This window comes from Acipenser ruthenus, chromosome 16 (genome assembly GCF_902713425.1).
Source record: "Acipenser ruthenus chromosome 16, fAciRut3.2 maternal haplotype, whole genome shotgun sequence".
Lineage (NCBI taxonomy): Eukaryota > Metazoa > Chordata > Actinopteri > Acipenseriformes > Acipenseridae > Acipenser > Acipenser ruthenus.
Window position 1 is genome coordinate 1,560,380 of NC_081204.1, and position 511,510 is coordinate 2,071,889.

At 42.4% G+C, this 511,510-nt stretch overlaps 15 protein-coding genes across 35 annotated transcripts; 6 read left to right on the forward strand and 9 right to left on the reverse strand.

Moving 5' to 3' along the window:
* The first annotated feature begins 13,355 nt into the window (after positions 1-13,355).
* LOC117412268 (semaphorin-3B) lies at positions 13,356-52,884 on the forward strand. 5 transcript variants are annotated; one of them, XM_058988318.1, is made up of 18 exons: positions 13,356-13,685; positions 29,933-30,139; positions 32,994-33,151; positions 34,984-35,046; positions 42,074-42,193; positions 42,319-42,412; positions 43,060-43,179; positions 43,575-43,717; positions 44,395-44,509; positions 44,966-45,035; positions 45,250-45,394; positions 45,808-46,027; positions 46,962-47,053; positions 47,869-47,910; positions 48,352-48,509; positions 48,790-48,845; positions 49,110-49,249; positions 49,436-52,884. In XM_058988318.1, exons 2-18 carry the CDS (start codon positions 30,007-30,009, stop codon positions 49,916-49,918), a joined length of 2,352 nt encoding a protein of 783 aa, XP_058844301.1. In that variant the 5' UTR covers positions 13,356-13,685; positions 29,933-30,006; the 3' UTR covers positions 49,919-52,884. The 5 variants fall into 5 exon arrangements, with proteins under 5 accessions (XP_058844301.1, XP_034759749.2, XP_058844304.1 ...); XM_034903858.2 differs by having other exon boundaries at positions 13,356-13,681; XM_058988321.1 differs by having other exon boundaries at positions 13,356-13,681; positions 29,945-30,139.
* Positions 52,885-59,479: 6,595 nt separating this feature from the next.
* Positions 59,480-144,966, forward strand: LOC117970206 (aminomethyltransferase, mitochondrial-like). Of its 4 annotated transcripts, none has more exons than XM_058988325.1 (9): positions 59,480-59,710; positions 140,490-140,657; positions 141,075-141,155; positions 141,504-141,635; positions 142,050-142,128; positions 142,257-142,402; positions 142,889-143,069; positions 143,492-143,647; positions 143,749-144,966. In XM_058988325.1, exons 1-9 carry the CDS (start codon positions 59,705-59,707, stop codon positions 143,925-143,927), a joined length of 1,128 nt encoding a protein of 375 aa, XP_058844308.1. In that variant the 5' UTR covers positions 59,480-59,704; the 3' UTR covers positions 143,928-144,966. The 4 variants fall into 4 exon arrangements, with proteins under 4 accessions (XP_058844308.1, XP_058844309.1, XP_058844306.1 ...); XM_058988326.1 differs by lacking the exon at positions 59,480-59,710 and adding an exon at positions 105,203-105,285; XM_058988323.1 differs by lacking the exon at positions 59,480-59,710 and adding an exon at positions 138,778-139,025.
* On the reverse strand, positions 64,033-105,491 carry LOC117412267 (semaphorin-3G). Its single transcript, XM_058988322.1, has 16 exons — positions 105,184-105,491; positions 90,709-90,869; positions 84,982-85,044; positions 79,353-79,472; positions 76,598-76,688; positions 74,807-74,923; positions 74,127-74,269; positions 72,656-72,770; positions 72,296-72,365; positions 71,990-72,134; positions 70,389-70,620; positions 67,600-67,691; positions 67,395-67,436; positions 67,070-67,295; positions 66,644-66,777; positions 64,033-66,392 (listed from the first exon to the last, which is right to left on the reverse strand). The coding sequence occupies exons 1-16, from the start codon at positions 105,314-105,316 to the stop codon at positions 65,925-65,927; spliced, it is 2,352 nt and encodes a 783-aa protein (XP_058844305.1). The 5' UTR covers positions 105,317-105,491; the 3' UTR covers positions 64,033-65,924.
* Positions 144,967-146,406: 1,440 nt separating the features above from the next.
* LOC117412599 (interferon-related developmental regulator 2) lies at positions 146,407-157,456 on the forward strand. 2 transcript variants are annotated; one of them, XM_058988327.1, is made up of 13 exons: positions 146,407-146,960; positions 148,345-148,407; positions 150,506-150,622; positions 150,998-151,082; positions 151,829-151,953; positions 152,754-152,911; positions 153,112-153,165; positions 153,459-153,637; positions 154,129-154,237; positions 155,055-155,189; positions 155,909-156,037; positions 156,290-156,385; positions 156,729-157,456. In XM_058988327.1, exons 1-13 carry the CDS (start codon positions 146,918-146,920, stop codon positions 156,807-156,809), a joined length of 1,374 nt encoding a protein of 457 aa, XP_058844310.1. In that variant the 5' UTR covers positions 146,407-146,917; the 3' UTR covers positions 156,810-157,456. The 2 variants fall into 2 exon arrangements, with proteins under 2 accessions (XP_058844310.1, XP_058844311.1); XM_058988328.1 differs by lacking the exon at positions 148,345-148,407 and having other exon boundaries at positions 146,408-146,960.
* A 94-nt stretch (positions 157,457-157,550) lies between these two features.
* On the forward strand, positions 157,551-161,222 carry LOC117412600 (uncharacterized). The gene is made up of 4 exons (XM_034021096.3): positions 157,551-158,166; positions 158,708-158,857; positions 159,169-159,354; positions 159,869-161,222. The coding sequence occupies exons 2-4, from the start codon at positions 158,713-158,715 to the stop codon at positions 159,991-159,993; spliced, it is 456 nt and encodes a 151-aa protein (XP_033876987.2). The 5' UTR covers positions 157,551-158,166; positions 158,708-158,712; the 3' UTR covers positions 159,994-161,222.
* LOC117411884 (hyaluronidase-2) lies at positions 161,210-163,321 on the reverse strand. Its single transcript, XM_058989597.1, has 3 exons — positions 162,458-163,321; positions 161,889-161,978; positions 161,210-161,676 (listed from the first exon to the last, which is right to left on the reverse strand). The coding sequence occupies exons 1-3, from the start codon at positions 163,319-163,321 to the stop codon at positions 161,356-161,358; spliced, it is 1,275 nt and encodes a 424-aa protein (XP_058845580.1). The 3' UTR covers positions 161,210-161,355.
* A 1,006-nt stretch (positions 163,322-164,327) lies between these two features.
* LOC117411885 (N-alpha-acetyltransferase 80) lies at positions 164,328-165,619 on the reverse strand (the record flags this gene model as incomplete). The annotated part of the gene is made up of 1 exon (XM_058989598.1): positions 164,328-165,619. A coding segment is annotated over one exon (924 nt), but the record flags the coding sequence as incomplete, so codon positions are not given.
* A 24,253-nt stretch (positions 165,620-189,872) lies between these two features.
* Positions 189,873-193,420, reverse strand: LOC131697690 (hyaluronidase-2-like). Of its 3 annotated transcripts, none has more exons than XM_058988331.1 (4): positions 193,282-193,420; positions 191,333-192,301; positions 190,825-190,914; positions 189,873-190,666 (listed from the first exon to the last, which is right to left on the reverse strand). In XM_058988331.1, exons 2-4 carry the CDS (start codon positions 192,257-192,259, stop codon positions 190,277-190,279), a joined length of 1,407 nt encoding a protein of 468 aa, XP_058844314.1. In that variant the 5' UTR covers positions 192,260-192,301; positions 193,282-193,420; the 3' UTR covers positions 189,873-190,276. The 3 variants fall into 3 exon arrangements, with proteins under 3 accessions (XP_058844314.1, XP_058844313.1, XP_058844312.1); XM_058988330.1 differs by having other exon boundaries at positions 193,066-193,420; XM_058988329.1 differs by having other exon boundaries at positions 193,041-193,420.
* A 1,363-nt stretch (positions 193,421-194,783) lies between these two features.
* Positions 194,784-198,332, reverse strand: LOC131697691 (hyaluronidase-2-like). Of its 3 annotated transcripts, none has more exons than XM_058988335.1 (4): positions 198,195-198,332; positions 196,246-197,214; positions 195,736-195,825; positions 194,784-195,577 (listed from the first exon to the last, which is right to left on the reverse strand). In XM_058988335.1, the coding sequence occupies exons 2-4, from the start codon at positions 197,170-197,172 to the stop codon at positions 195,188-195,190; spliced, it is 1,407 nt and encodes a 468-aa protein (XP_058844318.1). In that variant the 5' UTR covers positions 197,173-197,214; positions 198,195-198,332; the 3' UTR covers positions 194,784-195,187. The 3 variants fall into 3 exon arrangements, with proteins under 3 accessions (XP_058844318.1, XP_058844317.1, XP_058844316.1); XM_058988334.1 differs by having other exon boundaries at positions 197,978-198,332; XM_058988333.1 differs by having other exon boundaries at positions 197,953-198,332.
* Positions 198,333-199,669: 1,337 nt separating this feature from the next.
* Positions 199,670-204,361, reverse strand: LOC117964063 (hyaluronidase-2-like). 4 transcript variants are annotated; one of them, XM_058988338.1, is made up of 4 exons: positions 204,298-204,361; positions 201,197-202,168; positions 200,622-200,711; positions 199,670-200,463 (listed from the first exon to the last, which is right to left on the reverse strand). In XM_058988338.1, exons 2-4 carry the CDS (start codon positions 202,124-202,126, stop codon positions 200,074-200,076), a joined length of 1,410 nt encoding a protein of 469 aa, XP_058844321.1. In that variant the 5' UTR covers positions 202,127-202,168; positions 204,298-204,361; the 3' UTR covers positions 199,670-200,073. The 4 variants fall into 4 exon arrangements, with proteins under 4 accessions (XP_058844321.1, XP_058844320.1, XP_058844319.1 ...); XM_058988337.1 differs by lacking the exon at positions 204,298-204,361 and adding an exon at positions 204,081-204,291; XM_058988336.1 differs by lacking the exon at positions 204,298-204,361 and adding an exon at positions 204,056-204,291.
* Positions 204,362-210,286: 5,925 nt separating this feature from the next.
* LOC117412009 (uncharacterized protein C3orf18 homolog) lies at positions 210,287-217,402 on the forward strand. The gene is made up of 5 exons (XM_058988340.1): positions 210,287-210,730; positions 213,468-213,889; positions 214,554-214,579; positions 214,686-214,812; positions 215,750-217,402. The coding sequence occupies exons 2-5, from the start codon at positions 213,590-213,592 to the stop codon at positions 215,828-215,830; spliced, it is 534 nt and encodes a 177-aa protein (XP_058844323.1). The 5' UTR covers positions 210,287-210,730; positions 213,468-213,589; the 3' UTR covers positions 215,831-217,402.
* A 782-nt stretch (positions 217,403-218,184) lies between these two features.
* Positions 218,185-252,533, reverse strand: LOC117412544 (high mobility group protein HMGI-C-like). 4 transcript variants are annotated; one of them, XM_058988343.1, is made up of 7 exons: positions 252,333-252,533; positions 245,761-245,901; positions 240,698-240,965; positions 240,120-240,203; positions 239,526-239,576; positions 234,671-234,703; positions 218,185-225,286 (listed from the first exon to the last, which is right to left on the reverse strand). In XM_058988343.1, exons 3-7 carry the CDS (start codon positions 240,800-240,802, stop codon positions 225,221-225,223), a joined length of 339 nt encoding a protein of 112 aa, XP_058844326.1. In that variant the 5' UTR covers positions 240,803-240,965; positions 245,761-245,901; positions 252,333-252,533; the 3' UTR covers positions 218,185-225,220. The 4 variants fall into 4 exon arrangements, with proteins under 4 accessions (XP_058844326.1, XP_058844328.1, XP_058844325.1 ...); XM_058988345.1 differs by lacking the exons at positions 245,761-245,901; positions 252,333-252,533 and adding an exon at positions 245,040-245,242 and having other exon boundaries at positions 240,698-240,839; XM_058988342.1 differs by lacking the exons at positions 245,761-245,901; positions 252,333-252,533 and adding an exon at positions 245,040-245,241.
* A 2,624-nt stretch (positions 252,534-255,157) lies between these two features.
* LOC117412586 (hepatocyte growth factor-like protein) lies at positions 255,158-270,019 on the reverse strand. Of its 2 annotated transcripts, XM_058988348.1 has the most exons (19): positions 269,610-270,019; positions 268,532-268,676; positions 267,918-268,033; positions 266,537-266,651; positions 265,869-266,005; positions 265,287-265,407; positions 264,721-264,839; positions 263,864-263,953; positions 261,761-261,929; positions 260,861-260,991; positions 260,366-260,468; positions 260,074-260,210; positions 259,534-259,566; positions 258,814-258,928; positions 258,060-258,137; positions 257,601-257,747; positions 257,022-257,128; positions 256,433-256,572; positions 255,158-255,875 (listed from the first exon to the last, which is right to left on the reverse strand). In XM_058988348.1, the coding sequence occupies exons 1-19, from the start codon at positions 269,662-269,664 to the stop codon at positions 255,720-255,722; spliced, it is 2,214 nt and encodes a 737-aa protein (XP_058844331.1). In that variant the 5' UTR covers positions 269,665-270,019; the 3' UTR covers positions 255,158-255,719. The 2 variants fall into 2 exon arrangements, with proteins under 2 accessions (XP_058844331.1, XP_058844332.1); XM_058988349.1 differs by lacking the exon at positions 263,864-263,953.
* A 1,324-nt stretch (positions 270,020-271,343) lies between these two features.
* LOC131697866 (putative protein-lysine deacylase ABHD14B) lies at positions 271,344-272,827 on the forward strand. Its single transcript, XM_058989599.1, has 4 exons — positions 271,344-271,397; positions 271,488-271,663; positions 272,103-272,118; positions 272,476-272,827. Exons 1-4 carry the CDS (start codon positions 271,344-271,346, stop codon positions 272,623-272,625), a joined length of 396 nt encoding a protein of 131 aa, XP_058845582.1. The 3' UTR covers positions 272,626-272,827.
* Positions 272,828-275,142: 2,315 nt separating this feature from the next.
* On the reverse strand, positions 275,143-465,784 carry LOC117963518 (voltage-dependent calcium channel subunit alpha-2/delta-2). 2 transcript variants are annotated; one of them, XM_058988346.1, is made up of 39 exons: positions 465,344-465,784; positions 454,905-454,986; positions 414,466-414,582; positions 378,003-378,062; positions 353,512-353,556; positions 343,858-344,005; positions 335,654-335,785; positions 335,049-335,106; positions 325,806-325,856; positions 325,332-325,431; positions 316,703-316,861; positions 312,424-312,534; positions 310,619-310,697; positions 302,848-302,897; positions 297,662-297,751; positions 297,041-297,106; positions 294,826-294,900; positions 294,159-294,233; positions 292,823-292,894; positions 292,301-292,372; positions 291,380-291,441; positions 291,062-291,138; positions 289,882-289,902; positions 287,332-287,392; positions 286,006-286,103; positions 284,793-284,883; positions 283,490-283,552; positions 282,654-282,757; positions 282,407-282,505; positions 281,786-281,877; positions 281,476-281,523; positions 280,850-280,921; positions 280,558-280,710; positions 279,903-279,955; positions 279,748-279,803; positions 279,408-279,531; positions 278,719-278,828; positions 278,181-278,263; positions 275,143-277,794 (listed from the first exon to the last, which is right to left on the reverse strand). In XM_058988346.1, the coding sequence occupies exons 1-39, from the start codon at positions 465,457-465,459 to the stop codon at positions 277,666-277,668; spliced, it is 3,354 nt and encodes a 1,117-aa protein (XP_058844329.1). In that variant the 5' UTR covers positions 465,460-465,784; the 3' UTR covers positions 275,143-277,665. The 2 variants fall into 2 exon arrangements, with proteins under 2 accessions (XP_058844329.1, XP_058844330.1); XM_058988347.1 differs by lacking the exon at positions 289,882-289,902.
* Positions 465,785-511,510: the final 45,726 nt, after the last annotated feature.

The window sequence follows — 511,510 nt, forward strand, 5'->3', positions numbered from 1 at the left end:
CCAGCTGGTAGTGGAATACGTGTGTAATTACCTGTAAATGTCCCGTGCCGTGGTTGTAACCATGTCTGTACATCGAGTAACAAGATGTAGTTCACAAGCTCATTGCCATGTTAATACATAGTAGTTACCATGTACGAAGAGGGATCATTGGTAATTAGCCAGTTATCACAAGGTAATTACAAGTCTATTCATGTCCTGAAATCTAATCCAGGGCCCACAGACATATATAAATATATAAAGTATATTATCTCAAATTCTTTTTCGACAAATTGTCTGATTGCAGCATTAGCAAATTAATATCTTGGACAAAATGCTTTTGGATTGCTTGTTTCCTTGAACGTGTACAAATAGCATCCTTCATGTGCCTCCCAGGACACTTTCCAAAAAAATAAACAGCAAGCCAAAAGAGCTCCAAACTGCTTGCTCGTGAAGGGCCAAATCAAAGAGATATGTTTTGAGCTTAGATTTAAAAACTACTGACAGACTCGGCGCTCTGGATACTAATGTGGAATCAAGTTCCAAAGAGAAGGAGCTGTAGTTTCTCTCAGTTCAGTATTACGGAAGATTCAATGAGTGACGCTACTGACAATATGTCATGGCAAAATTGCTTCAACCCCCCCCCATAATTTCAGTCCTTGGCACAGGAACTGTTTTTTCTGTCATGTTGTTTTGGACCTGGTTTGCAGCACATTGATTCTTGCAATGGTTTCCTAACACTGAGCAGAGCCCCCTGTCAGCCCCCAGCAGGGTAACCTGATGAGGACAGTATGCCTCGCATGCAATTGCTCCAGGGGGGGGGGCACTGCGAAGCTGCTTCTTCAATTCAGATTGTGTCCTCGGGCCTAAGCTGTTCGAGCCTGCTCCCCCCGACTCTTAGGAATAGTTAAGATCTCTGAACACCTCTTACCAGAGGACAGAGCTGAACAAAATCTGGAAAACCTTTTTAATGGATAAACCTTTAACAGAAGAAAAGAAAAGAAAAGCTTGAAGTGAATGTGCCAGCTGTTCTCAGAACTGTATTTCAAAACCAAGCACTGAAAGGATCAGCGTTTACTTGAAACTGTCAAACCACAGGGATACCACTACTCAGGTGTGTGTGTGATTGCTTATCGTTTAATATTCTAAAGTAAAGTAGGTAAAGTGCACCTGTTAATGCAGCTCCGTCATGGTTGATTTGCATTTCAATTTTATTTTCAACCTATGATTCATGTTCTAAGAAGTATGCATCACTGCTTGCGTAAAACAGTATGACTAGTCCACCTTAAACAGTGTGGTGTGCAGGGGTGAGTCATACAGTCAGGACAGCGTAGGTTCACGTCCTGGTTGTGCAAAGTTGCAGATCTTCAATTGTGTCTCATTGGCTCTGGTGCTCCCATAGGATGGCCGGGAAAAAACTGTCAGGGGCGAAGTCACCACCCAGTCCCTCAGCTCTAACCACTGGGCTACACTACCTCCCAGTCCCTCAGCTCTACCCACTACACCACACCGCCTACAAGTTTTGTGTCTCTAACCACTAAGACCACACTTCCTCTCTTTCCCTGACTTCTAACCTTAGAGTCCTCCACTCTAAACAGTAGACCAGTTTGCCCATGTCTGACTCATTGAGCTCTTGGCTTTCTTTCAGGTTTGAATATCACCAGGACAAGGGTTCATCATGCCCAGGCAGTTCCTATTAATGTATGCATGGTACATAAGCACACAGGGGGAGGACCGCCAGTTTACCAGACGTGGTTTGACTGATCATTCCTTTCAGTGCTTTTAATCTGCGATAAGGAGTTTTATATCTAAGGTTTCAAAAAATTGCCATCCCTCAGCCTCTCACTCTCAGGTGTGGTTGAGCGTTGGGGGTCAGGTGAGCTGTAGAAAATGATTCCACAGGGAACGGTAATCCCCCTTGTTTGGACAACACTTTATAATGGGGCAAAGTACTATGACTGTTATGATTTCAGATACTGTAAGTGCATTGTTTATATTGCTTAACTGTGGATAACACACCTCTTTTTGTGTGTAATTGATTCTGGTCATTAGTGTTTGAAGCTATACATTATAAACTCACAGATCCAGGAGGATACAATGAAGCAAGATATTTTGACATCAAACAGGGATTCTTGAGAGAGAAGAAGCCGAAGGAAATGGGATCCTTCTATACAGATGGTGACTTTATCGAAAATCTGCAGCCTGTAGAATATTTAAATCCTGACGTGAGCTTCTGCTTAGAAAATTCTGGCAATGATTGTATCTTTTATCTTTTGTAAATGCGTCATCCGTTTAAAAACCAGAGGATGGCCTTTTTAAAAAAAAAAAAAAAAAAAGCGATTCACAATATTACAATAGGTGAAAATACCCTGTTGTTTTGCTGTTCACAACAGATGACAGCCTTAATTGTCACCGTATGTGTCACGAGAGGAACATGCTCTGCATGGGAAAGCAGGACATGTGGCAGAGATCACAAGCTGCATCTTGGTGTCTGTCACTGTCATTAAGAGACCGAGGATGTCTGGACATTGGAGTGTCTGAGGGTTAGGATCACACCTGGCTGCAGTTTTTGGTCATGCTTTATCTGTACTAATACCCATAACTTCAAAAAGCTCGATCAGAATTGTATCAAACAAACCATTAAGAAACTTAGTGAGGCAGACACATTTTTTCACTTATTTTCCTTTAGTTTTACCCTATCTGTATTAATACCCTTCAACATATTTTCAAAAATTTTAGAAAACTAGAACCAAATAGCTAAGTGCAGTTCTCGCTCGTCATGCAATGGCTTATACAGCTGACCCGGTTTCTATTTGTCCCATTTCATGCAATTCCACTAGAAGCTGAATTCTTGATATAAGGCGGAACAGAAATATAACGGTCCCTTAACTATGGCATCCGACGGCAACGTTATAAAAGGAGGAGCTCAGTAAATATACAGTAACTCAGGGCATCTGGAGCACTCAAGTACTTTACTTCTGGTTTAAAGTTAATGGGCAATAAGATTCAATGAGTTGTGTAAATGCTTGATAATATGTTCAAGTAGTGTCCCAATACTTGTCCTAGGGCAATGTAGTCTCTAGGGTTCATATTGGAGTCCTGTGGAAACCATGCCCTAGAACATTGCCAATGTTCTCCTGGACATCTGGAAGGACCGGGTGTGACACACACACACACAGAGCTCTCATGCCAAGACATGTGACTCAGAAGTGATTCCATGAATGAAATTGTGCATTAGATGCTGCTGCCAGTTTATTTTTAGTGCGTTACAACATTTGGCCTAACTTGGGAGAATTCCCAATACCGTCTTTCTGTTGTATTCCAGATCGAATCCAAATATTTCATGTATACTCTTTGTACAATAGTACCACGTTTTACAATGCTTTGTACAATAGTACCACGTTTTACAATGCTTTGTACAATAGTACCACGCTCTACACATCTTTGTACAATAGTACCACACTCTACAATGCTTTTTACATTAGTACCATGCTCTACAATGCTTTGTGAAATAGCACCACACTCTACAATGCTTTGTACAATAGTACCACGCTCTACACATCTTTGTACAATAGTACCACACTCTACAATGCTTTGTACAATAGCACCATGCTCTACAATGCTTTGTACAATAGCACCATGCTCTACAATGCTTTGTACAATAGCACCATGCTCTACAATGCTTTGTACAATAGTACCACGTTCTACAATGCTTTGTACAATAGCACCATGCTCTACAATGCTTTGTACAATAGCACCATGCTCTACAATACTTTGTACAATAGCACCATGCTCTACAATGTTTTGTACAATAGTACCACACTCTACAATGCTTTGTACAATAGCACCATGCTCTACAATGCTTTGTACAATAGCACCATGCTCTACAATGCTTTGTACAATAGCACCATGCTCTACAATGCTTTGTACAATAGTACCACGTTCTACAATGCTGCCAAACAGCAGGTTTGCATGGCTGGAATATTGCTTCCTGAATACAAACAACAAACCCAATTTGCATGTAAATGCAATGAAAGGAAAAGCTGCTCGGGGGAGACCATGAGGCTGTTTGTTTTGGGGATACTGTCGGGAAGGAAAGAGTGAAACAGAAAGAGCCCAGTTGAAGTGCTCCGGTCTGTCTCCCCAGAGGTGTGCTCCAAAGGGTTGTGTTAATGGCTGCACCATGTGTTGACTGGCATCTGTTTTAACAATGAGTGACTTGGGCCCGCCTACCCAATGAACAAAATAACCCCACTATACCAGAACATATTTCCCACTTAAGGAATCACCAGACCTACAACAATTTTCTCTTATCCTTTGTCCTATTCCCTCATTATCTAAATTAAGCAAAGTTCATATCTAACACAAAATCAGCATACAGTATATTCCCCTTGATGGGACACTTTACCAGTCGGAGGTGGAATCCACATCACCCAGTGATATACTGCACAGTAAGTATACAAATCAAAACCCATTGTAACATTGAAAACCCAGACAAAGACTTTCAGTCTAAACGTTTTCCATTGAATTTATAATGCCGACAACAGTATTTCCTCTCTTTTTTAATGAGGGGTGTATTTGTGGATTAGTGGCAGATTGCTGGTGAGCAGTCAGCAGGTTGCTGTGTGGGTAGGGTGCTGCTTGCCGGCAGATTTGAGGATCAAGAGAGTAGGACGCTGCAGAAAAGCAGACAGATTGCTGGCAGGGTGGGCAGGATGCTACGCAGGAGCTAGCAGATTACTGATTAAAGGTCTTTAAAAATCCATACTCCTGCCTCTTATTAGCATTATACACAGCATTATTCATGCACCTACTGTATGTTTCTTGTGTTGAAGATCTACTGGGTTTTTCTTCTTTTTTTGTATAGATTAATATTGTAGATAAAAAACCCTAAAGGCTGCGGTAGAATTGACACAAGGCAAACAGAGAGCGGGGGTACTTTTTGAACAGCTTTAGGGTTTTCCATTTTGTTCCTAGTGGTTTCGACGTTGCTGCTTCTCTGTTTTAATTTCTCAGCATCAAAGTCAATTCAGAGTCTATTGTTGGCTTGACATCAGGAATTGCCATGATATCGTGGAGAGTTTGTTCCTGGAGTCTGGAAGGAATTAGTTACGATCAAAAAGCAAAGAGGGAAGAGGACTTGGGTGCCGGTAACTGAGAGAAGGCAGTGCTTCTGAGCACAATGTGTGTGGAAAGCCAACATCCATTAACAGGAAATATACTGCACTATAGCAAGTATGCCAGTACTGTAGTATACATCCCTGCCACAGCTGAAATCCAAAACGGTCAGTGACATGCAAAAGTAGACCAGCACAACCTACATTGAGAGTATATTATAAAAATATAAGCGTGTGTGTCGACAGGCACCTCCATCTATCCTCAGATCCTGACCCTGATGTGGGGCACTGCCTTTAAGTAGGGCATCGATCCTAATTTTACTAAGTGACGGATTTGTATATAAACATCCAGAAGAGATGGATTCGTCATGTCAGACCAGTACCCAGCTTGTCACAAGCATCTGTAAATAAAGGAGGTTGAAATGAGTTAGAAATAAGTGTTTATTACTACAGTATATCTGTTTAATGACACTAGCTGCACGTTTTCTTAAATTTCCTTAGCTATTAGTAACACTGTGTTACTGCAGAATTATTATAAATGACCAGCCAATATAATAATGTATAACACATGAATAGATGCATTATTAATTCTCTCATAAAAGTTTTTCATAGTAAAAGCATAGCAGAGTGTATTAAATCATAGTGAAAGCATGGTAAATTATAGCAAGGTAAGGTAAAGCATTATATTAAAACACATGGCAAACCATAGGAAACTATAGTAAATGCATGGAATACTGTGGTAAACTTTTATAAGGAGTATGATAATGAATCCTTAAACTTATATAGACGTGCGATGCATTAAAAATGGAGTTGAATTGCTTTTGTTTTTTATTATTTGCACAGCATTGTAATATGGGAGTGTGCTGTACTTGCTAGGGGCATCGCTGTTTTATCTATGCAGCAAATCATTTATAGAGGTCACAACGCCTTGTTTTGTCTGCTTCTCACAATACAGACTGCGTACTGCACCCAGAACTGCAAATGTTCTGTCCTAAACTGAAGGAGGCGACAACGCTGGCTCACATTCTTTCTTTCAGGTTCTTAAGAGCCCGACCCACATGGCATTCTTCAGACTGAGTCACAGAATCCACATTCTGTACTGATGTCTGAAGGAACAGTCATATTGAATACAAGTTCATAATGAAACTCCAAACAGGGAGGGGTGGGAACACACTTTCCATGCACAGACTCCAGAGGTGAAAAATGACAAATCCAGGAATATCCACAGTTAAAACAAAACGTTCAAGTTAACTCAAACCAGAGAACGATCAATGAATTAGAAATGTAGACACTTGCAGTAACGAATGAATGTTTTAATATTGACTGCATTTTCCTGTCTGAAACAGTTACGGTAAAGGGTCATCTTCACAGATGTTTAGGGACCTTGTCCTCTACATCAATGAACGCAAAGTTATTTCCCATGTTCTAAATTCAAGTTTGCCAATTTGTAAGTCAATGTACAGCTTTCTATAATGAACCCCATGTGATATGTAAGCTCTGTGCTGAATCACATCCCAATAACATGATCCGATCCAGGAACATTACAGGCTGGAATGACCTGCAGAAAGAAATATTATTATTTATTCTGATACTAGGCTCGGGGCGCCTGTCACTTTCTCCAGCATGAAGGCTAACTAAATATGGTTAGGTCTACTCTGGAGCCAGATTTATTCAGTACTATGAAATAAAACGAATTTGAACTAGTCAAAGAGCTCCACAAACTGCCTCTGTCTGTGTCTTTCCTTCTTTGTTTAAAGGTTAATCTTCAGTGCACAGTGATAAAAGTGTAGTAAAGCATGTTACATAACCTACTGAAGCATCATTTATAACCCTTTCAGTCCTGGACTGTTTGTGTCGAGCTGAAGAGTGCAAAGTTATGAAATTAAAAAAGGAACTTATTGTGTATACATGAGAACAGGACAAAACATTATTCTTTTTTTTTATAAATGGGACTTTAAAGTCCTGTCAGAACTGTAAACGGTGTTGAGACTGAAAGGGTTAAGAAAGCTTCACAGTTAACTTTTAAAGCAGCGCAGAATAGTAAAAAACTAGAGTCAAACAAAGTGTCCTTTTTCAACATCGGACTGGCAGCTCCCCTGCATGTCAAAAGCATTTCGTTATTTGTTTGAAACCAGCACCAAGGCAACCCTGTCGTGTCACTCTGATCGAATCCCTTGCTGCTGAAGCTAGTGTTTCTCATATCTTCAATGCACGTCTGATTCAGATCTGTCCCATGCTACTGTGCTGCACAGTCCCTGAAACTCAAAACAACAGCAGCTCAGTTTGATCGACCCAGCTCTAGCAGGAACGGAGTCCTGGTTACCTAGTTTATCAGTTTAATTTATTGATGCCTTTGCTTGCTGAATCTAGGGTTGCTTGCACAGCAGAGCCCCGACTCTGCAGGGTATTGCAATATGCTTATTGAGGTCTCCTCTCCACTGATGGCAGAGCAAACCCCAGAGGGGGTGTGATCTCTACGGGGGTCTGGCGCCGGCTCAGCCTCTGACCGGACACTGCAAAGAGCCTCCACCTCGTGCTGTCACAGCTCTGCTTGGTGCGGTAACACTAGAGCCCCAGCCATGCGTGTAAATCAGCACCCCCCCCCCCCCCTCTGACCTGACACCCGGCCCAGTTCGGGGGGAAAGCTAACACCGCACTGTAACTATTTCAGACTGTGATCAGGTCATGGGACACTGGGAGAGGGCTGACAATCACTGAGTTTGAATTGTTATTGGGCGTAACAGTGGTCCAAATTTGGTTCTAGTTTAATTTAGGCGTCGCATATTAGGGGTCATGAGGGCGCTGGCAGACAGTGCTAGGCAGCTGAGAGTCTTCTATTGGTTGTTATTAAGGTGCAGGGTGACAGGAGTGAGAATGGAGTGTGTAGACTAGTGCACATTATTATTAAGGTGCTGGTAATGACAGCGCTGCAGAGCTGAGAATGGAGTGTTTAGACAAGTGCTCATTATGCCAGTGCTAGTGTTCCGGAGAATAGTGACAGCATTGGAGAGCCTGGAACAGTATGTTTTAGTGTTTATTAAGATCCAGACAATGAAGGAGATTTTCAAAGGATTAAATACACCCATTTTTTTTTCTTACCAGATTTCTAACATTAACAGGTGTAACATTCTAGCACAAATCAAAAGCTTTAAACATCTGTCAAAGTGCTGTTGAAAACACCTGGGGCGTTGTGTGAGGAACCCGCTCTCACTTTTGGCATGGACATCAATTCTGTAAGAGCAAGCTATCTAAAAGAAATACATTATTATGACTGCTTTAATCTCTGCGGCTTCTTCTGTTACACACCGCAAGGACAGACTTACCCAAGAAGAGCACACATTGTAAACTTATCTTTTCTTTTTGAACGGTTTTCTAAAGTGTTTTCTTCTGCTTTAAAACCATGATTATATCCTCTGCATGTCTGAGAGAGGCTGGTTTGCAGTAGGAGCAGGTTATACAGTAGAATACTGGATGGTGATATAATACCAGCTGCACACAAAAAAAAAAAAAAAAGCAAGAAGTTATCATTCTTGTAGCAAAATCAAGATGTATTTTCTTGTGTAAACTGGCTGAAATTAGCATTTTTTCTTGTGCTTTTGGCAGTAAGTAACTTGTATAAAAAAATAAGACCAAACTTTTAAGAAAGTAAACTCTTATGTGGCTCAGTACTGCTAGTTCAGTTGTTGTACAGAAATTCAGCACATCTGGCACCATAGTAAACATCTGCAGTGTTTGATCAAACGTCAGGCAAGGGTTGTATCACAGCATTTTTCTGGCATCTAACACTTCACAGCCAAAACATGTGAAAGTATCTTTGTTAAACGTCTATCAAGCATACATGAAACCCGGTAACACTTTACATTAAGTGTCTCTAATTACTGTGTATTCACATTGTATTTACTTAGTAAATACATCTGTGCTTACACATAATTACAATGTTATTATGCATAGTTACAATGTACTTCATGTGCAACTCTTTTTGCACAATGTAATCCTAAACCTTTTCTGATACCATTGTGTACTTACATGTATCGTGCCAAAGCTATGAGGTGTTGAGGTTAATTGCCTGCTGTGTTAGTGTCTGGATGCATCCTTTAGAGTCACACCCTCAGCAGGGCTGACCCTTTGATTACCAAGAAGCACCACTTAACGCTTACGATGCAACCTCTAGGGCTGCACAGGGACTGAATATAGAACAAGAGTTCTGTTCCATAACTCATTGCAGGCATCTGCACTGTACCTCAGTTTCAGGGATAAGAAGGTTATATCACGCTTTTACTGTAATTATTAGAAAATATGGCATGGCTTTATTACTGCTTATAGCCTTTAGAGCTAGCCATCCTTTGAAGACACACCACTCTATTTTTCTCTGAGGCACAGAACAGACTGTCATACATAAGAGATCTCCACTTGTCTCTTGAAATCGGAGAAAGAATGAGAGTGGGAGAAAGAAAAAAGACACAAAGGGAAAGTGACATATTGAGAGTGAGAAAAAGAGGTGGAGAGGAACAGAGAATGTGAGAGAGAGAGAGAAGAAAACGCATATGTGTGTGGGAGAGAGAAAAAGAGATGGCAAAGGATGAAAGAAGACAGAAAGATGGACAGTGAGAGAAAATGAAAGAATAAGAGAGAGAAGGAGCTAAAAAGACGATCGAGAGTTAGCGGCAGAGAGAAAAAGAGGGGCAGCAGACTTCCATTCTCTTGAGTGTTATTGACTGATCTTGTTTTGCTGTGAATCGGCCCATTGGACTGAGCAAGCCTGGGAACAGAATGTACTCTTCTCCCCAACACAAGGGCTCCATGGTGGCCGAGAGGACTTTGCTCTTTCTATAGATCTGTGATTTGCTGACCGTCAGCAGAAAGGCCAAATGTCAAGTGTGACCCATTCTGAGACTCTCGAGTAATGCAATAGAAACCATTCTGCTGCCAATAGCCAAACCATTAAAAGCGATGAGTCCCATGGAAAATCCCGGGGCGGAGCAGTATGTGCAGTTTATGTTCTGCAGCTGTAAACTTGTAAAAGCGGTACTTCAAAGAGTTCTACAGCATACCACTTTGAGAAAGACATGGCGATACAGTGACAATGCTTTAAAGTGTACTAAACAAGGACCAGGTGCAGTATTCAGCATTGATATCATAGAGATATCACCTAGCCTTACAAATGAATTTCACGCTGGCCGACAGAACACTGTGTTTGCGGGGCTGCATTCCTGCTGCAAGGCCGGTGATGTCAGCAAATCCCAAAGCGCCACTTTTGTTTTTTCTCCACACAGCCAGCAGTACACAGAGTCAAGCCTCACTCTTCCCAGGGTTCCCAGCTCCTTTCAGTGGCCCCTACAAGGAAGTAGCCTTGCACTCCAGCACAGGTACATTTTTTATTATTTTTTTTTTAAGTCCCTCAAATCCGAAGCAGGTGCTGGGAGGCGAATCTGAAATGAAGCCCAGGCAGGTGGAGAACGTGGCCAACTTCAAAAGGCAAGTCCAATAGAAAATATGCACCGGAGCTGTGAGCGGCTCTCAGGTTACAAAAGGCAGTAATCTGTAAAGATGAAAACATGCGTCTGATTGATCCGAATGCAAGGCTATGGTACTACAGCGGGAATGCTGTAAAAGGAATTGAGCCACACTGGAGTGTATGGGACTGATCTCAGGTGGCTCTGTAATGGCAATGGTAAATCACCCAGCCACATTGACAATGCCAATAAAACGGTGCCTAGCATTGTTTTTGAAACAAGAGTACTGTTATATGTTAATGGACTAGAAACAAAGAATCTAAAAGCTGCACCGTGATTCTTTGTAACCTAACTCCACCGTGTCTTCATTGACTTGTCATGGCAATTAAAGGTCTGAAAACTGAAAAGAATTTCAAATCCATTACCTTGCTTTTTATTAACACTGCAGCATTATCACTTCTCTTTTTTTCTTGTGTTGAAGAGCTCTCTGTTCTTTATACTAGAGGTGCAGTATGCAGATATTTTAGATACTACTATATCTAACAGTAGCTGTTGCTGTCTGGTGCCTAATCACTTCCTGCTGTATGTCAGTTTCACTCCAGTGGTCTTGTGCTCCAGGGATCATTGCTGCAAGCAGTGATTATGTACCAGGAAGCAACTGCGAACATTTCTGGATCTGATGCTGCGTATGAATCAAATCTAAAAACGCCAAGAACTGAAATTTTTTTTAATCACAATAATATTTTACTGGAATATTTGAAACTAATAAGTTTTAAGTAAAAGCAAAAAACTGATTTTAAAGCCTCTGTTCTCACCCGACAGTACGCTTGTGTGTTTGTGTTTCTTCTTCCTCTCCTCTCAAAGGGTATTTCTGGGCTCGCTCTGCCCGAGCAGGGCACCACTGCCTCCCCCTGCAGGTCAGAGGGCAGCTCCCTTGAGCTTTGGACTACCCTGTGTTGACATGAGCACAGCCTCTAACACAACAACAAGCAGCAACACCTTCCTGTTCCTTCGCAGAGCCACGATGTATTTATGGCCATCATTAGAAACAGATCCTTGCGTTGATCCTCTGTTCACTGTCTCTCTGTGCTTTCATCCGGCCCTCTTTATCTCTGACCTTGTTTCTAAAAATGCATGTATAAACCACACAAGGATACAAGCATACCCAACAAGGACAAAGTGCCTGTCTGCTGCTTCCCTGTGAAAGATTTGTTGCAACAATTACTTCCCTGTGGTTTGCAGAAGTTAAAGTTCCTCTGTTATCAATCGGAATTAAAGGTTAAAGAAAATCTACAGTTGTTACAGTGCTGGGCTGCAGTGGTGAAGGCAGTGGGTTTGAGTAGCTCAGTTGTTACAGTGCTGGGCTGCATGGTGGAAGGCTGTGGGTTTGAGTAGCTCAGTGGTTACAGTGCTGGGCTACATGCTGGAAGGCAGTGGGTTTGAGTAGCTCAGTGGTTAGAGTACTGGGCTGCATGGTGGAAGGCAGTGGGTTTGAGTAGCTCAGTGGTTAGAGTACTGGGCTGCATGGTGGAAGGCAGTGGGTTTGAGTAGCTCAGTGGTTAAAGTGCTGGGCTGCATGGTGGAAGGCAGTGGGTTTGAGTAGCTCAGTGGTTAGAGTACTGGGCTGCATGGTGGAAGGCAGTGGGTTTGAGTAGCTCAGTGGTTAGAGTACTGGGCTGCAGGGTGGAAGGCAGTGGGTTTGAGTAGCTCAGTGGGTACAGTGCTGGGCTGCAGGGTGGAAGGTACAGTAGTGGGTTGCTGATCAGGACCGTGGCTAGGGGAACGGTAGCTTATTGTTCCACAGGAACAAGCCTTTCTCACCCTGCTGCCTTGTGAGCCTGCAATAGCTTGAGAAAACCCTTTGAAAGAGCTAGGCTGGTACAAGCTAGTGTACACAGTGTATTAACAGTGCCGCTGGCTACTGGAGACTTGTAAAAACTGTACTAGACAAATATTAACTTGACAAAGGGAGTCGTTTCAAATTTCTGGACCCTGCAGGGTTTAGCCCGGGGAGCTGGGCAGTGGTTTTGATCTCTTTGAGCTGAAGAAAGGTTTCATTCAACAGTGCTTTCATTGAGTGACAGGTGCCACAAAGCTGTACAGTTTATCCTGCACCTAAACAGGGGGGGGGGGGTCTCTCTGGTCCCCTACTCTTGTTAATGAAATAAATTGTTTGTTTAACAAGGCTGTGAACAACAACAACAACAAAAAACTATTCCCATTGAGGTGTTTAAATCCCAGGCTGCTTATCTTTTAATACTAGCGACTGACCCCCTCCTCCGTTAAAACACATTGTGGGCAAAAAACTCAAGGAGAGTGCGCAAATAAAATGCAGAGCATACAAATTATTTCAGCATCAGTCTACTGTTGCAAAGAGCTGCCATCTTTCTTCACTGTCCGTGACTCATCAAAAGTGTCTCACCCCTGTTTGATTCCCATGTTGTAAAAGCTATTTGATTCCAATGTTGTGAAAGCTGTTTGTCACCCAGATAGTCTCTTGAACTTTGTGCCAGACAGCCTCAGCTATTTCAAACCAGCCTGGACCCAGCCTTGATCTCTTGGTTTGGGACTAACTGAACTTTAGCAGCAGCCCTGAATACTAACACTGGTTGTTAATGCCCAGCTGGTGCCCATTCTAATTTGTGCAGTGCCTTGAATTTAAAATGAGTTCTGCTTACAGCAGCTAATTGAAGGCTTAGCAGGAGAATGAAAGCGATGAAAGGGTTAAAACAGCAAGCGAGACTCCCCACCCTCATAGTGAAAGTGTTGGAGGGAGGGACTGAGAGAGGACGGAGGGAGGGAGGGGAGGCAGTGCATGAGAGTGAGTGAGTAAGTGAGTGAGTAGCTTTGGTCTAAGCTGCCCATTAAGAACTACACCCTGAGGCTCATTCTATCTGATTCGGATTCCCAGTGCTGTGTTCTGTTCTAACCAGCTTGAAAATTCCACAAGTGTGGAAAAGCCCGGAGGCTCGGAATTTTAACCTCGGAAGCTATATAGAGTTCTTCTTTTCATACCTTTTTTTTCTATCTTTTGTTTTACTGTATTAGTCAAATATTTGCGATCTTGGGAGTACCATGTCACCTGACAGTAGGACAAGTGTGCTGAACTCTGAGTGATACTGCTGTACCAGCGAGGTAGGTAAGGCTTTGCCTGTTTTGGTTTTTTATTTACAGTACTGTAGATGTTAGTAGAGAAAAACTGCATGTGATGGTGTGCTGAAATGTGTTAAATGCAGATGCAATATGATGTGCAGAATTATTGATCACCTTTTCCTGTGCTGAGCACCTTAATAACTTGTATTTAAATAGTTTCTGTTATGTCTCTGAATGTAATAGAGTACATAACTCTCCCTTAATGTGCACCCCTCTATACCTCACTGTAACAGAAACACCCATCTCTCGCTCAATCTGTACCCAGCTATACCTCACCAACAGTCCCAAACTCCCCCTATATTAAGATTCCATAACACCAAATTGAAATCCAGTTTAAAAATGAGTCTGGTGCATTCACAGCAAACCAGATTCAATGTACAGCAGGTGAGTACCAAGACCCAGCATTCAACAATACAGAGAAAAAGGCTTTCTTCATTTTTATTCTCCAATATTTCAGTCCGGCATCTTTCATTTTCAAATCTTGACTTCACTTTCTTATCTGCCTTGAGAAACCGCTGAAAAAAACAACCTTTCTCCATCTGAATAAAAGCAAGAGTCTGTCAAAAATGGTTTTATGGTCTGTTTGAAGTCGTAATTGAAGAGATAACAATTGAATTGTACAGAACCGCCAAAAATCTATGAATAAACCATTGTGCAGCCCTTTCACACATTCGACCTTCATGTTTTAGAGCACTTTAAAAAAAAAAAAGAAGGTATTTAAAGCTATTGTACATTAAAGATGAAATCAAAAGCTACGGGGAAACAAATACAAAATAAATTTGATTGGCTTCAATAAAGTTCAATAACCATGTGTGTACTATTTGTAGTTTGACCTTTAAAAACGACTTTACTGTAACTTGTACTGCATGTGTAAAGAAGTGCTGTAACCCAAATACAGCACAAAGATCTTAAATCCAGTACGTAAAGCACCGTTTCAGAAATGTTATCAGCATGAACTCATTTGCTTTTTAGTTAAAAAAAAAAAAGTACCTGATTCAGAAAAAAAGAGAAGCTATACACATTTGACACCTGGACGTTGCCCTTTGTTAGGAGGCAGTGGAATGCACACATTCTTGCATATGAGAACGTCAGTGAAAGTCCTCTAATGCGGAGAATCTTACTTGCAAGAATCAGGTCATTGTGGTAGATAACGTGGCAGTGTTATTTTGTATTTTGCACTGTGAGTGTTTTGACAGTAGTGTTGGAGCGTACAGTAAGCACCAGCATCCAGTTCTGCTAGAACACAATCTGCAATGCTTATGCATTGAAATTAGTATGAGCTTATTCAGATTCAGATATTCTGGCCAAGTCAGACAGCACCCTGTAGGGGGGTACTGTGTTGCTTATGCAAAATTGGCACACTTCTGCACTATTTGCATGGCATATGATGACAGAAGACTGTAACTTCTCTTTAAGCTTCTGCAGAAAAAATTAGATCTGACAGGGAAATAGTTTTATTTGGGGCTATAAATTCACACCTTTGGAACTAATCTCAGTGTTGTATAAAGTGGTGGTATACCTTTATACAAAACAACAGAGACAAACTTAATAAATACCAAGCAATACATCCGGGCTGGTTTCGAAACTAACATTGGGTTAAAGTTCTGAAAAATACAAAGATTTCACCTCTTCATGACACCATTCTTTGTGCTTGCTTATCTATGATAGATTTAAACTCGACCACTTTTAGCCTCTGCCTGTGAGTGATTTATCATGTTGGTCTAGGCCCTTTAATTGCAGTTCTTCTCGAAAGCTGTCATTTTACACATCACCTGCACACAGGAAAGGGGGTGGGTGGGTGGGGGCGACCCAAGTTGACGTTTCTTTATCGTGAGCATCGTGATCTGGGGAGGAAATTAAATTAAAGACCCCACAAACAGTCAGGGAGGATTGCTTTGTCCCAGAGGGTTGGTTCAGAGTTTAAATTAGAAGGAGTTTCGTTTTTTCAGAACACAGATCACTTTGGGATAACCAGGCAGTATCAGGTTCCAGCAGTTTGTTAGCAGTCATTAACATTATCTACTGTCATGTAGTTCGCAAAGATCAATTTAGTTTAAAGGCTGCTCATTTCCGGCTTCGCAGCAGGTTTACACTTCAGGCACTTCCAATGTGTGTCCTGGAGGCTGTTCAAGGCTGTTGTACGTAGCCCCTTTTCACAAGATGGCAGGGCTCAGCCAAGAAACTTTTGCGCAGTTCCACTCTTGAAAGCTTCTGTCAGACTCGATTACTCCCTACCAGGACTCACCTCCTTGCAGTTCACATACCGACGTTCAGCTGGCAGGACTATACCCGGGACGCAGCTTGCATCTTCTTCCACTGACAGGCCATTTACCAGCTACATGCATAATCGTCATGCGCGCTGTTCCTCAGATATGGAATTCCCTGCTGTATAAAGTTAGCTCTTACAGGGAATTTGCCTCACTTAAGCCACAGCTTACTTCTTCTCTGCAGGACGTGCTTTGGCTGATCCTTGGGATAAGATTTTGAAGCCTGCTAATTCTAAAGCGCCTTGGAATGTTATTGTGTTTAGGAAAAGAGGTTGTCCAGGGGTCAGCATTTAACTTAGGTGGATCTGCTGCTAAAATCTACTCCCTCTCTCCGCCTCGTTATAGATGCTCTACTGGTACGGATGGGTTTCCTTCTGTTGCCTCAGTACAGTGTTGTTATCTGCTGTGGCTGGTCACAGGGCTTTCTTTCTTACCAGATATCTTGCCTTCATGCAACCCAAAGGTTGGATCCCGATTGCTCCACAGATACTAGTCTTATCGGAAACCAACAAGCTACATTAGCATTAATGTGCCTATATATTGCATGCCTGTGATTTTGTCCCCAGTATGTTCCTGCCCTCTCTTCAGGTCCTCTAAACTGGTCTCCACTTTAGCCTAAGGGTAGCCATCAATGCTTTACTTGGTTACATCTGGACTTGAACCTTTTTTGTTTCCCAGGGTTTACCACTGACGTCTAGCTCTTGAAAAAATGCAAAGGTGCCATACCATAGGCAAATACTGTGTATTGTATCCATGATAATATTATACAGTGACGATAATGAATCCTGGCTTCCCAGATCAGCCGAGGCATTTTGAATACTGCATTTCGAACATGCAGATTGGCTCGGTGCTGGGGTTGAAAGCCACATGCAGGGATGTCTCTGGAATTTGCAGAGAAGCCAGAATGGAAAGGAAGCAATGGGAGGAATTGTTTTAGAGGTTATTTCTCCAAAATGCAGGGAAGGTCAGAGGGAAAAACTAAATAATCTGCAAGAGAGCCATTCGGTGAGAAGGCAGAGCTGTTGTTTTTCAAGGAAACATCAAGGAATTTGTTCAAGAGGCGTGCAGGGGAGGGACATTAATCAAAGTGCCTAACTGGCTAAGAAAAGGCGTTGAGGGCAAGGGATTTTGTACGGGAGCAACTTGGAAAGGGCAACTGAGGCATTCTTGTACAATTGGACAATTAATGCGTAATGGGACATGGATGATATATTGGTGGGACAGGACCACAGCAGGTTAGGGTGAAGCAGTGTTTACTGTGCCTCAAGTTAAACCTCAGCTTGTCCAAACAGTGAGACGGGGTCCAGGCCATGCAGGTTAAGAAGCTTTCAGAGACTTGTCTAAGGTCTACAGGATTCCGCAATCACTGACACTCTACTGCAATAGTGTAATCTCAGCTCTGTGGATCAACTGGGACAAAACAAATCACCTGCTTATCTATAATGGCAAACACAGGAGCAAACCTTTCTCATCACTTTAACACTTTGCAACCATGGTCACACATATCATGATCCAAATAGCTTGCTAGTTATAAAGAGATAACTTTAAAATGATGGCCACAGATCTTTTATGATTTCCAGTGGAATATATCATCAAAAAAAAAAAAAATATATCTCAAAAGTACCTAACTAAGAAAACATTCTTGGGGGCTTATTATTTTTTTTCACAATCCCGTAACTCCCTGCTGTCTACAATTCCTCCAGCATAAAACAGTCATATTACTTGACCCTGCTCGGCCCATGCAGAGTGTATAATCATACCCCTTGGTGCCCCTGCCCCTCCTGGAGAGCCTAGTTGGAAGGGTCGAGAGAATGGCTTGGTCTCCATGTCTCATCCAATCTTGCTGAAGCACCAATTGGTTTTGTGAGCGTGATGAAGTCCAGATGGGTTGTATCTGAATCAGTTCCCTAATTCCTGGTATTCGTGCCTAACCGTGCAACCTCAGATAAGCAGGCTGTGTAACCCTCCATGCATGCTTTTGCACTGGGGACATTTTTCTGCTGCAGTACAAACTAACCTGAGAACCAAATTTCTGTGAAGTGATTGGGCAAAGAAAATCAATCTCTAGCTGTGTGTACAACTGGATTAGAATTAAACTGGACTGGCTTAAAATGCCATTGCTGAGAAACCACTGTATACTGTATACTGTATCTCAACCCCTCACTTGAGAAACCTGAATTTCTATTTGTCACAGCTTAACAAAAACAAATTTCTGCTCATTTAGCACTGAAGCCCTGAATTTTTCTCTTGCTGTGCTAAACTCACCCTTTTGACAGACAGACAGTGACTGACAGAAATATATCATTCTTTCTTTTTTTACAAAACGAAAAGGAAAATGCATGGCGTACATCTGGTAAAACTCAACACCTAACTTGCCCTCGCCCCCCCCTCCCCTGACATTCTCTAAAAAGACTCCCATTCATCACAGCAGGAGCTGTCAGTCCTGTAAGAGTGCGGCTCCAGGACCCGGAATGACCCTCCTGTCAGAGACCTTTAAAAGTATCCATTTTCTTCTCCTGCACGAGATAAATATCCACGGGACACACAAAAGAGGGGCTGGTTGTTGGTGGTTGGGTTGGACCTGTCAGTTACAGGGCTTGGGGTCTCTGTGATGGTGAGGCTCTAACAGGTAGGAGCAGGATATCGCTTGCACACCTGCACAGGAACTGACCTGCTTAATGATCTCTCTCCAGAAGATGACTTTGAGTTAGTCTCTTTTAGAGGGTGTTGCTGGTGTGCCACTTGGTAAGACTGCTAGTTCAGTTTTCCACCCTGGTGCACGAGTATACAATAGTTTTCCATTTAAATGCATTTTTTATATAATGTGCTGCAGTCATACAAGCATGGCAATGTAGGAAACAAATAGTCAGACTCGGTAAAAATAAAAATCACCAGGAAGTTTAATGAACAGCATAATGTTAAAGTTGTTCTTAGAGGCTTTTGTAGTCCAGACAGGATAAAAGGGAGCAAAACCTGAGTAAATCACTCCCTAATTGGGCCATGCTTTCTTTCTGTGACATGGAATTGTCATTAGAGGTCGTAACTAATGTCTTTTTGAATTAGCTAATGCAATTAGCTTATTCAAGAAGAAATTTAACAGGCTGTCTAAAGTACTTCCCCCAAATAAACCTTTAATACAACCTTTACTATATTATTATTATTATTATTATTATTATTATTATTATTATTATTATTATTATTATTATTATTATTATTATTTAGCAGATGCTTTTATCCAAAGCGACTTACAAAAAATTAAACAAAATATAAAAGTATATAAATTACAGGCAATAAAAATGTAAAGCAAACACAAATCTAAAAAAAAAATTATAAATAAAGACAATACAAAAAGATGTATAAGTAGGAATTTATACAGAAAGGTAGAATAAGCGGGTTTTGAGAGAAGGAGCGAATACGGGAGGAAGGAGAGTGAAGAGAATGCATAACAAGTGGGCCAGTAGAGGATGAGCTGAGAGGGCGAGAGGGAATATAAGGAGATATGAGGGATTGGAGATAGGAAGGGGCAGTATGATGAAGAGAGCGATAGGCAAGAGCAAGGGTCTTAAACAGGATTTGAGCAGAGAGAGGTATCCAGTGGAGAGTGTGAAGCAGAGGGGTAGAGTGAGAGTAGCGGGGTTGGGAATACCAGATGAGCAGCAGGATTTTGAATAAGCTGAAGAGGGCGAATTGCCGAAGCAGGGAGACCAACGAGGAGACAGTTACAATAATCCAATCTAGAAAGAACAAGAGCTTGGACCAGGAGCTGAGTGGAATAAGTAGATAGAACAGGGCGGATTCTATAGATGTTGCTAAGAAAGAAACAGCAAGTATGTGTTAATGAAGAGATGTGTTGAGACTAGAAGAGGTAAGTGTCCAAAGTAACACCTAGGAGAAGAAGAAAGATTGATACAATACAATACAATACAATACACTTTGCTCTTTATCATATAACTGTTATACCAGCTAAATACACACATCATCTTCACATCATGTGCAGGAGAAGAAAGAGCTAATAACCAAGGCTTTCAAACCCAGTGCCACAGAGTATAAATCCACTCTCTGTGCAGCAGGCATTAGTATCCCCTCTGAGCCTCTGTGGCTCTATGTGGGGGGACGGGTGGGGTTCTAATACCAGTCGCACAGGAAGTCAATTTATAGTGGTGGCAGGATAAATGGATCAAAATGCTTAAAAAGTATTGAAAATGATAGCACAATGCTAAGAGACAGCTTGAGAGAGGTTTTCATTGTTCCTGCCACTCTTTATTGTTAAACAGACTGTACTGTGCATAATAAGATGTGGTGCAGCTGCTTATTGAATACCTGGAGTGTTTTTATTAGCTAGCACAGAGATCAGGAGGCTTGGCCTAGAGTGCAAAAAAAAAAAAAAAAAAAAAGGAAAAACATCAGAAGAATGTTGTGAGGTAGACAGAGACAGCTGAAAAACTCTGCAATAGAGCAGGGAGCCGTACAATAAACTCAATTCCAGATGCTGTCCTTGGGATGTGCAATAAATTCCACAAACTGCTACATATTATTATTACTGTTTTGTTTGTCTTCAAGCGAGGTCTCTGGGAACTTCCATTAATGGCACCCCACCTCACCCCTTGGTCACATGGTCGCTGTTATCACCACAGCTTCGTTTGGGCTTCTGTTTTCCTTGCTGGAGCACCACACTCACTCACTGTCAGTAATGGTAGCTTAAAATGCCGTCTGTTAAAACTGACAGCCCTAGAAAAGCATCTGCTGACAACCAAGCAGTTACTAAAATATCTAATGAAATGCATTCTCTCACCCATATTGTCAGCAGTGACGGCTGAATAGCCCCCACTCTGGCTTCATTGGTTTCATAGGAATAACAGGAATGGGGTGATAAAAACTGTTAAATATAATGCACAAATAAATATAATGTGAGACACAGTACAGTACAAGGTTCTTTGTATTATTTGAATTATTGTTGTGTCGTCTGATGGTGTTTTTGATCATTTAATTCTTAAATAAGCATTTCTCTGTATTAGTTGTTAAAGCAAATGAGCTAAATAGGTAATTCCATATGAAATAAAGAGTTACCAAAAACATAAAAAAGAAGCTGTGTTCAGTAGAAACCCCATTGAAATAACCTTCGGTCCTGTGCTGGATACACTTGAATGATTTATTTTGTATGCAGCTGGCAGTGGTCTTCTGGGGATGATAACAGTCCGGTTTTGTGTTGCAGTCCTAAGGATTCGTTTTAAATTAGCAATGCTTTCCACTGCGTTAGTCTAGTCTATAGTCTAGTGCACTTTACAGACAATACACACACGCTCTCAGATTCAAAAATCTCGCTTAATTATTAGGCGTACATGAACAGCAAGGCTGCAATGCATATTTAAAAAAATATATATATATATATATATATATAATTTATTTTGTAGTGTTTGGTTGTGACAAAAACCTGGACTGGTATCCCACTTAGGACCGGCATTGTTTTGCTAACGAAGCTCCACATAGTATATTGTGGAAGTGGGGCTGGATAGTTCTACCATAAAATATTATTTTTAGTTGGAATACTGAGAAAATAAAGTTTGCAACAGCAGAAACTATTGCAATTTTGAGCTGCTTTCTTAACTGCGTTCTCCTGGCAATTGTTATTAGCACCAATTCCAAAGCTAATAATAAAACAACTGCTTAAGCCTACTTCCAAGCCCCTAATGAAATGACTAAATTGTTTATTTCAGGTTTGGTAAGTCAATTGTGAGTGTTTTTTTCCCTTTCTGAAAATGAGTCGGCGCTTCGAGAATCTAGCCCATTTTGTCGACTTTGTTACTTATAGTTTCATCTCCCCATCGTTCCCATGCTCCCTGGGATTCCCTGATGTAGAACGCATCTTGACGTCAAGTGAATGCCTTCCTCTCTATATAAATCGCTCACACACTTGTATTATTGTCTTTGCAGACCATTGTCGACCTCTGCAGCTCTGTAATCCTGTCTTGCTTTCATCACAAACTCTGTAATCCTTGTTTGCTTTCATCATGAGCTTTGTGATCATGCATTACGGCAAAGGGCTGAAACGCAGCTGTATAACTTCCCTGTTTTTCTTTCCCATCCATGTATTTCTCTCGCCACCCTCTGCACATTTAGTGACCTTAAATTACAGTCAATCAAAATAGAATAGACCCGCCTTTCCCTGTTTATTTTCGCGTTTATAGAATTTCTTGCGAACGCAAGGGACATGTTTGATTAATTTGCTCTATAATTAGTGATAAAGCAGCACTGTAATTTTTTACAGTGAAGATATTTTATGAAGATTCTGTATCAACCCACCCCAAAGGTATCCGTTATTGGCTACCCCAAGGGTACCGCATTCGTATTTTGCAACCCTGTATCCCTAAAGATACATACCTTCGAAGGAGGTCTCTCCTGAGACGGTGGCGAACTTGGTCTTTTTTTGCAATCCTCTTTGCAGTTGATCGCTCAGGTTTTGAAGTGAACCTGAAATGCGTTTCTCTGCTGTGAATGGCTGCGAGCTTTTGTTCATTGTGATGTCACGTCCGCTGAGCGCACACATCCGAAAAGATCCGAGTGTGAGAGTTTTGAGTCGGTACTGTTCCCGTGAGCAGTGCTAGTGTGCGGCTGTGATGGAAACAGACATGCACAGTTTAACCCTTTGTTGAATCTTACATGTTCTTTGTGTGCATAATTGCAATAGGAGGTGTAAAGTAAACAGTCAAAAGTGATGAATAGGACATACAAGTTTGTGAAAGGAAACAGCATTATTGATGTATTTCTCTGTATGAAGGAGCGTGCACAACCAGGATTTAAGCAGAATGTAACACTTTTTCTTTATTGATTCCAATAGTCAAAAGTCACACTTTTACAGCTTGATCATTATACACTAATGAGGCCGTTAGTTATTAACAGAAGTTAAGCAACGGTATCAGTTACCATCTGTATACAGTGAGCAGCAAATGACGAATGAAGAATTTGTCTGTGAATCTCCTGAGAAATTTGTCGGTTTGAAACAAAGCATTACTGTCGTAAAATGTCTTCTCTGGAAACAATTCTGAAAATAACCCTGCCACCTGTTCAATTGCTGGTTAAATAAACTGTCAAACACTGAGGTGCATTAGCTAATCCAATTACTTTCAATAAAAGAAAATTACTGAACATTGCTTGACATTTGGAATGGAATATTGATTATATAAATGCATAAGATGTTATGTCTGTGAGAGGATTTCAGTTTCATTAGTATGCATTTAAAACAGTGGCATCTTTACTATATTATTTGAAGAGCAGTCTGCTCCTATGTACAATATGTTTAAACACGCTTTAGTAAGACTGATGTAATGCAGGGTCGTATTGTCAGCTGTCAGTCTCATGTGTTGTGGTTTACATACCTTTCTGTCCTGATTCCTTCCATTAATACAATCATTAATTAACAGATCCCACATTGTTAAGTGCAATTGCTTGTGTAATTAAAGTTAAGAGGCACTCTTAACTGATGGTAATCCTGTGGCCTGCGAGTGTTTCTGCTTGGGTTTCTTCATTACAGTACACTGGCATTACAATGGGATTTCAATGAGGCTTTTCAGACTTTTCAGCAATGGTTACACTCAGCATTGTTTCAGGTGGAAGAAGATGAAGATAAGCTATGGGCTTATTTAAAGCTTGCTGTCAGCCTCCCTTACAAAAATATACTGCAGCATTTCTGGACACAGTGGGCCCTATTCACAAAACTGTACCTTTTATTTAAAGTTTGTTTGTTCAAACTGAAGTATGATATTCATAAAACTGTTCTAGAATGTTGTGGGCTTCTAGAATAGAATTCCTGTATGGTATCTCTTTAATGCACACGGTATACATTCTGCCTAATGCAAGCACCTGGAAGTATTGTCTGTGCAAATGCTGCCCATCTGAGACCAGCAAACTCATTCCACTGGTATCCAAACCCAGGAATGGCAGTCCACACTTCAGATCAATCTCTGCTTTCGCAGCCCTTTAGTAAAGAAAAAAGAAAGGAGCGTCATGTCTTTGCACGTTTCTTTGGCTTCGACCCTTACCTGTGTGCCTGTTTTGTAATTGGGGCTCGACCCCCCGGAGGCACTACCTGACCAGATCAAAGGGGATTCAGTGTAAAGTAATCCCAGCGGCACAGCCTTTGTGAACGATCAGTAAAGCGTTACGAAGAAGCAGCAGTTCAGGAAATGTCAGAGTTCTCGACGGCGGTGGTTTCTGGCTATTCTTATACTTCGATTCAGGTTTCAAAATAAAACTTAACAAAACAAAGGATTCCAGCTTGTGAAAAGGTCTTTAGAGAGTCCTGACTGGGTTTGATTTCCCAACTCCAACTGATCATTAATGGCAGATTTGCATTAAGGGCTACCTTGAAATGGGAGTGATCTTGATGCCTTTGATACTTCAGTGGTAATTCTAGTATCATAGCAGCACTTTGGCATGAAGATTTTTTTTTTTTGGCTGTTTATCATTCTGCTGACAGCTACCCTGTGTCAACATGGCTGTGAAAGCTAAAGGGAAGGGCATTGTGTGGCCTGTGTGCATGCAGCAGGGGTCCAGGGCAGAGTCATCGTGTCACTGCAAATTTACTGAACAACAGCAACCATGAAGAAGGCATGCATGCCTCAGTCTGGACATCCGGGACAGACCTCACATCACCTGGGACACACAGAGTCCCTCCTGGTCAGTGAGGGTCACACGGACTGGACAGGTCGATGAGGGTAGTTTCACATTATAGGATTCTAATGATACTTGACTTGTAAAGTTGTCTGTACTAGTAAGGAGTTTCTTTGATCAGATTCTAATGCAGGATTAGTCGAGGGCCACCTCCAAAGAGTTAATCCCCCCCGATGAGCAAAGCTGTGAAACCCAGTTTAGCTTATAATGTCACGGGAGGTCACTGAACTTTGCCTTTCAACAAGATTGTAGCAGGCGTGTCGTATCCCCTTTCGGCTAATGGATCCCTTGGGTTATGGAAGGGTTGCAGTCATTCCTGTGTTGACCAATCCTCAGGGGAGTGGACTGCCGGTGCTGTCGTGGCCCCACCCCTCCCACCAGCACTGGGGGCAATGAGGGACCCTGACTCCCCCAAACGTAACATCTCTTTACCCTGGTGCCTCGGAGAGATGGGAGCAGCAAAGCCCCCTGTCAGCCTGCCTGAGTGTCTGTCTATCCACAGGACAGGTACAGCATGGGGATCAATTAGAGCCTGTGAGAGGTGCAGCACAGGAGACTGAAGCCCTCGTTCAGTCTGTCGCTCTCTCCACAGGCAGCTGCTCTGTTCCGCATTGTGTTTCAATGAAGCTCTCAACTACAGGGGGTGCTTTGAGAGCGATTATCTGTTCTAATTCTCCTGAACCGGGCTGGAGATACCATCTCCACTCTCTCCCCCATAAAGAGTGAGTGATTTATTCTATGCACAATCCTTTACGGCACTAAATAACCCAGTCAGCCCCCCCACTCAGAGAGGCTTTTAGGCTTGCACTTTACTCAGCTCCCATCTGCAGATTGTCCCATCCCAGTGCAAAGGTTGCTGCACTTCTCAGTTCACTGCTGAAGCAGAGGCTGGATAGCATTTAGTACTCCAGGTCTAATGCATAATGCTTGTGGATGTCAAGTGGAGAAGCTAACCTTGAAGGGTTTTTTTTTGTTTTTTTTTTACTGTCTCTTGTGTGACGCCCTCCCCTCTCCCTCTCCCCCTCCCTCAATCTGAAACCAGTAGCCCATCCCCTACACAGGTTTAGAAAGCAGGGAGGGATTAAATATCTTGGCAAGGGGCGCTGCACTGCACTCAGTCAGTTAGCAGAGAACCTTCTGTTCCCCCCCCCCACCCCCCTTGTTGAATTGAAGCTATTCTTCAAGATTCTTTTCACTTGCTTCGTCAGACCTGTTCCCCTGTTGAGCAGACTTAGCTCCTTCAGACTGCCTTCTGTACCCGACTAGGGACTATCGGAGTTCACTGTTCAACTCAAGGGGCTTGTCAAGCCCGACTCTTGGACCTTTTAAAAGGAAGAATACTGAGAAAGGGACTTCAGTATGTTATTTTAAATGGGATTGTTCTTTAGTTTTTGTGGGATTGGGAGAGAAGGTAAGAGGGTATTTGACTGGTTTGGATGGAGCACAGCGCTGATTTTCTGGAGTTGACGACTGAGTGGAGTGCAGGTAAGTACTCCTTCACTGGCATTTTTTGAATAGCTTGTAAAATCGAGTATTTTTAGTAAAAAACAGATCTTTCTTTTGCCACACAGGCAGTTAAGGTTGTTGAAGTCTGCTGTGACGGAGCTACAATACCGTCGTTGCAACAGCGTTTTCTTTAAACATGGGCATTTGGTCAGTTGTTTTAATTTTCAGTAGTTTATCTTTGGTTATTCAAGTTTATTTAATAAAATAAACAGAAGATTTGTATATCTGGCTAATCTTGTTTTGACATTGAAAAAGCTGGATCAAAATATTCACAGTATGTACTAAAATTAGCTTTATCAAACCAAAATGTTTCTCCATGTAACCACAAACACAGCAGCAAACAGAATATCCTTTATCCTGAACTTGAAGAGAGAATCAATCAATAAAGAAATATCTCTAGTATTATTCAGATATTTTTGAATTTGTGGAAATAGCAGATGCAGATGTTCTGGAAGTTGGACTGTTGCTTTTTTTAACTTAGTAAATGAAATGTCTTTCAGTGGTTGTAGCTGCTTATCTTTCTTCTCAATTACTGCGCACTCTTGACAGCAGTATGCTGTATTGGTAAAGCTTCGTACAGCGCGTGCTTCTGCTGGTTGTATTATATAGAAGAGGAGGGAATGGACGAGGCTCTATGGCCTCAGAATCTCCTGATACTGACAGAGATTCTCATATTCAGGAGGCATGTACAGAATGCACAGGACTGTGGGATTCTCTTGAATTATGAAAAACTGTCTCGTTTTATTCACGGAATGGGTTACTTTTTTTGTAAATCTGCTCTTGAGCTGCCGATATACTGTATATATCTTTGTTTTTATTCTGCAGATAAAAGTGTAGTGGCTTGAGTTTATATTGAGATGAGAAACAAGTGACTGCCTATCACTGTCCAGGCTACATACAACTGACCCATTAAAAATATAGTTACCCAAGAGCATTCATTTACATTTATACAAACAATGAGGTTTTTTGGTGAAGTCAGAAACAGTGTAAAAGTGTCTCTAGGGGTTCAGATTTTATAGTTTGAACACACACACGCACGCACACACTCACACACGCATACTCACACACATATATATATTATACACATTATTACTTATTTATTGTAATTAGGATATTACTCACCAAGACTAATACGTCTTACCACAATTACAAAATAAAACGATGACATAGAACAGACTTGTTTAAAAGTGATGCAGAGAATAAATATGAGCATTACCCTGAACACACCAGTGATACAGCTACAAAAAGCAAACAATGAACCGCTTTACATTCACATCTGTTAAGGTTGGATAGGTTAAAGCAACTCTATAGATGTTCTAGGCTAGGAAAAACAACTTAAGACCACCAACAATCATGATGATTTGATTTTCTTGCAGAGGAAGTACTGGACAAATAAAACAGAAAAAAAACCCCAAGGTGTTTGTGAATAAACGATTGCCAAAACCTGAACACAGCTGCTAGCTTTTACTGGGAAGAATCACAAAGTCCCAGATGAGTTCAGTGCTAGCACAGGGAGGAACTCCTTGGAATCAATCCTTTATATCCTGGTTCAGAGTGTTTACAAAACGGGAACATTCTAACACGATTCAAAAATCAGCTGGACTGCAATCTTGATTTAAATAATCAAGACTTTAACAGTCCCTAACTACAAAACATTCCTTAAAATAGTCCTTGAAAGTTCTGTGCATTTGGTTTAATATATGTTATGTACTATATGAAGTAAGACTGGATTTCCTGATAGATTGATATGGGATTAACAATGTAAGTAAGCAGCAACCAGATTACACACATACTGTATTAGACCTTTTAAGGTGTATACTGTGGAATCATGTGGTAAATATGCATGGACAGGAATTGTGTGAGCACAATTAAGAACTTGAAGACGCTGTGAGATGGTACAGCACATCCTGTGGTGCTGGACGGGACTGTTCCTCTCCCTGACACACTGAGCTGATTGTAGAGCAAGCTTCACACAACGACCCAATGAGAAAAGCAAGAAACACACACACACACGCGCGCACACACACACACACACACACACACACACACACACCAAGGAAGATCAGCAAGCCAAAGTAAACCAGGGTAGGGACGGCTTGCCAAGCCCTCGCATGCTTTTTTCATTACTTTCCCAGCACAAATCCTCACCTTATCCTTGTAAATTCCATGCATTTTCACCCTTTACAAATAATACTAATACTAATACTAATAATAATACTAATAATAATAACACACACACACATGGTATGTCCACCACTAGGTTGATATATGTCTTATCTTATCTATGTAGTGTGATAAATGTGGTGCAAAGTATTGACTGGTACGGCACAGACAGGTAGAGTGGTGGTTTTAGTGCCTGAGAGACTGATGCCGTCTGTCTGTCCACAGGCAGGTACAGAACAGGGTTGTGTGCCTTGCCTGAACCGGACAATACTGCAGAATGAAGCCTCCTGTCTACCTGTCTGTCCAGGTAGAGCACAGAGAAATATTTAGCGCCAATGAAAGGCATCACTCACATTTGGAGATACTACATAAATTTTTTTTTTTAAATCTGATAAAAATACCACCCACTGTTTGAGCTCATGATCCAGATATAAACTCTGCGGCATAGTGTACAATCTCAGATAGCACATTCCAGATAAAACGGTAATTAAAAAAAAAACCCTGGGCACAGGACCATCTACAGTATAACACATGATTGGAAGGGCCGCTATCTGAATCAAGTCCAGCTAAAATAGTTAACTGATTCCTAGGATTTTATCTTGGCTTTTGTTCTGAAAAGGATTAGTTACAGGTTTTGGTTAATTTATTAATTTATTATTATTATTATTTTATACATATTTCTAGTTGCTTGAAATGCTTTGATGCAGAATACATTTTGACCTTTATTTAGAAATGAAAATAGTCAAGTGTGGGTGTCTTTTATTCCATCTGTGTGTTTAAATTGTTTAATTGAGCTAATTAAACCATCCATGTCCTGAAGTACTTAATCACGTAAGTATACCTCTTTAAAGTAGAGTGGAATGGCTCAAGCCTTCCATAGATTAATCCAGATTGCTTTGTTATGACCATCTATTCTGATTGGCTGGGAAGATTTTTATTTATAGACCCCAGATCCACCAATCATGTCCACCTGTTTCAGGCTACTGTACTATCAAATACCTTTCAACTGAACCAACAGCTGTGATGAGCTGCCAGCCAACTTCACAGGCTTCACCGCTTATGCCTGTTTCCATGGAGACTGAATATAAACAGAGGAATATCACAATAGCAACTGGGTTAAAGTCCTGTCCTGAAAGGACCTGAAAGAAAAGCCCCCTTTCTGTTGCCCGTGCTTTATGTGAGTTAAATATTTCTCTTCACTTCTTCTCTTGCTATTAATTCCTCGTCCGCAGCTTCTGTGCGTGGCATTGTGCTCACAAACCTGGCTAATGAAGCACTGATACTGGCTCTGCTGGAGTGCTGAATGTTCAAAACGAAAGTCAAATAAATAAATCAATAAAAACACAGCAAAGACTTAACAGCTTTGTGTACAGGTGAAGGAGAAAAATCCTGATCTGAGCTCCTGTTTCAGTAGTGTTGCATTCCCAGCATTGTGTTTAAGCAGTACAGTATCACAGGAAAGAATTCGGGACACGTGTCGCTGCTTGTACAGTGTCAGTCATTGCTCTCAAGGTGACTGTGATCTCTGCGTGATATTTAGAAAGGCTCATGTCAGTCAATGAGGAGAAGTTGGAAGCGGTGCTTGTCAGTGGGCTGCTGGGCTGTGAGCTGACGGCTGTCTTATGTTTAGTTATCCTTGTAGGTCTGTGACCCTCTTGTGGACTGCTTCCCCCGGAGCACGACCTTGGCTGAACAAAGTGCGTGATGATGGTGATGATGATGGTGACGATGGGGCTGCGGGGCTCGTTGCTCTTCCTCGGCCTGCTAACTGCCCAGGTGACCAGCAGCCTCGCTAGGACCGGCAATGACTACCCACGCATGAAGCTATCATACCAAGGTGAGCTAACCGTCCACTCTATGAAATATTACTGGTGCTCTTAGCATTGGGATATCCGAAAGCCAGAGTGACCCCTGTCCATCATTTCCATGGGAAACCTTCAGTGTAAGCCCCGGTCATCTCAGGTTACAAAGGTCATGATAGTAAGTTGTTAGGGTTAGGGAGCAGGTTAGTTTCATGTCTCAGCATAGCAAAACCCCCAAACCTGTCTGTCACCGCCCCTTTAAATGAATTTCTCACTTTCAGTAAAGTGGGACTCTCAAAATACTTGCACTGATTCAGTTGCTTTTTTTCTTTCTGAGAAATCGGGGCTGATGAACGGGCAAAGTTCCTCACGAAGATAAGTTTCAGGTCACATAGAGATGCACCTATTTCAAAAATAGTAAATATGAATGATTTAGTTTTGTGGTTCACCATGTGATTTGCAAACATCAGATATGGGAATGGAGAAACCGCAGATCTTGGGTCTGAGAAACATTGATCGAGCGCCGCGGGGTTGTCAGAGCTCCTAACCTGCAGCACTGACACCCAGCGTCTACTAAACAAACCAGAAAGGACCTTGTTTTCATTCTTATCAGATTAGCACAGGAAATGAGAGGCACTGGAGCGGGAGGTTATCTGGAATGCACACGGTACAGATTGTAACAAGTGTCACACTCCAGAGAAAAAGCTATTCCCTGGAAAACAAAACTCCAGCGTTACGAGTACGGGCTGCTGCCTCCTTTGTGGAAGGAGGTGTTTGTTTGTATTTAAATTGGATGCGATACAGTATCTTTTCGATGTTGATCTAGGTATGATAAAAGATACAGGTACTGTACTGCAAGAATGGAAATCAGACTCCCGTTGCAAAGCAATACAAGACCTTCCTGGTTTAACTGCAAGCCGAACTAGATTAGGCTTCATTAGGCAAACTGCAAAGGCTCTAATGGGGACCCTCAGTTCAAGGGGAGGTGTCTAGAAAACTAAAGTTCATACAATATGTTGGAAATATAAGAACTATATCATAATAAACGTGGGCTATTTTGTATGATATGTAAGAAAATGATCATTAATAGTGGACTACCAAAATGGGAGAACATGTATACAGAACTATAATAATTTATTCTTCATCAAGCAGCTATGCAATGCTTTCGTTCATGCCTCTCTCTGTGAGCGCCGCGCATCTTGTTTGAAGACCAACACGGCACAGTTCCAGCTCCAGTAGGGATGTCACAGCAGCTGTGCGTTACTGTCATCTTGAAGGCCTGGATGGTGATGAATCCATCATGCAGCACAATGCAGGATTATACTGGAAGTGCACAGATGAGCAGAATGAATACTGGGCGTATCCATTTCATATGTGACAGGAGGTCTGGACACAGGTGTCCTGGGCTGTGCGGGGGGAGCTGGGGACAGGCGCTGCCTTGGTAGACAGGTGGCTCTCTCACACACACACACACACACACACACACACAGTGGTGCCTCTCTTCAGCAGTGTAACTTTAAACCTGCCTATCCCAGCACACTCTTGCTTTGACATTGGGGGGCTACAGATACAACATCTGTCTCTGCAGAGTGGACCTGCTTGCACTCCGCTGTTTCCACGGTGACTGGGGAAGGCAGCTGCTGAGCTGATTGAAGGTAGTCAATTGGGAGGTAGGGCGGATGGGGGGGTGTAGGAGCTATTGAACCCAGATAGCAGGGGTACTTGACCATGGAATGTTTTTGGAGATATAGAGGAACTGCAAGACCTCACTCTAAGGCTCTTCTCTAAGTATTGCATTTTAGATGTCAGTGGAGCTCCACTGTACCATGCATGTCACATGTAAAATAGTTGACCCCTACAATAGCCTTATAGAGAGATGGTATTGTATGTGATCAGCGACTGCAGGTTATCCCATTTGTATCTTGCTGCAGAAGGAATCTAGGGTAGCTGAGCTCGCAACTCCAACAGATTGAAAGCGGTCCTGGCACGTAACATGAATTGCTTTCATGTTTGTTTCAGTGCATTCAGAATTTAGTTTACTGTTAAAGTGAAAGTGTAACCACTGTATGTGTGCTGTGTGTGCCACTGACAGGCATTATTGATCCACACAGTTGAGAAGTTTATATTAGTGCATTGTGTTGTACAGTGTTCTGATATCAGTGCAGTCGTGTAGAAGCGTTGGTATGATCAGGATGAATATAACAGAGTGCCTCGTATGTGTTAGCTTCCCCTGGTCATCCCAGCTGAGCGATTGAGGAGCTACTGCAGTGTAGGTCTGGAATGTCCTGGGCACTGGGGTGTGACCTTGGATGAGTCACTTCCCTGTGCAGCGAGACCGCAGACACAGAGCCTGCATTGTGAGCCCTGCGAGCCGGGGAGTGTCCTGCAGATTCAGCCCTGGAAACTGATAACTAGACAAACAGTTCTGCAGACTCAGGAAGGATGTGAGCTGAGCCTGTCCCCCCTGTGAGACTGCTCATGCAAAAAACAGGAAAGTGTCCAACGATCAAGTATGTGTTGGAATATCGACCTGAATATGTGACTGATTTTAACTGCTGCCACAAGTGTCTGTTGTGCAAGCACGTTGGCTGAATCTGGTGCCATGCACTGCACTGTAACAGGCTTTGCATTACCAAGTCTGAGTCCCCTCATTTCCTGCACTAACCATTGGGTGTTTGTTTTTCTAATCTAGCAAATTAACCCATTTAGCCCTTCGTGGAGAGCATTCCCCAAACCACCAGGGGGGACGGGAATCTGACATCGCCATTGCCTTTCCTGTCCCTGCAGTGTGGAGAAATGGAGAGGACTTCAGTCTGCAGTGCTGCCAATCTGGCATTACAAGCTCCTAACCTGCAGGGGGAATCAAATCTTTAAAACGTGTTGTTTCAGAGCTGCTGGCGTTCCAGGGGGTGAAGCGCTACGAAATGGACCGGTCCTGCTGCTTTGACACCATGCTGCTGGATGAGGAGAGAGGGAGGCTCTTCGTAGGGGCCAAGAACTACCTGCTGTCTCTGAGCCTGGACAACATCAGCAAGCAGCAGCACATGGTGAGGAGAGAGACTCACTACATCGCCACACTCTTTCAATCGCTATTGCTTTTCAGACTATACTGGTTATACTGGTTTAGGAACATGAACATGACCTGCAAATCCCGCAGAGAATCCAATCAGAACAGTAAATGCATGTTCCAGTTCCCAGTTATGGCTGATTCCCAGAGTCGCAGCAATGCACGGCAGCTATGAAGTTTCATTCTCCAGTACCTGAGCAGTTAATGTGTGCTCTTAACCAGTCTATTACTGTATGTCTCCTGGTTACAGTAAATCCAAAACGCATTTGATTGACTTAAATAGCCTCTATCTCTCTGCACGGTTCACAGTCTCCTCCCTCAACCACAGGCTCTGATTAACAAGCCGCAGAGCCCAGCAAACGCTGCTTAAGCCTGGACCTTCACACAGAACAGGCCATTCCCCAGCAGGTTTACAGCGTGAATGTGTGTATCTGCCTTTTTGGTGCGGACAATCTTGCACTGTTTTGTCATCAGTAAGTAAAAAAAAAAAAAAAAAAAAACTAGAAATAAACAACTTAAGAATATCACCTGTAAGAGCAATTTAATTCAATTTCAATTCTGAGTTATAACTTCAGTTGAGTGTTTTTCTACTTTCAGAAATAAATACAGCAGTGTGTGTATGACAGTTCAAAGTAAAATCGGACGGTAGTTTTTAGCTTAAAAGAGACCAGAAAAAAGAGAGAACCAAATGATCTTCTGCTCCATTTACAGGTATAGCACCTCTCGCATCAGTGCACCATCGCTGAGCAGCCACAGACAGGCAGTCATGTTTTTGCCCCTTATCTGAGCCGCTTCAACTTTCTGTACTGTTTTCTTAAGGAAGCTGTTTACAGACCTTGCGGGTGGCAGTGTCAGCATTCCCAGAGCCGGCGTTCTGTTCAGGAGCAGTGGGAAGTGCATTCCTCTCGCAGTGTCCTCTAAATGAAACACTGTGCTGCCCAGACCTCGTCTGATTCACAGTGAGGAACAACAGAATGCCATGCAGAGGGCTTAATGAATGATCTGCTGGAAACACAGTCCGTCTGACAACTCCCTTGACCAGGCTTTTGTAAATCATAAGCAATATGCAAGTTAATCCGTCATAGACAAGAGCTCATTTTAAAATCAGATCATAAAAAAATTCAAATACATATTTGTTTTGGTTTTAAAGCTACAGAAATGTTTGAAAAATGCCATTATAATTCCTGTGCATTGCAACACAATGTATAAGGAAAAATGATAATATACTCACATGTGCTCATGAGTGGTTTGTTACTTGTTTGTCATATGAACCGCCTTTATTTTCTTTCTACTTTGCTCTAAAGCCTAAGCTTAGTAAACCAGCTGCACTGTTGTTCTGCAACAGCCTTGCATGGAAGCATGTTATGGGCAGAGCTGCATTGTGTGATGAGCTGCTGTTTCAGGTACAGCATGGGAGCTTTTAAAAATATTGGTCCCAAGGGATCAGTCCTTTTTCCAGTGGGGAGGTCCAAGATCTCCATTTCCCAGCCAGCATGTATGATATGCATTGTAGCTGCTGCGCTGATGTGACCAGTGTGTCAGAGTGTTAAAGTAATTAGCCACTTCCCTCGACATCCTCTCAGATCCCTTCCGTTGCCCCTTCTGCCCAGGCTTCTTGTTTAATGAAAGACTACCCCCCCGATGAGGAGGCTGCTTGTTTGAACAGAGCCCTCGGACCCTAGGCACTAATTTCTTAAACAAAAGGGCGCGACCTCAGCATACCTCTGTGTGTGTGTGTGTGTGTGTGTGTGTGTCTGTGTATGTGTGTGCCCTTCCAGCTTGACCTCTGACCTCTCATCTGCCTCTTTTCAGATTTACTGGCCAGCGCCCGTGGACTGGAGGGAGGAATGCAACTGGGCAGGCAAAGACATCAACGTAAGTACCCCTTTCTGAGCAAGAACACGAGGCTATCACTGCATAACCGCATTTAAAAATTCCAGTTATCGCCGTCGTCTCGCAAAAGCAGGTTTTAGGTGCTCTGTCCTCAGAGGGCAGCCGACACCTGGAACAGCACAGCCCAGGTCATGTGGACGGTCATTGCTTTGTCACATGGCTCGAGCATGCTGCTGTGTGGAACTCGGTCACTGTTATTTCTCTGTGCTCTGTTGTGGTGAACTCCCACTGTGTGTGTTGTGATGCAAAAAAAAAGGTGTTCAATTTATGTATGAAGTGCAGCAAAGGGTTAAAACTCACTTATAGTGGCATCGTTCAATTGTTATTTATAGTCATTCTGCTTTTAATATGAGCAGTTCAATTTTAGCAGTCCACATGAGATCTACTATCATGTTAAAATACACATCACTTTAGAAATTCATGTGGAATAACAATGGGTCCAGTTTTCTGTGGGCAAGTTGCTCATGTAATACATTTACTGAGGAGGGGGCAATTTGCCTGCGATTAGTTTACAGGGGGAAATGTAGGCCCATCTATCTTGTTTGCTAGAGTATATGTAAAATGCATATACCACTATGCCAGATATTCTGCATAAGTTATTCATACAAAAATGGGCTCTTTTACATGACTCGCATATTAAGATATGTACATAATGCTTGTATGAATATATGCTACGTACTGTATATTAAATATATATGTAGAACCATCTCATATATATGGAAGATCCCAATACACCAGCTGTCTTCCACAATGCAAGGAGCAGTTGATTAATGCATGTGAAATACAGAATCCACTGCAGAGGGTTACTCATGTTTTTCAGGCTGTCAACCACTCTGCACTAAATTCTAAGGCATGGGGCTAAGGGGTGCACCAGCCCCATAAGTGATATAAATTAGACAAGAACGACACCAGCTCCAGATGTGCTGTGCTTGATGGGTCTATGTGATGGGAATTCTGCCTACAAGTGACAGCACAAAATGAAATACCTTCTGGAACTACCATGGCGTAGATTTGAAGAAATGAACGTGTCTATTGCCACGTGTATCGAATCCTACTGTACATAGACCCACCTGTGCGATATTGCTCGTGTTTTAATGGGAGCTCTATAATGTCGTAAGTCTTCAGTATGTTGGTTAGTGCAACAGGCAGTGCTGTGTGATACACTGAGATTTCGGATTCTGTCCTGTCCCGTCGAGGGGGGTTAGAGGAGGTTAAAAGTGGGCCTAAATTGGATTTAATATCTATGTGGCAATAGAGAGCTTTATATCTTCATGTGGTACTGTAGCTCCATTAAAGCTGAAACAGCCTCCATAGTAAATATTTCATTTTTGGACGTCACTTGTAGGAAAAACTCTATAAACCCTATAAACCCTTGACCTTTTCTGTAAGGAATAACAGTTTGGATCAAGAAAGGAGGAGCCGTTATCTGCTATTTATATCATGTTAAATGTGTCTTTATTCGTGGAAGAATAAGCCTCTACTTTTGCACCTGTGGAGACCCCTGAGGAGAATTTCCCTTTCTTTTGTAAACAGAGCTCAGATTTCTTCAGCCGAATCTCGGGGAATGTCAGATTTCACAAGTGCAATCTAAAGGCATTCCTTACAGCATACCAATAAAAACAGGGTTCTACGATTGCTGTCACATGGACTTTGAACCCAGGCGGCCCTGTATAAATGCCTCTGTTATCGTACTTGTCTATCGGCAGCGATGCTGGCGACTGTTTTAAAATCCTGTGTACTGTATTTAACAGAAGAGGATTGTTTTTTTGTTTTTTTTTAGTAACCCAGTAATCCCCACCTAAGAGAGGCTTCATGTCTCAGTGGAGTTTGCATCCTGTAGAAATATGTACCTGTATATAAACTAAAAGAAGGAATGGATACTTCTAAAAGAAGTGTTGTTCCTAGTCTGTCCAGCCACCAGCAGCTTCCAAATCAAATGAATATTTATTTGTTCTAGTAATTGTAATGAGGGGGGAGCGTGGTTGTGGCTTGTTGTAAATGCTTTTAAAATTAGCATATGAATTCAATGAAATCCAATGAGGTTAAATATTAATATCTAATTACATTGTGACTCATCCTTCCATATGTTCCGTATGTGTAATGTCCTTCTGCAAATCAAAATACAGTACCAAAGACTTCATAATACTGGGAAGCACTGTCAGCAGTGACTCACTTAAATCATCTTAGCCACGGTCATATCTCCAGAATTAGTCTTCTGGAATCCAATCAATACACTTATAATGTACATATTACATAAGCCAACCAGGTTCATGAATAAATGTGTCTGAAACTTACGAACAGCCCTGCATTTCAATGGCTGAGTGACCGTGAGAGTGCTCTGTTTGTCCCTAAGCTAGGTGTTTGATAACCCATAATATTTAGTGTTCTTGGGTTTCCCCTGGACTGCAGGATAAACAAACCGATCGCATGTCAAAGGTTAACAGGGTTTGCCAAGGGTGCAACAGATTACTGCTCTGAACGGATGGACAGACAGACAGTGAGGGACAAACAGAGGGAGGGAGCGAGTGATAGACCACCCTTACAGTGGATGATAAATGACCCTGGCTGTTTAAAATCATTTATCTCCCCCAGATAGTGTAAGAATCTTCATGGCTTGTGTCTGTGTGTTTGTGTGTGTGCGTGCGTGTGTGTGTCTCTGTGTGTGTGTCTCTGTGTGTGTGTGTGTGTGTGTGTGCATGTATGTTTTGCTGGAGTTGAATCTATCTGCTGGACAAGGAGAAACTTTATCAACTTACTGTATCTTTTTTCTTGTGCTTGCAAACTTGTTCTTTGTTTAAAATACACATGCTGTAACAAATACTAGTAACATGTGGCCATAGAGGATCATTAATTATATTATATTTGCATTGGCATTAGGCCGGACGCACATTAAGCCTAGTGGAAGAATTAAATGAAATGTAACTCCGCAGTGCATCAAAATGAAAAACAAAGTTTCAGCCAGAGCACACAGAGTGTGGAACAGAGGCGGAACTGAATCAAATGCCAAGGCGTAGAAGGAAGCTTTCAGCTGCACTTGCACAGTACATGAAACTCTTGCACTTTTTTTTTTTTTTTTTTTTTTAAATAATGAATGTAAACAACTGGAAAGGCATAGCTTGCTTAAGGACATACTTGTGGATTCATAACAAAATGTTTGCTTGTTCTCTTGCTCACCACTCGTGCACCTTGTTGCGGTGAGTAAGTTTGGTTTGGCAGCCTCCAAACGCAGTTGCAATGTCAGGACTGGCACCCGCACTGAACCGACACCTAAAATGTATAGGTGACGATATATTACAAAACCATTCCAGCAGCGTGGGCCCGGATCACTTCCTTCCAGGTGTGGTTTATAAACACAATGAATTGCCCGCAACTGTCTTGCTTCTCACCTGAGATTTACTGCCAGGCCTCAGGTCGACATAAGCAGTGAGGCCCAGGCTTCTCAGCTTGATCCCCAGCCCTGTACAGGAGCAGGCGGTTGGGTTAGGGCAGAGAAACAATGAACCTATTGAAAGAAAGTCTCAAGTTGCCCCTTTCCCTTCTTGAAACAGGCCCTTGTGGTTAATGCAGAGGAGAGCTGGTGCCAGTTTATAATGCTTGTAAGAACCAGACCTCATGGCCAACAGGCTCCCTTTAGGAAACAGTTCAGCCTGTTCACAATTACTCTTGATTCAGGGGGTGTAATACGAGCAAGTGTCGTGACTAGAAACTTACTGCATGTTCCATATGAAGTCAATGGGAAATAATGTGTTAATTCATACAAAATTACATTTGAATGTACTTATTATTATTCATTGTTCCGGAAGTCATTGCCTTGTTTATTTGTCCCCTCAAATCAGTCTATGTCAGTGTTTAGACAGCCAAAAAAGTATCTTCACTTGTACTGTATCTTGACAAGCGATCAAAACACACTGCCCTGTTACCTCCGGTTGTCGAGTCAAACCTTGCCTGGAATCTACAGAAGTCTCAAATGTCAGTTGTATTGATTTATTTAACCAGGATATAAACCCTTGAGATGTACATCTCGTTTACAAGGGGGTCCTGGCTGCGGGCTAACGTACCCCATGTCCTAGCCATCACAGCAGGTGCCAGCCCCCTGAAGGAGATCATGTTAAAGAACGAAGCGCTCCTTCTCCAATCCCTCCCAGGATCCTCTCACCACCCTTAGTTACTGTGCTGTGTGTTTGTACAGCAGGGAGGGGAACCTCTGGCCTTTAAAAGGTCATTCGGTAGGTTGTGTTGCAGCTTGGGACTGTAAACCGGAGCCCCTGTTTAAACAGCAGACACTCCCATGTTTATAGAGACTTAACAAGCATGTCCTGAAACCCCACAGTGCTGTAATCTAGGAGTGGGGCCGCGTTTCATTGGAGTAAAGCCATGCTGCTCTTATTGTATCATCAGTGTGGTGCTGTTTTTAGATCAATGACGCACACCACACCCTGACCCAAGTCACCACTGATGGGACACGCTCGCCACACCTTGAAGGCTTTTTTAAAAAAGTGTTCAAAACATTAGCTTCCCAGTATTCCACTCTCCGTCTGTGTGCAGTCCCTGTTTGCATCTTCTATTCTCTTGATGATTTAGGTGCACAGAACCTTTTCTTGTTCTTTTGTATTGTAATAGCCTTTTTATTCATCTGATCTCCACTGTGTAATTAAAGATCTGTTACCGTGGTGTACCACAGTAAAGCTTTACAAAGAACTGTTTCATGTGCCTCTACTGTATCCTGTGTGTGGCCCCAGGCTGGGTTTTGACAGGTGCAATCAATTTACAAGAAGTGTAGTGTGTAAACCTAGGCACAGTGAACTTGGGTGCGAAGGTCCTTGACGATGGAAGAATCCAATAGAAACGAGCAGGAACATGCCTGTGAGACTGCAGGGGAAACCCCCCTCTGGTCAATCATGCGCCGAGAGGAGAGGGGAGTCAATGTTAGGTGGCTTTTAACTCAACACTCAAAACAAATGTGAATGCTTTCATCTGAGCACCGTTTAGTGTTACATTAAAAGCTTTTAAGCTGTCTTCAAATCCGGTGTCGTGACTCTCTGATCTTGGAACGGTTTTACCCCAGCTTTCTAAGGCTTGACAGTCTGTGAGAACATTTCCATATTAGTGTAAATCTCCCTGGAAAGCATCAGTAAAATCGACACACCTTAAGTACACAGCAGGATTAACCTTGTAGCCCCTGTGGTCTAGTTAAAGACGCTCTCTCTAGCTCCCCTCCTTCATGTACTGTCCAATCACTGGGGTTATAAACACCTGCAAGCGCTGTGCAGGATACTGCAGTTTGGGAAAATGTATTTGGAATAGGGGGTTCAGCGTGGCAGCAGGAACTGTATGTCTTTTCAATCATATTCAAAGCACAGTCTGCCGGACTTCACTGACGTATATCTGAGAATTCTGAATTATGAAATGCTGCATTGTTTACATGACTGCACATTCTTCTTGTCCTCTGAATATTATCCCAGAATATTCCACATATGCTTTTTGTCATGCTGCTATTCAGAACGCTGCCAGAGCGTGTTCCGATGTTCCAGTTTGACATTAGGGAATTAAATGTTCTAAATTAAAATGCCATAACAATATTTGCCTGAAGCTAATGTTTTTTTTTTAAATCTGCTGCAACCTTTTTTTCTTTCCGAATGGAAAATCAAATGGTTAGCATTTCAGTACTGAGAAAGTTGGCCCGCAGACTGGACAAAAGAATAGATTGCTGATGTATAAACAAAGCAAACATATTATATACAGTAGGCTCTGATAGTCTGAAATGATTTGCAATCTGAAGCCTGGTACCATAATGAAATGCATGCTAATGGCAGCGTTGAAACCAATCCCCAATACCATAATTGGCGAATAAACAGTATGAATCTGTGTTTTATTGAAATTGTTTTATTTACTGTTTTTTGATTAAATATAAGTCTAAAAATATGAAAGTAAAGACTAGACCATGCACACTAAAGACTAGGCCAGGCATTTTTTAGAATGGTATAGATTATGATCAGTACTCCGAACAAATCACTAATCTGGACAAGATCCAATCTCGAATGGGTTAGATTAGCAAAAGAGTCCAAATTAACAATAGAAAGGAAACTAGATCTCATTTTAAACAATTAAAACACTTTAAAAACTTGCCCTGATGCAGGGCTAGCACTCAGTGCTGATTCCTAGAGAAATCTGTAACATTAACAGTGTAGATTTTCCTGGTGAACCCAAAGTTCCCCCAATCAATGAATGAACAAATAAACTTAACACTCCCCCTTACACACGCACACACAGACACACACACACACAGACACACACATACACACACACGTAGGTATAAAAATAACCCTCTGAATCCTCCCTTCTCCAATGCCTTTTGTATTAAACCCTAGCCACATCAGACAGATGTGAGCTGGTGTCCCAGGTAATTCCATACAGTGTAACAAATGAGCTGGTCCTAATGCAGAGAGAAGGGTGATATCACTGATTCTGGGATAATTACACCCCGGAGAGTAGGAAAAGATGTCGGGGGGGGGGGGGGTGGTATTAGATTCAGTAGAACTCCTGGCTCCCTGCAGCCTCTCACCCCTTGAGGGGGGGGTCTCGTAGACTGGATCTGACAGCGTAATTACAGACCGTCTGCTCCCCTGGCTTCCCTGTCTGTCTGGCTGTCGTGGAAAGTGAAAGCTATTTGGGTAGCGGGGGTCCTGAGTCACCCTCGTGAGGTGGTTTTCCTGAATGATCTCTCTTCAGGTGTGCAGAGGACTGCTTGTAGACATTGGATGTTCCTCCATAAATGTTATAGGACCATGGTTCAAAGGTCCACTAGTGACGGTTTGATCCCACCTATTATATATATATATATAGTATTGGGTGCTGTCAGATAAAAGCTGATTTTCAACCACACAGAACGGCCAGTAAGACAAAGAAAAGCTTGTATCGGAGAGCTACCTACATTACATTCTATATACAATATATTTTCTCTATACAAACATGCTTGGGCATTACAGTTTGCTTCTCTTGTGCATTGCAGACAGACTGTGTGAATTATGTCAAAGTCCTGCACCACTACAATCGGACGCACCTGTACGCCTGCGGGACAGGGGCTTTCCACCCCACCTGTGCCTTCGTGGAGGTGGGACAGAAGATGGAGGTACGCTTGGACACCTAACACTCATTGTTCCTTGTGCTAAGGCAGCATTGATGTCCACTTTCTACCCCTTGTATGTGCCTTTTTGCTCCGGCATTGACATTCACGTCCTTCTGTCCCCTGTGCAGGACAGAGTGTTTCGGATTGATCCCAACAAGGTAGAGGACGGCAAGGGGAAGAGTCCCTACGATCCCAAACACCAGGCTGCCTCAGTGCTCATTGGTCAGTATAAGGACCGTACAGTATATACACACACACCAGTAAAGCAGTGCCAGCCGCAGCTTTAATCCAATGCAACGCTATTGACAAACTGCTGGATCCAGCTAGCTGTGCTTCAGATGATAGGGCCTGATTGCTGCTAGACCATGTGAGCATGTCATTTCAGATTGTTCTGAAGGCTTGAAAAAGAGATGCATGCTTTTCATCTGGTGGAAGGAAATTTGCCTGGCTTAGAAGGAAAAAAGATACAGACTCAAGGGCGCGCATCCAATAAGTGCTACAGAGCTAGATGAATGAGCTGTGACTTGTGCTTTTCAGTACAGCTCCTAACCAGTTGAACTTTTAAACCACTTGCTATTGAGAAGCTGCAAGGGGAGCCTCCCTCAGATTGCTGGGTGGAGGGGGGTCAGGTTCTTCAGCAGGGTCAAGTAGGATGAGAATGGGCAATGAAAATGGATGAGATACAGGATATAGGAAAGTATCTGCTGCTCCCAACTGGTGTCACTGTGAGAGAGAGAGAGCATCATGTGAGCTCCCTCTAGTGAACAGAATGGGCACTGCGCAGGGTCTAGGCAGGTGTTACCAATACCAGAGCTGTATGTTCAGTTTGTTCCTTTAACTCTGTTTCCTTGCTTCTCGCTTGTCTGCAGGGGATGAACTGTACTCCGGAGTGGCCACTGATCTGATGGGACGGGATTTCACCATCTTCCGGAGTCTGGGACAGCGAAACTCCATCCGCACAGAGCAGCACGACTCCCGCTGGCTCAACGGTGAGCCCCCCCCACTCCCCCCAATAAAACTCTGAAAGAGCAATGACGCATGAACACAATCTTATATAGTTTGTGAGTGATGAGTTCGATTGTACTCGTAGTAGTGAAGTAATCTAGTAATACCAGAATAACCTTTACAACTTTTCAGACTCTTCAATCGTAATTCAATCACTCCCCTTTTGCACTGTGAATCTTTGCTTGGTCACATGCCTGGTTAATTGATGCAGATCTTTATTAATAGCAGTGGTGTTGAAGGCACAGAATGGCCCAGTTCTCGTTATAATGTGAATGCATTGGTAGAAGTAGCAGTTTTATAGAATTCATTTAGCTTGTGACAAAGCACTCATTGGAAAGCTGTCTTGACGTTCTTATTTGGTTTGGTTTGTTTGCCGCAGAGCCGAAGTTTAACAGCGCGTTCTGGGTCCCGGAGAGCGAGAACCCCGACGATGATAAGATTTTCTTCTTCTTCCGTGAGACGGCAGTCGAGGGGCAGGGCCTGGGCAAATCAACCTACTCCCGGATTGGACAGCTGTGCAGGGTGAGCAGCCAATCGCATTGCAGCATCAGCTTGTTGATGTGCAGTAGAGTTGAATGTTTGAGTGCAATTGAATGTTTCCTAATCACAGGGGGTTTATCAACAGTACTTTGTTGAAATGTATATGCTGTTCCTCTGCAATGCAATGTATGTCTGCTGTTCCGCTGCAATGCAATGTATGGCTATGATGTTCCTCTGCAATGCAATGTATGGCTATGATGTTCCTCTGCAATGCAATGTATGGCTATGATGTTCCTCTGCAATGCAATGTATGGCTATGATGTTCCTCTGCAATGCAATGTATGGCTATGATGTTCCTCTGCAATGCAATGTATGGCTATGATGTTCCTCTGCAATGCAATGTGTGTCTATGATGTTCCTCTGCAATGCAATGTATGGCTATGATGTTCCTCTGCAATGCAATGCAAGTCTAGGATGTTCCTCTGCAATGCAATGTATGTCTATGATGTTCCTCTGCAATGCAATGTATGGCTATGATGTTCCTCTGCAATGCAATGCAAGTCTAGGATGTTCCTCTGCAATGCAATGTATGTCTATGATGTTCCTCTGCAATGCAATGTATGTCTATGATGTCCCTCTGCAATGCAATGTGTGCAGCTCTAGTCATAATGACTTGGAACGTTTGGATATTGATGTGCTGTTTCCTGCCCTTGTCTCAGAACGATGTGGGTGGGCAGCGCAGTCTGGTCAACAAGTGGACTAGTTTCCTGAAGACTCGGCTCATCTGCTCGGTCCCAGGCAGTGATGGCAGCGACACGTACTTCGATGAGCTCAGTAAGACAGCCGCTCCTTCATTTCAACACAGAGAGATACTGCTGCATCTTTGTGATGACACGTTGACTCTGCTCCTTCGCTAGTTAGAATTCAGGGTTTCTTGCACACTCTCCAGTTTGTTTGTTTGTTTGTTTGTCTTATCTTGTAATGTTAACGCACAACTTTTGGAAAATAAGGGTTAATTTAATGCTTTCAAAATATGCTTCATAGATATTTCTCTCTACTAAAATTGGTTCTGTTTTGGGACTTTTTGTTTGTAAGGAATTACTTTACCTGTCATATTCCTGTTTCATATTTTATACATCAAATACAACAACATCCCGTACCAGTATCTGTACAACTCCTCTTATGTAATACTATAAATAATTAATTAAACAAATCCTCTAAAGGAAGCAGCATAGTTTTCTTTTACTAGTCTTGTAATTGCCTGACCTCTTGACCTCTCACCCTCTCCAGGGGACGTATTCCTGCTGCAGACCAGAGACAGGAAGAACCCGCTGGTCTACACCATCTTCTCTACTTCCAGGTCAGTGCGCCCCTCTGTGTGAAATCCTTCCTCCCTTACTGATCCCAGAGCAAGGTTAAAAAAAAAAAAACATGACAAACTACCAGAGCGCCTGTTAAAATCAGAGTAGAAGCATACTGTACACTGCAAAATGACTGCGGAAATGTACCATGCTAATCTTTTTAATGAGAGAGTTGCTTGTGCTGACGCTTCTCTGTGTCACCCCCTCTTACAGCAGCGTGTTCAAGGGCTCGGCCGTCTGTATCTACACAATGAACGACATCCGCAGGGCTTTCCTGGGGCCCTTCGCACACAAGGAGGGGCCCAACTACCAGTGGGTGCCCTTCCAGGGCAAGGTGCCCTACCCTCGTCCCGGCATGGTGGGTACCCAAGCTGAGACACATTGTGGGGTTTATTTTTTAGCACTGGGACAAATATTCAAACAAACACTGCTTGAAATGTATTCGGTGGCAAACATGACCAAACTCGTATTTTGTTCATAAATGACCGTGTTATCATGGCATCAAATGTCATCTGAAATTCCACAGTACAGAAGAGTGTTTCTCTCCTTTCTTTAATATGCCATTTGATTGGGTACCAGGGTTTATTATTTTTTTTACGATACTATTGTATAAAATTTTACTTTTGTTTTTCAGCCAATTCAGTGCTAAAGAATATCCGAATGTTTGTGCAAATTTTGAAATATTTGAACATAAACCTTGTGTCCCAGTCGCAGCACTATTATTTTTTGCTCTGAAACATTTCGAGGGTGTGTGTGGAATTTCTGTTTCAGTGCCCCAGCAAGACGTTCGGGAGCTTCGAGTCGACGAAGCAGTTCCCCGACGACGTGATCCAGTTTGCGAGACACCACCCCCTCATGTACAACCCCGTGTACCCACTGAACCGGCGGCCCGTCTTCGTGCGCACCAACGCGGAGCACAGCTTCACCCAGATTGCAGTGGACAGGGTGGCCGCCGCGGACGGGCAGTATGACGTCATGTTCATCGGCACAGGTGGGATTCTGGATGTACTGTAGGAAGAGTTTTAAAGCTCCTTTTACCGGACACACACTTCTTCTCTTCAAGATCTTACTGGCTCTTTGCTCGTGTTTTGTACTGCAGTTTGAATTATGCAGATATCTTTATAAGGCTATCCTTGGCAAAGCCCCCCAAACGATCTCAATAAATTACTAATTACCTCTTGTAGTACTCAGACTGGTTTTCAGTTCCTAAAGTTTGTACGGAATGTGGAAAAAAGGTGTGCAGGTTTCTTGTTTCGTGGGTCTTGGAATAAACTTTAGCAAGAACTGAAACTACTTACTTTGATACCTTTTAAAGGAGATTTTGCACTGAACAGTCAATATATGCTGGATTAGGATTATCCACCAGGACATCTGCAGAAGAAAGTGAACAGAAAACAGTATATACTCTGCATAGCGTGTCTTTAACAAAATCACACTGTGATCCCATTACAGGTCCCAAGCAACAGAAAAGTCACTTTGGGGTCTATTTTAGTAATCTAAACAGTGGCAATTCTAAATACCGCCAGTCTTTAACATTATATTAGTCCTGCTGGTGTATCTGCCCCAGGGGTAACTTCTTAGTGTCACTATGTACAAAATACAGGAAAAAAAATAAAACCAGTTTTATACATTTTAGGGTGACTGTAGAAAGAGCTTCTGCTGTTAACCCTTTCAGGGAAGCCCCGTCTTACCGTAGCGCCGTATGTTAACATATGCCATTGGAAATCACATTGGAACCTCAATGGACTAGGTCCCAGTCTGAGCTAGTGTGTATATGTATATAAATAGATTTGTCCTGTTCTCAAGTATACTCAATATATTCTCCATCTCAACAATAATAAGTGAGGACTGAAAAGGTGAAGCCCGTTTTCTTCGCCCCCTTGGTTTGGTTTGAGCGTGCTGTGCTGTGCTGTGCTTTCTTCCAGACGTGGGCTCTGTGCTGAAGGTGATCTCCGTTCCCAAGGAGAGCTGGAAGAACATGGAGGAGCTGCTTCTGGAAGAGCTGCAGGTGTTCAAGGTAAAGCCAGTGATTCACGGGGGCTGCTCTGTACATGTGTAAGAGTGGAGGAATACACTGTACAGAAAGCACTTTCCTCCCAGACCCTGTCTACTACTACTGCAGACCACCCACAACTGGAGAACACCCCATAGTGGCATGTGTACTATAAATAACTTTGTAAATTCAGTGATAAACCCTTTGACTTAACCCTCCTGTCATGTTTCAGGTCTGTTTGGGTTCCACTGACCTTAAAGGTTACTTCTTTTTTATCTCCCCCCCCCCCCCCCCCCCAACATATTTTATGACACTTCATAAGTTGGGGTCACAAACTAATAAACAGAAGATAAGAACCAGGCGATGTTTCTTTTTTGTTTAGAACTTCTATACAAACGTAATGCCTCGGGTCAATATGACCTGAGGTATATATCTATTTAGCTTTGCATGCATGAAGAAAAATAAATGCTTTCACTTGGTCTTTCATTATTATCATATTTGTATATGATGTCTGGAAATGGTTGCACCTGTCTGGAGAGACGTAGAGGTTAACAGGCGTACCTGAACATAATCCTAGCAGAAGAGTTAAAGACTTTCTCGTTTAGGACACTGAGAAAGTCTGTTAGGTTACACGCTTGTCATTTCATTAAATGCGTTTCCTTTAGTATTTCTAAATATACAACTGTAGCCTTGAAGCATGCTACCAACTACAGAACTTGCAGCTTCCAGAAGTTTCAGTTAGTGCCGTTATTACCTGTTACACTGCGGGTAGAAAAAAATGTACATTTACTTAGAAACGAGACACTTTACCATTCAAACTGGTTGTGTTCTTTTTGCAGGACGCGTCTCCCATCATCAACATGCAGATCTCCTCAAAACGGGTAAGTCCACAAGGCTACCGCAGAAAGACCTCTCCTGAAATCACACGAGCCAGTAACTGGGAACAGATAAAGGAAGCAGTGCTTACATCACATTACCTTTTATACCACTGGGGCCCGCTGTTGCTCTATGTGCAGGTTAGCTGAAGAGCCATTTGTGACAAAGTGTTTCTCACTCGTGCTTTTCACTCAATGTTAACAGCCTGCATTATGAAATAGCAGGGCTGTAATTCTGCTGATTGTACAGGGCCTTAGAATGCAGGTGTAATGCCCATCAGAGATAACTGTGGTATCACTTGCATTGAATCTGCAACTGTGTGTTATGGCGATTTCCAGATATCTGCTATAAAAAGATATCTACATACAGAATCAGTTGCAATGGTAGATAACTGAAGGCTGTTCTGGAGTTCTGTTCTGATGTGAATGTCTTCTCTCTGTTTACAGCAACAGCTGTACGTGGGCTCGGAGACGGGGCTGGCCCAGGTGCCCCTCCATCGCTGCAGTAGCTACGGGAAGGCGTGTGCGGAGTGCTGCCTGGCACGAGATCCCTACTGTGCCTGGGACGGGAACTCCTGCACCCGCTACCTCCCCAACACAAAGCGGTAAGGGTGCGTGGCGAACCCCGGGTTAATACACAAGCCATTCAACTGGGGAGAGGCCTGGGTTCAGGCAGGGTTGTATGTCACACAGTAAACGAGTATGGCTGTCTAAGCATAGTGCTCTCAGTGGGGTTGATCACATAGTGCCCCCTGCAATGAGCCTCACTGCAGTTCACCTTTCCCCTTCGCGAGCAGTAAATCCATGAAGAGTAATCTTTCTGGAAAAAGAAACTGCACCGCACTGTTGATTCTAAAACGTTTGCTTTGTCATGCACTCCCGCAGGCGATTCAGGCGTCAGGATGTGAGAAACGGAGACCCCAACACACTGTGCTCAGGAGGTAAGCCCAGGTGAAGCAAGCAAAGCAACGCAAGCTTTGAAATTGTACAGCAGGTGATGTTTCCATACCCAGTAACCCCAATCAGCCCACTAGCACGAGACTGAGACTGAGTGAGGGAGTGCAACCTGTGTGGCAGCCTGTGTGTATTAGTACCTCTTTAGATTTCATGAAGTGTTCAGTGTGCTGCTCCCTGACACTGGGATTGCTGTGAGTCGCTCTGAGGTTGTATTTTGTTCTCATGGTGATATGACGCATTCCTTCCAGACCACCACCAGCACAGAGTCACTGAGAAGAAGCTGTATGGGGTGGAGGGCAGCAGCACCTTCCTGGAGTGCATCCCCAAATCCCTGCAGGCCCAGGTGACCTGGACCTTCCAGAGCCGGCCGGACAGCCGTCGGGACGAGGTGGGTTCGGGGGGGCAGGGTGAGCACACTGATGACTGTACTCACCCCTTTGGTTAAGAACTTTACAGTTGCAAGTCGATTCTCCACCAAAGCCATCCCCTGCTCCCAATTAGTTTGTATAACAGAGGTTTTACTGCACTTTAAACCAACTCTGTACCTGATCTGGGGTGTGCTGTCTTGTTCCAGGTTCACCCGGATGAGCGGATCATCAAGACGGACAGGGGTCTGCTGCTGAGGAGCGTGCAGAGGAAGGACGCAGGGGAGTACCAGTGCCACTCCATGGAGCACGGCTTCACCCAGACCCTGCTGCGCATCTCCCTGGAGATGGTCACCTCGGGCCACGCGGACGGGTACTCCCCCAAAGACCAGCTGGACTCCCGCGGTGCCTCCCTCTCCTCCAGCCAGAAGGACTGGTACCGCGACTTCATGCAGCTGGTGGACCACCCCAACCTCAAGACGGTCGACCAGATCTGCGAGCAGGTGTGGAAGCGCAAGAACCGGCAGCCGAAGCTGATCAAGCCTCCCAAGAAGCCAGCCCCTCCACCCCTGGGGGTCCACGTCAACCCCAGCAAGTGGAAACACCTGCAGGAGATCCGAAAGGCACGGAACCGCAGGACCCACGAGACCCAGCGCCCAGAACGGGCCCCCAGGAGCGCTACCATCTGGTGATTGTCTGGTGATGGGAGGGAGAGAGAAAGAGAGAGAAATAGAACGAGAGACTGAGGAGGCAAGTAATAGAAGAGGGAGGTCCCTGGAGTGAAAAGGGTGTAGCTCTCAAAGCTATCCTTTTCGTTGCTTTTCATTTCAATTTTACCCCCTCCCCCACCACCCGCACCCCCATAGAGGTGGGCAATGGACTGCCCTTAAACCCACCACTGATCATTTAAGCCCATTTATATCGAAAGGTTGCCACAACCAAAGCTCGGTATTTCCACGTAGCCTCTGGTTCTGGCAACAAAAAAAATTAAAAAAAACCTCATGACGCAGTCTCCAACGCGATCCTGTGTTAACTTCATTGTTCTTCCATTGGTCCTGCCAGTAAGAGAACTGGGATTACCCAACTACTGAGGTGATGCCATGGCCCATGATGGAGCACATGACACTATCACAGAGAACATGAAATCACCCATCTTGGGCACAATGGTACTACAGTGTCTGTCCTGCACTTGAGACGCATCGTTTTTGTCTGGGAACCACGTAGGATTATTCATGTCACAAAACACGGGACTGCACACTCTTTAGACACCTCTCATTAGAGTTCCAGAAACCACAAAACTGAAAGGTCATGGAAGAAGCCAACAACTGGAATGGGAAGGGGGAGAATGGACTTTCCTTTAGAAACTAGAAGATTGAAAATGTAATCTTTTCTTTTAGGTACTGTACTGTGTGTCCCTAAAACGGCAGCGAGTCGTTGAATCCTTTTTTTATTTGTTGTTTTTTAACTATTGCGCTCTTCGGCTTCCAGTTCTGGCTCAACCACTCCAGGCAAGCTTGACCACTATGAGTCATTCCAGTTCACAAAACCTCTTCAGCAAGAAACTTGGAGGACTGGCTTTAAGTACAGTACTGACAAATGTATTTGTTGTTGCTTCACTCTATTGCTCCGCTTTGGGGAGATGGAGGCTAGACTTCGTCCCTCACCTCGCCTTAACATACGGCTGCTGTGATGTTTGTTATTGTCCAGTATGTGACGCCAAGGAGTAGATTAGTGTGCACTTGTCTTTGTGCTCCATGTGCGGCAGTTATTTTGGTTGGTTTGGTAAAGATTTTGTATTTATGTCTATACAGAGTGTGCAAAAAGATCAATTAAAACTCCAAAAAATAAACTTTGGATCAAAAATATTACAAACAGTAAGATGTATTCCTTTAAGTGGTATTTATGTAGCTTGTAATAAAGTACCACAAAAGTACCTTCTATGGCCAGAGAATTGTGAGGGTCTGGAACCAACTCCCCAGTAATGTTGTTGAAGCTGACATCCTGGGATCCTTCAAGAAGCTGCTTGATGAGATTCTAGGATCAATAAGCTACTAACGACCAAACGAGCAAGATGGGCCGAATGGCCTCCTCTCGTTTGTAAACGTTCTTATGTTCTTATGTTCTTATGTTCTTATGTTCTTATGTTCTTATGTTCTCATGTAAGTCAAGGATATACACTGGCCATGCATTACCACGTGACAGACCAACGCTTGTTTCTAATACTTGCTGCTTACGTCCAAGTTCTTGCTAACGAGGTTTCAATGCATCTGGACAGCTGCTGACAAGGTGCAAAGCAATTTAACCGAAAAGGAGTTCATGTTTTTTATTTCATGTTTTTATTGAATTACTTTGTATTTTTGTATTTAATTTTTTGTAAAGGAGAGCTGAGCTGTTGTTTCTGTATTCTGTTGATAAATGAAACCTGAACTCTTTTTCTGCTGTTGCTATCACCGACGAATGTAAAGACAAGAAGACATGACGCCTTAAAATATTTAAGTTAAGCATTAAAGTTTTATTTTAAAAAAGTAATAATAATAAAAGAATAACAAACAACAAGTGGGCTAGACAATGTGCTTTTAAAGAGGAGTATCGATTCGTCTGGGAGGTAAGAACGGGTCTTTGAACAGCGATATCTTCTGCTATTTAAAAATGAGTAATACTGAATTTCTCAAAGCTTTTTTGTAGTGTTGCTGCAATTTGATTGCTGCATTTTTTAATAACCACTTGTATTTAAGTATATACTGTAGACGCAGTGTCTTCCAAAGAGCATCCTGAATAACAAATGGAGACGCCTGCATTCAATTGTGCTGCTCTGTCAGGTTTAGTAGTGTCTTAGACTTACATTGCCTGTAGAGTAAAATGATACAATTTCTCTGACGTCATGCTTTGATGTTCGACATGATCGCATGTTACCTCATTCTTAATCACATTCTCAACCTGTGGTGATCGCACATTATTTAGGGCATTTGTTAAGGAATCCACAGTAGTCAATTTGTCATTTTTCTAACTGGCAGTCGAGTGAAATCAGTTTGAACGCACGCTGATCGCACACTCCGAACCAGATTATTCAGCAGATATCGTTGTTAGTCCCTTACACGTCGAAGGAGTGCCACACCCCTGCCCTCTTTGTGGGCAATATTCCTTCTTCACTGAGGTAGTTGTGTATCACTGACATGCATTGCAAGCTCTGCCCAGACATCAATAAACAACAGATATCAATCTACTGTTATTAAAAGAAAACGCAGTTCGGCAAATGTCTTTAGATGTTACAACACCATTTCAAAACGTTTGTCTAAATGCATTACTAAATTGGGTTTTTAAGATTTTCTTGTTCTACTATATATATATATATATATATATATATATATATATATATATATATATATATATATAGTATCTCCTATGATTGAGTGCTATAAACAGAAGGTACTTTTTTATTTAAGTAATAACCCCCCTCAGTTTGTTTGCTCTTCAGTGCTTGTAAAGCGTTGCTGGTGTATGTTTATGAATATATTGCTTGGAATGGGTGAGCAAGCATGTCTCAGATTAAAAGGTCAGAATTCACTGTGGCGCACAATACAGAATGAGTTCCTGTGGAGAAATCTTTCAGATCAAACGTATTAAATTAACACAATAAAGTTACTTACTTTGCACTGCTCTTAGTTTGGAAATCGACTGTATTTTTGTTTTATTATGTTTTACTTAAATGAAGAAAATACAAGCGTATCTGGTGTATTTAAGTGCCAGCTAACACTTTATGGGTGTAGAGATTTTTATGTAAGCACTAAAAGCAAAGTAATGGCACACCAGTGTAATAAATTACCCAGGTGTTTGTATGGTTTAGTGCTGGCCTCCCCCGCTGGTCAAACTAAATGAAGCTATAATAACCTCTTCATTAGCTGTTACCCTTTAGAAGGAAGGTGGGATTTTCATGACATCATAAAAGGGCAGGTTTTCGGAATGAGTTCCCTACCTGGTGCCATATACAGTAGACAAAGCTTGAATCGTGAGTGATTTAAAAAAATATTCTTTCAATCTCAAAGATTTGTGAAGAAGGACCCTGGGCCCATCAACAAACAAACCTTCCGTGAGTGATCTATAAATACAAATGAAATGTATTACAGGGCTTAGGATCATATGGTACTTTTTAGTGAATGACGTGACAGAGGCTGATGGTAAAGCCTTCTAATCCTGTTCGAAAGGTTGAAGGTTAACGTTGATGGACTCGGGACTTGTTTTAGGATCACGTGTATATTCTGCAGCTACAGCATGCTTGTAGATACAATGCTTCAGAAAAGGAGTAGCCATGTGGCTAGACCTACGTGGGGTTCACCACTGGAACCACAGGGGGTGGGACTGCCTTGTCGTTCCCTTGTGAGAACACAAGGGGGCAGCACAGGACAGATGTCAGCCACACAGTATTATCACATGCCCTTAATCTACAGTATTCATCTTTTATTTCTATATCAGTCTGTTTTCAAGTCTACAGTATCTGTGTCTTTGGAGTCATAAACTCATTTGAAGCTAAAACAGAGGAGTTAGGTCATTCCTTCCCTTTAAGACAGAAAGTACACCAATGACCCTTCGCTGAGCATTCTTTCCCTAAAACAGAGAGTACACCAATGGCCCTTGGCTGAGTGTAATCTGAAGTCATGTTTAGCTGTTCCCTGTAGTAATTAGTGGTAAGATAACCAACACATGAAGCATGTACTGCATGCTTAAATATGCCTCACCAGCAATACAGGATTGATTAACTTATTAATATACAAACTGTACAGCACCTTTTACATCTGCACCACAGACTCTCTCCTCTTACCAAAGTGCTCGCTCGATCCATTAAACAGCCTGATCTCCACTGCTAACCAGAACAAGCACTAAAATAGCCATTTAAAAACGTGTATGATACGACCCAATTTACACAAAGAGGTGGCTGCGCCCATTAAAACACACAGCTGGCCATTATATTTTCAGCACCACTATTTGCTAATCCGAGGGTCAGGCGTTTCCATTATTTCAGCCCAATAGTTTTAAAATAATTATGCCCTACACCCCTCGTTTCACTTTATTGCATCCCTCAACTTAGTCGGCAGAGAAATTAAATGGGGGAACAATTCATCAAACTGGCAACCAATTAGCCCCCCTGCTGGCCCTACAAACAGAGCCCAGTGTGTTAGGTAAGGGGACGCTGGCGCGTTTGGGTCTCACATTCAACTGGCTTAATTAGAGGCTCATTTCCTGGAGAAGTGGCTGCTAAAAGGGAGCCATCCATACCCTAACGATCTGAAACCCTTTGTGTGTGTGTCTGTGTGTGTGAGTGTGAGTGTGCATGTGTGTCTGTGAGTGTGCGTCTGTGTCTGTGTGTGTGTGTGTGTCTGTGTGTGTGTCTGTGTGTGTGTTTGTGCACGCTGCACACTGCATCAGATCAACAAGTCCCTATTGTATAGTGTTCAGGTGAACTTAATTACCAAGAGAAGTGGCTTTTTAATGGGTTTGATAGCTGGGTTTATTATAACAGAATTAGAAAGTCTCACACTTCCTAGGAAGCTGAGAGATATTTGTGTGTGTGTGTTTTCCAGGACCATGTTTCAAGTCAGACTGCAGTCTCTGCTTTTCTTCCATTCATTTAGTAAAATAACTCTACATAAAAGTGTACCATTTTCATATGGCTGGAGTTTTGGTTTGGTTGTTCAAGACTGTCAGCTGGGATTGGCAGACCTCCTGTGCCGTCACATGAAAATGGAGCTTCTCCAATCTTAAAGGCCATTCACAGGATATTATCCCATTAAACTGTATAGTTCTTCACTAGGGCCTTTACTGTAGTTAGACGGGCCTCCCCTCCCAGATACAGGCAGTTACACCGCTGAGCTGTGAAAAGGGTAGCACAGATAGCAGACTACAGAGGACAGAAGTTTCCAATTTAGAGACTTAAACATTCAGAGAGGAGAGCCCAACTTCACGTCTTATCGTTCTGTTCATCTGGAAGTGTGCATGTGGGTGCATGTGTGTGGTTTCTACTGTTTTCAAAAAGGATTACTTTCCACAATGGATATAGCATTTAAAAAAAGCCTCCTGCTATTCATTAAAACCCAGTACGCCCAGTGTACCACTACCCTTATAAAAGTGTGTGCACAGTATTTTTCAGTTTTACCATTCTTTTCCCATGGTTATACTATGCATTTATTGTAATTTACCCTGGTTTACCATGTTTATTAATATACTTTACCACACCTTGCTATTCATTACAATGCTTGTCTCTGCTTTACCATGCTTTCACTATGTTGAACTTGACATGTTGAATGTCACTTTGCTACGCTTTTACTATGGGAAACATGTATAAGGGTAAAACAACTTATGTTTACATTTAAAATAAATATTCAGGCGGGAGGCTTACCAAGCGCCTCTTGCTTTAGATGTCTATTTAAAAAGAGCTCAGCTTGGGGAAAGGGACTTTTTAGAAATGAGTGCCTGTGTGTGCGTGCTCTAAGAACTGCACTGATTAAAACGTCTTCAAATGGTTAAATTCCGTCCCCTGCCTTGTTTAATGATTCCCAGCTTTTCCGATCCTGTCTCGCTGACAGGCTGCCCCGGAGCTACGGGCCCTGCGATGAAAGTGGAGAGAGGATCTGAGAGCCGGAGTAGGTAATGGACCTTCTTGAACAGAGAGGCACTTCCTCTGCAGACCCGGCACAATGCGATTGCTCTAATTGCAGCCACAATTAGCAGCTTTCTGTTTTACCAGTCAAGGAAAACCTGCAACAACACGGCTTTGAATTCCTTAAAATTGTGGGAATCTCCGAGCTTTTAATTGCGCTTAGATGTTTGTTTAAATGTATTTATGTATTTTCCTGTGCTCCTGCAGATATTATATATATATATATATATATATATATATATATATATTATTATTATTATTATTTATTTCTTAGCAGACGCCCTTATCCAGGGCGACTTACAATTGTTACAAGATGTCACATTATACATTATTTCACATTATACAGATATCACATTATTTTACATACAATTACCCAGTTATACAGCTGGGTTTTTACTGGAGCAATCTAGGTAAAGTACCTTGCTCAAGGGTACAACAGCAGTGTCCCCCACTGGGGATTGAACCCACAACCCTCCGGTCAAGAGTCCAGAGCCCTAACCACTACTCCACACTACTTGTTATATATATACACACAGTTGTAGTCATATACAGTATGTGTATATATATATATATATATATATATATATATATATATATATATATATATATATATATATATATATATATATATATATATATACACACACACACACTGCTGGGGCACCTGTCTCCTCTATCCAGCATAGCCTGAACCTCTAGGGGATCTCCTCTCCTCTCCTCTCCTCTCCTCTTTCTGGAAGGTTGCAGGACTCTAGCACTGCACTCACGTTGGGTTCCAGTCCATTTTTTTCGTGCACTTGGACTCCAAACAGCATTGAGTCAGACTTGGACTGAGCAGTTTGTTTAAACAACTTAAATATGACTAATAATAATAAAAAACCTTAGCAGGAGTTTGTTTATTATTTTTCAATGAAATGTCCTTTTACTGCTTTTTATTTTAAAACGAATTATCCCTTTAAAAGCATTATTTGTCAAGATGTGTTATACAGAAAAGAATTCCAATTTAAAAAAAAAAAAAGGTTGAAAGTGATACATCAATAAAGTTCTGTTCAATTTCCAAGAACTGTATAACATAGTGTGATTTATATATTTATTGAAAGGCTTGACTTCACTTCACCTTCATGGACTGGGACTTCAGTGCATATTCTCTCATGAGCGGCAAAACACCCTGCCTGCTCTGATTCCAACGGGAACCTGGAGTCCTTTACCAGCACAGAAAAAGAAAGAAAATCATTTGCCGGCTCAATCATCATCATTCTTTAACTTTGAGAAAGAAAGAAAGGCCTGCCTGATTACATTACTGTTTCTCATCATTAGGCCCTCGCCTGCAAACTCAAATCGAACTTCTAAAGTGCTGTTGATAGAAATCTGTCCTCGAAACCAAAGCCTAATGATTAATTGCACTAATCAAGCAGCTCATTTGGGCAGATGAACCCCGGGGTCAGAGCGGCATGTTGATTTAAAGGAGACAGGATCCCCAGTAGTGAGGGGTGGCAGGAAATCCCTTGTGTTAGTGCAAACTGCTGAAAACAAATATTGAACTCTGCACACAAAGCACAGTGGAAGGGAAAGGTAACATTAGAAATCCAAAACGCTCCTCTAAAAACAAGCCCTGTGTAGGAGAGGCATGTAAAGAGTGCAGCTCTCGACTCGGAGCGGGGAGACCGCAGCGCACGGAATTAACTCCAGCTCTAATCTTCTCAATCTTGTTTCAGTCTTTGTTACCCAGTGACCTCTCATCCAGGGGGGCAAACCGAGGTCTCACAACTTAGAATCCGGATCCCTGCTTTGGTGGGCAGCTTTCATTTTCAGACTGCCTACAACCAATGAATTTCTTTGTAATTCCAAGAACTGAGGGGAGCAACTTGTTCTCAAGCTCATTCACTTCAGAACATCACATCCAGTTCAATGTTTTTAATACATTATTTTTATGTGGTCTTTTACTACATGAACGGTTTTGAGTTCTTTTTAGTTTGCTCTATTTTTGTATAGCCTGAAGGAGGCTATATAAATTCAAATAGCATGGCATGTTATGGCATGGTGTGCGTGCCACTTGTTAAGAAACACCGTTACCACACTGGCACTGCAGCGGCACTGCACACCACACAAGTACTTTTCCAGGGCTCAAGTACACAGGAAGATCTCATCATGGCAGGACAATGGCCGGCACCTTGGAGGAAAGGGCACTGCTCTGAGAACTAGCAGCCGTGGCTTCCTGGCTGCACAGTGACTCAAAACAACAGCAAGACGCAAGAAGGTGCACAGAGCAGGTGCAGCCTGGTGACAGACACTTCCTCTGAGAACGATAAGGGCCTGCCAGACTCCGCCCTGAAAGAGCGGACCAATAGCGGGCTTTCATTTGGGTTCCGTTACACTGCAGTGAAATTAATGAGGGTCTTCTTACTGTATAGTCTTCCACCCTTTAGCCTGCTGAAAGCAATGCAATTGACCAGTTTGTATTTTTGCGTATGCCAACAGAATTACCTGTAGCACCCCGCCCCCATCACTATCCAAATCCAAATGATCCAATTTAGCATTTTAAAAAAATAATAATATTAGCCCTAATCTGCAAAGATCAGTTTGTGTTGATTACTGTTATTTCTTCATCCTCATACCATGTATTTACCAGGCTGTTCCATGGTTTTTACAAAGCATTACCTTGCCTGATATTTTCCTTGGTTACCTGTGCTTCTCTTTGACTTTGCTGTCATTGATTTTACTGCAGGAACTACGTTATGTTTCAAAGTAATAACAGGAAACAGAGAACATGGAAGGTTGTTGAACATTTCCATGATAATTACCAGTACTCATGACTCTGGCATGTTACTGTCTGGTTAATATAAAACATTTAACAAGCGTTTTCTGAAACAAGGAAAGCTACATTAGAGGAACTAAGGTCCAGAGTTTTTAGAAACTTTCTCTACAAAGACGGTTTCGGTCTTCAGTCCTATAATATTTTAATCATACTGAATGAGAATGAACGCATTTGTAAGTTTATAAATTATGTAACTCTGATATATAAAATGACAAAACTGGTGCAAACTTGCCACTGGATTAAAGTCTTAATTAATTTGTGCTTATAAAAGTTTCCCATAGTAAAAGCATGGCACAGAACATGCAATGGTAAAGCTGATTTAAAAAAACATGGCAATCAGGTTAAAGTATTCTGAATGCATTGTAAAACACAGAGCTCTGCTCTTCACAAGCCTGGTCACAGCTGACCCCAGTTTCCCAGTCTGCCTGCCTCTGCATCACATGACCATTTGGGCAGGTCAAAAGCCAAAATTAAAACATTTAAAAAAATGAAACAACTAGTCAATGTACATATAAAATATGGATGTATAGAAATAAAACTTTTTTATTATATTAATGCAAACAAACTAAGAATTGTGCATTTTAAACCAAAAATGTAATAAAACAAACATTCAAACTAAAACAAAATATGTAAGGTGACCACATGGCTCCGTGTTCAGCAGGACAGTTCAGGCTTTGCAACCCAATGCATTCTGGTCTGTTTTACCTGTCTCAGGTACCATTCTTTAAGAGAAGTAGGACTGCACTTCCCAGAATGCATTGGGTAGCGAGTTGAAAAGCCTGAACTGTCCCGCTGAACACAAAGCCACGTGGTCACCTTAAAAATATGCCATCCATCCAGAATCTTCTTTCAATCCTTTAGCAGTGTATTCTAACGACAAGAAACAACAAGAAAATTGACCGATTAACATATATTTACAAAGATATGTTATATCAAACATCTCCCCTTTGTTCAATACAAAAAATGAGGATCATGTGATCTTCCCAAACTCAGACAGAAACACAGGAACAAATGAAAGTAAGTAGGTTGTTTTCTTTTCTTTTTCAATGCACATGTCTTACTTTCTAGCAATATAACACAAAGTAACTATATTGCTGTTTTGTATGTATTTGATTGGGATGCGTAGATTTAAATTGCTTAAGAATGGGAAATGAATGATGTGTACAAGTACTTCTAAAAAATACAGTAATGAACATGACATATACAGTACAGTTTGCACAGTTACCTAAGTATATTTTGTACACACAGACATGTGTGTGACAAAAATGGCCCCAGTTTTTAACCTTCATTTTTTATTCCGGTCAGAAACCGTACAAATGTTAAATCGTCCTGGTTTAGCTTGCTTGTATTCACATTGTTGAGAAGCATGAAACTGTAGCAGCTTGCTCAGCAAGCTGACAGCACAGTGGTTTATTATACCATGGCAATTTTATTATTATTTTTGTTTATCTTGGAAGTGCCGCCAGCCAGGTTCACCTTTTAAGTTCCTATTGTGTTTTGATTAACACAGCTATTTATACAACTGATTTAAAATATAGATAAACATCCAATGTTTATTTTTTTAAATTATGACGGTGTTATTTTATATGTATTTGAACTGCTTCAGAGTTGCTACAGCTTCAATGAATTGAAAAATTAAGAAAGTCCCTGTTTTTCACTCTGAACTCTGGTAACCCTAACCCTGCCACATTGAGTAATTGAGGCATTGTTACATCTGCACTCTTAAAACAGCATTAATGCAAGAACACAAAGTATTTCATTTAAAGCATCAAGGCTTAAATAATGAATTTAATGAAGCCGTGTTCTTGTGGGATAGCTTCTCATCTTTTTCCAGTTCGGTGTTTTAATATTAATGTGAACAAAAATCCACTCAATGCTGTTTCAGTGTAATGCGGCACGCTGGGAAAAACTGGAAAGCCGCAAGATCAATTCTGTTGTGAGCAGGTGAAAAACACAGCGCTCTGTGAGAGTTACACTTTCCACCTGCACTCCGGGATGTGCCCATGAATTAAATATATTAGTTTGGCATCTGATGCTAGAGTGCACAGATCCGTTCAGCATTTGATCACATCACTCCATGATCTACCTTTTTTACAACAAGCCTCAGAAATTGTATACAGTACAGCAGTATTGATAGTCCTTCTCAGCTCCTTCAGGTGCCTGTTCTGAGTACTGTATTTGTAATGTACGCGTGCCAAAACATATCGGAAAGCATTTTGGGATATACACAAAAAAGTAGTTGGGTATTATAGCGTCCACACTTCTGACAAACCGCACAACCTGATGCGATCTGATTTAGAACTGGACTTGAGACTATCCCCTGAGGTGGTCTCGAGTCCAGTTCTCGTGTACGGTATTAAACGCTGCGTAGTGTAGACGCTAACCGTATTTAGCACTTTTAAGCCAGTTTAAAGGCAACTAATACAGATTAAAGGCATAGTGTGGACAGGGCCTAAGACGAGCAGCCAGATGTCAACCCCTAGCTGAGATCAAGGAATGTCGGTGTGTTGAAAGTGTGACTCAAGTTCAAAGCCGGTTCAGTTTTATAGGAAAATCAGAAGCATGCTGCTTCTAATTCCAGGCATTAAACCAATCCTCTTAACCAGCCACTTGGAGAAGAAAGCCGGAGGAATGGCCTCCCAGCACAACGGCAGCGGAGGAATACGCTTGGCCTACCTAACACATGCATAATCAGTGCTAGCAGGGTGCAGATGGGAAACATCTGAAGGATGAGCTGAGAGCCAGAAAAGCAGGGACGAGTTTCTCCAAGGCGGATTGCTCTCAGTGCTGGTGGGGAGGTTAATAGTTTTATAGTTGTCAGCACCATCCTGGTTTCGTCAGCCTACGTCTTTCACCACTGACTCTGGCCCGGTCTCGGAGGTGTTGGGAATTTTTGAGATTTTTGGGGATGGAGCAGAAACACCCTTTTCCTGCCTCCCTGAAAATGGACAATTCCCAAAACCCTCATCAATCAGGCCCTCTGTTTTATTGGGGGCAAACGTCCTTAATGTTCTTTTATCGAAGATATCTAGTAGGTTGTTTAAGCCGTCTACAAGTGTAACGGGCAGCGTTGTGTGATGCACTCCCATTACGAATCTTGAGTGCACATTGTGCCGGAGTGCAAAGTCTACAGTTCTCCCTTAGGGACAAGCAACTAATAGCACGTTAGGTCAATCGCTTGCAATCCAAGTGCTATTAACCTTGATCAGTTTAATATTCTATGTATTTATTCAGCTTGTATAAAGGGTTACTGACATCTGACAACAAGCCATACGTCTAGGGAGAAAGATCCCAGCTTGTTACATTTTAATGAATACATGAACAAAATAAAATAAAACATGTGTTCAACAGGGGAATAAGAGAATAAACAACCAATTACAGTTATTAGTTGATACTAGGATTGACCTGTGGAGTAAAAACACGTTTTGTTCAGCTGGTTTTGTCAGAACGCTGCAAGAGGCTCTGAGAGGAAAGAGAGTTCCAAATGAATGCTGTCGTCATGCCAGAGGTATTTTGAAACAGTACAGTATCTCAAACTAAAAAAAAGGGCAGATTTGCTACAGTCTCACTAAATTAACCCCAGTTAATCTAGAGAGACGAGGACCGTTTTTATTGTGTTGTATTGCTTTATGGGCTGGAATGGCTTGGTTCTAGAGCTTGAGTAACGGGCAGCGTTGAGTGGTACACTGCCATTGCAGATTGGGTCCCCTGTCGGTTAATGAGATGAGGTTAAAAGCTCTAACACCACAAATCATTTCATGATTTATAGTGCTTTTTACTATCTCGCCTTCGAGCAGTCATGATTTAAATGCGGTCGTATTTTTACCAGTTACACGATGGTATTTGCAAATAAAACATGATAATAGGCTGGAGAGCAGTTTGCTTGCTAATACTTTTTTGAGGCTCGAGAGCAACATTTCATCGGCCTTGACAAGGTCTCTGTATAGAATGAAGGGCAGGGGGCAGAACAGGTGTGGCGCGGGGGAGAGGGAGTCAAGCTGCGCTGGGAGAAAGAAGTGAAAATGTAATCCAGCTGTTTGGCTCATGCGCGTTCATCAACATCTGTGTGGAATGCGTTCCTGCACACTGAGAGTGGGGTACTCTGTGTCTCTGTGTTGGGGTCAAAAAGAGCAGCTTGCTTATTAGGTTTAGTAAGTAAAACAAATGACATTGACATGCATTCCAACTGAAAGGTGCAAATCAGTATGCACTCGGAAATGCTTGTGCTCATAGGTATATTAATAGCTGGTGGGGTCGGTGTTTTAGGGGAACGCCTCGTTATTACAGTCTGCAAATGTGCGTGTTTCATTCCCCCACCATTACAAAGCTTTACATAGATTTTCAAATCAATCCAACAAGTCATTAAGGAATCACAATCTCTCCTAGAAACAAACATCCAAACAAAGAATACACAGAAACACAATACATGCTCTGCAATTAAAGTCATGTGTTTTTTTGCAATTCATTTTTTTTTTTTTTTTTTTTTTTTTTTACAGCAGCTGACCCAAGCCGGTTCCAGAGAGTAGATTCTCGATCGGTTGGAAAGAAGGCAGCACATTCACACCCAAATACAACACACTTTTGTCCGAAAACATTTCTGGTTATTATTGAAACATGAATCCCAAATACGTACGCAAGCCCTGTACCGATTGAGCCAGGCTGTGGTTTTAAACAGAGCTGTGTAAGCCCTTGGCTGGGATACGGAACACTGGAACACCATGACTGTGTTTCCACCTCCTGTGCAAGGTGTCTCCCTTCCCCTCGCTCTCCGAGCTGCAGTTGAACGAGAGTCTTGTTCCTGGAAGAATCCACGCATTGGAGCCAGAACCCAGCTCCCGTATCGCATGTAACAGCTTCCCTGGTTCCCACACGCAGGTACCCTTTGATGTGAATTGGCCTGATGTCAAATGCCCCTGGGTGTTCGATTGCCACAGTAGATTTTGGGAATGGAAAATAGCTGTAGAAAAACAGCACAGTTTTTTGCCACCAGTTCCAGTACAATTCTACAACGAATAAAAAACAACTGTTGACTAACTTACGAAGCCCCTGAATTAAATACACAAGTTGTTTATTTCTGGTTTGATATCCCCTTCTGAAAAAAAATCATGCTAATGATGATCTGGAGTAATGCAAGCTAGGAGAATCAAATCTATCTGTGAATGTAATGTTAGTGGGCACAATTACAGAATCCATCGTTTGACACCCCTGGAGTACTGCAGAGAGTTAGCTGGCTGTGCCGCAATATCCAGTAAAGTCGTTTTTCCGATCAGCAGAGGCTGCAGCAGTCGCTTGTAATGAAGCCCCACTATGAGCAAAATGCACATCATAACAAACACAAGTTTTATTGCCTTGGCAAGAGCTTTTATAAGGGAAAAAACAAAAGAAAAGTATATTGAAAAAATTCAATAAAAAACACAAACCCATGCTGTGCTCAAAAAATTACAAAAAAAACAACAAAACAACAATTCACTCCGATACATGCATGAGGGAGGTCATTAAATAGGATATAAATACATTATTAAATTACACACACTTCTTCCAGGGGTGGTCCCCTCAGTTCCGTATAGACCGGCAATGGTCAATCTCTGGTGTGCTCCACGCTAGCTGTCATTTTGCAAGGCCTGTACGATGTCAGGAACAGTTTATTTGAACAATCCTTTAGGTAATCAGTGTCATTCTGTGGCTTTGCACAATTATTTAGTGAAGTCATTTCAATCTGTAGATTTTTTTTTTTTTTTTTTAATATATATAAACCAGGATTCTGGAGTCTTTCCAGGCAAAAACAAAGGTTCCTGCAGTTCTACCGTTAGACTCAGCATTCTGTTATGATGATCCTTTGGGAAAGGAGAATGATGTAAAAACTTGAAGGATTTCCTAATGGTCTTCAATGGCAATGCATTGCCGCTGCTGTGCAAGGGGCTACCATATGGACAGCTGCATTGGTTGAACGAAGGTAGTGTTTTCATATATACAGTATATAGATATACCAATACCAGACACAACAGTTAATGACTGATACTATAGTTTAATCAGTTGCTCAATGTCTTTGTTTTTGCCATGATGACTTCCAAATTCAAAACCATTAAAACTAAATGGACTGCTAACAGAATGAGGGACTGCTGTACAGCAAATTATCTACAGTAAGTTATCGTTATCTACAGTAAGTCAACAAGGGCAACAAGAATGAACTGCAAGTGGTACGCAAAGTACAGTTTATCACATAAATAAGTAAACTAAAAATGTCAGTCGGCTAAAACACGTACGTAACTTTATTTTCTCCAGTAAAATGATCAGTATGTATCACATTAATTGGCTTGGTCAACTTCATACAGTGTCAGAAAAAAAATGGGGTGTCAGGGAAAATGATCCAGCTTTTGCCTGTAAAAATATCCCAGCAGACAGCAGAACTCTCAGCTTTTGTTTGCTGGAGAATGAGAATGAGAAAGGGCATGTTTTGTCAGGGTGAAATCTTTGTGTTCTGTCAGTAAAATGATTAGGTTTTACCAGAAAAAACATATAAGGTGATGCTTTAACAATGAAACAGACCTTGATTGGGGAATCGGGTCTGCCAATAAATACGGCCCACTTTTGCCAGTAAAAGTACTGGTTTGCTGATCGAGTTGTCAGTTTTTGCTGGTAACATGATGGCAGCTTCTCAGTTGAATGACCAACTTTCGTCACGTAAGTTTGGCAGTAAATCTCCCATGCTTTTTCTCGACTCCACACCTTCACAGCAGATTTATTTGAAAAAAAAAAAAAACCCTTTCTGTAAAATAAATAATCAAGAGAGTTTCACAGGCTGCAAGCATAATCCCTGGGAATGTAGCTGGGGATATCTGGCCAGCGAGTGATAATGAGCGTGTATTTGTGAGTACCGTGTGAACAAACTACAGTATGTGGTGGAAAGAGATATCAAACTGTCAACACACCGAAACAGCTGTGCGGTCCGAAGGAGACCCGTTTACACTATTTTACAAGAAAGAAAGAAGGGTTTAAAAAGTTTATGCAAGAGCCTTTTCATGATCCAAGTTGCCTTGGAGTGGCCACTAGTTAGCCTTGACTGAGAGATACAGTCTGGTGTTTCAAACAGAGTTCAGATAGGCCAAGAGCTGAGAGTAGCAGGCTGCTTACTCCTAGAAATGTCTTTCACCAAGCTGAAGAACTTCTCTCCTGCCAAGTCCTTGCCCTCTCAGCCCCAGAGCCAGGACAGCGTTCATGAGGTGAAATTACCCTACGTGTCTCTAACCGATCGCGGGATCCTGTGCCTCTCGCCCGAGCCCTTGTTCCGTGCCTTGCGCCCGCTCTCCTGTGCCAGCTTGTACTTGTTCAACATGGCCTTGTGTTTGCGCCTCTGCTTATCACTGCACCAGACCCGCTCGCAGTATTCCTCCACGCGAGGCAGGTTGGATGGACCAATCAGCTGCATGATGTCCTTGAACCAGGAGCGGCTGTGGGGCGTGGCCCGCTGGGTGTGGCAAGGCAGGGGCCGGTACCCCGCCCACTCTTCTCCGGCCCCGCCCTCCTTGTTGAAGAGCTCCACCAGTGTCTCCCCGCGCAGGACCTCCAGGGAGATGCGCAGCAGTGTCTGGGCAAAGCCATGCTCCTGCGACTGGCACACGTACACCCCCTCGTCGTGCCGGAACACCTTGCGGAACAGCAGGCCCTGCTCCGTCCGGATCATCCGCTCATCCGTCTTCACCTGGGGGAAGCACAGTTGACAAAAATGTCTCATTAATTGCCTGAAAACTAGTCTGTCACCCTGAGTAATCTGCATCATCACTAGTGAATATAATATTGCTGTTATACCGCTACAGTGCAGAAGAAGGGCAAACAAAACTCACTTCTAACCTTATTGACTTACCTGCACTGTATAATTGCAATCATTAAAGATATGTTAGATAAATAGGCAGGCGCTAGATCCTGGGATTGATCAGTTCTCAAAGCACTAACCTCATCTCTGCGGTCATCTCTCTCCACAAACCAGGTGACAGTGGCCTGGGGAGATTTGGGGACGCACTCCAGGAAGGTGCTGTTGTTCTCCGTCCCGTACACCACCTTCTCCTCTGCGCTGTCCAGGTCTTCCACTGTGGGACGGAGAAGCAGGGAATCAGACATGAAAAAAGATAAAACTACAGCGTCCTCCCCCTTACCCATCGAACAGAGAGGCAAGAACTGCTTGTCACACAACCCGCTAGTAATAAACATGTATAAACAGTAGTGTGTAGAATTATGAATCCACCTACATCAGGTATATAATGGCCGTGCTAAAAGGACTCAAAAGGGGCTGGCTGGTGGACATCTTTGCCAGGTGGGTTCATACTTCTGGACCTACTGTATTTCTGTTCCACGCTGCAGTAGAAAGTGATGGTGGCTCACCACTGAGGTTCTGGTCCAGGCACTGGTGGACTGGGTTTCCATTGCGGATATCCTGCCTGCGGAAGCGTCTCTTGTTGTGGGGCTGGTAGCGGGTGCAGGAGACCCCGTCCCAGGCACAGTAGGGATCCCGTGCCAGACAGCACTCCGCACACGCCTTCCCGTACGTCTCACAGCGATGCAGCCTCAGCTGTGCCACTCCCACCTGCGAGCCCACATACAGCATTTGCTGGAGAGGAAACAGAACGGGGTTAATAATACACAGCACCAGTCACTGCAGTGACCAAAGTCCTGGTTAGAGATGCAGTACAGTGTCTAAAAGATTTACCCGTTTGACAGAGATCTTCATGGAGGTAATGGGTGTTGGCACCTGAAAATTGGAAACGGAGAATGAAATGCTTGATTTGTCACCAGCGTGCTATATAACACAACTCTGTGGCACTTTCATTAAGTTTTTCTAACTACAATGTGATTCCAGTCTATGTTCCTATGCGTATACCATGATAAACCTTTATAAGGTCCGAGGTTCGTACCTTGAAGACCTGCAGCTCTTCCAGGGTTACCTCTTCAGTGTGGAGAGAGTTTCCGCTGCGCAACACGATCCCCTTGAGCACAGAGCCAGTGTCTGGAGAAGGGGAGAGAGCCAGGAGTCATTCAGGGCTTAACAATATAGTGCCAGCAACCATCAGACCCTGATACCACGAGACTTTATATATATCAGACCCTGATACCACGAGACGTTGTACATATATCAGACCTTGATACCACGAGACGTTATATATATCAGACCCTGATACCACGAGACGTTGTATATATATCAGACCCTGATACCACAAGACGTTATATATATCAGACCCTGATACCACGAGACGTTGTATATATATCAGACCCTGATACCACGAGACGTTGTATATATCAGACCCTGATACCACGAGACGTTATATATATCAGACCCTGATACCACGAGACGTTATATATATCAGACCCTGATACCACGAGACGTTCTATATATCAGACCCTGATACCACGAGACGTTATATATATTAGACCCTGATACCACGAGACGTTATATATATCAGACCCTGATACCACGAGACGTTCTATATATCAGACCCTGATACCACGAGACGTTCTATATATCAGACCCTGATACCACGAGACGTTCTATATATCAGACCCTGATACCACGAGACGTTATATATATTAGACCCTGATACCACGAGACGTTATATATATCAGACCCTGATACCACGAGACGTTCTATATATCAGACCCTGATACCACGAGACGTTCTATATATCAGACCCTGATACCACGAGACGTTCTATATATCAGACCCTGATACCACGAGACGTTCTATATATCAGACCCTGATACCACGAGACGTTATATATATCAGACCCTGATACCACGAGACGTTCTATATATCAGACCCTGATACCACGAGACGTTCTATATATCAGACCCTGATACCACGAGACGTTCTATATATCAGACCCTGATACCACGAGACGTTCTATATATCAGACCCTGATACCACGAGACGTTCTATATATCAGACCCTGATACCACGAGACGTTATATATATCAGACCCTGATACCACGAGACGTTGTATATATATCAGACCCTGATACCACGAGACGTTCTATATATCAGACCCTGATACCACGAGACGTTCTATATATCAGACCCTGATACCACGAGACGTTCTATATATCAGACCCTGATACCACGAGACGTTATATGTATCAGACCCTGATACCACGAGACGTTGTATATATATCAGACCCTGATACCACGAGACGTTCTATATATCAGACCCTGATACCACGAGACGTTCTATATATCAGACCCTGATACCACGAGACGTTCTATATATCAGACCCTGATACCACGAGACGTTGTACATATATCAGACCCTGATACCACGAGACGTTATATATATCAGACCCTGATACCACGAGACGTTATATATATCAGACCCTGATACCACGAGACGTTATATATATCAGACCCTGATACCACGAGACGTTATATATATCAGACCCTGATACCACGAGACGTTCTATACATCAGACCCTGATACCACGAGACGTTATATATATCAGACCCTGATACCACGAGACGTTCTATATATCAGACCCTGATACCACGAGACGTTCTATACATCAGACCCTGATACCACGAGACGTTATATACATCAGACCCTGATACCACGAGACGTTATATACATCAGACCCTGATACCACGAGACGTTGTATATATATCAGACCCTGATACCACGAGACGTTGTATATATATCAGACCCTGATACCACGAGACGTTGTATATATCAGACCCTGATACCACGAGACGTTGTATATATATCAGACCCTGATACCACGAGACGTTGTATATATATCAGACCCTGATACCACGAGACGTTCTATATATCAGACCCTGATACCACGAGACGTTCTATATATCAGACCCTGATACCACGAGACGTTATATATATCAGACCCTGATACCACGAGACGTTGTATATATATCAGACCCTGATACCACGAGACGTTGTATATATCAGACCCTGATACCACGAGACGTTGTATATATATCAGACCCTGATACCACAAGACGTTGTATATATCAGACCCTGATACCACGAGACATTGTATATATATCAGACCCTGATACCACGAGACGTTATATATATCAGACCCTGATACCACGAGACGTTATATATATCAGACCCTGATACCACGAGACGTTCTATATATCAGACCCTGATACCACAAGACGTTATATATATCAGACCCTGATACCACGAGACGTTGTATATATATCAGACCCTGATACCACGAGACATTGTATATATATCAGACCCTGATACCACGAGACGTTATATATATCAGACCCTGATACCACGAGACGTTATATATATCAGACCCTGATACCACGAGACGTTATATATATCAGACCCTGATACCACGAGACGTTATATATATCAGACCCTGATACCACGAGACGTTATATATATCAGACCCTGATACCACGAGACGTTATATATATCAGACCCTGATACCACTAGACGTTATATATATCAGACCCTGATACCACGAGACGTTCTATATATCAGACCCTGATACCACGAGACGTTCTATATATCAGACCCTGATACCACGAGACGTTATATATATCAGACCCTGATACCACGAGACGTTATATATATCAGACCCTGATACCACAAGACGTTATATATATCAGACCCTGATACCACGAGACGTTGTATATCCCTATATCCTCCGACGGGGCGGGTAAAGAAGGAGCTGTCTGTCTCACCCGTGCCGATGAACATGACGTCGTACTGCCCGTCCTCGGCCTCCACGCGGTCCACCATGATGTGCCGCAGCCGGTACTCCACGTTGGTCTTGACCAGCACAGGCTGCCGCAGGGTCGGGTACACTGGCTGGGACATGAGCGGGTGACTGCGGGCAAACTGGAGCACTCCGTCCGGGTAGTCCTTGGTGCTGCCAAACTGCCTGCCCGGCTGGTTCGTGATCTTGCTTGGGCACTGGAGGAGAGAGAGAGAAAATAAAGGCTTAATGGAAAAGCTTCTGTCTTGTCTTCAAGAGCCACATTGCTCCCACTGTCTAATCTGGGGGCCTACGTGAGCTGCCTGCAATTCCACGCCATAGTAATGGTACCGAACAGCATCATCTGTATTGTGCCATACTCGTGAATGTAGGTCGCTAACTCTAGTTAGGAATGAGTATCACTTCATGTTAAATGCTGTCTCCTGACTGTGGTAACCCATCATTTTGCAGTTTCCTCATGCTTTTACCCAAGCTCATGCTACAGGTGGAATGTACCTTTACTAAGGTTAATCATGTTTTGCCACCAGGATTTACCATACTAGCCTATGGTTTACAATGCTTGTGTTCAGCCATGCATTCACTTTGCCTTTTCTGTCGTAGGTGTTAACCATTGTAGATGGCATTCAACTTTTATAAAGGTCAAAAAGATCTTAAATAAAGAAGTAACAATTGGTACAATAAAAACAGCAATAAGCAACACTGCATTCACCCAAAAATGCAGCAGACACCGTCTTAAATGACATCTACATCAGACATCATTGTCTGATATTAATGACAAACTTAAGACAGTTTGAAACAAGTAAGGTTAAATAGATCGATACATGCTCCGAAACCCTAGAGGTTCCCATCCTGTAATCTCTCACAAGATGTTGTTTTATGACACACTTTCCCTTTGTTTGCTACGTTTTGTGGTACATGAAGGGATTCAACTGAAGGAACTAACAGGCAGACGACAACAAGGCTGTGTGTGTGTGACTCCCATCTCTCTGAGAGTTGCCAGCCTCGAGTGTGAGTGTGTGTCATTCTTCAGAAACAGAAAAGCGCCGCTTCGGCAGGATTCCTGAAAGCCGCACTGCATGAAACAATGTTGGTGATTTTGTTTCAAAGAAGTTCAGAAGTTCACGTTTCAGCGCTGGCTCAATGAGGTACTAATTGATTCGCATTCTGATTTTCCAGATTACTGAATTGCTGTTGCCCTGAAGAGCAGGGTTATAATGTACTGGCCTGGCAGCTATTGAAAACATTGCTTTAAAGGAACATAGAAATGGCGCAGCAGAATTTTATTTTACCATGCTTTACTATGCTTGCCTGTGCTTTGCCATGCATTCACTACAGTTTTACTATGCTTTACTGCACTTTAACTAAAGGTGATCGTAGTAAACTTTTAAAAGATGTCTCAGTTAAAAAAACAAAAAACTTGGCTCAAATGCAGGCAGTTTTTTCCCCAAGCAAACAATGAAGCCACCATGTATAGAGACAACACTGCAGACCACACCAAACAGTTCTACTGATCTGGGACTGCCACGTGGTTAGGTTCACTCCAGATCATGGAGATAAGAGGCTTACCACGCCGGGTCGCGGGTAGGGCACTCTGCCCTCGAAGGCACCCCACTGGTAGTCCGGACCCTCCTGGTGGGCGAAGGGGCCGTTGAACGCCTCACGGATGTCCGCCATGCGATAGACACACACTGCAAAACCCTGGAACACATTGCTGAGGACAGGAAGACAGATCCATGAGTTCTTATTGAAGCATACGGTTGGGGACTTCATCTTTAGTGTATTAACTGGTGAAATAACAGATTCTGGTTTAACTCAGTGGGAAGGTGGAAGAGACCTGAGAGAGGGTGCAGGGAAAGGGAGTCGGAGGCTCACCTGATGGTGCTGAATATTGCGTAGACCTCTGGGTTTTTCTCATCCTTCGTTCTCAGCAGAAAGACATCCTCTGAGAACCGAACACAAAGGTTTAAATTGCGTGTATCTTGGGGTGGAGTTATAGGAAAGGGCAGCCTTCCAATCAGGACAGCTCCCAACCCCTGGAACCCGCCCACCAGCTCACACACATATCGATGCAAACACACCACTAGATATACATGCTTGTAACACTGTGAAGATTTACAGAATAATATGCATAGGGCTGTCAAAAGCAAGTTCAAAGACTCATGGTCAGAAAGAAATACAATTGTTTTAATAGTAAAAAATACGTAGCAAGAAAGGAACAATAATGGATCTTACCCAGCTCGTCAAAGTGTGTGTCTATCCCGTGAGGTCCGGGGACGGAGCACACCAGCCTGGCCTTGATGAAGGTGCTCCACTTGTTAACCAGCACTCTCTGACCGCCCGCGTCGTTCTGTAACACAGCAATGGAGAGCTGCTTTATAGAGCTGGACTCATGGGGGCTGGGCAATTCATTGGTCTCCTTCTGCTCTCGGATAACCCAGAAATACCAACATTCAGTGAAAAAGCCCACTAACAAAAACAGCATGTTGATACAAACTAGCTGATAAAAATTAAAAGTCCCAACATGGACAAAGAGAGGCATGAAAAAAACCTTAATTTTAGGGATGTAGTAACATAACAGAATGCTGGTATTATGTTGTGGTTTTTTTTTTTTTTCAATGCTGGAATTAGCTAAGCACATGCGATACGTGGTATGCTGTTATACCAGCATGCCGTGCAACCTTCTGTACCATTGAGGGCATGCAAGCAGCAACCTGTTTCAGGGCCAGAGAGACAGCAGGGAACAGTAAAGAGCACTTGGAGGAGTTTTTCCACTCCAAGCAATGAAACCCATGGAGCGTGTCTTGGTGCCCTGTGATCAGCCGCTGTGTGAAGTGACACTGGTTAGTTATTGCCTCTCGACAGCAAATCCGTACGTTGGTGTTGGATTTAACACTTCTAAAAAGGCACTGGAGGGTCAAGTCTGTCTAGGAAAGGCCTGGTGGAATTATAGTACTGCTCTTAAAAAAAGTAGCTGTCTGTATCTGTATTCATGCACACAAGAGCTTGACCAAACCAGATGGTGACACGTGTTTTAATCAGAACAGCTGATTGTGGCAAAATGCTTAACGGCACCTTATCAGGTTTCAAGAAATTATAGCCGCTAGCAAAACACCAGCTTCAATGTACTGCATGTATGTGGCGATCAAAGCCAGAACTGAAACGGTGCTGACATGTGTTGAGGGTGACTGTGAGGAATCATCAGTGATGAGAGCTATTCAGGCATTCATTGAATCTCAACCAAACACAGAGCAGCTGTGAAGCAAGATCTGTTTGGTTTGGCCAAAGTACTTCTCACTGTATTATTTACTGCTGCTGCTAATGCATTAAAGCTGACCCAAGGAGCATTATAATATGCATTAAAACATGTTTTGTGAAACATGTCATTGGATATTTGTGGGCTTCCATATTTTTCACCGAAAGCCGGAGATTGAATTACTGACTGAATGAAGCACACTGTAAGCCAGCTGTTACTATTGCCATTGTGTTTTTTAAGTCTACAATGATGGAATGAGATTGGCTCAACAACAAGACTGAGGAAGAAAACCGTTCCAACTACACGTTCAATAACATGTTCATGCGTGACTCCATTGGTAATAATTTGTGTGTGGTCAAAACTTTTACAACAATCCAACTGCTGCTGTTGGATTTACTGTATTGATGAAGTTAGCAATTGCAATTCCGATAAACCATGCCATAGACTCACCGCGCACACACGCCCTACACGGCTGTAGATGGCGCCACTTTTGCCATCGGCCTCCATGGCCTTCTCAGTGAAGAAGAAATAGACCTTGTCATTGTCGCGATCGTCATTGTCCGGGATCAAGTGAGCCGCCACAAACTTTGGATCTGTAGATGGGAAGAAATCCTCGCGTGAATTCCAGTCCGACAAGATTGCTTGAACTATGAAGAAACTTTCAAGCACCAAAAAAGTTCCCAGTTTAAAAAAAAAAAAAAACTAAAACTAAACAAACAATGTTTTCCTGGAAACTAATATCCAAGTTTTACTGCCTGGAAAATTGATGAAACACTGGTAATGAACCCATAGCGAACAGCTCGGTAAAGAAAGCAAGGGGAAGTCTTCAAGTGTAGACTAATCTGTTTTAAATCAGAGTTAAATTCAACTCCCACATGGTGGGCTGCTTTCTATTCAATTATTACCAGCTTCCAAGGCATTCTGTTTGTTTTGTAATTCTCAGACAGAGTTGAGGGTTAAATCAGCAAGATCTGCACCAGGAGCTTCCTGATGGAAAATTGCCTTGTTGCTAAATTCGTTGTTATTTAGTTTTAGTTTTTCTTAAAACTTCGTCTGACTTGCATCCAGCAGCCCTAATAATACAATCTCCGGAAGTGCCGGGGGGGTTTGGCAGGGTCGGAGGGTCTAACCGTGTAGCAGCCGCTGGTCAGTCTCTGTTCTCATGGTGGAGCGGGAGCCCATACTGCGGAAAATCACTGAATCCCGACCCAGGAAGTCTGCCGTCAGCCCTGTGTAGAGCTCACCACCTGCATGGGGGGCAGAGAGGCAGCGGCAATGCATTGGTAACATTTTATAATATCCGCTTTCTAAACCCACCGAGGGTGCTGAGCCGAGGGAGTATTAAAAAAAAAAAAAAGAGAGAGCACAGCTGTATTCAAACGAGATCCCAGTGAGGGGTGAACTGAATAATTGTACATCAATTCATTTTTATCATATTGTGTCAAGCATCATATAATGACGTTGTGCTCAGTTTCATATATGTATATATATGCCTTGTTGTATAGTCTAGCATATCGGCTCCTGACACAGCAGAGAGGAGGTTATCAATGATAATTGTGTAGTGGCGAGCCTAATACCAGTACTGTTAGTATGGCTGATCTGTTCAGTGCTAATTGTTTAAATGGTGGCATGGTGCTTTTGAATATCATTGTGAAGTTTTCTTTTTTTTTCAGGATTAAGCTGTCTCAATAGCACATAAAATAGATTATAAACTACCTTGTGTCATTTATTAACTCACAGCTGGACCCATAGGAAGATAATGGAGACATTTGAGAGCTTCCCAGGGATCGGCCAGGCAGAATACTTTAATGGGATGATTTGTCACTGACTCCTTTATTGAAATAGGATCACTTTTATTATACGACTTGTGAGACGTTACCGGTTAGGGGCTGGCATTAATCGGAATACAAGATAGGAAGAACAACAAGTGTTGAATGTCAGTTATTAGTTCCCTTTTATTAGAAATATATACTTTTAACTTTATACAGTACTTACAACTGTTTTACAAGCATTACTCATGGCTTGTATTTCATCTGATTTATGCCGTGTTGTAAGGTGTGGCAGGTTTGGCTCGGATGCCTGAACTTTGAAGCCAGTCAAATCAATGTTCGTTGGCTCCGAAAAGAACATGCTAGTACATTTTGCAGCCAGGGCTGAGACCTTGTTGGCAGCAGTGTCTGATGCTTTTGCCTAGGGCTCTGTGTGTTCAGCAGTGTCTGATGCTTTTGCTTAGGGCTCTGTGTGTTCAGCAGTGTATTATGCGTTTGCTTAGGGCTCTGTGTGTTCAGCAGTGTCTGATGCGTTTGCTTAGGGCTCTGTGTGTTCAGCAGTGTCTGATGCGTTTGCTTAGGGCTCTGTGTGTTCAGCAGTGTCTGATGCGTTTGCTTAGGGATCTGTGTGTTCAGGAGTGCAGTGAGTTTGCAGATGTCGAGTGGGTTGGTAATGAGAAGTTAGCTGGAGTTGTGTACTGTAACTGCAGTTTCTTTTGCCACGTATGCAGATTGCACAATGGCATTCTCATGATGCTGGGTAGATGAGGCATGACATGCGTTGATGGCATGATTTGATCATTTGATGAAGCAGGGAATTAAAAAACAAAACAAAAAAGAGTCATTAAGCTTTGCCCAATCCAACAATAACAGCATCAGGGATGAAGTACTGGAATATTCCCACAGCATAGCAGCTTGTGCTATTTAAGATTTTATAGCACTGAGCTGAAATAGGCAAAACATAGAGAGGGAAAGCTCAGCTGGGCCTAAATAATGTCACCTGGAATGGCTCATAATGCTGGGCAATACAGAAGTACTAAAAACAAAGGCATAGAATACAGAATGTTTAAATGTAGCACAAAGGTTCTTGTCGGAATCTGATTTGATAAAACTACAATTCCTGTTGTATTATATTTCAAGAAAGGCACGCACCGATGAAGGTGCTTGCGAAGGGCTTGCTGGGGTCATGGGGGCACCTGCCCCGCCCGTTCTCCACGCTAGCAGGGTCCATCCTGAACACATGCTGTGAAACAAAACAAGACACAGAGCGGAGAGGAGAAGGAGGAGTTAGCTTTAACATGCAGTGTCATTTAAAAGAGGCGAGCCCGTCATTGCAGGCTGCCAAACCCCCCACGTGGAGTTGATGTAAACGTGCTGGAGGGTTTCCAGCCCCCTCCCAGGCACCTGCTCCCCGCTACTTTCACAACTCAGCCAAGCAGTTGATACAATGTAGTTGACTGCTGGCAGCAGATGAGATGACGCCACCATTCCAAGGGATCAGCCCTGCTAAAAGACTGGGATCGCACAAAGACTGGCACTCTTTAACTTCTGTCCCATAAATCTGGCAAGGTCCAGAAATCCAACATCTTCGCACTTCCTCACATACTGCAGTGACCCTGGTACTGTAGATCAGTGGTTCCCAAACCGGTCCTAGGGACCCCCTGTGTCTGCTGGTTTTCATTCCAGCGACCTAGGAAGTGAAACGGCAACAGCAAGGCATCAAACTGAGACCTTCCTTTAACCAAGTCTAGTACCAGATACTGGGTTTTTTAATGAAAATCTTTTGTATAAATAGTTTTTCTTTAAAAACTGCACCTTTCAGACCTGTACAACAAATGGAATGGAGCACAGCAGGTACAGTAAGATCAATGGAATCATGCTGACAGTGATAAGCACTTCAACCCAGCTGACTGCCCGTGCGCACAGCACTGGAGTGTTGGTAGACGGAGGAGGATGGGAATATCTTTTTGGTTGGTTGCCTGGTGTAGCTGAGAGAGAGAGTGGCCGCTACACTGTTCTTCAAGCATTCCAGCCTGATGCAGTATCGTCTATACTGTGGAAGAGTGGGTCAGTCTGTAAGACAAGGGGCTGTGGGGGAGCCTGAGCTTGTACCTGCTCCAGCACTGCTTTGCAAAGGTTCATTAAATCTCAAGGCGGGAAACTGGAAAATTAAAAAAAAAAAAAAAAAAAAAAAAAAAACTGGCAGTAAATTCAAAATCTCTCACTTTATAAAAACACCAGATGTGGCAGAACTGTTGTGCAGAGCCCTCCGAATAAAAGACTGCTAAAATAACAGAGGAAATATTAGTTTTATAAATGCCACTCGTATTCCTGCTCTCCAGCCCGACATGGAGCAGTGACTTCCTCTCTGTTCTTGCACCAACACTGGGAACATTTTTCTTGTTCAAACATTTTCTTTCTGAGTCCAAAGGAAAGCCTCCCTGGAATAAGTCATTATCAATTTAACAGAGGAAATAAACACAGCCTGCTATTGATTAGAGGGGAGGTGCTGGAGCTTGCCTTTTGAATTCTTGGCCCTTTGGAACCTGCCAACTCAAACAGAACAGCTTTCACTGGACCCTTTTTAAGACTCAGTGCTGCCTGAGGACTGGATAGAGTCTTCCCACGGCACCCAACGAGCTTCCAGACTCCCGGTATGTGTCTCTGCAGACGAGTGATACTTCTGTCATTTAATCTCAACTCCCTGGACACGCGGAGAGGATGCTTGTTTGAAAATACAGGATTGTATTCATAATGATTTCGAGGGCTATTTCATAATATATTCTTTGAAAAAAAAAAAAAACACTTATTAAATGTTTCATCACCTGTACAAAACAAAGGCTGGTAAAATAGTCCATAGTACATAAACAATGTTTATCTGAATTATTTTTTCTGTGGCTTGAAAGACAAAGGAAGAAGAAAGGTAAAGAGTGCAGTAAGAGATAAGAGTTTAAATTAAGACAGACACAGTGTCCCTTTTATGAATTGGCCGTTCCAACATGCGGCATGCTTCGCCTGTGCCTGGTCCTAGCAGGTCTCTGGCAAGCACAAGTCTCCAACACATGGCTCTCAACACAAGACTCTATTGAGTCCATGGGCACCCAGTAAAGTAGAGGTACTTCAGCAGCACAGGACCCTTCAAGAGGCGCTGGACAGAGCCTGGTTAAAACGCAGGCACCCGTTTGGTGGAGCGAACAGAGAGCGGCTTGTCTGATTTACTCACTGGGTCTGTTGAATACGATGGGATCACTTTGTGATGCTATTTGGAGGGGTGCTAGGCTCGTCCTTCAACAGAACAAGAGCATCTTTCAGAGGTCAGGAATGTGACCTCCATGCCTATGCCCAACACTTGTCTGACAGTGTTGACGTGTTTGCTGGTCCAGTTCTGTGCTCAATAGAGCATTTCTCTCCATCTTGGAACGAGCAGCATTTTTTTTCTTTTTTTTTTTCATTGGGGCAAATTTAAAAAGGTCTAACAAAGCAGCTGCTGTTTAGAATCCCCTGTGAATGATTTGCTGTAGTCAGTGGGTTATCATTAGAATTGCACTGTTGCTATGCTTCTGATAAAGAATGCTGATCAACACCTACAGCTTACGCCCGGATGCTGCTTGTTTGACTTACCTGTGCATTTGTAAGAAATGTCCTTATCCGCAATGGCTAACATATGCAGTTCTCTGAGCTAGCAGTCTCTGAGCAGTGCGGTCGTGAACTCCAAGCCCAGAAGGTTACGATCAACGGGGGCTTTCGTTTCCTAACTTTGCCTGTGTTGGCACTTACCAAAAACAATAGACTAACAATGTATACAGTGTAAAATAGCTTTGTAACACACACCCCAGAAACGCCTTTTAACATCAGAAAGTAGGTTAAGCCGAGGAATAAGTGTGTTGAATTAGTGGTGGCCTCTCACCTCTCCCCTGTGCCCCACGTAGATGAAGGCACACATGGGCTGGAAGGCTCCGGTGGAGCAGGAGAGCAGGTGAGTCCGGTTGTAAGGGTGCAGCATCCGGACATAGTTAGCACATTCGCTCTGCCAGGGGAGAAACAGAAACACTGTTAAAAAAGACTAGGAAAAAACATCCTAAAGCTCTGTCCAGTATATAAACTGCAATATACAGAAAGTGTAACATAACACTACTACATACTGCTCTCTCGATATTTTCACCATTCTGTAATTCACTCATTTGTTTAACTCACTGGTAGGCCATGTTGACAGTACATTGTAAAAGTCTTGTGTTTTCTTGTTTTAAGAGCCCTTCACTAACTCACTGTTTTCAATATTTCACTATTTATGTGTAAGTCAGTAAGCAAAATAAAGAGGGAGCATTGTATTATTATTATTATTATTATTATTATTATTATTATTATTACTTTCATATGCGTTCATATACTGTATTAGATACTTTATTACATTCATTCATTTTGCATACTGTATTAATTTTGACCACATGCTGCCTGCCTTCTACATGAAACCTCTCTGTCTATCTTTAAACAAACAAACAACAACAAAAAACCTCAAGAAACAACTCTGTGCTGGTGACCACAGAGCCCCCGGGGGAGCGATTCAGGAACTTGCTAAGAAAGAGTATTACAGGATCTGAGGGGAAGGGCCACTTCCTCTGCTGGCATTGCTACAATAGGAAACAGGAGGCCTGGCTGACCAAGCGGAAGATTGCCAGGAGTTTTATCTTCAATTAGGCCAAGATGTCAAACTTGTCTGCTCAGCTGTCTCCGCGGTTATAGTTACTCAAAGGGCTGCTATTATTTCCTGGGATTGTCACAGAGGAGACAGCAGGGAGATTTAACCTGACATGAATCTTCAAGCCACTGACAAGTGCAGCTTCGGCAGGTGGCTGCAGGTGAGTGTACAGATTCAAAATCAGATTATTGTTTTCTTAAATCAGAGACACTCCCTGAGCGGCTACTTCAAATGTAGCACAGAGGGAAGAACAAGAGGGTGTGCATGGAAGCCGAGTAAAAGTAAGTTTAGAACAGAAGATCTTCTGTGCTGTAAGGTAAACCTTATCAAACTCAGACTTGCTCAGTTCCCATAGAGGAGACAGACCTCACTTGCAGTAGCTCTGTAGCAGTTATCAGCTTGGTCCTATAACTCCCCTGGCTGGACAGAGGAGACAGGTGCTCCCCGCGGCAGTGTAAACCCTTACAGAATCTCGCAGCTGGATTATCCCATAGCTCCTTCACAACTCAGCGAGTCCAAGGTAAACAGACAGATGTAATCATTTAATGGGGAATTGAAGTCATTGATGCCAAAGAAAGCAGCATGTTGTGCAGGGCTGGCTAAAGGTTCAGGGGTCTACAGCGTATATCTGTCAGCTGGATATCAGGCAACACGTTTCTACTGCACAGCCAAGGCCAAATAGGAGGGGATGACAGACTCAGCCCTGACACAGCAGACAGTCCGAGACAGGCTGACCGATAGAGAGATCGCAGATATCAAACCACATGTGGAATGTTTTCATTTGTTTTTAAAATATTTTTATAGTCGTAATTAGCGTACCACAGGGGTAAATCGTTTCAAGAGCACTTCGTGATTTCTGTGAACATAACTTCCATAACTCCATGTTTCTGGTAGCATTCTGCATAGTGTAGGCAGGACAAAGGAGTGTGCAAACAGCAATGCTTTATGGCTGAAAATAATATTGGCATTCACAGAGCCAGCACTGGATTTTGAATAACTGTGGTGTCTTTTGATTGCAAGTACCACCAGGTAATACCGTTATGGAAAACCAAGATGATTTGGGATTTACCTATAGAATCCCAGCTAAAAGGTATGACATTCTACCTATAGAATCCCAGCTAAAAGGTATGACATTCCACCTATAGAATTTAGGCTGAAAAGTATGACATTCTACCTATAGAATCCCAGCTAAAAGGTATGACATTCTACATATAGAATATTGACATGGACATTGTACCACTTAAAACAACGTTAAAGCTAAGTTGCAAGTTTAAAGTATCATTATACAAAGTAATATATATATATATATATATACACACAGTATATATTTGCAAAGGGTATATCCAATATCAGTTGGCATAAATATTTGGACTTTCCCAAAGTCTTTAGTTTATACTTAAAACACTGGCCCCAAGCTACCCTTTCTTTCCTTTATTCCTGCGACTGAATTTCTGTGTAAATAAACATTCATTATCCAATGCAAGCCTTAACTAAGGGTCAGCTCCCTGTGCTTTAACTGAATACAATGACATGTCTTCGGATTCACAGTTTGAATGTGGCTCACCCATTGTGTTCCAATAACCAAGGCCCTTGGAGGTTCTTACTAACAGGGTGCTCATTGTATCTGCATTCCACCAGGGGGGTCCCAAACCTCCCCAGGAGACACTGAACGTGGGGTGGGGGTGGGGGTTGGGTTGGGTTGGGTTGGGTTGGGTTGGGTTGGGGGGGGGGGGGGGGGGGGGTGCACGGTGTTTTTTGAAAAGCAATAACACAGGGCTGAAGGATTAATTAAATGTTGAGGGCAAGATGATGACCTCTGGGGATAAAGATTGTAAAGCAAACAGACTGAGGGGGCAGCTGACCAGTGACCAGGATTAGCAGTTTTTATTAGTCAGTTGTTACCCTCCATTAGGCCCTTAATAACGCACAGGTGGGGGGGGGGATCTGTGTTTGCCCAAGCCCGGGTTGCACCCAAGCTGTCTTGTTTAGTTTCTAAATATTTTCGTGGTAAAAGGACGCAATTCCTCTTATTGCTTTACCCCAGCATGCAGTATTCATTGTTAAGTTATGGACAGCTGGGGCTGTTGCCATGAATTGAAATGTCTGTCTTATTACACAGGTAGCCTTTGTTCTCGTCATCTTTGTTTCCATCATCAGCACGCCGTTAATCCTTCTGAAAAGCCTTCATCTTAATAACGCTCTTCCAAGTGATGGCTATTGACCCAATAAGTTCATTCAGGCTGCTTGGCTTGATCGTCTTGCGCGTTTCTGTTGCAAGAAGCGTCCAGCATGAAGGCATTCACAGGGGAATGGAAATCAGGTGGACACTCATTCACCATTACAATTGTGTTTCTGAAAGCCAGTTCTGGATACCTTTGCCCCCTGGCTGTGTGTTCTATAGTTCACAATCAAATTGCCATCTGGATAAGAGTTCACTGCTAATCAACATGTTCTCGTTCCAGGATTTGGAATCCTTTCATTCTGCGTTTTTGTTTCTCTTTCCCAGAATCAGTATTGTGCGTTGGGTCTTAGTGTGACCCTGGGATGAATCTGATTAGAACAGTTCCAGCAAAAAAAAAAAACATCTCCTCCTTGTTATTTCCACTTAACTTTATTTCACCCTTAATGACCCTAACAGAGAGGGAGAGAGGGAGATGAGAGAGAGAGAGAGATGTCCTCCATAAACATTAGACCATCGCTGTATAGTACTGGATAGGAAAGTGATGTACAGACTTAAATATAAAACTATTATTCATTTCAACAGTAGACCTACCTACATTATATATAAAAGCATATTTTAAGTGTATTTTAAGTTTTATTAGATTTTATGATTGAGTGTTTATGGGTGTATGCTGTACATACTAGGGCAACTCGGCAGTTTTCTGCTTGTTTTTCAAAGTAATCGAGCATATTTTCATTTGCTCCTTTTATATGCCAAGAATATTGCGTTATCTTGTGTGTGTAGCAGTAACTCAAATCTCCGGGTTAGTTTAAAAATGGCTGGATCTGAGTTGTTTTTAAGCCAATAACTCAAGTGCCAGTACCCTTTTACTATAATTCCAGGCTCTTGATTTCCTGTGATTCTGTTTTCTATGTATAATTGAACAAATTGTCCCTGGCTTGTCTTCAGGTGCCCTAAGGAATTTGCTGCCCATTGTTTCACTTCTTTCAGCCTTTGTTTCAGAACTTAATGTGCATTATAGAACAGTGTGAGAAATCAACCAATCACTGTTGAGGATTTGACAGAATCCCATTATCTTGTATTCATGTTATCATTCCATGCATAGAACACATCACAGAATTCTTAAGTTTTTTAAAAATACTGTTTTATGTTTAACAGCAGCTCCTGAGTATAATCTTTGTTTTTGTGAATTTATAATAAATTTATAGGCCATGTGTTGGGTCTTTCTGATTGTAAGCAAATTCATTTTGCACAGTTTGAGCAGCCAGCTTTGTTAACCAAACTGCACTAGATGATCTCTTATAGAGACTCCCTGCACACCATGTATTACCTGATTCTGGTGCTAGTGGACGTCATTACACAGTCCAAACTGTAACACAGTCATCTTGCTGTCCAGTGTAATAGTCATTACACCATTTACACTTGTATGTAATCGCTTGACTGTCTGTCCACTCTTTGATACAGCCATTAGACTGTCTCACTCAAATACTGCCATTATACCATTCATACTGTAATAGGGGTATAGTATTTCAAAGCTTAATACATTTACAAATAACCATTAGAGGGACACTGAATTCAAGAGACCCGAGTTTTCAGATTAAATATCTAAAATATTAGCATTTATTTCAGTCTGGAATGTATTTTTATGATTCAGAACAAAAAAAAAAAAAAGTGAACCAACAGTTTAGGACCTGACCGCTTGACAGAATTCATTATAGCACGGGCTCATAGTTATGAATTTCAGAATTCCTCTAGAATGTTAAAACGGAAGACATATCGCATTCAAGAATGCCTTTGTTACATCTCTCCCCCACCTGCCACATCAAAAGAACTCAATACCTCCGTTGCCTCCCTCCTGTCATTTGAATTCAGCGCTGGGACTTTTAAAAACTCCAGAAGTAGGCTCTCGGATATTTCACATTTCTCCTTTAAAAAACAGTATGTATTATAAATGATAACAGATGGCTTCTATTGTCCATTATTAAAAACGTTTTTAAAAATCACAGGGCTTCATATGACTGCATTAAAAGCACAACGGTTCAGTTTTATGTTTCAAAGACAGACTCCGAGCCATCTCTTTTCTTCATGTTATTCGTCTTCATTTATTTTCTAATCTCAGCGGTTGGGTTCATTCGATATCTTCCCAATTATGAACCTAGATTCCGAAATGTTTCATCTGAAAAGCCTCCTCCCTTTGACTTACATATTACACAATGAAATCTAGCTAACAAGCCTGGTTTTGCTAAATGAACTCCAAGGCCCTCGGGTCTTTTTATCGACTGTGCTCCTGAAACTTCAGTACCATTGTTAATTGATGGTTGTACAGTACCTAGGAATGTACTGTAATGTATAGGTCTGAATCTGTAATGCTGTTAGTGAAGTCTCCTAGGGTGGGTTCTAACTACAAAATAACTTATCAAAGGAGCTTTAAAGAATGCAGTGACAGTACAAAAGTTTGATGCAGAATGGTGATACTATCATATTTTTTTAATAATACAAATGATATCCCAGTGGTATGAACCAAAACACACTGGTATTCCATTGTAGTATAACAATACTGTACAGTACTGTACTGAAACTCACCAGATCTTTCCCCATGATATCTAATAGTTTTGTCAAATATGTTCCTGTTAAATAGAAAGCCCACCCTTCACTCACCAGGGGGTCTTTGCCCTTGAGAACACAGTCCTCCTTGTCACCTGGCAGTGGGGGCCAGTAAATCTGCGAGATGAGACAAGGAGAGAGAAAGACAGAGTTAGTGCCAGACACACACACACACACACACACACACACACACACAACCGCCTTGGTGCATCTGTCAAACTAATATACCAGGTCATTCAGCATGTTCCCATTTGATATCATGCATTGACAATGTGCAACCATAGTTAACCATGTTTTAACTAGGCTTTATCATAATCGTCTGTGTTTTCGAAACAGTAACAGCATTTTGAGTTATCTGAAAAAAATGCAGTTTTTTTAAACTTTGTCGTAGTAGCTTTTAACAACTGTCCCTTGCTGGCTTTACTGATAGAATGCTTTGTCTAACGTTCTCATGAAACTTGATGTACTTCATACTGTAATGACTTAATGGGATGTATCCTGAAATGTGAATACAGAAACCATTACTGTATCACTGAGAGACCAACTTATCTGTCAAATGCACTGGTGATGGACTGTAAGAGTTCTGTAGCAGGGTAGTCATACCTTAGATCTAAAATGAGGGTAATAAGACCGAGGGTGAGGTCAAATGCAAGAAACACCTCTTTTTTAGGTAATGCTCCCTTTTATCCCGAATCAGTTAACATGAAATGAATGTCCCTTTGACTCCAGTTCTGACAGCAGCGATGTTTAATAGTGAACGGATTTAATGAAGAATGTCTGCTCCAGCTTTTGAGGTTTTCATTGCAGCAGCTGTTTTTACCGCAGAACGCCGGTGCAGGTCACAATTCTAATTCTTAATAGAAACCTCACGGAATGTCTCGGCCATTCTGAAGCGCTGTGCGAATAAAATTGGTGACTGATGTAAAACTGCTGGCTTCCGTTCAAGCACCCGTGTGAAAAATAAAACACATTTCAAAATATGTCCTTCTGTATTGCCAATAATATGTGAACAGTTATCTTCGGATTTTCATAATTGGGTGGTTATGGATATGGATGAATTGATACCAACCACGTTAAATGATCCACTCAATTCAAGATGCAAAGGAATATTTCCAAAACATTTCCCATGCTTGAGGCACACTGAAGAGGTTCTGGACTTCTTTAGTTTGTTTAAGATGTTCTGCTTTTAAAGATACATATTTACCATACATGTTTAAAGATAGAGAGGAATATAAATGACTTGTAAACAGCATTACCTGCTAGATAGCTGACCTTATCTATTGCCACGTGTTTTATTTATTTAGTAGTATTAAAGCTTAAGTACCTTTAAAGCTACAGAACATCACGCAACTTTCAGGCCCGGATCCTAGTGGCTGATTGATCTCAAAACGTTGTCAAGTTGGGTTGACTAGGCAGCCCATTCCATACCAATCTCTGTGTGAGTGTAACTTGTTAGTTGGCTGTGCATTTTGTCAATAGGGAAACGGCTATAGAAACAGAGCCCCTGTCCTGTCCCCTGTCTGGTTGGGGGTGTCTGTAAACTAAATCAACGGTCTGCACTGCTGTAATCTACAGTGCATTCCAACCTGTTTCCCCCGGCAGGAAATCACAAGAGAATGAACATACCCCGCGGACAGGAACAACGTTCTAATTGCAGTAATTGACTGTAATAACTGGATTTGTGCTGGATTTTGTTTCAGTCTCTTCAGTAGCAGATCTCCTGTTCTCCTTGTCCCACCTGTCTGCTTTCCGTCTGTGTCTCTTGCATTGCTATTTACTGTTTAATTAAGATTAATTCGGAGCAATCCTGTTTCATGTTGCCAACCCGCAGCTCCACCCCGATTTATCTCAGTAGCTCTAACGCATTCCCAGGTGTGTGCATGTGTGTGTGTGCTGCAAACAATGGACTGACACAATGCGTCTATTTATAATTGTATCATTCACACCACCAAGGGGTCTCCTGACCTTATCCATATATTTCTTCCACAAGCCCAAGCTTGTTAAGATTAACCAGAAACAGCAATGGAGCAGATGTTGACCTGTTTTTAATAGAGTGAATTCACACCTCATCAGGGACATGTTAATGGAGCTGGAAGTCCAAATAAACATGTTTCCAAATTCACTCAATTTATTATATTAACTCATGAGCTTAAAAGCCTAAAAGGGTTTTCACAGGAGTTGGATCATTAGTTCACCTTTGAGGTTGTATGAAGTGAATCCCTACTGAGAAAGAAGGCTTTTATTCACAGTGATGCAGTCCTCTGTCATTTAAAAAAGAATATATTTTTTTTTTAACAGCAACGTATCTTGAAAAATGCAGTCACTGATGCTGCTCACAGTTAAATTTAACCAAATCTCTACACATATATGAATTCCAGATGGTATGTTTGCACAGTGATTTTGCCCATGCTTTTACCATGCTTAGCCATGGTCTTTACCACTTACTGTATTTGCACTGTGTTTGTGCTTCACCACGCTTTCACTGTGCTTTTTGCTACACATTCACATGCTTTTGCCATGGCATGCCGCTGTCAACTTTGATCAGGGTAGTGTGTCCAAGTGTGAATCCCCCTGTCTTTTCCCTACATTGTTAATGGAAGTACCAGGCCCTATACTGTTCTCCAGTGTTAATACTAAGAGCCTTCTTCCTTCCTTACTGGGCTTCCTGCTCTAGACAGACAGCACTTCTCACCTCACAAAATAGTACGAGCAACAATGCATGTTCTGGGGTCTCCAGTGGCTCACCTAATAAAAGTGGAGAGTGAGTCATGCAAGCATGCTTGCAATGTCCTACATTGGCTTGGGGCCCACACTGGTCTTTGCATTCACACAGATCCTTAAAACAGTTTTGCATAGTAAAAGGTATGGTAAAGTGTATTACAAAACAAGGCAAACCGTGGTGAACTATGGTTAAAAAAAAAAAAAAGTATAACCATGGAACAAACATGGGTAAACTGCACAATTGCTACGCAGATATATTGTCATAAACTTATATAAGGTGAGTAAAGTCAGGTGCTACAGTAGTTCACCTCATTGACCCCAACTGTAACTACAGTATCACGCTATAGCAATACAGTGTATAGAAGGCATTTATAGGAAACTTTATATATAACTACTTTATATAAAATTGAATTAAAGCCCCTTTCACACTGCTACTTCTACCCGGGTCACAATCCCGCCTTGTGTGAAAGCTCAGGGTGTGGCTTAACACGCTTTGACCCGGCTTGAGCGAGACAAAATGCTTGACGGCTGTTCGTGAGCCGACGAAATAACAAACAGCCACTCCTGCGTGAAGGTTTCGCTTCTGCAAGGAACGTTTTTGTTTTTTCTGTTTAGCCGTATTTTTGTTAGTTATTAATTATTTGTTTATTTAGCAGATGTCGTTATCCAAGGCAACTTACAGAAACTAGGGTGTGTGAACTATGCATCAGCTACAGAGTCACTTACAACTACATCTCACCCGAAAGACGGAGCACAAGGAGGTTAAGTGACTTGCTCAGGGTCACACAATGAGTTAGTAGTGGCTGAGGTGGGATTTGAACCGGGGACCTCCTGGTTACAAGCCCTTTTCTTTAACCACTGGACCACACAGCCTCCTATGTTGCAGCAGGGATGAAGAAACATTTGCTCTAATCAAAATTTGGGCTGATGGTTCAATCTAGAATTGCGTGCGCGTATTGTTTACTTGCGTCTGTCACCCGGGTCGACCCTCTTTATCAAAAGCAGTGTGAAATCGTGTACCCGGCCCGCATGACACTGGATCCGACCCGGGTAGAGCATGCCAGTGTGAAAGGGGCTTAAGATTTACACTAGCAATGTGTCATTAAAGCGACATTGTGATAAACTGCTATTTCTTGTTAATAATAATGATCGTTGAAACACATTTCTAGATGTTTTATAATCGGATCCCTGAGTTTAAGTATGAACAGGAACTTTGATAAGGAGGCATTGTGGTCTCAGGAATACCTCATGCAGGTCAGCGATGACACTTCAGGTGCAAATTAGTGGATGATTAATGGGTGCGCATAATCTGGCGTGACGGTTTGTGGATATTGTGACAGCGGCTAGTTTAGAAAACCCCTGATGCTTTAAAGTAAATCTACCTCATGGTCCCTTAGGATTTCTAAGACCTGCTTCTCGAAACCTTGAACCGAAGCAGCTGTTTATTCCATCCTGCCACCCAAGAAGGTGTTTAAACAAGTCAAACTGAGGCTTGACGTACGCCAATTAGCATCAAGTCAGAGAGCGGCGTTGGATGGAAAGCTATGCAGCCAACGCACAGCGAAGGAGGAAAGAACTAGAATTACGTCAGGGATTTAAACCCTTAACCTCCGATAAGATTTTTATTTTTTTTACGTGGTTGTCTTTGCAGAGTCAAAGAAACAACAGTGCATCTGCACAGTCACAGATGTGTGTATTGCACAGATGATTGAATTGTATTGCATTTGATTATAAACGAGTCCAGCACACTTTGGATAGCAGATGATACAGGCAGACGCATGGACTGTTTCAGACTCGATACAATTCCAGAAAGGTAAACGGCTTAAACCATTTTTAAATTGTTTTTTTTTTGTTTTTACTTCCCAATTTCAGTAGGTTTGGAAGGAAGGCACTAGCTCACAGCTGGGAATGTCGAAACCCATAGAGAGAAGGTGACATCATTACCCAGACTGAGCCTGGGGAGTTTTTTCAGGGAGTGAGTAAGGCTGGAGGGTTGTTTTGTTTGAGACATACAGGAAGTATGTCTAAGTGGCTGAAGATCTGGCTATTTCTCAAAGCAAGTACAATAGCAAATACAATAATATTTGTCTCTGACTTCTTCGTTTTTTTGTTTTGTTTTTTCTCCCGGAGTGCCTGTACATCGAGGTCTGGGATCTGTCTGTTTCTCCCTCAAACTTCTTTCTTTTTTGCAGACACAGAAGCTAGGATTGAACTCGATGCATGAAAGCATAGGACTTTTGTAGGGTATAGCTTCAAATACTGTTTTGTGTTTTTTTTCATTTGTTTATGTAACAGGGGGAGGTTGGGTGTGAACCGCTGACCCAGCGCACTGCAAGCAAGCGTCTAAACCGCTCTGCAGAAGAGTCGGGCTCGTCTGCATTCGTGGTTATAGAGCTTGAACCTCGTCTCATCTCACAGACAGGACAGGACAGAATCTGTAACGGCCGTGCATCACACAACACAGCCCGTTGGAAATGTATTGCTCATGGATTGTGTGGGTCAAAGACACTCAGAAATACAGTCAGGCATGTTGTCACCAGGTGCTATGAGAACATCCCCTCACAGCTCTGCAAGCTCAGCTCAGTCCTGGCCTGAACACCCCATGCCATTCAGTCCTGGGTCCCTCTCAAGCTGAGACGAATTGTGTGGTGGTTTTGAATCCCTTGCTCTGATTTACTGACTGACTCTACACTCTCGCACGCAAGAGTGCACTTACACTTACAAGTCTGACCTGAGCCATCTTAGAGTCAATTGGGTCATATCAGTTGGGCCACCCACTTATACTTGTGTTGGACTCTAAGCCGCCTTATGTCCTGTATGTAAGAACACGGCCCCTAAACTAAACTGTGTAACCACAGATATCATATCTCCATGGCAAGCTCACTACACACGAAACGAAAAAGTGAAAAAATGTGCATTGCTGTTCCCTAAGTTTCCAAATGATTGAAACATGCTGTGTTTCTTTAATGGTTAACAAAGATCAATTTGGCCATATAGCATACATGATGCAATTATTTTCCTTCTGATTAGCTACAGCCTAGAACGAGAGAAGGTGGGTACCTCTTTCGAGTCAATGTTGTTGGGGTCCAGGCGTAGAGAGTACAGAACATCCTTCCCTCCGATAAACAGCCGGTCGTGATACTCATCCAGAAACATGGAGCTTAAATTGAGAAAGCCTCCGTGTCCAATGAATATGGACGACCTGTTTGTGGCCAGGAGATCTGAAAGAACAAAAAGAAAACGTTTCAGCTACATATCTTGGCAGTGCATGCTAAGAGCTCTTGAATGTTCTAGAGGCACCAGTTCCATACTAAATACATTCCGCCCACAAAGAGCATTCTGCATTGTAATGTCACTGTGAATTTCTCTGTGGGTTTGTGAGGTCTTCGGACTCCCCAAACCCCCCTCTATTAGCGACGTGGTATTTTAATAAATTGGTACTGGGGAATAAATGCATTGTTCTACTGCATGCTTCATACCATGCTACAGTGCTGAGAAATAACAAAAACGTCTTAGCAATACGTGTGGCTGGATTGTATCTGTTTGATTTGATTGAAGTGTGATGTCGTCATTTTTCATTGTTTTCCAGAGGGCCAACTCATGCAGCTGTTCATCTTATAGAGACTGAAGTTGTAAAAGGATCCTCCTGTAGTTATTGAGGTTTGTGGCTGGAAAGCTACTGGGTGCAGGATGGTTGAGTCAAAAGAACAAAAGCAATGCTTTTCCTTTGTGAGGGAATAGAGTCCAGAGAAAGTGAGGACCTTGAGCCGTTGTTTATTGTTTTTTGTCGTGATCCCCCCCAAAAATAGTATTTGGCCGAAAGTTAATGTTTTTTAAAATGTGTATGTTTTTCAAAAAATAACAATTTGCCCTTTTTCCTGGAAAATATATAAAGGATTATAATTATTCAAAATACAGCAGATTGTTTACATAGAGTAGTGATATTTTTATATCTAGTTTTTATATCTGTGTATATTTTTATATCTAGTTGTTCCTCCCAAATATAATTGTTTAATTTTTCTCTGAAAGGAGAGGAACACCCTTTATTGGTCCCTAAGAAAACTTAAAATTCTGAGTTCTGAAAACCAACTTCAGAGTTGCTGTTTTTTTATTTATTTATTTTTATTCACTAAACATTTGAATGGGTGTTTTGGGTGTTCAGTTATTACTATCAGAATGTTCTTTGACTTACGGTTTCATAACCTGTGTTCAGGACGCCAAAGAGAGTGGAAGTCAGAAATGTTTTTCCTTTTCACACAAACATTGATTGGAAGCCTGTCAAATGCATCCTATGTAATCTCTAGCCCATCTGCGCTGAATCTTCCCCTCCTGTCCATTAATACTTCAAGAACAATAGCACTCTATATTCTAACAGAACGCAGTGCTGCTGCACAGCTCCGATAGATAAAGCCCAGCGCAGTGTCATTCCATTCTGCATTACAGCTGTATACACAAGTTTTGCATCACCCTATAGAATTAACTAATATTCCTTCATGAAGTCGAATGAAATCTGATGAATAATGTTCACATATAAAATTACATAGCGCTTGAAAAAAAATTAAATATGTAACATTTTGAAATCTTACATGAAATACAGTACTACTATTATGGCTTCCGGTAGACTTTTGCAATATAATTTTGTAGTTTCTTTGACTTCATGGTAGTAAATAAAATATCTTAATTATGTTCAAATAGTATATATCTTTTTTTTAATTAAGTCTCAATCATAAAATTCTAGGTGATTCAAAACGTTTGGCCACAGCTGTTCATTGTAAGTTTGCAGTGTGGAAGGTAGTGGGGTTTGAGCAGCTCAGGGCTTAGAGAAAGGGCTGGTCTGCAGTATGGAAGGTGCATAATATATTTGATGTGTTTAAGTGGAGAATGTGTATTGCTGAAGAGGACTGAAAAACATGTGTACAGTGTACACATTCCAGTTCAACTGCGAGTCACCTCTGGCTATTAAAACCTTTTTGTTTACAAAGTGCTTATTGCAGCATTGTGTATGCAATGCATGCGAATACAGCCTGCCTGAGCACTCCATCCTCATCTGCCATCACCCAACCCCAGCATTCAAGGGTGCGTTGAGTGAAATTTAAATAAATAAAAAAAAACATTAGCTCAGTTAATTGCATGATTTTTCCATCAATCAACATTACCCCCTCCAGCTAGAAAGTGAATTGAACTTGGCCCTAATTCCATTTGAAATCACACCTCTCCCTCGCCCAGCCCCCTCAAGCCCTTTTCTTTACAATCTGTTCCAGAATGACCGAAATTCCGATAAAAAAAAAAAAACAGAATTCCATATAACATCTTGTGAGGTCTTTTTTAAAGGGGTCAGTAGTGCTGACAAGACCGTGGACATGGCTGACACAGAGGAAAAAATACCCTCAGGAGTTTAGTTCTGTTTATTGACAATAGTTCTTCTGAAAATAGTGGATCAGGGTAGAGCCCAGGTGCACTGGCTGTGTGCAGTGTGATGGTCCTGAGCACTGTGCTGTAGTGAAGCGGGCTCCTCGCAGGGTAGAGCCCAGGTGAACTGGCTGTGTGCAGTGTGATGGTCCTGAGCACTGTGCTGTAGTGAAGCGGGCTCCTCGCAGGGTAGAGCCCAGGTGCACTGGCTGTGTGCAGTGTGATGGTCCTGAGCACTGTGCTGTAGTGAAGCGGGCTCCTCGCAGGGTAGAGCCCAGGTGCAGTGTGATGGTCCTGAGCACTGTGCTGTAGTGAAGCGGGCTCCTCGCAGGGTAGAGCCCAGGTGCAGTGTGATGGTCCTGAGCACTGTGCTGTAGTGAAGTGGGCTCCTCGCAGGGTAGGCTGAGTCCCCTGTATGAGTACATCGTGGTCTGGAAGCTCCCCTTGTGTGGTTTGTTTCGTGGACGTTGTGATTACGGCGTGGTCTTGATGTTGTTTGAAGTGTGGCCAGGACATATTGCCGGGGCCGCCTGCAGACAGGAAATGTCAAGCAGCCAATCATCTGCTTGGGAAAGTTCGTTCAGGGAAACCAAGGATTTAAGGTGGAACTGACAAACCGTGTCAGGAATACGAAAAGTATTTTTAAAAGCAACGTTTCTCATTTTAAAATTGCCGGCTAACTCGCTAAAAGGGAGATGCTGCTGCTCAAAACCATGAGATAAAATGAAACAGGTGGACGTCACTTAATTTCATAAAGCAGAAAGATTCAGAAAAACAGACAGACGGATTACTGGTAAGGCACTAACGAATATATTACATTTCCACTCTGCCGTATAAATATGTGCCAGAACATTCACAGAGGCAGCTAGTGTTAGAGATTGAGACTAGTCTGACATTTAAATGTCAGTAGAACCCAATCCGGAAATACACTCAAATCTACAGAGGGGCTACTAGCTCTGGCTCTCCAGTGCAGTGCTGACAGACACACTGACACGCTGTCAATAAAGACTCAGCCTTTGATTTATAGAGGGCTACCGTGCTCCGCTGTTAGGCAGTGCTGACAGACACGGAGAAACCTTGTCAAGGCGGCAGTACCACTCAATGTCTCCTGCCCGCATCACCCAGGCAGCCCCCCTCCCTGTCTCTCCACACCTGTCACGACCTCTGCATGTTTCACTCTGACAGCCAGAGCTACCGTGGCTAACAGGGTATTACAAATAACTTGTTTTCTCCTGTTACCTACCGGAGCTTTGCTCCAGGAGGGTTAATAACCACCCAGAAACTGTGTCTCTGGGGGAGGCAGAGCGGCGTCATGTTCCACCCAGCCCTTCGCTTTTGTTTCTCGGGAACTGAATTTGAATCTTGATGTGTAGATCGCTGATGCCTCACCAGGTCCAGAGATGGACTAATGTAATGCTTATCTCTATACGTGTCACAGGACTACCTCTTATAGATTCAAGTGCTGATTCATGCTGCATTCTTTTCATGGAAGGTCTGCAACACCATAGACACCCCGCTGATATTTATGTTACCATTCCGGTAACATGTGCTTGCCTCATGCACAAGACTCTTAACAGATTTATAAGAGTCATTTATACTGCAGCATGTTCTGTTTGCCTGGCAGTCAGAAGGTTCATCTGTACGGTATGTCCTCATCATTTCCTTTGAATGACCACTGAGTGCAGAAACATGGAAAATCAATCCTGATGGACCTCCTTGGGCAAGGAATTCCACAATTGGGATGCGTAGACGACAGGGGGTGACTAGGTACTGTACATAACTGGAGACCAAATCACTGAGGTATGCAGATAGTCTCCAAAGCTGTCTCACCATTTTATAGGCTTAAACAATTATACAGAAATAATTGAAGATATAGACTTTGTTTAAGCATGGAAAAAGTTTGTTCCCATAATAAGTTCCATTGCATTCCTTCCCAATGTCAGCTACAGTATGCTCGCAAAGCTTGCCAAGTTTATTTAACAAGTTATTCTTATTTCAGGAGAGCTCAATGGAAGGTATGCAAGTAAGGGTGGGGTTGTCTTTCAATGGGGGGGGGGGGGGGGTCATATGTATTCCTTAACAAAAGGACACAGCATCTCAAAATGGACACATTCTTTGAACCCCCAGTGCAGTACAGAGAGAGACAGCCAGCCACAGAACTTCAAACTCCAGTGGCAACAGCACCGTCAGCTGTTGATTAAATGAGGTTTCTGTCAATACTTCACCTTCCTCTTAATACGCTACACCTCCGACACCAAGAAGAATAGAATTGCTAATGCAGAGAATGGAGGAGCGAAGCTGAGAGTGTTGTCCGGTCCATCTGGAATTGGTTAATGCCTAACCCTTATTACAGTTAACTGCAGTTGTCACACGTGTTCCTGATGCCCAGCTTCTTGGCCCTGACTTGTTCCAACTCCTGTCTTGCATTTCAGTGTGAATAGAGTTGCGCTGGGGGGCCGATCAGACAGGCCTGTGAAGCATGAGGCTGTTTGAGTGCGCCCTCTGCACGCTTGTCAGGGTTGAATTATATCTCTATATCCCCGTGTCAGGGGGAGAAATATAGCAGATGGCCCTTTTCTTGCCTGGATTCTCGCTGGTTAGCACAACTGCGCCAGCGCAAGGGTGTGGAACTAGTAAAGCAGAAAGGGAGTGGACCGCTGGAAACTTTTTCCATTAGTCTATTTTTATAATTAAATCACTGTGCCTCCAAAGTCTACTGACTAATCTGATTCCTGATCCCACTTGGATAAACTGCTTCCCAGTCTCTCAGCTATAACTGTAAGGCCTGACAGATTTCCCAGTTCCCAGCTAACTACCAAGCCAAGCCCCGCACAATTCTTCACAAATATCTCAGTTTGAAGCAATTGACCAGTATAATTCCCAGACTGCCTACTGCACTGCTTACCAGTCTCTCAACTAACCAGTCCCTCAGCTATACCACTAAGCCACTATACCTTCCAGTCCATCAGCTCGAACCACAAGGCCACACTGTCTCCAAGTCTCTCGACTCTAACTGCTCGGCAACACTGACTCACGGCGCCTTACCTCTAGGCACTAGACTAGCTTGACTCAGTCTGAAGCCCTAGGCCCTTCTGTCTTCAGTCCCCAGTTTTAAGTCATCCTGCTCAGTATATTTGTCTAGCTGATTACATGTAAAACAGTGCAGTTCGCCCTTCAGTCTGATCCCTGGCTGCTCTAATTGGCTTCCTTTGCTTCTCTAAGTCACTGTAAGCCAGTAATTTGTGTGGTTCTGTCTCCCACTCGCCCCATACCCTGAAATCAGAGCCCTGTGATAATATTGTTTCAGCAAGACTCTGATACCGGCAGCCACTGCAGAGGCAGTGAGAGCTGCCTGGTACTCCCGTCTGGGGAAATAAAGAGGTATTAGGACAGGCGACAGGGTGAACTACCGGCTCTCCACACCACTGGAGACCCGTGTGACAAAGAGATTCAGGGGTTCAGCGCATTCATTTTGAGTATACCACTGAGGAGTGCACTCAGACTGAGGTTTAAGCTTTTAAGCTGAGGGAACACAAAGCCACTTTTTCAGGAACTGAGACTTGAAACCTGGTTCCAGGAGACCGGGAGATCTAGTTTGAGGCAACTTTGCTGTATCAAACTCCAAGTTGCCACTGGGGTGCTGTGCAGTGGCCTGAAACCTAGTCTCGTGAAACCAAGTTCCAAGCTACAAAGTGGCTTTGTGTTCCCTCTGCTTTACCTCCTGGTTCTGCTAAAATGTGTCTCTCTTGCTTTCTTCTTCCAAGTATTGTACCCTGTCCACCATCTGTAACTACTGTAAGTCAAACAAAAGTCTCGCATTTCTCCAGAAACTCAAAGCAGTGGTAACTGTTGGGATCTGCTGGGTTTAGTAGATGCTGTGTATCCTAGTATGTGATGTTTTATAAATCTAATACTGTACATGCACTATCCCCGCCACCTTGTAATATACTTAACTACACTTTTAATATGTTATTCTATGGTATACTGCAGAAAACTTTTATAATGGCACAACCTCTTCCATTTACATATACTACAAAGCACTCTATAAAATATGACCCGATAAACTTACCACCATACAGTACTTGACTATAGAAATTGCCAGGGAAACGACATTACGTACTGTGTGCATTACCAGAGGAGGGTACTGACAGTAGAGGTTTAAACTCTGGGGATTTTAGCTCTTGAAATAAAAAGTTCTGCTTCACCAAGCCCTGTTGATATTCTCCCAACAATAACCAGACTTTTGTTTCGCAGTGCGTATCAAAGCCTCCGCCCTTCAAGGAAACAGCGCATTTGTTTTTGGTGTTTCAGCTTTGGGAACGGGACACGACTGATTTATTTATTTAATTAATTATCAAGAAACTTGGGATATCCAGGTTCTCCTTCAGAGCGAAACTAGTTAACGAGAGGTCCGTGGGAGCTGGAGGGAGTGCTGTCAGCGCTGTTTGTGTCTCTCCTGCCATGCTTGGCCTCCGGGATCACCTCCCATCGCTCAGCCAATTTCACTACCCACCCCGCAGTGGCCAGTCTCACTAAGTGTGGAAAGCCAGGCTGACTAATGAAGCCAATTAGCCCCTTCAGCTCTACTGCGCCCGACTGCTTCCCCTCCCGTGGTACGAGGTCAGGGCCTTGTTTATGAGCCGCGAATGCCAGCCAGAGTTCAGAGGACCTGCCACTCTCAAACTTTTATAGGTCAGTAAAACAGAGCAGGCCAGGAGCTTATTTATAGTGGAGCTGGATTCTGGAGCAAGCGCATAACTCTATGGGGGAAAAAAGGTGAAAAGGTTTGGCTTGATCTTATTTATTATGTTATTATTGATCATTCCACCTATAACTTAAAACAATTCAAATGGAGTTAAAAAAGGGGGACACCTTGGAGTACTCGACCAATGTTTCCACATGTCTCTTTAAAATGAAAATGAAACAGCTGTCAAAATGTTTGACTCTAAACAAAGAAGTTTCTTAAATGTAATTGTAAAATTACATTTAAATATGTTAGTGAATTTGATACAACTGGGTATGATTCACATTGGGTGCAAAACACAATATTAACCCGTAATTGCAAATGTAACCTTCTGGTGATATCGCTAACATGGAATCTACCCCAGTGTGTGTCAGGCAGTTCTAGATCACTCTGTATAGAAGATTCATGACTTTAAAGCCCTTTTTATTGTGGCTTCATTCATGAAACGCAAACTTAATATGATAAAAAAAGAAGTATGGTACTAAAGAAACTAGGAAGAAAAGAAGAAAAAAAAAAAGCATTTTGACGAGAAGCCTTTATCAGTGTTCAATAAAATGGTCAACAACAGTCTAAAGCACTTTGATGAATATCAAACTGTAAATGATGAGTTTTGAAGCTTTGGGAATAGAACCCGCTGTGAACAGCCTTCAGAAATGAGCTCTGGACACTGCAGTGCCAGCGCTCTTATCAGGGGATTGCTGTGACTACAAGGGGTAGCAGTCTGACAGTAAACAGGGGGTACACTCATTGTTTCTCTAGTCTTCTTTGTTTTTTTTTACCTCCCCTACTTCATGATCTCATTCCAAAGGGAGAAATAGCGCACAAGAAATTACAACATGCAATCGCAGTGCACGATTCCAGAGTACCATTAGCCATTCATTATCAAGGAGTTCTGATTCTTCCAGCCAAGATATGCAAAAGCACACAGCCCCGTTTTTTTTTTCTGGTTTTTAACATGTTAAAGCAAACAAGTTATATTTTTATATATAAATATATATTGGTAGCGCTGTAGATTACATGTATAGCATTGTAGTAACTTGGTAATTACATGTAACTACTGTGTAATTACATGGAAATAGCCTTGTGAAACGCATCTTGTTCCCTGATGTAGTTGCATGGTACTATATTAGTAACCCAATCCATTATACTGCTGCAGGTCATCTGGATAATTAGATCCAGCCTATCACTGTATCTATTCCCTTTGAAGAGAAGCACAGCCCTTAACGACACACTTATTCCACCCGTGCTTCCTATGTAAGAGCAGCAAGCCCCGTTATTAGCATTATTATGTATGCATACGTAATGTAAAACACTACCAAAATATCTTAAGCCCAATCCAGACCAATCATTTAAATAAAACATTACAGTCATATTCCCAACCAAAGCCGCTGAACACAGTCAGACACGATTCCAAAGCGATTCCACCAGCCTTTTATTAAGCCCTCTTTTATGTGGGATGTTGAAAGGAGACAAACACCAGTTCATTTTACAAAACTATAACCAAAGATCTGAGAAATGCAACTCCAGCTCTCCTGTTTCCACACACACTACTCTTCATTTACTCCAAGTTTGTTGGTTGCTCAGTTTTGGTTCACACTAAAGTGGAATTTAATAACACGGATGTGGGAGCTTTTATAAAGCTTTTTGTTTGTTTTCCTTTGCTTTTTTTTTCTTTGCTTGTTGATAATACTCCCCAACCAGGGAAGAAATGCAATTCCACGTTCAAGGAAGCAATTTCTAAAACATGCAATAGTGAAGGTCGACAGCACTGTTTCAGACCCGGGATATCACGACTAGACCACTCTGCCTATCAGAGTTCAGCTGTAACCAATAGAAGACCCTCAGCTCTAATCCATGAAACACACTGCCTCCCGGCTCTAACACACCCTTCCATAATTAAAAACCTTGTACTGGTCAAGTAAATATCCTCTTCCCCAGTAACACAGCTGGTTTTCTCATCTTTTATGACCCTCCTCCTCTTCACAGATTTTTAATTGCTCTCCAGAGCATCTGTTGCATGCATTTTTTCGGTGTTGTCTAAATTAACCTTGGTGAACACGGGGGCCATAACTAAAACACTGTGACAGGAAGGCAATCTGGGCTAATGGTAACCCACGGCTTTAAGAAAGCAGCTCTTATTTTAATAACTAGATCACGTCCTCCTCCCAGCCCTGTCTCCCTTGCCGTGCTTTGTCAGCAACTTGAAACTGTAACAAATCAATTCTTCTGCTGTAACCTCATTGAAAGGATTACACATAACGAGTTCCACATTGCTTCACATGGTAAGGGTGGTCTTAATTTTAACAATGAATACACGGTGGGCTGTAGTCTTCAGCCCTGTCTAACCCTCCCCTTACACAGGTAGTACATCCATCCCGGTAGGCAGGCAGGCAGGCAGAGGGTTTCATAGAAATAATGGAATAATGGACAGAAGCATCAAGACAGACAGACAGAGGGCTGCTTCCTGCATCACTTACAAGCACTACTGTACATCTACCCTCTTCCCTGTACACAAAAAGACAAGACAGGCAGACAGAGATCTGTTGCCTTACTTATTTAAAAAAACGAGAGAGCTACTCTATACATTCCATCAAATGTTCTGCATGAGGAAATGGGTGCTACCAGTCTACAAAAATGGTATGCTTCAAGAATGCAAAATGTTATTACTCACTTGTTAATATAGACAGACTGGAACACCCATACTATGAACTGACTCCATTACAATAGAGTATGTAACCAGTAACCCCACCCTGAGTCTCAAGCGTCTCTCACTGCATTCTGTCTCCTCTGTATTTGGACAGGGAGCTGGGCTCGGCACTGCCCAAACACAAAGCTGTTTTCTGAGATAACAAGTCCTGTCAGTGGTAGGCAGGCCTGCATTAGCTGGCAGCCTAAGAAGCTGTTAGTTTTTCATCTCAAAAACACACGGCAGCCCTGAAATAACAGGGAAAATACACAGGAGAAGCTGAGCAATGAGGGGCTGTACCAGCCTCGGAGTTCTGAACACTAGACACTCATTAGCAATGTGGCCTAGTCACTAATCCTCAGGGACTGGCGGACAGAGCTGGTGGACTGGGAGGCAGTGTGGCCTAGTGGTTTGAAATAAGTGACTCTCAGGCAGCGTGGTCCAGACTATGGACATGAGGACTGGGACAGACAGTGTGATTTTAAGTTTAATTGCAGTTGTTTTACATAACCTCACCTTATGTTTAAACAAACTGGATGTCAAAAGAACCGTATGTGCTGTATATCCCGCAGATTCATTATTTTTCCCTATTTATTTAAGATCTAAAGCTTGCCAGGATAAACTCCTGAGCTGTAACAACTTGTATCCCACGCGCTGTATGCAACTTGTCTCGGCATTACTTTTGTGCTGTAAAATGAACATGTTGTCCTTGAATGACTGACCTTTCTGACACAGCATGACAGCATGAAAGACATACTGTAATGTAAAATATACGTACCGGCAGCAAACTGTTTATACAGCACTGAACGCAGTGGAGACATTTACAAGGAAATGTCAATAGAGTATGAACTTTAAAAAGGTTTTTAGTTTCTTGTAGCATTGCTTTATTTGTCATGAACACAGGTATGGTTTAAAAGCAGACTGGAAGATAGTTTTGTAAGACATGCTCTTCAGTGCCTGTTGTGACTGCGTGTTTGTGATGTGGATTACCCTTTTGGCCACAACTGTAGATTCAAACCAGTGCAAGCATCCTGTGCAAGGCATTTCCTCTCGAAAAACAGGTGACTATATCAGGTAACTAAACACACTACACTGAGACTCAGCCAGTCCCATCTGTTAATCCGTCTGAAGGTCTGGAAGATTAGTAGCTTTGTGTTAGCGTGGTTTGGGGCCAGGCTTTAAACCTCATTGGATTACTTGCTATGCGTCTCTTTTAATTAAATTTACAGAGAACCAGCTGCAGCACCCCTGCTGGAAACCGGTGGAACTGCAATAGTCGCTGCATGTAATGTAAACCGGCGGATGTCCTGATCCTAAACCTCCTGTACTAGAACTTTGGAGGGCAGTATTGCCAGGTGTTTAGGAAGTAGAGTATGGGGATGGGACCTCCCACGAGTTTCAGTTAATGCATGTCATTTAAATGTATCTGTTAGGACACTGAATCCACAGAGGGGGTGGCATTGAAATCCATGAGGAACGACTCAGCCTGGAGTAGAGAGAGCGAGAGAGAGATGATGTTTATAATTTAGAAGCTGAGAAACATAAATAAGCTTGAAACTATTGCACCGTCTGCTGACCTCCCCTGGAGAAATCCCAAAGCCCTGATTAAGACAACAGAAAATGCAGGCATTAGTTTGGGTGTCAGTGAAATATCTTGCACACTTTGGATGAAGAATGAAGAACTGCGTGCAGGGCGAGAGCAGCATACGAGTGAATCTGGTGCCTGTAAAAGGTGAAAGACTAGCGGCATTGGAGACTGAAATCATCAGTCCGTTTGTTTTTACAAATAGCATTTTAAAGCACTGGGCTGATTTATAGTGCCTGTGAAAGATCAGGGCAGGACAGTATGTTATTATTTTCAAAGGACAGGGTGTGTTGTTACCAGTGCTTCTGGTTAAACTCATTGATCTATTTTGAAATTAAATTCAGTGCAAGTCCCTCTGACCCTGGGTAAAAAAACAGACTGACAAACCGCTACCTGTAAAACCACTCACTCCTCAAGTGGGACTAGCAAACGTCCCTGAGAAACCTTACCTGTAAAACCACTTGCTCCTCAAGAGGGACTAGCAAACGTTCCTCAGAAACCCTACCTGTAAAACCACTCACTCCTCAAGTGGGACTAGCAAACTTCCCTTCCTGATTTACACAGTGGAATTTGGAGTGTGCAGTAATCAGCAGGGGGTGAGGGGTTTCAGGAAACACTCCAAAGCCCAGTGAAGGACTGGCGGGACTGGGTTGTCTGCTGCACCAACGCGGCCTCAAACTTTTTACTGCATGCTTTTTTTAAATACCCATAATGTCTTCAGGAGCCATTTCCCACTTCCAATGAAAAACAAGGGGATCTCCCAGATGCACCATCCATTTCGATTTGACGCATCGTAAAAAATAAATAAAAATTAATAATGACAAGGTGTCGTCATTTTTAACGAGGGCAAATTAGATCAGAATTAGGGATGTTTTTAACTATATCCTGCTATGTGACTCGTTACACTACAGCGTACAAGAAAAAGTACTGCAGTACACTTTTAAATACATTGCAGTATCTATACAATTTCATTTTTTCAACGGAGTAACTTTTCTGTGCAGTACATTGCAGTAGGACTGCCCTTGTACAGTATTAAAGGTATAGGCAGTTCCACAGTAAAGTTTTTGTGTCCCAATTACAGCACTATTTCTATAGCAGAACATACTTGGAAGGAATACAAAAAATATCTAACTAATCTTATTTATTTTAAACAGCGAGGATCATTTTTACCTGCAGAAATGTTCGCTCCCTGAGATATTCGCCTTGGAGTAGTTCATTTCAAAGTGGAGTGCAATGTGTGAAATATCCAGCAGGTGGCGTTGGTGTTTATACGTGTAATTGGTGTCCAGTTAGTCATTAGGTTACGTAAGAATGCAGCCACTAGGTGTCTCATAGGTGCTGACTACGGGTCGGAGCCCCATAAATTAGAAAGGCAGAAAGTGCAGTAGGTGTGCAAGCGATGGAATAATGTGATTATAAACACCCACTGCACAACGCTACCCACATCACTGGACATTGAATTATAAAACAAGCATCCAAATGAATTCGGAAAATCGAATTGTTACAGTAAACCTGATCAAATAATATTCCCTGCACATTTATTTATTATAACACAGAAAAACATAGTAAATAATCAAGACATTTGGAACTAGACTCCTTAGCATTTAACCTCAGTATCAGGTCTCATGTGTCCTGTCATTATGTAACGTGTTACTGACATGGTAGTTATAGATCCCGTACAATCACTTTTTTGAAAAAAAAGCATAAAACAACTTAAGCATTATAAAGTACAGCTTAGAATGAAACATAACACGGTACAGTTACACGTGTGTGTCAAGATTACTGTAATCGGTTAGAATTGCCAAAGCGTAGCGCTGTCTGTGATGCATCGCTAAGCACGCAGCAAGACCCGGTCCTTCAGCAACTGCTGCATGCTATTGCCACGGGGTAACAGACACCTCCGTGTATCGTGTTACCCGCATGCATGCACGGCAGAGTCCCTGCTAGTTTGCGGGGTGCTGCGAGAGTGATGACTGCCACTGTCCGACCTGTCCACAGCTTCAATCACGGTTCTGCCCTTGCCGTCTGCATATACAATAGCACCCTGTGTCTCCGTCACTGTCGCAATGAAACCTGTGCTATTGATAACGTTCTGGCACAGCACCATTTGAATTCGTATAATAATAATAATAATAATAATAATAATAATAAATAATAATGTATTTCAACAGCCAGATCACAATAGTATGTTGTTCCTTTAACCCTGCTGTAACTTATTTGTAAATATAATAGCGATCTAGACGAGATGCAGACGCTATGAATAGTTTAGCAGCCTGAAAAAGCTCCTGATTTAAAGCAAGCTTGAACAAGAGTAAGCTGTTGTAAGCGGATGGTAGACAGAGGCGTTGCGGTTGTCCTGCGGCGCTGGTTTGTTTAATTGGTACTGTCTCTAGCAACGCTGTATTTTCATTCCTAAAGCGACGGAAGCAATGCGCACTGTATTGGCGAGCCAGGGCACTTTTAGCCGGTACGATTGCATTTTTTTTTTTTTTAATAAGGCAATAATTCTGTTTTATTAATCTTATTTATATTCTGTACCGCTGTATCATATATGTATTTGCTGCCTGTGCTGTTTGCAAATATGACCATCAATCCAATTAAAAAAAAAATAAAAAAAATGATATAAATATGTGTTTTATCTTCATCTGCTTTTACTTTGCATCGATATAGAATATTGATTGTTTTCACTATGCTGAATTAGACTGCGTTGCTATAGCATCGGGTTCTGGTCATGAATAGGCTACAGAAAGTTTATTGATAATGAACACACAATGCAACAGTAAAAAGGCGTGTTGAGAAATATAGACATATTGTACATTGCGTAACACTCTTCAAAATATATTTTCATTGATCGGTTTGGGAGAACAAATTATACATAAGGGACTAATCATCATCTATAGATATAATTGTTTAAAGCATGATATATAGAAATAATTGTTTAAACATTATTGTCTTGTATACAGGCTATTTTTCACATCGTTGTACAAAACAAATCCAACAGCTATGGAGAAGTGCAAACAATATTAAACATAATGAATATAAAACAAATAAATAATAATAATAATAATAATAATAATAATAATAATAATAATAATAATAATAATAATGTACCTTTGTAGGAGAGACGTAGCCGTGGCACGTTTACCTTGGACGAGTCTGTCTTTAAAACGTGAAGCATCACCAAAACTGCCACAGCGAGAGTTCGGGAGGCAGGTAAGTCCTTCATATTTCTTCCAAAGTACATGCTATTTAAAAATATATATATCCTTGCACTTCTCAGTCAATGTAAGCTTATGTGACAAAATAGTGATATCTTAATTCACAAAGTTCCCAGGATACACATACAGAGAACGTGCGTTTCCGACAGTGGCTCCGGTGACGGAGCGCATTGACTGACCGGGTGTCCACTCGTGAGTCAATCTGCTGTGAGGTCTGCGTGGCTGCTTAGTTTTAGCCAGACTGAGTGACTGACACACCCCGCTTCCCTCTCGCTCGGACTGAGGAAGCTGCCGGGCACGCCTCCAACCAAGCTTTGAAGCAAGGAATACTTTCTTGGGTACTTACAAAGGGATGCTGTGAAGTTCTCGTTTGAATCGTATTCCCCCCTCGAGAAAACCCAGTCCTTTCATTTATCTTCAATTTAAACCGTCTTATTTTCTGACCCTCTGACCCCCGTGAGCGCATTTCCAGAGTTCAGTTCCAGGCAAGAGCCTCAGTTAGAGTAGAGGTACGGAAAACGCACACATACGCGCTGTGGAACGCAATAATGAAACATTTGTTTTTAATTACTTATCCTAGCTGCCGAACATCTTGGTTTTATTTGATATTCAATTACAACAGCGACATAGTCAAATGAATGCTAAACAGATTTGCATGATAATAGACTATCCGTGCATTCACAGCAGCGCTGTTAGAATCGGAGCATTGAAGCTGGAACGGTGTAGGGTACCTACCACAATGCATTCCACCGTTGGATCAGCCATGGCAATGGATAATTAGATGTCTTGCATAACATTGTAAAATGCAGCTCCCATACATTGTTTCAAATACTGTGGGCACATTCGTTCTTTTATAATGCTGCCCACTTATTAGTGGGGCTTGCGAAGCAAGGGTCCCCACTTTAAATCTTCGACTATTATTATTATTATTATTATTATTATTATTATTATTATTATTATTATTATTATTATTATTATTATTATTATTCTTTGGCACGCTACTTCTCTTACACCGTTTAAGCTAGAAACGCCGTTCAAACTTTAAAACGTGTAGACCGGTCTGGAATAGTGTGCTTGTATACAACTTTTTGATATCTTTTATACTTTTTAAACTATTAAGCTTTTTGTCCTTTTTTTGTCCATCTTCATTCACTTTAATGGGACTTTTTTCAACATTTTAAAGCTCCCCGTTGTTTAAAAACTCCCAAACTTCCAACTTTCTATTTACTGTAAACGATGTAACTTTTGACACAAATCAGCTACTTTGACCACGTTCCCAACAAGTAAGACAAAAAGTTAGAGCATATGGAATCTTCCTCTACTTCTCTGCTATTCAAATCTGAAATCCAAACAGAAATAACTTTTACCAATCAAGAGGTACAGCTGTTTTAGTAACCGCACCAACTCAATTTTCTCTAACTTTCTATAAACAACTGAAATTTTGACCACTTTCCCAACAAGCTAGACAAAAAGTTAGAGGGTATGACATCTTCCTCTACTTCTCTGCTATTCAAATATGAAATCAAAACAGGAATGGCGTCTACCAATCAAGAGGTACAGCTGTTTTAGTAACAGCATCAACTTCTTTCAGTAGGCTACTTCCCACCGTTGAATTAACTGTCATAGAACTTTGAGAAATTTCAAATTCTAGCACATTCTAAGCATGAGACAATTAGTAAACAATGTGACTTTTGACACAAATCAGCTACTTTTGACCACTTTCCCAGTAAAGCGAGCCCCACAACTTTACTTGTAAAGTTACCATCTAGTTTATTTTATTTTCTTGTATAATGTGCAGTAGGCTTTTTGGTGTATGACTCTTCTAGTAAAATTATGAATCTTAAAACCTATGAACTTCTGATGTAAATTGTTATTTCCCATGTAATTTAACCTACTGTTACGTTGTGCAGCTAAACTATCAGAACAAGACTACCCTGCACCACAGGGTGTGATAAACGTCCAGGAAAAGTTTCATGTACAAGTGCATGATCATATCCGTTATTGCTGTCTCCAGTAAATGTCTCTTAGTGCAGCTGAGTGAAAAGTTTACAGAAAAAGGCTGTGTGGTCCAGTGGTTAAAGAAAAGGGCTTGTAACCAGGAGGTCCCCAGTTCAAATCCCACCTCAGCCACTGACTCGTTGTGTGACCCTGAGCAAGTCACTTAACCTCCTTGTGCTCCGTCTTTCGGGTGAGACGTATTTGTAAGTGACTCTGCAGCTGATGCATAGTTCACACACCCTAGTCTCTGTTGCCTTGGATAAAGGCGTCTGCTAAATAAATAAATAAATTGCTCTGAGTTTCATAGACCTTTGTGCTTGGACACCAACACACAAACAGTGACTGCATGACAAGAGGGAGGCGCACAGACATAAAGATTACAACACTGCCTGTTCTTGATAGCGCTCCCCTCCATTTACCTGCCTGTCATCGCTTTGCTTACCATTTTAAAATAAAAAAAAGAAATAAAATAACATCAACCGTCTGCAACACACGGTTGTTGGTATAAAACGTCAGCTCTGGTGCAACACGTGTCACCAAATAGCATCCGTCTAAAAACCAAACTGCACGCTGTAGTGGAGCAAACAGACTGGAGGGGCGGGCGGATGCAAGCAGGGTTCAAACAGACTGGAGGGGCGGGTACAAGCAGGGTTCAAACAGACTGGAGGGGCGGGTACAAGCAGGGTTCAAACAGACTGGAGGGGCGGGTGCAAGCAGGATTCAAACAGACTGGAGGGGCGGGTGCAAGCAGGATTCAAACAGACTGGAGGGGCGGGTGCAAGCAGGGTTCAAACAGACTGGAGGGGCGGGTACAAGCAGGGTTCAAACAGACTGGAGGGGCGGGTGCAAGCAGGATTCAAACAGACTGGAGGGGCGGGTGCAAGCAGGATTCAAACAGACTGGAGGGGCGGGTGCAAGCAGGGTTCAAACAGACTGGAGGGGCGGGTGCAAGCAGGGTTCAAACAGACTGGAGGGGCGGGTGCAAGCAGGATTCAAACAGACTGGAGGGGCGGACGGGTGCAAGCAGGGTTCAAACAGACTGGAGGGGCGGGTGCAAGCAGGATTCAATCCGACTGTGTGCAGCAATAACTGCTTGAGAGACTCGGGTCCTTTTCATTCAGACTCTTAGTGGCTGAGATTTACTGACGCCAGGGGATCACTCAGTACTGTACCTGCAGGTGGTTATCCCTCCCTCAGTGTGAGACACCTGCATCTCAGGACAATGAAAATATCGTTTTTACAGTCCAATACTTCTGATTAGATAAGACACTGGGAGTGTGCAGGAGTTCAGGGTTTTCTGCAGGAGCTGTTTTTGATAAAACTAGATCATAAAACTTCTGTGCTTCTTTTGTGTACCCCGCTAGCTCCAGGCATCAGTCTGACTAGCTCATGTTGCCTTACCCTTGTCCATTGCCCAATAGACACAAAGAATCAATAAACTCTCCTGTACTGTAGGTATAAGCTTACCATACATTAAATATGGGAGTGCCGTGTGATATATTGCAGCTATAACCAGGATGTGGAAATGGATTAAAAGGGGTCAGGATTGTTAAATAAGATAAACAGACGCTCTGCATTGATCTCATGTGAAATACGCTGACATGCGTTCGCCTATGGAGTAAAGCTGAGTGCAGTTAAGTAGTTCGGGCACAGCAAGGGGCATATGGGGGTCCACTGACTTGACCAAGGTCAGGCAGGGGAGGGGTGAGTGGTCAAGATGGGGTTTATTCTCTATAGAGTTTACATTTGTTTTACAGTAGTCGTGGGAGTGCCCGCAGATAACCAGTGTCCTTGTTTGCGTATAAGAGTTTGGATTAAAATATGCTGGGCAATATAACCAGCAAGAACTCTGTCTTGCACTGTTGTTGGAAATGTAGAAGCATCACTGGATGTAATCTAGTGAAATATTCATAGGAATTATACACCATCATACTTGTAATATGTAGTACATTTTTCAATAATACTGGACCTCAAATACCTCAAGTCTGATATTATAAGTCGGACACAAGAGTCACTAGCTACACTGGTTTATTTTTTTCTTTTTAGTTAAAAACTCACAGTTTTAACCCATTAAGTACCAAATTCATTTTTCTTTGTAAAAACCAGAGCACTAGCTGTGTAATTTATGTAATTTGATGCATTACATTTTGCGGTTAGCAAAATTAGAATAAGTTATCATAACAATATAGTTAAAGAGAACATTTTAATAATGGGTAGATGCCAGTTAAAATACTCAAAAAACAAAAACAAACTACAAAGTAGCCTGTCCTCAAATGAGGGCAATGGCACGTCATGGGTTAATAAGCTTGAGACGCTGGGTTCATCAGTTTTGTTTCTGGTCATTTAGAATCGCAGTAGATAAAGTAAATACTCTGTATTTGTTTTTGGTGCCTCAAAGGTCAATGGCATTTAAGCATTCAGAGGTCAATGGTAATGATGCTTTGGTACTGGATAACTCTGATTTGGTAGCACAAATTACTTCCAGATTTTCACCCATAGTAGCTTATTGTTTGGCACGCATCTACCAGCCAGACTGAAGACAGGTACCTCCAGGCTGTTTGATCCAGGCTGTCAGAACAGCTAATGATCCCGGCCTCTCTGCCCTTTCATTAGGTTCATTTTTAATTTAAATTACGACATAAGTGGGGCTGTGCCTCACAGACCACCACTACTGAATGATAGTAAGTTCCAAGTCAGTCATTTCAGTGAAAAAAAGGTAATTTGTAAGCAGGTTTCACAGTGGAAATTGCCTTTTGTCAGTAGAATTGTGAACTGACATGATTTATAAACAAACACAAAGTATCGCTTGTTACTGCTCACTGGTGGATGCAGAAAGCAGCGCTCTGCTCCGCTCTAATTAAGAGCAGACCGCTGTGTCTCAGTGCCCCCTGATTTCAGCTTGCCCAGTAGTCCTCACCTGGGGCTCTTTCAGCTCATTCCAGATGAGGACCTTCACCCAACCAGGTCCTTCAACCCTTTCAACCATATAATAGTTTCCATGCATGAAAAGGTTAAATACTTAACTGAATAAAAACCAAGGTTCAATAAAAACCATTCAATTTACAACAGTGCTCTGCAGGGCCCTATTCAATAATTAAGGGCATGGTTGGAACAAGCTCTTGGACTGGAATGGACTGAAGGAGACACAGAAAGTGGGGATCGCAGAGCCCAGCGCGAGAGCTGCAGAAACACGGTACTGTATTTGAAAAGTTTCCGGCTTAAACTAATGCTTGATGAGGATGTTAAAAGACTGAACTCCTGCTAGATGAATCTGGCTGATGTTTCTGTGCGCTGGGAGCTTTGGGGAGGAAGTGCACGTGATCCAGTTTCTATTACTGCTTCAGTTTGCTTACCAGTGTGTATCACAGCTGAACAGGGGGGCAGTGGGGAGCTTTTCTATACTAAGACAAATAATTGCCCTGAATTCCAAACAGGCAAGTTTTTGCAGGTGACTTGTGGAGGGTTCCGGAGCAGAGGTGTGTGTGTGTATGTCTGTGTGTGTCTGTGTGTCAGTGTGTGTGTCTGTGTGTGTGTGTGTGATGGGGATGGGGTAGGGGTCTCTGTGTATGTCAGTTTATGTGTGTGACGGGGAGGGATAGGAGTCTCTGTGTTTGTCAGTGTATGTGTGTGACAGGGAGGGGGTAGGGGTCTCTGTGTTTGTCAGTGTGTATGTGTGTGTGTGTGTGTGTGTGACAGGGAGGGGGTAGGGGTCTCTGTGTTTGTCAGTGTATGTGTGTGACAGGGAGGGGGTAGGGGTCTCTGTTTTTTGGATACTCAGTGGTCCAGTCCACGCTCCTCCCTTGTTGGACGGTGCTGTGAGAATTTGCTCAATTCAGAACCTCAGGGAGAAGAGGGCCTCCCCATTCTGGATAAGTTTATGTTTGAAAGAAGACCAAAAAAAGTGTGAGGAAGTGAAGAAACAAGATCTGTCTGTCTGTCTGGTTCACCACATTTGTATCTATCTATCTACATAAATGTTTTTGCACCCAAATTCAATTAACTATAAACTGCAAAAAAGGGTAAAAAGTGTTTTTTTTTCACGCTTAATATCAATGGTGTTGTAATGAGTTGGAATCTCAGCCCAACGAACTGAAGGGACGTGATCTGCAAACCTTACAGCTCAAAGATAAACGTCTTGACTTTCAAATTAAGAGCAGGCACTGTAGTCGAGAGGCGAGTACGGTCTTATGCTGATCTCACAATAAACACAATACGGCACAAAGATGAAGTCATGCGTTTCTGTGAATCCCTTCAGGGTTTCTGTACCACTTTTATGCCTTGAGAAGAGACCCAGACAAGTTTATGACTTGAGCATCTTCAAGCCATTCACGTCCTTCCATATCTCTCAAGGGACCCCAAGCCCCAATTCAGTTAACCTTTTAGCTGGAGGGGAATCCACAAGCTTGCATAACAGAGCTAATGTGGAGGAATAGAGCTAATTAGCAATTGCATCACATCAATGGAGTCTTAATCAAAATAAATGTTTTCCAAATTCCCTCCATTAATTGCAACCCTCCATCTAAAAAGCCAATTGATTCAGGCCCTTGATTTCCTTCTGCTATCCTGAAGCAGAAGGTTAAATGTCGGGAGGTACATCATTTGAATAAAATGATAGACTAGGTACCATATAAAACAGATGAACAGACCTACAGACAGACAGACAGATGGTTGAGACCATATGAGGAAATATCTTTCAACATTACTGCACAACAAGCGAATGCCATCAGCACCTGAATCTGTCTTTTAAAACTGCAGGGTTTCACAATGGATTTCATATTGAAATACCATTCCTTAATAGTATTCCATTCCCTGCTCTTGCCACTCTATTTCATGGAAGCCAAAGTAATGTATTATTTATTTGTGATAACATTGGCAGTTGATACAGGAAATACCTACAAATCATATATATTTCATTTTTTCCGAGGGTTCGTAAGGTAATACATTTCAGAAATACGTACTGTAAACTTTTCTTAAAACCCTATCTGCATTTTTTCTGAAGAAACAAACGTTTTTCCTCTTTGGTGAGAGCTGATTAATTCTGATTTCACAGCACACTTGTTCCGTTTATCAAAGGGCACTCAGTTTCAGCTGATTTCCGCTTGGCCCAGTGGTTAGTAAGAGGGCTTTGGGAGTATTCCTGGGTTTAATCCCCACCTCAGGCCTCTTCAGAGCACATCAGAGAGACACTTGAGGCTCCTGTTGTTTCAGTAATTGAAGTCTAATAGCCCTTCATTAATATCGTATTAACAAATTCAGGTTGCAATAATAAATCTTTATTTTTCCAGGATAAAACCCTTTGAGATTGCAATCTCCTTTTTACGAGAGCGACCTGGCCAGAAGGCTACCTTACAAAATACTAGAAAAACATGAACACGTCCACACAGCCGTTTAAACACCAATTAATTAGCAACGGCTAAATATCAAAGCTGGAGATCCAAATCTAGTCTCAAGGCTAGGGTGAGTTTTCTGAAAGGAACAGAACAATTTCCTCTGTGTAAAACTACCTAGAAAGAAAAGACCAGGCAGAAGCAGCTGAGATGTTGTTCTGTGTGGTCTCTTGCTAGTTTCATACAGGTAAATTCTTATATTTCCATTCTTACAGTTTTTTATTTTTATTCTCTAAAAATTGGTGTTGGCATATAAGATCAATTAAAACAGGAAGATAAGATATCTGTAATTGATGTATTCTATAAAAGGTAGAATAGTGAGTGTTCCAGAGTGTTGTGTTTCCGCTCAGATGTTCCATTAGGTTTCATTATGAATCGGTATAATACCCTATAAAATGTATTTGAAGGGATAAAACTCTATCCACATATTACTCTTATTAGATACTAACAGTCATGTGCATTGTAAAGCGTTTATTAAGTGACACCGATATAAGCCCCTGATTTACCAAGTGGAAAACTGTCATTAATGCCCTTGGTTTTTAACCCCAATGATCCTGGGTTCAAATGCCAAGTTCAAAGAGGTCTTTCAGCCCTTCTGTGTGCGGTGGCAGCTGGCCTGGAGGTGAATGAGTGCTCCTTGTGTATAGGACATCTCCGCTTCAATCCACACCTCGGGGGTTTAAATACTGTTTAATTGAAACCATCAGTGCGACTCATACTGAGTTATCAACATCTTGCAAGTAAGGGGATTTAACAGAATATATTGAATTACAGCTTCATGTATAACTCCATTGATTTTACTCATATGACAGTCAACTGCTTCTCAAAACTCATTTTTCTCCGGATTTCAAAAAGGGGAACTTATAATGTACTGCCACTGATGGATTCAATATATAATTTTCTTGTAAGTCAGGCATGGATGGTACATGGTGGGGGAATTAAAAAGCATATACCAGTACCTACAGCTTGTTTGTTGATTTCAGAATCTGTGCGGCTAAATCATCATTTGTTTTAATAACCATTCCTGGAGTTCAAGGCAAAGTGAAACTGCATTAGGTTCCCTTTCAAGAATTACACATTAGCGTAAAATGATTTGATAAGTCTGTCTTGCTGTCTTTGCAGTTGTTTGCAAACTCTCTCCAGCTCTCCGGCTACTGATTTACAAGCTGAACTGCTAAGTATTTTCACCCAGCCCTGCCGATCCGGTAGCACGAAGGGGCCTGTGTTGTGTTAAGGTTCTCATTCCTCTCACTGAAACTGTTACACCCTGAACGGGAGCCAAAACCACAAAACACTCGACTCTCAGCAGCCAGCGTGTGGAGCACAGAGAGAGGGAGCATCCCTGTAGATCATCAGTGTCTCTGAGAGAAGAATCGATGAACTCTTTCTAATCTCTTTGTGAACAGGGCGCCCTGTGGCTCCTACGATATGATGTAGCAAGCCAGGGAGTAACTAATTAAGCTGGAAATGTCTTAAACTGCTTTGTAATGAATGGAGGGGTGGATCCATGTCACCCATGTCCATCCCTCACCTCGAGCCAGGGTCAATCTGTATTAAAAAGACAATTAGCGTGATTATTTAAAAAACAAACAAGCAAACAGGCCGGTCAGGAGAAAGGGAGAGTGAAGCTGTGTGCTAACGATCTGTGTCATCCTGACCAATCAGGCCTGTTCACAATGAGACCAGGTCGTGATCTCCACACAATCCGTCACAGGAACTCCGTCGCTGGCACAGTGACCTCCTCCTCGTCTGGAGTCCACACCCCACTCCTGTTTGTTTGTTTTTCTCTCGTTCCTGATGCCCGTTAATCACTGTGTCACTGAAGGGGCTTAGGATGGAAGAGGGGGCAATCTGAGAAGTGCAGTCAGGAAGGGTGTTGATGTGTCACAGAGCTGATCTCAACGCTAATCTCACAGCACAGCCCTCCCCAATCAGCGAGACACTTTCACACCCTCTCTTCTTGCTGGCTTATGCCACAGACCTCAGTTGCCGTTCCAGAGTTGACACGCAGGGGCAAAACATTTATATATTAAATGTGCCCATAAATACTCAATCACACCGAAACAAACTAATCTTCTGAGTAGTTTATTATAGATACGGTGCACTTTCAATTAAAAAGATATAGAGCTGCTTTATAAGCCATGCTGTTTCCCTTAAAACATGCTGCTGCATTAGAAAAAACACTCTTGTGTTAGCATGCAGTAATCCCTTAATTGAATACAGACATATACTGTCGTTCTGGAACATTGCTTGAATGTCACCGTGGAAAAGAAAAATGTTTATATTAAGACATACATAGATAGAAAGATAGATATTCTTCTGCTAAGCTCTTATTTTTTCTTCTTCAATTTATAGGTAATACTTTACATTGAACTTAATGTACTGTGAAGCAGAAATGTTGTTTTATTTTATTTTTTTCCCAAAGAACGTCAACATCCAACTTCAGGCGGTATTTGATAATCAAAAAATGTTTAAGACTCCGCTGTAACCTTTCGATCGGTTACAGCGGACCGATTCCAACAATAACACCGAGAGCAGTGCTGTGCCCTCGCTGAACTCCATGACGCACACACACAGATTGCCGAAGCACGCCTGCCCAGCAGGCAATCAAACCCAGGTGCCACGTTATCCCTGCAGGGAGTGAACCCCGACAGGCTCCTTGGCACGGTTGCCTTGGGAACGATTGGAACCGAGTCAAGACCCAGCTGGTACCAGAACCTCCCACCTCCATCATGCTTCATCCCAGTGGGATCATCCTGTGTAAACATTTGAAAACTAATACAATCAAACCCTTGGCTGCCACTTCTAACCCGGAGTCTGTTTAGCTAGTTCCCCTCTCCCATCTGGTGCCTATTGGAGAGCCTGTGTGACGCGAGTTATTGTGGAGCCCAGTTGCTAATGATAAACACACAACTGCAAAAGCAGTGACCTGAACCTTTTCTATATAAAACAACTGTTTCTTATAGTTTTATCTACAGAATTCTGATTTAAGTTACGGATGAGCTACAGTACTAGAGACCAGACGGGCAGACACCACAGATATATACTGCAGATTGATAGAATCACCATGGTGCAGTAGTTGTACCGTATTGCTATGTTATACTTTACTATCAGATACGTTTTGCATCAATATGTGAATTAGGGGTATCACAAAATACAACTGCCCTTCATGACCTGCATAGATAACATTATAAATGCAGGGTGCTTCATTCTGAAGTGCTGATCAATCCTGCGTCTTTCTCATTGTGCACTGTCCCATTGTGAAGAGACCCAACCTAAACAACCCTGCTGAGCTTGGAAAGGGATCAGACGAAAGCCCTGCTCCAGAAGCATGTCCTGCTGCTTCATTAATCACCATTGAGCCTGTCACCTGCTCTAGAGAGGCTCCAGCCCGCAGCATAACCAGCGCAGTTATCCCATCTTAGGGATGTAAGGGATGTGCTGTATACTGACACAAAAAAAAGAGTTTACAGTTTAGAATGTTTGAGGGGCCATGTGTTGAAATGGGGCAGCTATTTTAGAATACAAACTCAGAGAAGGAGGAGACACTTCTTTAAACAGAGTGTGGTGAGGGTATGAGACGGGTTACCAAGCCAAGCTAGCAATGCTGAATCACAGGGGTCCTTTTAGTCCTGACAGCATACGTTTGGGGATCAATCCGCTATCCATCCTGTGACCCCCTCCCTGGCTACACCCTCACCCCGCGCCCTTGGCCCCACACTTATAGAAAGGCTTCAGCACCATTGATCACAGCGTATTAGAAAGTGAAGATAAGCCCTTTGGGAACAACAGAATGTGTTAGTAAGAGTAACACAAGCTGCGTTTCTGTTCATTCCAATGATTCCTCCCAAGGTCAAAGCGTAAATGGCCTACATAGGCGATGGAGCGCTCCGCTGATGAATTCCAAAGTGTATATCATCATTCTGCTTCCTGTGACCTTATACAGGGCTCACACGAGTAAACCTTGCCTTAGATGGTCACCCTTGGTTATGGGTGAAAGTGGTCTTCTACAACAGGTCAAAACCAGGGAGATTATACTGATTTGAAGATTGTTTAATTGCACAATATGAATGTGAAAGTTTCACAAAGGCTTGTCTCTTGATAGTTTGATTATTCGTTAAACTGTTCCAGACCAGTGTTGGATTAAACTGACAGCAAACTGAAGCTAAAGCTTTGTGAATAGGTCAGAGTATTTCTACAGCTTCACAATTGTGAGTGCATATTCCCTCTCTCCAGCCCTCTGCCCTGAGTTTAGCTTTTACTGTCTCCTCTCTCCAGATGGGCAGCTATGGGAACTTTGCTGACTCCGCTTGGGAATTGCCCATAATGCTAGCTATCTGATGTTTCTATGACACTCTGTAAATAAAGATCCCACACAAGCCTCTAGTTCTACCAGTCACTTCCTGCAATTAAAAGTTGTATTTAAACATCTCGCCATTAAGATAATTACTCTCCTAATTTAGTCAGAAACGGTTAACAAAAAACAATGCCACCGGCAATCTAGGGACCACAATGTTTTAAACTTTTTTTTCAAGTTTAATAGAATCTTTTGAGAGCGGTTGCACTAGTAGTGGCTTTTCTTGTGTAGTAGTTTAAGGTATATTTTAAGGTATATTTCTCTATAGGGTGTAGGCTGGCAGTATTGCAGTGGTGGAGTTTCTATAAACCAATTTGGTTTGCCATATTGCTGTTAGGTTTAAACCCTTACATGCTTTAATTAAGATAGGGCCTGCTGAGCAGGTAAGTGCCTTGTAGTTATAAGGTTTTCAATTGTTTCAAAGTGAGGTGTCCTGGAAACACAGGAGGCCACAGGACTTCCGGAATTTGTTCTTCAAGTTTCAGGTAGGTACGGTAATTTCACACTCGGCTGGTCAGCCGGGGTGAAAGGTCAGAGGTGAGGGGTCAGCCACGTTGCCTGCCTCTGGAGGATTGAGTTACCTGTGCCGTGGCTCTCTGACGGCCATGCTGATAACATCTTCTCAGTAACTCGTTTCTAAGAGACCAAGAAGGAGGTTTGGTTACCTGAGTGGCTGTGGATAATTACCTTAACACTAGTAATTCAATTTCCTTCCTAATGTTACATTGTTTTGTTACACTCCCAAGTCAATCAGAAACTGAAATCTCAGCAATTAACTCTTGACCTCCACCGAATCCCAATGAAATTTTGATAACAGGTGGTGCACAGGTGTTGCCGGTAGAGTAACCTCATTATGTTATATTAGGTAATGAGACTCATTAGGTTATGAGACTAGAGTGCACAATAATAGCCCCAGCCTGGATTTATAAACAGGGGTGTTGTTCAGTTAGCTCCAAACTGAGAGAGACAAGCAGGGAGTTGAGCAGTAGGTGTTGCTCCAGTTCAGCCGCAGATTGAGTGATCCAGGCTGGGTTTGGACACACCCCCGAATGCAAAGTGGGTCACAAGGACATGTAATTCAAAATCTGGAATGGCCCTATGCATGAAGGCTGGTCTGACCAGCAGGGTAGCTGGATGTCTCATTAAGGGAAGCTGACCCCACCCGTCTCATTGTGCATGGGGATCGCAGCCCCTCGAAATCAAAATGCTGACTCTGTGTGAAAAATAACGGACAAAGTGAACCATCCTTGGGAGTTAAGAGTAGGGGAAAGGGGTTGTAATCAGAAAATAACCTGAAAATGGGAACCCGATCTCACAGCTGGTTTAATGCACCTCAGCCCAGCCAGCCTGCCTCTCCTTTCCGTGTCGCTGATTAAACAAGTATCCCAGGCATCTTGGAAATGGAAAAAATAAAAAAGAGAGAAAGTCACGCTTTGTTTCTATCAGAGCAGATCGTGGTAGGATCTTACACGCCTCAATAGGGAATAGAGACACGCTCGGTTTAGCTTTACTCACTTCTAATGACCCTGCAAACAGAACCCTGTAACTAAAAGATATTCAAGGTTTGATGCCCCGGTCCCTTAGGTTTAAACTGGAGGAACAGCACTTCAGAGGTAGCGCTTGGGTTGAATTTGTCTGGATCAGAGCGAGGTATAGAACAGGCACCAGAGATTAAACCTCATAATAACAAACAGTTATTGGAAACTTGCATTGGGATGCTAGCTCAGCATTGTGTCATTGTGTCAGAAACTATCAAGTTATTCAGCTCCGGTTTGATTGGTCGGTTTTGACACAGTGAGCAAAGGAATATTCTCATTGGATGCCTCATCTCTGGGTAGAATTACATCCCCTGGGTTAAATGATTTGCCTGCGATATGAATCAATAGATGGTCATGATGGCTTTGACACACGTATGGATTATACGTCATTTTACAAAAGCTTTTTAAACAAACCATATTGAATCCATGTTCATATTGCATTATTTCATTCTTAGCTTGCATGCAAACCTAGTAACAACACACCAGGGCTGGTTTCAAACAAGTAAGCAATAGCACAGGGAGGTTCTATAAAAAAAAACAAGACAGGAGTCGTGTTAAAAAGCTGAACGTGAGGTTCTTAATGTTCATGGAAAACACAGTGGTTATTATTCCCAGACTGCACCCAATAGAGATATTCCCCCAAAAACACAAGGAATCTGGAAACTATTTTTCAGTTTCAGTTTCAGGGAGAGTAAAGTCCTGAGTGCACATGGCATGTTTTCATAACTACATTTGGAGCTCCTGTTAAAAAAGTTACTAAAGATTGGATAATGAGGGACACAAGGGTGTGTGTAAACCAGAATAAGAGACCTTGGGGGAGATCAAAAGTGGAAGACTTAAATCTGCAACACCTGCTTTAAGTCTTTACAGATCAGGAGAAAAATGCCAAGGAGAAATACATTCCAAGATAGTTTTTGCAAACACAATTGATTCTCTATGCTGTGCTCTCCACAGGGGTACAGTACTAACCTCTTAGCCTTCAGCTGGTTTTGTCATAGTGGTCTGCCCAGAACCTAGCAACATGATTAAAACCCCACCATTCTGCATGGTCTTGTACACATTAATGACGGTTTGCATTAGTTACACTTGGTTTTAAAGATATTAGGGTGCACTGTTGGAAACAGACAACTCCAATTGAGGTACGGGTATCAGTGCTGTGTGGATGCAATGGACCAGATTCACTAAACTGTTTTAAGGAGTGTTTATAAAGAGTCCTTTGAAATCTGAGTCTATTTTCAAACCCTTGAATCAAATGTTTGGCTTGTTTATTCCTGGTTTGGTAACTTTATTGGGTGTGTTTTTTTTTTTCATGTTTTACACTTTCCTGGCCAAAAACGACACCACGTTGTATGCATGCAGTTCATGCAATTGCTTAACAAAGCAAGCTGAAGCTTGGAGATTGGGAGTGCAATTTAAAAGGCTGTGTACAGTGGCACAGTGGAGGTTCCAGGTAGTGGTTTAAGACATCATGTAATTTAAAAGGCTGTGTACAGTGGCACAGTGGAGGTTCCAGGTAGTGGTTTAAGACATCATGTAATTTAAAAGGCTGTGTACAGTGGCACAGTGGAGGTTCCAGGTAGTGGTTTAAGACATCATGTAATTTAAAAGGCTGTGTACAGTGGCACAGTGGAGGTTCCAGGTAGTGGTTTAAGACATCATGTAATTTAAAAGGCTGTGTACAGTGGCACAGTGGAGGTTCCAGGTAGTGGTTTAAGACATCATGTAATTTAAAAGGCTGTGTACAGTGGCACAGTGGAGGTTCCAGGTAGTGGTTTAAGACATCATGTAATTTAAAAGGCTGTGTACAGTGGCACAGTGGAGGTTCCAGGTAGTGGTTTAAGACATCATGTAATTTAAAAGGCTGTGTACAGTGGCACAGTGGAGGTTCCAGGTAGTGGTTTAAGACATCATGTAATTTAAAAGGCTGTGTACAGTGGCACAGTGGAGGTTCCAGGTAGTGGTTTAAGACATCATGTAATTTAAAAGGCTGTGTACAGTGGCACAGTGGAGGTTCCAGGTAGTGGTTTAAGACATCATGTAATTTAAAAGGCTGTGTACAGTGGCACAGTGGAGGTTCCAGGTAGTGGTTTAAGACATCATGTAATTTAAAAGGCTGTGTACAGTGGCACAGTGGAGGTTCCAGGTAGTGGTTTAAGACATCATGTAATTTAAAAGGCTGTGTACAGTGGCACAGTGGAGGTTCCAGGTAGTGGTTTAAGACATCATGTAATTTAAAAGGCTGTGTACAGTGGCACAGTGGAGGTTCCAGGTAGTGGTTTAAGACATCATGTAATTTAAAAGGCTGTGTACAGTGGCACAGTGGAGGTTCCAGGTAGTGGTTTAAGACATCATGTAATTTAAAAGGCTGTGTACAGTGGCACAGTGGAGGTTCCAGGTAGTGGTTTAAGACATCATGTAATTTAAAAGGCTGTGTACAGTGGCACAGTGGAGGATCTCGGCAGTGCTATATATCATCAGAGATGATAAATCTACTGCTTTCCACCACAGAATAACACTGCAGAAAGGAATGAATAAATCAGATCGGTTGCCAAAGTGAGCAAAGAATAAACAGAGCAGGCATTGTAGCACAACCTCTTCCAGTTAATCAGGGTAGGTGTGTATACACTGCGGGTTCATTGCAAGCTCGACTCTTTATTTAAAGAAGTCTGATTTGACGAGTTTAAATACATTTTGATATCCATTGAACCATTCCAACATGAGTAAACGATTTGTAATTAAGACCCAATACTTCAAAGCACAACACTGACTCAAATACATAAACTACCTTCTGTCATTATGGTGTGCTGGACTAAATAGATTAAACCATCTTTTATATCTCTGTTGTTATTCAGATCATTATTTTGCATGATTGCTAATGATTCCAGCAAATGTATGTTTTTTTTTTTTTTTTTTTTAGACAACATTTGATATGCTGTGTGCATACGGGCATATCAATGCTAGATTTATGAATTTACCAATCCCAGAGCAACCAAGAGAAATCCTCAGTGAAGTCCGTGCTTCTAATGGGTATTGTATACAAACACCTCCCAAACACATTTCATTTTAACACTGAACTTGTAACAATACACCAGCCCACACAAGGAGGCAACAGTCAGGAGTGAGTTTATTATGAAAGGCAAAGAACACAGTGTTCTGCAACACTGAAAGATGGCGGTGTTGATACTGGAGGTGCCACTGTCAGTGACCAGCAACTCCCTCAGGACCTATCAGAAATGTTAACATCATCTTTAACAAAAATAAATAAATAGGACTCGGTTTCTTAAAGAGTATGAACCAGAGCAAACGTTGAGCTGGATTCTCAAAGCTGGTTACTTCAAATCGTCAGTAGTGCATTTGTTTTCTAAAAGACCAACAAAAAAAAAAAACAATTACAATTCTAAAACTGAATAAAAACGTGTGCGCTCCGAAATGAACTCCCGAGTTGTTTATTTCTGGTGTGGTTACTTTATTGTGTGTTTTACACAAGCAGAAAGGCCAGGCTGTATACTTAATACCACCCCGTCATAATTGGCTCATCTTACTTTATATGGGACACGGGATTACACAACCATAAAGCAAGCCGTCCTCTTTGGTTTGGGATATATTATTGGATGTAAGGGTTTCCTGTGGCATTTATCTTAGGATGAAAAAAATGTGATGTCAACAAACTTCAAATAGTCAAGGGTCAAGGCATGCCGTTTAGAGATGGGAGATGGTATTTAATCAGCAGACAACTATGGGATCCCCACTGGCTGGTATACAGAACCCCTTCGGGCTTTCATCTTCATGAAGGATCGCTAATGAAATGTTCCTGTGACTCAGGGGTCAAGGCTGAATAGCTGTAAAATAGGGGTTTCCAATTGGCTCTACCGTTGAAGTTCCAATTGATTGATTAACAAATGCATTATCATTTCAGCTGAAATAAATTACAGATCAAGCCATCTACATTATAAGGGATCAAACTTTATATCAGTGTTGATTCAAGACTTAAATCAAGAGAACAAATCAGCATTTTTCATATGAATTCAGTATGACATCACATGTTGTTCCATATGTAATCCCACCTGGATTACTGGCTCGTTTTACCTCGCATTGCATGCAAGCAGAACACACACATAAGCAGGACTGACAGGTAAAAGGCTGTCCAGCCCTCTGAGGAGCATCTGCAATAGTTATTGTAATTGAACAAAGGGTGATCTTTGCCAGTATGCTTTCTTTTAAGCAGTCATGAAAGTCATTTTATTGGAGTGGTTTGATCTGAGATCTTTAGTTTCTGTCTCCCCTCTCTGCAAAGTAGAAGATAACTAAAACAAGCTTTATTCTTTAACTATTCCTAAAGTTTTCTAAATAATAGATGTTCCTCTAGCAGGATTGCTGTTTCTGCTTTGATTGTTATTGTCCATCATTGCTAGCTGGATGACATTTCTTTATTTGGTTTGGGGGTGATAGTAGTCATGTTGTTTTTCATCAGTCTACCTTTAACATTGGATTTGTATTGATTTAAAAAACAAATGCTGAACACAGACTGGTTGTCAAGGTTACAATGCCTGCCTTTAGAAAGAATTAATGAAACGTGTCAGCTGTCTGTTGTGTTATAGTTCAGTTGTTGTGTATGGATTTGTTGCACAATAAAAAGATGCATTCCGCCCTGCATATTTCAACCACAGTTCATTCTCTTCCAGAAGGAATTAAAAATGGGAGGGATGTGTAAACCTGCCTGGGATCTACCTTCATCTTTCCTCTGTCTCTGGGATGCATCGTTCTAATACACAAGAGATCTTTCTCCCCCATACGAGGAAAGGCCTTTGTTTAAGGCTGTCACCAGAAAATACACACCATTAAAATGATGTCAAAGAGAGACATTCTTGTCAGTTTGATTTAGTGTGTGGATCATTAAAAATGTCTTGTTATTTTTCAGAAGAGACATGCCTATTTAGGGTCTGCAGATTAAAACAAATCATGATCTGCTTTTTAGGGGATCCGGATTCACCTGTCATACGAATTAAATTGGATCACACATTTATTGCTCAAAAGAGTATTTACATCTTGATGGATTTCTTTGTTTTATGCTGTAGACATTCCTGCTGATAATCTTGGAATGTCTTTCTTCTACATATCAGAAATGTTAAAGATGTTTCCCACAATGACCTTCAATGTCATACTGCAATAGGATCCCTGCGTGCCTCTGTACTATATTCATTCTTCTTTGTTGCCAGATCTTGTTGTCTTATCAGCTTGTTTACATTCCCTAAAGGTAGCTTCAGCTGCAGGTACCCACGTTTACCTACCTTCTTGAAGAACACTCTGTCACTCTGGGAACTAAAGAGGCTCGCTCCTGCTTCTGTCTGTACTTTTCGCACTGCAGACAGCACACAGGTCTGTGAATATTGTGTTGAGAAGACTGCCGTCCCTTTCCATAGAGGGCATTTAATACTGTACATGGTGCTGCTTACCTGGAGTGAATGATCTGTCTGGTAATGCCTACCACAGTAAGGTATAATAACATAGCTGCTTCCCACCCGTTTTCAATTGCAGGATTTCCTTTCAGAAAGTTTTATATAGCGCTCCTCCGTTTCAAAACAGGGGATTGTCGCTGTGCTCCACAGCGCCCCCTTCCTGGGGAGAGACACTGTAGCGCAGGTTCCAGTACTCCTTCAATAACAACAAAATAATACGTTCTGACTATATTGGAAATGCATTTGTGAAACAAGTTGCTCCGTACTAGCCTGCAGTACAGTGAGTGACCACTCTCCCTTCCACTGATAACCACTTACTGGACTGGGGGGCCGCCTAGTTAATGGGGTTCTGATCCTAGCCGAGTGAGCCCACTGCCCCCCACCCCTCCTTGGCCTTCACTAGATTTATAACCTAGTAAAGATGTGTCTCTGGCAGTGTCTGCATGTGTGCTACCAAGCTGCCCTCCTTGGAGCTGCTTGTCTTCAAGATTCCCTGCCTATTAGTAATGGACCTGCTCGCCCTGATAGACTACAGTGGGCCTTTGTCATCACGGAGCCCAACAGCAGCTGTAAACCACAACTTTCCCTGCTCTCCTATCAACCTTATCTTTCACTACCTGTAACTCATCCAAACTCCACACTTCTGTGCACTGTACAGTGGGAGGTCCCGGCTCCATGACTGGAGAGGCCCGAGGAGGCTGGATTGACTTGTCCAGTAAAACACAGTGGGCCTCATTTACAATACTGCTCCAGTGCTGGAAGTAAAGGAAATAATGGTGTTACACAACTGCAAATACACTTCAAAGCACACGATCATTAAAACTATGCCAAGTGGACAAATGTTAAAAAATAAACAAGACAGAATGTTTAAGAAAGACATTTCAAAACTGCAAATGAAACGGCACCACGCCCTTGCTTGAACTTTTCCTTGCAACCAAGCTGAGTCTTGATAGATTTGCAGTATTGATGCTGTAGTTTCATTTCCCTTTCAGCACTAAAAAGGTCTTCGCTTCAAAAGCATTGTGTGGATGTTTGTGGAGCTTGACGTTAAAGTTCTCAGCCCCGTAATTTATCTCAGCATGGCCACCTGCACTCTCAGAACACTGGCCCCTCGCAAAGACAGACAGATTAAAAGCAACAAAAAAAATAGCTTGAGGTAAGAGATGGAAGAGTTATTGAGAAGAATAAATCCAGGCCGCTCCCAGGCAGCTCCCAGCAGAGAGCTGAAGGGAGAGGCTACCCCAAGAATCAGAGTTCACCTAACACAAAACTGCCTAGGCCCCGCACAGCCTGGGGCTGGAGTTCTAAAGGGCCCCAGTGAATGGGGACGCTGACACAAAGTTGCCCTCTACCTCCACTGCCCCGCACAGCCTTTGTGATGCTCCAGCAGGGGTGAATCTCTTTCTTTTCTGCCAGCTCTCTCTTTCCCAGTTCCCCTCTGATGGATTGTTATTCTCTCTCTCCTCTGTTCTCAATTAACTCTCCCTCACTGGGGGCTAGGGCTCTGCTTCAACAGACCTACAGGGTCTCTTAATTCTGAGGCCTGCATGTCAGCACATCTGCACTGGGTAGCTCTCGTTCCTTGGCTTTCTCTCTTTATCCGCTGTTGCTCTCTCTCTCCGTATTTAAAAATGAATTCACCCCCCATATCTGTACAATACCATTCTGTGGTAATGCTTTATTTTGAGTGGCATAAGTAGGTATTTATATTTAATTATCCATTTATTGAAGTTATGTTACATGTTAATAAACAGTCAATAGGAATGCAGTAAGTACTATGTATTATTCCAAAACTTAATAACCAATATTTAACATAACATACATTCTATGTGTTGGAGCCAGTAGCTACCAATGTAATGTCTGTAGAAAACATACTTGACATGCACAATTGCAATGGCGGTCTAATGGAGGATTCACACAACACTGACAAAACTTTTTGCTGTAACTTGCAAAAAGCATTGCAGAAAAAGTCATATATCTACTGGTCTCAGAGCCGCTTCAGAGAGCCACAGTATGTCTGTTATCATTCTCAATCAACTGGCTAATAACCAGGCTAATTAGAACCACTCTCCAGTTACCTTGATCTCTGCCCCACTTTACAATCAAGCCTCTGTACCGCGCCTTCCTCAGAACTAATGGGGGAGAGGCCGGGGGGGGGGGGGGGGGGGGGGGCGCCTGGTTAATAGGGCTCTGATCCTGAGTGCTGAGTGAGCCCACGTGCCAGCATGCCCTCGTGGAGTGGGGGTCTTAGTTAGGGGTAATGGAACCTGTTTTGGGGGCCGGTGTACGGGGCGAGAGCAGGTTACCTGCCCGTTTTTCATTAAGAGAAAACATGCCAGTCACACATGCTCGCCGCCGGCATTGTCTGCTTTATTTTTCTTCCTGAAACCCTGAATAACAAGCAATACGTGCAGTTTACAGTAGCGCCCTGCCATCGCTCGGGCATTGCTTCAGAGCCGCTTGGCAGTTTGTTGACGGGTACACTTTGAAAAGTTGCTGCTGTTTGTCCTGAATGTTTTCCTGTGCGTGCGAGAACAAAAATAGCCCCAGCCTGGTAAACTGGCAGGCATTGAAAACCAAGTCTGTACCTGAAGCAGGAAGTTTGGTGTGACAGGTCAGGGAGAAGCATGATGACAGATTGATCTAGCCAGGTTTGTGACAATCCAATCAATGGGACTCTCTTATTATTATTTAATTCTTAGCAGACGCCCTTATCCAGGGCGACTTACAATTGTTACAAGATATCACATTATACATTATTTCACATTATACAGATATCACATTATTTTTACATACAATTACCCATTTATACAGTTGGGTTTTTTTACTGGAGCAATCTAGGTAAAGTACCTTGCTCAAGGGTACAACAGCAGTGTCCCCCACTGGGGATTGAACCCACAACCCTCTGGTCCAGAGTCCAGAGCCCTAACCACTACTCCACACTGCTACTCTCTAAACACTGGCAGTAGTGTCCTGGCTCCAGTCCAGAGATGGGAAACTCAACTCTTCACACCTCTCTCCAGATGATTATTTGACTAGCTCTGTGCAGCACTGGGGCGCCATGCCCACGCCACTCTTTAATAAGCCCTGGGAAGGAGCCTGTCCCAGGGAGCGCAGGATGAAGCCAGGGGTCTCGTTTCTGCTTGTCCCCTCAAGCACTCCCCTCACTCCACGCTCGGATTCGGAGCTCTCTTTGCTTCCCTAGGCAAGCCAGGCTTCCAAAGGGACGCCTCCACCTTCATTCATATCCTCGCTTAATTGAAACTATTAGAACACTGCAGGAGAGATATTTGATAACGGGGTGTTAGGTTTTGACTGTCAACAACAGACAGGACTGCTATTTGCAGTGTTGGATTCCCCTGCTCGCCTTACTTACTCACTCGCTCGTTCGCTCCCCTGCTTACTGAATATTCCTTTATGATGTTTTATTCTTTATTAAATATGTTTCTGATGTGTCAAGTCTTTCCATATGTATTCCGTGTGGTAGATAAACAGTGTTTATTTCAAGTTTCTTTAAAAAAAAAAACCCAACATGGTTTTGATTTTAAGATGTTTTTACGCAGAGTGATTTTTTTTAAAGAGAGAGGCAGTATTTATCCTACATGGAGGATTAGACACCGTTTTCTTTGTATAACCCTCGCATTCATCATGGTCAAGAAAGAACTGGCCACATTTACCAATAGCAGCACATTTATCAGCATTACATCCACACAGATATATCAAGTCCAAGATCCAGTTGTATAGAAAGCCGTTTGCACAGTTCATAATTTGAACTTCAACTGCGATTGGGAATGTGTTATATACAAAACTGAGCAATGCTGCCGTAAAAATCAGCTTGTTTTTGGCAAGTTTAGTGTATTTATTAACAACATTGAGAAACCTCAGAACTTTCATCAAAAGCAAGAAAAGGGGTTGATGCCATTTGTGAAAAAAATGTCACACCAAAAAAATTCTAAATGGTTTTAAACTTCCACTTGTCAAGAGATTACAGAAACAGCATTTACCTCAAAGGCTTACAAATTGACTGGCGATGAATTTATCTTCAGCGAGAAAGTGAAGACAGTTTTTATGGTCTGTGTGGCCCAGCTTGTCTGCAGGTGAGATATTGGCTGCCACTTGTAAAGATTAAAAAGCTCGCTGCTGATGAATGGAGGCTTTCATGCTTATCACCGTTTGAAAGCAATCTAGAAATACATGGCTATACCCACCACAGCAATCTCCAGAGTGCAGCACAATGACCCAGACTCTCACACACAGCAGCAGGGCTATCTCCAGTCCAGGTTTACCTTGTACAGTTTCACAGTTATAATAACCCTCTGAGGTTGCATATCCCCAGTGAAGGGATGTGTCTGTATTTCAGTTTTTTAAACGCTGCGGTTCCTGTCAGTGCCGGGGGGGTGGGGGGGTTGCAGATTTCTGGGTTCTTCTCAGACATCTTTGTCAAAATAGTTGTGCGGATCAGACGTTCGAAATGGGACTTGCCTCCCCGGGGTCCTCCCTGGTTAAATAAACAGAAGAAGTGAAGTGAAACTGCTTTGACCCTCCTGGAGACAGACGGGGTGATCCAGGACAGACCCCTCCAGCCTGCTGGCTGCACTGAGGCATCACCGCTCAGACGTCTTGTTCACGCGTGGGAAACTGACCCCACAAGTTTATTTCGATGGCCGTGCCAATCGGGGAAGGGTCAGGCTTTCCTGCAGCCTGAGTTTAGACCTCAGCCTAAAGTCTGCCAGCCCAGCAGCAGATATTGAATCGGATCCATAGGAAATGTTGTGCTCCAAAAAAACACGAGCATCGTCAAAGCACAGCACAGAACGCTGCTTACCATCACAATGGAAAAGCACACTGTACTGTACATGCAACACTAAAAGAGCTGCAGCATTTTCAATGTCGTTGTAGTGTTAATCTTTCATACCTTTATCTGTAGCAGTTGCAGTTTAGTTTGTCTGTATCTATAAAAATGCAGTGATTGTGTAATAAGTTATTTTAAATCCACATGGTAAGATGCAAAGGAACGGTTGTCATTATGACGTTCTCATTGGCTTTAAAGATTTATCATTTGAGAAAAAAAAAAAAAAAACACTTAATATGTAATGAAAACGAATTGAAAATACGCCCTGTACAGCAAATAACCATCAAGGTTCACTCCATCAAATCTCATGGACTGTATTGCCGGTGGTATTTCAACTTATTTAAAGGTGTTTTATCACTCGGTCAAAGGGGACGTATCAAATAAAAAAAAACAAAAAAACAGTCTAATACTGAAATTGTTAGCAATAAAAACAGACTATGCATAATCCTGTCACAATAAGAAAAACATACCATTTATTTGTTTTGTTTGCCTAACAACCCTGTTTCTTTCTGGCCTGTAATTGAGAACAGACGGTTTCATAAAAGTGCCTTGTTAGAACACGAATCAACTGAAAGATGTTTTGAAGGTTAAAGAAAAATTGAGCAGCTGAAAAGACTACATTAAATTAAATTGGCTTTGTTGAAATTTTGCGAGGCCCCCCTCCGGCACATTGTCATCAACTCTTGGTAGTGAAATGTTTGAGCAGCCCTGATTGATTCTAGTGTAAATATTATAGAAATACTGTAAGGGAAAAGAGATGGCCATGGGGGACAGCAGGACGAAACAGAAAGCCTTTAATACATTAAGCTGAACTCTGTGCCAGACGTGTTTGTCATTTCAATAGAACTTACTGAATGCAACCAATTGAAAACTTAACAAACCGTGTTATTGCTTGAGTCTTGTTTTCTTTTGACAATAAATCTAATTTAAAAAAGGAGCAATTTCAAATAAGCAAACAAACAGATTGTCTCACTGACGGTCCTTATTCCTACAGTCTTGAAATGCTCCCTTTGAAACTGCGCATGCTTTTTAACTGGCAACATGAACAGCAGAACCCCACCTCCTGTAAATGGGAATGGCCACCTCAGTTCAGCGGGCTATCATGGGAAAGCATTTCATTAAATAAAATAACCAGGAAGAACAAAGCGATGCTCCCCAGAAGGCAGGGCTGAGGAGACAATAAAACAGGGACCTCCAAGTTGAGGGACCTTGGGGGGGGGGGGATTGGGGGGGGGAGGGAATAATAAACACAAGCAATTCTAAAACAGGACTCTGCTGGACGCGCTCAGAGGTCAGAGGGCAAGGAACACGGACATTAAATCACTGCTGTCTAAACCGGCTCGCCTGGAGAGCAGTGCATGACTTCCCCTGCTGCACACCCGGGACAGCCTTCACATGACTGCCCCTGCTCCAGCATAGACCCTTTTGCAATAACACAGCCAAATACTGCAGCTGGAGGTCCCCAATCTGGAAATACATTTACGGGCAGGAACTGACAAAATGTATAAATTATAAATGATGTTTTGATGACCTTTTCTTTTTTATGGTTCCATTTTCTTTGTGGTTTTGGGGGCAGTTCAGCATAATAACCAACAAGGTATGGAAAGAAACTGCAACATGTCTCCATAGGTACTGAGACTCCCCGACAAGATGACAGACAGCCAGAGAAGGGCATTGCTGATAGAGCGGGCTGCAAATCAACCCTTCTAAACCCACCCCCTTCATTATACAGTGCCTTGCGAAAGTATTCGGCCCCCTTGAACTTTGCGACCTTTTGCCACATTTCAGGCTTCAAACATAAAGATATGAAACTGTAATTTTTTGTGAAGAATCAACAACAAGTGGGACACAATCATGAAGTGGAACGAAATTTATTGGATATTTCAAACTTTTTTAACAAATAAAAAACTGAAAAATTGGGCGTGCAAAATTATTCAGCCCCCTTAAGTTAATACTTTGTAGCGCTACCTTTTGCTGCGATTACAGCTGTAAGTCGCTTGGGGTATGTCTCTATCAGTTTTGCACATCGAGAGACTGAAATTTTTGCCCATTCCTCCTTGCAAAACAGCTCGAGCTCAGTGAGGTTGGATGGAGAGCATTTGTGAACAGCAGTTTTCAGTTCTTTCCACAGATTCTCGATTGGATTCAGGTCTGGACTTTGACTTGGCCATTCTAACACCTGGATATGTTTATTTGTGAACCATTCCATTGTAGATTTTGCTTTATGTTTTGGATCATTGTCTTGTTGGAAGACAAATCTCCGTCCCAGTCTCAGGTCTTTTGCAGACTCCATCAGGTTTTCTTCCAGAATGGTCCTGTATTTGGCTCCATCCATCTTCCCATCAATTTTAACCATCTTCCCTGTCCCTGCTGAAGAAAAGCAGGCCCAAACCATGATGCTGCCACCACCATGTTTGACAGTGGGGATGGTGTGTTCAGGGTGATGAGCTGTGTTGCTTTTACGCCAAACATAACGTTTTGCATTGTTGCCAAAAAGTTCGATTTTGGTTTCATCTGACCAGAGCACCTTCTTCCACATGTTTGGTGTGTCTCCCAGGTGGCTTGTGGCAAACTGTAAACGACACTTTTTATGGATATCTTTAAGAAATGGCTTTCTTCTTGCCACTCTTCCATAAAGGCCAGATTTGTGCAGTATACGACTGATTGTTGTCCTATGGACAGAGTCTCCCACCTCAGCTGTAGATCTCTGCAGTTCATCCAGAGTGATCATGGGCCTCTTGGCTGCATCTCTGATCAGTCTTCTCCTTGTATGAGCTGAAAGTTTAGAGGGACGGCCAGGTCTTGGTAGATTTGCAGTGGTCTGATACTCCTTCCATTTCAATATTATCGCTTGCACAGTGCTCCTTGGGATGTTTAAAGCTTGGGAAATCTTTTTGTATCCAAATCCGGCTTTAAACTTCTCCACAACAGTATCTCGGACCTGCCTGGTGTGTTCCTTGTTCTTCGTGATGCTCTCTGCGCTTTAAACGGACCTCTGAGACTATCACAGTGCAGGTGCATTTATACGGAGACTTGATTACACACAGGTGGATTCTACTTATCATCATTAGTCATTTAGGTCAACATTGGATCATTCAGAGATCCTCACTGAACTTCTGGAGAGAGTTTGCTGCACTGAAAGTAAAGGGGCTGAATAATTTTGCACGCCCAATTTTTCAGTTTTTTATTTGTTAAAAAAGTTTGAAATATCCAATAAATTTCGTTCCACTTCATGATTGTGTCCCACTTGTTGTTGATTCTTCACAAAAAATTACAGTTTCATATCTTTATGTTTGAAGCCTGAAATGTGGCAAAAGGTCGCAAAGTTCAAGGGGGCCGAATACTTTCGCAAGGCACTGTATGTTTATGTTGTAGGTAACTTTTCCAGGAAGACAAGCAACACCCAAAAGAAAAGGAATAACAAACATTGTAAAAGCTGACATCCTCAATTAATACAGCAAGCGCATCATGTTCCACGTGTCTGCGCACAGTGACACTGCAGCCCAACAGATTGTATTCAGCACATATTTTGAGACCACATACTCAGCAGCAAGCCCCAACTCAAATCAATGTTTAAACATCATTCACGAGAGAAGGTTTTCTTTTCTTTTCTTTTGTTTACCCAGGAACAGTTCAGCAAAGCAATAGAGCAACTTATATAGGATTAGCATCCGCACTCACTCCTGTAGGGCTGGTTTCACAGCTCTGAAAAGCAATAGAACTTATATAGGATTAGCATCCATACTCACTCCTGTAGGGCTGGTTTCACAGCTCTGAAAAGCAATAGAATTTATATAGGATTAGCACCCGCACTCACTCCTGTAGGGCTGGTTTCACAGCTCTGAAAAGCAATAGAACTTATATAGGATTAGCACCCGCACTCACTCCTGTAGGGCTGGTTTCACAGCTCTGAAAAGCAATAGAACTTATATAGGATTAGCATCAGCACTCACTCCTGTAGGGCTGGTTTCACAGCTCTGAAAAGCAATAGAACTTATATAGGATTAGCATCCGCACTCACTCCTGTAGGGCTGGTTTCACAGACCACTAAACTTGGAGTACCTAATGTTATCTTTGGTAAGACAGTTCAAGGCTAGTGCTAATCGGGCTCTGTGAAACCGGTTGATTAAGATATAAGGCTGTCAGGGAAGAGGGATCACATAACTACAATTAATATACAGAACAAAGAGCTCAGCATTTGAGCAGGTGTACAAGTTTAAAATAAGACCCTGAACTCACCCAGGTGTGTCCAAATCAGCTCATTGAAACGGCTTAAACTGTTCCGCAATGGGAGTCTTATTGCAAAGGAAAAGCCATGATATCTAAGTTGAAGAATGTGTCGTATGTGTTTTGTTATATAGATCTAGCTGTTGCAGTTCTCTGTGCAGTGATTGACGTAGGATACCCACTGTGGGAGCGATGCTGATCCTCTAGGGTATTAGTTTCCTGGACTGATGCACATCTAGCATGGGAACATGTGAAAAACATGTGCATCGCCCCATATAGATCATGAATCAGCTCTGAAATGTAACATTGAAGCTGTCTTTATAGATGGTTTGGCAGAATCGCAATATGTTTTATTTATCGTTTTAATTTTCCATTTTGAACAGGAGAGAATCCTATTGAGACAAACCACCTTGTTTGCAAGAGGGTCCTGGGTTCAACAAAACAGCAGCTGTTCATTTGCTCACTCAGTTCAGATCACACTTCTTAGAACAATAACTGGCACAGCACAACATCCCAGCTGCAGTGCTTCCAGTTTCCTTGGCATGGTGATCCCAATACAGAACTGTGCAATCAGCAGATCTACAGAAAGCACATAGAACAGGACAGGTACATCATTCTGAGGATGAGAATTAAGCTGACACTGATTTATTGTATGCATATATATATGAATATGAATATGAATGAAAACGGTCCAGTAACCACTTTATTGATCCTGTTCATGGTCTGTTTGTCAATTAACGTATGTCTTGGATCCAACTGCTAATACAATGCATGTTTGTTAAGGTTTTCCTAAAAATAAACTGCTCAAATTTGCTGAAATACAGTTTGCAAGAGAAATGCAAACTATTTGAAGGTTTGTGCCGCTGCAGATCTTTCTAAGCACATAATCAAAATGCTTTAATGTCTTGCTGGATCTAAATAAACCTCTACACTTCACAAATATGTTAAAACGTTTTTTTAAATGTATTGATTGAGTCATTCTTTAACCAGGAATAATCCCATTGAGAACGAGGCCTCATTTACAAGAATGTCCTGGCAAGATGACCAGAAACAGACAGCTGTAATTTCAAAGACAAATGCCTTTATTTTTAGGCACAAGAAACTCAGGGTGCAATCACAGCCCATTTTACCCAATCACAACCCATTCCAGTCCAGTCATGGTCCATTTCAACCAATCACAGCCAAGTCCAGTCACCGTCTGTTCCACCCAAACTAAGTCAAGCAGACAATCATTTGGGCTCGTACCTTCATCAGTACACCAGTGAAGGTACTAGCCACGATGTTTGTTTTACCGTATACTTTTTGAAGCTTATTTTATAGTCTGCATAAAAAACATTGATGGAGGTGCTAATAGTCACGAAGCAAGCTCAAGTTTGCTGGCGTGTCAGTGCTTTATTGGGGCACAACTTGCAGTGATGGGGAGAGGAGAGGGGGAAGAAGGGGGTCCAGTTCCCCACCGGGAGTCATAGATTCCAGGCAGTGAGTGAAAACATTTCCTGGCAATGTGCCTCGCTCTGCACAGTACTGCTCCCCCAGGCCCAGTTTGTGTGTATTAGAGAGGTCAATTCAGTTTGCTTTCAGTTGGAAGCTGAGCGATGGTTAACATTTGCTGGGTGGCAGTGTTGGGCAATGGCGAGAGCAAACGCTTTGTGTTTTAAAAATACGATGGAGGGCAGGCCCATTCCTGTCAGACTTAGTCTATTCCAAAAGCATTAAAACAACAAACTGCAGTGGTGAATGTACACAATAGGGACTCATATATGACTTATATTAATGCATATACACTAAATGTATATTGTTGTAAATGTTTTATATAAAAAACAATTATAGGAAACTGGGCATTTGTATATTATATAACTCAAAATAGATTGCATGTGTATTTTTACATAAATATTTCTTTAACGCGGTCACCAGTGTCTTAATGCTTATTGTTCACTGTGCTTAGAATTAGAAAAAATAAAAACCTGACACTGAAACCATGAATACTAAATCCATGCTTTAAATAGCTGCCTGCGAGCCAGCAATCAGCACTCCAGTGCCAGTCTGACCATCTGTGATCCATCACTTTAATCCAAGAGGGGTTTTACTATTTTGGATAGAAAACAATATTGTTCTCCCTGGAACCTATGCATGCTCACATTTCAATGGCCATAGCATTACCTTTCATTGATAGCGTGGGTATGGTTTTCACACTTTTCCAAATTGTTGTGGAAATTAAGTTTTTTCGTAAGACATCAAGGGGAAAAAACTACATATCAAGCACAGGAAGGCTGTACTGTAGTCAATGCAGGTACCTGAGTTTGCAAGCTATATAGAGATAGCCACTGATTTAGCAATAGAACAAGTGTTTTTGGTGCAGCCATTAGGTACTGTAATATGCATTAAGATATAAGCAACCCTGTAGCTTTAATACAAGGGAATAACACAAAGGGAATAACTTGTCTGCTGTTTTAAAAATGTTATTTATCCTTTGCTTTCTTTGTTTCGTTCTCGTGCGAGACATTCAACTTTACAGGCTCTTGTAAAGTGAGCGAATGGAGTAATCTGATTGGCTAGGGACGATCGGAGAATTCAAAACACTTGTTCAATATAATCGATGGCAATCTGATTTCTTTTTCCACCTTTCGACTGTACCGACAGATTCATCCACGTATCCCCTGCCTGTGGGCCACGTTCATTCACGTATCCCATGCAGGTATCTTGAAAGAACCAGGCGTTGTGGAAAACTAGCTTTAAGAGCCACGGCTGTCCGTTCCAATGCAGTTTTTCTTCCTCTCCAGTGTGGAAAGCTTGGACACTGTATTCCATCACGCAGGGCTGGGCAGGGCAGGAGTGTGTTAGTGTAATTTAAGTTGTCAGAGCTGTGGGAGTCTGAGCTACAAACGACCCTGTTAATTGTCACAGGAGTCAATGGGTTTTTTCAGAGCAAGGTATTTTACAAGGGAAGGCTACTGATGTACGCCTTCCCCTCCATTTCCAGTTCGAGACAGCCTGCCGGTTCCCTTCAACTCAGGCAAAGGGCAACAGGTGAGAGGTTCCCAGCCTGGCTACTGGTTGGATTTAACGTCAAGTTCAATATCCAAAGCCTTTTCAACCACTGTTGTGTGCAATAGTACAGTGACGTGCGATTGTGTACCATAATAAAAGGTCTAGAAAGACTTTAAGCCAATTCCACACATAAGCTTCACCAGTAGATCAGTTCAAGTCACTCCACCTTCTCCTGGATCCCACTAAGTCAAGTTATATACCACCTTTTGTGATAATTGATCCATTAACATATTGTATTAGTTCATCCAGTTAGGCAGTCTTGGAGGTATTAAAATAATGTTTTTATATTTAATGAATTTTCACACCAGGGAATGGTGTCCAGGGCTACACAGGCAAGTCTGTTACTGTACAGATATACAAATCACCCTTCCAACAAGGACCATACGAACCGTGAAGACCTCAGAGAAAATACAACAAAATCAGCAAAAAATCTTCAGGAATTCAGACGCCAAGGAGAAGCAGACAAATCACTCCAAGCTGCTGGAGCTGGTATGCATACAGTATTAAAGATGTGCAGGAATTTGCATCAAAAAAAAAAGCACAAGCGTTTGTTTGCTTCTCAGTGTTAAGCATCGTTAAGAGCGATTAAGCAGACGTCAGCCTCAGCGTCTGACACAACGAGATGACGCATGTGCATTACTGAGGCCAGGAAAACATTGTGACGACTAATGAGATCTGGAGAGAACCATTCACAGGGGCGAGCCCCGTATGGGACCCCATGAAGGCCCTCGGGGGTGGGACACAGCCTGCATAGTCGCATGGCAATTTAATCCCGCACGATTACACAGCATCCTACTGAAGTCTAGCAGAATTACAGAAGCAATTATATGACCAAAACAATGTTGGGCCACGAATCTAAAGCTGTGGACGTAATGCAGAAAACACTCTGGTTTCCCTTAATACTTTTCACTGGTACAAGCATAGCAAAGTGTAGTAAAGAATAGGCAAGCAACAGTACAGCTTGGAAAATATATGGGGAAACCCAAATTGGTATATGGTATATGGGAAGCTCCATTTAGAATGCGGTGTCCAGTTCTAGTCGCATCACTGCAGAATTGTTATTTTTTTTCTGTTGAAGTATGCTACACTGTGTAAAGTTGAAGAACACAGGCTATGTTATTAGCAAAGGGGCCAGCCAAGAATTGGAGCAGAGGCTGCTCTGGAGCGAACAGCAAGGGACGGGCCCTGATGGGACGCACAGCCTCGTCTTGTTCATTGCGGATGTTCTTATGTTTAAGTAATTAGAGGTACTGTAAGGTTTTTGGCAGTGCTAGGCTATTGTTTACTGTACAACATCGTCAAAGGGGGTTGGTAAACTTTCACTTGATGCTCAATATAGCACAATATATAAAATGACTGGAAGGATACGATTAAAATAAAGAAGACAAAGCCAATGCAGCAATATGATTGCAGCCTGTGAAACAGTTGCTGGGACCTGATGCGAACCCAGGCGACTGCTATCCCAGTTACCCTTAACTTATTTGCAGCTGCCCCCTGTAAGGTTTGTGCCAGAGAACCAGTGTTCAGGTGTTGGTGCTCCCTCTGCTGGACTGACTTCGCACTGCACGGCTGAATGCAAGTTGAGTGCAAGTGCAATCTTCCATTTGCATTTTGACCCCTTGAAAAGGTTCCTTCCTCATAAGGTCAGGTTAACAGGTGCTCTGCTAAACTCTCCCCCGCAAAATGAACCGCTGCACCTGAATGGAAACACAGCGATGCTCTGCTAACTGACTGGAGCCTGAGCGATGAGGCTGATTACCTGCCTGCTCAGGTTTCACTGTAATCCAACAGACCACGAGTCAGCTTTGCACTCCATTCAACAAGGTCCACACTAACCAACTGCTGTGAAGCAACATCATCCAGCATCAAAATCATTCTCATTGCAAAACAAATTATTAACACACTCAGGTAGACAAACACTTCGAAAAAGGTAACAGAAAACATTTGACTTCTTATAATAAGGGATGAGTTCAATGCTGTTCAATGTGTAGGAACATTAATGTCTGACATCAGCACCAAACTGATGTCATCGTGCACAATGGATTACAAACCTCTATTGCCCCCCAGTGTACCGCTGGGGCAATGTTTTGAGAAAAAGCTTAAGAGGTAGACCAAGCAACTGCAAACTATTAATACTGACGGAGAGAGAGAACGTCTTTGTGAGAAACACTGATTCGTGTTGATGCTCTTCCGATTGAGAACACTCCAAATGAATTGCATTGCCCTGAATGGAATCATGGCACAAAATACAATAACATCTGTTGAAAAGATAAATAAAAACCCAAACTGTAAAAATAAGAAGACATGTTTGGTTCACCAGGGTTTATTTAATACTGCCATCCTTTAACCACCCTCTATGGAAGAGATTTTAGTCGTAAAATAAAACAAAATGCAATGACTTTTTTTTTATTTGTTAAGTGAGATTTATACTCTATCTGTACTCTGACCTAACCTGTTTTGATAATGCTTATTACAAAAAAACTACAAAACCCAGGTTCCTTTGCTGCGTTATACGGCCCAACACACATGACGACCAGTCTGGGAGATGTAGTCCATTATCTGTTACGTGCCATGAAAAATAATGTTATACAAGCGTGTTTAAAACTACAGCTCCTAAAATGCACCGGTTAATTATCGTCTCTGCTTCTTAGAAGAAGGGGCGGGCTGTCGAGTCCGGAGTTCAGGAGTATACAGAAAAACATTGGCAGTGTCGTCAAGTTTGCACGAAGTCAAGATGTTGCTTCGGGTCGTAGCAGGTAGCCGGTTCGGAACGGGGATCCAGAAGGAAGTCCTGCGGGCCGCGGTACCGGGAGTTAGGCAAGAGCGTCATTCTTCCACTGCAGAGGTTAGGAAACAATCTCCAAGGACGGTGGTGATTAAAATATGAAAACCATACTTCATTCAATTATTGCGTTGATCATAAAACTAAGATAATTACTGCAAAAGTGGCGCGTTTAATAATAGTGATACACAGTTGTGCATAAGACAACGTGAAGTAAAATACTTTGAAGCGATTACACTGCAAGAGCTGCAGGTGTGTATACATATATATAGCATTTGTGTTTTTTCGGTTGATGTGCTGATATGATTTACACAGTTGACGGGACAGTGATTCGCTCCTGCGTGATGAAATCTGCTCTCCCCTCACAGTCACAGATGTTCAGAATGCCCCGACAGCAAACACTTTAGCCTACTCTTGTTGGAACTGCCTTGTTTTTTTTTTTTGTTTTTTTTTTGCAACACATGTTTTGATTAAATGCGAGTTTTTGTGACCCTACAGTGCTGTTGTTTAATATTACACCCCTCCCCCAAAACAAGTTATAAATGAAACCCGTAGTCTTTGTGTGTGACTGTGCCTTTACGAACACAGTGTATTTGTCTACTCGCTTAAGAACTGTCTGTACTTCATAATAGCGCTTTGCTGTGAGGCAGTTGAATTCGTCATCAGAGAGGGACGCTGTACAGTAACAAGAGTAGTGGGGGCTGAACAGCTGAGTGGTGCTCAGCAGTGTTGATGTGAAGTATTGTACATGAAAAGCTGAACTACACAAAGGTATAGGGGCCAATGGGAAGGGTGATGATGTCACACAGCCCATGCTGCTGCACCTTTTAGTCCCAGATTGCAGAAGCAAGCACCTCCGGACCCATGTGGCTTATTTATTGAGGTTCAATTCAAGTCCCTGGACCCATGTCTTGGTGGCTTATTTATTGAGGTTCAATTCTCCCTCCCGGTTCAAGATTTTTTCGCAAGGTGTGATTGACCCCTGGACCCAGCATTAACTGATAATAGCAGCTGGCAGTTTCCATTGGCAGTGTTGGCTTGCTGCGTGCTGCAGATTGTTCTTTGGCAGAGGGCTGTTTGGGATGAAGGGCACTGTCAGCTGTTCAGAGTTTTGAAACTAGGTGCTCAGGCACAGGGACTGGAAACTTGCTTTCCTAGGCATTCAGAATGGATTTTATGAGTCTTAAAGAAAACTGCCTTAAAACTGTCGCTGTTTCACCTCTGCGGACTAGAAAAACAAGCATACATAGTTTTATTTGTGTAAGACTTATTTTTGTCACCGAAATGGGCTGTATTATTATTATTATTATTATTTTTAACAGCACATCACGGTAAATAAATAGATACATTCAGAACTGATCATCAGAGAAATTGGGAAATCCGTGAGAGCTGAAAAAAAATGCAGCCTTAGTTATACACTGTGATGGACTTTTTGCAAAGCTGCTTGGTGCTGAACGGACCCCCCCTTGTGATTGTGGCTCCCCTCCTGTAGTGTAACAGGCTTGCCCTCCTCCTCTCTCTGTGTCAGTCTCTGTCTGTCTGTCCCTACCCCAGGGCTCTCTCAAGAAGACTGCTCTGTATGAGTTCCATCGCGCTCAGGGAGGGAAGATGGTGGAGTTTGCTGGCTGGAGCATGCCTGTGCAGTACAAGGACAGCCACATCGCCTCCCACCTGCACACACGGCAGCACTGCTCCATCTTCGACGTCTCTCACATGCTGCAGGTACAACTCAATTAGAACATCTACACGGTACAGATCTGGCTTTCGGGATTCCTCCTAGACAGAACCTGCATCTGGAACCAGGAATAAAACTATGGTAGCAAGATTTTTCCAGGACCCCTTGTAAACGAGGCCTTGGGTTAGTGGGTAAATCTCCTGGTTAAAAATAATAAATAAATAAACCTACCAAGAAACCAGAACCTACCAGGGATGTAAGTAAGACTGCCATTGCGTAGCAGTTTGATTCATTCCCGGTTTTACTAGGAGTTTAATAAGACACACCTGAGCTTGTTACCTGTACACTGTGGCTGATGGAGCGAGTGTTAAATGGGTGAAACTGCTATACAACGTGGTATCTGACATGGTCTGATATCGGGCTGCGATCACATCTCCATTGTGAATGTCCTTGCTCTGTTCCAGAGTAAAGTTCATGGGAAGGACCGGGTGAAGTTCATTGAGAGCCTGATCGTGGGAGACGTTGCGGAGCTGAAGGATAACCAGGTAGGTGCCCAGGCTTTGCGAATGTTGCCCGATTCTGCTGCCGTGGCACACAAGGAGTTTCTGTAGTGTGACTGCCAAGACTGATGCTTCACTGATAACACCGCTTATGCAGTTAAAGGCAGGGCAAAGGTCATTAACCCTTCATTGCTTGCAAATAGATAGTATTTGCGGTATCACTGCTTTGAGTATGGCACCGTAATCTGGTTCTGAAGGAGTGGGGTGAAATGGGCAACACACGCCCCTAGTTCTATACAGGCAAGTTTATAGAAGCAACTGTAAACTAGTAGTATCCTTGTATGTAAGTCGCATTGTAAACCTGAATCAGTGTGTGCTGTGCTGTCTCTCTAGGGCACACTATCACTCTTCACCAACGAGAAGGGCGGGATCATGGACGACCTGATCGTCACAAAGACCAGCCTGGGCTACCTGTACGTTGTGTCCAACGCGGGCTGCGCAGACAAAGACTCGGCCCACATGCAGGTAACCAGGGACCCTCGTGTCATCTCAGCAAGGCTGGAAATGCATTGCTACTCAATAACAACAGCTGCTTCCGGGTAGCTGTGCTGCAGGCTCTGCATGGCCTGATTACAGCTAGACTGTCGGAGCGGGGTCGAAATCGGGGTGCAATGTATAAGCTGTTGAGTTTGAAACATCGGAATTCAAGTATGTGATATTCTGATCTGAATAGCATTCAACGAGCAGTTTCAAGGGCATCAATGTTATTTTTTACAGAAGAGCGGATTTAGAAAAAAAACATTCTATAAATAACTCTGAACTTTGTGAACAGGGCGCTTTATTCCCTTTACTGAGGTCCATTCCCTCTTTATTTAAAGAATTTGATAGTATAGTGAGTGATTTTTAGGAGACATTGAAAATAAACATTTATTTTGATAGGCTAAACTAAAACAGTTCAAAGCTGCCGGGCATGATGCAGAACTGGAGTTTCTAGACTATTCCCTGATTGCTTTGCAAGGTAACTGATTTGTTTTTGTTTTTATAAAAAAATAAATAATAATAATAATAATAATAATAATAATAATTACTTTGAATTTGCTACATGTCCCTCACTACTTGAATTTGAACCTATCTGGGTCTCTGTAGGCCCGGAAATGGCAAGGGTCCTTCAGGCAGGTGTGTCGGACGACCTCCGCAAACTGACCTTCATGACGAGCACCATGGCAACAGTTTTTGGAATCGCGGACTGTAGAGTGACCCGCTGCGGATACACTGGAGAGGACGGGGTGGAGGTTGGTCTGGGGTGCAAAAGCCTCATCAGCAGAATAAATGAAAACTTCAAATCCCTGTCTTGCCACACACCGTTGATTCGTAATTCATGCCCACATTCTTCATACAAATTCTCATGAAAATCAGACCTGCATGAGTCACAGTTTTACTGCTTGAAAAATAAGCAAATGAGGGTGAAGAAACAGACCACCCATAACAAGGTTATTGATTGTTGTGTTTTAATATTGTGTAATATTCACGCTTGTGGAAGTACGTGACTTTGTGACAGAATGAAGCTGGACGATTATCTACTTTTAGTTTATAAACTCAAAACTGATTAAACTGTTCACCGCAATTACAAACTAACATGGGTGTGCTTGGCAATACTTTAGTATATCATGTTAGTTTTTCGTAGGGTGGCCCGGCACAGTCTTGTGTGTTTATCTGCACGTCCTATTGTCATGTCTCCTCATCCTGACCCAGCCCTCTCTCTCTCTCTCTGGCTGCAGATCTCGGTCCCCTCGCAGCATGCAGTCCAGCTGACCGAGACCCTCTTGAAGGACAGTGCGGTCAAGATGTCCGGTCTGGGGGCCAGAGACAGCTTGCGGCTGGAGGCGGGGCTCTGTCTCTACGGCAACGACATCGACGAGGGCACCACCCCCGTGGAGGCCAGCCTGGTCTGGACGATAGGTACAGTCACCTTTTTCACCCGAAATTCAGTGTATCTAACTGCTGCAGCTCAGTAAGGATGTGATCTATCCCCAGCCAGTTGCCCTCCCTAACGCACAGTTGAATTAGTCATCAGAGATGGGCGCTCTACAGTGACAAGAGTCCTGGAGGCTGAACATGGAGCTGAGTACTTTAGCAGAGGGCTGTTTGGAGCCCACAGACAGCAACAGTAAGTTCTGCAGCCAAAACCCTGTCTGCAAAATGGTGGATTGGTGGAAACAACATCATGTGTTGTAGCTCTTCCTTGATATTTCTGACGAAGTGTTGTTGAAGTGAGTAGGAGACTAATAGAAAGTATGCTGGGGGTTGTGCTGTTTGTGATCCCTGAGAACGTGGCATGGATGTTACAAGCTGCTCGAGGGGGTCTGTTTTCTCGTTGGCAGGTAAGCGTCGGAGGAAAGCGCTGGATTTCCCCGGGGCCTCCATTGTGGTTCAGCAGATCAAAGAAAAGACGAGGAGGAAGCGTGTGGGGCTGGTGTCCACAGGGCCCCCTGTCCGGCAGCACACCCCAATACTGAGCCCCGAGGGCAGGGTGATCGGTGAGTAAAGCCCCCCCTACTACCTTGTACGATACAAACTGGGGCTGAAAGGTTCCGCCACTGTCGTGGATTACATTGTCTGTGTTTTTCTCTCGGCTTAGGTGAGGTCACCAGTGGTTGCCCCTCCCCCTGCCTCAAACAGAATGTTGCCATGGGATACGTGGAGGCGGAGTTCAGCAAGTTGGGAACGCCCATCAAGGTGGAGGTCAGGAAGAAGGTCGTCGATGCGGTCGTCAGCAAAATGCCGTTCTTCCCAACCCGATACTACAGCGGGAAATAGGACTGGACAGCAGCAGTGCCCAGACGTGGAATTGTGTGCAGTCTACACTCAGCTCTAGAGTACAGCGTTTCTCTGAAGAATGTACACGGGGAGGGCAAATCCAATGGCATAACTTAGAAGATCTTTATTTGATCTCAATCATGGTGATGCAGGAATTCATAATTTCATAATTAACTGTTTACATTTGGAAACCAAATCACGGCATAAAAGCACAGCAGTCACCGAAGCTCTGAGAGCGTGCTGCAAGATTTAACATCTTAGCAGGAGACAAGCTCAGTCCATGCATTTACTTTACATTCAGATACTGTATATTCTAACTGAGATACAGTATTAGTCTAACCCAGGGCTGTCCTATAGATGTTTCACTGAGAACGTGACTCTTGATTTTGAGGTGAACATTTTAGTTAGCTTTGTAGTTGTAGTAACCTAATTTAGTCTGGGTAAAAATGTCAGGGCAGTTTGGCCGGCTAACCTAAGAGTTCCACAATTTGAGACGGACAGTGTAAACACACACACGCACACATACGCACACACCCACACACACGCACAGACACACACACGCATACACCCACACACACAGACAGACACACACACATACGCACACACCCACACACACATACGCACACACCCACACACACAGACAGACACACACACGCACACACCCACAGACAGATACACACACATACGCACACACCCACACACACAGACAGATGCACACACCCACACACACAGACAGACACACACACACATGCACACACACAGACAGACACACACACTCACAATAGTGTATCGCTGACTCAGGAGGATTCTGGGGAGCTTTTAAATTGTTCAAATGCACAATAAAATAAAATCAGGTGTTCTTAACAAGCCCAGGAAAGAAGCAAGATTCCAAAGTGCTACGGACCCAGCTGTCAACTATGCTGTTCAAACTGCCAAGGATATTAGAATTGGGAGCTTATAATACTAACTAAATGCACGAGGATTGTTTTGTGGAATTTCTAATCTAGTTGTGCTTTATAATACAGAAATCATTTTGTAAGATGTAGTCCTGTCTTTTCTGCTCCTGGGAGTGCATGCTTAATGTTGTAGTTTGTGCATGTCTGCCTGTGGAATACAGAGAACACGCATTTAAAGCATTCAGCTGGTCTAAACAATGTGATCCGCAGAGCGCCTTTATTTCTAAAGCCAGTAAATGTAATGAATACGTCAACACCTATCCCTGTCTCTGCTAACATTTTGCGGTGCGGTGACACAGCGCTGAGGGAGTATGGGATGAAAACCACGTCAAGCCTCACTGTGAATTACAGTGTATTGTACTGGGCTGAAGAAACTACACTCAAAAGAGTAATCTCAATACCTTTACCTTGGTTTGGTCATGTGCAGTACTGTGGCTGTCAAGCGTTTAAGTTCTCTTCGGTGTGCCAAACCACTTAGTAAAGCAGTTATACAGTTTAAAAAGTGCAGTGCCACTGGAATATCTGGTAGTATTTATAAGATTTCCTGACCCCCAGGTGACAGCCAGTCAGGAGCACAGTTTAAGCCATGCACTTGGAGTGGAGAGGACTGGGAGAGCTGGTTCAGTGCCAGTGCCGTGGTCTCACACTCACAGGTGACTCGTCACTGATTTTAAGGCTCATAAGTACCTGTTAAATGTTGTACTTTGTATTTAGATAATGGGTGTCATCATGCATGCACAAGTTATGCTACACCCTGTGGGTTTTAATTGCAGGGTGGTTTGACTGATCCAGTTTTACTGCTGTTGTGGTTGGTTATTTAAAGCTAATGATGACTGTCTCTTTACACTTTGTGGTTTAGACCCTCGGTTGTGCGTCTAATATTTTGTCTTTTAACAAAAATAATAATGATAATAATAAATAAAGAATTAGATTTTTTTGCATATATATATATATATATATATATATATATATATATATATAATCGGTATTCGGTGAAGCAGATCATTGTAGAATTCCACACCCTCCCTCATCTAAACACGTTTTTTAGCACTCTTTGGAATTTATTTGATTACATCTACTATACATATAAAAAGTATCAAAACAAACCCATTTAAAGCAGATCAGATGGTTGTTCAAGCTCAACTCCACCCAACCACAAAAGACTTGAGGGGAAATCGGGAGTTTGGCAGAGTTCTGCAAACATTGTGCACGTTTATTGTGAATGATATTCCTTAATCATTTGAAGAAACAAAGAAAAAACGACAGGTTATTTGGTGATTGGGTTTAAAAGCTGTCTACTAATATGATGTATAATGTACCGTACTGTATATTGTAATCGTTATGCACTACGTTGGTGTTGATCTGGTTTGCACTTACTGTTGTCACGCATACACTTAGTAATGAAACTACAGTTTCCAGCGGCCGGTGCCCTTGACTGCTGACATCTTCCCTGCGATGTCGGTAGTTGTAGTTTTGAGGCGCACGTTCCAACTGGTTTTCGCTTGAAAAGCACTACAGTTCCCACAAGTACCCGCGCCCCGTTGAGGCCGGTTTCGGGTGTTGTGTGGTGGTAGTAGTAACGGAGGAGAAGATGGTGGAGTTTACTCGAGCAACGTGCTCAGATATCCAACTCTTACAAACCGCTTGCCTTTCGCAGCCAAGGATTCGGTATATATTACCTGGTGACAACCATAGATAATCCTAACCGAAACAATACACAAACCAGCAACCCGATCACGGTGAAGTTCCGAGACGGACAAAACAGACGCGTGAAATATACAGACAGAACCGGTAGAGCAGATACAGACTCGTGGTGCGCTCTGGTAGCATTAAACCTGCTGGGAAGTAAGTATTCATTTATAAAAGGATCCGGAACGTATCGGTTAAAAGTCGAGGATTCGTTAAAGTGTTTGCGGTCGGCCTGAGAGGTTACAGAGCCGGAGCGCCGGTCACCGGTAGAGCCGACCCGGTGTGTGCTGTTCGTCAGCCGGGAGAGCCTGAACTCCCGAGGAGATCCGATCAGGATCCGGCAACATGCAGAGAGCCAAGAAAGGGAGACGTGGAGGAAGTAACCGGGGTAAGCTGCTGGAGGAGAGAGAAGTTATATATTTTCATTAAAATGCAGTACTTTATACATGTATTCTAGTCCAATATGCACACACAAGCGAAATCCTGTACACACTGTAACTGCGGGCAGGGACTGACATATGCGAACAATAAACAATATCTGAGTACTGTCAAGTTATATACATTGGCTGGTAATATTATGCGAACACGACTGTGTGTGTTGACGTTTTGAATTCAGCCAGTCAAAGGTGTTGTGTTTTTTTTTTTTTTTTTTTATGGATCTAGGAATTCAGCCTTGATTTAGTTTTTTAATAGTTAGTTTATAATTGCTTTTAAAAAAATCGGTGTATAAAAAAAAAAACACGTGCACACGTAACCTCGTTGTGAATAAAAATAACAAAATGCAAAAACGCAGATCATACAAAAAAATCTGTATGCTCGTGCTTGTTATATTGTGGTTGCGTGCGTGCATTGAGTTGATTAATAATGTCGTTTTTTTATGGCAATAGTTAGTAGTTTTAGTTAATACGAGACTATTTGTAATTCCACGTATTTATGTGGATATATTTTAACACTCCCGTTACTGTGAAAACAGATACCTGAAACAGCGAGCTGCTATATCAAACCAGATGTCACATGTGCTGTGAAACGAGTTTTGCAAGTTCCCACTCGACGACAGTCTCATAAGTCATTGTATTAACGAGAACTGTATACTGAGTATGTAAAAGTAGCCGGTTAAAAACCGGTGCTTTGTGGTCTTGAGGTCGGTGTTCCATCTAACCCGAGACACGTTTTGTTTTATGAAGGGAGGTGAACCACGTGCGTGCTTTGTTACATGTGCCTGTGAGCGACAATGGTCTAGAATGGCGTTGCTTTTGTTAGTTGCTATATATTTTACAGTATATTGTCAGAACGTTTGCAAGTTAACACAAACTGTTTTGAGGTGTGTGTGTGTGTGTGTGTATATATGTGTGTGTATATATATATATATATATATATATATATATATATATATATATATATATATATATATATATTATTATTTTTGCATTTATTATTTTTTTTAATTAAATGGTGACTTAAGTTGATATAATTTAATTACTTGACCCAGGAGAGAGAGTCCCATTTTGTATTATTATATTATGAAGAACACATACAAGTGGGTGTTATAGTAGGCATATCCTCCTACACACGCACACACTGGCAGATGGAGTATTTAATTTAGCAGTCACAAACAAGCCAGTGGATTTGTGGTAAGATGGGTCCAGATCTGTGTCCATGCCCTGGCTTTCAGTGGTGGGAGCGCAGTGAAGAGGTGCCTGCTGGCCACATCGCCTGCGTTGGTGAATATATCCTAATGATGTTTTCCTCCCTCGTCTCCCCTGCTACCCCAGGATCTCTGAGACAGGAGCTGCTCCAGTTCCATCTGTCTGCCAAGGCACCTCAGTCTGGTAAAGGTAGAGTGGACCTGTCCGTGCGTCCCGTCTCTGCACTGCTAAAGCTGCACCCCTTTGCCCATGCCATGCTGTCCATGATAGCAGTGCGAGTCGTTCCAGGGATCTCCATTATGCTATGGAATGCATCGGCTGGCCTGTAAAACCTGGAATGACTCAGACTGCCACGCATAGAGAGTCTCGATGCCATCACTGTCCTCTGTTAATACCACCACACTGTTACTCATCAACCCGTGCGCCGCACACCACCTAGCCATACACCTTACCACCCTGCTTGTGTCTTGGCTTCATCCATTAACCATTAGTGATGGAAATTAGACTCCCATTGCATAGCAGTTTGATCCACTCCTGGTTTTACTGCGAGTTTAATAAGACACACCACAGCTTGTTACCTATAAGCTGGAGCTAATCAAGCTCGTAGTAAAACCTGGGATGGGTGAAACAGCTATGCAATAGGAGTTTTTATTTCCATCCCTGATCCATGCAACTTCAAGCATTAAAGGAGTATTGAAGACGCCGGCATGTTCTCTTATTAACTTTTATTGGTTTGTCTTTTAAAACATTTTACATTTATCTGTGTCAGTATGCTACCTTTTTTTGTTTGTCTGTTTTAATGTATTTCACAGTAAAACATCGCCCAACTGAAGTGTTCAGTGTGGGTATTGCAGTACACGTTTACATTCTGAAGCGGGTCGCAGGGTCAGCATCTCAAGTTCCAGCGAGTTTCTGTGCGTTCATGTTTGCTTGTGAGGGTGCAGTCCAGAGCTGCTGGCTTTGCACCCACAGTTTGAACTTTCCCCCGGTGACGATGGACAGCGGCTGTGCTGCTCGCTGGAAGGCCTGCAGTCTGGCTTGTTTTCTGGCTCTGCAGTTGTCAGTATTGCTGGGGTTCAGATGTGTCCACGTCAGTGATTGGGTGGCGAGGGGAGGCATGTTTACAGAACAGCACGGTCCTGGGATTCTTAGAAGAATACTTCTAGCCAGCCGCGAGAACATGGGAAGTGGTAGGGATTGTTTTCTGAACTCTGGGACTCTGCTTCAACTGTCCTGGAAGGTGGGTGGAGTGTTTGATGATAAATATACTCAACGTGACCCTTTCATGCATGCTGTCTGTTTACAGCATCCATGTCTCTGCTGAAATAGACGGCAGACAGAATGTATATGAGATAGCAACCGCATGCTCACTCTCCCTACCTATCTTTACCCACAGCTGTAGTTTTCCATCAACACCACCCCCCCCCCCCCCCCCCAGTGTTGATCTCCCGCTGTGGCCACATTCCATTGGTGCACATGCTCGTGTGGCATTTTTTTGAAATTGCTACGTGAGGCTTTATAAACATTATGTGGATTCTCATACTGTGGCGGTCGTGTTTAGCAGTGTTTCTTATGTCATTGTTAGGATTTTGAAATGCAGCTCTGTACTTTCTGGAACCCAGTGATTTGACACACTGTATGTCTGTAGACTTCCCTGCAGTGAAATGTAATGCATGTGTAGTAAGAGCACCCGTTTCCTCTGGTGTTTCAGTACAGGCTGCAGGAGGGCCGGTGACCCTGTGTTTAGCAGAGTCAGGGAGTGGTACAGAATAGACTGCTGTATATGGAGCAGCGCCTGGGATGAACTCCACTGACATCCACCGGCAGCTGAGCCAGTGTGTGCATTGGTGTCATTTGCACAGTGTTTCGGTTCATTTATAAATTCTGCTGTCTGAACGAATGTTAACATGGCCACTTTGCCACCAAACACTTTGAAAGCAGCGTTTGTTTGAATATTTAAATGTTTGTCTGAGTTCAGATTTCAATAGGGAAATTTGTTTCTTGTCAAGGACTATTCTCAGCTAAAGCTTGCCTGCAGTTTGTGGCACCCAGGTTGATCCAGTTACCCTGTTAACCTAATGTGGAATACATTCACGGCAGCTGAATTCACTGTTTATTATTATTATTATTATTATTGCAGCCTTTGCTGTGGCCTGGTATATTGAGACAAGTGTACAAAGTATAATTAAACTGAAACTACATCTGTAACAGTCTCTCTCTCTCTCTCTCTCTCTCTCTCTCTCTCTCTCTCTCTCTCTCTCTCTCTCTCTCTCTCTCTCTCTCTCAGGAGGTCGGAATGGTGCAAAGGGCGAGTCTGCGGCGAGCGATGATGATGTCACCAGTGAAGTGCTGAGTCACTGCAGCAGCGCCAGTGATACGACCTCAGTCAATGAAGAGGGAACAGGTGAGGATACCTGCACTCGCCTCACTCACTTTGCTGGACCCAGGAATACATCACTCGTGAATACAGCAGCTTCTCCACTGTCCCGGTTCACGTGTGAAGTTAAAAGTCATTAGGGGTGTAGCGATACACTAATGTCGTGATGCCATACGTACCACACAATGCAACTTTATTATTAAACACGTTTACACTTCAATGTATGGGGTTTGTGATAAAATATGAAACTGGCTCACTGTACACGACTGCTGTGTAAACACGAAGACTAACTCCAATATATACTGCATATTTCTGACAGCAAAATACTAAACAGTGAACCCTTGGCTGTAACTTTTCTGTTAACACCCCTGGTGGTGCTCAGCCCTCTGGTTTGCGTTGCAGGCACTGAACCCGCGGACGAGCAGACAGCCGCGGAGGAGACGGAAGACAAGCTGAAGCAATGCATCGATAATTTAATGGATAAGAGGTAGGGGAGGCAGGCTGAATGGTCATCGCTGGCTTATCGAAAGCCCTGTTAAAACTGCTACAGTGGTTTTCACATCACTATAGAGGTAATTGTACAAACCAGCACTTCTTTTTGAAGACACAAAAGAGCTGGATTACAGACACAGCAACATTCTAACAAAGTACCTCCTAGCAGTGATGCTGCGGGGCTGCAGAAATTCTGAATGCGTCCTGGTGTGCTGAAATAGCTGTGTAAGCAGGACCCAGCAGTGATCTGGTGTTTAGGGCACTATGCTAGAGAAGATCTTGGGTTCAACATGACCCTAAATCAAATGTTGTTTTCAGATATTTTTTTGTTTGTCTTGAAGCGCACTTGGACAGCTGCCCTGTTTGGTGTGTGCTACAGGTTTAAAATAAATCTGCACTGCTTGTGTGAAATAGATATTTAGATTGTGGTTGAGATGAGTCCAGGCCATGTCTTATGCTGTTCCTTAAAGGGGAATCATTACCGCGTGCGTGCAGAGATCAGTTCATTCAAATGTAATTATGTAACCAGGAAAACTTAGTAAACCTTATCATCCATAAGTAACAAACACTAATGCAAGTTAAGAAATGCTTAAAGAAAGGGCTACCTTTAGAAAAGCAGTACTGCTAAACTTAGGAATGCTGAATCTTATTAAGAACGCAACCTGGTAAACCTTGAAATCTGCAAAAGTGTATCAGAAATGTGTCTGAGCCTCCGGGTATCTTCCCATCCCGGTGTTTCAGTGTGAAGTCCCGCCTGGCTGGTCTGGAGAGTCTGAAGCTGGCATTCTCCTCCAAGACGCTGTGTGACTTCCTGGTGGAGCGCAGGCTCACCCTGACCGACTGCCTGGAGAGGTGTCTGCGCAAAGGTGAGCGCGAGCCGTGAACTGTACACTCCACTATGCAGGGATTGGAATAAGACTCCTGTTGTGTAGTTGTTTGAGCCACTCCTGGTTTTACTATGAGTTGAGAAAGACGCACCTGATTCTACCTATACACTGTGGCAAATCAAGCTCGTATTAAAACCTGGAATGGGTAAAACTGCCATGCAATAGGAGTCTTCCTCCCTCCCATCCCTGCTATACACTGTATGCCCACATAGCATTACAATAGTCTATATATAATATGTATTCTGTCATTTTAGATAAATAACCTGCGAAAATTCCTAGCACATCAGCTGCCTGAGCCCAAGTCAGCGGACTTGCTGTTTGTTTGTATAGTAATGCACCTTAATTCAGATGTTCTGAATACAATCTAGCAATCCTGTATCTGTGATGTGTGTTTATGACTTGCCAGTTATAGTGTGTGTGTGCGTGCGTGCGTGCGTGCGTGCGTGCGTGCGTGCGTGCGTGTGTGTGTGTCTCATGAGTTGGCAGTTGTGTGTGCGCGTGTTGGTTTTGGAGAAGTATGCACGCTCTTCCTTGGGTAGCAGTCTGCTCTGTGTGTGTGTTCTGTGTATTATATTGAGGTAGTTTAATTGTATTTCAGGGAGCGAAAGCAGGTCTCTCTCATTGTTTCATTAAGATTGGAGAAGCTGGTAGCGTGCGTGTGTGTGTGTACAGTGTGCTTGACAGCGAGTCTGTGTGTGTGTGTGTGTGTGTGTGTGTGTGTGTGTGTGTGTGTGTGTGTGTGTGCGCTGCTGTTGAGCCCATCTCTCATGTTGTTTCAGGGGGTGTGGAGGAGCAGGCTGCTGCAGCCCAGGTCACCACTCTCCTGTGTATCCAGCTGGGCGGGGTATCGGAGGGAGAGGAGATCTTCAAAGCCCTGCGGCCGATTCTGAGCACCATCCTCAGCGACCCCGGCGCCAGCCCGACTGCCCGCCAAAGCGTGAGTACACCTCTGCCCTCTGAGTGCATTTTTTTTGCATTTAAAGATATTAATTCCCTTCAGTTTTTTATTCTGTTAAAATGCCTTCTGGATTGAGCAAAGACCAGTTTCCTTTTCCTCCTAGGGTGATAGCCTGTAGTCACTTCCCCTATATCCCCCTGTGATTCTAACCCTTTGTCTCTCTCTCTTTCTCTCTATAGTGTGCCAGTGCTCTGGGAATGTGCTGCTACGTTGCTGCTGCTGATGATGTGGAGGTAAGGTTATTCTATACTGCAGGCAGCCCAGCCTTCAAGTACACCTACTCTCCAGGTCATTCCTAAAGTCTGACAATGCTGATGCTAACTTATTTAAGATTGCACCTTTCTCTGTAAATCGTGAGACCCAAATGGAAGAAACCACACTTCAATTTGAAACGTGCATCTTAGTATTTTGTTCATTTGACAGTACTGTGGTTGTGGGTCAGAATGTGTATGGTTTGCATGAGTGTCTCTCTTCACCACTACCCTCTTTCCTCTCCTCTCCTCTCCTCTCCTCTCCCCTCCCTCAGGACCTGTGCAAGTCCCTGTCCCACTTAGAGAGCATCTTCACCGAATCCTACCCCAAGCGGGACGGCACCCTCCCCACCCACAAGCCCGGCATCCAGGCCCTGCACTGCACCGCCCTGCAGTCCTGGTCTCTGCTCATCACTATCTGCCCTGCCTCCAGGGTCGACAAGCTCCTGGAAGAGTAAGCATGCTGTCTTGTCCTTCTCCTGCTACACAGCCAGAATGTGGTACATTGCGGGCCTATGGATGGAAATAAGACTCTTATTGCATAGCAGTTTCACCCATTCCAGGTTTTACTACAAGCTTGATTAGCTCCAGTGTGGAAGGTAACAAGCTCAGGTGTGTCTTAGTAAACTCGTAGTAAAACCAAGAGTGGATCAAACTGCTGTGCAATGGGAGTTTTATTTCCATCCCTGTTATGACGGTGGCATAATCTGACATTATAATTTACTCCCCAGAATTTGGTGCATGCACCAAAAGTGGATGTAATGTGACTGTAGGATCATTACATCCACTTATTTCTTATGGCTTTTAAATACATTTGAACACAATCTGTTTCAAATTCCAAGTGGTTTTGTTGTTTAACCCTTAAGCCCGGTCTGTGCCATTTTCTCTGAGTGCTGTGCTGTATTTGAGTGATTTCAATGTCTCTCTACCCTTCCTTCTCTCCAGGCACCTGCCCAGATTGCAGACCTGTCTGTCCAGCAATGACGTCCACTTCCGCATAGCGGTGGGGGAGACCATCGCCTTGCTCTTCGAACTGGCCCGAGAATCCGACCGGGTGAGTTTTAAAGTACTGAGCCTTAAAGAAATACCCATTCATGCCACTGTGAGCAGAGGGCTTGCACAGTGTCTAACCTCTATACAATTCATTTGAAATCCATCTGGACTAGAGGGGTTAACAGTTTACAGCTGAACCCTTTGTTATCTTGGCGCTGTTTAGAGTTCTTCAAAGTATTATTATTATTATTATTATTATTATTATTATTATTATTATTATTATTATTTATTTATTAGCAGACGCCCTTATCCAGGGTGACTTACAATCGTAAGCAAATACATTTCAAGTATTACAGTACAAGTAATAATACAATTAAGAGCAAGATAAATGCAATGACTTTGGTTCAATACAATTCAATAATTCAGCAGATAAGTGTCAGTGATAGTTACATCAGGATATGATTAAATACAAAATACTAAAGATTAAACACGTGGCAGTACTCTGAAGTACAGGATTAAATGCAGTAAAATAGGGGGCAGATAAGAGCAAGTAAAGCACATTTAAGGAAGGGTGATAAGTGTCCCAGGGGGAAAAGAGAGGAGTTCTACAGGTGCTGTCTGAAGAGGTGAGTCTTAAGGAGGCGCCGGAATGTGGTCAGGGACTGGGAAGTACTGACAGGACATTAAAGTTCCATTTGTCAAAAATATACGTAAACATATTTTCTTGTCCTGTTCTCATGTATACTGAATAAAGGAGTTCCTTTTTGAGTAAAAACAACTAAAATAATTTAGGATGGAAAGGGTTAAAGCATGCTTTTAGGTTTTGTGTTTGTAAATCCTAACGCTTCTCCCGAACCTTGTCTGTTTTATCAATCCAGGAGTTTGTGTATGAAGACACGGATGACCTGTGTGAGCAACTGAAGGGACTGGCAACGGACGGCAACAAGCATCGCGCCAAGACTGACCGGCGGAAACAGCGCTCTGTCTTCAGAGAGGTGCTGCACTCCATCGAGGTGAGAGGCATTGGATCACAGCTACATTCAGTCTATATACAGAGAGGCATTGCAGCACAGCTACATTCAGTCAATATACAGAGAGGCATTGCAGCACAGCTACATTCAGTCAATATACAGAGAGGCATTGCAGCACAGCTACATTCAGTCTATATACAGAGAGGCATTGCAGCACAGCTACATTCAGTCTATATACAGAGAGGCATTGCAGCACAGCTACATTCAGTCTATATACAGAGAGGCATTGCAGCACAGCTACATTCATTCTGTGTATCCTCTGAGAGATTAAGATATTAGCCAGCACTGTTCATTGTGTTGTGAAGAAAGTAATGTGCAAAGCAGGCTTTTTCAAATAGATCGCATTGCAGTGATTGGAATGAGGTACCAGAAAGTGTAAGAAATGAGCACAACATACACAGATTCAGAAACACTTTATGGAATTATTTAAAAAACAGACTTTCGTGTTGGTAAAATGTGTAAGGGATGATGTTTGATTTGCTTTAAGGTTTAGTGTGAGTGTGTGTGTGTAAGGCTGCTGCTGCCCCCCTTGTAAATGAGATGGTGTGTCTCACAATAAAATCTCAAAAGAAGTGAAGTAGTAAATCATTTTTATGTTGTTCGGTAGAACCTTTGCGAGCATGTGTGTGACTTTCAAAACAGAAGTGTGTGTATTTAGAAGCTTTCTTGAAGTCTATAAGCGTGTCTCTCTTTGTCTGCAGAGTGACGATTTTACCGAAGAGAGGATCCGGTTCAGTGTGGAGAGCATCTATATAGATTGCTGGATCCGCAGGAGAATTTATGATGCTTTTAAAGAGGTTCTGGGGTCTGGAGTCCTACACCACCTACAGGTCAGAATTGTCATTGAAAGAGTGTGGTGGGGTGGGAGGAGTACCGTCATATGTTCCCTGTGCCCTTACAACAGTATCACTATTGCGCTAGCCAAAATAAAGAAAAGACACTTTCGATCAACAACATTGGGGTGTGATAAAACCATGAGAGCAAGGTCTTGAAAAATGACAGTCCTGTATGTGGCCCCAATGAGGTAGAGTTTTCATACTGATGGAGTGTAATGTGTGGTCGCTGTTGTGTCTTTGCTGCAGCTGAACCAGCTGCTGAGAGACATCTTTGAGCTGGGACCCCCTCTGATGCTGGACCGTGCTTCCATTCGAGCCAGCAAGATCTCCCGCTTTGAGAAGGTGAGTCTCCCCTGTTTAGGATCACAGGGTCTGGGGGGTGAGGGGACTCTGATGTCAGAGCCTGGTACCCTATTCGAAACCTCGGCAGTTTTGTCCTGATCAAGTCACCAGCGCTATTGTTTGAACAGTCCAGCTACTCCTATTGCATAGTGGTTATAGTATTTCACCAATTGCAATGTTCAAATAAAAATAATACGCATTTTTCGTAATGCCTGCAAGGATTGTCTACCTAAAGTGTCAAGGTTAGAACACATGTTCAGACATAATTACTGGACAGCAGGAGTCACAATGAATTGCATGTTTGTTTTGTTTTAATTTTTTTTTCTTTTCTCTTCCCCTGCAGCATCTGTACAACTCTGCAGCTTTTAAAGCCAGGACAAAAATAAGGAATAAAGTGAGGGATAAGCGAGCCGACGTGCTATAACAGAGAATTGATTTGCAGTGCTGATCGCAGACTAGCAAACACTACACGCCAGTGTCTCCTTCCCTATCACACTTGAAGAACGCTGCTGCTGCTGCTGCTGCTGCTGCCACGTGGAACAGTGCAAATGTCAATGTTCTTTTTTAAATTAAGTTGGTCAGTCATAATAAACAACCAGCAATATATATGTATTATTATTATTATTATAACGTTTATATTAACTTTACATGAAACAGTTGAATCTGACTGATGGGATATTTTAGTTTCTAATTTATTGAGCTTGGAAAAGAATAATCACTTTTTAAAATGTAAAAAAGCATAAAAAAAACTGAAGGTTTGCAGTAAGTTGTAAACGAACACGTTTTTTTTTGCAGGGACATGGGTAATAAAAATGAAGCCTTTTGTAGTTTTCTATGTATTTTGTGTGTATATACACAAACAAGAGGGGCATCAGGATTCACACATTCTTACTGCCTCAGAATATAAAACGGAGGTGAGTTTTACATGGGGGTTGGGCCTAACGACAAAAGGTGACAATTTGGAAATCTTTAATAGTTATTTTATGTATCGAATTTGTATTGAATTTATATGAAATTGAATGGACTATGAATCTAAAAATAGGGTTTGTTAATAAAAAAATATATAAAAATTGCCTGGGTGATTTATTATTTTATTTTTTTTAATGTAAAAAAAATATTTTTTACTTTTTCTAGGAACTAGAAGTTTTTTGCCCGCCATCTTTTTATTCTTTCTCATCTGGCTTCCCAGTCTCAGGTTAGCACGACTATCAGGACTATCTCATATTATGTAGCAAGACTAGTGCTCCTCCGAGTCTGTGAAACTTGCACTCAGTTTTTGGGGTTGTTGGGGTTCACCGATGCTGGATTATGGTTAGGGTTTTTTATTTAGGGACAGTGGAATGCAATGCAGCTCTATAGCAATAAGAATGAGGGGGGCAGGGTGTGTGTCTAGGCATTGCTTATAGTACAGGCCAGGCTATTTGTCCTTAGCCTCTGTCTTAACTCCATTCCCTGCTCCCTGCTGGATAATTGAATCGCCCGTTTGCAGGGCTATTAATATCCCTCCCCATTCCATTAACTATTTTAGGAAAGGGGCTGCTGCCAGAGAGGAGCAGAGCGAGGGGCTGCGAGTTTGTGTGTGGTTGCAAGATCTCTTGTGAAACCTTTCTCTCGGTTTTTCTTGTTAAAACTTTAGTAACTTTTGTGGAGTTGTTCCTGTACTTAATCCCTTTTTCCAAGCTCCACGTTTCAGTATCATTCCAATATCCTTTTCCTGCTATTTTGAAGACTCCAGCTGTCCTGCTTCTGTTGGAGGATTGGCCCCCACACAGCCGGAAAAGGTATGTGTTTGCACAGTCGTTGGGATCTTGCAGGGATTCTAGCCCTCTTAAGGGCTTTGTTTATCATGTGGGTATTCCAGTAACACAGCCAGCTATAGAGACTATTAGGGATTCAATAATGATTCAGTGTAGCTATCACAGATGTAACTAAACAGGAAGAATCATAAGGTGGACTAACAGCCACCACAAGTGTGTGAGGAAAGAAAATAGATCTGCCATGTGTGAGTGATCTCCTGAGGCCACACGCCAAGGGAAATATCAAGCTCATTTCAACAGGTACTGAGTTCCACTGATAAATAGCTTCAGAAGGTACACTGAAGAAAGCACTGGCTAAAACGCTGGTCCTCATGATCGCTTCACCTTCCAAGGATACCTATTATCTGTTTTCACTTTTATATTTATGGGTTTGCCACACCTCTGTGGCTTTCCATTCTTTACAGACGGTTGTGTTAACGATCAGTTCTAGGTTTGGTTTCACTGGGTTTCCCAGTAGAATGCCAGGAATGGAATCCGGGTTCTCAGCATCGTTGTCGTTCCACAGGTGCCATGATCAAGGTGCTGCCCCCCCCACCGGTGGAGTTCCTCCGGATCAGCGACCGGGACCTGACCGAAATCGAGCTGCATTCCGTGGAGTCGATCAGCGACCTGCAGCGGCTGAACAGCAACTCCGAGCTGCTCAAGACTCCCCCAGGTCTGGCTCTGCACCGTCCGTCCGTCCGTCTGTCTGTGTTGGTGTGTGTCTAAACCAGGCAAGCCCTCTTCCAGTGTTTATTTTGCTGTTGAGAGCTGGTGATTTCTTGTGCATGCTTGAGACTGCTCACTGCATATTTATTGATGGCGCAACCTATCATTGCCGTCAACTCCTCTGTAAGGTGAAACTAAAAGAAACTAGGTCTTATTACAACAATCCACAGCTGGCATTGAGCCACCAGACAAAGTAGAAAAGAATTGCAGTCTGTATTGGAATGACAGCTGGGTGACCCGCCTCGTTTTCACTTGCAGGGGGCGGCCCTCCTCGCCACCCGGACAATGGGAACCTCCCAGCCCCGGCCCAGGCTGAGCGTGCAGTGCGTTGTCCCCGGCGGGCGTGCTGTACCTGCTGCAGCCCTGTCTGCTGTCGGTACCTCTGGGTGTGCATTGCGGTCCTCCTGGCGCTAGCAGCTCTCGCAGGCATCTTCTACTTCCTGGGTAAGAGGGCACCGTCACTCTGCACAGCCAGGATGGCATTGATCTGATGTGGATCGGAGTGCTTGGTCTTTTTAAATGGCTTTAAGAGGATACATGACTATTCCTCAATGCTTAACGATAAAAATGACTTAATCATATATTAGCATTGGAATTATAATAAAAAGTATATCTTCAAAATCGCTCAAGCAATATATATATATATATACACACACACACAATCCAGTTTCAATGGTGCTAGCGTGTAATAATTCTGCATGTACCAGATCCAAATGTTTAGGGATTAATTGGTACAAAACACCGGCTCGAATGGCATTTTGGTGCCAGAATAAGCAATTCATTTTAGAATGCCTATGTCTGGTTTCTCTGAGCCTGGCTTGTGCTAATCTTAGATTACCTAAAGTAACATCAAGTAGTCCAAGATTAGTGCCAATCTACAGTCTGTCTGTGAAACCAGCCAGTAATAAACAAAGTAGAAAAACATGTTAGCATCAACCGCTGTGTCTGCTGTCTCCAGTCCAGCAGAACGAGTCCCTGTACTCCCTCTCCCTGGCCATCAAGCAGAGGAAGGAGTTTGTGAAGGAGCTGGCCCAGCTCGCCCAGACACTGAAGGAGCTGACGGTGAACCTGACCCCCACCTGAGGAGCCCTCCCTCCCTGACTCGCACAGCCTGGCTGGGAGAGCGACAGCAGACCCAACTGCCCGGGGACCCACCAGCAGCACACACTGACAAGACAGACTGTCCATCATTTCCATTCGCTTTTGTTAAATACGGCAGTGATTGGATGAGTCTGCAGTGCAGGCTGCTGTTTCCATAGCGGTGCAGTGGTAGATGTTGAGGACTCGTTTGTAGATGCCATTGACAGATGGTTGCTCTGGTTGGCTTTAGTTTTTTTTTAGTTTTGTTTTTTTGAGGCGTGACCAGGGTTGGCAGTAAGGATTGCAGAACGGTATAAGCTTGTTTAGAATTTGGGTACGCATTTCCCAGCATGTCTGTTATCAGATCTAAATGCACAGGATTCTCATTGTTGATGGTCTGTTTTCTCACCACCACAGAAGACACAGACATGCATTTGTGTTTGTTTAAAGGATATGTGTACTTCACTGACAACATTCTGTATTGGACATCAGATTTAAAGTAGAAAAACAAGACAGACCATAGTTAATATGCAAGACAAGAGTGTGTAAGAGATCGATTGGATGGGAAAAGACAGGCAGAGCAGAAACATCTACTGTTGAAATAATAAAAAAATAAAAAACCGCTTTCCACGTTAACTGTAGCTAGACTTTTTTTTTCAATAATAGTTTAAGCTTTTGTTTGTCTTTTAACCCTTAAGACCTTGGGGTTTATTTGCAAGGCTCAGAGTTATTATTTTGTGAAATGTCATTATGGTTGCATGTTATTATATATATAACGCAGTTGAACGATAACTAGACGTGAACATCAGATACAAGTTACCATCAAGTACATGAGAGCCCGAGTCCGAGGTCCATAAACAATGCACCAAGCCTGAGCAGTTATTGATGTAGCCTGCTGGGGCTCTTCATGTATTCTCCTGGGTCAATGACAAGGACTTGTGCACATGGTGTAGCTGGGTTTTATAATGGGTTAACAGTTCATTTGGAACAAGCTGATTGATTTTTTTTTATTCTTTTTTTTTTTTTTTTTTAGGTGTTTTTACAAGGAAATGCTGCACAGCTCCAATGGTACCAAAATACAGAACAATTTAAACAAACAAATGTAGAAGCTCTGATAAATAAAAATGGTGCAGCAATGATCAAATGTAATGCAAACATCCCATTGAAATGAATTAATATAATCTTGCGTGAGGCAGCACTATCGTCACTGAGAACTGGCATTGCAGCCTGGAAACAGAGTCATTCTGCGAGCGTCCAGGGCAAAGCAGCCCTGCCCGGGTGGCACTGTGAACCTGCACCATGCTGTGGAACTGCAATCCTGCTCAGAGAGGGTCTGCCCATTCCCTTCCAATGGCAGTGTTCATTCTACAGGATCTGGTTCTGGCAGCGCAGCCCGCTCCAGCCCCGGTAGCACACACACCTAAAGGAGTCCTGCAGCTGCCGGAGGTCTCTCTCGCTCAGCTCCCCCCTCGCGCTCGGAGCTCCCCTGCTTGGCGAGGGAGGGGGCATGATCTGGAAGCTGTAGGGGCTGAGGTGGAACCGGGCGTCCGAGTTCTGGTCCCCGCGGGCACAGCGGCCGTTTCCACTGCACAGCCTTGCGCTGCACTGCTGCGCTGCCGTGGTCACGTTCACCACATAGCGCCCCAGCACCCCGCTAACATACTGCTGCAGCTCCTCACAGGTATGCTACACACAGAGAGAGACAGGCTCAGCACAGGCTCACATTATGATATATACTAATAATACAGTAATACAGTGGTTGCATAGTCTTGTAGATTGTTCTGCTTAGAGGGAGCTTGGTTGTCTAATATTTACCAGCTAAGCATGCATTTTAGCTTTAAATATGTCAATTTAATTACTGAATTAAATGATTTGTAACTTATGGTGTGGTGACTGACCTGTGTGCGGGCAAAGCTGAGGTCTCCCCACAGAACCACCCCCGCTGCCCCCAGAGAAGCACTCTCCCCGATCGTGTGCTCCAGGTCCAGCTGGAACAGAACAACAGGATTCAGTAGAAGAAACTCCAGCCTCGAGCATGGTCTAAACCGGGTTTCATGTAAAGAACGGGACACAGCTATTGGTATACAAAGTATATTAAAGAAACAGGCAGGTCATTTATTTCACAAGCGGAGAGTCCAGGATAGAGGTGGCCAAAGTGCGCCCTTCCAGTGGTGTTTGTTCCAACCCTGTTCTAAATTGTTTGATTGAACCGACTAAACCACCATGCAGACCCCAGTGTAGTTCATTATCTCACTTTACTTGCTAAACCTGTAGTGGAATGGCCCTCCAGGACCATGTTTGGACACCCCTGGTCTAGGGGACCTGAATTCAATTAACTTTTAGCAAGAAAAAAGGGAATTGCGTGAATTCATATTTTCTTCTGCTGTTTCTCCCCCAAGCTAAAAGTTAATCTAATTAGGCTTTGTGTGAACTGTACAGTACCTCTTACCAGGGCGCTGGTTCCTACCTGGCTCAGGTACTTCAGTGAATGCGTGAAGGCCACTCTGGCGTAGGGCAGGACGGGGAGGGATCCGCTGGCAGAAGTGAACGACGTCGCCACCCTCATGGCTTCCAGCACTCGGTAGCGTACGTAGAGGGCCCCCTTCTCCGAAGAGGCCAGCGGTCGGTTCAGGTAGATGCTGGGGTACAGAGCTGTGGATCCCCGCCACAGCCAGGCCAGGCGGTCATTTCTCTCGGGGTCCTTGGGGTGGCAGCGCCCCGTGTAGTTCACAACCTTCTTCCAGTTGTAGTTGTAGCAGTCGGGAAACTTGTAGTAACCCCACATGCCCGAGGGCCTGAGCTGACTGCCCAGCTGCAGCGTCCTAGACATCAGCTCCCTGGCTCCCATCTCGAATTCCATCTTGGCCGTCTCTCGGACCTTCTTCTCGGGCAGCTCTGGGTGTCGCAGCCTCACCAGCGCCTCAGAAACCCGCCGGTACTTCCTCATGGAGCCCCAGTTCCTCGCCCACAGCGGCCGCCACTCCTCCCAGTCGATGACGGCCAGCCCGCTGAAGTCCTCCCGCAGCAGTTCCTCCATCTCCAGCTTGGCTGTGCTCAGGTGCTTCTCTATGGGAGCCTCCTGAGGAACGCCCCCATTCGTGAGCTCCCCTTCAGGGGTGATGTAAGGGTACTGGCCCATGCTGTCCCGGTAGAAGATGGTCATGTTCTGGCCCTGGAAACTCTCCTGCTGGTTCTCGACTATGTCAAACATGGCCAGGTCAAAGGTGACCCCAAACTTGGACTGGCACCTGGACGTGGGCATGTTCCACACCACCACGAAGGGCTTGTGGTGAACGATGGGAGGGGCAGCCATGGTCTCCAGAGGCCCCATGTTAGCCTGGACTGCAGCCACTAACAAGGCAGAGGCGGCTAGGAAAGCGGTTCCTGAGAACATACTGGTTTCTTACAGTGATGCCCTCCCTGCAAACAGAGAAAAACAATGTGTATGTTTTCTTAGTAACATTTTAAAAACAATGTCAACCAGAATGCAGTCCCACAAACGAACACAACAGCAAAAAGCTCCGATTTAAGTTGTTACTAAAAGTAAATGATAATTGTATAGAAGATTAATATCAAAATGTTGCGACTTAACAAAAATTTGATATATTGTTTTTCATGTCCTCACATAGCTTCCTCCCTAGATGTACAAGCTGCCATGGGGCACAGCAGTCAGAAGAAATTGAGGTGAGAGTCAGCGCCCCTGTGAACATCTGCATAAGGCTGACCATGCAGCTGATACATTTATGGAAGTGGCTTCGCTTAAAAAGAGCATGCAAGTTATTTAAAGTTAATTGTGGCCTGTTCAAAAACAGGTTGGAGAGTCATGAAACCTTTCTGGGCTGTTAGTCATCAACAATCTAGAACTTTTTTTTTTTTTTTAATGAACATCATTAAAAGAGATTTATTTAAAAAAATTAATAAATAACCTTGTACCTGGATAAGTTGGTATATATTTCCTTTCACACACACACACACAAAAAGTTTTGTAGGGTTTGAGTCTTTCAATATGTGATACGCTGTTGGAGACCCGAGCTGCTGTGTTTTTCACTTATTGACCACTTCCATTCATTTCAATCACTTAGCTCAGTTTAAGCTATGAAGCTGAAGCTGGTAATTTGTAATAGTGCAGGTGGGTCTCTGCTCAGTATATGTAGTGATTGCACAGAAAGAGAAACACAGCCACTGGTTAGTGGCAAGTGACCTGTTTATGTTTACTGTCGGCTACAAATGAAAGCTTTTAATCTGAAAACACAGGCAGTGATTTTATTATTCCCATTCCTAATGCTTGTGACTGAAGTCTCCAGTAAATCCAGCAGATATACAACACAACACAAAGGTTTAATATTACAGTATGAAGAGTTTATTTTTGGCAGTGAAAAACATTTCTCAATTTCCCATCTTTTATAAAATACAAAAAAAAATCAAACATCAATGTGTTAAAGGAGAACTGAGGAAGGTGCAGTGGGAGCGAGAACACCCTTGGCAGGATTCTTGCAAAGGCAGAGATCAGAGTCCAAGGCTGGTTTGTACAGTGTGTGTCTCAGGTCAGTAACAAAATCTAGAACACATTTGCTTGTTGGCTGTAAGAGAGACCGCATCTTGGTTGCAACGTTGGTTGATTGCGACTAAAATTCTAGTATAGCAGAGTTTGTAGGACACCAATGTTCTTCTGTCCAATGGTACACTAAACCAGAACAAGCTATCTTCACAGCTCCTTCTTCATCCAGTAGATGGGCTGGCCTTTGAGATCTCGGTACAGTGTTTCTAACAAGGTCTGTCCAGGGGGATCCTTGGAGCCAAGAGTCTTGAGCCCTGAGGGGGGAGGTGGCCGTGGAGGGGGAGGAGGTAAATGATTGGCTGGAGAGGGGGGAGGTGGGGCTAAAAGGGTAGGCATTAACTGGAACGGGGCTAACGGAGTAGCTTGAGGAGAAAGGGGAGGGTTTAAAAAGGGGGCAATGGGTGCTAAAGGGGGGGACTGTGGAGGAGGTGAAGAAGTTTGATTCAGTCCCGATTCATCTCCTTCTCCGCTAGTTGCCGGAGGTCGGGAGAACCTTTGGAGCACCTCCATGGGCATGAAGGTGGTCATTGACCCTGCGTTCTGGACGGGCTCTGAGAGGACGAAGCCCAGGTGTGCGTAGAAGTGCTGCTTGTCATGTGTAGTCAGGCAGAGCCTCCAGAACCCCCTGGATCTGGCGTAGCGTTCGGTGGCCTCCATCATCCTGCGCCCATAGCCCTTCCCTCTCGGCTCCCGGGAGACCACCACCGTCTCCACGAAGAGGCTGCGCGGCTGCCCCACCACCAGAGACAGCCTGGCGTGACCCAGCAGCTGATCCGCCCGCGACACCAGCACCAGACAGACCGGGAAGCCATCGCAGGATTTCTCCAGGGAGTGGATCCGCGCAGCTCGGCTCCGCTGCCACTCTGAGTTCACCAGGTCGGCACACGCACCCACCAGGTCAGGGTGCCGGTGCAGCGGGACGACGTGACACAGAAGGTCAGAGACTGTTTTATTATAATGCCTTTCTAAGCACTTTACTAAACTATCCAGTAAAACCAGATCTACTGATAACGCCAACTCATATAGATGATGAGCATGAGAAGCTGAAAGAAAGAGGCATGTTATCTTTTTATTTTGTTATGTCAAAGGTTTTTAATATTTAGAAAGTGCCATTTTTAGTAAAAGCCTGTGGAGTCTGTGTTGTTACAGTACTTTGCTCACCATTCTTCAAAATGTTTTATTAAAATAGCAATATTGGTGAAATCGGACAAAAACAAACAGCACTAGCAGTAGCAAACAAATGATTCTGTTAAAGATGAACTCACTGAATATATAATCTTGTCTCAGAGGTGTTTCTGGTAATTGTATTAATCACTCAATCTTTTAGTGAGTATTACAAAATAACTGCCTGGGGTTACAACTGAGCAAATGGAGTAATTCTTACATCTCTCTATCAGCAGCTAAGCTACAGACGCTGCCATTTGGCCAAGCAGTTGAGTGTCTTGATTAAGAGCTGAGAGAAGGGCATGACAATCCTGATTCCTACTCCTTGTTAGTGACAGACCCACACCAGTGAATCACACATCATGCACACTCCATGCAAGACTCCCTGCAGACTCCTTGCAAACTCCCTGGACACTCCATGCAGACTCCTTGAAAACTCCCTGTAGACTCCCTGCAGACTCCTTGGCAACTCCACGCAGACTCCCTGCAGACTCCTTGCAGACTCCTTGCAAAGCCACAGGAATTTTGCTTTTGCACAAAAGAATAACACATTCTGAAACCACTCATCTGTGTCCCCAATTTCATTTCACCCAACAACCAGTCATGCCTGGAACAGCCAGGCACACCTGCTGTGTCATGAAAACGGTCAGACTTCACAACACTGTGAAGAAGCTGTGAAAATATACTGCCAAACCTTGACTTCAAACACTTTGAAAATGTACTCATCGCACTATATTTAGACAAAGGTTGCTTGTGTGCGTGAGTCTGTGTGTGTGTGTGCGTGTGCGTATGCGTGAGTCTCTGTGTGAGTCTGTGTGTGTGTGTGCGTATGCGTGAGTCTCTGTGTGAGTCTGTGTGTGTGTGTGTGCGTATGCGTGAGTCTGTGTGTGTGTGTGTGTGTGTGTGTGCGTATGCGTGAGTCTCTGTGTGAGTCTGTGTGTGTGTGTGTGCGTATGCGTGAGTCTGTGTGTGTGTGTGTTGGTCTGCGTGTGCGTGTGAGTCTGCGTGTGTGTGTGCGTATGCGTGAGTCTCTGTGTGAGTCTGTGTGTGTGTGTGTGCGTGTTGGTCTGTGTGTGTGTGTGCGTATGCGTGAGTCTCTGTGTGTGTGTGTGTGTGCGTGTTGGTCTGCGTGTGAGTCTGTGTGTGTGTGCGTATGCGTGAGTCTCTGTGTGTGTGCGTGTTGGTCTGCGTGTGCGTGTGAGTCTGTGTGTGTGTGTGTTTTTAAATCAAGTGTAATTGCACTTTAAAGCACAGTATCAGTACCTCAACATTTACAGAATGCACACCACGCTCGCAGTGCAGTGGTGGACACACTGTGATGCATACTGTACTCTATGAACTATGGAGCCTGTGTCTTACTTGGCATTGTAATAGAAAAAAGCACAAATGAAACATATCCAGTTGTATTGCTGTTGCTCCAGTTACTGTTGCACGCTTGTTTTCTCAGGTATCGTCTCACTAACTGAAGTAAAGAATATAAATAAGCCCGTGACAAAGTACACGTGTATGTTAACCAGCAGAACAATTTAACATGAAGTGCCTCCAGAAAGAAGACACACTGCTTGCTATTTACAATGTACTCTGTTTAATCTCTGTGGAATTTCTAATATTGTAAAACGAGATTTTAGCGACATATAGATAATTATTGATTATTTTACTAACGTGCAGTTTTATTCACCGGCTCTTCATAACCTCAGTATTATTTCACTCTGTAACCCTACACTTGTATATTGCACTCTGACAAAGGCTCTTCTGTGTTGAAATGCTGGTGATATGATATGAATTAAAGATATATAATTTTAGAGCGCATGGAGTGCGCGGTTCTCTTTCTCTATACTGACTGGTGGACTTGCACCTCGTCTACTTGGTGTGCAGACCTTTGTTTTCTTTTTAAGTACAATAACATGGCGTGCCTGCGAGCATGTACAATACGAAGCATTAGAGCTTCGTTTTTTTCAATCCAAAGTATTAAAGTTCAATATTATTTTTATTTTTATTTATTTATTTAGCAGGTGCCTTTATCCAAGGCGACTTACAGACAGTATCCATTTATTACGTATTTTCCACTTGATTTTGTTTAAGCAAAGAAATCTCTCCCTTATCTAGTTCGCATCTGTCTGCACCAGAACAAAGAGAAAAGATCCAGTTATAAACTGAGAACCAAGCCCATAAGAACTGAATCAGAACTGCTTCTAATGGAAACCAATCCACAGAACCTTAGAAAGAAGGAGCACAAGTCTGTCTGTATTTTTAAGAGGCAAAGAACAACAGCAATTACAAAATACAAAACCAGTAGGACTCGGAGAGAGACAGAGGGAACACACTCACCTGCTCACTGTTCAGTCCAGAGCTGTTCAGAAGCACACAGAGAATGTTTGGCACAGAGAGACACAGGCTCTGAGCTAACAGTGTCAGGAAATGAGGAAAAAACCCTACAAGGTCTTGTGATCACAACCTCTAACAACACCCACAGACCACAAAATAGTTCAATCTGAAATAGCACTCAAGGAGAAGTGGTCCTGCTCTGTGAAATACATGAATTAGGGACTGGCTTGGGGAATGGAAGATGTGTTAAATATCTTTTTCATCATGGTCACCCGAAACATACCCCTCTGAACAGTCCATTCTCATCTCCCCAGCCCTGCCATTACACTGTGCCTGAATATGAACTATTCTAAACACTCCATTTTAAACCTTGTATTAAATAAAAGAAGTATGTTTCTCTTCTCTGTTAGGCCACTGAGAAACTGCAGTGCATTTATTCTGAGAAATCCCCTTGCCTCGCAGGTAAACGAGTAGGTCTTCAATGTAGGCGAAGTAACCTACAGGAGTTTGTAACAATATACACAATAGTTTTCACTCCACTCTGTGATAAAAAAAAAAAACAACTGACCCATAATATTGATATGTAACAGTAGTGCTTTTTCATTTTAGTTGTGCTTTCTGAAAAGAAGAAACGCCTGCATATATTACAAACCCAGTAAGAAGCAACTTGAGCAAATTGGGTTGAAAGCGAGACAGGGGAAAGACAGAACTTCACATCCACTGATGTTAGACATGCTGGAGATGAGGTACAGCACTGTACTTGTAGGCTCGCTTCAGGACTGCTGATATAACAGTGCTGCCCCCCGCCCCCTCCTCTCATGCTCTCTTCTCTGAAGTGTGGGCTGCCTGTAGCTGTCGGTCCTACACTTCCCTTTTCCCCTGTAGACCAGCCTGCACTCTCGATTTCCTAAGGCAGCCTGGGTGCCGTTTCTGAGGTTTTGTGGTAGATGTGCAATTCTTTTTTAACACTGCTATAAGTAACCTATCACATTTCCTCTACAACTTGCCTGGTGCGGTATCACAAAGCAAAATGTACATCATATATATGAACAAGCAGGCACAAGAATCATGCATCTGTCACAAAGCATGCAGTAATAAGAAATGTAGATTTCATTATCTTTAAGGGTTTTATCGTTATGACGTTGATTCTAATTTTGTTTTGGTGTTTTTTTTTTTTAAATAACGTTTTATAAAATGCTGTCAGCTTTAACTGCACCACCAGATCACAGTTTGTTCTGCTAACTTACTAAAAGCACAGCTTGCATTTGCCTGCATTAGCATGGACTGTGCAGGGGACTGCTCTGTGTATTTCTGTAATTCATTAATCTGAATTATTATCTATTGCACTTCCTTCACAGAGGAACAACACTTCAGAACCACACATTTCACACATTCTTGTTTTTCTGTTCATTCTGTAACTTCCCGTTTGTGGGTTAGCTTCAGAAATATCCAATTAACTGGTGTGGATGAAGGCATTTCGCTGAAACTCTAGTCTGCTTGACTTAACATGTATAATTAAGAGACAGAGTCGAGGTGATGAGCAAATCAAATACAGGTGGAGACACGAGGCAATTACATTTGTAACTGCAGTTCGCAATGGTAGTTGAACTTTGGCAGGCCTGTGTAACTGTAATTGTAATTATATCATGCAATTCAATTACACACCTTTCCAGCTTAATCAAACACGGTTCCATGTTTGATACTGAGCGGCCATTATTCTCATATTTTCAACCCCTTTCAGTGACTCCTTTTGTTTGAAAAAATAAAATGTATACAGCATGTTTTTTTGTATTTGTAACTGCTGGGTTATTTAGAATAAACACAGTCAAAATGTTAATGTGTGTAGTTGTTCATGTTGCTTTAGTAGTATAATTGTCACTAATTACTGCAGCATATTTGTAACCCAACTAAATATCACTGTAACTGTAATTTCAGCAAACGGTGCTGCTATCATTTTAATTGTAATAATAATAACTGACTCCACGTCTGTGCAAAGGCCAGCGTGCAAGTGAAAAACTACCGACTATACTGTGTGAGTAATTATCAAGCAGCACACCATCAGAAACTCATAACTATGTACCGCACACAAAACAGCCCTTACTGCAAGATTAAAATGAGTAAATCGTGAATTGCCATATAGTTAATGAAAATGGAACTACTGTCTTTCACGCATCTAACATTTTATTCTGTTTGCTTCCTTTAGCTCTTTAATACAGCTGTGTAGTATACGGGCATTTTGCTGTATGATTCTCAACGCCAAGTTGACACATTAAACAGTTAAGCACAGTTTTGTATTCTAAAATAAACAAATAAAAACGCGCTGCTTTTTCGCAACTCGAAGCACGTTCCGTCTAGAGCACACACAAAAGAAGCATGCATAGTTTTTTAAAGTACCGCCGATGTGTCCTCGTTTAACAAGAAGCTAGTATACATTAGTGATACTGTGCTTTAACAGTTTCGAGCCCAATATGAAGTTAAACACGTTTGAGCTTTGTTAATGTTACTTCAGTCTCAATGGCACCGTGCACTCGTCCCAACCCTCCTGTTGCATCTACGTGGATTTTTTAGTTTTCCTGATGAGATACCTACATGTTTCACTTGTGCACCGCCGCTCCAGGAACTAGAGCTACAAAGAGTGCACTTTGACAGGCTGAAGAAGTCTTCGTTGCAACAGGAGTCTTATTGCCATCCCTGCTTATACAGTAGTAAACGGTAAGGCATACACACACACACACACACACACACTATATATATATATATATATATATATATATATATATATATATATATATATATATATATATATATATATATATATATATAATTTACACTGATTATTATTAGTTTTCATACAATGGCTGTGCAGACACACAGGGATGGGGTGCCCGGTCTCTCATTAACAATGCCTGAGGCTCAGATGTACTCTTTCATTGGGTTCTCCTTCCACGCTGGCAGAGCTGACAGTTTTCGGGTTAGGTCCTTTCCGATAGGCCACCCCCAGGCCTTGAAGAAGGGGGAGCAGGTTCCTCTTCACCTGCTGGGAAAACTTCTCCGCCCACAGGTTCATAGAAACAGAAAATAGACCCAGAATCCACATTGCAGTAGAGACGCGGCGTGCCACCTGTCTCTGTTTCCCTGGACCGTCCCGGCTTTGAGGATGCAAGGTATAGCGGCATTATTATTATAGATAGGAATGCACTGTAACATTGTTATAGATAGGAATGCACTGTAACATTATTATAGATAGGAATGCACTGTAACATTATTATAGATAGGAATGTACTGTAACATTATTATAGATAGGAATGTACTGTAACATTATTATAGATAGGAATGCACTGTAACATTGTTATAGATAGGAATGCACTGTAACATTATTATAGATAGGAATGCACTGTAACATTATTATAGATAGGAATGCACTGTAACATTGTTATAGATAGGAATGCACTGTAACATTATTATAGATAGGAATGCACTGTAACATTATTATAGATAGGAATGTACTGTAACATTATTATAGATAGGAATGTACTGTAACATTGTTATAGATAGGAATGCACTGTAACATTGTTATAGATAGGAATGCACTGTAACATTATTATAGATAGGAATGCACTGTAACATTATTATAGATAGGAATGCACTGTAACATTGTTATAGATAGGAATGCACTGTAACATTATTATAGATAGGAATGTACTGTAACATTATTATAGATAGGAATGCACTGTAACATTATTATAGATAGGAATGCACTGTAACATTATTATAGATAGGAATGTACTGTAACATTATTATAGATAGGAATGCACTGTAACATTATTATAGATAGGAATGCACTGTAACATTATTATAGATAGGAATGCACTGTAACATTATTATAGATAGGAATGCACTGTAACATTATTATAGATAGGAATGCACTGTAACATTATTATAGATAGGAATGTACTGTAACATTATTATAGATAGGAATGCACTGTAACATTATTATAGATAGGAATGCACTGTAACATTATTATAGATAGGAATGCACTGTAACAACTTTAGTAAATGTTTAGATTTTAATGTTCAGATTGTAACTTTTGTAAATTGACTTAATTATCGATTCCATATTTTAAAATAGTCCTGATTAGAAGGATTCATCTGCTTGGAATATCTTTACAATTTTGTGGGGAAAAATAATTGATGTTTATATTTTATATAATTAATAACTATCCTGAAACTTTCAGAAACCTTTTAATCTTCAAATAAAACTCTACACCATATGTAAAGATTTAAACTCCAAGGGTATAAGCGACAGAGTTCGGATGTGAGCAAGCTCACTTTAACAGAGTGCAGAATGTAACAAACGAAAAGAAATGTCATTTTTTAAAAACGAATGTAGTCCAACTCACACTACAGCTGGTAACGCTGTGCAACCAAAATGATTAATACATCTGGCAACATATAGTGTTAACTTCTAAAATAAAATGTTGTGCAAGAAAGAACAGTTACCTGGAAATGGAATATAAAAATTCAATTTCATACAAGTATAGTATTGAGTGTTGTTAAAAATAATAGTTATAAATAAAACACCGTGCAAGAAACAGTAATCGAATCAAAGCGTTATGCCCTCTGCAATCCATTACGTGTTGCATTTTTAAAATACGCGTTCTGGAACAGTCACATGATGAGAATGCTACACTTTCATTGGCCATTGAGACTACGCATTGTGTCTATACGTTGGGATAGGTCACTGCTTGAATGCTGTTTACCCTGAGAGACTGGGGTCGAATTCAGGCTGTGGATCTTTTGTTTACACAGCGCAATGCGGTTTGAAACTGTCAAAGATACCATAGAAGTGACTCTTTTATTGGATATTTCCAATGGAGAGATCATCTACATAGTGTACATATCATTAAAGTACTGGAGGGCATTTGACAGCAACATTGAGCAGCTTGCTGGTTGGCTCAGTTGGTAGAGGATTGGACTATAATTCCAAGGGTTTTTGGTTCAAGTCCCGATGAAACATGTGTGTTTTCTTCCTCATTCTCAAAAATATTGTTTAATTTAGACCTATCATGAACTTGGGTTTGAAGCTGGTCTTTATGTATCCCCAGGTCTACATCACAACATTTAATAATGCATTTCACAAAAAAACTACACAAGGAAGCTGGATAGCTCACCTGGTAGAGTGTAGGGCTTTGCTTCCCTGGGTTCAAAACCAGCAGGTTGGCTGCATGTGTTTTCTCCTCTTTTTTTCTAAAACGTTGTCCTTATTGATAAACCAAGTGTCACAAAAGCAGACAAGGTGGTAAAGTTGTCTGATCTGGAGTCCTTAACTTCATTAAATGAGCCCCAATGTATTAATTGTACACAGAATGGATTAAAGCCGTGCTGTGCAGTTGAGTGTGATATCAAATACATTTTTTGAATCTCATATACCAGGTTAGAGTGCTCGACTGTCACAAGCAGCCAGGTGGTGCAGGGGGCTAGTTCACTAGCTCTGTCTGCCTCTCCCCTTGGAGGTCTGGGTTCAAACCAGCTCACAGGACGGTTGAACTGAGTTTAAAACCAGACCCACAACACAGTGGCACAGCATGACTGTTGTTCTCTGATTAAGAGATAAAGAAGTTAAATAAACCCCAGCGTTGTGTTTGAAGCCTTGTGTTGTGTGCTTGTTTTGTTTCTCCACAGCGTCTATTTTTTTGACTCTCTCAGATACAACAGAAGTGACTCTTTTATTGGATATTTTCTACGCAGTAATCACCTCCATGTTGTCCAAAGCATTAGTCAGAGTACTGGAGGTCATTTCACAGAAGTATTGAGCCTCTCTCTGGCTGACTCAGTTGGTAGAGCATTGGACTCTAAATTCCAAGATAGCTAGTTCAAGTCACACATGAAACACATGGGTTTTCTTCTTCATTCTCAAATATATTGATTGACTTAGACCTATCGTGAGCTTGGGTTTGAATTCAGTTTTAGTCACAAGTGACACAAGCTAGTCTTTATGCATCCCCAGGACGACATCACAACATTTAATAATGCATTCGATTAAACTCTAAGCATGGAGTCTGGATAGTTCACCTGATAACCCCATAACTCGAACATTTAATAATACAAAATAACAAGAGCTGCTGAACACCACACTGAGCTGCACAGCACCTCTTCAATTCATATACTGAGTGAGCCAGCCAGAGAGCAGCTGAACACCACACTGAGCTGCACAGCACGGCTTCAATTCATATACCGAGCCAGCCAGCCAGAGAGCTGCTGAACACCACACTGAGCTGCACAGCACGGAGCTCAGCTGATAGGGCCCTAGAGATGATTGCAGGGCAAAAGTAAAGGCAATGTTTACACCTCCTGCTTTTCCTCCACTCTGGTACCAACACCCCCATCTTCCACTCCCCCCGCAGTAATATTTTCATGAAAAACATTTACGTTTAAAAAAAAAGTTTAAAATAATGAGGTATTGCATGCCAAGGGAAATACATGTGTTATTGGTGTAATTTCTCTGGCTTGCAATACCTAATTATTCCACTGGAGGGTAGTGTTGTTTCGTTTTTTTTTTTTTTTTTTTTTTTTTTTAATTCTTAACATTTCGGCCACGATAAAAAATGCAATATTTGTAAAACACACGACCTGCTGGCCTTGAAGCTCAATTATTAGAGCAGCGGACTCATAACCTCAGGGCTGTGGGTTCGAGTCCCCCTTGATTGTTAATGTGATATACATTTCCTGATTGCAAGCAGGTGGTCCAGTGGATTTGTTTGCTTCTCTTGTGTGTGTTACACTTGGTCAATTTCTCAATTCTGTATTTTTTCATTTTTAAAGAACGAACCTTATAAACAATATCTCTCCTCAGGCAGATGGATAGTACAGAGGTGTAATTTACTAGTCATGTGACCATCGGTGGACAGAATTCAAACCTGGTCAGTGAAATTCAATGTGATGTTAAATGCCTTGTTTTTTTACATTTATTTTCACAGAATCTTTGATGTAATGTTAAAGGTGAACTCAGCAGGGGGTCTATGCTGCTGGTCTATTTCAGCATCCTTGCAACCCTTCAGCAGCACTCATGAATTCAAATACTGGGGTGCATTTGAGAGGAAATTTGAGCAGCTTCCTGGCTGGCTCAGTTGGTAGGGCATTGGCCTCTGATTCTCTTGTCAGCTGATTCAAGTCTCACTTGAGTTGTGTTTTTTTTCCCCCTTAGTTTGAGAAATATTGTTTCATTTACCTCATAGAGCTGCTGTATAATAGGGTTGGGTTTGATAATCCCTCCTCTCTTCAGTGGCATGTAACTCTGCGTGTGTGCACTCGCTGACAAGGGAAGTGAATCTCATATACTAGGTTAGAGTATTAGACTGTAACAAGGAGCCAGTTGGTGCAGTGGGCTAGTTTGCTAGCTCTACCTGTCTCTCCCCTTGGAGGTCTGGGTTCAAACCAGCACACAGTACAAGTGAGCTGAGTCTGAAACCAGACCCACAACACAATGGCACAGCATGACTGGTGTTCTCTGATTAAGAGATAAAAAAACAATTGATAAATAAACACCAGAGTTGTGTTTGAAGCCTTGTGTTGTGTGCTTGTTTAGTTTCTCCACAGCATCTATTGGTTTGAATCTGTCAGATACAGTAGAAGTGACTCTTTTATTGGATATTTTCAATGCAGTAATCACCTACATTAGTCCAGTTAAAGTCACAAATGAGGCCACTGGTACAGCTGGCAGGATTGCTCAGTTGGTTGAGCACAGGGCTCCTATGTCCAGTGTTGGAGGTTCAAGTCCTCTGTGCTGCTTTTAATTTACCGTCTCGGCTCATCAGGAGCTTGGGTTTGAATCCATTTCAAAAATTTTTATAAACCCTCAGCCTTCTCGGTGGCTTACTTATTAGAGCACGGGGCTCTGATTAGCAGGGTTGTTGGTTCAAACCCCGCTCAATGTAGTTATTTTTTTTTCTAGTCGGTTAATTGACCTTGTAGGCAATGTAAAGCAAACATCCAGGGGAGCTGCTAGGTGGTGCAGTGGGATAGATTACTGTGTTTAACTGCTCTTTACCCTGAGAGACAGGCATCAAATCCACACTGCAGTTTAAAATCTTCTTCTTCCACAACGCCTTGTAGTTTGAATCTGTCGAAGATACTATGGAAATGACACTTTTATTGGATGTTTCCAGATTTGAATTTTGTACACATCATTAATTAATGTACTGGAGGTCATTTGACAGCATGCTAACCTAGTTCTCTGGCTGGTGCAGTTGGTAGAGCCTGGGACTTTAACTTCCAGGGTTGCTGGTTCAAGTCACGCATGAGACACAAGTGTTAATCCCTCAGTTTCAAAAGGTCTTGTTTATTTTACCTTTTTATCAATAAGGTTTGGCTTTGAATCCAGCTGAAGTTGAGAATTTACAGCTTAGACCCAGGTCCACATCACACAATGTAATAATGTGTTTCAGGCAGCAGGAGAGCCAGTCGGCTGGATAGCTCTGTTGGTTGAGCTGGGGACTGTGACACCCAGGGTAGTGGGTTCAAATCCATGTCAGGAGCACATGTTTTCTTTCTTTATTTGCAAACACTTTACCCTGTTTGATAGACTTGGGTTTACATAACAGGACAAGGTGCGAGTGGTCTTATACAAATAATAATATAAAGAGGATGATATAAGGTCTTCTGTGCAAGGCTGGGTTGTAGCAAGGAGAGCGGTGGTGCAGTGGGCTCATTCCCTGGGATGCTGTACTATTCACCTTGGGGGACTGGGTTCAAATCCCGGTGAGTTCTTCCTTTATTTTCAAAGACTTGGTTAATTTCCTATATAAGGTAATAAAAAGCAGACTCCTCCGTGGAAGTGAGATGGACTGGGTTCAAATCCAGGCGAGTTCTTTGCTTGTTTCAAAGAATGTGTTAATTGAGCTTATATATAGTGTGAACCAAAGCTCTCCTGTGGGAGCTGGTGGCGCAGTGGCTATGCTGATGGCCTTCTCTCCCTGAAGACGGTGGTTCGAATCCCGGTCCTGGAGGCGAGTTCCTGAGGTAAGTAATGCTGTTGGTTGTGAGTCATGGTGGTGGTTGTAAATCTGGGTGTTGACTGTAAGTAATGATGCAGGTTGTAACTAACGATGTTGGTTGTGTCTCCACAGACGGAGGAGGGCCGTGTGCCCTGAAGAGGAGCCGGAAGAGGATGAAGAGGGGGCTTGGGCCCCCGGCCGCGGGGGGAGTGGAAGATGGGGGTGTTGGTACCATGGGGGAGGAAAAGAAGGAGGTGTAAACATGGGGGAGAAATGGTGGTGCAGGCAGGGATGGTGCCTTTGGTTTTGCCCTGCCATCTGATGGGAAGACGCAATATCTCTATCCAGCAATCATCTCTAAAGCTCAGAGAGGGCAAAACCAAAGGCAACATTCCCTGCCTGCTTTTTCCCCCCCCCCCCCCCTATTTACACCTCCTTCTTCTTTTCCTCCCCCATGGTACCAACACCCCCATCTTCCACTCCCCCCGCGGCCGGGGGCCCAAGCCCCCTCTTCATCCTCTTCCGGCTCCTCTTCAGGGCACACGGCCCTCCTCCGTCTGTGGAGACACAACCAACATCGTTAGTTACAACCTGCATCATTACTTACAGTCAACACCCAGATTTACAACCACCACCATGACTCACAACCAACAGCATTACTTACCTCAGGAACTCGCCTCCAGGACCGGGATTCGAACCACCGTCTTCAGGGAGAGAAGGCCATCAGCATAGCCACTGCGCCACCAGCTCCCACAGGAGAGCTTTGGTTCACACTATATATAAGCTCAATTAACACATTCTTTGAAACAAGCAAAGAACTCGCCTGGATTTGAACCCACTCCATCTCACTTCCATGGAAGAGCATGCTTTTTATTACCTTATATAGGAAATTAACCAAGTCTTTGAAAATAAAGGAAGAACTCACCGGGATTTGAACCCAGTCCCCCAAGGTGAACAGTACAGCATCCCAAGGAATGAGCCCACTGCACCACCGCTCGCCTTGCTACAACCCAGCCTTGCACAGAAGACCTTATATCATCCTCTTTATATTATTATTTGTATAAGACCACTCGCACCTTGTCCTGTTATGTAAACCCAAGTCTATCAAACAGGGTAAAGTGTTTGCAAATAAAGAAAGAAAACACATGCTCCTGACATGGATTTGAACCCACTACCCTGGGTATCACAGTCCCCAGCTCAACCAACAGAGCTATCCAGCCGACTGGCTCTCCTGCTGCCTGAAACACATTATTACATTGTGTGATGTGGAATTGGGTCTAAGCTGTGAATTCTCAACCAGCTGGATTCAAAGCCAAACCTTATTGATAAAAAGGTAAAATAAACAAGACCTTTTGAAACTGAGGGATTAACACTTGTGTCTCATGCGTGACTTGAACCAGCAACCCTGGAAGTTAAAGTGCCAGGCTCTACCAACTGCACCAGCCAGAGAACTAGGTTAGCATGCTGTCAAATGACCTCCAGTACATTAATTAATGATGTGTACAAAATTAAAATCTGGAAACATCCAATAAAAGTGTCATTTCCATAGTATCTTTGACAGATTCAAACTACAAGGCGTTGTGGAAGAAGAAGATTTTAAACTGCAGTGTGGATTTGATGCCTGTCTCTCAGGGTAAAGAGCAGTTAAACACAGTAATCTATCCCACTGCACCACCTAGCAGCTCCCCTGGATGTTTGCTTTACATTGCCTACAAGGTCAATTAACCGACTAGAAAAAAAAATAACTACATTGAGCGGGGTTTGAACCAACAACCCTGCTAATCAGAGCCCCGTGCTCTAATAAGTAAGCCACCGAGAACGCTGACGGTTTATATAAATTTTTGAAATGGATTCAAACCCAAGCTCCTGATGAGCCGAGACGGTGAATTAAAAGCAGCACAGAGGACTTGAACCTCCAACAATGGACATAGGAGCCCTGTGCTCAACCAACTGAGCAATCCTGCCAGCTGTACCAGTGGCCTCATTTGTGACTTTAACTGGACTAATGTAGGTGATTACTGCATTGAAAATATCCAATAAAAGAGTCACTTCTACTGCATCTGACAGATTCAAACCAATAGATGCTGTGGAGAAACAAAACAAGCACACAACACAAGGCTTCAAACACAACTCTGGTGTTTATTTATCAATTGTGTTTTTATCTCTTAATTAGAGAACACCAGTCATGCTGTAACACACACACAAGAGAAGCAAACAAATCCACTGGACCACCTGCCTGCAATCAGGAAATGCATTTCACATTAACAATCAAGGGGGCTCGAACCCACAGCCCTGAGGTTATGAGTCCGCTGCTGTAATAATTGAGCTTCAAGGTCCGCAGGTCGTGTGTTTTACAAATATTGCATTTTCTATCGTGGCCGAAATGTTAAGAATTAAAAAAAAAAAAAAACGAAACAACACTACCCTCCAGTGGAATAATGAGGTATTGCAAGCCAGAGAAATTACACCAATAACACATGCATTTCCCTTGGCATGCAATACCTCATTATTTTAAACTTTTTTTTTTAAACGTAAATGTTTTTCATGAAAATATTACTGCGGGGGGAGTGGAAGATGGGGGTGTTGGTACCAGAGAGGAGGAAAAGCAGGAGGTGTAAACATGGGGGAGAAAGCAGGCAGGGATGTTGCCTTACCTTTTGCCCTGCAATCATCTCTAGGGCCCTATCAGCTGAGCTCCGTGCTGTGCAGCTCAGTGTGGTGTTCAGCAGCTCTCTGGCTGGCTCGCTCGGTATATGAATTGAAGCCGTGCTGTGCAGCTCAGTGTGGTGTTCGGCAGCTCTCTGGCTGGCTCGCTCGGTATATGAATTGAAGCCGTGCTGTGCAGCTCAGCGTGGTGTTCAGCAGCTCTCTGGCTGGCTCAGTATGGTTTTGGACGTGCATTACCTCTTTCCACCGCTGGGTGGAGTTTTGAGCACATGTTCAGCAGCAGGAGGTCATGACATTTCAGAATCCATAACCTCCTACTGCTGCAATTATGCCTATGTCATTTTTCATTGATTTGACACTGATTCTATTATTTTGTATTATTAAATGTTCGAGTTATGGGGTTATCGGTGCACTGTTTATATCCTAGTGCGTTTCAATGTTGTATTTTGTTTGTTTTTTTACTTTTTTTTTCAAAAAACAAAAATGGATATTTTCATGAAAAACATTTACGTTTAAAAAAAAAAGTTTAAAATAATGAGGTATTGCATGCCAAGGGAAATGCATGTGTTATTGGTGTAATTTCTCTGGCTTGCAATACCTCATTATTCCACTGGAGGGTAGTGTTGTTTCGTTTTTGTTTTTTTTGTTTTTTTTAATTCTTATCATTTCGGCCACGATAGAAAATGCAATATTTGTAAATCACACGACCTGCGGACCTTGAAGCTCAATTATTAGAGCAGCGGACTCATAACCTCAGGGCTGTGGGTTCGAGTCCCCCTTGATTGTTAATGTGAAATGCATCTCCTGATTGCAGGCAGGTGGTCCAGTGGATTTGTTTGCTTCTCTTGTGTGTGTGTTACACTTGGTCAATTTCTCAATTCTGTATTTTTTCATTTTTAAAGAACGAACCTTATAAACAATGTTAAACAACATGTCTCCTCAGGCAGATGGATAGTACAGAGTCTGCTTCACTAGTTTTGTATCCATGTGACCATTGGTGGACAGAATTCAAACCTGGGCAGAGAAATTCAATGTGATGTTAAATGCCTTGTTTTTTTTACATTTATTTTCACAGAATCTTTGAGTCAATGTTAAAAGTAAACTCAGCAGGGGGTCTATGCTGCTGGTCTATTTCAGCATCCTTGCAACCCTTCAGCTGCACTCATGAAGTATTCAAATACTGGGGAGCATTTGAGAGGCACTTTGAGCAGCTTCCTGACTGACTCAGTTGGTAGAGCATTGGTTTCTGGTTCATTTGACAGCTGATTCAAGTCCTACTCAAGCAATGTTTTTTTTTCCCCCCTTGGTTTGAGAAATATTGTTTAATTTAGCTTATAGAGCTACAGTATAATAGGTTTGGGTTTGAAAATCCCTCCTCTCTTCTGTGGCATGAAACTCTGCAACTGTGCAATAAGATGCACGATTCTCAACTCCAGCAGTGTGCAATCTCTGACAAGGGAAGTGAATTTTCCCTTGTCAAGGAGCCAGGTGGTGCAGGGGGCTAGTTCACTAGCTCTGCCTGCCTTTGTCCTTGGAGGTCTGGGTTCAAACCAACTCACAGGACGGTTGAACTGAGTTTGAAACTAGACCCACAACACAATGGCACAGCATGATTGTTGTTCTCTGATTAAGAGATAAAAAAAGGTAAATAAACACCAGAGTTGTGGTTGAAGCCTTGTGTTGTGTGCTTGTTTTTTTTCTCCACAGCTACTATTTGTTTGAATCTGTCAGATACAATAGAAGTCTCTTTTATTGGATATTTTCAATGCAGTAACCTACGTGTGTTAAAAAATATTAGTCCAGTTCAAGTCACAAATGAGTCCATTGGTACAGCTGGCAGAATGGCTCAGTTGGCTGAGAACAGGGCTCTGATTCTCAGTGTTGGTGGTTCAAGTCTTCCGTGCTTTTTAATTTACCGTCTCGGCTCATCAGGAGCTTGGGTTTGAATCCAGTTCAAGGATATAAACAAACCCTCAGCCTTCTGGGTGGCTTACTTATTAGAGCACAGGGCTCTAATTAGCAGGGTTGTTGGTTCAAACCCCGCTCAATTTTTTTTTCTTTTCAAGTCGGTTAATTTACCTTGTAGGCAATGTAAAGGAAACACCTAACGGAGCTGCTAGGTGGCGCAGTGGGGTCGGTCATTATTTTTAAATGACCTTTACCTTGAGAGAGTGGGATCAAATCCAGACTGCAGTTTGAAATCTTCTTTTTTCACAGCGTCTTGTAGTTTGAATCTGTCAAAGACACGATAGAAGTGATGGTTTTATTGGATGTTTCCAGTGGTAATCTGAATTTTGTACAAATCATTAGTTAATGTACTGGAGGTCATTTGACAACAAGCTAGCGCAGCTTTCTGGCTGGCTTAGTTGGTAGAGCCCTGGACTCTAACTTCCAGCATTGCTGGTTCAAATCACGCATGAAGCACAAGTGTTAATCTCTCAGTTTCAAAGGCTCTTGTGTATTTTATCTTTTTAAACCAATAAGGTTTGGCTTTGAATCCAGTTGAAGTTGAGAATTCACCTTAGCCCCAGGTCCACACTACACAATGTAATAATGTCTTTCACGCAGTAGGAGAGTCAGTTGGCTGGATAGCTCTGGTGGTAGAGCAGGGGACTGTGATTCCCAGGGTAGTGGGTTCAAACCCATGTCAGGAGAATGTGTTTTCTTTTCATTTTCAAACACTTTGACCTGTTTGATAGACTTGTGATGATATAACGGGACAAGGTGTCAGTTCTAAGTATACAAATAATAATATAAAGAGGCTGATATAAGGTCTTCTGTGCAATGCTGGATTGTCACAAGGAGAGCTGTGGTGCAGTGGGCTCTTTCCCTGGGATGCTGTACTGTTCACCTTGGGGGACTGGGTTCAAATCCCGGTGAGTTCTTCCTTTATTTTCAAAGACTTGGTTAATTTCCTATATAAGGTAATAAAAAGCATGCTCTTCCATGGAAGTGAGATGGACTGGGTTCAAATCCAGGCAAGTTTTGCTTGTTTCAAAGAATTTGTTAATTGAGCTTATATATAGTGTGAACCAAAGGATGCCTGTGGGAGCTGGTGGCGCAGTGGCTATGCTGATGGCCTTCTCTCCCTGAAGACGGCGGTTCGAATCCCGGTCCTGGAGGCGAGTTCCTGCGGTAAGTAATGCTGTTGGTTGTGAGTCATGGTGGTGGTTGTAAATCTGGGTGTTGACTGTAAGTAATGATGCAGGTTGTAACTAACGATGTTGGTTGTGTCTCCACAGACGGAGGAGGGCTGTGTGCCCTGAAGAGGAGCCGGAAGAGGATGAAGAGGGGGCTGGGGCCCCCGGCCGTGGGGGGAGTGGAAGATGGGGGTGTTGGTACCATGGGGGAGGAAAAGAAGGAGGTGTAAACATGGGGGAGAAAGCAGGCAGGGATGGTGCCTTTGGTTTTGATGGGAAGCATAGAGAGAAGCAATATCTATATCTGGCAATCATCTCTAAAGCTCAGAGAGGGCAAAACCAAAGGCAACATTCCCTGCCTGCTTTCTCCCCACTATTTACACCTCCTTCTTTACCAACACCCCCATCTTCCACTCCCCCCACGGCCGGGGGCCCCAGCCCCCTCTTCATCCTCTTCTGGCTCCTCTTCAGGGCACACGGCCCTCCTCCCTCTGTGGAGACACAACCAACATCGTTAGTTACAACCTGCATCATTACTTACAGTCAACACCCAGATTTACAACCACCACCATGACTCACAACCAACAGCATTACTTACCTCAGGAACTCGCCTCCAGGACCGGGATTCGAACCGCCGTCTTCAGGGAGAAGAGGCTGTGGGATGACCCACTGCGCCACCAGCTCCCACATGAAAGCTTTGGTTCACACTATATATAAGCTCAATTAACAAATTCTTTGAAACAAGCAAAGAACTTGCCTGGATTTGAACCCACTCCATCTCACTTCCATGGAAGAGCATGCTTTTTATTACCTTATATAGGAAATTAACCAAGTCTTTGAAAATAAAGGAAGAACTCACCGGGATTTGAACCCAGTCCCCCAAGGTGAACAGTACAGCATCCCAGGGAAAGAGCCCACTGCACCACAGCTCTCCTTGTGACAAGCCAGCATTGCACAGAAGACCTTATATCAGCCTCTTTATATTATTATTTGTATACTTAGAACTGACACCTTGTCCCGTTATATCATCACAAGTCTATCAAACAGGGCAAAGTGTTTGAAAATGAAAAGAAAACACATTCTCCTGACATGGGTTTGAACCCACTACCCTGGGAATCACAGTCCCCTGCTCTACCACCAGAGCTATCCAGCCAACTGACTCTCCTGCTGCCTGAAACACATTATTACATTGTGTGATGTGGACCTGGGGCTAAGGTGAATTCTCAACTTCAACTGGATTCAAAGCCAAACCTTATTGGTTTAAAAAGATAAAATACACAAGAGCCTTTGAAACTGAGAGATTAACACTTGTGTTTCATGCGTGATTTGAACCAGCAATGCTGGAAGTTAGAGTCCAGGGCTCTACCAACTAAGCCAGCCAGAGAGCTGCGCTAGCTTGTTGTCAAATGACCTCCAGTACATTAACTAATGATTTGTACAAAATTCAGATTACCATTGGAAACATCCAATAAAACCATCACTTCTATCGTGTCTTTGACAGATTCAAACTACAAGACGCTGTGAAAAAAGAAGATTTCAAACTGCAGTCTGGATTTGATCCCACTCTCTCAAGGTAAAGGTCATTTAAAAATAATGACCGACCCCACTACGCCACCTAGCAGCTCCGTTAGGTGTTTCCTTTACATTGCCTACAAGGTAAATTAACCGACTTGAAAAGAAAAAAAAATTGAGCGGGGTTTGAACCAACAACCCTGCTAATTAGAGCCCCGTGCTCTAATAAGTAAGCCACCCAGAAGGCTGAGGGTTTATTTATATCCTTGAACTGGATTCAAACCCAAGCTCCTGATGAGCCGAGACGGTAAATTAAAAAGCACGGAAGACTTGAACCACCAACACTGAGAATCAGAGCCCTGTTCTCAGCCAACTGAGCCATTCTGCCAGCTGTACCAATGGACTCATTTGTGACTTGAACTGGACTAATATTTTTTAACACACGTAGGTTACTGCATTGAAAATATCCAATAAAAGAGACTTCTATTGTATCTGACAGATTCAAACAAATAGTAGCTGTGGAGAAAAAAAACAAGCACACAACACAAGGCTTCAACCACAACTCTGGTGTTTATTTACCTTTTTTTTATCTCTTAATCAGAGAACTACAATCATGCTGTGCCATTGTGTTGTGGGTCTAGTTTCAAACTCAGTTCAACCGTCCTGTGAGTTGGTTTGAACCCAGACCTCCAAGGACAAAGGCAGGCAGAGCTAGTGAACTAGCCCCCTGCACCACCTGGCTCCTTGACAAGGGAAAATTCACTTCCCTTGTCAGAGATTGCACACTGCTGGAGTTGAGAATCGTGCATCTTATTGCACAGTTGCAGAGTTTCATGCCACAGAAGAGAGGAGGGATTTTCAAACCCAAACCTATTATACTGTAGCTCTATAAGCTAAATTAAACAATATTTCTCAAACCAAGGGGGGGGGAAAAAACATTGCTTGAGTAGGACTTGAATCAGCTGTCAAATAAACCAGAAACCAATGCTCTACCAACTGAGTCAGTCAGGAAGCTGCTCAAAGTGCCTCTCAAATGCTCCCCAGTATTTGAATACTTCATGAGTGCAGCTGAAGGGTTGCAAGGATGCTGAAATAGACCAGCAGCATAGACCCCCTGCTGAGTTTACTTTTAACATTGACTCAAAGATTCTGTGAAAATAAATGTAAAAAAAACAAGGCATTTAACATCACATTGAATTTCTCTGCCCAGGTTTGAATTCTGTCCACCAATGGTCACATGGATACAAAACTAGTGAAGCAGACTCTGTACTATCCATCTGCCTGAGGAGAGATGCTGTTTAACATTGTTTATAAGGTTCGTTCTTTAAAAATGAAAAAATACAGAATTGAGAAATTGACCAAGTGTAACACACACAAGAGAAGCAAACAAATCCACTGGACCACCTGCCTGCAATCAGGAGATGCATTTCACATTAACAATCAAGGGGGACTCGAACCCACAGCCCTGAGGTTATGAGTCCGCTGCTCTAATAATTGAGCTTCAAGGTCCGCAGGTCGTGTGATTTACAAATATTGCATTTTTTATCGTGGCCGAAATGTTAAGAATTAAAAAAAACAAACAAACAAAAAAAAAACGAAACAACACTACCCTCCAGTGGAATAATGAGGTATTGCAAGCCAGAGAAATTACACCAATAACACATGCATTTCCCTTGGCATGCAATACCTCATTATTTTAAACTTTTTTTTTAAACGTAAATGTTTTTCATGAAAATATCACTTTTTGTTTTTTGAAAAAAAAAGTAAAAAAACAAACAAAATACAACATTGAAACGCACTAGGATATAAACAGTGCACCGATAACCCCATAACTCGAACATTTAATAATACAAAATAATAGAATCAGTGTCAAATCAAGGAAAAATGACATAAGCATAATTGCAGCAGTAGGAGGTTATGGATTCTGAAATGTCATGACCTCCTGCTGCTGAACATGTGCTCAAAACTCCACCCAGCGGTGGAAAGAGGTAATGCACGTCCAAAACCATACTGAGCCAGCCAGAGAGCTGCCGAACACCACACTGAGCTGCACAGCACGGCTTCAATTCATATACCGAGCGGGCCAGCCAGAGAGCTGCTGAACACCACACTGAGCTGCACAGCACGGCTTCAATTCATATACCGAGCGAGCCAGCCAGAGAGCTGCTGAACACCACGCTGAGCTGCACAGCATGGCTTCAATTCATAGACCGAGTGAGCTCTTTAAGCTTCTCCAAATAGTTTTATTTCCAAATTTGCTTTTCAACATGTGTTAAGCCGACAGATATCAGTTAAAACAGAATGGAACCTGTTAAAAACGTGTCAATTTTATGATGACATTTCCTGTCTTGTCTATGCAGGTTTTCAGAACCAGTCAATGATAATGAGAACGAGTCTCTTGACAATCTAGAAACTTCTCTACTCATTTTACAAAGGCTTATGCTTATATTAAAGATGATTAAATACTATTCCTTATCACTGATGCAGACATTATGTGCAGTCCCTCGTGTATGCGGCTCCTTATCACTGATGCAGACACATTATGTGCAGACCCTCGTCTGTGCGGCTCCTTATCACTGATGCAGACACATTATGTGCAGACCCTCGTCTGTGCGGCTCCTTATCACTGATGCAGACACATTATGTGCAGACCCTCGTCTGTGCGGCTCCTTATCACTGATGCAGACACATTATGTGCAGACCCTCGTCTGTGCGGCTCCTTATCACTGATGCAGACACATTATGTGCAGACCCTCGTCTGTGCGGCTCCTTATCACTGATGCAGACACATTATGTGCAGACCCTCGTCTGTGCGGCTCCTTATCACTGATGCAGACACATTATGTGCAGACCCTCGTCTGTGCGGCTCCTTATCACTGATGCAGACACATTATGTGCAGACCCTCGTCTGTGCGGCTCCTTATCACTGATGCAGACACATTATGTGCAGACCCTCGTCTGTGCGGCTCCTTATCACTGATGCAGACACATTATGTGCAGACCCTCGTCTGTGCGGCTCCTTATCACTGGTGCAGACACATTATGTGCAGACCCTCGTCTGTGCGGCTCCTTATCACTGATGCAGACACATTATGTGCAGACCCTCGTCTGTGCGGCTCCTTATCACTGATGCAGACACATTATGTGCAGACCCTCGTCTGTGCGGCTCCTTATCACTGATGCAGACACATTATGTGCAGACCCTCGTCTGTGCGGCTCCTTATCACTGATGCAGACACATTATGTGCAGACCCTCGTCTGTGCGGCTCCTTATCACTGATGCAGACACATTATGTGCAGATACTCGTCTGTGCGGCTCCTTATCACTGATGCAGACACATTATGTGCAGACCCTCGTGTGTGCGGCTCCTTATCACTGATGCAGACACATTATGTGCAGACCCTCGTCTGTGAGGCTCCTTATCACTGATGCAGACACATTATGTGCAGACCCTCGTCTGTGCGGCTCCTTTGGTTGTGCAGCAGGACCCTCGCTCAGATGACCAGAAACAACAGAATATCTACAGTGGGAAAATGAATGCTTTTATTTCTTTCTCTGGAACTGAACGGCATAGAGACACCATTCAAAGTGTTCATATCTGCTATTTACATTTTTAGTGGTACAAATAAAACCAGTCAGTCAGTTAGGGTTGGTTATACTGCTGCATTTTTTTCTGGCATTACTTTTAAACCGTGTTTTAAAAAAATAAATACAATTAAAACAGGTATAGAGATGTCCTCGTCGTTCTCATCTGAATACGAAACCACGTAAACTTCCATCTAGTCCTTTTAGAAGACATCTGCATTTCAACAACACTTTTCATTTGGATTACTCGTACCACACAAGCAAGCAGCAGAAGGGATACGGTACCTGTTAAGCTACATGTGTTTGTTACCTGCAAAAGGTAAAAACAAATCCACGTATCCTGCTCGGTCACTGGAGAAGTTTACACGGAAGAAGGGAACGGAGAACCGTGATCCAAACTAGGCTGTGGTTTTTAAGAAAAAATAAATAACTCTTCACTCTTGAGAATGTCCCTTTCCGAGAAAAAATCAAATGAAGTAATTCACAAGACTTGTTTTTCTTGTCATTGTTTTTATACTCTCGTTACCTGCCGTGAGGTGTCCAGTTACAGCTTTACCTGTATTACATTAAAATAAAGATACAAGAGGCGGGGCTGGAGATTTTAATCGATTGGTGCTTCAATTACGCGTCACCGACTTCTTCCTCAAAAACATAAATAACCTGTGACTCAAGGTAGTGTCCAACAGAGGCACCTTTTTAGAATGAGCGCAGCGTGGACTTTAACAGGTAGGACGGAGGGGGTCAAACTGTATTCGGATACAAATAAACACAAAAAGTGTCACATTAGGTTTAGTTCACTTTGGGTACACCCAATTATAAACCATAGATAATAATAATAATAATAATAATAATAATAATAATAATAATAATAATAATAATAATAACAACAAACACTTATTAAAGACCATGGGGGATAGACTAAACAACTCATGAGTCATTAGCACCATTTCTGAAAAAAGAATAAATAATATTGAACTCAATTTAGTTCAATGGCTCTAAGGTGTAACCCGTTGCATAGACGTGCAGATGAGTACGGGTGTGGCACTGTCCTATTGAACTCCCTGTTCCCTCACCACAGATAATTTTACCAGCTGTTGCTCAGTATTTTAAGATGTGTAATTTAAGTTTTAAAATCAATTTTCTACTCACACACATTAAAAATACCACAATGTGATGGCACAATGAATCACACTGGCAAGTGTTGAGGAAAGACAGAAAGCTATCTGGATAGAACACCGGACCCATAGTAAAGGACAAAACTATCTGATATATTTTTACTGAGTCGTTGTCATTGTCACCGACTGATGAAATGCAGGTTTGTCTACATAACTTGGACAGTTCCCTTTACATGGTAAGGCTATGATGACAGGTTGAAGCAGACAATGCCCACTTCCCGAAACAGCAATGTCCCTAAAATACAGCTTACCTCATCTCAGAAGCAGTTTGGTCCGAGCTCTGATCTAGCCTGTTTAGCAAGTTCAGCAGGTCACATGTGAGATAAAGATCTTCAGTTCAGGTGATTATTGAGGCCCTAAGGACGGGGGTGGGGGTCAGTCGCTGCAATATTCTGACAGTGCACACAGCGAACTTGTGATGGAGATGCCTGTGCTGAAAGGGATTACCAAGTGAAGAATTGATCTGCTAGCCCCCCCAGATCAGATTTGAACCCGATCAAAGAGGGGGAAAGCTAGACTCCTCAGCCAGTGTTTCCTGCGCCACCCAGCTTGTAAGATCAAAGACATGTGTGAAATATATCTGCTTTTGATGTTTTCTAAAAAAGAATGTCATACTCGTTAGAATTATATGATCATTCTGGGCTGCAAATTTACCACTAGATCATCTACTGGACATGTTATGCATTACATGTGGACAAAATATACTGTAAAGTTTAAGCATCTAAAACCTCCAAAAATGTTACACAAGAAAACCACACCAGCTTATACATCAATTATACTTTAATAATAAATATGTATCCAAAACACTGCCCTTTTATACATTACTCACTTTATAAAAGACTTCTCATCAGAAATTGTCAGGTTTCATTGAAAACAGTTTTAGAGTTGACATTACTGAAGGTAGAGTCTTACAGCATTTGATTAAAGCCCCTGCATCGCCCCCAAAAGACCTCTAAAGCAACAGCACTGTACAGCAGTCAAGAAATCCCAACAGCAGGTTCCAGGGTGCGTTTGCCATTGGGTCCTAAGAGGCTCAGAATGCTTATTTGTACAAGTGTATGGCTTTGTCTGGAATTGAAGAGCAGCCCTCCTTCATATGCTGAGCTTTGGAGAGGAAAGAGGGAGCTTTTCTTCCAAGCTTTCCCCTGGTGAGGATCTTAACGCAGTTAAACAGCCTGGTGCCTCTGGAGGATAACCAGCAGGAACGTCACAGCCAGCAGGTCGCTGACAGCGGATCTCAAACTGCAGGCAGCGTTAGGAACCGCGCAGGAGTCCCCGCTGTAGCCGCTGTAGCACTGGCAGATGAAGTCCCTCCGGAAGTCGTCCCTGTCAGCGGAGCTCAGCTCCCCCTTCACCTTCAGGCTGCCCTCCTCCTGTGTGATCTGGAAGCTGCGGGCGTTCAGGTGCAGGTAGGTGTTGGTGTTGGGGTTGAGCCGCACGCAGCGGCCCTTCAGGCTGCACCGTGAGCCGCTGCAGAGCTGCGCCGCCATCGACACGTTGAGCAGGTAGCTCCCCAGCGTCCCCTGCAAGGTGTCCCGCACCACCCCGCAGCTAGCCTGCAACCACAGAGAGCCATTGAAACATGAATCAATATAGTGCACTACTCAGTCTGACATGTACAACAAAGGGTTTATTTTGCAAAGTTTGCCTCAGTTGCTTCTGATCACTGTAACTCAGACTGTAACGTCAGTATAAAGAAAGCAGCCCAACTTACAGTGCTGTTGGCGTACGATAAATCACCCCAGAGGACAACGCCAGCGGCACCCAGAGCTGCACATTCTCCTATGGTATAGACCAGGTCCATCTGCAGAGACAACGAGAAACAGCTCAGTGGAAATGTCTCTTTTAACAGTGGAAGATCACAGTGCCTGGTTCAGTGGAAGATCACAGTGGGGTAATGCACTAGTATTTTACCTTTCAAGTCCTGGGTTCAAATAAGATGAGTCTGGTGGTCTTAACCAAGCCACCGCACAATTCACCACAGTTGGCACTCTATTGGTTGAGCATAAAGAAATGCTGCCATGTGTGCAATATATATATATATATATATATATAAACAGTGCTCCCTTTTTCATAAACACTAAGAGGAGCTCTGAAGGAATAATAAAGCAAATAAATAACAATACATGAATTAATAGATTTAACAGCTGATGTACGTTTGGGTGTTCTGTACATACTACTGAAGGCAAGCAAAGCCCCAGCTCTGCCCCTCCAAGTTTTACCTTGCTCATCATCTGCATCCCACCGCGGTAGAAGGGCTGTGCATAGACGAAGACCGCTCGTGCCAGCCCCTGCCCCACCGATGCCAGCCTCATCCCCTCCACTATCCGGTTGCGTACAAACCGGCGTGCCAGCTCAGAGGAGCGCAGCATGGGGTCCAGGTAGATGGAGGGGTAGAGGGCTGTGCTCTCCTCCCACAGCCAGTCCAGCTGGTCGTTCCGGCTGATCTCCACGTCGGGGCAGCGGCCAGTGTAGTCCTTCAGGCTGTTCTTGTAGTAGTTGTAGCAGTCCGGGAAGAGGTAGTAGCCCCAGAGCCGGTTGGGCCTCAGGCTCCTGGCCGTCCTCAGAGTCTGCAGCATGAACTGCTTGGCAGAGGCTTCAAACTCCTCCTGGGCGACACCCTCCACCTGTTCTGCAGTCCAGTGCACGTTCTTCTGGGCGATCATGGAGCGCGAGACGTTGCGGTAAATGTCCTTGGCGTCCCAGTTGCGGGCCCACTGGGGCCTCCACTCCTCCCAGTCGATCACAGCCAGGCCCTCTGATCTGTGCTCTGGGATGTATCTGTCCATCCCTTCTGGCATCTTAGCCAGGTGATCCCTGAGGATGGCGAGCTGGGGCAGCCCCCCGTTGACAGCAACCCCCTTGTCGGTGTAATAGGGGTAAAGTCCTAAACGGGTTTTGTAGAAGATGGTGAGCTTCTGCCCCACCAGGCCTTCATTGGGGGAGGCCACCAGATCAAACACTGCCAGGTTGAGGGTCACCCCGTATTGGGGCTCGCAGTTCTGCGTGGGTGCGTTCCAGGCCAGGAGGAAAGGCTTGTGGGTGAAGATTGGGTATATCGTTGGCTTGAGAGGTTGACAGCAGCAGCTCCCTGCCAGCATTGCCACCATGAAGCAGAGATGCCACACAGACAGGAAGCTGGACTGCATCTTTAGTGCAGGCGCAATGTGAGCTCACACCAAGCTGGTTACCTGAATAGATAAACAGGAAATAAATGAACTGTTACACTAGGAGGAGAACAACGCTCAGACAAGTGGACACAAATAATAGAGCAGGTAGTGAAAAACACACACAAAAACAAACTGACCAAATCCACATTGCAAACCTGATTACAGTTACCGACTTATGCAGAACAGCATCTCATTACAAAGGCTCATGCATAGTTTCAAACCAAATGAAGACATGCAAAATAAAAATAAACTGGAAAATGTGGTTCCCAAGATATAGCCTCATACTAAGATATGTAAAATACACAGAATCAGAGTGAATAGAATCGAGCTATCTGGGGGATTCTTGACAGATTACAAGTAGAACGCATTGCTTAAGAAACCCCAATAAGACACGTAGCTTAGCAGCAGGTTGGCGAATGAGAAATATTCGGCTGTGTATGTTTACTGGAAACTTCGTGTAAAATTGTCAGTTTGTCATATCTGCTATTTACATTTATACATATTTAGTGGTACAAATAAAACCAGTCAGTCAGTTAGGGTTGGTTATACTGCTGCATTTTTTTCTGGCATTACTTTTAAACCGTGTTTTAAAAAAATAAATACAATTAAAACAGGTATAGAGATGTCCTCGTCGTTCTCATCTGAATACGAGACCACGTAAACTTCCATCTAGTCCTTTTAGAAGACATCTGCATTTCAACAACACTTTTCATTTGGATTACTCGTTCCACACAATCAAGCAGCAGAAGGGATACGGTACCTGTTAAGCTATATGTGTTTGTTACCTGGAAAAGGTAAAAACAAATCCACGTATCTCTGCTCTGTCACTGGAGAAGTTTACACGGAAGAAGGGAACGCAGAACCGTGATCCAAACTAGGCTGTGGTTTTTAAGAAAAAATAAACAACTCTTCACTCTTGAGAATGTCCCTTCCGAGAAAAAATCAAATGAAGTAATTCACAAGACTTGTTTTTCTTGTCATTGTTTTTATACTCTCGTTACCTGCCGTGAGGTGTCCAGTTACAGCTTTACCTGTATTACATTAAAATAAAGATACAAGAGGCGGGGCTGGGGATTTTGATCAATTGGTGCTTCAATTACGCGTCACCGACTTCTTCCTCAAAAACATAAATAACCTGTGACTCAAGGTAGTGTCCAACAGAGGCACCTTTTTAGAACGAGCGCAGCGTGGACTTTAGCAGGTGGGACGGAGGGGGTCAAACTGTATTCGGATACAAATAAACACAAAAAGTGTCACATGAGGTTTAGTTCACTTTGGGTACACCCAATTATAAACCATAGATAATAATAATAATAATAATAATAATAATAATAATAATAATAATAATAAACATTTATTAAAGACAATCATGGGTTAGACAAAGCAACTGATGAGTCATTATCACCATTTCTTGAATTTAGTTCAATGGCTCTAAGGTGTAACCCATTGCATAGGCATGCAGATGACTACGGGTGGGGCACTTACTTTCCTATTGAACTCCCTGTTCCCTCGCTAACTATCTTGATATTCCTGGATTGATAACCACTCCCTGTGCGAGTGCCACACACTGTGAATCAGGACTCTTCCACACAGACGCTGCCCAAATGTTATGCCAAGACAGGTGCAGCGTTCAGTGTAGCCAAATAATTTTACCAGCTGTTGCTCAGTATTTTAAGATGTGTAATTTAAGTTTTAAAATCAATTTTCTACTCACACACATTAAAAATACCACAATGTGATGGCACAATGAATCACATTGGCAAGTGTTGAGGAAAGACAGAAAGCTATCTGGATAGAACACCGGGCCCATAGTAAAGGACAAAACTATCTGATATATTTTTACTGAGTCGTTGTCATTGTCACCGACTGATGAAATGCAGGTTTGTCTACATAACTTGGACAGTTCCCTTTACATGGTAAGGCTATGATGACAGGTTGAAGCAGACAATGCCCACTTCCCGAAACAGCAATGTCCCTAAAATACAGCTTACCTCATCTCAGAAGCAGTTTGGTCCGAGCTCTGATCTAGCCTGTTTAGCAAGTTCGGCAGGTCACATGTGAGATAAAGATCTTCAGTTCAGGTGATTATTGAGGCCCTAAGGACGGGGGTGGAGGTCAGTCGCTGCAATATTCTGACAGTGCACACAGCTAACTTGTGATGGAGATGCCTGTGCTGAAAGGGATTACCAAGTGAAGAATTGATCTGCTAGCCCCCCCCAGATCAGATTTGAACCCGATCAAAGAGGGGGAAAGCTAGTCTCCTCAGCCAGTGTTTGCTGCGCCACCCAGCTTGTAAGATCAAAGACATGTGTGAAATATATCTGCTTTTGATGTTTTCTAAAAAAGAATGTCATACTCGTTAGAATTATATGATCATTCTGGGCTGCAAAACTACCACTAGATCATCTACTGGACATGTTATGCATTACATGTGGACAAAATATACTGTAAAGTTTAAGCATCTAAAACCTCCAAAAATGTTACACAAGAAAACCACACCAGCTTATACATCAATTATACTTTAATAATAAATATGTATACAAAACACTGCCCTTTTATACATTACTCACTTTATAAAAGACTTCTCATCAGAAATGGTCAGGTTTCATTGAAAACAGTTTTAGAGTTGACATTACTGAAGGTAGAGTCTTACAGCATTTGATTAAAGCCCCCGCATCGCCCCCAACAGACCTCTAAAGCAACAGCACTGTACAGCAGTCAAGAAATCCCAACAGCAGGTTCCAGGGTGCGTTTGCCATTGGGTCCTAAGAGGCTCAGAATGCTTATTTGTACGAGTGTATGGCTGTGTCTGCAATTGAAGAGCAGCCCTCCTTCATATGCTGAGCTTTGGAGAGGAAAGAGGGAGCTTTTCTTCCAAGCTTTCCCCTGGTGAGGATCTTAACGCAGTTAAACAGCCTGGTGCCTCTGGAGGATAACCAGCAGGAACGTCACAGCCAGCAGGTCGCTGACAGCGGATCTCAAACTGCAGGCAGCGTTAGGAACCGCGCAGGAGTCCCCGCTGTAGCCGCTGTAGCACTGGCAGATGAAGTCCCTCCGGAAGTCGTCCCTGTCAGCGGAGCTCAGCTCCCCCTTCACCTTCAGGCTGCCCTCCTCCTGTGTGATCTGGAAGCTGCGGGCGTTCAGGTGCAGGTAGGTGTTGGTGTTGGAGTTGAGCCGCACGCAGCGCCCGTTCAGGCTGCACCGTGAGCCGCTGCAGAGCTGCGCCGCCATCGACACGTTGAGCAGGTAGCTCCCCAACATCCCCTGCAAGGTGTCCCGCACCACCCCGCAGCTAGCCTGCAACCACAGAGAGCCATTGAAACATGAATCAATATAGTGCACTACTCAGTCTGACATGTGAAACAAAGGGTTTATTTTGCAAAGTTTGCCTCAGTTGCTTCTGATCACTGTAACTCAGACTGTAACGTCAGTATAAAGAAAGCAGCCCAACTTACAGTGCTGTTGGCGTACGATAAATCACCCCAGAGGACAACGCCAGCGGCACCCAGAGCTGCACATTCTCCTATGGTATAGACCAGGTCCATCTGCAGAGACAACGAGAAACAGCTCAGTGGAAATGTCTCTTTTAACAGTGGAAGATCACAGTGCCTGGTTCAGTGGAAGATCACAGTGGGGTAATGCACTAGTATTTTACCTTTCAAGTCCTGGGTTCAAATAAGATGAGTCTGGTGGTCTTAACCAAGCCACCGCACAATTCACCACAGTTGGCACTCTATTGGTTGAGCATAAAGAAATGCTGCCATGTGTGCAATATATATATATATATATATATATATAAACAGTGCTCCCTTTTTCATAAACACTAAGAGGAGCTCTGAAGGAATAATAAAGCAAATAAATAACAATACATGAATTAATAGATTTAACAGCTGATGTACGTTTGGGTGTTCTGTACATACTACTGAAGGCAAGCAAAGCCCCAGCTCTGCCCCTCCAAGTTTTACCTTGCTCATCATCTGCATCCCACCGCGGTAGAAGGGCTGTGCATAGACGAAGACCGCTCGTGCCAGCCCCTGCCCCACCGATGCCAGCCTCATCCCCTCCACTATCCGGTTGCGTACAAACCGGCGTGCCAGCTCAGAGGAGCGCAGCATGGGGTCCAGGTAGATGGAGGGGTAGAGGGCTGTGCTCTCCTCCCACAGCCAGTCCAGCTGGTCGTTCCGGCTGATCTCCACGTCGGGGCAGCGGCCAGTGTAGTCCTTCAGGCTGTTCTTGTAGTAGTTGTAGCAGTCCGGGAAGAGGTAGTAGCCCCAGAGCCGGTTGGGCCTCAGGCTCCTGGCCGTCCTCAGAGTCTGCAGCATGAACTGCTTGGCAGAGGCTTCAAACTCCTCCTGGGCGACACCCTCCACCTGTTCTGCAGTCCAGTGCACGTTCTTCTGGGCGATCATGGAGCGCGAGACGTTGCGGTAAATGTCCTTGGCGTCCCAGTTGCGGGCCCACTGGGGCCTCCACTCCTCCCAGTCGATCACAGCCAGGCCCTCTGATCTGTGCTCTGGGATGTATCTGTCCATCCCTTCTGGCATCTTAGCCAGGTGATCCCTGAGGATGGCGAGCTGGGGCAGCCCCCCGTTGACAGCAACCCCCTTGTCGGTGTAATAGGGGTAAAGTCCTAAACGGGTTTTGTAGAAGATGGTGAGCTTCTGCCCCACCAGGCCTTCATTGGGGGAGGCCACCAGATCAAACACTGCCAGGTTGAGGGTCACCCCGTATTGGGGCTCGCAGTTCTGCGTGGGTGCGTTCCAGGCCAGGAGGAAAGGCTTGTGGGTGAAGATTGGGTATATCGTTGGCTTGAGAGGTTGACAGCAGCAGCTCCCTGCCAGCATTGCCACCATGAAGCAGAGATGCCACACAGACAGGAAGCTGGACTGCATCTTTAGTGCAGGCGCAATGTGAGCTCACACCAAGCTGGTTACCTGAATAGATAAACAGGAAATAAATGAACTGTTACACTAGGAGGAGAACAACGCTCAGACAAGTGGACACAAATAATAGAGCAGGTAGTGAAAAACACACACAAAAACAAACTGACCAAATCCACATTGCAAACCTGATTACAGTTACCGACTTATGCAGAACAGCATCTCATTACAAAGGCTCATGCATAGTTTCAAACCAAATGAAGACATGCAAAATAAAAATAAACTGGAAAATGTGGTTCCCAAGATATAGCCTCATACTAAGATATGTAAAATACACAGAATCAGAGTGAATAGAATCGAGCTATCTGGGGATTCTTGACAGATTACAAGTAGAACGCATTGCTTAAGAAACCCCAATAAGACACGTAGCTTAGCAGCAGGTTGGCGAATGAGAAATATTCGGCTGTGTATGTTTACTGGTAACTTTGTGTAAAATTGTCAGTTTATCATATCTGCTATTTACATTTATACATATTTAGTGGTACAAATAAAACCAGTCAGTCAGTTAGGGTTGGTTATACTGCTGCATTTTTTTCTGGCATTACTTTTAAACCGTGTTTTAAAAAAATAAATACAATTAAAACAGGTATAGAGATGTCCTCGTCGTTCTCATCTGAATACGAGACCACGTAAACTTCCATCTAGTCCTTTTAGAAGACATCTGCATTTCAACAACACTTTTCATTTGGATTACTCGTTCCACACAATCAAGCAGCAGAAGGGATACGGTACCTGTTAAGCTATATGTGTTTGTTACCTGCAAAAGGTAAAAACAAATCCACGTATCTCTGCTCTGTCACTGGAGAAGTTTACACGGAAGAAGGGAACGCAGAACCGTGATCCAAACTAGGCTGTGGTTTTTAAGAAAAAATAAATAACTCTTCGCTCTTGAGAATGTCCCTTTCCGAGAAAAAATCAAATGAAGTAATTCATAAGACTTGTTTTTCTTGTCATTGTTTTTATACTCTCGTTACCTGCCGTGAGGTGTCCAGTTACAGCTTTACCTGTATTACATTAAAATAAAGATACAAGAGGCGGGGCTGGGGATTTTGATCAATTGGTGCTTCAATTACGCGTCACCGACTTCTTCCTCAAAAACATAAATAACCTGTGACTCAAGGTAGTGTCCAACAGAGGCACCTTTTTAGAACGAGCGCAGCGTGGACTTTAGCAGGTGGGACGGAGGGGGTCAAAAAGTATTCGGATACAAATAAACACAAAAAGTGTCACATGAGGTTTAGTTCACTTTGGGTACACCCAATTATAAACCATAGATAATAATAATAATAATAATAAACATTTATTAAAGACAATCATGGGTTAGACAAAGCAACTGATGAGTCATTATCACCATTTCTTGAATTTAGTTCAATGGCTCTAAGGTGTAACCCATTGCATAGGCATGCAGATGACTACGGGTGGGGCACTTACTTTCCTATTGAACTCCCTGTTCCCTCGCTAACTATCTTGATATTCCTGGATTGATAACCACTCCCTGTGCGAGTGCCACACACTGTGAATCAGGACTCTTCCACACAGACGCTGCCCAAATGTTATGCCAAGACAGGTGCAGCGTTCAGTGTAGCCAAATAATTTTACCAGCTGTTGCTCAGTATTTTAAGATGTGTAATTTAAGTTTTAAAATCAATTTTCTACTCACACACATTAAAAATACCACAATGTGATGGCACAATGAATCACATTGGCAAGTGTTGAGGAAAGACAGAAAGCTATCTGGATAGAACACCGGACCCATAGTAAAGGACAAAACTATCTGATATATTTTTACTGAGTCGTTGTCATTGTCACCGACTGATGAAATGCAGGTTTGTCTACATAACTTGGACAGTTCCCTTTACATGGTAAGGCTATGATGACAGGTTGAAGCACACAATGCCCACTTCCCGAAACAGCAATGTCCCTAAAATACAGCTTACCTCATCTCAGAAGCAGTTTGGTCCGAGCTCTGATCTAGCCTGTTTAGCAAGTTCAGCAGGTCACATGTGAGATAAAGATCTTCAGCTCAGGTGATTATTGAGGCCCTAAGGACGGGGGTGGAGGTCAGTCGCTGCAATATTCTGACAGTGCACACAGCGAACTTGTGATGGAGATGCCTGTGCTGAAAGGGATTACCAAGTGAAGAATTGATCTGCTAGCCCCCCCCAGATCAGATTTGAACCCGATCAAAGAGGGGGAAAGCTAGTCTCCTCAGCCAGTGTTTCCTGCGCCACCCAGCTTGTAAGATCAAAGACATGTGTGAAATATATCTGCTTTTGATGTTTTCTAAAAAAGAATGTCATACTCGTTAGAATTATATGATCATTCTGGGCTGCAAAACTACCACTAGATCATCTACTGGACATGTTATGCATTACATGTGGACAAAATATACTGTAAAGTTTAAGCATCTAAAACCTCCAAAAATGTTACACAAGAAAACCACACCAGCTTATACATCAATTATACTTTAATAATAAATATGTATACAAAACACTGCCCTTTTATACATTACTCACTTTATAAAAGACTTCTCATCAGAAATGGTCAGGTTTCATTGAAAACAGTTTTAGAGTTGACATTACTGAAGGTAGAGTCTTACAGCATTTGATTAAAGCCCCCGCATCGCCCCCAACAGACCTCTAAAGCAACAGCACTGTACAGCAGTCAAGAAATCCCAACAGCAGGTTCCAGGGTGCGTTTGCCATTGGGTCCTAAGAGGCTCAGAATGCTTATTTGTACGAGTGTATGGCTGTGTCTGCAATTGAAGAGCAGCCCTCCTTCATATGCTGAGCTTTGGAGAGGAAAGAGGGAGCTTTTCTTCCAAGCTTTCCCCTGGTGAGGATCTTAACGCAGTTAAACAGCCTGGTGCCTCTGGAGGATAACCAGCAGGAACGTCACAGCCAGCAGGTCGCTGACAGCGGATCTCAAACTGCAGGCAGCGTTAGGAACCGCGCAGGAGTCCCCGCTGTAGCCGCTGTAGCACTGGCAGATGAAGTCCCTCCGGAAGTCGTCCCTGTCAGCGGAGCTCAGCTCCCCCTTCACCTTCAGGCTGCCCTCCTCCTGTGTGATCTGGAAGCTGCGGGCGTTCAGGTGCAGGTAGGTGTTGGTGTTGGAGTTGAGCCGCACGCAGCGCCCGTTCAGGCTGCACCGTGAGCCGCTGCAGAGCTGCGCCGCCATCGACACGTTGAGCAGGTAGCTCCCCAACATCCCCTGCAAGGTGTCCCGCACCACCCCGCAGCTAGCCTGCAACCACAGAGAGCCATTGAAACATGAATCAATATAGTGCACTACTCAGTCTGACATGTACAACAAAGGGTTTATTTTGCAAAGTTTGCCTCAGTTGCTTCTGATCACTGTAACTCAGACTGTAACATCAGTATAAAGAAAGCAGCCCAACTTACAGTGCTGTTGGCGTATGATAAATCACCCCAGAGGACAACGCCAGCGGCACCCAGAGCTGCACATTCTCCTATGGTATAGACCAGGTCCATCTGCAGAGACAATGAGAAACAGCTCAGTGGAAATGTCTCTTTTAACAGTGGAAGATCACAGTGCCTGCTTTTGTGGCACAGTGGGGTAATGCACTAGTATTTTACCTATCAAGTCCTGGGTTCAAATAAAATGAGTCTGTGTGTAATTTGTGATTATATATGGCAACGTTTATATATATATATATATATATATATATATATATATATATATATATATATATATATATATATGGCTCCCTTGAGAAAGATATGTACAACATATCGAAACGTTGGGCAGCTGGCTCTTTGAGCTAAAATATATATATGATAAAACAGTGCTCCCTGTTTAATAAACACTAAGTGAAGCTATGAAGGAATAATAAAGCAAATAAATAATAATAGAGGAATTCATGGATTTAACAGCTGATGTACGTATGGGTCTTCCGTATACACTTCTGAAGCCGTGCAAAGCCCCCATTCTCCCCCCACACCTCTCCAAGTTTTACCTTGCTCATCATCTCTATCCCACCACTGTAGAAAGGCCGCGCATAGACGAAGACCGGTCGTGCCAGCCCCTGCCCCACCGATGCCAGCCTCATCCCCTCCACTATCCGGTTGCGTGCAAACTGGCGTGCCTGCTCAGAGGAGCGCAGCATGGGGTCCAGGTAGATGGAGGGGTAGAGGGCTGTGCTCTCCTCCCACAGCCAGTCCAGCTGGTCGTTGCGGCTGATCTCCACGTCGGGGCAGCGGCCAGTGTAGTCCTTCAGGCTGTTCTTGTAGTCGTGGTTGTAGCAGTCCGGGAAGAGGTAGTAACCCCAGAGCCGGTTGGGCCTCAGGCTCCTGGCCGTCCTCAGAGTCTGCAGCATGAACTGCTTGGCAGAGGCTTCAAACTCCTTCTGGGCGACACCCTCCACTTGTTCCGCAGTCCAGTGCACGTTCTTCTGGGCGATCATGGAGCGCGAGACGTTGCGGTAAATGTCCTTGGCGTCCCAGTTGCGGGCCCACCGGGGCCTCCACTCCTCCCAGTCGATCACAGCCAGGCCCTCTGATCTGTGCTCTGGGATGTATCTGTCCATCCCTTCTGGCATCTTAGCCAGGTGATCCCTGAGGATGGCGAGCTGGGGCAGCCCCCCGTTGACAGCAACCCCCTCGTCGGTGTAATAGGGGTAAAGTCCTAAACGGGTTTTGTAGAAGATGGTGAGCTTCTGCCCCACCAGGCCTTCATTGGGGGAGGCCACCAGATCAAACACTGCCAGGTTGAGGGTCACTCCGTATTGGGGCTCGCAGTTCTGCGTGGGTGCGTTCCAGGCCAGGAGGAAAGGCTTGTGGGTGAAGATTGGGTATATCGTTGGCTTGAGAGGTTGACAGCAGCAGCTCCCTGCCAGCATTGCCACCATGAAGCAGAGATGCCACACAGACAGGAAGCTGGACTGCATCTTTAGTGCAGGCGCAATGTGAGCTCACACCAAGCTGGTTACCTGAATAGATAAACAGGAAATAAATGAACTGTTACACTAGGAGGAGAACAACGCTCAGACAAGTGGACATAAATAATAGAACAGGTAGTGAAAAACACACACAAAAACAAACTGACCAAATCCACATTGCAAACCTGATTACAGTTACCGACTTATGCAGAACAGCATCTCATTACAAAGGCTCATGCATAGTTTCAAACCAAATGAAGACATGCAAAATAAAAATAAACTGGAAAATGTGGTTCCCAAGATATAGCCTCATACTAAGATTCTTAATCACACTGTCTACCAGCACAGGGAGAGCTCCACATGTTAGGGTACCTCCACTATTTCCCCGGCACTATGTATATATTTTGAATATGGTACGTTTTGCACCGCGGTAAAGTTAGCTTTATGTTTGATATTCGACATTAGTTTGATATCCGCACGCACAGCGCATACAGACTCGGCATGTGGAAAAATGCCTTTTTACCTTATTTTCAGCCGCTATAGAGCTTTCAAAACAACTGTACATTAAAGAAGACTAATTGTGAATTACTTCACAACCATTGTTTTACCTGTGAACCCCAGGAATAATCTGTGGAAACCGATGGCATATCGCATAACCACAGAAACAAAACCAAACTTTAAAAAAAAAAAAAAAAAAAAACAATGCCTGTGTTTTACAATGCAGCTAATAATAATTATAATAATAATAACAACAATAATATACAAAATAATAATAGAGAAACTGAGAAAAATCAATGACTGTGTTTTCATCCTATGTAAATAACAATTGATATATGCCTATGTTTATTTTATTTAGTTGTTTACTATTTGTTACTTCTCTTAATTATATTTCAAATCATGCTGGCTTAGTTGCACAAGTTGCCTTTTTTTCTGTTGTGGTTGAGAATTTTAAGGGCTTTATTATTATTATTATTATTTTTATTATTATTATTATTATTATTATTATTATTATTATTATTATTATTAATAATAATAATAATAATAATAATAATAATAATAATAATAATAATAATAATAATAATAATACTCATGCATGCTTAGTACATGTGTCTTAGATTTGCCACTGCTTTTCGGAAAAGGATTCACAGATAAAACAATGGTTGTGAAATAATTCACAATTAGTCTTTTTTAAGATAGAGCTGCTTTGAAAGCTCTAAAGCATTTTTTCCGCATGCCGGGTCTGTATGCACAGTGCGAATATTAAACTAATGTGGAATATGGAACGTCAAGCTAACTTCACCGCGGTACATGCTGTGCATTCGCGCATAACGACCACTTGCGATGCGCATAACCCTCTGCGCGGCGCACAAACCTTTCCAATACCTGTGCCTATGCCGGTGTGGATTGCGCAATTTTGTGCTGTGGGAAAATATTTGAAAGAATTTTTTAAACGTCTCTGAGAGACAGCTCACTAGCCATTTGTGTGTGAAAGTGGCTTTAAGTAATTTAGCATCAGGCTGGCGAATGAGAAATATGTTTTTACTGGTATCTTTGCGTACAATGTACCATTTATCATAACTGCTATTTACATTTACACATTTACATTTACACATATTTAGTGGTAAAAAATAAAACCAGTCAGTCAGTTAGGATTAGTTATACTGCTTCATTTTTTTCTGGCATTACAGAATTATTTTAAACCGTGTATTAAGAAATACATGCAATTAAACTAGATCAGGTATAGAGATGTCCTCGTACTGATTGTATTAGTTAGGTTTTATAAAACTATTTTTTTTTCTATAAAACGAATTTTCTCTACCTTCTCATCTGAAAACGAAAACTTTCATCTAGTCCGTTTAGAAGACATCTGCATTTCAACAACACTTTTCATTTGGATTACTCGTTCCACACAAGCAAGAAGCAGAAGGGATACGGTACCTGTTAAGCTACATGTGTTTGTTACCTGCAAAAGGTAAAAACAAATCCACGTATCTCTGCTCGGTCACTGGAGAAGTTTACACGGAAGAAGGGAACGGAGAACCGTGATCCAAACTAGGCTGTGGTTTTTAAGAAAAAATAAATAACTCTTCACTCTTGAGAATGTCCCTTTCCGAGAAAAAATCAAATGAAGTAATTCACAAGACTTGTTTTTCTTGTCATTGTTTTTATACTCTCGTTACCTGCCGTGAGGTGTCCAGTTACAGCTGTACCGGTATTACATTAAAATAAAAGACAAAAGAGGCGGGGCTGGGGTGATTGCTGAATTCGTATTTCAATCACACGTCACCGTCTTCTTCCTCAAAACAATAATTAACCTGTGACGCAAGGTAGTGCCCAACAGACGCACCTTTTTAGAACGAGCGCAGCGTGGACTTTAGCAGGTGGGACGGAGGGGGTCAAACTGTATTGGGATTCTAAACAAACACACAAACAAACACAAACCTTTCTATTATATAACTGTCACATGAGTGTTGGTTCACTTTGGGTACACCCAGTTATTATTATTATTATTTATTTATTTCTTAGCAGACGCCCTTATCCAGGGCAACTTACAATCGTAAGCAAATACATTTCAAGTGTTACAATACAAGTAATATAGTTATAACTCATAGCTAATAATAATAATAATAATAATAATAATAATAATAATAATAATAATAATAATAAACACTTATTAAAGACAATCAGTGGTTAGACAAAGCAACTGAAGAGTCATTAGCACCATCTCTGAAAGAAGAAGAAATAATATTGAACTCAATTTAGTTCAATGGCTCTAAGGTGTAACCCATTGCATAGGCATGCAGATGACTACGGGTGGGGCACTTACTGTCCTACTCAACTGGCTGTTCCCTCACTAACTATCTTGATATTCCTGGATTGATAACCACTCCCTGTGCGAGTGCCACACACTGTGAATCAGGACTCTTCCACACAGACGCTGCCCAAATGTTATGCCAAGACAGGTGCAGCGTTCAGTGTAGCTAAGGATAACACTATGTAACACAATTTTTGTTCCTGGGTAGTAAGTGTTATTTCCTAATTGCTTATGCCTCAAATGTATAGAAAATGGCAAACTTTGCTTTTGTGACCAGGACAGTGATATTTTGAAATGTACCTATTTCCAATGAGAAAACGGGCGAATTTGTGTCTTTTCGTTCACATAAAGTCAGAAAAAAACAACATATGAATCCAAATTAACATGTATTTATACTAAAGTAATACAAAAATGACTACAAAAGATTTAGAAGTGAGTAGTTTTTCGAGATTTACGATTATACTGTAAATCACTTTCACGAATCAGCCCCCAAATGTAGTCTCCCTTCATGTTATACTGTCCTTGGTAGCGGCTTTCAAAGTCCAGTATATCCTGGTGGAAGCGCTCGCCTTGCTCCTCTGAGTACGCTCCCATGTTCTCCTTGAATTTATCAAGATGAGCATCAAGGATATGGACTTTAAGGGACATCCTACAGCCCATTGTGCCGTAGTTCTTCACCAGAGTCTCAACCAGCTCCACATAGTTTTCGGCCTTGTGATTGCCCAGGAAGCCCCGAACCACTGCGACAAAGCTGTTCCAAGCTGCTTTCTCCTTACTAGTGAGCTTCTTGGGGAATTCATTGCACTCCAGGATCTTCTTTATCTGTGGTCCGCCGAAGACACTGGCTTTGACCTTTGCCTCAGACAACTTAGGGAAGAAGTCTTGAAGGTACTTGAAGGCTGCCGACTCTTTATCTAGAGCTCTGACAAATTGTTTCATAAGGCCAAAATTGATGTGCAGTGGTGGAATCAGCACCTTCCGGGGGTCCACCAGTGGCCCCCACTTGACGTTGTTCCTCCCCACAGAGAACTCGGTCCGCTGTGGCCAGTCCCGCCTGTGGTAGTGCGCCTTGATGTCCCTGCTGTCCCAAAGGCAAAGATAGCAGGGAAACTTGGTAAAACCGCCTTGGAGACCCATCAGGAATGCCACCATTTTGAAGTCTCCTATGACCTTGATGCCATCTCAGAAAAATGCAGATATGTATCCACTTAGGCAGCTGGAACTAAACTGAACTGGTGGGCTTAAGGCCCCTGTATTTATACTACTATTTATATTACTGGAAAGTTCTAGAAAGTTCTACAACTTACTCCAAGTTTACTCAGCACTGAATCTATCTGGAATGTTCTGGAAAATAGGTAAATTTCAAAATATCACTGTCCTGGTCACAAAAGCAAAGTTTGTGGGGAATAATAGCCATTTTCTATACTTTTGAGGCATAAGCAATTAGGAAATAACACTTACTACCCAGGAACCAAAAAAAAAATAATAATAATTGTTACACGGTGTAATTTTACCAGCTGTTGCTCAGTATTTTAAGATGTGTAATTTAAGTTTTAAAATCAATTTTCTTTACTCACACACATTAAAAATACCACAATGTGATGGCACAATGAATCACATTGGCAAGTGTTGAGGAAAGACTGAAAGCTATCTGGATAGAACACCGGACCCATAGTAAAGGACAAAACTATCTGATATATTTTTACTGAGTCGTTGTCATTGTCACCGACTGATGAAATGCAGGTTTGTCTACATAAATTGGACAGTTCCCTTTACATGGTAAGGCTATGATGACAGGTTGAAGCACACAATGCCCACTTCCCGAAACAGCAATGTCCCTAAAATACAGCTTACCTCATCTCAGAAGCAGTTTGGTCCGAGCTCTGATCTAGCCTGTTTAGCAAGTTCAGCAGGTCACATGTGAGATTAAGATCTTCAGTTCAGGTGATTATTGAGGCCCTAAGGACGGGGGTGGAGGTCAGTCGCTGCAATATTCTGACAGTGCACACAGCTAACTTGTGATGGAGATGCCTGTGCTGAAAGGGATTACCAAGTGAAGAATTGATCTGCTAGCCCCCCCAGATCAGATTTGATCCAAGAGGGGGAAAGCCAGTCTCCTCAGCCAGTGTTCGCTGTCTTCCACACAGAACCAAGACATGCAAACATTTAATGTAGATTGCCACAGATTATTTTACCAGTATTTTAAGATGTGAAATTTAGGTTTTAAAATCAATTTTCTTTACTCACACACATTAAAAATACCACAATATGATGGCATGGTGAATCACATTGGCAAGCGTTGAGGAAAGACAGAAAGTGATCTGTATAGAAATACTGTCCCTTGCCTGTTTAGCAGGCTAGGGACAGTATTTATTCTTCGTTCCTGTCGTGAAACACAATTGCTATCTGTTGTCAACAATGGTGCCAAATGTATCACCCTTGGCTTTCACCAGATGGCAACACCAGGTAACTTAGCACCCTGCAGCTGAGTGAACGTGCACGAGGTGAGCGCTTCAGGTGGGAGTGGACAGGTGTCTGGCTTCAGGAGGGAGTGCACTGGTGTCTGGCTTCAGGTGGGAGTGGACAGGTGTCTGGCTTCAGGAGGGAGTGGACAGGTGTCTAGCTTCAGGAGGGAGTGGACAGGTGTCTGGCTTCAGGTGGGAGTGGACAGGTGTCTGGCTACAGGTGGGAGTGGACAGATGTCTGGCTTCAGGAGGGAGTGGACAGGTGTCTGGCTTCAGGAGGGAGTGGATAGGTGTCTGGCTTCAGGAGGGAGTGGACTGGTGTCTGGCTTCAGGTGGGAGTGGACAGGTGTCTGGCTTCAGGAGGGAGTGGACAGGTGTCTGGCTTCAGGAGGGAGTGGACTGGTGTCTGGCTTCAGGTGGGAGTGGACAGGTGTCTGGCTTCAGGAGGGAGTGGACAGGTGTCTGGCTTCAGGTGGGAGTGGACAGGTGTCTGGCTTCAGGAGGGAGTGGACAGGTGTCTGGCTTCAGGAGGGAGTGGACAGGTGTCTGGCTTCAGGAGGGAGTGGACAGGTGTCTGGCTTCAGGAGGGAGTGGACAGGTGTCTGGCTTCAGGAGGGAGTGGACAGGTGTCTGGCTTCAGGTGGGAGTGGACAGGTGTCTGGCTTCAGGAGGGAGTGGACAGGTGTCTGGCCCTTGTTCCCTGTCCGATAAGCTCACACCTGTTGCTTTGACAACAAACACACATTTCATGTATTTATTTACTTATTCATTTATTTATTTATATTTGCTTTATTTGCACCTAGGATTGTCTACAGCAGAAAAATGGTAATGAGATAGCGTGAAAACGTGATTTTTGATTTTTTTTTTCTTTTACAGACAGATTGGTTGCATATTGTTTTGGTTCTTTGAAATAGTTGGATATTTTTCTTTAACAGGCTTATTTGTTCTGCAGCAGTTTTATCATCTCTTGTGTAACAGACACAGGACTGTGGGTGTCACATTTGGTAATCACTGTTTGAGCAATAGTGCCTACATTATCATCTTTCCCAATACCGGGTGTGGAAAATTCCAAAGAGACATGCGAATCCTGAAGATGGCACTAAAAACTTTCCATTCAGTTGTACCTGTAAGAATTTGTATTGTTAGTATTATTTTACGAACCTGTTTAACAAGATTCCTACATCCAGTGAAATCAAGACAGGCGCAGACAAGCTGCAACATTAAACCCTGCATTCAAAGGAAGTGTAAAGAAACAGCAATGCAGTGTCACCAGTAAACAGCGAACAGATCTACACCATGTTATCTGAGGCAAGGTCTGTGAAACTGGCCATATATGAAACCAGAGTGCAGAGGCTAAGCAGTTTGTATTGAAACCTGTTTGTAAGGCTGGAGAGGTTAACCGCACCACAATGAAGGATTTCTTGGGAATAAGTAGAGATGTGCCAATACTGTTGTTTTCAGAGTAATTACCTTTAAGAAATGTGAAGCTGTTCGTGAAATGGAATAAAACGTGTTAATTACTCAACACAAAACAATGTGATCCCTCGGTTTGAAATGTTTGCACAATTACTGAGTATTAATTAATAACAACCTGACAGTATTTTTTAATATGCTTTTGATAAGACATTTTTTTTTAAATTAAATTTTCCTTAGAAACGTGTCATCTCTGCAATGCATTGTGGGACAGCAGTCCTTGGAAAGATGTAAATTCCTCTGAAATACAAGTACTGTATCAGCACACTGCTGCGAATCAGCAATATTAAGCTATGTCGAAGATTCCCAGCAGGTGTCACTGTTGATCTGTTTATCTTCAATTTCCTCGGTTATAAAATGACAGTGAATTGTTCGCATTAAAGCCACGCCGTTTAAAGACATGCGCACGCAGTCGCGGCGTCCAGAACTGTAAACCACCCAATAGGCGTACGTTTAGAAATACTAAAAAAAAAAACCTTTTGAATTCAGTGATACCCTTTTTGGTTTTGCATGTCTCAGTCCTTCCACTTGTATAAGTGTGAATGGGTCATGCTGTATATCTCTAGGTACTGGCGTGAGAGAAGGAATAGTCACATGAAAGTCGTCACTGAATTGTATTCGTATTTCTAAAGCAGTGATATGGGAATTTAATGCATTTTAAACATCATGGTAAACCAAGGGAAAGTTCTGTGCAGGTGCTTTGGCAGTATCAGTGTAACCCTAATGGATACTTCACTCACAGGACTTGACCAATTGATCTAACCTTTCCCCTGTTATTCAGTGCTTCTGCACACACACACTAGTATATGAATGCACTTTAAAGTGCAAGTGCACGCAGATCGAAGAGTGGCGACGGCAGGATCAGGCTCTGCAATAGTAAGCTAACTTGTGATGAAGGTGCCTGTTGTGAAAGGGATTACCAAGCGAAGAATTGGTTTGCCAGCCACCCCACCAATGAATCGGATTTGAACCCGATCCAAGAAGGGGAAAGCCAGTCTCCTCAGCCGGTGTTTGCTGCGCCACCCAGCTCGTCAGATCAAAGAAATATGTGACAGTTAAACCGAGGCAGACAGATGAAGCAGAATGGGGGCAGGAAGCCGAGCCAGATGTTTAGAAGCTGGGGAGGCGCTGAAGCAGACAGGAGGCCAAACTGCTTGACCCCCAGAAGTCTCACACAGCGGATGGGAGAGCTTTTGAACCCGGGACCTTCTTGCTCTGCATATGTTGCTATTACATTATCTGGGGCAAACATCTCTTGCGCAGTGAAAAGGACCCTAAGCTGATCAGAAACAGAACAGCCAGCTACAGTAACAGGTCTGTCTTTCCTCTCATGTCCCTCCCCCACTCCAGGACTTACAGGGTTAAGCTCCCAGCAGCAGCAGCAGCAGGCACCCGGATGCAAACAAAAGCCAGAGCTTAGGAGCATCTACTGCTGTAAGCCATTAAATTCCCTCTCTACATCCCGGGAGAGACTGACTGGCAGCTGCCGGGGCCAATAGGCCATTGGATCAGCCGGCCGGCATCCAATGGCAGCATGAGGGGTAGGAGCTTGTCTGCACCAGTAGCTCAGAGCTCCGGTTGCAGCATCCTCAGAGCCTGCTGCCACTGCTGCTGCTCTTCGGCCTCCTGTTTTTAAGAGGGGGAATGAGAAGGAAGAGGGCCTCTCTGCTGCAGTAGAACAAGAGGCTTTTTCTGGCTGGGATGGCCTAAACTCCCTGGCTCTTTGCCTTGCTGTTCCTCTGTTTGGCGCACCGAGGAGTGAGGAAGCAGGCAGGGAAGGGGGGTGGGATTGAGAGGAGTCAGCCATCTGTCCATCTCAGGATCCAGACTCACCCTCCTAGGACACCCCCGGGACTCCAGGTGGGTTTTCTTGTTTAATAACTGCAATGGTTACGTTTTGTTTGCACTGCAGAACATGCAAGAAAGGGCCTTGACTAGGTGTATGCGCAATACGAAGCTTTGATTGGCTGCGTCGCTCTATGCAGCTTTCTGACTGGGTAGCCTACAGTAGGCTTTGTCCTGATTGGTGGAAACAGCGTGCCGTTTTCTAACTAGGCATAAACGCCCTGTTGGTTTGGTATGGAGTCTGTATCAGGGGCAAATCCATGAGTGCCTTGTTTTGTTTTTCTCTGTCTGTGTTCTGAATCCAGACACATCTGATTGGTTGGGAGATATCTGCAGCCCTACCATTGGTTGGTAACACGCAGGTCTTTGGTTGGTGGCAGCTGTCCTTCTGATTTCAAAGGGATACGTGACGTACCCGATGAGTATCATATCTAATACCTTCAAGGAAGTTTGGGCTGGAAACTGACAGCAACCTGTAGACATCTTTGTAAACCTACACTAGCAAATATTTTGTTACAACACAGCCACATTAAGGAAAAAATGAGAGGGTGAAATACTCTGAGGCAGCACTGTACAATATGCATTCAAATAAATAAATAGTACTTCAATCTCTTCTTCAAGGGAGTCCTGACCTACTGGCTGCCTTGCAGTGCCATCGCCCAACCCGACAGCACCACCATTCATGTGCATTGCTGTGCTGTGTCTCTGTGCAGGGATGGCGTGCTGAACGGCACCACAGAGCTTGCACATTTCTCAGTACTGACGCCCTTCTTCACGGGTATTTGCGTGATGCGGCTGTGTTCTGTCTGACGCATGCTACCCACATCCTGTCTGTCTCTGACAGAAGTGATTGTACTGTAAACAGTGCGCATCACTAGGCAACAGTATATATGAGCTATCTATAGAAAACTGTAGAGATACACGCTTGCTCAAAGAAATATACATAATTTATTTCCAATATATAATTGCAATAATACCTGTTACATGGCTGGAAATAAGACTCCTATTGCATAGCAGTTTTGATCCATTCCTGGTTTTACTCTGAGTTTCATAAGACACACCTGAGCTTGTTACCGATACACACTGTGGCAAATCAAACTTGGAATGCATGAAACTGCTATTTCCATCCCTGCATTACATTGGGAATTACAGACTGGATCTTCCACAGAACGAAAGGAGAGGAGTAATAATACTGTTAGTGCTAAGAGGTAAGTCAGTGGATTTGAAAACCTTGGTTAGAATGCCATTAATGCAGGCGTGACCAAAATATCTCTGTTCCCACAGACTCCCTCTATATCACTGCATCTTACCTTTCCTGTTGACAGGGTACATATTGTGACACCATATTGTGATGTCATGTAGAACGTTAACCTGTCAACTGATACTTCTGTTGACACGAGCTCTCCTTGGCCCAGTGCACATAAAAACATTTTAGAATGAGAGGGGGCCTTTTGGCCAGTTCCTAGTAGTTGGTTGATCTTACAAGTTAGGCAAGGATTCATTTTAAATAACATGATTAGGTAACCCATGTCCTCTCTACTCCATGAAAAGAAGTGTCTCCCACTCTCTGTACAAAGTCTTGACTGTGTACTATTACAATACAGCTGGGCTGGTCTGTACACAAACTCAACACAAACGACCAGAAGCTGAAAAGTAGCATTTCACCCCTAAAGGTCCCCAGGTCTCCTGCATCACTCCTGCAGTTCAGCTCCTTGGGAAACTCAACACACCCCAGTCCCCAGTGGTTAGTGGCTTCTCTAAATAAATCCTGTGCTCTAGGAGAGCCCAGAGATCCAGCTGTGTGTGTGTGTGTGTGTGCAGGGCCAAGGCTGAGCAGCGGTTTGCCCGATGTGAGCCGTTAGGGGCTCCTGAGAAGAGCAGGGCCTGGTGGGAAGGAAGCTGGCGGTTTCCTCCTAACCACCTTACAGTTACCCTTCCCTCAACTGCAGGCAACCCCCCCTCCATCCCACACCCCCAAACACACACACACTTTACCAAGCAGAGGCAATTCGAATGGCTCTGTAACCACAGCCCCAAGGGACGCAGGTGTTCTCAAATGTGTGTCTCTTCTTTAAAACCATTTTTTCCCCTCAGTGTTCTTTTTTCATTTGCTGTCTTTCACAATTTCTGTTAAACAGGGGTGGAAATAAGGCTCCTATTGCGTAGCATTCTGAGCCATTCCAGATTTTACTACGAGCGAAATTTCGACGTACTTGGCATATGATTTATTATTAAACTTGTGTCTGATTAATATGCACATTGAACCTTCAACCTAGCATGAATTCATCACTTATTATTTTTTTCACATCTGCCTCATCTTGTGTACAGGCAGACACTCAATCACTCAGGCAAATGCTTTCTGTTAGCTGTCGATTACTGAAGAAACAAAGCTAGTGTCTGATTCATCCCTTGATAAACTCAACGATCAGCAAGGAATGGATTTATATCTTACCTCAATCCATTACGTCCCCCGCTGTCCTCCAGAAGTCGCCTCCTGCTCACCAGCCTCCACCTGCTTTTTGGTCTAAAGGGGAGGGCAGCTATCCTGCCGCCCTGCCCATGGCTTCCCTAGAGTCAGTCGCTCCACTTATCTGCAAGTTAATTTATGGGCAGGGGTACCTCGAAAGGTGAGGCCAAAGGCCAAAGAACAGTAGCGTTGTCTAGTCTCAGCTTTAATAATAATCTAAGGCATGAGTTTCCTGACTGAACCTCACTTTCATTGACACCTCTGTTCTCCCTCTTATTCTTTCAGATCAGATCGATTTCCTGGTGGACCTTGGGTGCCTGGTGATATAACAATGCTTCAAGCTATCTGCAGAAGTCAGCTTAACAAACAGGGTTAAAAACTGTTTCTTATGTAGATACGTAGCATGTATGTATATGTATTTAAATCCAAATCCAAATAAAGGGAAATTGCCCAAGAAAGACATGTCTTTGACAACGGGAGAAGCCAACTTCTCAAACCCCACCACGGCGGTTTATTTCCTCAGCTCCACGGTGGCGGGAGAGGGGCGGGACAACAGCAGCACAAGAACCCCCCCTGTTACCCTCGCAACCAATGAGACCAGTTTTAATTCCACCAAGCTGCCGGAGGTGGCTGGCAGCTCCTCTGGAATGGGCATGGTGCTTCTTCCCTTTGGCATCATAACCGTCATTGGCTTGGCAGTGGCAATGGTGAGCCATCATTCTGTACCCATCTATACCTCAATGTGACAGATCCCTTTAATTCTCCCTCAATCTGTACCCCTCTATACTGTAACAGAGCCCCCAATTCTCCCTCAATCTGTACCCCTCTATACTGTAACAGAGCCCCCAACTCTCCCTCAATCTGTACCCCTCTGTGCTGTAACAGAGCCCCCGACTCTCCCTCAATCTGTACCCCTCTATACTGTAACAGAGCCCCCAACTCTCCCTCAATCTGTACCCCTCTGTGCTGTAACAGAGCCCCCGACTCTCCCTCAATCTGTACCCCTCTATACTGTAACAGAGCCCCCAACTCTCCCTCAATCTGTACTCCTCTATACTGTAACAGAGCCCCCAACTCTCCCTCAATCTGTACCCCTCTGTGCTGTAACAGAGCCCCCAACTCTCCCTCAATCTGTACTCCTCTATACTGTAACAGAGCCCCCAACTCTCCCTCAATCTGTACCCCTCTATACTGTAACAGAGCCCCCAACTCACCCTAAATCTGTTCCTCGCTACACCTAACACTTTAAGAATATACACATTATTTTTGTATCCATGCGTGTGTATTTGGTTTCATCAATAATCCAAATTAGCTGTTTAATGTTTTAAGTACTATGACACTGATGGTCTTTCTTCTTAATACTTTTAATAGGTTTTGTACATCAGGAAGCGAAATAGGTGAGCCAGCCATTTAATGTATATAGGCAGAAAAACATGTTATATTACTAAGAAACATTTACTCAAAACAAGTTACCAAGTTGTGAAACTCCCTCCCTGTATGCAGGCTGGAGAAGCTGCGCCACCAGCTGATGCCCATGTACAACTTCGACCCTGCGGAGGAGCAGGGTGAGCTGGAGCAGGAGCTGCTGGAGCACGGGAGAGAGGGAGCCGTGCCAGCCCCGCACAGCAAGGTACAGCAGGGGAGTGGGAGGGACACACAGCACAGTGCAGGGGACAGGGAGAGCCGTGCCAGCCCCGCACAGCAAGGTACAGCAGGGGAGAGGGAGGGACACACAGCACAGTGCAGGGGACAGGGACACACACACACACAGCCAGGGGTGAGGAGAGAGAGGGGGCACACACGGCAAGGTACAGCAGGGGAGAGGGGTACATGTAACTGGTACTTTATTATAAAGTCAGTTCAAAGCTTCAGTGTAACTTGAATGTTCTTTGTTTCAGTAAAGTTCTATATTATAATGTGCAATGAACACACTAATATACACAAGGGCAGCAATCAATGTACAACATGTACACTAGCTTCTTAATGTAATCCTATCTGAATAGAGGTAACATACACACCCTGCAAGATACAGATGCTTCTCTTAATAAGAAACTTGAACACAGGGCAGTGATTTGTCACTAATTTGTTAATCTGATGGATTCAATATGGTTTGGGGCTGAATTAGTTCAATCATAATAAGTGTTTCATTAATATCAGTCAAATAGACCAAACAAAAGCACACAAATAAACCATGTTAAAGCTTTGTGAACAGGAACACTGCATGCATGTAAACAGATCTGTTCATTTCAAACACCAATACTGTCTTTATTGTTACCTTTTTTATGGGAAGCATTTCATTTGACACAAAAGCCTTTTGATTTGAGAAGACGTGGCAGCCACAGAAGGAGCGGGTCACCCCCTCCTTCCCAAACCCAGTGACTTCAATTAGGAACACACCTCTGCCCTCTCCCCCCTCCCCTTCTAACCTTAGAACCAAAATCTAACCCTGTGGGCACCCAACCCAGACTTATCCTGAACCATTCTGGCAAATGTTATTATTATTATTATTATTAGTAGTAGTAGTAGTAGTAGTAACCTACTTCTTACCCCTCTCTCTCCCTCTCCAGATCCTGATGCCCAGCCAGGCGACCCTGCAAAGACCCAGCCGACTCGTCTTCACCGATGTCGCCAACGCCATCAACGCGTGACTCATAGGCCTGACCGCTAGGGGACAGCGCCCGCTGGCCGCAGGCTGAGAGATCCTGGCTGGAGCAGGGTCTGGCATGCAGAACTCGCAGAGTTGAGAGGTTCTGACCTGGTGGGAGGAATTGTTTATAATGTAATGGGGGGGGGGGGGGGGGGGGGGGTTCTAGAATCAGCTGAAATCAAAGCTCAAGCACGTTCCGTGGAGTTGTTCCAATTCCGAAGTTCATTTTCTCTTTCAACTTGCTTTGATTGACTCCTTGGGAATATATAGCTTATCCTCTGTTGGTAGTTTCCGTCTGCTTCTCAGTTTAAACTCTAGCTGCACCCCTGTTTAAAACAGCTTGGATCTCTCAGCCCCCTCCCCCTTATGGAAGTTTCCCATAGTAAAAGCACAGCAAAGTGTAATAAAGCACAGTGAAAGCATGATGAAGCAATGAAGCATAGGTAAGCATTGTGAAGCACAGAGAGATCTGGTAAAGCGTATTAAAAATCCTTGGTACATCATGGTAAACTACGGACTATGGGAAAAGTAAAACTGCAAATTTACCGTGGTAAACTTTTATAAGGGCCATGATAACAGTAAAGCATCCTTCTGCACCTCACAGCCAGTGCTTGCCCTTACCTTGTATTGCAAAGTCAGGAGAGGTGAAGTGGTTTTCTTCTGCCATTCTTCTGAGACTAGACCTCTCCTGTACAACACCTGTGCCCCTCAAATCCATTAAGGTTGTGTGTTATATGTCTATTAGCTAGACTGAGGAGTGAATAAAATAATTTTGTGAATGTGTAAATGGACTAACTTAAACATGTTAAACAGCTAACTGGGTTGCAAGCTGGAATTTCAGCTCAGTTAGTTATGGACCTGATCCTCAGACCTGCAGTCAGGGGAAGAGCATTCTCCCTGTGACTGGTCCTGCCCATCCCAGCAGAACCATTCTCCCTGTGACTGCTCCTGCCCATCCCAGCAGAACCATTCGCTCTGTGACTGCTCCTGCCCATCCCAGCAGAACCATTCGCTCTGTGACTGCTCCTGCCCATCCCAGCAGAACCATTCGCTCTGTGACTGGGGAGAGCCACAGCTCTGTTTATTATGCAGTTATTGTGGTATATACACTAGCTTACTGGCACACAGGGAGGTTTTCAACCATTAGGGCTTCTAAGGGCTAAAAGCACTTTAATGAACTAGCTAAAAATGTCTAAGCAATGTTCAGGAGACAAGATAGAGATTATGTATACAAGGCAGTAAACAGCTAACTAAGAAGCTAGACCTTTTTCTTTATGGATGGAATTCTTGTCTTTTAAGATTTGAGATAAATCGTAAGTGGCACTAATGGTTTCGGTAGTTTCCTTTATAAAGAATAAATAAAAGCCAACTTCCAAAAGGTGACTCGGCTATTCTCTGATTCTCCTGGGTTTGAAAATCGGGTCCAAAAAGAAAACAGGAATGTAAACTTTCTGAAATGCTATGAACTTTACAGATATCGAAAAGGACATCTGATTAAAGTAATGTGACTGTATCTGTGTGTGTGCGTGTGTGTGTACATTTATAAAGAAAATAAAGGCATCCACAACCATGACATGCAACTGAGACTCCAGAACTGACACCAAAACAAAAACCAGCAAGTGACTGATGCATAACTTACAGCTTTATTGAAAAAAAAAAAAAAATACTAATCACTACCATTTCCATAGATAAGAGGTACAAATGACCGACAATTTAACAGGTCATAAATAAAAAAAAAACATACTCTACCATACAAAGAAATATAAATGATTATCAGAAACCTTAAAAGGCTGAAATTAGAAATAATAATAATAATAATAATAATTAATAAAAAAACACATGTCTTTTAAAATGGACCCGCTGCTAGCGAGGAACAGGCACACAAAATTATCTCCAAAATATATATCTCAATTCTCATGCTGTTCCTGCCGGCCCGCGGGCCTTCCATCACGCAAGTTCAATATAGCTGAGTGTCCTGTGATTGCTGAGGTATTGGAGAACCCTTCTGCGATGGTGACTTAAAGAGGTAGTCCACAGGATCTACAAGAGTCACAGGCGTGGCAGTCTGAGGGACGTGGAGGCTGAGATCTGGAGGCTGGGACACAACTGAGGAGGCCGGGAGAGGGGGTGAGATCTGGAGGCCTGGAATCACTGACACGCTGCCCTCAGCGTTGGTTCTAATAGGACAATGCTGACCCGGCTAGCGGAAATGCCAGCAAAGTCCTAATTTGCTAGCGATCGCCAACTAAAGCTTTTAGTTCCAGATTTACTGACATACTGGAAACATATCTTCATTTGATAAACAAATAATGGATTAATATAATTTGATTTTTCTTTCCCTGTCTTTTTTTTCTCCTTCCCCTCAGAATACAGACTGGTGTTAAAAGGGAACTTGCAATGGGTGTGGAGTTATCCTAACTAGTGCTTTCTTGCTGATGTTTCGATTTACTTTTCTATCATTTCCCGTTTTGGTCGTCACAAAACAGAGCTCCCAGAAACATGTCTAAATGTGTAAATACATCTGGTCCCCTTGGAACACTCTGCCCCTAGTCGAAATCAGAAATACTACATTTGCTCCAAGAGTCTGGTATTACAAGCATCAGAAATGTTGTACTTTGAATTTCGTTTCTATTCTGAGAGCTCAGTTGAGAGCGCAGGGATGGTATAAACGCCTGCGTTTTAGAAAGTCACCAGGACGTGATAAGTGATACGGAAAATGATACAAGAAGAACTTCATTAAGATTTCTCTGATATTTCATGCCCATACTAAGCTGGTCTTCAAACGTTCTTTAAACTGGCCCCCTTTACTGGTTTCATGCCGATTACCTAACTGCAGTAACAGCACAACAACCTCACTGTGCTCCGCAGTGACAGGACAAGGCTTCGGTTCCCCAGCTGTGTCCCGTACGAATCATTTCCATTCCTGATCTCGGGGAGGAATTAAAAAAACAAACAAAAACAGTTTAGTCTGTCTGGCTGTACTGATGTCCTCACTAATGGCTTAGCTGGGATCTGACAACTGCAACCCAGCAGGCCAGTCTGAAACTGGAGTTCTAAGAACCAGTACTATAGACACAAGAACAAACAAGCTGGTCTGTTGTAGCTGCCTTGCATACAAGACCGTTACAGTCAGTACAGCTGATCGTGTGGCTCGTCTTCATTGTGAAAATGTCACGTGTACGTTTGTTAATGATACAGCGACGACTGGGTAGGGGATCCGACTCTACACCCAGTCACTAACCTGACTGGCCAGGATAAGGGGACCACCTTCCACACCTATCCAATCCAATCCACCAGCCCTACACTGAAACACCAACCAACAACAAAGACCAGTGCCTAGTCGGGGTGTACAGACATACTGCCCTGTACGTTAACCCACAGAAGGATCTCCTTATTCCACATTCCGAAGCTGAAATCCTCTCCATCCAAATCAAACCTAGACACCTCAGTCTCACTTCAGCTTAAGGATCCTTTTATAAATAATCTTTAAATGCTGGTACTTTGAAGGCAATTACCAAGGAATACCAGTTACTGGGTTTTGAGAATAAAACGATAAGGTTGCCTGCATGTTCTTACTACACTGCATTGCTATAACCTGCTGTTAATAACTCTCTGTTATTGTTTCTATATAAAGAAATGCATGGACGCATTATTGATTGTTAGTAACAGTTTTTAAACTAAATCTCTTGCTCTCTATCCAGGCCAGGAGAGGAGCTGGCTATGTCTGATTTATTACTATCACGTGCCAGTGGTTAACTGCGAAACAGCTAAAACCATGGCCACTCGGATCCATGGTACAAAATGATGCTTTTTTTTACAGAAAATAATCGCTTTTTGTGCTTTTATAGAAACGTGAGAACAGCACAATCCTTATCTTCTTGAAGACTTGACTTTTCACCAATCCGCTATTTATACTTCTAAAAAACATCTCCATATCAACTTACATGCAACTATCCCCGCACAAAAAGACACTTTGCCACCCCAGGCCTACGTCACACATGTCTACAGCAGGCGACTGATACAGAAGAGCAGCTCCCGAATTCAACTAAACAGAGACTTACTTAAAGAATCCTTGTTGTGAGTGTCTTAAACTTACCCACCCCGCCCAGACATCACCACAGCCAGCCAGACATCCGTGTACACACTTGAGAGGCCCCCTCCCTCAGCGCCACGCCTGTTTGAATGCCACAAACAGTATCTAGGTATACCTGAAGAAGTAAAAAATGAAAAGGAAATAAGGTCCTCCTTGAACCGGACAGCACTCGGTGCATGTGGAACAGTAGTACAGACTCGGTTTCCAGTAAGTAGCTGAGTCCACTGGGTTAAAAATGCCACGTAATGAAAAACAAAAAAAATAACACCTGTTGATGAAGATCAGTACATTTCAAGCTTTGGTGAAGGAATCAAGTTTCTGGGTTTTTTTTGTTTTTGTTTTCAGTCGTTACGATTTACACAGCACCAGGCAAGCAGAGATAAAAAGAATCACAAGCTGTGCGGTTCTGAGGAGCCGGCTGGGACAGAGCTGGAGCTGCACGTGAAAACTCCTGCAGTCACCAGCAATAAGGGGGTGCTTTGAAAAGGCCCTTACCTCTGTAATACTGCCTGACAGCTAGACACAGACAGGGTGAATACAAGGAGGGTGTGATAGTACCATTTGGGACGTGCGTTTGCACTACAGCAAGATCACTGTGAAATCTAGAAAACCAATGCAATTACACCCGTCTGTCCACCCGGCGTCACTGCTGTGCCATGCATGCGTAAAGTCTGAATAAATGGTAATGATGATGCCATACTTTGGATTTACAGGCAAGCACTACATCCATCACTGCAGAGGGCTGCATTCTCCACTCCCACCAGTCCTTGCCTTTCACGCACTACACCCATTCCCTGTGCTCTACCTGTCTTGTGGATAGACAGAGACAGACAGAGGGATTCAGCCTCAGTCCTAAACCTATGCTGTCCCTATTGCTGCAGTGTGAACGGCTCTAGTCCCCTCAGCGTTGGAACTCTAACCCATTTGAAAAGTAATGGTCCTGCAGCAACAATCTCCACTCCACTTATTCAAACTCTACCTGCTATACCCTACACTTTCAGATTGACCTCTTACAGTACATATTCAGCCCAAACCTTCACTACTGATACTGACGGCCAGAGAAGAGCATTTCTTCATTGGGATACGTTACCCCCCTCACTACCCAGACCCTGGCAGTCCCAGCAGGCTCCATCAGTTCAGCACAGATTCACAGAAAGAAGAAGGGGTGCAAACAGGCTTTGGGATGAGATTGGTCAGCTCACCACTCTTGTGCTTCCTTAACCTGGCAGTTTTCTTGTGTAGAAGCTGCACTGGCTCTCCAATACTGGGCCAGTATTCAGATGGATACCTCTCACATACTGCGCTGTAGGTCCTTCTGATGGTTAGGAATTGTCTAAGCTAATCACTGACTAAATGATTTTAATAATTCTGTGACCATGTGTTTGTGTTTTTATTTATTTAGTCAGGTGTGACTCCCCCCTAAAGCTGTCTGCACCCCCCTAACAAGAGAGTAATATACAAACTACTGTTCAAAAGTAAAACATTAACAGCATTTTGTAGATATTAACCTGACATGTACAGTACAAAGACACATATAAAAAAGGGAATATTTCAGTAATGGGTTCCACTAAAGTTTGTTATTCTCCAGTACAGAACAAAAAAAAACAACAATTAAACATTAAAAGATTTTGAGTAAAAAACAATCCTTCTGAACCATGACCCATCCCAAAATGGCGGTCAATTTTCCAGGCACTAGAAGGGCACCTATCAGGGATGGGCGCTAGGAACAGAGGACCTAGAGGAATACACTTCTGGTTTGACTAACGGTTAAGAGACACAATTTCCTGTGTTCTGAGATCCGCCATTTTTGACCTGATTATTTATTTTCATTGCGAGCGAACTGCATGCTTCTCTCTTTCTCACTATTTATGTATTTAATTTTTTAAACAACATTTCCAGTATGAATATTTCTCCGGCACCGAATTTGAATCCTGTTTTTACATTCATAATGCATTCTTTTTGCAGCCGTTCAGTAAAATACGTTTTGAAAAAATAAAACACTTTCTTTTACAAAAAAAAAAGATAAATCCATTTGTATTGTAAATGCATTCGTTTAACATTCATTCAGTAAGAGATTAAAATGACATCTTCAATCTCTACCCTAAGAGGCAGTGTCGAAAACAGAGCTATCCTCGTAGCTAGTTACGGACATGTGAAGAGGCTAAACAGATTTTTGTTTCCAAATGTGTGTTTTTTTTGTTATACTGATTACATTTTAGAGGACTGTGTACAGAGCGGATATTTAAACATGAGTTTAGAAGAAAACGGTTAAAAACCGCACGAGGCCCAGCACCGCATTAGTTTTAAATGCAGTTTTGTCAAATGTGCTCAGAGGCCACACACTGGAACAGTTGTACAAAATTAAAAATACATAAAAAAAATATATTTGGAGCCGAGATGAAATAGGGAATCAAACTGAGCTCACTTCGACGAATAGAAAGCAGGTAAGAAATGACACATTAAAACATTTTAGACAGTCATTTATAATCCTTCTAACATTCTTCTGATTGTGAAGGTAATGTCCAAAGGTCTGGAAAAGGGAAGCTGACTGTTTTAAGTTAAACCCCATTCTCAGGATGCGACTAATAACTGGGACCCACCTCCACTCCCTGGTAACTTGGCAGCTGGGTTACTGTTTTCTAACAGCTAACTGGACTCCGATACTGGTAGGATGTGGCTACAAGGTCTCAAAGAGTTGAGACACACTGTAGATTTCACAATCTTGATGCCGCACCCTGCAGTTCAGTACCCACTGAAAGAAGGGCATGGTTTTACTTAGCATACTAGTTTGCAGTTTGCCATACAGCACTACACTATGCTTGTATTTAGGTGTACCACAGTAAGCTTTTATATAGCGGCAGTGCAATGCAGTAACAGTACAACACAGGCTGAGCACGGGCCTTTGTTTGGGATGAGGAGGGATCCTGAGATGGTACCTTCAGTGCAGTCAAACTGTCACCCTACAAGTCCCATGCAAATTATTTGAAACTTCAGGCAAATTTCCCATTTCAATCCCATGCTCGTGAACTCCACAGCGTAGAGGCCAGCCCGGCCCCTGCACAGGTTTGAACAGGGGGCTCCAGCCCACTTCCCAGTCACAAATGGGAAATTATATATATATATATATATATATATATATATATATATATATATATAGATATATATATATAGATATATATATATTGACTTCTGAGTTTTCTCTACAGTAAGATTGGCTCCGTTTTCAAGAACAGGAGTCGTCAAGTACACTTTTGCGTCACCTTGGTTACAGTTGGTTGTCACGGTTGCTGAGGTAGTTGTGAACTTTGTTGAGTGAGAAAGCTGCAGCACTTGTGAGTGCTTGGGTGATATGTTTTTTTTTTTGTGTTTGTTTTGTCTTTTCAAGATGCACACAAAAAGAAATACAAAATTACAATTCAACTTAACTGAGTGGATGTGGATATGTTCCTGAATTCTGAGTTAAAAAATACCTGAAATAACAGTAAGTGTCTTGACCACGAAAGAGATGCAATCCAGATCAAAATCTACTCTCATCACAATCCCAAAACAGTCTAGAATACTCCTGAACATTCTGTCAGCCTTCCTTACTGTACGTTCTACCCCAAAGGTTCATGTTTCTGACATGTTGGTTTTTGTTTGGCACACAGTAACTCAAAAAATGAACTGATGGCATACAGATTCGCTGTTGGGTAGCGATACAGATTGATCTGGGGAGTGATCCAGGGCAGTATTGTAGAGCGATGCAGTTCATTAGATATATTACAGGTCACGCAGTTCAAGCTGCAGAGAAATCAGCTCTTAAGAGATAGCTGGTAGATCAATGGTTCACAAAAAGGTTTCTAGTTATTTTCTTGGGTCTGCAACTGGATGAAGTGAGAAACCAAAATGATTTCTTTCAGAATCGTTTCCTTAATAATGGCAGAGTTTTAAAAAATTGTTTTAAAAAAGTTTAAGCCTTACATTTTTAGTCATGAGCCATTGCTGTTGTTTTGTTTTAGACAGGCTCGGGTAATCACACCTACAGTCAGATCTTTAAAGATCGGGTTTGATTGTCGTTCATAACCGTTTCTGTTAAGACGGCAGGAAACATTGGTTATAACCTGCTAGTTTTGGAATCCCCAATAAAAGAGCAAAGCCATTTCTGAAAGACACAGTAAGGAAAGCTGCAGAAAAGCTATCTTTACTCTAATCCCGTGTCCCTTATAGGTCTGCCTCATACAGACCGACGTTTATTCTGCCCTGTTTGCACGCTGGCGCATCGCTTATGTGCATACTGGTTGCGCGCTCGCTCGGAAGTACAGTGCATTCGCGAATGTCAACGCGGTAAACATTGCATGGATTTGCACAGTGGTGTGGCTTGAAGCATTGGGAATGAGAAACTGCAAGGCGCAGAGGGACCGGGACAGACGAGGACTGCGGCATTCGAATGCAAGATGGATCTCAGGTACGAGTGCTCTTAACTAGGGAGGTCACTCTGAGCGGAACAATGACTTTCTAGTTCGAGATGCTTTGTAAAGAACATGGAGACGATGCACTGCATGGAAATGTTTTGCTTGACAGCGGCGATCGTTGAGTGTTCTTAGCTGAAGGCAAGGGAGCTTAACAAAACAGAGGGTCACGTATGGGTGTGAACTGGATAGCTGAAATCTAGCCACAGTGCTGGGGAGCTAGTCAGCGCCAAACACTGGAAGAATGGCTGTTAGGGTTTGTGCTGTCTGTACTTCTGACTGTTGCTAGTTATTTTCTGCACATTTAGATCTCATTTTTTTTGTTTGTTTTAAAAACATTATTATAAAGATAGTTATATAAACACATGTAGATTAAGGGAGAGAGGTTTGCAGTCCGATAGGGGGAGTAAGAACCCTTCAATCTGTCAGTTTTGGCAAGCAAGATTAGCAAGCAGTTTCTCATTTCAATGAATCAGCCACCCTGGGCATTCACAAAACACAAAACAGTCGGTTTTATATCTATGTAAAAAAAAACCAATTGCTTTGAGTTCCTAAATCTTTTGTTAAAACAATATAAAAAATGACGTTAAAAAACTGTTATCAAGCGTTGCTGGTCACAGCCTGGTTTCAAGGCTAGAGACTGAGGTTGAACACAGCCATGGCAGTGGCACAGTTTTGGCATAAAGAGATATTTTTTTTAAAAAATATATATAAAATAAAATAAAAAATAAAATAAAAAACTTTTTTTTTTCTCGTTTTGCAATCTTCATGGCTCGCTAGGCAACAGGCCTTTTCGCTTCCTGCTGCTGCTGCTGCCTAGCCAATGAGGTAGAGGTTTACTGCAAGGTCACTAGTCTTCTCCTGAGGTCTTTGATTGCTGTCGTGAGGGTCCGGCTGCGGCTTCCTCTGGCGTTGCCTGAAAGAACAATACGGGAGGTAGTTTAGTACAGTGCTAATCAAACTCTTTTTATTTGACGCGAACCCCCCCCCCCAATGAAAAAAAAAAAATTCACAAATAAATACTAATAATATGTAAAGTCATATTGAATATAACAAATAATACAAGTGAGATTGCTGTACTATTAATCGGACAGTGTTTTAATGCAGTGGCTACTCTATATTAAAAACCTGCTATGGACCTGCTAAGGAGTTACCGGACCCCAGAATCAATGGTTTAGTATTTCCAGAACTAAATTATTTTCTGTATATCGATGACCATCTCATGAGAACCTTGTGAAATCTAGCCAGCCATGCACTATGCACGCACTATGATGGTAACTGCAGCACAACCGCAAAAAAAGCACTGTTCACCAAGAGGTCAGTCTTGGTCTTAGCCATTGAGAAAGACTTCTGGTTGAAATGCTGCTCTTGTATTTGCTATGAAGTGTCCTTTGAGTCCTGCAGTAAATCGTACAAGCTGCCTCTTCATGACTCGAGGGTGGAAGTTAGTTGCCCATCTTTTGTCTCAGCTGAAAGCCACGTCTATTTTTATAAAACGCTCCTTGTATCAGCAGAGTTGCTGTGCAAATCCGAGCGGACAGCGGGATCAGCACACATTCCAGGAGTTAACTCCGTGACAGCTGTTCACAAACAAGCCAGCAGGAAGAGACAAGGAGATGCTGCACAGGCATTCCCATCCGTTTCCTTTCTTCTAATACCCCCCAAAACACTGCGGCCATTTAGTCTTTTCATTGCTGATGTTCATTATTTAAACTGGACCAACAAATAAGCAAACATGCAGCTCACTACTAGGTATACAGCATGTGAGAAATACATGCTGTTTAATGAAATTAAAACATTAGGTAGCATTTTAAATTACATATATATAACTATGACACGGTGGTAACTGCGCAACTACAATGTTATGCTCTTCGAATAAGAAAGCTGTGTAATTACTTGTTAGTGACCTTGTTGCATGATACATGCAAATACTGGATAAGGGCATCTGCTAAGAAATAAATAATAATAATAATAATAATAATAATAATAATAATAATAATAATAATAATAATAATAATAATAATAAAGTACACAATTGTATCAGAAAAGGGTTAGGGTTAGGGTTAGCGTGCATTACGTGCATTGTAACGATGCATACTAACATTGTAATTGTGCAAGTACACATGTATAAATACACAGTAAATAAAGACACTTCATGTAAATCGAATCATTGTTACTACATAGTTATTACAATGTAATTACAGATACTTTAGCTCTGGAATCTAAACTGCAACCAAAAAAACTTGTGATATAACATGTTGTGGGCTTTCAGAATTTCATACTGAACATTTACAGAACATCTCAATATTATAATATAATATACTATGGACTAGTTCTGTGAATGGGGACAGATTTCACAACAGGAACCTCTCTTCTAACCTTACGGTTGATCAGCAAGCACCACAGCCCAAACGTCTGCCCCATCAGTCTTACTGGGTACAATTCAGCTTGTTTCTCCAAAAAATATCATGTTGCATCTCATTGCCAATGTACAGTAACAGGGCAGAGGCTGTGCGCAAACCGGCGACCCCACACCCCGTCTCAGACTCTATTCAAAAGAGCCGAGCTCGTCTGCATTCATGTTTATAGAGCTTTTAACCTCATCTCATCTCAGCGACAGGGGACAGAACCCGTAACGGCTGCGCAGCATCACACAACACTGCCCGTTACACCACCAAGCAAGCAGACATACTGTACCATGCCTTTCACTTGGAACAAATGGCACATGGGAATTCCCAGAGCTTTTATGGTATTTTCAATACATAATTAGCGAGCCATACTGAACCACAGCACAAACAAGTGCTCTCTCAACCATTCCCACCTCATCCACTATCAGCACAGGCCCTTGCAGAACTGGACAGATATGCAGAGCACATAAAACCAGACAGTGATACAGTCGGCTGGACGCCAACATGTACTGCTAATACACTCACAGAGAAGCACACCGACACGTTTTATCTGGACCACTTGAATGACCAGCACAGGGGACACAATGCAACAGAAGATCAAAAACAGGAACTGAGATCAGGATTATTCCAAGGGGGTAACATGAAATCGTTCCCTGTTGCGAGGAAAGCCATAACCAGCTCAGGACTTCATCCCCTTGGAGGGTAGAAGCTTACCGCGTTGCAGGAATAACTTCTATTTCTTTATGAATTCAAAACCATCCGGTATCATCTCTGGTGTTTGCCGGTGCACAGCCAGGGCTCAAACACGGGGGTAACTGTGACCCTGCCTAGATCTGCTGCAGGGACCTCAGAGCTGGAAATCTCAGCTCTGAAGGGCTTAGGCACACTGGCGGATGTTTATTCCAATACTCCAGCTGTGGAACAGGGCCCCTTTTCTTTTTCTCTTTATCGACCACCTCCCCCCCTTGCCCTCGGCTATCCCCTATTACCTCATGTGTAAACAATGCGTCTCTCCCTAAGCCCTTCTCAGAGGCCCTCTGATTTATTTCTGTCACTTGGAACCTTATTAATTCCAGTTGTTAGGGCCGCGGCTCCAGCAGACGCTGCTCCAGCATGGTTGCTGATGACTGTGAGGAGCCGAGGAGCAGCCACAGTGTGGCCAGCGCCTTGCAGAAGGGACCCCCTTCGTCATGTCCGAAGCATTGGAGAGTGGGGCACAGTCTCTCCTGTATGAAAGGTTGAGATCTACCTGACCAGCTGCTGTCTCTAGTCTCTCTCCAGCCTTACCTCACTGGGATCTGGCTATCTATCTGGTTTAACTTACAGCCCGGCTTCCTTTTATTCCAAGGAACCACACAGCTAAGCAGTCAGGGTTATACCACTGATTGTACACTAGAGGTCGCCCTTGGGCCTGGAATCCCCTCTGTCCTTCAGAGTGGAGTGCATGTGGAGGCCAGCAACTCCGTGGTGAGGGAGAGACACCGACTCATCCCAGGGCAAAAGAAGTCCTGTTCCTGCCATCCCTTACACTGCGGTTTACAATAGTAAAAGTAAGGTGGTAAATAAAAGCATGGTAAAGCACAGATAAGCATGGTAAAGCATTGTGAAACCCATACTTAATTCTGGTAAATCACAGTAACTGCATGGTATAAGCATGCAACAACTGCTAAACTGCTGCACAGATATACTGTTGGGCTTTTGTCCAACTTCAGCAGAAGGTTTAAAAGTAAACATTTCTGATGCTGACAGCGCTGTGTTTTTCACAATGTACCAACACTGATACTGTAGAAATGACACAGTTTTAAATAAATAGAGCCATATGTAATCAAAGGATCATAAGGATTAAAAAAAAGTATGCATCAATGTTTTCACATTGTCTTTTTAGTTCTTCTGCTGTACATGGTGAAATCATGGTAAAGCACATGGTACGGTGTAGTTAATGGTGGTTTAACTTTAAGAGGGGGTCAGCGAGGATAAACATGCCTTCAGTTACTACCCTCAATCACACCTGGTGTGTGGCTGGAAGAAAACACCAAGTGGGGTATCCTGCTTCCCTGACACAGATTCTCGGGAGAGCCCTGCCTCCCTGCCTGCCTCCCTGCCTGCCTGCCTGCCTCCCTGCCTGCCTCCCTGCCTGCCTGCCTGCCTCCCTGCCTGCCTGCCTGTAGTTCAGTAAATCACACAGCTGAAATTGCTGTGGTCCTGCTGAGCAGCTCCTGGCTCCAGACCAACCCCCCACCCTCTGTCCCTTCTACACACATTCTGACAAGAGGGCACAAATGTAGGGCAGGCATGTGTGCACAGCGCCAGGGCAGGATTCCCACACTGACTGCCAGCTCCACAGGGGAGAGCAGCCCTGCCAACCGCCTGGACTCAGCTGGGTCTCCTCGGACTTAACCCCTTCCACTCCACCACTGACCCACGAGGGACGTTTCAGCAGCTCCTACTGACTTACAACACAGGCAGAGCTGACGAACCATGGTCGATACTTCAAGCACAGCACACAAACCCGGACCGATGTCTCACTGCGATAGGAAAGTACAGAAACTCCTACAGGCCTGATTCAAATCTCTTTCAGACTTAGCTGGAAATGAAGTGATTCACATTAGTGTTTTGGTTTGGTAAAGAGATTATTTTATAGAGGGTCTTTTGAGAAGCTCTTCAGAAACAGTCAAGAATGGTTTTGTTTTCAGAAAGATGGACCGTTTAATTTTTGGGAGATTTTAAAGGAAGAAAGACAAACAGACAGAAAGACAAACATATATTAGCTATTTTAAGGTGCTCATTCAAAATGTGGAATCTTATGCGTGGGTCCTGCCTGTCTGTCGATGGTAAACATGACTGCTTTGAATTTAAACTAATGTCCTCCAAACTTTTATCATAGACTCCTTGCTTCTTATAGATCTCCCAGCTTGCACTGGGATATAATCTGATGAACTACATGTTTTTATACACTTTTAATGTGCAGTGGTCAGGGATGCTTTGCACTAGTTGCTAATGTGCTAGCTACTTGAAACTACATGGTCTAGGTCAGGGCTGGCCAACGACTGGCTCTTGTGCCATATATAGCTCATTGAGCTCCACAGAGATGTAGAGGAGGAGAATCCCATACAGGACTGGTAATGGGTTTAAATAGACTGGGTAGTCTTTGGTAGAAGCGAGTCAGTCAAACCTTCTGTGGCAATGCAACGGTTCCTCATAGGAGGTATGAGTACATCAGCAGCTGCAATGCCAATGCATACTCCTGGTACTGCAGTCCCCACATCCATACCACACAGTGTGCTACTGCATCAGAACCACTGCACTGCGGAACAGGCTGATGGGGCTGCAACTTGATGGCAAAACTGTGGTCCAGTAATGGCTGTGCAAGAGTTTCTTTGGGGAAGTAATTTCTTATTATTCTGCAAGGGTGATCACTAAACCCTCTACCGTTATTAGGCTGATAATGCAACATTAATATCTATTGGCAAGACTTGGGTCAAACGTCTTATCAGTACAACATTCCGTTTTCATTTAGTACAAAGTCAAGTAAATCAAGGGCTGGGCTACTGCCTCTCCACAGCGTTAGTCACAGCAGCCACACATGCAAAGGGGAACCCCACTGAAGGGGACTCTCGGCACAAAGCTACAGTTGAACCCAGCACATTTGGCAGAAAGAGTGCCCGTTAGCAGTTACGGGACGAGTCAACGGTGAGTACGGAGCCACAGCGGGGTTTCGGTCTGAATGGCGGAATGCTGGGCAGAAGGGGAAGCTTCTTGCCTGGAGGTTAACCACAGGAAATCAGGGAGACATGAGCATGCTAGCTAACCTGACCACAACACCGCCAAACCGTTACCCCCTCCCTCGGAGCGGAGAGCACAGCACCGCCAATCCGTTACCCCCCTCCCCTCGGAGCGGAGATCAGGCTCAGACACAGCTTTCAGAGGAACTCAGAGGTTTGGGACAGCAGATCATCAGGACAGATAGGAAGACCGAGGGCTTTCTAAAAAAAAAAAACTGCTGTCTGCTTTCTGCTGATTGCTGCATCTGGGCCGGCACTTTCTAATAGCCCTCAGTGGCACTCTTCCCAGAAATCACCAGATAACCGTCAGATCAAAGCTACCCCCCAGCCCTCCTCCCGCTCAACAGCTTTTCAAAAGACCGAGCAGACCACTGCAGAGCTATATCATTCTGTAGCTCTACGTAGTGAACTGTTACTGATAGCCACATGCACATGTAGGAATGTAGGAATCAAATAGGTGACTATATCAACTGTAATGCTAACAGGAAGTGTCTCTCGAAATGCACCCTGACTGCTACTAAGAGAGGGCAGTATTGGTATCGTTATGATGAGTGTAGTGTACCCAGACATCTCAAAGTGATACAAACGACGCACAGAAACACACAGTCTGGCCAAACCTAATATCAGCGGGATCAATGAAATGTTGAGGAAGTTATCATTTTAAAGTAATAACACACAAATCCTATGTGAATTCAACAAATTCCTGTTACTGTTGCTGCAATTATGATGCAAACTAATTTCAGGTACTTCTAACCAAGTCTGCCAAATTTCAGTGAACTGTCTCCCTGATCCCAATTCAACAGGGACTGTCAGCATCAGAAACAAGGCTGCTGGTCTCTGCCACACACACGCTGGAACACCCTTTTGTTATTTATTTATACTCTTGTTACCATAACGATGAGAAGCCTCCGTACAAGAACTGACGTCACCCTCGTTGGTTCTGTGGTTGAGGTGAGCAGCGTCGACAGGATGTGATGTCAGAGGCCCCCAATGCGCGGTGACGCAGGTGCTGTCGGTGAACCCTCATGGTGTTTCCAGGAAACCCCGGCACTTCTCAACCACACCAACCACAGAGGGGCAGAGCGTTAAAGGGACAGTGCAATGAAACACCTGCGATATCCCTGCAGACAATGGCAGGAAGCAGAGGAGGCTGACAACAGCTCCATAGCAGGTGTAGCTGGTGGAAGGATGGAAGTCACTGAAGCTCATTCCTGAGGTTCTGAAAAAAAGCAATGCTACATTCTCCCAAAATCAGATGTCATATTTCTGATGGTCCTCAAAGATAGGCTGGACAGGAAGGGACTGGTTACTGCTTTAGCTATACAAAGCCACGTAGTCTATTGTTGGCAGATCTAATGTGGTCCGAAGTCGTCTACGCACGTTGCTTCCTGGCGTCCTTACTGGAGTTAAGGGGTGAAACTGCTGTCTGCTGGGCAGTGATCCAGACAAGGGAGTCCTTTTCCCCACCAAACACCTCCTTCTGTGGACCCTTACTCCAATAACTCTCTGTTATTGCAGCTTTAAAGGACCCTCATAAAGCAGCTCCCGGCTTCCTGAGTTTTACTGCTTCCCATAATTAAGGGATCCGTGCAAGCAAGGCCAGGGCAGCTCGGAGAGAAGCTTTTCCTCAGGACCAGCCAGCTGTGCGCACTTCCTGACACTAAACTCCTTCCTCGGCGGGCAGGGCGGTTCGGAGGGGTACCCATGTGTTCACCAGCCCAGCACCACCCACCATCTTCCCACTGAGCTATTCAAACAGACTGCCTTCCACATTGCAGCCCTAAACACTGAGCTACTCAAACAGACTGTCTTCCACACTGCAGCCCTAAACACTGAGCTACTCAAACCCACTGCCTTCCACACTGCAGCCCTAAACACTGAGCTACTCAAACAGACAGACTGTCTTCCACACTGCAGCCCTAAACACTGAGCTACTCAAACCCACTGCCTTCCACACTGCAGCCCTAAACACTGAGCTACTCAAACCCACTGCCTTCCACACTGCAGCCCTAAACACTGAGCTACTCAAACCCACTGCCTTCCACACTGCAGCCCTAAACACTAAGCTACTCAAACCCACTGCCTTCCACACTGCAGCCCTAAACACTGAGCTACTCAAACCCACTGCCTTCCACACTACAGCCCTAAACACTGAGCTACTCAAACCAACTGCCTTCCACACTGCAGCCCTAAATGACATGCCTTTACCCTGGTATACCACAGTAAACTCTTCTAAGGCCAGGGTCTGTAATCTCTAGCATGCAGACAAAGCACGTCCCCCTCCTGACCAGGGATTCCCCAACCCATATTCAAGGAAATTCAGTTTCTAACGAAACCGAAAAAGACAAGGGGGAGGTGAACTGTCTTTTTTTGTTTTCCCTCCACCCTGACTCATTCTCTGTTGATTGCTTTCTGCCGAAAGGTGAGTGAAAGTGAGAAACTGAAGCAAGTGGCAGTTGGAGGGTTACTAGCTGATACAGATACTTGCTAGGTCAGAAGCAGGGCACAGTCAGAAGACACTCTATTGCTTTTCATCTGAAGTGGCAGTTTCATTTCTGCGGGGCTTTGGCACCAAACACACCAGGGAGGGGCATTTCAAAGAACTTTGCTGTTCACTGGAACCCAAACGCTTGTTTTCACAGGCGCGCTTCTGCAAGTAAACCGACTGCCGCGCGCCTGGCCCTGGATGGTTCAATGGATTCTATTGCGACACACTCCGGTAAAGCACTGTCAGTCATGAGCACGGCACAGGCCTTGTCTTTATGCACCTGCGTCAAACATGTGTTTATATTGCATTAACACTCCTTCAAACTATTTCATTATGTTTCTCAAACAGTCCACTCACGAGCACCAGCTCAACGACCATTCAGATGCGCTGTTATAACTTCGTGCTTTACCATGCTTGTCCCACTACGATCTACTACACTTTCTCATGCTTTTACCACAGTATACTACAGTAAACGTTTACAAAGGGTTGGACTGAGCTCGTAGATTCTTTTTGATGTTGTTGTATCTAGCCAGGTTGTCAAATACACTGAATCACCAGTAAAAAATAACATGAGTTCAAAAGAACTGAAAAACACGAACATGCACGAATGAGTCTGAAAAAAGATAATAAAATGTTATTCAAAGACTGAAAGCCTGCCTTGAAATGAATGGAGACCATACTAGACCATTCAGGAATTAGCTACAGATACCTAGACCTGCAGCTGACACCTTCACACTGCCCAGTTTCACTGCTCTGTCCCGCTGGGAATATTTTTTTCCACTGCCAAAGTGCATAATGGCCAAATCTTTGCCACCCAGAACTGAGCAAGACAGACCTGTCGTACCTTTATTTCACCACTAGAGGGTGCGTTTTTTCTGTAAACATGAGAACAAAACAACAGCAGAGCTAGAAATGGAAAAGCCCGCTGTTTGTTCAGCGTGGTTAGAAGGGGAAATTTGCTATTTTGAGCTCCCCACAGTTTATTTCTGAGTGATGCAAAGGGAAAGGGTTAGGTTCAGTAGGAGGAATACCGCTATATTTCCTAATAATTGACCCCGGCAATAAACTGTCTCCTCTTTTATCTTGAAATGTAAGATATGTAAAGCAGATGTCCACAAGACACACACAGGGCATATAGTGAACTATAATATAGTCATTTGCAATACTATCTGAACTTCGATTATTCACAAAACCCCCCTCTGAGTAACTGAAACTTACTGTTAAAACTACTTTTAGAAATGTGTATTCATCTGTGAAGCCACAGGGATGCATGATATTACTATTGCTGAATTCATTTTGCGTGTCTATTGCAGTGATACTTGGTAGCACATAAGTAACCACGTAACAGCATGGTAATAACTACCAGTGCTTTCTGCTCTTACACTGTGGGATAAGGTAAGGTGGGATAAGTGTGTAATTACATGGAAATGGCCTGAGTTAGCATGAAATTACATTGTATTCATTTACATTACCAGGTAGTAAAACCACTTATTCTAAATCAGAAACATAAAAAAATTCGGGACTCTTAACCTCAGCTCGTGCTGCCTGGCTTTCGGAGCCCGCCTGCTTGTTTGTGTCAGTACGGACAGGACAAAACGAATGGAGGTGGCAGGGTCACTTACCTGGGGTGCTTCTTCTTGAACAACTTTCTGGGGCTGCAAAGAAAGAAAGCAGGCAGGTGAGTGACCAGTGAGAACATCCGCCCGACCTCCCTCTCTAACAGTCCCCCTGCTGGGACCATCATCATGAGCTCCAGCATAAACACTAGTCTCAGCTCTGCAGCGCTGTCATTACCAGTATAAACACTAGTCTCAGCTCTGCAGTGCTGTCATTACCAGTATAAACACTAGTCTCAGCTCTCCAGCGCTGTCATTACCAGTATAAACACTAGTCTCAGCTCTGCAGCGCTGTCATTACCAGTATAAACACTAGTCTCAGCTCTGCAGCGCTGTCATTACCAGTATAAACACTAGTCTCAGCTCTGCAGTGCTGTCATTACCAGTATAAACACTAGTCTCAGCTCTGCAGCGCTGTCATTACCCTGCACCTTGATAATAATGAGCACTAGTCTAAACACTCCATTCTCAGCTCCCCAGCACTGTCACTATACACCAAGAAAGTGAGCAAAAATATCACTCTGTTCTCAGCTCTCCTGCTACAAAACAGCTGTACAGCTGTGGAGTAGCTAGAGAAGAGAGAGGGGCGGAGGGGGGGCGTTTGTGTCTGATTGGCATTTGTCCCTTAAAGAAAGGAATCAGGAAGAGGCTGTCCATTCATAAAACTGAAACAGACTTTGCAAACAACAAAACAGAGCACACTGGTCTCTACTGGGGTGGAGCTGGCACCGGGCCAGGAGAAAGGAGGGGGAGGGCGAGCGAGAGCCAGAGCCAGAGACACACACAGAGAAAAACAGGGAGGGGAACGGGGAAGAGGGGAATGTGAGAAAGGGTGAAAGAGGAGAAAAACAGCAAAAGGGGCTGAGAGAGCACAGCATGAACGAGGGAGGGAGAAGGAGAGAAAAAGGGGTATCTGGACAGCAAAGCTCAGTACTGGTTTTCAGCTAGTCAGAGCGCAGAGTTTTTGACTTGTGATGATGCCTGTTTCTGGAGATGGCTGGGCTGGTTAAAAAAAATACATTAAAAATGCCTGTCTGTCTGTAGTGACATTTACTGTTAAATAACCCAGTGTGATGCTGGTTCTACATACCGGTTTGTTACGTAACCAGAAAGAAACCAGTACACGTGTGATCTAATTTCCAACTTAATTACTTCAGATCATTACTATTCCCAAGCCAGATTCGGTGTATATGTTACTTTTTTTTTTTTTTTTCTGAAGATAATTTAAATCCTATTTTACTGGTGTTTCTGGGATTTCCAGCAGGGAGGAGAGAGTGTGAGAATGAGAGAAGGGACAGGGGGAAGGAGGGAGAGAAGGAGAGGGAGAATGGAAGGAGAGAGAGAGAGAAAGAGAGAGGGAGGGAGAGAGAGGGGGACAGAGAGGGAGGGTGACTGGAGTTGAATTCCATCTGGCAGACATTTGAGAGCAGCGAGGAACAGAAGCAGGGCTGCTGGCACGGGGCCAGAGGTACTCAGAACCTCCACCGGAGCGCCAAAGGAAGGAGACTGGCTGTAAATAAGAACCCTTTTAGTTCTCAAGGGTGCAAACGGCCAGGCGGTAGCCCAGGGTCCGAGGCAGGGTGGCCAGAGCGGGCGGCGAGGCCACGCTGTCTCGACAGTCCTGGGCGGGAACGTACTCTGGGTGGCCGCGTGGCTGTTACGCTGAGCGAGAACGAGAGGCAAATAAACATCTTTAAAAAATGTATAAATTAATACATAAATAAATGCAAAAAGAAGAGTTTTTAATGGCACTCATTTAAGTTCTGTCTGTCTGTCTGTCACACTCTGACCCATGTTGAGCATGACAGCAGCCTTCTATTGTCACCTGTAGACCTTTTGCTTGAATCTGGGTATAATCCAACAAACAGTTTTTTTTTTTTTAAATACACATTTTACTCATTTTAATGATATGTGCATGCATTATTTTTTGGTGTTTATGGCCCCTTCCTTGTGCTGTCTGTTTTATCACTGTGTACCGTGTGTGGAGGGTATTTGTTTACATGTGGTTGCTAGAGGATTGACCCAGATTTCTGGACGTTAGCGTGCTCATTCTTTTACAGCAGACAGAATAGAGAAGGGGGAATTTTAAGCTTAACCAACACAGTGCCTTTATGTGCTGATGCTGTGCACGGATTCTCCAGGCTGTCAGTCTGAAGAAATCCCCAGGGTTACCAGAACGTGGTGCAGAAACTCACCAAACAGAAACAGAAACAGAAAGTGTATTTTTAAAACAAACTGCAACTGCTGGTAAGTAAGTGGAAAGCAATCCTGTAGCTGAATGCATGGCCTTTTCCATTTCTATGAATTTATTCACAAGGTGTCAAATTTAGAAAAGAGCAACGAAATGGCAAACGCAGGCACACCCGCCACCCATTTCAAAAAAGCTTTGTGAAACTATGGGAAATTTCAACAGAGATAGAGGAGTTTGAAAAAAAATATGTAAGAGAAACCAAGCTGTTAAAAAACTAGTGACAGTCAATTTAGTTCTTAAATCGTCCTTCTCGCTTTGTCTTTTTTGTTTTGTTAATTTGACTTGTACAATCTGCACTGTTGTTTTACAATATAAACAAGGCCCTTTATTTGTGTGTGTTTTTTATATTATTATTTTAGATATAATCTTTTAAAACATCAGGATTTATTTTAATGATTATAAAACAAAAACTGAGAACAGACCTGCACAATTATTTTACTAGTGATTTGAAAGGATTAACAGTTTTACAACAAGCAGGGATCTACAGTTTCCTGTCCACCCATTGCCTTTCACCTCTCCTTGATTACAATAAGATTAGAATCAAGAAGATTGATTCGTTGTTTCTAATCTCTGGTTCCAGTCGCCTTTTGCAACACAAACCACTGGAGTTTCCAATCTCAATGGAGCAAACCGCACCTCTAACCCCACCCCACCAATCAAAGACACACCCTCCTGGCTTAAACTATCCAATGCCTGGCTGCTGCTGGGTTTCTGCCCGCCCCCAGCCAGTTTGAGCCCCGCCCCTCCCCTGCAGGCTGATTTGTGAATGCCGGCTGCTTGCCGTGGCTCTTTCTCTCTATTGTGTGTGGTATCTGTGGAATGTGGGCCCCAGCAGACCCGTTTCCTCCTCTAATCAAACACATTTCCTCCTCCCCGCTGTTCCACTCCTCTAGGGCCAACTGTGACCATTACCCAGACTCCCTCTCCCTCTCCCTCTCCCTCTCTCTCTGCTGCTACACGTTCCTGCCTGCGGAACAAGCAGGTTCCAGGGAGCTGACAAGGCAGGCACCCCTGGAGTTGAGCACAGGGAAGCAGGCTAGTTCCAAGTGATTATAGCCATAGAGGGCAAGGGAAAGTGCCCCTTCAGAAAGGGTTAAATGCCCTTCTTTATTTTAAAACATGCTGTCTTGGGGTATGCCAGGTTCATACAATCTTTGTTTGCAAGCCATGCTTTAAAATACTGTTGCACAACCTTTGGCTTTTTTCATGTCATTAACCAACCACCTGCTTCCTCTGGTGACTGACATGCCTTCAGCCAATAACTTTGACCTAGGAAGTGCAGATGTAACCGATTTCCTGAATACAGCATGGAAACTGAGGACTTTCTTTAACCCAGTGTAGTACCAAACGTCACATTTTAAAAATGTTAGTCACAATCACTTTAATGAGGTAGAGACTAGCATGGTAGTGTGGCTTAGTGGTTATGGCAGAGGACTGGGAGGCAGTGTGGTTTACTGTTTGGAGTTATGAGAGTGGGAGACAGCATCACTTAGCGGTTAGAGCAAAGCTGAGTGACTGGGAGACTGTGTGGCTATGTGCTAGGAGCCGAGGCTGTACAATAGTTTTTGAAGAGACAACAGCAAAGTGTGGATCATTATGTCTGGGTCCAACAGAGGTTTTCAAATGGGAAATGGTTAGCCGGTGAAGGCAGAGGGAAGCACTGTGTGTTTAATAGCTTCCTGATGGCACTTGCTCTCAAGCCACACCAGACCGCCCCCCCTCTCATGCACACAACACCCCCACTCCTAATTAAAAACACATTAGAAAAGGAAGGGAAACCATTTCCCCACTAATATTGGTCTTTGGGGCACCCAATGCATGTACTGGAGGGGCACAGGAGTCCCTTCAAGGGCTAACCCATGTTAGCTCTGGGATTTGTGTGTGTGGGTGTGGTGTGCGTGTGCACGTGTGTGCATGTGTATGGTGTGCATGTGTGTATGTGCGTGTGTGTGTGGTGTGCATGTGTGTGTGTGTGTGTGTGTGTGCGCGTGTGTGTGTGGTGTGCAAGATGAAGAGGAGGGCATGCTTTTTCCAGTTCAGCTGCACTATTACACTCTTCTCTTGTGAGCCCCCGTTATTATCCTGGTCCCATGTCATTTCACACACATCTATTTTCCATTTGTGGCATATGCACCGAAACTGCTATTTGTGACGAGCAGCTGTCTGTAATAACGCTTTAACTGCAGCTATACAATACAGTCCGGAGGGAACGGGGAGCAACAATCACTTCAATTTGCAGGCCCAAGTTAATTGGCTTGGGTGCATTGTTCCAGATGTTAGTCAGTTGCTCGGAAAAAAGGTAAAGAACTAACAAGACCAAGATTTTGCAGGCCAAAAGAAATAATAAGGTTCTGTGTCTGAGAGTGTTTCAGATCAGAGAGTTTTAACAAGCACTGGTCTTGCGACTACCGACATTTTAAAGAGTGTAGTCGGACGCATTGCCCTTTGATTTGGAAATCCAATTCTCACAATGACTGAACAAGGACATGTAGATGATGTCACTCTTTAGGAGCAATTAGGCAGTAGCAGTCCTACAGGCTCTGCTGCAGGAGAGCAGGATCCCAACAAGCTGCCTGGAGCCAGGGTTCGGGAGCGGAGGTTTCTACTCACCCACTTCCTCGGTCGGCCTCTTGGTCTCTTCTCTCCCGTAGGCTCTGCTTTCTGAACAAAAACAAATCCAGCATTGAACACAAACAATTTGCCGTGCTCTGCAATGGGTTTTTTTTGTGGTACACCCAAACATTTTTTGGCTTATCTAGACGATGTAGAGTGCTAATTATGCTATAAAAAATAAATACCCATAGGGGGTGCTGTTGGAGCCTTTCTCGCATGGTTAATTGAGTGAATGAGCGGAGACCTCAAACACACAGCTTTATAGCTGCTGGTTTACCATGTGATGTGCCCCCCTCATGGGCAATTGTATCACTGCTGTCCCAAGAACATACTTCAGAACTAGGTACGTCACAGCAGGAGTGCCAAGCCAAACGACTTTATGCCAGCCCTGTACTCCTCTGCTTGCTTTAACATTTAAATACCATGTTCTTACCTTGCTATACTGCAGGAAGCTTTTATTTGGTTCCCTTACAAATGCAAAGAAGGATCAGGTCAGAGACATCAGACACTAGCAAACTATTGCTTTTAATTAGGCATCACAATTAAATGTATATTTAGAGTAAAAGAAATGTAACCCCCCGCACTGCATACCTTAAGGGTGGCGCGGGGCCCCTTGTTTTTGCTGCCACGGGGCCTCCCGCGAGGTCTCTTCGGGGTGGGGGGGCCAGCTGGCTCCTGGAAATAAAAAAACAGGGTGAGACCTTTTATAACAGTTCAGGCAGTTCTAGCGGTCCAATGAGCTGAACTCCATTGAGCTTAATATATGAGTTTACCCAACAGAACCTCAAGTCTGCCCCAGATGGGCCACCCAACAGCAGCAGAGGTGAGGGAGCAGTTTGGTTTCCATTCTCAACTGAAAAGCAACAACGCTGCAGAACGGTGTGGCCAGACTGGAACCCAGGTGAAAGCACGGGCAGGAAAATGTCTTGTGCCTTTAAAGGGTCAAATGAACCTTTGAGAAATAATGCAACCTTTCAGAAAGAAGACTTGAGAGCTAACGCTCACTTAAACGTCAAACACCTTTAACTTGACACACTTAAGGGAGCATTCAGGTGTTGTTTCTGATTACGGTCGTTGGCTTCTGCTTGGAGCTCTCTGATACCTGCTCATGCCCTGCCCGTGGAACACCCTTGGAAAGAAGACGCTGCCCCCACCCAAACGAGACTGACCTGAGGTTGCTTCCTGGGCCTGCCCCTGCCTCTCCTCTCGGGCTCAGCAGGGGGCGGTGCGGTGCCCTGCCGAGCCGGTCCCTCTCTGGCGCCACTGTTGCTCATCGCTGCGTCCCACGGGGTCCAACGTCCTCAAGACCTTCTGCAGAGAGAGGGCGGGATGTGCCTTGGCATTGAGCTCTGTCTCTCAGGGACTGGATGTGACCGCCCAGCCTGCACCTTCAGCTACCTCCACTTGTGTGCGCAGCAGCGGAGAAACACACAGCACCTGAGCGACAAAGCAGCAGGGGAATCAGAGGTGTGACACTCACTCCCTGGGGCCAGTAACATCACTATTATACTGTATTAAGAAAACAGTCCTTGAAAGTGTTGTGAATGGGGCTCCAAATCAAGCAGAGAAAGGTTTCAGCTATGAAGACGTTGGTTTACTTGCCTTTCTTTCTTTCTTTCTGTCTTACTCCAGACTTCGTTGTTTGAGCGTTTAAAGTTATGCATGGACCCCTAAACTAAACTAAACTCAATTACAGGCCAACAATATCATGATGTTAACACAAAAAGCAGATGAACAAACAGTATCGCAGTGCCACATCCATAACTTCCAGAACACAAATCACTCAGTGTTGCTTGGCATGCTGGAATTACTGCATACTGTACTGCGTTGCAGGGAGCGAGCGAGATGTGGGTAAATAATTAAACACGCTGGCTGTCCCCGCCAGTTGGCAGCCTGCACACCAGGGGATACTAGCTGAATCCCCTGCCAGCTTGGCGTCACTGTCTCTCGGGAGCTCAGCCACAGGGACATGCCACTATCCCTGCTCCAGCTGCCAATTCCACTGCAGGAATGAAAATACTGACAATCCCAGCATGTTTACATGGATAAACTCCAGCATGGTGAAACATTTACTTCTGGTGCTACTCGCATTTAGTTTTGCAGTTTGTTTTTTTTTTGTTTGTTTTTTTTGTTGTTGGGTGGTCTCACTTATCTATGACTCAGCAAATTATTAACAGTGATGATTTAATAAGACAAAAAAAAATGAATTTTTGTTTTATAACTCAATTAAATAAATCAGAGATCCTCCGGGACATACTACAGAACTTGTTGCAAAACAATAGAAAAGATGTTATCGAATAGCAAGAGGAATCCAAATGCATGAGTGTAGACAGCCTTATTATTATTATTCTATTTCTTAGCAGACGCCCTGATCCAGGGCAACTTACAATTGTTACAAGATATCACATTTTTTTACACATTATTTTTTTACATACAACTACCCATTTATACAGTTGGGTTTTTACCGGAGCAATCTAGGTAAAGTACCTTGTTCAGGGTACAGCAGCAGTGTCCCCCACCTGGGATTGAACCCATGACCCTCCAGTCAAGAGTCCTAACCACTACTCCACACTGCTGCCTTATCATAAGGGTGGGAATTGTATTACTGTACCACTGTAACAGCGCCCCCAGTACATTACAAGGGATAAAGGAGGTACTGCAGCGGAGTGAGGGCTCAACACTCAATACTGACTGACAAGACCAATGGGTAAGACGAGCTATACTGTACTTTACATTACTGTGCCATCTTACCCACCCACACACCAGCAAGGCAGCCTGGTCCCCACAAGATACCAGTGTATAAGAACGAACAGGTGCCCACAAGCCACATGTGTAACATCAGACACCTACCTGTAACGCAGGTGACACAGAAATCAAGCACACTCAGAAAGAGACCCAGAATCACAGCATCTCAAAGCATGGGTTACCTAGTGCAGACACCCCACACTAAACTGACAGGCTGCTCTGTGCATTATTAAAAAAAACACAGAAACGCATAGAACCACTTTTTCAAAAGCATTATTATTGGCAACAGGCTGTTTTTTATTTTTGTATTTATTGATGTCACTATTAAGACAGTTGCTGTCCTGCAGTATATTCTCAGAGGATTGTATAGCGTTTGGGTATTTGAGTCTAGTACCTCCATGTACCCTGCAGTGATCATATTAGGAAATGATGGTCCGGATTTCTAATGGCTGTTTACTGAAGGCTAGGGATCGATTACTGTAGGAGCCATACATCAAAACACAATCCTACACATGAGAAACTATAGGGGACCTTCTAGGTTAAGCCACGAGTAACAGCAGAACAGTATGCATTTGTTTCACAGTACAGAGAAGCATGCAGGCACAAACGTAGGCTATGCTCCTCTACACTGTACACCCCAACGCTAAACCCTGCTTCCCTCTACACCTTTGACAATTCCACCCGTCCAAAACCTCCTGCATTACTGCTGAACAGGAGCGATGAGCAGCAAGGAATCTGAGCACCTCCACTTACCTAAATTAACTTTCAGCATTTAATCCATATCATTTCATAGAACATTTTTGACGAATGTCAAATTTCTTTCTGGGAAAATGTCTTTCATTGCCCCTCCCCACCCCACCCCACCTCAGTGCTTCTCGAATACTAAGTCTGCAAGGATTAACAGGGCTAGTAAAACATCGTATGGGTTGGTACACCCATGCACACGACTTACACATACTTAAATGAACGCTGTCGCTCTCTTACTACACAGAAACGAAGTCGTCTTACAATCCCCCAAGACTTTTCTGATATTAACATGTTTTTTTCCCCCCTTGATTTCCCCCAGGTCTTTCCTTTTTGGTTTTCCAGGACGCGTGGGGGGCCCCCGCTAAAAGAAAACACATTTTTTTTTTACCTCGCAGGACTCCCAATGCAAGACCGAACGCTCAACGACCCAGCCGCTTGCAGCCGAGCCGACAACTACCTCGCTCTCTCGCCTCTCGCACAGCGCACACACACACACTCCCAGCACGCCCGCTGCTTTTATTTTAACAGACGTGTCTCACTCACAATCCCTTTCTTAAAAAAAAAAAAAAAAAAAACCTCAGGGAACTGACTTAAATAGAAAACCTTTCTATGTGTGTCACTAGTGCTGCAAATGAATACAGCACTGTTTAATTGAATCGCGATTTGACAGAAGGAAAGCGTGCCTTTTGCAGGGCTATACGTTCTGAATGGGGCGAAGTCAACGTGGGGACATTTTCAACAGCAGCAGCGGCAGAACAAACTTAACTACCAAATTCTACAGCCCGAAACCAAGAAACATGTGGGGACTCGGAACGGGGAGCTTTTTGTTATAGAAGGTGGTGTCGGGGTTGTTCAAAGGTTGAAATGAATTAATGCTGTTCTGTAATCAGAAAAACAGTAGCACAACATCCTACTGTACGCTACAACACGCACACTACGCGCCTCTGTGTTGCATCTAAACAGACACCCACAATGTTTATGTTCACAGCGCGTTTCCTCATATGATAGTACAGACTGTACAGTCAGTAAAAACACCATACTACAGCCCGCTCCCGTTAACTGCAATGAGGGCAACACAACAGCTCTAGGAATGCTGCCAGTAATGTGGAACTCTGTGTACTTATTCCGTAAGGGCGGCAATTACAAACAGAATTGCTCATTGTAGCCAGCATGTTTTTGTTTGTTTGTTTTATTTTTAAGGAACGCGACTCATACAAATCCTACATACAGGCACACATTACATAATAGGACACTTTACACCGGTTGTAACTTTATGCGAAAGTGTGGGTGGGCTGACTTGTAGTTTTATTTAACTAGTTTTAGTCACGTAATAATAATAATAATAATAATAATAATAATAACAATAATAATACAATCATCCCCCCAATCTGGGATTCAATTACCAAAAGTAAAACACCAAGTAAAATCATCGCAGAAAATATTAAAGCAGGATTTAGCAATAATAATAATAATAATAATAATAATAATAATAATAATAATAATAATAATAATAATAATATAGCTGTTATAGTCTATGTAAAATGGATTTCCTACCTGAAGAAAATCGCGGGTCACAACTAGATACCTTCCAAGCCAGACAGTTTTGTGGAAAGAAAAAAAAACCCCAGTTGTTCACTATATATATATATATATATATCTATAGGTCGACTTTCTAAGCCACCGTTACTTTTCACTTGAGTAATTCATAAACTTGCACTATCTGACTAGGGGGAAAGTTAAACCACACACACACACTGACACTGGTGTTCATAACGGTCCTCCCGACACTAAAGAAATCCCGAAAGTCTGCAAATGCACAGCACACGGAGTCATGTCTGACATCAACAGGGTGTTATGAAAATAGAGAGAGAGAAATTAAAAAAAAAAAAAAAAAAACTGTTACATTTCCCCAATTAGATGGAAGTGGGCGGGTTACCAAAAATATAGTGCAATATAACCGATCCCCACAACAAATTCCCCCAAACAAACATGCACCAAAACGTACAAAAAACAACTTACCTTATAAAAATCCCCCGTTTTCAATTCCTTATTGTTTATTTTCTTCTGCAGAATAAAGGCTTTAAAACGAGTATCCTCAGATGCCAGCTTACCCCCAAAAAATAAAAAAGCAGGACCTTTTTTCTTCTTAAATATTTAAAGCGGTCACCAAAATGTACAACGGTTTAAAAGGAATGAAAGCTCCTCTCTCTCAGCCCCCCCCTCTCTCTCTCTCGCTCTCTCTCTCCCTCCCTCTCTCGCTCCCTCCCTCCCTCGCTCAGTCTCGGTGTGTGATCCTAGCTAGACTGCAGTCATCCGTGGCCCTGCACTGCGAAGACCCCGATTGATAGAGTAAGGACTCACACGCTCACTGCCAAATACATCACATAGTTTCGCTGTTAAAGCATGCAGTATACAGCCAGCGAGCTCTGGGGTAGGGGAAGGAGGTGGGGAGGCCGAAGTCAGCCCGCCACACCCCCCTCCTGCCTCCCTCCCCCGCTTGCCCAGGAGGGGGAGCCCCAAACGGGACTAGCGCATACAGTACAGGCTGGCTGAAACGTTCTTTTTTTCTCCGGGCGGGGGGGGGGGGGGGGGGGGGGGTTGGGGTGGTCTTGTGGATTAAGCCCCCTTTTCTAGCCACCCTGGTTTGCACATATATGGTATACTATATTTATTGGAAGATACAGCCTGTACGAAACTCTTTTAAACTGCAGTGGTTATCTTTCATTCCTCTTTCCCTTACCTTATGCATGCACAGCCACCACTGTCTGTAACCCCGAGTCCCTCCAGCGGTCCATTTCAGTTACAGTGTGCTCTGGGTAAGAAACCATGGCAGCTCCATACACATGGAATGGATCCTTCTTCCCCCTTCAAGCCTAAGGAGCTGAGACCCCCAGTGGTTTGGAAAAGTTGAAACGGAGTTTTAAAACCGGAGCTGATCCCTGGTCCCCCCTGCCCAGTTGCTTTCAGACTCTGACTAATTCAATCTGAGTAATATATATTTCAAATCATAACATTTTTATAAAATTCTTTACTTAGGAAGGCCATATGAGCTTCAAAATTAGTTGTTAGGAATAAATAAATAAAAGAAGAAGAAGAAGAAGGAGGAGGAGGAGGTGACAGTAATGTACATTTGTTGTTTTGTGGAAAGGTGAACAGTAAGCTATAGACGTTTTTATGCCCCCTGTACATTTCTTTAGATCTTATTCACAGTTTATTAATTACAAAACAGCAGTGGAAAGTAAACCTTATTGTCTCCACAAAACTCTCTCACAAATATAGGAATAAAAGCTATGTATTTTTATTACAATGTGCTACCAAATAAACCAGAATGGACCAAAATGATCTAACATTTGCTTCAAGTTCTGTTCCAATAGCAGTTCCAGAATAGAATCTGCACTGGAGACAAAACCACTTTAGTATGTCAGTCCCTTTGTGTCTTTGAACATTGGAAGATAAACATTATTGGAAGAGTCTTTGGCTTGAGAAAAAAAAAGTTTAGTAAAAGTTTGATCAGATTACAGGAACGTGTAATGCACTACTCCCAACACAGCACACACATACTGCAGATGAAAGCTCAAAGAGAGACACATTCAAATATCATCAGGGGCTCTTTTCAAGTGATCTAAACAGCGTGAAACTTTAAATACCACTGCATTCGAATCAATAAAAACAGCTACTCCCTGACGTGCTGAGTAACATAGAAATACACACGCATTAGTGGCAAGCTGTCATAAAGAAGTCAATTCTGAACGACTTTAGTAGTTTATGATCAGTGATTAGACCAATCAAATGCATGTGAAAAGACAACAGCCCCTTACCCTAAAATGTGAGAAACAGTTCAGCCCCAGTTGTGTCGTGTTTAGCATCTGTATCTTTACAGACTGGCTTTTTTGTAAGTTAGCCCCCATATATTTAAATACTATAGAAACAGATACAGCTGCATTAAAACATCTTTAAGTAAAACCTTACCTCTCATTTTGTTTTCCAGACTGTTTTAACTTTGAGTTTAATTTCCCTCTGCTAAAGGTAATATGAACCCTACCTGTTTCCCATAGGAAACAATACTAAGAAATGATAATAGCCTACCTTGTATTATTTGCTGATGTGTGATACTAGCCTACCAGGTATTATTTGCTGAGTGTAATAAGCCATGTGGTTGAATAGTTTGTACTTTGTATAGCTATACACATCACCACAGTTGGATCACTGCTGAGTACCAGTAATGTCATGTATTTAAATTGCAGTAATGAGTGGGTAGCAGTCACACACTCTGCATGTGTATACAGTAATTGTGTATCTCTGTGGATCTTGCTCTGTGTTTTTATGCAGACCTATTCCTGTAAGAACAACCGCTCCTGCTCTTTATAAATTCAAGCAGAGTGTGTCAGAAATTTCTCTTGTATTTCAGATGGACTTGTCTCCTGCAATGAGGTTCTGTATTACTCACTGCAAGCTCAATGGTTCGTCACTTCCCTCCTAAGAGTAGATACACAACACAAGCAATCAACTTCCCTTTCCTGCAGGAAGGACTCTTCCCTTCAAGTAACCATCTGTTCAAAAGCACAGGTCGAGCTTCTTCAGAGTATTACAGGTAAAATGAGGACAAACACGCATGCAGAAAACTGTTCTGAAATCCTTCAAACTTGTATCTATAACATACCTAAAACCTAAAAAAGGTCAGGTTGAGAAGAATAGTTTTTTTTTTCTTGAAGGTTGACGCAGTTTGGTGTTAAAATTAATTTAGATTTATTTTTTTAAATATGATTGTTTTTTTGGGCACTGGTAAATCTGACATTTGGAAATACAAATATACTTTTTTTTGTAATTAAGAAAACGCTCTCTTTGTTCACGTACAAGTAGAAAAGGAGAAGTCGAAAAAAGGTACTTGTTTTTGCAATACCCTTTGAAGATATTCCCTAAAAGCCTTTGTTGTACTTCTCATCCCAGACTCAGTAAAACCATGTTAAATATTAGACAGCAGCTCCTGTTACAACAGTTAACAACAAAAACGGTTCTGATAAGAGAAATCTTCAGCTCACTTTACTAGAAAACAAACAAAACAAAAACTAATAAACTATGCAGAGGTAAACAGTTCAGCGCATTTGTCAATATACAGCAAGTCAGTTAACAATGAATGCACAAAGAGCATGCCTGGGTATTTCTACAGAAATGGGACAAAGTAGAGTGCCACAAAATTGAGAAACTGATGTGATATTCTTTTAGTAAAACAATGAGAATAAATCAGAACAAACCTTATCTGCATATAACATAACTCAGCCAAGCTGAAATCTGAATGTATTTTTGTTCAATGATTAAAAGTATACCAAACTCTTTTATTTTTTTAAATAAGACCCCCCCTCAACAATTTGTCAATATAACTTCCACCCCTGCCAGTGCTACTGCTGTTCTATTTACTACAATAACTATTGTTACGGTAATGACAGCTTCTTACGACAATGACACTTGAAGATTTAAACAGTGATTTAAAATAAATATGTAAAGAAATAAGCCATTTATAATTGCACTACACAGATACCAAAATACTTGTTATTGGAAATCGTAAAACCTTAAAACACATTATGTCCTGAAGAGGAGTAAACACAGAGGATAATTAGCACTCTCACATGCTTAAGTAATCAGCCCACCTAAAAAAAAAAGAATGAAGAATACAAAGCATGCCTTTCACACACCTCAAGTAACAAATGAGGGCTCTAAACTCTTCTGTGACCCCTAAACATTTTAATAAAATAATCATAACAGCACAGCAGAAACTGCAGGTTGGTTTTCCATTTTTCTGTCACACTTTCGTGAGATGTCAATGGACTGCTTTTGAAATCAGTCTGTATTTTTTCTTGGTGCTGAGAATCTTTGCTTACATATGTCTTTCTTTCTGCTTACTAATTTGCTACGGAACAAGAGTTTTTCATATATTATTTGGCACGTGACATCTTTCAGTTGTTTTGTTGTTTTAGACTTTGGGAGATGCTGCACTTATAATCTCTATAATTGTTTTTTGTACCTATCTGCCTTCTTTTATTAATCTCAATTACTTCTTTTAAAGTCGTTGATAGTTTGGTATGCCTTTGCTTTATCCTTTCACATCCTTTTCCTGTGAATTGAAGAATCTTCTGCACGACTGTCACTTGGTGTGGTTCCTGAACAAAACTTTTCAATCGGTTCACTCTTTGTGCCCGCCTCCCTGTGCCTCCTTTTGATGAACCCTCCATCGTCTGCCCTGGCTTCGCTGTGACCTGCTTGAAATGTCATTTCTACTCGTCAGCTTGCCCTGCTCTTTTCTTGAATATCTTTTGCCGTTCCAGTCTGAGGTTTTCCTGATATAGAAGTTTTTTTTCTCAGAAACATCTCCCTCTGCTGCACTGCTTTGAGGCATTTCTCTTTGTGTGTTACTCTAAAAAGGTGTAAATACAGTAAAGAATTTGGATAGGCACTGCCTGGCCACTTCAGTGTGTGTCCTATTGGATTTGGTGGGGTTGAGAGCCTTTATTGGCCATTGTATCTTACATAACCCTTACACATCTGACATATAGAGCAAAATATTAATATTATATATGATTTATTATTAAATGGCAAATATTTCAATCACAAGGCCATCTTACAAGGGAATATGCACCCCAAAATATAATCCATTTTCTAGTGATGCAGATGGGAGTGGACTTAAAGGGCACGAATGCCCCTCCCCTAGTCATTCTGCATTCGAAGAAAATACTTTTGTGAAATTCATTTATATTAATAATAATTTAGTATAAAGCATTTCTAAAAAGAGTCTTTACCGTAACAGTTCCATCATTACCGAAACAAAATAAATTGTTACAGTAATGACTGTTACTGCAATGACAATTTGAAGGATTTTTATAAATTTCTACAAATCTGAGGCCTACACGTTGTGACTTTGGCTAACTTTGAACATATAAATCATGAAACAATTCTAACCTTTAATCATTTGTTTAGTAAAACATTTAATGACAGCATAATAGCATGTGCGGTAATGACGCATAATAAACCCAATCAATGATTTTCTTTTTAAATGTTTGAAACTGCTCTACTCACCATGTAGCCATGTTGGAAATGATACAATCGCTTTTCATGATCACATGATCAGAGGGGTGGCCCAGGGTATGCTTTCAATAGGGGGCGATATACTGTCTGTTACGGTAATGACATTGAAAACTGGGGTCAGGATTTCAATGGCTTTTTATTAAAAAATAGAAGCAATATTTAAAAATAATAGTTCAACATTAAACTCATGTTTTAAAATTATTTCATGAAATGCATTTGCTTTGATGAGAAAGTATAAGAGCTGGAAGTGGGGATACTGAACTTTTATGAAAAATAAATAAATAAATAAATCACCTTTAAATGTTAATATGGCATAACAATAATTATGCATATTGCTAAATGTTAATGAAATCTGCTAAAGAAATATATACTGTATATATAGATTGCCCTAGATTGTGGAACTCATTGCCCTTCTCTATTAGAGATGCTGTTTCGCTCAATATTTTTAAGTCAAATATTAAAGACTTACTTTTATAGTTTAGCCCCTTTAACCTGACTTACAAATATAATTGTTTTTTTTATCTATTTAATCTGCTTATTTTTTGTAATTTTGTGTTTTATCATTCTTATTCATTTCCTGTGTTCTTCAATTATTATTATTATTATTATTATTATTATTATTATTATTATTATTATGATGATGATGATGATGATGATGAAAATATTGAATATAATTAACCAGTTTAAAATATGCGTAGATTCTGCACTGTGCATTATAGTTGCATTATACCTTAGATTGAACTACATTGAATATTACCACTTAATAAACTGTGCCTCCAGTAAAGAGTTTGACCCAGTTTCCAAGCAGGGGGAATTTGAGGGAAAAAAAAGAAATAATACGAATCTGGAAGTACTTGAAAACTCAGCATTCTAGAACCCTGCATGTTCGGCTCTTTCTTGGAGACACATTCCGAGTCTCCCATCTTTCAGATCACTTTTGCACCTTATTACTGCCCCCTGCTGGTACAAAACCTCTCACCATGATCACAGCTGAGTATACTGATCACCCGGGCAGTTAACAGTAACATTGCACCCCGAGAGCCAGGCTGACGTACTTGTATGCATATCTCTATGTGGGACATGTTTTTGTGTTTAGGGGATAGTGCTTGTTAGTCTGGCTCAGCATGAGTGAGTGAAACACAGCTAGTTTAAAGGGAGGTGCAGGGGCTTGTACATTCAAACGTGTTAAAGGAGAGTGTTGCAGGGGTTTGACCAGCCAAGACTGGAAACAAGAGAGTTGCTGCAGTGTGGCAATCCCTATGAAGCACGGCCCAGGCCGGTATTGAGAGGGACATTGTTACAGTTAGAGATCGCAGCACAACCCCAGTGTGAGTCTCTAGTGTGTTTTTGATTTTAAACTCATGGAAGACCAGGCACATTAATTAAGTATTGGCCAGACCTCTGCAATGTTCCTTATACAAGCTTCCCCATAGTAAAAGCATAGCAAAGTGTAATAAAGCAGTGAAAGCAGGTAAAGCATAGAGAGCTAAAGCATAGTGAAAGCAGAGCAAAGTGTAATAAAGCACAGTGAAAGCATGGTAAAGCATAGGTAAGCACTGTCAAGCACAGAGAGGCATGGTAAAGCACATTAATAAACATGGCAAAAACAGGGTAAACTATGGTAAATGCATAGGAGAGCCATAGGGAAAGCATGGTAAAATACCGTGCAAAAATACCGAAGTAAACATTCCACGTTTGCAGGTTTCAATTAAAGGTTACGTCAATAAAAGAATAATTTAATGAAATATACCACTGTAAGAAAGCTGTTTTGCTGATTCACAGTGCTGTAAGAAGGCTGTTTTGCTGATTCACAGTGCTGTAAGAAGGCTGTTTTGCTGATTCACACAGTGCTGTAAGAAGGCTGTTTTGCTGATTCACACAGTGCTGTAAGAAGGCTGTTTTGCTGATTCACACAATGTTGTAAGAAGGGTGTTTTGCTGATTCACACAGTGCTGTAAGAAAGCTGTTTTGCTGATTCACACAGTGTTGTAAGAAGGCTGTTTTCCTGATTCACGCAGTGTTGTAAGAAGGCTATTTTGCTGATTCACACAGTGCTGTAAGAAGGCTGTTTTGCTGATTCACACAGTGCTGTAAGAAGGGTGTTTTGCTGATTCACAGTGTTGTAAGAAGGCTGTTTTGCTGATTCACAGTGCTGTAAGAAGGCTGTTTTGCTGATTCACAGTGCTGTAAGAAGGCTGTTTTGCTGATTCACACAGCGCTGGTATCCACACTCACCTCTACGTGGCTGCCTGCGCTGCACCTCAGAGGCCCGGGAGCTGCTGTCTTTTCTCCCTTGAGGCTCTTCCGTCGCTGTCACAAGCGCTCGGAGCACCAGCACAACCAGCCTGGCCTTTTGATCCCCCCTCCTCCTGCCGATGAGAGCACGGATCAATTACAAAGCAGCAAGGCTGCAAAAGAATTCAGGCTTTAGAGGGGAGAGCACTTTCCCACGATCAGGAGCCAGACGGAGCTGAGGGGCTTGGAGCTGAGACATGGGTGCTCCTCCGTCTCTCTCCTCTTCTCTTATCAGCTTTGCTCCGATCCTGCTACCTGTATGAAACTTCTAACTCCACTGTGCTCTGGGCTTTATTTGTGTTATTACTGGCCCCCCCTTTTATTCATTTATTTTGTTAATTCCATCACAATGCTGTAGATGCAATGATGCATCCTGGGATAAAACATATATACTTCATAAAACAGATACATAGCTAGGGAATTTAACATGGTGAAATTACGCATGCAGTGATGGAAGATAATATACTGTATATAAGATGCAATTTAATGATATAATTATATAATGAATTGCAAGAATTTGCAAAGAGCACCTAAATAGAGGGGGTCAGGCTTAGACAGATAATGTGTGTGTGTGTGTATAAACAAGTGTGTGTGCGTAATTGGTATGTGCGTGCATGTGCAGACATAATCTTGAGGTTTGTTTAAGCTGAATTCCATTGATTCATCAGAATTACATTGCTGAAATCCTCCTATAGAACAGACTCTTTTCCCATAGAATGTGCACATCATTCACGAAGGAATTTCTTTATAGAGTAAGGCCAGCGGAGAGGGGATTTAGGACTGGGCAAGGGGGAGGGGGGTATTTAACTCTTTGAGTGCTGTGGACAAGCAGCCCAGGAGACCCTGCTGTGTCAGTGAAGCTGGAGGATATGTTGATGAGATTAGCACAGCAGAGGGGAGGGGGGGTGCTTCAATCAGTAAATACGGTCCTGCTTCATGAAGTTATTCACACTTTCAGAAACAGCATGACACATTCCAAACTGCTGTTCCAGGAACGGCTCGAAACCTGCGCCACTATTCCATTAGCCCTTCATTCGAAAAAACAGATTTAATGCTGCTGTGCTGCAAAAGAAAAAAAACAAACAAACCGTGGCTGCTGTATTTGTAGACTGAATCCACTCATTAGAGTGGTATGTGATTTAATTACAAAAAAAAAAAAAATCATTATACGAGTTCATTCATTGTCCTAAACCATGCCATATGGTTAAATTGATGATGCAATGACGGCAACACACTGTCTTCATTAATTGCATGAATTGATATTTCCATCCAGCGAAAAGCTTGATTGAGTTCAGCTGTCAGTGCTGAGGCAATGAGACAGCCAGCCTGTCACCTGATGGCTGACAATTCAATTCAAACTGCATTATCGGTTTAAATCGGATGACTGTTTAATGCAGTACTACTGCAGTATCATTTGGAATTTAGGTCATTGATTTTTTAGGGATGTTTTAATGCAGGGCAGCAGTACTGCAGGGGTATTACAGGTACACTGCAGGGGTATTACAGGTACACTGCAGGGGTATTACAGGTACACTGCAGGGGTGTTACAGGTACACTGCAGGCGTATTACAGGTACACTGCAGGCGTATTACAGGTACACTGCAGGGGTATTACAGGTACACTGCAGGGGTGTTACAGGTACACTGCAGGCGTATTACAGGTACACTGCAGGCGTATTACAGGTACACTGCAGGGGTATTACAGGTACACTGCAGGCGTATTACAAGTACACTGCAAGCGTATTACAAGTACACTGCAGGATTAGCACTCTAGTTTGAGTTGCTTCAACAACACAAGCTTGTCAGAGTAATTGAAAAGGTTAAAAATGAGTAGGTTGACATATAAAATGTTCTTTCAGCACTTTTTTGAAGCTTGAAATGAACCAGAATTCCTGGCCTCGGGCAAAGGGAATTCCAGGGCGCTGAGGCTGAGAGAACAAAAGACAAGAATCCTGCCTGAATGAAACAGATTGGTGCCACACTCGTCTTTAAAACTAGCTTTCCAACTTTCGGCTGTAGTTTTCAAGCTAAATTGAACCAATTGAACAAACTGGAGTGGAATGGCCCTTCAGGACTGTGATTGGACACCCCTGGTCCAGTGGCTGTGTTAAAACTCTTGGCTTTATTGCGTACTACACTGCCACCTTGTGGTGGATTCTAACAATACACTCATTTTCCGGTGCAGATGCTCCTAACATTTTCCACTGATGTAACTACTTATTCTTTTTACTCACTACCCTTAGCCAGTTACATATTTATTTAAATTTAGTAGTCGCCAATTTATTTTATCCCGCTTTTCTCTCAATTTAACTGCTACCACCCCTGCGCTGACTCGGGAGCAGCGAAGACGAACACACGCTGTCCTCTGAAGCGTGTGCCGTCAGTCGACCGCTTCTTTTCACTCTGCAGGCCTGCCATACGGCCAACCCAGAGCTACAGCGTCGGAGGACAACACAGCTCTGGGTAGCTTACACGCAAGCCCACAGGTGCTTGGCCAGTCTACAAGGGTCGCTGGTGCGCGGTGAGCCGAGGACACCCTGGCCGACCTAAGCCCCTCCCCCCCCCAGGCAGATTGCACGCCGTCCCCTGGGAGCTCCCGTCCACGGTCGGCCTGGAATAGCCTGGACTCAAACCGGCGACCTCCAGGCTATAGGGCGCATCCTGCACTCCACGCGGAGCGCCTTTACTGGATGCGCCACTTGGGAGCCCCACCAGTTGCATAGTTTAAGAGAGAAACAGTTCATAATATACAAAAAAGAAAATAAATGAATTACAACACATTTATTCCGTATTATGTATTATAATGAAGTACATAATTTGATATGAATATTTACCGCTGAGCACAGAAATGTGATTAATAACAAGGTCACAGTTTGAACTTCAGCTGACATATGGTTGCTGCCGGTTGTTTTTCTTGCAGGTAAAAGTCTTTATGGTGAAGGAGTTTTAGCCAGAATATTCCTGTTTTTTTTCCACTTTTAGTTTAAAACCCTTGCTTGTTTGGGTCTCTTACAAATCTAAACCAATTATCAAGCACAAAACACCTGTTAAAAATTAAAAAACAAATCCCAGGGCTTCTGCAATGTCTACGGGATGAGGGCGACTCACAGTAGGTCTTGCATGTCAATGGCAAGCAGACATTCCCACTGTAACACGGGGTCGTTATTTTGTTTCGCAGACTAGCTTTGATTGCATTGCTCAGAGGTGATGTCACAATGCCCCCCACCCTCGATCAGAGAGGAGAGCCAGCATGTCTTGAAGGGGGAGGAGTTTAGATACGAGCAGGAGCAGGCAGCGTTCTCTAGGGAGGCAGGTCCTGGAGGGGAGGTTAGGCCAAAACCTTCTTGATCCAGTCCACGTAGACAGAGACGCGGATGAAGACGTTGGGCTGCTGGGGGTGTCCACAGCGCCTCATGGGGATCATCACACCCTCCAGAACCCAACAGTTATCAGTCTCACAAGCCAGAGGCCCACCATAGTCCTTCTGCAGGACAGAGTTAGAGAGAGGGGACGTTAGTAAGGAGAGATGAACAAATAATCCATTACTGATCGCCATGGCTTTTATTTCATGAGCCTCAATTAAACATTCTCCATGTGTATCGAATCCTATTGTGCAATTTAGCTCATTTTTCCCTGCTTTGCATTCATCTTTCTTATGTGAGTGCCATCTTCAAACAGCGTCAGTCTTCAGTATGGTGTTTAGGGTTGTGAGAGGTGATATTGCATCAAAAAAAGGAATGCCAGGTAGAGAAAATGACCTTAAAATAAGAAAAATTGCACTAGCGGGGCTGCATACAGTAGGGTTCGGTACACATGGAAACAATACGAATGTGGCAATAGACAAATAGCATTTCTGCCGATATGCTTCCTATGGTAGTTCCATTAAAGGTGAAACAACTTCCATGGTAAATATTTCATTTTTGGCCATAGACCTTTCTTATAGAGCCTTGTCCATTCGTTGTACTACTGCAATAGTGTGGGCTGCGTGCCTGGCCCCAGTGATTCCTCAGTGTGTGGTCAGTGGAGAGCAGAGTCACTTACCTCACAGGCTCCCACCCCACCAGAGAAGGGGTTGGTGCACATCTCGTTGTCCTTCACGTGCACCCGGGGGAACTTGTTACACTTCTCGTTGCTCAGAACCGGCATCTGAGCGATCTGCAGCACGCTGTTATTACCGGTTCCTGTTTCGAAACGTGAATTAGAATGAACCTGGAACTGAAAGACTGAATGAAAATGTCTAACGATGTCATTTTATCAACATGCTGTGCTGGTTTCAAATGTGCAGATGTGAAAGAAAGCAAACATGGATTTGAATGTGAAAACATGCTGGCTGGTACTGCAGTAGGTTAAAGACATTTCTCAGTTTGCTTATCTTATTTTCAGGAAGTTACTTGGCTTGTAAAAAGAGATTTCTTAAACCCAGTGAAGTATCAGATATCAGAGTCTATTCAATTGATCTAAACAACATTGAAGCTACATTCTGCCGCTTAGATATTTCATATTGAAGCAGTGTATCGTGCATTTCTGTGTGTAAAAATACCAGGGATGGTCCTATTTAGTGATTTAGAGGTCCACTGTGTTTAGTGAAATGCATCATGTTTTGGCTCTAGACATTGGTTTCTTCATGCACCTTGAGTTTCTCCCCAGCCGGCTATCTCACACTTGGTACCCTCAGGGACGATGTATCTCTCCGGAGGCAGACAGATCTGAGTCACTCTCTCGTTCAACTCGGCAGGCCTGTAAGGGGGAGGGGATTTGAAACAGACCGAGAGAGAAAGGCATGCCCTCCTCTTTAAAGTGTTACTGGTCACATTGGATGGTATTATGATTTTCCATTGCCCGTTCCCTAAATCTAGTGACACGGCCCTTTCAGGTTAGGAATTACCATTAGAACTCCTGTGAACCAAACATTACTTAGTTTACTTTCAGATTGTGTGAGTTTTAGAGCTCGGGACTGGGCACTGGAACGCTGTTTTCTATAGGGAGCTCAGACATCATCGTTCTGCCCCTGACACACAGACACACAATCAGTATTTTAGCAGCGTTCTGACACCTTCAGATTCAGGACTGCACCTCTGAACGGCACTGGTAACTGGGAAGCACATGAAAGGAGTGGAGCTTGTTCTGTTATGTGGACTAATCTTCCATGCAGTGTTTTTAAATTGCAAAGTGGTTCGTTAGAGGCTGTGCTGACTGCTATGGGACACACCTCTCCAGCTGCAGCATGACCAGGTAGGAGTCGGATGGCCCGCAGACGATCTTTCGGAGGGGGATGATCTGCTTGTCTGGGTTGTCCGCGGTGGGATCTCGAAACAGGGTCCCCATCATGGCAGAGTAACCGGAGAGGCTGGCGTCGCTATGAACAAATCACACGCAGGAGTCACACTGACAGCTCAACAACAAATCAACAAGCCTGCACTGCTGTAGGGCATCATGGGATTGCTCTGTGGAAGCAGCAAGTGCACAAAAGGAGCGGGTGGATTCAAATGTATGTTTTTAAGTGTCCATGGCTACCGCTAATCAAGAAATTCTAAGTGTAGTCTCTGCTCACAGGTTATAATACTGGCAGCAACAGAACTCCCTAAATTCAAAAGTCCTTCTCCAATGCATCTGTCAACTGTCCTGAATGCCTGTCTGCCCCATATTGAGAAGTTCACAAGGGTGTTACCATGAAGAGAAGCACTGTCTGGTGCTAATGACCCACTCCGCAGTGATCAGGGACCCTCCACAGAAATGGATTCCCTTCCTAAGGAAGAAAGCCAAGGGGAAATGGATTAAAAAAAAAACATCTGTATGCATTAGATATAGAGGGATAGATTCTCACAGGCTGTCGATTTTAGGGGCAGTGATAATGGGCTTCATTCACACAAGTTTCAAGTCTTTTTTTTTTTAAATATTGAACACAGTTTAATGTTCGTTAATCTACTGTTTACTGTTGCTGAATACCATAAGTAACTGCACATATATACAGACTGTGAAAAAGCATTCCTTAAATAAAGCTTTGTGAATATGACTTAAGGGAAAAGAACAAGAGAGCAAGGCTGGTTTGCATGAACAGTTACAGAGCTTGTGTCCTCATCTGACCAGCAGGCGTCAGAATTCCTAGCAGCACTGTACCACGGAGTGCTGCCTGTTACAATCACATTGCATTCCTTTGCCTTAACTGGCCAGCTAATGCTTTATGAATACAAGCCAGGGTCATTTAAACACTTTAATGCATGAAATATTGAAAATAGCTGAAAAACAAACAAACATTCGAAGTAGTTTTGAGCACATACAGTTATAAATATAGGGTCGTCATGCATTTGCATCTTCCATATGGCCCCATATAAAGACTAGAAGAGTTTTTTGATCCATCCCCATATGAGGTTGCCATGAAAGTGTTAAGAGCGTCTTTAACCCTCTCCTGTGCTGTCTGCTACCTGTCCCGCAGACTGACTGTCCAGGGAGAGTTCCCAGGTAACCCTCCCACGATCCGAGCCCTGGAGTTGACCAGCCGGTCCTCTCTCTTCCCACACTGGATGAACTCCACTTTCTCTAAACAGCGAGACACAACACCAGCGTCAGGGACAGCGTTCAGCAGAAAGCTAAGCCAGTCCTATCAGATCAGCTTACAAGACTACAAAAAGGTAGAATGACTTGTTTAAAATCAATCTATTAGCCTTTGCAAAGCAGGGAACAAAGCTAGCCAACACTAACTCAAGATAGCCAACACGACAAACAGATTTCAGAGGGATTAAGGGAGATCTAAGACTGTGCTATATGGCCTTTGTCTTTATTGACCACGTTTCTTACAACATGGCTCACTTTTAAGATAAAAAACAGAAATCATAATTAATTACGAACAAAATAATACATGATTTGTGAATTTCTGACCAGCAGTACTGTATTCACAGACCACTGGTTTATAGTGTTCTATTCACTCGATTGTGTGGGATTTTGGAAAGACGTAGGAAGTATGTGCTTCTATAAAAAGAGTCCTAGCTGAGCCCTGCCACTGATCTGTCAGTGACACCCTGCCTCATTTTGAACAGGAGTTCCTATATCAGGCTGACACGGGTCTTGGAGGAAAAGGGAAGTTAGAATCTGGACTTGGGCCCCAGACTAATAATAAGATTTAAGAGTAGAATCCAAACACTTACCTAAAGGTTTGGAGATGGAGCTTCTCTCTCCAGCTGTAACACAAGCACATTTCCAATATGTGTCATTGTTTAGAATAATTATTTGCAATGCACAGGGTGGAATCCAAGACATAGCAGTGAGAAACCACGGAAATCTGGTGGGCAGAGTTACCGTGTGCAACCTCAAAATCTCAATTCAATTTCTAATGCAAAACATTTAAGAAATGAAGTCGAGTAGACACACGTTTCAGCTAGTGTCTTCTTGCACGCTGAAAAGGGAGGAATACGCTGAAGCGTTTGTCTACCTGGCTTGATTCATAATGTCAGACCTTCCACTGTCGCCCCTGGAAGTTCTTATGAAATACTGAATTCATCATCTATTATCGTTAAGTAGAACTAAGATAAGTCTCAGTTATCCTTAACTTAAAGTTTTTCATGTATAATGATACATAGACATATTATTTAAGAACAGGAAATAAACACGGATGAGTTTTACTGAGACAGAGATTCCCACCTTAGTCCCACTGAACTCACTGTTTGATGGCACAGTACTGAACTCACCACACTGTTTGATGGCACAGTAGTCGAACTCTGTTTTGGGGTCTGTCGTGTAGCACCAAGGCCCGTGGTGGTCCCCGTCCGGGTTGCGGCAGTAATTCTCACTCAGGTTAGCGTCGGGGTGGGTCCTGGGGTTGTATCTTCAAGAACAAACAACGAGACGTCTTCCTTTAGCAAGTTGACAGACAAGAGCACACAAAGAGGCTGGAGCCACCGTGCTGTCATTCCCTCACCTTTCACAGCGATGCTTGGGGGGACAGTAATAACAGAACATGGCTTGGTTATCAAATCTTACTTTGTTTTGTGTGGCGTGTCAACGCTCCACTTCTGGCAGGGGATGCCTTTTCGGGTTTTGCGCACTATACCCCTGTAGCTTTCTCCATAGCCGTGGTAGCAGTCTGGGAATTGTAGAGAGGAGACAGTTAACAGAAAGCAAGCTTGTGCCAAGGTGCTCCCTCTGTGGAAGGGCTCAGCATCTGTGCATGAGGCTCCTAAAGACAGCCAACCAGATCTCTGCAGAGCCATTAATACGGGTGCTTTGCAATCTCACCGCTGAACTACTGCATGATTCATTACATGAGCTTCCTAATAAATTACAGCCAGCAAGTAAGGTGGTGGCAGTCAGCTAAAGCTACTGAGAGGTTTTGTTCAACTGGACTAAACTAGAAATAAAGTAACGATTGATGGGTTATCATGATCATTTTCAGATGGTAATTGACAACTGTAAGTGTCATCATGGTACAGCCCTACAAGCAGGAAGCCCTGTGGCAGGGCCTGTGCACAGCAGTACCTTGTGTCTCAATGTCCTCCATGCAGCGGTTGATCTGCAGACAGAAAGCAGTCCTCATATCCAGTACGGACGTGAAGCACCAAGGAGCTTCAGAACCGTCCGGGTTCCGACAGTAATTCTCCTCCAAGCCCCTAGAGGGAGCAATGCAAATTCACAGTGTGTGTTTGAGTCAAAGGTTCATGTTACCATGCTCTTTAAATGCACCTGTTAAGCGTATCGCTTTCTGTTATTAAATATGGAGTATTCTGGGTTTTTTTTTAATTCATATTTTTTGAAACCTTCAGACGCAAAAACAAAAATGATCATTGAACAATAATCCTAACGTGTCTTTGAAATTCAACACGATCCTCGCTCCTCGTTTCTGTTCTACAAGCAGGCTAACAGAATTGCTTTAGTAAGAACAGAAAACTTTTCATGGTAAATATTAGCCAGTGGACTACATTTACTGCAACGTGAAATACAGATGTTATTGTTCATGTGAAGTATAAACGCCTGTGTCTGTAAACATGATTCTTAATCGGTTCTTTACACTTTCAGTTTCCTTTTTTTAAACTGAAATAATCAACAAAATGAAGAACTAAGTTTCGCGCTGCGCTGTATCCTTGTTGTGAATAGAATAGACAGTCAGTCCCGTCCCTTATAAAAGTTTACCACGGTTGATTTGCACGATCATTTTGCAGTTTTCCCTTGCTTTTCTCATTATTAAACTACACATTTACCATAGTTTACCATATTTTTATTTTTCATATGCTTTACCACAACTCTGGGCTTTACAATGCTTGCCTATGCTTGACCATGCATTCACTGTGCTTTCTAACACTTTGCTATGTTTTTACTATGGGAATCTTTTATAAGGGATACCCCTCTGGGAACCTCCCCAGCCCATGCTACTTTACTCACTTGCACTCATACACATTGGGGTAGAAGGGGTGACTGTGGGGTTGCTGAGAGTCCCAGCGCTGGCAGGGGATCCCCGAGGTGGTCTCGTTCACTTTGCCCCTGTAGTCCTCCCCCCGACCCCTGAAACAGTCCTTCTGTAACACGGTGGGGCTTGGGCTCTTCAACGGCTCTGTCAGCAGAAGAGCAGGAGGAGCATAGGGTTAACAGAGGTGCCACAATGTACACACTTCTATCAACTGCAACACTATACGTCTTCAAATTAAAGCTGATATAGGGAGGAACAATTGAAAAATGTGATTTCATTTAAAACATTTTTGGTTTCATTAAAAAATATAAAATAACTTTATTTATGGTGATTGTAATGATTTCAAAATCATTGTGGTACTGAAAAGAAACCCGGTGCTAAATTTATATCTTACAGTGCGTGATTGTGTGGATTGAAGTCACAAATACCATGGGAGGACCCAGGCTAGGAGTGCAGTATGAGCTACACTTTTAAAAGATCCTAATTGTGCATCAGGCTTTACTTCCATTTCTAAGTTTCCATGGGCACACACTTTAACCCTCACGGCATTGTACACTGATGAGGCCTCAAGCAAAAAGTCAAGCCTTGCTTTAGCTACAGAGCTGCATTACGGGAATGCTAGTTAAACATTCACTGACTCCTGCCTCTCCCTCTCCCCGATTCCCGGGGGTTTGTTCTGGGCTCCTCCCTCTCCCTGATTCCCGGGGTTTTGTTCTGGACTCCTCCCTCTCCCTGATTCCCGGGGGTTTGTTCTGGGCTCCTCCCTCTCCCTGATTCCGGGGGTTTGTTCTGGACTCCTCCCTCTCCCCGATTCCCGGGGGTTTGTTCTGGACTCCTCCCTCTCCCTGATTCCCGGAGGTTTGTTCTGGACTCCTCCCTATCCCTGATTCCCGGGGTTTTGTTCTGGACTCCTCCCTCTCCCCGATTCCCGGGGGTTTGTTCTGGACTCCTCCCTCTCCCCGATTCCCAGGGTTTTGTTCTGGACTCCTCCCTCTCCCTCTCCCCGATTCCCGGGGTTTTGTTCTGGACTCCTCCCTCTCCCTCTCCCTGATTCCCGGGGTTTTGTTCTGGACTCCTCCCTCTCCCTCTCCCTGATTCCCAGGGGTTTGTTCTGGGCTCCTCCCTCTCCCTGATTCCCGGGGGTTTGTTCTGGACTCCTCCCTCTCCCTGATTCCCGGGGGTTTGTTCTGGACTCCTCCCTCTCCCTGATTCCCGGGGGTTTGTTCTGGACTCCTCCCTCTCCCCGATTCCCGGGGGTTTGTTCTGGACTCCTCCCTCTCCCTGATTCCCGGGGGTTTGTTCTGGACTCCTCCCTATCCCTGATTCACAGGGTTTTGTTCTGGACTCCTCCCTCTCCCCGATTCCCGGGGGTTTGTTCTGGACTCCTCCCTCTCCCTGATTCCCGGGGGTTTGTTCTGGACTCCTCCCTATCCCTGATTCACAGGGTTTTGTTCTGGACTCCTCCCTCTCCCTGATTCCCGGGGTTTTGTTCTGGACTCCTCCCTCTCCCTCTCCCTGATTCCCGGGGGTTTGTTCTGGACTCCTCCCTCTCCCTGATTCCTGGGGGTTTGTTCTGGACTCCTCCCTCTCCCTGATTCCCGGGGTTTTGTTCTGGACTCCTCCCTCTCCCTCTCCCTGATTCCCGGGGGTTTGTTCTGGACTCCTCCCTCTCCCTGATTCCCGGGGTTTTGTTCTGGACTCCTCCCTCTCCCTGATTCCCGGGGGTTTGTTCTGGACTCCTCCCTCTCCCTCTCCCTGATTCCCGGGGGTTTGTTCTGGACTCCTCCCTCTCCCTGATTCCCGGGGTTTTGTTCTGGACTCCTCCCTCTCCCTGATTCCCGGGGGTTTGTTCTGGACTCCTCCCTCTCCCTGATTCCCGGGGTTTTGTTCTGGACTCCTCCCTCTCCCTGATTCCCGGGGGTTTGTTCTGGACTCCTCCCTCTCCCTGATTCCCGGGGTTTTGTTCTGGACTCCTCCCTCTCCCTCTCCCTGATTCCCGGGGTTTTGTTCTGGACTCCTCCCTCTCCCCGGGGGTTTGTTCTGCTGCTATTGTGAAAGCATCTAACCTTTTCCCTCACCTTTTCCCTTGTTATTCTTTTTCTGATGTGCTTTTCTTTTGGTGTCCTTGGAAATTACTTCAAGAGCCAAATCTCCTCCCTCCTTAGCCTCTGTAAAGACACATGTAAATAGCTGTTAATTAATCTTGCTACTGTTCTTATTGATGCCTGCAGGAGGCGGGCGGGGGGGGGGGGGGGGGGGGGGGGTAGTCATCTCCTTTAGAATGAAAGTGTACTTAACAAAGGGCAGGATCTCCGCTAATGTCTTGTTTCCATCTGGCTAATCGCATGGGGGATTCCTGATCCCCTGGCTATTCGAATACGCATTTCCATCATAACTGCACTGGATCCTCACTGGAGAAGCACAGGCTGAAAATACAGAACAAACCTCACAGAGCAAACCCCTAGAAGCGCTATCGGACTGGCAATGGCACACTGTGGATTTAGAACACAGCGGTCCTGACCCACAGACATGCTGCTTCTGATGGGCTACCACTGTACCGCGAGGAATTGCTAGCTTCTAGTAACATAGAATGGCACAGAGGGTTGTACCATTCTATGAACGTAGCTGCCGTTGCCCCACTAATAAAGAACCATTGCATTGCCACTGAAGATCATTTGCACAGATTCACTCCCAGTCATTCGTAGCACAGAATCAGGGAAACAAACACAAATGAAGTATGTGTGCCTCATGGAAAAGTAGCATTACTATACAGGCAGATATATCCTTTCTAATGAACTCTATTATAGATGTCCATTAGAAAGCTGGGTGGATTATGTGGTTGAAAACGGCACATTGTCTGGTAGAGGGACTGGTTTACAGGGGGTCTCTTAGCGAGCCCTGTGAATCTGCCCCGTGTTCCTGCCCCGGTACTCACGGCACTTGGTGATCTTGCAGTCCTGCCGCTCCACCTTGGGGTCGGAGGTGTAGCACCACGGGACTGGCGAGGCGTCGGGGTTGCGGCAGTAGTTATCATCCAGACTCTTCTCCGGGTACCTGGGGAGGAGGGAACGCAGTGTCAAAGCCTCTTTTTATGGCATTACGAAAGTTGTATATTATTGAGTTGTTCTGGTTTGTTAATTTGTATAGTTACTTTCCTTTCTGAACAACAACCATGACAATAATTTGTCATAAATAACTTTTGCATATCTCTTAGAAGCACCAATGTGTTGCGCTGCTGTGTTTTGTAGTACAATACATCATTCCAAATTCTGAGGTACAACTAGAATATGCTAAGGTTTAGGGGCATGATTTCAAAGTGTTTACTCCAGTCTGTAGTTAATTAGTGAGTTCAGTTTTTTTGTGAAATGAATGTAGACTCATCCTTTTGAGCTGGAGTGAACGCTGTGAAAATACAGCCCTACTAAGTTAGGTGGAGACATGTTTCAGCTGCTGTCTTCCTTGCACATGTGGTGTGCGGGTGCGCTGAGCTGCAGCACGTACTTCTCTGGTTGGTACGGGTGCGGGTGTGGATGCTGCTGGTCCCAGCGCTGGCATTCCTGTCCCGTCACAGTGTGGTCCACCTGCCCACGATAATCCTCCCCGTTACAGGACACACACACCTCTGAAACAAAACACCAGCGCACCCCACAAGTCAATCGAACAACGAGCTCTGCACACACACACACACACACACACACACACACACACGCCGTCCATAACACCCTTCACATGCACAACACATTTCAATACAGATTGATTTATTTAACCAGGGCAGAGCCCTTGAGATCTCCTTATCAAAGAGGTACGGCAAAAGAGAAGCGGATCATTCAAAACAGGACAAAAACACTTAACATGAAGCAAAACCAATCATAAAAGCAGCAATCCAAAATAAAAAAAAACACACAGGAAAGCAAAAGCCATTCCGACTGACATGGTCCTGGTCACAGTGAGCATTTCCAGAAGCTGCAAGCATGGTCACATACATATTTGAAAAGGTATTTGGAAAGAATGAGAAGTGTTCTTGCACTCTCAGCTTGACACTGAGAACCCCCCATTGTCCACGCTGCAGTGAACGGGCCCTACCCTCCTCACAGGCTGGGATCTTGCAGGTCTCGTAACGCTTGTTCGGGTCAGTGGTGTAGCACCAGGGGCCCGTGGCGTCCCCATCGGGGTTCCGGCAGTAATTCTCCTCCAGCCCGTTCCAGATGCTCGGAGTGTGTCTGTGGGGAATTAAAAACACTCTTGCTTGGCTGTGGAATGTCTTTCCTGTCCCAGCTTTTGATAGCCGAGTATTGAATATGTCAATTTTCATGAAAACAAGACGGCTTTCTGTGATTCTATGAAGTCAACACTGCCTTGCTCTGACTAAGAAGAATCTTTAACACTATACTTACTGTTTAAGCTTATAAGACAAGATAACTTAAAATGCCATGTATTTGCACTGATGCAAAATGCCCTTTGTCCCACTACAGTTTCCTATAGTATACATGAATACTATATATATATATATATATATATATATATACACACACATTACATTACTGTTATTATATATTACTGTTTAAAGTCAATGGAATATAAGCATTTCTCTTTCTTCAGCCCTGATGTTAAACTAGTGACAGCAGTCTTTTTGGGGCCTCTTACTGGCAGTAGGATTTGTACTGGTAATAGGAAATCCCCAAGAAGGCTGTTGCCAGCAGATTTTGTGCTGGTAGTAACTACTTTGTAAAACAAGTGTAGTGTCGTCTTACCTGTGATCATGAGGGAACTTAGACCACCAGTGCTGGCACGTCCGCCCGCTCACTGTCATCGACACGGTCCCTCGGTAACTCTTTCCGTTTCCCATAATGCACTTGCGCACGAAATCTAGAGAGGGAACAGACAGTGTTTATCCAGCAGGTTACTGGCTGTGACTGAAGCCCTGGGATAACACATATAAATGCCAGTCATTATCTATCCTATAATTGCAGTATCAGGTGCAAACAAACGTGCACCGCCATCAACAGATTGTTTGGCCAGGCACACAAACGCAGGTAACAGTGGCACTACACCGATGAACCCGGGAGATACCTGGCACACAAACGCAGGTAACAGTGGCACTACACTGATGAACCCGTGAGATACCTGGCACACAAACGCAGGTAACAGTGGCACTACACCGATGAACCCGGGAGATACCTGGCACCCAAATGCAGGTAACAGTGGCACTACACCGATGAACCCGGGAGATACCTGGCACACAAACGCAGGTAACAGTGGCACTACACCGATGAACCCGGGAGATACCTGGCACACAAACGCAGGTAACAGTGGCACTACACCGATGAACCCGGGAGATACCTGGCACACAAACGCAGGTAACAGTGGCACTACACCGATGAACCCGGGAGATACCTGGCACACAAACGCAGGTAACAGTGGCACTACACCGATGAACCCGGGAGATACCTGGCACACAAACGCAGGTAACAGTGGCACTACACCGATGAACCCGGGAGATACCTGGCACACAAACGCAGGTAACAGTGGCACTACACCGATGAACCCGGGAGATACCTGGCACACAAACGCAGGTAACAGTGGCACTACACCGATGAACCCGGGAGATACCTGGCACACAAACGCAGGTAACAGTGGCACTACACCGATGAACCCGGGAGATACCTGGCACACAAACGCAGGTAACAGTGGCACTACACCGATGAACCCGGGAGATACCTGGCACACAAACGCAGGTAACAGTGGCACTACACCGATGAACCCGGGAGATACCTGGCACACAAACGCAGGTAACAGTGGCACTACACCGATGAACCCGGGAGATACCTGGCACACAAACGCAGGTAACAGTGGCACTACACCGATGAACCCGGGAGATACCTGGCACACAAACGCAGGTAACAGTGGCACTACACCGATGAACCCGGGAGATACCTGGCACACAAACGCAGGTAACAGTGGCACTACACCGATGAACCCGGGAGATACCTGGCACACAAACGCAGGTAACAGTGGCACTACACTGATGAACCCGGGAGATACCTGGCACACAAACGCAGGTAACAGTGGCACTACACCGATGAACCCGGGAGATACCTGGCACACAGGGACTCCCCGTGTAGAAAAGCCTACCTTTCTTTTCAAAGAGGTCGTAGTTCACGTTGTTCTTCACTACAGAGTTGGGAGTATCTCTGGTCCAGGGGAGAAGCTTGCAGCTCGCTGCACTGTGACTGTGGTAGTTAAAGGATCTGATCAAAAAACAAAATCAAAACAATTCTTTGAATTCATTGCGATGTTTAGACTGGTATCCAACCAAACACACCGGACCCTTACATGGCTTTGTACTCTACTCTGCTCTAACAGTATATATATTTCTTGACAGGATAACTGAAGTCATCAGTGCAGGTCCTTGATAAGTCCCATTTTCATTAAAGCAAGACAGCTATCTGTATACTAGAAGATAACACAGCTTTGCTCTGACTAGATACCCAAATATAAAACTTGAGTTCTATAATTACTGTTTAAGCCACTTAAAATACCACGTATTTGCACATGCAAAATGCCCTTTGTCCCACTACAGTTTCCTATAGTATACTGCAATTGTGTATCTATCTATCTATCTATACAAACATACATACATATAGACACACATGTAGTTGGGTATGCGTGTTTGTGTTGTTGGCCAGTGCTTTAGTGTATCGTTTCTAGGTGCAGTGCAGCTGCTGTCCACCTCCTTCGAAGGTTACCTGCAGTCGAGGGACAGGGAGCAGCGCTTGGCACACTCCTCCAGGCTCACCATGGATATCTCCTCTCCTCCCACAGCGTTGCGTGACAGCCGCTGCAGCTCCCGGCCCTCTGAGCGCTGGTAATCATTCACGGCGCTCCTGTCCGCTGCACACAAGCAAACACGCAGCATTCACACACACGCTCTCTGCAGCACCGCCTGTCTGCTTGCTGGACAAGATCCAGAATGCTCAAGTAATGTAAATATCAGTGTTTATTTGTTTTCAACGCCTGTAAAAATGACTGGCCTCACAGTGAAAAATGCAAAAACACACATCTGGCAATATTCTGCAGTTGCAGGGCAACACAATGAAAAATACCGAATCTCTTATGAAACAAATAGTCCACTTCAGACATTTCCTGATGCTGAAAAAAAAAAGATCAGAGACAGGCAGAGCGAGTGGAATTTACTCTGCCTCAAGGTTAATAAACAAAATACCTCATTGGTTTCAACATAACTGCCTGCAAGGTCACACAAAAAAAGGACTCAAACAAACGGGATCTTGCGCAAACATACAGTGTTCATCCTGCACAAATACCCAGCGCAGGTTCATACTGCAATACAACTAGCTGATCTGAGCATTGCTGTATGCAATGCAAAGACCACAGATGCACGTGTGCATGGTAGCAATTCATTTCACTGCAAGAGGATTCATATCCTAGATTCGCCCAGGTACAGTATGTGTGCTCCCCAGCAGGATGTGTTACAGGGATTACCCGCAATCTGGACAGCTTTGGTATTTAGGGTTGCCAACTCTGAGGGACAAAAAACCAGGACCTCCGAACAGAAGAGGGTTATTAAAACAAACAAACAAACAAACAAACAAACAAACAAAATAGGGAAAAGCACGGTACATGGTGTGGCAATTCATTTCCCAATACCGTTACTGAACAGGGAGGAAGGCATACTCTGTTAAAGTTGTTGTTAGTTTCATAGCCGTATTTCGCAAACACACATTATATATATATATATATATATATATATATATATATATATATATATATATATATATATATATATATATATATAAAATATCTTACCCGTTATAAGTCCGATGCAGAGAGCCACGGTGAAACAGAAGTAAGGAGCTTCCATGCTCTCGCGTTCTGTCTTCCCAAACGGAGTTTCTGAACTGCGTTGCGCTGCGAGGGTAACTGCTCTGAGCGCGGGCGGAGCGGTCTTTATAATGCGCTCTTGGTGCGCGTTCTGGATACTCCTCTTGTTTGAGTAACAGCATGTCCAAACATTGACTTCCTGAGTGACCCCTTCTTGGGTGCCTGTGTAATACAATACTCCATGGCGCTCTGCTTTAGCGGAAAGTAGACCTAGTTAACATTTCCGTTTGTTTTTGTTCGCCTAAACATTTGTTAATGTGTTTTACTGTAGAAACACGAACAGGGTGCTTGAAAATAGTTTCCCACTCTGTTTACCATAAACAATACTACTGTTTGTAGCACTAGCTCAATAATTAATCGATATAAATAATAATTAATTGTGTTACGTTTATTATTATATTATAAATCACAACCATTTTTTATTGACCAGAAAACAGTTTATCAAGTGCACGCAAGTTGTTTAGAGTTTTGTCGACGTTTCATAATAATCCTGCAAACAACACAAATATCTAATATTCCTGAAATCCCATCAGAATAAAACAAAACAATGAATATTTGAGATTCCTTTTGGAAAAAGAGTTATACTTAAACAGACCACCAGACGTCACTGTAACTTGATCTAAATCAGTGTGGTTTTTCTCTTCTGGGCTGCTCATTCGTTTTTTTTTCCTGTTTAGTAAGTTTGTGGCAACGACAACATCTGAAAGAAAACGAGAACACGGTTGGTGTGTGTGTGTGTGTGTGTGTGTGTTTTTGTTTGCTTGTTTTTACAAAGTTAATTATATAACAACTATTGCCATATAGTATTGGTCTTCTCTAGAATTAGTTTTAAAATTATTTTCTTGAATTGACAGGTGAATGAGGTTGAATACACAGTTGAACTTTGAACGCTTTTTATTGAACGCAACAATGCTAGGCTGCAGTGGAATAATAGCCAAAAATGACTTGTACGTTTCCCAGGAAAGGTTCGTTTTGATGCAGTTAAATTACTAGTACTACTGTATATACTGTGTGTGTGTGTGTGTGTGTGTGTGTGTATTTACATGAAGCTTGCCCTCGTAAAAGTTTAAGCATAGCACGGTGTCATAAGCATAAGTGTGTAAGCAATGTTAAAAGCATAGACAAGTACTCAACCCCGGTCCGGAGACCCACTGAGTCTGCTGGTTTTCATTCCAGCTGAGCTCTCAATTACTGAACTAGACCCTTAATTGAAATGATAATTTGCTTAATCAGACCTTTTTAATTGTTTTCAGCCCTTAAACAGTTGCAGAGTTCAAGTTACTTATAAAATGGTACAGCTAACTTGAAATCTGGAACTGTTTAAGAGCTGAAAACAATTAAAAAGGCCTAATTAAGTAAATTATCAGTTCAATTAAGGGCCTAGTTAAGTACTGAGAGGTTAAAATAAACATGGTAAATGCATAGTGTAACTGTTCAAACTACAACAGTAGCGTGCAATTTTACCATGGTAAACCGCGGTGGACACTAATGAATGCTACTCAGGATAGCATCACCACAAAAACAAGGAATAGTGCTAGAACTGCCTTTGGTAGCTGTAAACAAACTGAACCGTCAACAAGGCCAGCTCTCTGGCACGGTGCCCAGAAGACTAAAGTGGACGTATAGCAGAATGTTGTGAACGTGCAATACTAGCGTGAAATGGAGCGCTGCGCGTTTAAAGTGAATTCCACTGTCCCCTTTGTTCTTCCCATTGTGACGTTGCGGTGCTCTCTTTCACCTTTTCCATTAGTTGGCATGTCGACGGTGAAGTCCAGCGAGGGGAGGGTAGATGTGGGCGGGTAGTCTCTGTTTTACCGGCAGTTCCAGCCCGCTGAGGGGGCAGCAAGCCTAGCGGTGCTGCTGCTGCTGCACGGGATCCGGTTCTCATCAGAGACGTGGCTCAAGCTGAACACTCTGGAGCGTCTGGCTGAGGCCGGCTACCGCGCCGTCGCTATTGATCTGCCAGGCAAGATAACCTAGCCTGAACCTCTGTGTTAAACCTCGGAGTCACTTCAGAATCACGGGAGGGCAGGATTTCTGCAGCTGGGGTCCCTGAGCTTTCTTGGGCATCACAGGGATAGAAATAAGACTCCTAGAAAGACTCCTAGAAGACTTTTTTATATCAATGGTTCTCTTTTAAAATGTCTCCTATGATAAGCAGGGGTGGAAATAAGACGTCTATTGCATAATAGTTTCACCTATTCCAGGTTTTAATATAAACTTGATTAGCTATACTGTATAGTTAACATGCCCAGCTGTGTCTTATTAAACTCCTAGTAAAACCAAGAATGGATCAAACTGCTATGCAATTGGAATCATATTTCCATCCCTGGATCATGACTGAGCCCTACCCAGTCACTACACAGGACGGGTCACGTGTTGGTCTCCTTCCAATCACATTCAAGTGCGTACTGTTAGCATGGGCATTCTACAAGTACAACTGAGCTTCGCTGATGATAGTAAGTGTTACGTTCAAACTAAGTAAGCAGCAAACAGCAGCTGCAATGTGAATACATCGACCCCAGCACCTCTGCAGCATTGCTTTGTCAGGATCATTTGGGGGAGAATATTTCTCTGTGCTGCAAACCCCCTCCCAAAATCAACTTGCATCCCCCTGGGGTTTCCTGGTCCGCAGTTTGATATACAGTAGCAGGGAATAAATAAATAACAAGGGATGCAAACTTCATTTAAGCATCTAAGGGGGTTTAATTTAATAGGACATGCTCATTCACTGTGTCTTCATCTTCTTTTTCTTCTTCAGACTCCAGCCTTAATTGTTTATGGGGACTAGGATACCCAGCTGGGGGAGGTCTCTCTCAACAACCTGAAGAATCTGTCCAATCACAAGGTGGTTGTGCTGCAGGGGGCGGGGCACCCTTGTTACCTTGACAAACCAGGAGAGTGGCACAGTGCAGTGCTGCAGTTTCTGCAGTCACTGTAACTCCAGAGAGGAAGGCGTCGCTCTTAAAGGGAGACGGTTAGAAGGCTACACATTTAAATGAATATTTTAAGACATGATTATTATTATATACTCGACAAGACATTAAGCACAATAGCCTTTATGGACCCTATAAAACCAATACGCTACAGAAATCGTCTGGTCAACACAGTATATATATATATATATATATATAATATATATATATATATAAAAATATAAATAAAATGACATTATTCCTTGAAGGGTTTTTATGAATTATAAAAGGACCAGAACAAATTGACTTTATGGGAGTAGTTACCCTACTTTTATGATCACATGATCAGTTTCTAAGAAAATAAAGGAAACATTGAAATTGAAAACATCTATTTATTATGTGTCCAAAACGACATCTTTTCATCTATTTTCAGTATTTCATGCACATAGGGTTAAAGGAATGACCCACATGAAAGAAACACACAACTCTGCTTTGAAGTGAAAAATATGAACATTATTTAATAACTGATTCTCTGTAATAAACAATTTGAAAATATTTTACAAGGAGTCACAGACACAATATTTTACAAATTTCGCCTCTTTTCAGGTTTTTTTTTATTATTTTTTTAATCTGTACAAAAAAAATCAGAGCGGCATGAACAATAAAAGCTCGCAGACGATAATATGAGCTGAACTTTCTCTGCAAACATCATCACCAGCATCAGCAAAAAAATAAATAAAAACACATTCGCTTAATTTCATCATTACTCATGGTTATTATTTTTACTTTTTATTTTATACACTTTTTTTTTCAAACATCGTCACAGAGCACCAAACTACAGACTACAGAATCACATACACACACTGCCTTAGACACAGGCTTTCCCAAGAGACGCACCAACACAGACAGGGTGAAGTCAAAATCCAGCCGGGCCAAAGATTCCTAAAACCCACCCAAACCCTCGCAGCCTCCCCTGAAGAAAATCCACTGAAATTCAAAGTTATTTCCTAATGCTCGGGTAGAAATAGGCAATATACAGGAGCTCATTCAACCAGGGTTTGATCAAACACTGATCAAAACTGCAATTAGCAGTATTCTGTTAAAATGAGCTTCTCGCAGTGGCAACAAATTACTCACATTGAAGTACCTGTCAGTCAATTAAATTGGCTTCAAATGAAAGCAGTTGAACAATTGTCTCTAAAATATCATTTCCAATTCCAATTCCATAGTCCAATTCCTTCGAAGGAACTGGAATTGGGAATTGATTTGAACAAAGAACTGGAATTGAAAAACAGGAATTGACCCAAACCCTGCATGAAACTTGGTGGTTACAGCATGGGACTGCAGAATGTCATACCCTATAAGAATTGCTCAGATAGACCGCTGGACTGCAGTTCAGAAAGTCCCCTGCTCTGAGCCCCATAGCAGGGGATGCCAGCCAGCTTTAAACAAGCCTCCGTGTCGCTGGTAAAAAACAGGGATTGATGATGATGATGATGATGTTGGTGATGATGATGGTGGTGGCTCGCGGCGGTGGTGGTGGTGGTAGAGGGGAGTCTATAGCATTCAGACACAACCCTGGTTACATCACAGTCTGACACAAATCTGTAACCAATTACCAGATGTATTGTGCATGGTACTGAGCTTTACAAAAAATATCAGCATTAGAGATTGCATCTATTGACAATGCAACACGTTTGAGTTTTTTTAACACTGTCTCGCTTGGTGCCCGAGTGCTGAATGGATGCGGGTCATATGAAGAGGTGTTGCCTCTTCACTGGTTCCTCCACCACCTGCCACGTTTCATTGCTTTATGTACAGGGTGGCTGGAAAGCCACCTGGCCGCTTCGGAGCAGCAGCAGAGCAATGATCCCGGGCAGGATCCCAGGAGATTTATCCAGCAGAGAATGCTGAACATTTGGTGGTTCCTAGAAGTCGTCTAAAATCAGAAGGAGCCAGGGCCTTTAGCTGTTACAGTCCTTGCCTTTGGACCTCCGTCCCAAGTCATACCAGGTTTTATTGTAAAGCGCCCTGGGGTGCTCTGCATGAAGAGCGCTATATAAAAGCAAAGTGGATTGGATTGGATTGTACGAGACACAGGAATATCTTGCAGTCAAGCAGGGAAGCAGTTTGGCTTCTAGTTGCTCAGCTCAGTACCATGAAACTCCACTTAGCAAGCCTTGTCGACTCTTCACTGCCCCCCTGTGGTTAGAGCACACAGTTTGTTTTCTTAAGTTTCTGTCCTGTGTTGGACTCTCACGCTTGCGTCTTTGTTAAGTTTGATTCTGCTCAGCGATTGACAACCTTCACTTGCTGCAAACTGACTTTACTTAAAACACTGACTCGGTAACCAAGGAGGGTTCCCCCGATTCTTAAACCCCCCCATTTTACTAATGAGTAAAATCAACTTTACATTTAACATGGTCCTTCAAATGTACCCTACCGCCCCGTCATGAAACAGCAAGTTTAGGGTATATAATCCCATGCTACTATTCACATGGTACATATTATTACAATTGGATATGCTACTGGTATCTAATCTAGCAATCGAAAAGGAAAGGAAATATATTAAAGTTTTAATTTTTTTTCTTATCCTTAGGAACCAAGAAAAAACAAAATCCTGCCCAGCTAGAAAATCGGCCGTTTTACAATCTGCCACTAGCGGCCCACCCTGCGTTCTAAATACAAAAACTCTTGGATGAAAAATAAAATATATCTATTTACAGTGATGAGAATGGGAGCAGGGTGGGTGTTGCTGTTTACAGCAGTTTCACAGCCCCCTCCTTGAACCCACCGGGCTGGAAAGCAGTCAGCTTTGAATCCTGGCCACTTTCTATATGGGCGCATATGGCTCTGCGGTTGAGCTAGGGTACTGAATACATGTTGTGTATAGTCACATACACGTGCTTGATCATCTGTTAGTATTGCAGGCGGTTCTTTGTATTTCCCCAGAGAGAAACGGATGTCTTCTTAACAAGCACCCTGGTCTTAATCTTGTGGTAACTCTACACTGTGTGTTATTTGATATTGAATCATTTGCTCGCTGATGGAATCGGATATGTATTTCACAGTACATTCTTACTGCTTAAGTGCTATTCAGTGATTCGTCTATTGTCGTAAAGGAAAAGGTTGTAAACTGAGCCATGCTGTTTGGGATACATCATTTAAAAGAGGATGCGAGACGTTTTTTGCAAGCTCAGAGGGTGGTCAGTCTAAACACCTTCAGAAAAATATCTGACCTCATGCCAGAGCTTTAAGTAGAAGGGTCACCAACCTTCAACATGAGAACTCATAAAATCAAACATTTTTAATTTACATCCTCTTTATATCACACACCTGGAGCCAGACTGCCAGTTACATGTAGGAGTGTAACGAATCATTTTGAATGATACTTCCTTTATGTGGTACAACATATTATAACTGACATGTGTGTCGTTTGTATTGTATGATACAGCATGGCACCAAATGGTTCTCAGATGGGGAATGGATATGAATTATATCTGATATGAATATAGACTTGCCTCCTACATATTTGTGTCTTTTAACATGATAATTTTCTAGATTGTAGCTCTTCTGGGCTTTAACATTAAGGAATGATACACATCAGATTGTGACCTGCATGTGGTTGTAGGTATTTTTTCATTGTAGGACTCGTTAGACCCGTTTATATTTGCAGAAACCCAAGCGTGGAGCAATGCTCTGTGATACGTACATGGCAGTCGGACTTTAGGGATTTGAATATGTCTTAAGGGAATCCTTTGAGTTCTCTCAGCTCAGAACAGTTCTGCATTGCTCCTGTTTTGGACCGGGCCTGTTCCTGTCAGGACAGCTCATTTGGGCTCCACCCAACTCCACCCTCAAAGCAGGTTCTCAGAGTGCTGGCTCAGCAGTCCTTTTGGATTAAAATGACTGTACTGTATTTACACAATTCAGAATGCAACGGTTAAACCAGTGTGCAACGTGTGGCCTCCAAGCAGCCATCGGCTATAGGGGGGGGGGGGGGCAACTAAAACAGCGACATCCTGTGGGGAGGTGGTGGAATCACAGGGGGGACTGAAGAACCATGGGGGGAAGCTGAAAGAAATCCCGGTGTTGGTTCTTCTGATCCCTAATGCCGGCACCACTGTGTGTTTTACATTCATTATTTTAAAATCCAATACAGGAAGAGTTTAAGCTCGCAAGCTGAATGAGAGTGCCTATTGGTATCGTAGTTATTTAACAGATACAACAATGAATTAGCTGTCAATCTGAAATCCTACCATATCTGTATGGTTGCTGGAAGGACACACCGTTGGGTTGGTAATCACTGGTTTGCATCTAATAAAACACTTATATTTGCTATATAGAGGGTGACCCCCAGATATGAATGGGTTCAGACTACAGACAGCCCACATTGATGGTGTCGTAACCCTTGAGACGGTCACTAGTGAAAGGAGGGCTACTTCTCCCTACTTTGGCTATCAAAAATAAAGCCGCATACTCATTCTGGCAATAAGTAGACATAGTGCATAAATAAAGAAGATACTAAGTAAGTACGTAAGTTAGTAGCAATTAAGTAAACCGAGTCATTCCCTGTAAAATCATATCCTACATGTGGAAGTAAAACTTTTTTTCCCTTTTTTTGTATGATTGATTTTTGTTTACACGATTGAATGGTACAGAGACTCCTATTGGACACAAAGACAGGAAACTCCCAGAATTTTACGGGAGGGTCCAGATGGAATGATAATGGCCACCACTCCCCTCTTCCTGCCAGGTCAGGCTACGATATAGAAATACATACAGATATCTACGGCAGGAGGTCTTAAAGGGGGGTCTTCCGTATATCTTGTTTCTCAAAAGGTTTTCTTTTCGGTGGTGAAAAAAAATCTCTCAGAGTTTCCGGTTGTTCCCGCTTCCCAGAGAGCAGTCGAAGTGAGGTTGGGGGAAAAAAGGTGGAGGCAGAATTCGAGGCTTCTGAAAAATGGGAAACAGGAAGTTCTGTCACCATGACAACCTAGGGTTTGAGGGAATGAAGGAGGATGGGCTGATGGGCGGAAACAGGAAGAAGAAGAAGCCGCAGAGAGTTAAAGGCAGAAGGGCGTGGGGAGGAGCTGGGGGCCGGCAGTCAAACACAGCAGCAACACCTGGAGGGACATCAGCACTCCTAAAGAGGGTCTGAAGGAGAAGCCTCGGCCACAGTCAGAAGAGTTCTCCTGCAAAAACAACGGAGAGAGAGAGAGAGATTCATGCATTTTGCAGAAGCTCTACACTTACATTACAGCACTGGAACAGTCACTACACGCAGACTTTTAACCCCTTAGGTACACAAGGAATTAAGCGGTTGTTCAAACGGTTTCTTCATAAAATACATTTGAGAGTGACTCAAGTATCACGAGGAGGAAACTGACAATTTGGATGACCAGATCCAGCTTTTTTCAGTACATTTTAAAACTCTGTTTCGTGCACCTCTTTGCAAAAATAAGAACGTTTGCATCATTTTTATTTGTGGGACACACATGTACCTTGTACCTTAAAGGGTTGACACATCTTGCAGTTTAAATGAGAAGACAGTAACAGCACAAACCATGCAGCCTCTTACCAAGACGCTGTAATCGAAGCAAGTAGGGGGTCCCCTCCGATATCTGGGGCTGTCAAGCTGGCCACACAGGTGTGGCCCCTCAGCTGGGTCAGCGAGTTAAGGAAACAAACTTTCACCTGGGCAGAGAGACTGTTAACCATTTAGCAGGTACAACCCGGGATGATCCAGTCCACAATACAACCTGAAAACACGTTTAAAAATGTCTTCTTACACAAAAGCAGTTTTTAATAGCATTAATATCCACATAACCTGTAGATAGTTGACTGCAGTTGGTTAAGTAGCAGGTAATGACTGCAGCGTCTGATATTAATGCTTACATAATGCCACCATGTGACTGCAGTGCACATGATTCGCTATCACGGTTTCAAACGTGATGGTTGCGCATTATTTCAGTAGCGTGAATGGTGTAGAAGTGTCACGTTTCAGCAAGCTAGTTATAATAAGAGGTCTGGCTACAGGCAAAGAGGGCTCCCCATCCTGAATGGAGTCAGTGCAGGGGGGATGCATGGCTCTACGGTGTACTGCGCTGTAAGGATACACCCTGTCTCGGACTGGCTCAGTTTCACTGTTTCACAGGAGGAGCACATCATCTTGTCAGCCACCACAAACAGCAGGTTGGTATTGGAGAGCCTCTGGGCACTAAACAGCCTGGGAGAGAACCACGCAGTATTAGAAGAGACACACACACACACACACACACACACACACACACACACACACACACGATACACATTTAAACTCAGTTCATTATATAAATATTACATTCAAACGTAGCTGTCACGCCTCGTGAATCTGCGTGTACAGAATTACGATTCTCTGATTTTTAACTCCACTGACAAAATAAGGGCCAAAGTCGATTTACTTTTATGATCCTGTTTTTATTCATGGCTCATGAGAATGTGGTAATCAAATCAAATAAAAAATGCATCTACATTAGTTTATTACATGTGTTTTTATTTTCCTAAAAATGCGCTCACCCAATCTAATAGTTAATTGACTTGGAAGAAAGCCAAAACATTATCTACTGGACTCTTTTTTTTTTCAATTTAAATGTTTGAACACTTTTTTTTTCTGGTGTTTTTTGGCATCAACATTGGAGCCTCTTTAGAGAGTTAACTATGGCGGACTGGGAATGCCAAACCCAAAGGAACAAGTGTATCCAAGCCTTCAGATGGTGCACCGATATCCCCCTCCCTTCCTCATTCAAACCTGGTCAAATTCACTGACCTGGAGCAGTTTACACAGTCTATCATTTGATTGTACGCGACCGTCCTGTTGCCGTAGTAGAACTGCGTCTGCTTCGTGATGCAGCTGACCTCTCGGGAGTCCATGTCGTCTGCTGTGACATCATCTGTTACCGGGCGGAAAAGACAGATTACTGTGGTGGGAAGATTGTGCGGTGGGCTTTTTGATCTGGTAAGGATGAGTGCTGTTGAGTGTATCAGGCGTTTGGAAGTGCAGTACTATCTACAGCTTAGTCGAAGAACATAACACGTATCCATGACGTGACATCTGACGCTACGCTGTACAAAATAAAGATTTTCAGTAAGCGTATAAACGACCTTACCTACGCTAAGCCAGCTGTGGTACGCAAGGCCATACAGTAACTGCTGGAACAGGGACCTGATGGAGGGAAACAGCAAGAAGTTTCAGTAGGTACTGGTTTACGGTCTTACAATAAAGGCAGCTTAATAGAAATTCAGTTTCAGGGTGTGCACTTACCAGGCAGTGGCTGAGGTCCACCAGGCTAAATTCAGGAAATCTGCAATCGTGGGCTAAATTAAAACAAACAGAAACGTGAAAAGCAGCTTGGATATGTATATGTGTATGTATGCCTGCATGCATGTGTGTTTGCATGCATTTTTAGGGCTGGCTAAACACTCAAGTAATAATCCTTGACAGAGCTGTTTTCCAAGGAGGCAATGCCTGTTCTGTCAGTCAACAGCACAACAGAAAGAGGTTCAATGCTTCCAATCCCTGGAATATTTCTGTATTAGTCAAAACAGCTGAGCTGGAACCAGGCAAGTCCAAACAAGCATGTGTTCCAAAATGATTAGAATTACTTGTTGCCGTAGCTGTGCTAAATAACTGCAAAGTAATATTAATTAAAAAAAAATAGTTGCAAAATCATCTGCACAATTATGGCTTTGCAGAAATGATTTAGGATGAGGATGGTACAGAACAGTAACTTCCGTATTGGAAATCTCAAACGCAGTTTAGTACACAGTGTATTCACATTGTAGGCCTGTTTTAAGTGTAATACTGTGTAATCCTGAAAAAAAGTTTCACATGGTAAATCTGCAAATTATTTTGTATTTTCTGTCTTCCCATGTTATGCACTGACCACGTTCTGCCACAAAACATTCTGGTTACGCACCACAAAGACGCCTCTGCGGGCTGCTCCGGTGTTGCTGTTGGGGGTGGGGGTGCAGACAGATTGGTAGTTGTAGGACTCCTTCCTCTTGTAGAAGGATTTGTTGAAGAGGGTATTCATCAGGGAGGAGTCCACCTCGCTGAAGAACATGCCGACCTGGAGCAGAGACCCTTGTCAGGCAGCACAGCTGCAGCTTAGCACATTACAGTCAATACCCTAGTTAAGGGAACATGCATCCTTAAGGGTTAAACTTAATGTTTTATGCAACCAGACCCAGGCCTCATAGACACTTTACCTGGGTCCAATGGCTCTTCTGGTTGGACATGACCAGGAATCCTCCGTCGTCAATGAGAACGCACAGCAGGTCCTGACGAAACAAACCATCAATCACAAAAAAACCTCCAACTACTGCACACTGCTGAGATCCCCTATAAAAGTTTACCACTCTATCTTTTTCCCCTGGCTATGCATTTTTCTATACATTTTCCCCTTTTTCTATGCTTTTTCCCCTGGCTATACTATGCATTTACCAAAGTTTAATATGCTTTGACATACTTCACTATTCTTTACAATGCTTCACCATGCTTTATTACACTTTGCTGTGCTTTTACTATGTGTTCCCATTTAACTAGGCTCCCTTTTGTCTTACAGTAGCACACTGTTATCATTGCAGAAGTGCACTTAACAGCAGAAACTCGCTTTGCTATTGTTAGAACAGGGAACGTCACTGCAGCAACTTATACTGGGTTCAGGGTGATGCTTCAAACTCACAGCAACCTTGCAGTCCAACACTGTCTTAACCAGTTGCTGAAGAAGCATTTGGCTGCCGTGTTTAACATGCTGGCAGTCTAATTACAGAACATAAGCGCAGCCTGTTTAAGTTTCTAAAAAAGAAATAAATGAAGAGATGAAGAACCGTACATCACTGTTGACTTCACAATCCATCTCGCAGGCACCTCCTGGTCCACACTGTCCCCAAAAAAACAGAAACACAAAAAATAATGTATCTCAGTCTACTTAAGAATTCAATTGGAATGGTAAGCAGTTGCTAAGCACCAGTGTCAAGCCTTTTTAAGGTGTATTGTATATCTGGATTAAATTACAAGCACTTCTTTATTACAGGTCCAGTACAAAAATAAATATGTCTGTACAGTCTGTACTCTGGAGTGGGGACCCTCGTGTTGGTGTGAGGGTTCTTATTACCATGGAGCAGGCCTGTGACTGGGGTTACCTTGCGAGATCCCTGCCTGTTGTCAGTCTGGTTACTGGCCAGGATTTTGAACTTTTCCACCCAGGATTCCAGATCCAGCTTCACTCCGACCACTGCCAGGAGAGAGAGAGGTTAGGAAAAGAGAATCAGAACGAGGATGTCTTCCCATGTGGCTGAATGCCCTGGGCTGCATTCCCAAAGCATTTGAATAAAATATCATTCAATACTTCATTCAAGCCCTGTAATTAAAAGTCTTACTGGTTTATTATCATGTAATAACAGTGTAGTCTCTTATTTCCTGCTGTGAAATGTATTTTTGTTTACATATTACCATGTCATTAACTACCCTATTGTTCTATGCAATGTAATTACATTGTAATAACTGTATGTACACATGTATCCTGCCTATACACAGTGCATATTACACACTTATTGCATCAATAGTTACCATGTGAGGTAAGAATAGGGAATAGTTACCCAGTTATTGTGGTGTTATTACCATGTTATTACATTTATACGCCTGTTAAATGAAAATGCTACCATAAAAGACTTACCCGTGCAAAAGTAGGTGTTTAAAGCAATGACAAAACATGTACATTGCTTTTAAAAGTCAAATAAAATAGTCAAAGGATGTCCCTCTACCTGCAGGCTTCAAGACCTTGCCATTTATGTTGATATCCACAGCAGTGCTGACGAGGATCCCGATGGTGTCGTTCACTGGGTCCAGCGGGTCAGAGTTTTCTGCAAATGAAGAGAAAAAGACAGGGAGTGCAGACTATGAAAGTGCTGCTGCCTTTTAACGAAGGCTGCTCAAAACCTTTCCATCTATCCGGTTTCTAAAACATGGGCGGAAATGGCAAGCTGGGAAGGGGTTTGCTTGGGTACATACGATCCCTGTAGGGTGCCCGGAAAATGTATCCAGGATTGTCAAGACTCCTCCGGTAATAACTGGTATTGAAAGGCTCCGGGTTCTCATCCCAGTCCTCAGCAGCCCTACAGGAGAGATACAGATATGAGGAATGTTCCCTTAGAAACGTTTCCCACAGTAAAAGCATAGCAAACTGTAATAAAGCACAGAGAAAGCATGGCAGCATATGTAAGCATTGTCCAAGTACAAATAGATATGGTAAAGCATATTAAAAAAAAAAAACATGGCAAACCAGGGAAAACTGTGTATACTGTGGTAAACTCGTATAATGATTTTAACTAGCAGGGCACCAGAAACCAGCCAACCACATTCATTAGAAACATGTGATACAACTGCTAGTAAACGGGGACCCCATCTCCCTTTGGATAACAACTTGACTCTGTGGACTTGATGAAGGTTTCTCTCCAAGGTAATGGTGAGGCTCCGAGCATTACAAAGTGGCACCCAACGTGGGGCTCCCATTTAGTTGCATCTCAGGCTTAAACAGGATATTCAACAGTCTACCCACAACTGACAGTGACTATTATAGCATTGCAGATAACTTCCCTAGAAACACCTAAAGGTAGTTAATCATATAACTGAACAGCTAGACATACCATTGCTTATTTACAGTCAGCAGCCCTATCATTACTCTAACTAGTCACACACATGCCTCATGTACATAGGCAGAGCTATCACTATAGTAATTAAAGTAACAGTATAACCCATAATAGTTTGTTACACCAACACTGATGAGGACGAGCAGAACACTCTTCCACTTCTGCATCTACAGCACTAGGATGGTTTTAATGACATACTTGTGGGGGAAAACTCGTGTGATTCCTCCATCTGTGGCTGCAAACACTGCCAGCAATCCATACCTGCAGAGAGACAGCGAGAGAGAGGAAGAGGGGGACATTAACAGTGGAATGTCAAAAGATAAAGTAGTTATACTGGTTCTTAAATGTTCTTAAAACACTTTATTGATACATGTTATTATTATTATTATTATTATTATTATTATTATTATTATTATTATTATTATTATTATTATTATTATTATTAGTAGTAGTAGTAGTTGTTCAGGGATGAAATAAGAGACCAGTTTCAACTCACCTGAACTTGTTACCTATGCATTGTGGAAAATCAAGCTTGTATTAAAACCTGGCATAGGTGAAACTGCTATGCAATAGGAGTCTTATTTCCATCCCTGTATTTGACATGCTTTACAACGCATTTAAATCTGGTCCTTAAGCCCCTTCATTGATAACAGCACCAGCAATAACAGGATGGCAAACATAAGGTTTTAAAGATTCATTTTCCTTTTCGTTACTTTTCAGCACAGCAGGATGTCAAAACAGGTGTGTGGCAGGATGGCTGCAGTGGTGAGGTGTGGTGACATCACGGACCAGGAAGTACAGAAACCAAAACAGTGGATGGGCGGGTGAAGCTGAATGCTACGGCACTCAGCGTATTTATTAAATAATTAAACAAAAACAACAGACTTAAACAAACAACAAAGCAAAACAAAAAGGCGCATTGGCCAAACAAATAAACAGCAACAAGTATATTTTAAATATAGCAATTGTTTTTCGCTCGCTCTCCCGTGTTCTCCCGTACTCTCCTCTGTACACTCAACCCCGCAGCACGGACAGCTGCAGGTTCTTATACTCTGGCCGAGGGGTTAACTAGCTGTTAATTATCTTATTACCCCTTGGCCACAGTCTGCACGCGTTTGGTAAGGATGCGTGACTGTCAGCTAGTTAAATAATCAGTAGCTGATCAGCCATGCATCCTCACAGGGTTTTTAAATATACAAAACAATAACAAATACGCGGCGCTGTTATCCACGCCACAAACAATAATATGAATAATAATAAATAAATACATAGGGACGGGACACTCCGCCACAAGGTGTTAAAAAGCGTTTTACCGGAAAGCCTCTCTCTCAGCCCAGCAAAGAAAGCACAGTGGACCCAAATACTTTCAGACCAACATGGCAGAGAGGGCATTTGTCTTGTACATCCAGAGATGTTTCAAAGCAGAGGAAGCTGAATTTAGCATCCCCTTGCTCTGCAGACCTGGTGTACAGAGAGCATGCTGCCACAGTGGATCACTCACGTGCTTAAGTCCCAGTTCTTCCACACTCTGTCCACAAGCTGTCTGATAATCCCTGTATCCAGGATCAAGTTGTGCAGGAGGAAGTTATCACCTTTTAATTGAAAGAAAAAACAAATTGAAAAGATATTTAATCATGTCAGCTTAAATTGAAGAGAAATGGCTCTGTGGTGGTAATAAATGCATTGCAGTGCATGCTGGAGACTAAAGGGACTATAGGTTTTCTATGAAATGACAGATTGAACTGGAGACATTGTGAAGGTCTTTGTATCTCACCGTCCATGAAAAAGGTTGTAGTCTATCCAAACAATAGGAAAATAAAGGCTGATGGCTTTATCGTGGAATCTATAGAAAAACAAAGTGCCATGCAAAATCCCATCTTGGGTACTTTCCTAGGCATTTAACCCTAGGTGTTTTCCAAGAGGAGCTCAAAGATTTGGGGGTCCATTTAAACGCCTGCTCTACCACCTGGCATTAAATCACACTGAGGAAATCTCACCCCAGTGCATAAGCAGCCGTCCAGACGAACACCCAAACTGACAGCCGGTCTAAGTGTTTTGCAGCCGGTGAGGCTTCTTTAGTTACTCGCACTGCTTGTGGATCTAGAGGAGGTGCAGTACTCTCACTGCTTGTGGATCTAGAGGAGGTGCAGTCCTCGCACTGCTTGTGGATCTAGAGGAGGTGCAGTCCTCGCACTGCTTGTGGATCTAGAGGAGGTGCAGTACTTACACTGCTTGTGGATCTAGAGGATTGCAATACTCGCACTGCTTGTGGATCTAGAGGAGGTGCAGTCCTCACACTGCTGGTGGATCTAGAGGAGGTGCAGTACTTACACTGCTTGTGGATCTAGAGGATTGCAATACTCGCACTGCTTGTGGAACTAGAGGAGGTGCAGTCCTCGCACTGCTTGTGGATCTAGAGGAGGTGCAGTCCTCGCACTGCTTGTGGATCTAGAGGAGGTGCAGTCCTCGCACTGCTTGTGGATCTAGAGGAGGTGCAGTACTTACACTGCTTGTGGATCTAGAGGATTGCAATACTCGCACTGCTTGTGGATCTAGAGGAGGTGCAGTCCTCGCACTGCTTGTGGATCTGGAGGAGGTGCAGAACTCGCACTGCTTGTGGATCTAGAGGAGGTGCAGTCCTCGCACTGCTTGTGGATCTAGAGGAGGTGCAGTCCTCGCACTGCTTGTGGATCTAGAGGAGGTGCAGTACTCACACTGCTTGGAGTCCGGAGTGACCTTCTCCATGAGTGCGATGAAGTTGTCCAGGAATTCCGTGTTGTTATCGGAGAGTTGCAGATCCTTGCAATATTCCCTAGGGATCGGTGGATGACGGCAAGGGGAGAGGGGATGGGGGAGGGGGGAGAGTTTCGTTTTTTCATGTAAGAGAAAGAAAACAAAAAGTACATGTTTGCAACCCAGCATGTCTCCCCCCCTGCTCTCCCACTACCTGACATATACCAGGGTTAGGTCCACAGAGAAGCATGCCTCAACTCCCACACTCTCACCCTTACACAGTGTAACACAGACTACCTCACACACACTCACATTCACACACATATGCATTAGCCTAACATTCACCAAGACACACAATCCTGCCAGTGCATACTCACAATATAGATAAACAGCACCCTTACAAGCATGTACATACTGTCAGTCATACAGTCCTTTAAGCAAACACAGCATATAGTGGTTCACTTGCATGAGAGGACACGTGCACACACGGACACACTGACACATGCACCATCTCGAAGAAGCGCACATGCACGTGGTTGGGTTCGCCACGGAGACCCTCCAAGATCTCATTAAGGAAATAATGAAACCAGCATCTCACAATAATGACCCCCTGTGGAGCTCTGTATAACACATCTTTAACTGCTGGCAATATCTATAGTTTTCAATGCATTTGTTAAAAAGGGCTTATAGGTTAAACAGAGAACTTGGAGGATCTGGTATTAATTAGAATACCTGTGCAGTTGGTCAGGCTGCCACTTTGCTAGCTGCACAAACGTACACACACACACACGCGCGCACGCACACACACGCACACACACACACACACGCTGGCCAGCCTGCCATGCAGGGGGGTCTGGCCCTTGGCCGGTTCAATCCAATCTCATGCGGAGGCATGCGTCTCCATAGAGGTCTGTTTTGGGGAGTGGGGGGGAGGGGGGGTGTCAGGGTTAGGGTCGGGGATGGGGTTGTGTGTTTAGGGGAAGGGGCCGGGGGGGGGGGGGGGGAGAGGGGCTTATTTTTTAGATACCTTGATTGTTATTAAGGAACATACTGTATGTACTGTATCACACTCCTCTGGTTATATCCATAGCACAAAAAATGAAAGAAATAAAACAAACCGACGAAACAAAACAACACCCTGGAACGGAATGAATGAGCGAGGGGGTGTACAGTATGCGGCGGAGAGTGCAGTGGGTGGCAGGAGCGAGGCGGAAGGCAGGGGGAAGGGGGGAGCTCACAGGACAATGCGTGGATTCAAAATTAAAGAAGCACAGATGGGAAGAAAGCAAGCATACACACACAGCTACCTGGGAGCAATGAATACATGTCCCTCGGACTCAAAACTGCTTGGCAGCAGAGATTCAAAATCTGCAATAGAAAGGGAAGATTATCTGGGAACAGCCGCGGGCTGGGGTGGCTTTTTAAATGAAAGAAACAAAAAGAGGATAAGCTAGGTTATGGATGCTAGATTAGATTTGTTTTCGTTATTTATGTATTAATTCTGTTTGATCTTTGCTGGGTTAACCAGTCAGCATTTAATTTTCATGGAGGGAAAGTTGTCGTTAGCCAAGAAGTTGCCAAAAAAAAAAAAGGAAATACCAAAAAAAGAAGAAACATTTAGAAACATTTTTGAAATTTGCTTTTGAAATTGAAGAATCCAAAGTCAATTGAAGAAAGACTGTAAAAAGGCAGCAAATGCATTCACATGACAGCAAACTCACTTTCTCTGCGTTACTGGTGTAGGAAGTGAGTTTGACGAATTTTTTTAAAAGTGATGAGAATTCATTAAGGCATCAACATGGCCAACCAAGGGGGATCAGTGGTGAGGGAGGGGGGGTCCTAATGGAGACAGTCTCGCCGCAGACTAGAATGGTGGTCTCTGCCTGTGATGTCAGTGCCGTGGAATTATGGGAGAGCAGAAAGTGCAAGGCATTGTGAGGGGGGTCATGTGGTAGTAATCAATTATTAGTATTATTATTATTATTATTAGCAGTAGTAGTAGTAGTCGTAGTAGTATTTATCCAAATTGTAAAATTGACAAATTGTAATTTTAAGTTAGTATCACTTTATTCAGCAACTCTATGTTTCTAACAAACTTCAGGAAGCTAAAGACCTGACCTGATCTTCTGAACTTAGTTCTACTGGAGCTACAGTATAATAGAACCTTTGAGGTAAGTTTTACAACCTGTGGTCCTAAACGAATGTGAACCAAATGAAACTGCAGACAAATCAGATTGCAACAGATTGCTGTGAGCATAATATCTCAAGTGTTTGCTTTCCTGTATCAATCTGCCTGGCTCTGCCTGGGTTTTGTACAACGCATTTAAATTCCAGCCTGTTCCTCAATCAGTGAGAAGGGGGGACTCAGGGCTGCATTCTGAAGGGGTCACAATTATCCTCCCCACAATGCAATGCACTTGTTGACAGCCAGGTGGCAGCATTGGGCTTCATTCTTCAGTCTGTGGTGTGACTGTTAGACTGTAACGCAGGATCTGGATACAAGCCAATGAGGACAAGGGGTGGGGGGTGGGGGTGGGGCTTATACACAAGTATTTAATACCACGGGGACGGGGGTGGGGAAGTGGGGGATGCTCCTTCAAGAGAACGTGACAACTAAACCTAGATGTGACACAGTTATTGAAACAGGAATTTCAATATCACAGCTGCAATCCCCTGCTGCAAAGGGGTTCTTGTCAATCTCTATGGGTAGACAGAGATAAGGTTGGAAAACAAACAAGCAAAAAATAAATGATATACATTGTATATTATTAAACTGATATCGAACCCTGTGGTGTGAAGGCTGTGCTTTACTGGAGAAACAGGTTGAATCTGTATCTGAAATAGGAAGAGCATGATATATTCCACTACTGCAGCACTGCTTTGCTCAGAGTTTTATTTTGTGTACCAAATGCACAGCATGTTTGGTATTACGTGTGTGGGGTTGAAAAGTGGTAACGAAACAGCACTAGCTGAAGCACGTGAAAGTCGAGACACAGCGAAATGTGTTAGAAATCAGTGCTGGAGACGCAGGAACAATGTGCTGACCTCTTGTTTAGTTTGTTTACTGCTTTACACTACCCTTGGGTCGCCTGCCTTGGCGTCTGGAATAATGAAGGCTTTGCTGTGAGTGAGTGTGTAATGTGTGGTATTGTAATTCTGTTTTACGTTACAGATTTACATTTTAAAAAAAGAGCACACACACACAAAACAAGCTACCGTAAAGAAAGAAAGAAAAGTTTTTGCAGCTTAGTTCAAGTTCATATAGCGACACACCGGTCCCTTGGAAATGATAAGTAGAGTAGAGTCCATCGTGCACTCCCTGAGTTGTACGGGAGCCTGGTTAGTTCTCTCTGAATAGCGGTGTGACATGTAGGCCTTGTTGTCTCTGCAAGACTAGATAACCGGGGTACGAGGAGAGAGGGAGGGAGAGGGAGCGACAAGGGATGGTGAAGAGGTAGAAAAGGAGAGGGACAGCTGGCTAGACACTAAGGCAAATCGGAAACCATTTACAGAGAGGAGGGGAGCAGGGAGGAACAAAAAGGAGACAAGTCGAACTGAGGAACCAAAGCAGCTTCTACTCCAGAGATAGTGTGACAACTTCAGCGGTGGTGAAACTTTATAAAGCCATTGTGAGGAGTACAAGACAGGTTACTTCGTAAGGGTCGGGAGGGGGGAGTGAAGAAGTAGGGTCTTGGAGGCAAGGCGGGCAGGGGACAGGCAAGCAGGCTGGGAACTGTGGAGGGAGGGAGGGAGGTTGTATGGGGGTAGGGAGAGAGCGTGAGGGTGTAGGAGTGGGAGGGAGAGAAAGAGAGGGTGGGGGGAGTGGGGGTATGGGGACCAATATTGAGTATACTTGCCCTTGTTAAAGTTGTTTTGCACTGTGTGAGTCCATCACAGAAGAGAAAGCAAGAAAAAAACAGGGGGTTGGGTGGGAGGGGGTCACAGACAATATTTTATTCAATTACTGTTTGAATAAAAATATTGTTTCTCTTTCTTAAAAATCAATCATACTGAAAAAGAAAACAACAAAATAAGTCTTGCAAGCACACCAAGAATAACAAAAAAACGAGAAAGTAAGAATAACAGTAATAATAATAATAATAATATTAGGAAACAACATTGATAACAACGTTAAGAAACAGAAATAAATGAAGGTTTAAAATATAAGGGCAAGAAAATAAGATTCAGAAGCAAACCAACAGTTAAAAGGGAATGAGCCAAAAAGAAAGAGAGCTAGAGGAAAGGAAGGATAAAGAACAGGTGAAAGAGTAAAGGCAAGAGGGATTGAGAGGGAAAGAAAGAGTGGAAAGATGAGATAGGGAGAGAGAGAGAGGGGGGGTGAAGAGGAGAAGAGAGGGAGAGAAAGAGAGAGAGAGAGAGGGAGAGAGAGAGAAAGAGAGAGAGGGAGAGGGAGGGAGGGAGAGAGAGAGAGTGGGGAGAAGAGAGAGAGCAAGTCTCCCCTTCAGACCCGAAGCACTACGTTTTTCAGACACATTCATGCAAAAACGGGGCAAAGACTTAAAAAGGGATTGGGGGTGGGAGGGGGGTCTCAGAGAATGATTCCAAAGCTAATAGTGAAGCAAGTCCAGTAAAAACAACAATTAAAAGCAATCCAAAAAAACGCCAGAACAGTTACACCAAGAAAAAACTGAAATAATAAAGAAAATATAAGAAAAGAACAAAAAACACAAAGACAAATAGTGAAAAGCATGCCAGTTTTCACAGCATTGTATACTTTCAATATAGCTGCTTCAGAATCATTGCATGGTAGAAGGTGAGAGCACTCTGCAAAATAATAGTGCGGTAACCATTATTTTAACAAGTTTATCAGTCTTCGGACTTTAAGTAGAGCAAAGAAGTAAAGAAAAGAAAAGCATGGGCCGTATGTATGTTTTAAATCTTGTTGAGCTGGAAGCCTGGGGCTCGTTCTGTCTTGGTCTTGGTTAGTTCGCTCTGTTCCTGCCCGGTTTCAGTGGCTGATGAGTGGCTCTGAAGGACAGGTGGAGGGGGAGAGGAGGCCGCAATGCCAGTACTTACACTGAACCTGCAGGATCTGGTCACTCAGGTTGGCTCGGATGTAGTGGAAACTGTATGGAGGCAACACCAGCCCCAGGCTGCAGGGGGCGGTGTGGGACAAAAAAGAAAAGATAATTACAATTGAAGCTGTACTTTTATTGACTTCTGGGTTTAAAAAACAAAGTTAACATTAAATCGTCTGCTGGGTAACAGATTTGAAATAAGCACCCCCCCCCCGCTTGTTTTAAAAGCATTCGTCATGATAAGCGATCATTTTCAGATTTTGTTCGTGCAGTGGTGTCCCTGTTTGAGATCTGAGCTCCCAGGCCGCCCTCTTACCTATAGTCTGTGCCATTTACCGGAGTCCATGTGTACGTCCGTACTGACTCATCGATATACCTCTGGGAAGAGACAGCAGAAAATCTGTCATGATTTTATTCTCAAGACTCTTAAGATTATCTGAGACTTTATTGACTTTACAGGAGGCTGTGTGGTCCACTGGTTAAAGAAATGGGCTTGTAACCAGGAGGTCCCCGGTTCAAATCCCACCTCAGCCACTGACTCATTGTGTGACCCTGAGCATGTCACTTAACCTCCTTGTGCTACGTCTTTCGGGCGAGACGTAATTGTAAGTGACTCTGCAGCTGATGCATAGTTCACACACCCTAGTCTCTGTAAGTCGCCTTGGATAAAACTAATAATAATAACTATCAATTTCTGGGTTTGTTTCACAAGCAAATACATCCAAAGACAGAACCAACGTTCTGAGGAACCAAAGTTCTAGGTTGCACGGGGGAGGGAATTTATGTTACATTCCCCTTGTTGTTATCAGAGGCAAATGCTAAGCATATGTATGAGGCTGTATTCACAAAGCAATTTGCCGCTAATTAAAGTTAAAACGAAAAGGTTCCAACAAGAGCTGCTGAATATCTGGGGATTTTTTTTTTGTAAACTTAGCTATGGGGTAAATGAACATGAATCGTTCTGAGAAATTGTCCTCCGTGAGAAGAGGTAGTTATCACAATCAAATCCGCTGCAATATGAAAGGATTCCATTTTACACAATTTTAAAAAATGGACTTGTCTGTGCAGCGGAGAAGGAGGTCAGGCTGACCTAAACAGGGTGTCTGAAGAGGTAACGTTATATCCAACAGACCAGTACCTGTACTGGTACCAAACTGGGGTGCTGCTGGCAGAAAGGTAAAACAGCTGGATATAAATCAGAATAAAAAGCGAGTGGTGTGTTCTGCAGCAGACTTGCCTCATCGATTGATTTAATGAGGGTTCTGATTCTTTTCTCTCCTGGTTTCCCATCAATCATATCGCGACGGATCTGAAGAAAGAGAGCCAAATGAGATGGGGCTGACTCCATGAGCTGCAATCTCAAGACAAGACAGCTAAACAGTGGAGAACTGGGATTCCACAGCGAACAGCTTCCAGTAGTTGAAGCTTGTGCTTTGATGTGCTCTGTACTTTCTAATATAATCTGTAAGAGCTGTAACCGATTTCCCAATCGAACGCCGAGCAGGTGAAATTGAACAGGGTTCAATACACTCACAACGGTTTATTATTCAAAAACACAAAGCTAACAAAATACGCAGAAATCTTCACACTGAATATATAAACTATAACACATATTCATTATATCAGTCTAAAGAAAGGGGACATGCAATTATTTTATTAGATTGTGACATTCCTCATCACAAAATGAACAGTAGCTATAACGTGGTAGTGAGAAGCTATCAATCAATATGTCAATATGAGACGAGCCCCATGGTCCTACCTGCTGCTTGTTCTCATCCTCAAGCTCTGCATCCAGGAGGTCCAGTGTGACCAGCTCTCCGAAGTTAATGATCTGGGAGAGAAGAGAGGGGGATCACTGTCCACCAGGACCTGCCTCCTTTCAGAGTTCACTCTCAACTCTTACCTTTGAACCGAACGGCACGTTTCCACCCCAAAACCAGAGTACAACTCAGTCTCATCTTGCTCCAATATGGAACTGATCTGCAGCATACACACATTCAGTCTGCATCACACGAAGCTGAATTATTGCCTGTCACGGGTTCTCAGGTACTATATTAATTCAGGGACATGCATTCTGTTTTAATACCTTTCCTCATCTGACCCTCATTAGGTAACTGAATTTCTCCAGCAGAGCCAGCTGGAGAGCCCGATTTCTGCCAGCAAGCCACAGTCACAACTGGGGATGTCAGTGTGGCAATGGAAATGCAGCAGACTGATTTCAAACCACTTTCAACTCAGTCCCAATGGCAGATGGAGACAAGGCTGCTCCACATTTTACAAGGTCTTTGTGCATCCTACATCTGGGCTTGGGCTTAAAAGCCTATTGGGCTTGTATGAAGGACTAGACCTGATCCATGAATTATTTGCAATGTTTTTTTTAGTTTGCTTGAAAGTCGCTCCTGAATGTGTGCCATACTTCTCTACTCTTTCTTGAATCTTTACTAGTGCCTTTTTTTTCAGAAAGAAAAAAATGTTACCAAGCCAGAAACAAACATCTTTAACATTACATTTTCTTATTCATTTTTTTTTAGAATTGTAATTGTTTATTTTATTTATTTTTTTCCCTTTCAGGAAAAAAATGCCATAAAGACATTTTAGAAAGAAATAGCTTTGAGAACCTAGCCCATTATGTACTTGTTCAAGGAACCTATCGCATCTTTTGCTAGCCTCGACGCACCCTGTCACAAGCCCTGAATAAAAGCACTTGCTCTGATTTGTTTACGGGCTGCACTCAATGTTATTGGAAAGGGAAGCGCTGGTGCCGGGTTTTGCTGATGGAAGACACTTTACTTTGTCCCCCCCCTCCTCTCCTCTTTTTATTTTCCAATTCCCTCCCTCTTTTGGCTCTCGTGATGAATGGGTCAAATTAGTTCCAGCACCTTGGCAGCTATCCGGGCTGCTCTGTTTAAAGCATTTCCCTCTTCAACATGATGGATTTTCAGACACCTTTTCTTACCCAAAACGTGCTTAATAAAAAGGATGCCTGCTTTATTATCATTAAGCAAGCAGTTGGCTGTTCTGCACACGTTCAGAGAGCTGAGTGTGGGCTCTGTGTGGAGAATGAGAGAGACCTGGGCTGAGGAATTGAACCTTACCTTGGGCCGCAGGTTAGGGTGCAGGAGCACGTAGCCATTCGGGTCAACAGCATACATGTATCCATTGGCTCCCAGCTGCAAGGAAAGAAAGAGAGAATCAAAGATAGAACCTCAGCTGTACTGGTAGCCATTGTTCTGTTGTGTTCACGATCACCATCAGCATTTTTGTTGTTACAGGCCGCTTGTCTAGGCTTTTAAATCACATTTAAAACCACCCCTGCTAGCTCTGGATCTTTTTGAATGTTATGTGACTCGTTAACATTGTGTTCTTTGGAAAAGGTGTGTTTGAAAAACTGCCTCTGCTATGCTATCTTCCCCCGTCCCCCAGGTCTTTCAGAGGACAATGCATCTCAAGTGATCTTTCCTGCTGCCGACTCCACAAAACAGTTGAGTAATAAACCCTCAGCATTGCTCATACGATGCTGCCTTGACATAGTTAAAGCAGGTCCTGGGGAATTAAATTAAGACATGGAAAGACTTTTTAATGCCAGGGTATTCATTTCAAAGACAGCATGCTTACAAGGCGGTTAGGACTGTGATATTGCAATGCTGGTCTGTCTCCAGTGTGAGGTGGAACCCATCCTATTCCTAGTCACGTGGTGAGGGAGCACACACACCGAGTCAAGAAATGATGCTCTTACTGTAACTCGATGGGCAGCTTACGTACGTTGTATTGAGGAGTCAGTTTCTTGATCTCGTTCAGAGGGATGTCCACTCCCATCACTCCGAGAAGAAGCTGGTTCTGGAAAAGAAGACCAGAGGTCAACAGGTTAACAAGCCACCTTGTGGGACTGGAACCAGAGATCAACCCTGACAGAAACAATGGAACATCCGAGCAGGACCAATTGCAGACCACAGCGGCACAACAGATTTGTTGCAGGCAATGGACCTGATGCTGTAGCACGTTGGTAATGGTATGGTACCATTGGTACTGCTATGGACAACCAGTCTGCATTTGTTCCTAATATTGCTATAGTAATAATCTGAAAATGTTACCACTGTAGCACAATTCTAGTAATGCCTCTTACCGCTGTGCCAACCATTGCCCCTCAGCACAGAATCACAGAAGCGCAACTAAATCTGCACTGGAGTGGTTGGCCATGCTGAAGGCATTTGTGTTTAATGAAATTATTATTATTATTATTATTTATTTCTTAGCAGACGCCCTTATCCAGGGCGACTTACAATTCTTACAAGATGTCACATTATACAGATATCACATTATTTTTACATACAATTACCCATTTATACAGTTGGGTTTTTACTGGAGCAATCTAGGTAAAGTACCTTGCTCAAGGGTACAACAGCAGTGTCCCCCACTGGGGATTGAACCCACAACCCTCCGGTCAAGAGTCCAGAGCCCTAACCACTACTCCACACTGCTGCCCATGAAGGATTTTGATACTGCGTTTTGCTTTTTGCTGAATACCGTCAATAAAACAGCACTATTATGAAATATAACACATGCATCAAGTTGGCTCTCTGCAAAAAGTTGTTCATTTCTATATCTGAATCATTTTCTATATTTAAGTAGTGCAAACGTTTCAGGGAAGCAAAATAGACCAGACCATTTGAAGCAGTGTAAAAAAAGATTTGTATTTAAAAATGAATTTCCTGAAACACATTACAATGACCCCCCCCCCCCCCCCCCCCCCTCTCTCTCTCTCCTGCCGCAGGCATTCCCAATTGGAATTTTATTTTAGAACATGGAACATGACCTTTCTCACTCAATACCTTTCTCCCCGGTCTGTGTAAACCAGTCACCTCTCCCAGCTGAGCAGACGCTGTGACATTTCATATCCACACTGAAATATATAGGAAACCCTGGAGGCACATGCTGAAATCAAACAATATCTCTGCCATGTGTGAGCAGCTCAACCAGACTTGATCACATTTGGAAAAAATTAAACCAATTAATAATAACAATAATTAACTAATAATTATTAGGCAACAGCTTTTTTTTCCTTCTGTAATCTTTGGACTCAAAGATTGCTCCCTGACCTTAAAATGTTGATTTACAAGACAAGCAGTTTGATACAGGGCAAGTTAGGTCATCTACTGAACCTGAAAAATGGGATTACTTGATGTCCAACTGTAACACCTTGTCCCATATTCTCATCTCTGATAGTCATTAACAGCACAATAAGAATGGGTGCTGGTTTTGTTTAAATGCGTTGCCAGTTAAAATAAAAATAAAATAGTTTCATTTGTGTTATGCTGAAAGCAATTTGCAGTGTGCATACAATCTATGTAATTACAGTTCATTGACCACAGGGGGTCAGTATTGCTCCAAGAAGAAAATGTCCAGGAAGCATGAATTTCTTCTGCAGCAGCAGGAGAGCCTTGAAGGGGAACTACAAAACTTGGCAATTCTTTTTTTTTCTGCCTCAACACTTCAAACTGTTCTGCATGTTTGGCTGAGTTTCGTAACATCTCAAACAACTGAGCCAAGCATGTCCAATGCAGTGTAATTATTTGTAATAATAGACATGCAAGATGAACTAGCTGGGCAGTGAATTGCGCTGCCTGCATGCAGATGCTTTTTTCAGACGATTAGCAAATCTGTTGCTGGACTCTGTCATAATATACAGGGTGTGCCACAAGTCAGGGATCATAGGAAATATCATATAGTACACCGGTTAGGATGTTCTCTGTTAAAATCGAGTGGCCACAGCCTGTTGACTATCTGCACCACACTTCTGAATTCGTTCCTCTTTGCATAAGTTTGAAAATAAACTCACGTTCACTTTGATTCCAAGCAGCATTTGTTCCATAACACTGACTAATCCCACAGATAGTGGGATCTAGATAGATAGATAGATAGATAGATAGATAGATAGATAGATAGATAGATAGATAGATAGATTTACTGAGTGTCTCACCTGCATGTTTCCTTCCATGGTGAGGTTGAAGACTGGCATTGTTCCGGTCACTACCAGCCCCAGACCCTGCCGAGACCCAAAACAGACTCTTGTTAATGACCCTGTTGCTGTAGAAAGAACCCCTGCTGGAGCTCAAGAGGGCGGGGCCAAATCAGCAAGTGGACAAGGCTACATTTTGGAAATGGGCAGGTTCTGCTTTTGATGTAACCATGCCCATTTCCAGTCGGCCCTTTTTCTCAATTCTGCACACCCCTACAGCTCATTGTCCTGTCCCTTTGTTGCAGATAGGTACCCTCTTAGACGGTTTACCTAATTGTGAAAACTGGACACAGTTAATCCCTCAGCCTTATTGCGTACATTTCGCTGAATGATTTTCTATCAAACCAGTTGTCCTAAAATGACTTTTAAAAAACATCCGCTGAGTGAAAGCAACTCCTGACTCCTGGCAATCAGCAACCTTCCTATTAAACACAGATGCAACTGAGATAAAGCTGTTATTACAACAGGGTTGACTGGTTGTAGTAGTTCAGTGTTGATGCACACTAAGGAACTCTTTGGTACAGAGTTGGGGACTGGGGTGGGTTAAATTGGGGAAGTTTAAACTGAAGAGCTCTCTCTTACCAAGTTGTCCTGGTAGACGTTCGTCCACTGAACCTTCTTGGCTTTCTTTCCAGCCAGGACCATGGGGCGTCCCAGGACATCCAGATACTCCTGCGGGAATACAAGACACACACACACCGCTCCCGTCAGGAACATCATCGTTATCTACAGATTGGCTTTCTCTGCACATTGACGCCTGTATGATGCCAGGCAGCACCGACTGTATTTAAGAGTCCTTTGAAACGATGGGTACAGATTAAGCAGTCTGCATGCCAAAGTGGTGCAGAAATTAAATGGAAACTCCCACACAAACAGCAACAATGGGAAGAGAGACTAACAGAAATACACCTAAAGGATTAGAATCAGAGAGAGAGAGAGGGAGGGAGGGAGGAAGACAAAGAGGGAGAGCAAGATCATTTAGTTCATATTTGCTAAAGCACACACAAATGGAAACCTTGATTACAGCATCTTCTCGCTTGCGGGGAGAACCCAGATGCTCTTTTTCTAAATTACAGCCTGTCCAAAACTCCGCGGCTGGGATCTCAACCTGCACTAAATCTTCCTGAGCATTACACCTGTTCCCTCTGAATTACACCGGCTGCCCGTGGCCTTTAGAATTGATTTTAAACACTCTTCACTTGATGCGTCGGATAATTACAGAACCAAATCACTTTACCTGGTTGGGTTGATCTTCTGCTGCAAAGCTAGCTTCTCATTCCCTATAATCCTCCGCTGCTGGCCTGCCTTCATGTCTTCTAACAAGAGGCTCTCACAGTTTATTTTTTAGGGACTTCACTGTAGAGGAGGAGTCCTGTTTGTCATCTAGCTCTCCTGTCCATTTTTAAATGTCATTTAAACACACAAACACCGCCGCCCTTTAACTCTGTATATGCTGGGTGTTTTCCCATGCCTTGTATGGTTTATTTTCTTATCATCTTTAAATACAATAAAAATACAGTAAAAGCGCAGGCTTATTTATTATATATGTATGAGGATCTGTAGATGTTTAAAATGGATCTGTCAGTGACATCTTTTTGTTTAAACCCTCCTCATCTCTAACCAGTGAGGCGCTTGAAGCCTTGTTGTTTTGCACTCCTAGTTTCATTAACTTCCCTTGAATGAGGTGCTGACGAGCATAACCTGTGCTGTTATTAGCTTACTAAACCTCATGTATACCGAACTGTGGGGAAATATTTCATTAATTTTCTGACAGGCAGACCTTTTATACGATGTGAGCAATTTTCAGCAAACTGGACCGTTCATAGTAAAAAAAACCCCAGCTCATTACATCTTGCCACTCAAGTTTTGACACATAACCCCCCCCCCCCCCCTTTCTCTGCCAAAGGAAGCTGCTTAAATCACCTGCCATGGCCACTCTAATGTATTTTAAATTGGAGCCAATTACTGGAGAAGCCCAGTAGACTGGAACACAACTGGGCTGCAGGCTTGGGATACAACAAGGGCTCAATAAAGTGTATTCAATTATTAGGGAGGGTCGTCTCTCGGAGCTCAAAGTTCATTTGCCCTGCAAGTGTTACGATGGCTTTTGTGGTTTTGGCAGTTTGTTAAAATAATAAGAAACAGTTGTCTTCTGTGTAACATTTTGTCGTTCATTCGTTCGTTCGTTTGTTCATTAATTTTTTCTCTTTCTTTCTTTCTTTCTTTCTCTTTCTTTCTTTCTTTCTTTCTTTCTTCTATACAGGTCTGGTGGTTTAGTAGCTTTATCATGTTGCATGTTTACCTTTATAAGAGAGAACCCTTAACCACTCAGAATAGTTTACCATGGTTTGCTATGTTTTTATTTTATTTAATAAACTTCACCACACCTCTCTGTACAATGCTTATCTATGCTTTACCATGATTTTGATGTGCTTTATTACACTTTTCTGTGTTTTTACTATGGGGAAGTTTTATAAGGAAAACCTCAAACTATGGAGAAAAGAGACAGCTTGACTGCATACCTGCAGCCTGCACAGCCCTATGCCAGTCAATCAATTCTTCATGAATAAGCCATAGATGAAGTGATTACTGTGGCTTGGAAAGCCATCACTGCACCGTGTTGTAGGGTCGGAGCTGGCTCTCGCTGGGCGACAGGCATGACCCTGCCTGAGCCAGCGCGGTTAGCAGAGAATAATCTCCCGGCAGCACCAGCCTCTGCACTCCACCGGGCAACTTTTCTTTTCTCATGTTTCAATTAAAACTTGAGGTTTGTAAAAAGGAGTGCGAAACCCGGCCTGATCGGCTCCTCTAACCATGTGCCTGATTGAGGGGTGTCCTGGAAAAACTCAGTTTCAGAGTCAACTCATTCTGCTTCTGCTTTTAACTGTCAAAAAGAACTGTCTGGAAAATGAGCAAAAGATGCGGTGGAAAAACCTGATAACCCACAGGACTACAGGTAGATAATTAAATGATCAATCAATTCTACAGTTAATTATATATCTACAGTATTTCTGGCAGGCACTATCAGTAACGACACTCGCGTTTCAACCTGGGTTATCTTGTGCTGTGTATATATTATAAAAGCCATTAGACAGCAACATCAGCTTACATTTATACAGCTCCTTATCATGTCATACATAAGCGACAACATCATTCATTTCTACTAGCCTGTTCTTTTTGCTGAGAGTATTTTCAAATAACGTGCTAGTATTGTCTGTATGACAAAGCGCTAATCTTTCATGTTTTCTTTTTGTTCTTGAACCAACGTTACGATCTCCTGACAGCAAGCATTTCATTTCTTGGAGCAGCATGACCAATGAAAGCCAGCCCAGCTTCCAGTTCTGCACAGCTTTACTGACCATTGCATTTCTAGCATGTTTTCATGTGCTGCGTACTGCAGTGCTGGGATGCCTGCTGTCCTTTCTTAAAAATTAAATGATGTGGGGCTCCCGAGTGGCGCATCCAGTAAAAGCACTTGCTAGTGCAGGATGCGCCCTATAGTCTGGACGTCGCAAGTTCGAATCCAGGCTATTCCTCAATTGGCCGACCGTCGTCCAGCGGGAGGGAGGGTTAGGTCGGCCAGGGTGTCCTCAGCTCACCGCGGACCAGCGACCCCTGTAGTCTGGCCGGGCGCCTGCGGGCTTGCCTGTAAGCTGCCCAGAGCTGCGTTGTCCTCCGATGCTACAGCTCTGAGGCGGCTGCACGGTGAGTCTGCAGAGTGTAAAGAAGCGGGCGGCTGACGGCACACGCTTCGGAGGACAGCGTGTGTTCATCTTCGCCCCTCCCGAGTCAGCGCAGGGGTGGTAGCGGTGAGCTGAGCCTAAAAATAATTGGGCATTTCAAATTCGGGAGAAAATAATAAAAAATAATTGGCAATGACTAAATTAAAAAAAATATATATATATTAAATGATGTGTCTAAATATTTTTTTTTGCCTGTGAATGAAATTTAAATAGATAAATGAATACACATAAAAGCCTGCTCCCCTGCTCTCCGCGCTTCGCTCTCCCAAAGTGTTTCTTCAGTACGGCTAATTAGATATGACAGGAGGAAACATTACTCTCCTCACCAGGATCAGGGGTTAATAGGCTGTCATAACGAGGAGCGCTGGGTCACAGCCCTGGAAATCTGCGCTCCTGACAGACCCCTAACCTTTCCAGGGCCTGCTGATTTGTACTTACTTTTTCCATTTTTTTAGTTTTCAATTGGAATTTGACCGGGATTGAGAAACGGGGGATAATTCACTAGAAATGCAAAACAGATGAGAGCAGGCCTAATCAGACATAGACACAGGCCATTATAGCTCCAGTCTTTTATCCAAGCTGAATATTATTATGCAAGGGCTTTTTCATTCATTTCAAATTACTAGGATTGGTTTATACACGACTTGTGCAAATGTGTTTTGTAATAAATCTATGAAATATGATGCATTAGTTGATTACATTTAGCTTTTCTTAATTATGTGGTAAATGTGGCATTTTTTAAATATTAGGATTTTATCCTAATATTAAGATTCAGAAATGTGGTTTGCTTGTTTGTTTTTTAAGTGCATTTGCAGGTTTTCATTTTTCCGGCTGGCACGCCTTCCCCCCAGTTTTGAGCAGTGTTCCATCTGCACTCTTAATTTCATGCTTCTCTTTCCTAATTTCACCCCCACTTATTCCAGCGCACGCTTCACTGGGATGTGATGGGGGGGGCAACCTGTCTGTTTTCAGTGAAATGGAACAAAGAGTAGTTAGAAATGAGCTGCTGTAATACAACCCAGCAGGGGGCTCAAGCTGCTCTGCCAGTCTGGGATCACAGAGTTCAAAAAAACACCTGGCTACCACTGGGTGGAGACCTCCTCCCTGCATGGTCTGGCAAGCAAGCCTGCATCGTCGGAGGACAATCCCATCGCTCCCCAACGCACGCGGTCACCGGCCGATGGGATAGGTGACCCCCGACAGCCTGTCACAGCTCGTATCCAGTGAGGGGTGCAAGAGGAAGGGTGTGTTGTAATGTGCTGGTGCGTGCATGTGCTAGAGTGTCACAGTGTGTGCGAGGAGACTGTGACCCCTCCTCTCCTCTCCATCTCGATAGCCTCCCCAATCCAGAGCAGCCTTGAGCTGCTACGCGCTCCTTAAATTGTGGGAGAGCCTTTCCGAGTTTGGAGAATGGCTGATTAGAGAAGGAGCTGAATTAATTAGCTGCCTTTTAGTCTCTCTCTCTCTCTCTCTCTCTCTCTCTCTCTCTCTCTCTCTCTCTCTCTCTCTCTCTCTCTCCTTTCTTTGGCTGTGTTCTCTGCTAAGTGAGGCTGTGGAAAATCAGGCTGCAATCACAGAGAAGGGGGCTTTGCGCTTTCTAATTACCTCCCCTGGTCAGCTCTGATTGCATTTGCTATGCAAAGGCTTCAAGCTTCAACAACTCCCCATCTGAGATCAGGCTGGAGAGTTTGCAGTAATGGATCCGGGGATGTGTGTGCGTGCGTGTCTTACACAAGTGCACGTCTCCGTGGTCTTATGTGTGAGCAAACCATGTGAAAAACAACTGCAGGGGGAGTGGAGTGAGCCGGCAGTTCAGCTGTACTCTTACTATTAGTTATAAAGGCAGGACTCTCAAATTTTCTAAGCTTCTGAGCAGTTTAAAGGACAGTCCAACCCAATATATTTAATGACCAGTCAGACCTGGCTTTTGTTGATGCAGTCTTCACATTCTGCATTAGCTCAGTACTAGCTATCTGCGGTCTGATATTTGCAAGTGCAATTGAACAGTATAGATGGCAGGCTCACCTGGGTGTTGATTCGAATAGCACCCATTGAAGGAATCTCATAGTAGTAACCTGCGGAAGACAAAAGGGGGGGGGGGTCAGTCAAGCTGCACATTATCTACACCCAACAATAATACATGTACAATGAACATACTCACGTTTAAGTGCATCTAGGTATTTTGAATGTGTCCCACCATTGGGGTTTGGATACATATGAATTCATAGCTTTAAAACGTTCAACCTATAAGATATACTTAAAATAACACTTGACATATTTTTGGAGCAGTTTGTCCAAACCAATCCGCTGTATGGATTCTCTTAGTAACTGATGCCATCAAGGCAGGTACAAGGAATCCCAGTTTTGAAAGAAACATTTTCAAAAGGGTTGTAACAGGAGTGCCCAGAGTCTTGCTCCAGGTACACCACAGCCTGCTCGGAGGGGTTGATACCTTGACAGATGAGGCCTCAGCTCAACTCCTGCCATTTGAGCCACTTACAAGACTTTGGAAACCTGAGATGGACTTGCACTCCTGGCTTGATTTGTTAAAAGTTCTATCAGGTCACCTCGAAGTCTCCTCTCCTGAACTGAAGGAATCAGGCTGTGTTTTCAATGCAGGTGCAGATAGGCTTTCTCTGCAGAGGTACAGTACAGTCCAGTGCTTGAGATCACTAACAGAGATGTTCTCTAAAGGTCCTTGGAAGTGCTGCTTGTAAAGGACGCTGTGGCTTGCTCGCACAGCTCTCAATACATCACCAAGTAAGATTTCTCCTGAATATAAGCACAGACGTCAGCCGTCGGCCTCCACTGCCCTTGTGTTTTGTGTGCTACGGTGAGGACGTCTGGAAATCAGAGTCTGAAATCAGGGGTATTGTCACAATTCTGAATTTCTGAAATAAGTGTTTTAAAAGCAGGCTCTGTGATATTAGATCTAATCTGTTCACATAACTTCTTCTTGGCCATGTTCCATTTAAATCACTTTGCTGTTTCGACATTCAGCCAAAATAAATAACAATAAAAAGCAACTACTGCTTTAAATGTTATTCAAATGGAACTGAGGCATTTATAAGAAACCTTATAATTACCTTATAGCATGATTTACATTTGTAAGATGGGTAACACTTTCCATTAAGTGTCTCTAATTACTGTGTATTTACACAGCAGTTACTTCGTAAATGCATGTGTACTTACACATCATTACAATGTTATTATGCATAGTTACAATGCACTTAATGTGTAAATCTTTTTACACTATATAACCCTGACCCAAACCCAAACCCAGACCCTTTTCTGATACAATTACTTACATATATTGTGCAAAAAGATTACACATTGAACTAAAGTGTGCCGTGAATTCTCGTCCCTTGTTATGTACTGGAAGTGTTATCCAGACAGTTTTCTGCACAGAGCAGCTGTATACAGATGTATAGTGCCGTGGTGTGTTGCTATGAATCAGACTGGCGAGCAGTGGCTCAGCAGTAGAACAAACACTCATTTGTAGGGGTTCAGACGTCCCCCAACACGAGCACACAGGCTAATTCATCAGGAAGAGAAAAACATGAAGCTTAGAAAAGTCACTTTTGCCAAAAGCAATCGCATAGTGAGCACACAGTAAAAAAATATCTGCATAAAATCAAGAGGTTATCGGATTATAACCAAAAGCTTGGTGAAAATCTAAATGAAGACAGTTCTGTAGTATTGTGCTTACCATATAGGGTGTGACAGGCTGCCAGACAGAAGAACGGATGCAAAGACACGATCAGCACGTATGTTTCCCCTGTTTTTCAATGAACACCCTAAAAATGTACTGATGAGGAAAGAAACTTGGGGACACCCGACTGATACACTGCCGTTAGGGAGTCTGCCCGCTGTCGGTGAGATGAGAGGAGGTTAAAAGCTCTAAAAGGACGAATGCAGACGAGCCCGGCTCTTTTGCATGGTGGTAAAGAGGCTCGCTTGCAGAGCGTGGGGTCGCCGGTTCATGCCCCGCCTCCGTCCCGTTACCCCAGCAACAAGATTCTCGTACTACCACCACTTGCCACAGAGGGTGCTGTTATCTCCAGCCTACAAGTCGAATCGCCCTGCTCAAATGAGCACTGCCCAGCAATATAAAGCAGCTTATTTAAAAAGCAATTTTATTTTGGTATGGTTTGTTTATTTTCTGCAGATTTAAGAAAAGGGATAAGCAGGCCTTCATATGAATCGGAAGATACTCGGTCATTATGTACAAAAACAATTGCCTTATTTAATTAATTCCAACTTTACAACAAGCTAAGTTTTTGACAATTTAATTAGGAACCGTTCGAACATCACATTGGGTGGAATGCTTCAGCACAGCACCTGAATAATGAAAACTCACTGTGTAAAACAGAGGCATCATTAAAATAAAGCCAAATGAAGCTCGTCTTGAAGAGATGCTACACAAAACACAGCCGAGTGCGAATTAGTGAGAGACTTCTTTTCACACTGGTACCTGTTGTAATAATTACTGCATTCATACATTATCAAATGATATTTCATTGTCAGTGCCTGGTCATGAACCACCGGGGAATATTCTCTAAATTATCGGGTCATTACAAATCTGACAGGAAAGCGTAAGGTGAAGGTAAATAAAGGTTGTGATATTTTTAGACACAATAGAGAAGATTTATCAAGGCCTTTACACCAGACTGCAAAACAATGTTACAAAACTAGCAATAAAATGGTGCAGACATGGCTGTCTGGAGTGGTTTCTTATTTTACTTTTGTAATATTTACAGTTTTATTTTCCTTTCACAAAAATTGTGCGAATTGCCTTTTCATGCAAAAATTTTCATCAATCTGTCTCACTCAGTCTGATTCACTACATTGTTATTTCAGCGTCGATAAACTGTAATAATGTATCAGTGCATAGCGGGGAATGAATCAGCATGCTGAATTATAGATATATTAATGCTTTGCAATAACAGGAAGAATCGTCAGTAGAGCACCAGATTGACTACAGAATTGCATCATACTCAATTTTTTGTATCAATGTTGTATTAGTTAACACAATAAACAAGAGACAGCTAACCCATCTTACTACAGTACAATAATGAACAACAAACACAAATAACACACATTGTTAGCACTTTACATTATACACAACCATGTAACAACACGGTAATAACTGGGTACCTACCAATAGTGTCTGCTCTTACATGGTAACTACTTGTGGAATATGGGTGTATTTGTAATTGCATCAGGTAACAGTAGTTACTATGTACACACAGGAACCACATGTTATTACATAGTTAATACAGTATAATTACATGGTTATACATGCCTACTAACCTAAAGTGATAGCAATGTTTCTCTGTGTCATTTTATTGGTATCTGTGACAAAGATGGCTGCAGGGAGGAACTCAGACCAGAGAGAAACACACAGACAGAGACGGTGGTGATGCTGAGCTGAGTGCAATGGCTGCACTCAGCGTTTATTAACAAAATAAAAAGGTTTACCAAACAGAACACAAAACAGGACACGGCACTACACGCCAAAATAAACAGACAGACAAAACGAACTACACAGACAAACACGGTGAGCTTCTTTTACTATTATTACTTTTAAATACCCTCCGTCTCCTAACCCGTTCTCCACTCACCGAACACCAACCCCGAGTGAGTGAAAACATGCAGCTTTTATGCAGTTGTACCGAGATTCGATTGCTAGTCAATCATTCAATTGGAATCTCGGTACAACTGCACGTGAATTAATTAAAGTGCAATTCCCCGTGCTCACATATTACTTTTTACTTGCACGTGATGTGATGTGCCATCCCCGTGCCTAAATACAAATATACAATTTACACACACGTGAAACACAGACCGCTTATATCCCGTGTACCAATGCCTATACACCAACATTTACACACAACACGTAACATATAACACACACAGGGGGGGCACTTTGCCACATATACCCCCCCTTGTGCAACGCACACATGGCCTCAACGGCCACCTCCCCCCTTAAATACCCAGCAGTCCAGGCAAAAGTCTCGGGCTGGGACGGGAGGCTTCAGTGGGCCCATGGCTGGAAATGCTGTCAGCTCCCCTGCCGGTAGTGGCACGGCTGACAGCATGCTGGTCCCGTCCTGCAGCGAAAAAGCTGCGGGGGCAGGTGGTCCCCCGACCTCCCCCTTCTTCATAGCCGGCAGCTCCCTCCTGTGGGGCTCCGGCCACAAGAACTCCTGCAGCGAAACTGCTGCTGGGGAAAGTGGTCTCCAGACCTCCTCCCCCTTCTTTGTGGCCGGCAGCTCCCCTTTCTGGGGCTCCGGCCACCGTACTCCCTGCGGAGGTACGGGCAGCAGAGGCAGCTCCAGCTCCTCTGCTCCTGGCGGTGGTGGAGGCAGAGGCAGCTCCAGCTCCTCTGCTCCTGGCGGTGGTGGAGGCAGAGGCAGCTCCAGCTCCTCTGCTCCTGGCGGTGGTGGAGGCAGAGGCAGCTCCAGCTCCTCTGCTCCTTGCGGTGGTGGTGGCGGAGGCAGAGGCAGCTCCTGCTCCTCTGCTCCTGGAGATGGTGGAGGCAGAGGCAGCTCCTGCTCCTCTGCTCCTTGCGGTGGTGGTGGCGGAGGCAGCGGCAGCTCCTGCTCCTCTGCTCCTTGCGGTGGTGGAGGCAGAGGCAGCTCCAGCTCCTCTGCTCCTGGCGGTGGTGGAGGCAGAGGCAGCTCCAGCTCCTCTGCTCCTGGCGGTGGTGGAGGCAGAGGCAGCTCCTGCTCCTCTGCTCCTTGCAGTGGTGGTGGCGGAGGCAGCGGCAGCTCCTGCTCCTCTGCTCCTTGCGGTGGTGGTGGCGGAGGCAGAGGCAGCTCCTGCTCCTCTGCTCCTGGAGATGGTGGAGGCAGAGGCAGCTCCTGCTCCTCTCCCTCGGGTGGTGGAGGCAGAGGCAGCTCCTGCTCCTCTCCCTCGGGTGGTGGAGGCAGAGGCAGCTCCTGCTCCTCTCCCTCGGGTGGTGGTGGAGGCAGAGGCAGCTCCTGCTCCTCTCCCTCGGGTGGTGGTGGAGGCAGAGGCAGCTCCTGCTCCTCTCCCTCGGGTGGTGGAGGCAGAGGCAGCTCCTGCGCCTCTCCCTCGGGTGGTGGAGGCAGAGGCAGCTCCTGCTCCTCTCCCTCGGGTGGTGGTGGAGGCAGAGGCAGCTCCTGCTCCTCTCCCTCGGGTGGTGGTGGAGGCAGAGGCAGCTCCTGCTCCTCTCCCTCGGGTGGTGGTGGAGGCGCTGCCGGCTCCTCCGACAGCGGGGGTAGGGCTGGTGGCGCTGCCGGCTCCTCCGACAGCGGGGGTAGAGCTGGTGGCGGGCGTCTCCGCTGGGCTCCCTTCAGCAGCAAAAACAGCGGCTGCTGTGGAGCCTGAGCTTCACGCCCTCGTCCCTCCCAAAAAAAAATAGGGGTTTGGGCCTTCAGCTCCTCCCCTCCGGACACAGGACGCACCGACTCCTCCCTCTCGGGCCGTGGACGCACCGACTCCTCCCTCTCGGGCCGTGGACGCACCGACTCCTCCCTCTCGGGCCGTGGACGCACCGACTCCTCCCTTTTGGGACGTGGACGCACCGACTCCTCCCTCTTGGGACGTGGACGCACCGACTCCTCCCTCTTGGGACGTGGACGCACCGACTCCTCCCTCTTGGGCTGTGGACGTTCGGGCTCCCCCCACTCGGGCTGTGGACATTCGGGCTCCCCCCACTTAGGCGCAGGACGTTCGGGCTCCTCCCACTCAGGCGCAGGACGTTCGGGCTCCTCCCACTCAGGCGCAGGACGTTCGGGCTCCTCCCACTCAGGCGCAGGACGTTCAGGCTCCTCCCACTCAGGCGCAGGACGTTCGGGCTCCTCCTCCCCTGGCTCCTGCTCTGGGCAGTCCTCGTCCTCATGCCCATATGCAATGCACATGGTGCACCACCTTGGCTCCCTCTGCTTCCTCCTCATTTTTCCCCCTCTCTGCCTCCTTCTGCTCACCTTCCTCCTTTGGGCTGGTTCCTCCTCCTCTTCCTGGAAGGGGCAGACAGCCACCGTGTGCCCATACACCCCGCAGGCAAGGCACCAACCTTGGTCCTCCAACCTGCCGAGGAGATCCTCCAGCTCACTGCAGCCGTCTCTCCAGTTCCAGCCTTCCATTTTTTTTTTTTTTTTTTTTTTTTATTTACTTTTCCACAAAAAAAAAAACTGCGGTTCCCGCTCTGGCCTGAGCCCTGGAGGCGCTGTTGTCCCGGTTCTGACACCACGTGTGACAAAGATGGCTGCAGGGAGGAACTCAGACCAGAGAGAAACACACAGACAGAGACGGTGGTGATGCTGAGCTGAGTGCAATGGCTGCACTCAGCGTTTATTAACAAAATAAAAAGGTTTACCAAACAGAACACAAAACAGGACACGGCACTACACGCCAAAATAAACAGACAGACAAAACGAACTACACAGACAAACACGGTGAGCTTCTTTTACTATTATTACTTTTAAATACCCTCCGTCTCCTAACCCGTTCTCCACTCACCGAACACCAACCCCGAGTGAGTGAAAACATGCAGCTTTTATGCAGTTGTACCGAGATTCGATTGCTAGTCAATCATTCAATTGGAATCTCGGTACAACTGCACGTGAATTAATTAAAGTGCAATTCCCCGTGCTCACATATTACTTTTTACTTGCACGTGATGTGATGTGCCATCCCCGTGCCTAAATACAAATATACAATTTACACACACGTGAAACACAGACCGCTTATATCCCGTGTACCAATGCCTATACACCAACATTTACACACAACACGTAACATATAACACACACAGGGGGGGCACTTTGCCACAGTATCCCACTGCTAGAATCTTTCTGCTAACTTTCATGCATTCATTCATTTGCAGTGCATATTCATATTTCCCACAGGAATGGCGCATGGTGTGTCCAAATGCCTTCCTGTACTTAATTCAACCAGCGCACAGCCCTTCTCTGATTGCCACTCTGGCTATGGGCAGTGAAGGGTTGACTGTGGTTCAGAGTGTGATTTGCCAGTTGGAACCAAGACTCAATCGCGACTTGGTGGTTTCCACACAGACAGCTTGACAGATCATTGTTTATACAGGCGTGGGTCCATGCGGCGCTGTAAAAACCCTCCACTCAGGACACAAAATATCTGGTTTGATTGAGCTGCTCAATGAAAGGAAAAGCAAGTGGCTTCTGTCCACTCCAGCTGCACCTTGTGAAAATCGAGCTTGTAAGGAGGCATTCTGTAATTCATTATCTTGAAAGGGGAAACAAAATAAAAGCATGTGTCCTTTACTGGTCCGGGACACATGCTGCTCAGTGTCAATAGAATTTACTCTTAGAATTCGGCCTGGAATGCATCCTATTTGGCACAGTGCATGTCCATTTCCTTTGAGAATTCTAGAACGCTGCCAGAGAAGTGTCCATTCCAAAGAATACCAGAACCCACTGCCAGGGGTCGCTCTTTTGCAACTTTCTATCTGGTCAGCAAAAAGGTGTAAAAGACCTGAAGTTTCATATGACAAGGTATCAATCAAACTTGTTTTGAGCAGTACTATGGTACCAGAGCAATAACCACAGCAAAGCCTTATCACAGTCCTGTTCTGGCAGAACTGTTTTGCTTGGATTAGCAAAAGTTGAACTTTCTCAAGTCTGGGTTTCAACTGCAAACACTATCAAATCGGTGGATTGATTAACTTCCTCAGCTGGCACACTTACTCATGGTAATGCTGCCTAATGTCTGTGCTGAGCAGTCAATTACAGATTCCTCAAAGTGTGCTGTTGCTAAGGGCAGCTTGTTGCTAAGGGTGACGGGTTACCTTTGTTGGCGCAGGCCATCCACTGCAGGGGGGTGACGTCATAGTTGTGCTGTCCCACTGAGAAGGTGAAGACTCGCACCTGGAATACACAGACAGACAGACAGAGAGAAGGTGGGACTAGCAAGTACTTAAAGGCAGCTATTCAATAATGGGAAAACAAGGAAAGCTGTCCTCCCTCACATTTACTATTGCGTGCCAATCAATGGCAATTGAGTTCTGCAATGCGGATTCAGGAGGAATGTGGGAGAAGCCGGATCAGCTCGGATTGGCGGTCAATCCGTGGTCGGAAAAAAGATAGAATACAGTTTGTGTGGACCAGCATGAATGAGAGAGCTGCTCTATAGAGTTGCATTAGGGTTGAAAGATGAGCTGATCAAGCAGTGGAAGTGTCACTGTATGAGTAGAAACTGCCAGGCTCTCTGTGCTTGATGAAGATGCTTGCAATGTCAATGTCACCGTAGCCCCACCACACAATATGGAGAGATTACATTTTAAGGACCCAGCTACTCCAGCGCTGATACAATACAGGCACCATTTGGTTTCAAAGAGAGATTTATTGCCTGTTTCTCAGGTCAAGGTGAGCAAGCGATATGGCGAGTCGGTGACAGGGTATTAAAACGCTTCATTAGGGACACTGTGATTTATACCTAGTATAGACACATCATGAGAAAGCGGCCCTGTCAACGAGCAAGGGAGAATTTACACAGGGAAAAACAGACCTGTAAACGGTGCCTTATAATTCGGTCTTTGACTTCCAGAACTTTATTGGCCAGACTATTAAACTTTAAGTGCCCCACTGCCCTTCTGAATCACAAGGACGGGAGCCTTAGTTTCTTAGCCTCTCACCTGTCACAGGCACTAAATGTATACCTGTGGTGCACCTACTCTATTTATAGACTGACAGACAGACAGAAGTCTACATTTGAAAGCTCACAATCTTTGACGCTCTTGTGTGCTGGGCATGGGAGACCCCTCCACTCCCCCCTCTCTATCTATCTCTATCTATCTCTCTCACATGCACACTGCACACTCTTTTCATTTTCAATCTGTTTCTCCTCCATTAGTTCTCTTCTTCATGCTCATTAAGTGGAGTTATGGCAGGGAGAGAGAGGTACTGTGTAGGGGTGGGGAGAAAAAGAGGGAGAGGGCGACAAAGGAAGGAGGGAGAGATGGAGATGGGCAGACCAGGAGGGGGGTTTGGGAAGAGACAAAGAGAGAGATAGGAAACAGACATGCAACATCCTGTCCTGTGCACACTACCAGCTCAGATGATTAAGTGTCTAATTAAGTATCGGATCAGAGCAACTAGCACATGCGGCCAGTCTTGCAGCACCAGGATCTGCAAAGGGAGAGCGTAACAGGGAGAGGGAGAGGAGTGAAGCTGGCAGCAGAGTGACTTGTGTAACTCTATAATTACTTTATGACATGCCTTACACATTTACATTTGTAAGATGGGTAGCACTTTACATGAAGTGTCTCTAATTACTTTGTATTTGCATTGTAGTTACTTAGTAAATACATGTGTACTGACACATAACTGCAATGTTATTATGCATAGTTACAATGTACTTAATGGGTAAATCGTTTGCAGGATATACTGTATAAAAGTACACAATTGTATCAGAAATGGGTTCGGGTTAGGTTTATATCATGCCAAAAGATCTACACATTACGTACATTGCAACAATGCATACTAACATAGTCATTATGTGTAAGTACACATGTATTTACTGCGGAAAGTCTATGTCAGTAATTAGAGACACACTGTAAAGTGTTATCGTTTATTTTATTTTCACAGGACTCACCGTTTTGTTGGGCCAGTTGTACTTCTCGAAGACGTCCTGAACACGATCCTCTCCGCCGTCGGTGAACATCATGATGATCTTGTTGCAGTTCGCCCGGGGGGCGCTGGACCTCTGTGAGGACACAGAAACTTTACAGCAGGGGAGGATGAAAGGGGGAATCTCCGGGAGGTTTAAATGAGGAACTTTCACTGCTTCCATGTTTGGAATAGTATTGTTGCAAAAGGATTCATTGTAAAAGAAAACCATTCCAAAACAACTTTTGTGTATCATCTTATTGTCATGTTGACTCTTTCCCTTTAAGAACAAACCAATTAACTAATTGTAATAATCATCTATTCATTTAAAATGAAGAAATAAATAAGTTCCAGTGTTTGTAGAAGATGTGAAGTGAGTGTTGGGCGTCTTCTTGTAACATGTAATAGTTCTCTTTGACCAAAGCACCCGACGTGAATGCTGTGAACCAAGATTCCAAGCATTCTCTGGAGTTGAGCAAGCTCTCTGATAATGCATTGAGGGTGAAAGGGGGAACACAATCGTAACAAAGCACAGAAAAGGCGACTTACAGAGACTAGGGTGTGTGAACTATGCATCAGCTGCAGAGTCGCGTACAACTACGTCTCACCCGAAAGACGGAGCACAAGGAGGTTAAGTGATTTGCTCAGGGTCACACAATGAGTCAGTGGCTGAGGTGGGATTTGAACCGGGGACCTCCTGGTTTCAAGCCCTTTTCTTTAACCACTGGACCACACAACCTCCTGTGTGGTCCAATGGTTAAAGCCTCCTTATTACACTCTGCTATGCTTTCCCTATTACACTTTGTTATGCTTTCACTATGCTTTATTACACTTTGCTATGTTTTTATAAGGGTATTCACTGAAGCTCAGTTTACTATCCTATAGTTTGTAGGGTGCTCTTGCCTGCAAGACTTAATCTTGAGCCTAATTTACCAGCACTCAATGCAGACTTAATGTCTTACTGGAAACAGCGTGGTCTAATGCAGGCTCTATTCCTGTCTCTGATGTCACATAGTGACAGCCATTAGTGTGTAATGCAGTGTGGTCAGCAGCTGCTGCTGCAAGGCTTTTCAATGCCTGGCTCTACACCTAGCCAACCTGAGCAATCATTTCACTGCTGACAACTGGTCTGCTAGGCTGTATTGTTTCAGTGCATCACCTATGTATCATTTATAACATTAACAGCTTACACGGAGCAGCTCAGAGACTGCAGTGCGGAAGGTACTGGGTTAACACATTAAGTACCAAATACATTTTTCTTTGAAAAAATCAGAAGACAAGCTGCATTTATGTAATTTTATAGAATCTAGATCAATATTTCTTCACAGAAAAATTGTAAATCCTTTGTTTCAGCTACAAACTGCTGCATCCTATTATGATGACAGTCAAGTTAGACATGCCTGTAATCAGTCCGGTGGAATTTCACGCTGGCTATGAAGCTCAACACATAGAAAACGGAGTTCAGTGTGGGCAGGAAAAAACACCAAGAAACGTATCATTTTAAGCATCAGTTTCTTATTTTATATTGAGTCATAAAAGCATCTGAAGGTCTGAATCTGTAGAACTAACAGTTACATTTAGACTTAACATTTGCGATGAACACAGTTATAGTAAGTTATCAAACTTTTTTATTAAAAATTACAAAGTAGCCAGGCTGGGGTTACTAACTAAAAGGAGAACAGGATACCATTTTCACATTCTGCTTATAGTCCTGCTAGTGATTCCTTTGGGCAATACAGTAGTATTATGGTAATAGAATCCCAATGGTGTTTTCTAAGTGCTCTGTTTGTGGGTCTGAGCAGCTCACTTCAATCTCAGCTCCCCAGATCTCTGCCTGGGGGCTGTTCAAGATTCCACATATTTTATTTCATCGCCCGCATATGTATGTATGTATGTATGTATGCATGTTAGCCCCGTTCGACGAAGCCAAGAAGCAGGTGGAGGCTGGGGAAGAGGAGGGGATCTGGATCATAGCGGGGGTGTAATGGACTGAGACAAGTATAAATCCCATCCTTACCGATCACTGGACCTATTGTTTATCGAAGGACAAATAAGATACCAGCGACTCAACTGAATGATTTGTTCTGAGTATTGAAAGCACCTAAAATATGCTTGATTTAATCCAAGGTTAAAAGTGAGTTCCCTGCCTGAACCAACACTTTGCTTAATGAGTCGTTGAAATTTGATTTTAATTGCATTCATAATTTCTTTTTTTTTCCATAGCATACAGGGTCACTGATAAACATCTGTTGTAATTGCGTTTATTGGGATTGCAACATTACAGTGCCACAAGCTGGACTAAAGTGGACCAGACACACACTGATGTGTATGTTGAATCCAAATCCAAATCTGCTTCTGTCTAGCCACTTTACTTCAATATGGTAACTTAACCCCCAAGAGCAACAGCTGCTGGGTATTTGCTGGTCCAGCCCTATCCTGGAGCATTGGTGTCTGAGGCTCTCTCCTGGGGTTGAGGGAGCCTGATCAATTACCTGTCTGTTGATACTAGCGGCACGTATTGTATCTAAACAATAGCGTTCAATGCAGAATGTAATGTGGGTATGTGGAACTAATACACGGTAAACATTGTTCAAATTTGAAACATGGTCTGGTCTCATCCTTGTAGCGTAAAAAGGCAGTTCATTCCATGTGTACCTGAAATATAAAACCTCACGAATGAATAACCAGTGTGTTTTTGTTTGTACCATTGTGACATCACTAGTCAAAAACTAGTCAAAAACTTTACCAGTGTGGTACCATTCTATCAATGGCTCCTCAAGTGGATGCTGACCTTGCCTCTCAGGACAGAACCATTGTTTGTTGGTGTCATTGAACTTTAAAAAAAGTTAGCTAAAACCTTGGGCTCTCCAGGCTACAAGTAAGAGACCGCCAACATAACTCTCTTTGTATTCAAACCCAGGCATGCGGAAGTGAAAGAATGGTGCATTATTAACTATGCCACCTACTGCACTAAACACAAGGAAGGATCTGGAGAACTCTCTTATTATCAGATAAAACTTCAGCAGTTGCAGTACTGTACTTATCCCTTCAAGAGAGAGAGAAGAAAAACAGCTGGAGAGCTTTATTCTCTGTAACAGTCAGCAATTAAATGCAATAAACGTGTTTTAAAACAGGAGCGAGCAAGAGAGGACCAATGAACTGTTTCAATAATAATAATATAAAACCCAATTAACGTGGAAATGGGAATCCTTTGGTGAAGAAAAACTACAGAATAAAGGAGGAGGGTGAAGGTTTAAATTTGAATGTTAATCGATTTCATTGAGGCCAGATATGAACTTGAGGGGGGGGGGGGGGGGCTAGTCACATAAAAGAAAGCAGCAAATTGGAGTCTGAAAAGCTGTGGCTAAAATAATATTGAGTTACAGAAAAAAATAAATGTTATCAGTGTGATTAACTGAAGCCACCAGGGGTTATAAAACTCTCCCCACATCACTGCAGCTCATCCGTGTCAGGCAGAAGCTTTTTAATGGTGAGCTGGGATTGTCTATCCCACCAGAACGATCATGTGTGTGTGTGGGGGGGGGGGGGGCTGCCCCATTCTAAAACACCACATTTACATTGTACTGTTAACACCCGTAACTACACTCAACGGCAGAATGCAGTATGTAGGGTTAAAGAGACTTGGAAAAAGCCTTTTCTCATTGTATGCACCAAGTGTTGAGAGATCAAGCATAGAACAAGTCTTTCATACAGTAATCTAACTTGCATTAATCGAAATCCAAAGACAGAATGACCTGATAAATCGTTCCAAATTACACTGCGACGCTAAGCAGACACAGATCTAAGAGTAATTCTCCAAATTCAGAGGCTTAATTTAGGATTAAAACATACTGTACTTTCTTCCACCTGATTATATATATATATATATATATAACAGAATCCTCGTACCCGTGGAGTGCTGTGGTTGTAACTACAGTACTTCGTGACGGTTTGTCTGCTGAATGTGACTTGAATATTACTGCACAGTATCTTTGTAGTTTACAGTATTTCTCCAGCTCCTGGCACCTCATTGTATTTTTGCACGGTATTTTTGCAGTTTTCTCCATGCTTTTTCCATGTTTATACTATCCATTTACCATAGTTTACCCTGGTTTGCCATGTTTAATGATATGCTTTACCATACCTCGATATTCTTTCCAATGCTTTCCAATGCTCTACCATGCTTTCACTGTGTTTTATTACACTTTGCAAGGCTTTTACTACAGGAAACTTTTAGAAGGACCCAAGCACGAGTGCACACTTACGTTGAGCAGCTGGTTGAAGGCGAACTCTAAGCCGGTCTTGTAGTCAGTCGTGCCCTTGGCCATCATGTTCTCCACGTCTCTCTTGAACATCTTCTTGTTGTGCACGTTGGCCTGGACCAGGTGGTCGAAGCATGACACCTGCTCGGCCGTCTCGCTGAACTGCTCAGAGACAAAGACAGACAGGGGGGAACAAGGCAAGCATTACAGCCAGGTAAGGAAAGCAGAGCTCACCTGAACAGATCAACGAACACAGACAAAACGCTGACAGGCTGGTGTACACACATACCTATCAACGGAGCAATGATTGGGACTGGCAGCTGCCTACACCTTGCCAGGGAAACCGAACACCACCTCTCTTAACACGCAATGCAATCGTACTATTGAACCCCGAGCCCTCCTCTACACACACACACACACTTTCACCTCTCTTTCACCCTCTCCTGGGGGATGACGGCAGTCCAACTGCCAAACACAGCAATCGATCCGAGGGCTTTCAAATTGCAGCCACATCATGCTGCAATCTTTACCATCAATCATGTTGCATTCGTGTCCTTCGCTTCAGCATATGTACCCTGAAACCTCCCTAGGGCTGTATTTCAGTTGGAAGGTGTTTGGATATATGAGTACAGCTGGCTCTTTATTATCGTTATTCTTACTTTTATGCCAATTTACTGTTGCACTTCTGACTTATTGTTGTCAACATCCATAACTAAAACCCTTAAATGTACACTATAAAAGTTTACCACACTATTTTTGCATGGTATTTTTGTAGTTTTGTCATGCTTTTCCCATGGTTATCCTATGCATTTAGTACAGGTTACCGTGGTTAGCCATGTTTCTTTTTAATATGCTTTACTATACGTCTTTATTACACTTTGCTATGCTTTTACTATGGCAAGGGAATGCTAACTTTAGAAAATAAATACAGTTAGTAAATTCACGTTTGGACTAAAAGTAATTTTAAACATCCATAATATTCTGATGACTTGATTCATGTCCTTCATCGCTGGGTGTAGTGGACTCCACGCTGAAGTGGTAAAGTGTGATTGATCTCTCAATGGTCCTGTTAAGAGAAATGCACCTATGCTGATTTTGCACAAATTAGACATTGACCTTGCATAGGTGTGAACAACTCTAGTGACAGCAGATCACGATTAAGGACCTTCTGGTTTTCGCATAGAAAAGATCATCAGCGTGGTACTGAGCACAGAGAGAGAGAGAGTGAGAGAGAGAGAGAGAGAGAGAGAGAAAGGGCAGAGTAAGAGAGAGAGCAAGGCTGTCTGGTTTACACAAGGTGAGTGGAGGATGAGCAAATATGACACAATTTATCTAATCACGTTCTGTAAATTCCAACACTTCCACCGCATGCCTCTTTATCAACGCAATGAACAGCCGTTTCTCTGAGCGTGCTGCTCCAGCATATAAACCTGTAGACAGCACTCCTCACAGCTGAGCTTGGAGACGGTTAGCAGTGCAAACAGCTGCTGTGTGAGAGATCGTGCTTTGCCACCTCTGCTTTAATTTGACAGACATGAAATAACACTTTGCTACATCTTAATAGCTTTGAAATGATCACAACTCCCAGGGACCCTGTCAAAATATATGTGGCAACAGCTGAACAACAGAAAAAAGATAACAGAATTACAAAATCCATGTTTTGTATGCACAGGTTTTAAAGGGATGGAAAGGCTTCAAAATTGAGACACATGTATGTCCATGTGGGGAGGCTTACTGTAAGCATCTAAAATATGTCACTTTTTACTAGACTGAAAAATTGTGTTGCCCCCTCAGTTTAGATCTAGTAACCCCCTCCCCCCCAGTTTAGGTCTTGTGCCCCCCCCCAGTTTAGATCTTGTGCCCCCACCAGTTCAGATTCCAGATTGAGATAGAAATCTCTGACAAACCATTATTAAAAGCGTTGTTTCTGGAAAATTTCCAAGGTTGTATATTTTTTACAAATTAGTACCAGTAATACCAGTAATCCCCCCATTAGCAAACCCCTTTGTAGGGGGCGGAGTCGTATTGCAACACAAATTATTTGACTGGGTGACCTTTTCCATAATGGGCCTCCCAAAACAACTTGGTGCCCCCCCGTAGCACACACTCCGCTGCCAGGCCTGACTTTCAAAAAGGTGCACGTGGGACATTATTGATGGCACCTTCTCCGGTGTCTATCTTGAAGATGTAAAATATCTGCGACAGAGCTGGTTTATATTTTGGGATGTTTTTATTTTCAGATCCAGTGCCATTTCGAAAGATCCGCACCTGTATGTGTTGTATTCCTCAAACTTAATGTGTGCTTCAGCGACATCCTCTAATCTGATGTTAAAAATGTAACACACTTCTAAAAACTCAGTGTGAAAGTTTAAAAGGGTAAACAAACAGTTTGGAAAAACAGCCCCCCCCCCCCCCCACCCCTTGCTGGCTGTGTCTGTGGTGCTGTGTCACGTCAGCCCTGTTTCCCAGCATGCTGCAGTGAGACGAAGCCACAGCTCTCTCGGGAGATTGTCTGTTGTTTGAAGGATTATGGAGTTTTATTGGAGGGACCGAAGCGCTCAGGGGATGTTAACTAGAATCTCGGAGATAAGAAGACCTCATTTCGGGTTTATAATCACTGATCCGCCGTCTCAGTCATCGATAGCTGAGCCCGGGCCCTCTCAGCCAGCCGCTGCCGAGCCGCTGATTATCTCAGCCAGCTCTCGTTTTTATTAACACGCTCCTGGCCCGCCTCGCTACCCTGCCCTCGGGAACCCATTTCTCTGAGCTGCGTTGGAGACAGTGCCCGTTTTGCTGAAGGTCATTTCAATAATGGTTTATAGTAGACAGGAGCCAGTGTCTGGTAGACAGATAACTGAAACAGCGCTGAAACCAACGGGGCCAGGATGAGGACTGAATAAAAACTTTACATCAGACACGACAACAGTCTAGGCAGGAAGGCAAGAGAGAATAGCTGAGCTCTTCCTAATTATCAGAGAAGTAGTGTTAGATCAGAGAGACCTGCCTTATAAAAGACTGGCTGTGTAACTTTATATTAGATACAGTGACCTGAATTCAACCTCAGTTTATGGCGCTGCTATAGCCATGCTATATAATGCCATACATTTGATTTAATCAAGGCTAGTGTTATAACAAAGGACCTTAGAGTGAGGGTCAAGTGGATCTCCCTTTGTTGCTTTACAGGTGAATCCCACAGAACTGTGGTAATGCATCTGAAGGATACTTGATGCATTGGAATGGATTTAAAACGGAGCACTTCAAAGCACTCTTCAAATGCAGTATCAGTCGGGTCTCACAGGACTATTGCTTTCAACAATCAGGCAAAAAATAAAGATAAAAGATAAAGACATTTTTTAACCTGCTCCAATATGGATCCAGTTTCAAAATACGCAACGATAAAACAGAACAGAACAAGGAACAAATGTCCAAACAAAAAAATAAAATGAATAATTCTGAAACTCTTAAAGGAAAGGTGGAGAACATCCCATTTTAACAGCAGGAGGCTGTGTGGTCCAGTGGTTAAAGAAAAGGGCTTGTAACCAGGAGGTCCCCGGTTCAAATCCCACCTTAGCCACTGACTCATTGTGTGACCCTGAGCAAGTCATTTAACCTGCTTGTGCTCCGTCTTTCGGGTGAGACGTTGTTGTAAGTGACTCTGCAGCTGATGCATAGTTCACACACCCTAGTCTTTGTAAGTTGCCTTGGATAAAGGCGTCTGCTAAATAAACTCATAATAATAATAACAACATGCACATGGAAGCCATTTCCTGTATGTCGCTTAAAAAAAAAAAAAAAAGGCCAACATGCAAACAACACAAACGGCTTGTCAAACATCCGGTCACCAGTCAATTTCAATTGGACCCAGGCCCCTGCAGGAGCCTCGAGAGCACATGACACAAGGTGGCTTCTATTTATACAGGCAAATGAAGGGAGTAAGTATCACTTACACGCTGTATCGCCTTCCTAATCTCACCCATCCACTCCACTTTCCAAACTGTCATGTTAGCGCCCGCTTGCCAAACCCCTTGCTGCCTCGATCCACTTAAACTGCCCCGGCACGTGCCTCTCAGCATCCATTAAGCAATGTGCGGTTTATCTGTTAAATGTGTCTGTGCGCGTGTCGGCTTGTCTAAAACTAAAAGAGTGCAACCAGACCTCAAGCAGCTGAAACTGCTTCCCCTATCCAATGCATACAAAGAAAATCTGTCTCTTACTTGTCACTGAAAACAATATCTCCAGGTCCCTGTCTTATACACTCGCAGACAAAAGTATTTGAGCAGTTAAAAATAAAAGGAGAAAACCCACAAAAAAAGTGATTTCTCTAATTTCTAATTGTTATATTGAAAGATATAAATTAAAGTACAGATTCAACTTTATAATTAAAACAACAAATTATTACATAAAATGAAAAATAACACGCACAAACGAATTTCATACTTTAACAAAATTATTTGGGCACCCTTACATTAGTATTTTGTGTGCCCATCCTTTGCTTCCTTTATAGCTTGCAGTCTTTTTTTGTATTTTGAAACCAGTTCCTGGCATCTTTCCGGAGATATTTTTGCCCATTCTTCAACACATACAGCTTTGAGTTCTGCAATCAACTTTGGTTTCCTTTTTGCAAGCCTTCAAGTCAGCAGCCTTCAAGTCAATGCACAACATCTCGATGGGATTCAAGTCTGGGGACTAAGATCTTCCTTTTTTTCAGAAATTCCTTTGTAGACTTTATATAATGGTTAGGGTCATTATCCTGCTGTAATACAAACTTCCATCCAATAAGCCTTCTAGCAGTGGGTAACAAAATGTATTGATATTTTGCAGCATTCATTGATCCTTCTACAATACAAAGGTAGCCAGTGCCTAAGAAAGAAAAATTCCAAATCGCTTTCTTTTGTGTATTGTTTTTAACAAACGTTCATCTTGTTAAGGTGTCGTTGAATTGAATTGTTCACTCGTGAATTTCATGACCATCTTCTCTCAATTCTTGTGCCAAATCTTTTGCAGTAATCCGAGGATTTTGCCGGGCTGCTTGAATGATTCTTCTTCCACATTTTGCAGGAATCTTTCTTGGTCTTCCACACATGGAGCTAGTTGCACTAGTCCCTGTTCTCCTGTGTTTGTCAATAATAGTCCACATAGTGTTTTTTGGTAAACCGAGTCTTTCTACTATTGTTCTGGTAGTTTATCCTTTTTCATTTAGTTGTATCTGCCATTTTGAGATCGTTGCTGTACTTTTTCAGCACCTGATGATTGCATATTTATTTTATTCTATAATTATCATCAGGCGCTGGTTATCAATCATAATAATGGTCAATAATTAGCAACGAATGGGTTTCATATGAAACATGTTGATTGCCCAAATACTTTTGTCAAAGTATGACGTTAGTTTTTGCATGTTATTTTTCATTTTATGCATGTTATGTAATAATGTGTTGTTTTATTATTAAGCTGAATCTTTAATGTATATCTTTCAATGGAACAATTAGAAATGATAGAAATCACTTTCTTCGTGGTCTTTCTCTTCTTTTTTTTAACTGCCTAAATACTTTTGCCTGCGACTGTAAAACTTTACTGTGGGATGTCATGGCAAAAGCATAGCAAAGTGCATTAACCATGCATAGTGCTGTACAAGCACAGTGAAACCAGCGTTATGTGGCATATTGTTTGCTATAGTATATTATGGGAAAAAATAGTGTTTTTGGACGATACGATAGTTTTATTTTTCTATAAGGGCAGTCAATAGTAATATGTCTCTGTAAGTGCTCAGGTTAAACCACTCCTACTGTAGTCTCTCCTAACTGGTTAGAGGGGAGCTGCTCATTAATTATGCGTTCTATACAAGGGGCAGGGCTAGTCCAGCAACCAGTAACACAGAATTAGAACCATAATTCATTGTTCTGACTTGTATTAATGAATCATCTTTTTTTTTTTTTTTTTTTTTAATGGCGTCAGGTGTTACACATCACACAGAAACAGATGTTATAAGAGCTTGTGCTAGATATCAGTCTGAAAACACAGACAACAAGCAGCCAGGAAATTCTGGAAACGTGTCAAAAAATGTAATCGAGTCCCTGGTTTCTAATCTGCGTTTCTGTTCCATAGAAACTCCCCGGGGCCTGCTATCATCCATCGAGGAAGCTGCTGGATTCTCCGCTTATTAGAACAAACACTTTGTACCTCCGTTTATCTTAGCTTTTTGAAACCACTCATGCTGCTTGCTAATGGAGGATAGTTTACCAGTCTTGTGATGGACACCCACTGACTGGCCAGACAATTAGAGAGTGTCCAGTGTGATGTATGCAGTGGAAACACACGTGTCTCGGACAGCAATGAAAGTGTGTGTGATTGGACTGCTGTAGCACATTTGTTGCAGGTCACAATTTTTATATTATTTTTCTGAAAGGCAATGGGGAAGGCTGTCGTTTTTTTCACGGTTATTGTGGATTTCAAGATTTCCGTGAAATTTACCCATCGTCGGGTAATATGGAAATCCCTGCGGAAATTCCCACTTCTGTTAGAAAAGTCTAAATATACATATTTTTTATCAATTAAAAATAAATACCGCAAACGTTTGCCTTTTAGACGTACTACCTGTAACAGTGCATTAGGAACTTGACAGCTGGTTTAGTTTGCTTCCGGTATATTACTGAACACACACTGCATAGATCTGCATGATTTCATCAAAATGTCTTCAACAAAAAAGACCCCGGCTGCATCAAAGATCGCTCTATCCTGTACAAGAAGAGGACATTTCACCTGTCTGTTGTTATTTTTACTTATTCATGTCATATTTTATTGATAATTGTCTTTAATAATTTACTGTTTTTATATAATAACAACTCTAGAGAAAATGATCAATTTTGAATGTGGCAACGCAATTCTTTTCTGCTTCAATAAATATTATTTATGTACCTATTTTTAGACTGTGAAATGCTGTGAAATAAGCAATATTTTACTATGAAAAAATAGAGAGCAGAGAGAGAGAGAGAGAAACTTAACAACTTAACCAAACTGCAGCCTGCAAGCCGACATCCCCCCCATCAAAGAGACATGCTTTTAAACTACACTCCCTCTACAATGGCAGACTCTGTCTCGCGGTGCTGCAGGCTGCTAATTCTCAAGCAGATAGATCTTCTCACCACACCATCTCCAGGAGTTCCCGTTCAAATTCTATCCACATCAAAAAGACCATTCCCGTTTTCTCCATTTCTGCTGGTTGCAGAGAATTTCAAGTAATTGTGAAAAACTGATTGCAATTACTCGGAGGGGGGGGGGTGGGGGTGGGGGGGGGGGGTGGGGAATAACATCCTCAGTGTCTGATGCCTATCAGTTTCATGAGCTGAGAATGAGACTTGCAAACTGCATGATCTCAGTGCTGTCCCAGCTATAGGTATAAACCATACACCCTCAATCCCAGGCATTATTCTACACACACACACAGGCAGAGAGACACATGCAGACAGCGAGACACACGCACACACACGCAGACAGCAAGACACACACACACGCACACACACTTTTAAGATGACAGCTGTAAAACTGAACAGCAGAGGAAGGGCATTAAAACATTTTTTTCCAGCACTTGTAAAAAAAAAAAAAAAAAAAAAAAACAGGAAAATAAAAAGCTCAATTTGTCATGCTGCTGCTGTTGCTGCTGCTCGTCTCTCATTTGTATTCATCTGAATTAAAAAGGACAGATTAAATCCTTTGTTGTTTTGTTTAAAAAACAGTTTTTACCTTTTCAAGTGGGAGAAAGGCTGAACATCAACAGGACAGAAGGAATGCTCTGTCCCCACTCTGCATGCTAATAAGACAGCGAAATTGTATCAGCCTGCTATTTGACAGCTGATAGAGCCACTCTCGCTCCACTCATCTCCAGCCAATTTTACCCATGTTAAACCTGTCCGGCACTCGTGTCTGCAATTGCTTAAAATTGCAGGAGTTTACCCGTCTCAATAAGTTATCCACTGACATTCGAAGACAGTTATGAATGCGATGCTAAGGTAATATTGATAGGATGGCTGCGAGGGGCCCATGAGAAACGGGTTTGGGTGGTCTCAGCTGGGTTCAAGATGGGCGTCACAATAAAACACCATCCCAGTTAGAACAAATAGGCAGCGCCTCTGAAAAGCCAAGCTTGGACTTAGAGAGTGTAATGATCCCTTAAAACCTGTCCAGTGCACCGGCCTGTGATAAATATCACCTGTTAAGCCCTGTCTCTTTGAACTGGCTGGTACTGTTCAACTGCGATACTGCTTTAGGGATAAAATGAGACTATCGTACTGCAAGGGTTGGGTTTATGGACAGCATGTGCATTGTGTGAAACAGGAAAGCACGCTTGACAATGAGTCGTTCAAAAGCAGTTCAATAAATGTTTCATGAATCTTGATGATCCTGTGTGTGAATTTGAGTGTTGATACTGGGAATCGGGGTACAGTTCAAGGGTACCCCTGTACCTCCACCCACAGAAAATACACCTGATCTCTCCAGGCCGGGGTATTTGAGGCACGTTGCATGGTTCAAAGAAGCTACGCGCTACAAGGCAAACGCTACGTACCGTGCAGCTTGAAATCGCTTCATTCAGGACAGGGCATGTTGTAATCCCCAAGAACATGCTGAAATGAGATCCTACCTTCCCAACGTTGACATAGTCGTCGTCTGAGAGAGTGTCCAGCATCTGTTTGACCGACGTTTTCATCAGCCTCAGAGTCAAACCGCTGACACTGCCGCTCCTGCAAGCACAGTGCAAGGAGCTCAGCACAGCAGCGCAGGCTAGCATTGCTTTTTAAATGTCAAGAGCCTATAAAAACACATGCTCCCTTGAGACAGGATGCAGGCATGCTGGGAGGCTGGCTCTTATGCGCAAAATGGTATTACTGTAAAAAAACACTTTTATTAGCATAGCTGAAATGACTTAACTGCACACTGCTATAGCACATGGGTAACTACCAATGGTTCCTATCAATGGATCTGTTACACTTCCCTGAAATTACACACTAATTCGACCTGTATAGTAGTTACCATGTAAGAGCATTTGCCCAGGGATGTAGTGATTTAGATATGGGCAGGGAGGGAATTTGATGTTAAGTTCTTATTTGTTACTCACACGTCCACGATGATGACCATGTCCTTTGGAGAAGACGCCCCCTGAATGTACCTGGAAACCAAAGAGAAAGAAACTGATGAGATGTCAAAGAAACAGCTCAAATCTAGCATTCTAGCATATTTATATTATTAAGAGTTTTGGTAATAAGCGGGGGCTCATATGAATAAGCCTGCTCGTATGAATATCATAAATCAGAAGGATATTCTGTTTTACTAAAAAGAAGTGTCTTTGTCAGTGTCATTACAGCAGATGACAACGCAAAGAAGGCACCACCCATTTGCTCATTACAGCATCTCTTAACCCTAACTCCCCAGTGAAGCGGCTAAGCTGCGAAACTGTGTTTGCTTCTGAATCCCTGCATTGAAAGGGGAAGCTGTAACCCGCAGCTGATCCAGCGTGTGATGCAGGATAAACTGAGCATGTCCAGGGTAAAAAATAAAAAACGGAGAGAAAAAAAAACAATCCAATTATTTCTGATAACAGACTGTGGGACATCAAAGGCAGACTATCCTCAGCTCTGTACGTCTGCATGGCTTTCAGAATTGGGCCCGGAAACATGAAGCACATTGGCATGACCTTTATCAATTTAATTACTAAATCCTAATTAAAAGGAAAAAAAAACAGCACAATCCTGCTTTATAGAGAGGGCTAAATACGTATCAATGCAATAGCATCCTTCAGTTCTTTGCTGCAGTTGAAGGCAGTAATTATGTTTCTTAAAACAACATTTTAACATCCCTTATAAACGTTTAGCACAGTATTTTTTGCAGTTTTATCATGCTTTTCCCATGGTTATACTGTGCATTTCCCATAGTTTACCCTGGTTTGCCATGTTTATGAATATGTTTTACTGTACCTCACAATTCTTCACACTGCTTGCCTGTGCTTTACCATGTTTTCACTGCTTTATTACACTTTGTCAAACTTTTACTATAGGACATTTGTATAAGGAATGCAATCAAAAAAAAAAAGGTTCACCCCTTCATTTTTTTTTTAAATACTATTTTCTTGTTAACAAAATGCATATAAAAGAAAGAAAGAAAGAAAGAAAGAAAGAAAGAAAGAAAGGAGAGATATAACCTTTTAATGTCCAGACAGGACCAGACTCTAGAATTTGAACTTTTAGTATAATATCCATCACATACAGCCCAGTTTAGCTGCTGTAAAAACATTCAGTCACAGGCTGGCATTTGTTTGACTACCAATCCCTGGGGAGCATTTGCGAGCAGCCAGAGGATCTTATAATGAGGCCCACTGCTTTAGTGCATAGGGCAGTAGTGTTCAACTGCTCTCTCTCTCATGCTGTGTCTCTCCTCTTGTAGACACTAAACAGACTCCCTGACACAGCTCACAGTTCCATTAAAAAGGACATTCCCAGTCTGGCTGACAGACTACAGCTCTCCAGCAAGACCAGGGAATGCACTGTCCCCACACTGTCTCTGAACAATCTCTTTATCCTTCTTTCTGTTTTTTGGAGCAATGAAGAATGTTTCTGGTACTGGTGCAAGTTCAGATGCTGTGCACATTACACCAGCATTCTCTATTAGACCTAGCCAGCTACTGCACAATGACAGGGATTGAAATACGACTCCTCTTGCAGGGCAGTTTCACCCATTCCAGGTTTTAATACAAGTTTGACCAGCCACAGTGTAAGGTGTGTCTTAGTAAACTCATAGCAAAACCAGGAACTGATCAAACCGCTGTGCAATGGGACTATTCATTATGTTATTCTGACAGCCACCTGGTGGACACATTACAGCAGCATTTCACAGCCTTTCTGTTGGAAAACAAGCACATTACAGTACATAACACCAGCGAAATCCAATGTTACAACCAAAGAGGATTTGACATCCCATGCAAGTTTATAGCTGGTTCAGTAATTCATAGCCCCCTCCAAAGGGCATGTGCCTTTTCATGGGATAAAGGGTGAAGGGATCCTCTACCCCCTCGTACTCATTTTCCATTCCGTATTGAAATCAGCAATCCAGATGTGTTGTTTCTGCTTGGATTCCACATTGTAATTACCTCTCTGCTCCCGCCAAGCGATGGCATTTTTTCCCTTTCATTACCTCCCTTTCCTAATGCCAGGGCCAGGTGATATGAGCAGATGGAATGAGAAGCTGGTCCTGGGAAGCTGAGTGGCGTGTCCAGGGCATATTTCACATGCGCTGACACTGACGCTTATTCACTGCAACCAACCAGCTCACTAAAACATGAATACATATAATCTCTCAGATCTGGGGCTAAAATACAACAGCTCTATCATACCATATCATAAGATGCAAAGCAAGAGTCTTAATTCATAAGGGCATGTCGTCAAAACTAATTTTCTTTTTAGTACTGCTAAAAATGACTTGAACAACAAATCTTAGTAAGGCTTTATTAAGTGTGGCAGGGGATTTAATTGAGACACAGTTACTGCTAATAAACAGCTGATATGCTGAGATAGGATGGCCTTTTAATCTATGAAGGAACTTATACATCATTATGGCAACTTTAGAATCAATTCAGTAACTCACTGGTAACCAGTGTAAGGACCTGAGCACTGGAGTATTATGTTGAGAAAGACAAGTCTGAGAAAGCTGTCTGGAAATGCTAGGCAATGGTCTGCAGTCTCTTGAGCTGAGAGAACATGAAGCCACTATATTAGAAACTGGCTTGAAATCTGGTTCCAGGAGACCTAGTTTGAGGTAACTTTGCTGTATCAAACCCCAAGTCTCCCCTGGTGTGCTGTGCAGTGGCCTGAAACCTCGTCTCCTGAAACCAAGTCCCAAGCCACACAGTAGCTTCATGTTCCCTCAGCTTTATCCAGCCCTTTCCATGTTGGTGGTTGGTAGCTGTGACAGTGAGCAGGGCTTTCTCAACAGAGGCGTCATTGACATCTAAAATGTGAAATACAAAAAATAACTAGAACAATCGACATAAAACACTGTAAATTAAAACCGGAAGGAAGAAACTATCCCTCACTGGCACTGGGCTGATAAAGGCTGTTGCAGTGTTCTGGCAAAGGTCACTATTCCTACTAAATGTCAGGAAAAAAAAATACTATTATTATTTTTATTGAGTGCTTAAGTTCTGAAAATACATTTCTTTTTTTTTTTTTTAAAGGGAAGGTGGAGGAGAAATATAAAAAAAAAATCAACGTCTATAAATTTTATAATAATAATAATAATAATAATAATAATAATAATAATAATAATAATAATAAAACTCTTTCCAAAAATCGCATTTTTTCAGATCTTTACAGTTTAGTGACTTTGGAGTTTTTGATTTACGACTTTGCTCTGTGGATATAATAATAAAAAAGAGCATTTATGAAAGGCTTTTTATTTAAACAGAAACATGATGGATAGGGTGGCCAGCGAGGGTGGGAGCTGGCAGGGCTGTTGACTCCACACATAAGAATTGTAATAATAATATTCATCGACTCAAGTGGAGGATTGTCGGGGGCGCCGGACTGTGTCTGCCTGGCTGAGTACGGGGTGGGTGTCTTTCATAATGCACTGCAGATGTAATCATTTCAATGGAGGGCGTGCTCATGTTTACAGACTTCTAATAGATATTAAATCAGACAGCAGCACAGAAGAGAAGCCTTGCAAACTGTGCAACTAGATGGCTCTTTGAGGCATCAAATACAGGGAACTGGGTGGCACAGTGGTATAAGACACATGCCTGATACCGCATGGTGCTGGTATGGTGCTGGCACGGGGTTGTGAGGTCAAAACACCTTGCACTTATTTCTCCACCCCATCCCAATAATCTGAGGGGTTGAGATGGCGAGTTTGCTTTACAGGCACAGCAAAGTTATACGCAGAGACGGCTGGGAGATGATTGCATTGCGAGGTCTTTATTTTTGAGGCGCCATTATCATCACTTAAATAAACTGGCTGCTCAAAAGTGGGACATTGACTGCTGCCTGGATTCTACAATGTCAATCTGAAAACCTTGTTATCAAACCCAGCTTCTTGATTTAGTCATGAATATCATATCCCCACAACTGCTACCTTAGCTGCATTGAGCACTGTGCTGCAACAGCTGCAAGACATGAGCTTTAAAAATTACCACTCAGTCACGTCATGCCTGTTTTCCGTAAAGCATTTGTTTGCTGTGGACTTTCTCCAAAAATAAACCCGGTTCAAAAACACTGCTAAAGAAAATCACAACAGCCCCCCAGCTCCCTTTAACTAAAAAATAAAAGGCGATTGAGTTTTGTAGCTCAGCTGCGCGCGAGAGGATTTTACATCAGTATTAATAATAACAGCTTTCCGCAGAATTGACCACTAGCTTTCGAGTCCAAAATATTTACAGAGAAACAAGATTGACTTTTGTGAAAATCGATATCTCGTACGGCTGCATGGTGGATTGCATCTAGGAGGTAATGGGATCTTTGTAACGCTTGGGTAACAGAAGCCTCTGTCGCTTCAACCCTGCTCGCATTCTCCTGCTCTCTTTCTCCAATAACCCACACAGACGTTCAAACTGAGAAATGTTAATAATTAATGTCGGAGCAATTGGAGACAATTAACTGTGGCGGAGAGACCATTAATTTTCCGGAGGGGGGGTGAGGGTGGAGAAGTATCCAGGGGGAACAGATAGGCAGAGGCAGGTTAATTGTCTTAATCTCATTTTGTTTTCTTTCAGGATTGTACTGCACAGTTAGAATATGCTGGAAATACTCCTGAACTTACATGCTGGCATTCGCTTTGTGTGTTTTTTTTTTTTGTTACCCATTTTCTTATACGGGTGCAGTGTCCTACGTTCACGCCTCTTTTCACCTTTGCCAATCTACTTGTTCACAAGACTGCTTTTTTAAAGAGTGTATTTACAAACATTCTCTTACAAGCTTTAAAGAGAAAGACCTTTTCATGTTTCCTAAAAGGTTTGAGTAAGGTTCGATGAACAGTAAATTCCATTAAAATGGGTGTTAACAATAAACCAATCAAAACATTCCTTTAATGAGTAAGGCTGCCACGTTTAGATTTATTACAACACTAAACTGTTACTGTTTAACAGTAACGTGACGACTTTATAAAGAAGCACAAACGATCAGGAAAGAACCCTAGTGCCAGCCATAATAAAACACAGAAGACACTGACAAAACACAGTTGTTTCATTCTAAGTACTGCTAAATACCTTACGATTGAGCATTCATTTTTGCAGTTTCCTTCATATACACACACACACTTCCTAAAAGTCCCTAAATCAAATACAGACGTGCTCAAATTTGTTGGTACCCCTCCACAAAAAATGAAGAATGCACAATTTTCTCTGAAATAACTTGAAACTGACAAAAGTAATTGGCATCCACCATTGTTTATTACATATTTAATAGAAATCAGACTATGCTTTTGATTTTTTATTCAACATAATATTGTAAATAATAAAACAAATGAAAATGGCATGGACAAAAATGATGGGACCGCTAACCTAATATTTTGTTGCACAACCTTTAGAGGCAATCACTGCAATCAAACGTTTTCTGTAGCTCTCAATGAGACTTCTGCACCTGTTAACAGGTAGTTTGGCCCACTCTTCCTGAGCAAACTGCTCCACCTGTCTCAGGTTTGATGGGTGCCTTCTACAGACTGCAAGTTTCAGCTCTTTCCATAGATGTTCGATAGGATTCAGATCAGGACTCATAGAAGGCCACTTCAGAATAGTCCAATGTTTTGTTCTTATTCATTCTTGGGTGCTTTTAGCTGTGTGTTTTGGGTCATTATCCTGTTGGAGGACCCATGACCTGCGACTGAGACAGAGCTTTCTGACACTGGGCAGTACGTTTCGCTCCAGAATGCCTTGATAGTCTTGAGATTTCATTGTGCCCTGCACAGATTCAAGGCACCCTGTGCCAGGCGCAGCAAAGCAGCCCCAAAACATAACCGAGCCTCCTCCATGTTTCACTGTAGGTATGGTGTTCTTTTCTTTGAAAGCTTCATTTTTTCGTCTGTGAACATAGAGCTGATGTGACTTGCCAAAAAGCTCCAGTTTTGACTCCTCTGTCCAAAGGACATTCTCCCAGAAGGATTGTGGCTTGTCAATATGCATTTTAGCAAATTCCAGTCTGGCTTTTTTATGTTTTTCTTTCAAAAGTGGAGTCCTCCTGGGTCTTCTTCCATGGAGCCCACTTTCGCTCAAAAAGCGACGGATGGTGCGATCAGAAACTGACGTACCTTCACCTTGGAGTTCAGCTTGTATCTCTTTGGCAGTTATCCTTGGTTCTTTTTCTACCATTTGCACTATCCTTCTGTTCAATCTGGGGTCGATTTTCCTCTTGCGGCCGCGCCCAGGGAGGTTGGCTACAGTTCCATGGACCTTAAACTTCTTAATAATATTTGCAACTGTTGTCACAGGAATATCAAGCTGCTTGGAGATGGTCTTGTAGCCTTTACCTTTACCATGCTTGTCTATTATTTTCTTTCTGATCTCCTCAGACAACTCTCGCCTTTGCTTTCTCTGGTCCATGTTCAGTGTGGTGCACACAATGATACCAAACAGCACAGTGACTACTTTTCTCCATTTAAATAGGCTGAATGACTGATTACAAGATTGGAGACATGTGTGATACTTATTAAAGAAACAAATTAGTTTGAAATATCACTATAATCCAGTTATTTATGATCTTTTCTAAGGGGTACCAACAAATGTGTCCAGGCCATTTTAGAATATCTTTGTAGAATAAGCAATAATTCATCTCTTTTCACAGCTTCTTTGCTTTATTCTATGACATACCAAAGGCATGCAAGTATACATGATAAAATAGCTTTCAATTTCATCACTTTTCAGGAGGAATGAAGCATTATTTCAATGAGCTGTAAGGGTACCAACAAATTTGAGCACGTCTGTATAAGAGTGGTTTATTTCTGGCTTGGTAACTTCTGCAAAGATCCTGCTAATTACTATTGGGAATACAGAGCTTGCAGAATGTAGATGTAGTGTTCCTTCCCAAAACTGCACAACACCACCTTTTTGTGTTTCTAACCACGTACTGCATTAAGAGAGTAAAACAGATGGAAGCTGTTATTCCTTCAACAACATTCCAGACATTACGGGGCTGCAGACTGGGTCCTTCAGGGCTCCAGTTGTTCGCGAGAAAGCGCAAGATTGCAATTACTCAATCGGCTCCCATCCTATCACATTAATTTGAGTGCTGCAGGGACTGGGCTGGACAGAGGGAGAACATGGACACACCCATCCCCTCGCACCCAGCACGACACATGAGGGATGTGCGCAGTGCAGTAATGGCCAGGACTGACTCAGGGTGGATTCTGCACCCATCACGTGCATGAACATGAGTCATTATAGCTAATTCAACTATAGCTAGCACACTTCCATTAACTATACCACAGATCTCACATGTCCGGTTTTATACCAACCGTGAATTAAAAAAAAAAAACATGATAAAGGAAAAAAGTAAAGAAGGAAAGGAGGCATTAGGGTTCAGTGCAATCCAAGAGTTTTCTTCATCCTAGTATGGAGATTTAAACAATTGCAATGTGTGCTACTGTGTCTCTTCTTTCAACACTGTGTGTGTGAGATGTGCATAGCAAATGGAAGTGTGCTAGAGGATAGATTTATGGCTGTTACTTCAAAGAGCTGTTAGGGGGCTGGAAGAAAGTAGCATTATATTCCCTAATGCCGCTAATCCACTTACAATTGCGCAAAGTGAATTCTATAAAAATAAGAGTCAGCCTTTACTCTCTCTAGCAGACAGGGATGGAAACCACATGCAAGCTAAAAAAAAAAAAAGGGGGGGGGGGGGGGTGATTTCTCAGTGTTACGCCAACATGTGTTTGGCAGCAGAGTGTCATTCTTCTTTTCTGTGTTGCTGAGCTGCATTGCGCAGAAAGCTGGCAGCATTACCATAGCAAGGCTGATGGAGGCAGGCAATAATGCTACCCTGGCAAGCCTCTCCAGCAGAGTGAACACACCGGTGAGGTTTCCAGCCCTAGCAGGGTGAGGAATGAAATCTAAACAGCAGGAGTCACTTTGCCTTGGCACCCTGGCAGCCTATTAAGCGGGCAGTAGGGGCACTGATCAGTCAAGTATATTGAGAGGTATACTAAGCCTAGCAAAGTGTATAATACTTTAAGAATAGCATGATACAAGCACTGTCTGGTAACAATGGTGAAAGTCAATCTGCAGATAGGTGACCTCTTTGGAGAAGCAGGTGCCGCGTAAAGCTTACAGCTCAGTAGGGGTGCAATATTTTGGATGACAAAGAACCCATGGCATTCTCTCGCAGAAGACCAGAGGGTCTCAGCTAAATCAAAGTAGAGGAATGGCTGATTTCACCCTATCTATATAAAGGAGTCGGCTGTCCTTGTAAACTGTATGGGCTTTATCCACAGAACATTAAGGAATGCTTTTAAAGCCAATTTTGATTAATTAAATAAAAACTGCGGTCCACAAAACCATTTTGAACTGTGTTGGAGAGGGTTGGAATTGTGTTTTTCAAAGCACAGTTTTACCTAAGATAATGTTTCTAAACTCACTTTAAGAAACAGCCCTTAAAGTTTTGTGTGAAGTTTCAGTGGGCATAGCTATGCATTCATATCTGCAAACAAACACAGAATAAAATAAATCCATTCCCTGAATGTCTATTCTGAGTTTTATTTCACACTTTCGGCAATGTCTTCGACATTTGAGAGACACGTAATTATTTTTGTTGGCAGCATGAAATGGGCACGGAAGCAACAGGGATTGGACCCCTGCTGTCTTGCACTAGAACACACCACTGGGGATGTTGCAATAATGACAGATTTGAATATGTAAGCCCTCCTTCTACCCACAGTCAACATACAGCAAGAGCAGGTTCCGGAATGAATTTCAGACTCCTGGAAGGTGATAGATTGACAGCCCCACAGGCTGGAGCCCTGCTCATTACTGCAGGACATACAGGTACAGTGATTTATTCGGCGTGCGTGAAAAATGAGGGGCCGACAGCAAGCAAGAAACAACACTGAAACAACACAGCAGGAAACAGAAACACCAATAAAAAGAACCCTCTGGGATTAATCGACTTTGTAAAAAATCGGTTCGCATCTTTAGGGTGCAGGCTGAAATAATCTCTTCAAAAGAGAACCAACAGCAAACAACAAATGCTTTGAAATTCATAATCGTTACAGAGAATTGATTGTCATGATCGATGCCCTATCACAGGTTTCGTGCTCGACGTATAACTATTATATTTCCAGTGCATGCATGGGTTCAGTTGCATCAATAGCAGTAACAAAGGCTGCTCACCAGGGTCTCCTTCGGACATCATACAGGTCAATCTTATTGGGGGGTTTCCATGGGGTAGCTGTCGAATAAAAACACAGAATGATTATAATAGAAAGAACGAGGGAGGGGGGAAAGAATATGAGAGAGAGAGAGAGAGAGAGAGAGAGAGAGAGAGAGAGAGAGAGAGAGAGAGAGAGAGAGAGAGAGAGAGAGAGAGAGAGAAAGGCATGCTTGTGTCTGCAATACATTTTGTAATTCCTCTCAATCAGAGTTAACAAAATGTTCAGACTATACTGTGCACAGCATGTATAACACGCATCTCTTGTATAATGACATCAGTATACAATACACAGCAAGTATCTTAAAATCTGTAAAACAGTGCGTGACATAGTCTGGAAATTAAGTAACAAGCAATCCGCTGACACAGGATCTCAACCCTTCTTATGAAGTCACTATTGGGGGGCAGGGTTAACCAATATGTATTCTTCCAAACCTGAAGGGGTTAAGAATCAATCTAGGTTGCGCTGCCAGAAAAGACGAGACTATCAGATTAATCTGTGTCCTCTCTCTGCAGCCCACTGAGGGCCGGTTTAGCTGACCCGACTGGGTTCGGAATGGGTTCCTACCTGGGTAATATCGGGTTACTCCCGTTGCACTGCCGAACACCTGCCAGAGCAGGGACGGGTCTTCGTTGCGATTCTGTATAAACACCTCCTCCAGAGCGGCTGTCCAGTTCAGCTCATTCAGGATGACCGCAGCTGAAACATACCAGTAGTGACCCCGTTAGTCTCCTTGCACACATCGCAGTACACCCAGACAGTCAACCAGATTCACCCCTGCCAGGGTAACGTGGGGTAAACTGACTTTTCCAAATGCAGCATAATTGTGTTCATATAGGGTCAAGGAATTTAGAATTCATAGCAACTGGCTTCTCTTATTCACTTGTAATTTACAGGGATATATAAAAGTATTTAAATATTGATTCCTACTGTACTGCCTGCAGAGCAAAATTCATTTTCTTTAATAAATAAATACAAAATAAAAACATAAATCAACTCATTCCTGTCTGGTGTATATTTACTCAAGTACATGCTTCAATACTGATCAAATTATCTTAGTGTATAATTCCACATAACCTGTAATAAAAAGTATTTGAAGAGAAAATACAACTATACAAACAATACATTAGGAAAAATGTATTTTAAAAAAGGCACTGTATAGTATTGCAAAACATTGTTAGAAATGACAAATAGCAATAACCACATTTTAGAAATTTTGATTTGAAGAATACCTTATTCTCTGTTTTATTTGAAGTTACAACCATTAGTAAGCTGAGAACCCAACATATTCCATATTAAATCCAATAAGCAGGCAAGCAAAAATGTGACCTTTGAAATGCCACTGCATTTCCACCCATCATACATCGCATTTAATTGGAAAAAGCTCTTTGCATTGATTTGATGAATTCATCTACCATTCAATCACATATTCCGACGTTTTAGAAGCTTGCAAGCTACACCACATCTGATTTTTCGTGATGTTTAAAAAAAAAAAAAAAAATTCCTGTACATTTAATAATAATAAAAAAAAGGTTAAATATTTAATAGTAGGGGAAGGAAAATTCAATGACTCAGGATTGATGGAAATGGATGGAAATCATAAGAAACCCATGTCTATTGGCTTTTTAATTTGGTCATTTATCAATGTTTGGAATGTTTTATTTTATGAAAACTAAAAATATTAGACAGTGATGAATGTCTTAATCAAAGTGAAATCTCTGTTTAATGGCGATCTACAACGCAATGAAAACAGCGGGACACCCAACTGTGCACAGCAGTATCCATGCATTGCATATGAATTTGCATGCAATAATGTGGGATTTTTCTTGACTTGTTTGTTTTTAAAATACAGCGTATTACATTTGCATTTGCATTTCTTTTTAATTGCACTTTGATTTAAACTAATACCGAGCAGGTTTTCAGACTAAAAGTTGAATGGTGTGTACTGTAATCATACTATAAATGCTGACTTGATTAAACGGAGAGGAAAACGCTGAGCTCTGAAAGCAGAAATCTGTGTTTGTATGCTTTCTGATTTAATTATGAAGCCGGAATGATGCAACCCCGCGGTCTGAGAGATAAGCTGCTGCATTATTATGAAAGACTTTTCTTTCTTGTTGAAATGACTAATAAATCAATTCTCATGATCCGGTGGTCTCTGGACTCTCAGTGACTCCTCTGGTTATGGTCTGTCAGCTAGAATACCTCTCCAGCACGGCTCAGGGTCTTTCTCTTTAACTTTCTTGTAATAGGTTTGTCTCTGGATGCTTCGTTTGAGCACTATAAGCTTCTCTACCTAACCGGTTCATATAAGGCAGAGGTGTCCAAAGTTGGCCCTTCCAGTCCTGGTTTTTGCTCCAACCCTGTTCTAAATTGTTTAATTGAAACAATTAAACCCCATCCAGACCCTGAAGTAGTTCATGATCTCATTGTACTTGTTAACCCTGGAGTGGAATGGCCCTCCAGGACTGGGATTGGACCCCCTGACAGAAAGCAAGTCATGTGAGTATAAAGAATGAAAGGGTTTCTCCTCACCCCATCACAGTGCCTGTATATGATGGACAATCAGAAGTAGAAATGAGAAAAGCAGCTTTTATTAACAATACTATAATTAAGGCTAATGTCCCGACTTCCTTGTAGTGTCCACAAACGGTATACTGCACACATACTGTATGTCAGACACGATTCATTTTTGAAAGCCAAAATATGCAGTTTAAACACAAACACACACACACACTCCCTGACATTGAATTCCTCCTGACAGGTTCTCTTTATATACATTTTTCCCCCTGTATGATGAATTCACTCAACCCCTTTCGTCAGTCGCCCACAACAATGCCTCTCTGAGTTCAAGCTGTGTTAATATTAGGGCCCTTTTTCTAAGCAAACAAACAGATCAACAAAGAACGATATCAATGCACTATGTTAATGAGATGCTCAGCTTTGTAGGTTTTTAATGTATTGTTTTGAGTACTTTTTTTGTTTTTATACAATGTCTTCACAAAGTGCTTGTGCAAGCCTTCTAGCTCTGCCCCCCCCCCCCAGTATATAATAGTGAATTCTGAGCACACCCTTTTTCTGTTCAGACAGCTGGACTGGAGGTGCTGAGCAGATGTAAAATAAATTGCTTCTGTCACCGAGAGGAACATCTGAACTCCACAGCTCGGAGCCGTGTTTTCCTTAAAAAGTCAGCCTCTGGCTTGATGGGTTCCTTCACATTCCTGGTACGGGGCCCGTGTGTAATTTATAGTTGTGTCAAGTGCGGATGGGGGGTGGTAGTAAATTATTCAGCACTTAGACTCCAATCAGTCTTGTGAATCCCTTTTGAAGTTCATTAAAGTGTTGAGAGTCAGTGGGTTCTTCAATCTGCAGCACTCTTTAAGTGTTACGCTGCACCTTGCAGTGTTTACAAGAAAAGCATCGCTGCACCTCTGCCGTATCCCACGATGTCTGCGTCGCAGCCATACTTTTTATTTTTTTGTCACATCATCCTGATTGTTTTGATATTATTTATTCACACATCATCACGGGTCATAAATCACCTGGGGACGATAAATCAGACACCAGGGAGTGTTTGCCAATAGAAAGAGAGATTATTTCATAAACTTGCAGGGCATCCACATCATGTTCATTCACTGTGGTTTAGAGCAAGGGCTCTCAAACTTTGTTACATGAGGTACACCTGTTCAGCTGCATTAGCCACTGCGGCCCACTATTTGCACTTCTTAAGAAAAATGACAAGTTAAATAAAAAATAAAAAAAACATGGTTTATACAATCTAGATCATGAATATCAAATTGTATTTAATCCACTAAAACAGACTTCAAAAAGCGTCACAAAAGCCAGCTTTTCCATCATTAAAAAATATGCCTTTTTTTGCCAACAACAACGTGCACTGAGTCATCCCCAGACTGTAGCAGCAGTAAGTAATGGCCTCCCTGCCACGTTCTCCTTGCCTGTGTCTTTGTCTGACAGTAGGAACCTGTTGGCTCATACGGACCCCCGGGTCTACATGAACCCATTACTCTTGAGTCCTATACATCGGCTTGACATGGATGTGAAGATTCTGCACGTGGTTTGTTTGAAAGGCGTCTAATCTGTTGGGAAGGAGATTAAAAATGGCAGCGTTTACCTAGCATTCGGGTAAAGAGATATCTTTTTCTGCTAAGGACAACACCCAGGCCCAAAGTCATGGAATTAATCCTTTAAAAAGAAGAAGAAAAGAGCTGGGCTGCTATGTTTCCAGGGTTTCTTTTTCATGATAAGCTATCTTAACAAGAAATACGAGCTTTTCAAGATAAGGAGACGCAAGCAAACTCCTTTCGTTTGATTTATTCATGTGAGCTTTTCTCCGACTCCTTTTTCTTTGTTTTAGTTTTGTTTTGGTTGTTTTGTTCTTGTGACAGCAGATAAATCAAATCTAATACAGAAAACGACATGATCTCCCTGAAATGCAGTCCCCTGAATGCTATTGCAGACATTTTTCATCTTTAATAATTCATTCCAATGATATCTAACAAATCAATCAATTAAAAAATGCCCTTGCACGTATTGGAGCATGATGTTCCTATGCCCTGTATAAAGTGCTGCATTAAAATAATGGATATTATGGTGATACCTATTAACCTCTACCATAGCTTTATTTGCACGCACACCTGACATGCATAGCCAAATGATGCACTGCTGTGTTTCATAATGGCTTCACTTAGTACACAGTGTTGTAATTGCAGTAGATACAAATTAAAGACAGATATGACTGCACCATTTAGACAGTTCAGGATTCCACTAATACCGTGCATCTTACTGCAAACAATTACATAGTAAATAACAGACTAAATACCCAAACTATATGAATAATGGGCGTGGTTACAGTTAGATTCATTCAATAGCTTTTCCTCCCAGGACAGCTTGGTTCAAATCCAGCTTACAGTAGGTCTCGAATTCAATGAGTTTCATAGTCTCAACTTTAACCCTTAGTGGACAGCCATCAGACAATTCAGCACAGTGGGCACACTCCCTGCCTGAGAGGCCCAGGGCTGGTATGTAAGGAAACTAATGTGATGTCTGTAAATGAGTGCACACAATACCAACTGCTATGCAAGTATGCTCCCTTCTATTGATTTCAATATTCAAAAGTCACACACATATAGTTTAAACATTTATCGTTAGACACAACCAGTGTGGCACCTGGGGATAAACAGAAATCAAATGATTGGCTTCCTAATTTTCTGAGAGGAAGCTCAGGTGTGGAGATGGTCTGTTGTCAGGAGAGGATTCAGGTAGCCTTTTCTCACTCACACGCTCAAGTGCGCATGTGTGCAGCTGAACTTTGTGAACTCTGCTAACCCTTTGTTTTAATAATTAATATTTATTTCTTAGCAGACGCCCTTATCCAGGGCGACTTACAAGTGTTACAGATATCACATTATTTTTACATACAATTACCCATTTATACAGTTGGGTTTTTAACTGGAGCAATCTAGGTAAAGCACCTTGCTCAAGGGTACAGCAGCACTGTCCACACCGGGGATTGAACCCACGACCCTCCGGTCAAGAGTCTAGAGCCCTGAGACGCTGAGCATACATCCCTTCTACACAAGGTCAGATGTACCCCACTTTATCAATTCCTTGTTCCTCTGTTGTTGTTGTTGAGAAAAGAAAATCAATATTTTAATGACACTCTTGGCAAGCAAAGTCTTCTGTCTCTAATTATTCGCTATCTGCACTCCGTAAATCAGTATTCGTCACACACACACGCACGCACACACGCACGCATGCACGCACACTCTATAGAAATAAGAGAGGAGTTAAAACAGATAAATAAATAAGCCTTCTTTCTCTGGACTGATTGCGTTTTAAATTAAAGGCGACACAGTACATAATAAACAAATAAAATGTAATTTGTGTGTTTAGTGGTGGGTGAAGCGGTGGGTGTTGAATTCAATGCTTTAATTACCGCTTGGAGGACTGATAGTGCCCCTTCACTGGGTCGAGATCGGGACCTGGTTTGGGTAAAGGGGGGGGGGGGGGGGGGGGTACAGTATAGTTGGGGAGATCAAGAGGAAAAGTACCTATTTCAAAACCTCCCCACACATACTTAACACCCCTTTATCAGCAGCTGCCCCTTGGTACAGAATGCAGGACTCTATGTTAGTGATCAGCACTTGAGAGGTATGAGTGCCCATCATAATACACTTTTAGATCAGCTTCCATACTTGCAAGCTTCAGCTCTAAACACTTTCCTGATAAACAGATCATTTTTTGGTCTGATGGGTAATCTGCAAGTCCCCTGCTTGGATAACTAATAAGGCTATACATCTATGTTTAATAAAGTACACAGCTGCACTGTATGTGTAAACAGCAATTTCCCACTTAAACTACCATACAGTTGTGTTTCTAGTTTTCTGGCTCACGCTGTATACAGTATATTACAGTTGGCAGCAAAGCATTAGGAGCAATATACAGTTCAAGAAGAATGAGATGAAAAGCAGAAAGAAGAACAGAAAGAATGTGTTTACAGAGCTTGTTTGTCATGTGTCTGTGTCACTTTGCAAATGTATAATCTCTGCCAAAAGCTCATTGCAAAACTTTTGACAAGTCAGCACTTTTTCCGATCAGTTAGTCAGCCGACGAGGAGTGCAATCTAACTTTCCAAAAAGGGGACTGTGAACGAAGAGGCATCTAGAACTTCCAACAGTCATTCTGCGGCAAAAATACACAGCCTTCATCAGAGAGGCCAACACGTTATTACAACAATGCAGGTATTAGTCCAAATGTTTGGCGATTTAGTTAAAAAAGGGTAACATTTTACATTGTGTCTCTAATTACTGTGTAATTATAAAGAAGTTACTTAGTAAATCCATGTGCATTAATTTTTTTTGCACAATATAACCCTAACACTATCCCTAACCCTTTTCTGATATAATTGTGTACACATTAAGTACAATGTATTTTTCTTTACGACTGTAAGTCGCCCTGGATAAGGGCGTCTGCTAAGAAATAAATAATAATAATTGTTACTATGCATAACAACAATGTAATTATGTGTAAGTATGCATGTACTTATGAAGTAACTGGTAGGTAAATACACAGTAATGAGAGACACTTAATGGAAAGTTTCTATGAGGGTATAAATAAAAAGCTAAGTGCCACAGGTGAGAGGTCAGAGAATTACCAGCCATAGAGGATGAAATTACATTCTCCAGTCACCGTTCACAATCTGCTCACTACTCTGCACCATGTTGCTTCAGATTTTAAATCGGTCCCTGAGAGCTGGATTCTCTCTCTCTCTTTCTCTCTCTCACTCTCTCTCTCTCGCTCTCCCTCGCTCTCTCTCTCGCTCTCTCATATGCCTACACGTTTAACCCACAATGTCATGGCCTGACAGTCGTGTGGGTGTTCATCTATTATCTTAGTAACAGGATGTTTTTTTGGGGTTGCTGGGTTTTTTTTTATAGTGGTATTTTAACTGAATGACAAAGTCTTCCCACTTTGCAGTCCAGGATCCTTTGCAGTCCAGGACTCTTTTGGATAGACTTTCAAAAAGGAACAAGAGAAAAGTAACTATAAGGTGGCCTTGAACCCAGATTAGCAACACGTCTGCCTATTCCCAGTTAAGATTCCTTATGCATTATGTGGCCAGGTGTCTTTTACAACTTCTGTTTAATTACTTCCCCCTGACTGCTGAATATGTTCTGTTATTAATTGGCTTGAATACATTTATCAGAGTCACAACAAAAGAGCCAGTGGGTGCAGCGACACGATGAAACACACAAAGCAATCTGGATGCTGGCCATTAGTACTCAAGGGGACGAGCCTCTGTTTGTTAAGATTTTTTGTTTTGTAGAACATCATTTGTTGATGGTGAAGCAACAGAATCTAAAACAGGAACGAAACAAAGTAAAGCTTCTAATTACATTTCATTCAACAGGAAATTGTGCACACAGTAAAGCTTCTAATTACAGCTCTCTTTTTTTGTTATCCTATTGCATGTATGATGATTCTCTATGTTTGTTTATGCTTTCAATCTCAATAATGGCGATGGTCACAGACAGGACACTCCTTAAGTCTGTGGAAAAGTGAGGTGGGGAAGCATATCATTGTTGCACCTGCTTCAATGCACAACGCTTTACCTACAGTGCATGGGGACCTCGACAAGAATGGAATCGCAGCTTTATCTGATTAACAGATTATTCTGCGCTGAGACGTCACTACTCTCCATTCTCCACTCACTCAATCCCAGGCCTCACTACATTTGCATTCCCTAAACTCGCTGTCAAGCAGCACCCTCTGTGTTCTTTTCATTATTTGCTCACAGATCCAGTCCCATTTTTTTTTTTAATAAGCATTGATAATTAGAAAAGAAGACGAGTGAATGTTTGACCTGAGCTAATTAGAACGTTTTGAGACTTGCCAGTTATAATAATGATTCATAAAACGGTTCATTATGGTGCTAAGGAAACAGTTTCAATCTCAGTAATGGTGATGGTCCCAGACAGGACACTGCAACGGTCTCGTTTAGCTTTCGAAAAGAAAAAGAAAAATAATAAATGAATCGTTGAACGGTTTCTATTACTACAGCTTCTCTCTGTTGCTCTACAGTGAACTCCACCCAACATTACTGGCTTTCAACAGTGTTCAGGTATTAACAGAAAACACCACACAGAGGGTGAAGGAACCAGGCTCCCTTGAAACAGGAAGCCAGCTTTCACAGGCATTTCCTTATCAATTACGGAACAAGGACACTAGAAGTTCCATTGCACAGCACTTACAGCCCTTGTAGATATCAGTTGGGATCTGCACAGCGGTGCTGGAGTAGTTGACCTGGTTCTTAAAGTTGGGATCGTCTACGAAAGTCAGCTGCAGCTGCTGACTGGTGGATTTCATCTGAGCTCCTTCTTCACCATCAAATTCATCAGCCTAGAACAGAAAGGGACATTGTGATTTGAACAAACACACTCTACTAAAACTGCTTTAATGACGCTCGATGGACAGATGCACACATTTGCTGCTTTATGAGGGATAAAGGACCCATTCAGAACCAGATTTACAGCGGGTTATACTGTAATACTGTGATGTCTGCAAATGTTACCAATTGCTATGGTAGTAAGTTTTCATTTATTGATTCCAATACAGTTGAAAAACCTGAACTGTCCCAAACTGCCCTAGTGGACCTGCAGTCATACGGTAACTCTAAGGTGAATACAACTTATAAGAAAGTGTATTTACAGTGTTTAAAAAGAGTCGACGCTCATCGAAGTATTTAGAAAGGGGTTAACCCACGGACTGCAGTAACGTGAAGAATACCTTTATAGAGATCAAGGGGGTCAAGGGGGTCAAGAGCGAAATATAAGCATAAGCGCAGTTTTGGGTCCCCACTGTTTTTCAATGAGGCTGCGAATAAGGCTCTGAAGCTGCCTTGAGATGTAATGGAAAGTGTCTGGAGATAAAAGAAATGAACGTGTCAGGGCCCCGCTTTCCTCTCGTTCTTCTTGAATGGTTCGCGAGTGCCCGGTAAGCGCTGTGTATTAAACAGTAGGAGGGCTCCACCCCCCCCCACCCCCCGCATCCTAGCTGCTGTTTATTCAACCCCTTCGCCTCTACACGGGAACACACAGAACATGGCAAACACCCATTTCCTGCTATGTGCTTGTAGCGAATCACCTCCCAGCCTCAGACAGAACAGAGCTGTACACTAGGGTCAAGCTGACAGAACACAGCATTAGGTGGCTTCAGGAGACTGCAGTGTCAGAATACAGCAGCAGGGAGTCACTACCCATCTCATGCACGATGATTAAACATTCAATTATATATTCACAGGTAATGAAACTGAACTTGACATTCTGAATGACAGGCTGCCCCTGTGCACAATTAGCACTACGTTGAGTAACCTGAATTCTATTAAGGATGTCAATTAAAAGGACCGCTCACTACCTGCTCCCAATCAAACATGTATTCTATAAATGTCTTCATTTATTTTTTAAACATAGGTTACAGTAGATGTTAATTTGGGTTTTGCCAGCTACAAAGGTTTGCAATGGTCAGTGTTCTGCTTTTAATTGTTGGATTTACCAAGATACACATACATAATGCACTACATAGTACCACAATACTGCAGAATGCTTCAGTAAATGCCTGATATTGCAGTGCAGTTACTGCACCAGCACGATTAGCCCTTATGAATATAGCTTTCCTTGTCTACCAGTCCTTACCTGGTACAAAAATACATCCTATTACTCATCAACCTAACCTCCTATTAGTTCTGCAGATGGGTTCCTGTCAAGTGAGAGTGATCGTCACTGTGCTTTAAACAAAACAAAAAAAAAAAAACACAAAAAAAAGTGCTAAATATTCACACCACACCTCCCACAAAACTGCTAATTACACATCTCGGTTTAACCTCCTGTCCTGTTTCAACAAAGCAACAGGTATTAATGCAGGCACAGAACCTTGGAAATCAATTAGCTCTGAAATATGACTATCAAAGAATGCATTACAGAGGAGCAGAGGTTATCATGCTGCCAATAACGAAGATCAAACAATACTGAAACACAGCACATGCTTCCCTAAACCTCCTCTCCCCTTCGAGCCTTTAAATCTGTACTGCTGTTAAAGAGCATTTGGTAAGTGTATAGTGATTGCTATAGCTAGCTGTGTCCTCTGAAAGCTTAAATACCAGACTGGGAGTCCAAGTTCAAATCACTAGAGAAATGTAGTTTCTGCAAATTAGTCAGAACAGTGTCAAAGGCATGTAGTCTAAATGTTGTCCTTCTTGTATATATGTCTTTTGTATATTTCATTAGGCGTTCATTTCCATTTTGGCTGCGTCTCACATGCTTTTAATGTGCAGTGTGACTGCAGTAATACAGCGCTGTGTGGTTGATTGGACTGGAGTGACTGGAAGTCCTGTTGTACTGATTACACATGAGTTAGCCCCAATCAAGTCTAAAGTAAGTGTTCAGGGGCAAGCTTGCACAGTATAATAGACCCACATCTTATTAAAGCAATCAGTTCCCCCTTGCACTCTTGTTTTCTTGCTCAGAAGCACTCAAGGGGCCCAAGGAGTTCCTGTTCTATGAGCGTCTGGGCTGGAGAATGTTCCCAGCAATACAAACGTATTTCACAGCCAGGAAAGCATACAAAAGTAATTGCCTACTATTAGAGTGCAGGCAGTGTTAAAAAATGACATTTTGATGGAGTTCTGTTGGAGAAAAAGAACTGGTTTACCGTTGGTTACTTAGGCATGGCAAAAGTGTCCAAGTGACTTTCTAGTCACCCCGTGCTGTATATTTATCGTGCCAAATTGCAATTCAACTCTAATAACAGCGCTGCTGATGCAAAGCAGGTATTTTGCGGCAGGGAAGATGCTCAGCAATGTGACCAAGTAATGATGGGGAGGGAGGCAGCGTGCTCTGCAGAGGAATGCACATTATCATAACTACCACCCTGCACATCGAACCACTCTAATGTGCACGCCATCTACCACACACAAGCAGACACATCACAAAAACACTTCTGAATAATATATGACACTGTCTTGATCTCCAACAACACAAATTATGGGAAGCAATATTGTGCTGTATATACAGGAGTTCACTCGCTGCTTTATTTTTGCTTTATATGGGTCATTTCCATTATGTAAAGCACTCATGTTTCAAAAACCTTAGTGTGAAGGGGCTTCTTTACATGGCTATGTGTTTGAGAAATAGCAAGCCAGCTATTATGCAGTTTGTAATACATCCCCAATCCAGCCATTATATTCCGTGTAAACCCACTTCAATCCAGCCGCAAGATCTCTAATACACTCTCCAATCCAGTTATTATACAATCTGTAAATAGACTCCAATGCGCTCTATGCGTTGGCCGTTTTGTATGATCCTGCTGCAGAAGATACATCCCAGTACAATACAGCACAATACTGTGCAATCCGCCACGGTTTCCTTCATGCAAGCATGACACAGAGCGCTTTATAAAATAACTGTGCATTGAGATACTATGTCTTGAGCCTAGCTTTAAAATCCTCCACTGAATCTGTACCTCTATTATTTCTCAAGGAATAGAAGTCCCAATTTCAATTTGCTGGGGATCTCAGAGTGTCAGCAGAGGAGTACTGTAAGAGGCCCAGACTCAAAACACACCGAGGCTGGATTTAGTTTCCTGGCTGAATTTAGCTTGCCATTCAGTAATGGAGACCCAATACAGCACTAACCCAGCAGTGCATCTGCTGTGGTCCTGTATAAGCTATATCAGTCACTGTTAAAGTGTTTTAATTCTGGGGGTTTTGAGAATCCTGCAAGGATTTGTATAAATTGGCTTCCCCAGACTGTCAAATACACCACAAACCAACCCACTCCCCAGGAGAAAACTCGGCCATCGCATTTGAACCCCACCCCCCCATCAGAGAGACTGAAGTTGTGGAAGCGGATGTCTTCGTTAAAATCTAAAAGGTGTTAAATGTCAGGCTAGGATGAAGGGCATTCAGAATTTAATCTTACTCCATTAATGTGACATTTTGGATTCAATCTTGATAAGCTATCAACAGAAGAGAAACCGTGCCGTTTCCAGGACCTGTAATTTAAAAATAAATAGGATCTAGATCTAAACAGTTCCTTTGGCAAAGTTCTTCAGAGGCTGTGTCTGCGCACACTCGGCCGCACCAACTCTCTCTAAAAGAACATGCCATCATTAACTTGGCTTTGTTTTGTATTTTTTAAATGCATTCCTGTCCCCATGAAAGACCCGCACGATGCTGACATTTTGCTGGAATTATAATGCTTAAATGTGTAAGCAGCTTCAAAACGCCATTGTAATTGATTTTATTGTAATATTTAAGGTTTGCAATCCTTCTGCGTGGCATTGGTTCTACTACTCTGATACTGAGTTAGTATCAATATATCTGTTCATACCAGACATTACCTGGCTACAAGCTGGCTTAAAGAATCTTAACAGAGGACAGAGAGAGCGAGAGCGAGAGCGAGAGACTAGCTCGGACCAGCTCTGTAACCTGTGACTTCGGATGACATACTTGTCTCTATTTGTTACATGCTGATCTGGCCAGTGCGAAGCTGCCTTCTCTGTCAGTAAGGATCTTGTCCACATGTGACAAAACTGTTATATCAGAACCTGTTGTCCCACTTTCCCTCTCCAATCATCTGAAAGATGCTGGGAGATCCGCTCTGAACTGGTAAACGGTTAAAGCTGTGGGTTGATGAACGCAAGAAAATGTTATTCCAATACCTACTTCTGATGCTTTGAGTTGATTTATGGCTAGGTTTTAATTGTCTATTAAAATGCAATTACAAGCTGTTGGAATAAATGAAATACGAATTCAAGGGACGTCCCTTCTGGATACGGAGATGGACCCTGAATCCATGGGTGTGCCACAAGACTGGGGAGGGCCTTTTTGATGCCACATGAAATTACTTTGCAGCAGTAATTTACAGAGATTGTAAGATTTTGAGATGTCTTAGAAGTACCCATTTGTATGAGACTGCTGTCGCAGCAGATGATTGGTAAAAATAACACATTCTCAGAGAAGACTTCTGTCCCAGCAAAATAATGTAATGTAACAGCTGTGTATGACCTTAACCCTAACCCTAACCCTAACCCTAACTCTACAACTCTCAGCCATTCAGTAACCCAGTCAGGATTAGTGCTCTTCATTGTGCTTTTAACAGCATTCAGCATCCATACACCATTTGGGTCTTTCTAGGAGCAAAAAGGGCCACAATTACAATGTTTTAATAATTATTTCTTTACTCCTAGCACTCTAACCTGGGACTAACTTACTATGAATTACTTTAAATGATCTGTACCAGTACTACAAAATAATGGCAATCTAACTGAAAATGTGCGTATTTCTTTTGGAAACATATATTAAAAAAAACTAAAATATATATTTCCAATAATAAAACACACCGGATAAATTAAATTAATAAAGCACTGTAATTTGATTCCTTACATTTAGAATTACCATTAATTACTTCCAATTACAAAGAATTACTTGCAGATTGGACAAGTTTCCAGGCCATTCTATTCATCATTTTAAGTAGGGTAGTTTTAATAAAATAATATTTTAGTTGCCTTCCTCAGTTATAAATGCCCTTATTTATATTGTTTCCCCAATTTATATTGTGTTTGTTAATGTTTGTTTAATTCCCCAAACAGAAAGGTTTTTTAACCCTTAATCTCCCACCGTGACTATGCAAGTATCATGTCACAAGTCCTTAACCCAACCCTGTGTTGCATGAGTCTACTTGCCTGTGGATAGACAGACACATACAACAGATCTCCTCCTGCCTCTGCCTAACACCACCTGCCTGTCACAGAGAAGGACACAGGCATCACACTGGTAGCCCCCATAGTACAGCGCACCTGTCACCTTTCAGCATCTATCCACTCACTGCCCAAGCATTAGAAACCAAAGAGGCAGTTCCACTTAGTGCAGATCAGGCACAATGCGCGGAGGCTGAAGATCACCCCTCCTCATAATAGGTGGCTGGATGTCCATCTCCTTTCTCTGAAAACAGCGAGAGTCTGTCAGCCTTCTCAGGCTCTTCAAACTGATCTGTGTCAATGGATTGAATAATAAAGATGATCTCAAGTCGGTAAAGCTGAAGATAAAAAATTACATATATCTATATCTATATCTATATCTATATCTATATCTATATCTATATATATATATATAGAGAGAGAGAGAGAGAGAGAGAGAGAGAGAGAATAAAAGAATAAAAGAATAAAAGAATAAATGAAACTGTCTGTGTCTTTTTCATTGTTTTCTTTAGAAATATAACTGGAATGTTTTATTAATTTGTTTTTTCTAATTCTTATTTTTTCCTCCTCCGCACTTTGTTGCTGTTCACCCAGCTCCCTGACGCGATGCGAGAGGTTTGTGGGCTAGATTCTCAAAACGATTTACTCCACGCTTTTTATTCATCAGGAAAAAAACATAATTACACAACTCGTTTTAGAATTGTAACTGGTATTTCTTTCTTTTAGAAAAAAAATAGCTTTTGACGATATTGAGCAAATAGCTTTGAGAAAGGCTGCTGGCCTGGTGAAAACAATCCTGACTCTCGCTTGACATGAGCCAAAAGACAGTTCAGTATCAGTACTGGGTATCCAAGACCCTGCAGATTGAAGACAGTGTACTGTGTAGAGAACTCACTAAATGAGAACTGGCACAGTTCAGTACAGCACAGAGAGCTGGCTACAGTGACTGTTCTAAAAGTTCATATACAATACAGAAAACTCAGGGCCAGCAAATGCTGAGAACTTAGTGATGGGAATCAGAGCGCCAGCAGTGTTTCTCCTGTATGAACTGCAGTCAAAGCTGTCAATTATTCCAAAAAAAATCCTGTCGCTCCAAGCCTCTCACCCTCCACTGGATTTTACATAATAAATTCATTACATGAAGAAAAACAATCAGTCGGAAATCGTGGAGTCTGTTTGTGAGGAGAGACGGGGCATGCAAGGGGGAGCGAGGATGCTGTGGGGCTGTATTAGCAGAGGGAGCTGAGCTTTGTGGCTGGGCCTCTGGGTGCAAGCTGACAAGGGAGTCCTTGCAAGGCCCCGAGATGAGAGGGGGGGTTGAGGGAGGGAGTGCAGGCTCCCCAGTGATTGACTGACTAGAATTATTTTGAAAAGCCTTCAGTCTTCCTAATGAGTCGTGGGCTGATTTCTGTCAGTCAGTTCCACGCTGCCAGAGCGCAAGCACAAACAAGTCAGCAGTTCCTTCCATCATTACTGAACTGCTAAGCAGCAGCCTTACCTGTATTTAAAAAGAAAAAAAAATAGCAAGACATAGAAAAGTGAAAAATCAGCTTTCCTACAATAAAACCTGCAGACGCAGTGAAGCGTTTTGCTCCCAAATCGCCTCACATTCACTGCCCTGCCAATTCAGATGAAGTGCTGCTGTAACTACATGCAGGCAATCATTGGCCGGCAGTGAATGCCGAGATGTTGGTCACTCACATGATTCCAATTAGGGCAGCCAGCCTTTTATTCACATGGTACAGCTCGGCAGATGTTGTTTTCTGTACCGCTACCACAGAGTAACCCAGTGTAGATTTTCACATTGCACCCTGAATGTAACCCACTTTAATAAACGGGGTCCACAGTAAGTACCTCAATTATACCATTCGGCTTAAGGCATTAACAAAAAATGCTTGGTCACTGTCTTATAACCCAGGGGAATAGTCCACCACTGCCCTCAAAGCCATTCCCTGCCTGCCTAATATCAATATCCCTGCTGAATGCTCAGCTGAAGATCAAAGCACATGCGGTCCTGTTACGATGATGGGAGCCTTGTTAAACAGCCTCTGCAGCTCGTTGGAGTAGGCACTGCCAAATCCTTGGCATTGGCGACAGTATGACTTGGCAAGCATGTCCAAAGACCCCTTTTTCATGAATTTAGCGCTTTGAAAACTAGCAGGGTTCTGGCACCGCGCTCCGTGATTTTTTTAAAGTATTTACTTCACAGCTTGCCGATTTGGCTGTGCGCTGCTCTGCGTTTAAAAGATGTACATGCAAGCATTTTGAAAGCCATCTTTCAGGCATTTCCTGAGCTTCCCTATCATTGTCACTCTCCTTTTTTTTTGTATTGCTTAATCCGACTATCACCTCCACTCACGGTTGTCTACAGTGGTTTTGTTTTTTTCTGTGAATGCTTCTAAAAGTTAGTTTAGGCTAAAATGCATGCTGTACAATCAGGGGAAAAACAAAGATTGAACTATTCAATAATCAGGGCAGGCTTCACAGCTCCATATCAACTGCAGAGCTCCCCTAAAGGAGAACAAGCCAATAATTTTTTTTTTTTTCTATGCACAAGCAACATTATTCCTGTCTCCCTTTGATATGTTGAAAATCCTTTGGTTCGGTTTTAATTCAGGATATGCAGATATTTCAAACACAGCACAACAGCTGCATTCTAACCATGTTGCTGCTTTAAGACCACGTGCCTTACGATGCAGGAACACTATAGCGTTGGATTTGAAATGTCTGCAGATGTGGAAAATAAAGAACCACTAGATTTTCATCACAATAAAAGATGCACTAGCGATAATGTTAACAGGGTCTGAGTACAGGAAGATTGTTGCATTGTCATCGTGCTCCCTGCTTTCCTGCACTGGAGTGCAAAGGATTGAACAAGCTTTGCATTGACAGAAGCACGCTGGCTATGAGCGATCACAGTCTCGCTGGCTTGCAGCTAAATGGATTCCAACTGCTCTACCAATCAGCTAAAATAATATAACCACCCCAACCCACCCTATCTCCCACCCATTCCTCATACAAACCCATAATTAAAGAGGCAAAATTAAAGCTCACTGACAGTTGAAAATGCAGATTGCTGAAATAAAAAAAATAAATGTATGCTTTTTTTTTTTTTTTTTTTTAAATTACGTTTAGTGTATAATTAAAGATTAGAATTCATTTGAATTACAAATTCCCAAATGAAATTTAGCAGCCTATTTTTATCAAGTTAGATATTGATCAAATTAAGTGGCGTCTGAGTGCACTTGTTTGTGCTCATCAGTCAGTTGTGAAAATATGTGCATTTATTACTGGAATATTCCTGAATCAGTCACCCTGCCTGCCTGCCTGCCTCCTTGTGCTGTTTAATGCAAAACAGCTTATGACTGATTATCCAATCCAATCACCATAGCCCCCTCCCTGTTTTTATATATATACACACACAGAGAAGTGTGCAAATGTATTAGATAACCTCAAGATTTGTCATTTATATCCTTAATATACTGTACCTACCTGCAGTGATACAGAAACAATAAGCACTGGTGTATGAAAATGTTAGACCACTTTGTGCTTTAATTAGGCATCTTAAAAACTTCTAAAGTCTCCTGCACTTTACCATTTGTGGCTCTGTGTTCCTTTTCTCTTGCATGTGTGGCTTATTAAAGTCACCAGTTAAAGTAGATAATCACTAAATTGCCTATTTTGATAACTTTCCAAGATTTTCAGTTACAATGGTTTGATTTCATATGCACAACAAATCAAAACTACAGAAGCAATGGGGTGTTCTAATACATTTACACAGTACTGTATATATATATATATATATATATATATATATATATATATATATATATATATATATATATATATATAACTTTTATTTTTGATTTGCAGTTGATATTCTATTTTTCTTATCTTACCTTTCCACATCTTGATTTATCAGGTGCCCATGCATTTCCACTACAATCCACACTCAAGGGGCTAAATAGCTGAATCAATGTATAAAAACATGAGCACTGAACAGCTGAATCGTAGCTCAGGTGGCAGCATTAGCTGAATGCTGGTCTACATGAGTTACTCATAGTTTTACAAGGTAATACAGAACTAGGGTAAGAGGCATTGTGAATGTATGGAGGAGGTGAATACTGTATGAATAAATAAACAGCACTTACATATTCCGAGTCTGCTTTGGCATCGTAGTATTCAATCTCATTTTCCTGCAGGAAAAGAAAGAAAAGAGTGGGTTTTACAAGACAGTCCCAGGATGTAGGGCATTGATTAAATGCAACGTATTGAACACTGCCAGCAAAAAGTTTCCATGAAGTGTCTCTACTTACTGTGTATTTACATAGTAGTTACTTAGTAAATACATGCGTACTTACACATGTTTACAATAAAACCCTAACATCCAGTGGATTTCCACATTGTAACACTGCGTAATAACATTGTAATTATGTATAAGTAAACGTGTATTTACTAAGTAACTACTATGCAAATACACAGTAATAAGAGACACAATGTCTAATGCATTCTGTTTCCTTTAGTATTTTTAAATCTAGCTCCACTGAGTGTTTGGGATGAAATAGCTATCCTTGTGCTAACTGTTGCCCCCTTGGCACAATAGCCATTGTCTTGTCATTATAGTGCTGCTGCTTTGCCATTGAAGATCATTTGGAAAGGTTGAGCACACTGGGCTTGCTGCTGGAGACATGTGAAGAGCTGGAATTGGCTTTAATGAAGGGGGAGGGCAGGGTTGGACCAGGGTTGCAAACTCTCTATGTTAACAATGCTAGAAACCTCACTGACCCCATATTCTTCTTCTTCTTCTTATTATTATTATTATTATTATTATTATTATTATTAATAATAATAATATTAATAATAAAAAGAAATTAAACCCAATGATTGGGTTAATAAACTGCTGAGAGTTTTACTTGTGTGGGTCCTCGTGATTCCCTTTTTTTAAAAGAAATGTAGTCGTCTCAATGGTTTTTACCCAGTTCTCCCCAATTTGGAATGCCCAATTATTATTTGTTCACCGCTGCAACCCCTTATCATTCGGCCACAGAGCAAGTGACCGAATGATTAGAAAGCTACCATTCTCCTCACAGAAGCCTCTTAACTGAGATATTATCAATACAGTACATTTAATAGCAGAAGTGTTTATTTAGCAGCACAACATCTTGAGCAGCCTTTTTATTCATGTGACGAGAGGGAGTCGAACAATCTGACACGAGCGGTGATAAAAGCACATGCTGGAACAAATCGGCCACTTTGCTTTAGACCGCAGTTCATTTTGTAAAGCGCTGCATTGTACAGGCTGGGGCGAGGGGCCCTGCTGTTATGGAAATGTAATTAGAAAAGAGCGCGGATGTGCTGTTCAAGACAGAGCTGTTAAAAGAGCTATCACCCCCCTTCCCCTCCCCTCCTCTTCTCTCTGGTACTGGGGGACCGTTCTCCTCTTACGGGCTGGAGGAGCCGTGGAACGGGGAACGCAGCCATCTGCACATTCTAATTAACCAAAACTCGCAGGAGAGTCCTAGCGTTAACAAGCTAATTTCATGTGTAATAAACATCATTCTGAACCAGGGTCTGTGAACGACAATAAAGCACCAAGCAAAATGTTTTCAAACCCCTCTCAACCCCCCCAACCATGTTCTCTTTCCATTTCTCTATCTTCTTCCCTTTTTTCACTCTTACAAAGAAAAAAAAAACTTTAATGAAAGGATCATTAAAAAATGAATCACACATCTGCATATAAGTTATTGAATTAGTCGGTTATTATAATAACTATAGTAATGAAACATGCTGTAACAGTGCAGCTTTACAAATCATGTAAGGCATCGTGAGAAATTATATCACTTTCAGATTGTATTTAGCATGGCATGTACTGTACAGTATTTTTCCACTATTAGTGCATTTTTCTTTCTATTCATAATTAGACTATTGCTGGCATTTTCTACATGTTTCCTCTGCTGCAGTTAAAACGTGTGATTTGTTACAATGTGTGCTAGGAATGGGCTGCTAACCTCAGCCCCTTTGCACGTCTCAGGGTCGAGTAAAGAGCAAACGGCAGCTGTGCTACCAGCCTCTCAATCTTCAAACAGACGTGGCCCTCGAGCCAAAGCAATCCACATCGAGACACTGGCATCCAGGGTGGCCAGCGTTTCCACATGTCACTTACAGGCTTACCATATTATTATTATTATCATTATTATCACAGACAAGGACACCTTGTCAAGGGCACCGTCTGTAATAATCAGAATGAGTTTTCTTCGAAGCAGCATTTGGTATGCTTTCAAAGCAGAAGAGGGCTGGGCGGTGCAGCAGAACGGAGAAACCATGTATTCTTTACAACGTGCATGCAGTATATAATACAAATATCAACTGCACTTGATGATAATCATTGCCAGGAAAGCAAATGGAGCTTGTTGCAGTACTGGAGCCCTCAGCATAGTCGGGCATGGATGGTACTCAAATGTGATCTCCAAGGAAGAGCAGAGGCTGATGGCTAAGAAGAAGCAAGCACTCCTACCCAATGGGCCACCATGCTGTTCCATCCATTACATGACATAGATGCTTAACCCTCTTGCCCAGGCAAATGTCTTACCACTGGGTTAAACAGCCATTTCTCTGTTGCAATACATTTCAGACATGCAGATCAATGAAAAATGAACAGAAATCAGCTGGAATGAGCAAATAAAATGCAAGTGAAAACAGTGAGCCTTGTGAATCGCACAGTGCTTGGGTGCACAGACCCCAGGCTCCAGAATCTTTAGACAGACTCTTTAGACCGAATCTAACATTAACATAAGCTATCCACACTGCCTAAATAATGACTGCCATTCACAATTACATTTTCAAATTGAGATGATCATGTGAGGGTATTAGTAGCTTTACATACTTTGTATGTCTTTTTTTTACTGGAGCAGGAAACTATTATTATTATTATTATTATTTATTTCTTAGCAGACGCCCTTATCCAGGGCGACTTACAATCGTAAGCAAAAACATTACAAGCGTTACAATACAAGTAATACAATAAGAGCAAGAAATACAATAACTTTTGTTCAAGTAAAGTACAAGTTTGACAAACCACAATTCAATAATACAGCAGGTAATAGTGATAGTTACATCAGGATATGATTAAATAGTGATAGTTACATCAGGATGTGATTAAATACAAAGTACTACAGGTTAAAAACTTGGCAGATTACAGTATTCTGAAGTACAGGATTAAATGCAGTAAAATAGGGGCTGATAAGAGCAAAATAAAGCACATTTACATGAAGGGTGATAGTGTCCCAGGATACAAACAGAGGAGTTCTACAGGTGCTCTTTGAAGAGGTGAGTCTTAAGGAGGCGCCGGAATGTGGTCAGGGACTGGGCAGTCCTGACATCAGTAGGAAGGTCATTCCACCACTGCGGAGCAAGGGTGGAGAAGGAGCGGGCTTTGGAGGCAGGGGAGCGTAGCGGTGGTAGAGCTAGTCTTCTAGTGCAGGCGGAGCGGAGAGGTCGAGTGGGGGTGTAGGGAGAGATGAGGGTCTGGAGGTAGCTGGGTGCAGACTGGTCAAGGCATCTGTAGGCTAGTACAAGAGTCTTGAACTGGATGCGAGCGGTGATCGGGAGCCAGTGGAGCGAGCGGTGTAGTGGAGTAGCGTGGGCGAAGCGAGGCAGAGAGAACACTAGGCGGGCAGCAGAGTTCTGGATGAGCTGGAGCGGACGGGTGGCGGACGCAGGGAGGCCAGCCAGGAGGGAGTTGCAGTAGTCTAGGCGGGAGAGTACCAGGGCCTGGACCAGGAGCTGGGTAGCATAGTTGGTGAGGAAGGGTCGGATTCTTCGGATGTTGCTCAGGAAGAATCGGCAAGTGCGTGCCAGAGTGGAGATGTGCTGGGAATAAGTCTCAAAAAAACCTACTCAACATACAGACATATGAGCTCAAATGGCAATCAAATGATAGATGCACACCTGCATGGCATATCCATTGACTGTTTATTAACATGTAACTAAACTTCAACAAATGGGAAACTGCATATTACTTAAATACTTATTTATACCACTCAAAATAAAGTTTAATACATGGTCTCCAATTCCCTTTTCCTTTGGAATACCGCAGGAGTGAAGGTGGTATTCATATTTCTATTCCTGACTTCTACGTTCATAAATCTTTATGGCACAGTCTGTTTGAAACATCAATACTTCCAGCAATCTTCCAGCTGTTACATGTTTTATTGTTATTCTTACTGCTTTATGCGTGCCATCATTTTTATAACAACAATGAATAAAATAAATACATGAAAATCCCCCAGGTTATTCTGAAACCCCTTTGTTCTCTTTCTATTTCATATTTGGAGAACATTTTATTCATCCAACGTTTCAACAATTTACCTTCACCTCAGCCTGCCGTTAAGGTACTGTGCATTTCAACACTCAACAATGTACTAAACCATACTGCATGCACGTTAACTTGTATATAGATCCCTTTTTTAAGAAGCCTTCAGGGATCTCCCAGCTCTCGGTCCACAGCTCTAACCACGTGAGCACACTGCCTATCTCTTCCTGTAGAGTACATCTATGGATGAAAGCCATTTCTGGGGACAACGTCCACCGGCAGCTATACTATAAGGGTGAAGGAATGTTGAGGGCACTGTGGTTGAGAAGAGCGCAGATTAAACCCCCCCCCCCCCCGGCTGTAACTTTCCAGCAGTGGGGATTGATAGCAAGTTCCGAGGCAATCTTTCTGCCTTATTTCCTCTGACCTTGCAGTTAACATCCTATCTCTCTTTCTCTCCCTCTCTTCCTCAGTATGTTTCTCCCATCAGCCCAGAATCCGCACCTCCAGGGGAGATTGCAAATACCTTGCATTCAATTTGAAATGTAACTGCAGCAGCTAGCCGTTCACAAAGGTTTCATTTTATTTATTTATTTATTTATTAAGTAATTTGTGACAGCACCAAAAGTTCAAACTGATTCAGCAAGAGACTGGATTCACAATAAATATCCCAACATGATAAAACCACTGCTGGGTTGCTGGCGACACGCAACGAATGGTTTGGTACTGCTTTTGTTCCTCTGTTTTAGTCCGGTTGGCTAAGATATCAGCGATTGCAGGCCCCACAGGCCAGGATGAAGCCTGTTGAGGACTGGGTGGGGTGGCAGTGGCTGCTTTTTTTTCCCCAGTCACCTCGACTCCAGTGTTTATTGCCAACCCATTCCCCTCCAACCCCCCCACCACACACACCCCAAGTCTGCCTCCCAATTAGCGGCCAGCTGCTGCAGTTGGTAAGGCAGTCTCACTAGGTGCAGGGGTTAAGCACACATTAAATGAGGCGAAGTGGAGGAGCAATCCTTCACGGGCTCACTGCCTTTATAAATACCTGAATCCAAACCAGCCCACCAGGTAGCGAGCCACAGCAGCCAGGAGATTATGAAAAGAAAAAAATGAATATGGGGTGTGTGAAAGGAGACCTCGCTGGAGAACCTATACATTTGATGTGCCACCACAATGGAAGGTTACTGTCACTGTCAGTGGAATCGATGGCTTCAAATGTACGTGAAAAAAATATATTTTACCATAATTTTCATCCCCAGTTATATTCCGACAATGCAGCAACTCCCTACAACAGCTCAGAAGGACTGAAGGTCAGTGGGCATCCTCCAATCCCACCCACTACCTCCCACCTACTTACACCCTGGAGGCCAAATACAACACAAAGACAATGTTATCGTCCATTTAAAATGCATCCTTTGAATCTTTATTGTGTAAAAACAAATAAAATGCAACGGTTTGTCACCTGGGGTTGTCTCTGGATAAGTAGGCAGGTTGCTGTTTGTTTAAATATTCTTTTTCTCAATAAACCTAAGTGAGATATTAAAGTCATGCATGGCTGTCTCGCAGCTGTTACATCACAAGAACTGCAGCTAAACAGCGCGTCAGCAAAATCCCTTGCTTCGATAACACAGTCGGGATCTTTAAACAAGGGTTGACTGGCTGGATGCTAAACGGATGTGAAAGTTGACACAAATCTGCTCTGACAACTTGTTTTTTCTCATGGTCTGCAGTGACCTGATATTTACTGGATATGTATTTATATTATTAAACATATCGAAGGGGGGGGCGTGGATGTGGATATGAGAGGTGAGCTCTGGGCTATGATTACACCAGTAATGTTATTTGACCGTTGGGATTTCTATCCATTTCATTTGATTCTAATATGCTGCTGTCTTCCAGGGGGTGCCATGTGAAGCAGGTTTTTAGAGGACAGTCCAGGGGTAGCTCTTGCATCAAACTCTAAAAGCCTGGAGATATTTCACAGCAGCATTGCTGCATGGCCTGCTAACTTCATAGCCACCCTTTATAATCAGGCCCGGCGGCAGAGTGGGCTCTACGAGGGGCAGCATGTTGTTTTGGGAAGCCCCTTATGGAAAAGGACACTCAGTCAAATAATGACTGGAAAACATCACATACTGGGAGAAAAGGGGACCCTACAAGAGGGCTTGCTAAATCGGGGTATTACTGGTACTAATTTGTAAAAAATATACAACCACAGGCATTTTCCAGAAATAACACATATTAAAGTTTGATTTTTGTGTTTACTTTTATTAATGAGTTGTCATTTTTAGCTCGATTTGGACTGGGGGGGGCACTAGATTTAAACTGGGGGGAGGGGGGGGGGCATGGCCCCTTAAGCCCCCCCCCACTTGGCACTGGCCCTGCATATAATAGTGATGCCAATCTTCTGTCCACTTTCTCTAGACTTCTCCATTCTCTAACATGAGATTCAAGAGCACAGCACGCAGCAAGCAATACTGCTTTAAAAAGCTGTGAACATCAGGAGCAATGGCAGTCGACGGACAGACAGAACTAGGCTGATACAATATCTTTGAGTGATTCCTGTTCTGTGCTGACACAGTCAAAAAAGGACAACAGCAACCTATCTGTATAATTGGCAATCACTTGGCACAGCACTTGCAATTCAGTGGAATACATTTAGTAGAGTAGCTTAAAACCCTTGCTGGCTCACAAACGCTTCTAGGAATCTAACTTCATTGTGGAGTTTATATAAGGCACTCGGTGGTGCATGGTGGCTAACTGGCAATAATTATACACCTAGCTGAATGTTAAATGGAGGCTGCAGGAAATTTCCAAATCTCTTAATTCCCTTCCGCGTTACAGGAAAGCAGCTTTTCAAATCCCCTGAATTAAAACTGGGGTCTTACTTGACTAGAGGTGAGCTGATACTCGTACACTTCATGGAACGGTAATAAAAATGTGAGCGCCCCGGATGAGGGGAAAATTCACCTTACAAATCGGCTTTTAAAACACTCACAGGGTGAGTCAAAGCTTTTTGCTCCCCATTTTCTGTAAGCAATTGTCAAAGTTTAAAACTGCAACTATATTTTTTTCCATTTTAACTTAGTTTTGGAAAATTAGCTGGAGCATCAATGTAGACATTAATTGTCATTGGTTGGAACACAGTTGTAAAGGTGAGGGAACCTTTTCTTGTTTTGAAATCAACACATTAATGAATGGATTTATTGAATACCTGCTGATAAGTACTTCTTAAAAGGCAAGTCCGAGGAGGAGTACGAGTATCAGCGCGGCCCTATACTTTACTGTATGCTTTTAGCATTTTCCAATCCATACTCAACATTTCTTTTTTGCCTACAGCTTTTTTTTAATTTGATCTCTTGCATTACTAGAAAGAAACCAAGCCTATGAAAATTAAGAGACAATTTTATAATGATTTTGTTCAGTACCCTTTACATTCCTCTTTAATCCCAAAGCACAAATTACTTTCTTCATTTAGCTGGAAATTGACGGAAAAGGGGAACTGAGAATGTAACGAGCAGGAATTAAGTGATTTTCCTCTATTATTTTTGTGTTACCCTGTCACTGAACTGTCTCCTATGTATTGTAAAACGTAATGTACAAGATGTTTGTACAGTAATTGCTTATAATGCGTTGCTGTAAGTCTACGTGAATCCAAAAGTGGATTATTTGAAACGTATTTAGCCTGCTGGGAACTCACCAGAGACAACAAGAGAACAACAAAAATAAAAAATAATAAACAGAACAAGTACAGGGATGTTTCGAACGGCTAAATATGTCCGTTTGGTCTTGCGGTCTTCTGTTTGCAGTAAAGTGTATGTGAAAGACACTGCATTTAGGGTAAACCCATAGTAATCACAAACTAACCTGGTTTGGGAATAAGCACTCTATTCCCTCCCTGTCACATGCCTCACTGGACACGACTTCAATGCAGTGCTGGACGTGGAGGTTGCCCTGCATCTCAGTGGATCTGTCCTGTGTGCTGTGCATGGCTTCAAACATCATTATTTCAACCAGGAGTGTCTACAAATGTAATCTGTATAAATCCAAGACATCATGGAAACAGAACCCTGAGTTACAAACTACAGTACAGCACGTCAATACACGTCAAACCGAGCCGGCAAATACCACTGCCCGCCCCTCAGTTATCACAGGAGCACGTTTAATCTCTGTACGACACAAGCAGACGTGCTGACAGGCACACAGACGGATTCAGCAGTGCTGTCGCTTCTTTCAACATACTGGACATTAAAACAGAAAGATGGATATGTTTTTTCTTTTTCTTTTTGTACAGTACCTGCAGTGCAGGGTGGCCCAGATATTGTTGCCATAGTAACAGAGTCAGCTGTATGCTGAACGCCACTGTACTGCATAGCACTGCCCCCCATCACTCTGCATAGCACCGCCTCCATCACTCTGCATAGCACTGCCCTCCATCACTGTGCATTCTTGTTCTCTCTCTTCCCTCATCCCTCATCCCTTTCTTGCTCTAACTTTCTCTCTCTTACTAGACTTTCATTTTTCTTTTATTCTGTCTCTGCCAGTCTCTCCCTCTTTCTTTCATTACTATTATTATTATTAGTTTATTTAGCAGACACCTTTATCCAAGGCGACTTACAGAAACTCGGGTGTGTGAACTATGCATTAGCTGCAGAGTCACTTACAATTACATCTCACCCGAAAGACGGAGCACAAGGAGGTTAAGTGACTTGCTCAGGGTCACACAATGAGTCAGTGGCTGAGGTGGGATTTGAACCGGGGACCTCCTGGTTACAAGCCCCTTTCTTTAACCATCTCTCCCTGTCTCTACTTTTCAGTGGACTCCCAAATCTAACTCTGATCATGCACCCTCGTACACTTGAAATAAACCATCTCTACCCAAAATCAGAACAACTGCAAACATCCAACACAGATAGCCAAGTGCAGAGATAATGGCCTAGACAAGGAGTGTTTAACCTCTCCTGGCGCAGGGCACTGCCGCTGTCAGCTCTCCTCGACCCCCAGGATTGAGTCTCTGACGCGCAGACCCCCGGCTGTCACGTCCACTCCGCATCATGGTCCACTCAGTCTGCCAGACCCAGTCACATTGGATTTCTCCAAACTTACTTTCAGTGCAGAACCCTGCTGAAATATTTGCAGTCTGGTGGAAAACTGCCAGCATAATTTCCAATGGCTATAGAGACAGTTCAATGATAATAATAGCAACAATAAGGTCCCAAACATCCGTCTGCAGCTCCACCCATACAGAGGTTACACTTTACTTCCTTTAGAAGTGATTATTTACTGTCCAATCAATCAACAGGTTATTAACTTCACTATTAATGGATACACTTATGCCATTAACCATTATGATAAAAAATAATAACACCGAATTACAATGCACTTTTCATCATTTATGTTATAAGAATGGAGCAATATATATCATTACATATACTGCATATACATATCAGAAAACTGTCAAATATAGTACTGATATTTACATCAACAGAGTCTAACTGTCAATCAACCTAATATGTGATTATCAACCGTGAAATATTGAAGCAGCGTTGTATATTACCACATACTGTATAATGATTCCCGAAAAAAAAGGTTTACCCATACTAACACACACATACATATGCTCTACCCCTCTTTCCATCTCTTTCCACTGTTTTTGTATTTAGTGATTTAGAGATAATTACTCCCGTCTGGGGGGTTAACAATAGGAACAGAAAATATAAAGAAGCTTTCAAAGCTCGTAGTTTAGATTCAGGACCACGGACAAGGTCGTCTTTCAGGGTGATAAGCTCAATGGGTTTCTTTTCATTTCGATTTTACCCAGACTCTCAGAAGTCCAGTTCAGTAGTTCATTTGTCATTAAGGGATGCGTTGTTTTGTAGTATTGTCCTATTGTACATGTTGCTATGCTTTTCCTGTGTATTTTCCTGTCCTTCTATTCGAATTGTGTAGGTTCTCAATGTAAAGGCAAGCTTGTGGAAGTTACTGATATGGATAATCCTTATTTGGGTATGATATATGGATGATGTTTGTGTGATGAAATCTCTTACTGTGTTTCATCTTATTAGCAGGGTGTGTGGGTGTCAAATGCATGAACTGTGAATTTTATTAGCAGGTCCAAGAGGGTATAACAGCCGTAATGGAGAAAAGTTGCAAAATAAATTGTACGTTTATTAGAATTATCAAGAGGGTACCAAGTTATACTGGAAAACAGTTCCATAAGAAAGAATGGTTAAAAGAATGACGTCACCACAGGCTGGGTATAAAAAGGCTTGTGTGGAGCTTATTTGTTGGACCAGAGGAATGAGGACTGCACACTCGGTCATCCCCGAAATTGATAATTATGCTTAAAGTGCTTTTTTCACATTGCATGCTGATTTTGATATTTAATAAAGTATTAGTATTAAACCGATTCATTGCTGTATTGAGCAAATCACTCTGCGTTAATCCACAAAAACAAGACTCCCGCCAGTGAGCCAGTAACACAATATACAAACAGCACATGAGCTTCATACAAGGCTCTTATTGAGTGAACATCTGCATCACATTTCAGACACATTCATATCATACTCTTAAATCAACAGCAACCATGAGCCACCGCTAACAACCATTTGTTTTGTCTCTGATAAATCTGAGATATCAGAGACGGTAGACGACCAGCAAGAGTGTGGGACCCAATTAAACAGGTGCAGGGACCCCAGGATGAGCGTCTCCGAGAGCCTCGCTGCTGCAGAACATCTTTAAATCCAGCAGTCTCCAAGGGCGACCTCACTGCCTAATGGAACCTGACATTAGATCAAACACAATAACGGAATTCATTTGATGCAGCTCATTCCGGCACACATGAGCCTATTAGGAGGAGACGAATAACAAACCTGCTGATTGGCCTGGTGGAAAGCGAGATGTGATAATTTTTTCTGCCAAAAAGGTTAAGAAAACATGACTTTCCGTGCCGTCGCTAGCACTGAAGCCACTACCTCTCCACAATAACTTTGAAGAGAGTTATTTTTAAAATGAGTGTGTGCTGCGTCCACTACCCTGTGTCACAGGTCTTAGATTCAGATACTGGACTTGCAGCTACCTGTCAATGCCAGCACAGCAGCAGAGACAAGCATTGCCAAAAACATCAATCCTTAAAAGCAGCTCTTCGAGGGCAGGGCGCACGGCATGCTTACTGGGCACGTGTCAGAACTGTGGATGTAGAATGAACTTCAGCAACTTACATGAGCACTAACATTCAGCATAAAAAAAAACCTACTCAAGCAGACGATCACAAACCAGAAGGGTCGAGACGCAGAAACCCATCACATCCCTTGACTTGCTGAATAAGCCTCCTGCTTCCATAGCACTCTCTCTGTCTCTTTGTTATGTTCAGATGATGAACGACTCGGACCTAAAATAACAATTAAAACAGCAATGCTTTCCCAGCCACTGGCCCGATTTGTTCATGTCTACTATCATCTCTCTTCAGGCTCAGTCTGACAATCACCTTTTATTTTGCTTGTACAGATAAGAGTCTTATTTTGACAAATAACGCGATTGCCTTGTGTTATTATTCATGTGTCTTCAAGACAGTATTGGAGTACTTCTGGTATTACAAAATGAAAATAAATACATAAAATCCCCAGATAAGCTGATATTCCACCTTGTTTTATGGAAACAGAGCAAATATTTGTATACTATTAAGAATACAATTGCCAAATAAGCTTTCATATGAAGTATTATATCAAACCAACTTCAGGGACATGTGTATAGCTGGGGTGTTTTATCATTACAAATGTAAATTGTATTAAAAAAAAAACTACAATAAAAAGAGAAACTATTTAATTTTAAAAATGTCAAACCGGGTTAAACCATGATGCAATTTCTCTAGTCGATGTAAGAAAATATAGATTCAAATCAGTGTTGTACTTATTAACTTCAAAAGAGCCGGTGGAGTGAAAGCGTTTGATTACAGCGGAACAATGGAACAGATCAGCAGGACAGTAACCTGGATAATGCTGCCAGAGCTGCCACTGTGTCCAGGTACCTCCCTCAGCAACCAGGAGAGTCAAGACAGACAGGACTGTGTGTGTTCATTGTGTCTTTGACAAATGTGAAACACAAACACTGCTCTAATGGCATTTGTTTAGAATTTATTGCTGTTATTTTTTTTGTGAAACCATTGTCAGCCTCTTAAACAACAGGTACATGAATATATATGTGTGCTATAGTAGGAATATAATTGAACTCAAGCATGTGCAAAACCAGCAAAAGGACTAACTAGCCAATCACAGATTCTCATTTCAGAGATAAACTGGGGGTAAATGAAAATGAAAATATATTTTTAGCCCCAGATTCCCCACCGGAGAAACCAGAGAAATCTGTGAGAGATTGACAGAGGCCTTCAGTCCCCTGAGCTATCAGCTGTCTCACCTTTCAAAGACACTAAAATCAACCTTCAAATATTACACTTACACACAGCGATAACCAGGGTCCTTTCTGTTCTGCCACGCTCAGGGTAATGTATCAACTTTATTGCTAAATCCCTCCCGCATTGTTCCCTGACAGCACCCCATTGAGGGGAATGCAGCTTAACCCCGATAGCATCACAGCACCAGGACAGGAGGAGATAAACACTATCTTACACGTTACACTCACAAATTAACACCTTTGAAAGGCATAATGCAGATTCATATCTGATTGGAAAAGATGAAGGGCTACATTACCACACACAAAAAAACATTTCCAAATTAATTCTGAACCCATTTAACAGACGCTGTAATGAAAAAGCCCTTAAATTGGGCTTCATTTCCAGACTGTATTGTACCATAAATAAATGCAATATCTGAATCATGCTGTACTCACACTGTAGCGTTTTCTTTAATATACACACACACACACACACACACACACACACACACACAGTATATAATCCTATAATATCTTACATCTCTCAGCCTTGCCTGCACCTGCTGCTTATTAAACCTGTCCTGGTTTACCTGCTGCTTTCTGGAAGTCTGAGGTCAGTGGCCTACAGTGCCCCCTGCTGGTTGAGGGGCAACAGGCCAGTTGACCCAGCTCCACCGAGCCGTGTGAGTCCAGAGTGACCAGCTGCCATGGTCCATCTAGAGTCCAGGCTGCTACACAACAAAACAAGAGCTGCCCTGACCCGACCATTAATAAAGCATTGACTGTGGTGAACTGGACAGGGGAGTACCACCATCTGAAACCAGTGCTTTACATTAGGAGGCTGTGTGGTCCAGTGGTTAAAGAAAAGGGCTTGTAACCAGGAGGTCCCCGGTTCAAATCCCACCTCAACCACTGACTCATTGTGTTACCCTGAGCAAGTCACTTAACCTCCTTGTGCTCCGTCTTTCAGGTGAGACGTAATTGTAAGTGACTCTGCAGCTGATGCATAGTTCACACACCCTAGTCTCTAAATAAACAAATAATAATAATAATTAATAAATTAAGTAGTTTGACAATATCCCTAGGCAGGCCTGTATCGGTTTGTGCTGTCTTTTGTAAAAACAGTATATCGTGATACAAGCACGGTGTAGTAAAGCACAGAAAAGCACAGGCAAGGAGGGTGAACCACAAATACAAGCTTTGTAAAAAAAAAACAGGGTTAAATGCAAAAGTAGGATTAGTGCATTCAATTCCATTTATATGTATTTAATATCAGAATGTGTGATCATTGTGGGGACTGCGTATCCCGATCATCACTGAAGAGCAGTCAGTTTGACCCTTGTGTAAACTGCAAGCCTCCTGTTACAATTGGCACTGCACAGTTAATACTCGTGCTAAACCCCCCGCCCCATCCCAGGAGAAGATTTTGCAGCGTTCTATTGCCTGTTCATTTCTCCTATTGATTTCCAGATATTTTTTAGCTAAATTATTTTGCAGGCTGCAGGCTTTCTCTGTCTCGCGCTCCACCGGGTCTTTTAATAACCCTTTTATCAATGTTCTTGCGAGTTCTGAAGTGGGAGGGAATTGGAAATCCAGAGTGCTGTTTGGTTTGGAATTTCTGCGGGTATCGATTTTCATCACTGCTAGGAAAGATCAATAGCGAGGCTTGAAGACACAGGTTAACCCTTCAGTGCAGGGCTTCACAGAGCAGCAGATCTCTCTGAATTCAAATTGGACTCACTAGAACAAGAGCTCGGAACTAACAAATCCAAATTTTAAACAAACCCAGAGACTGAAGATGAACAAATCCATACTGAGAATCATACTAAGAGACTGCAAATCCATACTGAGGATCATACTACGACACTGCGAATCCATACTGAGAATCGTACTAAGACAGAGAGAGAGAGAGAGAGAGAGCTCGAGCTCATTACAGGGATCTGATAGGCAGCCGGGCAGTATGGGACTAAAAAACAGGAAGAGACTCAAACTCATACTAGCTCTCCACCCCCCTCCTGAGTTAAGATAGCTGAGCTGACTCCAGCCTGGATGATTGGAGGAGATGGTGCAGCTTTTCAAACCTGCTCTGGCTGTGCTTAAGAAAGCATATCCCTGCAGCAAATACCAATCCACCCCTAATGCATTCCTCTTGCAGGTCTTGTCTTTTTTTTTTCCAAATTTGTTTTAGCATCAAAAGGAGTTGTTTTGCAAGAAGCAGTCCTTCAGTCATTATTTTGCATTAGCTTGCATGCATTATCTTGCATCAGTACAGTATGATGTAACAGGCATATATTGCCTGCCTTGCCCTAGCATGCATTTTAAATATCCTAGGAATCAGGAACTCAAGAATGTCTAGTGATGGAACACGGATGCTCTCCCATCTTCCCAGTCCTCCGCATGATATTCCATGCAGACAGATGCAGGCAGTAATCATCAGTAATCACTGCTCTGATCTCCTTGTGTGAGGGGACAGCAGGGAAGCAGAGTCTAATTTACTCAGAGCACCTATCGAGGTTAAAAATAAGGCTGGATGAATCTGCATCTTGGAATAAATTACAATGCACTTCAATAAGGAGGAAACTTTCACATACAAGATTGTCACAGGCCTGTCTTTGACCTTTACAATCAGTAGAAAAGGGCTTATTTTAAAAATGGGAAGCAGCAAGAAAAGCTGCCGGAGAGCCGGGGATAGACATGATCACCACACCTCTGAATAAACACTGTAATTGTGTTATTCAAAACTAGAACATGTAATTAATGAGGCTGTGTGGTCCAGTGGTTAAAGAAAAGGGCTTGCAACCAGGAGGTCCCTGGTTCAAATCCTAGCTCAGCCACTGACTCACTGTGTGACCCTGAGAAGTCACTTAACCTCTTTATGCTTTGTTATTGTAAGTGACTCTGCAGCTAATGCATAGTTCACACAAACTAGTTTCTAAGTTACCTAGGATAAAGGTGTTTGCTAAATAAACAATACTTTAATATCAAATTCTAAATTCGATCGATTACGATCTTCTCTTCTAAATTATTCTCATTGCTAGAAACATGAGCTCTGGTTTTAAATAGTCACTGGGTTATGCACATCTCTATTGATTGCATATTACCACGATTCAAGCCTTATTATCTGTCCATATTACCATAATTACTACTACTAATAATAGTAATAATAGAAGTAATAGTGTTAGTAGTAGTAGTTTATTATTAATAATAATAATAATAATAATAATAATAATAATAATAATAATAATAATAATATAGTGTTAGCAGTAGTCTAGTTTAATTTGGTCATGATCATGCTACACGCTACACACATGCTAATTTGCTATATACAGTGTAATATTCACCATTGAATAAACAGCTGGAAACTTTCAGCCTGGCACTGTGTGGATCTTTAGATTAGGAAGCAGGAATTCACATGCAAACAATAGCTGTGCCAGGCAAAGGCAGCCAAGCGATGTACTGTAGCGATTCTTCAGCTTTTAATAGCTGTGCTTCCATTATAGTCATTGCTGGTATCTAGGTACCCTGTGTTTCACAGTACGTGATGTGAAATTTTGAATTACCCGTGCATGAAAAGAAGTTTTAAAAAACGTGTCAGCCGGTGTTATTGTACACAGGTACTGTAGCAACTATTGGAAGTACAAAGCCGTGCTCGGAAATCAAATGATATTATGTGCTTTGCAGAGAGTGGCGAACTTTAGTTGCATCAGCAATCCACATAACAAAGCTCTCCAGTCATTTGAAGATCAGGGCCTTGAAAGTGCTTTCAAGGTCTACTCTTTCATTGGTTAAACTGCAGCATTTATCCAGCTAACGCAAGTACCCCTGTGTGAGCAGGGAGGAGAGTTCAATTGGAAAAAAAAAGCCTTCCCCTTTTAGTCACTCAAGGATGTGTCTAGGAATGATGTGAATAAATATTTCGTCACGTAGCTGATAAGTGTGGAAGGGGGATTAGTGAAATGAGCTCTATACTTCAATGAGCTCAGTCCATGACAGGGCCACTGCGCTGGTGTAGAGGAGACAGGCTTCTCAAATCGACGAGTGGCTTTTCAAGTAGCGGAGGGGTCGAGAGGAGTCTGCCTCGATGGGCTGCGGTTTGTCTGTCGTGAGGGCTCTTTGTCTTTCACGCTCCTTGAGAAAGGGTGAGCGCAGGACTTGACAATCATGTTACATTGTAGCTTTGCAGTCCTACTTGGCTGGGGACCCACAGACGGAGCACTGCATTGGACTCAGATGGCCTCATCGCACAACAGCGACCCCTGCTGGTCAGGCACCTGTCGAGTCCAGGGTTCAGCAATATCATATTAGGGTACAAAAGATGAGGTTTATATTGTACAAGAGGCGAGGGCAACTCCTGTCCTGGAGGGCCTTTCTACACCAGGTTAAACGAAGCAGTTAAAGAGTAAGTAGCGAAGTTCCAAAATTTTTTCCAGAACCCCATTACTTACTCTTTAACTGCTTTAGAAGCTGTCTGCGGGTTGAACTGGTCCAGGAAGGGCCAGGGCTCCCCATCCCTGCTGCGCAACAGTTTTTAACCATAAGGTTTAGGTGCTGATGGGTTTTGTTGTTTAATTTTAACAGTCGCACCGCTGGGGGGGAAAAAAGTCCTATTTTGATGCACTGTCTTCACTATCTTGTAATTTGTCATGCCAATGTTAATTGTGTTTATCATATGCAAGTGCTGTTATGTTTTTTGATACACTATCATTGCTAGACAGCCCCTGCTGACAGACTGTACCAAGATATTTCATCTTAATGCACATTCCTGTTTAGCATGGAAGTGGAAAGCTTATCTCTGTGGCAGGCTACAAATAGCTCTATGATAACACTCCCTCTTCAGCTGCCAAATAATCTTCTTTGCAACCTGTGATGATATATATACAAGTACAGGAAACTCAGCGCAAATAACTGATACACTTGTTTTTCTAAATTTGTAGTAGGTTTTACATTTTCTGTGGTTACAGCTGCAGCGCCATTCTCTCCTAGTAGAGGTCACTGTTTAGACTGGTGCGCACAGCCCTTCCTAGTGGACAATCAGAAACATTACAGGCACAGAAAAGCAGAGGTTCCTAAAATATATTACGCACAGTATAATAATGTACCAATGAAATAAAGGGAAAGTTGCAATTGCTTGCTGTCCGGTGTTGACTTCAATTAGCAATAAATATAGCAAGGGCTCAGCCCATTAAATAGCGATGTCCCCAAGTACCAACCTCTTCAAACACGCATGCTCATGCACACACACGCACACGCACGCGCACGCGCACGCGCACACACATGCGCTGATGAACTGTCTCGCCTTGTGATGAAAGTCCTGGTTGATGGCGGAGCGATGATTACAGTAATGGCCTACAAGATGGCTCTGCTCTCTCTCTAACCCAAACCTCCATAGCAACCCATCTGTAGAGAGTGTCTCCCGCACATCTAATGGCACTGCCATTAGCGCTAATGCATTTGGAATACACAGCAGCTGCTGTCATGCATTCTGATGAAACCACAAAGTGCATGTCTCTGGGATTTTTAATATATCAAGACTCCTAGTCAGACTACTGCGCGAACACAGGATAGGCCACGTGTAAAAACGAACTGTTACTAGGAAATTGAAATCACTTTAATAACGCTCATCTCCCAGGCAAAAGCCCCCACTCTAAAGAATGGTGTTGCATCTGGGCCTTGATAGACCTGGACGTTCCGGTAATGTGTGACAAATCTGCTTCAGTCGAAAATTAGGGATTAAACTCAGGACTGAAATCAGGTTGCAGTTGTATGTAACTGTTTCTAATAGGGATATTTACCATGAAAAAAAGTAACTTCATCAGAAATCATGATAAGCCCTAAAGTGCTACAATCATATAAGCAATATTTTATATCATCATAACCAGATGGCATGTATCATTTCAAAATAATAATAATAATAATATTTGAATTTTATTGAGTTGATGTTCAATTTTACTTAACAATTCTTGGACAGTTATGTCTGAAATAAATGGGTGCCATTCAGGAGCTAAAAACTTTTAAAACATCCGACTTTTTCCGCTTGATTTGGGCAGGTGGTTAACACTTCACTGACTGCTGCAGCCAGTCAAGGTTGAAATCAGTTTTGATGCTGCCCACGTCTAACCATGAAGATTGATCTCTGTTAGAAATTGGAAAGAAGCACAGGAGCACCACATTCCTTTCACTTCCTTTAACTGGATTTTTTGTGTTCCTCTTCGTGACTAGAATTCAACATGAAACATGTGCTGGTTTCGAAGTAAATACATTCCAATATGTAATCTCTCACGTGTGCATACGTTTCTCAATGCGTTTGTACGGTTCATGCCTTCATTTCTGTGCAGACAGCTAATGACTGGAATAGCTAAAGAGTGCTGGAGGAGGTTATATTTCAGAGAGGAGAGGAGAGAGTTGATAGGATTGGCACTTTTTTTTCACGCTCCACTGTCTGTAAATCCCTATAATAATGCATTGCAACTCTGCTGGCATCCAAGCCGGGTAGAAGATGAAGTGAATCAATGTGAAACCCAGCCAGTTCTTGCTGCTCATCTCCCTAGGGTGGTGGTGAGGCACTCTACAGGTCACCGCACATCTTCAGTGCACTCGCCAAAAACTTTTGCCTTTTTGACTTGTTTCCTATCATTTTTTGCCTTATAATCTGTGATTGAGTGTTTCTGAAGTTATAGATGAAGGTAAAATCTAGCACATCGAATCAACAAAAACACAGCAGGGTAAGGGCTTATAATGTACCATGTTAACACGCCCTTTTGATCTTGCAGTGGTGAGTTTGAGTTTGATCATGCAGTTTGATTGGCTAGCATCCTAAAGCAAGTAAATAACTGTATTTTCTGATTGAATATACCTTACTGTAGATCCAAGAGAGACTCAAACTCACCGTGACATGTACTTATCTCAGCCCCCACCTCCAACCATGTGGCTACTCTTTCACAAATTGTCCATTCTAACATCAAACAGCAAAGCACTGGCACACACAGTACAGAGAGGCTAGTTCCTACTTTTGGAGTTAATGAGCCTTGCTGAAGTCTCCCTGTGGATTTCAAAGGAGTAAAGTAACCTTACAGCAAGGTTGGGGGCTGGGGGGGGGGGGGGGGGGTGCTTTCAGAAACAGCAGCAGCTCTCCCAGCGGTACTTTTTTTTTTTTTTTTAGCAATGCAGGCATGTAAGATATGAAGTAAAGATATAAAATAAATCAGCCACTTTAATGTCACCCAGTAATTTCTCTCAGGCATCAAAAGGAGGTTTTAAGGCTCTCTCCGAATGCTGTTCAATTATGTGGGCTGCCTGTAATCTTGGGCATGGCAAAGACAGTCTGCCACGCGTCACGTCCGCCAGAAAGAAAAGAAAAAAATGTGTTTTTCCTAAAGGACAAATAAAATGTGAGTTTTTCACAAAGTAATGAGAAAATGGTGTTTTTCCTAAAGGACTCATTTTCTGCAATGCACCCTTGCCTTTCTTATGTGCAGTTGAATTAATTAGACTGTGCATTGGATAAGGCTCTAATTCCATCTCAGGGGTTGCTCTTGTGGTTCATTACATCAATGGCACTACAGCCGTATATTTACAGTTGTGTCCTTATTGTGTACAGCGTGGTATACATTAGGGCTACAGCCTTGGCTGTACGTTATTATTATTAATATTATTAGTAGCAGTAGTAGTGTTTTTATTAGTATTATTAATCACGGCAATATGGGCAGATTCCATACTCAAATTACATTCCTGAGGATTCTATTCAATTCATCCAATCAGAGGTGGATTTTAATACCATCACTGTTAAGTTATTAAAATAGGACCAATGCTGACATTTTACATATTTTCAAAAGACAACATTACACCAATGAGATAAAGATGTGCACACACGTACATAAATATATCAGGTGGGGGAAAAAGAGCTGCTGGAAAATGAAGGGCCCAACAGGGTTAGTGTAGAATTGGCTTCTTAAACCCTGCATTTTTCAGCACACAGTGTTGAGATTCAATCACCCCCTCGACTGTGCCCTTCCAATTGTTGTCTAGCGTTTTTAATATCCCACGCCAGCAGTGTCTCCGTCTAATTCAATTAGTGTCAACTGTACAGAACCAATCCCCAAGAAAACAGGAGTCACATCCTTCCTGGAGTAAATGTTCAATTTTTCATTTTTCATCAACTGGCATGAATGTTTCACAAGCCTCCCTGCTGCTTCTCATTGCCTGCGCTGATTATAGAAGCAAATGAAATCAAAGGCGGTACATTATTAATGCCATATTAACATTAGATCTCATTTGTGGCACTGGAATATAATTTCATTCTCAAACTGTTTTCATTGCTGATTTACAAAAAAAAAAAATACATCATAATCATTGTCATAAAAATGTGAATTAATAGCTGCTTTACCTTCTGATATTGACTCACTACCCTCAAGATAAAAATCCATATGCACAGATCCGATTTAGATAGAGCCCTCTCTTATAAAACCAATAGTATGCTTATGTTAATGATACATGTCTTTCATGACATCACACAATGCAAATAAATGAATTGGAAACTTGGTATTGCTGAGGGGGAGAGAAGGAGAAAGACACAAGGGCTGAGAAGTGACATTTCTTAGCTCTGTGAGAAACTGGGATTTAGATATCAGTAACTGTTTTACTATTGGGGCTGTTTTCTGTATATTTGGTCAGTATACGGTGTGTTTGTTGTTATGACATGTGAATGGGGGGGAATGGGGGTTTGTTGAACATGGGTACTGTGTTCGAAATAACAACTTTTCTACAAATGTGATGTTTTTCATGGTGAAACGATTTGTAATTTCAAGGGTGTATTTTTTGCTAGCTGCATGGCTGCCTTTTGAAAAGCAGTTTGGCTTTTTTGCATTGATGACAGACTCATACAAACTCAACGCCCCACAGGTCCTTGGCAGTGTTTCTTATTTTTAACTTGCAGGCTCTCTTCGTCTCGCACACAATGCATATGGACTGCTGATATTTACTTTGCAAACGTTTTTTAAACAGCACGGATGCTTTCTGAAAAGGGTGAACACATGTTGCGGGAGCTTTAAGTGAGACTCCTGCTGACTCTGACTGGTGTAAACGTGGGGCTGATAACAGAGCCAGGACTGACCCCTTCCTCTGCTCAAATCTCTTGCTGCTCTTCCAGTGCTATCATTGAAAACAGCTGCACCACTGCAGTTCAAACGCAGGAAAATTCAGCAAAACTGCTGAAAGACGTTCCCTTGCTCCCACCTTCTCCCCTTTGTGATACCGAACCCCAGACACATCTCTCACCTGTAAGCCGCTGTTGAAATTTCACTGCCGTTCCATACCAGAACTACAAGTACAGCTCTTTCACCAGCCTGCGATTTCCACTTTTTAACAGAAAGGAACCACTCTGCACATTTCTGACAGAGACTAGGGTTTGTAGTAGGGTTACATTTAGGGTTAGTGTTAGGGTTAGGGCAGGGGTGTCCGATCACGGCCCTGGAGGGCCATTCCACTCCAGGTTTAACAGGTACAATGAGATCATGAACTACTTCAGGGTCTGGATGGAGGCTTAATTGGTTTAATTAAACAATTTAGAACAGGGTTAGAACAAAGGCCAGTTAAAGAGACACCTTTGGCCTACCCTGGCTTAACCTTAGGGTGGAGTTGTGGTTGGGATTAGTGTTAGAACTGAATTAGAATCAGTGACTGAGGATTAAACCTAGGTTTCTAGGCTCAGAGTCCCAATGTGCCATTAGCGGAGTCAACAGACACAACTTAACATCACTAAAGTCTTTGCCTAGTACCTTGCTGCCTTCCCCTTTAGGACCTGGTTCAGATCCACCCAGGAAAAGAAGGCTGCTCCTGTATTTACAAGCTCATGGTGACCTTTTTTTTCCCTTATAAGAGCAATAACAATACTGTAAAAAGATGATCATTATTGTTGTCATTATAATAATAGTAATTTCACTAGTTGTGGTGAGGAGAAGGCAGGTGGGAACTGTGTCTGTGATCATTAACTGCAAGCTGTTCATCTTACAGGACATGCAGTCCAGCCTACTTAGGGAACATCTAAGCAGTTCTCATGACCATGTCCCCTCTTTCCTGGTGAATTCTGAGCTCTCGTTTATTGAGTAAGTAAAAGGGAGCCAAGGGTCAGAGACTCTCTAGGGACCAGTTGAGTGCTAAAGAGACGGGCTGCGTAATTATTTGTTTTAAATCTGTTAAAACCTTTATACAAATATCCCATGGGGTTTGGAAACCCATTTGTGTTTAGTGTACCATGGCTGTGTGACGAGGAAGTTTCCAGTGAGCTCTGAATATCAAGAGGACAGCCGTTAACCCCATGTGGGCAAGACAGTGCAAGCAGGGAAAGAACACCTGCCATCTGCAGCACACACTTTTGGTGCAAACAGGCTGTCTGATTAATGTAATTAATGTAATTTGAGAAAGAAAGAAAGAAAGAAAGAAAGAAAGAAAGAAAGAAAGAAAGAAACAAACAAACATGGGAATGTTTTTCAATTAAGAACGCTGGTGAAATACGGGGGTCTGGTTTAATGATTTTAACTGATCTAAATACTGTGCAGATGCCCTCAAACCCGTGACATGCTCTGATGCGGACCTATTCAAAAGATATTTTTTAATTGCATTTTGTAATGGTATTAGGTTGAGTCAGTAAGTCACCTTTAAAGGGATCAAACACCCACGCGATTATTACAGACATAAAGTGTGGTGCATTTAGGTCCACTGCTCTTCAGATGATTGAAGAAAGCTGTGCTGTATTGGTGTCACCGCGTCGGTGACGACGACGGCAGCACAGTTAAGCACTGTGACCCCCATACTCCAAGCCGGAGCACACTGATAATCAGAGCAGTCACTAAATAGAACTTGACTGGAAATGAGAAGCAAATGACTTCATTTACTTTCATTACAGCCGACAGCGGAGATGGGGACTGAAAGAAAAAACAGAGGCCATGTAGGGGAAGGGGAGGGCATTCAGAAAAGACAGCACCCTCTGTACTGCAGGAAAGATAAGGAGAAAACCAGAACTGGGCTTCAGTAGTGTTTTAATGAACCTCTACACCTCCTATTGAAAACATACTACATTACATCTTTCAAATATGCTTTTAACTTTACTGGAGTTTCTCTGCCTAGCCACTTCGCTATGGGAGTACAGCCCCTTTTCTCAGTGCTATGTCACAAGCATCATGAAAGAGTGAGACATGAACCACGGTGGAGAGTATGCTGGGTGTGTGCTCAATCACTCTGTTAGGAACCTGTATCTATGCTGTAACAGTCCACTGTGCACTGCATTCAGTATATTCAATACTGAGTGGTACAAATAAACAGAAAGTGTAAATGCAGATCCTTGTTGAGACTGTATCACAGACTACAGACAGTCTATCTTTGAAGACAATGGAGTTTCTTTTAATAATGAAGACACCATTGGATTATTACAATCAGATTAATGGCATTTTCCTGACTGCATTTTATTCCGCAGCTTGGGTGATGTATCTCCCTGCTCTCCCTTATTAACAAAACTTAATAAAAATACAAATACAGGACGATAATGCAGGGCTGCGATTTTTCGGGGTTAGATCAACTACTGAGACCTTAACGTAATATAGGAGGTCTGTCAATCTTATCTTGTGTGTAGTAATTCCGTGCATAGAACGTATGACAGTTCTAAAATAATGTAATAATAACATGATGTATAATACGCTGGGTTTGGGGTGTCTCTTATTATCACACAAGATGACATCTCTTCTAACAATAAGAGACACGACATACCCAACCTATTCACTTATATATTACTGAAGCACACTTTCCTGCAGGCCATTGGCGAGAGCTCTTTGGAGTCATGCTGTGTCTTTGCAGATGGTAAAATTAAAGTTCAGTATATGTGACAGATATAGTGAGAATGCAACCTGGGTATCAGTGCCCACTCTTAAAACTGGATACAGAACGGGCTCGTACCTTGATGTTGTCCTTCCAGGCATTTGCTCTCTGGAAAACCTCGGCAGCCCTCGCCAGCCTCTGTGGGAGAAAACAAATGGAGGAAGAGAGAAGAAATTGAGTTAGACAGGAATGGAGAGATGGCAGCAGAGACAAGCCGGTGTGACAGCGAAGGGCTAGACACAATCATTTATTATATTTAGTGCTGGGCTTGGAGACAGGCTGCAACTCTGTACTCTCTCTCTCTCTCTCTCTCTCTCTCTCTCTCTCTCTCTCTCTCTCTCTCTCTCTCTCTCTCTCTCTCTCTCTCTCTCTCTCTCTCTCTCTCTCTCTCTCTCTCTCTCTCTCTCTCTCTCTCTCTCTCTCTCTCTCTCTCTCTCTCTCTCCTGATGATCTTCTTATCCAGCTCCCTCACTCTCTCTTTCTTCCTCTGAATAATACCTGTAATTTAATATGGAAAGATAATTCACAACCTCAAAATGGGGAACTCGGAGGAGCAAGGCGAGTGCTTCCACCAGGATATACCGGACTTTGAACGCCGCTACCAAGGACAGTATAACGAGAACATGATGGGAGACTACATTTGGGGGCCGATTCATGAAAGTGATTTACAGTATAATCGTAAATCTCGAAAAACTACTCACTTCTAAATCTTTTGTAGTCATTTTTGTATTACTTTAGTATAAATACATGTTAATTTGGATTCATATGTTGTTTTTTTCTGACTTTATGTGAACGAAAAGACACAAATTCGCCCGTTTTCTCATTGGAAATAGGTAAATTTCAAAATATCACTGTCCTGGTCACAAAAGCAAAGTTTGTGGGGAATAATAGCCATTTTCTATACTTTTGAGGCATAAGCAATTAGGAAATAACACTTACTACCCAGGAACAAAAAAAAAAAAAAAAATGTGTTACACGGTGTAATGAGATAGAATGATATTTTACCAATCTATGTTGCATCTATTCTGTCCTCCTGACCCAGGAGCTGACTGTAGAGGCGCTGGGCACAAACATCCTGATTCACTTCATGAAATACAAATCAGCCTTATTTTTTACAGGCACTGAAATATGCACTACATTTCAAAATAAGAAAACCAATTTAATTTTGTCTTTGTCTTCAGATAATGGCTTTTGACATTAGCGGTGCAGTGAACTCATTTTATAATTCATTGCAGAGCGCTGGCATTTGTGACTCAGGGCAGCTGTGTTAGACAGGGTCATATTTTCCCCCCGGCAGCGATTCCTCTTTCCTTCACCGGCACCTTTCATTCCTGGTTTATGTCCCTCGCCCTCTTTGAGGATAAAAGATGCATTTATCAATATTTGTAATCTTTTTTCTGACTGACTGCTTTTACATGCGATCAGTGTTTGCTGATGAATGTCGGCCGTGGTTTTCTTGAGCATCACTTTACTGCACTGGCAGATGTCAGATTCCCCCCCTCACTCCCCCCACCCCAGTCCTCCATCATTCATTCGAAGGTTGCACCAATTTATTTATTTGTTTATGTGTTTTACGACCTACAAGCTTCTGGGCACTACTTATTGACAAACTCAATCTCTGCTTTCCCAAGCTGTCAGCAAAACCAACAGAGCAAACTTGTTGAGTTTAGAAAAATGATTTCCCTCTCTGTACCTTTATATCTTGTTGTTCCTTTAGTGGGGCTTGAAAATGAATTGCTACCAAGATCGGTGAGCAGCCACATGTTCAAACCAATATATTCCTGTGGAGGGGGGAAGGCCTGTCTGTGTAAATAAGTGCATTTTTGAATGTAAGTTTGGCAGGGATGGGGTTAAATCTATCCCTGCCAACAATCAAGCGAGGAATGTGGCCATTCCCCAATTAGGTAAGTGCATGCTAATTGGGGAATGGCCACATGTATATAAGGGAAGTCAAATCCTTTGTTGGGGGAAGGAGTTTGGGGTGAGTGTTGGACTTGTGTGTTTGACCGGTGTCTTTGTAATCATGTAATGAAGGTGAATGCCGCTAAAACTGCAGCTTCCCTGTCTCTGAGTCTCCAGCACTGTCAACCTATAACTCAGTTATGAGCACTGAAACATTTGCAATCCACTGTTAGCAATGCCCCCCTGCAACCTGAGTGCAGATCAAGCGCTCACAATAGGCCCTGCATTAATTACCAGCTGTGCTGTGCTGTAGTGTTCACAGCCACTCTGCAAAGCAGGCTCAGTCTCCAACTCCTGCAATCACATGCAAGCCACCGAGCTGGCAAACGTAGCAATTCATCTTGAATAATTCCAAAGGTCAAATCCCGAGGGCTCCTGCCGCTCTGTAATTTATAACCCTGCCGCCATATCAGAGGGCCACAAAACGCTATTCATGTAAAGATCACAGGCACTAATTTCTCCTGGTTTTGACTCTTGAGCCATTATCTTACACCTTTGAAACGAATTGACGGCTGTCATTGGAGCAGCACAGCTATTTGTTAAATGACTTAATTGGCTGCCATTATTCAAATGAAGGCAGTTTTTAATACCTTTTAGATTTTTTTTTAAAGAGCAATGTGATCACTCATCAGAGAATCATTACCCACACTGCGAGGTGGGGAGAGGATAGAGGTGAGAGACTCACATGTTGAAAAGATCGGCCCGCTCTGCCAACCTGATTTTCCAGAACATTTTAATATGCCTGATTTGAATATTCCACCGTCAGTGGCCTACACCAGCTTTTAATAAAGCACTTAAAGACCTCATTCTTTTTCAAATCAATCCTGCCGTGTATGTCGAAATATTCACTTTTTTTTTCTTTTCTAATTATGGGAATATTGATGTTCAATCCCTGAGAAAAACTGCTTACCTTTTAAAATGACACAATCGATTCCATTCTATCATTTCCTTTAAAGATGTGCCTATGAAATTAATTGAGTCAAAAAAAAGTTTTAAAAGTAAAAAAAAAAAAAAAAAAAAAAGTAAATGATGAAATCCAGAGCTCTCAAGGTCACCCTGTTACAGAGCACAGTATTTTAATGAAAACAGTTCCAAATCCTTTTAGTGCCCTAAAGCTACAATATTCAGGTTTTTCCCTAGCCTGGGTAATGTATCGCCCCTCTTATTATATTCATATGATACAATGTACCACATTGAAAAAGGGGCTGTGAGTTTTAGGTTCTGAGATCTGTCACTGTTCGATCATTAAAACAAGACCTTGTTTTGCTCATCTGCCCAGTGTACCCTACATAATATTTGTACACCATGTTGGTAAAATCAGACACTAAATCACTCACGGAGATGGTAGATTTTCACAACAATACTCCAACAGGAGATCAGTTAGACAGTGGGGATGTTGAAGATGTTGAAGGATGTTTTTTCTGCTGTAAGCTTCTTTTAGTATTACCACGTAATGCAAAGTCCATCAACAGTAAGTGCTTTTTACTGCTCTGGTTTTGTAATATTGTGTTGGGCAACTGGGCAGGTTTTCCATTTTAATAAACTGCTTTCTAAAGCTGAGGGACCGCAAAGCCATTTTGTGGCTTGGAACTTGGTTTCATGAGACTAGGTTTCAGACCACTGCATGGCACACCAGGGGAGACTTGAGGTTTGACACAGCAAAGTTGCTCAAACAAGCTCTCCTGGAACCAGGTTTCAAGCCACTCCTCCTGAAAAAGTGGATTGTATCCCCTCAGCTTTAGTGCTCAAATCAGCTGGAAATATACTTCATTTATTTAAGAAGGGGGGATTTTAAGACCTCTTCTTGGATTTGTTAGCGCAGGGGAGAGAGGGTGGAGGGTATTAACTGCTCTAATGAGATGGAGAGGGAGGGAGCTGAAGTCAGGCTTTTTAATTGAGCTGAGAGGAGAACAGTAAGAGCTGGTAGAGATTTATCGGGACCTGGGATCAATTCCCTTCACTGACAAAATAAATTAAAGCAGCAGAAGAATTAGCACCAATGGTATCATTCATTAGGTACAATCAAGACACTGTGGAATTAGCTGGAATCCCAGGGAGATGCTACCGCGGGAGGGGGAATAAAGTTGCCAGAGGGCTTAACCCCTTCTTTCCTGGAGTAACAAAGAAAAGAACGACAAGGCAAAGGTGCAGGGATAGGAGAGGCATTGGAAAATGAAGGGCGTGACTTTGACACAGTAAACCTACAGTATGGGTAACCGTGTCCCAGCATGACCTCAGTAATTGACATGGAAGCCACTTTAATCTTTGAATGTTTGTGTTCTTCTCTTCTTTGAACCCGAGCCTCCAGAGCTGCAAAGCACTGTCTCCTTTGAAGAACAAAGAATCCTTGATCAAACTGGAGTCCGACATTTTCTCACCCCCCAAAAAATATATATTTGTACTGTACTGTTCTCATACTGTGTGTGTGTGCGCTTTAGTGCTGTATGTGATTTTACATGTGATATACTGCAGTACATTTTATTAGGGCATTCAGCATGAAGTGAAATAGTTCCCCCGCTGGTGCTGTGCTGCAGTGCTGGATTCCCTGCTTTGCAAATACACATACACACACTTCCAGGAAATGAAATGTAAATTCTAGCTGTGGGATATTACAATGTAATGCATTGCCTTTGTATAAAGAAGTCAGGAAGCTTAGTGGAGTATAAAGGAGTGTGCACTGTGTCCTGCCTCATTCACTAATGCTGTGGAGCTCTCTGTATGATTGCTGGGAAGACGTATTTCCCAATACAGTGCTGAGATCTTTAACATCAGAGCACTCCCTCGAAGACTGGGAGACCCTGGCATGTGCCAAACTCAGGCCTAGGTGGCGCTGTGGGTTAATGGATTAGGTCTGGGTTAAAGTACGAAATGGGTAACAAGTTAAATGACTCCAAACTTTAGCCATGCCACTTAATTTGTATTCAATACCACTGTGCATCTTCACAGGATTGGTCATGGTCAGGTTTGGATGGGCATGGAGCCTGAACTGCTCCTCAGCTCCTAGCCTTTGCCACTAAGGTGCGTGATTATGTCAATTTAATTATATCCTTGCCAGATTGCTTTACTAAGAGCTCTCCCCAGTTTAAATAGGACTCTGATGAAGCGAGCGGTGATGTCACCACGACCAGGCGCAGAGGCACAACAGGTGCCCCCGTACATCATGGCAAGTCTATTCAGAATTCAGAAAAAAGTCACCTTAACTGAGTTTTATAAATCTGCTCTAAGCTCTCCATTCTTCAACTCATACCAGAGTAGGATTAAGGAGAATAAGAAAAATCACTGAATCAGAACCGGCAGACAATGATTGATGGAAAGTCTTTCGAGCCCAGAATCTCAAACAGTTTATCTGCTTCAAAAAAGAAAGAGAAATCATTGCAGCAGCTGAAGGCTGTGGTCGGGTAAGAGTGTGTGTGTGTGTGGAGGGGGGGGGGGGGGTGGTGGCATGCCCACATGCATTAGCACTATGTAGATGGGTGTGTGCCATGAAGCTGAAAATCTATGCTGCCTGGCAGAGGGGTAAAAAGCACAGGCAAAACCATGGCAGGTACCAAAAGTTGCTTCTTACAACAAAAGCACAAGGAGGGCATTTTATAAATAAAATCCTATGATCCAATGTGGTGCTTTTTAAAATGAGTTTCATTGAGGGAGGTGCCTGTAATTATACTTGGAAAAACAGGTCTGAGTCGGGCAAGCAGCCTCGTCATGAAGTTTTCTGCCAAGGCAGGTGTGCACCGGCAGACGAACAAATCAAACAGTAAATCGTTCTGGATGCAGAAGTGAACTGCAGCATCACCTGCATGTCCCGCACAGCAGTACGAGATCCACTATATTCAATACAAATAAAATCTTCTTTGTACCGGTCCCCGGTCTACCTTGCTTTAAATACCTTTGTGGGTAAGGCCAGCAATGCTGAAGAACTGCACTCTAATATATAAACGACAATATATAGATTATGTTGCTCGAAAGAAGACTATATTTAAAGTAAACGTCTAATAAAAATACTATATAACCAATAGACATTCAACTAAAATCTGCAGCTTGCTCTTCGGGCTCCATCTATATCAAAAACCGTAGCTGCTGTTGAGTGAAGCTGCCAGAAGTTATCTGGAGAATCCACTCAGTTCAAATCAAGTTTGCTGTTTCCATTTTCCTGTTGGGATTTATGTTACCAATGAGAAATTGCATGAAATTAAGGAATTTACGTTTCTTCAGGATATCCTTGGTTTTAGAATCAATAGCCCCATTTTTGCCATCAAGTAGCCCCGTTTTTGGAATGGATAGCCCAGCTTTTGGAGAGTAGTCCTGTCAGAGTAGTGCATGTGTACTGTGGTTTAACTCCAGTGAAAATGAGCAATCTGTTTCATTGTCTGTCTGTATAAAGAACATGTGGTTAGACAGCATGTGTGTGTGCGTGTGTGTGTGTGTGTGTGACCCGTATGTGTATAATGAATTGTGTGCAGTGTAAATAATGACCAGGACTGTGTCCAAGCTAGGGTGTATATTTATTTAACAGCTATGCAATAAAGTCACATATTTAATGCACAGTCATTTAAAACCATTGAAGGGGATGGAAAAGATTGAACACTGCCTTTTAAATTCCTGTTCATTTTAAAGTCGGTTCAAACAGCACATTTGCCTGTGATTTTCCTCGAGCGAGGCACAGTCCCATTGTAGTCTATAAAGCTAATCTCCCCCCTTTGTTTTACTTAATCCTCTGCTATTGAAATGTTAACAGCTCCTCTACCTTCGCTAGCTGCTGCTTAGCCCCTTCAGAGGTTTCTTGGCTTCTTGTAGCCACAGAGCTCCCAGTGCAGGCAATTGAATGACCCTCTCTTACCTTGCTTTCTCTAACTGCCATTCACTCTTGCTAATTTGATCTGACTGCACAGAGAGATAAGGGAACTGGCCTAAATGGTATAAGGTGCATTCAACAGACGGTAAACAGAGTGTAACGCAGGCAGTATGCAAGAACACAGAGTGATTAAAACGAGCGTCTGCTCTAACGAAGCTTCTTTTAGCACTGCTTGCTAATAAACTGACTGACACAATGTGACTGCAAGACTGCGGGGAGTTTGGGGGCTTGGCTAGCTAGCAAATAACACAAATAGAAAATTGCCCAAACATTTAAAGGGCAACAGAGGTATCTTACTGGAGCAAAGCTACTAGATAACCTGTCTTATGCAAAACATTATGCACGAAGGACATTTCTCCAAGTAAAAGAGGGCTTGAAAAGTCAAAGCATGTGTTCATTTTTATTTTTAAACAGAGGGATATACACATAGATATATTGGATTAGTAGCTATCCTTGCAAAGTGCATACTGTGCTGTAAAGTCCTGTAGAGGATGTAGAGGAACAGCACTATTCAAACCCTGTCCTGATCCACTCAATAAAGGACTGAAGCCCTGAAATCCATGTGTCACTGCAATTGCTGATTTCGCAAATAAGACAACTGTGTGTGTATGTGTGTGTGTCTGTGCGTGTGCGTGTGTATGTGTGTGTGTGCGTGTGCATATGTGCGTGTGTGGGGGGGTACATAGTTTTCTTTATGGATGGGAGGGGCTGCTACATTTCAAAGCAATGTGACAAAGTCAAATTAAAAACATTAAAAGTCAGAGTATCCTTGGAAGATACATATTGAAATGGTTCAGCGTCGATCGGTAAACGGCTGTCTTTATGTTTCTTGACAGGGCAGCCTGCAGCTGATGGAGGGATTTCCACTAGCTCTGCACGGCTCCAGCTTCTTTAGCATGCTTTAGGGGTCTGGGTGGCCGGGAAGGTTGCAGACTGGCCTCTGGGACAGAACAAGCTTCTTCAGACGGTCTCTAAATATACCCCATCTACAGTACCAGCACCGAGCAGGGCGTATGGGGAGCTATGCTGTGCTGCTGTAACACTGACAGGCTCCATCGACTTTGGTGGCCCACAGATCTGCGTTGGAATATGAAGACTTTCACATCCAGCCAAGGTTGATAGTGATAGGTGGATGGGAGCCGATGTGAAAGGGGTTTAGGCACATACAGTACTGTACAGTAGATGTAAAGCTTCTAAATAAGGAATGCTCTACCTTCGAGTCAGGGAAGCTGGGACTCTTAAGGTTTTTAAATCAAGATTGAAAATGTACTTTTACAAAATAACGTAAATCTGAGTTTTCTAATTTTACAAATCAAAACTGCATTTTCTTTTTGTCCTTTTTTAATGCCAATTTTATGAATGTATTTCTTCTATTTATTTCTTAGCAGATACCCTTATCCAGGGCGATTTACAATTGTTACAAGATATCACATATTTTTACATACAATTACCCATTTATACAGTTGGGTTTTTACTGGAGCAATCTAGGTAAAGTACCTTGCTCAAGGGTACAGCAGCAGTGTCCCCCACCAGGGATTGAACCCACGACCCTCCGGTCAAGAGTCCAGAGCCCTAACCACTACTCCACACTGCTGAATGTATATACAGTATATATACTTTAATTAGACTGTCTAATTGTTCTATAAAACTGTAAAAATAACTTTTTTTATTCTTTTTGTTTTATTCCAATTTTATAATATATTTTTTTAAGACTTTGTAATTGTTCTGATTTTTTATCTTAGTTTTTTAATTTTTACAATTAAAACCACATTTTATGTCGCTATTTTAACTTCAGTTTTATTCAGTTTTGTATAAGGCTGTTTTTAATTGAATGGTTTAATTTTTGTGAGAAGCGCTTTGGGATCCTTGTGATGAAAGACACTATAGACATGTGTATTGTACCGTTATTGTACTGTTTTGTATATGCACAAGTTAAAAATGAACAGTAGTAACCTTGAATGGCAAGCCTATGGTGTTGTTATCCAAGGTGGTATCGCTCCAGGCTTTGAATCACCCACAACCCTAAAAACAAAAGGTTTCTGCTATAGAACAGCATCACGGGAGCTGTGCTTTTATTAGCCAATTCTTCCATGCAAGTGCTCCCTGCTTACTGCAGCTGCACACAGTATGAGCCCTCATTGCAATCTAACCTCATAGACTCTGCTGCAGTCGCTATTGGGAATGGCATCTTCTAGGCATACACAGTGATTCATAGGCTCTCATCAACATCATCTTCTGTTTGTTCAAGGAAAAGCTTCGGGGCACCAATAGTAATTACAGCAGATGGATGTCTTGACTGACAAGACCTCACAGCCAGGAATGGAACCCATAACCTCTAAAGTTATTACCAGCCCTCTTAGACATACTCACAGCACCCAAACAGTTTCACTCAACTGCTGTTCACAACAACAGCAGCAGCAACACTGCACTTCCACAGTACAGTGACCTTCCACATTCAACAGCACTAATGAAGGCAGAAGCTGCAGTTAATCCGTCTACTTGATTTAGTTTCTGATAAGTTTTGCCTGCTATTTCTGATTGTGTTTTTTGAAGTTAAGGATGAAGCATAAACTGTAGCACATAAAGTGTACGTAACATGTTGTGTGTAAAGCATCAAGAAAAGGTCCTGAAACCAGTTCAAATATGTTCCCTTATAACATCTTCCCACAGTAAAAACAAAGTGTGACAAAGCACAGTGAAAGCACGGTAAATAATAGCTGGCAAACCAGGGTAAACTATGGTAAATGAACAGCATAATCATGGGAAAAACATGGCAAAACTACAAACAATAGCATGCAAAGATAGTGTGGTACACTTTTCTAAGGGTTCATATCGTGTTTTTGTTAAAGTACTGAATATACGCTGTTTGTAACAGGCGACATGGGACATGTTAAAATAAACCTGCATTACTCTTTCCACTGCTGGGTGTCCCATAAGGTGAATTATTTAAACACACAAACTGACAGATAAACCTTGATCTGCCAGTGTGGACTGTATTGCCCATATAAAACAGTGCAGTCTGGTTACTCTTTTCCTGAGCAAAATGACCACATTAACAATTTCTGTATTAAACAGGGCATCAGAATTACTGTTGGCTCGCTCTTGAAGGTGCACCAAATTGATTCTAAAGACCCTGTTTCTCCAACCGCTTGCATAAAGACGGAACCAGTTTATTTTATTTGTATTCCCGTTAACAATCCCCCAGCTTCCAGGTCCCGGGGCTCTCATTACACTGTGAGTCATCATAGAGAGCTGTCTCAAGAGCTCTGACAAATATATCGATCTGAAACAGCTTCAAAATCCCACCACTTTTCAAGCTACTAACTCTTATGTCAATAACATCTTTTTTGCCATATTTCTCCCTGTACGTTCGGCTGCCTTTCAGCCTAATTTCTTTCTAAGTGTGTGTTTGTACGGAGAGGAACAGGCTCCAGCTTAACCCTTAAAGTGCTGTTCACGCTGTGTTTGTACCCTTTCTAAATAATGACCAGTATTGTATCCAAGCTGGGGTGCGTATTGACGTCATTGATTATATCTTTACGGTCGGTAAGCAAAGCACAGATCAATTAACAGTGATAGCTTTTGGTGGTTTTGTTATACAGTTAACAGGGAACACCTCCATTGCAGAGCCAGTATTATGTAAATCTGGAAAGACTATTTAAAAGCCGCTTTTACAGCCCCTATGGCAGAGAGAGGGAGGACAGGCAGTGCAGGACAGAGCGCTGGTTCTAACGGAGTGCGTTCTGAACTGCAAGGGATCCTCACACACAGCGTCCACACCCCACATCAGCTGCTTTTATAGAAAAGCCAAATAATATGAAACACATTTCAGCTATTAATTATTTAATTGAAGCATTCAAACCATAATTGATGTAATTACTTATATTGCGTTGAGCTGAAAGACGCAGACACAGCCTGTAAAGTTCCTGATAATTACACTGCAGTTTATTCTTTTTATTAATAAAGAAGGAAATCACCCACACGTTATGTCAGCAGCCCACCTGCTAAGGATATAGATTATAGGTGCTGATATCAGGAAAAGAAGAGGTCTCTCTGACTCACATCTGCAGCATGTAACTGTACTATAGAACAGCATCTCATAGTAAATGCTTAGGAACATTTTCAGCAAAACCAGATATCATAAGTGCTTCCCAGTTCAATGAACCAACCAGAATAGTCCACTGTCTGTGGAATAACTACTGGCAACTAAAGTCTATGCAAAGTTGAATCAAATGTGTATGAGCTGTTGCCAAGATATACGCCTTCCACATACCCAATATTGTGTAATTCACAGTATGTTGAAACAAATATCAGAACAATTGGAACACCACAGTCAGTATGGTACTACAGTCCATATAGCACAGTAGACTGCAGTGTTTTGGTCCCTTCTACAGAGTACTGCTGTTCCAATACATATAGTGCGAAACCTACAGTCTAAGTACACTTGAAGTCCCAATTTCCAACACCTCACGCTCCTTCTCGCCCACACTGGTTCTCAGTTGTCTCCCTTGGTGCTCTGCGTAAAGATTATTAATTGCAAACAAAACAAAAACCAAAAAATAGAAGTTGTGAAGAAACCTCCACACGAGGATAAGCCTTCCCCTGCCGAAAAGCCACAGCTCTTTATCATGTCCGACGCATCACCGTGGCAGACTGCAGCCCCAATTGCCATGAATCGCTATTACTGCTACGGGAGACAGCTTTCACTCTGTGAGCGTGCATGTGTGTGTGTGTGTTGTGAATTCTGACTTTCAGGTTGCTTCGTACTTCCCTCGTTGCTTCCCTCGATGCTCACCAAACTTGAACTAGCCTCTTAATCTGTGATTCGCACCTCCCCTCTCTCAGGAGGACTCCACGCACCTACACCGGCACCAGCAACCATTCGTACACTTCATCACTGCCAGCACAAAAAGCATGTCAAATAGCAACCCACTGAAACGGTTTCTTGAGCATTGTGTCAGTGCTGCTTCTGCTTTATACTCTGAGGTCGTAAGGGTTAAGCCTTCCAAAGAATTCCTGTTAACTCTTCAAATCAGTCATTTATTTTAAGTGACACTTTTAGTTTATTAACTGTTAACAGCTATCTTTCAAACGTATTAACAAATGTTGTTCAATTGGTGTTAATAGTTATTCATATTCTCCTTTTAATGAAAAAAAATATACAATAGCATAAAACCTGATCTCTTTTAATGTTTACTACAGTAACATTAAAAGTGTCATTAAACAAACTTAACACCATTTGAAATATATGATTGACTGAACGATACTGAAGTAGGCATCTGATTTGCTGCCCTGTTTTTATTCATTTATATAACAGAAAGTTTTACTGAGTTTATTAGCGGAGCTCAACCCAAGAAAAGCCTTTAATAAAACCGTCTTGTGGCATCGTCATAATACTGCTTGAGACACCAAGCTTCATGAAATCTGCTCAATTTCCTTAATCAAAGATGCACTGCTTATTTTGCTTTTAATCATGGGTGTCGGTAGGGGGTTTACGCATGTGAATTTGCAGCGTGAATCTTCTCTGTAGTTTATCTGCGGGAGAAATGGGACCGGGGGCTGGGAGCTGGTGGGGGATTCTGAAGGCATTTTTATTAATTTGTCACTGGGTTTAGTATTCATGAAGGTACACAGAAGCAACTCTGCTGCAAGAGGGAGATGGGAGGGTTTCTGCAAGAAAGGAACAACAGAAAATATCGCTGCTTTAAATGAGTCACCACTTCACTCATTATGTTTTCCTGCATCGTGAATTTCATCCCGTTTTTTTGTTTCGCCCTAAATCATATCAAGATGTCATCTCAATGTGCTGTTTAATATCTGCATAGTAGACAGTAACGCAAAAACAATTACCTCCCAATGTGATCATAGGCCTTTGACAAACAAAACAGCAGAGTTCAGAGTTCAGAGTTCATTTTAAAAAAGGAACAGAGCTTGTTTTTTTACATGCCTTGTCTCTGACTGTCACTTATCCTTTCCCACTGAGGTGCTGGTGGGTGGCAGAGTTTCCCGGCTCTGCTTTAGCCAAATAACGCAGACAGCGCTCTCCAAAAATATTACACGAGAGATGGGACACACCCAGGACACAGTTGCATATAGAGAGGACACAGAACCGGCCAAACCCCCACACCCGTGCACGCAAACACTGAGGGGACTGGCAGGCAGGCAATGCACATCAACAACCACAGGAGGTCCAGCAGGCAAACATTTCAGCTAAAGCCTTCGTCTCTGCAATTAATGTAATGCACTGTTTTGCCGTGGTGTTCTTTAGACAGTGCGCAGTGATCACCCTTAGAGTAATGGCCTACTCGTTTTAGTATCTACCTCCTTCTAAGTAATTTCAATGCTCTCACTCTCCCTCTTCTTTGAACTCTCTTCTCTTTCTTGATCTTTCGTTCTATCAGTCTCTCTCTCCCACACTCATATTATTTCTCTTTAACATACACACATTGTCTTTCTCTCCCTCCCCCTCTCTCTCTCTCATTCATATGCACATACTCTCTCTTTCACTCTCCCTCCCTCTCCCTCTCTCTTCTTAAAGGGTACAATCGCAACTAATCTGTAAAAGCCCCTCAGGAGAGCTTGTCACTGGACAAGTAAAGACTTCATTTCACCCTTTTTTCAGTGTGTGACCTTTACCTCAATCCTATCTGTTTGATTTTGATACAAATAATCAAATGGGTTGTGATTAACTAAAAGGTCATGCTTGTTGGATTTTGTTTTCAAGGGAGGGAGGTGGGGGGGCTGGGCTTTTTATTGGTCTTCTGTCCAGGCAGACTTTTTCTTTTGTTACTTCAGTACAACGCCAAGAAAACTGGACTGATAGGGACTGTAAGCAGTGAGGTTGGCAGATTTCAGGGGTAATTGACCCACGCCCTGAAAGTAATGCATAGCAATTGCCTAGCTTTGCATAACACTGCTACTGCAGTTATGAACTTTTGTAACAGTAAAACATTTAACACATGTTAAAATATAAAATTATGTGTTTTATTGGGACCAATCTGTGGTCAGGTTTATTGACAACCCGGTTAACAGACGTCCACATAATCAACTCTCTGGTGTATGTTAAATTCTTTCTACATCCGTCATACCATCGCGATGTCTACTCTCTTCCATTTACAAATTCCGACAGTATTCTCTGCATTAAAAAGCAGGTTCAGAAACATAATAAGGAATAAGCACAAGCTGATTTATAAACTGGAGCCCTGAAACCAATTAAAACCAAATTAATTTTGAACCCTCAGGCAACATTCCTGCTGTCAGTCAGGCCTTGCAAAGACAAGCAAGATACTGTAGGAAAAGAGAGAGAGAGTGGAATGAATGAAGTAAAGAGAATGGGAAACGAAAGAGAGCAAGAGAGGGAGGGGACAGTAGAAAGGGGTAGAATGGGGTGAAGGAAAGATCAGGAGGGTTTGTGCAAGAGGAGATCAAGGCGAAGAGAAAGACGGGAGCAGATTAATTTGCACAATAGCTAACGCATATAATTAAGAATATATATATATACTGTCTTGGTACTGCACTCCTGGAAGCCCTTTCCACTACAGGTTAATAGGTACAAGTGAATCGATTACCATAATTAACAGCATATAACACACCTCTAATTTTGCAATAAACATGAACACTGCAAGAGTTAGGGGCCAAGGCAGGGGCAGGTCATCGTGGATCTCTGTTTGCAGCGCAGTCAGGAAAACAGAAACCCTTTCTTGTGTGTGTTCGGGAAGTGACAGTGTTACAAATAACTATGGTTTTAAACATCTGTGTGATTTCATCTCTAACTATTAATCCTTTTCAATGCAGCTCCCCCTTTTCTGACTGCTCTCTCCTTTTGCAAATAAACACACATAGAAGCAGAAGAAAAAGTAAGAGAAGACAAAAAAGCAAAAGTAAATGAAGAGGAGGAAAAAGAAGGAATAGAAAACACAAAAACAAAAATAGAGAGCATCATTAACACCGCAGGCTTAAGCAGTAATGAGCCCCCGAAGCAAATACTCTGATCAGCCTTGATTAGACACGAGGCCCACTAGGTACAAAGAGCCTCTCATATGCACTTCACTTTGATTTCCATAGCTTTTGTGTCACTTCTAATTGCCAGAAATTGAATTTGCTGCTATAACATAATGACAGGCCCTAATTACGGTTCCCCTTGTGGATACAATCACAAGCAAATCCCAAGCTGAAACGGTTCTACCGGGACTGGGCCACTGGGGGGTCTCCCTGTGACCTTCTAATGACTTCCAGAACGGAAAGAGGAACGGCGCAACTAACGATGGAAACCTGCACTCTGGTACCGAACTGCCTGCCTTGCAGCTGATATCACATGCTAAAGGCCTGCTAAAAAACCCCAACTGCGCGTCACGCTCAACCGCAGCTGTAAATGTTCCATGCTGGCACCTACAAATGTAAAGGTCATTCAACCATTGATCACTGTGTTGTTTTTTTTTTTCATTAGGAGTTAAATGCGACTGGGTCTTTGAATTTGGGGGTTGCGATTTGAATTTGAGTAAAATACGGATCTCCTTTTTTCACCTTTCATTTATCTTGGGAAGGCAGTGCAGAGTAGCTGGTGGAACTAGGGAACAAGGAGACCTTGCCTAGGGAGTTTACCTTTATTATCACCAAATACTGATGGTATGACCACTGTATTAGGAATCCACTTTCTAATATAACGTCACACCCTTTGGTATCATTGTAGAGGGTACAGCTGCTTCCCCTGAAACTGATGAAACCCACACTCACTATGAACGCATGACCTCCTCCTAGTCCTAGACCCATTTAACCTTCAAAACAGTGGGCCCTATGTTTGTCAACAGATCGAAATTAAAAGAAAGAAAGATAGAAAGAAAGAAAAGAAAGAAAGAAACAAAAAATACATTAAATTGCTTTGCTTCCTCTAACCTTGAAAAGATCATCTTTTGAATAGCACCTGCCGCCTGTAATAATTTCCACATAATCTCCAGTTCACAATGGCGCATCTGTTTGTCTGAATAAACCTTTTCCTTCAATCAATACCCTTATTTATCCACACCGACGTTGTATGTACGAGGCTAGCATTGATCAGCCAGTTCCACAGCTCTGGGAGGGAGGGGGGTTGTATTCAAACTCTGCTTTGCCAACACGGTCAGCTGACACATAGGCTTGTGCCCTTGTCATGTCAAGTCAGAGCCCTGTTAAAGGGCTTGGCCTGGACGTCTCTTTCAACAGCTTTCAGAATGCATTTCCATCCTCTGGGAGACCGGTTACTGGTCTTCTCTCTAGCACAAGGCTTTAGGGAGATAGAGGGGGGATAGGATCAAACAGGCATCTTACTATGCTTTAAACAAAGTTCCATCAAAACCGCACACAAAGGCATGGGTTCCACCAAAATAACTCTTATTGTTTTAATATTGTTTTTGTAAAGCAAAAGAAAGAGTCCAAAAAGCTAATAAAATGGGTAGAAATGATCTAGGACGTGCCTTTTGGGTTCATGCATTTCTGTACTGTTCTTCACCGAACAAGCCAGAAAAATCAAGAAACTAACTCTTGTAGCCGTTTACAATATCCTGTTAGCAGTTTCTGTATTTAAGGTAAGGAATTCTATGTTATTATTTTATTCATGTGTTTGTGCATATTCTGACAGGTTTAGTGGAGTTGCTACTGTGGTTTCTAATGGGGACATGGCTTATAATAGCCATAAAAATACATGCCCCAAGTACCCTGTGTCAGAAAATAAACTAAAAACACATATATAATAACCCCTGTACTGAAAGGGGTTAGTTACCCTCACTATCGGTGTCTTCTATTTTATAATAGAAGAATTATTACAAAATACAGAGGGTGCAGATGTAATTATCTGTTTGGCAGTTTATCTGTCTCTGGTTATGCGGTTTCCGATAAGCTTGTCATTCTCCAATCCTACAAACGCAGGGTGGTGTGAATCTGACAGGATTAGCTTTGCAGTATCTCACAATCTTTGGGTTAGTTTGACCATGGTGTGCCAGGTATGAAGTGGTGACGTTAACCCAGCAATTCTTATGAAGAGAAAATGCTGCAGAGCGGCTTTGTGAAAACCTGCTTATACTGTAGCAAACCAGAGGAAAGTAAAAGACTTGTATTGTACTGTATTAGATATTATTATAGTACATCCCTGAGGTTATTTAGCAGTTGCTTCTAATAAAAGCATTTTCTTTTTTTCTTTGTGAGCACAGATTAAACCTTTCAGTGCTTAATGTACTGTACCAAGTCTTTAAACAAAAAAAAAAAAAAAAAAAAAAAAAAGTACCCCTCATTTCTTGTGGGGAAGAGACTGCAATGCTGGAACCGAAGATTTGTTCAGTGGTCAGCTTCATAAAACATTTTTCACAGTACAAGTATGAACCTTATGAATGTATTGATCATTAGTCTTCCAATATAATGTGTTACAATCTTTTTCTGCGGTTCTACTGGCATGTGATACCTTGGTCCACCCTGCCAGCAATTTCTCGGTCAGCTGTGAATTTAACTGTGTCGGAGAGGCCAAATGAAAAGGAACCCCAGGCTGCTCTGACACTCCAGTTTCCCCTATGACGTGACCCCAATCACAAAGTTCATCTTTCTCACAAAAGTAGCATAATTTATGCAACAGAAGTACAAAAAACTCTTCAAGTACCAAAGTACTTGATTCGCTATGCTCATAAAAAGCACACCATTAAAAACTTAAAGCAGGTTTAATGGAGCACTTAACTGTAATTGTATCCCATTGCACTTCTTTATATAATAACATAGCAGTCAAATGAATGATCACCTAGCTGTTCTTCCTTTAGATACGGTTACCATATGGTTCCATGTACACTCGGTAAGTTTGGGACAGTTCAGGCTTTTAAACCCACACCCCAATGCATTCTGGTACTTTTTACCTAACTGTTACCTTTCACAGAAGGGCTACACTTACCAGAATGCATTGCAATGTGAGTTGAAAAGTCTGAACTGTCCTAAACTGAACTAGTATACATGGAGTCACATGGTAAGCCTAAATAAAGGACAGCAGGGCGCTGTACTTGGAGTCACATGGTAACCTTTTGATTCTACTTTCATAAGCGCCGGATAAACTATTAATTATAAACTGCTTTGTTTGGGACATGTAATATATTATTGCACAAATAGGCATACTACCCTTGTAGATTTCTTCAATCTATTAGGTTGCCTATAGTGCAATTACAGTGCACTATTTTAATATGGCGGAGCAAGGTCCTCTGAGTCGTCCTTGAATAAAAACTTTTCCCAGTTGTGTGCGAGAGCACTGAGCTTTGATAGGTTAAACTAGCTCCTGATAAGCAGTGCTTAAGCCTATTGTAAGTTTGAAATCAATCACAGGGATTAATTTGTATTGAAGAAGAATAAACACTACCAAGGGTGGTCTCTGGCCCTTATCTGCATCCAGTGGGGATTACCATGGAAATGCCTTTCAGAAGAGGGGAAGAGAGAGCGAAGGGTTTCATTTACAAACAAATCTGAAAAACAGACAAACTAACAAGCAAGCCAAGCCATGTTTCAAAAGACGTTAACAGCATCCCAGCATCCAGTCACTATTACGGGTAAAGCAGGGGTCCATTTTTTCACAATGAAAGAATGTTGCGATCCCTATTCTAGGCCTGCAGAATTTAATAAAAGGGCTGTTTATTATTTTGGCCTCAGGCTCTTGCCCCTTTTGAATGCTGCTCATGGTCTGCTGGCCCTGGTTTGAAATTCCAGCAATGTCGGGCACTGGTCTCAAGCTGATAAGAGCTGCTCTTGTGCAGGGGGGGCATGCGTTCCTCTATTCCATTTAGAGCAGTCCAGGTCTCTTTGTGCTAGGCTTTCCATTGACACTCTGCAATCAGCACTGTAGATCAGATAACAAACCAAGAGGAAGTAAATATCTCTGATCAAGGTGAACCGGGGTCACAAGAGACTGCGCTGGTGCCCTCAAAGCATCTTTCAAAATGAAAAAAAAGGTAAAGAAGAAACAAAAAAAGAATAGAAATGGGTTTCAGAAGGGGAAAAAAAATGTGTCAGCACATTTGTATTGAACTGCACAGACCCTTATCAATTGCTTTTCAATGGCATCGCAGGGGCAGTACAGCAGTGCAACGGTTCTATCTTAAGAGTCAATAGAAACAGTCAAGGGCAGATATGTATGTTGCATTTGCAGTACATTGGTACCAATGGTTGTCCATTCACCACAGTCATGTCCGCACCAGTGTGTGATGCAGTATCAGGACCAAGTTACTGGTAATGCTCTGGACTGCCAATGGCTCTGCAAATACAGTTGGTCTGTTTTATTCAAAACTTTTCAGTATTGGACAATATGAAGTCACATGATGGTCTGCTTATTTAATCATATTCAGTAGTTTTGTGGACCTGCTTTCAAAATGAACAATGTATTGCAAATTAAATGCAATGTGAATTTGGAGAGGCTGTGACGAGGCCAGTGAGGGTCACATAGACCAGTGTGTCAAGACGTTTGAAACCAGGGAATGTTGTTTCTTATTATACAGACTGTCTTCCTTTTGGAACTGTACAACTAAAATGAAAATGCACTACTATATACATATCAATATTCTGTGTCAGTAGTTTTTTGGAAAAAGTGAGTCATTGAGAACAAAATAAAAACAAATAATAATAGCTGTGCTTCTGGCAACCACAGCCTCTTGGTCCTCTTTATCAAGCTGCTTTCCTCTGGTGTGCTAGTTGTACCAATACATCTGGAAATGTTCCAGTACTTTGATAAATATGGGCTCTCGTGTGCTTTATTAGAAACCTTTACCCATGCTTATTTATATAAGGTTGGAATTGTTAAATCTCCTTGAGATCTTTATTTTCACGTGTCTGTTTGATTTACGATTTTGGTATAATTGAGATATTAAAATGCAATTATGACGAGCTATTTTAGGAAAGTGCATTCAGCATGTTATTCATGTTATGCAAAAGTACAAATGAGTTGTTGGGGCCACCGAATCCCTTGGAACTGGAATATGTTTTCTAAACTCAAAACACAGACTTGCAGCTAAACCCAAATACACTGGACATGTATTGAAAGGGAAAGGTTACACCAAGTGTACACACTACAGTGGCGAATGTACGTGTTCAATGTTTAAACATTTAAATGCCAACCAATTTTTTTAACACAAAACACACTTCTGAGCTGCCTGTTAATCATTGTAAGACAGTAAACTGTAATGTTCTGTTTGTAAAACAATGGTGAAACACTTTGGAGCTGAGCTGCCTGTTAACATACCTGAGGAAACATTTCGTTTCTGTGTTGTTGTTTTACAGTGTAGCATGTCATAATGACATGTTAGAATGCGAGTGTATGTTGTACGCTCAGATGAAGATTTTCATAGTGCAGTTTCAAAAACCAACCTAAAAAAAGTGAATGCCTGTTCTAGTTCCAAACCAGGAAATCTGAACTCAACATGATTTCCTGCAAGATCAGAAAGAGAAGAGGCACAGGAGTGAGGAGAGAGAGGGAGAGGGGGAGGGAGGGACGGAGGGAGAGAAAGAGAAACAAATTGAGGTCCAGGTCTGTCAGACTGCAGGTTTCTTTTTTGTGCTTACACATGCATTTCAAACACAAAAGAAAGTGACATTCAGATTAGCTTGTGTCTCCTTGCAAGCCCTTTCTAATCAAATTGGACACTTTTACAGGGTGCTGTGACTAGAAGACAATGATAGGATGTGAGCGAAACAAAAGCCCATCTGATGATTGGGCACCTTTACACTGAACCCATTGAAATGACAGGAATGCCTGGAAGGGCGATAGAGGAGGAAGATAAAGAGCATGATAATTATGGACCACTCTGCAGTAGTCTAAAATAACAAAACATTCCTTTTGAATTCATATCACACAAATAAGTGAAAAAGAACTCGGAAATGATTTTGCTTCCAAATTGAACCAAAGCAAACAAACCAAACTGGGTTTGAAATAATAACGCCCAAACAAAGCATCTGGATAATCTTCCTACCTTCAGCCACCTACTGGACAAGAAACACATGCCAGCTACGCTCAGTTTACTTGAGGCCCCACAGTTCATCTATCTGAGCTGTTGTTCTTTTTCTTTATTATTACAAATTGTACAGCTCCTGCTTGCTTAATTTAACCATATTCATGAAGTGCCTGTTATTAGAAAATGGTTTCCTAGCGCTTGGCTGCTGCAGAGCGTCTCCTGCGATCAGGACTCCAGCTTCGTTCCGCAGGATTTGTTGGTTATGCAGATTCTATTTACTGTACACACCAAGCCCGCTCGCACAGATTAAACAGCGCTGTGCAAAGGTAAACACCGCAATTTAATACAATTGTTCTCTTTCCGTGGTGTTTACCTTGAAACTCAATTAAAATTGAAAAGGCACCCAAACAGACTGAGATAATGTTTATTTAGCAGACGCCTTTATCCAAGGCGACTTACAGAGACTAGGGTGTGTGAACTATGCATCAGCTGCAGAGTCACTTACAATTACGTCTCACCTGAAAGACGGAGCACAAGGAGGTTAAGTGACTTGCTCAGGGTCACACAATGAGTCAGTGGCTGAAATGGGATTTGAACCAGGGACCTTCTGGTTACAAGCCCTTTTCTTTAACCACTGGACCACACAGCCTCCTAATGATGTGAAAGGCTCGCTCTTACACTGAGCACAGCGCTACAGGAGCCCATGCTAAATCCAGTCTTTGTGTTTGCCAGTCTCAAGTCAAGGCTTGGATCAGGCATCCAGTTTGAGCAAAAACAAACCTGAGATCCAGCTGTCAGTCAAAAAGAACACAAGCTTTCCTCTCCTGTTCTCACTGACTCTATTATAGACGTACTCTTAAGTTTGATATCTCACTGTGTTTTCTGTGTGGGAATCACTTTATCAATGTAGCTTTCTCTCCATGCATTTGTGTGTTTATAGTCATTTAGTGTTGTTACTGTAGTGTCAATCTGTGGTGTGACTCCTATCGTTTACTGTTTAATTTAGGGATGGCAATTTCGATTAAAAACACAATCGAGTAATCAAGCACTACAGGATTGTGAAACTCGAAAAATATGTACTAAGAACAAGCAATAAACAAAGCAAGGCCAATCCACTAGGGTAACATGGGGGGGGGGGGGGTTGACATGCTTAACTAACTAAATGTCTGCAGGAGCCCAGTGTCTGTCTGCTCCCCCCCCCCCCCCACCGACCTCATTGGTGTTTTCTGATTTTAGCCTCAAACAGGGATATTATTTTGAATCCTCTAACTCAGCCCTAGTTCAAATGGATGCCACAGAGCTGCAAAGGCAGAACGTGCTGAGGAAAGCCTGTCAGTGTCAGTGTCTCTCCCACACGCACACATCCACACCCACACGCACACATCCACACCCACACACACTAATACACACATCGCTGAGCCCTGGCAGGCATTCCCCAGGGAATAGAGGCGTGTGCAGCCGGTGAAGCGAGCGCAGCGTGGGGCTCCCACACTGATCCTTCACCTACAGCCCACAGAGTGTCCTTCTCATGATGTCCCTTAGAAAGTTTACCACAGTATTTTTGCAGTTTTCCCGTGTTTTTCCCGTAGTTATTATACCATGCATTTACCATAGTTTACTCTGGTTTGCCATGTGTATTAATATGCTTTACCATACCTCGCTATTCTTTACAATTCTTTCCTCTGCTTTACCATGCTTTCACTATGCTTTATTACACGTTGCTGTGCTTTTACTATGGGAAATATATTTCCCCACAGTTCAGGGCCGTCTGCCTGTCACCCTGATGAATGGCTGCTTGCGCAATTTCCCCGTCTCTCTGGAAATTAAGTCATACGACACCGAAGGCCAAACAGCTTCTTTATTTATTTTTTTACTATGGGCAAAAAAAAAACTATTCAGTTCCTTTCAGTGCCAGGTTCTGTCACCTCCTGTAGGATTGACTCATCACCATTTACTTGTTTTTTTTTAGCACCCCAGTTTTGTTGCACTATACACATGGAAAGGCTGCACACGTCACTGCTGTGTGATTTCCAAGTGCCCGTTACTCAAAATAAAACCTCAATTACAAATCAGCGGGTAAAAATTCAAGTTACTAAGTCAAGAAGACAAACTTTTTGGCAAGTGGCCAAATCTTTTGTCTCCTTCCCTTAGTTTCTTATAGGGTAAGTTTTACACCGTCGAATTCCAGTGTGGAGTAGTGGTTAGGGCTCTGGACTAGAGCCCTAACCGGGGGGTCGTGGGTTCAGTCCCAGGTGGGGGACACTGCTGCTGTACCCTTGAGCAAGGTACTTTACCTAGATTGCGCCAGTAAAAGCCCAACTGTATAAATGGGTAATTGTAGGTAAAAATAATGTAATTGTATGTAAAAAATAGTGCGATATCTTGTAACAATTGTAAGTTGCCCTGGATAAGGGCGTCTGCTAAGAAATAAAAAAATAATTTGCCCTTTCTCTGGTTCAGGTGGGGGCTCTTGGGTGTGTTTCACTTCCATGTGTTAATCCACAGCAAAAATAAGATAGGTGTGTGTCATGTTGTGACTCCAGGCCAGTCCATTAAACATTATATTATATTCAAGGCTGGGGTCAATTCCAGTTTAATTTCCAATTCCTTTTTAAAAATCAATTCCAATTCCAATTCCAATTCCCTCGAATTTGCTGTGGTAAACTTTGATAAGGGTACACTACAGTACGATCTTCTAAGAGTCACGTTAAGAGGTTTACAATAAGCAGTCAGGAAGTATTTAGCAGTCTTCATTTAAGAAAAGACTTTGATCTAAAGAGCAGAATGCCATCAGCCCCCCTGACCTTGCCACAGCTTCCAGATCTACCACCCTGGAAGTTGGACCAACTTTTATGCTTCTCAAAGAACAAATCGACATTAACTCAGTGATAATCCCTGTCCTTCCCCAAGTGAAATGTGGCTGGACTGCTTTAAAAGATCTGACTCCTTCAGCTTGTTTCTAAGGAGCCAAAAACATGGAGTGCCTGCACCTTTCAGATGAAAATGTAAAAGCAATTAATCTTTCCCAGAACGCTTTCCTCTGAGCTTTCCACATCAACAGCACCGATGGGTCTCTCTGCTGCTACTCTCACAGCAAGAACAGGGCAGGGGGACTGATCTAACAAACGCAGAACGCAGAATCTTACAAAACGTGGCAGAGCCTTGTCAATGCTGCATGACATTTTGTAAGGTTTCAAAATTAAGGTAAACATGTCATTACTACTGTGTTACGCTAGAAGGATGAGCCCACACCACGCCAAATCTTGTTTACCATTTATTAGTTCCAAATACCAAACATTGCCATTAGTATTTGATCAGGTTACCTCAGGTTACCTCAACCCCTGGAGACGCTGCACCGATGGTCCCAATGATCTGGAGGTATCTATGCCTCCTATTTATACTCTAGTAGCTCAGAGCTTACATGACTTCAGTTTGTTTCTGTTATCTTACTAGTTATAGTTGTCAGCAGTTGAAATTTGTTATTCAGCTGTTACTCCACTTAGGTGCAGCCAACCCCCAACTACTCTCCTTTACAAGGTTAGTGTGGTTAATTCTTTACCATAGGTCTCCTTTACAAGGTTAGTGTGGTTCATTCTTTACCATAGGTCTCCTTCCCATACTCATCTGCATTTGTGGTTTTAGAGCTTTTAACCTCATCTCAGACAGGGGACAGGACAGAATCCGCAATGGCAGTGTATCACACAACACTGCCCGTTACACATAGAAATATGCATTGTAAAATCCTTTTCATCTGAAAAATTGCTGTGCAATGTGGGCTCGGCGGGGTTGGATGACTAAAAAGTGCCATTGCTAAACGCAATCATTTTGCAAGCTGTGTCGAGCGAACCACTGTTAATGGAGGCTTCACTTGATTGCTGAAGTGTCTGCAAGCGGGGTCGGCAGTTTTTGCTTTTTTTTTTTTTTAAACTGCATCACAGATTGTCTTCTGTGTTTGCTAGAGGCGGAGAGCATTGCATTGGTTTCTCGTTGCAGTTTGTGATTTGTGATTGAGGGCCTGATTTTGAAGTGAGGACGACTTGACTGTTATAAAACCACTAATGAACAACTTTGTTACAGGTAGGTGTACTGTACTGTTCAAGCTCTGCTTTGGGATGGGTCCTAGCTTTTAAATCTGCCTCCCAGTTCACAGCTTAAACCACAGGTTTGCCCTGCCTTTGTCAGAGTTATCAAGTTTGGGGTAACAGTGTACAGGAAGTGTCTGTAATTACTGCACATTTACATAGTAGTTACTTAGTAAATACATGTGCACTTAGCAAATTACAATGTTATTATGCATAGTTACAATGTAATGTGTAAATCGATTTACTAAGTAACAACTACGTAAATACACTGTAATTCGAGACACTTAATATAAAGTGTTACCGAGTTTAGTAACCACTATTCCCACAGCCTCCCAGTACCTCGGCACTATCCACTAAGCGACACAGCCATGCAGTCTTTAGCTCTAACCAGCAGGCGCCGCTGCTTTCCTTCCCTTCAGTTCTCACCACTGGGCCACCCTGCCTGCTAGTCCCTCATGTCTATCCAGCAGACCATACGGCTGCCGAGTCCTCAGCTCTAATAACTAGGCCGCCTCCTGAAGTCAATGTGAAATCAAATCAAAAGTAGAACACGTAACGCAGCTGTTGAAATGACTAGCATTTGGAAAAGCTATTCCCTTTGCATCAGCACCGACATGTACTTAAAGTGTGTGTGTGTGTGCCCATGTTGGGGGGGGGTGATAGCTGCTGACAACTAGTCTCACCAGTGTTATGAGGCAGGCCTCGTCAGCTGATACTACTGCAGCTACATGTCGCTGTGAATCAACAAGGAGCGCTGTCTATCACTGCAAACAGCACAACCAGCAGGGCCACTTCTCACTCCAGTGTCTCAGAAGAGATTGTGGGAGCGGTTCTCATTAATGATGGCCAATAAGAACATCATTGATGGCTACTTAACGGACACACATTCAGATGATGTCTAGGCCCAACCTGTGATGTAACCAGATCAAGATACAAGGTGATGTGGTGGCAGACTCATACTAGGTCTGATTTAATTACAATGTATTAAATAATGCACAGTATTGATAACTGCAGTATTGACAGTGTTCACTAAATCTATAGTCACTGCTCTGGACTGATGATAATGATACAGCTATTCTGGAGATGTCCAAACAACAGGCACATACCAATTCAGAACTCCTGGAAAGAATCTAAAAATGGAATTGAATCGAAAAATAACCAAAACATCCAAACAGCTTTAATTCAACATCTAAAAAGTGAACTGAATCAGGACCAATGACGAGAAGACGAGAAGAGCGGCAGCAGGAATGCAAAACTGGAAAACACAAATCCCTAAGAAACCACAAAGGAAACGCTCTCCGTTTAGAAAGCTGTGCTTTAAAGAAAGGGTTACTGCAGGCTTTCCTTTTATGGTGGCAAATTCCTGATACATTTCACAGCTCTGTTTATTCTCAAATCTTCACAGGAATGTGTTTCAGGAACTTTGAACCCCTGCAAGTCAACATAGAGTTTCAGTCTGTTTAGAATTAACAGCACCTAAAAAACACACCTCCCTGTCACATGTAGGTTAATAGCATCAACTTGTTTATTCAGTGCATTGCAATCCTTTTATACAGATGAATTCACTGCCAGGATACCGTTCTGTACTGCAACATGTTTATGACAGCACTGTCTTTTGTTACTCAGCCCTCTGCGTACTTGCCAGCATTTCTATTAATAAAGTAATAAAGACTGGCTCCCTCACAGCGATGGTTTCTTTCTGCAAAAATAACCTGCCTGGTTTGGATGAGAGGAGGTGGGATGCAGTTTAGTTTTGCACGCATGGTACAAATAGTCCAGATTCGGAAAATCCAGCCCTAGTGAAAAGACTGTTGTAAAACAGGAACAGGAAAAGGCATATGGGAAACTCTCTGCATGGCACACTTAATGCTCATGTATAAATAAAGAGATACCAGTGTATACTCAGTCCTTTGGGTGTTTAGTGTTTTCTGCCTGCTGCACAGTGATAAAGGTTCTACAGGAGTTTTTCTTCAGGATAACACACAAGGCAGTCATAATCTAAAGCTGTTACTAGCACAATTAATAACATGTTTATAGATTGTATGTAATGTAGGGGTCAAGGAAGGTTTAACACATTTTGTGAGCACACTTGAGAACGCTGTGCTCCAGCGCAGCTTCAAGGTGGGAGGATGCTTGCCAACTCGGTCAACTCAGGAGACAGAGGAACAAGGAACTGATCAAGCAGGGTACATCTGATCTTGTGTAGAAGAGATGTATGCTCAGTGGCAGGAACAACATCGTAACTCACACCAAGAGATTGATAGGGTTTAGATATTGTTTGTAAGCACAGTTCACAAACTTCAGCTTCATATACACACAAACACACACACAGTTAGGCAAGATATATAAGACAGGCACTCATTAATGCTAGTGAGAAAAGCTGCCTGACTCCTCTCCTGACAGACCATCACCATTTTTTCTCTCAGAAAAAAATGAGGTCATTACCACTATCTGATTTCTGTTTATAACTAGGAGCTACATTGTGGTGTATAATGATAATGTTTGAGCTACATGTGTGTAACCTTTGAATACTGGAATCAATACACGGCAACTGACCAACATAGCAATTGTTATGGGGCAGATATTAAATGAGTTTTCTTACAATAGCCACTTATAACAGATCTCTCATCTAAAGTATTAGTATAGGATGTGTTTTCAATGATCTAAAACACCTAATCATCTGTTCCTATTGTGATTACTGATACTGCATATAGGGTTAGCTTCATAATCTAGACAGATAAAGGCTGTATTTTGATAGATATGGCAGACAGATTCTGTAAAACATGCACATGGTCTAGCTTATTATTAAAGATAGCAAGTTGACAGAGCATGAAGAGCTCATTTGCTGTGAGGGCCCACAGTTGATTAAAGATAATCTAAACATGATGAAACCAAAACTAGAATTGATATCTCTTAACCATTACTGTACATGAAACCCCACCAGCTGCAACCTGCCTCACAGCCCTGCACCAGATTGTGCAGCCCAGCCTAACGGGAAAACATTATTTCTGATCATTTCTCTCGTTATGCTAGGTGACTCTGTCTGTACTACCAAGAATTCCATACAGATGTTTTTAATTAAAAGTGTTGATAGTTAGAAATCCAATAACACATATTCTGAGCACAACATAGCAGCATATGGCATAAAATTGCCTGTGGATTTTTTAAAATGTATTTTTCTTTATTTTTTATTTTTGTATCCTTGTGACAGTCAAATGCCTCCTGTTCTTTTCCCAGTTACTATTTTTTTATTGTTGTTTTAGCATTTTATAACCGATAGAAAAAGTGCAGATGCAGCAACTAGTTTACAGGGCGTTTAGACTGAGAGCGACTGGACTATGGTCAAATCAAATCAGTCAATCAGTCTGTGGCAGGGCAGAAGCTCTGCTGCTGCAAATAGTGAGTGGGAATGTAAGGTTGGCAGGGACGGGGTTAAATCTATCCCTGCTAGTAATCACAGGTGTGGCCGTTCCTCAATTAGGTAATTGATGCTTTGATCCTTTGTCTGGCGCAGGAGTTTGTGCGTGCGTGCTTGTGCTGTGATTTTTGTAGTGTATAGTTTTGTATTTGTAGTGAAGGCTAATGCCCAGCCTACAAGTGATGTATTCTTTTGTTTGACCCTTTGATTTTGGCCCTTGAGCCAGTTTATTTGGTTCCTGTTTTTGTGTTTGTTTTAGTTAATAAACACGCGTTTAAACTGCAGCTTCCTGTCTCTGGGTCTCTTTCCTGCTGGTAACAGCCTGGGCCATGACGCTACCCTGTCACACAATCAGATATAGTTTGTCTGTTGCTTTAGTTTCCAGTGCTGCAGTCATTGAAAGTCATTATATATAAGTGGAAAGCCATAATGTGATAAACTCAAAATCGTTTTAATTGAAAAATATCGCATTCTACATGCAACCTGGTAACCCCTAACACATGTGTCAATAATTATATCTCACTACAGACTCTACTTGGTTGATAAACATGTGTAAAATATATAACCCACACTGCCGTGGCATAACAGATATCTAGCTAGCTGCATGATGACTGCAAGGTATAATGCATTCAATTGAACACCCACACAGATTCAGATTATTTCAAAATCCATAAAGATAGATGAGAAAATATCACTTACATACACACACTCAATACACACAAATGCATATTTTATACTGCATATAGAATAATTAATACATACAGTGCGTATAATCCTTAAAATCTTAAGCATCTTATAGACAGACTTCTGTATTAACAGAATTAGTCAATGAGATCTTAAAATGGTCCCCTGGAAGCTGAAAGCATTGCTCAGCAGCGGACGGTCTGTCCCAGCTGCACAACATCTCATTCAAGTTTGTTTTTATTATCATTATTAAATTGTTTTTTTTTTTTTTTTTTTTTTTGGATAACTGTGTTAGTGGCTGCAGGAAGTTCTGCTGAGTTTGACAAGTGTGTGCTCTGAGTTCTAACAGATGGTGGCTAATAGACGTTCATAGATCTCACTGACACCGCCTGTAAAGGAAGGAATACAAAATGAGCCACCTGCAGCAGCGCCTCTTCATTGCTGAAGGGGAACAGGCTTTGTGATCTGAGTTTAGAGATAGCGTAGTGCTGGTTTATATATATTATATATATATATATATATATATATATATATATATATATATATATATATATATATAATTTTCATTAAAATCTCAGGATTTACGCATTAAAAATATATATAAATATATATATGTAAAATTTAATTGTAAGTATTCAGTAGTTTTTTTATGCCAATACCAGGTGTCTTCCGGCACTTAGACCAGTATAGACCTAACCCAATACAAAGCAACACTTTTTTCAAAGTGTTACAAAGATCATAAATCAGGCTTTCGTTTTGTATTTTTATCATCCTACACACACACACAAAAAAAAACACTGTATCATTTTCAAGTTAAATAATTCCAGGTTCTAAAATGGTAAAATAAAATAGTTAATCATTTGAAAAAAAAAAAAAAAAAAAAAGAGGAATATGAAGAAAAAAAATTAGAACGGAGACATTGATTAACATCCCCCCCCCCCCATTGTCTCTGGAGTCTAGTTGTGTGTGTGTGTCTGCGTGTGTGTATGTGTCTGCGTGTGTGTGCGTCTGCGTGCGTGCGTGTGTGTGTGTGTGTCTGCGTGCGTGCGTGTGTGTCTGCGTCTGCACATGTTGCTTTTTCCTCGTCTAAGGAATTGCGTCAATGTAACAATGGAAACAGACCTCAAAATAGCAACTGCTGACACTGAGAGATACTTGGGGATCGGACGCCTGCCTTATGGGACCACTGAGAAGGCAGATTTGGTTGCTCGTCCAACATCCACCTGCCCCCTGCCCAGCAGTGGAGAGTGTTGGATGGTGGTTTAACTCCTCCCTTAGTCTTAGCCCCCTTCATTTGGAAAGCTTCCAGCTCTCTGGTTCCCAGCAGTGCAATTATCGTAACCAGCGGCAGATTTTGCTGCTATCAGCTGAATTTCTCTACTACAGACCAGGCGGGTCAGCTCTGCAACACAATGGGCTATTACTGACACATTATTAGCTAGATGGCTGCGGATTTAACCCCCAAAATAGAGATAAAAGAAGAAAAGAAACTCATACCGAAGCATTGCGACAGTATTCACAAAATGCATCTTTGTATAAATGCTCTCCACTGAGTATTTTACATTGATCCTTCCCTCTCCACTGCATCAAGAACTGAGATCCTGTGTTTGTGAATGCTGAGTGGCGCCTGCAAGGCAGTGAACCTCTGGACACACTACATGGCAAAAATCCCCATTGGTTAAAATGAATAATGATTGAAACGTTACGTTTTATATGAATTCACAAGTAACAGGATGGTGTTTTGATTCAGATATCTCGATGTTATTAGCATCCCTTGATCCCAGCTTTACAGTAAAGAGATTTCTATTGAATCTTTTTTCTTCTGTGACCAGTTTAACCAGCACTAATTCTCCTGAACCAGCGCGACCAGCTCAAACCAGCAAACCACCCAGCTCTGTCTAGCATTCACCAGTGATGGTCATTAACTCAATTTCCATCAGGGTGAAAAATCAAAAAGGTAAGGGCACCGTTTAAAATCCAACCACATTACCGTTCAGAAAATTAATTTATAAAGAACTGTGATCTAAGAGGCTCAATAAGAAGGCATCAGTACGGGGATTTCAGAGCCAGTGAAGATGCCGAGACCTCATTAGTTTCATTGAACAGGGACACAGGCTAATGAGATCATATAGAGAGAAGGGTCCATGCAGAAAAAGCACAACTGGGATCCATGAGCCAGAAAATTCAATTGAGTGAGAGAGAGAGAGAGAGAGAGAGAGAGAGATGGGCAGTATGGGACTAAAAAACTCAAGGGGTGCTGAAATCCGTCCCACTTTCAATCTATTTAAAGGGGTTTTAAATGTAGAGCACTTATCAAATTAAGGAGAATGGGTGCGGTTTTGGAAATCCACATTGAGTTCAATATTGTACTAAAGGGAAGCTCAGATAAAACCCCACAACTCTCAAATGCATACACAATATGTCATGTGCTGCGCGAAGAACAACACGATGTTAATAAACGGATGAAAACGTATTTGAAAGCGTTGGTTAGCATTCCTTTAACCACTGAACTAAAGGGATAACCAGGTACTTTTTTGTTTCATTGACATGACTTTGTAGGCTCCGTAACAGCACTGTATCATTTGCACCAATTGCTTCAACTGCACAGCTAGTGAACTATAAATATATCTTCTTAGTAATCCACTGCATACACCTCCTCATTGAAGAGAACCTTCTGCAGTCTGCATACTAAGAGGTAGGACACTCCAGAATTGCTGGGACCAGTAGCACGTATTTGAGCCTTGTTTATTTTATTGCTGACCATCTTCAGTGCGGGTCCTGTTAAGCTTTATTCACGCGGATGTGAAATTTAAAGAAATATTTATTACCTTAACAAAAAAAAAGACAAACAGGTTAATGGTGCCAGGAACTTAATGTTTCATGGGAAAGAGTACGACAGCCAAAATGAAACACTACAGCACTGCACTTCACGCAAAAAACAACCTTATGTCATCCTTGCCTTCCCTATTGAAAATTCCAACAGAGACCAGCAGATCACTTGTCTGTGGTTGTTACATTTAAAGCATTCGTTTTTGGTTGTAGAATGCTTCCAGCATACATTAAGATCTTGAATGCAGGTTTCAAGGACTGGTTGTGACAGGTTAACATTCTGTTATCGATTTTCTTTTACATGTTTAAACAGTTGCTTCTCGGAAACTTCTCACGTCCCTGTGTTACAGCCTCACTAACATGGCTGTAGCACAGGAAGTGAGAAGAGATGAGATTCTGAAATTGATTTTAGCTTAGGTTAGCACTGCTTTAACTTGAGCAGAGACAGGTATTTCAGTATGTTTCAATTTACTTCGGTCTCCAGCAGAGGTAAGCCCTTTAACAATAAGTTTTAAAACTCCCAGTTAGCTTTTATTTATTTTCTCAAGCACGGGTTTGCAAACCAAGCACAATGCCGGATGCAATCCTGTCCTCTTTCAGCCGTCACAATTTATTATGACTGAGGAGTCTGAAAAGATTTTATCAGCAGTGGCAAATCTCCCTTTCGACTCCCTGTCAGTCCAGCTCGGTAAAACGTCCCCACGAGCAAGAGCAGTTTAATCTCACTCTGCATTTATCATTTCTGAGAATGCACTGCTGTCCTTTTGATGAGATCTAAACCAGGTTGTACTTTACCCTAAAAGCACAGTACATACTTAGACCTGAACAGTGTCTCCTCTTATCAATACAATAATATAGAATAAGAATAATCTTCATCTTCATAGTCATTATTTTATCACCATGGGAAGCTTTGCTTTGGACCATCAAGCCCAATGCCCTACCAACCTGGCCCCCATCTCATGTTTTCTAATGCTACTGTGCAATTTGTCAGTGTAATTATGATCGCAGGTACAGTAGGTAGTGTCCCGCTGTAATAATAGTACCAGCCCGGTGTTAAGACTATTAAATTCCAACTGGCTTGTCGATTTAACCGTCAAACATTTCTAAGGAATTTTAAATCTGACGTCACAAGTGAGCAAGCAACCAATCAGAGTTCAAGCAACTAAAACAAAGCAGCTGAAACACTGGGGTCGTTCAAGGTCATTCGACGTTGCTCGGGACAGAATGGTGTGCTTGCAAGGGAAGGGCCTTTTCCTCATTCGTTCTGTTACCACGTTCTAAATCTCAGCTCCCATTGAAAATGATGAGTCTGTATCTGTCAGAAGTGCTGTTTTGGAGCCGCTGCTGTCTAATTACCAGTTCATATTCTGGAGGAAGGCTCCCAAACTTTGTCAGCACAGATCTAGGTTGCCTTTTTCTGAAGAGTCGGAATCGCTCTGCACAGCAAACTACCCCAGGGCAAGAAACAGCAGCTTCTACAGCAGCTAGTGAGCGAGCAGACTTATCTCATCCTCAGATCTGACCAAACAAGACAGGACACTGAGAGACTGACAGCGCCCCCTGCTGGGAGCCTCCTTCTTGCTGTCTGAATGGCAAATAGGAAAGACAAATTCAAATCCCTATTACTGACACTGATGTCTGTGCATCAAGTCAATTTAATACAAATGCACTCACTGATCTCCACAGCTATCTATCTGTTTGCTCATTCCTCGAATGACTGTTAAATATTTCCAGCATAGGAAATAGGATGCATAGGATTACGGAGCCATTGAGAATACCTTACTGTAAGGGTGGTGTACTCTACTGTCTATATTAATATACAGTATAAACTAGGGTTTAAAAAAAAAAAGCTGCTAAACTTGACCATGTGACTCTTATAAATCCCTACAGGATTCTTCCATTAAGCCAATATCAAATATGCTACAGATAGAGGCATCGTCAGTGGTTAATTGTCTCAAAGGTGCAGTGAAGGATCCCAGTGTGGTTATTAACTTAATGATAACGTATTGACGAGAGGAGAACGCATGAAGTCTGAAAACACATATGCAGTATGCATGCAGTCACGAGAACATGATGCAAAGGGCCACGTTTATTGAACAGTCTACAATGCAAGTAACAATACAGTTTTCTGCACAAGTGTCATGTCCATCTTTTAGTGTTACATGGATGTGTTACTGAATTTGCATGTTACCATATGCATGAGCTTACAGCTTAGGCGTGTATATGACAGCAAATGAATGATGTATTATATTGTATGTATTATATTGTATGCATCCAGGTTTCTCCTGAACTCTAAATTAACTCAGGTTCTCCAGTGTAGCTGTGTATATTTGCATTACATTATCACTGTGGCAGACACACACACTGCCCATGCATTTGGGAAACATGCTTGCCAGCTGGCTACTCAATCTCACATGTCCACCTGAACAGATGCAGTTTTTGATAGCCCTGGAAATTCCTCACAGTACATTGACAAAGCAAATGCATGAACTTTTAGGCTTTGGCATAAAGGGAACTGTGTACATTTACCTGTCTAGATTTCGAGGTGAGCTTTGCTTAAAATGCTAGCAATTTAAAATGCATTTTTCAACCTTTTAATATTTTAATACAATTTTAACACTCGCTCCCAGCAGAGCTGAAGTGAACACTGAGCAGTAGGATGCTGATTACAATCTGGCTTTTGTGATAAAGCACAGGCACGGCAGCTTGCCCTTTTCCCTCATATTAAATGTATGAATTTTATTTCCCTCACTAATTGTTCTAGTCCGAGTGAAGCGCTGCAGGGCTCTTTCTGATGCATTCTAATAATATAACAGATTAAATGTGAGTCTTCAACGTGCCCTGCTGAAAAACCCCACTAACTGTTCTCACAAAGGGCTGCTGTCCTCACTGCAAACTGTTTCTGGCTCCAGATAACATAAAATGCAGTTCCTTTCATACAGTGACAAAATGCCAACCGGAACATATCAGCTTTGGTGGGTGACAAAAATAATCCCCCTCCCTCAAGGAATTGTTGCCACCTGGATTGTACCTGGGTAAGACTACATTATGTGTCTCCAATTACTGTGCATTTACATACCAGTAGTTACTCAGTAAATACATGTGTACTTACACATAGTTACAATGTTATTATGCATAGCTACAATGTATTTTATGTGTATATTTTTTTGCCAGCTTAATGAAGGATGATGTTCATGGGTGCCATAATTCACCCCAATACAAAAGAGTACAGATGCACTGGTAGGGTTCTATAAAGGCACTGAAAACACCAGTTCCACTTAAGAAACTGGCATACAAACAAACAACAAGGAACTACCGGTATGTACTAATACAGTAAGTATACGAGAGTTTATAAAGCAGGGCCACTTGACTCTTGACTGTTTCCTACAGCTTGTTAATAAAAGATCAGTACTCTGTCTTTAACTCCTCGGCAAGAATTTGAGCAATAAGGTTAAAGCGACTGCCGATATGCTGCAAACTTCAGTGTCTGCCATATTCACTGAAACATTTCAATTTCATTTTGCTGTGACAATCAGCAGAAAACAAAGAGTGGGATCTACAAATGACTTGCTACTGAAGCACTATGTAAATATGGAATGAGGTATCCAGAGGATGTCTAATGGCTGCCAGTGGGATACCGTGAACATGGAGAACCGCATAACTCACCAGAGCTGTATGCAAGAATTGTCATCCTTGGGGGCCAATTAATACGGTACCCTACTAGCAGCCATCAGACCTTCAGAGTGTGCTGTATCTCAGTGGCTCGGAGTGCAATTACTGCAGGGTCATGGTAATGTGTTTCAGTAGCTCAGTCATAGGAGAACGTGCTGGGCTGCAGTGGTGAACGCAGTAGGTTTGAGTAGCTCAGTGGTTAGAGTGCTGGGCTGCAGTGTGGAACGCAGTGGGTTATAATTCACTTGGAAATTTTACAAGATTGATGACTCAGTAATCTATAAAATCACTGATGTTCTGACAAAGCCTTTGAAGTCTTTTTCTTACATCAGGGTTAAATGGGGGTTTTGTCAAACACTATGCACGCTCCAGCATCACCATTTATAAGCCCTGGATTTTTCATCTTAGGAAAGACTGTACTTAAGATACAATAGTATTCTGTACGCCAGCAGTTTTTAAAATTGGGTTCGAGGTAGGGATGGTGTTACAGCTAGAGATAGGGCTACGTTTATGTGTAGGGCTAGGGTTAGGACCCAGTTTAGGGTTAGGGATTACGGTTAGGGCTAGTGGTTAGGTCAGGGTATGCACAGTCTTGTCTCCTTGCAGCATACAAACCAGGGAAACCCAATTACCTCCCTCAAAGTCATGGGAAAGTTATTACCAGGCTTGTTAAACAAGTAAATAGACCACATATTGTTTGAATGAATTCTCTTTAGCCATCCAGTTTGTTCAGATTAGATCTAATGATTAAATCAATCTCTCTGTGAACTAAACGATAAACCCGGCAACGGCCATAATTCAATTGGACTGCTGGAGAGCGTCCAGTCCTCAAGAGGAAACTGATGTATATAAAACATGTAAATCAGCTCAGTGACTGCTGAACCCTGCACAAAGGCATGATAACCTAGGACTTCAAACCCTAGCGAGAGCGCCTATCATCTAGAAACATTATTACTGGACCATTTCAGCTGAGAATCTTTTAATTCTTCACATCATGTGAAGTCAGGATATGGATATATTTCACCTGTACCTTTAGTGCAAAAGCAGTATATCAGGTCTGATCATTTAAGATGTGATTTTCAACATTGTGCACGAGCAGGCTTACCTCCAGCGCCTTCCGCTTCTTTGCCAGCAGCTTCTCAATGTCCAACGCCACTTTCTCCACGAGCTCCTTGGGAGAGTTCTTTTTGATCTCGAACTGGTTTCTTTTCTCGTTGTAAATCTGTGGGAAAGAATGAATAAAACAAGTCAAGTTATTGGGCATTTGAGTCATTGGAGTGGCATTTAGCAAGCGAAAGATCAGGAAATGTTTCCTCTTTATTACATGGATGGAGCGGTAAAAAAAAAAAAGTGTGTTTATTGCAAAGGAGCAACTTTAAAATCTCCTGGCTTAATTCTGGGCTGTCTTAGCCAAGAACCTGGGCAACAACCAGTTAACTCCTGATGCCAGTGCAAGAACAGCAGGTAATCTTCCAGAAAACTACCAGCTGCTGGGAGTTTGCTGTCAGCGTTGACATGCTAATTTCAAGCAAGTTTTTGAGCTGAATTGTACACAGAATCCTTTCACTTAAAAACATGTGTTTGATTTACAGTTAGGGTTAGGGCCTGGCTGGGTCAGGCACAATGTATAAAGCAGCCCACGTCTCCACAAAGATCTGCTCAGGCAAAGGTGAATGTAATTATATATATATATATATATATATATATATATATATATATATATATATATATATATATATACACACACACACACACACACAACATAAAGCCAGCAGCAGAATGTAATGAAGCACTTGGAAGAACAAAGGGTCGCTTTGTTTGGCACATAGACAGTGATCTCATTTTTGCTGTTGCAGTCATCTGAAGAACAATCATATCTGTTTATTACTCTGCTGTACTCGCTGTCCGTACATGAATAAACGTGTGTTGTAGGTGTTTTAATCTTTGCTTGTCTGACAGACAGTGTGGTTTTCGGAAGAGCTGGAGTACAAGATGCCTTCCTTGTAATTGCTTTTTATAGACGTGTAAACAGAGGTTGTTTTTTTTTAGTTCGCTCCTATTTGATTTTCTTGTCAGATAGCTGTGATTAGTTCAGGTTAGTGAACAACTGTGCTTCATGAATGCTTGCCAAATATTTACATGACAAACACTGAAAAGACAGCAATATTTTTCACAATTAACATAGATAGGAAACTTAACATGGTATACATGCAGTGGCTGAAGGGGATATATATATATATATATATATATATATATATATATATATATATATATATATATATATATAAAGGCATATAAGGCATTATTGAAAGTGTTTCTAATTTTTTCAGTGGCTGATTTTCCTCCAAATAAAAAAAAATAAATAAAAAAAAAAGTATTTGTAACTTGGCACTGGAGCAAAAGATTAAAACCTATTCCTTAGCCGTTGGCATTGATACTTCATCATTGTTTGTGCAAAGCTGTCCAAGGGTCATTTTGAACCAGTCCATGATGTACTCTACATTTCTGAGCCCTATAATGAGATGTAAAGCAGTTCCATCTGCCACGCAAAGCAGGGCGGGCTGCCCTGACACAATTCCAACGCGGTTCCATGGCACGGCATGACTGAGCACTAACTGAGGGTCACACAACTGAGGGTCATAACTGAGCACTAACCCAGGCCAGGAGAAACAGTAGACCTTTACCAATAAAGATGTCTCATCAGATGAGCCTCTTGTTAATAAGATATCATTACAGCAGGGCCCCAGGGAGCTCCCTTCTTTTGAATCTGACAGTGAGATACTCTCTCCGATCTGCATGGGGGACCACTGCCTGCAGCATTGCAGCACGTTACCAGCGGATGCCTTTCACCTCTGGGGGGACAGTTGGAATCCAACAGCTCCTCTAAACCTCGCTGTAGGACGCCTGTGCAAAGTTAGTCATCGTGGTCTAAGCTGAGTGGCTCTATCTGATGTGTTTTAGAATATCATTAAAGTCACTGGGCCATTCGCAAACACACAGCCAACAGTTTTAGAAGTAAAATATTTATAGCACAGAAAGAACTCACGAGCCAATCAGGCTCCTCACAGGGTGTCATTTATTCCACTATAAATTAGCTCTGTGAAGCGAATACAGCACATTAGAGCAATAATTATCTCACACCTCACTGTCACGCGAACGGTCACCACACAGTGACGAGTGAAAGCACCAGGTTCTCAGATCTCGCTCAGCAGCAAACGCTGTAGTCATCTATGTAGTTTGAGGGCTAATTGGTTTAAACTCCAGGCACCTGATCATTAGCTGTAGTACAATAGCACTAATTTTAATGTACTGTCGCCCACTTTAAACAAGCTTCAGTTTCAGAGCTCAGTCTGCAAGGGGGGTGATATAAATTCACAGTTTGCCTCCTTTTCCACATTATCACTCAAGGTAAAGCTGCACAACTTTAGTTATACACCTCTGTCATCAAAACAAAACCAGGTCATCAAAAAACTGGTTGAAAAAAAGAATGAAATCATAGCATCAGCTGTGATAAACTCCCACAGTAGATGTTTGAGGAGATCTTCCAGCAGCTCAGAGAATTGACACTGGGTGTGTGATTCTGTTTTCATTCAGGGTTTGCATCAGGGATGCAGATAGAGATTGTGGTTGAGCTCATATAGAGCGAGAGAGAGAGAGGGAGAGAGAGAGGGAGACTGCTCCTATCCCAGTTCTATCAATCTCCGTCTGTGAATCACAGCACTGGGTTTGCTCCAGCACAAAGAGCCACCTTTCAAAGATTATTTCAAAGAGCCAGTCTGGTAGCATATAAAAACACGACTCCAAATCCATACACAATTTAAGTGGAGATCTTAGGGTTTTACAATACATGCAGACGTCTTCATCGACACATCAAAATATACAAAGAGCTGCAGATACTCAATGTGTAAGAAAAAAAACTAGTCCAGTGAAGCTCATGTGGTACATGTTATTGGACTGACATTCAAGACCACATGAGTCCCATCATCTGCTTTCACCTGGTCTATATTTTCAGCTTTTACAGCATGTTGGCTCAATAAACAGTATCAGCTTTAACATTGTTTCTACATGTGGTTTGTATCAAATGTATATTGAAATGCTATATCAACTCAACTAACACTGGTACTAACAGAAGAAGAAGAAGAAGAAGAACTGTTTCCTTAGGCAGTACCATCAAAAGGTATTATTATTTTTATTATTATTATTATTATTATTATTATTGGCAATAGAGGTCCAGGGGCAGTAGTCAACATGTTCCATCATTCATGTAATAAAAATACAATTTGCAGGTCCTCAGACTTCCGATCACACAATACAGATAATGGACCTGACTCTCTGTTTTGCTTGCACCTTTATAAATATGACAAAACTAGCATGAAACAATGTGGGTTTCGGTACTGCAGAAGCTGTTAAATTATTTCTCAATAGTTTTGTAACATCATTTCATTTATTTATTTATTTATTTTTTTTTAATACCTTCTCAAAAGAAAAATGGAGGCAAACGTTGCACTGTAGCAGAAAGAAAAAAAATTGGTCCCATTATCTGCCTCCCCTGGTCTTGTCCCGCTGTGCTGCGGGTCTAAAGGTTAGCCTCTCATCTCTTTGTGTAGCTGTGTTGTCATTCCTATGGGGTGATTTCCATTACCTAGATAACCTTTAGAACAGCACATGAGGTGAGCTCCCTTTGGATCACAGAGCCTGTATATACAATTACTCCCAGAGTCTTATCTGATGATTACTCTACAGTCAATTAGTCCTGGAATAAATCATGAAAAGTAACTACCTTTAAAAAGAAAGTGATTCAATCACAGGTTTGTTTGTTTTTTAAATTCAGGAACCAACCAACTAGCAGTGTTTGCTCAAAAGCAGAGGCAGCCATGACTGAAAGGAAATGTCACTGATATACTGTAGGACTTTGTCTATACGGTAGGTTTATAATCAGTAGCAGCAGGACTACCCCTGGAATAAAACTACAGACATACAGTATATGGATACTACCTGTCTATACCCATGCAAGGGTTAGCATGGAAAATCTGCAAGGTTATTTTGCTACATAAAGTGTATCCTGACTCCTGGCACTGAGATAAGGTGCATAGCTCTATAACCACTCCTGCAGAGGAGCCTGTCTCTTTTGTGTAGTGGCAGAGACGCTTGCTTCTGGTATGCACTGTTGCTGGTTCACGCCCTATATGAACATTCCCATAGTTTACTATTTCTCCCGCCCCCTAAAAAGATGTACTTGCACATGCTTTACAATGCTTCCTGTCCTATACCACAGTGTGGTAACGTTTGTGTTATATACATATAAACACTGTATAACGTCACAGCAGTTGGGTACATGCTGTAAGAATGAGTCAGTTTTTCTCTCCACTGCAATATCTGTAGTAGGAAATGTGCACTTATTTACTGGTTAATAACTCAGCTGCTTATTTTTGAAACTCATCGCAAGTTGACAGACACTAGATATGAATTGTTTTTTTAATCAGCAGCTCAGCTTGGCCAGCTGGAAACCTTCACAACTACCAGCTCTGACTAACGCCAACACGTGATTACATGTATAAATAATAAAGAAAACAACACATTACAAAAGATGAATAAAGGGAGTAGGGCTTAATACAAACCAGGTTTTGTAATTTGATATCCTCAGTTCTAATGCGGTTTGTTTTGTGTTAATGAGTCAGTCAGTCAGAGCTGGACTTGGGAGCTGTGAACCCACCAGACCGTGTCTCTTGCACACCTCATTGATCCATGCGTCTTCATCACTTCCACGTGCTCCCGTTAGCAAGGCTCCGCTGCAGGCTCGCATCACCCAGCCCCGCCATGGACACTGATGGGTTAGTGTCTGCCTATTCCGACTGCAGACTCATGAAGAAAGGTCTCATTAGGAGCTTGCTGGCTCGGAAACCACAGCATACGTGCTTTTGTGCCAGTTTAAAACCAAGAGGTTTTAATGAAGATTTGAGTTCAAAAGATGTTTTGTGATTTTTTTCTTTCTGTGTGTTTAATAATCCTCTTTCTAATACAACAGTTTTTTTTTTGTTTAACAATTGACTGACTATTTAGCTCTAATTAATCATTTGTCTTTATTGACCAATTGATTGCATCATTTTTTTCATGTTTTTTTTCATGTTTTTTTACCAGTAAAGTGTTTTATTGATATGTGAGTTGCGGGGTTAGGGTTAGGGTTAGGGTTAGGGTTGCAGGGTTTCCTTCACTTTATTTTGATATTGTTTTTAACCCTGCACACCACAGTTGACTTCGTGATGTAGTGCCAGTTTTTATCTGTTTTGTTTCCATACTTCCTCTCTTTCAATACAATCATCCCCTGTGGGATTTTGAAAACAATTCATTCAATTAAAGCTATACTAACTAATCGAAAGCCATAATGCATTAAAATGCAAATAAATACCGATTCAGAATGCCAGTTCAAACAGAACAGTACTGGGGGCTAAGTCTGAATATTCAGGAGAAATACATCTGTGTAACACTTGACTGTGGAATTCATTGCAAGTGTAAAATCAACAGCACTGTCAAAATGCACTGATGGTTTCTGAACACCAGCATTTTGTAATTAAACACTGAAACAGTAACTTCAATTCAACTATCTACTTAAAACATGTACCACAGCATAATTGCAAGGATGTCCTGTGTGTCCCATTCATCAACTATATAGTAGCATGTCATCAGCAAGGTCTCTATCGTATGTCTTTAATAGAGGCAGTTAGATACAGAGCATACCGTAGTGCATAGAGCAGTGATAGGCATGGAAAATAGATGGAAGAGCTTGTCTGATGTTAGAGATAGTGTAAACTGGAAGGATGGATGCATGGCAAACTTGCCCTTTCATTTGTTTGCAGGCTGCATTGGCCAGGGCTGTTTTATGACTCAGAAACCGCATCAAACGTGAACGATAACATTAGGAGCTCGCCTGGATCTCCTCTAAAGATTCAATGGCAGCGCTGTATTGACACTGCTGTTATCGTTGCTCTTCTTGTTTGAAACGCAAATGCAGTTGTAAGCTGTCAGTTCTGTCTGAGCCTGTCTCCAGGAGGTCTCTGCAGATCACGTATCATTTCCTTCAGAAGGACTTACGATACTAGGGTTGTCAATGGAAATGCAAACTCTGTCTTGACAAGTTAATGTTGATTAAGGTATTATACAGCATGCATACCAGAACAGATGCTTGCTTCATACTGCATGGAAAGTTACCAGTATTTGGGAGTTTTTTGCACAAGGGGATCTAGCCCTTGAGAATAAGACCACTGCAACTGTCTCTATTAGCCTTCATTTGAACCGACAATTATTTCAATACTGATTTAGATTGCATTACGGTGCATTAAACTAAACCTATGTTGCAATACTGTGAGTGTCCCTAGCTGGGTAGCTGGTGGGATAGCAACCTGGTTATAAAGGATTTATAAAACACTGAAGTTATCCAGTGAAAAGGATGGCACTGGTCAAACACAGAGCACAGGATTACCGGTAAGCCAATAGAGAAAAAGGAACTACAAGAAAGCCAATTGTTTATTTGTTTTTGTTTCTTGCATTTAATGCACACACATGCATACGTATTTTTATGAAACTTGGCCTATGGCTCCCCATCACAAACACACCTAGCTATCTATTTGTTAAGTTATTGCATGTACAGTGGTGGTTCCCACTGTATGGTAAAACTACACTGTACAGGCATACTGAACTGTACCGTACTTTATTGCTTTATGCAGTCACCATGCTTTACAATACTTCTCAGTGATTCATCATACTTGCTTGTGCTTTACTACACTATACTAAATGCTTTTACCATGGTGTATCACAGTATACAGTATGCAGGGTTAGCTGGTGGCATTAGTTCTGGAGATGCTGATGCTCGTTCAAGAGCTGGTTATGTTGGCTCACAAAAGTAAAGCCCCTTTCACTGTATACATTTATTTAAATGCATTAGTGCCAACAGTTAGCGTTAAATGAATTCCCTTTTTTTAACCTTCCAATGGTACCAGCCCTTTTCCACTTACCCCGGACAGTAAGGATCACAAAAGCAACCTATGTAATTAACAGCCAATCTCACAGTCAAGAGACCCAATAAAGCCCCAATCTCTGGAATCGTTTCATGTTAAAAATCACTACAGCATGGCAGGAAAATGAGTTTTAAGCAGATCCGGCAAGTGCTACCAAAAATAGCCACGGAGCAGAGTAACCAAATGAGAGGAAAATCAATCACGGGCAATTATAAGCAGCACTCCAAATCCACTTTCAAATCCACAGCTCATTAAAAGCAACAGAAAACAAAATCAAGAGAGGGAAAAAAAAATCAAGAACAGAAACCAAATGAACATCATAACATTCACAAGTCTACCATCTTCCCTGCATTAAACCTGCAGTGATTTTAAACAGCTACCACCTGCGCATGCATTTAGATCACATTCTGACTCAGTGCAAAATACAATGATCATTATGAGCCAGGAAAATATGTGAGCTGCGTTTCACAGCATGGGAAAGCATATCCCATGGGGCATTGGGAATGGGAGCTTAAAATAGTAACATGTGCTGGATCTACAAAAAGCCCTTATTTTAGCATATTTTCCTGAAAAACAAAGTGTGACGCATAACACCATGTGTAACAGCAGTTTTGATTTATGTTTGCTACAAAGCCATTCACATTGACAAAGTATAAGGGCTCTTCCCATACAGAAAGGGCATATGTGTCTCACATATGAAATAGTGTGATATACTGTACTGAACACAGATATATTATTTCATATGGGTTGCATAGACAGCACTCTGTCCCTAATGTGTGTAAGAAATACCATATAGAACAAATGTGGCATTTGTTACTGTACATGTACGAGAGGGGCAGAGTGTTTCAAGAGGAAAAGTTAATGGATACACTCTGGTGTACCAAATGTGCTTGGGGATTACACATGTTTCTGAGAGCTCTATTGAGGTCAAGGGGTGTGCTTTAAAAAGTCACCAGGCTATATCTCAAAATACAAATAATAATATGATATAAAATATATCTATATATATGATAGTGTCATATATTAATAATGCTATCATATAAAATATAGCTATATATTATAATATATTAATAACAACACATTATAATATAATCTAAATCTAAACACCAGGATGAATGAATTAGTTAACATGTTTTCATACCTGTAACAAGCTGGTCTTCAGAGACAAAAGGAAAGCAGAACTTATGCCAGCATCATCATCATCACGTATCATTTAGCCCCACTTCCTTGCCCAGGGCTAAGAATGCTAGAAGTGTGGCACAGCCTCTTCTTTCTTTGTTGTGATTGTCTGAACTGCGATGCCTGCTATTTGCGTCCCTTCTGTTATTAAATATTTACTCCTGTTGATTTGAATAATTCCCCGTATTAGTGTAAAACGGAAAATACAGTAGGAGTTGGAATTGAAACAATATCAACATTACAATTGAGCAACTCCACTGTTTATAAAGTCATTTGTTTGCAACGGGTGGCAGGAGGGTATCAGTATTAACACTGATACCGCGCCGCTCTGTCCCAGAGAGTCTGTCATGCTGTTATCACATCCTATACCTTCAGAGTACAGAGTTTCAAGCTTCCTCTGAGCTGATCTATGGATATACCTCGGTGCTGCTGCTAAACGTTCCTTAAACTGTAGAACCAATAAGGCTCCATTAGCTGTTGTATGTAGACTGCTCACAGTCATTAGGTGGTTCAGACTTAGTAGAAACCAAGTCAGAGCCTGTATAACATCAGTGCTTGTTATTGAACGACTTCACCCAGCATCGGCATTGGCAATGCCTGTTATAGCCGGTCTCAGGGACAGGTGACAGTCATCCTAGATCACTGCTAGGCAAAGCGTTTGAACCCTTTCAGTCCCTTCTGGGTGGAACCTCACAGGACTCCTAGGGCCCAGTCTGAGGTAGTGTGTAAATATATGTACAAAATATTTATTCTGCCCTGTTCTCACGTAGACTCAATAAAGGAGTTCCTTTTTTAATTCTATAAAATCAGCGCTGTGGACATTTAAAAGCAGAACAATGCAGAAAGTCAACCTAAAACCAATGTCATCAACTCAATACCGCACCAGCATTTCCCCCCACGGTGTGAGCGCGTTTTACATTTAGGAATTATCGATTTTTTATTTTATATTTTTTAGAAGGCGTTCTATTTCTGAAAATGTGAATGACTAGCACCACCAAACGAGTCTTCAAACTATTCTTAATAAATATACGCGCTACCATAGAAATGCAGTGCTCATGGACTTCTGATTTTAAAGCTCATTCACCTACTTAAAGCAGCGAAAACGTGGAACCCGTTAAAAATGCTGAAAGAACGTGTTCCTGCTCTCCGTTGCGTAGACACTCACTTGCCCTTCACCATGCTTAATTTGTTTAGCCAACTTCTTGTTGGATTTACTGATGAGGAGTGCAGCTGCCTGGTCCCTTTGAGTGACAGCTCTCGCATCTGCCTGACACCGCGTTAAGCAGGTCAGGGTTATTCCAGTAAAGCTGGACAATCAATCCCTCTTTACATCCCTGATTGAAGAGCAGTCCCTCAGATACAGCTCTTGAGAGTTGAGAAGCCTCTTCTTAATGCACCTGTCAGATTGCAGAAACACTAGCTATTTGGTTATCTTGACTAAAAGGCAATGCTTGTTAGCTGAAACAAGGCATTTAGAACAGTTTCCCCATTCCTTTTCATTTATTACCCATTTCATTGCCTTATTTTGTTTTCGCCAGTTACTTTCCGAATTGATGCAACGACCTTTAATGATTGGTTTGCTGTTCTCATCAGTCCTGAATCAAACCATTTCCCCGCACCAAGCGAGATAGTCGTCATCGCTCAGGCAAAATAAACAGCATGATAAAGCCACTGACACAATGCGCCATTATTCTTAACAGTGGGTTTTATCGGTAGTAGACAGAGGTTAGCATGCTTTACCGAACACCAGCAATCTGTTCTGAACCCGTCTTCCTGTCTTTCCAAGGCTAGTCTCTAGAGTCTTAATCATGAGCCTAGTTGCCTGTGTAACGGGCAGTGTTGTGTGATGCACTGCCGTTGCGGATTCTGTCCCTTGTCGGTGAGATGAGGTTAAAAGCCATAAAACCACGAATACAAGCGAGCCCAGCTGTTTTGCATAGAGGTTTCGACACCCGTTTGTGGTGGACGGGGTCACTGGTTCGCGCCCCGCTTCCACCCTGTTACATTAGTGCCGTGACTTGGATCTTATAGATTGGCTTCTACAGGCTACTGTAATGCATTGTGTTATTTTAAATGTTATTCATACAGTACAGCAGGTGGGTGGACGCCCCAGAGGGACTGTTTTCATGCAGTTCTCAGGACTGTCAAGGCACAGTAAAATGTAGCACAATACAATGTTATTTGTCCTCCTTTTCCAAAATTCTATTCGACAGCCAAACAATATTATAGGGGAAAAAAAAATAATAAAGCAATTGCCGTCTCACCTGTTCATTTCCCTCCCTTGATTAAATGTTTGAGGTTGGATAGCTTCTCAGGGTAAGAGGGCTTTGGCAACTTCAGTATTCCACGCATGCAAACGGTTTTATTCACTTAAACAGCCTTCATTTAAGTGGTTCAGCTGTAACTGAAGCATCCTTCAATCCGGGCACCCTGTCAGCCGTTGCACAAACTGCACATCACAATTTATTTTCATATTTAAAGCCCTGTGTAATCCTTAATCTCTGCGGACTGTAGAGACATATGCGGTGGAAAACGCTATTTCACACAAACAAATTCAGCTGAAGCCCTGTGATAACCAAGTGTTTAAGCTTTAGATGCACATTCTGCTGGGCACGTAGATTACATTACATAAAAGGTGCTGTCTTCATTAAAAGCTTTCAGAAGACACAGAGTAACTGTTTGAAAGTGCATTTTTTCTACAAACAAATTACCCTCAGCATTAATAACATACATCTTTTTTTTTGCTATTAACCCATTCAGTGCCATTGTACTCATTTGAGGAGCCTTTTTGAACTGCCATCTCCCTGTTATTTCGATCTTCTCTTTAAACTATATTGTTATGAATTTGGTTACCCGCTAAAGTTAAGTCAAAATGCAACTGTTAATTCTGCAAATATAGTCCTACAGATGCCTTTATGATAAAATAAGAAACTGAAACCTAAAAATGTAACATCTGTTGGTGTTTTCCAACCCGCAGCGATGATAAAGCTCAATGTTTTATGTGTTGAGCTTCTTAGCTGGTGTGAAATTTCACTGATCTGATTACAGGCACATCTCAACTGTCCTCAGAATAGCAGACTGCAGCTTGAAGATTTAAAACAAAATTCATTGAAGAAAAATTGATTTAAAATGCATCAAATTACATCAATTCTTTCAAAGAACATTGTATTTGGTACTTAATGGGTTAATGCATTTTTAAATAAAGTGATAGAAAGTGGACATAAAGTGTGGAAAACAGAAAGATAAGGCTTTTCCACAGCAGGACAGTCAAATACAGCACAGGTTGGTGCCAGGACGAATTCAGTGCTTGATAACAGATGAAGGATTAACAGCAGCCCAGATTGAAACCTTCTATTCATCGACCCACAGGGCAGATTAACCAGGGGGGGGGGGGGGATGCAGTGATCCATTTACCTATTTCAAGGGGAGGAATCCGCAGTGCAGTGCACAGAATGCTTGTATCTTCCAGTAGGACAGACTCGGATCTGGCTGCAGGTGCACTGTTGGATGCAGAGGCAGAGCTTGCAAAAGGTGAGCAATTAACACCACCAAGAGCCAGGACGGGGGCCCACTTTCTATCTACAAGACAGATGCAGTGTGGCAGGTGGAGTGATCAATTTGAGGGGAAGTTTTCAACAGCCTTGTGGTGACTGCGTGTTCCTTGCTAGCCAAGCTACAGCTGTGTTACCGGTAGTTACAACAGAGGGCAGGAAGCCGGGGGTTTGAATCCCAATCCTGGCACGGGATCATTTGGGATAATAATTTACCTTCTGGTTTAACATTTCCTTTCCAATGGCTGCTTAGCTTGAGCAAACAGACCCCTTTGGAGCAGTGTGCATAATTTCAAACCTTGTGATTTTGTACAGAGAATTATCATGTATTTCACGCACAGAGGGCAGAAAGACCTACAATCCTAGTGGCTGTACAATCTTACTGGTCATTTATAAAACCACCTCGCTTCAAAAATGCATCTTTTTCAGTGGTTAAAAATGATATTAGTTAGTAAGCCTGATAGTAGGGGTGTGCAAAAACTCAACTCATACTGGGCATTGTCTTGAAGCATTGGTAATAAATTAATTGATTTCGAAACAAGAAAAGCTGTCCTCCTAGTACTCCGGTTCTGCAGTAAACATGTCAGCGCCTTGGGTGAGAGACAAATATTCTTCCAATCCTCTTTTAAACCACTCATTGTGCAAGTCAATTGCCATTGATCGGTACTCAATTGTAAACGGGACGGAGGACAGCTTTTCTTGTTTCTAAATCAACACGCTGATGAATGGATTTAATGAATATCTGCTGATAAATGCTTCTTAAAAGGCAATTCCGAGTAGGAGGAACACCCACAGTAAATAAAGATCCAAGCAGAAACAACAGTAGAAAACAATTTAAGAAACATGTTGATGCTGAATCCGATTTATGTTAGAGCCACTGAGTGAGCATTGACAGGTGGTGTTTTCGAATATTGCTTTCAGTCTTGCTACCCTAGACAAGCCAACATCTCAACTTGGATGCAGATCTGAATCCCCAGGACTGGACTCGAAATATATTAAAGTAAATCAAAGTGCATTGCATCCTACAGGGCTGCAATGGCTAAGCTCTTATTGGTTCAACTTTGGAGTTACAGTATCTAGATCGTCTCCAGGGAAGAGCATTGTGTAGCTCCTGACAAGATTAGGATCATTAGGGAGAATCGCAGCATCCCAAGTCAAGAGCACTATCAGGTTTCTATTGCACACACTGTAAGTGCTCTGTAGATGCACCGTCTTTTCAGGCCATGCTGCCTGGCACTTCATGTCAGTACAACTGTTTCTCTTTTTGTGTTTCTGGGCTACAGTCCACAGTAGGCATTGTAGACCCTCCTCTCCACCCATGCGATAGGGGTGTCTAAGTGCAACAGATGGCTAGAATGCCATTAAGTTGTATTGCTTAGGAGTCCACCTGTTATTGTTTTTCATCAATAAAAAATTAGGAAGTAAGAAAAGCCAAACTAGCTAATAAAACCAGATCTTGCAATAGAAGTTTAAAACATAATGAAAACAGGAGAAGAAAATGTAATTGGTAAGACAGTTTCTTGTTGCTTTCGAACTAGTCCAGCAAAAACTGCTTCTGGTTGTGGAAAGGCATTGTAGCGATGTCCAGGCTTTAGTTCACAATGCTTCACCCATGAGCTTCAGTGTGCAACTGTAAGGGGCAGTGTTGTGTGATGCACTGCTGCTACAGATACTGTCCTGTGAGATGAGACGAGGTCCGAAGCTCTATAACCACAAATGCAGACGAGCTTTGGGTTGGATGGGTCGCCGGTTCATGCCCAGCCTCCGGCCTGTTACACAACGTTATTGAGCTTCTCCACCTCAATCAGCCTTGAGGAATCCGCACCGAAAATGATTGTCTAAGCAGAGAGAACCACGCAGAAGACCTTACAAGGCATTCGCTGTTAACGTTATCTCCATGGCCTTCCTGATAATAGTTGGTTAGCATGCTGAGCAACAGCACCCTCAGTGACCTGCGATGGTCCTAGAATGCTGCTGCTCATTGCTTATCGAACACATTATCGTGTTATTTTCTTCTCCGGTATGCAGCACTTGCTCTGGATTGAGGGGAGGCTGTATGTCTCTCTCCGTCGCTCTCCCTCTTGCTCCCATATCCAGGAGTCAGGCCACACTATTAGCTGAGTTAATCACGGCGAGATTAATCACTGCTGACAGAATCTTCCTGTTTCCTGACATTCTGCCACATGCTCGCAGCGCTCTGTGCAGGGCACAAATCACCCCCCTCACAGACCAAACAAACCTGTTCATGATTATTCTGAGTAAGAGGACAGAGCTCCCTGGAGTCGTCTTGCCAGCAGTACGGAGTGGCATTTGAAAAGCAAAAGTGTTTCTTATATTATGAACAAGAAAGAAAATTACCCTTTTGCAGGGAGGATGCAGTTTTCTGTTAATCTGAAAACCCACTGAATACATATGAATCAAAATGCATTAGGTAGTGGCCCTTACACTGACATATTCAGTGACAGATGAGAATATGTGAAGTCTGGTGTCGGAATTTGCAGCAGTGGGCGTTAATATTCAGCCATTCACCAAAACACTAAACAACACTAATACATTATGCATCATGGGATACCATTGGTAATCAATGGGAAGCATGCTATAAAGAAAAAACTGTACTGCAGGTGTTTAGATAAGCATGCTAAACAAAGTAAAAGCATACTGTATGCAAAGCATGATACAGTACACAACAGAAACTGTGCAAAGAAAGCTACGTTTTTTGATAGTTATCACAAGCAACCAGCAATGACATATTCCCAGGGATGTGGCTGTAATATTCGCTGATTTCAAACACAGAAACCTCCTGTAGCTGTCGGGATGAGTGCAGTGTACACCAGGTCTGCACACATCTGGGGGTTAATCCAGCGAAGAGAGAAATTAGCTTGAATCAGTCTTAATCAGCCTGAGCACTTTGTTTGTGCCACTTCTGAAGGCCTCTCGTCTCATTGACTAATCAGGACTCAATTTGTTGTGGCTCTGATTTGTTACTGATGAGGATTAAGGGCTGTCCGTCTTCCTGAGTGACTGCTCTAATGTCTCTAAGCGAAGCAGACGATTTTGGTTTTCTCTCTCTCTCTTTTCATCCCATTTGTTCTTGCTCAGTGTTTGACTGAGCTGACTTTATCTGCTGCATAGTAGGAATATCCTAAAATGTAATGTTCTTGATATATACAGCAAGGCTGAACCTTTTACAGTTCTGATTGAGTACGCTCCACCACAATGAGCCATTCCCCGGAGGTACCCTCACCCTCACCGTGTGATTTGCACTGGCAGGGGAGGGGTGGGGGAGGTGAGGGGGGGTTGGAGGGGTTGTGTGGGCGCTTGTGTGGGAGTTTTCCTCCAGAATCCTCCATTGCTATCTCAGTGTCTTTGTATCAAAGTATTGAACCTTGAAAAAGTACATTGAGAAAGTTGCAGTTTACCATGCTTTAGTCCAACAAGTGAGGCGACAGCATGCTTAAGGATATCAGAATATTTATTTAAGGGAATGAATGTGGCCCGGGATCTCGTCCCCATGTCAGAGTTCAACCAAAGCCAGCTGACTGGACCCATCAGCCTTGAAAAGGAGATGCAACTACAAGGGAGGCGGAGGGGAAAAGAAAAGAAACCACACAAGCAATCATGATAATGATAACCAAAGAAGCGGGGCAGTTGCTAACACTGAGAACAACATCACTTGACGTCCTATAGTACTGCCTCCTTATACATTCCAGGATGCTTTACCACCATGTACCCAAATGTATAGTCATTTGAAACTGCTTTCCTACACTTTCTTTTCCCATGGTATACGACACTGGTACTTGAAAAGCTGTCCTCAACTATGATGCACTGCAGGACTGTTTATTCATAGAATTAATAAAAACATAGAATGCAATTGCATATGAAGTTTATTTAAAATTGATTAACTACTTGGGTAATTTGGTGGATGTTAACATGTTTTCAATTACGGATGGTCAAGAGATTTCTATTCATGAGAAATTCATCAACATTTCACCTGACCTGAACCCATATATTTGATAATCCCAGGACCAATTACAAAACCTATCCCCTTTGAGAACAAAATATGACCCTAATTAAAACAGACAGAGGGAGCACGTGTATCCCCAAGCGTCAGGACCGCAGACCTGAAAGAGCGAGTAATGCAAGAGTGTTGAGCACTGCTGCAGTATTTGTTGAGCTATTTATACAGGATTAGTCCACTGAGATGCAAGGCCCAAGTCAATATGGACACCTGCAAGACATCATTTCATCTTCGCGCTGCAGTTCAAACCTGGCTCTTACCCTTTTTTAGCCTGATTTTTGATCACAGTTGCACCACCTAATAAGGAAGACTGAAGACGAACCGAGGGCCGCTGGTCAAGCCAATCACCAACAGATATTACCAAGCCAATGAGCCCTGGAGGCAGGACCCAGCAGGGGAGTCTGTCTGGACTCGTCAGGTTCCTGGCCAGTGGTGGTCACTGCTGGAGCTCAATAAGGCAGACTAATGTATCACAAGCTAACTTTCCTCCCTCACCCTGCGGGAGAACAATGGGGCCCATGCGCCTTGTGTCGTCTATTAATGAGGAGCGCATTTTTCAGTCCTGCATAAACGCTATGAGCAACTCGGAGTGTCCCTGAGATTTGGTGGCTTTCGGAGGCTGCTGATCGTTGCAGTTTCGCCCCCGGCTCCCCGTGTGCTCTGGTGTTCGCTCTCCACTGCCCAAGCATCTCCTAATTCACAGTCTGTTGTCTAGAGAGCCGTGGGAAGCCCGAGCAGAGGCACTCAAGTCTGCCTGCCAGCTCACCACGGCATTGGCTGATGAAAAACATTTACTTTTAGCTACATGTATGCCTTCTCCTCAGACTGGCTTGGGCCCAACTTCAGCCCCTCAGAAGCGATGTGTACAAATATGTTACTAACAGGATGGCACTAGTTTATAGTAACAAGCATCAAAGAGAATATGCAATGCCAGAGACAGGCCGTTCGGGAATGATCAAGTTTTTTAGAAAGCGTTTACTGCTGTATACTATGGCAAAAGGATAGTGAAGTGTAGTAATCGTTTTATAGAAAAAGGCTGACGCAGCTTAAAGAGGTAAAAGTATGGCAAAGGATAGGGGTGCAAATATAGAATGGTTGTGCAGATGATATAGAGAGCTGGTAAAATGGAGATAAATGTTGTAAAGCGTAGTTATAACAATACCATGGGGGATATGCTACAGTACAAAAAAAAAAAACAGAGCTGTGTCAAAAGCAGTGCAAAGCGCTAATCAATACAAGCCTGGTCAAGCATGAGTATGAATATATCTTAGTCCAAAAGTCCAGCAGTCCTGTTTTTCCAAAGAAAAAGAAAAAAACACCTCAGCTGTCACTCGTATTATTGTCATCGATTGCTATTATTTCCCAAACTGGATTTGAGTCAGAAAAATAACATCCATGAAATAAAGCTGAACTACAAATAGCTACGCTCATCAGCTACATGTGCCAGAGGCGTTTGTGCAAACTGTGAAAATGTAGTGTTAGTATTCTGGAGTACAGCTGAACTGAGCGTCCTGATTCTTCAAAATTCCAAATGTGTCTCACCTTTAATCATATGAGCACAAAATAACGCATGAACTGTTTGGGTTTTTATATGAGAAGTCAGTCTGGCTCTTTCTACTGCATTTCAAACATGAACATCTTAAAAATAAAACAAAAAGTAGTACTGGGACAGTGTTGGGACACAGGAGACAAAGGGTGTCCCTTATGGAAGTTTACCATGATATATTTACACAATAAGTGAGCAGCTTACTTGGCTTTTTCCCATGGATGACTATGTGATTTACTGTGCAATTCCAATGCTTCTTCACAATTCACCATGTGTGCTTGTACTATACCATGCTTTCATGATGCTTTAACCATGTGATATATTTGTTTTCACCATGGTCTAACACAATACGTTTTGACAAAGGGCTAGTACAAGCTCTAACTTTACTCATGACAATTCAAAAGAATATCTAGGAAAAGACTGTCTTTCTTTCAGCAAGGTCCAGAGAGTGAAGAATGTGTCATGTGAGAACTGAGCGCAGGGGACCTTGGTCAGCTCCCTAATAAACCAGCCTTGATATCGTTGAAAAGCCTTTGTGCTGCACTCCACACACTAACCAAAAGAAGTGACGTTTTTACAGTGCAGTTCATGACCACACATTACCAGCCATGCAGTATATATACTGTACACACACACACACACACACACACACACACTGTTTACCACATTCCACCACAGCCTCCTGACCATGCTACAGCATCAACACCTTGTTGACAGTCCAGAATGTTTACATTCCCTAGAGGTACTTTTTAGCTGTAGAGACACACGAAAACTGCGTGCCAGTGCACCGTGTGTGTTTGTTTGTGTGTGTATATATATATATATATATATATATATATATATATATATATATCAGTGCACCACCGTTTGTGAGCCACAATGCCATGATTGTGCAGCACCTTGCAGAAGCAGTAGGAGGGACACATTCAGGCTCTGGAAGCAAATAAACAAGGGAATGGCCCAGTGAAGTTAAGCAGGGAATTACTGGATGAAACAAGGTTATTTCCAGCCGTGTGATCTGCGTGGGAGCGATGAAGGCAGTGGGTATGCATGCACTCCACCGCAGAGGAAGTCCTGTTGGAAAAACAAAACTGCAGAGACAAGACACCTCCCCTGCATGCCTGCAGCCCTGCCTGCCTCCCTGCCTGCCAGCCAGCGGAAGAGACAAACCAGTATTAGAATGTCGAACATGGTGTGTATTCTGGCGTGCCTGACCTCAAGTGTCACGACAGCACTCAGAAGCAGGAAAAGCAATGCCTGATACAAGACAGAGCAAGCTACCGAGCAACCAGCTGCACAGGCACGTTCTGAGCATGACGGTACAGACAGGACAGCGGGATCAGCGCGGTTCTTTTCTGTGCAGGGTCTATTATTGGTCTTTCTGTATAGAAATGTATTTTCTACTATTTTTTTTCTTTAAATATAGCAGTAATAAAAAGACCATGTGCATTTTGACAGACGTTTTGACATTTCAATGTTGCTGTAAACCATGTGCATTTTAAATAATGGGCTGACATAAGACTTGAATAATAATAAAAATTATCATGAAAACCTCTACTGCACAGAACTCGTGAAGTTGTAATTTACTGCACCAAACTACAGTACAGTACAGCTATGCTGTTTCTGTATTGGTAGTGTAATATTACCAGTACAGTATTGTTGTTGTAATGATCGCCATGGGTTTGGCTTCAAGATGAGCAATCATTTATTTATCTATGTTCCTTTCTGTATCAGGAGGAGCACGGGAAACAGGAGCACTAGCATGCATGGAATTCCTAAAGTCGAATTATCCCTCGCTGTCTGATTCTCTAACTCACTGACTATTATTAGGATCTGTGTCTGGTTTAACTACGGGAACCCCACTGATCAAAACTCCGTAGTCCTAACTCAAACCTAAAATAAACTATACATTCCGGTCTTGCACAGTCTCTTCAGCCATCCGTTCTGTTCAGTTTATTTCCACTAAGCCGCTGAGGCAATTCCGTGAGCAGCATACGTGTGCAGCATAACCCTGTTGCCTGTCAGGTACCACACAAAGGCTAATCAGGGAGGGTAGCAGGTAGCGTGTACCAATGTCCTCTCACTGCAGGGTCAGCTGGCTTTACACAAGAGCTGGAGACAGAGTGCAGACAAACAGACAGGCATACAGACCCAACATAGCCTACCAGCACACTCCCAGTGTAGCTATATTCTATCCACACAACAAACTGCTTCAACAGCTCCAGAAGCATTTATAAAACCTTATACTGACACCTATCCTGATAGAAACACAGCCCCCCCCTCCCCCCCCCCTTTACACCACCTGTCTGACAGTAATGAATACTTCAAAGCAAGCAGTAGCAGCAGACACAATTCACCTGGCTGTGTACCCACTTTAAAACAAACAACGTTTAGCAAACAGTGCAAGCAGAATGAAACATTGCCTAACAACAGCACTCCCCTATCAGATATCCTGTTCATAAAGCACGTGTTCACCCTTCCATTCCTCATCATGCAATGCTTCGTGATGCGTGCTCTGTCAGCTAAACTCTCTCATCAATTCCAGAAAGTGTGAAGTGTGAAGGTGTGACCTGGTCAAGTGTTACAGTTGTTATATTTTTGCAAACAAAAATAAATAAAAAAATCTGAATTGCAACTGCGTTGCTGCCATGACGTTCACCACCGGCTGACGCTGTGTACTAAGAAAGAATGGGAAGACATTGCAAGCAAATAAAAACATGCAATTCTATGACTTGCTAATTCATCTTTGTTGTAGAGAAATCTCAACAGATAAGGAAAGTTAATTAAAATGCACAGATATAAAATTAAAACAGCAATATACTTAGGATTGAAATGGGATTGGTATAGAACAGATAAAGAAGCATCTGCCAATTGAGCACCTACAGTCCCGTATTATCAGCTTTCATATTACCTATCTGTATAATTAATCAATCATACAAGGGATAGCTGAATTGAACAGAAGTATATGCTGTGGGGGGCAGGTGTTCTTTCATTTGCATAACCCTTTGACATCCGTATTGATTATCATTATTAGTTCCATGAAGAAAGGAGCAGCATGTGGGGTTATTACCTTGCAGATTAAACTGTGACCTCCAGCACTCTGTGACTTTGAAAGGTACTTGGACCCATAGGCCAGTTTTGTACTGGGCTGATGAATGCTGGCTGGCTGGCTGGCTTATCAGCTCTTCCTGCATACGTCGCAAGTGGTCCACTTCACACAGGAAAGGTTAATTAATACAATGCATTGCTTGTCTGCAATGCTGTGCATCGTGGATATAATACATAGCCTAATTATACTTAATTGGCTCTCATGTAAAATGTCAATAGGGTGATTGCTTTTCAAAGTGATATCATTATGGGCGCATTCATTTAGCAATGGATCAGTTGAATGAACATCAGTGGAGGGTTAATGAAAAAAAAGAAACAATTAAAAAAAAAAAAAAAACATCACGAACAGCTAAATCCATTCAAACAAGAAGCCATGAGTTCAACCATCCAGGAATCCAAGCTGTTAGCAACCTTATTGAAAAGAAAGACAATATGATGATGGAAAGCATAGGAGCCTTTTATCAAAGACAAAGACACCAGGAAGCTTTGGGATTACAGCTGTGTTCTCTCTCCACAATTCAGGGAAGCTCCACTCTGAGTTTTCTAACAGGTGAATCTGATGACAATAATTGAAGGGGAGTCTTATTGGCTTTTTAGCCCCACACCGTTTGGGGCTGGTATAATACACCACATGAAGCACTATGGCAGGGGTGTCCAATCATGGTCCTGGAGGTCCTTTCTACACCAGGTTCTCCAGATATACTGAGATCATTAACTACTTCAGGACCTGGCTGGAGGTTTCATTGAGTCAATTAAACAATTAAGCACATGGCTGGAACAAAGACCTGGTCCTCAAGGAGCAGAGTTGCTCATCCCTGTAGAACAACCTGCAAAGGGGCAGCAGTGTGGAGTAGTGGTTAGGGCTCTGGACTCTCGACCAGAGGGTCTTGGGTTCAGTCCCTGGTGGGGGACACCGCTGCTGTGCCCTTGAGCAAGGTACTTTACCTAGATTGCTCCAGTAAAAAACCCAACTGTAAAAATAATGTGATATATTGTAAATCGCCCTGGATAAGGGCATCTACTAATAAATAAAGTCCTGATTTCACAAAGTTAACTTTAAATATAAAAAAATAAAAAAGTATTATAATTGTGATAATTATCCCTTAAATAATCACTGGCTTGTTGGTTGTTCATAACAGATTCTTAAAGCAAAGGGTTACCCAGTTCTGTCAGTGTCTGAACCCATTTTTTGATGCATGTATGAGAGCCCATTTACACCTCTTACTGCATGGATCTAAATAATGTGTAAGTAGAGAGCTGGTATTTCACTGCAACTACGAAATCAAAATCATGTCAAGAGCTCCACATAGGCATGTTTCATGTTTCATGCTTCTATATACATATAAATATACATACGCCCAAAGCAAATAGAAATGAATGGTTGGAGACCTAAAGGGATACTTATCCCAGCTTCTGTCACATGAAATAATGGAAGACTGGGAAGAAAATTTGCATAACTAATTTGCAGCTGACCCGAGACAGCTGCTACCAGCACCATGAACACTAAATATTGTGACATTCTGGAAAGTTCACTTAGCACGTAGAGATTAATATATAATATTAACTGAGAGTAAATTGATGTTTTCTCCCATTGAGGCAGATTGTTGGCCTCTCACCCTGATTACAGACTGCAGCTTCCCTTGGCTCAATTGGTGGATAAGCTGGTTTCCTAAGGGATTTTATTATTCAGAAAAACAATTAGAGTTGAGCAGGAAATCAAGAATACCTTTCACAGGAAAGAACAATATTTTCTTTAACTTTCACCTGCTGTGAAACACCTGTAAATGACGTCCCGCAAGCAGGGAGTTGGTAGGGTTCTCTTTGAGACCTGTCTGTTTCTACAAGACCAGCAGTCATTCATTCACCTTCATGGATTTCAAGGAATGCACAGAGCTTCAAAGACTATGTGAAACCTTTACTTTGCTTAACTTGCCATACTTTACTTTACTTAACTCTCCCTGCCAGTTTCTATGCAAGGAATGTGTAACTATGGACAACTGGCAATTCTGGAAACACCAACAATATTGATAGTTACAACACAAGCTCATAATGAAACAACCTTCTTAAGAATGTGAAGAAATATATTTTGTGTTATATTCTGCAGTTTTATTAGCGAGAGCTTGTGTTGGGCTCCATCACTTTGTTGCAAATACAGTGAACAGCACAGGCAGTGAAATAATAAGGTCATGCCAGTAATGTATCTCATGGGCCCTGAGCACAATAAACAAGGATACCGACTATAAGGGTATCACTGCACATGTTACAAACAGAAAAAACCTGATCAATATCTGGCTATTGGTTACAATGGGACAGTGTTATCAAATCACACAGACACAGGATAATGCTATCGAATCACACAGACACACAGGCAAATGGCTTTTACAAGTCATAAAAAAGACAGATGTTCCCAGCATGTAATAAATAGTGGATATGAGGTCTGATTTAGTTGTATTTTCACTCATGACAAATTTTCAGATTTTTCCATTTTCAACCCCTGTGCTGTCATTGCACTCAATAAATTGTATGGACACAGCAGTGACCCCTGCTGGAAGAGGTGGGGCAGGAGCTTTGCAGAAAAGATACACCTCTTTGATCCACTGAATAGATGTCTTTTCAGAATAGAGATGCAACGTCAAAAAGAAAAATGAAACCAGTAATACAATATTATTTCTGAGAGACATTAGAAATGGCTGAAACTACTTTTTTCTGTACAAATAGAAACTCCTGCAATAACTGTCAATAACATGCAGGGCTCCCATAAGCAAGGGAAACGGCAAGTGCAATGTGTTTAAATTGGTCTGGAATGATCCATGACAATTCCTCAATAATTACAGCATGTGCACCAGGGCGAAGGCTGGGTGCGAACCGGCGACCCCCACGCATTGCAAGCCAGCGTATTGACCACTATGCAAAAGAGGTGGGCTGGTCTGCATTCGTGGTTTTAGAGCTTCTACCCTCATCTCATCTCACTGACGGGACCCTCCGTAACAGCAGTGTATCACACAACACAGCCTGCCCGTTGCACATTGTCAGCACTCTATCAGAGTCTATCAGATATGGGTGCATATTCCTGATTTGTTTTGTACAACCCCTGCATTACCATTCATTCGTTCCCTTCCCAAGATGTGTGATCTCATTTTCACGAGCATTCCGTCGACAGTATACTGCATTACAAAACAAATCCATCTCAATCAGTAAACTGGCAATCATAAATCAGTTAAACGAGAAGAGATAAAGGCACACTGCTCAATGAATCTCTCTCTCTCTCTCTCTCTCTCTCTCTCTCTCTCTCTCTCTCTCTCTCTCTCTCTCTCTTCTCTCGTTTTCCTAAAGTACTTCCGATTGCATGTTAGGTGAACAGACAATGGAGACTAACTGACATGTCATCTCATCAACAGTCCCTTAGCTTTTTAAATCTCACTGAATCAAATCGGCAAGTAAAAATCCCTACACTTCTGTTTCTCGTTGAACAAAAAAAAAGCGCACACGAGGTCCAGGTGTTCGTCTCATTCATATGTACAGCTTGTAGCTGCAGTGTTAACAGCGTGGGTTTGCTAATGGATCTTATTTGCCAGTGTAATACTAGAAGGCTTTTCAGGTTTTTTTTTTTTTTTAAAACAAACTGTTCTTAATTTGCAACTTGTTATAACCAAGGCTTAAAGGAGCGCTAAGCAAAATCAATTTTTCTTACCCCTTATTAGCACTGGCAGCATTATGTACTGAATGTCTGTTGAGATTTGCCAGTTTTTTATATTTTTATGATGATTTTTCAAGTACAGCACTGCTGATAAAAAAGCAAAAATGTGTAATTTCCTTTATGGTAGGTCACGTGACCTGACAGCAGCTAGACCATTGGTGTGAAACTGAGCTACAGTACAGTACAGCACAGGAAATGATTCGGTACCAGGAAGCTGTAGCAACTTTTAATTCCAGTTTTCAAATTCCAAACTGAAGCATAAAATACTACCGAAGAACCAAAAGACCAGAACATATACCAATGCTAATGCTAATAAGAGGTAAGAAAAAAGATTAGCTGTCCTTTAAGAAACATTTTCTTAATTTACTGACAAATCCCTCATGGTCTTTTGTGATTTATTGCATATGAAAAAAAAAATGAACACAGCATGCATAAACAGTTACTTCTTTTTACCTCTGCATGCATTTCAAGCAATGCATTTTCAATAATTTTTTTACAGTATTTGTCCCAGCACTTATTATTATTTGTTTATTTATTATTATTTGTTTATTTAGCAGAGGCCTTTATCCAAGGCGACTTACAGAGACTAGGGTGTGTGAACTATGCATCAGCTGCAGAGTCACTTACAATTACGTCTCACCCGAAAGACGGAGCACAAGCAGGTTAAGTGACTTGCTCAGGGTCACACAATAAGTCAGTAGCTGAGCTGGGATTTGAACCGGGGCCCTTCTGATTACAAGCCCTTTTCTTTAACCACTGGACCACACAACTAATGTTTCTTTGCACCAAAACTGTCACTTTTCTGCTCTACCTATGCTATGCAGCAGACCTGGCTGCTGCTGCATGTGTTTATAAAACTGTTCTCAAGAGCATATTCAGAGAAAAAAGGAAAATATTGCCATGGTAATACCTATGGGGTAGCCCATAGCGCATTGTCCATAATAACAGGCTTTCAAGTAGCCTCATTGTAGACACTGCTGGACGTAACTGTACCTGCATAAAGATATCAGGCGATATCAGGCAATCATTTTTAATGTGAACATATCTCACTCCCTTTCCATGCAAGCCAGACAAAGAGGGACTGAAAAATACTGGTAGCTAACTGCTTACTTATTGACATTTTACAAGATTCATTCACGTCAGGAGTTTTCTCCAAGTACAAAAGCCAACAATAAAGCTTTTGAAAGGCAGGTTTTCATGTTATTTTTTTTTATTATTCTAATAATTGCAACAGGGACAAAAGACGTGTCAGAGTGAATAGGAATCAGAGCAATTTACTCAGACATACAGGCTCTCAAGAAGGGAACATGGATTTCTGTAACAAGCTGAGAAAAGAGACTGCCAGCTGAACAGCTATCCCAGTGAATAGGTCTAGGACCATAGGTGGCAATAAAATACTTGGCAATGCCTAAGTGCTACTGGTCTATGTATTGGGCATCTGGATGGATAAAGTGCAGTTGCACTTAAGTAGCGCAGGACTGAGGTGTGTTGAAGATACACTCTAATATAATAACACACATTTGAACCTGAATCTATTTTTGTGTTGCCACAAAACTCCACCTTGCAGGCTGTTGCCAAAATGCCAATGCAAATCACAGGGGTTGAGCTACAGAAAGATACTTCTAATAACCTGTTGTCACAGTTTTTTCAAGAAGGGGGCGGCAGCAAAATTATTGTGGGGGTGAAAAAAGCATTTCTTTTAGCTAAAAGTGTCAAGCTGACCCTGTTCTTCTCACGCACACTTTATGCGATTGAGCCAAGACACTCCACTACCACAGGGAGACAGGAGAAATGGGGAGTGCATTCACTTTAAATAACGGAGCCACCGGATGGATTCTAAAATGTAGCTATGGCAGCTTCATGCACTTTGATTGAATTACAGACAGGGTGAATTGTACATATTTCAGAACAATTCATGCTGTGATTAAAATAGAAATCAATATCAAAGTGCAGTAGTGCATATGTTACTGCATATGCTATTACCCTACCTCTGCTTTCTTTACTACAGAGGTCTGCCTTGTGGGTTTTACATGGAATGGAAAAATAACTCTATTGATCCAAGAACTTTTGAACAGGAGGATTAAAACTGCTCTACCGCTATACAGTACAGAGCTGAGATGAGCTGTCCCCGAGGAGCTCTGTTAATGAGCTGCTGCAGCACTGTATTTGTGTTCTGTAGATGGAAAGCATTGCTGTAGGAGTGCCAAAACACTGCAATAAAAATGTAAGAATATCCACAGAGCGATTAAGGGTGATTGAAGGCAAGTCGTCTGTCTATCTTTGAATTTTTAATGAAGTGTGCGCTGGGGAGGGTGGATCAGGTATCGTGGACAGTCCACCACCACACAGGAGGATCAGCCAGGGCTCCCTCTCTGTTTGAAGAGCTGATATTATTAACGGCAGACTTACCTGAGACATTTATCTAGCAATCCACGACTGGGATTAGAACACAGATATTGCCATGTTATTGATACTGTATATTGCTGAAGGCGCCATGTTTGAAGATATCTTCCAAATACAAATGAAATGGCTCCTGCTGATCTCAATGATCTTGCAGCCATGGCAGTTAAAGTTTTGGATCTAAACACAAAATGGAAGCAGTGTCAAATCTTCAGCTACATTGTCAAACAGAAAGAGAATGAGACAAACCCCAAACAGACCATCGTGCTGAGGTCCTGTGCTTCTCTTTAAAGCAATATATCGGTATGCCGCTGTTTTAACTTAAATCCGATTTCGAAGGTTATTAAATGAGGCTCATGGGAGTAAACAGCGACACGTTGTCTGCAAATTTGGCATCACAATAGTGGCTAAAAACAAAATAATCTGCGGTATGGCTACCTGATAAACCAGAATTAAAAGGAACAAAGCATGGAAATAAAACGTTCTCGCCACAAACATGCATCACACAGCCACTATTCAAATCAACAGTGGGCCTAAATCTCCCTCACATACCTAATTCTTATCAAGTCATGAAATATCAACAGAATATACCCCTGACCCCTAGTGCACGCAAACTTGCCTTTCTCTCCCAGGAGAGTAGATTACTGGTTCTTTTGTTTCATTACAATGTCCACCTGGAGAAATGAATCCAGTGATCTGGATGTCCTGGGGGGGGGGGGGGGGGGGGGGCAGCGGCAGTAACATTTCACATTCGATTTACAGTTTTAACAGCGTATTTATTTTGTCTTGGTCGCGCTTAGATTGGGGACAGAGAAGCAGATTTTATACTGGAGCTTTCTTTCTTTACGATGCGAACGGGCTGGCTGATTGCTGGGAGCTGACAGAGCAGGAAATGGCTGCAGTCATCTGCATATTCCTCACTGTGGAAAGTGGGTCTTGCACTGGAGCGGCACAGACAGCAGCTCAAATCATTGCAACACCTGACCTGGATCTTTCAACACAGGCCCCGTGTGCAGTGGCAGCCAGCTCCGCTGCACAACACTGCAGGAGAGAGTGAGAGAGAGAAGGGGGGTGAGCTGGGGGCTAGCTGGGAACTGGGACACACATCGACTGCTCTCTAGCTGGTTAGCAACGCAGATGGCTTTTAAAAACCAGGCACAGGTTTACTACAGCAGTTAGATTCCTTTAACAGTACATTTAACAGTAGAAGTCCCTGAAGGCAGCAGTCCATTTACTGTAGAACTGGAATGTGAAAGCGATTTCTTTTTTCTAGAACCTAACAACCTCCTCAGTGGTATAGGATAGTTACAATATAGAACGGAAGGGCCTGCCCCACATTACTTTCTTTGGAAATCAAAAACACTACCTGGGTATTGACAGGCAACACTGATCACAATAAGGCCAGTTCTAGATGGCTACTGTATTGGGCACATTGATTTAAAATAAATAACGGAGCAAAAGAAAATGGTATTTGAAGCCGTTCGCTCTTTAAGAACATGCATCTCGCCCCCCTTCTCTCTCTCCTCTCTTTCTCCCTCTCTGGTTTTTCTCTACCTTTCTCTTTCATTCTCTCTGTTTCCTCTCCCTCTCTCTTTCCCTCTGCCTCCCCCTCTCGCCCTTCCTCTCTCATGTACACATTGTGTGACCCCAGGTACCTGAGTCATTTGGCCTTTTAGCACCTTTCACTTCTGACCTGTAAAAAAATGAAATAAAAATGGCTGAATGGAAATGAGATGTTACACCTTATGAATAAATCTGAATAATGAACTGTACATATGTGTATATATGTGTGTATATATGTGTGTATATAAAACATATAATATATATATATATATAATTTATATTGTAGCTGTTATCTTCAGTACTGCTGGTAGTCATCTCTATCTCTCACTCATTCCCTCTCTCCCTCTCTCCCTCTCTCTGTAGCTGGGTTTGTTTCATGATATGTCTTTTTTGTTTCCTTTAACCAGGAGCACATTCCCGGGTTAATCACAAAGCTGTAGTTATGGTGTTGGTATTTGCCTTCAGCACCCAGGCATCACTGGGCAGCAGAGCTGAGTGCTTATTCCCCAGAGTCAGCGCTTCTTATCAGCAGTGCAGATAGTTCCCCCAAGACTCCCCTCCAGCCAGGAGCGTCTCTCCGGAAATCAAGAAGATTCCAGAACAGAAAGACGAGACATCACAGGAACCGCTTGATAATATTCTGCTTTTATTGCTGTGACAACCTGGTCAATCCAATCAAAGGGAAACTGCAGGCAGTGGGTTTGTGTGTGTGCTCAAAATTAGCAAGCCGACCCCGGTGCAAGGATTGTGTGCAGGTTTAAAGCTGTTCCTGCTAGTTCTGTGCATGAAATGAACACCAGCTGACAGGTCTCTGCAGTGACATATATTAATAAATGGATCTGATTGCAAACCTGAGTTTTCTTTCTTGTTACAAGCTTTTGGTAAGTAATCTGCAGGCGCCTGTGGAGTCTCACTCAGTGTTATAGAATGCCAGCAGTACGAGAGGCAAAAACACATCACTAGACCCTCTTACGAACCTCCTGAAATTTGTATAACAAAAACTTTTGACCAAAATCATGAAAAACTATAACAGCAGTAGGCAAAGTGCAACCTTCACCTAATATGTTATTTTGGTGTCACTTCCCTGCACCGCCAGCTCTGCACAACAGCAACTGAAAGCGATACTCAAAATACATTCATTCCCACTAACAATACTATCAATAGACACACCCTGCTTGACAGGAGAAAACCATCACAAGTGGGTGGGTTGGCCAGATGCCACTATGAAATGCACTATGGCCCCAACACATCAATATCCCCTATTGTTCTTGTCCTGTGTGATTGGTAGCAGGTGATCGCCAGTGTGCAAATATCGGAACCTCACGGTGTAATGTAACAGAACAAGCCGCTACTGCCAGCATTGTCTGAACAATTAGATTGAAAATTGGATGCATTAGTTGGTTTGCAATCAGGATCACTGCTAAACGAAGGCAGCTGACTGTGTGGCTTGCCGGGTTACAGAAAATGTAGACTCCTGTAACTACCTGCTGATGATCACATGCTGGCACTGCCAATGAATGGAGGCTGCATTGGATTACAATGGGAGGTTACGGAACAGTTTACTGATAAGATCCAAGCAATCGGAACCCAACCCTGTACTAGTACAGTACAGTACTAACGCTGCAGCTCCTGTACAGCAGCAATGGCGTTGATAATGAACACCACAGCCACAACCTCACTCACTGCTATCGTTTTCAAAAATACTTATTTTACATGCTTTAGTTAATTAAATGCATTTGTCTTGATTTTTAAATGTCAATCATGGTAATCGGGAATGGGCTTGGCTGTTCAGGCTACAGACATACAGGAGGAGAGAAGAGAGGGAGGTAGATATAGATAGAGAGAGAGAGAGAGAGAGAGAGAGAGAGAGAGAGAGAGAGAGAGAGAAGAGAGAGAGATCCAGCAGTGTACAGAGTTGCAGCCTGAGAGGTAAAAGATACACGTGTTTACAGAGGGCCTGTCAAATTAAAATAATGTGCTGATGAGTGTAGAGAAGGAAAGGGAGGGACGGCGTATTTTATTAACACAGATCCTCCACACCAGCTCTGGTGAACAGAGATATAAATATCAGAAACTTTCAAACTAGCAGGCTGGCAAGATAGGCAAGACTGGGGTAATTAGAAAATAAATTAGATGTTTTCATTTTATTATTGCTATTATAACTATGATAATTTTAAACTGCTGTTTACGGCAGAACACAGAATTGTATTACGAGCAAGATCCAGAACGATAGGGAAAGCAGCCGAGTTCACCTTCTCCCGAGAGGAAGAATTACATTTATTTGCATTTATTTGTAGTAACAGAATGCGATTCTGTTGCTGTTGCCGTGAGGGCTCAAGGAAAGCATTGCGGGGCAGTTATAGCGTTTGCATCACAATATCTATAATTAATAGTTATTTATAACATGCAACACAAGACTGCTCCAGGTCTCCCAAATGATCTGTATTTTTGTATTTCTATTACAGTATTTTAACTGTGATATCACTCAAGAGATTGACTGGGAAGGGTGCAGCAGCTAATTAACTGTTTAAACAGTTCTCACTTTATCTACCAGTGTCACAAAGCAATCAGCTCCCTTGCTGTCCTTGCATCTGTCCGGCAGACTTGCCTGAGACCTGCGTTATGCAGTAAGACAGAATCCATTTTTACACTCTTACAGCACAGCAGCAAAAATATATAAAATAACTAATGATGCAGAGCTGTGAAATAAAAGCAGTGGCTTTTATCAATGTTCTGCCTCAGCTACTGTAGGGCCACAGAAACGCAACAAGTGACTGGTCTTTCTTCTCTTATTCCGGAGTAACTTTTCAAACAGAACCATGCTTCACAGAGCTGGCAGGCACGTTAACTTGAAAACAACTTCCCTCTCTGTCCTAACGGCCTGATTTCAATCGCCCCAGGGACCAATCTAGCCAGTCATTATCTGTGTTTTCTAAAAAAAACTCAGTGATTTTTCCATTGCTAAGTTAGGCGCTGATGTCAAAACTGACAAACCTTCTGTCAATTTAGTAGCATCGGTGCAAGAACTGATGAAACAGTTGACAACCTGTAGCCATGCCAAATGTAGACAGTATAAAAAACAGGTCTATACTTACATAGCCTCCACAGAGCTTAATCATGCACCCAATACAACGACAAGCAACTCTGCAAGATTTAATGGAGGACTGTTCTACCAGCCCCATATGGTAAAACTGCAATTAGTCTGTAAGCATTCAAAACATTTGGAGGTCATTCTTGTTACCTCTAGATACATACTTGCAATCGAACATCTTCCTCTGTACAGTGGATCAACTGTGCCGAACACAGCAGAGAGACTGCAGATGTTCAGGCTTAACATAAACCTGTGTTCATTGCCTTCAGAAGCAATAAAGAATATAAAGAATGTGCTTCTGCAAGCTGGCTGCACCACACCTGTGCAGCATTCCGGCAGGGCCCCCTATGGAACCATGCAACTCAGCAAATCACAAGCTCCCTGCAGGTTCCACTCAATTTGCTGTGCAGGTTTTAGTGACTGATCCGGGAGCAGAACAGGACTCAGTCACTCTTGCATGTCGTTCTAATGCAGTCTGTGGAAACTTTAACGTATATGAAGAGTTTCTCCTGGTAAAAACCCTTTTAAATGAATAAAGACCTAGTGTGTGATGTGGAGCACATGCCAGTGGAACACAACCCACTTAGCTCCTCACAGAACCAACCTTCCGTGAATAATATATAATAATGATTGTGTCTCTTGTGCACCGTACCGTACAATAAGCTGAACGAACCCAATCCATTTCCTTAAAATGCTCTAGAAACCTAGTGTGTCTGAATCTTTGATATTGCTAATATTGCTTGGCAAGGCTTAAACAGTGAGAGCCCTACTGCACTCTGCAGTAAGTCAAGCACAAGCCATCGAGAGCAAACCTGCATTTCATAAACCCAGGGAGTCTTTTCCAGTGTAAACTCCTGAATGAACTGTGTGGTCTTGACATGCAGAGACATTCTCACATTTCTTATTGTATCACCTTGTTTGTGGGTAGCTGTGACCCGGCGCCTGGCCGCTGCAGCTAACAGCTAACAGTGAACCTTCAAGTGTTCTTCTTGTCTTTTGTTTCATAAATAAACAGGGCCCTGTAAAGGGCAGTGCTGGACTCAGGGTAGAGCAATCCCCCAGAGGAGCGGGTCATTCCCATTGCAACACAACGAGAAGTGTGAGCAGAGCCGGCTGGGACCAGCCTGCCCTTTCATTGAATCTCAGTGCTGCTTGCTTTGAGAACAGGCTGCGTGCAACTGGACAGGCTGCTGCAGTGACTATGGAAGCACCTGCCAACTGAGCATCTACTATCACCCCTTTATCTAATCAGATCTGCTCTCTTGCCCATTGTGCATCAACCTGACCGGTTGATTTTGCACAACAAAAGAATCAGTCATGCGAGGGACAGCCCGTTTAAGCAGGCCACATGTTTCTTGTGCTCTCTTACTGTATCTCTCTCATTCAGGAATGTTCTGGCTCCTCGCCTGCACTCACTGTAACCAAGGCAGAACCATCGTTAATGCATACAAAACTTGATCCAGGAGGCATTGCGGGTTTGGCATGTTACAGCTGATAAAGGGCTCTACCCTTGACTATAAATGGGTTGAAAAAAGACAATGGCTATTTTTAGTTAAAGCTGTCGCAGAGTATTTTAGGGCTGTCTCTTGATTCTGATTCAGATTAACAGCCTTAAAAGTCAAGTAAATTTGCTTTCCTAGGGCAAGGATTTGACAACAAATAGAGACAAAAAAGAAGAAATGCTGAGCTTTCCTGATAACTGTTGAGCTTTCCGGATAACTACGGTACAATCTGACATTACACAATTTGAAAGGTAAAAGACCACTAGAGCTTCCCCACATAGCAGCTCTATTTTTAGCTGAACCCCAGTAATCCCATCCTATTGTGACGATTGTGTTCTTATGTTATTTGAGTGCTGTACCTTTAAGACATGACAGTGTCTCACGCGAGATTCTAATAAGGAGGGAGACACAGCAAGAGTCCGCTGTAAATGGGAATGTATATTTTGTTGCTCTGTTCCTCCTTTATTTTAAGGATGTAGAGACAGTGTGCCCAACACCTATATGTGTATAGGATTGTGATGCAGGCTGTCGTGCTGTCAGGCTGCAACATTAATTTCACTTGTAAGGCATGCATGTGGGTCAGTCTCTGATAACTGAGAACTTAAAGTGCATTTATTTAAATGAAAAGGCATGTCACTGTGAAATGCTGTGAAGCTAATAAAAAGCTGACTTCAGATAAAACCCATTCAAGGCAATTCCAACAGAGCAACAACTAGCAGAGGTTAGATGCTTTTCACGTTAGAAAGGCAGTACCCACAACCATTGAAACAAAAAGATCCAGCTGGCTCTCAGTGTTTAAACCACTCCCGGTTTAGATACTCTGTGCTGAGAGATTTGATATTCCGTGTGTCAGATTTAGTGATTTTATTGGCTAAAACAGGAGCAAGTGACTGTAGAAAAAAACCATCAAATCATTGCTGCTTCTTAGCTGCAGCTTCATTGGTTTGGATTGCAGCCAAAACAACAGATCTCAGGCTGAACTCCTGACCTGCGGCTCGAGAGGGCAAGCACATTAGAAAGAAGCTGTATCACTTCTCCTGTTCAGCGCTGTTAAATCTGCCGTAACCCTTTTAATGGATTCAAGGGGAGACACTGAGGTGGACATATCGGTTTTACAAAAAGGAATCTTTCACAAAAACACACGAACATAAGCAAACCGGAAAGGAAATTAAATCTCTGCAGTCCTGTCCTGGGTAATAAACAAATTCAATAAATACATTGAGTTACTGTGCATGAGAAATAGGAGGAAAAGATCAAAGAAACTGAGTCAAGTAGAGACTGACTGAGTTTGGATGAATTACGCAATAGGAAACAGATCATTATTCCAAATTGGATTAAATGTGCAGCAAATCATCCAAAACGCTTGCACGTTTTGTCCAGCAGCTGCAGTAATACTGTTGGAGGGTTAAACATAAAAGCTATTATAGTATTTATTGTATCATCTTTAGTATGATAGTATGTGGCATATTAGTAGAAATATGTAATACCAAAAACACAAACATCTTGAGGGACCTTTCTAGAGGTTGCAACGTGGCTCAGTTTTACCAGTTTTCTGCAGAACAGCAATGCCCAGTGCAGACGGCTGTTCTATGAGTATCGAATGTTTAAGATGTAGCTAAAGATAAAGCTGAAAATCTGAGCTAAAGAGATCCCCCTGTCAGGCGAGCAGGACGTTTTCTCAGGACAGTACCGGATATGCAAGCCACCTGGCGAAAGGACAGCGTTTATATTTTCTGTCAACTGGGACCCTGAGCTCTGAGACCAAACATCTGTGCGAGATAGCAGGACTGGAGAGGGGATTATAAACAAACAGAGATGTTACTGAAACACTGAGAATGTTCTGGAGAGGCTCTGAAGGGAGGAGGGGAGGAGGAGGTGGAAAGAAAGAAAGAAAGAAAGAAAGAAAGAAAGAAAGAAAGAAAGAAAGAAAAAGAAAAACAGACAGACACTTCCAGGTGTCTTAAATCACAATTTGGAGATAGGAAACAGCAATATTGACAAACCAACCAACAAACTGTGTTTCGTTTGTCCCTTAGCTGTTGTGCAGCCTTACAATCAAACTGTATCTCACTGTGCGACAGCAGCTTCTATGCTAAGGGATTATTGGTAAATAAAATAGTGTGGTTTCAGACTAAATTAGACCCCTGATGGAGGCCGTCTGTGTTGCTAGTAGAGGTTTGTTTAGGAGAAGGGAGATGGTGTGGCTACCCCCCGCAATGCAGACTCTTGCTCTGGCACAGAAAGCAGCTGCTGCTGTTTACAGAGCTGTAATAATAAGCTGCTAAAAAGGCCAGTGTCATTGCTTGGAAGCCGCTTCGAGAGAATAAAAAAGAAGCGTGCACCACCATTTAAGGTAATTTCTTGTAAAATCACTCATCCTTGCCACGAGTCATTGACAGGGATAAGTACTTTTAAATCAGGACTCAATTACATTGATCAGCAGTCATATCATACAACAAATCAGGGCTCATGAAATAACAACAGCAGCGGGGGGGGGGGGGGGGGGGACGACTTAACCCCTTATAGTCCTTGTGTTCCGTTTTATTTTACAGTTTGATTGATTTGTTTGTACTGTGTTTTAACCTATCTAACCAGGAGATAAGCTGGACCATCTCCATTAAACTAGGTACCCACCAGGGTGTGAACACATGCTGTACAGTCCACAGATATCCTGGACTTGCTCCATCCACCAGAACCCCAGCATGGTGTGTGTGTGTGGGGGGGGGGGGGGGGGGTTGCTTTAGTGTGGTTTATTTGGAGGCCATATGGAATTGACAGCCCAGTGCATCAAGTGATGGCAAAAGCCATCAGTCCTCACAGTACCGTTAGTTAATATGAGGATGATTTAAGGATCATTGAAAAGCATCTCTGTTTATTACTGTATTTGTAATCCCTCTCTTCCCCCACGCAGCAGCCGCTGCTTTCAAATGATATCAAAGAGTCGCTTTAGTTCTTTAGCATGAGGTTTAATAACAGAGTAAACATATGAGGTGTTCATCTCTCAGGTATTTATCAGTGAGAGAGAGAGAGAGAGGGAGAGGGAGAGGGGGGAAGGAAGAGTGGGAGAGAGGGAGGGAGAGGGAAGGAGGAAGAGTGGGAGAGAGAGAGGGAAGGAGGAAGAGAGGGAGGGAGAAAGGAGAGAGAGTACACAACGAGCAATCCAGTCACATGCTAGGTGCTATGAATTATTTATGGAGATTAGCTTCCTTATGTAAATGAATTAAAAGCTCAGGAGGATAAGTTACCGCGTCTCTCTAATAGGCCTTGGCAAGCAGGGGTTTAATGAAGGAACAAGCACAGTTCACATTTGCTACACAAAACTAAACTAGAGGGGAACATGTACTAGTCAATCTTCAGAGTAAGCTGAATATGATGAATGCAGAACTTCATATTGATTTGGTCCCACTCAGGGGAACCATGGCCCCCACTTACTGACAAAAGGGCCCTGCATATTGCTTCCCTTGGTCTTGAATTTGGATGCTTGCTCGCACCGTGTTATAATTAGGGATGTGTGTTTTTGACAGTAAAAATTGCTTTTTCCCAGCATTTGATGGCATTAAAGCAGAAAAATTATACAATACGCGTTTCTAAATATTGAAATGCTTACTTGAAAAACAGTAAAATTTCAATGTGTGTTGCCCAAGCAGTAATCTTCGATTTGTAAATGTTAGGAAATCTATATTATTTCTATATTGATAGTTAAGTTTTGGTTTAGTTTTCTTGATTATTTGAGCTGGAGCAGTGAAGTTGTTCTGAGCAGAGTTCTGAACAGCAACTTAACAGCAACTGTGATCAGCACTATTCCATTTTTGGGAGAGGGGTACTTCACCCGGTTCAAAGGCAGACGAGACAGCCTCAGTGTGCAGTCTTTACTTTGCCTGTGAGATCATGTTTCTTTCAGCTTGAGAAATAGATTACTTTTAAAACGGGAAATATACAAAGAACTTGGGTAATTAAAGAATGCGCTTTAGAAGGCGATACTATTGTGGATGAGGCAGCGAGAATCTTAATTTCGCCAGCACCTCTAGAATTAAAGGTTCTAGAGACGGCTAAGAAGGAATAACAGTTTATTAAATTAGCATATTACAAGTTTAAAAGAAGGATTATTATAAGGATTATTATAAATCTCTTACACGTTTGAATAACATTGCTAAAGCCTGTTGTTATTGTTATGTTGTTATGATTATACATATTATTCTACAGAAATATAACACATTTGTAAATGGATTAGTAATTGTTTAAACATATCCTTAAACTGAAGGAAGTCCCCAGGAAACTGAAACACATAGAAATGCAAGTGTTACATCAGGTGTGATTGCAATACAGTATGTGAAATTCCAGAGGGCAGTAACTAAACTAGGGAATGTTTATTTGAAGCTCAGCTCAATCAAAGCCCTGGTTTCGATATGAACCGTCACCCATTGGATCCCGTAGGAGTGGCTGACATGTGACCTAAATTTGAGGTATGTCTCACTCTGGAATTGGGAGAACAATTTGTGCAAATAGGAGGTCCCATTTCAGCAAGAAGAACTTCCTCAATCTGTTTTAGGGCTCAACTTTCCTCCCTCTCCCAGCCTCCACTCACCTCATCATTGCTATATCAAAGCTAAGAGCATGTGGTCCTAAATCTCGACTCTAGCTGCTACCTCACACCATGTCCTGTTATTTTTTTCCTTCACAAGACACTTTTGCCAACGTCCGCATTTAGCCAGCACCCCTTAGCCAGTTTAATTCAATTTTTTTCAAGCCTCTTCACTGAAGCCTGATGAATGCACAGCATGGCATCTATACAGTGTCACTAGAAAAAAGAGGCTTTTAGAAAAAACATATATTATTAATTTCCCTATCTGGCAGCTTAGCAGACAAGCTTACTGAAACATACTGGCCCTTTCATGGGCAGCCCAGGCTGATGCTTAGCTATTGTGAGACAATGGGTTTAAACACCCAATATGAGTATTTTCAAAATGGTTATTGTCACACAGACACACACGGTCCGTCACAGAGAAGCATAGTAAATTATAGCAAATGATTTTTGTGTTGACGCAATTCCGTTGTATGTCACTGTGGCAAAGTGCCCCCCTGTGTATGTTATATGTTACGTGTTGTGTGTAAATGTTGGTGTATAGGCATTGGTACACGGGATATAAGCGGGTTTGTGTTTCACGTGTGTGTAAATTGTATATTTGTATTAGGCACGGGGATGGCACATCACATCACGTGCAAGTAAAAAGTAATAATATGTGAGCACGGGGAATTGCACTTTAATTAATTCACGTGCAGTTGTACCGAGATTCCAATTGAATGATTGACTAGCAATCGAGTCTCTACAACTGCATAAAAGCTGCATGTTTTCACTCACTGGTGGTTGGGTGTTCGTGAGTGGAGAACGGGAGAGAGAGAGGAGAAAGAAAGAAAGAAAGAAAGAAAGAAAGAAAGAAAGAAATGTTTGTTTTGCTCACTCACCGTTTGTCTGTCCATTCACCGTTTGTTAAGTGTCTGTTCGTTTTTGTTTACCTGTTTATTTTGGCCGCAAGTGCCGTGTCCTGTTTTTGTGTTTAAAACCTTTTATTTTCTGTTCTGTTCTGTTAATTATTAAATGCTGAGCGCGATCACGCGCTCAGCTTCACCAAAACCTCAAGTCTCCGTTGTTTATTTCCTGGCTCTGGTCTGACACCACCCACTCTGGCCGTCTTTGTGACAGTCACAGGATTGAGTTTCTACACTGGAAACAGTTTTCTGCACTGCATTTAAAAATAAAGTAAAATAACCAAAAATGTTCTGAACAAGATTATATGCTCGGACAAAGAGACAAAGAGACAGACCATCAAGCTTCCAAAGTAATGTTAAGAGAAGCGCAGTTCTCTCCAGAATAACTCTGAAATGAATGTCTTTCTTTTCACGCTAACACACTGTCAGGCAGCAGCTAGCTATGAATCACATACCAGTTTATTCTACTGGTGCTTTCTGTTACATCTCTCTTTGTATAAATCATCTCTCCTGGTTTATTAGCAATGTTGTTGTCTCAAAACAAAAAAAAATTCAATATAAGTCTGTGTTCTCTATAAACAGAGAACACAGAGAATAGAACCTACTTCAAAGGAATCTGGACTCTACTTTGAAAAAGGCACAAATAGGAATGCTGCATTTTTATATAAAGGCTGAGCATATCTTAAGACTACAGACGTGCTACAACACAGGGCTTAGAAGACTGTTTTGAGGTTTTTTATTTTAAGCAACAATGGAAAAATTTAAATAAGGCGTTCAATGCTCTTTCAAAAAGCCAATAATGACTCATTACATTTTATACAAGTTTGCATGACAGCATCAAATACAAATCCTCAAAATCATAGAGAAACTGATGGAAAGGGCCTTTGTGGAGTGACGGACAAGCAATGATGTCACAAAGAGGTTAGACTGTGCTCTTCAAAACACAACCTTCCCCTCACTTACTGTCCCTCAAACCAGACTGTAATCAAAAGGAAGGGATTGGAAGTTATTACAATGAATATAAATGGGGTTGCCCTCTACAGAGGGAGGCACGGCGGGGGTTGGAGTGCAGCGCTTGGAGAGGACAATGTGAGATGACAAGGGGAGAGACATGACTAGAGATTCAGGCCAAGAGAAGCTCCAGACTGCAATGATGACGAGAGGGCCATTATATAAGCTCTATCGAAGGGAAAGAGCACATAAAGAAGACAAGGCACAGCTTGGCTGTTTAAATTGGCTCTGTGCATCGCGAGAGAAGGGTTTGTATTGTTAACTGTTTAATTGTGCTTTCTCTTTGATGTTGTGAAGAAGTGTGGGTTGAGTGGTACTTATTGGGATTCCATTCTGGTTAAATCCATTTAGATTATTACTGATACTGTAACCTGTACCGACTAAAATGCCTTTTATGATTTTGAAATAAATATTTCATTCAAAATCAGTAATAAAACATACAAAAAACACAGAGAGAATTATAGAGCACAAAACCCCCAGGAAGTGTAACATTGCAGTTCTGCAGCTGCTCTCTGCCTGCAGTTCATTTTGATAGGGGTCTGTGATTATTACTCAGTTTGCTGAACTACCGCTGTATATTAAAGGGGACACTTCCATACAGAATGTATTTTATGTACAGTATATCCCCTTCAGTCTCTTGTACCATGTTAAGTTTCCTATCGATGCATCTGTTTTTTGACAAGATTTGGCAGGGCAACTTGTCAAACTCCGCAGACCGTTTTAAAATTTCTAAAAATGAAATAAAAAATGTGTGACCGAGATGGATATACATTCCCGGGAATGCATTTACTACTCCTCCATCAGAACACATGGACAATTGTGTATCTCAGTTTCAAGACAAGAGCATCTTGGGAAACAGTCCAATCCCATCCAAAAAACGCAAGGCAGCGCCAGCGAATCATTCCCCATTGCCAGATTGCTGTGGCAAGTGACAGATACGACAAGCCTGAAAACAGACGCCATGCACAAATGTGTTGCTGGTTCTGATTTCTGTGACTACTGCCAACAAACAGAATGTAATATAGCTAGATCTATTGCCAGAATGTATAAATGAAAAGAGGCTGCATTACCTGAACACATGGGTTCCAACGGTTTACCCAGGAGATATAATCTGTGTAATGCAGCGCACAGGAAAACATCTTAATGCACCAACGTACACAATTGTATAGTATACTACACAGTAATGTGTTGGAGGGTAGTGTACTAGTATAGTCAATGCTATACTATGGGATAGAACTGAAAACAGCAAACCAGATGCATTCCTACCCCAATGGACTAGAATCTCCTGAGTGTTACAGTATATCCTATTCCATTTTACTAATGGGACTAATGGGTCTTCAGTACTGTGTGCAGCACACGGTGCTGGAGTGTGGACTCACCCCTTTGATCTGCTGGACTCCACTGACCAGCCGCACCACTCGGTCGATCTCCTGCTCTATCCGCCCAGCCCAGTACTGCATTCTGCAGGGTGAGGAAGAGAAGACAGGTCAGCTTGCAGGGAGAGTGCATTTACAAACACAGACGCTCAAAACCCTATCTTATATAATAGCAAGTCCTGCCTATCCTCAGTCAGGATGCTGTTCACAAAGCTTTTACTTCAGCTCAGCTATTGGAAGAATGATATTATTGTTTTATCTCTTTGATATTCATGAAATGTGTGAGTTTTCATGAAAACGAATGTTGTTGGTTTATTCATCAATGACACTCTAGGAAGGATTGTTTTTTTGTTTTATTATTTTTTTATAACCTGCACCACCAAAGACTCAGAGAAAAGAGCACATTGAGAGATTCTGGGTGGAGGAATGCTTATATAATCTGCCCAGGGGAGAGATCTGTCGCACTGAATATTGCACAGTTTGCATGCCAGCCTACCTTTCCCTTTTAGCTTTTGTTCCACAACAAGCTGTCTTTTGTTTTATTTTACACCTGCTTGTTTTAGCCATTCCTATCCGACGTGAAAGGAATAGCTGTCAGGGCGTTTGGCTCACACTATATGTAATTCTGAACTTCTTTCCTCTGTGTTCCCTATCATTAACTTTCTCTAGACAGCTGAGAATCTGTTTGGCTAATGTGACATAATTACTGTGCAACTTCGTTCAAGAAGAACACTGCTGGGGTGGTGTTTAAGTGTGTTGTCTCAACGTTTTTAGAATTAGAAATTCTATTTTTGTTTATTAAAAAAAGCAAAAATGTTACTTTTAAAGTTGTATTTACTCATTAGAAATGTGGTCCTTTAATGCAACACTTTTTTATTATTATTTGTTTATTTAGCAGACACCTTTATCCAAAGCAACTTACAGAGACTAAGGTGTGTGAACTATGCATCAGCTGCAGAGTAGCTTACAACAACATCTCACCTGAAAGACAGAGCACAGGAGGTTAAGTGACTTGCTCAGGGTCACTGAGTGAGCCTGGATTTGAACCGAGGACCTCCTGGTTACAAGCCCTTTTCTTTAACCATTGGACCACAGAAGTGAAATCAGTATAAGCCGTCCACATCATGAAACCACACCCACTCGGCACAATGGACACAGGGCATCTGTATCGGCAGTACGTGGATGAGGCAAGCTTGCTGTGTTATCCCCTGCCCTGCACATAAAGGGTGATTTCCACTTCCATTGCTACCAATCCAGCTTCTTTCACAAGCACCAAAAACACAAAAAACACAAAGTGGTAATATTGCTAACCTGCGACTGACCTGTCATGTTTATTGTTACACTATTCATCTCTCTCAAAGACTCAAGCTGCTGTATAGAACGCATGCATAATTCAATCTGCTATTACATATGCAATATCCTTGTCACAGGCTCTTATCAAGACAATCAATCTGTACGTTTGAAACAAATGAAACGGAACAGCTTAAATGGCACAATCTGAGGGTGATGTCTGCAGATTCACACTGGGGACCGCGGGACCGTGAACGCTGCTCTCATCTGCTCATCCCATAGCCTATTGTATGAAGAAGGATATCTGTCTCTGCAATGCAAATTGGAGCTGCGCTATAGTTCAGGTGTGTAGAGACTGAACCCAACTCTGATTAGTCTTACAGAACGGCGGGGCAAGGAATCAGCACTTAAGCAAACACAGCAGCTCTTTGCTAAAGACTCGGGAGACAATCCCTCGAGGTGATCTGAGCCACGCTCATTAATCATTCAGTTTTCACCCCGTGAAGCGCCGGGCCCTGTTAATGCGGCCTGGTTTTTCATTGGCTGGGAGGAATTCAGATTCAAAGAAGTTTGGCAATCGGATTGGATGCCACAACGGAAAAGTTACTTTTTGTAAACGTCGGAATGGACCAATCAGGGCACCACTGGGCATCAGCATTACATAAAGAGACACGATGAACCTGAGAAAGACCCTGTCATTCCTAATATTATCCCATGGATCGAAGCCCTTCTCGAGACGAATGGCGGATGTATTGAGCAGTTAATGCATCAACATCGGCAAGTTTTCGCTGCACTGGCCCCTGTGACCTGGAGTGGTAGTTCTAGAATCTCATTGATGTCATGGGATGATTCCACTACCCAGCTTCTATTGCTTTGAGGTGCATTTTCCACAGTTTACTGAGGTGTGTCACAATCAAAGCACAGCAAAGGGCAGTCAAATAGAGTTAAAATACAGTGAATGTTTCAGCAAGTGATGGAAATCACAGAAAAGTATAGCTAAATACTCTATAGTAAAGCATGGTTATTTTTTTATATTGTAAGACAAGTACAGCCAACAGATTATTTCGATAAAAGCCAATTAACAACCAAATTCAAAAAGTCAATTAATCACTGTCCTTCCCCACTTGTTGTATGCATGACCAGCCCTCTGAAAGCCAGGTCCCTGCATTTCTATCACTCCAGTATAATCCCTTTTCTTATCCTAGCTCCTCTTTGGGTGCCAGAACAGGGCTGTTTGTTTGACTGGAGGTGGTGGGTGATGAGCGGATTGAAACCACTGGAACTGATCAGGAAGGCAGGGGTCTGATGCGCACAAAAAACAAAAACTGTTTGTTTTACTACAATTCAGTAGAAGGCAGGATCCACGGAGCACATTTTAATCTGACAGGTTGTTAGAGGGGGCTGCATTTAATAACGTGAAACATCTGCCATGTTAGAATGGGCCAAAGCTGCTGCCCCATTGTTGGCCAATGATGATAACCTTTGACCCCCACCTCTCAATGTGTGTCTTACTTGCCTACAGAAGCCAGTTTGAATTTGGTTAAGCTAGTTTGCACCTCCAGTACAATAATACTGCATCAGAGGACAGCTTGCACAGTAGCGCAGAGACAGGCAGACAAAATGTGGTCATTCTAATAGCGGCTTTTACAAAATCTATGATAAATGTGTGCAATTAGTTTATGCTAACACAGCATACAATGCTGCAAAATAACAACAGTTAATCACAGTTGTTTTTTATAGTTTATTATTTGGCCTTTAAAAAAAATGTCAAAGAAATAAATTCTTCAAAATCACAAGTGTTTATAGCCACTTTCATCATGGCATGCCACATGCTGGCCACTGAAGGAATCCAGGGTTCTTATTATGGGTAAGGGTTTGTTTCATGAGTTAATGTATTTAATGAGATTCATATAGCCGAATCTCTTATAGAACTGCAGTAAAATATTTAGATTTGAGAAGCTCTGAACAGTGTGTTAGAGACGCTCAACAAAGCACAGGATGACATTCCCAGCCTGGGAATGAAGTATTTTGCTGCATATTTAGGTGCCAGGCGGATACGCTGCACAGGATATGAGAATGTGCTCTTCAGGTAAACCAAACCAGGGATCTGTTCTGGAAGGCTTTAAGAAAAATTATTTGCACCCCTCTCTGTGTAAATAAAAGCGTCAGGTAAGGAGTTAACGTTTTTCATCATTTCATCCTGACCAGAATAAAATATAGACACTACGATCACTGAATTCCAAGCTCAGAATGCATCCAGAATGGGAAGGGGTCTGGGTGGCACCCTGGGCTTGAATTGACAATACAAGTGAAATGAGTTGGGGGTCTCTTAGTGGGCAGTAGTCCACATCACAAAGCCCTGTACATTCTGCACTTGGCACTGTTCTGTAACTTTCCAAAGTCAAAGTTTCCAAATTGGCTGTTGTCTATACGATTAAATGAACCATTATTAACTCGCTTCCAAACATCTTAATGGTTGGGTACTGTAAGACTCACTTAATATGTCTTGACTTGTCTTTCATTTTTAGGTAAAGTGAGGGCCCCAGTCATTACTTAAGGATTATATTCTCCGAGTCGATCGGATCAGTGAATTGGTTTACATTTGTTTAGTCAATTTGAAAGACAGCATTCTTTTTTTATAAATAGAAGGTAACACTTATAGCAACCTAAGTACAATAGACAAACATTTTGGCGAGTGTCTGACTTCAGCATTTCCTGACACATCAAGTGTCAAACCACAAGCCTCAACTCCACCCCTGTTCTTTTTTGTAATGCTGAAAGATGCCAAAATAGAAGAGAACGGTTCAGGATTGAACATGTCAGTGAGACTATTCATTTGCAACATCAAGATCTCAAGAACGTTTTCATTAACAATTACAGTGAAAACCATTTAATGAGGTCACATTTGTAGGCTTTCTATTGGATGTATAGAGCTGCAAAGAGAATAGAGCTTTTTTGATTAAAATAAGCAGATGACGATGCACAACCAGAACATCACACAGTCATTCACACTGACCATCAAGAACATCACACAGCCATTCACACTGACCATCAAGAACATCACACAGCCATTCACACTGACCATCAAGAACATCACACAGCCATTCACACTGACCATCAAGAACATCACACAGCCATTCACACTGACCATCAAGAACATCACACAGCCATTCACACTGACCATCAAGAACATCACACAGCCATTCACACTGACCATCAAGAACATCACACAGCCATTCACACTGACTATCAAGAACATCACACAGGCATTCACACTGCCCAACCAGAACATCACACAGCCATTCATAATGCCCAACCAGAACATCACACAGCCATTCACCCTGCCCAACCAGAACATCACACAGCCATTCACACTGACCATCAAGAACATCACACAGCCATTCATAATGCCCAACCAGAACATCACACAGCCATTCACACTGCCCAACCAGAACATCACACAGCAATTCACACTGACCATCAAGAACATCACACAGCCATTCATAATGCCCAACCAGAACATCACACAGCCATTCACACTGCCCAACCAGAACATCACACAGCCATTCACACTGCCCAACCAGAACATCACACAGCCATTCACACTGCCCAACCAGAACATCACACAGCCATTCACAATGCCCAGCCCGAGGCTTGGTGGTCCAATGGTTAAAGAAAGAGGCTTGTTACTAGGAGGTTACTGGTTCAATCCTAGCCACTGCCTCACTGTGTGTGACCCTGAGCAAGTTACTTAACCTCCATGAGACATAAAACCGAGGCCATATTGTAAGTGACTCAGCAGTTGTGATGCATAGTTCACCCCCAAGTCTCTGTAAGTTGCTTTGGATGAAAGTGTCTGCTAAATAATAATAAAAATAATAATTAACCAATGGTTCTTTTAAGCAGTTTTGCAATTAACTATACAATTGTTGTCATCTCCTAAATATTTTCTGAACATTTTTACAGACATGTTTAAAGCGGCACAGAATGAATGCTGACTTTGAAAAGGTCACTTAGCAATACAAAAAAAGCTTAATGATGAGACACTGGTACAGAACACTGTGATGTTAACTGCCAGTGACAAAGCCTCCATCCCCGAGCAAAATGTGCTCCTTATCAGCCTCTTCCAGTCTGTACACAAAAATGCACGCTTTGCACTCAATTAAAAAATGCAAGGGGGCACTAAATGTGGAGATTTATCTGAAGTGATGCTGGAGGCTAAATTCGAACCCTGCGTCACCTTCCCCCCCCCCCCACCCACCCTCCCCGTGTCACATCTCCTTGCTGCTCAAAACTGTCCCTAGAGGACCCACTTCTGGGTCCTGTACCTCCTTGCTGGTGGCGCTCTCTGCCCAGTCTTCTTTCTGCCCTGTGATTATGAGCCCTTGTCCAATAAGCTGTGAGAGACTTGGCAAAGTCCTTATTATTTCTCATTGTTCCACACTCACACCAGAGGATGCTTCACTTCATGCCAGGAAAACTAGTCGAAAATTCCTCTTCCCAAAACAAAACACAAAATAAAGCAAGCCAGCAAAGTCCCACCCTTTGTACCATATAACCATGCAAATAGGGGAGTATGAAAGATAAGCAAATGGGCTTGCATGCGTAATTATTTTACAAAAGAGTTATAGGAAGAAGAAAGTAAATCAGTATTAGAAATACAATTATTAGGCTTTGACATGGTCTCTTATACTTGTTACACAACTTACAATGCTGTTGTAAAATTAATTCAAGTTCATAACCATGATAGCACCCACACCTTGCATTTGCTTTCATCTTCAACCATAGGGGGCTTATACTCGGACACAGGTGCATGGGCTAATATACAAAACCAAAGGAGTAACTGCATTTCCACTGTGAATACCCAAGTATATGCTCATGCACTTGCACATCTGTATGGAAAGCCATAAATAAAACAATATGCTTAATAAATGTGAAGAAGGGAGCTACACGCAGGTGTATGGTACTAGATATTTAATATAGCAGGGAAAACTAATGCAGTATTTTGGTGACCAGTAGGAAATTGTTTCAGTCTGCTTATGATTCTCATTGGGAATGCAGTGGCACTGCACAATGTCCTGTACTAATGGCAACACAAGGGCATGAGGCTGGCATAAGCTGCCACTGGTAGAATGGTACCCCAGTGGTAACATTTCATACCATTGGTATAGCTATCTTATGAATGCAACATATTCCAGCTTCCCTGGTGCAGATGTTTGAACCTCTGCTTCGTGTCAATCGTATTGCCATTTATTGTGACATGCCAATGGCTATATAAGGATACCAGTCTGGTTTTCCATGGCACTTAACTTTTCAGAACAGAGCATTTTTGAGTTGCACCTGGAAGCTGAGCGGAAAAGGCATCTGTTCTAAATAAAGTAGAATTGTCATGGGAATTATTATTTTGCTGCTTTTTTCCCCATAAATATAGCAGCTGTCAGCAGCAAGGACTCCTAATAGAATGTGATTAACCTCGGGAGAATGCAATGTTAACAATCCTAGCACACACAGTACAGGAGAGGCTAATCCATTGTGCTCACCACTCCGATCTGCTCTACCGACTGGTCTGCTCCTGCAACAACAACCCTCTAATGCCTTTTGAGTGTCGCTCTATTCATTCTTCATTGAAGAGCACTGCTAGATCTCATAATGCTGCAAACCCCACATGTCAGCATAAAGGAGAGACTTAATACAATAAAGACTAAGGGCTAATCAGGCATTCTTTAGGGCTTGTTTAAAACATTCTGCGTTTTAAAACACAGGTATTGTTTTTACTTTGCAATTCACTAATTAGACTTACTTTTAACTTTGATCCTATGGGCATAGTTGAGGACTAGTAAAAAATATAGAATGCTATGTTTACAGTCTTTCTGAGCAGTTCCAAGTATTGTTGCTTGAATGCTGACAACCTGTTTAACAAAGTGCTATTTATATATCTAATATGGCTATTTATCATGAATATTATGCAATGCTCTCTGAGAATATGAACTGAATTATGCTACAATGGATTCACTGGGCCCTATGTCACTAAAGGGAACATGCCCTAATGAGCACAATAGTTCTAGGGATGAGAAGAGATTTTACATGTGCTCTTTTTCTTCCCGGTATAATGAACACTGTCCACATAAAGGCCTGTATTTATTAAATGTGAAAATCACTGGAATATAAATGAAGTGCAGCTGAGTACAAGCATCAGCCATAATTCGCAATTCAGCTGGAGGCATTGTTCTCCTTTCACTGTCCCATTGTAGGAGCACGCGCTTCCAAACCCAAGGTTATTCCTGGATTCAGTCCTTCTCCATTGAAACAGATTGAAACGCGTCTCACTCAATCTGCTAGGGATGTAAGCCCCTCCCCTGCTGGCCTGCTCTTGATGAACAGGGTAAATGATGCCAATTTGAATATGTACATTATTATTATTATTATTATTATTATTATTATTATTATTATTATTATTATTATTAATTATTATTATTATTATTATTATTGTTGTTTTACTGCAGGTCCCTTTATTATAACTTATTCAATATATCTAGGAAGCTCATATTGGTCTTCAGTATTCTTTTATGTTTCAGTTGATTTTTTCATGTCACCCATGTATTCAATGTACTGTAATCATAAGCCCTTTTCAGAGAGTGTGAATATTGCAGAATTAAATACCACTGAGAGTTATACACAAAATACCATTGCCATTGTTGCTGCTTCGCTGTACCATGCTCAGGTGAGGATTATTTGAGGCAGCCTTTGAAAAAACGTGTATCAGGAATGTGAAGGTAGTTCTGGTTTTGGGTGCCTCATATTCCCGATACATTATATGAATGTATGTATGTATGCATGTATAATAATAATAATAATAATAATAATAATAATAATAATAATAATAATAATAATAATAATAATAATAATAATAATAATAATAATTAATAACTTATGTGCACAACATTAATACAAAAATAAACAGTAAATACTACACTGAAGTTCTTACAACGGTATTGATTATTTTGCAAATGCATGAGTTTCAATGTTATATAGTTAAAATGTCTGGTCCAATACTATTCTTCATAATAACCAGGTAAAGCACACAGTGACGGGTAACAGCAGTATGTACAGCAAAGAAAAAAAAACATACTATTTTAATAAACAACTAGAAATAATAGTATTTCCATAAAGAAACGGGGAAAAAAAATGTTGACAATGTCATATTCATATGATTGTATACATTTTATATTAGCAGAATTTCATGCCGCTACACTATTACGAAATCTCTTGGGTGCGTGAACAGTCAGGACCAAGGACAGCGGTGCCGTTTAACATCAAACAGTATGTGTCATTTTGTCCGTCTAGATCTGCCACATGTTATTGCTCTATGAAGCAAATGCAATCTTCGTTTTCTAACGAGGAATCTGCTAGAAAATACACTGTCTTTAAAATGCATAGACACTGTACAAGCTCTGTCGACGGCACAGATCACGGAGAATGCACTTCAGCTCCAGTTAAAACACTCCACAGACTCCGATCCTTATCATAATACCGGTACACGCACGAATTGTATTGCAGGTCTGTACCTATCATTCCAATGCAACTCCTCACAACTGAGTGTCAGAGAGTCGTGCGGGATGTGCAATCTGTATTTTTGATCAATGGCAAAAAATAAATATATGTTTTCGTGTTGTGAAGTATTAATTCAAATTGATAGTTACAGGTATTCATTGTATTATTTTCTGATACAGTATGTATGTATAGATAGATAGATAGATAGATAGATAGATAGATAGATAGATAGATAGATAGAATCAGAAAATAATACAATTAATACCAGTCACTAACATGAATTTGAATTAATACTTCACAATACGAAAACATATATTTTTTTATTGTATTATGTACTAGATGTAGTTATTTAATACCACGATAGACTGACCAGGCTCTTTCATACTACCTTCCAGGATTAGAGCTTGTATGAATCTTGGTGTAACCTACTGTATCTGTTAAACCAAAAAGGGCAGGTTCCTGCTTACAAATACACAACGCTATACATCGACCATGGGTATTCTGTCTGTAGTGTTGCAGAAGAAAAGATAGCGGAACATTTTGAAGACAGTACAATGTGTGTATGTAATAATAATAATAATAATAATAATAATAATAATAATAATAATAATAATAATAATAATAATAATAATAATAATATGAAACAGGAACTCTGTATCAACCCCGCATAAAGAATGTAAAGCTTAACACAAAAAAACATTTCATATTTAATAACAGGAGTCTAAATATGTAGTGGCCGTGTCGGTTCTGCAGTGGCTCTATTGAAAACTAAGTCATGCCAAGGAATGGAAAGGAAGCGTTCGTTTAAAATGCAGCCCAGTTGAAAATGCCGTAGCTCTGATGCGCGCGCCTAATCGCCTCAGCTGCTGTACCATTCCGACCGTAGCCTGCTACTGCCCCGCCGTATGCTTCCCACATCATAAAACATTTAGATGAAAACAAGCAGCTGCATTTGGCGAGCTAAAACAAAGCGTGGGGGTTCTGGTTTTAAAAGAAAACGAAGCGCTTTACCCAGTTTTACACATTCCAGAATGGAATGTATACATCATGTGACTTATCGGCTACTAGAAGCCAAAAAGACTAACCAAAAGCAGGTATAGACATTATCCTTAAACTGAACACACACACACAAAACATAAAAACGTTATTGACGTCCTTTTAAAAAAATGGTAATAAAAAGCTGGCAGATGTGTATTTGAGTAAATAAACAGAACCGGCACCTTTCCCATGTGTTATGTATTTAAAAGCTTTTGCTGCAAACAGCAATGCTTGTAAAACACCTGTACCACGCATGGAAATTGAGCCACTGCACCCTGGGATACGATATACCGCCCAGCCCGGTACAGTTTCACCAGCATTACAATAATATTAATAACACTAATAATAACGAGACACTTGGAGAAACCATGACCTAATTCGAAATAATCAAGGAATTTAAAGATCTTAATTGTGGTCCTAGTTTCAGAAGCAGCAGCAGCGATAGCGCTCTGCTTCCCGTCACCAGATCTAAAAATCAGCGCAGTTGGAGCCACCTGTCCCAGTTCTTGTTCCCCCTGCGCCTTGCCAAGCCATTGGCACTCCTGTTTCGGGGTTTTACTTACGTGTAATGCTGGGGGAATAAGAAGCCATTCGTCCCTGGAGCTGACAAGCTGAAAATGAGGACCGTTTGAATTGAGACGAAGCAGAAGAGGCTGCAGTATTGAGCGCAGATCGCCATTTTTCAATTAACAATTCAATAAACTGTGAAAAAATAAATATATACTTGTAGCCAGTGTATTTTCTTTAAAACACCCCTGCCCAAAAAAGCAAGCCTTCGCTCTTCTCCCTCCTGTGCTTATAGACAACAGGCGCGTCGCTATTCACGCTGCTAAACCTCAATCAGAATGTTTTGATGCTGGACCGACAGCACAAGATATGCGCGATGTTAAGACACGCAGATGCACTGATGCTGCTGTTGCTGCTGCTGCTGCCGCTGCCGACGCCGCTTGTGCTGATGCTTTACTCGCTCCTCTCCCCGCTGTAACAAACACACTGAGCCAATACAAACCGATATATTCACTCAAATATACATGCATACACGTCTGGCGGGGGCGCGCAATAGGCCACCACCCCCACTGTCCTGTTTCCCTTGCCAGCGTTACAGTCAGCTGGCTTTCCACGGACACGAGCACCAGACCGGAAAAAAGAGAGAAACGTCTGTTAGTTATTAAGAATTGCAGTTCAACAATTTGAAGTAACAATTTGTTTAGCATTATATACTGCTGATATTACAACTGCGAATAGCTTTATTCTTCTCACAAAATGGGACTTTGGACTTGATTACCTACAAACTTTTATCAAAATAGCTTGTAAATTCAATACCACTAATGTGCTATGTGCCTCTTGAACCTTGCAGACAAACTATCTTGTGTATAAAAAACGCATGAATCATTCACATTTAAATTACTTACAGCCGCTGTGCTACATCCCTACACACAACCACCACACCTCCCCTCATAATAGCTCTCCTGTCTCCATCCCAGGTCTGCATCACAACAAACAGCTCACATGAAGGATTTTGTTTTTAGTTTAATCAGCAGTGATGCTCTCATACCCTGCAAGTCTCCCACTTAGATTGATTCATTTACATAACAGGACAGGGATTCTGCATTCAGACCTCCCACTCATCTACTGTGCATGTGCTACTACAGCAGTGAGACAGCCTGGGATGTGCTGCTATTTAAACATGCATTAGTGTGTGAATTTGTGTGTGTGTGTGTGTGTGTGAGTGTGACTGTGTGTGTGTGTGTGTGTGCCTGGTTCCTTGGGATAGTTGCATAGCTGTGGAAAGGAGTGAGATAATGATTGGGAGCAAGGAGATCCTGCCTCCTAATACAGACTCCATCGCTGGCTCAGCCCACAATTCAATCACAACTGGTACAATATGAGTTACAATCAGCTTGGGTATAAAGGCGTCCCAGGAGGAAGGCAGGAGCAAGTTTCAGCTACACACAAGCATACAGCGAGCACAGAGTTTTATAATCCATGTGTTACAGTATTCACTTCACATCCCATGCAATCACGAAGCTGGTTCAAATGATCAAACAACAATCTCTTAAAATGAGAAGGTGACTCCGTGCATCTGAGTTCTGTGGGTACTTTATTCCAGTCTGAGGGGCAGAAAAAGCCAAAGCTTTCCTTCCAGTAGAACTTCTCACTGCTAGTATTTTGAAAAATCACCAACATTTCTTACTGTGCTGTTTGTATTCTTATTCCTCTTATTATTGGGATATTTGTATTCTTCGTGTGCTTTGTCCATGTTAATTCAGAATATGCATACTCTGCTGCAGCTTGGTGTCACAGTCTAGTGGCAGCTAGACCACTGGAGTGGGTTTGATGCTTTGAGGTTGCTACCCATTTTGCTGCACTCGATTCACACAAAGCATTAAAGCACCCAATCCAATTGCGTTGAATGGAATTGTGTTTAAAAAATACCAGCTCTGTGTTGAGTTTAAGAACAGCCTGTCAATCTCGATGAGTGAAAACAGCTCCACGCTGCCAGTAAAGACATGAAGGGTAAACCAATGAAGCCAGGTTGAGATGCCAGAGTGCAGCTTCACCTAAAATGTGACATGCAAATCCTCTCCGACTCTGATTAAAAAGCAGCTTAACTCAGCCTCTCGTTGTTTTACTGTTAATTATCCTCTCAGCACTGACATGGAAGGAAGGGGGCAGGCGTTTTCTTCATGTCATTTATGGATGAAAACGATACCATTTAAAAATGTTTTAGCTGCAGTGAAAGCACACAGAAATCCATTCACTTCAAAACCCAGAAGTGTTGCCCCTTTGTCTGAGTTTGAATGCACACCGTGTGTCTCTAAAACTGAACAAATCACTCAAGAGCTCATTTCTTGGACCTGCTTTGCAACCCACTAGGACTTGCCAGGAAACACAACACCTAACATTTTAGAAATAAAGCGCTTCAGAAAAATATTAAAACTGCCGACTTTGTAGAAAAAAAAAATGTTTTACTTGAATATTAGTAATATAGATTTACAATGTGAGTCATCTAAGTAAAATGTTCCATATTTCTGACTCTCTCTCTCTGACTCAGTTTTTTTTAAATACTAATAAAATATATGACTCAAATGTATTAAACAAGAAATAGATTTGAGAGGACTGAAATTGGTTCCATGAGAGGGAGAAGAACTGAACAAATTACATTAATGGAGCATTAGGGCTGAATTGGGTGGAAATAGAATACATGATAACTCCCCGGCTAAGCAACTTACAGCACAGAGAGAAGCAATGCTTGTATTACCTGATCTGAAACTCACAAAGCGAGCAAGGGGCTGAGGTGTGTGGGCTTTGCAATTATACAGCAGGGCTAGAAAACCATTTAAAAGATATGTGTCTGTTATGTGTGCTCCAATGAAAACGATGCACTCTGAGACCCAATAAAAGTTGCAGGCATCAGCTGCCCATTTATTATATATCATTTAGTGCAGCCAACTGACAATGGATTTACAGAGCTGGAATCAAGACAACCCCTGCTGGATTGTAAAAACATTGCACCTATAAGATATATCACTGCTCACCATGTGGTGTACTATCATCTCAAACCTTCCGTGCACGCGGTGTAAGTTATTTCTTTATTTGTATTTTTTTTAGCTTGACGTCACTACTAATTGTCTTCAGGGACTACTGTTGAACCTGTAAATGTCCTCAATGTGTCCATGTTGACCTCTTTACATCAATCCTCCTTGTCAATGAGTCAGTCTGCAATTATGGTTACTGGCATTTCTACAAGGCAGCCTGCATGGTAAGTGCAAGACTATGGCGTAACCCTCCTTTTCTGAGAGCAGCAGTTCTATTACTGCTTCTTTGCATCTTTCCTCAGACAAAAAAATGAATTATAAAGTTCTGTTTCTATTACACTCCTTTCTTTGAAATTCCCATAACTACGAAAGACAGGAAACAGATGAGCCGACCGTTCCCTCCCAACAGTTTAATCTCTGCAGGCATGCTACTTGATAACGTTGCAGTGAAGCCACTAATCTTTATTAGTAAACCAGATGACTGATTGCGCCGGTATTGAATTCGCTTTGCGAAAACATGCAAATCAATCTCTTCTGGCTATTGATCTGTACAGACTCTGGGCTAGAGGCAGGGTTGGAGGGCACAGAGAACTTTCTGATTGGGAGAGAGACAAGCCTGTGTCACTGCACCTGCCAATCTGTTATCGAGCCGCTCAGAGCACTGGAATCTCGCTGCTGTGATTGGTTATTTTAGGTAGCCTTGCAGTTCTTTCGGGGTTACTTCTCTGTGGAGAGGCTGAAGCAGGACATTGTTACAGAAGAATTAATCAGAGCTTGTTCTTCCTGTCTTCAGGCTCAGGAAACATTTTTCTGCGCTGGAAAGTAATTTGTTCTCTCCTATGACCCATGTGTTATGATGCTGCAGAGTTTGTTAGGTACAAATGTATATATACATTCACAACTGCCTCAGCGCAGAATGTTACTGACTCACCACATACACACTCATGCACAGCACACATGCATGCACCTCCTACCTCAGCCTCTAATATGCTTTCCCTTACTCCAAAATGTCTTATTACCTTCTGGCAATCAAAAAAAAAATGACAACTGAGTGTGTGCTTCTGCACAGGAGTGTGCTGCTTTAGGTATTTCAGCGGAGGTGTATCTGTTTATATTTACATGTGAGTGTGAGTGTGAGTGTGAGTGTGTGTGAGTGTGAGTGTGAGTGTGAGTGTGAGTGTGAGTGTGTGTGAGTGTGAGTGTGAGTGTGAGTGTGAGTGTGTGTGAGTGTGAATGTGAGTGTGAGTGTGTGTGAGTGTGAGTGTGAGTGAGTGTGTGTGTGAGTGTGAGTGTGAGTGTGAGTGTGTGTGAGTGTGAATGTGAGTGTGAGTGTGTGTGAGTGTGAGTGTGAGTGTGAGTGTGAGTGTGAGTGTGTGTGAGTGTGAATGTGAGTGTGTGTGAGTGTGAGCGTTAGTGTGAGTGTGTGAGTGTGAGTGTGAGTGTGAGTGTGAGTGTGTGTGTGAGTGTGAGTGTGAGTGTGTGTGAGTGTGAGTGTGAGTGTGAGTGTGAGTGTGAGTGTGAGTGTGTGTGAGTGTGAGTGTGAGTGTGTGTGTGTGTGAGTGTGAGTGTGAGTGTGAGTGTGAGTGTGTGTGAGTGTGAATGTGAGTGTGTGTGAGTGTGAGCGTTAGTGTGAGTGTGTGAGTGTGAGTGTGAGTGTGAGTGTGAGTGTGAGTGTGTGTGAGTGTGAGTGTGTGTGAGTGTGAGCGTTAGTGTGAGTGTGAGTGTGAGTGTGAGTGTGAGTGTGTGTGTGAGTGTGAGTGTGAGTGTGTGTGAGTGTGAGCGTTAGTGTGAGTGTGAGTGTGAGTGTGTGTGAGTGTGAGTGTGAGTGTGAGTGTGAGTGTGTGTGAGTGTGAGCGTTAGTGTGAGTGTGAGTGTGAGTGTGAGTGTGTGTGAGTGTGAGTGTGAGTGAGTGTGAGTGTGAGTGTGAGTGTGAGTGTGAGTGTGAGTGTGAGTGTGAGTGTGAGGGTATTTTACAGTATATGCCCTTATAAATAAATGCAATAGAGTGGAATTTTAAATATTCCACCTTTGAATCATTTTAATCATTTTACCTGATAAACAGAGAACTTTGAGGATCAAGGACCAACACACAGTCTGAATTCAACAGTCCTGCTGAGAGATCATTTGGCCGGCCCAGAATCTGTGTTTTTCCTGAACTGTAACCATGGTGTCTGTCTAGGTTCAAAATATCCTTCTTCTCATATGTTGTTTTGTTGTTTTAATTAAAGGGATGCAGTCAGTCAGCCAGCATGCAGTGTTGGCACGTCTCACAGAAGTTCTAAGTTCATTATACAGGTATTCAGGATGGCCACTAATGAGGGTCCAGCGCAGGATTAATCCAGCCCCTCGGGGCCAGGTTATTGAAAGACTACAAGTCACTCGTTAAGTACAAGAAAAGGAAAATGTTGCCACGACTCACGACTCATTCTTACTTTAGATTTGACTACAAAAGAAAAGTCAAAGGCCCCCGAAGGAGGGAGAGGTTTATTTTCCTGTGCAAATGTTGAAAGATTTGAGGAAGGCCGTGAGTCATCGTGTTACTCCCAACAGACTTCCTTCCCAGGAACTCTCATATTCCCAGTCCTTGCCTCAGAAGTGTTCCGAGGGGCCCATCAGGGCACTCCCCAGCCCCAAGGTGAAAAAGGGCACGCCCTGGGCAACTCAATGCAGACCCTGCTCTCTCTCTCTCTCTCTCTCTCTCTCTCTCTCTCTCTCTCTCTCTCTCGTTCTTTCTGACAGCTTGCTACAGAAATCATTCTTTTCCTCGGGTTCTGTACCATGACCTTTTCATTCTCTTTCCATGCGCTCACAGGGCACAGAAGAATATGCCCATACTCAGTATGCCTGTACTTCAAGTATAATGCAATACAATAAAAAGCATGCTTACATAGCAGCTTTTAACTTAATGAATATGTCCAAAAGTGATTTATAACATTTTTTATAAAGGCAGATGTTACTACCAGTAGGATTTTTTACTGGCACTAAGGCAGCTGATTCCGCTGCTGCCAGTAGCTGCACAAAACAAATTCTTAATATAACCACCCATTTCACTTTCTGAACACTTAAAGTCAATGAAATATAATTATTTCTCTTTCTTCAGCCCTGATGATGTTAAATTACTGGCAGTAGTCTATGTGGGACTTCTTACTGACAGTAGAAGTTGTACTGGTAATAGGAAACAGATTTTCTACTGGCTCTAATTACTGAAGCCTAAAAACCAACAAAGAGCAGAAGCAAGAATTATTATTGATAAGGACACAAGTGAAATGATTTGCTTTGAATTGAAAGGTAGGGATGAACTACTGAATATGCTTCAACATACTGGTCAGTAGTATCCCTGGGATGGTGCAGAGTGACAGACATGCATGCTGGAGCCATATTATACTGTGCAACACTCCTTCCCCTTTGAGAAGTGTAGCCGGTAACACTTTACCTTAAGTGTCTCTAATTACTGTGTGTTTAATATACTATATAACCCTAACCCTAACCCTAACTCCATCAGTAACCCTAACTCCATCCCTAACCCTAACTCCATCCCTAACCCCAACCCTAACCCTAACCCTAACCCTAACCCTAACCTTAACCCTAACTCAACCTAACTCTAACCCTTTTCTGATACAATTGTGCAAAATGATTTACACATTAAGTACATTGTTACTATGCATAATAACATTGTAATTAAGTACACATGTGTTTACTAAGTAACTCCTATGTAAATATCTTATCACCGTATGCTAACTTAAAGTACTGACAGGACTTTAAAATCCAATTAACCAAAATATATGTTAAAAAAAAGTTTGTCCTGTTCTCCTGTATGCTCAATAAAGGAGTTCCTTTTTTAATTATACAACTTCATTTCGGCAAAAATCATTCCGGAATGAAAGGGTTAACATGACTAGATTAGACACAGGAGAGAGGACTGTGAAAGAGCAGGGTTCAGGTTGTACACTAGCAGTATTAAGATCTGTCACTGCCTAAAATAAACCCCCAATCTGCAGCTTGTCTGTGTCTGTCTTCTGTGCTCAGCTCAGCAGGGTTAGTCAGAAACGAGGGAGGCTGCAGATCGGTTACTCTTTAATCATTAGGAAGGCAGATAAGGGCTAAATGAAGGAATTAGAAGATAAGGCACCGTCTCTATGTTTATTTTCAAGAGCGTGACTTCAGCTTTGGCAATCAGGGACTGTGTGATGCAGAGGCGTTGTGTGATGGGTCGAATGAATTGAAAAAACGTTGTTTTCATTTGTTGTTTCCTAATTTAAAACAAGGCCATTTGCTTAGCAAGCTAGTTACATAAGCTCCTATTATCACCTTCCCCTGATGAAAAGGTTGCACATGCGTTTTATTTTTAAACATAAGAGCGGGTTGATTCATATCAATAAACTGCTGTTTTGTGAATGGGTGTTGGAATTATCCCCAATTCAGTACTATTGAAAGAGTTAAGTGGAGACCATTGAAAACTGCCTTTTTTGTTGTTGGTTGTTAGTTGCTTAATTTTCCTGCTTTGATGCTGGAAGGTGTTTTCATCTTTGTCTGGGTGCATTTGTTAAAGTGTGTCTGGCATTGCATATTAAATACAGATGTTTAGCATAGTTATGTGAATTTGTTTGGTTGCTCTTTCTGTTTATTAACTCCTAATAACTAGTTTACTAATGTGCTAGAAAATGAGTTCCTTAGTGAGGTAATAAGTAGTGACTTGTTTGTCATTTGATCCGAGACCCGCCTCTCATCCCATGACTCTCAGTTTCTGGTTTTCAGTCATATCAGTGAATTGCCTTAGCTTTCGAGTTATTTTTAGAAGTGTTTGATTATAAATATGTTACTACTATGGTCACTAAGCATTAACAAAAAATAACGTTTGTTAACACGTCAGTAAGCTGGTTATTACCAGTCAATAAACAAAAAAAAAAAACATTAAAATAAAGCCTGACCAAAAACCTTTTCCAAGTGCATTCTGACACTATGCAGCCTCGGGTTACATCACAGCCAAGTCACACCGCTCACAAAAAGATTCATACGATGAATTAAACTACCACACACACACAGAAGGCTCTGAGCTTAGACGTGAGGGAAGTGGTCACATCAGCTGGCATTCAAACATCAAATAGTAATTTATTCTCTAAACAGGAAGCAGAAAAGGTCAGGCTGCTGGGGTTCGTTTGAACCCTTCCTGGAGGCACGTCTCCAAAACAGCTCCGTCCTTTAAGGCTTAAAAAAACCCATCTGGGAAGAGACAAAAGGTCACAGATCCTTTGGATATTAAACATACCCATAATGCAGCCACTCTGCGGATGGTTGCGCAGAGACCCGACCAGGCTATTACACAGTCTATTAGAACGAACATTACCCAATGATGAGTAAATGAGAACAGTGAGGGAGATGAATCTGGCCATACAAGTAGGGCCTGTTACACACTTGTGTTGCATCCACAATGGGAGCTATTACAGAAGGGCTCCAATGAAAAGAAGAATTGGCGTCTTGGATGATCAAGCCACTGAAAACAATTCATTTGTACCTATACTGTTAAGGGGGAGGCAATCCTCTGTGCGCCCGTAAAACATTGCATTTAAAAAGGCTCTGAAGCCAGGCAGAAAAGGAAACTGTACATTCGACTTGCTGGGCTTGAAATGTGTACCATTGTGTACAATGATGATGATGATGATGATGATGATTATTATTATTATTATTATTATTATTATTATTATTATTATTATTATTACTTTTATTTTAAAATGTTATTGGATTCTTCTATAAATATGCATTTTAAAAAATCCCTTTTAATTTATTACAATGATAAATATCGCTGTTTTTTTAAGGATAAGATTTTTTTTAATACTCTATATGTTTATAAGATATTAATATTAATACTACATGACACGATGTCACAGAAAATATATTTGTTCTTATATTAAATATGAAAAACAACGGGAGGGGACAGTAGCCTTGGCCCCCATAATCTTTAAATAATAAGTTTTAAATTCCAACATGCTGTACAGGCTCACTTACAAACACATCACCTCTCTCTCTCCAGCTCCCTTTGCCTTGCAATCTAAATAGCAGCACTAAACACAATGTGCAGGACTGCTCCTCATTCCGTGCCCAATCTCTGCTCTCCATAATCAGTTTATTATAGGATGCATGAGCCCTGGGACCCCGGCACTAATGAGCTGCCTGAGCGATATTAATTTAGTGTGAAGTGTTAATAAGAAGGATCGCTTTCCGAAATGAGGGACTGGGGCACCAAAACACGTTCCAACACCATTCCCATGGGCACAGCCCTTATTATCTCTTAATATTCTGGGATTGTGTGAAAAGATAAGCTTAAGAAATGATGGTTCACCCAACACACACATAAACACACACGCACACGCACACACACACACCTCACACACTCTCACACGCACACACTGCCCAGCCCCCAAGGTGAAAGAGGGCACGCCCTGGGCAACTCAACAATGCAGACCCTGCTCTCTCTCTCTCTCTCTCTCTCTCTCTCTCTCTCTCTCTCTCTCTCTCTCTCTCTCTCTCTCTCTCTCTCTCTCTCTCTCTCTCTCTCTATCTCTCTCTCTCTCTTTAAATGTATATGGTGCACAGGTTTACTAGCGGTAACACTTTAAATTAAGTGTCTCTAATTACTGTATATTTCCATAGTAGTTACTTAGTAGATACATGTGTACTGACACATAATTACAATGTTATTATGCATAGTTACAATGTACTGAGTGTGTAAATGTTTTGCACGATATATGTAGTACACAGTTGTATCAGAAAAGGGCTTGGGTTTGGGTTATATCATGCAGCAGACAGGCTTGTGGATGTAAAAAGTTCTGTCTTTGGAAAGACTTTAAGAAGTCAATACAATAAATAACTGCCTGTCAGATCTTGATTTTATTTGAATTATGGTTCTGCTTACTTGGAACTAACCTTCTGGATTTTAAAATAAAATCCATGCAGCAGAAGAAAAAAAATTCTCAAAGAACTCTGTCTGCTTTACTCTCTCAGTTTTGTATAATAATTGTATTATATCTGACAAGAAAATTGGAATTAGACTCCAATGTAACCAATGACACTCTAAGGGGAGGGGCCAGTGTCAGTAAGGTGAGCATCATCCTGAAGATCATGTCAGACACCCCGATTCCTCCAGGGAAAGCTCGCCAGTGCCCGTGGTCTGAAAACATGACGCAATCAGATGAAAACACGATTAGAGGAGGATGATGGAAGCTGACCTTTACGACTGCCATGAGTAATGAACAAAACAAATTAAAGCAAGAGCAAAATCCTGACCTTTTTTAAATATAATTCTTCTAAATAGAGCAAAGACCCAGGGGAGAGGAACAGCTGGAATTAATTGCAAGTCAGGGCTGATTGGAGCAACAGCAGGGCAGAGCTGAGCACACACAAAATACATGACATCACTTGGACGGGTGTCACAAGTGGAGCCTGATCTGCGGTCAGACAGGATTATACTGCATCAGCGGGGTGTGTGTGTGTGTGTGTGTGTGTGTGTGTGTGTGTGTGTGTGTGTGTGTGTGTGTGTGTGTCTATACCATGCAACTGCGAGCCTGTTTGTGTAAAGGTGTGTTTGTCACAGACAGGTCACATTTATAATTCTGAACGAAAGGATCGATCCCATAGGACATTTTATAAGTGATTCCCAGTCTCACCTGCAAGGGCCAGTAGTAGAACCCATAACAGTAGTGTGTCATGAAACACAAGACTACCTATTACATGTGTAACGGGCAGTGCTGTGTGATACACTGCCTCTACGGACTGTCCTGAGATGAGATGAGGTTAAAAGATTTAAAACCACGAATGCTCAGGAGCTCGGCTTTCTGCATTTTGGTTCAGACGCTTGTTTGCAATGCACAGGGTTGATGGTTCGAGCCCTGCCTCCACCCTGTTATACATGTGAGGGCTTTTTTTGAGAGGGGTGGGGGGCAGTGGAAAAATATTGTATTTCATTTTCGCAATCGCAATAGTTAACCAGCTGGTGGTATTAATTTAAAATCCCAGCCAATGAAACCGAGCGGTGGCTCTGTTTAGGTAAAGTCAAAATAAAGAATCTGTCAGGGAAGACACAGAGTTATTTGTGTCTTAAACAATATTCACAGATTGGTTATTTTTGGGTTGCCAAAGCAAACCCATCAAGTTTTTATCCTGCTGGAAAATCAATACCTGTATTTTTGTAATAATATTTTCTCTGCTCAGAATGAGGCGTCTGGCTCTAGCTGTTCCATGACTTTTCCTTTCACAAGCTAGTCATTGATTTCCTGGAAATTAATTAGCTTTGTAACGCCCACATCGGTAGGGTGAAAATAAAAAACAGTGTTAAAGGGCAAGTCTGTAATCATGCTATTTATTTGCAGATCGTCGTGTGTGTGTGTTTCTGTATGCACGTGTTCTTGTTTTTTTTTATCGGTTTCCTTTGACACTTTTCAGACAGTATCTATTTAGAATAGATATCATTATTATTGAACAGTTCTAAAATACTTGTGTGTGTGTGTGGGTGCACAAATCAAGAACCTCCCCATATTGGATGGTTGAGTGGATATTGTTGTTGTGTGTGTGTGTTCATAAACTGCTCATAAGACCTGAAAATGTTAACCTACCAAGAAGCATTTGTGCTATTGCAAATAAAAATAAAATTGGGCAGATGCCTTTACATTATGTCATGCACCATAGAATCAGTAGGTCATGTGTGTTTCTCATCAGCTGCAGTACAGCAAGGTGTGCTTATCCTCCATGGCTCCAGTGCTGCGTTCCTGTGGTTTGACAGCAGGCAGAGTGGGCTGACCCCTCCAGCAATGAGAGCTGCCGGGTTGATGAAGAGGAATGCAGAAGATGGCAGGGAGGGGAGGAAATCAATGGGACCAGGATGGATGCCTGTGCCCTGTGTTCAGAGCTAATGAGGCCCCTGTCCAATCACAGGAACGGAAGCTCCATCAACATTGATTTTTCCTCTCTCCCTCTCTCTCTCTCTCTCTCTCACACCTAGTTACCATGTGCGTGACCCCAATCCTATCAAAGCATTTTTTTTCTAAATGGAATGGAATTTAACTAACTTTGTATGCGTTCCTAACTTTTTTTAAAATCCACAAGAAAAAAAGTGCAAAATTTGCAGTCAAATAACCCTTATAAATGTTTCCCATAGTGAAGGCATAGCCAGGTGTAATAAAGAACAGTCAAAGCATGGTAAAGCATAGGTAAGCATTGTCAAGCATAGGGAGGTATAGTAAAGCACATTAATAAACATGGAAAACCATGGTGAACTCTGGTAAATGCATAATATAACCATGGTAGTGAAAGAGGTAGTCCACATAATGCAATCCTGATTTACAATGGCTCTTTTGCACACTTGCTAAGACACTGTCCTGGCAAGTGCAAGTTACTGTGTTTGTATTAAAACTGTTCAATAAAACAACAATAATGATTCTAAACAGGGTTGAAAAGCAGCATATTACCAATGAACGAATACATAACATATATGTATATATATGGGGGAGCGATATAAATTTGCACGCACTGTCAAAAATATGTATAATAATCAATAAGGAAATTGATGACTGCTCTCCCCCAGTGAACCCCCCTCCCTACCAGGATGACGTTGGATCCGATCCCACCATTACCCCCTCTTTCTCCTTGACCAGCTCCTGGGGAGCATGACGGGGAGCAGAAATCTCTTTTCTGTTAGAGAATGAGACCAGGGCAGGCGTGGAATGTCAATCACTAAATAACGGAGTAATGGGATTTGACCGTCTTGTCATTTCCAGGCTGGCACAGTCTTTCACAGAGGATATTAACATATAAATCTGAATGGCTTCCATCTGATGCCGCGCACAATGGATATTGATCCCCCCCCCCCAGATGAGCTGAGGAGAGCTGAGTTTATTAATTACAGATTGACATCCAATTGTCTCCTTCTCTTATTCAAAGAGGCACAGCGAGGAATTCTGATCAGGTTTGCCCTCTGAGAGTCTGTGGGAATGCATTGTTATCAGCAGCTGTCGTGATTCTACAGCATTCAACAAAAAAACAACATTTTGTACAACAGAAGCGATCATATCATCAAAGTGCTTTTTCCTCCCAGGATCCTCTTTTACTTTCTCTGAGATGTTAGACTCCATGCACCATATTCAGCTGTTGACATGCATGCACCTTTCCAAATGTCCTTCATACAGTGATGGATCCAATCAGATTTCAGCAGTCTGTAGTATCCCATTGGATTACATTTTATTTACTAAAAATGACCTAACTGCATGTATAGACAAGAGAGCGAGATGCACTTAAGAAGCTGCAATGAATCTTCTTATTTTCTTATTGTGCATCATTTAAACAGTTGTAGCAGCACGTGGGGACGTGTAACGTTATATTTTTCAGAACCCCACTACTGAGTCTTTGACAAGAACACTATGTTTCTTGTCAAAATGCTAAGGCAGCACATTCATACTGTATAAGCACCTTTATTTATTTAAAATATAAATAAATAATGGGTGCAAATGTGTGAAATGCAAAGAAACAAGCAACACAAATCAGGAGTGGGGATGGAAACAGCTCCTGACATTGTGCTCTCTGTAAGCAGAGGAGTGCTCCTAACCCAAGCATGATAATTAGCTCCACCAGTTGAAACCTATTTATCCTTATCATCCTAATGAAGATTTACACAGCATTAGCCCCTGTTCACTCACTATAGCCTCCAAGATATCCTAATCCCCAGAGGGGTGTTCATGGGTAACAGATATAGGGGCTTGTTTCTTCAATTTACAAGGCAAAACCGAGAGTAATTACTGGAAAGTGTCATTCAGACAGATTGCTTTAAACTACCACTTGCATAGTTTATCCCCTCCTTCAGTTTCTGATTAATCCATTGACCCATTAAATCATTTTCTCTGGGATACTTTATATGACTAACTACACTGGCTCACGTGAACCTCCAGGACAATACAATGCCAGCACTGGCTTTGCTTTGACTGCACCCTGGTTCGGCATACTAGGCTTGGGTTCGTGCACACCCACAGAGCACATACAACGCACCATTGACCCCCAAACAATGCTGTTCCTGCGATTGAATGACAGGACCAAATATTGACAGCAAAGTGCATTTCATGAAGCATTATTGCATTTCATGAAGCAATTCAAAATAACCAATAGGACATTCAAGGTTTACTTTTTTCAAAAATGTAAATTCTGCTGTGGTGTTCACTTGCTAATAACACCCTTTAATGCTAAATTAATTATACAGTTGTGGCAACAACTGTACTGTTTTATTTTGAATGGAACTAATAGCTATTTAATTGGTATGCAATGACTTGTGTATTTAAATTCAGTTACAGATATGCAATTAGGGTCCTTGTTTGTATACACAATTAGACTGCAATTTCAATTTTGTGCTCAAATTGGTACATTGGTTGCTTCCTGTTCCAAAACAAACAGTTTTTAGCATTTTGGAATAATACTAATATAATGTGTATGTGGTTTCACTATTGCATATGTATTGACTGAACGAAGTACTTTAGGTTATAAAAATTGCTTAAACACTCCCAGAAATCATGTTTCACAACTTGATCTCCCCGCATCATTTATACATGCACATCCACACCTCACTGTGCTTCTCCTGCAGTACAAAGCAGACAGGAGAATTTTTTATTTTCTTCCCACTATCTCAGCTCCAGCCCCCCATCTCCCATCAGCAGCCATAAAGCTCTGACCTCAATCTATTCCTGGTTAACAGCCCGACGCAGGTAAACCTGGCAGAGCTGATAAACGGCAAATAAAGAAAAGAAAAGCTCTGAACATGGACCATTAGGTAATCATTCCTTTTTTTTTTCTTGTGTGCAGGTGGACTAGATTTCCACGCCTTGAGGAAAGCAATATAGCCACTGATGAGTGGGAAAGGCTGGCAGATTTTATTGGAGCTGAAACACACAGCTCTGGCACCTGCCGCGGGGCTACTAACTGGACTAGAGGTTTGAGAAGCCTGGAGGACAGGCACCACGAGCCATGAGGTTTCCTTGACAGTCCCCCATAGTAAATCTGCATGGTAATTTAGCCGCTGGTCATGCTTCTCCTATGTTTATGCTACAGCGTATGCATTTATCATACTTTACCATACTTCCCTGCATTTTCCTGCTCATCAATGCATACAATTGCTTTCACTATTGTAACAATCCTTCACTAACTGGTTACTGTACCTAACAGAAATAGTTCATTTGAGCCACCTACTGGGTTGTATGTGGAATATCTCGAGGAGGGTGGCGAGCTGTGCAAACGAGCCTCGGAACTATCCAGAGTATCGTGGGTTAACTAGCGGGCTAAATAATAGAAGCACCGGACTCTCTGGCTTGTGTGTTATAGAACGGAACTGTGGAACTAGGCTATGTATACTCTGACTATTAAAATAGACGTGTTCTGTGCTTGTACCCACAATCCTTCTCTGGACTCTCTATACTGACTTCTGACCTGGAATAACATCAGACCAGCCCGTCCATCTGCTCCTTCGTGCATTTGTCCAGCATTGCTTTAAGGGCAATGGAGAGCGGGTACAATCAAAGCGGTATTGTATATCTTCTCTTTTTAATTGCGTTCTTTAAATTGAGACAGTGACTGAGGAAAGTCCAGGATAGCTGATGGGTTCTCCACTGGTGTTTGTAGACCATTCAGATGTTAGGTAACCATTGCTTTTTATCTGTCGTCTTCTCCAGCTCAGCCACCAAGGAGCTGTTTTGTCACCCCCCGACCCCCCACCACCCACCCAGTCCAGCTCCTGAGCTTTACCAAAATATCAGTTTATACACAACACACTGTAATTGCTTCAAAATTGAATATCAGATGTAATCTGTAAATCTGAGTTAGGGCACCAGAGGTGAAATTGACTAATATTATGTCACCAGGCATCATTATGAGAAATCTTGTAATCATTTTTAGACTCAATGTTTAAAACATCCACTCCGATAACAAAGGCCAATTTACAGTTTTAATGGAGTTTTCTGCAGAGTGTTTATGAAGAGTGGCTTGTGCTGGACCGATAAAGACCATGAGCCTGGTTTGTATTGTAGTGTCCCAGTCCTACAGGAATAGTGAGGCAGAGCTGTGGAAACGGGTGTATAAAAGGCACTGTATGGGTATTGCATTTCCCTTTCAGAGTTAACTGTGGTATGCTATGATAAAGGTCTAGGGCAGTGTAGTAAAGCAGAGGGCATGGTAAATCAAACATCTAAGTATGGAAAACACACCATAAACCCTAGCAAGGCACTGAAAATGCATAGCAGAGGCATGGTAAAGACAATGCAGTGAAATTTACAGTGCAAATGTATCATGGTAAAGTTTTAGAAGGGCTGTTTCCCCCATGGTTTGGAAAAGTTACATTGGGGGGGCAGTTTCAGTTGGGTGCACACATCTAGATTAGGATTATCTGCAAGCAATACAAGAAATACCAAGACTGGAACCATTCATCGTGTCGTACCAGTCTCACGAATCCGTTGCTCATTTCGATTTTTGTCTGACCTTTAATATGCAAATGAATTGCCAACTGGCTGGACGCGTACTCATTACTGGGGTCACTCAAGGTTAATGGTGGTCTTCCACAGGGGCTAAGACCAAAGCCCAGGCCAGTCCAAAACAGATTTGTTACCTATATTCTGAACGGAGCACTAACTAATCATTATAATAACTTTGAGCAGAGTATCATTCAGAATAGGGGAGGAGAGGAGAGGTGCTGTAGCGGTGTTAGTCTAGGTGTCTTACTGAACTGCGATCTTTCAGGAATAGACATTGCAAAATCAAGAAAGTCTTCCACCCTACACTGCTTTCCTAGCTTCTTAAACTTAGAAGCATTCCTTGTAAAATAATCCAGCTCTGGAAGCTGCAACACAGCTTTTTGTGGTCTCTAAACACCAAAGGCAGCTGATCCACAGAACTGTTCTCCTGCTTTACCTGACGTGGGATTGATTCCTTGGTGCAGTGGAGCATGTATAGCGTTGTCTCCCTTGAGGAAGGTGAGTTATATAGAAACTGGCAGCAAGAGACCAGGCCCTTTGTACAACAGAGCTGCTTTTCCCAAAGCATCGGAGCGTGCTGGGGCTGGGGCAGGCAGTGAGGGAGACAAACAGGTTTTCAATTACCCAGCATTGCTTCAGTCATCAACCACCGAGCGGCATGTATTCTGTACGTGTCTGTAGTTGATCAGATCGCTTTACAAGCATCAGTACAGGTTAGCCTCACTTACTGCAACATTACCATGCAAAATGAGTGTGGTAAACATCTATAAAGGAACCAAGACAGATCAATGATTGAATGATTGAATACCAAACCTGATTTTAGTGAGTTCAATATTTAAGTATAGAGGATATATAAAGTGATCTTTTTGGTTTGTTCAGAGTCACCATTCTAGACACGTAACATAAAAAAGAAAAAATACAATAACAAACTTGTAACTTTTAAGGACTAACCACACAATGAATTACCAAATGTAATAAAAAACTCACAGTGTTTATGAGCAACATTAAGAAGACTCTGGTTTCCAAGTCACCACGCTGTGGCACTCAGTCTCGATGCCCACAGAGAAGCGATTCACTGAGGTCAGGATTCAATTAACTTGGGGCTGCTATAAGACACACTAACGTTGGCAGATTCATTTCAGCATGTTTGCTGAAGCATGTTGTTTTGAGTGCAGCATGCCGTATGTTCACAGTAAGCGATGATATGATTAGGTACTATAGCTAAAGCTAATGAACATTAATACATTAATGCTGATAAAAATGAGGTTAATTGAAAACTGCTATTGCTATTCAAAAAGTTATAATTAGTGCCAACGGATCCTGCCTGCAGTGGTTAGGAATAGACTTTGTAAAGTCATTTTCTGGTCAGGTGTTAATTGGTAAATGCATTTCACCTTTGCATTGTATTTCCCTTCAATCTTTACTTAAAACGTTCATTAAATTGGGCCGTGTTAATAAGTGAAAATCCAGCATGAGAGTATCAATGAAAACTTTGATATATAGAGACATTTATTTTATACAGAAGCGCAAGACAAACAGTGCAGGAGTGAAAAGGTGCAAACGATCCGGTCAATTCAAGAGCACCCTCGTTGCTAACAGGTGAAGAGCACCCACGTATTTAACCCATCCACTTAGGTATTCGTAAACACGAGCGAAAGCAGTATGAAAGTCAAAATGTCTCTACTTCTAGTCCAGACCCACATGGCTGCGATGAATCACCCCTTCCACTGAGCCCAGCCCTGCCACTGCCGATCTCTGCCTGACTGCCATGATTGGAGCCGGCTGCCGCCATCGGCCCCCACAGCTGTAACAAGACCTACCAGACTCTCTATGAACAAGCAATGCATAATGAAAAAGTGGCTCCGTTTTCACAAATGCATTTTTTAAAATGCATTGACTTTAGCAAATGCACCATGCTGTATTATGGAATATGCCTTCATAAGGGTAAACCAGCTATTGCTCCTTGAACGGAATTCCTCAAGTCTGTACTGTACTAGTGTATTACAATGTGAACCTGGTGCTATAGTTGCTATAGTTTCTCAATGCAAATTATTACTTTGATTTTTAAAAATGAAGTACATTTCTCTTGGGATGTCTCCTATTGCAGCTGAACAAGGAAGTTGTTTGAAAATCAATACCAACTCAATTAGTTCCACATTCATCAGTGCCTTTTGTTGCAAATGTAAGGGGCAGTGTTGTGTAATACACTGTCATTGCGGATTCTGAGGTTAAAAGCTCTAAAACCAGGAATGCAGAAGATCCCAGCTCGCTCAGTGTCACTGGTTCACACCCAGCCCCTGCCCTGTTACACAAACACCTTGATCAATCTGAGCAGAGTGTACATGGGGTGAGGGGAGACCTGTATCCTGGATGCACAGAGGACTTCAATCAATCTCCATTCTGCCACTCCTTTGACACTTCATAAGTGCTGGTACTTCATTCATCACCACCTTAACCCTTGCTTTACCCACAATACATGCATTGCCAAGGTTACCCCTCTGCGTCAGCCAGGGATGCCTGTTGTTTTATCTCATCATTGGTGATGACTAAAAGAGCTCTGAGTCATTAAATGAATTGGCCAATTAAATCAGATAAAGCACTCCAGTGTAGCAGGAGGAGGTTGATTGAAGTGGCTCGGGTTCACTTCTAGGGTTAACGAAAAAGAAAAGAAAAAAATGGATGAAAGGGATAATCATCACTGCTGGAGGGCTATGGCTTGTCTGTGTATTTTGTATTCTTTTTCCTAGAACCTATGCACCACTTTGCTCTTTTCTAATGGGGCTCTACTAAACACCTCAATTCTGCATTGGAGTCAGTCTTAATGGTGCAGGTTTTTTTTTTTTGGAACACAATTCCCATCCTTCAGGCATTAGTATTATATGATGCTGAGAATGTTTCTTGATAGTAATTAAACATTTCCATCCTTTAACGTGGCTTAGCAGCTACCTGAACCGCTCTGCTGTCACACAATATAGACATCACTGCCCAAGAAACTTTTCAAAACCAAAACAACAAAAGGGGAGGTCATAAAAGCAACACCAAGAGGTACCGTACAAAAAACTGAGAACTTCAGCATACAAACTGAGAACTACAGCATACAAACTGAGAACTTCAGCATACAAACTGAGAACTACAGCATACAAACCGATAAGTACAGCATACAAACCGAGAACTACAGCATACAAACTGAGAACTACAGCATACAAACTGAGAACTTCAGCATACAAACTGAGAACTACAGCATACAAAGTGATAAGTACAGCATACAAACCGAGAACTACAGCATACAAACTGAGAACTTCAGCATACAAACTGAGAACTACAGCATACAAAGTGAGAACTACAGCATACAAACTGAGAACTACAGCATACAAACTGAGAACTTCACCATACAAACTGAGAACTACAGCATACAAACTGAGAACTTCAACATACAAACTGAGAACTTCAACATACAAACTGAGAACTACAGCATACAAACTGAGAACTACAGCATACAAACCGAGAACTACAGCATACAAACTGATCAATTGTGTAGCTACTCATTGGAACAAGCAAGCTAATTCTCTAATTGTTTCTTTTTTGGCAGCATGATAGTATAGTGCTATATTAGGCTATTTTTCATCTCTCCACTTGCTCTGGCTCCCAGCACAGCGCATCACTCCGGTCTGGCGCAGTGATGTCACTCCGCATCCCTCTCATTGTGAAGAGGAGCAGAGCCACAACACATAAACCCTCAGGGAGGTGCTCTCAGTGGGGGCCGCTTCTTCATTCTTCCTTTTTCAATCTTCTCTAGTGTCCGAGCAACTTCAGTCATAGCAGGACATCACTAATCCCGGATTCCCATTCCGCTCCGTGTCACTGATATTCCACAGCACAGTGCTTCAGCCTCATGAAGCTTCTTTAGGAAATATATTCAATCATGCTGAGAGTAAATAGAATTATAGAAAGCCTCCACCAGGGATTTATTACGTTTTTAACTCTCAGATGTGTGTTTTATGCATGATTTGTATATTACATTGTCAGAATCCATCCACTGTTACATGTGGGATAAGTATTAGAGGGAGAATTTCTTGGCTTGTTTTGTTAAAAACAGCAGAGACTTCTGGAGAGAGAGTGAAAAAACAAGCTCTAAAAGTGCATAGAGCTAAGAAAACTATAAATATGTCCAGTAAATCTTATCGAAATGTATTACTTTCTACAGTAGAGCTCACATTTTCAATTATAAAAGGCACACATGTTATGGTAAATGTTTATTTGAATATTTAATGGGACTAAATATTTTATATTTAAAGCTATCAATGAACACAATGTTATCAGAGGCTCAATGATAGTTTACATTTCTGCTTTTTTCTCCTCATCCCCACATTTTACTTCAAGAGGGGATTCAAACCAACAGCACTTGTCTGTCGGTTCTGAGCAGCTGATTGATCTCAAACTTTGTCAAATGGGGTCTTTAAGGATCCCAATGATTCATCATCAACACCATGGCTGTGTAACTGCAAACCCCAGGACTGGGCAATGCAAATGGCACTTCTTTTTCCCTATGTGAGTTTTATGATAATATATGAAGGATATTTGCCAGGCTAACGGACTGCGAAGGGTCCCCTCTGATTCTCTCCCCCAGTGTAATAAAACTGTGCTTAATGGCTGCAACGGCTGGGTACCCTGGCTACAGACCGCCCCCCATGCACACTGCATGGAGCAATCAGGACTGAAAGCATTAAGATATGTTCACAGCAGAGAAGGAGCAGTCTACCTGCTTCCTACTCAACCAGTACTACCTGTAAAAGAATCAATCAATCATTCAATCAATCAATCTTAATATCTTATATAGCGCCTCTCGCGATCCATCGCCACAAAGCATGTATAATATACAAAACCATGTGGAGAAATAGCAAAAGATAGGATGACAAAAATACCCCTTTAAATTACATGCATTCAAATAATAGATTCATCTCGCTTTGAAAAACAGTGACAAAATGTACATCTTTTATAAAAAAAAAAATAGATTAATTTGATAAATGATAAAAATGTGTTTTTAATATTACTTTAAAAGCAGTGAGAGAGAGAGAGAGAGAGAGAGAGAGAGAGAGAGAGAGAGAGAGAGAGAGAGAGAGAGAGAGAGAGAGGGGGGGGTGCCTCCATATCAATTAATTTCTTATCACATTAACTTTGCTTAAATGAACAAACAGTCCCTCACGTAACTGCTTCATTTCTCATGCAAACGACATCCCTCATCTTCACCCTCCTCAAATCTGACAGAATATATCAATCAATAACTGCATTTTAAAAGTCCCTCTCTTTATTTAAAAGACACTTGTTATTAATTGTTTGTTCATTTTGCCCATTCTTTTTCTGTAGACTGTTGAGAGATTATTATTATTATTATTATTATTATTATTATTATTATTATTATTATTATTATTATTGCTTTAATTAAATCATTTCCAATTTGCTTCCATTCAGGTAGGTGTTGAAATGAGGCCCGCGTGCATTAGCAAGCACTCAGTTGGTTTAAATGCACTACAAGGGCTCTGAATGATGAAGGTCTTGTCACACTTGATTGGTTCACTGTGGATCGAATGAATGGACCGGTACCACAGGAATGAGCAGGTTCTGTTGTTCCCGTAATTTTGGGGTGCGTCATTCTGTGACCTTAACCGGTGGTCATAAGCAGTGAAATAAAGTGTTACTGTTATCCCGGTTAAATTCTTTCCACTTTACTGTAAAATGCCACATTAAAAACAAAGCTGTCGGGGGGCTAGGGAGGGCTTAGGTTGGCAGGGCCATCCCCGGTTCACCGTGCACCAGCGACCCCTGTGGCTGATAGGGCGCCTGCGAGTCTGCAGTGGAGCCATTCAGATCTGTGTTGTCCTCCAGCACTACAGGTCTGGTGGCTTCGCTGTGGATCCGCAGTGCGAAAAATGACAGCTTGGCCTTCGATTCCTGAGTTGCCGGGGAATTGCAGCGGTGAAACGGGATAAAAATAATAATTGGGCATTCCAAATTGGGGAGAAAACTGGGATAAAAACCATTGCCGACTAAATTTAAAAACAGAAAAAACAAAGCTGTCATTGGATCCTATGCACCATAATTACATATGTGTGTACATGACAATGACATTGTAAATGTGCAGAAGACGAGAGCGATTCTTCATTTTGTCATTCTGCAGTTTGTTTGCACTGGGACTGCACAATGGTGTGTGCAGTGATTATGTTAATCCAGTGTAAGTACAGTGTCCTTTCTGTCAACCCATCTGCACTTACACGCTTGCTTATTCACTTTCTTTGTTTTTTGTTTTCTTTAGAACTCGTTGAGAATCAATCTCCGCTGTCTCATTCCCCAGCTAATGTTTTCATTCCATTTCATTCAAATTATATATTACGAAGAATTGTGTTTCCGGAGCCTGCAAATGTGTTTTGAAACCGTGCCGACCGGGGTGCTGAGATGGGCTGTTCAGGTGAATATATGGCATATATTTATGTGTGTGTTGTGTGCAGTGAACTGTAGGAATATAATACTATGGAAAAATGAGCCTATTAGGGAAGGCAATGTGTAAGTCGACAGTCTAATAGCAATCATGTGCTGTTAAATACACATTTCATCCTGATTCTCTCCATGATAATAATAGCTTGTTCTGTTTCGGTGTGAGAGGTCTTTGTATTCATGTCACCTGAGTGAAGTGCTGTTTTGATAGAAATATTCAAGGATCCAAGTGCTAATTGTGAAAGTAATGTATTAGAATAGAAATGTCAGCATACTGGAGTAAAGATTTGGAAGTGTATCTAATGGACTGTATAGTAATTGTTTAAACAACCCCATTGTTTGAGAATCTGGAATCTCTCAGCAGAGTTCCAGCACTGAAGGTTTTGTTATTCGTGTTCAGATTGTGTTATAGGAGGTGGTTTAGTACCAAAAAAAAGGATAACACTTTACATGAAGTGTCTCCAATTACTGTGCATTTACATGGTGGTTACTTCGTAAACACACGCGTACTTACACATAATTACAATGTTATTATGCATAGTGGCAATGTCCTTCATGTGTAAATCTTTTTGCACGATGTATGTAAGTACACAGTTGTATCTGAAAAGGGTTAGGGACAGGTTTAGAGTTCGGGTTAGAGTTCTATACCCTGCCTCCATTCAGATCACTGTAATAAATCCAATCGCACATTCATTTTGCTTCTCTTACCTAAACTAACCCCCAGTCATACGAGCCGCCAGCTACGTGAGCTCAATGTGCACTAATATAAAGTGCAATAGGATGCCCATCATCTGTTAATTAAAGAGCTTTCCGTTTTAATAAACACTGTTTTGATATCAGGCTTGAACGCGGGAGATCCTTTCGAGTCGTTATGTAATTGCCCCAGGAGTTACATACCAATTAAGCCCTAATTGCATCCTCCTAAACCCTACTGATAAAATGCCATTGCTCAATTATAAGATTGTAATTATTGTACAATGAAACTGGGGAAGAGATCTTTAGACAAGTTAGCAATGCTGTTGTGATGTAAAGGCAGCAGTCCTCAATGATAACCAACTGACCGCTTTTAATAGCTCTTGTCAGTACTCTCTTTTAATATCTCTCGTCAGTACTCTCTTTTAATATCTCTCGTCAGTACTCTCTTTTAATATCTCTCGTCAGTACTCTCTTTTAATAGCTCTCGTCAGTACTCTCTTTTAATAGCTCTCGTCAGTACTCTCTTATTTTTATACTGCATTGTATAAAAACAGAATAAGGTACAGTAAAGGCATTCTGAAGCAAACCATGGTGAAAGCACCTAACATTGTAGTCTGCAGAAGAAATGAGAAGCGTGGTAAGCATAGTAATTGTGTTTAAAAGCAGAGTAAAAGCATGCTAACCACCAGGCAAACATGGGAAATCCCAGATAAGCGTGGCGATGCAAGGTAATGCTTAGTATAGATACGGAGAACCTCAGCATTACAGTACCGAGTGATTTGTAGTTAGATATGTACTAAGAGAGCCTCTGTCTTATCAGAGCTGTTGCACAGCCAGGGAGCTGGCAGAGGGTGGAATAGGGAGAGAGCCCATCAGCGTTGCATTGAAATTAGCAGCGCTGCCTTTATCAGAAGTGGAGGCGTTGAGCAGTCTGGGAAGGGAGTGCAGGACCTGCTGCTGGGTTCATATGTTAACAGGGTTTCTCTTCTTATTCTTATCAGCCACGCTGCCAGTGAGTTCTCACTGGAATCGAATAAAGGGAACCAGCATAACCAGGTAGGTTTCAAAAAATCAAAGCCCAGCTCCAGCCAGGCGCTACCACGCAGAGAAGAAGATACTGAGAAATATAGTAAAAGCAGGTTACCACTCGGAAAAAAATGCGTGCTATTTTGGAGGCAGTGTGACCCCCTCTGTGTTTACGCACGCGATTTGCAAGGTGTCTGGTTTTTCACTTTGCGTTATTATTCCACGGCCGTCCCTCCCGCCATAGCGAGGTGTCATCGCGGTCTGGCTTCGTCTCCGATTCCACACTCCCTGTTTGATATGGAGCGCACATGTGCGGGCCCGGCAGAGGACATTTTCATCCCCTGATATCAAGCCGGCTTTGCCTAAATGAGTTGTGTCAGCATGTTGAAAGCAGATAATGAAGCTGTTTAGTTTAGATATTGACTCCGCTGTGAGAGGAAAGCAAATGTTCAGTGCCTGACCCTTGGAGTCCATATAAAGATACCCCCCCCCGCCCCCCTCCCTCTAGCTCTCTCCCTCAGGTATGGGGATCCAGCTGGGATGTTAGTAAACCCTAACTGAGATGCATCACAAACAGAAGAGATCATTCCAATCACCTCTGGAGAGATTTTGAATTAGGTCTAATTTTTAAGACAGTTTTTACTTTAAAAAAAAAAAATACCATTAGAATCCCACTCTAATATTAGTGCATTACCCTGAAGAAATCCAATGCAGCATTACCAGCAATGGCAACGCAATGGATTTGAAACAAATACTGTAAGACATGGGTATTGATGTGGTAACTTGGTACTGCCATGGATTACCAGTATAGGTTCTTACTACTGTGTTACAATCTTAAAATATGAAATTATTACCACTGTGCCATTTACCAATGGCTTATCCCAAAGCTGTCCAAAGGTTTTGGCAAAAAGACTATGAAGGATCTCCTCCTAGCAGCTGATGAGTTAATGATACTGACATCAGTATCGGACCTCAGCAAAGGTAAGACGTTCGTCTTTGAACCGTATGGTTTGTGGTTGGTGTCCAGCCTTGGCCTTTCTATTCAATTCAATGAGATGTCAATTCATTACAAGAGACATAGCGATGTTTAAATGTAAAGAAAGGCTGGCTAATTAGGCTACACTCTGCTTCAGTACTGTGCTGGAGCGACGTGTTCAAACAATTTACCCAGCATAGCTTGTCTTTGCATTTCAAAACACCATGAACCAAAGCATATTCCTCTGTGTCTGCCCTAGCGCTGCAATACCATTGCCCATTTGTACAGAACCGTTGCTTTGCCACTGTAGTACAACTGCTCTGCCATTGAAGATCATAAGGAATCAAGGAACATGTCATTGTTTGTCATTATCGGGCTGATTCCTTGTGAATACAGCTCAGTGTGGCCAGTGCACAGTAATTTGAGGCCTGTGAGCCACAATGCTTTCTGTGTTTAGTTTGAATTTTCACACTGCAGTTAATTACCAGGTAAGCAGATGGAGAATGCACAATGCATGTGTACGGTTTATATCAGCACTTGCAGCAAGTCAAGCAGCCCCTGCCAGAGGCCTCAGCTGGTTCCCACCTGCTCTCACTGATATTGTAACCTATGCACAGATGCTTACCATCTGATATCCCTGTCCTGTAATCTGATCTGATTCCTGTTTCTAAAATAGCTCTGCATTCATGCACTTGCATGAGGTTTTACTGGTTTTCATAAACACAAAAATAAATAGCTGAGTGCTCCCTCTTTATTTCGACATCTGACTTAGGCATCAGACAATCAGGAACTATGGAGAGCAATGAATTAGTGAAGGGGCATTACACTGAAGTGCAGTAGATGTGAAAGGTGCACTCTGCAGTGATCACATTGTGAATTATCACAGGAGCACTGCACTCACTTTAGTAAATTATCTCCTTACATCATCCTAATGTATTGATGACTTACAGGCAGAGATTACAAATTGTGGATAACCAATATGTGTTGCTCATACATTTCATTTTCTGGTAACGCTTTGTTTTGAGTGTCATAAATACGTATTGAATTCATATGCAGTTTAACCATTTGCTGAAGTTTAGTTACATGTTAATAAACGGTCAGGAGGTGTGCCATCCTAGTTCAGCCCAGCTGTATCTGTGTGCTGACCACTGCACCAGCTCAGTGCTCATACTGCCACCTGGCTGTGAAACTGGGTACAGCAGGCAGCATCATTATAGGAAAATGAATCATCATCTCGGCTGAAATCAATAAGCATTTCTAGGTATTGTATACAGATACTGGATTTTTTATTACGCAACATTTTGTGACATTTTACTGGACTGGGTTGAATAATGAGCTACTGTTCTGGTCAATTGGTTAATTGATCGCAATGCCTGGGATATTTATTGATTTCTTTATTTATCAGTTGCATTCTCTTTTTTTTCCAGTTAGACAAGCAGGCATTTTTTCCCTCATTTTATCTCCCCTAGACATATATAAATCCCTGCACTTGTAAATATTCTGCATGTTTGTTTGTTTTTCTGGTTGTAAAAAAGTGTGTTTATTTCTGATATAAAATCCCATCCTTGCCTCATTCATGTGCAGATTGTAGCCACGTGGTATCAGAGGAGCCAGTTCCTTTGTTCTGGGGCTCAGTTAGTCTAGGAAAAGGACTGGGAGCCTCTGTGTCTGCTATTCCTGCTGCTGGCCAGTCCTCACCTCAATGCCGCCCTGCCACAGGCTAGTACAGTACAAAAAACACTTTCACGTCTTACCTGTTGAAAGCAAACTGTTACCCCCTTGGTCACTGAACTTTAAGCATTGCAGTTTGCAGCACATCACACTGGCATGTGTCTGAAAAGAGACTTTTGCTGGTCAGGCTGGGATCAGAACCCAGGCTTGAGATGCAGACAGCTAGGCAGCAGTGTCAGTTTGGAAGCAGGTCACAAATCTGGAGGTACAAAGAACACACAAAACTAGAAGAAGTTAAGAGCACAAGTGTACACTGAACAAGTTTTACCTTCTGATTGAATTCTGCACCTTCGAAGTTATGGACAAGAAACTAAGCACGGCGGGCATAAGTTTTGACTGATGCCTTCATCAGTGTTGAGTGTGTTTATCTGCTTGAGTTCTGCTAAAACTTGAACACACAGGTTTGGTGTACATGTCAATAAATCTTCCAACACTTATGAGCACTTTTGATATTGATTTCCAAATGTCTATTCCGGTGTACCTATAAGAATCGATGTAAAGCTGTAGATATATATAAAGCTTGGGTGGCTTTCCCTGTGCCCTGTTCCAATAAATCGCCTTCGTTTGCGTAGGCCGTGTCCCTCGTTCCATGTAATACTTTATAAGGAGCCATCAATCTGTGTATTAAAAAGCTGACGATGGGCTTTATTTGCCTAATAGAGGAACTGCCTTTAAAAGGACGTTATTTATGATGTGCCAGTGCTGTAAATCTGACAACAGTGGCATGCAAATGAGATGCCAGATTCAACCTCCACATATAAAGTCTGCACCAGACCGTGTGGTACAGCAAGCTAATACAGTTTGACAGTACATAAGCTGCATTATAACGATATATATATATATATATATATATATATATATATATATATATATATATATATAAGTACACAATTGAATCAGAAGAGTGTTAGGCTTGGGGCTAGGGTTGCATTGTGGAAAAAGAGTTCCACATTAAGTGAACCCGAGACTCCTCCTGTTGGGAGTTTTTTGTCTCCTCTGGTTCCTCTCGAGCAGCAGTGAGTGCTGACCTGCTTGTTTGTGGGTTTTGCTTGTTGTTTCTTTCTGGCTGTGTTATAAAGCAAGATTTATGCTGTTATCTTAACGCGTGTCCCGAGGTAATGATGTATTTTAACACCTTATCAGCTCTAATCAATGTCTCATCCAGGGAGCCGGCTCCTGCCCCTCACGCTGGGCTTGATTCATATTCAATCTTGTTAGCATCGACCAGCAGCACGCCAGATCATGCCCTCAACACACACACACACACACACACACACACACACACACACACACTCACACAGGTGAGAAATGCACCAGTACTCACGAAATGAACATTTCAGTGTTTTTATACCTTTTAAAAAAAGTGGAGTTACTGTATTTACACTTCTGCATGAAAGCTTTGTGCCACCTTGGTGGAGGTTTTGAGAAACAGAGGAAGCTTTTACCTGGGCACCCCCTCCTGTGGAGTGTCTGGCTGCAAGGTGATGGATGAAGCAGTGTGGTCAGGCAAGACTGTCTGGGCCTCTGCATCATTTTTCACGCTGGCACCAACCTGCTGCTCTCCCAAGGTGACTGACAAACAAACGATGTCTTAAATCTTTGTGAATCCTGTGGGAAAGTGATGGAACTGTGCTTACAGAAGGGTTTAGCTGAATAATTTGTGTTCTTTACTGTATAGTATTATTTTTTCAATGCTACTAGCCCCATTTATTATCTCTCTCTCTATATATATAGATTGTGGTAACTTGACAGGCGGTCAGGGCTGTTCAGTGGCAGGAGTAGCAAACACACAGAGGCAGTAACAGCAGTTCAGCGTCTTGGTGCACTTTTATTTACACAAAACAAAATCTAACTTCACCTAGGCGTGCTAACTAAACTCTGCAAGTTCTAAACAAACACCGGACAGATAAGCTGTTACCAAAACAAGCAATCATTCCATTACCACCTACATTCCACACATGTCCAATTAACTAATAGCACACCCCAATTGAACAATTAACCACTTATTAATTTACATTGTGCAGTTCTTCCCACTTTATTTGTGCAGGGCCTCTGCCCTGTCACTATATAATAATTGTAAAACTACAATAAAAAAATAAATCTAATATAAAAAGCAATAAAATGGTATTTGAAGCCTCTTCCTCTCAAGCAACCTTTTAAATGTATTTATGTGAAGATATGGAAGCAGGTTCATTGACTCTGGTAACGGATGAACGTGATGGCTGATCCGCTGCCATGTGTGTGCAGGGCCCAGTGCCCCTTATAAAATTTCCCCATAGTAAAAGCCTAATAAAGTGTATTAAAGCAGAGTGAAAGCATGGTACAGCATAGGTAAGCACTGTAAAGAATAGCAAGGTATGGTAAAGCATATTTATAAACATGGTAAACCAGGGTAAACAATGGTAAATGCACAGTATAACCAAGGGAAAAGCATGGGGGAAAACTGCAAAAATACTGCGGTAAACTTTTATCAGGGGCTGCTGAAACAAGCAGTTAGGTGCTGCTGGAAGGAACTGAGTAGGGCTTTGGGTTCTCGTGCAGAACTGTATTGTTTCATAAATACACACGTTGCAGACAGGAGCAGCAGAAAGGGAACAATGAAACCATGCAGTGCAGCTGCTTTGCTAGAGGAGCCCAGAGGAGAGATCCCAAGTGCTAACCATTAATAAGGGACCAATCAGTGCATGAAAAAGCATATTGGGCCATATTTTTAAAGCGTTTCCTCCATTCTTTAATTAACTCCTATTCTTTTAAAAGGAGAAAAAAAATCATGTTGATGTAACAAAATGAAAAACAAAACCCCTTGAGATCGCTGAAGAGAGCTTGAAATATATGACTTAGTTTTTGGTTCTAGTTTTGTAAAATTAACAGGGGTTTTACCTCTTTAAAAAAATTGGAAAGTTAAAGACTGGAGTAAAGGCTTTGGAAATATGGCCCATTGCGTGGTAGAGAATCCTTCTGAATTTAGTGCTGATAAACAGCTGGAAACACCTGATTTGAACACACTTTGACTGTGCAGATGACTTCAGTTTCTTAGAAGTGATGGGAACAGGCAGGTCGGTAAATACCAGTAGATTCTCTGCAAAAAGCCAGATTGGTTGTAGGTGCATGTGTATATTGTAATGTTCACACATTATCCCAGCTCTTTAAGAAGTCGAATGCATGGGGCAGCAATAGGTAACAGGAAACAGGAGAGTTAGAGAGAAAAAGAATATGAGGAGAGAGGCGAGGTGTAGGAAAGGGGCTATCAGCTCTGACATGTAAGCTACATACAAATATGTAAATAAAGTTCAGCATCAGCGCCACGTTTGTGTTGTATTGTACAACAAAGAAGACAGAATATTACATACCTGACAAATCAGAGGCTGTATCTCACACACAGCTTTTACAGTGGCTACATTCCTTTCAGCTTCTTTGACATCTGTAATTGCACTGTGCTTCTGTAATTGCACTGAGCCCCTCCACTGCAGAGACGCTTGTGCATCTGTAATTGCACTGAGCCCCTCCACTGCAGAGACGCTTGTGCATCTGTAATTGCACTGAGCCCCTCCACTGCAGAGACGCTTGTGCATCTGTAATTGCACTGAGCCCCTCCACTGCAGAGACGCTTGTGCATCTGTAATTGCACTGAGCCCCTCCACTGCAGAGACGCTTGTGCATCTGTAATTGCACTGAGCCCCTCCACTGCAGAGACGCTTGTGCCTCTGTAATTGCACTGAGCAACAACACGCACCTTGGATGAAATAATTACCATCATAAAAACTGTAATTAATAATTTGGTGGAGAGCGTTCACTGTTTTTTTTTAATAAAGATATATATTTTTTTTTTTTGCTGAAATGCATCTGCAGTGGTTTTTTAAGTTTTATTGCAGCATTATTATTCTCCGCAGTCGCCCTCTCTCAAAGAGCTTCGTAATAACTCTGCTGTCTGACAGCGTTCCCTGAACACACTCCCATAGAGGCAGTGCTGTGAAATTCCGGTTGAAAATAAATGAAGATGTAAGACAGGGGGAATATTAATGGCTAGGGAAAGAGACATTATTTCTTTCCTGAGTCATATATTTTTCAATTAAAGTGCTAAAATCAAATGCATTCATGTATGTAATATATCCAGTCCTTATTATTAATATTATTTAGCTTCTATTTTTTCTACCCACTTAGAAATGCTCAATTCGAATGTCAGTGTGAGGGTTTGGCACAAACAATCAGGCAAAAGGCAGGAAATCAGGCAGCCTTTGAAATAGAGACGTTAATGAGAACTTTTATTTAACAAAACAACTGATTTTTAACAAATAATAACACTATGCAGTGAAACTTTTGACTGCTTTTTCACAGCAACAGACTGACACTTCTTCCTAAACCCAGCCTCTACAAGACTGAGCATACAGGCCAGGTGCAGCTTTTTAGACACACATGCATCAATTAAACCAAATTGATTGGACCAGCCCATCAAGGCCAAACGTTACTCCAGCCTTTGAAACAAGGCTCAAAATGAACCCTTTCCCAGGTCCAGTTAATATACACATATTTAACTAAAACACTGTTTAACATGCATACCAAAAATAAAGTAAAGAAATATGAAAACAAAGACAATACTGTTATTGATGTTGTTGGTGGAATAATTATGTACGGAAGTTCAAACAAGTACTGGTATAAAATAAGTTAACACAAAATAAATAAACACTGTTGGGTTATTTTTAGCACCTGACAGTCAGATCAGGACAATGGGGGACCATTGTTTCTGCTGTCAAGGAAAATAAATGCCTTTATTCACCCACCAAACCTACTATAGCAAAGGCTCTGCTTGGGGCGTTTTAATTGGGGAGGTGGAGGAGGAAGACTTTAATAACCTTTGGGGATAGGTGGAATATCTCTTTTGGTTAACCAATAGAATTCAGAGAAGTTTGCCCAGCATCGACCCTATTACGACATGCTCCAGGCTGTCATAGTACTAAAAAAATAAGCAGCTATATAACAGAGCTGTTGAGCTCTCTGCTGAATTCTTGTCAATGTACACTTTAGGATTTTGGCAGTAACTGATTTAAGAACAAGCACGTGCACGCATTAAATAAGACATCTTTTGTGAATCAGATACATGTGGCTCCATTTTTTGGATGCATTATGGAAGACTGCTGCCAGTCAAGCTGTTGCTTCTTGTGCAAATTACCCCAGTTCAATGCAACCTGCATAGTATAATAATATGTTTCTGTAATGACTTTTTAAAATTACTAAAAACAGCATCCAATTTAGCAAGCGATTATTTTGAGGCACAGTGGTAAATTAAAATGGCATCACCATAATCTAAAATGGATAACAGTAATTGCATGGCAATTTCATCTTTCCTTTTTTTTAAATGCATTCGCTATCCCAACATTAATGCTACCTTTGTTTACAAGGCCCTCAACATGTTTTCTGCATGGAAAGATATACTGTAGATCCGGAAGGAGAGTTTTGATGTCAGCTTCTTCCCTGTACAAAGATTGATACCCAATGTTGTATAAATTTAAAAATGAAAGCACATGTAACATAATATTTGCCATCATGTAGTCCTGAAACTACAAGACGTACATACAGCTAGCATTATGAAGTCTTGTTTTGATTACAGAAAAATGCTTGATGTTAGCATACATGTTTCCCAGTTGTTGTTTTGTCAAGAAATACCCATGCCTGTAATTCATCAAAACAGACATGATTAAAGCTTGGTGGATTGGGTCCATTATATTGCAGTTTATTAGGCAGTAGACATAAAACCACAGGCCCTTGACCCCTATTGAAAGATCACAGCTGGGTTCATATGAGGGCCGTGTTAAATGTCATTATCAGCACCCATTGTTAGCAGAATTAACTGAGAAGTAATGTGAACCTCTAATCGCTCTGCGGGCTATGGACTTTAACTGACAAGCACACCCAATCAAGTATCCAAACAAACCCCACGCTCCACTGGTCAAATGATCCTTAAATCTATCTTGAGCAGCATTATCAGGGCTGTCTGTCCTGAGCTAATTAAAGACATGCGTTGGAGCGGGGCTTTCAGACGCTACAGCTGTGTTAGCGCTGGCGCTGGGCTGTATGTAGTCAACAGGATCCTGTCATGGCATTGACAAGTCTGCTGGAACCAGCTGTCACCACGGCACTAACTAGCGATTGCATCCTGGTGGCAACTCAAAGATGGGCGTCTGAAATGAAGCAAGTCACTGCTGGAGTCATACAGGATATACAACATGTGCAGCGTGGGCCCTGTGAAGAGAAAAGCAATGGGAGATATTCAGCAGTGCACTCCAGCAGACCCAGCAGACAGCTCACAGGCTGGAGAAAGCAGAGACCGTACTGGAAGGCAAAGTAAAAGTCATTATGAAGTCTATGCAGGGGTGACAGGGATCAAACCTGCTGCCCTGTGATTGCTTAACTTATGCTTTAGCCAAAAGATTACTCAGCAGGTGAATGCAACACAATCGTACCTGACAAATCCTGTAAGTAACCAAGAAAAACTGTCTATGATGGTATTAGTTAACTGGTCCTTGCTCTGATTACTATAGAATATGTCTACTATATGTAAATGCTGCTTGGATGGGTTATTCAATTCTATACCTACCATTTACATGAAGTGCTTACAATATGAGATAACTTGAGATATCATGTACTGTTACTGACGGCTTCAATTGTCAAACAATAATGATCATTTCTTTTAATTGAAGAGATTATGCTAGTAGCTGAGTCACCCATCCACTCTTGGCATTACAATTCTATATTATATTAAAAAAGGAAATCAATTCATAACAGAGATTACTTTCCAGAGTTTTCACTCTGGCTAAGAAGCTCTGCGGAGATGGGGAAGCATATGCTTTATCACGCTTCTAATTCATTTCTTCGAATAAAAATTAAAATTTTTATTGTGCTGAAACAGGTACAAGACGTGACAAAAAAAAAAGAAAACTACAAAAAGTGCAAGGACATTTCATTAGAGGAGCAGAATTGTCCTTTTTATTAACTCAGTGATTAGAGAGGGAGCAGTGAATAAAGCTGAGTAAAAAGGACCCGTATTGGAGTCACTTAGCGGCAGGGATAAAAGGTTGCTTCATTTTCCACCCTCTGTGTCTCAGCCTGGAGCGCTCATTGTGCCCCGAGGTTGCCTTGTCTCTGCCGAGTCTGTCACGCTGAATAGAGTCCTGATTTATATCTCGTTGCAAATGTCATTTCCACTCATTTCTCTTTGATTTTGTTAAGAGCATTTGAAAGGATGGTGAATCACTTCTCCACTCCTCCCCTCCTCCAGACCCAACCAGTCAAAGTGGATTTGTATTTTTTGTTGCCATTTTCTGCCCACTGCTCTGCTTTAGTCCTGCTAAATCGGCAAAAACAAGACACATCCTTTCAAAAGAACACATTCATCAACAGAGATCAGCACGTTCATTCTTTTTATAGATTTTGTTTTACATAATAAATTACATCTAGAATAAATACAATTCATAACACAAAATTTCAGGAATTTAAATATGGCAATAAATACTTGGCGAGTATTTTTATAGAATCTTCAGAGTAAAAGTTTAAAATTGGCTTCTCCGCTCAATGGGAATAATATGCTGACCTGACACTTCTTCTCTTTAACAAGAACCCCAATTCCCAGAAGCCATTGCAACTTCTCCACCCTTTAGCTCTCCTTCTCAGTAACTGATCGTATCTCATCCTAAGACTTAAAGGTAAATCTAGGAAAAACTAGATTAACATTTTGGCCTTCTTCAGTGCATTCTGATTGAGTGTTTTGAAGTTATGGACGATTTGCCTATGACTCACAATTGTTCAATTTTTCCTGACTTATTGGTAAGAATTTACAATAAAAACTACACTTTCACAATCATGTGTGCATCTTTCATATTGGAAAACGTGAGACCTGCAAAGTGAAGGAAATACAGTAAGTAATAATAAGTAACATTCAGTGCAATTCTTTTGTTAGATCTATTTTCTTTTAGTTATGGATGACTCTCACTCTTGACCTCGATACCAATCTCTGCAGTATATAAAATAAGTTGCCAACCAGTCCCTTAAAAGTCCTGCTGAATGTATTCTAGCTGTTTCTGCTAACTGGTGCAGATGAAACAGAACAGGACTGGAAAAAAGCCCAAGACATGATTAATCATGCTTTAGCTTGGCTCTCCTGCCTCTGAGATCCCGACTTGACCGCCCCCTCTATGTGTTGCCCATGCAGATTTCACCAGGACCCCAGTGAAGGATGAGAGGGTTGGTTGACCGTGTGCAATTAGGAAGAGGAAACCTCCGGGGATCCAAGACCATTGAGCTGCCTCTCCTTCAGGCAAACTAGCTGACAAATGTGCATACAGATAGGACACACTATCTCAGGATCAATGGTATTGCTTGGTAACTGAGTATTGATTGCAGAGTCGCAGGCATTATGCTAAGGCACTTGGAATCCAATGCAGTTTTAACCATTTTGGAATTGGACAGGCTGTATCAAAGCAGAACTCACAGCACATTTTAAATATTGTCATGATACAAATGTTTTACCTTGGAGTAATCTTAGTTGAACCATTAGCAGACCAGGGTGGTAAATATATACTTATGCCTATAAATTATGCATGTCATACTGTTCTGTAGTTAAACACTTTGAAATGTCAGGTGATTCTTTCACATCACCGCGGAAAGGGCAGCTAATTAATATTATCCAAAAACCATGTAAGGAAATCACAGGCTTCCTGTTAATGTAATTAGGTCTGTCATTTTTTTTTTCTTTCTTCTGTGTAAAGAGTAAACGCTGTGAAAGCTGAAACGAGGAGGCAATGTGTGTTTGTGTGAATATTTACTTGATTGCATGAGCATGGACATGTTTGTGTGGTTCAGGCCTTATTTTAAAGGACACTTTGGCTCTTTTACCACAGTCCTTATAAAAGTTTACCACAGTATTTTTGTCCTGTATCTTGGCAGTTTTACCATGCATTTATACAAAGCAGTTTCACCTGGTTTGCCATGTTCATTAATATGCTTTAACATATCTTGCTATTCTTTACAATACTAACCTTTGGTTTACCATGCTTTCACTATGCTATGGGAAACTTTTATAAGGGATAACCAAGTCACCTCAGTTCAATCTCTACTGTTTATACTGTGTTAAGGGTGCTGACAAACCTAGCAAGCTTCTTACTGATTATGTGTGAGAGAGAGAGCGAGAGAGAGAGAGAGAGAGAGAGAGAGAGCGAGAGAGAGAGAGAGGAAGGTATAATTCATCTATCACCTGGTGTTGTGAGGCATATAAACTGTATGACTTTCTGATAAAACAAATTTACTGCAACAGTGGCTGCACAAAATCTATACTGCTAATGTCCTTAAAATAACAATTGTGACTAACATGCCACTGTGTAAATATATATTAAATCTTGCTAGAATGGTGGGCGATCTCGCCAGCAGGCTATTCTTCACTTTATTTAATTCGGCTTAAATAATGCATCTATACTGTGTGTTTGACATACTATAAACAAGCTTATCAAACCTTTTAACACCATCGTTTGAACATCATTATAGTCTGGTGTTAGCCGTTTATACAAAATCAAGCAGGGTAACTCAAGATAAATGTCTGCAGTTCATTAAGCTGTTTTAGCACTGCGTGTTTAGTTTAAGAGAACTGTTTAACATAAGAGAATGCTTACGAACACCTTGCACAAAATGTTCCTTTTTGCATCTATCGAGGAAATCAAATCCTGAAGAAAAAATGTGTCTGTAGTTTTGCATTCTTATTTGCTAATTATATTTTCACTGGAGTACTTCACTTAAATATTTTGATTTTCATGATGTGAGTGTTTGAAGAAAGTATTTCAGCTTCACTGCACCACAGTAATACAAACAGGGGAACACAGAACAGGGCTGCAGCAGTGGGACTCGTCTCCTTTAACATAAAGCTTTTTTCTGCTCAAAATAACAGTTAAATTGATTGGTGACTGAGGTTGGAGGGATCTTTCTTTCCACTGTAATTTCCTTCCCCCAGTGGAGAGACATTAAGGACATCTCTTTTTTGTTGTTTTCTTTTTCTTTGTATCTTTACAAAGGATAAGTAACTGCTACTGTACGCCATCAAACATCAATGATAGTTGGCAGCTGTATTTTGTAAGCTCAATGCCCCCCTCCCTGCTCGCCTGTGCACAGATTCTGAACATGTGCTGAATCAAAGTGTATTATTTTATCATGCACAATTATAAATACAGTAGAATCAGCTCAGCCTAAAAAAAAAAAAAAAAAACATTTTCCTACCCAAACATTTTGTTTAACTGTAACTATTACTGAGATGAAGACATTAGTCTACATTTATTTAGGTAACTAGAGTTTATGATTGAGGGGTGGTTTCACAGACACTGATTAGCACTATCTTTCCTATAGTTTCTTTTTGGTTTGCTTTTACTAATGGACCACAGGAGGTGTCAGGGTGGGTGTGGTGCTGTCTCTACAGTGCACCCAGACAAAGGACACAGGACCAAAGGAAACCCAGCTGTGAAGGGTGATGAATAAACACAGCAGAGTGAACTTAATAGAGACTGACAGGCCAATTAGAGGAGCTGACAATGAGACTCTAGGCTCACTTTGAGAGTCTAATAAAGCAGATTAAAGGAAGAGCAGACAGCTGATTTCCGAATGTCCTAAGCATTCTGGAGCAGATCTCCAGACTCTTTCCAGTCACGGATCACTGTGGGGTTAGGGGTTGGGGGTTGGGGGTTGGGGGTTGAGGTTGGGGTTTGGTGTTGGGGGTTGGGGGTTGAGGTTGGGGTTTGGTGTTGGGGGTTGGGAGTGGGGTTGGAGATGTAAGAATTTTGTAAGAAACGGTACAAATTTTCAAATCAATCTTCTGTGAAACACGAGATGTGGCTCCTCCATTATGTTCACAGTCATTGCCATGTAAACCAATGCCAAATTAGGGCCTTCTCTGAAAGAAACCGATAAGGGCCAGGCAGATTTTTTGCATACCATACCCAGCCATGCTCCATAGGGACGTGGTGTGCACATATTCACAATACTTGTGTATGCGTAAGTATGGGTCTTTGAAATACTGTACGCTTGCTGGAGTGAGATTGTAGTGCATGGCACCATGTGTTTATGCTTAGGAATGTACATGCGACAGGGTGCAATTAATGGTGGACCTGGAATGCTAATGAGTGCAAAGCAATGACAAGTGTTACTTACCACGCTTTGAGGTTTGTCATGCTCCCGTTCATTTCAGTGACCTGCTGAGGGCTCGCTGTGGCAGAAGTAATTTCCCTGGGCCAGATGTTTACCAACGATGAATGAGAGCAACAAATCTTTGCTGCCTATTGATCGCCCAGCAAGTGAGAGAATCGCATCATGCAAGACTGGGCTGCTCTCTCTGAAACGCCCTTGGAGCAAGGAGCCAAACAACCATCTCAATACAAGACCTGTCCTCCAACTAACAGCACTGTCAGGGTATGATGTGGGCCTACCCCATACCTATAGCACTGAACTCTCAATGTCCTAGTAGCTTGGGGAATCAGCAATGAGACTGAAGAGATACTGTACAGGCATTTGGGAAAGCATGGTACCATTGCTGAACATGAATGTTGTATAACATTGATTATGGTCCTGCAAAGGTCTATTTCTCTTTGTTATACTGATATATTGTTATTTAATCTTAATTATTTCATAATAATGTTATAACTGTAATCTGATACGTTGTGGTACAATATCATTTGATGAATGTTGAATTACTGTTTACCATACTGTTAGTTGTACTGTGTGTTGCATATCAATTTGAATTAAAAAAAAATACATATATCAAAATTCAATACTTATTACAGAGAATAAGAAGTAATTATCATATTAATAAAAATCCAACAGTCACTGTTCCTGAAAAAGTGGCTTTGTGTTCCCTTAGCTTAAGAGCTCCACAAAGCTGAGATTTTTTTTTTTATCTTTTAAGCTCATCGCATCTCACCGCTAGGGGACAGGACAGAACCATAACATCAGTGTATCACACAGCCACCCCCCCACCTCCCCATGCATTCTCAAAACAGTAACATTCCTCCTGTTCTTTAGTTATCTATCAGTTTAGAACCGCAGACCAGATCACTGGACTCCAGTTAAACTAATAATCCAAATCATTCTCTCTCAGCAGTTACGTAGTCTGTACTGAGCTCTGCCACTAGGAAAAAGCAGCAGTCTTTATGTTTCTCTGTTGAAACTGCTCTCATGTAAAGAACACTTTTATTTTCTTTCATTCCTGTTACTTAATCCATGTCAGAATTTCGTCCTCATGTGCCCAGGGGCAGTACAGCAATTTGGAGGCAGCAACTGAGTAATAATTTAATAGCTGGTAAATTATCTGCCTAAAAAAAAAAAAAAAAAAAAAAGCTACAGGCAGTATATTTATTTTCAGATAGTTATCTTCAGTCACAGAACATTAACCCCAGATTCGGAAAGGGAGAGCGAGACGCACAGAGAGTGAGACAATGGGAAAGAGAATAGCAGCAAAGCCCCAAGTGCTTTTTATTTGTTTGCCTTTTTATTTTATTGTTATTACCTTCCCTGGCTCTTTCTCTTTTATGACCAGCGAAAAATTATGGAACATGCCAATGTTTTATAAAGCTCCGTCTAGGGGAAAAAAAAAAACAACCAAAAAACAGAAAAACACAACAACAAAAATCTCTGCAATGGCATTTCCATCTCTGAGATGCAGCGGCTGCACAGTGCCAGTGCAAGATAGCAAACCTGCTTCTTGTCATTTCTGTCACGGCTTGACGACAGCAATCACTTTGTGCCTGTGTGTATTTGTCTGCATACATCTGTATATATCTGTGTGGATGACTCTGTGAAAGTGCTTTCGTTTTTACGGTGAGTTAAAGGCGTGCCAGCTGCAGCTAGCATGGCGTGTGTGTACGTGTGTGTGTGCCACTAGACTGAAGGTCTGAACTGTACACAAAGCTGCTGTGTGGACAGACTCAGGATGGCTTCAGTTCTTTCTGAGACTTTTATCATGGGAAGCTGGAACCAACATCATCACCATGACAACACGACTGCCTGGAAAACCATGTGACTCCTGACCAATGAAACGTAATGTGGGACCATTAGATGACATTCTAGAAAACTGCGGGAGGCTGTGACTTGTGTAACTTTTTTTGTCTCCAACTGTTCTGTAGTAAAGTATAGCATATTAGAATAGACTAGATTATTATGATCTTGTTTTGTAGAGAGCAGATGGTGCTGACAGAGTTGAAAGGTCACAGACTCATATCACTTTCTTGATGAGGAAATCAAAGACAGTTGACATTCCACAGCAGCACGTAGTCTAGCTGAACTGAAAAGCAATCAAAGGAAGCAATTGTGGAACCTTAATTAAACTCAATATTGGAGAAACAGGACGTTGCAGACATCAAGCAAACGTTAGAAAGAGGGAAGTTGTCATTTGAAGCTATTTATTCTTCAAGAGGTCTTAAATTAAATCCTCCTAGTAGGGGCAAAAAACATTGAAATGTCATTTCCATGCGTCTTAGAGATTACTCAATCAAAGCTTCTCACACACTCTGAATAAATGTCAGTTATTGCCTGATTCTGAACAAGGTCATTAGGGTTTGCACCTTGCAGTAACCCGTGTATGAAAACATGCCCCTGCGTAAACTACATTTATCACACGAGCCTTGAGAGCTACAGATACAGCTCCATACCGAAACACAATCTAAAATGTGTATCCAGCGGATTGATCGTTGGTCTTAGAGGGGTTCAGCCGATAAAAAAAGGAAAACAAAAGGGAGGCAATGTGTTCTGACCCGACCGCTCACCTCCATCTCGGAGGATTTGACTTTTGTCTGCGTCAGTCGGGATGCTGATTGGGTTCCGACCTTGGGACGCGCGTTGCTGAGAGACATTTTTCAGCTGATTACTTGCAAGTCAAGGAGGTCCTCCGCAGTGGACCAGCGTCTGTCTTCTCTTTTGGATGGGGGGGGGGGGGGGGGGGGTTGCCCCCCAGTTGCCTGTACAAGAGGTCAATGACAAAACACAAACAGATGACAGGTTTGACAATCTCTGCCTATCAAGGGAATATTGAGCATGAAGCATGGCTAGGGAGGGGAATCTGCAGGACCAGTAAGCATTTACAGCTACCTGACAATCAAATGTGAACACCGGAGACCACTCCCCGCTTCATTGCTTGCAGGCCTCAGTAAGTTATAGTAAGATACTGGTAGAATTCTCTGGGCTTATATGGAACATGCAGATATCATGGGCAGTCTGTGCACCACCTAGTATCATAAAGTGCATAGGCGCTAACTGGCCTTTGTAATTATATGTGCCACTTTCCCAGTAGTATTGGAACAGTATTGATACACAGGGTGTCTCAACATGTGTTGGTGGACAGTGTGCGCCACTGACCATAACTAAATAGAAATTCTATCTATAAGAAAGGTCCTCAGAAATGATGCATGCCACTTGCCCTTGGTATCTGTTTTTAAAGCAATGTTAAATTGGCTTTCTGTGTAGTTGTAATGCATGGCATTTAACCTCCGATTCTTCAGAAAGCTCCACTTTTCCCTCTCTGTCAAGTTGAAAAATGTAATTTGATTCTGATGCATGTAGCCCTCGGGGCATCAGTGACTCTGCTGTTTCTCTTCTTGTATAAACAAAAGGCATCTGCCAGTCACACAAAGCGCTTTGCAGTGTTGTTGGGTGTTTTGCTGTGTAAAAGGTCTCTAATGTAAAACCAAGGGCATTATTTAACTGGGAAATTTTTCATTTATTAACAATGAGCTAACCAGCACGTTAACATATGTTGCTCAATTTGTGTTCACAGTTAATATACATGAACCTATTTGTAAACTAATAAATCAGTTTGAATAAAATAATAGCTGATCTCACTTTCTAACATACTACAGTAACATCTTTAAGCATCTGGCATAGCATTCGATGCATAGAGGAAGCGGGGAAGCGGCGGAGAGTTCAAGGGAGCTCCAGCTCTCATCGATATGTATTTCACAGCCTATTACGTGGAGCAGCAGCAGCCTGTCACACACCGGCACACCACACACATGGCTTTGAAAGAATTCTTTTGGCACCAAATCACAAAGATGGGGCCGATGACATCTTTTATTTGTATGAAAAGATAAAAAAATGTGCCCCCTTCTGCGAGATAATCCAGTTTTACTGAAGACCACACCAAAGAAAATAAAGCTCTCTGCCTCCTCCATGCATACAATGCCTACGTCAAGCACTTAAATGGACGGGGACTTGTTAGTTTCAGATTTAGCTTGCAAAATATTTATTTAAAAAAAAAAAAGATATTTATTTTTCCAGATTTAATTGCTAACGACAAAGATTTAACTTACTTTAAATTGCTGAAAGATCGTGCATTTCGAATTTATCTGTTTGCTAAATGTTGATGCCAAGTGTAAAATAAAGATTGAAGTTCCATGTGTTTTTTCACAGATTCTGTAAGGGTTGTGCACCGTTAAATATTAAGAGGCCTGGTCTTTGCTCTAATCACTGGCATATGAATCTTTCTGAAAACACAAAAACATGGTGATCGTCCATTTAGAGCCAGACAGACGTTGGATGAGACGGCAGCTCCTGCTGGCTGGGGAATCATTTATGTCTGCCGATAATCAATGCGATCATTGCCCAGTTCATTTGCATGCTCCATTGAAACTGTCAGTGTGCAGGCGCTTTATAGCCTTGCACTGCTTGCTCTCGCTCCATCTCCTTGCTCAGTCTGAAATGATTTGCAGTGGCAGTTTTTAAAAGATCATTGCAGCTCGGGTGGCTGTGCTGATTGTAAGCATTCACAGGACATTAATATCCAGCCTGGCTAGAATTACCTGCTAAATAACTGACCACTGCAATAATGAGGTAATTATCCAGCAGCCAGGTAATGCCCGCTGCTGAGGTCGATAACGCAGATATTAAACTGAAAATGAGTTTATGTGCACCAAGACACATTTAAAATGGCTGCTTGGAACTACCGTCAGCCACTGTTACTGAAGAGTTTGAAAGATTTCAAAGCCCTGTGAGATTTCTGTAGTATATCAGAAACTATGTTACATTGTACAGAAAAAGTCCAAATATACAGCATGCTGCAGCTGCCCAGTTTGGAAAAGCAATTCTGTATTCAAAGAACCAGCTGAAGCATTTTGTAGGTGTGCTCCTGCTTCCGATTGCCTCTTTGACGAGTTGCCTGGACGGGTGGACAGTGTGGTTGGTAATATATCAATTTAACCTGACCGCATTCAGCAGGTTTTGCACACCTGTTGCACTACACAGCCAGCCTAATTTTGCAGCTGTAGAAATTACAGCCGTTTTAACCCTTTTTGCAGTATTACTCCCTTCCTTGAGCAAAGTTACTGTGTCCAAGAAACTGCACTGTTATGCCAAGTCACACATGATTGTGTAGCTTTGTTTTTAACATGCAGACATGTCACTCTGGACATCCTACAAATTGATCAATAATGCTGCAGTGTATTCTTGTAAGGGTTAGCTTGTCAGGACGTTCTTCCAAAAGAGATCTGTGATATTCAGAGTTCTTTTACTTTACTGGTCAAATGCTTCAGTGGATCCCTTAAGAACCATTTAAGGCTGCCCTTGGTGAGGGTACCCCATTTTGACAGTGTTCAACCCCTGTATCACACAGAAGAGGTGTGTCATCCCTGACTTAAAATGAACAGCCATGCCTAAGACCGAAAAGAGTGTTGAATCTTTGTATATACTGCCTCCATGTGGCTGTAAGGTAAAGTACAGTATATAATCTTGGACTCCGTATAAAGTATACATTATTATTATTTATTATTATTATTTATTTCTTAGCAGACGCCCTTATCCAGGGCGACTTACAATTGTTACAAGATATCACATTATACATTATTTCACATACAATTACCCATTTTTACAGTTGGGTTTTTACTGGAGCAATCTAGGTAAAGTACCTTGCTCAAGGGTACAACAGCAGTGTCCCCCACTGGGGATTGAACCCACAACCCTCCGGTCAAGAGTCCAGAGCCCTAACCACTACTCCACACTGCTGCCCAGTGAATATATATATATATATATATATATATATATATATATATATATATATATATATATATATATATATATATATATATATATATATATATATATATATATATATATATATATATATATATATATATATATATATATATATATATATATACACACACACACCAGTGCTTGAAAAAAAAATGATTGCCCAAATTCTGCTTTGATTGTGTTTATTTCTTTACCGCAGAGTTCTTCATGCTGATCCAGGTTATCAAGAGTCTTGCGTGAAGAACCTTCATTTTAGTTCATGTATCTACCCAGCCACAATGTTCCTGTACTGCTATTTTTGGTCATTTGAAATGTCTCGTCAGGCAGTCCTAAAATCGGGCATGTACACCTGACAGCAGCTTATCACAGGCAGTAATGTGACAGGTAAAGCCATCAGCACTTTATCCAAGAAGAATAACAAGGCAACTATACAGAGCAGGAGTGAAGGAAAGGACACAGGTCAGCAATCAATCAGTGCATCAGTCACCCCTCCAGCTGGAAGAACTGGTGTGACAAACACTGGTCTGTAGTTCCTCTTCTATGAACCCTTTACCATAATATATTTGCAGTTTTTCCCTATGCTTTTCCCATGGTTATACTATGCATTTACCACAGCTTACCCTGGGTTTCCATGTTTGTGAATATACTTTACTCATACCTTGCTATTCTTTACAATGCTTACCTATGCGTTGGCATGCTTTCACTATGCTTTATTACACTTTGCTTTTACGATGGGAAACTTTTATAAGGGACGGACATGGATTAGCATTTTAGTAACACGCACTTACTTTGTGACAAAGCGTGTTCCCTCCGTTGGATTTGCTATATATTTTGATGCAAGTACTTGGTGAATTTGAACCTCTGGGACTCAGCAGATCAATGTAAAATGGTTCCCTGGAAGACACGCATCATTGGATATTACTGATTTAAACAAAAAAGGGTACTCCAGGCCTAAACCAAGAATTTAGACACCTCTTACAATTTCAATCATCCTTCCAGAAGCTTTAAAAAGTACCAAACAACAAAACAAGCAGCAACTGTGATAAAGAGAGTGTTGGCAATCAATACTTGAGCAAATTATCATATTTGTTATCTGATGCTAAAAAACACACAAACCTCTAACAGAATGCAATCCCAGGGAGAGCGAATGCAATACTGAGGCGTTTGTAATTACATTTTTACACAGAGCCAAGAACAGAAACATAGGCAGACAGAACAGACCAGCGACTGCCCACCGTCTCGGAGAGGGCTGATGCCACTGAACTGTGAAAGGCAGATAGGCCGCAGGCGAGGCTGGCACAGCGACCTTTCGAGTCTCAGCTGTGCTATCACCACAGATAACGTGCTTGAATAAAGGTTATGATACAGCGTGACATTTTCATTCTGACTGAACAACTTTACCAGGACTCCTCATTTAAAAGTGTGCGGCCGGGCGTGTGTTTAGGGGAGGGGCGCTCTATTCAGTCCTTTTCTATATTCAGCAATGCCATCCTTTTATACAAACCCCTGATGGCAGCTTTGCCTCCCTAACCCATGGGAGCTTCCAGCCCAATGCAACACTCCCTCTGGAATCCCCAGTGAAGACCAGCAGGACACAATTTGATTGACTTGATAAACTGCGCCAGCTCGTGACAGAATCTCTCACAGTCCCTGACAGCTTCCTTCAATTCCGATGTGTGATTATCGATGTACGTTGTACCTCATCTGGATTTGATAGGGCAGGAATTCTTCAAGTTTTTATTT

Bases quoted from the DNA above. Each gene is read 5' to 3' on its own strand.
- LOC117412586 (XM_058988348.1), bottom strand. From the start codon at position 269,664: ATGGAAGCTCCTTACTTCTGTTTCACCGTGGCTCTCTGCATCGGACTT. The intron at 265,408-265,868 runs GTAGGGCCCGTT...GTTTTGTTTCAG, and splicing joins GATCCCAGCCTGTGAGGAGG to AGGTGTGTGTGTCCTGTAAC. The intron at 255,876-256,432 runs GTAAGTGACTCT...TCTGTCCTGCAG, and splicing joins GTGGGGTGGGAGCCTGTGAG to AAGGACTATGGTGGGCCTCT.
- LOC131697690 (XM_058988331.1), bottom strand. From the start codon at position 192,259: ATGCAGTCCAGCTTCCTGTCTGTGTGGCATCTCTGCTTCATGGTGGCA. The intron at 190,915-191,332 runs GTAAAACTTGGA...TTGTCTCTGCAG, and splicing joins GGATGCAGATGATGAGCAAG to ATGGACCTGGTCTATACCAT. The intron at 190,667-190,824 runs GTAAGTTGGGCT...CTGTGGTTGCAG, and splicing joins TATCGTACGCCAACAGCACT to GCTAGCTGCGGGGTGGTGCG.
- LOC117412267 (XM_058988322.1), bottom strand. From the start codon at position 105,316: ATGTACTTTGGAAGAAATATGAAGGACTTACCTGCCTCCCGAACTCTC. The intron at 90,870-105,183 runs GTACATTATTAT...TTGTTCTTTCAG, and splicing joins GCTACGTCTCTCCTACAAAG to ATCTCCTGGCCACAAACAGG. The intron at 72,135-72,295 runs GTGAGCCTCCGA...TCCTGTCCTCAG, and splicing joins GCAATATTCAGCACCATCAG to CAATGTGTTCCAGGGTTTTG.
- LOC117411884 (XM_058989597.1), bottom strand. From the start codon at position 163,321: ATGGGGCCTCTGGAGACCATGGCTGCCCCTCCCATCGTTCACCACAAG. The intron at 161,979-162,457 runs GTAGGAACCAGC...GTTCTGTTCCAG, and splicing joins CACTGAAGTACCTGAGCCAG to CTGGACCTGGAGCACACGAT. The intron at 161,677-161,888 runs GTCAGTCACCAC...CTCTGTGTGTAG, and splicing joins TCAGCTTTGCCCGCACACAG to CATACCTGTGAGGAGCTGCA.
- LOC117412268 (XM_058988318.1), top strand. From the start codon at position 30,007: ATGATGGTGATGATGATGGTGACGATGGGGCTGCGGGGCTCGTTGCTC. The intron at 44,510-44,965 runs GTAAGACAGCCG...CACCCTCTCCAG, and splicing joins CACGTACTTCGATGAGCTCA to GGGACGTATTCCTGCTGCAG. The intron at 49,250-49,435 runs GTGGGTTCGGGG...GTCTTGTTCCAG, and splicing joins CGGACAGCCGTCGGGACGAG to GTTCACCCGGATGAGCGGAT.
- LOC131697691 (XM_058988335.1), bottom strand. From the start codon at position 197,172: ATGCAGTCCAGCTTCCTGTCTGTGTGGCATCTCTGCTTCATGGTGGCA. The intron at 195,826-196,245 runs GTAAAACTTGGA...TTGTCTCTGCAG, and splicing joins GGATGCAGATGATGAGCAAG to ATGGACCTGGTCTATACCAT. The intron at 195,578-195,735 runs GTAAGTTGGGCT...CTGTGGTTGCAG, and splicing joins TATCGTACGCCAACAGCACT to GCTAGCTGCGGGGTGGTGCG.
- LOC117412599 (XM_058988327.1), top strand. From the start codon at position 146,918: ATGCAGAGAGCCAAGAAAGGGAGACGTGGAGGAAGTAACCGGG. The intron at 151,954-152,753 runs GTGAGCGCGAGC...ATGTTGTTTCAG, and splicing joins GGAGAGGTGTCTGCGCAAAG to GGGGTGTGGAGGAGCAGGCT. The intron at 156,038-156,289 runs GTCAGAATTGTC...TCTTTGCTGCAG, and splicing joins GAGTCCTACACCACCTACAG to CTGAACCAGCTGCTGAGAGA.
- LOC117964063 (XM_058988338.1), bottom strand. From the start codon at position 202,126: ATGCAGTCCAGCTTCCTGTCTGTGTGGCATCTCTGCTTCATGGTGGCA. The intron at 200,712-201,196 runs GTAAAACTTGGA...TTGTCTCTGCAG, and splicing joins GGATAGAGATGATGAGCAAG to ATGGACCTGGTCTATACCAT. The intron at 200,464-200,621 runs GTAAGTTGGGCT...CTGTGGTTGCAG, and splicing joins TATCATACGCCAACAGCACT to GCTAGCTGCGGGGTGGTGCG.
- LOC117963518 (XM_058988346.1), bottom strand. From the start codon at position 465,459: ATGGCGATCTGCGCTCAATACTGCAGCCTCTTCTGCTTCGTCTCAATT. The intron at 280,922-281,475 runs GTACGGTTCTTC...TTGTTTCGTCAG, and splicing joins ATTGTGAAGTCAACAGTGAT to GACCTGCTGTGCGTTCTCAT. The intron at 278,264-278,718 runs GTATCCTTACAG...TCGCTGACCCAG, and splicing joins GAGCCAGTCCGAGACAGGGT to CTGAGGGGCCACACCTGTGT.
- LOC117412009 (XM_058988340.1), top strand. From the start codon at position 213,590: ATGTATATGTATTTAAATCCAAATCCAAATAAAGGGAAATTGCCCAAG. The intron at 214,580-214,685 runs GTGAGCCAGCCA...CCCTGTATGCAG, and splicing joins TACATCAGGAAGCGAAATAG to GCTGGAGAAGCTGCGCCACC. The intron at 214,813-215,749 runs GTACAGCAGGGG...CTCCCTCTCCAG, and splicing joins TGCCAGCCCCGCACAGCAAG to ATCCTGATGCCCAGCCAGGC.
- LOC117412600 (XM_034021096.3), top strand. From the start codon at position 158,713: ATGATCAAGGTGCTGCCCCCCCCACCGGTGGAGTTCCTCCGGATCAGC. The intron at 158,858-159,168 runs GTCTGGCTCTGC...TTTCACTTGCAG, and splicing joins GCTGCTCAAGACTCCCCCAG to GGGGCGGCCCTCCTCGCCAC. The intron at 159,355-159,868 runs GTAAGAGGGCAC...TGCTGTCTCCAG, and splicing joins AGGCATCTTCTACTTCCTGG to TCCAGCAGAACGAGTCCCTG.
- LOC131697866 (XM_058989599.1), top strand. From the start codon at position 271,344: ATGGAGCGCTGCGCGTTTAAAGTGAATTCCACTGTCCCCTTTGTTCTT. The intron at 271,398-271,487 runs GTGACGTTGCGG...GTGGGCGGGTAG, and splicing joins TCCCCTTTGTTCTTCCCATT to TCTCTGTTTTACCGGCAGTT.
- LOC117970206 (XM_058988323.1), top strand. From the start codon at position 138,888: ATGTTGCTTCGGGTCGTAGCAGGTAGCCGGTTCGGAACGGGGATCCAG. The intron at 140,658-141,074 runs GTACAACTCAAT...GCTCTGTTCCAG, and splicing joins ACGTCTCTCACATGCTGCAG to AGTAAAGTTCATGGGAAGGA. The intron at 141,156-141,503 runs GTAGGTGCCCAG...CTGTCTCTCTAG, and splicing joins CGGAGCTGAAGGATAACCAG to GGCACACTATCACTCTTCAC.
- LOC117412544 (XM_058988343.1), bottom strand. From the start codon at position 240,802: ATGAGCAACAGTGGCGCCAGAGAGGGACCGGCTCGGCAGGGCACCGCA. The intron at 240,204-240,697 runs GTCAGTCTCGTT...TTTTATTTCCAG, and splicing joins GGCCCAGGAAGCAACCTCAG to GAGCCAGCTGGCCCCCCCAC. The intron at 234,704-239,525 runs GTGAGTAGAAAC...CTTTCTTTGCAG, and splicing joins GAGGCCGACCGAGGAAGTGG to CCCCAGAAAGTTGTTCAAGA.